The following is a 576,716-nucleotide window of genomic DNA, read 5'->3' as shown; positions in this document are numbered from 1 at the left end:
CATCTTGTCTCTCGGTAGGATCGAGAGACAAGAGGAGGCGAAAGGGAAGGGGCAAATGACGATAAGGGGGCATAGTAGATCCTCCCTGACCTCTTAGGTTTGATGTACCATTTTGCCAAGTTTGGTGTAATTCCGTTCAGCCATTCAGGCTGTAGACGTATCTAAATGTCAATAATCGAACGACTGAATGGATTTGCACGAAACTTGGCAAAATATTAGGGACTGGTAGCCCGATGTGCCTTTGCTAGGTCTCAATATATGTGCTCCAGTGGATTTTGAGAAATTAACGTTCAAAAAAAGATATATATCTGTAACAGCGCTCCGCTTCGCGTACTTTTCGCGTTACGGAGCTTTGCGAAGCTGATTGGTTCTCCGGCGTCTGTCAACATTCCAAACAGTCCGTAGCGGCCGCCATCTTGTCTCTCGGTAGGATCGAGAGACAAGAGGAGGCCAAAGCGAAGGGGGAAATGACCATAAGGGGGCATAGTAGATCCTTCCTGACCTCTTAGGTTTGATGTACCATTTTGCCAAGTTTGGTGTAATTCCGTTCAGCCATTCAGGCTGTAGACGTATGTAAATGTCCTATGGAAAATTGCATGGGGAAAACACATTTGAAAGTGTTGAAATTTAGAACCAATTAAAATGTTACTTTGGTTTTGTATTTGTGTGTGATGAAAGTTAATTGGTTATGTATATATGTCAAATGAGAGGAAACCACAGCCATTTTGTGATACTACTGTCTGAGGTACATTTGTGAGGAATTTTTGGTGGTGAATTTCTGGTGTTTGATTTACACAGTACTAACACTTCTCCTACTTTTAAAAAGGTGAGTTGTTAATTTGTAAGGGGAACTATGTTGTACACTTGAAGATAATTTGAAAAATGTTTTCTGTTATTTATTTGCAGTCCTTCTGTTATACTAAATACTTGATAAAGTTAGTTTTATATTATGTATTACTAAAAACGATAAATGAAAGTGATTATTTTTTTCTGCAATTTACAGCAAGCAATTTCAAAATAAAATGGCTCACAATGAAGAGACCGTGGCAATTTCTTTTGAATTGTCCACTACATTGATTGAAATTGAGAGCACCAATAATGAAATATTGTCACAAGGAGGAGATGACTTGTATGATTCCATTAGATTGATTGAAATGGACAGCACCAATAATGAAATATTGTCACAAGGAGGAGATGACTTGAATGATTCCACTACATTGATTGAAATTGAGAGCACCAATAATGAAATATTGTCACAAGGAGGAGATGACTTGTATGATTCCATTAGATTGATTGAAATGGACAGCACCAATAATGAAATATTGTCACAAGGAGGAGATGACTTGAATGATTCCACTACATTGATTGAAATTGAGAGCACCAATAATGAAATAGTGTCACGAGGAGATGACTTGAATGATTCCACTACATTGATTGAAATTGACAGCACCAATAATGAAATATTGTCACAAGGAGGAGATGACTTGAATGATTCCACTACATTGATTGAAATTGACAGCACCAATAATGAAATATTGTCACAAGGAGGAGATGACTTGAATGATTTTTTTGATCAATCTGTTGATGGCGAATTTATCGAATGTTTGGAGACCATAGAGTTACAAGAATCATCATTGCAGACTTTTCATGAGGAAATTGCTGATGAGGACATGTTACTAGTTCTTTCAAATTTAGAAAATTCTGAAGAATACATTTATATTTAGAAATCAAAAATTGTTTGAGACATTATTCATTTTTATTTTTAATTTATGAGGTTGTAGCGAAGTGATTGTAGTATAAAATGAGACTTATAGTATAGAGTGCAACATTTTTATGTTACATGGTAAGTTTACTCATATTTACTTCCCTTCTGCCACTATATTATCTCCAATGTGTATTTGACATCTCTTCTTCATCTCCGGCCTCCTTTCTCTCACTGTGTGTCTCCGATGCATCTTATCGCTGCTATTTTGTGTAATTACAGAAGAGAGTAAAATAAAATAGTTCGGAACGTGAAAAGGGGGCAAAGTAGAGTACCCCTCACCCCCTAGGCCTTTTCAGGCGGTCCCAAAAGGATCAGTTTCTGCTTTCCTGAGAGATTATGGTATGAGTTCCATATACCACAATAATTTGCATTACAACATGCAAGATATCTATCTCCTATTACCAACTTTTGGAGATATGCGCGCTAAGCGCGAATATCTCCAAAAAGTAACACCTGCCCTGAGCAGTTCGTAGCCATGTTATCCAATGGGAGGTGGATAACATGGCTAAGAGCATTAGCTCGGTAATGCATGAATATCGCTGACTTTTTAGCGATATTCATGCATTGCGGCCGTTTATTATCGCATTTGCGATAAACCTTGATAATAGCAAGGTTTATCTTCGATAATTTCTGACGATGCTTAGCGGTAAAAAATTCGTTGGTAAGCATCGTTAGCGATAAATATCGCTTAACTTTGGTAATATGCACCAACGTCTGTTAACGTTCGATTCGAAGGAAATGAGGAAGTGTTGAAAAACATTGTTTGCGCCATCTTGCCTTTTTTGAAATGCCACACTTTTGTCGTGCACGGCAGCCATTTTAGATGCCTTGACCAGACCCACTCTCTGCACGCTGTCGATTCGTAGCATGGCTCCCCACCCTCGCAAGCATCTTCCCCAGGCACTGGTCACCCCCGCTCTCTGTCTTATGCATGGGCAATAAACCTCCCCCCATCTGCGCTGCTCTTCCCTGAGAATCACACTCTGTGCCCCCCCGACACCTCCCTTTCGCCCTATTCACTACTGCAGCCTCTGACACTCCTCTTCCTCTGTGTCCGATTGTCCAGGCTATCAGCTAGCCCTGCAGATGTAGTTTATGGCTCCAGCTGTAAAGAATCACCCCTCTTCAAAGGAGTTATAGTAGATCAAGGCCCACACCCGATGAGATCCGTCACACCACACGTTTTCCTACTATCTGAAAACCATCCTGTATTGTGATTGGGGAGGGGACCGAGCCTGAAGCGGAAGATTCCAGGAATGACTCTTTGTACATCAAAGTTTTTACAATTATGTGTCACATTAAAAATATATAGCACTCCAACAAAGTAGTAGGAATATAAAACTTTAATAACATATAAATATATACAACAAAACAAAAACAGTAAAAACATTTAAACAACGAAGAGACTGTGGCAATTTCTTTTGAATTCCTGATGAGGACATGTTACTAGTTCTTTCAAATTATGAAAATTCAGAAGATGTTGCCTGGGGGTGGGTCGTCAGTAGCAGTCTGTTGTGCGAATAGTTCCAAGGCAGCAGAACGCGCTGAAATCTAGATGGCACGAAAGTGATGTCTAGTAAGTTGCCGCCCAGCAAATAACGGCGTGGGGCGCCGCGGGGGTGAGTGAGTCCAGTAGGCACCACAGCTATTCTTACCGGCATTGCAGAATTACTGCTGGGGACAATGCCTGTGCTGTAGCAGGGTCACAGCAGAAACAAAAAGGATTCTGTTGAAGATGTTGTTGGTTTTCAATTTAAAAACAGTTCTGGTGTCAACTGCTATGCTAATGTAGTGGTTAATGTTTTGTTTTCTCTAGAAAATGTAAAAGAAGGGGAGGCAGTCCAAAGTTCCGTTAAAAGGGCAAAGGAAAGGATCGGTGGTTTGAACTATCAGTCAAAAAGGGGGGGGGGGGGGGGGGCAACAATTTTTCCTACCGGGTCACACTGTGCTTTCACCGGAACTGAGGTCTGCAGGATTCTAGTAATTCAAAGTGAGGCTGGCGCCAGCATGGGAGCGCCGACGTCCCGCGGATACAGTTTCGTCACTCCACGGGCGATCATGGCAGTCATTCCCCATCGGGGGTCGGAGACTCCCGCGGCTCCTCTAGAATCTTCAAGGTCGTGGAGGACTACGGTGGTGGAGTCAACCAGTGACCGGGCCATTTCTTTATGCTGGGCCCGCTCTTGCCAGGTCGACCGCCATTTTGAGAGTTCGGTAGCTACTGGCGATCGCGGGGTCAAATGAGCGGACGGGCTCCACCCTGCCGGGCGAGACGTTGCAGCATGGCCACAGTGGAAGAACCCTTTTCCGGGCGCCTGGAGCGCTGAGGGTGCAGCTGGGAAGCCTCCACCTGGGGAGGCGGGAGAGGCCTGTTCGCACCGTCTCTCCCTCCCAGTGCACCCCACGGCGTCTCGCTTGAGATTTGTTATGGCCGGACCAGGCGATGAGGACGAGGGGGGGGGGGGTCGGAGGCATGTGCAAGACATCCCCCCCCAGTGTTGTCGCAGCCATTATTCAAGAAAGAAGAAGTGTCCCGTCCGTCTTCGGGCCGGGCTTCCGGTGGATGTCGGCCGGACGCCCCTGGCTCTGGCCCCATGAACGGGTTCCTTGGTTTATCGGCTGCAGCCGGATCCCGTCGGCCTCGGCCCCCCGACCGTTGGTGGCCAGACCGGAAGAGCATGTGGCGGGACTACCTGAAACTGTCAAGGGCCACCGCGGCCGGACTGGGAGAGAGAGGGGAGGGTCGAGGAGATATTCCCCCCCCTGCAACTCTTCAGCGTTGTAAAGGCAATCCCCTGGCCGGGTCCCGCTGGCCTCGGCCTCTCCTCCGGCTACACCCTACGTTAGGATCTCCTGGCCGAGGCGTGGCAGCAGGACCCGCCTTATATGGGCTGCTCCCGGCTGGGCGTAGCCGCAACCCTGCCCCACCTTGGAAGTTTCCAGAGTGGGGGCGGATGTTCTACTGACTTGCATTTTCCCTAGTCTATCGATTTTTTTGGCGTGGCAGGCGGTGGGACAGCGAGGGGTGATTTGGTTTCTCTTACTGTTTTTCTGGTCTCTCACCACTGGCATATTTTAACGTTTTCTTGTTTCTAGGACATTAATAGGTTTTATCATTACGTTATGTTATCGTTTCTTTGTTCGTTGTTTAATAAAAGTTCATGTTCATCAGTGGCCTACTGATTTTCGTTTTCCTATTATTTTCTTTCCAAGTTGTTTCATGCTAAAGTTTCTGTTAACAGGATACAGTGATCACTTCGTTATTATTGCATATGTCCTTTTCACTAGGGGTGCTCTCTGGTCGGGCCAGATGACGTATCTCTAGTAAATGGTCCGGGTGAAACAGGTGCATCAATCAGTGGGGAGTAGATAGGCATGACAGATTACAACGGGGGAGAAAGGTCCGCATTACGTACCCTTTCACTATTTGCAAAGATGTTCCTACGTATATTTGCAAACAGGGAATACCTCCAAAAAGAACCAATTCCCAAACAGTCAATGTTTGGGGAAACAATCAATCAATGAGGAACAAAATAGGCACGACGTGTTAAAGGTTTGCGTTACCTACCCTTCACTATCTGCAAAGGGAGAGAGAATATTCCTATTCTTCCTCGTTTGCAGGCAGAGAAGATTCTTAAGAGAACCAACTTCGAACAATTCAATGCTCGATTCAAACAATCAACAAGGGGTACTGTGAACACAAATGAACGCCGCTTATGTACATACACATTGGTATTATCAACAGGTTGTTCCTAATGTTTCTATTTTAGGGAGGTCAAAAAGAGATCCCATTAGTGGCCTACTGATTTTGCTCGATTCCTTTTGTTTTTTTACACGATTTTTCGCTATCTGCAAAGACTAAACAGAGTATTGCGACTCTGTGCTTGTTTGTAAATAGAGAATGAACCAAAGAGAACAATCAATCAAATGGAGAGAGAAGCAGGCACGACGGATTACAACGGGGGCAAAGGCCTGCGTTAACTACCCTTCACTATCTGCAAAGAGAGAGTACTCCTAATAGAAATGAGGGGTGGGGGGCAGCATTCAAAGCAGATCAGTGTGCATAAACACGAAAATGTTTTTACTTACCACGTACTTGACATTCGACAGCTTATGATATTTGCTATTAAAAAAACATTGAAATTCACTGAAAAAACCATAGGTTATAGACCATATATAGTTAGGAATTAGCATTTAAAAAACCTTATTTTACTCACACAAAACCATTGAAATTCCATATATAGTTAGTTGCACTAACTATATATCGCGCACCCGCAATCCACTGCTGATCATGTCACATATTACATCATTCATGACATGGTCAGTGACATCACTGATGACATCACTGATGACATCTCAAATGACATCACTGATGACATCACTGATGACATCTCATTTGACATCATTCTTGTGCTAATACGATAAACCTCTTCAGACTCTAATATAACCTTAGATACACTCAGTGTATACAGACACTCACACACTGCCACTCATCCATGGAGTTACTCACACACCCAGTCAGTCATGCAAAGAAACAATCTCACCTCCATTTCTTTAACTATACAGTTAAACACACCTTACTTATTGAAACATATACTAACACATATTTACTCTCTTATACAATCCCTGATACAAGTTCACAATGATCGATACAACCACTCACTCATTCAGTGGCTCTCATGCACAGTTATTTATATATGCCAACTCTCACATGTACTGTGTTTTACATATGTACTTACTATGACATTTAGCATTGAGATATCCATTCACTCATCAATACACTCATGCACACAGTCAACTGCCCATGTAGCTGTTTCCACATGCACTCTTGAACTCATACACCTAGTGAATAAACTGCTCACACATCTATGCATAGAGTCACACACCTTCCAGCCACCCCCACACAAACTCAATCTCCCATAGAAATACTTGGGCAACCAATTAATAACACATATAGCCTCTCGTATAGCTAATGATCAACACATGCAGCAGTTTACATCACAACAGACATAATGATGCACAAATTAAGACAGTTTAGTCACTAACCCATGCATTCAGTGAGACACATTTAATCACTCACTCATACAGTCAGTCACGAACCTACTAAATCCTTCATCCAGACACTTATACATCCACTCATTCTTCAATATGTAAGACATATTTTAACTTTACAGAAACATACAGTCACTGGATGTTGTCATCAGTGATGTCATCAGTGATGTCATTTGAGATGTCATCAGTGATGTCATCAGTGATGTCACTGACCATGTCATGAATGATGTAATATGTGACATGATCAGCAGTGGATTGCGGGTGCGCGATATATAGTTAGTGCAACTAACTATATATGGAATTTCAATGGTTTTGTGTGAGTAAAATAAGGTTTTTTAAATGCTAATTCCTAACTATATATGGTCTATAACCTATGGTTTTTTCAGTGAATATATATATATATATGATTTTGGCCTTGTCACACATTCTTTTTTTATTAGTTTATAGACATACTTTTCACCCACATGATCATGATCGATTTGTCATATAGTTGTGTGTGCTATGTGGTTCAGTTATATTTGACACTGTTGCTGTCTTTTCTTTCATGTCTTTTGTTCATGTGGTCATATCAGTGAAGTTATTTTCCTTATGTATTTAGAATTTCTTAGCCTGGACAAAAAATGCACTATGCAGATATATATGCTGTAGATATTCTTTTCACTTTACTGGATTCATCCAGAGAATTACCTGCACTAAGCATTACAAAGGTGTTTTATGTTACAAAGACTTATTCTGATAAGTCTGTCTACGTCTACTATTCATCTGTGTAGCATGATAAAAATGCACTATGCAGATATATGTGTGGTAGATATTCTTTTCACTATACTGGATTTACCCAGAGAATTAACCGCATTGAGTATCATAATGGCTTTATATGTTACGACGACTCCTTCTGCTAGTCTGTTTACAAGGTCTACTATTCATCCTTGTGTCAGAAACGTGTGACTTCATTACCTGGGGCTAGGTCCAAATGCATTCTGTGTTGAAGTAATGTAAAAAATGTAAAAAAGGAATGTAAAAAATCTCACCTGGATAAAAGATGTGATTTTCACGTAGCGCGTTACGTGATCAAGGCCGCAGGTCGGCGGCCAAAACGCATCATATGAACTATGCTTGCTTGAAATAAAGGCACACCAACTGGAGTCTGTGCCCATATTGATTTTCCTTATCGGAGAACTTGGGAATTATATAAAGGGATAGACAGACAGATAGATTATTCTATGCTCAGCATGTTTATAAATCACTGCATAGTTTTTATAGGTTATTTAATTAGATACTATGGGTCTCTTATTCATCTACCATAATATGTAAATAATATCACTATTTAATCTACAAGTGCTCCACTATTAAAATATTGAGGAAAAGATCAAATTAAAATAAATAAAATAAAAACATTGAGTTATGAAAAATACACAAATACATTGGCTTCAAGTACAGCAACACTTGAAAGTCTGAGTTTATACAATACAAATTTAAATCTAGATGTATTATCTTCCATATACACGTATACCCTTTTCCTATGTAGCTACTGGACTCCTGTAGTAGAACAAAAGAAAAAAAAATGTGACTCTCTCCAATGCACTACTCGGTCACCCCCGTACCTCTCTCAATATATCCTCTATCTTCACTCTCCGACTCATTCCAAATTTCATTATACATTTAGTCTCCAAAATAACCCTTTCTAGACTCTACCCTCCTTCACTTACCCAACACCACAATTTGCTACTACTATGATCTCCCTAACAACCCTTTCAAAATTCTTCCATCATGAATCTCTCCTTTGGCTCATTCCATACCTCATTTTACTAATATGATCTCCCTAATCCATTTCTAAAGACTATTCCCTTCTCCATCTATCCTTTCACTCATTCCAAACCTCCTCTTATTACTATCATCTCCAACTAACACTTTCTAGACTCTTCCCACTCCTATCCTTCCATTTACATATTCAATACAACTAATAGACTTGCATGTCCACTGCTCAAATTAACTACTCCTATTTCCCTATAGTAATCCACCACTAATCCTTTCGGGCCCGGGAGTAGCACGCTACTAGCCAGAAAGCACTCTGATGCATCATCAGGGGTAGTAAGTGCTATATAAATAAAATTATGTGGAATACTGGGGACCAGCAAAATTCCTTCACTCACAGTGAGGGCAATCGGTGGCTGAACTAGATAGATCCATTGTGCCCTACTGTTTGCAGTGCCGGGCGGAAGTAAAATGTGAATGAAACTCCAATAAACCAATGGATGAAGAGGGACGACAAAGTCCCAGTATGTATGTACTGTTTTTAAGAACTTTTACGAAAACTAAAAGGGCTTGGCTAATATCGGACTGAATAAAAACATGACTTGGAGATACAATGAAAATTCTTATAAAAGCTCTTCCAGCTCATGGTGCATTACAAACATGGAAAAAACAGTCTTCAACGTTTCCTCATCTTTCATCGCCACACTAAGGACATCCGCATGTCCTCCCACTGCTTTAAAAAAAGAGTGGTCTGGCGGCTATCAATACAGACTAGAAGCGGTCAGATGCCTCCTGCAAAGTGATGCTGTCGTTCCCTGGCAACGTCACACGACTAATCTTAATCAAATGGAAGCCTACTACAAACGGGAGCAACTTTGTCACTTGTCAATAAATACCCAAGTTTTTATATAGTGCTTTATTTTGCACTCCTGTTTATAAAGCACTTTAAATAACAGCTATTATAATGACTGTTTATTGACATCACAAGAATCGGCGGCAAAGTCTGTCTTGCCAGAAATCACAGTGGAGGCCTGAAGATCCCTGCATATTGCCGGGACGAGCAGCAGCTCCCTGTCCATACAGAAAAAGTTCAAGTCTCCCTGACATGCAGCCATCTACCAGCCTGCGGTAAGAGGATCAGAACTGTAAGTTCATCACAGCACACTACCGTTGTCTAAAAGTGTTGACCTCGAATGAGTAACTGTTAAATAAAACCTGCTCTGATCAAACTTCTCACTGTGTGGATCATTAACAAAAGTTGTGTGAAAATTAAAAGTGAAAAACTAAAAACAGGGAGAACATGAAATTGTGCAAATGTGTGCTGGAAAAAGATCAGTATTTCCAGTGCTTTTCTAGTAGGCCGCAAACGTGAATGATTAATGCAGAAATAACAGCCAAAAGAAAATAATTATAGAAGCCATGAGTTTTAAAAAAAAGATTTTCTTTGTACTAACTGCCAAACTGTGTGCATAATGTGTAGAGAAATGCAAAGCATTAATAATGAAGTTTTGTAGTGACATGAAAATTATTTGTGTATTTGCTTTCCTAGAGAAAAAGCACACTTTACTGTTCTACAGAGAAGGCCTCAAAAGTCTTTTGAAGTTTAATTTGCTTTCTAAAATGTAGGCTGCTAAGAAATGTATTTTGTCCTTTGAGAGTTCCTGATGAGGGCCATGGTTGTGCAGAGGAAGTAATGAATGTTATTAATGGAATTTCCTTGCCGACCAGATAAAGTGTTCTTGTGGACAATCGTGCTGAAAGTTTTATTACAATGCTACTGAGCGCCATGTGCAAGCTGCGGAAGAGATTATCGGAGTGTTCTCTGCTGAAGGACAATGATTTTCTGGAGACAAAGGAACTGTTGAGAGTAAGGTGCACTGGAAGTGGAGTGATAGGACACCCCCTGGCCCAGTCCAATTGGAATCGTAGATTTTTGTGTTTTGATACATGGGGGACTGGATCTTTAGTGAATTGGGGTATAATTACTAGTGTTAGGATGTATAGTGAGGCAGGCTTGAGGGAGAGACTGACTCTGCGAGAGGAGAGGGCTGTGTTGCTGTTTTTCTTACTTAACTGGCTGGCTGTTCTGTGGAGCCTGACTCTAATTTTGCTCCTCATACCTTCGTGAGGGTGCCCCAGCTTACTCTTCTGGCGGGAGGGTAGCTCTTCTGACTATTAGCATTTTGTGCTATAGTTGTTCTTAGGTTTGTATGATATTCTGAATTAGCATTGATCTTATTTGCAAAGGCTCATTTGTCTCTTCACCTATCCGCTCAGTCATGGCTCGTTGCAAGATGCTATTATGAATTAGTGTATTGAAGTTTCTCTTCTGTGATGATCTATGATTCAAGCTGTATTGTACTTGATGAACATTCACAATTTCTTAAAAATTAGATAAAAGCAAGTTGATAAGTAAACAGAGTTTGTCATTATTAATGTCATTTTGGTTATAGTGTTTACATTTTTTCCTTGATTGGGTCCTCATAAGGTTAGGATTCGGTCTATCCTTGCCAATCCCGGTCTACTCTAAAAGGTCCATTGGAGAGAGAGGACCACATAAATATTAATATTGGTAACCTGTTTTGGTATCATGTTTTAAATTACGCAGCGGAAGGGACTGGTAGGTGCTGAAATTGGTTTCTGATGGTAAAATTTGGCAAAGCCCCGTTCCGCTGCATCATACTTAAAGTAGAACTTCAGCGCGACTCCATATGGAGTCAGTCCCATCAGTTTCTAGGGTGAGTTGGGCAAAGATGTAGCACGCAATGATATATGAACATTACCTTAAAGAGGCCAAGCAGAAGAGGTTTATACACAGTAAACCAAGACCTCACGCTGCTGACAGAAACACATGGACAGAAAGGGCTTAAGGCTACCTATGTAAATCAACATACTGAAAATATCTGGTGTTCATATTACGCCTTAAAAAGTCCTTCTTTGCCGCTCTAAATCTACCTTCTGTACTGGATCTGTTAGTGTCGGGCACAGGCTTGTGTACCACACTAGGTGAATTGTGGAAGGTATTCTCTGTGTTTGGACTAAGTGTCTATTGAGTAAACTTGAAAGACCTCGGTCCAGCTGGACATGTCGCTCTTAATATAGAATGACTGTCTATATTTATTGCTGTATGTATTTCCTGTATGCATGGGACCACTGTTGCATAAACAAAGTATGTTCCCCGAGGTCCCCTGCTGACTTAATTGGGGCCCCTTGTTGTTGTTAACATATTACACAAAGCATGCAACTTTGCCTTACAGAGAAATCATAGGAGGCAGATATAAAGTCATACGGAGTGGCATGCATCGGAAAAATTTGTTGGAAAAAAAAATCCCAGAAATATACAACCGATTTGCCAATTTTTTTCCAACAGTGAGCTCCAGATCATTTGCGAGATCGTGGGCAAAAATTTAGCTTTTTTGCTGCACAAATGTATCCAATCCATTAAAAAAAAAGGGAAAAGAAAAGACGTGGGCTGATTAAGACTATGGCGGACAGGTTACTCCATCACAATGTGATGGCATCCCGTTTGACTTGCTGCAAGTTCATTCTATCCTACGACGCTTGTCAGGGGTGTAACAAAGGCCCTAGCAGTGCGGGGCCCCGCAGGCTTACCCATACTGGAGGGGGCCTCTCAGTCCCTACTGATGTGAGTGTGAGGGGCCCGTTCAGTATATTATGCAGTGAGGCCCACTCACGTTTCGTCACGCCACTGGCGCTTGTGATAAGGTGGATGGGTTATCCGTCACTTGTGACGGAGAAACTATCGGCAAAACTCCCCTAGACGTCAATATCAGCAACATAACTGCTGGCTGCTTGGCAAGCAACGAATTGTATTTGGTTGGAACTGTTTATAGAATATTCTCTGAGTCAACCAGGCAGTTGCAGTCACGATGCCCTGCAGGAGGGCATTTGTTCTCAAATTGACCCCACATCCAGTAAACGTAGCATTAACTCCTCACAATTCAAACATAGGATCCGTTTGCGGATATCTTTATTTGCCAACCTGCTGACGAGTAGTAAAGCCGGGTTCACACTTGGGTAGTTCTAAAACAGCCTGAACTAGGTGCGCCACTCAAATAGCTGGATGAATGCCTGTGTCTCTGCACTTGCTGCACAAGTTATTGCTATGTCCACATAGTTGCCTGGTAATTTGCATTAAAGCAGCACACTGCTTTAAAAGCAGGAGTAAGGCAGCACTTGCCAGTGGCACTGGGTGAGCTCATGGTGCCCCACAAGTAGCCCGATGACTGTGGACTTAAATAGCACAGCCCCTATGGACTGAATATTAGGGGAGGCCTTGGGGCGTCCATGACAGCATGGCAGAGGATTGCTGGAGTGAACCACAAAAGTCCAAGATGACATTAAATAGGCCTGAATTTCAAACAGGTTTTAAAAAGCTTTGTTTTTTTAAACCTGAAGCGGTGGGGATCGCCTGAAAGTCTATCTCAGATCCTGTGTCCCTGGACCTACCCAGAGGACACAGCAGCTGGAGACGGGTTGGAACAGCGCGGCACTTCCTGCTCCTTGTTGCACTGTGTGAAAGACAGACTGCATGTAAAGTCTCCTTTCGTAAACTATAATGCTACCTTGATTATTTAATCCCACTGCGACAGGATTAGGGGATTAAATAAGCAAGGGAACGTAATAGTTAAAAAAAATATATATATATTTATTTATTTAGGAAGTTTTATATAGCGCTAGCCTCACCGGAAGGTATCGGAGCGCTTCACATAATTACAGAGCAGTGCAAAAGAAAACAGAAACAATACAGTAAAGCAAGACACTGAACAAGCTGCCCGTGGCTTTCCAGTCGTGCATACCAATAACATTCCTTAATGAATGCTCTTAGGTCAAGGAAAACACAGTTGGAAGCTCCTGTCTGATAATGCACGCAGTTTCCACCACTCCCCAGCTCACTGTGTTTGTGCTCCAAAGTGCAAGGTGGCAGTGCCAGAAGGCCTAGCCTGACAGATCAGTGTGGGTCTGATTTATGGCCAGGTGGGCCGGTGTTTACTGTCGATTTCTCTAGTATTACCACAACATTGCCTGCAGCACGCACTAAGGCTGTAGTCTGTGATACCTTGCAAAAACACCTTCCCCAGCTGTCTTTACGAATGCAAAACTACAGTTTGCAGAATATGAGCCACTTGTTTAGTTATCTGATTCGCTAGTTTGGGGCACTTCTGTTTTGGTGCTCGGCTCTATTTTTGTGTCGGTCCGAACTGGTTTGTGCTGGTCCTATTACTCGCCCCTGCTCTGCTGTTCAGCAGGAAAAACATTATTATACAGACTACCTCAATGAGGCATTTGGGAGTGAAAGCATATTCCTCGAAAAGAGGGTCTGAATAGCTGCTGACTTCCCGTCTTATAAACGAGGCGCCATCTTTAAATGTCAATACTAGGAGGCAGAGTGCATACGGCGCTGGTTGCCCACCACCCTGACACTTAAAAAAACAACTAAGCTCTCCTCTGTTAACCCTTTGTTGGCTTTTGGGATATTGAATATTAAATGAGCAGCACATAGTGCAATCCCTTTTATTTAGTATTTAATATCCCAGAAGCCCCTGTGTGAAAAACTACTCTTCAGAAGAGCTGCAAGCTGACAACAGAGATTATTACGGCTGGGAGTCAGAAACCTTAAAAATGTATATAAAGGAAAAACATTCGGGGAGGGGCGTGGAGCAACAGATGGGGGGTGGGCGCCGAGTTAGGGTTAATCTTTAAAAAAAAAAAGCAAGAGTGTGAGAAGCAACGGTCGAGCTAGAAGGGCATGGAGAAGCAACACACGAGCACGATGGAGAAAAGTGGACGAGGAAGCAGCACACCGGGGAGAGCTGAGCCTGAAAGACAAGTATTTTGCAAAACTGTACAAGGGGGCTAACTCTGTGTCCAAGTGCATATTGTGCAAGGGCGGAATACCGTAATTCACAGAGAGAAGCAAGTGGCTAAGTGGGCTGACCCTGTGCCCCGACTGTGGTGGGCATAACAACATGTGAATGACAGACTGATGGATGAATAGAGCCGTCTGAAAGTCCGTATAAGCATGAATATACATTTTCTTAAAATCAAATAAGGACACACATTTGGCCTGGAAACTTTGGAGGGCGGAGTTGGAGGTGGAAGAGGGGACACTATGAAGGCTTAAGCAGAATCTGTCTCAAACATCCACAAAAAGGGCACAGCATGGGTGAGGGTGGATAGCCTCAGCACCAAGTAGTTAAAAAGAAGTACGCGAAACAAAAAATTATACAAATGAAATTTTATTTTTACAATGAAATCCACCTCTGTAACTTGACAACGAACATAAAACCAGTATGTATAATGTTTCAAGGTCTCTTGCAAATGGCTTGTAAGTGCAGATGTTAAAGGGCTAATTGAAAGATCGAAGATAAAAGTACACACTCGAGCACAGAAGTATTCATTCCCGTTCTACAGAATATACAAATCGCAGATCAAACTGACCAAATGCAAGGATGTACAAGCACGCCGTACGCATTGCTTGGATGAGTGACAATTATCAGCGTTAGGCTGACTTGTATAGTCCGGTGCTGCCCCCTGCTGCTAGGACTCGGGAACAGCCTGCGTTTGTAGTCCACTTCGAGTTTTCAACTGTGACTGCGCTATGTCGGCCAGCGCGCTCTGTATCTTTTCCAGCAGCATGTCACCGCGATAAACCACCTCTTCAAGGCGCGAGGCTGCCTCGTGGTTCTCCTCCTCGAGCTGGTACAAGCTTGCGGCCTATGACAAATGTAACAGATGGAAATAATGCATTAACAGATGTCTGCTGCACGACATTTCACCAAGAGAAAGTATTGCTTGTTAAAAATGGAACCAAGATGCAGGAGCAAAATATCGTTAAAAATAACTAAATGATCCTCAACAATTCTTCAAATTTCTTCAAGTTTTCATTCCATTTAATAACCTAAATCGGATGTTTAAAAATGTACTTCATAGGGCTTGAAAAAGGCTTTTTCACAGGGTGAAGGAATTTAAAGTGCGTCTCCGGGCCATCCAAATGTGCACTATACATGCCACCAATAAAAACTATTTAAAAAAGGCGGAAGTCAGTGATGTACGCTTTACCTTTTACACGTGAAACCAGGAAACATAAGATCCAGGGGCAGCCATGTATTTTATTTTATTTAAACGCCGAGAGCGGCTGAGAAAAACAAGCATTTACAATGCAATGGTTTCGCCTTTGGAAAAGTTTGAGCTATTGGCATTGTAAATGACAACATTTTTATTTATGTGTTGGTTTTGAAAATAGATAAATACCTTGGAGATGCCCAGTACGGGTATCTCACAGGGAAAAAAGCCAGGACGGGATCCCAAGGCAAGCGCCGAGATGCCTACGGGTAATCGAGCGTATATAAGAACGCATAATAATAATAATAATTTACAATGCCAATAGCTTAATCTCTTGCAAATACGAGACCTACTGCATTTGCACCCACACAGAGCAACACACAGAGCCACATGCACCCACACAGACAGACCCACACACACACACACACACACAGACAGAACCACACACACAGACAGAACCACAGACACACACACACACACACACAGACAGAACCACAGACACACACACACAGACAGAAACACACACAGACAGAACCACAGACACACACACAGACAGAACCAGACACACACACACAGACAGAACCAGACACACACACACACAGACAGAACCACAGACACACACACAGACAGAACCACACACACACAGACAGAACCACACACACACACAGACAGAACCACACACACACACACACACACAGAACCACAGACACACACACACACAGACAGAACCACACACACACACACACACACAGAACCACAGACACACACAGACAGAACCACAGACACACACAGACAGAACCACACACACACACACACAGACAGAACCACACACACACACACACACAGACAGAACCACACACACAGACAGAACCACACACACACACACACACAGACAGAACCACACACACACACACACACACACACACACACACAGACAGAACCACACACACACAGAGAGACAGAACCCACACGGACGCAGACAGAAAAGCAAACACAGAAAGGGCACACCACACAGACTCTCACTAGCAGGCAGGCACGGGCAACAGAAAAGTACAGGGAAAGAGACAGACGGATACACGAACAACCAGCGCCGGAACACACCGTGCCGGAAGTGGAAGGTCCACTCTCCCCCCTGACCAGCATCCCGGAAGCAGACGGCCCCTCCGATACTGTCTATGTGTCCCCTGGCCCCTGTGGCAGCAGCGGCGCCATCCTAAATCACATATGTGACCATTTCTGGGAAGTTTGGATTTCAACCAATAGGAAGCCTATTTGTGAAAATGAGGGTTAACAAGTACATTATGGTCAACTGTTGCCTACTCTGAATTCTGCAGACGCACTTGTGCCCGCCTTCTTAGGACTTCTAATAATAACCTTATTGCCCGTACCAACAAAGGCCTAACTTCAGAATGAGACATCTGACCTTCCTGGCCTCTTTATCATATTTTAGATCCGCGGACCAGGACGCCTTGAATAGTTTGCTCAACCAACACGTTGACATGCTTGCTGCAGTCTGACGTCACCTTCTCTCGTCATCACAATGCCAGCCTTTGTACACCGTCGAGTCTGCGTGCGTGACACCTCAACCCCCCCCTCCACTTTGTAGACAGAAACCACACATATGCACAGAGACACACTCAGAAACAACCTAAAGCACACACAGAATCACATACACTGAAACATACTGCCACGCACGCACATAGAGTCAAACACACAGACAAAAACAACGCACACGGAGGGATACCGACACACACATAGAAACAAAAATGCAGGCGCACAGACGCAGACAGAAAAGCAAACACAGAAAGGGCACACCACACAGACTCTCACTAGCAGGAAGGCACGGGCAACAGAAAAGTACAGGGAAAGAGACAGACGGATACACGAACAACCAGCGCCGGAACACACCGTGCCGGAAATGGTAGGTCCACTCTCCCCCCTGACCAACATCCCGGAAGCAGACAGCCCCTCCGATACTGTCTATGTGTCCCCCCGCCCCTGTGACCAGAGATCGACAGAAAGTAGCAAGTCCGTGGCCACTGCGTGCGTGACACCTCAACCCCCCCCCTCCACTTTGTAGACAGAAACCACACATATGCACAGAGACACACTCGGAAACAACCTCAAGCACACACAGAATTACATACACTGAAACATACTGCCACGCATGCACACAGAGTCAAACACACAGACAAAAACAACGCACACGGAGGGATACCGACACACACATATAGAAACAAAAATGCAGGCGCATGGACGCAGACAGAAAAGCAAACACAGAAAGGGCACACCACACAGACTCTCACTAGCAGGCAGGCACAGGCAACAGAAAAGTACAGGGAAAGAGACAGACGGATACACGAACAACCAGCGCCGGAATACACCGTGCCGGAAATGGAAGGTCCACTCTCCCCCCTGACCAGCATCCCGGAAGCAGACGGCCCCTCCGATACTGTCTATGTGTCCCCCCGCCCCTGTGACCAGAGATCAACAAAAAGTAGCAAGTCTGTGGCCATTAACGGCTACAATGGAGTAAAGAGTCACATGCCGAAAGAGTCATTGAGGTTAAGGGAAGAAGCAAAGGCCGAGGTCCGAGAATCCGCCTCCGCCATCTTTCTTGCAGCTTGCTCCCGTCCGCGCGGTTTGTGAGTCACTGTCTGACGCTCTGCGTATCACGCACCCGCACAGTCGTGTTTTCTGATTGGTGAATGCTCTTGTCCATCATCGATTGGAACTATATGACACGCTCTTTAACGCGAGGCAGTTCTGAGTACTAGCACATTGAGATTGCATGATCTAGCCACCCAGTATTATTCGAATGCGCCTCCTTGTTTCTGGAGCCAGGGAGGAATGCAGAGATACTTACTGGAACTCACAGCACGCCCAATAGTAGGTGAAACAGAAAACGAACAACTTTGGAAATTAAAAAGAACAAGCATTTGCAAGTGGGGCGGGAACGGGCACACGGACAGCGGGAGGGGAGCACTCACCAGGACTTCTTCCGGCGGCGGTCGGCCTGGAGGAATGACCCCAAAAAAACTTTAAAAAATAAATAAATAAACCACCGCCGCATGACGATCGCAAAGGGGCGGGATGAGTAAAAATCGCGGGAACGCCCACCAATCTGTTCGCAGAATGACTAGCAGATCTCTCTTCCAATGGCTAGCCTCCATTATTGGAGCTAGCCAATGGAAAGAGAGGGTGGGACAACACACACATACTGTAAACATTAGATTTCGCCTGCGCCGAAAAGCTGCGCAGCTTTCGACAGGCGAAACCTAAAAAGAGAACTTCAACTCTATTCAGTGCACTACTTATATCTCATTCTACACCTCTCTCGATATATCCTCTACCTCCACTCTGACTCATCCCAAACATCAACGTACTACTATGATCTCCCTAATAACCTTTCTAGGCTCTTTCCTTCTCTATCCCACTTTGGACTTATCCCACACCTCAGTTTAGTACTATGATCTCCCAAATCCAACTAACAGACTCACATGTACACCATTCGAATTAACAACTTTTATTTCCCTATACCAACCCACCACTAATCCATTTTGGGTTTCGGAGTAGCGCGCTACTTCCCGAAAACCACTGGGGAAGTAAAGGCTATATAAATAAAACTACAATTGCATCTAAATATTTCCACAACTTTAAAACTTTTGTTAGTTAACGAAAAGTATTTCAAAGGCTGCATGTATCATAAAAACTAACTATAATGTGTAAAATTACCAGCACCATCAAACTATATAATTGGAACATGTCTTTAAAACGGACTAAATGGCTGGGACCACTGCAACCATGCAGCTTTCGCATCACGAACGACATAGCTATATACATAGGTAAATACTAGAGCAACTCTTCTTCACCTGTTTGTCTTCTTTAAATGTCTGAGCGTTGAATTGACAGCTACTAGGAAAACGCACGCAGTTACCAGGAACTGCAGAATAAATCAGGATCGGTTTTCCTTAGGAATCACACACCTCGGCGTTTGTTGCTTATCCAGTCATGCACACTTCTCGGCATCACGCTGGCAGTAAGTAGACCCTGCCCGCCCGGGCTTCCGTTTGTTGTAGCCCTATGCTTCCACGGAGGCATGGAAAGACAGGCAGTTCAAACTGTTTGAAGAGCGGGACATTCGAGTGCTGCGGCAGGCAACAAGGCACACTGCCTTGAAACCAGGACCAGCGTGCGGCTGAGTGGATGTCTTCCGGAGCAGTGGTGATGTCTCTTCCGGTTAAGCAGCATGGGTATTTTGGAAGGGGCTTTTTTCTAACCATAACCAATCTCACTATTGGGACAGTAAACTGCAAAAATCCTTGTATTACTCTCGTCAGCGTGTTAATCTGGGTTTATCCAGGTTTCTCGGAACCGCATTTTGAAGTTGGTTAGCAATCGATGTTAAAGTTTAACCCTTGTACGTATGGATGGATTCATAATAACAGTGCTGTTTTAAAACAAATCAAGCTCGCTCACGTCCTTCATTTAGGATGAAAGCACAGATTAATAATGTATTTAAACGAAGAGAAGGTGGAGAAACGTACTGCCTGTCCCTGTCATGTCCGCCGCTTAGGACAGGCCGACCAGCTGGGAGGATTGACATGCGCAGTGTAGTAAGGCATAACCTGTGTAATCGATACCACGTTGGTTGGTGTCGGGACGTATGGAGAATCCATATTGTATCATGGCATCCAGAAGAGCTTTGCACTTTGTGTTCAAAGTGGGAGACAGAACTCGGACTGCTACATTTTACAGGGAGCTGCTAGGCATGAAGGTAGGGAGGGAGGGAAGGTAACAAGAGCAAATCTAGTAAAAGGTGATCATGAAAGTATATATAATGCCAAATTGAAGCCTGTCAAGCGTTGCACACACTTCAAGTGAATCTAATGTAGATCACTTTATACCAGAAGAATAGTCGTTTTTTCTTGCATTCATCTCATGTTTCTGTAGTTGACTGTCTTGGGTGGGGCTTGCGTCATCTTTGACATGCGGAAGGGATTAATATGCTATATGCAGTGGTCGAAGTGCATTAAAAAGATATAGAAGCTGATGCTTTGTACAAAGGGACCGAGTGAGTGAGCATGGAGACAAAGGTGTCGCTAAAAACCCCAAAATATTATATATATTTTTTCTTTTCTCACTTTCAGGTAAGGACCTATAAAACAAGTCAGGTCCCGGGCCGCGCTGTGATTGGCTGACGTCACGGGGGTGTCCCGGGCCGGCAGCCAATCACAGCGCGGCCCAGGAATGACGTCACGGGGGTGTCCCGGGCCGGCAGCCAATCGCAGCGCGGCCCGGGACAAAGGGGCGGGGCTTAAAAAAGCACCAGAAACGCCCCCGAATCGCGTTTTCGAGAGAAAGCGCGATTGACAGCCTCTGTCTCCCAATGGCTAGCCTCCATTTATGGAGCTAGCCAATGATAGACAGAGGCGGTCCAAACATCCCTACTGTAGACAATAGTTTTCGATCTGGGAGGGGCTTTGCCCCTCGCCAGGTCGAAACCTAAAAAGTCGATCTTCAGCCAGACTGCCCTCGATCATGGCGCCCTCTGCTCCCTTATTTCACGGAGCCCTTTGGACGCAGCAGTAGATCGGCCAGGATGTGAACCAGATCATCCCACTGCCCACTTAGTTAGCTGCCGCGTGGAGCCTGTTTGCTAAGCGGCGATTCAGTATGGTTTGCTGTGTGTTACCAGGTGTTTCGTCTAAGGGCACGGCAGAAGTGCCAAGCTCCATAGGTCCGGAGGCAGGATGGGCCCTGTGACCAGAATTCGACATCCCTGCACGTTTGGACTTCTGTTCATAGTGAACACCTGGATTAAAAGTTCAGGCCTTTGTTTCCAAATGGCTGGATGGATAGTATATATTTGCAGCCTTAGTTCAAAGGCAGCAGACAGGGGGCATGCTGTCTGACCACAGCTGCTTGGTTGGCACATAATAAAGGCCAGCTCCTGTATGGCGCCCACCTAGTGCTTGGCGCACAGGATCTTTTTTAGGTTTCTACACTCTACTGGGAGCCAGCACGGACTATTAAAGCACACCTTTGGAGATCAGAGTTCAGTCCAGACACCCCGTTTTGCACATGCAAAAAAATATATAAAAGAGTGCGCCCCTGCAAGCGAGCAAAGCTGCATGTTTTAATGGGGCCAACACTAGTCTAAACGGACAATTTGATAACATTTTGGTCTCGCATTGCAACAAACTCAGGTCAAAACACAGTCGATGGTATTCCACGCAGCTGAACTCAACAGTATTAAACGGGCTGTTCTTTGAACGAACCCTATAAGAACTTATGTATTTCACGCCCATCCCACTGCAACTAACTGTAAGGTTCTGAATTTTACAGTATCTTAACCTTTTTTTATATATCTTTTAAACACTGTACTTTTATGCAATGGTTTTTATTAACTAAACATATAAAATACATTAGATTTGATTTCTCGCTCTCTTGCCTACATTAGCAATTTGGTTTACTAAAGTTTCTATAAAGAAGTTTAATTAAAATCAATTTGCTTTCATTTTGAACTATCAACCGTGCGTTCTGGGTTCCAACAACAAATAAAAGCCTGCTAGCAGTATTCATAAATGTCTGATCATTTAAAATCTAACAAGGTTCAAACGCTCAGTAGTCTAGTACATACTGATAATGTTAAGTAACTGAAAAGGTCATATGCAGATTCCAAAGGCACATGTAGTTAAAGTGTCCAAAATCCTTATGTTTGCATGATGTTGGATGCATTATTTAAATCTATAGGTAACACGTCTTCAATAGTAAACGTACCTGCAAAGCAGCTGTTGATTCTTCACTTGGCAGAGAATCGATCAAAACATCAATATCCTTGGCTGTTCGGGCAATCAGTGCTGCAAAAAGCTGTGCATACTCTACAACGAAGACAGATTCAATCAATGTACTATTATGCAAAGTTCATAGCGCTGCTTCTCATGAACATTGGACACTATTTTGCTTCATCAAGTCTGTAAATCTACAGTGCTCATAACTAGTCCTTACGCAAATAAAGCGCCCGACAAACATTAATGACAAGAGGCTTCTCATTAAATGAAGCCAAAAGTTTCCTTTACTAATCAGTCACCAATCGATGGTAAACCAGTGTTTCAAGCTCCTTTTTCATCAAACTCAATACATTGAATCTCTCTCCTCCATAACGATCATGCGGCTTCACATCAACCCCTGCTCACCACATGCTTTACATGAAGTTAATCTTCTAGTGTGATGCAACTTTAAATAAATAAAAAAGCAAAAGGCGTTTCCAGTCATTTGAATTTTTTGTTACATAGAACCTAAGAAACATTGCATTAGAGTATTATTACCACATAGAACTAACAGACAACATTTCTTAAAGTACTCCAAGTACTTGCAGACAGATAGGACAACACTTTTGGTGTTCCAGTTCGCTCAGACTTTATGCACTCTTTCGTGAAATCGACCATATTGCATATTTCCACATATGCATCTTTCAAGTATTGGCAGTGTAGCATTAGACGAAGATAACAAATAGTTTCTTACCTGTCGGTGTAGTTTTGCAGCTTGAAGATCTTTCTGGATTCACTATGCTGTGCATTATTCCGCGGTCTAGTGGTTGGGTCCGGAATCGTAGTCTTTTTTTTTTTTTTTTCGTAGCCCAGGTGGGCGTCGACGTCCCACCTTTTGGTGTCCTTCCTGTGACGTCGGCATGCTTCCTGCGGAAGCTCCCACCCTTGGGCGCCATCTTCGGATTCTTTTTTCTTTTTCCGTTTGTGTTCCGTTTCCGAATTGTATGGCAATGTTTCGATCTTTCCTTTTACCGCTTTTTTGTTTACCACCTCTCTTCTCCAGTCTCATCTTTCTGGCGGAGGTGGGTGGGTTCGCTAGTGAATCCAGAAAGATCTTCAAGCTGCAAAACTACACCGACAGGTAAGAAACTATTTGTTTTGCAGCGTGAATCTTTCTGGATTCACTATGCTGTGCATAGACTTTGTAGCGGTTTGTTGTTATTGTGGCGGCTGGGTGGAAGATGAGCTTGGGTTCTTAAAAATGTGCTGAAGCACCTTCTGTCCCACTTGTGCTTCCTTGTTCATTTGTATGTCCACACAGTAGTGTTTTGTAAACGTGTGCACAGAAGCCCATGTTGCCGCCAGGCATATGTCCTGAATGGGAGTGTTTGCCAAGAAGGCTATAGTAGCTCCCTTTTTTCTTGTTGAATGGGCCCGTGGACCTTCTGTCAGTTCTTGGCCCGCTTGTTTGTGGCAGAATTGTATCGCTTGCGCGATCCATCGTGCAATTGTCTCTTTAGTAACAGCTTTGCCCATGAAACTTTCAGCGAATGACACAAAAAACTGCTTTGTTTTTCTGTGATCTTTAGTTCTCTCTATGTAATGCATGACTGCACGCCTCCCGTCCAGAGTGTGCAGTGCCCTTTCAGCTTTTGTTGTTGGTTTTTGGAAGAAACTTGGTATCTGAATAGCCTGGTTGATGTGGAACTTGGACACCACCTTTGGCATAAAGTGTGGGTCCGTTCTCATCTCCACCCTATCGTTGTGAATTTGTATGTAGGGTTCCTGTAGCGTTAACGCCTGTAGCTCGCTTACTCTGCGGTGCGAGGTGATTGCCACTAGGAAAGCTGTTTTTAATGTTAGCATCTGTAGAGAGGCTTTATGCATTGGTTCGAAGGGTGCCTTCATGAGTTCTGTCAGTACTAAATTGAGGTTCCATGCAGGCGCTGGTAACCTTTTAGGCGGTGCAATCCTTTTTGCACCCTCCAAGAATCTTTTTGCAATCATAGAAGTGAAGAAGCTTTTGCCTGTTTCTCCTCTAGTGTAAGCGACAATGGCTGCTAGGTGTACCCTTAGCGATGATGAGCTCAGGTTTGTCTCGAGCAGGTGCGTGAGGTACTTAAGAACTGTAGAGTCTCTTGTCATTTTGTTGTGCAGTCTCTCCTTTTTGCACCATAGTGTGAACCTTTTCCAATTGGCCACGTAGCACTTACGTGTGCTTGGTCTTCTTGCCTCTCGAAGTACCCTCAGGGTGCTCTCAGGTAATTTAAGGTGTGCAAATTCTATGTCCTCAAGAGCCAGGCTGCTAGGCTGAGACTTTCCGGCTCTGGGTGCAACACCTCTCCGTTTTGCATGGAGAGTAGGTCTTTCCTTCTCCCAAATTTGTGTGGTGCACTCTGTGTCATTTCCATAATCTGCGAATACCATGTCTGCCTGGCCCACTGCGGTGCGACCAGTATCAGGGTCATGTTGCTTGTCCTGCACTTGCTGAGTACCTCGTGTATCAGGGGAAACGGCGGAAAGGCGTAGGCAAATGTCTTTGACCAGCTTATCCATAGGGCATTCCCCAGGGACCCTTCCCCTGGTTGCCTCGAAGCGAAGTGTTGGCATTTTGCATTCTGGTGTGTTGCAAACAGGTTTATTGACGGGGTTCCCCACCTGTCGAACAGTTTCTTTGTTTCTTGTGCATTTAGCTCCCATTCGTGTGAGGCCGATGTCTGTCTGCTGAGCCAATCTGCTTCCACCTTGTCCTTTACTGGTAGATGTACTGCCAGTAGATCTATCTTCAATGGTATAGCCCATTTCCATATTTCCTGCGCTAGCTCTGACAGTGGGGCGGATTGTGTTCCTCCCTGCTTGTTTATGTAGAACATCGCTGTTGTGTTGTCAGTCTGGATCAACACTGTTTGATTGTACAGCTTCTTCTGGAAAGCTTTCATCGCTAGGAGAACGGTCTTTAGTTCTAGGTAGTTGATGTGTTTGACCGCATCGTTTGTGTCCACAGGCCCCTCACTCGGAGTTTTTCCATGTGTGCTCCCCATCCCTTTTGGGATGAGTCTGTGGTGATGGTCACTGTTGGTGGTGTTAGAAGCTTCCCCCTTGTTATGTTTCCTTTGTTCCACCATGATATCTCCTCGTGCGTTACAACCACTAGGTCCTCCCAACACCCTGTCGCTTGTGACCATTGGTCCTGCAGCCACTCCTGGAGTGGTCTCATGTGTAGTCGTACGTTTGTTATTATGTGGATGCATGAAGCCATCATGCCCATCATCTTGCTCACCGTCCTCACTGTCAGAGCTTGCCCCTTCTGGTAGAGGCGCGCCTCCTTCAACAGCTCCTTCGTTCTCTTCTCGCTGGGGGACACCTTCCCCTGCACGGTGTTGATCTTTGCCCCCAGAAATATCTTGACCTGTTCTGGGTTTATCGAGGATTTCTTCCAGTGGATGGAGAAACCCAGGGCCATCAGTGTGTCTGTCACTATTTGAGCGTGCTGTTTGCACGTGCTGTATGACTTTGCCTTTATTAGCCAATCGTCTAGGTAAGGGTATACGTGTATCCCTTTCCTCCTTAGGTGCGCTGCGACTGCTGCTAGACACTTTGTGAATACTCTCGGTGCTGATTTTAGCCCGAAGGCCAATGCTGTGAATTGATAGTGATTTTATTTTATTGCAAATCGTAGCAGATGTTTGTGCCGTCTGTTTATTGGGATGTGAAGGTAGGCATCTTTGAGGTCTATGGTGACCATGAAGTCCCCTGTTTGAATCTGTGGAAGTACTTCTTGCAGGGATGTCATTTTGAATTTTTTTGCCCTTATGAATTTTTTGAGAAACCTTAGATCCAAGATGGGTCTCATTGTTTCGTCTACCTTGGGTACTAGGAAGTATGTAGAGTACACCTCCTTGTTCCTTTCCATGCGAGGTACAGGCTTGATAGCCTCCTTTAGATCCTCATACCCTGACTCCCACTCGGGGCGGATGCTGAGGGGGGAGAGTGCGATTATTGTGCTGATTACGAGCGTTCAGCCTGCGACTCTGAAAGCATAATTTTTATCCTGTTTTTAACCCTATTTTAAACATTTCTATTGTATCGTCCTAAATTGTTGCTGCTAAATCTTTAAATCACTTTGGCACTGACTACTAGCTCACTGCTCTGCTGCTGCTTCCTGCACTTTGCACCTTTACCCCTCCCAGGCACCTGAGGCGGAAAGCCGGGTGTCCTTAGGCCTCTCTGCTCTCTATTTTACTTCCTCCCTTTTCCACTCATCTCGCTAGTGGCGCGCTGCTCAGCCCGCAGTCTCCCTTCCCTTTCAGCCGGTACATCGAGTTGCTGAAGGGTACTCGGGGACCTGCGGGCGCTCAGTTCTGTGGCGGCCATCTTGGGGGTAGGCTGGATCGCGAGGCGGCAGTCTAGTGGTGCGGATTCGCGCCGCCCGCGACGCTTTAAAACTAGGTGCCGCTTCCTCCGCGCTGCGGAGACGCCTAAGGAGCGCCGAAGGAAAGCCCGTCTGCGCCCGTCAGCGTCCCGGAGGCGGGTAAGATTAGGATGACAAAATACTCAAGGGATGAGTTGCTCTCCCTCAATCACTCTTATCGCAACTGCTCAAGGGTTTTCCCTAAATCGCCCCGGACTAACAATAGGTGTCTGGCCTGCGGCTGGAAACCAGGCCAGGGACTTATCTCTTCCCTTAATCCTTCCCCTAACAGTAGAAGGTGCTTACTGCTTAATACCAGGTCCTTGGGTAAGCATGCGCTTGATGTCTATAATCTTTTGACAGACTCCAAAGCTGGCTGACTGGTCTTGACAGAGACATGGCTGGGCGAGGGAGCAGGACCAGATATTGCTACTGCTATCCCCCTAGCCATGTTATCTTCAGAAAGGACAGAACCGTTGGGAAGGGGGGTGGTGTTGCCCTTGTCATCGACAGGCGTATCCCATGCTCTATTCTTCCTTTGGACAACATCACTGGGTGTGAAGTTCTTGCCTTTTCCCTCTCCCTTTCACCCCAGCAATCTTGCATAGGGCTATTGGTCTATAGGCCCCCGGGCCCAACGGGTTCCTTCTTTGAAGAACTCCATTCGACTGTTTCCACGCTATGCCTTAGGTCCAACCACTGTCTGCTCTTAGGTGATTTTAATATCCATATGGACACATTGGATGACCCTGATAGCTTAAAGCTCAATGACATCATTTCATCCTTGGGGCTTATCCCGTACCTCCGGTCCCCTACCCACTGTAAAGGTCATACATTGGACCAAATGTTTTCCACTGTCCCTCTAGTCCTGGCCTCTCTCGCTCCGGTTCTGTGGTCTGACCGATTTCTAGCGGATTTTGAGATCCCTCTTAAAGAGAAGAGCGTAGATAGTGCACAGTGGCGCGAAGCGCATCCCTCTAGAGCTTTCCATCGGGTGTCCCCGGCCATGCTGATGCAGGCCTTAGACACCCATCCTTGCCAGTTGACACGCACTCTGGAAACGGATCTCGAGCTCTTGCAGGGGTGGCTGACTCAAAGGCTTGCCGACTTAGCCCCTCCCCTGACCCTAGGACTCGTTCCGTGAAATCATCGGCCCCTTGGTTTTCCCCGGCACTTGCCGATAAGCGTCGCCAATGTAAAAAAGCCGAAAGGGAATGGCGCAAGTACTACGACGCCAGCTCAAAGGAAACATATAGGGCTATGATTAGAGACTATCACCAGGATATCACTGCTGGCAAAAAGTCCTATCTGGCTAGTAGGATCGATGCTGCCTCCAGTTCCTGTAAAGAAATTTTCAGGATAGTTAAGGACTTTATATCACCTTCGTGGTGCACTCCTAAAATCTCGCAGTCCTGGATCTCCGAACTCGCTGACTTCTTTGCCAGCAAAATTCGGACCATCCAGACCTCCTTTGGGACTTCCAACACGTGCAATACTCCCAATTCACGTTCTCTGGATCCTTGGCCGATCTCGGCTGACCCTGCCCTCTGGAATTTTCCCTCTCTGACCTTACAGACCTCTTTAGATCTCCTCTCCAAATTGAAATCTGGCTCCCCGCTAGACCCATGTCCTGCTGAATTCCTCGCGCAGATGGCCCCTACTCTTAACCATCTTATTAATCCAATACTCAATCTCTCGCTCAGTAGGGGTGAAGTCCCCCAGCCTTGGAAACAGGCACTCATTCTGCCACTGCTCAAGAAGTCCAACCTTAATCCTGAATCCCATGCCAACTACAGACCTATCTCCCTCTTGCCAGCACTTGCGAAAGTGGTCGAGAAGCATGTCCATACTACCCTGTCCCACTTTCTTGAGACAAACAACATACTCCATAATCACAGTCCGGTTTCCGCTCCAATCTGAGCACTGAAATAGCTTTGCTCGAGGTCACCGAGGCCATCAAGGAAACTTTGGACAGGGGAGGTAAGGCCATGTTAGTGATGTTTGACCTCTCTGCGGCCTTCGACACCGTCCCCCATGACCGCCTCCTTTCTAGACTCTGGGAGGTGGGTCTAAGGGGGACGGTGTTCGGTTGGTTTAGGTCTTTTCTCTCGAATCGCCAGCAAACAATCTGGGCCCCACCTTTTTCTGCCGCAATGCCGCCTTTGGAAGTCGGAGTTCCGCAGGGCTCTATTTTGAGCCCTGCGCTCTTTAACATCTACATGACCCCCCTGGCGGCATTGGCGGAGGACTTTGGGGCCCAGATTGTGTCGTACGCAGACGACACACAACTTCTGTTCACCTGTGATAGGGGCCGCGATTTCGATGGGGCGTCTATTCGGGGCTGCCTTGGGGCTGTGTTTGACTGGTTTAGTCGCAACAGCCTCAAGTGCAACTCCGATAAGTCCGAAGTGCTGTTTTTCAGTTGCCCAGCGGACCCCAGATGGAAAGAATGGTGGCCTGCTGCCATGTTCCCTCCTGCCAGCGATACAGAGGTTGCCAAAAATCTGGGTATCCAGACCGACAACAGCCTCTCCTTCAGGGCCCAGGTGTCTGGTCTGACCGGCAGGTGTTTCGCGATCCTAAAGATGTTGAGGACATTTTTGCCGCTCTTATCCTTAGAGCATAGAAAGATTACGGTACAGGCCTTGATAGGCTCCCGCCTGGACTATTCCAACATACTGTACCTAGGCCTCCCGGACTTCCTCCTTGCGCGTCTTCAAGTTGTGCAGAACTCGGCGGCTCGGGCCATCTTTGGCCTCACTAGGAGAGCCAGGGCCAGTGAACTTCTTAGATCTCTTCACTGGCTTCCCATCAAGAAGCGGATCACTTTTAAGGCCCTGACCATTGCCTTTAAAGCCCTTCATGGTACTGGAGCCCGATATCTTCAGAAATGGACCAGCCTCTATCTGCCTTCCAGATCCCTGCGCTCCTCTACCCAGGCCAGGGCAGTTACCCCTGTGATCCGACGTGCCCGTTGTGGTGGGCGTTCCTTCAAACATCTTGCCCCCCGACTATGGAACGCTCTTCCTCTCAGATCCAACACCAATCTGCTGGCTTTTAGGAGGGATTTGAAGACCCTGCTTTTCACGCAATAATCTGCTCTCTTATGAGCCTTGTCCTTTCTCGCGCTCCATCCTCTTCCTGGGTCCGTGAGGTTCTTTCAGCGCCGGGACACTCTTCGGAGTAGCCGTGCGCTATAAAAGTACCCCTTTTAACATAACATAACTTTAGTAGCAGTTCCTCTGCCTCCCTCTGAAGCAGCTCTAGTTCCTTGTTTGCTAGTGCTCTTTTCTTTGGTTTTCTGCTTGGTGGTGTCTTTTCTAACTCTATGCAGTACCCGTAATGTATTGTGTTGATGATCCATTTGTCTGTGGTAATTTTCTTCCACTCCTGGAGAAAACAGTTTAATCTTCCTCCCACAGGTGTTACGTGCTCGTGGTGTTTCGGTGCTTGACACTCCTGTTTTTTGTTTTTGTGCTCGACCCTTGGAGTTTTTTGTAGGGTGTGCACTAAATGTGGCCGAGTCACTTGGAGGTGGTTTGCTGCCCACCTCTCCTGTTGTTTCCACGTCCACTCGCTCTCCCGCGAAAGGACTGGCCCCTATGTTGATATTGCCAGTGCTGTTTTTGCTGGCCTTGTTGCGTATGGGTGTCGCTTTGGTGGGAATGTTGGAAGGACTGATGCGACGTTCCCGGGTGGTTCCCCCCTCTCCCGTGTGGTCTACGTGACGGGGTCCCTCTCTTTGCTCCCCTGAATTGCAAGGCCCCCATGGATCTTGCGGTGTCGTTATCTTTTTTGAGCTGTGAGAGCTTGTCGTCCACTGGTGCTCCGAACAGTGTTTCACCGTTGAACGGAGTGTTCAGGAGGTTGTGTTGCACGTCTGGTTTAAAGCCTGATATTCTGAGCCAGGCTTGTCTTCTTTCTGTGATGCCCAGCATCATCAGTCTGCTGGCAGTGTCTGCACCGTCCAGTGCTGTTTTTAGGCAAGAGTTTGCCAAGTTCTTCCCCTCCTCTACCAGGTGCAAAGCCCTTTGTTGGTATTCCTGAGGAAGGTGTTTCACCACCTGTCCCAGTTCTTCCATTATTTGGTAATGGTGTCTGTTGAGCAGTGCGTTGGAATTAGCCATGCGCCAGTGCATAGCGGCATTTCTTTCGATTTTTCTTCCCGTTAGGTCCATCCTTCTGCTCTCTTTGTCTGGGGGTGGACCTGAAGCAGTTGGGACATTGCCCCTTTTCCTTGCTGTTGCAGTAATGATAGAGTCAGCAGTGACCGTCCCCTGTATGTAGGGTGGGTCCTTTGAGGAGTGCTTGTATTTTTTCTCCGTCCTTGGCGTGACTGATTTACAAGTCGCAGGCTCCTTGAATGCCTCTCTTCCTTGTCCTTTGATGCTTTCAAGCATTGGCAAGTACTGGTTTCTAGTGTGCATTCGGAGTAGTGTCTCTACTAAGAAATCCCCTTTCGGCACCTCCTCCTCGAGCTTGAATCTGAACGCTGTTGCTTTCATTATAAAGGCAGATGTCGTCAGGCGGCGAGGGCCTCGCTGGATATGTGTCTACTCCCTCTTCTGGACTCTCAGCTTCCATGTCCTGCCACTCAACCTCCTGTGTATCCGAGTATGTCGATTCTTGGTACGCCCTCTGGTCGTCATCTCCCTCCTCTTCGTAATAGGTGGTATCATCTTCCTGATACGACAGATCTTCCAAGCTCTCTGGTGTTGCTTCGACCTCGAAGTCTTCCTCTTCTTCCTCGACCAACTGTACTACCGGTGACTTGGGCCTCGACGGAATTGTGTAAGATCTCATTTTTTCATCGAAATCTTTCTTTCGCTGCAGGATGTTCTCCATCTCTGCCTCGAGTCTCCTCTTCTTTCTTTCCATCTCCGCCGCCTGGTCGGCGTCGAGTGGTTGTGCCGCTCTCTTTGCCGTGCAAGATGGCGGCGAGACTGGTTTCGGCGGCGAGACTGGTTTCGGCGGCGAGACTGTTCTTGCGTCTTTCGTTGTCGACTTCGAAGTTGTTTTTGGAGTCGAGCGCTCCTTTTCTTGGACGCTTTTTGGCGCCTTTGGCTGGTCGCAGTCCCTCGGCATCAGGGAGACCTTCTGTGAGGATGGCTGGGCCTGGGACTCGCTGCGGGGTCTTGCCCTCGTTTTTTCGAGAGTCTTGGGCAGACTGTCTAGAGTCTTTCGGGCCTTTTTGGGGCGTCGAGTCTCCTACCTTTTCTGTAGTCTTCTTTTTATCGGTCTCTGCGACCGTGTAGCCGATGTCTTCTTCGGCGGCGCAATCCTCCTCGTCGGTCGAGAGCCCGAGATCTCGAAGGGACGGTGGTTGGCCCTTGCCCTGCATGGTGTAGTTTGCTATTCTTTGCCTCTCTCTCACTCGAAGGGTCTTCGGCGTGAATGCTGAGCAGGCGTTGCAGTCCTTGCTTTCGTGGTCGACTGGCAGGCAGAGGTTACAGACTGGGTGTTGGTCCTTCTGCGCGTACTTGTGGTGCCAGTTGCGGCAGAATTTGAATGGTGTGTGGTCCATGTCTTGCGTTCAGGGGGCCCCCTGATTGCGCGTTCTCCTCTGGACGTCGAATAACGTTGACATTTTTTCTTTCTTCGTCGTCCTTTCGATGGTGTATTCTTCCTTCGTCTTTCCAAAAGTTTTTCTTCCAAAAAACTCGATTTTTTCTTCTCTCCTGATCGCTGGAGCCCTCTCGGGAACGATCCAGACCCAACAGCGGAAAAAAGAATCTGAAGATGGCGCCCAAGGGTGGGAGCTTCCGCAGGAAGCATGCCGACGTCACAGGAAGGACACCAAAAGGTGGGACGTCGACGCCCACCTGGGCTCTGAAAAAAGAAAAAAAGAAAAAAAAAAAAGACTACGATTCCGGACCCAACCACTAGACCGCGGAATAATGCACAGCATAGTGAATCCAGAAAGATTCACGCTGCAAAAATATCAATTTCCACCATGTCCCAAAATCTGGTTTCTTCATATAAAAGGAGCTCCTACCTATCTATTTAAAGGTTGTTACCAGACCTAGTCGTACCCATATTCATCCGGATCTAATCTTCGTCTTAACTTAGTCAAAAGATATCAAATGCGATGTGGCAGCATTTTGATTAAGATGCTTGCTCTCCACCTAGAAAGGTCCATCTTTATTACAATTCCATGCTTTCAAGAGTGTTTCGAAGTGAAAGTCCGCTATAATTCAATTCATTATCTCAAGTTCATCATAAACATTTTATAGATGTCCATCCGACCGAAACAAGTTTCATCCCTCAGGCTGGTATGTCGACGAGTTCCATAAGGCGCAAATAATATTTGCAGAATATGGTAGATAGACCGTCCAGCTAATACTCTGGATCCGCGTGTTGTATCCTCAATCTGCAATAAAGAGTTCTACCCGGTAATAATTTCAAGTATGAGCAAGGGAATGGTATTGCATGCACATCCAGAGTTTATCATCAACATGGTGTCACTACGATAGATCCGGAGTATCAGCGGGTGCATTTCTGTTGCAAATGCTATGTGTGGACATATTGAAGAGGAAGAATGGTGTATGGATAAGCAGTTGTGTGTAGTAAAAGAGGAGCAGCACATACAGCAATTATCCCATTTATGTTTGGTTATTGCAGCAGGCGTGGACACTAACATTACTATTAGTGGATTACATATTAAGTTGTCAGCCTAACACAGTGTAAATATCTTTGCTTTTAGCCAACATTTGAAGTTTTTACAATAAAGGAGGTAGGGTGGACACATATATGTTCTATTACGAGGGTCGAATGTTGAGAGCCAAGTATTAATTACCCACACAAAATCAATTGTAATTCAAGACCATGTAAAATATTGGTTTTAATTGTGTTTTGTGACCTTGCATTCTTTATAAGTGTGTAAGGATTTTAATTAATCCAAAACACAAAGTATTTAGAAAGAACCAGAGAGCTGTCATTCGCTAGATAATAAATATAAGCATTACTTTCAAAAGCAGTATTTTGTGCAGTGGGCAACTTATGAAGACGGGAACAAAGCATCCACATATCTTGTGATTAAACATTTCGCAATATAACTGATGTCTGTTTACATATCACATAGTACAATTCGAAAATATAGATAGCCACCATGTTTAAAATGTTGTAGTATAAAGTCCGACTTAATTTGTATACTGCGCATCTTTCTAAGGCCAGATTACAAGGCAATAGTCTCCAAGACCAAAATCCAAATATTCTATTCCGCTCTTGCAAGGTATCAGATATACCAAAATGTAAAACAGGACTAGGGGAGCGAGCGTCTCAGGTTTGACTAATAGAGCACATACCCCCACCTTGACAGAAGGCTGAGAGACGCTCTTGGAGTAAAAAACGCCTGTTCATGGCACTGCTTCCGCGGTATACAACCAGTCACTGCTGTGGGGGTCTTGTTTGAAGCAGCTCTTGCAGGTGGTGTGGAAAGGCAGCACAATCATAGCTTTGCACTTGCTGCATAAACAGGCTATCGAACTAAAATCCAGAGACCCTGGGTTAAGCGAGGGTGAACAGCAGAAGGTTCGATTTTTAAAACATAAAAGCCAACCAATGAGAGGCATCATTCTTGCTGGTACCTCACAGCTGACGTTCAGGTTCTACTATACTGGAAGATAACACCCAATGAGCTGCCTGTGGCTTCTTCTGCATGGCCAATTGAAAAAAACATCAATGTCACTGAGGGTGGCGGGGCAATGCTATTCCTGCAATTTGTTACTGATCCACAGCCAACTGCTCAGAGTGAAAACTCGAATGCACCAATGGTATGGTCCTTAGTGAGTGAACCCAGGTGGCTGATATGCTGCATGGGCAAAATAATGTGGAAAAAATGTTTTTTTAAATTAATAATAATTAATTGTTACAAATGTATTTAGTGCAAACATGACAATGGGTGTAAGAGTGCCATTGAAAACTGCAGCCTGAGGGGCACATTTTTCTTTCTTCTATTTCATGAATACCGGTTGCATGGAGTGACGCGAGCCCTCAGGAGGGCAGACTGCTGCTAATATGCGAGAGCGGATGATAAGTTCTGTGTGAGAAAACTGTGTCGTGAGGGACTGATGGCTGTACCCTTTATAACTAGTAAACAACGGTGACGTCAAATTCAAAGGTTGGTAGCTTCACTAGTGCTGGGGAGGCATTGGGGAGGGAGGTTTAAAGAAAGAGCGGGCAACGTCGGTAAAGTAACATGTGAGAGAGAAAGGACATACATGATCTCCCATTGAGTGCTTAATACAAAAGAAATGAAGTCCCCCCAGGTGAGCAGTGCAAGGACAAAACTCACCTAATCAGCACACTGCCAGGGCAAAAATCTCCTGGATGGGTCAAACACAAGAATAGGGAAGACGGCACTGAATCAAAAGCAGAAAACCGTGATAGAAAGGGATACAATCATGAACAAAGGCCTGATTCAAAGCCCGAGCTAAGTATGGGTAATGTATTAAAGACAACAGGTCTGACAACAGAGAACTAACGCTACATTTAGCAGAGATTTAAAAAAAAATAGCATGATTAGATAACTCGATTTCTGCCACTCAGGAGATATTATTTTCCATAAATTTCGTTGATCGCATCTCCCCTTTGAATGGTTGGGGAATAAAAAATAGGACGGTTCCAAATTCCTCAAACATAATGCATACATTCTGGTAAGAAGAAAGTGGAAGGTTGAGTGGACTTCCATTTAAGGTGGTAAGCAGTATAGACAAACCCATCAATCTATCAACACCACTTTTTTGTCCACTTCAACATCTGTATTCAGGAAAGGTACGTAGCAATGGCTTAGTGCAGTAGTTAACTGAAAACGTGAGCTCTACCATTTCAGGTAAAGCATAAAACCAGGTGTGTCTAACGTAGATCCAGGAGGGTAGGTTCTAATCAATCAATCAATCAATCAATCAATCAGGTCATTTATAGAGCGCACTACTCACCCGTAGGGTCTCAAGGCGCTGGTTTGGGGGGGGGGGTGCCGTTACTGCTCGCACAGCCAGGTCTTGAGCTTCTTCCTGAAGGAGAGGTGGTCTTGGGTCAGGCGCAGGTCGGTTGGGAGAGTTCCAGGTCTTGGCGGCCAGGTAGGAGAAGGACCTTCCTCCTGTTGTCGCTCTTCGGACGCGGGGGACGGCGGCGAGGGCGTGGCTGGTTGATCTGAGGAGGCGTTTGGGGGTGTAGAAGTTGATCCGGTTGTTGAGGTAGCTCGGGCCTTGGTTGTGTAGGGCTTTGTGTGCGTGGGTGAGGAGACGGAAGGTGATTCTCTTGTTGACCGGGAGCCAGTGCAGATCTCTCAGGTGTCCGGAGATGTGGCTGCGTCGGGGGATGTCGAGGATGAGTCTGGCCGAGGCGTTCTGGATCCGCTGGAGTCTCTTCTGGAGCTTGGCGGTGGTTCCGGCGTAGAGGGCGTTGCCGTAGTCCAGTCGGCTGGTGACGAGTGCCTGGGTGACCGTCTTCCTCGTCGGGGATCCACCGGAAGATCTTGCGTAGCATGCGCAGGATGTTGAAGCAAGATGAGGAGACGGCGTTGACTTGTCTGGTCATGGAGAGGGAGGAGTCCAGGATGAAGCCCAGGTTGCGTGCGTGGTCCGTCGGTTTGGGTGCGGTGCCCAGGGCGGGGGGCCACCAGGAGTCGTCCCAGGCGGAGGGCGAGGAGCCCAGGATGAGGACCTCCGTCTTGTCCGAGTTCAGTTTCAGGCGGCTGGTCGACATCCATTCGGCTACCTCTCTCATCCCTTCGTGCAGGTTGGCTCTGGCGGTGGCGGGGTCGTTGGTCAGGGAGAGGATCAGCTGGGTGTCGTCGGCGTAGGAGATTATGTTGAGGTTGTGTTGGCGTGCGATGGCCGCGAGGGGGCTCATGTAGACGTTGAAGAGGGTGGGGCTCAGTGAGGATCCTTGAGGGACGCCGCAGATGACTTTGGTGGCCTCTGACTTGTACGGTGGTAGGCGGACTCTCTGTGTTCTTCCGTCGAGGAAGGAGGTGATCCATTCCAGTGCCTTGTCCTGTATACCGATGTTGCCGAGGCGCTGTACTAGGGTGCGGTGGCAGACAGTGTCGAAAGCCGCGGAGAGGTCCAGGAGGATGAGGGCCGCTGTTTCTCCGTTGTCCATCAGAGTTCGTATGTCATCGGTGGCAGCGATGAGGGCGGTCTCGGTGCTGTGGTTCGCTCGGAAGCCAGACTGTGAGGGGTCGAGGGATCCGTTCGTCTCGAGGAAGGCGGCCAGCTGTTTGTTGACGGTCTTCTCGATGACTTTGGCCGGGAACGGGAGGAGCGAGATGGGACGGTAGTTCTTGAGGTCGGTGGGGTCTGCTGTGGGTTTCTTGAGAAGAGCGCTGAGTTCGGCGTGCTTCCAGCTCTCAGGGAAGTTGACGGTTTCGAAGGAGGTGTTGTTGATGTCCCGCAGGTGGGGTGCGATGACAGCGTCGGCCTTGTTGAAGACGTGGTGAGGGCAGGGGTCAGTCGGAGATCCGGAATGGATGGAGTTCATTGTGCGGATGGTGTCTTCGGTGCTGATCGGAGTCCAGGTGCGGAGGGTGGTGGTGGGTGGCGTTGTTGCGGTTGTGGCTTGCGTTGGTTGGTTGCTGAAGCTGTTGTGTATGTCCGCGATCTTGTTGTGGAAGTAGGATGCGAGGGAGTTGTGTGCTGTTGTGTGCTGTACAATTATCAAATAATACCAGAAAACATTTGCAGGATATTCATTTATATATGTTTAATTTAAATGGAAATAATTTACAGTCAGCAGTTAACCTGGTAATGGTAATCTGACTACTGGATAGTCCTCCTTTTTTACACCGTTTGGATGAGTAAAATATCTATGCCCTTCTGGGACCGATACACACAAAACCAGCTGTTCTTTTTACTTTCTTTTCTAGTTTTTTTTCACATTTGTTTATTAAAGGACAGGGTACGTAAAATGTTAATAATCCATATATTCAATAAAGGACCAGGAATAAATTAGCTATCAGTCTTAAAAGTGAAGTTAGATCTCCAGAAGTCCTTAGTCTGTAGGAAAGAGGGAGAGAGTTCAAGTGTTGCAATCTAGTACAGTGGCTGTACTGTGATCATGAAAGAAAATAATTCATAGCATCCCTTATGCGCTTTCACACCTTGTTAGAAGTGGGGGTCTGTAGTTGGCAGGTTGTTACCCTGTCCAAGTAGGGACCCTTCTTTCTAGTCAGGATAAGGGGGATACACTATTGAAATAACCCTCTATCACCCCCTTGGTAGCTTGGCACGAGCAGTCAAGTTTATCTTCGCGGCAGTGTGTAAAGCATTTGCACATAACATACAGTAATATTGTGAAAACACTACAAACGGACACCACACCTGTTTAGAAAAATATCCAATATTTTTCAGTGTAAATCAAGACCAAAACGATAAAAGTCTAACATACAATAATCATAAATCTGTACTTGCAAGAAAAACCTTTAAAAAATGCAGTTCCTTGATGTCGGTAGCTCCGTCCGGTGCTACAGCAGTGCTGAAAACAACCAAATCCAATAGTTTATGTCGACCGAGTCGGTGCAGACTGGCATCGGTGTCAGAAGACTTGTGAACAGTACGTTTTGTTCCAGCGGACCGCAGCGGTGTGTTGCGGCGGTCGTCGAGGCTGTGGTGTGGAGTGGAGTGGTACAGGGTGCAGTGCCCTCAGGTTGCAGCTCAGTGGCAGTCCAGGGCTGCATGCGAACCAGGGCAGTATTCGTCACGGTGCTGATGGTCACAGTGCAAGCTTCTGCGGCTATCGAGGATTGGCGGATGATGGGACTGGCGTTGGTGGGCTGCGGTTGTGGTGTGGGACAGGGCGGTGCGACCTGTAGCTTATGAGTGGTGCCCCCAGACCACTGTGCAGACCACAGCGGTGATGCCAATGGCAACGGCGAGACCAGAGTGGAGGAGTGAAGAGAGGCGGTGTGGTGCCCCTAGGTCGTGGTGCAAGCCTCAGTTCTGTGGCGGTGGTTGTCGTCGGCGGTGAGATCAAGGCTGCAGTACAGAGTGCGGCGGTGCCCTCTGTGGTGCCTTCAGGTCACGGAACCGCCGGCGGTTTGCGATTTTCCTCTGTGGCAACTGAGACACGTGGTCCTAGAGGCAGAACTCAGAGGAAGGTGATGTCTTTACTGTTCCGGAGACTTCTTGAACAGGGGGCAAGCTCTACCTCAAGCCCTTGGAGGAACTCAAACAAAAAAGCTGCACAAAGTTCAGTCCAGTCATTCTCTGCCCAAGACAGATGCAGCGACTGCAGGCCAATACAGCAAAGTGGTAGATCCTCCTCACAGCGTCTCTAGTTCTTCTTCTCGGCAGGTTTCAGAGTTCAAAAGAGTTCTAAAGATTTGACGTCTGGGCCCCAATATTTATAGAGTCTTTTCCTTTGTGCTCTTGTGGCAGAGGAGTCTGTGCTTAGTCCAAACCAGTTCTGTCCTCTCTGGCCAAGCTTCCTGGCAGTAGGTGGAGAAAGCATTGTGTAAGGCAGACCAGGCCTATTCAGGTGCAAGGGAATCTCCTCCCACTACTCTAAATGCACCTCAGGGCTATTCGGCACAGCCCTGACTCATCCAGGGAAGGTAGTACACACCTCAAAACCCCCAGTGGCTGTCTACAGTGAATGCACATTCCCATCCCCTGTCACTCCAAAGCCAGACTGTCAATCCATAACCCAGCAGAGGCACACAGGATGGTTAAGCAAGAAAATGCATACTTTCTAAAAGTGCCATTTTCAATCACACATTATAAAAATCATCTTTACTAAAAGATGCACTTTTCCATTCCGAGTTCAGGCATACTAAACTAGATTTCTCCATCTGGTCCCAATGGGCAGTTATACTTGTTCACCGTTACAACGTATCTCCCATTCTATCCTATGGGACAGATAGCCTTTCAATAGTGAACAACAAATGACACTGCATTTCACTATCAGGACACGTTACACACACCAGTGCATATCCTACCTTTCACATTCACTGCACCCTGGCCATAGGAGTACCTTGGGCCTACCTTAGGGGTGACTTGCATGTAATAAAAGGTCAGTGCTTGGCATGTGGGTCCACCTACTGACATGGCAGTAAAACTGCGTGCATACACTGCAGTGGCAGGTCTGGGTGCACCTTACTAGGGACCTACCTGTACATGGCAATCATGGAAACACCAATCAATATCATAATTTATAGTAGGAGCACTTGCACTTTAACACTGAACAGCAGTGAGAAAGTGCGCAGAGACGCTAAATGAGCAAAAATTGTCAAAACCAGGAGGTCAAAAAGCAAAAAGACAGGGGAAACACGCCAAAAGATGCCAGGTCTAACACACCCTCTCCAAGGGAAAGGGATTATGTTGATCCATTATCTTCTACTACAGCAATGAATTAGAGGCCATACACAAAAGCTTGTTCAGTAATTTGCCTGGCTATGCAAGAGTCGCCCAAAGGATTTGAACTATAAAGTTTAGAAGATAATACTTGGTTAAAGAACTAAAGTAACTGTTTACATGGAGTGACATGGCAATTTCAGTTATATCTGTGTGACTACGTCACCTGGAACACAAACCCTTCATGTAAAGGGTTGAAAACCAATGACAGGGTTTTTAAAGACCTTCTTTCAACTTTAAAAGCCGGTCACATATATACTGTGCACAGTTTACAAACTGAAGAGGAGATAGAGATGTGTGAATTGCAGTGGCAACCTGTGTTCTCTGAAAGAGGTAAAACATAATACTGGCTACAAATTCCTGACAGAACGAAGGAAGCAAGCCTGACTTCTTGCTTTCTTCATTCACCTATTTAGGGGTGGAAGGAGGAGGTGGGGAGGGTTCTCCTTTCACAATCTCCTTCAAATGTATTTAATTTTCAAAAGCTGGGTCAAGTAGTGTCTTTCAAAGCACAAATTTCGCATGAATAGACTCAAAAACCGTATGCTTAGAAAAAAGGTCGCAGACCTTCTTAACTCAGAATTAGATATCCTTTTCTGAAGTGATCCTGACTCCAGGCATGGGCCAACCCTATTCTGGTGTTACAATGTCTCCTGGGTCTAATATAATCAGCCAGGATTGCTGTAAAGGAAGGGCAGAGGTTGGGACTGCCTTGCGATTGTTTTTAGCGAATTTTTAGGAATACCAGAACCCCATTAGAAGACTTTATATCAGCGGAACTCCTGGTCAATAAAGTTATACTAGCATTGTTTTCCACACACAAAATGGTTATAGGAAATACATCACAGGGCGTGACCAGGAATTTTATTAGTTACTTCACTGAAGCTTTATCCCACATTGTTTTAAATTAATCTAATTTATCAGCTTTAGGGGATATTAATTGCTGGGTAGACTGCCCCTCTCATGGAGGTTCTGGTCAGTTTTTAGAAGCATACTTTGCCCTAGAACTTAACACTTTATCTCAGACCCTACTCATATTAAGGGCTACTCCTTAGATTTAATATTTGTTAACAAACCAAATGGATTGTAAGAAAGACCAAGTGTATTGCTCTACCTTGACAGATCACAAATTAATTAACATTTTCTAGGATGTAGTTGTACATGAAAGAATATCTAGGCTACAGAGAACTACAAAAGAAATTGGCTTAAAATAACACCGCTGGGTCGCTACTTGGAAGAGATAGCCAAACAGTTTGATTTTGAGAAAGCTGACGTGGAAGTGTTAAATGATTCAGTGAATAAGTGGATCACCGCAACAATGTTCCACTAGTAAAGAGTCGGGATGCCACAGAACAAATTATCTTTGCTTTCAGAGGAACTATGCCAAGCCAGGCAAAATTGTAAGAAATTACAAAGAACTTGGCGTGGTACTATGCATCAGAGAAAATAATCTAATAGAGTGGCTCTTTGTAGACAGAAAAAATGAATTGAGCCGGTTAAAAGACATAAGTATATTCCATGGACCATATCCCACTCTCTCCCAAACCAACTACTGAGTTATTTTAAATTATCAATACCCATATTAACCCTAGCTTTGTAAGTTTAAGCATCCAGTTCGCAAAAGAGGGGAATGATAGGACTGCAACTTTCTTTCATCCTATAATTAAGACCTGCAATACATTCATTCCCGTTAAGACCCAGAAGACAAATGGAGCTTAGCCCTGGATACAAGATTCAATAAGGTAGATGAGTAAAATTTTGAATAGGTTGTGAGTATTTATTGCTTTTGGTGAAGCCCAGATCTCCTGAGGGCCCTAGCCCTGAACAACTTTAGCATCTAGGTGGTACTTTTCCCTCGACCAATCCGGATGAAACTTTGTAATATCTCATTAACCTCTGCAGTGGTCTCGGATCTCGAAGAAGATTGTTAATATCCCATCTTAATGTAACCTACATCAAACCCAGCTCTCCCTGCTAATTACCGACCAGTATTCATGCTCATGACATATGTGAAGCTGTTAGAAATGTATGCGAACCCCACTCTTTTCACTTATATACATACACACGCCTATAACATACTGGACGCTGCTGTCCAATTTGGAGTGAGAGCTATGCAAAGCACTGAATCTGCTCTTGTATCATTGGTGGATGGGATTAGAGGGATAATGAATCAATGTGGTAATGCAGCTCGGATATCACTAGATCTCTGGGCTCTTTCAACACCAGCTCTCATAGGATCCTACTTGATAGGCTTCATGAGAAGGTTGTCAGATGGCATGTCTTATTTTGGTTAACATTCTATCTTCAGAGCCACATGCAAAGAGAGAATCAATTCAACTATGCCTGAATTACTTCCAGTTGAACACAATCTTTTAAGGGGTCTTCATTAAGTCCGACCCTTTTTCAATGTGTAGGTCACCCCGGTGGTACAACTGATTAGGTCTTTTGGATAGTTTTGCAATGTACATGAATAAACAGTTTCATCTTAGACTTGATGGTGAAGAGATGCTAAATGCCATGCAATATAAGAACGGTATTGCCACTGCAGCTAAATGGATGCATAACCATGCCTTGAAACGCAACTCAGGCAGGAATAAAGTTTAAGTCTTTGACCAGAATAAGGCTATGTGGTCAGATTATTGGTGAGCCAGGGTGTTTGGAACTCCTCGAACACTGCAATCAGTAGTAAATACCCTTGGGGATTATTTAGATAAGGAGCTAGCTTTTGAGTCCCAGGTTAAAAAAAAAATAATGTCACCAGGATTCTTTCATCCTAAGATGCTGAAGAAGATTGCTCAGTTCTGGACTCTATCAACTCTAAAGAGTGGCAAATTAGCTGCACAAACACTCATTCTGTCAAGACAGGATTATTGCAATAGGCTCGATCTTGACGTTTCCAAAAGCTGGGTTCACCCAACTTCAGGTATCACAGAATTCAGTTGTCCGTTTGATATTTGGATTTAGGAGACAGAAACACATGTTTGTTTTCAGACACAGATTACGCTGGCTGCCTATGCAGAAAAGGATTCTATTTAAGCCTTTGTGCCTAGTGCATCATGCAGCCCAAGTAAGAGGGACGCTCTCCCCACAGGCAAAATTTCAGTGGTATAAATTGATCGCCAACTCTGGTCGGCCAGTACTCAATCTTGTGCTCACCAAGATAAAGTCTAAAATGGAATGGAAGAACTCGGCACTTTTACTTTTCAAAGGATTTGAAAACCTTGACTTAAGAATAATTCAGAGATGTGACGTATGCAACGTTGCCTCAAAGCCAGCATCAGGAACTCATTGTAAGTAATAGTTTGCGCTTAATGAGAATCATTATTGTAACATAACAATATGGATCTAGACTATGAAGCTAGACACTTTCAAGAAGTTGACCCAATTTTATGCAAAATGTGCAGTGGGCTCCCTCCGTTGTGCCATTGCAAGTGTTTAGTCTTGGGCACCTCCTTATGCCATTAATTACATACAGTATGATGGCTGGCATGAGTATCTCCAGCCATCACAGATTCACTGCCTACGGCTACTGCTCAACCCACGCTCGCAGTGACGGATGGCACTTTGTTTTCACACTTGTAGTTAATAATATGGTATTAGTCACTATTGGTATAATAAAAAATGGGCCAGAAGAGAGTTACCCCGCCTAATTCAAAGTACAAAAAATGCTCTTCCATCTGCCAAAGTCATGTTCGCATGTTGTAAAATTAGAAAGAATGACAGAATACTTTACACTTTGCAATATTTAAGACACCCCACAATTTACCCCAGGCAGTTTTGCTCTAAGTTGATCGTGTCTAAATAAAATAAAAAAGTCACCCTCCCCAACATGAATTTAGTAGAGTAGCAAAAGTAATCAGTGACCACTCAATACATGAGTTTTATATCAGAGTACAGAAGGGTTTTATTACAAAATTCTCAAAATCAAGCGTTACAGAATAAATGCCATGAAGGGTTAAATGCAGAGTTATATAGAGTAATCAAAATCAGAAATAATTCTAAGTACCAAGTAAGCATCAAAAACCAAGAAAAAAAATCCCCCCTAGTGGAAAAATCAAAAAGCCTCCTAAAAAATCTCTGTTAGAAGTACAAATAAATTGGACAGCATCTCTCGTAAAAACGTAAGTCTAAAATAATCTCCTTAGTCTCCAAACTCAAGGTTTTTTTTTTTAACACAATCCTTGCATATCAAATTAGTAAAACAGCAAACTGTGGCATGATTGCAAGTAACTTCTCTCGGCTAATCAGAATGGTCTGCATCCTCACCTAGGTTCATAAGAACAGTCCCAATTTTAAGAAAGCTTCCAGCATCTTCCATGTTATTGCTATCCAGAGGTGTTTAAATTAATTTGAAACATTCAGACAGTGAACCTTAACACAAATGAATAAGACAAGGCTCAGCAACTGAACTACAGTGGAAAGGCCTTGGAAAAATGTTATAGTTAGGAACACTAGAAAGTTAATTCAGAACACAACAAGAAAATTATATCAACTTGTCTTCGTTCTTTGGAGCTGTGGCGAGAGAAGACGCGCAGAGGGAGCAGATGGTAGGGAGTGAATTCAGGAGCGAAAACAGCACCAGAACAGCATACATTTTATCCAAGATGGAGTTTCATGTAAACACGTGGCATAACTAAATTGTATTAATAAACACACTTCTATACGTCGTTTCAACTACAATCATTAAGTCAGCATTTATTTATTGGATCTCACATCAAAAACATTCAGCATGATCATTTTTCCATGAAATTATAAACCCAGAAAAGGCTACCACACAGACACTATGCTTTAGATTTTGCCAACACAGAACATACATTTTTTTTAAACTATTTTTTTTAACCTAGAACAATTACTTCCACATTGACAATATGTTTTCATTTTACAATTGTAGTGTCTTGTAATTTCATTTATACAGCACTTACTGCCCTGGACGAGGCATCAAAGCGTTTTTTCGTCGAGTAGCACACTACTCCAGAACCCATAAAGGATTAGTGTTGAATTAGTATAGTGAAATATGAAAGTAATTTGAGTGGTGGCTATGTTAGTAAGTTATTTGATTGAGATGGTTAGGGGAAGAGATAGAAGAGGGAAAAATATTTGCATTTATATATCTCTTGTTACCCCGGATGGGGTGTTGAAGCGCTTTTTTGGCGAGTATCACGCTACTCCGGAACCCATAAAGGATTTGTGTTGAATTAGTATAGTTAAACATGAAAGTAAATCGAGTGGTGGATATGTTATTCAGTTATTTGGATATAGAAGGGTAGCGAAGGGATAGAAGAGGGAAAAAGGTTTGCATTTATATAGTGCATGCTACCCCTGATGAGGTGTTGAAGCGCTTTTTCGGTGAGTAGCACGCTACTCTGGAACCCATTAAGGATTAGTGGTGAATTAGTATAGTGAAATATGAAATTTAAGAAGAGGACATGCTAATCTGTTATTTTGATTGAACAGGATAGTGGAGGGATATAAGAGTGAAGGATTTAAACTTTTTATGTTTTGTACTTCATAGCAGTAGGAGGAGGCTTGGGATAAGTAAAAAGGGATGTGGAGTGGAAGAGTCAGAGTGGAGTTTAGAAAAACTTGTTTTGGGGGATTAGTAAAGTAAAAGAGGTGTCAGATGATGCAAGGAAAGCTAGAGATGGGGACAGTCTAGAAAGGGTTATTTTGGGGAGCATAGTCGTGGTATGGGGTTTAGGATGAATGAGAGAGTGGATGTAGAGGACATATTGACAGAGGTATAGGGTGAGAAATAGGGTAGTGCATTGGAAAGAGTAGTAGAAAGAGGATTGAGATGAGTCAGAGTTGAGGTAGAAGATATATTGAGAGAGGCATAGGGCGAGAAATAGGGTAGTGCATTGGATATGCTGAATTAGAAGAAAGTAATAAATATATAGATCCATAAGTACATGGAATGTATATAGATGCATAAAGGAAGTGAGTATATGTAAATTAAAGATATTGATAGAGGTAAAGGGTGAGAAATAAGGTAAAGCATTGAAAATGCTTTTTTAGGAAAAAAGTAATAAATATATAGATCCAAGTACATGGAACGTATATAGATGCATAAAGGAAGTAAGAATATTTGGATTAAAGATGCATTAGATAAACTCTGGGTTTCAATTGTTGTACTTAAAATGTTTTTTTAAACAATTATTCTACATGTTTATATAAAGCAATACACATATATAGGTGCATATCTATAGTACACATAAATGCTTATATAGAGAGAGATATGCTGTTAATTTCTGTTTGCATATGGTGCTTATTTGGGGGGGAAGTGCTAATTCTTGTGTAGTTTTCTGGATATATGGTGGTTGTCTGTGGATCTTATGTTGGGGGTAAAGAGTTCCATAGTTTGGCTGCTTGAACAGAGAAAGATGTGCCACCCATGGTTTTTTTCTTATATCTTGGGATTTTGCGGGGAGTTGCCACTCTAGTTCCTTTGTTAAATATGTTTGGTGATTTTATTCCTGATGAAGAGGGGTCCAACTCCATGTACCGCTTTGTTGGTGATACGAAGCAGCTTGAATGTGGATCTTCTGGCACCGGTAACCACTGCAAGGCTTTCACGGCAGGGGAAATATGGTCTTGCAGGTAGATATGAAAGAGTAGTCAGGCAGCCGAGTACAATCCTTCCAGCTATCATTTGGGCCTTATTTACCCCCACTTCTCCTCCCTTCTTTATCAGTGCTTCTGGAAACTCTACTTTGGACATCATAACGATCTACTGATCCATTCTATCTACGGATTGCTTCGGTGAACCCAAGTTATGGCACATTGTTACTGAGCTCTCCCACGCTAACCCACTGGGTTCTTTCCAGCCCCCCCAGATATATATTTTTTTTTTAACCTTCCCTGGGCAACCCCTTCCAATATAGCCCACTCTTTCTGCTTCCATGAAGTCCAAGTTACAAAATAATAGGTTAGACCATGTAACGACGACATCGCATAGAATAGCTAACAAGATAAATGGAGGTGTTAACTGGATATCTATATCTGTTATTGCTTCTAGCTCCTTGGGAATTTTGCTCCAATATTTGCAGATGGGGGGGCAGAGGTGTTGGGGGATTTTGAAACTCCAATATTATGTATGAATATGCCCTCAGCTGCATTACATCTCAGACAGACAAAGCTCCAAGCCCTGCCCATTTTAAATAGCCTATTCCTGTTGTATAAATACTATGTAGGATATTTCATTGAACTAAACTCAGTCTGGACTTGATCAGTACCTTTCCACAGTGTATCCCAATGGACATCTTCCAGGGGCCAATATCTCTTTTCCATGCCTCATGAGTTTTTGAGTGGATCAGGTTTATCATTAATGATGGTGATATATTTGTTCAAAATAAAGAGAGAGGAGTCCCACTCGCCAAAGGGACAGGACACCAGGAAAAGACACTTCTGTCAATAGAAAAATCCCTTTGGGTACCTTCTATTCAAATCAATTGACAGAAGATATACATTTGTTACAATACCCTAAAAGTGGTCTCCATTTATAGCAATCTACTCTGGAGAACTGCAATCCATGACCTCTTCCCAGTCAAACTTCGCAACTCATAGTGCATGTTGCAACTGTATGTACTTATATTTCCGAGCCGGTCTCAGTTCATATTTTAGTTGTTGGATCTCAAAGGATTTTATCTCCTCTGGGAACATTACTCCCCCCCCCCCCATCGTGGAGATGTTTTTATCATCCTATTTGCGGAACCCAGACAGTTTTCAGAATATTTTCCAATGTGTGTCCCTTCCACAATGGTGGTTCACTTTATCACCTTTCCCTGCCAAACCAGATATTTAGTGGCTTTGTCCGATGAATCCAAGGTCACTTGAGTGGGCTCTAGCAGGCATCATCTCCTATAGTGCTTACCATATAGATAATGAATGATAATGAATGCAGGTGTGGTTTTCTAGTCATTTATTTATTTTATAAAGTTTAGTTTAGCGCAAATAAGACCACAGAGGGTATTAGATCGCTTCATATTATAGGGTAGGTAGTATACAGTTGTAAGGAAAGATATTTGTTACATATATGGGAGTAGCAGGGTAAAGTTTGAGTTCATGGTTGCATGGTCATTCAGGGCATAGGAATAGTGGGTAGGTAAGTAAACAATAGAACCTAAGTATCTTAGGGCGGAAACTTGTTCATTAGTATTGTTTTCACTTCTGTTTTTAATGAAATGGTAGATGAGATTTGATGGACATCCGGTGGCATAGAGTTCCTGATCTTCAGGGCGAAACCCGAGAAGGCTCTGTAGCACGTTCTCCTTTTGTGGAAAATCTGTGGTTTCAGTTACAGTGAACTTGCACTTCGTGATGGTCTGCATCCCACTGAGATCTCTAGCTTTTGTGCCAGATATATTTATTTATTTATTTATTTGATTTATATAGCGCACTATAACCCAGAGGTCTCTAAGCGCTTATATGGGGGACTTGAAATGTAGGGCTCTATGACTCATGCAAGCAATCTTTAGCTGTATTCTTGCTTCGTATAGCAGCCAGTTTAGGGTTTTTAGGGCTGGGGATCTGGGATCATTTCTTTTTGTACCGGTTATCAGTCTGGCCGCAGCATTAAAGGAGGCCCTTAGCGGGGCTAAATTGCATTTAGGTAGACCGCAAAGAGTGGAGCATACGTAGTCTAGCCTCTGCAATACAAGAGCTTAGACCACCAACTTAAAGTCGTTTAGTGGTAGGAAGGGTTTGAGTTTCCTTAGTCTACTAGTCTGGTATTTAGTTCCCTTGGTGGCATTACTGATATGATTCTGCATATTCAAGTGTTTGTCTAGTGTGATTCCAAGGGATTTAGCGGAATCAATGTGAGGAGAACAGTTGAAGGCTGTTAGATGCTTCATCCAGGGTGTGATTAGGAGGAGCGAAGAGGAGGAATTCCGTTTTGGAAGTATTGAGCATGGGATGGTGATCAGTGAACCAGTTCTGAGTGATCAGCAAGGTAGAGTGAAGTGAAATGAAGTCTTCTGGGGAGGATATTTTCAGATACAATTGTTTTTTCCAGTCTCGCTGCGTAGTACTCTCTCGGAGAAAACCCCCATTCATTAACAGTTTGTAGCCAAAAACGCCAGCAGTATGCCCGGATATTCGGGACTCCTATCCCCCACTGTATACTGATCTCCTCAGAGCTTGCAGTGCAATTTGGGGTGCGCTCCCAATCCCATTCTAGAACATGGAACGGGTAATCCTGTAAATCTTACCGGGTCTGGTGGCTTAGTGGACGAATGCTTCCACTGTAGGGGCCTGGGTTTGACTTAATGGTCACAGGTATAAATCCCGGTGGGCCCACTCATGTTTTCATATTTCTGAGGTCGAAAAAATTAGTAGCATTGAGTTGGGTAACAATAAACATCCGTTATTCAGCACCAAGATACCCTCTGGTGGAACGTGTCCTTTACAAATACACATATTATGTACTATGTTAAGGTACAGCAGAAGGTCATCTGCAGAAGGTCATCCACATACAGTGAGGTTTTTTTCTGGTTGCCCAATAATGTAAGGGAATCCAGTTACATCTGCAGGCAGTAAGACTCACCATGCCAAGAGCTCAATGTTAAAATTAATTCACAGAAATAAGTTCACAAAAGAGATATATTTATTTTACACATATTTGCGTGCAATACTTTGCAATCGGTATTCCATCTTTTGATCTTAGAGCTTCAAATTAACAATTAGATTGCAAATATTTATGCAAGAACGACATCTTGATGCAGCAACCTGTCAGTCTACATTAACTGTCTCAGTTAAATGCTCTCTGAAGTAGAATTACCTCGGACACGCAACAGAACATCAAGCTGGCCTGCTTACCTTCCGTTGGATTAGGGGGTTGGTCCTTATTAATCGCTGTCTGAATGTTGGTGAATGAAGCAGGTGGTGCGCACTGCTGTAGTACTCCAATTGCATTACAAAACTGATCTGCAAGCTACCGAAATACAAAAGCAGCAAAATAAAACATTAGACAGAGGCTTTGTTAGACCGATAAGAGATGTTCACTATAAGATAGCCTTTGAGATTTTGATTAACAACTTTTCATGCAAGTAAAAAAAAAACAGAAAAACGTGCATAAGTGGAGTCTTTCAATGAAATGGCTCTTTAGATGCCAGTAGTTCTAAAAGAAGTGTCACGTGGAGAAACAGAGTAGAATACAAAATAAACACTGGCAAGTGCTATAGGCATGACGGGGCGTGGTTTAGGCGCCGACCGGGATGGCTGCGTGAGCGAGTTGCTCCGCGCCGAGTCCCGTTTTCATCCTGGTGTAACTAGCCCCACACTACCTGGCGGCTGGCACTGGCCTCCGGTGGGATCGCTGCACCAGCGGGGAGCGTCTGTACCCCGTCGGGTCCCGGGGCGCTGCAGGCGGACGGTACTGGCGTCCCGATCGGAGTAGCCGAGGAACAAAGGCAAGATGGCGGCGCCACAAGAGCCAGGGCTCGGAGAGCGGAGCGATGTGAGGTGCGGCGCGGTTTGAGGCGCCTGGGGGCCCTTGTGAAGCGGAGCACCGTTGGGAGACCCTGGGGAGCGGGACCGGAGCAAAGGAGAAGGACAGCGGTGCTGCCCTAGCGCGGGCGGTGCCCCTCCCCCACCTGCTGGCCCGGACGGCGGGGGAGTGAAGCCATCACTCGCGCTGCGCCGGTGGCGGCGCTGCTGATATCTGTGGCCGACCCATCCCTGAGGGTGTTGCAGCAGAGGCTACCAGGACATAGTGTGGAACGGCGAGTTGGCCGTGTGCTGGGGGGGCGGCTGCCCGGAGCGATTGGAGGCCCGGCCGGAGGCAGGAGTGGGTGAGGCCGACCAGGCTGTGTGTGGACCCTGCAGTGCGCTGTGGCCGCGCGGATCAGTACCGCCGAGGGCGGTGGGCTCCACCTGCTCAGTGGGACGACCCCTGACTATCGGTCTCCTGAGGGGGCTTCTACCCCTAACCTCCGCACTCTGGTGACGCACTGAGGATCTCGGTGGGGCTGCGCGGGGTCCATTCCTGGGCTGGAGGCTGACGACGGAGCGCAGGGAAGGACAATTGGCGCCGTCTGGTGATCGGGGAGCTGCGCACCTTGTGACCTGCCATTGGGACACGCCAGGTGGCCCTAGGGGCGGGAAGGACGGACGGACTGCGGCCGCCGGCCGTCATTGACAGAGGCGGCATTGGTGGCACGTTTCCCGTTGTCGAGATGGCCGCGCAAGGAGCTGGCCTCGCAGCGCCTCCTGAGCGAGGTGACGGGACGTCCAAGGCCGCAGATGGCGATCATCCAACAGGGCCCTCGCCGCAGGAGATGCGGCTGAACCTCCGTCTTGACGCCATTTTGGCCGCGATCACTACCACCAAGGATGAGCTGCACCAGGATATTGCGCAGGTGGCGTCCGGGCTTGGCCTGCTGAGAGCGGACCACGCCAAGCTCTCTGACCGTGTGAAATCCAACGAACTACTGCTCCAGGAGCTGAAACCGGCGGTGGTCACGGCGGAGCATAAACTTGATGACGTTATCCATCGACTGGCGATTCTGGTGCGTCGTGCAGAGGACGCGGAAGGACGCAACCGCCGGAACAACGGGAGGGTGGTGGGGCTTCCAGAGAAGATTGAGAAGGGTGATGCGGTGGCCTACTTGGAGGACTGGTTCCGCACAGTGGTGGCGCCGGAGGGCCTCTCCCCCTTCTTCTCCCTGGAAAGAGCGCACAGGGTGCCCGCGAAGCCTCCCCTGGAGGGCCGACCGCCCCGACCGATGGTGGCCAGACTGCTGCACTATAAGGATAGGGATCTGCTGATCCAAAGGGCGAGAGATCGTGGGCCCTTCCAGGTAGACAACAGCAAGGTGACGATATTTCCGGACTATATGCAGGAGGTGCAGCGGAGCAGGGCCTCTTTTCTGTCGATAAAAAAAGAGCTGAGAGAGGAGGGGATTCAATACTCCTTGCTTTTTCCAGCCAAGCTGCGGATCATCGTTGATGAAAGGACTCACTTTTTCCAAACACCCGATGAAGCATGGTCCTGGCTGGAACTGTATCGTGCTGGGACGGATCGGGCACACAGGCCCGCCAGGGATCGAGTGCAACCGGTCAGGGTCAGGAAGTCGCAGCGCATCCGCTCCCGGAATAGGCGCCAACGGGCCGAGCGTGAGGCGCAAATGCTGGCCGATCGACAGAGTGCGTTGGAGGCCACGGCGAACATCACGGGCTCACAGCGCGAGGACGCCTCCAGGGGTTCGGCTTCGGAGGGTGAAGGTGAAGGTGAGAAGACCGGCGACGAAGACTCGGAGGTGGGAGGAGCGCAGGGGCCGGAGGTTACCCCGCAAACATCAGATGGTATCTTTAATGGGTGAAGCTCGTGGCTGCTGAACTTTTTGTAAGGCCTGGACGCTCCTGACTTCTTTTGGACTGCCAGGTATGGGGCTGCATTAGCAGCATGGGGCTGTGGGCGCGGGGTGGTTGCTCTGTCGTCCTGGTTCGGGGCTCCATAGTCCTCTTTAGACCCTTAAGGTCTTCTGTGGTGTCGACCACAGATTAGTGTGATGTGTTGGGTGTTTGAGGTTTGGAACGGGGCTGAAGCTGGGTTACTAGGCCCTGTCCTGGGAAGGGGAGGGATGGGAGTTGCGGGGTATGTTTTGAGGGGGTTGCACAATTGCTGCGATGCGGGTCACATTTCTTGGCGAGCGCCACTGTTGGGATTGATGCTCTATGGGGACGTTACCTAATTTGAAATGTGTCACATGGAATGTCCGGGTTATTCGAACTATGGTTAAGCGCCACAAAGTACATGCCTACTTGGTGAGGCGGGGCGTTCAGATAGCGATGCTTCAAGAGACTCACTTGACACAGCAGGAATGTGGGGCGTTACAGAGGAGGTGGCGGGGTCAGGTGTTTGGCACGACTTACTCAGCATTTGCCAGAGGGGTGTTATTATGGATCAGAGCGGGACCGCCATTCCAAGTCACGAGTCAGAAGATTGACCCGGAAAGTAGTTATGTAGTGGTGGAAGGTAGGCTGTGTGGTAGGGAAGTGGTGCTGTGCAACATCTATGCCCCCAATGCTGATCAGGCACATTTCTTTGAGGGTTTGTCGCGCTCACTGGCGTATTATTTGGCGGGCCCTATATTGCTGGCGGGGGATTTTAACTCCATTTCAGATGTGCTGTTGGACAGGTCACACCCGCCTTTGGTAGACTCCCCAGTGCGCAGGCTTGCAACTCATAGGCGGGACTGGCAGGAGAGGTGGGGCTTAGTGGATGTATGGAGGGCGCAGCACCCCGAAACTCGGGACTACTCCTACTTCTCAGCACTGCATGATCTGCATGTTCGATTGGATTCGGTGCTGTGTTGTGAGTCTCTGGCGCAGGTGGTGATTCACTCTGAGTACTTGTCTAGAACCATCTCGGACCATAACCCACTGTTGATCTCTGTGCAATGGCAGTTGGCGAGGTCGGCGGTCCCTACGTGGAGACTTCGTCCGGAGACGCTGGATGACCCGGCGTTCTGTGACACGGTCCGACAGGGCATAGATGACTACTTCACGGTCAATGCTGGGTCGACAGCGACTAGAGCGAATGAATGGGATGCGATGAAAGTGGTGGTGAGGGGGGTGTGTATGGGACGGTTCCTGACTGTGCGAGGAACAGTGCTGAATGACCTCGCGAAGGCGGAGGACGTGCTGAGAGGGGTGGAACGGCAGCGACCCGAGAAGCCGGAGCTGCAAAATAGCTTGTTACGTGCTAAGGAGGCGGTGGCGACTGAGACAGAGAGATTGCGGTGCTATGATTATAAGTTGTATGCGGTGAAAGTGCATGAGGAGCGCGATAAAGTGGGCACGCTCCTTGCGAAGTTGGCTGATCCGAACCCTAGAGGTTGTCCGGTTATGAGTGTGCGACTGGAGGATGGGGAGGTGGTTTATTCGCAGTCAGCGGTCCTGGGGCGCTTTCAATCCTACTACACGGGTCTGTACACTAGCCACCTCGAGGTGGAAGCCACGGACATTGGCGGTTATTTAAATCAGATCCCTTTGCCGGTATTGGATGAGGAGGAGGCCCGGGATCTGGGGGGCCCCATCACCCTGGCCGAAATCAGAGGGGCGATTAGTCATATGGCGCGGAACAAAACCCCTGGGGTTGATGGGTTGCCGATCGAGTTTTATGCCAAATTTATGGAAGTACTGGCACCCAGACTGCAGGTTGTGTATGCGGAGGCGACACAATTGGGGCGGTTGCCTGACTCTATGACGGAGGCGCTGGTTGTGCCCCTGCTGAAGCCGGGCAGGGATGCTTTAGATGTCTCTTCTTATCGTCCGTTGTCTATGCTGACTGTGGATTATAAGATTTTGAGCCGAATCCTAGCCACCCGGCTCCTACCACTGATGACCTCTTTGGTGCATAGGGATCAAGCGGGGTTTATCCCCTCTAGGAGCACCTCGATGAATATCCGTCGGCTGATTGGGGTCATTGATGGTGCTGCCTTGGCGGATCCAGGCCCGGTAGTGCTGACGGTTGATATTGAAAAGGCGTTTGATAGCTTGGAATGGGATTTTTTAGATGGCGTGCTGTTAAAGTTCGGGGTTGGGGAGGGGTTCCGGGGCTGGACGAGGGTGCTCTATTCCTCGGCTAAGGCTCGGGTGCGGCTGGGGACCTTGGTCTCCTCGGTTTATCCGGTCTGTAGGGGCACGAGGCAGGGCTGCTCTCTATCCCCTCTGCTCTTTGCTCTAGCAATGGAACCACTAGCGGCGCAGGCGAGAACGGGAGCTGTGTTCGACGGCATTGCGTAAGGACTTGACTCGCATTATATATCGTTGTATGCCGACGACTTGTTACTGTACCTGGCGGACGCTGGAAGGGCTCTAGAAGGCGCGGTGGACATGTTGGGCAGGTTCGGGAGGCTCTCAGGCCTCAGGGTGAACTGGACTAAGACTTGTGTGTTTCCGCTGCGGAAGACCACGCTCTGCCCGCAGCTCACGAGGCCGGTGGTATGGGAACCCTCTTGTTTTGTTTACTTGGGAGTGCGCATCTACCATGACGCGGCGAACCTCCTTGAGGGGAATGTGGGGCGCTGTATTAGGGCGCTGAAAGGCAGTATGGACTTCTGGGCATCACTTCCACTGTCTGTACTGGGCCGTGTGGCGCTGTTGAAAATGGTGGCACTCCCGAGGCTCCTCTACTATTTTAGAACGCTGCCGGTGTGGATCCCGCAGAGTATCTTTAGGGAACTGAAGACGTTGGTGACTGGCTTTCTCTGGGGCCACGGTCGCAGACGGGTGGCATTGTCCACCCTGCTGAGACCCAAGTGTGAGGGGGGGATGGCAGTCCCCGACTACGAGTTGTATTATCTGGCAGCGCAGCTCCAGGTCCTGACGCAGAACTTGGCCAGAGAATTCAGGGGGCCTGAAGAGGGTCGGGGGGGTCGGCATTCAGAGGCATGTCTTGTCGTCTATCGTGATGCAACAGAGGCTGGCCAGTAGGGACCTCACGATGGAGGAATGGACATTCAGATTGTGTTGGAACAGGAACCTGAAGAGGGCTGGGAAGCGCCGGCCGTACGCCCCGGAGATTCCGTTGGGAATGCTCACAGCCTTACCGCACGGGGGTGATTGGTCCAGATTATTAGAGTGGGAGGACCTGGGCTTGCAGATGGTAGGAGACCTCTATGTGGACGGGACGCTGGCCCCGTTCCAGACCTTACAGGAGCAATTTGGCCTGCCGAGTGGTACCTTCTTGCTGCATGCGGCGGTTGTCGCGGCTCTGCAGAAGCATTGGGGGGGCGGATTGGCTGAACCGGAGGTGACGGCGGTGTGCCAATATGTGGTGATGGCGGCGGGCACCGTCAAGGCGGTGACCTGCCTCCATAATAGGATGTTAAATGAAGGTCTGGCCCCGTTAGTTGAGTTGAAGTCGCGCTGGGAGACCAGTGTCGGTAGACAAATCCCGGACGCCGTATGGGGTCAGGTGCTATACAGGACCTGGAAAGGAACGAGGAATGCGAGATTCCAACAAGTGCATTATTTTGTGATCCATAGGGCATATTTGACCCCGGAGAGGTTACGTCGACACTTCCAGGTGCTTGATGCCATGTGCCCGCGATGTTTGGAACCTGAGGTGGATCTTGACCACATGCTGTGGGGTTGCCCGAAATTGGGGGACTACTGGTCCGAGGTGGGGGACCTCTTGAATGCTGTCACGGATCGGGAGGTGGACTTTGACATGGCCGCATGCCTGCTTCTCTGGTTCCCGCATACCAAAAAGACCAAGGTTACGAGCAAATTCATTGGGTTGGGACTGATACTGGCACAGCGTGAGATCACTTGGCATTGGAAGTCTAAAGAGGGGCCGTCTGTACGGAGGTGGAGGAATGAATTGGTGAAGTGGTCGATCTGTGAGTGTGTTACGAATGCGCCAGGCGACTAGAACTGGTAATGAGAAGAGCTTGGACCTGGCGCGGTCCTGGGAGCTGGTGGTGCAGGCATTAAGGGACTACCTAACTGAAGGCGAAGAAACTGATCAGTTATAGGCAGGGATTCCATGCGACTACTTGCTAGTCCACACTTCCTGATAGTTATCACCCTGGAGCAGGAGGGGGATGGTGGAACCCGCATTAGCAGCAGTTGGGGGGAGGGTACTGGGAAGGGATCGTAGGAGGGGGTGGTTTGCCGGCTAGCGGCAACCTCCCGGAACCGGATGGCCCAGGAAGGTAGTCGTGATGATTTAGTGACATGACATTGGAGTGGCCTTGGATTGGATGGAGAGGGTGGGTTGGTTGTTTTGGGATAAAAGCAGAAACGAAGTACTACACTTGACCTGTGTCCCGAATAGGGCATGCACCGAGGTACCTCCAGTGACCTGACTCATTGAAGCGCCGCCCAGCCTCCGGGATGTGGGTTAATCGGCTGTGTATTGCATTGATATCGCACTGTATGCTGGGTGCCGTTGGTGTATGGGTTGACTTGTTGGATGTGTCTATTCCTGATTCTGCAATAAAAATATATTTAAAAAAAAAAAAAAGTGCTATAGGCATGACCTTTTTAATGTCTTGCTACGGACAGCTTTTGCTGCCTGGTGAAAGAAGAGAAAGAAAGAAAAGACTGACTATTGGACAGACCATTTTAATTATGGTCAACTTTAGGCCAGATGGCTTTATGCACTGGCTGAGAAGGTTATCCATCAGCGTCGGTATTAGAACACAGCATTTCGTAGAAATATACTATTTATTTGTTTGTAAAGTTTTATATAGCGCGCTTAAAAAGTAGTCACATATACGTACGAATTACTGCGTTGATTCTAAAAATTAGCTTTTTATTGGGAGGGCCTCCGCTGCCTGTTTGCGTTTCAATTCCCCCAGCCCCATACCACCCCTTTCTCCATGTTAATTGCCTTAATTTTCAATTTCCTTTATTTCAGAGGGCCAGATGAGAAGGCTTAACAGGCTGTGCTGTTCCTACAGACAGGTTTTGCGGTCTGTTGTTGAAAGACCTGCAGAGCACAACAGTAACAGTGGGCTTTCGGTCAGTCCAGTTCGGTTAGCCCTCAAATAAATTGCATGTGTTTTCGATCTCTCCAGCTGGCTGCTTCCCCCATACATGACCGCCCTCTGCTCCCTGAGCTGCACCAGCACATTCCAGCTGTTGCGTCCCCTGCCCCTTCCGGTCCTGTGTTGCTTTTTCTGGTGTTTTCTTCCAACCACCCTGCTTCTCATCGCCAATGAATGCTTTTCCCAGCTTTAGTCTAGCTTCTTTTTATTTAAAATCGATATTATTTCCTTTTTCGTACTGCGATGCAGTTGCAATTTGTTACTGGGCCTCACTTGTCTTCAAAAAAGAGCTTTTGTACACTTTTTAGGTCTCGCCTATCCCATTCCGCAAGGAATGGATAGGACAAGACTATTGGGGATAAACAGAGCTAAAATCGCCTGCATGACTCACAAGGCGGTACACCTGAACTCTCCCGGCTACCTCACTCAGAAGTTGACATTCTCTGGTGGCGCTAGAAACACTAGAGGCACAAACAATCTTCTGCTGAAACCCCGTAGATTCCGGAAGGAAAAAACATATAAACGCTCCTTCTCAGGAATGGCACCCAGAATCTAGAACTCACTCCCCCCCGAAACTAGGCTCATCTCTTCCACTACAATCTTTAGGAAAGAAGTGAAAGCTATCCTCATGGCAAAATACACCTGAACTATTAATTAGGTCTCCTTAAGAATATGCACCGATCTGTATTACTTGTTTGACCCCGCTGCATATTTACATTACTTGTATTATTGATTTACTGATTTACATGATTGGCTTTGCCCTTACTTATTTGTACTGTATGCTCCTCTGACTTACTTGTTTGACTATGTTCCCTCATGTACCCCTTCTGTGTAAGCGCTCTGATATCTGCAAAGATCTTGTCCGCGCTAAAAACTTTCAAAATAATTAAATAAATAAACTAAGCTCTCAAAAATGCGGATTTCCAGAAGTGCATGTGTCCCGTGCACGCGCTTCTATCCGCCTGCCTGTCTGCCTGGCATCACCACATCAAAGCCAGCCATCTGTTGCTTCCCCAGCGTGGTGCCGCCAGCAGCTTCACTTCAAAGGGATCCGCTCCGCCCCCTGCTGCATCAAAGGCTTTCATTTCGCGGCCGCGTTTTTTTTCAGGTTAGTACCACTGCGTCTCTCCTTCGGTGGTGTGGGAACTTTACGAATTAATTTTTTTATATAATTCTCCCTGGGCTCCTTCTTTCACAGGAGTTACAATCGTTAAGACCCAGATGTCAGGTCATTGTAGCGGCTACGACACCTCCCTGCTTCCCCTTCACTGATATTCCATGAAACAGATGTGTGCAGACCTTCGCACAGTGAACTTTCACGTATCGTCGCCTCCCCCACCGCAGCAGTATTTTCAATATGCAACGAGTTTTCCATCAACTGCAATTTTTCTAAATACTACCTCGACCACTGGTGGTCATTTTGTGATTTCCTCCCGAAGCGTAGTACCCTTTAAAGGCAACACCAGCTCGCAACTACTCTCACTCACTCTTACCTTCTCCACCAATCATCCTATCTAGGATCGATGCTAGACAATTTTAAGTCTCGGGCATAATTTAAGACCTCATGATGATTCCGATATTAATAAATGGGATCGAAACATGAACAAACAGTCCCAGGACTATTGCAAATATCATTGTTTTACATGTTCAATAGCATTGGTACCAAAACAATTGTGACAGAATCTTGGTAGCTTTGTTATATGTCACTTTCTAAAAAAAATGTCGGAGTTGTAAGGTATCCCCCTTATTGTTTTTTGTCCGGTTTCCCACTTTCATTATGTTTTTCTGTTATGTATTCGAAAATACAATTGAAAATGTTCTTATTTCAAAGCTCTTGTTTCATAGAACTTATTTTTTAAGCTCATTGTTTTGTGAAATTCCATACCAACGGACCACCGGTTCCTCGATTAACATCCCCCTTCATTGGAGCCTCACTTGTTAGGTCGGCTGCCCACGAGTGACCAACGGCGAAGTTTTGACAACACCCGCTCCCACCCCCCCCTTACAGCACAAGCGCACTCAATACTATGAAGCTCCATAAGGCTGGCTCGAGCTTCCGAATTACTGAACTCACCAGCTTTTCCACAAGAACAGTTGAAAATATATTACCACCCTTAGTTATCTTGGACCAAGATTCATATGCGCTTAGTAGGTACTAATTTCTCGGTCTTTGTTATCTAGGGCCTGATTGGACTGCCTTGTTTTCCTACCCTTTCACTAAAGGATTGGTTTTGTTTCCTTTTACAAATAGCCGATTGTGAGCCAAACTGAATCAACTACAACTCCCAGAATGCACTTTTTTAGTTAAATACAATCTCACAAGCCTGAAAACAATTGCAAATGCATTTACATAGCGTTTCGTGTTACTGAGAACACGCCGTAGCGCTTGCGATGGACAGGAGTAGGAGCTTTTAATGATCTCTATGAGCGCCGTTCAGTCCCAGTTGGGTAACAAAATTCCGACTCATTACCCTACGGCATGGGTTGTACAGAAAGACCCAGCAACTGATTGAACGGTATTTCAGATTCTAGGAGAAGTTATTAGCCTTACAAGTGCCAGCTTCGAAGCACAGATGTGGTGACCAGATGGTTGTTTGTTAACAGCACAACCCATTTCCATCCCCCGAGCTTTCCTTCATGCGTCGCTCGTTATCAGCTGTCTTGGCGCGATTGGTCACATCAAAGTAAGGCACGGTCACATCTCCCAGAATGCAATGGGTGCTTAGACTGATGCCATCAGGCTAGAATTACGGCGCATTAGCATCCAATCAAATACGTTATAGTATGGAACTGAGAGAGGGGCGCTCTCACTAATGGGCTTGAAGCCAGACAGATCCATCCTGCCATCCTGCTTGATTAATGGATTTGCATTTGCACGTGAAAACATTAAACATCCCCAAGGCGCCAGCAGAGCTCAAGCCACAGGGAGACATCCAGACATCCTCCTTAAGTGTTGTTTCCTCTGGGAGCCGAAGTATTTTACACGTAACTCCTAACATACAAAAGGTTCTCTTTTTTAGAAATATATAGTATCTTAAACAGTAATGTGTTTGTGGTAAAATTGGAACGCACTATGATGGGGCGCATCTGAGTATTTCCCCCTGTTAGCAATATGTTAGGGCTTTTAGCCAATGTAAGTTTTTATTTTTTCAAAAAAAACTTTGTTAGTCACAGGCAACATCAAGGAGGTTTAGTATTATTTTGCTTAAACGACATTTGTACCTTATTTTAAGTTTACACAGTACACTAGATGATTGTTTCTCTTCTTTCTCTCTTTTTTTCTTCTTTCTCTCTCTTTTTTTTCTATCACATTAGCGCAAAAGGTATATAACTTTCCATTATGTATCTTGAATGGAGATTAAAATTGCTCGCACATCTTTGGTCTCTTTGTCTCACACTCTACAGTTTTATTTTACACTCGTTATTTTTGTTTCACACTTTTTCTTTGGCACACACATTACCAGCCGTCAGTGCACACTTTCGCCAGGCATACACCACCAGCCGCCAGTACACGCTTCCACCAGGCAGACAAACCACCAGCCGTTAGTGCACACACCACCAGCCGTCAGTGCACGTTGGCACCAGGAAGACACACAACGGCAGCTGTCGGTGCACGTTTTAACCAGCACACTCCTCCAACCGTCAGTGTATACTTTCACCAAGCATACACACCACCAGCCATCAGTGCACGATTCCAACAGGCACGCACACATCACCAGCCATCAGTGCACGCTTCCACCAGGCACACACACCACTAGCCATTAGCTCCACCAGGCACACACACCACAAGCTATCATCACCAGTCAGTGCATACTTCCATCATGCACACACACCACTAGCCGTTAGTGCACGCTTCCATCACACACATCACCATCCGTTAGTGCACGCTTTCCCCAGACAGACACACAACGCCAGCTGTCATTGCACGTTTTAACAGGCACACTCCTCCAGCCGTCAGTGCACATATTCACCAAACATACACACCACCAGCTATAATTGCATGCTTCCACCAGGCAGACACAAACAGCCGTCAGTGCATGCTTTATAGGCGCAGACACACACACACACACCATTAGCGTCAGGCATTCACAAGCTTCAGGCATCCACAGGCGTCAGACCACCTCCACAGGCGTCAGACCACCTCCACAGGCGTCAGACCACCTCCACAGGGGTCAGACCACCTCCACAGGGGTCAGACCACCTCCACAGGGGTCAGACCAGACGGCCTCCACAGGCATCAGGCATCAGATGGCATCCACAAGCGGTCAAGCATCCACAAGCAGGTCAGGCATCCACAAGCAGGTCAGGCATCCACAAGCAGGTCAGGCATCCACAAGCAGGTCAGGCATCCACAAGCAGGTCAGGCATCCAAAAGGCGGTCAGGCATCCAAAAGGCGGTTAGGCATCCAAAAGGCGGTCAGGCATCCAAAAGGCGGTCAGGCATCCAAAAGGCGGTCAGGCATCCAAAAGGCGGTCAGGCATCAGACATCCACAAGCGTCCCTTTCATCAGCTCTCTGCCATCCTCGTTAGATTCAAATGTTTCTGGTTCCTCACAAGGCCCCTCCAGCTCTCGCCTTGCTACATTTTACATTGCCACAGCACCACTCAATGCCACAGCACCACTCAGCACCACTGAACGCCACAGCATCACTCAGCACCACTGAACGCACAGCATCACTCAGCACCACTGAACGCACAGCATCACTCAGCACCACTGAACGCCACACCATAACTCTGTGCAACCATTCAACAACTGGTTCAAATATGTTCTCTCAATGTTTCAAGCTTGATTACAAATGTCACAAAAAGATGTTAATATTTCACTTCTGTTCTTGGATTTTCGTCACAATAAAATACACTGAACATATTCTTCATAAAAGTTATTTACAAAAGTTTAAGCTATTGCCATAAATTACAATAACTTATTTAAGTATTAATTATTAAAACCAATTAAAAGCTATAGTTATTTGTAATATCAATACATGTAAGTCACGTAAATACAACACATCTTGCATTACAAATGCTATAGGTGTCATGTTTGCGAAAGTTAAAACTATTGGCATTGTAAATGACAAAGCTATTAATTTCGCTATTTTCATAACCAACACATAAATAAAAAATGTGTCATTTACAATACCAATAGCTCAAACTCTCCTAATGCGAGACCTATTGCATTACAAATGCTTGTTTTTTTTTTTATTAAGTCACAGCTCCAATATGGGTTTCCACCATCATGGAATAGCAAAATATTTTTTTCAAGATGGATGCCATAGTGCCTCGACTTGTGCACATATAAAGCATCACACTGGGCTCACCATAAAGTAACAAAAACAAGCATTGGAAATGCAATAGGTCTCGCAGCATTAGAGTTAGTGCATTTAGAATTGTTTATGGGTTTTTTGTTGTAAATCTTTTGCATTTTTATTTTTTGTAGCCAATGCTAAAGAATTACAAATCAAAAAAGCAATAAACATTTGTAAAAGCTTTAACTAAAAATCCTGTGAGACCTATTGCACTGTGTGAGGGTGAGGTGTTGAGGGTGAGTGAGGGTGGGGGTGAGTGAGGAGTTGAGTGTGAGTGAGGTGTTGAGGGTGAGTGAGGTGTTGAGGGTGAGTGAGAGTGAGTGAGGGTGAGGGTGAGGGAGGGTTATTGTGAGTTAGGGTGAGGGGTTGAGGGTGGGTGAGGGTGAGGTGTTGAGGGTGAGTGAGGGTGAGTGAGGATGAGTGAGGGTGAGTGAGGGGTTGAGTGAGAGTGAGTGAGTGTGAGTGAGGGTGAGTGAGGGTGAGTGAGGGTGAGTGAGGGTGAGTGAGGGTGAGTGAGGGTGAGTGAGGGTGAGTGAGGGTGAGTGAGGGTGAGTGAGGGTGAGTGAGGGTGAGGGGGTGTGAGGGGGTGTGAGGGTGAGGGGGTGTGAGGGGGTGTGAGGGTGAGGGGGTGTGAGGGTGAGGGGGTGTGAGGGTGTGTGAGGGTGAGGGTGTGTGAGGGTGAGGGGGTGTGAGGGTGAGGGGGTGTGAGGGTGAGGGGGTGTGAGGGTGAGGGGGTGTGAGGGTGAGGGGGTGTGAGGGTGAGGGGGTGTGAGGGTGAGGGGGTGTGAGGGTGAGGGGGTGTGAGGGTGAGGGGGTGTGAGGGTGAGGGGGTGTGAGGGTGAGGGGGTGTGAGGGTGAGGGGGTGTGAGGTTGTGTGAGGGTGAGGTGAGGGGGTGTGTGAGGGTGAGGGTGTGTGTGAGGGTGAGGGGGTGTGAAGGTCAGGGGGAGTGAGGGTGAGGGGGTGTGAGGGTTAGGGTGTGAGGCTGAGGGTGTGAAGGTGGGTGAGGGTGAGGGGGTGTGAGCACCTGCTATCATCTCGTATTAAAATTGCATGCTAGAGCATAGTGCACATTCAAAAATCACACAAGCTACTGAAAATACCTCGACAAAATACATCTCAGTGTAAAGGTTGAGGGTGTTTTCTATGCGGATAATGGTAACTCACAAAGTAAAGTTCCACTATGGACCTGACAAAGTGGCTGTCACACTTCCAACACTTAGAATGGAAAATGTTCACCCAACTTAATTCGCCCCCTCCAACGCTAATAAGCCGCGCAACTTATCAGATGTTATTTGGCAAGTAAGAATTCATCCCAATTCATATGTTGCCCTTCAAAATTATTACCAGTGACTTACCAGTTAGTTAAACGTCGCAAATCAAAGGGGAGCTGCAATATTTACTGAATGGTTGAGCAGCAGAAGACTGTCAAAATCTTGGCACAGTTCTACTACAACCCCTCTATAAAGATGCAAATAAGTCAGCGCCTACGTTTTACCACCTTTTTTCCCGCTGAAACACAATAGGTAAACTTTGCTCGCGGCTTTGCTAGGTAGATTGCAAACAGAGATAGAGCATCGGAATGCGGCGCTCCATTTTAGGCAGGTTTTTACACAACACTTACCCGGTGCGAGAGCAAATGTTTAGGCAGTGAGAGTGTGTGGGGGTCGAAATCTCCCAGGATGCCTAGGGACCTCTGATTGACATGCCTCATAAGTTTGTGTAATTACCGGCGTGACTAAGATGGCTTCAGCACAGCTTGTTTATCTCAAATGGTGGATTCTGTATGAAGCAGTTAACAGCCGTAGAACTCTAGCAGACAGAGGAACAATGGAGCAGAGCTGTGAAAGAAACCAGTCAAGCGGAAGGAGCTAGTAAGGCCCCGCGCCATGTGTGTGGCCACTGGTCGTTTCTCACAGGATGTGCCTCTGTGACGAGGAACGTTTGGGGTCCGAGTGGACAAATCAAAGCTGCCCCCACCAGCGAGGGGTTATGAGAGGACCTCATAAGACTCGAGATTAAAGTCCTAACTGAAGGAACGGCGACCTTCCGGGAAGAGTGAAGCGCGAGATGTGCGCGCGAGCCAGCACTGATCCCAAACAGGCCCCCGGACCTCGCGAGCCGCTGCAGGGCCCGGGAACAGGAGACCCAAACAAAGGAAAGCCAAGTAGAGCCGAGAGGAACACAACGTCTCAGCGTGGGGAGCGCAACTGCGAAGAGCAACCTGAAGGGTGTAGCGGGAGGAGAGTAGGAGGAGGAGAGTAGGGGAGGCACGGCCTAGCGGCCGTGCAATCAAGAAGTGAGGGGGCGGGAGAGTAGGCAAGGCAGGCGGCTGGGGGCATGTGCACGCGCTTTTAAGCTCAATGCGCATGCGCATTGAGCTTAAAAGTCACGGGCACTGCAAGGAATCGCCACGATTCCTTGCAAGTTGGATAAAGAGTGGATGAGCCCCTATAGTCTCGCTTGCTCGATGCGCATGCGCATCGACAGGCGAGACCTAAAAAACCTCCATGGGGTCATGACACATACACGTCAAAGGTAGGCTAGCCCATTTTTGTTTTTTGTTTATACTGTTAATCAATGGCAACGAGCATTTGCAGAGCCAAAAGGTTTGCTGATGCTCGTTTATATTTAGGTTAGCGTTCCAACATGCCATTGTCCTACTGTTACAACAATAGGCAAAAATAAAAGACATCCAAAGTGGCCGGTGGAGCATCACAACACATGACCTTGCTTGTGTGCACATAGCGGCCATCTTGAAATGACAGGAGTCGTGATGCGCCACCAGCATCAATGCAAACTAGCAGTAGCAAAGGCAATATGTCGCCATTAAGGCCAGACTAGTTTGGCGTTGCTAATGCTTAATTAATGTTACATTGCAGTTTGGGGGTCTCACCTGGGAGAATCAACTGTGGGAAGTATCACTTGTGCAAGCAGTTGCATGTGCTCTTCAACAGAGCTCTTTTTTGGAGATCAATACTTGTTTTTCATCATCAGATAAGGACCCAAAACAAGGGAGGACAAATATTGGTATTGCCAATAGGCCTCGTTTTGAGCCATGCTACACCATCATGGCTGCTGTGCAACATGGATCCAAAAAGAAAAAACAAAAAGACTGGTTAATAAAAAACAGTGCAAAAAAGCTTTTTTTAAATGTTCCTCAAACTTGCTTTGTTAAAAAAAATAAAAGGATGAACAGGTTGGTGGAGAAGCAACGTGAGGAAGAGAGCACGAGGCAAAGGGACACATGGGCGAAAGAGCAACGTGGACACTAAGGGAGGGAGAAGCAAATGAGTAAAACCGCAACACAAGTGCGCGTGGGTGGAGAGAAGTGAATGGGTGAGAGCGCAAGGCAGATGGGTGGGGGGGGGGGGGGGGGGCGAGCACCAGAGGGGGACAGCTGGGAAACATGAACTCTCATGGAGTGCTTTAAAAAAGAATAAAGTAGTCCCCTAAAAGCAAGCAGTGAAAGTATAGAAGACAAACATTGAGAGAGATGGTAAAGAGGTTATGCTCCATGGGAGGGACAAACACAAGATGGACCAGCTGAAACAAAACAAGTTATTGAAGAAAAGGCAAACAAATATGACTGACTATAAAAACAAGCCAATGACAAGCAATGGGGTGACTTTAAACCAAAGTAAGGCCTTAGCAAGCCCACAATATGTCTGCAACTAGACAGCTGCCCTTTGTAGTAGGCTCAACCTAAAAAGGCAAAAAATGGAGTAAGAAGGGAAGGGCAAAGAAAACAATAGGAAAACAATGGCAAAAGAGAAAGTAAGGACAAACAAGCATTGAAAATGCAATAGGTCTCGCAATAGAAGAGTTTTAAATTTTTCGTTTTGGAAATGGATGAGTGGCGTTGCGTGGATGAGTGGCGTTGCGTGGATGAGTGGCGTTGCGTGGATGAGTGGCGTTGCGTGGATGAGTGGCGTTGCGTGGATGAGTGGCGTTGGCGTTGCGTTGCGTGTATGAGTGGCGTTGCGTGGCTGAGTGGCGTTGCGTGGCTGAGTGGCGTTGCGTGGCTGAGTGGCGTTGCGTGGCTGAGTGGCGTTGCGTGGCTGAGTGGCGTTGCGTGGTTGAGTGGCGTTGCGTGGTTGAGTGGCGTTGCGTGGTTGAGTGGCGTTGCGTGGTTGAGTGGCGTTGCGTGGTTGAGTGGCGTTGCGTGGTTGAGTGGCGTTGCGTGGTTGAGTGGCGTTGCATGTGTGAGTGGCGTTGCATGTGTGAGTGGCGTTGCATGTGTGAGTGGCGTTGCATGTGTGAGTGGCGTTGCATGTGTGAGTGGCGTTGCATGTGTGAGTGGCGTTGCATGTGTGAGTGGCGTTGCATGTGTGAGTGGCGTTGCATGTGTGAGTGGCGTTGCATGTGTGAGTGGCGTTGCGTGTGTGAGTGGCGTTGCGTGTGTGAGTGGCGTTGCGTGTGTGAGTGGCGTTGCGTGTGTGTGTGGCGTTGCGTGTGTGAGTGGCGTTGCGTGTGTGAGTGGCGTTGCGTGTGTGAGTGGCGTTGCGTGTGTGAGTGGCGTTGCGTGTGTGAGTGGCGTTGCGTGTGTGAGTGGCGTTGCGTGTGTGAGTGGCGTTGCGTGGCTGAGTGGCGTTGCGTGGCTGAGTGGCGTTGCGTGGCTGAGTGGCGTTGCGTGGCTGAGTGGCGTTGCGTGGCTGAGTGGCGTTGCGTGGCTGAGTGGCGTTGCGTGGCTGAGTGGCGTTGCGTGGGTGAGTGGCGTTGCGTGGGTGAGTGGCGTTGCGTGGGTGAGTGGCGTTGCGTGGGTGAGTGGCGTTGCGTGGGTGAGTGGCGTTGCGTGGGTGAGTGGCGTTGCGTGGGTGAGTGGCGTTGCGTGGGTGAGTGGCGTTGCGTGGGTGAGTGGCGTTGCGTGGTTGAGTGAATGGTTAGCTGTTGCTTATGCGACGTATAGCACTTAATACTAAAGTAGGCAGACCTTAGCCTTTGTGAGAATAATAGCAAAATAAAAATAAAAACCAGATCAAGTCAAGGAAGCAAACGGCACCATGCTATTGTTTATTTACTCAGATGATTTGCATAAAAATGTAACTTGTGAGCACGTTTCTCTAACTCTCCAATAATCCCATTACAACACTTTGCACAAATGAGATTGGGACTCATCCTTCCGAAGTCGAGAAAAATGTGCAACGCTGTGCACCATACTTTCATACCACACTGTTTATCCTGTAGTCTGCGCTGCAGACACTGGCAGGCCGTAGCAGGTTTATACAAATGCTGAATGTTTTGATGCACTCAGTTCAATACATATTTACTTACGTTTTTATTTATTTAACTGCTTTTTAAAATACAAATCAGTATAGGATTCTCTGGAATTAACATGAATGACGGGTTTGTGCAGATTGTTAACTTTGACTGCAAAATCTCTCACAAGAACAAGTAAAACCATATTGAATATTAAAACTCTCTGGTCGCAGTATTGGGCATTTTGTGAAGAAAGACGTGGCCACTTGCACGGTAGTGAACAGACTAAACATGTCCTTTATTAATACTTTTTGTAAAGTTATAGATTACCAGAAGGCCCTCCAGTCCCCAACCTCAAAAGGATGAAAGGCCGTGTCGACCTGGTCAAGACTAGAATCACTAGCCACCAAAAAAATTAAAGGCCACGTCTGTCCAGTTGAGGCTAGAACCTCTTACCCTGTTCAAGGCTAGAGCTTTTACCTTGAGCCCTCATGACACCAACCGCCCAAGGATGAATGCCGCGTGGGCCCTGTGGAGGCTAGACCCCCCGCCCTGAGATGATGGTATAACCCTGGCTCTGTGGCCAGGAGTGAATGCACTCAATAGCTACTCACCTGTCCTTGATGCTGCAGGGCCCATGGTGGCACGGCTCAATGGTCTTCTGCACGACCTGTGCCCAGTACAGGGAAAGTGGCATCCACATGCCCAGGGCTCCAGTGGCGAAGGAGACAGTCAACGTGGCGAGGGAAGAGAACACGTAACTGCGGCGCGGGAGGGGGTGGGGGGGGGGGGGGGCAGGAGAGCGAGAGAGAGAGAAGATATCAGCATAAGTGCTTGGGCTCACAGTAAATTAAAGAGCAAGAGTGAAGCACTGGTGGCGCAGCGCTCACTAGTGATGCACCAGGATCACACTGCTCATAGGGCATGTGCTGGTGATTAAGGGGGTTCTTGTAGCTTTTCATTAGCCTGAGACATGTGCAGTCCTAAGGGTCGGCTCAAGGATGCTCTGCTGCGAGTGGTGCAGCTCGTGAGCCAGTAAAAGAGACAGGCGGGATGGGCAAAGTAGCACTGCTACCTGCAACCGTGCATCGGAGACAGTCCACTGAAGTGACACTCTGCATGCAAGAAACAGAAGTGGCTCTGGTGGAGGTTCGAGCAGGGAGAGCAGACAGCACTGACGAGAGCAGACGGCACTGAAGGAATCAGACTGCTGGATAGAGAGAACAGAGGAGGCCTGACTGCGGGCAATGATCAGCCAGGGCGGCCAAGGTTCATGACCGCTCGTGAATACCCCTTTTCGACCACCATATGATGACATTCTTGAGAGCCTAAAGGGGAGAAAGGAGGGGTGAGTGTAAGCCGAGGTCACACGGCGGGCAGGGGAGGGGGCGGAGCGGGGAGAGCGAGAGCGGCATGTGGGTGTGAAGAAGCCGGGCCGGGCAGGGGAGGGGGCGGAGCGGGGAGAGCGAGAGCGGCATGTGGGTGTGAAGAAGCCGGGCCGGGCAGGGCAGGGGAGGGGGCGGAGCGGGGAGAGCGAGAGCGGCATGTGGGTGTGAAGAAGCCGGGCCTTTGAAGTGAAGCTAAGCTTCACTTCAAAGGTGTCGGAGGAATGCGGGCGGCTGTGCACGCGCTTTTAAGCTCAATGCACATGCGCATTGAGCTTAAAAGTCACGGGCACTGCAAGGAATCGCCACGATTCCTTGCATCGTAGTTAAAGGTTGTTTGAGCCGCAATAGGCTCGCAAGCTCGATGCGCATGCGCATCGACAGGCGAGACCTAAAAAATGAGCTATAACAGTAAAATATACATATCAAAATGCATTCCTTTCGTAATTCAAAATGCATTCAAAGATACCTGAGAAAAAGAAGGAAGATATATGCAGATAATAAAAATGCAATGTTCAAGGAGGGCAATTAGTCGTTCTAACACTTTTACCAGGATAAACAAAAGCTACGTTTATAAGCAACCAAATAAGGGAGTAATAACATAGTGCAATATGACCGCATAGCAAAAACTACCTCTAGCTCTTTCCTCAAGATAAACAGATGTGCAACCTATTTACAGGGATAGACTTTGGTTGTAAAAGATTCTAATCAAAAAAGAGCCCACAAGAGAGATAGAGACAATTAGTACATGAGGGTGGTAGAAAATCCAAGAGTTGGAACTAAAACCAGCCGGCCTTAGTATTCAGCAATACTGTTTAGGTTGAGCCTAGAGCAGCACGCATGCGCCACTTGCAAGACTTTTAGTAAGTGGCTTCAGAAAGCTCACCACACGTGTGTGTGTTTTTGTTTTTTTCACAGGCTATTGGGCTGTGCGCGCCTCTTTCTAAGAAAGACAGCACGCAATTGGGCAAAGGCTGTGCATGTCCCGTCTTTGCTCCACCCACGGCCTATTGCTTGCAGTTACCTGCACGGGCGACATCGGTTTTGAATTATCGTGCCCAGACACGGGCGCGATAATTGAAAACAGATCGCTCGCTGTGGCGCTCGCACCACTCGCAGGCTTGTTTCTCCTTGGTAGCTCCAAAGCATGGGAGTCTGGAGCTTTCGGTGGCAATTTCTTGCTCGGCTCAGAGTGTGGTTTTGGTGCCGAGGAGCTGGTGCCAGTCTTCGACGCCGAGTGCTTACATGTGGAAGCAGCTGGCGTGGAGATGGAAGATGGCTTCTTTTTCGGTGCCAGTAGGTGTGTGGCTGCACCGGGGGTAGACTCGAGGAAAAGTCACCTGAAGGCTTAGTAGGATTCTTTGCCGAGCCCGAAAGCGGGGCAAGGGAAGCAGTGTCTCGGTGTGCACCTGGGCCCGAAGGCGAGGGTATGACCGAAGCTTTTTTGGAGGGTGTCGAGGAAGGGTCGGGGTCAACGTGTGTATTTACAGCCCTCTGTGCCGGAGTGATGTCCTCGACGTCCGAGTCGTCTGCCTCGGAGTCACTGTCGACGCCATGTTGTTGCTCCTACTCTGGCACGTGGACGCCCTCTTGGAAAATGTCGTCCAGGATCGAAGATGACGAGCGAGCCATGGTTCTTCGAGCTCGTCAGTCCCGAATAGTCTTCTTGGTGCGGAAGGAGGCACAAGCGGAACAGTCTCTGGCCTCGTGCTCCTGTGAGAGGCAAAGGTTGCACACACCTCATGTAGATCGGTGTGGGGAAACTTCGACCCACATTGAGGACACTTCTTGAATGGCGTCAATCAATCATATCACTTGTATAGCACGCTACTCAGCCGGAAGGGTCTCAAGGCGCTTGGGGAAGGGGGCCGCTACTGCTCGAACAGCCAGGTCTTGAGTTGTCTTCTGAAGGCGAGGTGGTCCTGGGTCAGCCGAAGGTGGATGGGGAGGGAGTTCCATGTCTTGGCCGCTAGGTAGGAGAAGGATCTGCCTCCGGCAGTGGCTCTTCGGATGCGTGGTACGGCGGCAAAGGGCGAGGCTAGCGGATCGTAGCTGGCGGGTGGGCGTGTGGAAGGTCAGGCGGTCGTTGAGGTACTTGGGGCCCATGTCGTGGAGAGACTTGTGTGCATGGGTGAGGAGCCTGAACGTGATCCGCTTGTGGACGGGGAGCCAGTGCAGGTTCCTCAGGTAGCCGGAGATGTGGCTGTGTCGAGGGATGTCTAGGATGAGTCGGGCGGAGGCGTTCTGGATGCGTTGTAGTCTTTTGTAGCTTGGCTGTGGTTCCGGCGTAGAGGGTGTTTGTGTAGTCCAGCCGGCTGGTGACGAGCGCCTGGGTGACCGTCTTCCTGGTTTCGATCGGGATACATCGGAAGATCTTGCGGAGCATGCGGAGGGTGTGAAAGCATGAAGAGGAGACGGCGTTGACTTGTCTGGTCATGGAGAGGGAGGAGTCCAGGATGAAGCCCAGGTTGCGTGCGTGGTCTGTTGGCTTGGGAGCAGTGCCCAGGGCGGGGGGCCACCAGGAGTCGTTCCAGGCGGAGGGTGATGGTCCAAGGATGAGGACTTCCGTCTTGTCTGAGTTCAGTTTCAAGCGGCTGTTCTTCATCCACTCGGCGACGTCTTTCATCCCTTCGTGGAGGCTGGTTCTGGCGGTGTCGGGGTGAGGGAGAGGATCAGCTGGGTGTCGTCTGCGTAGGAGATGATGTTGAGGTTGTGTCGGCGTGCGGTGGCTGCGAGGGGTCTCATGTAGACGTTGAAGAGGGTGGGGCTGAGTGATGATCCTTGCGGGACGCCGCAGATGACTTCGGTGGCCTCGGAACGAAACGGGGGGAGGCGGACTGTGTTCTTCCAGCTAGGAACGAGATGATCCACTTCAGTGCCTTCTCTTGGATGCCGGTGTTGCTGAGGCGCTGGACTAGGGTGCGGTGGCAGACAGTGTCGAACGCTGCAGAGAGGTCCAGGAGGATGAGTGCCGCTGTTTCCCCGTTGTCGAGCAGGGCTCGGATGTCGTCAGTGGCTGCGATGAGGGCGGTCTCGGTGCTGTGGTTGCCTCTGAAACCGGATTGCGAGGGGTCGAGGGATCCATTCGTCTCAAGGAAGGCGGCCAGCTGTCTGTTGACTGTCTTCTCGATGACTTTGGCAGGAAAAGGGAGGAGCGAGATGGGGCGGAAGTTCTTGAGGTCGGTGGGGTCCGCTGTTGGTTTCTTCAGTAGGGCGCTGAGCTCGGCATGCTTCCAGCTCTCCGGGAAGGTGGCGGTGTCGAAGGAGGTGTTGATGATGTCTCAGAGTTGGGGTGCGATGGTGGAGACAGCTTTGTTGAAGATGTGGTGGGGGGCAGGGGTCAGTCGGAGATCCGGAGTGGATGGTGTTCATCGTGCGGGCTGTGTCTTCGGTGGTCACTGCGGTCCAGGTGTGGAGGGTGGCGGTGGGGTTCGTTAGTTGGGTGCGAGGATGGTGTGCCGAAGCTGTTGTGGATGTCGGCAATCTTGCGGTGGAAGAACGAGGCGAGGGAGTCGCAGAGATCTTGTGAAGGGGTGATGTCGTTGTTGCTGGTTCTGGGGTTGGAGAACTCCTTGACGATGCTGAAGAGTTCCTTGCTGTCGTGGGCGTTGTTGTCCAGTCGATCCTTCAGTGATTTCTTCTTGGTGGTGCGGATGAGCTGGTGGTGCTTGCGGGTTGCGTGTTTGAGGGCGGTCATGTTGTCAGTGGTCCGGTCGAGGAGCCAGGCTTTCTCGAGGGTACGGCAGGTCTTCTTGGAGTCCTTGAGTTCGTCGGTGAACCAGGGGGCCTTCTTGCTTCTGGGTTTGCTGGGGGGGTTCTTCAGTGGTGCGAGGTCGTCGGCGCAGGCGGTCAGCCATTGCGTGAAGTTGCGGGCTGCTTCGATGGGGTCCGGTGTGCTGGCAGGTGGGTTCTGGCTGAGGGAGGCGGTGAGCTGGTGATCTTGCTCCAGCTCCTGTGAGGAACCTGTTTCGGGGGGTGGTGGGTGGTGGTTTTTCTGAAGCTGAAGTGGATGCAGCTGTGATCGGTCCAGTGAAGTCCGGTAGAGTGGCTGAAGGCGATGTGCTTGCTGGATGAAAAGACGGGGTCGAGCGTGTGGCCTGCGTAGTGGGTGGGGGTGTTGACCAGTTGCTTGAGTCCGAGGTTGGCGAGGTTGTCCAGCAGGGTGACGGTGTTGCGGTCCTTGTTGTTCTCCAGGTGGAAGTTGAGGTCCCCTAGGAGGATGTAGTCGGCGGAGGGGAGGGCGTGTGGGCTGATGAAGTCCGTGATGTCTTCGCAGAATTGTGTGCGTGGTCCCGGGGGTCTGTAGAGGAGAGTTCCTCTGAGGGTCGTCTTTGGGTCGGTGTGGATCTGGAAGTGGAGGTGTTCGGCGGCGGTGTAGGTGTCATCGGCGTCGGTCGTGATGCGGATGGTGTTCTTGTGGACGATGGCGATGCCTCCTCCCGTCTGGTTGACGCGGTGCTTCCTGATGATCTTGTATCCATCCGGGATGGCGATGGCGATGTCGAGGACTGAGGAGGCGTTCATCCATGTTTCAGTGAGGAAGGCGACGTCTGGTGATGTAGTGTCGAGCAGGTTCCAGATTTCGACGGTGTGTCTGTGGACGGAGCGGGTGTTGAGCAGGATGCACTTGAGGTGGTTGCTGATGGTGCTTGGCTTGGCGGGCGCGGTGCATGTTCGGAGGCAGGTGAACTTGCAGGTTGTGCAGGTGACGGGTCCGTGGAAGCGTTTCGGGGCGGCTCGGCAGCAGGTGGGCTTCCGGCCTGTATTGAGTGTGTTGAGGGCCGCTGCGTCGTAGGTTTGTCGGGTCATCTTGCGTCGGTGGGGGCCAGGGGTCCTGGCGCTGGGCGCGGTCCAGGCGCAGACGGGCTTGCCTTAGGCGCGCCTTCGGTGCGCCCGCTGCGCGCGCCCGCCATTTATGGGTATCTGGGGGAGGAGGGGTCAGCTAAGAGGTGGGCGGTGGGAGGGTAGGCGGGGAAGAGACCGATTTGCGGGCAAAAACGGTGGGAACGGGTGGCGGGGGGGACGGGAAAAGAGTGAGGGGGGAATCTGTGGAGAAAAAAAAGAGGGTGAACAGAGGCACACAGAGAGGTCAAAAAACGAAGGGGAATCTGTGGAGAGAAGGGGTGGGTGAACAGAGGCACACAGAGCGGTCACAAAACGAAGGGGAATCTGTGGGGGGAAAAAAAGAGGGTGAACAGAGGCACACAGAGAGGTCAAAAAGCGAAGGGGAATCTGTGGGGAAAAAAAGAGGGTGAACAGAGGCACACAGAGGTCAAAAAACGAAGGGGAATCTGTGGAGAGGAAAGAGAGTGCAAAAAACTGGCAGATGGTGGAGAGCACTGGTGGCGCTGCACGAGGCAGGGGAAGCGACCTACCCTTGGGTCCTTTCCATGAGCCAGAGAGTAAGGCCCAGGTAGGCCCGAAGGTCTTCGTCGACGACCGGAATCGAAGACTTCGAAGTCGTGAAGAGTCGCGTCGATGGGAAATGCGATCGAGACAATACCGTTTAAATGGTGAGGATTGCGCACCGAAGGAAAATTGGTTCCAAACCGGAGCGCAGGAAACACATCCGAGCCCGATGGCGGAAAAAAACAATCTAAGGATGGAGCCGATGCCCATGCTCACTATTGTCTAAAGGAGGAATCACCTATCTCGTGACTTCCAAAGACTTTTCAGGACAAAAAACAACTCCAAACATCCGGGCCCAACACTAGGTGGCGATCTATGCACAGTGTGTATTCTGCAGCTCATATGCCTCGAGAATATATATATATATATATTCATTCCGTAGAGAATATGCGTCAGTCCGCCCCCCCACACAGTTTTTTGTCATGTAGTCTGTCTTTTTAGAAGTGCTCTTACATCTGCGGGCAAGGTTGGAGTGATGTAAAACTGCCCCCAAAAAGGTGTCACTAACGCTCAAATCAAATCCTACAATAATTAAGGACCTGCTCCCGTTCCCGGCGAAGGTCACAGAGAAAATCATCAACAGGAGGTCCTCATCCTCGGCTCCACCCCTTCAGCCTGGGCCGACTCCTGGTGGCCGACAACCCTAGGAACAGCTCAGACACCCACCGACCATGCACGCAACCTGGGGGTCATCCTCAACTTCACCCTCTCCATGACTAAACAGGTCAACACCGTCTCCTCATCCTGTTTCAACACCCTCCGAATGCTCCGCAGAATCTTCAAGTGGATCCCCACCGAGACGAGAAGAACAGTCACCCAGGCCCTCGTCACCAGCAGGCTGGACTACGGAAACGCCTTCTACGCAGGAACATCGGCCAAGCTCCTGAGACGATTGCAACACATTCAGAACGCCTCGGCATGTCTGATTCTCGGCATCCCTTGCCGCAGCCACATCACACCCCACCTGAGAGACCTGCACTGACTCCCCGTTAACAAGAGGATAACCTTCAAACTCCTCATCCACGCACACAAAGCTCTCCATAAGACAGGCCCAGTGTACCTCAACAGACGACTCAACTTCTACTCCCCGACCCGCCAGCTCCGCTCTGCCAGCCTCGCTCGCCACTGTCCCCCGCATCCGAAGAACGACCGCCGCCAGCAGATCCTTCTCCCACCTCCCCGCCAAGACCTGGAACACTCTCCCCATCAACCTAGGGGAGACCCAAGACCTACCGGCGTTCAGAAGACTCCTCAAGACCTGGCTCTTCGATCATTAGCAGCATTCCCCCCCTCGCGCCTTGAGACCCTCACGGGTATGTAGTGCACTTTACAAATGTCATGATTGATTGAGCATTAACCTTTGCTGTTAGAAAGAGATACCATCTGGTGGCAGAATGTTAACAGGGTTGCACCAGTTAAATCACGCAAAGACAACGATCATGTTATTTTTAGTAGGCACAGGGATTGTCCAGAATCACAGAATTGTTAGCCAGTACCGAGACTCGGGCGTGCTATTCACGCAAGCTCCAAGGTCGGCAACTCTAGCCTCATGCCCCAACTTTGCCCACAAGAACTAAACAATTGTCAACACTACAACAAAGCCATAGTTGTTGCTTATTTATCTTATGCAACCGACAACCATTCACAAAGGCAATAATCCTGTTTGTTGTAGGTGTAATGTTACTTGTTGTCTTCTAGATCTGCCTGCAATGACAGAAGCAGCAAAAGGGTGGCACACTGCTAAGCACAGATTTTTAGCTCAAAGTGTTTAAGCCACGCCCTTAATTATGTGTGTCACGCCATTTCAGAGACCGTCCCCCAGTTTTTTCATCCCACTTAAAGCCCTGCTACTAAAGTCCTGGAGTCGATGTTGGCTAACATCATGAGGTGCGCCAGTCGCAGCTTTTGTGTCAGGGAAACGCCATAGTGTGAACACGTGTTCGTTGTTTTAATAATACATATAATATTTTACAGACTACCAGGGTATGTCCTACTACCAATCTGTGTGAGTTTATAAACTACACATTCAGTTTCAGTAACAAAAGTATATGGTAGAATTGCCTATAAACAACTTAGTCAGCAAAGCCTGGGACAATGGGCCCGATTCACAAGGGCGTTGCTATCATTTACGTGCATTAGTTTATTCCTGGACAAGATTAAGTCACACTTCCTAACAGCAAAATCTTTCTAGATCAGGCCCTGCACCTCTACCCGGTGCAGTGGGATAAATGGACAGCCTGTATGTGGCTGTCAAACTGTATACACCGTAAAAATGTAACGTGCCAGCCATCATTTGCTTTAAGTACAGTTTCTGAAAACCAGTTTAATTTTCCTACAGCTTCATTGACCTTTGAACCCACAAATATATGACCTGGTTTGGGTGCCTGCGACCTGTACCCTTCTTTGCTTCAGGGAGCTGTTTGTTTCACTTCAGGGCAGCTTTCTGCTATAAGTGAGCTGCATGGCTAAACACTTATAAGGTGCAAAGGCGAGACCTATTGGCTATGCCAATGCTTGTTTTTAACAGTGGGCTACTGCACATATTTATGTATTTAATCACATTTTGCAATGGCAGCAGGAGTCAGGATTCATGTTACATTAGAACGGGAAGACAGACCTGGAAACTGCTAATGTGTACTAGTGCAGTATTTCCCAAACTATATGTTGTGGCCCACTAGTGGGTTGGCAGGCAATTTCTGGTGGGTGGCAAAAGAGCAATAAATAAAGAGACCTTTACATTTGTCAAATTTGCTGTGCTTCCAAGACAGAGGCCAATTGTCAGGCTATGTCTTCTGACAAATTGCTGCTTATTCTTTTAACATGGAAATTGGAGTTTACTTATCATTTGCAGACTGCAAAATGAGTGGAGTTTGTAAAGTGAACTATGTAGCAATCTTGCTAGAGTATAAGGAATGTCAAAGGAAAGGCTGTCTTACAACACAAACAAAATGTAAATACCTGTATATGTACTGTACAGATATTTCAGAATATATCAGCAATCAGGAAAGCAAAAATTAAAAACATTTTGTTGCAATTCTTGAGTGTGTTGAAAGCAAAGGTTTTAATAGGAGCAGCAGCAATCAAGATGCTTTACTTGGTGATGTGGAAATGATAAATATTCACTGAAAACTGATTTCCACACATTAGCATGTGCATGCAATATACTTTTATCAGGAAAACCTTATGTCTGTGCAAAATTAGTGGCCATTTCAATGAAAAAAGTGCTGTCTGTGACATGGTACTACTGCAAGATGCTTTAGTAATAGATTTCCTGCTGAATACATTTGCTACACTTCGTGCGAAGGTAGGATTTTTCACAATCCCTATGACTTCAGTGCTGTAATATTGATGTACCCACCCCTACTCAGAAAACCGTTCCAACACCACTGGTGCAAAGGTGCTGTTCAATGTCCTTAAGTCCAGTTTTCAAATAAACACTTGTAAGTATCCCTAAGAAACAACCAGGGTGAATCTTCCAGTATTTATGCTGCTGTTTTTTGCCTTCCCAAAGCCATTTCAACAAAGAATGTGCTCACTATACGTGATCATACATAGTCATCCCACTTGTGAATGACTTTCGCATACAAATTGAGAATTATGGATGTGGCCCAACGGCTAGAGCTGCCGACTTTGGATCTGGGGAACCAAGTTGGAGTTAGCTTTGGGCAAATCACATAACCTCCAGTGCTTATCATAAAATAAATCTGACCGTATGTAATGTAATCTGTTGCTCATACAAAGTGCTCCAATGCCCTTCGGCTGTGTTCGCACTATACAAAACCACAATGAACCCCATGGCTTCGTTTTAAGACAAAAGTGGATATGAGGCCTTACTCCATACTCCGCTGCTAAAGGGGGTTTTCAAATTTGCTAATACAACTCATAACACCAAGAGCTTTCAGAAGACTAGTGATTTTAGAGAACAGATCCACATTCCAGCACCCCATTCTGAAAAGTATTCCAGATCCAGTGCAGTTCACCATCTGCAAATTAATATCTTGGCCACAGTCCGATAGAGACATCAATGGGCGTGGTCAAGGTCATGACATTTACCAACAGCTGCTGTTAGCACTGAACACAAAATAAATAGTAAAACGTACATTATTTTAGTAATTCACAGCATTTTGAAAGCATGTGTACTATTACATTAAAACATTGTTGCTGCCTCATGTCCATTAAAGTAGGTGGGTCCCAAAACTTTGTTGTTAAAAAAAAAAAAGTGGCCCGCGTTCCAAAAAGTTTGGGAACCACTGTAATAGTGTAAAGTGAAAATTAAACATAGCCAAGCTGTTTGGGAGAGAATATTTGTCCTGCTCCTTTTTTTCCCTGAGGAAGTCAAACCCCCTTAGTTGTTCAAAATATGTCCAAAATCTTCAAGAAAGAAAAAAACGTTCTACATACTGTACGGTCAGTAACAAATATACTGAATATCTTTAAACAAATACAAAGCCCCTCCATATTGGCTTTCAACAGAAAATTATGCAATCACAAAATTTGAAAATTATTTTGCTTTCTTTTTAAATTTATTTTTATTTTAACTTTGCAATAGTGACAGACTATTGACATTGATACAGTTGTTTCATATTATCAATCATAGTGACCTTTGCAGTGACCGATATATTAAATACAAGGATTCATTACATTTCTTGCTCTCTCCCTCTAACCCTCCGCATTTCTAAGTCCACCGATGGGGACACACATTTCACCTCTGTATAAATTCCATTTGACCCATTTCTTATGCCATTTCTTTGGACACCCACGTGCAATAAATACTTCTTTCTCGGCCACCATACATTTATCCAATTCCCTACTCCATATTGCAACCCCTGGCGGCCGGGCGCTACCCAACCCCCTAGCTAATTCTCTCTTAAATAAAGTGAATCCTAACGTTGCAAACTGTTGTTCCGTCTCCGTAAGGTCCGTAGCATCCCATATGTTTAACAAACCCAGTCGTGGCGTCAGCGTGACTGTCTTACCAAGAGCAGACCGCAGATGTGTCACAATCCTGTCCCATCTGTTTTGCACCATAGGACATTCCCAAATCATATGATAAAAACTAGCTGACTGCCCACACCCCTTAAAACACAGGTCATCCGGCCTAGACCCGATTCTCGTCAGAGTGATTCCAGTCAAATATGAACGATGCAGTATACGGAGCTGTATAAGGCGATACCTAAGTGTGATGGCAGCCTCTCTCGGAGACATCAATGCTTGCCTCCAGTCCTCCTCTTCCATTGGTCCTAGTTCTCTTTCCCATTTCTCTCTGAGCTGTCCAAAAGTATCTGGCATGTTGTTACTGAGCTTTCTATATGTGAGGGAGATTGCCTTGGCATGCAATTGTCCGTCTAATAGATGATCTTCCAAAGGGGAGTATTCTGATATATCCTTCCAGCTAGGAAACGCTGCCATTAACGCGTGCCTGATTGGTAGGTATCGAAAAACTTTGCCTGGAGCCAACTGGTACGTTTTCTGTAGCTCCTCGAACCGAAGAATCTTACCCTTCTTAATCAGATCTCCTACCGTTGAGATACCAATCATGTCCCATTTGTCAAACCCTGGATGTCGACCGAGCATGCCGAGTTTTTGTGCAGTTATTTTATTTTGCTTTCTTGATTGCAAAAACACCTACAAATTAACACTTTCATATTTGAAAAATACTTACACATTTACTTGCATACATACGTTAGTATGTATAATGAAATTTGATTGAACAGCCAAAGTTATAGGCTAACAAAATTTGCTTTTTAACCTTAACTAGGGGGAGGAGCTTTTGATCACCCACTGAACTCAAGAGAACATTTTTATTTCACTATTCAGCAAAATGTTCTCTGCAGGATTCCAGCCTTATTAGGTCACAAATCTATATCAAAACCGGAAGCTCAGATTATGCTTTTTCACTTTGCTTTATTTTCTCCAGCAGCTTCAAAGCAGTATCATGTTAACGAGCTACCAGTTCCATAAACACTAGGGATACTGGCAGGTTAAAAGAACCAACCAGAACATAAGATGAGTCCATACTACTGTGAAGCAATCGTAGCTCCCTTGCTTCATTCGCAGCTCTAGCAGCTAGTGCGCATTGTCTCCTCGCTATCTGTACTAGAACTGTGGTTTTTAGGTCTTGCCTAGCGAATGCAGCGCATGCGCTGCTTTGCTTGACGAGACTCTATTGTTGTGGGTTTGGTGAGCGAAGGGAGACAAATCATGTGTGCGCGCGCATGGCGTCTCCTCTGCCTCACACGCTCCCGCCGCGTGCTCACACTACAAGGCAGACACGTGCTTGCTGCTTACTGAAAACCGCGACTTGAAGAAACGGTTCACAACCTCCCTTTTCTTCTTTCATTTAGTTGCTTCCCTGTGAAATGGATCCAAAAACGAAAAATACTCTTGCCTCAGGATGGAGAGAAATAAAAGTTTTTAAATATCAAAAATAAATACATAACTAAATAAAACAAGACATAGTGGTTACAAAGTGACCAGATTGGTTTTATTCAAATCCAAACCCCTCAGCCTCACTCTACAGACTTTGCAGTTAAGCACTACTTTTGTTTTCACGTCTTTCTTTGAACAGCATTGTTGTCCCCAGGTGGGGAAGTGCACCATTCCTGGATGTATTGCAATACATGGCTGATGGGTGGATTGGAAAACAAAATGTGTACAATGGCCCTGTGTTTATGGACGTGGTCTTTTTAAACCATATCGCTTATGTTTTGTAAGGATATAAGCAATGGACATTGAAACGGTTCCCTTCAGGGCCCTGTAGTCATATCCTTAACTTTTCAGGTAAAACCACTCTATGATTTCTGAATAGTGAGTGAGAGGTCGTTAAGGTAACCATGTTGTTTCTGCTTACATTTCACATGCTTTACTTAATCTTGCACTCCCTATGAGTTTGCTTTTACTTTTTTTTTAGGTAGGGTATTACTCTTTGCACAATTTGGTTGTAGCTGAAGGCAATGCGAGTTTCTCTCAGTGGGGCAGTATGGTGTTCAGTGGGGAAGAGGATGTGGCACTATGGCCACAGCTGTCGAATTTGGAACTGGGGAACCAGGTCCAGCCTTCATGACCAGTACACCAGACCACTCTACTGAGGGAGCATAGTCCCATGCTTGACCTTTGAAGGCCCCGAAAGACCTTAGAAGGCCCGATATCTTTACTTTAATGGACATGCACAAGCAGGTGTATCCTAGAGGTGTCAATTGTGGGTTAACCTTGAAGGCCTGTCCACCACAATCCATAATGAAGTTCATCTCCAGTCTTGCGGGAAAGGCCTACGATGCAGCACACCCTAGAGCAACAGTGATCCAGTCCCTGTGGCTGTCGCTGAGGTCACATGAACCTTGAGCAGGTTAGGGCGGTACGAACAGTGTGACCGCACTGGGTACCTATTTCGGGTGGGTGCATAGTGTTTGCAAGTATAATATGGTTTAAAAAAAACTTGCTGCTTCCTTCCTGGCCTCCAGCAATTTTCAGCAAGAATAGAAATGTCATGATAACTTTGGTGATTAATGTTATTCCTAGAGAGAGATCAGAGATTTGTCTAGTGGAAGGGTTGACTCCTGGAAAGGTAGCAGAGAGGGTTAATGTGTCTGCTGCAAAGAACATGTTCCATGCTAATCACAAAGTGCACATAATGTTAACTAGGTTAGTAGGTTACTGCTTTTGTCAGAGAGATCCTTTTGTTACTTGCAGTATATAAGTTAAAATCCTAACATAGATCAGTGAGCTATTAAACTATACTGCCTACTAGTATGGTTGTCATGTGGCTTCTACACCTTGTAGTCCTTTGTCTTATGTAACATTTCCTATACAGTGATTTACACACATATAAATGATTGTCTCTGTGTAGTGTGTGTGATGTAAAGTGCTCTGACACCGTACAATGGTATGAGTGGCGCTGTAAATCAAATTAAATGCATCGGAGAAAGAGTGGTTATGGAGACTTGAGGGGGACTGTTAAACGGTGGTAGTGAGGGAGTCCAAGATGTAGGTGATCATTGGGGGCACCAACAAACATTGTTGCACAGGGCTCCACCAGCACTAAAGCCGGCCCTGCTATCAACGCCAGTCCACCTCACCCATTGGTACCTCCATTGGCCTGGTTTCAGCAGTAGTAGCTGCAACTCACCAAGGATCGGCAATGCAAGATTTGCACGCACACCAAACTAAGTTTGCAAGCTTCATAGTCTCTGTGCTTCATGCACAAGCACTTTTAACATTTGCTACCGGCTCTTGAGCCACTGGAATTATGCAGCAATGGGGGACAAAATGATGCCGCAGTGTTGACAAAATTATGCTACAAAAAAAAGGCTGCAGCGAATGCAATATATTTTCTTATACTTTATTATTTAGACATTTTTACACAGGTTAAGTCTCTGCAAAGATTCTGCCTCATCAGTATAACATACAAATGCAGCAGTGATAAAGGTGATCAACCAACCTTTGCAAAGGGTCATCCACTTTGCAGCAACTCATGTCACGTTTTTAGTAACTTTTTGTACGTTTGAGCTACAAAAATGATTAGTTAAAACTGTAAGATTATGCAGTAGATTATGTATTATGTGGCAAATATGGCAGAGCCATAATTATATAGACAATATTTGCAAACTAGGATATTTTGCCATTCATGTTTGAACTGTTCTTGTGGAAGAAGGGAGGAGAAGTGCTAATGAGTGAAACTGCATGGCTTGGAGACAAATGGCTTGTGATTCCACTTTTAAGCGTATTTGGGACCATGGTTTGATTGGAAATATATCCGACTTTGTGAATGTATTTAAATGCCACTAACTCATATTAAACCTTAAATAATCAAGTGTATCCATTGGTTGAATTAAATAACACAATAAGCGGTCACTGGTCGGTGAAATGCCAAACAAATACTAAAAATTGGGATGTTTGGCACATTCTGGCCACACCTCCGACTCCGCCCACTGGTCCAATCCTTGTGTTATCCCCGCCCTTCTCCCCCCCACTTCGACCACTGCATACATGTAGTGACCTGCATCAGCACTGGAACTACTGCAGGACCAGGGTAGAACATGAACCCCATTCTTTGGACGGCTTCACCCCGCAGTGTAACGGTGCGCACCATGGGTGGTAAAGTACGAACCGCGCTCTTCGAACGTAAACAAGGTCCCTATACAAGGCGGTATTTACTTTGCTTTTGTTCTCTTAACACACAACAGTGCCATCTTCTGTAGCAATTGCTGCTCTGCCCAACCTCCTCCCTCCGCTCCCGGGGGTCTCCTCGCTCCACCATGCAATAAAATGTACCGTCTGCACTCATTTGAAGGTGTTTGCGACTGTGTAATTCGTATGCTATTGTGGCACACAATTACGCAGTAGTAAAAGCATTTATGCCTGCTACGTAGTCTTATGTTGAAAACTGAAGGCCAAAAACACAGTAGTTGTGGGCTGTAAAAGTATGCTTACCAACGAAAATGCCTTTGTAAATTGGTCCCCCCGGTACCCCAGAAAGTGAACATTCAGCATTTGCACCACTAAGGATCTTTGCCAGAATGCAAAGACGGGATGGAATCAGAGCAGGGTGGCGCTGGGACGCAGCTCCCAGGAATGTGTGCAGTCTGTTTGGGCCAGACCGTTTCAGGGTACTTCTTGTCCATGTATCTGAGCATAGATCTCTTCTTTTGCTTTAACTAATCAAAAACTCCTGGTAACCAGGTCAGAGATAGGGCGCACTACCGTTAGTTTGGGCACAGTAAACAATTAATTAGTAAGATGCAGTGCTTCAACGGGGGGAACATGAGGTTGGTTACCAGACAGCCGCACAATACCCACTGTGTGGGCACTTATACAAATCAAGATACAATTCCTCCCTGAGCACAAATGAGTTAATAATGTTCATATCCCAACATTTGAATTTTTAAACCTTAGCAATTAATTATTCCAAAGATAGATACAGCCATGTGAAAAACCATTCTTCATAGAATTGTTCTTGTATCACAGTTCACAAGTAAGTCCTTCATGTAACCAGTTCTTTATTCTGTCAAAATTGTGCACAATTCCAATATGTTCTTTCCAATCAATTGCCATATGATCCAAACAGTACAGCCTACGGGGCCTACGGAAAAGATTTCACAGTTTATTGATTTTTATCTGAGACCGTACGTGCAGAATTTGCCCTCTCATATAGAGGATACTAAGCACATACTGAATTTGATGAATGACATTGCATGGGAACCTGGAATGATATTAGCTACATTGGATGTAGTCTCAATGTACACCAATATAGAACACCAATTGGGATTAAAGGCAATGGAAAGTGTTTTGAACAGGAGACCAGCAGAATTATATGATCATACCATCATGCTATTGGAAATGACTAGGATAGTATTAGAAAATAAAAATGTTCTATTTGACGACAAATGGTATAGGCAGAAACTCGGAACTGCGATGGGTTCCAGATTCGCTCCGTCTTTTGCCAACCTTTTATGGGGTGGTTTGAGGCGGAGTGGATCTGGGGCCCTAAGGGCAGTAAATGGATCGATCACATTTACTATTGGGGGCGGTTTATAGATGACTGCCTCCTCATTTGGCGAGGTACAGAAGATGAGATTAAGGATGTTTTTTAAATAATCGAATATAAATTATGTAAATATGAGATTTACTACTGTTCATGATTTGGACCACCTCACATTTCTAGATATTGAACTGTTTGTTGAGAAGGACAAATTGTGTAGTAGGATGTTTCGCAAGGAGACCAGCTGTAATGTTTTATTACACGCGGATAGCTGTCACCCGAGGAGTCCAATAAATGCAATCCCGTACGGGGAAATGTTAAGAGCTCGCAGGAATTGCTCTGAGCAATGTGATTTTGAGATGAATGTGGATGACATGTTATCTAGATTAAGGGCCAGAGGATAAATGAGACCTTTATCAACCGAGCTAAATTAAGGCATATAAACTCAGGAGAGAAGAGACTCTTAAAACAAAGAGAAGATCCCCGATGTTAGGTGACAATAAAGAGAAAGTTAGAATAGTTACCAACTTTGGAGAATTAAGTCACAAATTACATGGAGTACTTTCTAAATATTGGCATTTGTTAAAGTGATAAGGATATCTCCCCATTCTTGAATAAAAACCCAAGTATTACCTTTAGAAAAGGAGTTACCCTATCTAACACGGTAAGTCCCAGTTACCTGAGAGAATTGCCTAATGCAAATGCCTAATGCAAATTCGTTGGGCAATCAGTTGAAAGGTTTTTACTGTTGTGAAGATGTAGCTCCTGCAGATGGGCAGTGAGGAAAATCAAAGAATTTAATTACAATGGTGCAGGGATACACACAATTAACACATTTATTAATTGTGATACAACCTATGTTGTATATGTTATAGTGTGTACATGCACGAACATTTATATAGGAAGTACTATTAGAAGATTAAGAGACAGGATGGTAGAACATTTTCATGCTTTAAAAAATGGAGGTACAAGGTACCCAATTGCAGCACATGCTGTACAGAATTGTGATGATAGAGATAGTCATAATTTCAGCTATCATGGAACTGATTGCCTCGATATGTGTACAAATAAAGGACGGGTAACGGCTTCAGTATATATGTGCACTGCATTTTAAGTGCATATTAGTCTATTACTTAACGAGACAACATAATTCGAGATTCTAGTAAAGAGAGAAATGTACATTCCTGACCATTTGATTTATTAAAGATCGAGGGGATGAGGTATATAGATTTGAGAGGGTAATAAACTAGTTCTAATATGTTGCCCACAAAGCCTAACTATATATAATGAAGTTAAAATGGCGCTTAAGCAGTACGCTAAATTTTGATAGACTGTTTGGTGAGGACGGACATGTTGGAGATGGTGAGTTAGAATACTATTTTTTCCATTATATGCAGAGACTTTACGTCTTACAGAGACGGATTGGGAGTTTTACTTATTGAATTATTTATGTCTCTTGTAGGTCATGTACTCGTGATTCGAGGCGTTTTCTGGATATTGCAGGTGAGACAGGGAACCTGAATATAGATATAATTTTATTGTTGGTTTCTAGAATTACAAAGGGGGTCTATATACATATTTTTACCTCAACAGGAATGGAGATGAATTACTGAAGATTTACCGGATATCAGCATGACATTAAACTAATTTAAATACATGTTGAAACTAAGACACAGGTAAGCTGTGTAATGTGGATGATCTACGGGTATTAGTAATTGGGAACTTTTTCCTTAAGGTCAGAACAGTATGAACTCTAGCTCATTGCGAGGGGAGGAGGTGATGCCCGATTGTTATGCGGTGACAGTTCCTCAATGACTTTTCGTTAGAGTGAGAGCGCCATTTAGAATTACGAAGAATTACTTGATTTTCCAATTTAGTGAAAGGTTTTTGTTGGAAACATTAATAAATGAAAAGTTACTGTTATGAATCATTGCAGAGGAATGATTTTCTGTTGTATAATTACTTAAGCACAATAAGGAAGATTTAGGAATATATTGTCCTTTTTTACAGCGGACATTTTTAAATACATATTCCGAATCATTAGCGATAGGAACTTTAGGATCATTATTTGAGGTGAATTTTCTAAACTTAATTGCTTCTTATTTCCTTTGGGTTCTGTGTACACTACGGTCACTTTTATGACCTAGGTGGCGTGATGTCTGTGTTCACTTTATTTTGGATACTTTATTGGCGGTGATTTGGGACTATCTTTTCTTGATCCTACTTGGCTTGCTTTGTGAACAAGATTTGGTTTTTCATGTTATAAATGCGGTTTTATATGATAAGTGTAATTACGTTGACATTATTCATTTTGGGTTGTAGCCCTGATGAAGTCATGTGAGCACTGACTAGTGCATGACGAAAGCGCTGACATTTCAAAGCGCTGTAAATAGCTGGCGCACTTATTACCCATTTTCAAGGTAATCAATTTATCAGTCTAAGATGGACGCACAGTTGAGTCTGCCCTGCTGAGATTCAATCTAAAAGATCGCTGTATAGCTCTGCGTTTAACTCACAGACATCCTGCCAGATTACGATGAAATAAGTAGAAACAAATGTACGTGGGCTCAGTAGCCGGTCCGCCTATCACCACTGTGTACTGATGTGTTTTGAACAGGCAAGCTCCAACATGTTTTTAATTTGTTATTCATAACTAGGGCAACTCGCCTTTGTGGTGACACCCCTGATGAAGTTCTGACACGTTTTTGTAAATACTCCACAAGCAAAGAAATTATATTTTCAAAATATGAGAAGTCGTTTTGTTGTACTGTGGTTGAATTAAAGAACTTTCGGGCTCTTGCACGCACTACATGAAACGTGCTCACGCCCATGGGACTGTTGTGAGACTTCAAGGAGTGGATGACTAATTTCACTTCTATCCTGCCTCTCAAATAACCCCGTCTTTGAGATAAAGCATCCTTTCCCAATTACATAGGGACATTTTATGTACTGCATATGGTCTTATCCATTTCAACTGAGAACCTGAAGTAGATGGACTGGGAGTGAAACTTTTAATTGGATTGTGTGCTGCTCTCTACACAAGACAAGCACTGGCAAAGACAGGAGGACTGGGTTTAATGTTCCAGAGACTATGTTACACCTCAGTTGGTTATGGTGACAATCAAAGACCTGATTTGTTGCTCGGTGTGGGTTATGCTAGGTGTCACATGTCTGATCTGTTTATTATAAAAAGGTACAACAAAGACACAATGGCTTTCATAGATTACTGTAGCAGGCAAGACCTTTGCTGTTGGTTACCCCCTGACAAAACCTGGGTGTAGTAGATTTGCTCTGTGGTATTCTTGGTAATAAAACACAAAACAAATTATACAAATACACACATACCTTTTGTATACAATATATACAATATAAAGGGTTGCGAGTCAGCCCTATTCACGCTTTGGTCTCTCCGAGTGTCATTCACATTCTGTTTCCACCCATGGAAAAATGGAGGTCCACTTTAATCTTTGGCTCTATTGTCCTTTGAGTGACTGCATTCTTCCTGATCACGTGTACAGCCATCTGACATTGAAAGAGCTTCAGTTCCAGGATCTGTGTCAATCCTTTAATTTTCGCTTTTGCCTTTTTATAGGCCTCTTTTTTTCTTTCTTTCTCTTTTTTTGCAGCTTCAGGCAACTTGTGAGGCAGTACCAGTGGGCCACTCACTTGTTGCTCATTTTATCTGCAGTCCACTGCATTCCACACAGCTACTGCTTCTGAACCAGGCAGATATCTTGGATTGGTACTTTTCATAGTGCATCATTTATTTTACCATTCAAAGATGGGCACCACGTTCATAAGCAACATGTCAGCCATCTTGGATCAGTACAGCAACGAATACCTTTACAAGTTGGCTGGACAGTACTGGGTTTAATTGTTTTTCTTATTATTTATTGCAAACTTATGCCTGCCAGAATTGTGTGCAATATTCATATATATTTTTATCTACTTTAATTCTTTTGATTTATTTTGAATAGGATTGTTGAGTATATATTCATGTTTTACTGTGGATGGGTGAGTGGTTAAATCTAATAATGAGTAAGTGGGTGGATGAATAGATGCACGACTGCAAGGATAAGTGACAGAGTGCATGTCTGATTAGATATTGTGTGCCAAGACTCACCATTGACTGAAGAGGCACCTACGGTTTTAAGCCAGACCTACTGGCACTGCCAATGCTTTTTGTTTTTTATTTACATACTAACTGGATGATAGACTGAGTTCACTGTCTTGATATAACCCTCGGCACTATTGGACGTAGAGGAAGCAATACATGTTGGCTCAGACCTAAACACAGAACACTGCACAACAATATCCTGCTACTTTAAATAAGGATTAATATTTAAAATTCAAAACTTGTAATAGGAATCCAAATCCATCTTCTAACAACTGAAGTTCAACTATATCAGGATACTGGATCGATTGACTCAGGTATCACCTGCTAACTTAGTGAAATCTTTAGATTAAGTGGCTGATTCTCTACCATTCATGGTCACGCTAACTCTGAACATTGGGGGTACAGACAGCAGTGAGAGCAGTCTCCACCGATGGTGCACACTCTATGGAAGTCCGAATATCATGACAGCTGAAGGTGCATATGGAGAATGTCCTTTTCGGTAGATTTCACGTAATTGCAATCTTGTACATGTGGTCCTCAGTCCAAAGGCTATGAGGAGCATTCATTCACCACTGCACACAGCAAAGATCCTGTAGGATAACAAAGCACAGCAATAAAGTACCCACAAAGGGGACTGACAGCTGGCTGCAGCTGAGAAGGGATTTCCGCAAAAAGACTGACGGATTTATTTAAAATGACGTGGTACTAACACAAAGTGATGTTAATGATAGATAGATAGCACTGGTAGTAAAAAAAAAAAAAAAATTTTAAAAAAAGGACCAGAAAAAAAGGAAACAGAGGCTACAAAAAAAGCGAGTTTTATGCCGATTACCAACACTAAATACATGGTGTATTTTAAACCTGAGAACCACGACAGTCAAGATCTCTCTAACAGCTACCTAGCACAATTCAGAAACGTCCTCACCATAATAAGGCAGATGTAGGGTGTATTCAGCCAGGGTAGTCGACTGACCAGGCCTGTGTTGTACAGGACATAGGGACAGTGCCCATAACTAACCTGACATTAAGAAGGTCATGCGGTCGATAGCTTGGAGTTTTTTTATTTTTATGCGAGTTCTGGATATAGTGAATTGCACCGTTGAAGCACTTGTATTGGAGGGGGAAAGTATGACGATGGGGTAAATTATAAAAATAAATTGAGCCACAGATATGCACAGGCCACCCCAAAAGAGAACAAGCATTTGCAATGCAATAGGTCTCGCATTAGGAAAGTTTGAGCTATTGGTATTGTAAATGACACATTTTTTATTTATGTGTTGGTTTTGAAAATAGCGAAATTAATAGCTTTGTCATTTACAAAGCCAATAGTTTTAAATTTTGCAAATGTGAAACCTATAGCATTTGTAATGTGGGTTGCATTCAGTAGAGTGTAATTATGTGGCGTGTAATTATGTGTTACTGAGTGGTATTTGGGGTGTATGTTGCATTGAGTGTCGTGTAATTATGTGGCGTGTAATTATGTGGCATTGAGTGGTATTTGCAGTGTATGTTGTATTGAGTGCAGTGTAATTATGTGGCACTGAGTGGTATTTGGAGAGTATGTTGCGTTGAGCGCAGTGTAATTATGTAGCATATAATTATGTGGCTCTGAGTGGTGTTGTGTGGAGTGTATGTTGTATTCCGTGGATTGTAATTGTGTGGCGTGTAATTATGTGGCACTGAGTGGTATTGTTTGGACTGTATGTTGCATTGAGTGCAGTGTAATTATGTGGGGTGTAATTATGTGGCACTGAGTGGTATTTGGAGTGTATGTTCCATTGTAGAGTGTGTGAGGGTGCAGAGTGTGAGGGTGCGCCGAGTGTGAGGGTGCAGAGTGGGCAGTGTGTGTGTGAGGTTGGAATGTGTGCTTTGTGTGCGAGGGTGCAGTGTGTGTGTGAGGGTGCAGTGTGTGTGTGCAGTGTGTGTGTGAGGGTGCAGTGTGTCAGTTTGTGTGAGGGTGCAGTGTGTGTGAGTGCAGTGGGTGTGTGGGTGCAGTGTGTGGGTGCAGTGTGTGTGAGTGCAGTGTGTGTGTGTGGGTGCAGTGTGTGTGAGTGCAGTGTGTGTGTGTGGGTGCAGTGTGTGTGTGTGGGTGCAGTGTGTGTGAGGGTGGAGTGTGTGTGAGGGTGGAGTGTGTGCAGTGTGTGTGAGGGTGCAGTGTGTGTTAGTCAGAAACATCTCATTGATAGGGTAGATTAAAGACTAAAATGTCACCGTTTTTGGATCATAAAATAGAAGTTTTATTTGGAATCGGATTCAGGAATGTAGTGAACAATTGTAGGACTAGAGCACCCTCACTGTGGTGGCCGGAAGTACCTATGTAGTGGGGGTCACCAGCTGCTCTGCACCCATTACGTTCTAAATATGGAAAAGGTTTCAGGTTGAGAAAAGCCAAGTTCTGTAATAGAAAACACGTGGAGTATAACAAATTATTCATGTGAAACAAACAGAAGTATTCCACGAGGCAACACAGTTTTAGCTTGCCAAGTAAGATGCCAAGAAAAGATAGAACAAATTACCCGATCTCTGCCCTATTCTCAATTCTTCTTTTTGTAAGTTTTTTAAAAGGCAGGCTTTTAAGATGGCATGTAGTAGTTTTGAATGTGGCACAGCAGAAATAAATCAAACCCCCGAATAAGTAAAACCCCGGAATTTATCTGAAAGCGTCCCGCAAGTACATGAAATTGAACCTGCAAAACAGTTGTATGAAAACATTCTTATTGTTGCTCGACTCCATGACGCGAACACATCCTGTACGTCTGGCTTCCACCCGCTCTCATCTCATGAGGCGAGGTTGTGCACTTTCTTGTGCTCGAGAGAGCCTTCCTTCTTCTGAAAGTTATTTCTCGACTGCGTTATTGACTTCTAAAACAAGCAGAATCCTACGCTGTGAAGTACAATGACGTATCATAAGCACACAAAGTAGCAGAATTAAGCATTATTCAATCAAATGGCAAGAATACCAGCAAAATGGCAGCAGGGCTATTAATGGGCAGTCACATTATAAAATTGCAACTGAAAGATTAGTTGCTCTGGTTGTTTGCAGTCACGAGTCAGGATCACATCTTACATGACAGGGCAATACATTTTGTAAAGTTAAGTTGGAAATAATTTTGACAAAATCGGAGAAAAATAGAATAATGAAACGCCGCAGCCCGGCTTCAACAGGAAGCCAGGCAACCTTTATTGGGACGGGGGCGGGGCCAGACAAATACAGGAAGCAGACGGGAGTCTACCCCGCGCTCCTGTGCCCGCCGGAAGATTTGCGTGACTGCGTCTCAGCGCGGCACCCGCCTGTTGCTCAGAATGACCGGATGGCTGCCGAGGGACACGAACGAAGAACATGGTGAGTGGGGCGGGTCTGGTGGGGCGGCGGGGGTCTTGGTGCGCTTGTGTGTGTGCGTGTGTGTGTGCGCGCGCGCGCGTGTGTGTGTGTATGCGACGGCGGGTTCTCTGTATGTATGTATGTATGTATGGGTGCATGCGTGCATGGGCGCTTGTGTGTGTGTCTCTGTGTATGCGGCTGTGTATGCAGTGTGTGTGTGTATGCGACGGCGGGGATAGGTTCTCTGTATGTATGGGTGCGTGCATGGGCGCTTGTGTGTCTCTGTGTATGCGCATGCGTGTGTGGTGGTGGAGCTTCGAGGCAGGAGATAGGCACGGCGCCGTGCACGCCCACGAGGTGCAATCTGCGCTCGTGCATATTTCTTGTCCACATTCCCAAAAACGGGTGACATTAGTTGTCGAAGCAGACTGCAATCAATGCTTACGCATTGAATGCAGGTCGTGCTTCGACCTAAAAAAGTGTAAGAGGCGAATGTAAGTGGTGGGCTGTTAATGCTGTCACACAAAAGAAACAAAAACAAGTGCCTCCAATGTCTATCAGAGGCATCCCTCGGCGCTCCGCTCTCAGAAAGGTTCAAATAATTTCTAAATTTCCAAGCAATATTTTGATTCAATGTTTAGTATTAGCGTATTTGTTATTTCATCAATTTTCGTTCATCTCAAATAAACAGTTCATTAGACGGTATCATCATACACAAATCATAGTCCAATGCATTTCGGGCTATGTGCCCTTCAACGTTGAACGTTTTTCGCGCCAGATCAGAGAGACAACTTTCTACCGAAAAGTATACAAACGCATTCTGCGTATTGCAAAAAAATATTCTGGCGATAGGATTTCAAGCACAACATCGATTGTCCCGGATGAAGGGCACATAGCCCGAAATGCATTGGACTATGATTTGTGTATGATGATACCGTCTAATGAACTGTTTATTTGAGATGAACGAAAATTGATGAAATAACAAATATGCTAATACTAAACATTGAATCAAAATATTGCTTGGAAATTTAGAAATTATTTGAACCTTTCTGAGAGCGGAGCGCCGAGGGATGCCTCTGATAGACATTGGAGGCACTTGTTTTTGTTTCATTCAACTGGTCGTCCCAGACAAGAGACGACACCTGGGCTGCAGACCTCATTTACCTAGACTAGCTTGTCAATAATATATGTTGAACCAAAGATAAAACTTTGCTGTGCGACAAGTCAACCACTTTTTGTCACACAAAAGAAAACAGTGCCTATTTAAGTATGACGACTTCATTTCCTGCTTTTGGCTTTTTATGGTCTAGTAGTATAAGCAGTGATATTTTAAGTCAAATAAGATTTTAGGTTTGAAAGGGGATAATTGGATATTTGAAAAAAATGTAAGCTTTGCCTAACTTGACATTTTGGATTGGAAACAAGCATCTGCTATGCAATAGGTCTTGCATTTATGCGAGTTTGAGCTATTGACATTGCAAATAACACTGCCTTTTATTTTTGTTTTCGTTTTAAAAACTTAAATAAAAGGCAGTCATTTACAGTGCCAATAGCTTAAACTCGGGTACCTGTGAGACCGATTGCATTGCAAATGCTTGTTTTACTTTGAATTTGTAAAGCTTTGTGTCTGTAGATGCACTGAGCGTTCACTCTGTGTGAAGCGGGCTCCACAGACTGGTTTATTGTGCCCGGGTCCCATTACCCAAAGCCTAATTGCTGCGATGGGTTCTGCAAGGTTCTTTTCACTCAGCACTCATACACAGTTGGGTCCTTCACCTCCCAGGTGGTGCTGCAACTTGTGCTGACAGCGTGGACGGTACCTCCACAGGAAGCAATCTTCTTTGAACTTGACAGGAGGTGCAGTGGACTTCACCTTTCTATGAACTAGACAGGAGGCGCGGAGCTCGCGGGAGACTTGCTGGGAGCTGTGGCGCCGCGGCCAGGGCGACTGACGCTGGAATCTGGGGATCACGGTTCGATTCCCGGCTCCGGCGGCAGGTCAGCCCAGCACCATGTGACTCTGGGCAATAGCTTGCTTAATCTTCCCGACGGCCCCCAGCGCCTAGAGACCCTAACGGGTGATTGTGCGCTTTACAAATGTGGATTATTAATAATTGGAGCACTCTGCTCCTTGCAAAGAAGCGAAAACCCTGTGATTGAGAACCGGACCTGCACTTCTGAGCACTGCTTTCAGTGGTGAAGAGCCATTATCGGGGGACACTTGTAAGCAAAGTAACCAAAGAAATGAGTGGGTGCATGTCCCTGGGCACTCATCCTGCATTCAATTCACCCAGGCCTGCCTTCATTGTAAATTCATAAAACTCAACTATCAGTGACATAGGATACATTACATATTTGAACTCTGTTTTCTACTATGCACAGAGCCATCAAAGAAGAGGAGGAGGTAGAAAAATTCATCCCCTTTGGTAGGCTGCGGGGGGGGGGGGGGGAAGTATATCAGAGGTGGCTGACGCCTCAGTACAGTCGCTGTCACTCGTGCCCTACAACCCTTCAAGAAGCAACTATGGCTCTATTGCTGGCCAGCCTGATCTTCTCCTTAGGAGGGAAGACCCTGTTTCTTCTTCTGGAATAGCGGAGCCCCAGGGGCAAAAGGGTCAGAGTACTGCCAAGGTAAAAGCCCAAAGACACTTGGAGCAGCCCTCAGCAGCAGACGCCTTGGTTGGCTTTTAAGCCTTACTTTAATAGTCTAAGTCAACTCAGGAGGGTAAGAATGACGTGTCCATGATTTTCCTGGAACCCACTGATCAAACTGACAGACTCAGATTCATTAGACCCTGTGGGGCCTAACTACTCGGACAGGGACGAGTCCACTAGGGTTTCAGACGATGTGCAGCATATTGGAACTCCTTGGAGGCTTGCTCCCAACCCGAAACCCCCAAAAACTGAAGGGCTAACCACTTCAGTAGAACCCTCAAGTGAATGCAGGATCTGGAAAACGTATTTCACCTCAGGTCCTCAGAGTGGACCCCAGCAGATAAAGCGCCACAATATGTTGGTCCATTACAAAGACCTTTAGAAGATGAGCTCCGGAATTGCCTTAGGGTGGAATACCCCAGACCAGTCATGGAGGGGAAGGTGGCGGCAATGCTGGAAGAAAGACCACTTTCCTAGGAAAGATGGCAATGGATCCAAAAAAGGAGTTAGATAGAGCCTGGTGGAAATGTCAGAGTAAGTTACTCAATACCGCTGGTCCCCTTTACAAGGATCCTCAACACAGCTGAAAATGCCACGGAGTCAGGCTTCCTCATTTACCCCACTGTTTGCTTGACTGGCCCAATGGGCTATTGTTTTTCTTGGAAATGTAACCTATGCAATTTCCACAGACTTAAGGAGTTTCCGCCTCATAAAAGTGGACCACAAGCTAGGCAACCTATCCTCCTTGGAGGCAGAATCAGAGACCCAGGAGGGCGCATGGGATCTTTGGGGATCGATTCTTGAAATAATTGAGAAAATACACATCAAGTTTTGGCTACATGGACAAAGTGCGAGATTTGATTAAGAAGATATTCAGGAAAGAGGTTTTGGTGGGAATGGGAGAGGCAGAGGACACTTCCCCGGCCGCTTCTACATCCAAGGTCCTGTACGTGCCAAGGCTATCGATGAGATCAGTGGCAAAAGCAATCATTTTGGAGGCGGTTTCCCTTCTTGTGAGGCAAACAAGGGTTGTGGAAACCCGAGATCCTTTGGCGAATCCCACAACGACACGGCAGCAGATTGCTCAGGAGAGTCTAATATCTAACAGAAGTTCAGATCAGAGTATTATGTGTTATTTTGGCAAGTTCTGACACAAATGGATTGAGTTAGCCAACAATGCCTGGATCCTCCAGACAGTCTCATGTTTCTGCACTTAATTTTACGGGAAGCACAGGCAATGGCAGAAACCGAAGCAGATTACCTTTCTGGCCAGCAACTGCAAACTCATCGATCAAGAGATAAGCGCCTTACTCACCATAGACTACTGTCCTGGCTCTACTGCACCCAGGGAAGACATGAATTGGCAGTTCGGGCTGGACTGTTCCCATGAGGCACTGGGTCATATTGATTTGCATATGGCCATGTCTGAACTGGGGTGGCGGAGTGAGCTGAAGAATGATGATGGATTAAACCCAGATCAGTTGACTGGGGGTGAGTGCTTGCGTTGTTCAACACTCCGTCCATCATCCCCTTTGGTTTTGCTCTACTGCACCCACAACAGTGCCTCAGCAACATTTTTCATGAGACAAAAAAAGGACTTTTGACACCGTCTGACAACCTCAGGGAGTTCAGCGAACGGTTGACTTTCGTTCACTACAAATTGGAGGGAATCCACCTCCTCAGGCATGTGCTTCTTCCTCAGGACTGGATGGCAAAGCTAGGCCTCAAGGAAGCCTCACTTTGCAGCCCATATCTTGGTCCCCATCACAGATTACTCTAGTTTATTTTGAGGCATCAGGTGCTGCTCTTACCTTTGGACTGTCATCAGCACACTGGTGCTTTATGAAACTCCTGCGGCCAGTAATGAAACATTTCTGGGCAAGGTTAGAAAATCCTGGCTATGGAAAGCTCAGAAGAGCGATATCGGGAGATAGTAGAGATGATTATTTCCCTTCTTCAAGATTCCTAACCAGCCAGGACAAATCCCAAATGAACAGTCTCGTCAGAAAACATTCCTGGGTTTCAAAATAGACTCCGTACAGGCAAGTTTGAAATTTTACACTAAGATGAATAACATTAAGAGAGAATCGAGGAAAGGCTTGAGCAGTCCCTGGATATCACCATGACAGCCGGCCTAGTCAGACTTTTTCAGTGTCAATTCAGGCAATCTTTCCGGACCCACTGCACTACTGGGCCCTTCAAAGGCTAATGATATCCCCTATCGAGAAAAGTCGTACCTACTTACAACAGATAGACCTCAACCTGGAAGAGAAGTACAAGATCTCCTCATGGTTGCGAGAAAAGACAAAGTGAGCTGTTTTGTGTCAATGAAGAGGAACAATGTATTACCAATGAGTTACAGCAACCAACAGGGTGGCACATGATCAAAAGTCTCGGCAGATCTTGCAATGACCTCCTTGCACTTTTGCCCTCAGAACCAAGTGTTAGTCACAGCGGGGTACCTGCTGGGAGAGTAGAACTTGATAGCAGACTGGCAATCCAAAACATTCCAGCGATTCCAGTGAGTGGAAGCTTCCCACAAAGATGTTTCAGGCTATCACAAGCCGTTTGGGTCCATGCCAGACAGATCCGTTTGTTTCACGACTGAACTACCAGCTACCCCACTACTTCAGCTGGAGACCAGATCCTGGGGCAGATGCAACAGATGCATTCCTCCACGACTGGGGAACAAAAACCATTTGAGCCTTTCCCTATTCGTTATGATCACCGAAGTAGTGGCTCAGACAAGGAGCTGCTTTTCTCAAATGTAATGATCCATCTCACCCCTTCTTCAGAACATTCTGCTGAATACGCTAGGTCAATGGTTCTTAACCTTTTGACTTCTGTGAAGCCCCACTTAATTAATTCAGGAAACCAGGCAGCAACACTGAATCATTACTGAATCCGGGGACCCCCACTGAGTCAATCAATCAATCAATCAATCAGGTCATTTGTAGAGCGCACTACTCACCCGTAGGGTCTCAAGGCGCTGGGAGGGGGGGGGGTGCCGCTACTGCTCGAACAGCCAGGTCTTGAGCTTCTTCCTGAAGGAGAGGTGGTCTTGGGTCAGGCGCAGATTGGTCGGAAGTGAGTTCCAGGTCTTGGCGGCCAGGTAGGAGAAGGATCTTCCTCCTGTTGTCGCTCTTCGGATTCGGGGGACGGCGGCGAGGGCGTGGTTGGTTGATCTGAGGAGGCGCTTGGGAGTGTAGAAGTTGATCCGGTTGTTGAGGTAGCTCGGGCCTTGGTCGTGTAGGGCTTTGTGCGCGTGGGTGAGGAGCCGGAAGGTGATTCTCTTGTTGACCGGGAGCCAGTGCAGATCTCTCAGGTGTCCGGAGATGTGGCTGCGTCGGGGGACGTCGAGGATGAGTCTCGCCGAGGCGTTCTGGATCCGCTGGAGTCTCTTCTGGAGTTTGGCAGTGGTTCCGGCGTAGAGGGCGTTGCCGTAGTCCAGTCGGCTGGTGACGAGGGCTTGGGTGACCGTCTTCCTCGTCTCGGTGGGGATCCACCGGAAGATCTTACGTAGCATGCGCAGGATGTTGAAGCATGACGAGGAGACGGCGTTGACTTGTCTGGTCATGGAGAGGGAGGAGTCCAGGATGAAGCCCAGGTTGCGTGCGTGGTCCGTCGGTTTGGGTGCGGTGCCCAGGGCGGGGGGCCACCAGGAGTCGTCCCAGGCGGAGGGCGTGGAGCCCAGGATGAGGACCTCCGTCTTGTCTGAGTTCAGTTTCAGGCGGCTGGTCGTCATCCATTCGGCTACGTCTCTCATCCCTTCGTGCAGGTTGGCTCTGGCGGTGGCGGGGTCGTTGGTCAGGGAGAGGATCAGCTGGGTGTCGTCGGCGTAGGAGATGATGTTCAGGTTGTGTTGGCGTGCGATGGCCGCGAGGGGGCTCATGTAGACGTTGAAGAGGGTTGGGCTCAGCGAGGATCCTTGGGGTACGCCGCAGATGACTTTGGTGGCCTCTGACTTGTACGGTGGTAGGCGGACTCTTTGTGTTCTTCCGTCGAGGAAGGAGGTGATCCATTCCAGTGCCTTCTCCTGGATTCCGATGTTGCTGAGGCGCTGTACTAGGGTGCGGTGGCAGACAGTGTCGAAAGCCGCGGAGAGGTCCAGGAGGATGAGGGCCGCTGTTTCTCCGTTGTCCATCAGAGTTCGAAGGTCGTCGGTGGCGGCGATGAGGGCGGTCTCGGTGCTGTGGTTCGCTCGGAAGCCGGACTGTGAGGGGTCGAGGGATCCATTCGTCTCGAGGAAGGCGGCCAGCTGTTTGTTGACGGTCTTCTCGATGACTTTGGCCGGGAACGGGAGGAGCGAGATGGGACGGTAGTTCTTGAGGTCGGTGGGGTCTGCTGTGGGCTTCTTGAGGAGAGCGCTGAGTTCGGCGTGCTTCCAGCTCTCAGGGAAGGTGGCGGAGTCGAAGGAGGTGTTGATGATGTCCCGCAGGTGGGGTGCGAGGACAGCGTCGGCCTTGTTGAAGACGTGGTGAGGGCAGGGGTCAGTCGGAGATCCGGAGTGGATGGAGTTCATGGTGCGGATGGTGTCTTCGGTGCTGATCGGGGTCCAGGTGCGGAGGGTGGTGGGTGGTGGCGTCGTTGCGGTTGTGGCTTGCGTTGGTTGGTTGTTGAAGCTGTTGTGTATGTCCGTGATCTTGTTGTGGAAGTAGGACGCGAGGGAGTTGCAGAGGTCTTGCGACGGTGTGATGTCGTTGTTTCCGGCGTTGGGGTTGGAGAGCTCTTTCACGATGTTGAAGAGTTCCTTGCAGTTGTGTGCGTTGTTGTCCAGCCGGTCCTTGTATGCATTTTTCTTGGTGGCGCGGATCAGTTGGTGGTGTTTCCGGGTGGCGAGCTTGAGGGTGGTCATGTTGTCCGTCGTTGGTTCCCTTCTCCAGGCTTTCTCGAGGGCTCGACAGTTCTTCTTGGAGCACTTGAGTTCGTCGGTGAACCATGGTGTTTTTCTGCTGCAGGATCTGCTGGGCGGGGTCCTTAGGGGGGCGAGTTCGTCCGCGCAGTTGCTGATCCACTTCGTGAGGTTGTCGGCGGCCTGGCTGGGGTTCGCTGAGTTGGCGGGAGGGTGCTGGCTCAGGGAGGCGGTGAGCTGGTCGGCTGTGATCTTGTTCCAGCTTCTTCGAGCCATTACCTGAAACCCCGGACACCTGCCCAAACATTTGATTTGGGCTGCAAGATAATACACACAAAAAAATGCAGAAACAAGCATTCATAAAACAAATAGACACATGTTGACACCTTTTAATTTGCACATCTTCAGGAATTTAAGTGGTTTTAGATCGTACTGTAGGGATTTCTAATTTTAGTTATTGCATGTATTACCTGTATTTACATAGAAGCCTGTATATACGTTTTAATCGTTCATTATTGTAAGGGGGTGTGTGTGTGGTATGTTGCACCTATTCCTGCCAACAGCCCCGCGAGTTTTTAGAAAAATTAGGCATGGAAAGCTCCAAAGGGAAATGTTTCCATTCAAACCAGGCGGTAGTTGAGCTTAAGACGCTGGTGATGGATGGGTTGTTAATGTTGGACTTCATAAAGCAGTGTGAATCTTATCCTTGGTCCATTGTACTTTCCATAGCTTGCTATGCTACTCACTACAAAGACCGGGTAAGAAGATAAATAAAAGTCTAAATGCTTGCGCGGGGGCAGTCCTGAAAAGCAGTAATATTGGTGTGCCTTGCTGTTATGCTGCAAGAGACCCGCCACGCGAGGCTTTGGCCAACGTATTACATTACAATATGCAAGCAGCCTTTAAGTTTGCGAGGAAAGTCAAGTTAAACGCAGACGCCTAAGGAGCAAGTCTGCACTGAATATTATAGAAATTACACAAGTGGGCTGCCTTACACGCCCAGTGTCTAACAATTTACTATACAGCGTAACACGTTACAACCTACAAATGCAATCAACGGCTTGTTTAAAATAAAGAATATAAAGTCGTTTCTCGAAATTGTGTGTCGTGATTAAGAGTTGTTAGTTCTCTTTTCTTAGAATCCGAGAGCACTACGCTTTTCCAATTTAGGTAAAGGTGAATGTAATATCGTCCTGCTCTGCCCCTTGCATGACACCGAGACTCCCCATGACAATGTTTGCCCAGATAACTGTTGAGGGGTGAAATGAAGAAGCGACACCAGAGATATGTATATAACTGATATGCCACAGACTAAAACAAACTCACACAGTAAACCACTCACCGAGTTCACTGCATCCTGCAGCTGTGTCAGCCGGTCCGCCATGACCCGAGCTTCGCACTGTAATAATATTCACAATCGCAACCCGACTAGTGGCGCTCGCACCGTAGCAGCCACAGTGTACTACGTGAGCCAAAGAACACACTGCAACGAGCTGCCATCTTTAAAGAGTACACGTTTCCTTGTTCTACAAGAAGTCAACAACATTTCCATTTAACTTTTTATTAGCTTTTTCTAATTGAAACAGTACTTGTTTTTAGAGTATTATAAATAAAAATTAATTTTCTACGACTTTTCAAGTCGTAATGACATTGCACTCAATTAACATAGTTTATGAAGCACGTTCATTAGCACATGTGAGAGGCCTTTATTTTAGGTTTCTGATGTATTTATATTTATATGATCAGTAAAAAAATAAACTACAAAATGGCCGCTGCACTACTTGCAGGGTGCCGCGGAGTTTCCCGTTGTTTGGCTTTCAGTCGTGCCCTCTTGGTAGGTACGTTTCTCATTGGTTCACATAAAGCTAGCTCTCATTGGCTTAAAGGCTCGAAACAGTTCTCGATATGGATTACAAAGAAGAATTTTAATACTCCCGATTTGTTTATTTTAAATCTCCAGCGTCCCTGTCCTAAAATGTTGGCATATATGGTCCAGGTCAATTAAAATATTGGAAAAATAGTTAAATCCAATATTGTTTCCTTCTGATACTCACACTGAAAACAGCAAATACAGACAGAAATCAGTTTAAAAAAAAAAAGCATTTGAGAGATGCCTAAATCGTTTCAGAACAAGTGTTAGAACAAACAGAGGGACAAGTTGCATGTTATAAAAGCATCTTGGCAATTTTTCACAAATTATTTTTCACATATTAGCTCTAGTAAGTTCCCAAAATAACAAAACAAAGAAATTACCGGTATTTTTACCTAAGAAAGGTGGCAACCCTAGTTCAGGCGTGTAGCCTTTAGTAGAGCAAGCAGCAAGTGTGGCACCAGAGTCCAGGCCCCTCTTTTAGTGAAGACCATACACACTGTATAGTTGAAAACTCAATTTATTGTAGAATAAAGACCCCAGCCAAAATGTAGTACTGACTTCAGCTGTCCTCTCCCTTCTCTGCCTTCACGCTCCATATTACATCACAAACATTCTACCAAGTTCCACTACTAAGAAGGGACAGCATAACAGTAGCACTCTATTATGTACCTTTATGTACAATTAGTAACACAACACATCTCCCCCTTAATAAACAAACCACGCTTTTCCTCCAATAACAAACATTGAAGGATAACAGAATTTGTAATATGAAAGCACCAAGAAAAATAAATAAACAGCAAAAAGAAAAGCTTATTCACAAATAAAGTCTTTCAATTTTTTAGGCTTTCTAATTCTCCTACCTATTCGACTTGCTTGGAAACATGAAGAAGTAGAAGAACTTCCTGTGGAGGTAGATGGTACCTGACCATCCTCTACACAATCAGCACGAAAATGAGGAGTTTTAACAACTTTCTGGTCCTCCGCAGAAAAGGAATTATTTGTGATTATGTCCCTTTATTAAAGACATCATCAAGCAACCAACTAGAATTTAAAGCATTACCAGTTTTTGACAAAGGTAGACTATTTTCTGCATGTTCAATTTTACCTTTAAATAAAGAGATCTATCTCATGTGCCAAATTTTCGCATCAATCAGTTAGACAGAATTTCAAAAAATGTATTCCACTTGAAGTGGTTTAATTAACCCACCCCCCACGTTTACCACATATTCCGGGGTTTTTCACTCGTGCCCAATCACCAATATGAATACACGCTTCCTTGCACTTTGCTATTCGTCATAGTACAACTTACTTCTATCTTTTGCCTTGATTACATTCCTCTTGACAATAGAAGGAGTCCATTCACTCACCTTAGTGCACTTCAACCACCCAATGTCATCCTTAGTGTAAGGAATTCTTCCCCTCAGGACTTCAAAGGGACTGAATCCAGGCACACATGGCGTAATCCTGTATGACCACCCCGTTTTCCTGATCTCTCTTGTTAGACCTGGCACCATTGGTGTGGGTCTCCCTTCCATTTTTCGCTTTATTCTTCTCTGTGTTTGCTGGTGTTAGATGCTCTGTGCCACTGCCATTTAGCACCACAGCGCGAATGCTCCCTATTGTAAATTGACTGTATTACATTCTATAATGCTAATTGACCCAAGGAACATGATAGGAAAGCCAAATTTAGTATGCCTGAGCTCACAATATTAAAGTGCATCTGGTAGTCAAGCTTCTTTTGATATTCTGTGGTTGAAAACACCACTTTTAGGAAGTAGGTATTTTCTTGCCTAAGCCTTCCAGTGGGCTCTACAGTTGTGTGTATTGGCTGTCTGGTTTTGAAGGGACAGGGCAGGTGATAGAGCGTGCAGGTTACCCGACTATAATTTTACCATATACACCTTGGGCCCATAAATTCAATTCACCATATTTATTAATTGGGTAACCTTACACTCTACTACCAGTAACCCAGTTCCTTCCTATTTATTTCCAATGTACCCGACTTACCAATCCACTCTTACGAGTACCTATGATCACTATGGATCAGGGAGCTAGCTGTAAAAGAAAGGCAGAAACAAAATACAAATACCATTTACTATGTTTGCACTCATATAATAACCAGAGACACTGGAAGTTTTCAAAATCTTTATCTAATCTTCTTCAAAGTCAGAAAGTAAAAGATTTACAGCAATTAAACTATCAATAACCAGGAGCATGAATATCGAGTAGCTATGCAGAAAATAAAGTATGCCCACCATTTAGATTTCTAAAGGAAAGGTAAGAACAGGGAACATACTAATAAGGATTTTCAGAGTTTAGACTCAGTATGATGTCTAAAGGACGGGAAAGATAAGGAACATGCTAGAATCTCACAGTTTAATTTACCCCTCGAAGGTGGGTAAGGTAAGAGAACTTTAATCAGTCTATAGAAAATTCGAAGGTAACATGTAGCTATAGGGAAGGTGAAAATGGAACACGCTATATACTTCAGAGTACCCACATTAATCAACTAAAGGAATGGGTAAAGAAAAGGAACATCTATATTTCATGAACTATATGTAGAAAATGTACCTATTAGATGGTGAAGAATGGAACATGCTAGTATAACAACTAAAATGTAGGACTTTATCATTGGTCAGCACAGGGAAGGTGAGGCAAGGAACAATGTGAAAGTACGATTTTATTAAAAGCAAAGAAAAGGAGAATGCGTAATGGGTTCCCTCAGATTTATATTTACCTAGAACGATGTGGAGACCAACCCTGGCCACGGGTCAGTTAAGGACTGGAGAAACCCCAAGGAAGGACAGTCGCCAGTAGGCCAGCAGGTGCAAAATGGAAACCCAGGACAGGACAGGAAAACCAGATTAGGATCAGGACAGGACCACCAAGGAAAGACTAGCACCCGCAGTTCAGTTGCAACGCCCGCACTACACCCTCTCTGCAGCTATCAGTCAAAACCCCGATTGGGTTATCGAATTCCCCAGCAAAGTGCTCTGCCAGCACTTAAGGTTTCCAAACCCCCGATTGGGTCTCTGGAAATTAAGGTCAGAGTGCTCGGCAGCACCTCTGTTTCTGGATCAGCTATTGAGTGCGTTGGGTCAGTGACAGGTCAGCTATTCGGACAAGTCGGACATTTTCTCTAGCTAAACCTAGGCTAGTTATACTGTTTTCGGGTCAGTGTACCACCCCCCAAATGTTGCAAGTGTAAAAATCCCCAATTTCGATTGGTCCAAAGGAAGGATAGGTCAACACACCAACCAGGATTTGACTTTCTCAAGCCCTAATTTACATCTTTTCGGACCGCCTATTGAATTTGGGGTTCCCATGACATGTTTTACACATTACAATGAATAATACAATATTCATATACAATTGTTACAAATGCAGTACAGTTCAGCTTCGTCTTGCTGGGTTACAAGTCGGTTCCCAGGAGCATCTTGGCTGTGGCAGCCAGCTGGCTGGGTTCCACTGGTACAAGGTTTTCTTCCCTCTGCCAGGGTGTCATGCGCAATAGGGACTTCTAAGATGGAGTAGTAAGCACCTCCCATGCCCAAAAGATTTGATACATGAAAAGTAAAGAAAAACAATTTAGAACACAGAAATAAATGATTACACTGTATACCAGGAATCCCTACATAATTCGCATTACTTTATAATAACTATAGCATTTAGGATTAGTGCAAGACGAACAGCATAACAAAATCTGCAAGGCAAGCATCGGACATGTGAGAACACAAACAGCCATTTTAATACGACTGCGCAAGTGCAAACGATTCCCACCAGAACTGTGAGTACGTCACGTCACATGGGTATGACCGACGCATGCGCAGAAGAAATTCCCGCGTAGCAGCAGCCATTTTAGTGGCAAGCGTATTAGGATGAGTAAACACATAAGCAAGCGTCACTGGGACACCCCGTGTAATGTAAAATGTGCAATATTAGTAACACGAACAGGTTGATTATACTTATTAACATTATTTGAGGTTCTTGATACAAGCAAGTCGCTGTACGTGCGAATCCTTGCTCCATCACAAGCTGAGCCCAACCTAGATTGAACAGAGAGATCTGCAGTTGAAGTATGGGGAGGGGTGACCCTTTGACCTGAGCAGGCCTGTGCCTGACAAGGTGAATGATGGCTCCACCTCCTACTGTGCGTCTGATGGCAGACCCCCTCTTCCTGAAAGGCAGGATGCCACCTTGTAAACAAAGTGCTCCAGGACGACACCAAACTGGTTCTGGTTGGGTTCAGGGGTTGTGACTTTTGAGAACAAAGACTTTTTGGGTTATAAGTATCTGTGCAAAAACCCTTACACCGGGTGTTACTTCTGGATGTCAAGACGAACCTCTGTCCGTGTAACTAGAGGGAAAGGACTTTGAAACTTTCATCCATCTTTCTGAAGCAACTACCCAAGGGCCTGATTTGAGCTTGTCTCCTGCTGTAGTCTCAGGGACATTAGACTTCACCCATCAGCCGTCCGATTTCCTACTTGAGGGGAATTCTACTCGCAGGTGAGGCCTCTGTTGAGAATCCCAGAGCCTCTGGTTTTACTGCGGGGAACGCAGGCTGAAAGTCATCGTATCGCTAGTGTGCGCTGCTGCAGCTGAGGAGCTGTGCCGCTGAGTGCCCGCATTTGCCATACTACGAAAATCATCGCTATCGCCATTGTGGGCTGCCGCAGCTGAGGAGCTGTTGCCGCTGAGAGCCCGCATTTGACTGTGTTACCAAAGGCATCGCTATTGTGGGCCGCCGCAGCTGAGGAGCAGTTGCCGCTGAGTGCCCGTATTTGCTGTCCTACGAGAATCATCGCAATCGATATTGTGAGCCGCTGCAGCTGAGGAGCTGTGCCGCTGAGTGCCCGCACTAGTCACCACTTCGAGGATCTTGTTATTACCTGCGTGTGCCGCTGGGTGCCCGACTTTAAGCCCCGTCCCAGGATTATCATGAGTGCACGCCGCTTACCGCTACAGATGGGAGCTGTGGCCGCTGCGAGTCCGTCTGTCATCACGCGGCTTCCTTGTCAGGCTGCGTGTCATGCCCCTTTAAATTTCAGGTACATTGTGCATCACCGGGTCGCGTGGACCCTGGCCTCGAACTAAGTTTTCTCCACGCGCTTTTTGAGTGCCTTTATGGCTTTTGAAGTGAATGTGTAATTTCGTGCATTGTGGCTCCTTGAGCGTTTTTAAGCCTTGTGTTCAGTCTATATAAAGATAACTATTTTTCTATAACTACTTGTGGTGTTCGTTTGTAGTGTCTTTCCTGCGTTATTGTGTATGGTCATAAATGCTTCACACAGCCTCTGAGATAGTCCTGTCTGCTTGTGCTACGTTACCACAGGGTTGAGCAGGGGTTATCAGACGGTGTAGCCCCCTTACTCTGATTTAGAAAGAAGGATCCGTATGTGGACCTCGGCGCCAGCCGCTGCCATCAAGAGATCCCCATTTATAATATTGGTGGCAGCGGTGGGATCAGGACTTGTATTTATGATCTACATACAATAGCGAGTGTGCACTACTAGTGAGTGTATGTCTAAGCACAACTACATACAGTTTGATTTTTGTTCTATTCTTGATTGTAATTGCCAGTTTTGTCTACAATGGGTAGGCAAAGTCCAATGCTTCGGAGGATCTAATCTTTGAGGAAGATAGGCTAGAAACCTACACTGCCAAACAGCTAAAGTCTTTTTGTAAGCGATGCACAGTCCCTGTTGCAGGCCTCTCTAGGAAGGAGGAGTATCAGAAGGCCCTTAAGGCCTGGTTAGAAGCGAGAGAGTCCGCTAGGGATGAGGGAGAGAATGCTGGAGGGCAGCAGGATGATGAAGTGGATTTAGTGGGAGGTAAAGCATTTTCCAATCCAGGTACTAGTGTGTCCTCAAAGGGTCTGTCTCCAGAAGAGATGGAGGACGGGGAGAGAGATAGGAGGCATAGTTTGGAGATGGCCAAATTAGAAGGTCAGAAGGACCTAGAGCGTAAAAAGTTTGATATTGAGACTAACAGGTTGGCATTTAACTTGAGAAAATTAAACTTGAGCATCAGAGAGTATTGAGGGAGTTGAGATCAAGGCTAAGAGTTTAGAGATCTCCCCCTCTGGAGGCAGCATACCTTTAGTACCTACAGAGAGTAGAGTTTCCATACCCAAGGATGTCATCAAGGATTTCCATAAGAGTGAGGATATTGGGCAATGGTTTGCCACATATGAGATAGCCATGGTGTTCCACCGGGTCCCTGAGAAGGATTTGGGAGCCGGGTGGTGGGGACCTTTGTGAATAATGGAAGGGATACCCTGTTGGATCTGCCTGAAGAGAGCAGGATGATGTATGCTCATATGAAAGAGGTCTTGATGACGCGCTATGGTTTGACTCCAGAAATGTACAGGCAGAGATTTAGAACCTGTAAGAAGTTAAAGGGTTACATATGTGTCCTTTTTTGCAGAGCAATGGATTGCTGGGTAAAGGGTAGCAAAGTGGAAACATTTGAGCAATTGTATGATTTGTTTGCATGGGAGCATTTATCTAGTAACTGTTTTCCTGAGCTATGCCAGCACCTTATTGATAGCAAGCTAACTAACCCCAGGAAGCTTGCTCAGGAGGCGGACCGCTGGGCGAGCACCCGGGTTCGCAAGGTTCCTGTGGGAGACTTCGCCAAAGGTGGGCTGGGTCCCCAGCAGAGAAGTCGGGGGGACAGGGGTAAACAGAGTGAGTTCCAGAGAGGGCCCCAAAGTAATTCCCAAGGGAACCAAGGAATGGTGTCCCAGCCTCCCCCTGAGAAGACGCCTTTGCCCCCGACAGGTAGGCCTGTTTAGAGGGGGCCTCTTGTTTTAGTTGTGGTCAAGTGGGCCACCGATATTATGATCCCCAGTGTCCCCAGAGGGACTCCAATGCACCACCCTGTGCGACCCCCGCCAGATTGCTAGTGTAGCCCTGAGAGGGGAGAAGATGGGTGCCCAAGGTGGGTGGGATCCCGTAGAATTGACCCTTGTCTCGCTAGGAGACTTTGAGAAGGTCCCTAACCCCACGCTGCCTGATAACACTAAGAAGTACATTCAGTGGTTGACCATCAATGGCCATAGGGTCGAGGCTCTGAGGGACACAGGAGCTAGTGTGACTGCTGTCAGCTCCCAGTTGGTGTCCAAAGAGCAGGGTTTCCCCCATGCATTCTGCCCAGTAGTGTCAGCAGACAACTCTAAGAGCCAGTGTGAGATGGCTCAAGTTCTCTTTGAGTGGAGGGGGGTCTTAGGAACCCTCCAAGTAGCTGTGAGGCCAGCCATACCTGTAGACTGTCTGTTGGGCAACAATTTAGGGAACTCCCTGTGGGCTACGGTGGAGAGGAAATCTAACTTGGAAATGTTGGGTCTGCCTGAGTGGGCGTGCGCGACCACTCGGTCCATGGCAGCCAGTAAGGATGTTCAGAAGGACCTGGAGCCTGAAAGTATGGCCCGGGCCCCTGCCTTAAAGAGAAGGGGTAGGGGGCAAGGGAAACCGGCCCCCATGGTTCCCATGGTCCACGAGGGAGCCGACCTTTAGGGGGATGCCCTGGAGCCTACAGGGGAACAAGTAACCAAACTTGGGGACCTGCCTGAGCTGACCCACAGGCAGCAGGAAGGAGGGCCCACCAGGGAGGAATTTTGTGAACAGCAGAGTCGGAATCAGAGTTAAAGAAATTCAGTAGTGATTCCCAATTAGTAAACAACTACGCTGGGAACTGTTCGTCTTCAGCCACTGTACAATCTACTCGCATGATTCAGGTTCAAGCTCAGGTTCATGCTCCCATTGCTTTTAAGGATTCTATGTCCCCCATTGTAGTATCTGATGGGCGTAAAGACTCAATAATGTCAACACAACAAGGTCGCAATCAAAGAGACATGAACTCCATTATCAACATATCTACTTGTTCAGATCAAAACTCGAGTAAGGAGGTCTTTTTGCCCTCATTTACTATACCCAATTCAAATACCTTAAAGGGCTGCCAAACCTTAATTCCAGAGTCATCTTCTAGTTCAAATTGCAGTAAAAAGATACCCAATATAGCTCAAGCAAGTCTAATTTTGGAAACTAGTATCATCAAAAGAGACAATAAGTCAACTCTGGTTCCAGGCAAAGCCACAGTTGAGAAGGTGCCAACCTCAAAAGAACACATTAAATCTGTGCAAGCCGACTCTATGATCAATCCGCTTAGTTCAGCGGATTTATCATTGCTTGCCAAATACGACAAAAACTTTTGGGACAAATCTTGTGCCTCAGAAAATAAACAAATTAGCCCAGATTGTGGAATTTGGGGTAGTTTACTTAACAAAATGGACAATATTACTAGCACTCTTAATTTTCACTCGGATAAATTGAACATTCAAGTTGACTTACTAAACCCGCTTGCCATCTATATATCTGGAATTGACGCCAAACTGCTTCACCTTTCAAACCAGGTAACCAAAGCACAAACAGTTAAAGAAGATCAATTGTTAGCATGTACCTGTGCGCAACTAATCGTTAAGATCTCAGAGATACCGACCATCATGAGATCCATGGTGCAAGAGGTAAAGACGATGTCAGATAGAATTGCACAAAATAAATCAGCCTCAACTGAACATAACCGTGGCACTCTTTTGGATATGAAAGCTTCAACTTTGGGATCCCCAGATGAAATTGGGAACGCACACGCAAAAAAAGTTATAAGAAGAAACTCAACAGCAAAATATAACCATAGTCTTCATAAAAATAAAATTCAACAACATAATATAGCATCAACTAATAAGAAAGTTGAAGTAAGAGACAACCAATCCCCAAACGACAACACTAAATCAAACACGTCATTGAAATCCCAGGATCTGAACGAAGGAAACAAATCTATGGAGCCAACTTCAGTAGATGAAGTTATTGCTCAGCAAACTACCTCGATCCATACTTTAATTCCTAAAACAAATTCAGACCGTTTAACCAAAAGGGCAAGAAAAAGACTGAGGAAAGCACACAATAAATCAAAAAACAAAAAAAATCCCCAATCAACATCTTGCCAATAGAGCACACTATGAAAGAATTGTATCCATTCTTTAGACCCCTGGAATCCTGCGGTGGCACAATGATAGCCGGCATATCCAGTGTATCCAGTAAACCCCAACACGACCATCCTTCCAAAGTACTTCACGACAGCATATGCTCTAAAATCACTGTAACATCTAACTCACAAGTGAGGGGTCAAGACAATGCTCAGAGAGGTATTGAACAACTCCGTGGAGATTAACACGCGGTCATAAGGAACTCTGTCAATAATGTTGCCTTTCCGGAAAATAGCACAATTAACACCAAGCATACAGCACCCCCTGAACTAATTTAGGTGGATGATTCAGTGTCTGGCAAAGGAGTCATTCCTGATTTGCAGCTGATATTGGAGAAAAATGGCAATACAAAAAAGGAGAAATTAAACACTGATGAATCATTAGATCCGGCAATGCAATTAGCATTTTATCCACAGTACACCACCAGAGGGTCATATGATATCTTGAACCGAGGGAATATTTTGAAATTGCTGAATGCTATTCCTGAGCTCAAAGATTTAACATCGAATGACTTAGATTCAGTCGAATTCAAGCAAGATTGTCACAACATTAACAAAGAGATAACTGTTACAACCTGGCACCGAGCAGATATAATTAGTATCATCTTAGAAAACAAATCCCAATTTGAAAAATGGGGTATCAAAATATGGCAAATCATTGAAAATCAATATCCTACTTTGCTGATCCCAACTATCAGATCTAATAGTCCCGTTCTAGGGGATCCTGTAACTAACTCAATTCTAAAAGGTCATTCGAGAATCCTGAAAGGAGCCACAGGGACGTCGATTAAATTAGACCTGACATCCGGGATCAAGTTTACGAGCAGTAAATCAGGCACTCATGTATATAAAGAGCTAAAGAAAGATACAGCTCTCATTGACGACTGGACTTAGCTCCCTAAAATACTATCAAAAGGGAGTATCGACATGCACGAATGAAGCCCAAAGAATTATAACAAAGTCTTAAAATCTTTCAATATTTGTTCATGGAACATAAATGGGCTAAAAACGTTAATAGAAGATCCTGACGCAATAAGCTTCCTTAAGGACTTTGATGTTTTAATGTTACAGGAAACATGGACCTCGGATAAGGAACCTCTAATTGGCTATTATTTCGTATTTGAATGTTGCCTTGCGCAAGTCAGTCTTTGGTCGCGCTAGCGGAGGCCTATCCATCTACATTTCTTTAAGTCTGGACATCAAACATTTTGAAATGAACTGGCTTGGCTTATATGTATTAAATTAGCATTTATTCACCCTACAATACTCTTAAATGTCTACCTAAGTCCAAAAAAATCAGAGAAATTATCTCAATTTACTATCTTATGGGAAATAGTTAAAGTGTTGTATCACGACCATCCAGACGCAATGATAATAATCTCAGGGGATTTTATTATTCATTTCCTTAACCAAAACTGCGTTAACAAACCAACAAAGGCATTAATACAGATCTCCGGAACTCAGCTAGATAAATGTAACCTCGTGTTATTAGAGGATGATGGCCAAATACCCACGTATAAAAAATCAGGAAATTTCTCCGTCACTGATTACTCCATTATATCATTCGAGTTGATAAACATCCTTCATAAATATCAAGTAATACCCAGGATAGAAAGTGATCACAACCCACAATCTATTTTCTTGGCATTACCACTGGATTATCTACCAGAAGCGAGATCATTGCAAGTTGTTCCAATAGCCTTTAGCCTTAAAAGGTTAGTATGGCATCCGAAAAATCAAAAGGAAGTATTGGATTTTCTTGAACTTTTAATTAATAAAGCTCTGGTGGAAAAAAAGAAGGGAAGTCGATGGTTGATATCTGGTCCAATCTGTGTGCTTCACTTTTAGATCGCTTTCCCCCATCCTCATCATCAAAAGGCTTCATTATGTGGACAAAAAAATAAGGATGGTATAATAACCGGTTGCTTCGCTTAAAAAGAGAGCTTAATAGAGCTACAAGGGCAGTTTTCAGAAAACCGAATGGAGCGTATAAAACTTGGGATATCCATAAATTAAAAAATTCTAGAAAACAATACAAATATGAGCGATGGAAAGCCAAACAATCTTATTACGAAGGACTATGGGCCAAATTAAATTTTTCATGTAAAACTCGAAATCCAAAACTATTTTGGGGCATAATTAACTATCTGGAAAATGGCAGTAATAGGGGGAACAGTGCGAATATAGACAAATCATGTTGGGCAATTTTTATCTATAATCTTTACGTAGCACCTTCAACCTTACAGCTCTACTCCAATATTCTCTGGCAGAAGACAAACATATCAAGTAGAGATGAAGCTAGAAAACACAGTTCTGACCAGGCTAACGATCAATCAGAGTCACATATTGAGGGCTTGCGGTCTAAGGAGCATGTCCCGCTCATTGCCTAAACGGATCCACAAGATACGTAGTTTTGGCATGTAGAGCAAGTCAAAAGAGCAATGAACAGGATCAGATTGAACGGAGCGCCCAGCCCCAACGGGATTCCAAATTCAATTTTTAAAGCAAATCTAAAGTATTGGCCTGAGGTTTTAACGATTTTATTTAAACACGTTATCAAATCTGGAACAGTTCCCGACTAATGGCAAAGAAGCATTACCCAGCCTATATATAAAAGTGGCCCTCAAGACAATCCTGCAAACTATCGACTCATTGCATTGACTGATGTGGAGGCAAACATTTTTGCAAGTTGCCTCCTTGAAGACCTGGAAGACTGGGCCTCAAGAAATAAACTAATTCCAGCTTTCCAAACCGGTTTTAAGAGAGGAGAATCAACCAGCACAAACTTGATTTACTGACTTTACTAGGCGTAGGGCAAAATATAGAAAGCAAAAGTTATATATTTGTTTAGTGGACCTTAAAGCCGCTTTTGATTCTGTTCCTTGAAATTTGCTATGGGCTAAACTTTTGGATTGGGGTATCCCAAAACAATTGCTGGAATATGATGAAATTGTTATATTCCAATACATGGGTGCAGATCAAAATCGGAGATGGCAGAAGTACTACCCGCCGTCTTGATACTAAGACTCGTCTGAAACAAGTCTGTGTACTTGCCCCATGTCTTTTTAATTTATTTGTGGCCAATCTCCCTAGACACTCTTAGGCAATGATATTAAGTATTTACAATATGCAAATGATACCATATTATTAAGTCATTCCGTTATAGGACTAAGAAGATTAATTGATTCTTTTAATCATTATATTACCCTTAATGGTTTGAAAATTAATACCAAAAAGACAAAAATAATGATTATAGGTGGTAAAAAAGCAGGTAAGAAAGAATGGAACATTAATGGGTTACATATTGAAAACTGTAAAATGTTATAAATATTTACGAATAACATTTGACGATAATATGTCTTTTAAAAGGCACTTTATTAATCTCAAAGCAAAGGCAACAGCATTGTCATATGCTTTTAGAAAGTTGAGGGATAAGTTGTCAAGTCCAAATCACGAGCATCTATTGAAGGTCATGAAAGCAAAGTTGATGCCATCCTTGACTTATGGCTCAATGATTTTTCGTGGTAAAGACGCGAAAATTCTTGATGCCCTGCAAATAAAGTTTTTAAATCAGTTTTTAGGATTCCCAAGCACATAGGACATGCTAATGTTAGATTAGAATTTGATCTTAAAAGACAATCTCTGGTACAACAATATGCCTTTTTAAAAATGCTATACTCATTAAATCTCTCAGAACAAGATACCCTTGCCAACCAATGTTGGCAGGAGATAACAAGGTATGAGCATGCTTGCAGCTGGAGATCCTTTTTAAGCGAGAGTTTAAATAATTTCAATTGCCCAACATTTGAAGAGAGGGGAGGAGCAAATCTGTTTATAAAAAAACATGAAATAGATCAGCCAACATATTATCCATTATCTTAGATGAAGATGAGCTTAGAATTAAGCATTACTCTTGGTCAATTACTAACTCATTTATTAAATTAGAACCCCAATTATGCGCACCATATCACAGACGATAGAAATCTCACTACTTCCGGAACCCAGGCGCTGTCTATTACATGTGTGGGAACCTAATGACCTTACTCACCAGGAGCAGGATTGGGTGATGCTGGGCATGACTGTAGCCAAACGTAATATTGCTATGTTATGGGGGTCGGACGCCACCCCAACGCTTCGAAATTGGTGCAAGGATACGGATGTGATCATGGTGGCTGAGAGGGCGGTATTTGTACACCGTGGCTGCCCTCGCAAATGGGAAAAGGTTTGGGGAGCATGGAATAAATTTCGGGGATATATATGTGACACACCAGACGTCACTACAGGTGATACAACCCCATAAAGCACCAGTGGATTGGGGGTCAGAGAGGAGGACTACCTGTAATGTGAGTAGTCGTGTTGTTCAACTGGGACTGTATAATATTGCTGCTTGTGTCTTGATTTACCTGTATTTATTTTTAAGTGATTCATGCCGGAATCACAGCCACTTGAGAATCGTTTATATGTACATTGCGGCTGATTGTGATTGTCTAGTGAATGTATTTTTTGCCCTGATTTATTTCAATAAAAAAAATAAAAAAAAAAATAAATTATAACCCCAATCATATTTGTTGACCCACCTAAAATCGTTCTTATGGGACAAATTTATGTTATTGCGGTTTGGGAGATACCCCACCTAGGACGGAATACCCAAATGGGAAAAAAATGTAACCTCTAACCTCTGTAGGTTATATGGTTCCTATGATGAAACTTTAATACACATTGTGACTACATGCCCCCATTTGCTAGAAGAGCGGAAGACTCTGTTAAGACCTATTTTTAACGAATTGGGGGTGAGAACATCTCGACGCTTCGCCTGATCTCCCAATTTGTAAAGTTCATCTTTATAGCCGAAAAAAAACTACTAGCCAAAACCGATTCTAATCGTTAGTTCTCTAATATGTTCATGCAAAATGGTGATGAAAATGAAACATTTGTTTTTAAAATCTACTTTTAATAAACCATGCACAAATTCTATATTATAATTGTTACAGGATTTACAAATTATTATTTTTTTTTTTTTTAAACCTTTATTTTGCATGAATAACAGAACAAATACGGGCCCACAACCGTCAGGCTGGCCACAATACTGTCGAAGCACAATGGCAAGCAATGTAGGTCCTCAGCGGCATCAGGTAACATAGCAACAATCAATGGACGTTACACTGTATAGGATCACGTCTCCGAGGAAACGGAGCATATAAGGTTAATTTTTAAAAGCTTTTCGTTCGAAATAGAAATCAATAAAACATAAGAATTAAGGAGAACTGAGTCAGTATAATAACTTATCGACATGGGCATGCTGCATCATCACTGGAAACCACAATGAAAGGTAACACCTCGGGCAAAAAGGCGGTACAAAGTAAAACAACAGGATAATCCGCCAGCATCTACGCACCACCTACAGCGCCATCCCCTACCTACTAACCCCTATCGTGGACCCAGAACAGAAACAGGGTAAGAAAGCGCAGAAGGATAGAAAAAATAAGGCCCATAGAAACTAAATAAAGAAAACTAAATCCCTCCCCCCACCCTACACCAATGCGGAGGCTACGGCCTACCCCCCCCCCCCAGCAAAGTGTCTGTCGCCCATTAAAGAACCCGAAATATAGACCAAGAAAAGAAAGAAGGAAAAAGAAAAATGGAAAGAAAAAGGAGAGAAAAACCCTCACACTTGAGATATAGGGAGTAGGAAAGGAATAAACCAATCCACTACTCCCGGAAAAAGGAAGGTGGGGAGGAGCCCACTCAAAATCAGATCTCCCGGACTCCCCAGCTGTATAAAACTACTACGCCGTGTACATAAATTCGAAAAACATAGAACCAAAAGAGGGTCAGAATCAGTTATACCCAGATCCCGGGCCAACACAAAACCCGCCGCCCCATCAACAAGAGTAAAGAACAGGACGTAGCAATTAAAAATTAAGTGGGGAAAATCAGCACAATCAACGCAATTAACATAGCAAAATGCAGTTCAATCCTGGTCTCCGCCAGCCGATCAAGCAAAGCCAACGAGGAAAACACCTTCAGCCCTGGCCAGAACGACAAAATCCCTTCAGACATGGCCCTCGCCGCAAGCACTCCTCAGGCAGAACAAAGGAGCAAGATGGCCGTTCTCGACAAAGAAGAAGCAGAGGAGGAGGCAATGAGCGTCCCCAGTCCACCACAATGTCAGCGTCCAAACCGATAAACTCCACTTCCATCGCAGGATGACACACACACCACCATTGTAGGAAAGAGGCTCCAGAGGCAGAAACAACGAGGGGGGTTATCAACTGGAAGGTCGATAAGCGGAGCCTCGGTAGCAAGTGCGCAGGCAAAGTCACAGATCCCGAAGTGGAAGGAAACACTGTAACCATAGCCTCACCGATAAGTAAACACCCAAAATTACTGCCAGGGACACAACGCTCATCCGCCCTCTCATGCTGCAACATTGTATCCGTTCCAGAAGTAGTTAGAGGCGGCAGGGGGTCAGCCAGCTCCGGTCGCGTTATGCCAGACGAAGCTCTCTCAATCTTCCACATCAGCTCTCGGATGGTTCGCCGCCATGTTGCCCCCAGGTCTGTAAGGGCAACCAGGATATCCCCATAAGTCAGGTCGCTCTGCGACGTTAGCCGGTCCGCACCGCGCGGCGATGCACTCAGAGCAGCCTCCGTCTAGGGGACAGGCAGGACATCACATATTTGGGATAGGGAAGCAGCCATCTCTCCGTCGGGAAAGGCAGGCGCCATTATCACCCCGTCAGTGAGTCCACATTTGAGGAAGGGGGGCAATTTCGTTACAAAGAAAAACAAGCGTCAGAACCACCGATGGAAACGCGACCCCCCAGTCAGGGGGGCCGCGCAGAAAGAGAGTCTTCTCGCCTTTGATGAATGCAGGGCGGACCACGGCCGAGGAGGCGCCCCAAGATGGAGTCCGTCCAGCGCTCGAGCAGCGTAGTGGATGGAAGCGCCGTGTGAAGGGCTCCCGTCTCGCAAACACACACTCCGTAGGCAGAGAGAGTCCCACTACACTGGAAAGGGTCTACTCCGTCCACTGCCGCGACCGGTCACGCTCCCTCAGCCAACAGCATCTCCCCAGCTTGTCCCACCAGCTCCGCCCCGTAGCGTCCAGCGGCGGCGATCAGCACCGGTCTCACGAGCAGCATCGGAGGTCGGCAAACGCTGCGAATTCTGCACCAAAACAGCCGGCGGAGACTTCAAAAGAACGCAATCGGCAACAGCGCGTTCATGTCACCGTTTCAGCACGGTGTAGGCGAGGATAAATGTCAGGATATCGATGCGAAAGCAGACGGCTTGCGGAGCCGGGAGCTTACATGTCCGTCCCGTCCGCCATCTTGGCTCCTCCCGGATTTACTAATTTTAAGACTGAAGATAAAGCGTATTATAAAATTTTATGATAGGGTTTGTAAATTGTCTTCCAGCAACTTTGCACAAATGCATCTTATTCATTGTTGCCCTCTATTAATGCTGCTAAAAAAATGTATACACAAATAATGTTTTTGTTTACATACTGTGTTTTCATCTCTGTTTAAAATGATCTTCAATAATCACCAAATAAAGCAATTACTTACATCTGATCTATTGGGAGCATTACCTCCTTTACACGGAGCCTAAGGTTGCTGAGCCTGGATCAGCCCGTGTGCTGGTGGTACCCCAGTGCTTCAGAGCCTTCCTACTGGAGTTGGCTCATGATGTGTCATTGGCAGGACATCTGAGACAGACCAAGACCTTTGAGAGGCTGGTCACCCACTTTCTTTGGCCCCAGATGCGCAGGAGCTCAGATGCTCACTGCAGGACATGTGAAACTTGCCAGGCAAGTGGGAAGAGTGGGGGGAAGATCAAGGCCCCACCCCAGCCCTTTCCAGTTGTCAGTACCCCATTACCTGCGTGTGCCGCTGGGTGCCCGACTTTAAGCCCCGTCCCAGGATTATCATGAGTGCACGCCGCTTACCGCTACAGATGGGAGCTGTGGCCGCTGCGAGTCCGTCTGTCATCACGCGGCTTCCTTGTCAGGCTGCGTGTCATGCCCCTTTAAATTTCAGGTACATTGTGCATCACCGGGTCGCGTGGACCCTGGCCTCGAACTAAGTTTTCTCCACGTGCTTTTTGAGTGCCTTTATTGCTTTTGAAGTGAATGTGTAACTTCGTGCATTGTGGCTCCTTGAGCGTTTTTAAGCCTTGTGTTCAGTCTATATAAAGATAACTATTTTTCTATAACTACTTGTGGTGTTCGTTTGTAGTGTCTTTCCTGCGTTATTGTGTATGGTCATAAATGCTTCACACAGCCTCTGAGATAGTCCTGTCTGCTTGTGCTACGTTACCACAGGGTTGAGCAGGGGTTATCAGACGGTGTAGCCCCCTTACTCTGACTTAGAAAGAAGGATCCGTATGTGGACCTCGGCGCCAGCCGCTGCCATCAAGAGATCCCCATTTCTAATATTGGTGGCAGCGGTGGGATCAGGACTTGTATTTATGATCTACATACAATAGCGAGTGTGCACTACTAGTGAGTGTATGTCTAAGCACAACTACATACAGTTTGATTTTTGTTCTATTCTTGATTGTAATTGCCAGTTTTGTCTACAATGGGTAGGCAAAGTCCAATGCTTCGGAGGATCTAATCTTTGAGGAAGATAGGCTAGAAACCTACACTGCCAAACAGCTAAAGTCTTTTTGTAAGCGATGCACAGTCCCTGTTGCAGGCCTCTCTAGGAAGGAGGAGTATCAGAAGGCCCTTAAGGCCTGGTTAGAAGCGAGAGAGTCCGCTAGGGATGAGGGAGAGAATGCTGGAGGGCAGCAGGATGATGAAGTGGATTTAGTGGGAGGTAAAGCATTTTCCAATCCAGGTACTAGTGTGTCCTCAAAGGGTCTGTCTCCAGAAGAGATGGAGGACGGGGAGAGAGATAGGAGGCATAGTTTGGAGATGGCCAAATTAGAAGGTCAGAAGGACCTAGAGCGTAAAAAGTTTGATATTGAGACTAACAGGTTGGCATTTAACTTGAGAAAATTAAACTTGAGCATTAGAGAGTATTGAGGGAGTTGAGATCAAGGCTAAGAGTTTAGAGATCTCCCCCTCTGGAGGCAGCATACCTTTAGTACCTACAGAGAGTAGAGTTTCCATACCCAAGGATGTCATCAAGGATTTCCATAAGAGTGAGGATATTGGGCAATGGTTTGCCACATATGAGATAGCCATGGTGTTCCACCGGGTCCCTGAGAAGGATTTGGGAGCCGGGTGGTGGGGACCTTTGTGAGTAATGGAAGGGATACCCTGTTGGATCTGCCTGAAGAGAGCAGGAGGATGTATGCTCATATGAAAGAGGTCTTGATGACGCGCTATGGTTTGACTCCAGAAATGTACAGGCAGAGATTTAGAACCTGTAAGAAGTTAAAGGGTTACATATGTGTCCTTTTTTGCAGAGCAATGGATTGCTGGGTAAAGGGTAGCAAAGTGGAAACGTTTGAGCAATTGTATGATTTGTTTGCATGGGAGCATTTATCTAGTAACTGTTTTCCTGAGCTATGCCAGCACCTTATTGATAGCAAGCTAACTAACCCCAGGAAGCTTGCTCAGGAGGCGGACCGCTGGGCGAGCACCCGGGTTCGCAAGGTTCCTGTGGGAGACTTCGCCAAAGGTGGGCTGGGTCCCCAGCAGAGAAGTCGGGGGGACAGGGGTAAACAGAGTGAGTTCCAGAGAGGGCCCCAAAGTAATTCCCAAGGGAACCAAGGAATGGTGTCCCAGCCTCCCCCTGAGAAGACGCCTTTGCCCCCGACAGGTAGGCCTGTTTAGAGGGGGCCTCTTGTTTTAGTTGTGGTCAAGTGGGCCACCGATATTACGATCCCCAGTGTCCCCAGAGGGACTCCAATGCACCACCCTGTGCGACCCCCGCCAGATTGCTAGTGTAGCCCTGAGAGGGGAGAAGATGGGTGCCCAAGGTGGGTGGGATCCCGTAGAATTGACCCTTGTCTCGCTAGGAGACTTTGAGAAGGTCCCTAACCCCACGCTGCCTGATAACACTAAGAAGTACATTCAGTGGTTGACCATCAATGGCCATAGGGTCGAGGCTCTGAGGGACACAGGAGCTAGTGTGACTGCTGTCAGCTCCCAGTTGGTGTCCAAAGAGCAGGGTTTCCCCCATGCATTCTGCCCAGTAGTGTCAGCAGACAACTCTAAGAGCCAGTGTGAGATGGCTCAAGTTCTCTTTGAGTGGAGGGGGGTCTTAGGAACCCTCCAAGTAGCTGTGAGGCCAGCCATACCTGTAGACTGTCTGTTGGGCAACAATTTAGGGAACTCCCTGTGGGCTACGGTGGAGAGGAAATCTAACTTGGAAATGTTGGGTCTGCCTGAGTGGGCGTGCGCGACCACTCGGTCCATGGCAGCCAGTAAGGATGTTCAGAAGGACCTGGAGCCTGAAAGTATGGCCCGGGCCCCTGCCTTAAAGAGAAGGGGTAGGGGGCAAGGGAAACCGGCCCCCATGGTTCCCATGGTCCACGAGGGAGCCGACCTTTAGGGGGATGCCCTGGAGCCTACAGGGGAACAAGTAACCAAACTTGGGGACCTGCCTGAGCTGACCCACAGGCAGCAGGAAGGAGGGCCCACCAGGGAGGAATTTTGTGAACAGCAGAGTCGGAATCAGAGTTAAAGAAATTCAGTAGTGATTCCCAATTAGTAAACAACTACGCTGGGAACTGTTCGTCTTCAGCCACTGTACAATCTACTCGCATGATTCAGGTTCAAGCTCAGGTTCATGCTCCCATTGCTTTTAAGGATTCTATGTCCCCCATTGTAGTATCTGATGGGCGTAAAGACTCAATAATGTCAACACAACAAGGTCGCAATCAAAGAGACATTAACTCCATTATCAACATATCTTCTTGTTCAGATCAAAACTCGAGTAAGGAGGTCTTTTTGCCCTCATTTACTATACCCAATTCAAATACCTTAAAGGGCTGCCAAACCTTGATTCCAGAGTCATCTTCTAGTTCAAATTGCAGTAAAAAGATACCCAATATAGCTCAAGCAAGTCTAATTTTGGAAACTAGTATCATCAAAAGAGACAATAAGTCAACTCTGGTTCCAGGCAAAGCCACAGTTGAGAAGGTGCCAACCTCAAAAGAACACATTAAATCTGTGCAAGCCGACTCTATGATCAATCCGCTTAGTTCAGCGGATTTATCATTGCTTGCCAAATACGACAAAAACTTTTGGGACAAATCTTGTGCCTCAGAAAATAAACAAATTAGCCCAGATTGTGGAATTTGGGGTAGTTTACTTAACAAAATGGACAATATTACTAGCACTCTTAATTTTCACTCGGATAAATTGAACATTCAAGTTGACTTACTAAACCCGCTTGCCATCTATATATCTGGAATTGACGCCAAACTGCTTCACCTTTCAAACCAGGTAACCAAAGCACAAACAGTTAAAGAAGATCAATTGTTAGCATGCACCTGTGCGCAACTAATCGATAAGATCTCAGAGATACCGACCATCATGAGATCCATGGTGCAAGAGGTAAAGACGATGTCAGATAGAATTGCACAAAATAAATCAGCCTCAACTGAACATAACCGTGGCACTCTTTTGGATATGAAAGCTTCAACTTTGGGATCCCCAGATGAAATTGGGAACGCACACGCAAAAAAAGTTATAAGAAGAAACTCAACAGCAAAATATAACCATAGTCTTCATAAAAATAAAATTCAACAACATAATATAGCATCAACTAATAAGAAAGTTGAAGTAAGAGACAACCAATCCCCAAACGACAACACTAAATCAAACACGTCATTGAAATCCCAGGATCTGAACGAAGGAAACAAATCTATGGAGCAAACTTCAGTAGATGAAGTTATTGCTCAGCAAACTACCTCGATCCATACTTTAATTCCTAAAACAAATTCAGACCGTTTAACCAAAAGGGCAAGAAAAAGACTGAGGAAAGCACACAATAAATCAAAAAACAAAAAAAATCCCCAATCAACATCTTGCCAATAGAGCACACTATGAAAGAATTGTATCCATTCTTTAGACCCCTGGAATCCTGCGGTGGCACAATGATAGCCGGCATATCCAGTGTATCCAGTAAACCCCAACACGACCATCCTTCCAAAGTACTTCACGACAGCATATGCTCTAAAATCACTGTAACATCTAACTCACAAGTGAGGGGTCAAGGCAATGCTCAGAGAGGTATTGAACAACTCCGTGGAGATTAACACGCGGTCATAAGGAACTCTGTCAATAATGTTGCCTTTCCGGAAAATAGCACAATTAACACCAAGCATACAGCACCCCCCTGAACTAATTTAGGTGGATGATTCAGTGTCTAGCAAAGGAGTCACTCCTGATTTGCAGCTGATATTGGAGAAAAATGGCAATACAAAAAAGGAGAAATTAAACACTGATGAATCATTAGATCTGGCAATGCAATTAGCATTTTATCCACAGTACACCACCAGAGGGTCATATGATATCTTGAACCGAGGGAATATTTTGAAATTGCTGAATGCTATTCCTGAGCTCAAAGATTTAACATCGGATGACTTAGATTCAGTCGAATTCAAGCAAGATTGTCACAACATTAACAAAGAGATAACTGTTACAACCTGGCACCGAGCAGATATAATTAGTATCATCTTAGAAAACAAATCCCAATTTGAAAAATGGGGTATCAAAATATGGCAAATCATTGAAAATCAATATCCTACTTTGCTGATCCCAACTATCAGATCTAATAGTCCCGTTCTAGGGGATCCTGTAACTAACTCAATTCTAAAAGGTCATTCGAGAATCCTGAAAGGAGCCACAGGGACGTCGATTAAATTAGACCTGACATCCGGGATCAAGTTTACGAGCAGTAAATCAGGCACTCATGTATATAAAGAGCTAAAGAAAGATACAGCTCTCATTGACGACTGGACTTAGCTCCCTAAAATACTATCAAAAGGGAGTATCGACATGCACGAATGAAGCCCAAAGAATTATAACAAAGTCTTAAAATCTTTCAATATTTGTTCATGGAACATAAATGGGCTAAAAACGTTAATAGAAGATCCTGACGCAATAAGCTTCCTTAAGGACTTTGATGTTTTAATGTTACAGGAAACATGGACCTCGGATAAGGAACCTCTAATTGGCTATTATTTCGTATTTGAATGTTGCCTTGCGCAAGTCAGTCTTTGGTCGCGCTAGCGGAGGCCTATCCATCTACATTTCTTTAAGTCTGGACATCAAACATTTTGAAATGAACTGGCTTGGCTTATATGTATTAAATTAGCATTTATGCACCCTACAATACTCTTAAATGTCTACCTAAGTCCAAAAAAATCAGAGAAATTATCTCAATTTACTATCTTATGGGAAATAGTTAAAGTGTTGTATCACGACCATCCAGACGCAATGATAATAATCTCAGGGGATTTTAATATTCATTTCCTTAACCAAAACTGCGTTAACAAACCAACAAAGGCATTAATACAGATCTCCGGAACTCAGCTAGATAAATTTAACCTCGTGTTATTAGAGGATGATGGCCAAATACCCACGTATAAAAAATCAGGAAATTTCTCCGTCACTGATTACTCCATTATATCATTCGAGTTGATAAACATCCTTCATAAATATCAAGTAATACCCAGGATAGAAAGTGATCACAACCCACAATCTATTTTCTTGGCATTACCACTGGATTATCTACCAGAAGCGAGATCATTGCAAGTTGTTCCAATAGCCTTTAGCCTTAAAAGGTTAGTATGGCATCCGAAAAATCAAAAGGAAGTATTGGATTTTCTTGAACTTTTAATTAATAAAGCTCTGGTGGAAAAAAAGAAGGGAAGTCGATGGTTGATATCTGGTCCAATCTGTGTGCTTCACTTTTAGATCGCTTTCCCCCATCCTCATCATCAAAAGGCTTCATTATGTGGACAAAAAACATAAGGATGGTATAATAACCGGTTGCTTCGCTTAAAAAGAGAGCTTAATAGAGCTACAAGGGCAGTTTTCAGAAAACCGAATGGAGCGTATAAAACTTGGGATATCCATAAATTAAAAAATTCTAGAAAACAATACAAATATGAGCGATGGAAAGCCAAACAATCTTATTACGAAGGACTATGGGCCAAATTAAATTTTTCATGTAAAACTCGAAATCCAAAACTATTTTGGGGCATAATTAACTATCTGGAAAATGGCAGTAATAGGGGGAACAGTGCGAATATAGACAAATCATGTTGGGCAATTTTTATCAATAATCTTTACGTAGCACCTTCAACCTTACATCTCTACTCCAATATTCTCTGGCAGAAGACAAACATATCAAGTAGAGATGAAGCTAGAAAACACAGTTCTGACCAGGCTAACGATCAATCAGAGTCACATATTGAGGGCTTGCGGTCTAAGGAGCATGTCCCGCTCATTGCCTAAACGGATCCACAAGATACGTAGTTTTGGCATGTAGAGCAAGTCAAAAGAGCAATGAACAGGATCAGATTGAACGGAGCGCCCAGCCCCAACGGGATTCCAAATTCAATTTTTAAAGCAAATCTAAAGTATTGGCCTGAGGTTTTAACGATTTTATTTAAACATGTTATCAAATCTGGAACAGTTCCCGACTAATGGCAAAGAAGCATTACCCAGCCAATATATAAAAGTGGCCCTCAAGACAATCCTGCAAACTATCGACTCATTGCATTGACTGATGTGGAGGCAAACATTTTTGCAAGTTGCCTCCTTGAAGACCTGGAAGACTGGGCCTCAAGAAATAAACTAATTCCAGCTTTCCAAACCGGTTTTAAGAGAGGAGAATCAACCAGCACAAACTTGATTTACTGACTTTACTAGGCGTAGGGCAAAATATAGAAAGCAAAAGTTATATATTTGTTTAGTGGACCTTAAAGCCGCTTTCGATTCTGTTCCTTGAAATTTGCTATGGGCTAAACTTTTGGATTGGGGTATCCCAAAACAATTGCTGGAATATGATGAAATTGTTATAGTCCAATACATGGGTGCAGATCAAAATCGGAGATGGCAGAAGTACTACCCGCCGTCTTGATACTAAGACTCATCTGAAACAAGTCTGTGTACTTGCCCCATGCCTTTTTAATTTATTTGTGGCCAATCTCCCTAGACACTCTTAGGCAATGATATTAAGTATTTACAATATGCAAATGATACCATATTATTAAGTCATTCCGTTATAGGACTAAGAAGATTAATTGATTCTTTTAATCATTATATTACCCTTAATGGTTTGAAAATTAATACCAAAAAGACAAAAATAATGATTATAGGTGGTAAAAAAGCAGGTAAGAAAGAATGGAACATTAATGGGTTACATATTGAAAACTGTAAAATGTTATAAATATTTACGAATAACATTTGACGATAATATGTCTTTTAAAAGGCACTTTATTAATCTCAAAGCAAAGGCAACAGCATTGTCATATGCTTTTAGAAAGTTGAGGGATAAGTTGTCAAGTCCAAATCACGAGCATCTATTGAAGGTCATGAAAGCAAAGTTGATGCCATCCTTGACTTATGGCTCAATGATTTTTCGTGGTAAAGACGCGAAAATTCTTGATGCCCTGCAAATATAGTTTTTAAATCAGTTTTTAGGATTCCCAAGCACATAGGACATGCTAATGTTAGATTAGAATTTGATCTTAAAAGACAATCTCTGGTACAACAATATGCCTTTTTAAAAATGCTATACTCATTAAATCTCTCAGAACAAGATACCCTTGCCAACCAATGTTGTCAGGAGATAACAAGGTATGAGCATGCTTGCAGCTAGAGATCCTTTTTAAGCGAGAGTTTAAATAATTTCAATTGCCCAACATTTGAAGAGAGGGGAGGAGCAAATCTGTTTATAAAAAAACATTAAATAGATCAGCCAACATATTATCCATTATCTTAGATGAAGATGAGCTTAGAATTAAGCATTACTCTTGGTCAATTACTAACTCATTTATTAAATTAGAACCCCAATTATGCGCACCATATCACAGACGATAGAAATCTCACTACTTCCGGAACCCAGGCGCTGTCTATTACATGTGTGGGAACCTAATGACCTTACTCACCAGGAGCAGGATTGGGTGATGCTGGGCATGACTGTAGCCAAACGTAATATTGCTATGTTATGGGGGTCGGACGCCACCCCAACGCTTCGAAATTGGTGCAAGGATACGGATGTGATCATGGTGGCTGAGAGGGCGGTATTTGTACACCGTGGCTGCCCTCGCAAATGGGAAAAGGTTTGGGGAGCATGGAATAAATTTCGGGGATATATATGTGACACACCAGACGTCACTACAGGTGATACAACCCCATAAAGCACCAGTGGATTGGGGGTCGGAGAGGAGGACTACCTGTAATGTGAGTAGTCGTGTTGTTCAACTGGGACTGTATAATATTGCTGCTTGTGTCTTGATTTACCTGTATTTATTTTTAAGTGATTCATGCCGGTATCACAGCCACTTGAGAATCGTTTATATGTACATTGCGGCTGATTGTGATTGTCTAGTGAATGTATTTTTTGCCCTGATTTATTTCAATAAAAAAAATAAAAAAAGAAATAAATTATAACCCCAATCATATTTGTTGACCCACCTAAAATCGTTCTTATGGGACAAATTTATGTTATTGCGGTTTGGGAGATACCCCACCTAGGACGGAATACCCAAATGGGAAAAAAATGTAACCTCTAACCTCTGTAGGTTATATGGTTCCTATGATGAAACTTTAATACACATTGTGACTACATGCCCCCATTTGCTAGAAGAGCGGAAGACTCTGTTAAGACCTATTTTTAACGAATTGGGGGTGAGAACATCTCGACGCTTCGCCTGATCTCCCAATTTGTAAAGTTCATCTTTATAGCCGAAAAAAAACTACTAGCCAAAACCGATTCTAATCATTAGTTCTCTAATATGTTCATGCAAAATGGTGATGAAAATGAAACATTTGTTTTTAAAATCTACTTTTAATAAACCATGCACAAATTCTATATTATAATTGTTACAGGATTTACTAATTTTAAGACTGAAGATAAAGCGTATTATAAAATTTTATGATAGGGTTTGTAAATTGTCTTCTAGCAACTTTGCACAAATGCATCTTATTCATTGTTGCCCTCTATTAATGCTGCTAAAAAAATGTATACACAAATAATGTTTTTGTTTACATACTGTGTTTTCATCTCTGTTTAAAATGATCTTCAATAATCACCAAATAAAGCAATTACTTACATCTGATCTATTGGGAGCATTACCTCCTTTACACGGAGCCTAAGGTTGCTGAGCCTGAATCAGCCCGTGTGCTGGTGGTACCCCAGTGCTTCAGAGCCTTCCTACTGGAGTTGGCTCATGATGTGTCATTGGCAGGACATCTGAGACAGACCAAGACCTTCGAGAGGCTGGTCACCCACTTTCTTTGGCCCCAGATGCGCAGGAGCTCAGATGCTCACTGCTGGACATGTGAAACTTGCCAGGCAAGTGGGAAGAGTGGGGGGAAGATCAAGGCCCCACCCCAGCCCTTTCCAGTTGTCAGTACCCCATTCGAACGAGTGGGCATTGACATCGTGGGGCCTCTGGACCCTAAGACAGCAATGGGAAACAGGTTCATCCTGGTCTTGGTGGACCATGCTGCCCGATACCCTGAAGCCATCCCCCTCAGGACAGTGACGCCCCCCGTGCTGGGACGTGCACTGATAGGGATTTTCTCCCGTGTGGGGATCCCCAGAGAGGTGGTGTCTGAGGGGCATGATTATGGCCTAGAGGAGCCCATGAGATGTAAGTGGGACTTCCTCCTGCCATCCCTGCTGTTTGCTTTGCCACAGAAGTCCTTAGGGTTCAGTCCCTTTGAACTGTTGTATGGTCACGCGGTAAGAGGACCTCTGAGTCTGGTTAAGGAAGGCTGGGACCAATCTCCCAGGAAACTTCCCCAGGATGTGTTTAGTTACATGCTGGCATTCATGAACCAGACTCGGCGTTTCAGTAAACTTGCTGAGGCTAATCCTGAAGCCAGCCAGGAAGAGATGAAATGCTGGCTCAATCAAAATGCCACTCTGAGTTTCAGAGTGGCAAAAGGTTTGGGTCATGGCCCCAGTGGAGCCCTGTGTGCTCCAGGATAAGTGGACTGGCCCCTTTGAGGTGGTGGAGCGCAAGAGTTCTGTTACCTACATGGTGGACTTGCGGTCTCCCAGGAACCCCTTGCGGGTCCTGCATGTTAATCGCCTGAAACCCCACTTTGAGAGGTCTGAAGTGGGCATGCTTCTGGCCACAGACTTTTGAATGGAAGAGGAGAGTGAGCCTCTTCCTGACCTCCCATGTGCAGAAGAACAAGATGGGTCAGTGGAGGGTGTGGTCCTCTCCACCACGCTGACCCCTGAGCAGCAGAGCGATTGTCACCAACTGTTGGGGAATTCAGTGATCTGTTCTCCCTGGTGCCTAGTGTCACTGATTGGTGCGTCCATGACGTAGACACTGGGGCTGTCCTCCTGTTAAGCACAAGGCTTACAGAGTGACTGACCGGGTCAGGGCATGCATTAAGGAGGTCTCCAAAATGTTTGCTTTAGGGGTGATTGAGTCCTCTAGCAGCCCTTGGTCCACCCCATGGTCCTAGTACCAAAAGCTGCAGCGCCTGGTGCCACCTCAGAACTTCGGTTCTGCGTGGACTACCGAGGTGTCAATTTAGTCATGAAGACGGACGTGCACCCCATCCCCAGAGCTGATGAGCTCATAGATCGGTTAGGGTCTGCACGGTACCTTAGCACGTTTGATTTGACGTCTGGGTATTGGTAGATCGCCTTGACTGATGGGGCAAGAAAGAGGTCAGCATTCTCCTAACCAGGCGGGCACTACCAGTTCAGGGTGATGCCCTTTGGGATGAAGAATGCCCCTGCCTCCATCAGAGGTTGGTCAACAGGGTGTTGGTTGGGCTGGAAGATTTCAGTGCCGCCTACCTGAATGACATTGCAGTGTTTAGTTCCTCATGGGAGGACCACCTGCGACACCTTTGGGAAGTGTTGATGGCACTGCGAAGGGCTGGTCTCACAATCAAGGCAAGTAAGTGCCAGATTGGGCAGGGTTCTGTGGTGTACTTAGGACACCAGGTAGGGAGCGGCCAGGTGGTGCCCCTTCAGCCAAAGATTGAAACCCTTCTGGTGTGGGAGCCCCCAAAGACGCAGACACAAGTGAAAGCCTTCTTAGGACTCACAGGTTATTACAGGAGATTTGTCATGGGGTATGGCAACATTGTTGCACCCTTGACTTAGCTGGCTTCTAAGAAGCAGCCAAAGATTGTGAACTGGAGTGACACCTGTCAAAAAGCTTTTGACACTCTGAAGACTGCCATGTGCACAGCATCTGTACTTCAGGCGCCCAACTTTTCAAAAGAATTTGTTGTCCAGACAGATGCTTGCGATGATGGTGTGGGGGCCGTTCTGCCACAGATCAATGAGGAGGGCCTAGACCAACCTGTAGCCTTCATTAGTAGGAGGTTACTTCCACGGAAACAGAGGTGGAGTGCAAATGAGCGTGAGGCATTTGCTGTGGTCTGGGCACTGAAGAAGCTGAGACCATACCTATTTGGGACTCGCTTCCGGGTTCAGACCGACCACAGGCCCCTCAGATGGTTGATGCAGATGAGGGAAGAGAATCCAAAGTTGTTGAGTTTGGTCCACTTCCCTACCGGGTATGGACTTTACGGTGGAACACCGCCCTGGTACAGAACACGCCAATGCTGATGGTCTGTCCAGATTTTTCCGTCTTAGTGATGAGAACTCCCAAGTGGGTGGGTAGTTCTCCCCACATTTCAGCTGGAGGGAACGCGTGTTAGACCTGGCACCTTTGGCGTGGTTCTCCCTTCCATTTTTCGCTTTTGTCGCCTCTGTGTTTGCTGGTGTTAGATGCTCTGGGCGCTGTGCCACTGCCATTCAGTGCCACAGCGCGAATGCTCCCTATTGTAAATTAACTGTATTACATTCTATAATCCTAATTCACCCAAGGAACATGATAGGAAAGCCGAATTTAGTATGCCTGAGCTCACAATATTAAAGTGCATCCGGTAGTCAAGCTTATTTTGATATTCTGTGGTTGAAAATACCACTTGTAGGAAGTAGGTATTTTCTTGCCTGAGCCTTCCAGTGGGCTCTGCTGTTATGTGTATTGGCTGTCTGGATTTGGGGGGACAGAGCAGGCTGAGCCCAACCTAGATTGAACAGAGAGATCTGCAGTTGCAGTATGGGGAGGGGTGACCCTTTGATCTGAGCTGGCCTGTGCCTGGCAAGGTGAATGATCTCTCCACCTCCCACTGTGCGTCTGATGGCAGACCCCCTCTTCCCGAAAGGCAGGATGCCGCCTTGTAAACAAAGTGCTCCAGGACAACACCAAACTGGTTCTGGCTGGGTTCAGGGGTTGGGACTTTTGAGAACAAAGACTTTTTGGGGTATAAGTATCTGTGCAAAAACCCCTACACGGGGTGTTACTTCTGAATGTCAAGACAAACCTCTCTCCGTGTAACTAGAGCGAAAGGACTTTGAAACTTTCATCCATCATGCTGAAGCAACTACCCAAGGGCCTGATTTGAGCTTGCCTCCTGCTGAAGTCTCAGGGACATTAGACTTCACCCATCAGCCGTCCGGATTCCTATTTGAGTGGAATTCTAATAGCAGGTGAGGCCTCTTTTGAGAATTCCAGAGCCTCTGGTTCTACTGTGGGGAACGCGGCTGAAAGTCATGGTATCGCTAGTGTGGGCCGCAGTAGCTGTGCCGCTGAGTGTCCGCAATTGCCGTACTATGAAAATCATCGCTATCGCCATTGTTGGCCGCCGCAGCTGAGGAGCTGTTGCCGCTGAGAGCCCGCATTTGCCTGTGTTACCAAAGTCATCGCTATCGCTATTGTGGGGTGCCGCAGCTGAGGAAGCTGTTGCAGCTGAGAGCCCACATTTGCCTGTGTTACCAAAGTCATCGTTCTTGCTATTGTGGGCCGCTGCAGCCGAGGGGCTGTGCCGCTGAGTGCCTGCACTAGTCACCACTTCGAGGATCTTGTTATTGCCTGCTGTGTCGCTGGGTGCCCGCCTTTAAGCCCAGTACCAGGATTATCATGAGTGCACACCGCGGACCGCTACAGCCGGGAGCTGTGGCCGCTGCGAGTCCGCCTGTCATCACTGCAGCTTCCTTGTGAGGCTGTGTGCCTTGTCCCTTTAAATCTCAGGTACATTGTGCATCACCGGGTCGCGTGGACCCCGGCCTCAAACTAAGTTCGTTCCACACACTTTTTGAGTGCTTTTATTACTTTTGAAGTGAATCTGTAATTACGTGCATTGTGACTCCTTGAGCGTTTTTAAACCACATGTTCAGTCTATATAAAGAGAACTATTTTTCTATAACTACTTGTGGTGTCCGTTTGTAGCGTCTTTCCTGCGTTATTGTGTATGGTCATAAATGCTGCACACACTGCCTCTCAGATAGGCCTGTCTGCTCATGCTACGTACCACAGGGTTGAGCAGAGGTTATCAAACGGTGTAGTCCCCTTACTCTGACTTAGGAAGAAGGATCCCTATGTCGACCTCGGCGCCAGCCGCTGCCAACTAGAGATCCCCATTTCTAACATCTCTAATCCAGTTAACACCAGCTTCCTTAGCTAACTGTATAGTGTCTTTGAGCACCCTGTTAAAACGCTCAACAGCACTGTTACCAGCGGGGTGGTAAATAGATGTAAATTTATGAAAAATTCCATTCCTACTCAAAAATTCTTTGAAAATATCAGAACAGAATTCAGGACCATTGTCCGTAAGAATAGTGCGTGGAAGACCCTCTCTTAAGAATAATTTGTCCAAAAAAAGTATTACAGCATTGGCATCCACTTTGTTGACTACCTCAATCTCAGGCCACTTGGCGAAATAATCCATTAAAACTATTACATATTTAGTTACGGATCCATCTAGAATGGGCCCTAGAATATCAAGACATAGCATTTCCCATGGCATATTGGGACATGTAAGAGGACACAAAGGTGGTTTCAATGTAAACAAAGTTTTTTCAGAATTATTACATAAGTCACACTCTCTCACTCTTCTCTCTATTTGCAAATCCATACAAGGCCACCAGTACAACAATTTCATGCGAGATTTAGTTTAGGTTATCCCTAAATGGCCCTCATGACAAATGTCCAATAATCTGTGTCTCAAACATTCAGGAGGAACAATCCTCCCAACACGCATTACCAACTCCTATTCAACAGACAATTATTGTCTTAATTCCCAGAATGGACGTAAAATATTCTCAATATCCTTATTGTCAGGCCATCCTTAACAAATGTAATTTACCAGTTTCTGCAAAATGACATCTTATTTGGTACGTTCCACCCATTCTAATTCATGTACTCCACCGTTAACAATCTCAGCAACACAAAGATCATCCCAATAAGAATCTGGTTCAAAAGCTAAAGGCAAGGGTAACCTGTTTAAAAAATCAGCACTCTTGTTTTTAACACCTGGAACATAACATACGTCATAATTGAAATCCAACCAGTTTATGGATAAATGTGCCAATCTGGGAGAAGCTCCTAAAAATCCTTCTGTGGTCAAATTTGTTGAGAGAGGTTTATGATCACTGCGTAAAGTGAACCTAGCGCCCCAAACAAAAGCTCTAAAATGTTCCAAACCCCAAACACAAGCAGGTGCTTCCTTTTTATTTCTGAGTACTTTTCTTCCGTAGGGGTAATGGCACGGGAACCAAAAGCAATAACTAACTCGTTACCATTTGCATCAACTTGGGTGAGAACCGCCCCCAAACCCTTACCGCTGACATCAGTGGTTACAATGCTCCTCAATTTGGGAGCGAAACCTTGTAGAGCAGGTGAGGTACAAATACAATCCTTGATGTCTTGAAAAGCAGTTTTACTATCCTCTGACTACAGAAATTTAGATTTGATCTTAAGCAACTGTCTTAGTGAAAAAGTTTTACTTGAAAAATGCATAACATACTTGGCATAATACTCAGCCATTCCTAAAAAAAAACTCTCACATCGTCTTTATTTGATGGCTCAGGGGCTTTCATGATCACATCCACCAAAGACGTTTTGGGCTCAATACCTCTTCTACTTACTTCCTGGCCTAAATAAGTGACAGATTTAGAAGCAAATTTGTACTTAGGAAGTTGTGCGGTCAAACCCTTTTTTGTAAAAGACCCAAAACATCCTTTAGAATGAGATTGTGTTCTTCCTTGGATTCTCCCATAACCAAGATGTCATCTTGGAAGAACACAACCTTTCTTTGGTCCTTAAAAATCTGAAACAATAACTGTTAAAACACTGCAGCCGCAGAAGTTAAACCAAACGATACCCTTACAAACTGAAATCAACCAAAAGGAGTGGTAAAAACAGTTCATCTTCTACTTTCAGGATGCAAGGGCACTTGGTGGTAGGCCGATGTAGGATCAATAGAGGAAAACCACTGAGCACCTTTTGTGGCGGAAAGCAATTCATTAATCCTCGGCAGGGGAAATTGGTCTACAAGGTTATTTTTATTGAGATCTCTCAAGTCTATGTAAAGTCTAAGTTTTCCATTAGCTTGTCTTGCAATAACTAAAGGAGAAATCCAATCGGAGGATTCTACAGCCTCTATGATTCCTGCATCTAACAGCTTGTTAATTTTCTTTGAAACTCCCTGATACAAATAGGAATATTTCTAATTTTGAGAATTCACAAGACAGCATTTTCCTTAAGAACAATGCGATGTTGGAAACCTTTGAGTTCTCCCATCACATCAGTGAATACAGAAGAAAACAACTTGAGAATATCTACTCCTTCATTGTCATTATGTATTAAAAGCACAGGTTCTGGACTATTGGGATCTAATACGGTGCCTAACTCTCCTTGGTCCCAATATCTCAAAAGTGAATGACCACATTTTGAAACATATATTTTACATTCCGCTTTACGACTCTTCAACTCAAATAACAAATTCTTGTAACCCAGTAATGGAATAAGTTCACCAGTGAAACCTTTAGGTAAAATGTCAGGTGCCTCCAGATTATCACCTAAACTATCTTTGAATTTCTCATCCCATACAGTTTTGTTGACAATAATAAATGGTGAACCTGAATCAGCAGTAATGGTAATTGGAACACCATTAATATGAATGTTGCATTTAGGTTCCTTGCTAGTAATTTTAAACGCAAGACTGTAGGATCTGAATTGTACTCCATGCTAAGAACACACATTTTAGTGTCTTCAATGTCAGTATCTGATGTTTCAGATTCAGAAATTTCTTCTAACATCTTAATGGACGTTTTTTCCTTAGACTTTTTTTTTGCAGATGATTCGGGAATGGCCAATGGTGCCACACGCAGCACAGCGTTGATTTTTTGCTGGACCCTTTTTATCATGAGCAAAATGTGTAGGCGAACCATAACTGAAACATTTTAGATCATTAGCATTTTTCTTTTTATTACCAGAGGACGTTTTCTTATTACTTGATGAAACACAATTCTTATTGTTTTTGATTTTATTAACAGTACCACTGGTAGAGGCTTTACCTCGTGTTTTTTTTATCATCAGCCAGACCTGCTTTGTCATATCTTCCAGTAAGCTCAGCACGTTTGACCAGTTCAATAACTTCTTGTAAAGGAGCTTCTCCTTTAGCCCACAAACTATCTTGTATGGAAGAGTTAGCTGTAAGCATTACGATTTGATCTCTAATGAATTCATCATGGAGAGTGGCAAAACGACAGTTCAAAGCAAGATTTTTTAAAGCTGAAACATACTCTTCTGCTGTTTCCTCTTTAGATTGCTTCCTGTGGAAAAACTTGTAATGGTCAATACCAACGCACACTGTAGGTGTTTAGTATTTATCTAAATCTTTAAGCACATTAGCTTAACATCAGTTTGAGTATCTGGCTTCTTCTCTATGCAATTGTAAACTTTTAACACTATGAGACATAGTGAGTGCAGCAATATTTTTTTCTTTTTCTCTGGATAAACATCATCATCTTCATCAATTGCCCCTAAATAATTTAAGAAACACTCTTTCCACTCAGTCCATTTGTGAGATTCTTTACAATGTACATGCACAAATGGTTGAGGTGGGGTTAAATTTAAAGCAGAAGTCATATTAGAAATAATACATTCACTGAAAAGAGAGAAAAAAATCAAATCTTACAGCTCAGTGGTGCATAAACTGTTAGTTATCACAACTGCCAGATAATTCGACTGGACTAAACAAGAACGAAAAACCAATAAAAACAGAGCTCGAACGTAAATACTGCAAGCAAAGTACATATATGTTGAGTAACCGGATTACTTAAAATGTCCGCTTTGCGTAAGAAATGTTCTTTCAAGACACAAGGGAACAGATGAGGCTGAACGGTGCATGCGCAGGAGCAGCTCGTGTGGAGACACTAACAGAACTGTGTGTGTCTAACGAAGAAAAGCAGAGTGAGGGCAGAACGCGGCCGGAGTTCAAATCCAACTGCTGAATTCAGGTTAATGGCAAATGCTGTCGATAAAAGTTCATAGAAACTTGCCTGAATTAATGTAGATACCTCCAAATTTTGGCAAGTAAGGTCAGCAGTCTCGTCTTGGCAACTCACAAAATCGCCGAATTCCACACACCGCAACAGAATTGTTGTTTCCCACCAGCACGAAGGTAGAACGCAACCGTTGTTCAAATCCAACTGCTGATTTCAGGCTGAAAATGGCAAGCGTTGTCGATAAAAGTTCATATAAACTTGCATGAATTCATGTAGATGCTTCACATTTCAGCAAGGAAAGTCAGCAAGATCGTTTGTTGGCAAACCACAAAATCGCCGAATTCAGACCCGCTGCTCCTCACCAGCACATTCAAATAAGGAATACGGGAGGATGCACTCTGGTTCGTGGCTGAGGTCGCTCGTTGCCAAAATTGTAGTGAAGGCTATACACACTGTATAGTGTAAAACTCAATTTATTGTAGAATAAAGACCCCAGCCAAAACGTAGTACTGACTTTAGCTGTCCTCTCCCTTCTCTGCCTTCATCTTCCATATTACATCATTAACATCTACCAAGTTCCACAACTAAGGAGGTAGAGGAGGGACAGAATAACAGTAACATTATATTAAGTGCCTGTCACGTAACAAAACACCACAGGAGGCCCAGATGATTATAGAAGGTAGCACTTTATTATTTAAGATAGCCCATACAACAATGTGGAGATCGTTTTCTGTCCTCTCCTGCCGCCTCAGCTCCCTGTGCGTCGGTTTGTCTCTCTTCGGCGGCGTGGCTGACATCTTACTTCCACTCGGGTAAAACACAAGGGAGAGGCAATTAATATCTTATGCTACGTTGATACTTCCCACTATGATTCACCTGCTCCCTCCCTGTTACTTCCCATTTTTACTGTGGTGTCCATTTCGTTTCCTTCGTAATTCTTTTGTACTCTGCTGTTTGCCTTTTCACTCTGCTTGTGCCTTTTATTTTAATTGACCCCCTGACATGACTGAGCAATGTACGTACTGGGGGTTTGTGGCTGCCAGTGCACCTGGTCTTAGATGTTATCTGTTGACTGTTTACTGCTGGCATAAGCATTCCTGCTCCCCCTCCATATTTGCTGACCAAGTGGGTATCCAACTGCCCTTGTTTGCTGATTGCTATTTGTAAAAGTGTTCCGACCATTTCTGTCCACATGCTTACATTGCAGAAAAAGAGTATATAAAGACGATGGTTGGTGAATCCAGTGTACTTCCTCCTGCAACACTTGAGAGTGTTGTGTGGACATGGTCCCACTCATGAGTTATTAATAAACTTATTTTATTTCAACTCCAGTGCCGATCTCTTTTTGTTAGTCTTTGGAACCGGTGGACGAGAAGGTGACCCTGCAACAGTGTGCTCACTTTTGGGTACATTTCCACAGCGCAGCGCACTTGCCTGTAGCCATGGCCACTTGAGTAGGCCACGGCTACCTCATCCAAAATGCCTTCCCTTGGGCTGACCTCTTTCTCTGCACGGCGGTTCCGGTCCTGCTTCTCCTGGGATTGTGGTCTGCGTCTCCCGGTCCTCAGCTAGCTCTCGTCTCGTTGTCTGTCTATGCGCACGCTTCTTCCTTGCCTCCTTCTGCCTCCGCAGGCCTCAATCCCTTCTCCTCGCCTCCTTCGCTTGTGTCAGTCTCTGCTTCCGGGTGCGGATTAGGATCTTCGCAGTGCCCCTGGGGCTTCCGTGGGTAGCCTCTGAGGGTGCCCTGTCACAATTTTGTTTTATTTTTTGTGTTTTATAGACCGCAAACTTGTCCCGAGAGGGTATCAGAGCGCTTTACATGGTTTAAAAAAATAAATTTACAGAAGTGAACAAAAAGGCTTAGAAAAACAGCAGTATACAAAATGATTGGAGAGGGGCAGGGGTGCTGGACACATAGGGGAAAGAGGGACGTGTGTGTGTGGCTACAATTACAGTTAGTCAGTATAAAATCCCACCGTTTCTTGGTGGAGCGAGTAGGTGATCTGAGGACCAGGTGATAGTCTTAGATTAGTCAGGCTCTAAAAAACACGTATCCTCCCCTTCACCCTGGCCCATCCCCTCCCCCGGTTTCATGCTGCAAACTAGAACGTGGGTTTGTGAGTGGTGTTGTTCAAGCTGTTTATCTCGATCACTCGACTCATCCACGGCTTCAGCTATTCTTACTCTCTGTGTGTGAGCGGAGTGGATCACTGCAGCAAACTCATGCACTCGACTGCAGTGTTATTTGTCAAGATCACCTCGTAGGTCCCTTTCCATTGCTCAAACAGACACCTCTTGTGGACATGCTCAAGGATTACAATACTTTCATCAGGACTTCATTAAAGACAATCTTTTGTTGTCACATTCACCTTATGAGAGACTGGTTTCACCATATCATCCAGACCCTTGGAACAATCTAGCACCATGCCACCAGTTATTGAAACTAGTGCAGCTGAAGGTATATATGCAAGCCTCATTATCCTACCCATGATGAGCTCATGGGGCGATAAACCCGTTTTTCTGTCAGTAGAACTTCTCATGTTCATCAAAACAAGAAGAAGAAGCCAATTGAACGAGCTGAAGCACATCATTTTGCCTGTTTATTCTTGAGCGTGCCATTTGCTCATTCCACAAGACCTGAGCACTGTGGTCGGTAACCACAATGGAATCTTTGGTTGATTAAATGCTGTACAGATTATCTGCAGAACCTCGTTCTTGAAGTGTGTGCCACAATCAGTCACAATGGAATTAGCTCATTCAACAACTTGGCAACGGTAAAAAGATCTGCCTTCCTTGCTGGAAGTCCTTCAACCCTTTTAGGAAACAAGCAGGTAACCACGAAAACATATTTCAAACCATTACAGTTTGGCATCACAATAAACTCAGCTGGATTCTTGTAAATGGGCCTTCTGATTTGCCAGTATGAGTCATGATTGCAACTGTTTTCTTGCCTTGGATATTTAAATTACGTTAAGCATTGGCTACAAACATCTTCAGCAACATTTCGAAATCCTGTATTTTCCCAGTACTTTTTGGAAATTCTGATTAAGCTATCTCCCTGCATGTGTTTGTGCAAATATTCACACATGGGAGGTAACTGAATCTAGCAACAGCAAACAAATGTATGTATGTCAATGCAGGACATAAGCATGTATTGCAGATTCCATGTGTTACAGCAAACAAATGATGGACGAAATGCTGACAATGCAAACATTCTCCCCCAGTCAAAATATCTGGGTTAAATCCATCGTTCTTTAGCCCACTACGCCACCCCAGTTGGACCCAGCCATATACAAATCAGTCTTGACCCTGTACCCTATGGGAACAGTCCAGACCGAACTGCCAGGCCGGGTCCTCCCTGGACCGGAAACAAGCATCCTGGGACCGGTTTCAGGGTATGTCAACCTTCTTCAGCTAGGCTAGCTTGAATTCAGTGGCACAGTGAGAAAGGGACCCATGTCTGGGAATACCCACCCCACTTAGGGCAAAAAGTGTTGCAGCAAATACCGTTATGTACAATTAGTAACACAACACCTCTTCACTAATTCCAGATGCATAGTTGTCAGTAGTGCAGCAGGTGCAGTGCCACCAGACCAGGGGTGTAGGGGCCCACTTCACTGACTCCAGGTGCATAGTTGTCAGTAGTACAGCAGGTGCAGTGGAACCATAGTCTAGGGGTGTAAGGACCTACTTCACTCAAATTAATGTTTTGTTTTATCCTGTTTCCTTGATTGCATTAGGGCCCACGTGGCCTTGTAACATTACTTCTGATTTACAGGATATTGGGCAGATTCTGGTGGCAGGTTCTAGGCATACGTCTTCTCCCTGGACAGAGAGGTTTGAAGATGATTCTATTAAAAATCAATGGACATGGAAATCATTTTTGGAGGGTTTGAAGAATTGGAGGGAAAAGGGGTGGAAATGCATCACATTTATTGAGGACCTGGCGCCAGGCCCAATGTACCTGGGAAGATAAACACTAACTGAACATCATTCCAGAGTAATGTGGAGTTAAAGCTGAGACTGCGAGCCTAATTTCTAACTGCTAAGAAACCAGGTACCATTAAGCAACAGACACGTGGGTCAAAGACACAGTAACCTACTCACATTTCCCAATGTAAGCCAGCACCTGTAATTTGCCTTGCTTTGCCATACTTGTATGATCTTGTTGGTACCCAGGGTTCCCTTGCCAAATGTATTTCTGTTGTATTATGCAGTTGGTGTAATAAAGTTCTCCTTTTTCATAAAGCTAAAGGACTGCACTTGACAGTCATTATAGAGATGTGTTGTGTTATCTGTTTGTACCAAACGCCAGGGCTTTAAGTGGGCCCGGTCCTGCCGGTGCTCAGCTCTAAAAAGCAGGTGCTGAGACGGGTCCCTGATTTCCCTTACTTTCAGGGTGAAAAAATATATTAGCTCTGCAGCAGTATCATCCTTCGCTGCCTTTTATGTAACTTAAAAGAGACTTGCGTTCATTCATAGTCTCATAATTTCAGAACAGAAGCATTTTCAATGTCATTTACAATGAAGTCATAGTTGTTGCTCATTTATCTTATGCAACTAACAACCATTGACAAAGCCAATCGTTCTGGCTTGTTGTAGGTATAATGTTACTTGCTGTATTATATATCTGGATGCAATGATAAACAGCAAAATACCAGTCAGGCAGCACACTGTACTAAGCGCAGCTTTTTTGCTTAGGTGCTTTTAAGACACACCCTTAATTACATAGACCACGCCCCTTTGAGAGACCCCCAGTTTTTTCATCTCACCTAAAGCCCTGCCGAACACGATGTCTCCGATGAGCTTTGGACTGCTCACTTCGCTACCCTGATAGTTGAGTTTTCTAAAGGTGTGCATTGATTTTCTACAAAAGGTCACCTTTGGGACATCAGTTGTAAAGGGCCTCAAGTATCTTAGTTGTGGTCAAGGAACTTCTTCAGTAGCCCCAGGATCCCTCAAACGGGTTTGACTGCCTCTATGCAGATTGGCTTAAAAACATCTGTTTCCTTTTCTAAAGATTCCAACCACCATCTCTTCTGCGCTGGTGCTTTAAGGCTGCATTACCGTTACAATAAATGTCTGGTGTGACTTCAGATTGTCATCAAGTACCACCATCTAATTAAAAATGTGGCTGGCTTGTTATCATTGCCACATGCCACTGTGCACATTAACCTGTTTCACAACTATTCCATAATAATCCTGTTGTGAATCATTAACGGTATCACTTTGTATAGTACTGAAATGTGATCACAGTCTTAGACCCTCTTCCTCGTAGACACCCCTGGTACTAAGCACTCTTACAGATGTCTATCAGCCACTAAGAGAAGCTCCCCCAACAAGCTGGACCTTCTCACCAGGGACCAAAGCCTGATCAGGCAGCCGGACCCCTAGCATCTCACTCTAGCTATTTGATACCTGAGGTCCTTGAGTTTGCCTATCTGCGTCTCTTGCAAGAATGCACGGGCATCTTACTGGAGTCTCAAAAGCCTACCACACAAGCCTGCTATGCAGCAAAATGTAAGACATTTGTCTATTACTGCATCTCCAAACACCTGGACCCATTTAAACCAGCAGTCTACAATATTATATGATATCTGCAGAAGTCAGGCCTTGGCCAAACTTCAATGCGGCTACATCTAGCAGGCATAGCTGCCTACATGCAAAATAGAGAACACTCCTCCCTTTTCTGCATATCTGTCATTAAAGCATTAATTGAAGGCTTCCAAAGGGTCATCCCTCTTAGTGTTTCTCTGAACCAGTATGGAGTCTTAATATAGTCTTCACCAAACTCATGGGACCCCGCCCCCTTTTAAGCCTTAACACACTTTCCTGCTCCAGTACCTGTCTTGGAAAGTGGACTTTCTTTTGGCCATAACCTCTCGTAGGCTTATTAGTGACTTACACTCTCACGCTCCAAAAGCCCTTCATTCAAGTTCACAAAGATATGGTGGTGCTTCAACTAACTCTAAGCTTCTCCCAAAGGTGGTTTCCCCTTTCCATCACAACCAAACCATAGCGCTCCCAGTCTTTTCCCCCAACCAAACTCAATAGCAGAGAGAGTTTTACACCTTAGATGTCAAATGTGCTCTCATGTATTACGTTGCTTAGGACCAAGCCCTTTCGCAGCATGGACCACTTCTTTGTAGCCTTTGCTAAACCTCATAAGATTCACCCTATATTTAAAGCGGGCATTGGTAAATGGATAGTCAAATGCATCCAGAATGCGAACGGAACCGGCTTTGCTCATCTTTAGGAAGCTCTTAAAGACTTTTCTATTTAGAGAGACACTAACAACTGCGTAACCCCTGTATCCGCTGCTGCCTGACATTTTCTGCCCTAGTGATTTGCTCACTTTTCTCTAGAAGCACTTAGAGACCGGTTGGTGATTTGCGCTATATACAAATCATATAACATAACATAACTGCTATCACAAAGCTGAAAGAGCCCTACCTGTTGCACCGAGAGCACACTCTACACACAAGAAGCTTGCAACCATAGCTTTCCTGGGAAATATTCCCCTAGCTGACACATCTAAAGCAGCCACTTGGTCAACTCCATACACCTTCCCTAATCATTATTATTTGGATATGCAAGCCAGGCTATGCGGTACTGTACCACCAGTAGCACGCTGCTCCATAAACCAAGGGTTAGTGTTTGATTCTATATTTATTGGGATTAGCCTTGGGCTCTGAATGAAACCATTCCTTGCATTTATTCCCGTTTATTTGTGGTGAATTAAATTAATATGCGCAAGCAGACGAACTGGTGGGGGCAGACCACAAGCCCCAAGACTGCTTGCAGCAGGAGCCCGCTTTCATCAACATACGGCTCCCGAAGGTGCTCTTCAAATTGAGGCAGGCAGTCCCACAGCACGGGGAGCGCGAGCGGATGAACCGGCGGAGGTAGACCACAAGCCCCAGGACTGCTTGCGGCAGGAGGCTGCTTTCATCAACATACGGCTCCCGAAGGTGCTCTTCAAATTGAGGCAGGCAGTCCCACAGCACGGGGAGCGCGAGCGGATGAACCGGCGGAGGTAGACCACAAGCCCCAGGACTGCTTGCGGCAGGAGGCTGCTTTCATCAACATACGGCTCCCGAAGGTGCTCTTCAAATTGAGGCAGGCAGTCCCACAGCACGGGGAGCGCGAGCGGATGAACCGGCGGAGGTAGACCACAAGCCCCAGGACTGCTTGCGGCAGGAGGCTGCTTTCATCAGCCTACTGCACCCGGAGGCCTCCTTCAAATTGAGGCAGGCCGTCACGCCCAGGTGAAGACCAGGCCAAGACTGGGCCGGTCTGAGCCCGTCAGCAGCCAAAAGAGGCTGGGCTGGGCCTGATATCTTGGCTTCTCGATCCAGGCCCGGCGATCAAATCCTGCAGTGGCATATTTTACACCAGGGTGCCTCGCTGTAAGTAGCTGCCTTATTTTTGTCCATCCTTGTTATTGTGGCAAAGCGAAGCCCACCACCCTGCTGTCTCGGCCATTATAGCGACCATGGGGAAAAGGAAAGCTGCGCCTGCCAGGACGCCCACAGGCCCATTGACCATTGACTCCTTTTTCGGCATAAGCCGTTTGGGGCTATTTTAAAAGAAATTGACCGGGATGAAAGGCGACCCTCAGTAGGCACTGGAGATTCTTCAACACTTCTCTTGGAGGCCCTGCAGATGGTTACCCTAAATGTGCATGGAGCTGAGCATGATGCTCCTTTGCTAGACTCCCTGTGTCTAATCTGGCTCCGAGGCCTCCTATTCTGGTACCTCCACCAGTAGGACCCCTTTAGTTTCACCCACCAGCACTGATCTGATGATTCCTCCCCTCCCTCCCCGCCTTGAGCAATTGTTCGGAGGACTTTAGGGCTCCCTTAATGCAAAAATTCACAGACACTGTTACTGGCTTATTGTCCCTGCTCTGGGATAAACTTGAAAGATTTGTGGGAGTATCCAGGGAAATATTAACCAGAGTGTAGCATCCAGCTACAAGAACTACAGACACGTGGGGTTAACTTAACTGGAGCTTTATTGCACACGTCTTGTTCCTACCCTGTCCCTACTCTAACCGCCCCTTTCCTGTCCTGTCCCCTCCTCTTCCCCTCTGCCCACCTAACTCCGCCCATCCCAACCACTAGACTGCTAACTCTATTACATCTCCCCCTTTCTTAATAAAGCAACAAGTGAAAACTAGAGATTAGTCCATCTCTGCAATCAGTCTCTTGGGGGGCCGCACGTGACGGCGGGGTCTCGCTGGTGTGGACACGCCAGCTTCAGGTGAGGGCTCTTCGGCAGATGAGGGTCCGGTGTCGGGTGCGACAGTCTCAGGATTGTCTCTGTTTTCAAGTGTGGGGACCACAGGTATATTTCCATGGGTTTCAGGAGAACACTTCTTGAAATGAGAAGCGTTGCGGGTGACTCTTCGTGTTTCGGATTCGGCCGTCACCATGGTGCCCTTTTGTTGGGTAATCGTTAGTGGCTCATCTTTGAAGCGACAATCAGTCTTTTGACGTTGCTCCTGCTTGACAACAACTCTGTCACCTTCGTTCAGGGAGGGGGACCGGGCCCTTCGCTTGCGGTCCGCATACTCCTTCATCTTGTCCTTGCGGTGTCGATCCGTTATGGCCATGTCTCGGCGTTGTTGATCGGACAGGGGTTTTCTCAAGGCTCCGTCCCATGTGGGGATCCGATTTCTCATTGTCCTCCCAAGCATGAGAGTCGCAGGGCATTGGCCCGTTGTAGAGTGGGGGGTGGTCCGATAGGCACTAAGGACCTCGTTCAAGGCTGACTGAAGATCTTTCCTTTCAGCGGTGGCTTGTTGGAATGTCCTCTTGATGGTGGACATGAATCTTTCCACAGTGCCGTTGGCCTGAGGCCAGAGTGGCGTGACTTTGCGATGTTGAAAGTCCATGTGTTTCGCAAAGTCGCTGAACTCATGACCGTTGAATGGGGGCCCATTGTCCGTCTTGATGATCCTGGGGACACCCCAAGTCGCGAAGACCTCTTCAAGTACCTTAAGGGTGCATGTGGCATTGGTTGATGATATGAACTGGGCCACTGGGAATCTGGAGTATTCATCCAGGATGACAACGACATACTTCCCAGATTGCAGGGGGCCATAAAAGTCCATGGCAACTTCTTGCCATACCCCATCAGGCAACGGGGTCATCTGTAGAGGAGCAGGTGGATTGCTGTGGCTGGTCAATTGACATGGGTGGCAGTCTTTCAAGGTGTCCTCGACCATCTGGTCGAGAGCTGGGAACCAGACACGTTCTCTCAGTGCTCTTTTGGTGGAGACGACTCCTCGATGGCCTTCGTGGGCCAAATCGATTACTCCTTGTCTCAGGGTCGTTGGTATGACTAGTCTGTGATCCCTGAGGAGGAGGTCGTCACTGGTTACAGATAGTTAGTCGGAGACATGCCGGAAGGCTTGTAGTTCTTTCCTGACAGCAGGACTTTCTTCTTCCTCCTGCGGGTGATATCTCCACCTATTGGTTCGGGTGCGCTCGATCACTGTTTGTAAGGTGCTGTCGTGGCTGGTCGCTTCCCGAATGGCGTGCATGGGGATGGCTGGTGGACGAGCATGGTTGGTCACAAAGTGAATGTATTCCTCCGCAATAGAAGGCACAGTCTCTGATGAGTCTCGGGGGTGGCGAGACATATAATCGGCCGGATTCTCATCCTTCCCCGGTTTGTGAATGATGGAGAATGTGTACTCTTGCAGCCGCAAACCCCATCTCTCAATTCTAGGAGGCATTTTGCACTTGGGATTGCCATAAATCGTGACGAGGGCTTGATGGTCAGTGATGAGCGTGAAATGTTTCCCATAAATGAAAATGTGAAAATGTTTGCACGCCCACACAACGGCCAGGCTCTCCTTTTCCGGTTGGGAGTACCGTTTCTCGGGGTCTGTTAAGCTCCTGCTGGCATAGGCAATGATTCGTCTCTGATCCGACTCATGGTCGTATTGTGCCAGGATGGCCCCTAAACCCACCGGGCTTGCGTCCACAGTGATCTCCGTCTTTCTCCCCGGATTGAAGTAGGAGAGGCACTTGGCTGATTCCACAGCGTGTTTGATGTCCTTGAAGGCACGCTCGCACTCCGGAGTCCACACAAATTGTGCACCAGCTTTCGTGAGAAGCCTCAGAGGGTGACTCACCGTGGCGTAGTCACGAATGTAGCGGGCGCAGTAGCTGGCCATCCCGAGAAATGAACGCAAGTCGTTGACATCTGCCGGACTCTTGGTGTTGTTGAGCGTGGCGATTTTGTCTGGGTCCGGTTTCATGCCACTCGCAGAGAAGATGTGTCCGAAAAACTTCAGGGTTGACTGATGAAACTCACACTTCTCTTTGTTGAGAGTCAACCCAGCCTCCATCAGAGCGAGGCAGACACGATCGAGGGCGGTGTCATGTTCCTGCGTGTTTGAGCCGTAGACCAGGATGTCGTCGCTGTAGTTAAGCGCGTTGGGGATGTGGTGGATGACAAGACGTATGGCCTCCTGGAAGATCTCGGCGGCCGAGGAGACGCCAAAGCTGAGGCGTTTGTAGCGGAAGAGACCAAGGTGAGTGGCAAAGGTCGTGATGGGGCGGGACCTGTCGTCAAGCTCGAGCTGATGGTAGCCCTTGTTCAGGTCCAGTTTCGAGAACACGGTTGCCCCGTTAAGAGCTGCGATCATGTCACTCAGGAGCGGGCCTGGGTGCCGCTCCCGCTCAATTGCTTGGTTTGGCAGGCGCATGTCCACGCAGAGACGGACATTGTTCTGAGAGCCTTTCTTGGGGACAATCACCACCGGGGACACCCATGGGGTGGGGCCCGCCGTGCGCTCAATGATATCTGCGTCTAAGAGCTCCTGCAGTTCACGCTCGACAGCGGATTGCAAGTGGAACGGCACTCTTCTCGGGTGTTGGGCCACTGGTTTGATCTTCTCGTTGATATGCAGGTGGATCTGACGGCCCTTCAGCTTCCCCAGGCCTCGGAAGAGGGAAGGGAACTTTCCGGCGCAGTCCGAGATGTCATGGACGTTGAAAAGGATGTGCACCAGCTGAAGACGTTCCGCCGTGGGGAGGCTCAGCAGACAGTCAGCTTCAGGGCCCTTGATCACGTGGATAACTGCTGGGATGGAGAGGTCGCCATATGTTAGGGTGGTGTCAAATTTGCCCAAACATTGGAGAGGTTTCTTTGCCATCCAGGTGTAAACGCGGACAGGTGCGAAGTGCAAACGTGGTTTGGGGTCCATGCGGTCATGTTCAGCAACAGATATGTAGTTAAGTGATGCCCCGCTGTCCATCATGAACTTAGCTGCATGATTTCCCACTTTGATGTTAAGGCGTGGATAACGTTTGAACTGATCGTGGTCAGCAAAGTTGACATACTCGGTGGTGTAGGATGAGTGCCTGGAGGAGGACGATCTTGAGTCCCTTGAGGGGGAACGACGGTCCCAGCGGGAGCGCCGAGAGTCATGACTCGAATGTGAGGACGTGGGAGATCCAGGAGGTTCTTCCCGAACTGCTCTGATGTGATGACGTTTGGCCTCCGAGCGTGAGGGCCGCTGCGATCCTTCCCGACTGCCGCCATCATCGTGTTTTCCTTTGTGGTAATCCCCACACATGGCCTCAAAGTGGTTGGACCGTCCACATTTCCGGCACCGCTGGCCCATGGCAGGGCAGGAGTCAATGTGAGGATAATCGTACCCGCACCTGAAACATCGCCTCGTGCGTTCAGGTCGGCGATCTCTCCTGTCAGATTCCTTTCTTCTGTAGTCCGGGCGTCGCCTGGGTGAGTACTTGGAGCGCCTCGATCTGTCTCGCGGGTGACGCCGTCCGCTGTCGCGCCGATCCTGACGTCTCTGCCGTCTCTCAGTGATGCGGTTGGCGTGCTCACGGCTGGTACTCGGCCCTGTTTCAATTTCCGCCGCATTCTCTTCGGCCTGGTCGTACAGTCGGGAGTTTTCTTCGATTTCTGCAAGTTCTTGAGGCTTTCTCAGCAGTCGCCGTCTCAGGGACTCTGAGTGGCACCCCGTGATTATCTGAGATTTGATGGCTGCATCCGGCGAGAAGTTGGTAAAATCACAATGTAGGGACTGCCTCCGCAGCCGATGTATGAAGGAGCTCAGTGGTTCTTCTTTACCTTGGCGCTGCTGGTGGAATTTATGCCTCTCATAGTCGACGTTTCTTTTATGCAGAAAACGATTGTTCAGAACAGTTCTCACTTTATCATATGTGTCACCATCTGTGGCTGGAATCTCTCGTACAATCTTGCTTATTTCACGCCCCCCTAGATTGCGAAGGGCTATAATCTTATCCTTGTCTGGTTCAATCTTGGACCCCTCGATGTAGTCCTCGAAGTCCTCGAGCCATTCTTGCCATTTTAGTCCCATGCTGCTTCCTGTCGTGACTGACAATGGCTCCGGGGCGCGCAGGTGGGTGCCTCCCGTGACATCCTTCTGCGCGCGAGGGTTAGACATCGTGGCACTGAGCTTTGACGCTTGCGTCAGCCTCTTGCGTCAGCGACTGACGTGCGTTTCCAAGTTTTCTTTTTTTTTTTTTTTTTTTGTCACTTGCAGCTAGCAATGCTTGTTTGTTCCTTGCGACTGTCAATGCTTGTTTTCTCTCTCTTCTTCTTTTCACTGCTTCCAATGCTTGTTTTCCTTTGTTCTATATATTTTGTTTGCTGCCTGACTTCAAAATGGCCGCCTCCACTTTGCACAGGGAGGCTGTCCCAATGGTCGCCTGACTCCAAGATGGCCGCCGTGGTTGTCTGCAGGCACTACTTTCTCTCTCTGCACTCAACTCCTCTTCTACACACAGGACTCACCGGCGATGATCTTCAGGGGCAGCACCCTCCTGATTCAGCTCCCTCTGGTCACTGCTGCAGGCAGGTGAGGTTGGGGTGGGCTCCCTCCTTATTTTGCAGGGTCCTCGGCGTCAGCATGCCAAACCTCACGCATCCGGCGTGAGGTTTTCAATGTCGGGACTCCCGCGGTCATTCAGCTCACCGCGCTCGGCAGCGCTTGATGGCAGACTCTCGTGGGGGTGATCCAGGCTGGAATTCACCACTCTCTGGCCACAGCAGGTGTCAGGTGAGGTTGGGGTAGGCTCCCAACTCACTTCCTCGGTTCCCGCTCTTCAGCGCCGATCGCGTGCTAAACCTCACGCATCGGGCGGGACTCGCGCTTTCGGCGCGAAAGGCTTCACACAGCAGCGGATTCTTCTTTTCAGCGCTGCAGGGGACAGGGTGCTCTGATGGGGTTCTGCAGGCTTCAGTTATGCAGATCCCACCTTCGTCGCCAGCTGTAGCATCCAGCTACAAGAACTACAGACACGTGGGGTTAACTTAACTGGAGCTTTATTGCACACGTCTTGTTCCTACCCTGTCCCTACTCTAACCGCCCCTTTCCTGTCCTGTCCCCTCCTCTTCCCCTCTGCCCACCTAACTCCGCCCATCCCAACCACTAGACTGCTAACTCTATTACACAGAGCAGAGAACATTTTGTCCTCATGCTACCAGCACTGATATGACATTTACTGACGACCCAAGGAGCAGACAGCCCCGTACCAGTTTCATACCTGTATCCCCAGGCCCTCTGTCGAATTGAGCCACATTGTCCACACTCGGAGCCATGATTTTCACCAACTCAATAATGAATTAGCCCCTGGAAGTCAGTGCCTCTTGCGCACACTCTTGCAGCCGCCACCCGGCCCTCTCGCTCTGTGGCCAATAGTCCTTTGTTGCCCCTACTCAATCTCGCCCTGGCCTGTTGCCCTTATACTGTAGTTCTAACGGTGGTCCTGGGACTTGTTACCCATAACCAGGAAAGCACTGGCCAATTGATTAATAAGTTTTCTCACTGGTTAGGCAAACATGTTACAATGCTGCACATCATAAAAATATTCTGATGGCCCATAGGGTTTCTTGGATAGGGCCTTCCCGGAAAGCCTTTGAGGTTGATTGTGTGATCGTTAGCGTTAGATATCCTGAATATCCTGAGAGGTCCCTCCCCCCAGTCCTATTCATTTGACACTGGCTTCAAACCACTACTGCTGTGCTTCTTTTACAGACCACCTCCTACCCCGTTTGAGGCAAGTTTAACTCAGCATACAGGTTGTGGAGGGGAAGTAAGAGCTCCAAGCTTGTATCTGTTAAATCAATACGCTCCCCTTGCAGACTGTAAATACCTGGATTAACTCCCTGAGCATGACACCAAACCCACATTCCAGACCTCTCAATCAGGTCACCCTTCTTCGGGCTCTGTAGTCCTGTCTTCCCCCTCCCCCAATACGGACTCATCATCTTACACAGCCCCTAAGCTTGGAGCTCCACCTGGGCAAGTTAGTACCCCTTGGGGCTTTTAACCCTTTAGCAGGGCCTACAACCCCCCACATAGGCCCTACACAAGGATTAAGGAAGGACTTAAGACGTCTCATGGAATGTGGCTGGTCTGTCCGCAAAGTCCCAAGACGCAAGGTCCATTTTGTTTATAAAGTCCTTCAATATCATCTGCTTACAAGAGAAGTGGGAGGTAAAGAATAATTTTTTCTTGGAGGGGTACAAAACCTTTTGTTGCCCCGCTGTGGGCTCTAGTGCTGGAAGAGCAAGTGGGGGGGGTTAATTATTTTTGTTTCCCTCGATGTATGTCGCTCAGTGAGGGACTTCAAGTGGGACTTCCCATGTGTTCCAGGGTCTTAAATTACTTGTCGGGAGATTTTTTTCCACTCGTTTTCACCAATTTTAACAGCACAAAAGGGGACTGCAAGGGTCGTCAAACATTCCAGCTTTAAGCGGTGCTATTGACTCTGTAACAGGGTTGAGCCTTGCCCAAATGGATTTTATCTTGGCAGGGGATTTTAATTTTCATCTGTGTCCGAACTCATACCTATCTCCTAGCAAACACACCTGCGCGTTCCTCAAGGGAACGCATATGGAGGATACTCCAGAGGTGCAAAACGAAATAGTTTTTTACATACTTATAACCTGGTCTTATTTTAGACAGTATGATTAACTCATCTAAACCTCACATCACTCCCACATTTAAAGGGAGGGGGTGCAACACGATTATCAATTTTATTTTTGTCTCAGTTTGTTCATGATGTCCCTCTTTTTCTTTTAACATCTTAGACAACCCTTTGTTCATGACACTTGAAGGGTTTGGGTGCCCAACAGAGCACACTAGTATGCCCCAAGGATCACTATCCCCAATTGATCAGGGGAGGCGCCTATGGTGGTCGCAGATAGATGCTAAGGCCTTTAACCACTCACTTTTTAAAGTTCGCCAGCAGGAGATATTAATCTGCTTGGACCCCAAGCGTCGGGCGAAGAGGCTTTAAGCTCTTTTGTCTCCATTGGTCTGAGTGTTCCCGGGCATTCCGCCACCTGAAGAAAGCCTTGAAACAACCCCTTCGTGATAGAGGGTGGGTAGCAAATTGTCATCTCGTTTATAAGGGGGCTTTAAGAAAACGAAGGCTTTTGTTGCAGGAAGAGGCATGGGACGAGCTCACCAAAGCCAGCGATCTCAGGGACAGCACACTTTTTTCCCCGCTCACAAATAGGCCTTGCTTTTCAGAGCCAACAAAGCCAGCGTTATGCCATCATATCAACCCGGATCAGTGGGTTGATCACTTTGAGGGAGTGTACAACTTTCGTTATACTGAAGAGACTCTAAGCAAGGTAGAACTTAGCCCGAATGACACTATAATTACGTTCTCCCTTTAGAAAGTCTATCTGGGTAGCGAAGCGTTATCCCTAAATAAGGCCCCAGGACCCGACGGATTCCCGACGGATTTCTTCCAGGATAATATTGATGTTTGGGCCCCAGTTTTGACCCTGGTAATAAATGCAGCAGCTAGGAAAGGGTTGCTGCCTTCTTGGTCAACAGCTTCTATAATCCTGATCTTTAAGAAGGATAACCCTCAATGCTACCGCCCCATATCTCCTATTGACTCAGTAGTAAAGGTCCTCAGCTGGTTTTACTGAACACATGGGCTGATACAAACCAGATAATATCCGAGGTGCAATTTGTCTTTCGCCCAGGCAAGTCAACTATTGAGAAATGCCTTAACCTTTACTTGCATACTCAATAAATATACAATTTCACAATCGGGCACCATGTTTTTAGCTTTCATGGACCTTACATCCGCTTTCGATCAAGTGAACCGTACATAACTGTGGGACCTTCTTGACTTTTTAGGTGTTGACCCTGCCAATGTAACCTTACTAATGAATCTTCACACCCATACCTCTGCAGCGGATAGATACTCACGGGGGAGGGGCTCTCAGTACAGTTTAATTGCACTAGGGGGGTCCATCAAGGATGCATACAAGCTCTTTTTTTTATTTACCATGTATATCAACGATCTAGAAGCTTCCCTTTCCTCACTTCAGTCTGACTGTCCAAGCTCGTTGGAAAGATTTGCCAGTTTTATAGTATGCTGAAGATGCGGTGCTCATGGAACGTGCAGCATTAGACCTACAGGTTTTAATTGATGAGTTTGTTTCCTTCATGGACAGACTTGACCTGATGGTCAACTTTACAAAGTCTTAAATTTTGGAAGTTGGCCCTCGGTTGACTTCGTCCAAAACCTTCAAGGCGGAGGACCACACCCTAGCAAAGGTGCCAGCTTTTTCCTATCTGGGAACTTTGATGCAAAACTAAACTGGAAGCCACTGTTGGAGGCAAGTTGGGCAATATGAATAAATTTATAGGGGCTACCACCATCTATGCCCATAGATTGGGTTCATGGTCGCCAGGCGTGCTTTTAAAGTTATACCAGTCCAAATGCATTTCTAAGGTTCTATACGGTAGTGAAGTTTGGGGGTATACCTCAGCGCATAAGCTGCAGTTGGCTCAAAACAAGTTTCTGAGACATATTCTGAAGGTCCCCCAGAGCACCCCCTCATTCTCTGTAGACAAAGAACTGGGAGTTAACGTTTTCACAGATCTGGTGGCAGTGAAGCCCTTGCTGTGCTGGGTGAAGATCTGGTCCAGGGAAGGCGCCGAGTTAAATCGTCTGATTATTTCAGATTGTTTGTCACTAGACTATGCTCCTAAAATCCCTTGGATACAGTATGTAAAGAAGTCTTTCTCTGGAAGGGCAGATGTCTTCCTCAATCGCGATTCAGTGAGGCCCCATGAGCTCAACATAGTAAAGAACTTGTTCTCCAAGCATGCCATTGTTCATCGTGAAAATGCTGAGCTCTTGAGGCATGCTGTGAGAGGGCATGCTTGCTGAAGTAATTTTTGGGTATGGAGAACTACCGTTGTACACTTACCAGCGCAAGTGACGGGTTCCTAGTGACTCAATTTAGTTTAATCAGCTTCACCATCTCTTGGCTACCCTGTCTGGTAATTTTTATTTATTAAGTGCGAGAGGGCCCTGTGGCTGCGTCTCCTGGTCTCCACAGGATACCCTACACTTTGTACTTTCATGTAAATATTTTAGCCACCCTAGGAGGCAGTTTCTCAGGCACCTTTTAAAATCTCTGAAGTTTAGGCAAGCCAGAGTGGCGCTCATGTATCTTCAGCTCTTGCCCAGTGAACTCACCCTTTTTGTAGTTACGAACTTCTTGCGGGCCGCTCTTAGGCAAGAAAATCGAGACCGGACTGATTGTTGATTGGACTAACCCCCCCTTCGTTATTTATTTTATGCAAACATGGTTTTCCATTTATCTTTTCCCCCTTTTAAAACTTTTAATGGATATTGTAATAACTGTATTTTACAGCATGATTTTATCTCCTATGGCTGTGTTTACATCCTAATAAAGATGTATTTATATAAATTATATGCATTAAGTGTGATCATTAGTTTGATTTCATGCAAATAGTTGGATGTATAAATAGACTGGTTGTGACGGGGCGGGACGTCACTGTGAGGAAGACGGTGAGGAACGTGTGGTTTCTCGAGACTGGTGGTCAGCTGTTCCCTTGTCGCTCCTTTATGTTCCCATTCAACAGCCTGCCTCCCCTTCTCCGGAGGACTTGTCGTGTTGTAGTATTCCTTACTAGAATGTCTGGGTGTTCTTAGAATAAAGGTGCATGCGTGGGGTTCCAAGGAGGGACAGTTGATGAGGGAACGGCGATATGTGGTGATCGTCTATGCGGTGTTTAGCAGAGTTGCCAATAAAATACTTGAAGATATCTTGACTGAGAACAATCTTTACAATTTTGGCGACGGAGGATTGGGCAACTCTGCATGGACCCACTGAGATTAAAGGAAAGAAATAAAGTGAAGTGGCAGGAAGATACGGACGGACAAGGATAATTCGAACAGAAGAAGAAATTGACATAACTGAGGTGAGCGGAATGACAGAATGAGAAGTAAATTACATTTTAAACTAAAAGAAAGAAAGAAGTATCGTGTTACCGTTGAAGCAGCGCGTGTCAGCTGAAGAGCGCGTGCAGCGATTGAAGCTCTGAGAGGCGCATGATATCGGCAGAGGAGCGCGCGCGGTGAATGAAGCTCTGAGAGACACGTCGACACCCGGCAGCAAGAGGAGCAGCGTCTGAGTGATTGTGACGCAGGAAGGGAGGCGCATGAAGAGCGACTCTGGCAATACGTACAGCAGCAGAAAGCAGCGATTGTGACGCGTGAAGAACAAGGAATGAATGTACACACGCTGATTGGCTAGCGTGTGACGTCATCACGTCGGCGGCCATTTTGACGAGTTTGGGAAACTCGTATTCGTTTTAAAAGAGGAAACGAAGGGAAAAGAGCAGAATAGTAGTTCAAATGATGATAAGTACATTTTGAAGAATAGAGGTGAAACTAAAAGAAAATTAAAGGAAGGAGGAGGAAGAACCATATAAAAATAAAAAAAGAAATTAAAAAAAAAAGTGAATTTACACCACCAGTACCATTTAAGGAAGGAAACGATTGTTAAGCATAAAGGAAACAGTTTAAGAGTTAAAAAGTCGTTTTGAAGAATGCAATTGTAACAAAAACGTTAATAAAAGCAGAGAAAAAGAAGGAAAAGAAAGAACAAACTCTAACATAGAGGGAAGTTTATTGGAAGCGTAATCTTTACTTTCTGAAAATGTGTGCGGCACAAACATTTACATTAACGCCACCAATACCTTTCTTAACAGAACCTGGAGAACCAAAAATAAGATGGCAGGAATGGAAAGTATATTTCAATAATTATATGTTCACTATCAAAAATGAAGAAATGACACCAGAGATAAAAAAAGGGATATTGCTACATTCTTTAGGACCAGAAGGAATAAGGCAATACGTGCGGATGCAAAAGAAGGAAAGAAGTATAGATGAAACGGATGTATATGAGAATGCTTTGGACGACCTAGAGAGATATTATGCACCAACCGTATGTGTAGCAATTGACAGATACAAGTTTTTCAGGAGGAAGCAAGAACAGGATGAGAAGATTGATGATTATTTGAGCGTATTGAAAAGAATGGCGGAGAAATGTAGATTTGGACTGATAGAAGAAGAGTTAATAAGAGATCAAGTCATTATGCTCACAAACAACAAGAGGGTGCAAGAAAGATTATGGACCATGGGAGATGGAACACTGAATAAGGTGTTAGCAGTAGTAAGAAAAGCTGAAGTATCAGTCAGATGTGCAAAAGCAGCCCTGGAGGAAGAGGAAGGAAAAGATAGAGAAGAAGTGTGTGTTGTGAGAAGAACTTTAAGAGCAAGCAGCGTTGGTGCAGAAAAGAAAGATACATTTGATGAAGAAAAAACGGAGAAGAAATATTTTCAAGCGACAAAAAATGAATATAGAAGAGAAGGCACAACCAATTTAGCATGTTTTAGGTGTGGAAGTTATACACATTTAGCGAACAGTCAAGCATGTAGAGCAAGAGATCAAAAATGTACTGTATGTGGATTAGTTGGTCATTACGCAAGAGTTTGTTATAGAAGAGATAAAACTACAAGGATAAAGTATGTGACAAGGGGAGAAGATGGGTTGAGAGAACAAGTTAAAGAAGACGATACAGATGAAGACGATGACGTTTTTATGATAAGAGATTTTATTTTGGATGTAAAAAGTAAAGGAAGAAGTAAACCCCAATGTAAAAATTGAAGTGGCGGGGGTAATAGTGATGTTAGTGGCGGATTAGGGATCGCCATATACAAAAATTAATCTGGATATGTGGAAGAGAAAATTTGTGAAGGAAATTGGTTTTAATCTAATGGAAAGTGACATAAATCCGAGAGGATTCACTGGGAAAAGCATTCCAATGGTGGGGTGTAGAAATGTGACATTTGTGTTTAAAAGGAAGGTGGCAGAGGGAAGAATGTATGTTGCGGAAAATGGACCAAATGTTTTAGGATGGAAAGATCAGGCAAGTTTAGATATAGTACTTAATCCTAATGCAAAAGAGCAAGTTATGGTGTTAGGTGAGAATGATGATTTAGCGGAAGAAGTTAAAGATGATGATTTAACGGAAGGAATTAAAGGAAGATATAGTGATGTGTTCTCAGGAAGAATTAGCGTGTTTATGGAATTAAAACATGAGCTAAAGTTAGAAGAGAATGCGGTTCATGTAATTTATAAAGTAAGGAACAAACAGTTTACAGTGAGGAATGAATTGGGAAAAGAAGTAATAAGGTTGGAGATTTCAGGAATGGTTGAGAGGGTTAAGACATCAGTATGGATGGGTGCCGTTTTAACACAAAATGAGGGAGGAGGAAAAGAAGTTTTGGAATTTACATCAAGGAATTTGACACCAGCAGAAGAACTTTATTCTGTAACAACAAGGGAGGCCCTTGGTTGTCTGTGGGAAACGGAATATTTCAAAACAAAAAGACTTTCTAAGAGATTACAGGATTACAATTACGGGATTGAATGTGTTCCTGGTGTACGAAGTAAAGTTGCGAACTGTTTGAGTAGATTGCCCTTACCGATCAAAGAAGTACCTAGGAGTGAGTGGAATAGGGATCTAATTGCTGTGGTGGAGGAAGGGATCGAGAAGTCAATTGAGTGGCTTCTACATTATGGTAAAGATGGGTTGATGGAGAAGGAAGAAGAGAAGGTTTTTGAAGTTTGGAGTGAAGGGAAAACGAATGCAGATGGAGGAAGGAGCTTTTGGAAAGTGAGAGGTGAGTTGAGTGTGGAATCAGGATTTGTTTACGGAGGAGGGAAAGTCATATCACCTAGAATTTTGAGGGGAAGAATAGTAAGTTTATGTCATGAAGGACATTTCGGAATTGTTAGGACAAAGAAGAGGGAGAGAAATTCATTTTGGTGGGCAGGTGTTGGTATTGAGTTGGAAAGGGTAGTGAGGGAATGCAAGGAGTGTGCTGATTCAAATAAAAGTTTAACAACGTTAAAACCATCTTTGTCACCTGAAATTTGTTTTGAGATGGTTTGGAATTTGTTTGCCTTTGATTTTGTTGTTCCAGTCCAGAGCTGGAGTGGAGTAGGTAGGTTTTGTCCATTTGTGACGATGAGTGCTAGGGAATTGTTCACGAGTGTTGACATAAGTTGGATGGATAGTACGTCACCGGGAAGAGTTAAGGAAAAAATTATAAAAGCACAACATGGGTACCAAGAGAACTTTGACAAAAGGAGTGTGACAAGGGTGGAAGAACTTGTAGTAGGTGACTGGGTAAAACTAAGAAGTGGGGGAAGTGGCAAAGGGAGGAAATGTATTTCCCTAGCCATGTGGAGTTGTGGAGTGTCTGTATGGCGTGTGAGTCGAATAGCGAGATGTAAAAATAAAGAAAGACGGAAGAGGAGGATGTTGGGTGAGCTGCAGCTATGCTCTAGGATCGGTGGTGGGAAGACGAAGTGGAAGATGAAGTAAGAACTGGATGGATGTTCCTCACGGATTTTAGGATTGCATGTTAATTAGTTTTTTTTTTTGTAAATAGTTCTCCTTGCTCATTTTTTTTAGGGGGGTGATGTGTTATGTTGTAGATCATTATATTGTTATAGTTTTCCTTTGCTCAATTATTATTGTTAAGGGGGAAGATGTGTCGTGTTGTAGTATTCCTTACTAGAATGTCTGGGTGTTCTTAGAATAAAGGTGCATGCGTGGGGTTCCAGGGAGGGACAGTTGATGAGGGAACGGCGATATGTGGTGATCGTCTATGCGGTGTTTAGCAGAGTTGCCAATAAAATACTTGAAGAAGATATCTTGACTGAGAACAATCTTTACAATGGCCACTTGCTGACACTGAGCACCATTGGGGATACGAGGACGAAAATGGACGAGGCGCCTTTAATCCTGCCTTTGAGAAAGGCGAGACTCCGCCCATCTGGAGCGTCACCGAGCCAAAAGGAGGTGGATCCCGGAAGACAACGGACGGCGTTTCCCCGGAGGAAGAGGACGGTGTGGAGTGGAGACGGAGAGCAGAATCGAGAAGTTGCAGTGAAGACGAACCTTCGACAAGCCCAGCTGAGACCATCAAGCAAGGAGGCCAACGGCTCTGCGAAGCGCCCCACCATGCTCCCGCGGGAGGAGCATGGCTTACAAAGGTACGGGGCAGAGTTGCGGGTTGGGTGGGTCGGAGTGGCCAGCCTACTGACTAAGCAACCAGTGTACATAGCTGTATAGTTCCCTAGTACCTTCCCCCCCTCACGAGCACTACCGGCACTGTACTCGCTTCTGTGTAAATACACTGCGCACTTGGTTTCCCTCACTCCCGGCCCTGTAAACAACGCTCCGGACATCCCAGTGATTGCTTTTCTCTTTCCTTCCTTTATGGTCCTGGCATACTCGCTGAACATCGTATGTGGAGGACGTTTCCGAGATCACCATTCTGGCTGCAAGATCTCCACTGCGTGGCCGCACCACCCTGGAACCTCCAGCATTTCCCAAGGGTGTCAGAACGGAGCCCGACGAATTTGCACGGATAAGACTCTCCAGCAGGAGAAGAAGGGCATACTTGAAAATAAAACCCTCCTTAAAATCGTTACTCCAGGTTTCTGACTCAGTTCCTTCTCCCCCTGATCCCGCCCCGGTACACTGGTTAATGAAGAACTTATTATTTTTAAGTTGCTCTGAAATGGTTTTAAAGGAGGAGAATTTGTGATCTAAATGGTGAGTTTTGGGCAATTTGCAGAAATATAGTAGGAAATAAGGCAGCCAGGCATGCAACTTTGAATAAGCTATATTCAGCAACAAGAAGACATGCAGAGGATATATGGTGTTGAGTGAGTAAAGGATGCCAAAGGCCAAGAATGAAAATACGTGACATGACCAATACATGTGTACCTTTTATCTGTGATAAGGATACTACCTACTGCTGAACAGATACACCCCTTGAACTAAGAAAGAAGTGGAAAAGCCACCGAAGGTCATAACCTGGAAAAGGATTCACAATGTTTAAAGGCCCAGATTGCACTTTCTCTTGATTTGTCCACACTTGTGAGTAGGGGGTTCTCACCCCAACCCCACCCTCAAGCACGCCAAGGTTACAAATGTAGAGAAGCACTGAGTCCTAGTTTGGTTGTGCCTCAGACCCTAATCAGACTGGCAGCCTACACAGGCAAGGATGAGAGTCGAAGTGTCTGGTATTTTGCTACCCTGTCCAGCTAATCTTTTAGAATTTTCTCCCAGACGACTGTCGTTATTAGTTTTGAATAACAGTTTAGGCTAAAAAAAGAGACAACATGGTGAAATCAGACTTACCCTGTTTCTGTTGTTTCGGCTAGGACAGCAGAATGGTACAGAATTGGTCCTTCTCATTTTGTTCAATCTTGGCCTAACTCTTCTCATTACTGTGAGTATTTTATATATGTATCCACAAGTTAACTTTCCTTCTAACCTCCACCGCCTTCCCCCATCACCCATTCGTTAACTCTTCTTTCACTTCTAGCAAGAGGCCTTTCATCGGAAACTGTAGAAGATAGGAGGTGCCATTTCCTGTCTACACCACTCTGAATTGAACATCTCTGAATGCCAGTTTCAGCCAGCAGAGTGTGTTGATTGATTCTCCTGTACACTACAGCTTTTATCTGTCCAGGAAGAGCAGAGTATTTGCCTGCTTTATTCATCCAAGATTTCTGGTCTTAGTCCATGTAGGCACATTTTAGGGAAATATTCAAGCTTATCTTTGCTACTATAAGGCTGGTTGCAAAGCCTTGACTAGCCTTGCTGATTCCTGGGATCTTGCTGACCCTTACCATTATAAAGGTATGGCCCTCAATTGCCTTTACTGGCATTAGAAACTGAAAGTAGACCAGCTTTGCCAGCCAGGAAAAGAGAAACGGCATCCTTGCACTTTAAGGCTTGTTGGAAATCCCTGGATATAAGTATTTATATAGTTGATAAGTGTGCTGCAGACTCTTTCTACTGCAATGCATACCAATTTTTGTCCAAAATGTGGTCGTGTGAACCTGGCTGCCATGGTATAATCAATCAACTCGGATTTGTAGAGTGCGGCTAATCCCCCATGACAGTATTCAAGCACTGGATAATAAATATAATATAGATGGAACTGCATATTCTGACACAAATACCTTTCATCTCAGCAATGCAGGGCACACATTTACATGGTAGGTGGTTGATTTGTGCAACTTCACCAAAAATTACAAAGCAAGTCGTTACATCGACTTGCTCTAGGGGGCCGCTAACATAAGGAATAGTATAATTTACTATTTCAACACCTTCCCTACTTTTGCGCACACTGGAGTTGGAATAGTAAATTATACTATTCCTAAGTCCAGCGTGCCCCCTAGAGCAAGTTGACGTGACGACTTGCGCTGTAATGTACTGCGATGTAACCAGGCGGTTGTAACAACAGCGTTGTAATCGCATGCGTTGTAAAGTGTACTATTGCAATCAGAAGAGGCAAAATCACCAGGCCAAACATAGTGGAATTTCTGATAAACAAAAGGTACAGAATTATGTGACAAATTGCTGAAAAAGGAGTAGAAACGCTAATATCCACGTTGTTTCAGATTACAATTTACTCTAATAGATATTTTTTGGGGGCTCTTTTTTTACTTGGAGCACTAAAAGATAGCTGATATCAATACTTATGTTTTCCCCATTAAACATGGAAAAAGACTGGTCAACCTCCGTAGCTATACTTTTCAGTGAAAGGCACCGTGCAGGTGCAAAATAAAATGTATATATGGGCTGCAGTATAGATTTGCACCATTCTGGGTTGAATTTGAAAATGTTGACAGAATTAACTTCTCATATTGTATACTAATGGTTTACGGTATGTGTTTTTCATTTCTATAAGCAGTAGCTGCAGGAATGAAACCTCAATGTATTGCCTAGCTGAGCTGGAAGAGGGTGGCCTTGACCCCTCCAAAGCTGAAGGAAATTTCCTGTTTAATCAGACCCCCCAGGATATAGCGGCATGGATTAGCAAATTTAGCAGCATAAAAATGGAAATTTAGCGGCACAAATATGAAAATTTAGCGGCAATTTTGCGGCATTGTATTTGGCAGTTTTTCCTACAACAAACACAGATATCGTTAGTGGGCACTTTTGTAAAAATCGCGGCATTTTTACAGAAGTGCCGATTTTGCGACAAACCACGAGATTGCGAAATCCTGGAGGGTCTGACTAGTGGAGAAGTTACGGACGTCATGCCAGGTGAGCGTTGTGGGGTGGGAAATCATTTAAAGAGTCATTTTCTTTCTGGATTTCCCTTCTCTTCTTGAAACGCAAGAGCAGCAACATTGTGGTGTCACCAGGACTTTAAGCGGAAGCTTTTTCAATATTATATGTAACAAGCCATAGTTGCAGTTATTTATCTTATGCAACTAATAACCATTGACAAAGCCAATAGTCCTGACTTGTTGTAGGTATGATGTTACTTGTTGTATCACATATCTGGATGCAATGGCAGAAACAGCAAAATACAAGTTGGGCGGCACACTTTGCTAAGCACAGATTTTTAGCGTAAGTGTATTAGTTGCGGGTCCTCCGAGCAAAGGATTCTCTGTGCCAGGTCCACAAACCCTTAAAATATTGGGTGAGCTGGTGTTAGTTTCATGAGGTAGAGACATCCAACTGGAGGTCCTCCATTCAGCCCGCAGGCACCACTTAGATGGTGTTATTGAGCGGGGTTGAGTTCCTCTCCACCCTTAGCGGCCACTGCAAGCCCTGATCCAGACTGATGTCTCGCCATCAGTTCACACCCTCAAGCGTTTCTCCTGGATTCAGGCTTGGCCCCTGCCGCACTTGAAGACTCCTTAAGGCCCTCCAGATACACAGCACCAAAGCATCCTAGGTAACAGGGCAACCCACTATGTCTCTGGCTATATTGTCCTGATTCACTGCCATCAGCACTTAATGCCTCAACTGTAGGAGTCCCCTGCATGCCGTCAGGTGGGTTTCAGGCCTCAGCAGAGTTGCATCACCATTTTAGTTGCTCGCATATGGCCTTAACTTCACTGTAGCGCAACGGGGTACCAGTTGGTGGGCGAGACCCCTAACTTGCTACCCAGACCAGGGATCACAGTATATGCACCTATTGTTCTCTATGGTCTCCTGGGTTGATTTTTTGAAGGGCGAGGTCTTATATATATATATATATATATATATATATATAGTTCAAACAACTACAAGCATCGGAAAGCCATGCAGGTCATAAAAGTCAGTTGTTTTGGAGTTCCAATTTTGGGTTTTGTTTAAAAAAGGCCACATTTTTCACAGCACACGATGAGCCAAATGTTTACGTGTGCTGGCTGGTAGACATAACATCTCTGTTGCCTGCCATCGCAGATGATGACCCTTGTAACACCTCTCAGATCATGTCAATTGAGCACAGATGATCCTCTGTACTGCCTGCAGCCGATGCTGGGGCAGCCTGTGCGCCATTCAAGGCCTGGATGTCAGTGGAGGAGCCGGTATCCATTCCAACAGGAGCAGAGACTTCCTGTGGAGGCTCTAAGAATACCACCATCAACATAGGAATACGCTGGGGACACAGCAGAACATGGGCCGTTATCGGGGCCAGTAAAGCATCAACGTCCGGTTGCACAACTGATGGAAGTGTCAGACAGAGATCCAACACGCACTCTTCTCCATAGAACAAGATTTAGAGAACAGGTAGGATGCAGTCCATCCAGACTGGTCTAAATGACAGGAACCAAGAGGCCATTAGTTCCCGTCGGCGAGGTGTGCCCAGATGTTGTACCGTACGATCACGGTTTTTACTCTCCAGGAGCGCTTTTCCATCTCCTTGGTGACTGGGACGTCCATTGCGTAGCAGCAAAACTACAATCAGGATACCGGCTATTAGAAACAGGATCAGCGGAAGTCTTCCAAAAATGCTTTAGAAAACGGAGTGTATAAAGTTTGGTTAAACTCCGTGGACCGTCTAAAAGGTGCTTAAAAGTCCCAAACCTATGGTCCTAAATAGGTGGACTATACCCATCATATCAGACATGTTAAAGATACGATTTACTATTTCTGTGAAATGGAAGGGGCAGTTCATACGTATGAGTGCCTGTATCTCAGCCGAGGACCTTGCAATCTGGAGACTAAAAGTCTCCCGGGCGGAAGGTAAGGGCATGGTTTTCTGTAGAAGCATGGCTTTCATTCTGCTCAGAGTATCAAACCGTATAAAAAAAAACATTCAACGAAGGCCTTATAGGTGCCTCCCTGACTGTGTGTAGGTAGAAACAATACTTGTGTACAGCAAGTAACCCTGGAGCTCACGGTGATAAGATATGCGATGCCCGGAAACATCCAACAACAACCTTGATCGGTCAGCATCAAGTAACTCCCATTTGAAAGTAGCCTGAATACTGGGGTAATCACGGCTGCTGGGGTACCCTTCAAGTGACAGGATAGGTTCATGCCGCAGCACATCGGCGGGGGTAAGGGTGTCAATAGAACACTGACAGAACCCTTATTTCGCCGCCGTTTCCCGTACACCTACATGGACCACAAATCCCATGATTCCATGGGAAACAGTCGTATTCTGACGTGGCAGTGTCAGAGGGAGCGAGATAAAAAAAACGCTTCCGGTACACAAGTCTCGACCATTTATTTGAACCCGGAGATTCAGCGCGGACGAAGGGAGGTCCGGAAAGGGTTCCACGTGCACTGCTTTATCTTTGTCCTTTTCGTTAAGTGCTGGATGTTGGATTCGCTGGGTGCTAATCCGCACGTAGCGAGCTGTGGATGTTTCTGCTACAGTAATTCCCAAGATTCCTTGATGAATTCCCTATCCTTCGCTTCATATCTGCCTGCCTGTTGTTGTTCTAGACAGTACTGAAACTGGAAAGTAATGTTATATGGCCATGGATCAACCACTCTGTGGATGGTCTATCCAGTTTTTCATTACGCAAAATTGTATATTTTGCTCTGTACTGTGCCATTTTCATCTGTTATTCCGTTAGATTGTATGCAGAAAATAGTGACGTACTGTTGATAAAACTCCAAGGCACATAACCTGCGTGCAAGGATTGCAGCGTCCAGCTCAGTAACATAGTAGAAAGTAATTGTGATTGCCCATGCTGTAGTATGGACTAATCTTGTTCTAATATTGTACATAAATAGCAGAAGATACAATGTTGCCCAGTGAATAAATCCTGGAAGTTAACGTAGGCATGCCATTGTCAACTGCGTCTCACGCCTTTTCTGAATTTATTCTCTCTATTTTTTGTAGTCTCTCCGCTGCTTCTTGTTGGGAGATTTTCCAAATTTCGTTATAGACAGCATAATGAAAACTTTTTTGACGTGGCTTTCTGGGAACTAATCAAAAATCATGTATGTTCACATCCTCTGTAAGTAAGGATAAGTGTTTCTCCACCTGTGCTAGTGTGGAGGTTTTTAGCCAATTGAGGCATAATTTCGCAACACTGTATGATGTCACCCCCCTTGGATGTTCTCTTTGTACATAGCGTGGGTCTGGGCTGTGGATACTAAACCCTTGGGTGGTACCCCTGAATCTTTCCTGACATCTGTTTGTGTCTGTGGGCCAAATCAACCATCCCTTCTAATTGAGGTCTGATCTATTGTATTCTAAAATGTCATCTAATGTAGCCCCTTTCAGTGATGTTAAATTACCCGCTGTACGAGATGTGTTGGAAACCAAGGTGTGTTCAAATCCTTACTCTTGGCTATTCCAAGACAGGAAGTCTGTTGCACAGAATCATTTAAGAAATATCATATGCTCTAAATAGCGCTTCTGTTCCCTGGACTTGCCAATCTCTAGAACCCAGACTGAGTTTAAGTCTATAGTGTCTTTTCATAAGTAGAAACCCTGTTCAGACAGTTGGCTAATGAAAGAATCAGAGCAAATCTGTTTGGTGTTAGTCAGCATATTTTTCTGTGGGGATGTCGGTGCAACCCATAGTAATATGAGGTGTGGTCTGAAATGTAAAACCCTGAAAAATATGCACTTTTTTGTGCAGACGTTTTTGAACTACTTTTCGATGGTGTTGGGCAATGTTCCCATTGGTGATATGTGAAAGCATTGCTAGGGGTACTGGATTTGTGTAAAAAATTATGACCATAATGTTGATAATAATACATTGTGTTAAAGTCTGATGTGTCTTGTAACATTTCATTACTAGAAAATGCAGCAGTTTGTTCTAAATCAGACACCATATTGTTCACAGTTTCAAAATCTGAATCATTAGAAAATGTACTGGAGGAAATGATATCATTTAAGAAATTTTAAATAAATGAGGTATTTTAAAAAGTTTGGTCGGACCAAATATATCATAATCAACTTTGTCCCACACTATATCATCAGGTATAAGAACTGCTGTAATGTTTACTGTTGACAAGTCTCTTTGGTCACGATGTGATGAAATGTGAGGTTTCGGGATCAAGGTCACTTTTGAAGCTGCAGAGCTTTGGCACAGATACGTTCCATTAATAAGCAAGCAGAAAACTGTTACTAAGCCTTCCCAGAGAAGAAAGAACAGTATACTGGTGATTACCCAAAGTTCTAGCCAAGGTGACACAAGGTATTTTTTTAAAGAAAAATGAAGACGTTTTTTATTTGTTGTTGACGAGATATTGGGGCTGGCGTTGTTTCAAGTTCACTTGGATCCAACGAAAAGATATCAAAGTCGATGAATTAGCCAGATGCAGTTCGATCTATTTTAGGTAGTTCAACAGGTCTTGTTGAACTTGTAGATGGCTCTTGTTGAGGCATATTTATGTAGAAATCACTGTTAAGTCGAATTGAAATTTGTCTTTCATTTTGATTTTGAATTTCTGTAACTAGAGGAACGAGTTCCATGGCGTTGTTGCTTAGCCCATCATTCCGTATTGGAGACTCTTCAAATGTGATGAGCCTTTCCGCCTGAACTTCCTGTATAGTAGCAAGAGGAGGGCATTGGCTACTCAGGAGCCCACTAGGCCTACTATTCAGTATCAGCCACATAGTGTGGTTTGACCAGATCAATGAAGACAAATCTCTTGTCCTTTTTTCTGGCAAGAGGTGGCAGAACTACAGTTCTTGTTCCTTCGACGATGGCCCAAATTCTTTTTTGTCCTGACCAGATCCCCGACTTTAGGAATCCAGACAGGTCTTGCAGTGACTTGATTTCCCCAGTATTATTTAAACAATACAAGGGAACCCAGGGCGCAATAAACTAGGGACCTTGGGTAGATACTTGCTAACAGAGACAGTGGTCCCTAGACAAGAAAATTTGAGAACAAAATAAATATAGACTAGATAGTGCCATATTTCAAGTGTCCAGCCGGACAGTTTAATTTCACATAATAGAAAGATAAAGGTAGTGCATGGTATAATACAAGTGGGACACCAGCCGATGTCTAACTCACACACTGGGGGGACAAGAATACAAGGGGGTTATAGGCAAGGTGGGGTCATCTGAGTATCATAAATCATATACAGACAATCCACGACAAACACATATGCATACAAAAATTCAGTGTACAACTATGCATTTAGTGCGTTAGGTCGATGACGTTTTGAACCATACGTAATCTAAGGTTCATCCTCAGGACAGTAATATATGCCTAAAGAAACAATATAATAACTCTAGCCCACACTATGGGAGTATTTTGCCAATACAAATATAACATAAAAGGGAAATAAACGGGGAAGGTAATGGGAGAAAAAAGGGGGGACATAAAAAGATAAGGCATGTCAGTTTTTTCACCTATATAAGCAGTAACAATTATATATCAGGTGCCATACCAAGGTGTAGTATAAAAGAGTGACAGGTGGTGATATGGCTAACACATACAGAGAAGGATCAGGTTTGGAACGCCCAGTTCATATGTCAAGCATGCAAAAAAATTTTTTTTACAATAAAAACATTTCGAGAGTTGCCACATGCTAGTGAAAGGATTATAGGAGAGATCAACTGTAGTGCATGCACGGTCCAGGCATAACGATGTAAATAACCGCGTGTGACCAATAGAGGACCAAGTACATATGTGTACAGGGCAGATGGGAAGCGGTGCTGTTTACATAAAACGGCAGGTGAAAGGAGACGGCAATAAGTGGTCGTCAATGGTGGATCAGAGGATCAGGGAAGGGAGAGCTTACCCGAAGTACGGACGGAAACAATGTAGCTCACAAAGATGCGTGAGCCTGGAGTACCGAATATCTATAAAAAGGAGAGAAGGGACACGGAAGTAAGGGAGTGCAATGGCGGGAGAGAAGTGTACCCCGGTGATATAAAGACTTACCGAGGGAGGCAGTGTCCCTTCTGACAGGGTCTGAAACGGGAAGGGTAAGCCCAATAAATAAAGTGTATCGGCTATGCTAAAGTAGGGAGATTGAAAAATGAAAAATGCCAACTCACTTACCCGAAAGAGCTTAGAGCACAGGTTCTCGATGGGGGTCCTTGTGCGTCGCGGCCAGTGCTGCACGATCCGCGGTAACCAGTAGGGACTCGGATGTAGTAATCCCTGGACTAATCAGGTGATTTACGGTTAACCAATAGGAAGTAGCCGCCAGAAATCGCGGCCATCATGGTATGGGCACCCTGTGTAAACCACGTGAAGGAGCGGGAGCCGGCCAATAAGGACAGACCAAAAACGTGGCGGCCATATTGAATGAGGCTAAGAGAATGGACTGTGTATGATATATACAGGAGTGATCACGAAGTGAAGTGGCAAACTAGCGAAAAATGTAATGTAATTGTAAAATGAAACATCAATCAACATTACATATGATGATTCAAAATAACAAAAGTACATATCACTTGATAAAAATGCAAAACACAGAACAATATCTGGAAGTCATTGTATAGGGTGAGAAGAACCAGTCATGAAAATGCAGTAGCATAAAAATGTCCAGACAGCGACCACACAGGGGGGTCAGGATGTTGCATTACCGCAGGGTCGGTCTTAAGTTCAGATCAGAGAGGTCCAGTCCTCCATCTGGTTGAGCCCATTATAGAGGCTCTGGGTCTTGAGAATCCAATGTAGTTCCTCTTTGTTCAACAGATGTTGCAGGTCCCCACCTCGGGGAGGTAGTTTGATCAAAGAGATAATTGTCCACCGGAAATCCAGTTCGGTGTGGGAAAGTTCAGTAAAGTGGTTAACCAACGGGGCATTCAGAGTTCTGCAGCGGATGCGACTCCTGTGTTGGCACATTCTACTTTGCACTTTCTGGGTTGTTTGCCCTATATAGATTTTAAGGCATGGACAAACAATAGCATATATAGCATTTGTGCTGTTACAGTTAGAAAATTGCTTGCGTACATGCTTCACATCATTGAAAATGAATTCTTTGCCCTCAATGGTGGTGTCACACATGGAACAGTTGCCACATTTTACATGCCCGGTTAGACGTGGGAGATCCCACAGAGTGTTCAGTGTATTCATTTGGTCAGGGGCGGGCAATGCTGCACGAACCAAGTGGTCTCTCAGATTTTTAGACCTCTTGAATGCGAACATAGGTTTTTCTAGTTGGAGGTGACCTGCATTCACTATTGGCCAATGCTTCTTGATACTCTTGGAAATTGAGTTGGAGGCAGGGGAAAAGGTAGTAACACAGACCAGCCGGTTCTGTGTTTTTTTTGTTTTAGGTTCCAACAACACTTCCCTAGGACAGTACCATTCCCTTTTGAGTGACGATCGTACCAGTCTACGTGGGTAACCTCTGGCGCTAAGTTTGGCGCTAAGAGTATGAGCCTCCCTGAAGTAATCTTCCTTGAGATAACAGTTTCGTCTAAGCCTCAAGAACTGAGAATAGGGGAGTGAGTCACGGAGAGCCCTAGGGTGATGGCTCGTGTAACTCAACAGCGTATTCCGTTCCGTGGTTTTCCTATATAGGCTTGTGATTAATAACCCATCCCTAACCTGTATATTAAGATCTAGGAATGGGATGCTGGAGCGGCTGTTAGTGAGAGTGTATGTTAAACGACTACAATTGCTGTTAAGCCAGTGGAGGAATTGAGATAACAATTCCTCTGAGTCTTTCCAAATCAGGAAGATGATTTCCCCAGTGGCGGTCCGCTTTACCTGCACATTACTCCGTAGTGATCTGGATTCATTCAGATCCTGTAAAGCAGCCAAACGTTTATTGATGCCAAAAGGTTTTTCATCTGCCACTTTGCCTTCACAATCGAGAGCAGGTGCCCAAAAAGGACCTCATAAGGAGTGACACCCCCTAAAGAACTTCTTGGCATGTTATTCAAAGCCCGCTGTACCCCATATAAATGATTGACCCAACTACCACCCGCACCTAATGCTCTAGCTGTTAATGATTGCTTTAAGTCCTGGTTTTTCCTGTCCACAACCGAACTTCCTTCTGGATGGTACGGAGAGGAGTAGCGCAGTGCAACATCCAAACTTCCCATGGCTTCCTTGTAACAGTTTGAGCGTCAGCCAAGCCCTGAGGCCATACCCATAGGAATCTTGAGCAGGAATCCACTGCAACCATGATGTATTTGTAAGCCCCATCAGATTGTAATGGGCTGCAGTGGTCCAAATAGACACACACAAGTGGTCTGTCAGGTATTAGCAATGCTGTCTGTGCCAGACATGTTATGGTGGAGCCCTTCATCTGTTGACAGATGTCGCACTTTAAGACATAGTCGTTGGTCTGCTTTGATAACCGGGGCCACCAATAGCGTTGTTTCAGTAAAGAAACTGTTGCCTTAACTCCTGCGTGTGCAGAACCCAAACCCTTGTGTGCAGCTAATATTAAGCCCAATCTGCGATCGACGTTTGGTATTACTCTGTCCCCCACTCCGGGAATCTGAGCAAATGGAATGTTGTTTGCATCTAACTTGTAGGAGTACTTGAGTGGAAAGTTTTTGGTACAGCTCAGTTATTGCGTGTAGCAATGACAGCAACCACAACGTCTCAGTCTATTCTCGTCTTTAAACAAATGATTGCAGCTACTGAAGCCATACGTACATCCCCTTTTGCGGTTTCATCAGCCAATGAATTCCTTTCGACGTGAACGCCATCACGTTGCTGACTCAGCGTGTGTTTCACGTGAACTCTTGGTAGTTTGTTTTTCAACTCAGCTACCTGTTCCCATTGCAGTTTGTGCTTAATTGTGCCACCTTTTAAGTCCTTAAACCCATTCTGACCCCAGTAGTGAAGATATTCATTGTATGACTGTGCACAGTAAAAAGAATTGCATACGATTAGTGTGGGGAATTCTCAATCCGTATTTATCAGTGCTAGTAATAGAGCTTTTAATTCTGCCAGCTGAGCCATTCAGTCTTCTAGAGTCTGTGTTTATTAACAGCTTGGATCGAACTTTCCTTCCTACATACAACCTTTTACAATCACACATGCAGCGCTGTATTGTTCTTTACTTCCAATGGCTGGCTGAGCAGATCCGTCAGTGTAAATTATGTATTCATACTGATCTAGAGGCATTATTTCATTCAGGAGAAGATATTCTTGTTCATATTGCAGAAATGCTTGTGTTTTTACATTTCGGTCGTATCTGTATTCTACGTCTGATGCAGTGAGAGAATTCGCCTATTGTATCCATCTCAGATGTAAGGCTTTAGCATTTGGAACTCTTGCCTTTGTAGCAGCCTCTAAGGCCAGTATCGGGGTCACGACAATTATTAGTTTTCCCTGAGACAGTGCTCTTTCTCTCACCACAGCAGTTTGTACTGCTGTTAGAATTTTTTCTGTAGATGCACAAGCATCTCAGCGTTTGTATATAAGCGTGATTTGTATGCTATGGGTACTGTTTCGCCTTCATTGTATGTTAGGTAGATGTACACAGATTGACCCGCAACTATACGGATCACTAAGTTGCGGATATTTATGGGTGTCTGTAAGTGTTTAGACGCTATCTTGTCAGCTTGTAGGGTACGAAGGATATCTGTATGTTCCTGTGTCCATTGCTTAACTGAAAAATCAGGTCTTTTGAGGTTGTAGAAAGATTTTACTCTTTCTACGTAATCCAAAATGTATGTTCTACCAAAATTCAGGAATCCCAGTATGGATTGTACATTTTTCAATGATTTTGGAGGTTGGAGCAGCTCACACTTATCTAAAAAGTTAACTGCCAAACTTTTCTCTTCACTTGAAGGCTCATATCCCAAATATAAGACAATGAGGTGGACTATTTTTGATTTTTTGAAAGTTGAATTTGTAGTCCTCAGTGGCGAATCGCAAAATGATGGTGCTCACCCTAGTCAAGTGTTCCTCTAGGTCATCATCGTTAGATAAATATCGTCTACATAGCCCAATGCCTCTTCATCCAGGTTCTAAAGTAACTCAGTAACCCTGGCGGAAAACAACCCTTAGCTGTTCTTATACCCCTGGGGGAATTGACAAAATTGACGCTAGGACCCCAGCACTGAGAATGCTGTCAAATATCTGCTCTCAGGCGCTATATTTTGGCAGAAGAATCCATTTGAGATATCTAGGGCTGTTTGATATTTTCTCCGCATGATGTCATTCATCAATGCGGCACAGTGTGCGTTTTGTACTGCAAAAGTTTTTGTGCATGAGTTTAGATGTCTATAGTCTAAAACTAGATGATAGGAGGTGTCCGGTTTCATTACGGGAAACAAAGGATTATTCATTGAAGCGGTGGAAGTTTCAATCACATCCTGGTATTCAAGCTGATCTAAGATCTCCCTGACCTGCTTTTTAGTTTCTTGTTTTATTGGATACTGCATCTGTGGAGTTGCAGTAGATTTTAACTGTATCACGTGGTCGGTTGAATATTCATCCCACCCAACATGGTTGCAATATAGTGCAGGAGCAAGGGCCACCGCGCTCTCCCATGCGTATGTGTTTTAAGTATTGGGGAACGAGGTCGGAAAAAGCTCGCATAATTACTGTTTCTCTCTTTGAGCAATCCATAACAATAGTAGGCGGCCAATGTCTTTCAGCTAAAAGAATGTCATAGCCAAAAGTCAGGTTCTCCCAAAAGAGACCTTTAATTGTTCTGGGCTTGTCCCCCTCCATTTGGAGTGTTATATTATGTAACCTATGTGGGACACTTAATCTAGTATCAGGCGTTTCCACCGTGATTTGTTCACTCAACTCCACTGTCACCAGAAATTTCATCAGGTTCTGGCGAGCTATTGTTACTTCTGCTGCACTGTCTAGCATCATCAGAGCCCATTCCCCGTTCAGTAGTTGAGTCCTCAGAATTCTGGGCATGTCTATTTTTGAGACCTGCTACTTTTTTCTTTTTGATTAGAGGTTTTGCTTTAGGCTTTTCTTCTTTTTTTGGAAGCGTAGTCTGAAGTGTGTTGTGCGTCTCTGGACTTTGTACGCTCCTCTTGTCTGTGGTCTGACCGGTCCTTCCCCCTCTGAGCTTTTTGATGAATCCTGAAAGGAATGAGAGGAACATGTATCAGTGTCCTGATACCTGTCAGGCTTCTAATGTTGTCCCTGTTCCTAATGTTATACCTCCTTTCGGAGAGCTCCCGATGAGGACCTATTCTCTTTCTTCTTTTGTTCTTTGCTATTATCCCATTTCTTCTTTGAAGAAGCAGGTGTTTGCTCAAAGGTATCCTTTTCGGGACTACCCATCAGTTGAGGTTTTATTGCTCTTGTCCCAAACTGTCTATGACCAAATCTGCATAAGCAGTTTCAAATATTTTAGGTAATTCATGTTCCTTTTGTAGAGGAGTAAATTCCCTCAGGCGTTGGCGTATTGTAACAAATGCTGCTTCCCCTTTAATATTTGCTAATATTATAGTTGATACCTGGGCAAAATTCCCTAGTAACTTCATCCCTAAGTTCAGAGCAGGTTCTGCTCCATACTCGTTCTGTATTTGTCTTAATACATCTGGCATTACTGCTAATGACGGGATACCATGAGTCTTGGTATATATGGAAGTGAAAACTGTACCCCAAGAGGTACAATCCTCTATCTGGGGTGTTATCCCCATGGGCAAGCAAATTGCTAACCTTCCGTGTTTTTCATGTGGGCTGGTGTTTGGAAATACCACCTCTAGCTGTGTTATTTTTTGAGCCACCCAGAATGGCATTTGTTCAAACTTAGTGGGCATTTTACCCATTACTGCATGTAATGTTTGTGGTGTAATTTTAGTTGTTGACAAACTTTCAGTAAAGTTTTATTAGATCTTTATGAGGTGTAAGTAAGTCTCTGTCGGAGGGATGGGCGGAAATGGAATCTAGGAGGCCGAAGTGTGGGTTGAATGATGAGGTTTATTAATTGCCTCCAATTGCCTACAGTGCAACGTCAGCAAAACCGAGGTGATGCTATTTGGGGAGGCTAAAATGTTATGGACGCCAGAGTGGTGGCCACAAGATCTAGGAGCAGTACCTGAACCTAAACAGGTCGTGAAGAATCTGGGGATCCGATTCGATCAAGATCTGTCACTCAAACAACACACAAACTATATTTCAGGAATATGCTTCCATACCATCAGCCTCTTACGTAAAGTTTTCCCTCTGCTGCCTGACTCTACAAGGAAAACCCTAGTCCAAGCACTGATCCTAAGTCGGATCGACTACTGTAATGGCCTGTTGCTTTCTGCCAACGAAGGGGTGTTGGCGAAGCTACAGGTCATTCAAAACACGGCAGCTCGCCTTGTTCTCAATGCTCCCCCGAGAACTGCCTCCAAACTCCTCCTAGAGCAGCTGCCCTGCTCTCAATACGACAAAGAGCTAAATTTAAAATATGCTGTCTGATCCACAAATGTTTGAATGGACAAGGGCCTGCCTATCTAGAGCGAAAGTTTGTCCCCTACGTCCCAACTCGAACTCTTAGGTCCAGTAACAATCTCCTCTTAGTGGTCCCCCGTGCCAAAAAAAACAGACCCACTCTATGGAACAAACTTCCTCTATCTCTAAGACAATGTAAAGAACACCTTAAATTTCGGAAACTCCTGAAAACTGCACTGTTCAGAAATGAGATCTAGTTTCCTTTCACTCATTTACCACCTCTGTTATTACCGGCTCCATAAGCGCAGAGATACTCCAGTTGGAGTTGATTCAAGCGCTATATAAACCAGCAAATAAATAAATAAATAAAAGGAGATATACATGATGGGGAAGGAATGTTTGAAAAAAGTCAATAGTTCAAAGAAGGTGATGGCATTCCAATAGTCAGGCTCGTCAGGTGGTTGGGTTATGAAATGCCGTGGCCAGCCGTTGTTCACTTCTTCCTCCCTCCTGGTCTCATGGACAGCCACCTCGGAAGGCTCAAAGGAAAAGAAATGGAAAGAGCGGTCAGTGTACTGTAGGAGGTTACGGCTTTACTGTGTACCGTCACCACACCCGAAGTGCTTTGAATCTAAAGCAAGTAAGAACACACTCTGATGCTCGATTCTTCTTTTTACTGGCTTTCAGCATCTAACGGAGGGGCAAAGATGAATGAGTATGGGGAAAGCCTCCCCCTCTTTCCTGTAGTCTTAAGGTTCCCTCTCACGTGCCTCAGTATAGGTGATATTGGTGAGGGTAGGGAGTGCAGTTGGGATTTAAAAGCTGTGCGGGGTGCAAAAACACAAGAGAAAACGTGCCCGCCTTAGCTTTTCTACCCGTCGTCCCCTCCCTCCTTCCCTGTCCCTGTTGACCCACTCACCGCGTCTGCCGCAACTCTCCAGAGTTGCGGCGGCCTCTCAGCATCCTCCGGGGGCGTCCACCAGTCCTCGAACCAGCAGTCCACGTCCTCTCCGGCGGTATCTTCGTCCTTCGGCGTCTCCTGGATCTCCCTGATCGCCTGATGTTCCGTCGTCACGAACTCCTCGGCGTCTTCCGGGTTCCCCCTATCGCGCTTTCTTTCCTCCCGCGTTCACTCCCATAATGTCCGTTGTCCCGCCTCATCCGGTGGTATTCTTCCTTCCCACTAGTCAATCTTCCACTTGGCTTCCTGTAGAGAGGAAGGAGGGTTTCCAGTTAACTCACTGTGTCCCGCATTGGTGTTTGGACCGAACACTGCCGAAAGGGGTGAGTCCTCATTGGTTTCAGGTACCGTTCCCTCACATCCCCCTTCCCTAACTTTCTTGCCAGCAAGAAATGGTTCTAAAGGGTACCTTGAGAGAAAGTCAGCGTTAGCATGTTCTTTTCCTTTTCGATGCAAGGTGGTGAAACGATAGGGCTGCAGGGCTAGGAACCATCTTAACACCCTATCATTATGCCCTTTGTTCTTCGCCATCCATTTTAATGGGGCATGATCTGTTAATAGGATGAATTCCCATCCCTCTAGATAGTACCGAAGGGACTCTATCGCCCACTTGATAGCTAGCGCCTCTTTTTCTACCACAGCATATTTCTTTTCTCTAGGAAATAGCTTCCGACTAATGTAGAGGGCTGGCCGTTCTTGTCCTACAGAATTCCTCTGTGATAGTACTGCCCCTAGTCCATGTTCTGAGGCATCTGTCGGCAATATAAAGGATTTATCATAATCCGGACTAAGAAGGACAGGTTTGGTTGGTATTGCCTGTTTTAATCGTCTGAAAGCACGTAGTGCTTCTGGGGTAGGATGGTTCAATTCTTTATCTGTTTTGGCCTCTTTTTTAGTGAAATTTATTAAAGGATTAGCTATGTGGGAGAAGTTAGGGATGAACCGTCGGTAGTAACCGAGGACCCCCAAGAAGGCTCTTAAATCTCTTTTGTTTTTAGGGAAGGGGATGGCAGTGATGGATTCCACCTTTTCCTGTTGGGGTTTTATCAGGCCTTCACCTAACAGATACCCTAAATATTTAACAGACCTCGCGGCCAGTTTACTTTTGGAGGGGTTGATGGTAAAACCCTTCTTCCCCAATGTATCTACCACCGTTTCTAAATGTTGCAGATGTTGTTCTCAGGTGTTACTGTGGATGACAATATCATCAATATAGGCTGCCGCGAAGGCTGCACAGGGTTTCAGAACTGTATTCATTATCCTCTGAAAAGTAGCAGGTGCCCCATGTAATCCGAAGGGTAAGACGGTAAAGTGGAACAATCCTTCGGGGGTAGAGAAGACAGTTTTCTCCCTATCCTGTTGACGCAAGGGCACCTGCCAATATCCTTTGCAAAGGTCGAGAGTACTTATGTACTGGGCTTTTCCTATGCTCTCTATCATCTCGTCGACTCTAGGCAAAGGATATGTGTCAAATTGGGATATTTTATTCACCTCTCTGAAATCAATACAAAACCTGATGGACCCATCAGGTTTCGGGACTAAAACAATTGGCGAATTCCACTCGCTAGAGGAGGGTTCAATGATTCCTATGTTCAGCATTTGTTCTACCTCTCTTTTTACTGCTTCTCGCCTGGCCTCTGGAATACAGTAGGGCCGTTGTTTCACTTTTTTTCCCTGGTATGGTATTTATCTCATGTTCTAGGACGTCTGTTTTCCCAGGAGTCAGGGAAAACACTTCTTGTAGGGTCTCTAAACGGGTGCACAACTCGTATTTCTGTAAGTTTGGAAGGTCGGGGGTCAATACTCTCCTTATACAATGGTTCATTCTGATCGACTAGCCCCATCAAAGTGGGAATGGGTCCTTCCCATTTCTTTAATAAGTTGACATGATATGTTTGGGTATGGGTGGGTCTGTTGGGATCCAACTCCAAATGATATGTTACTGGGGTTACCTTCTCTATCACTCGGAAAGGACCCTGCTACAGACCTAGCATTTTGTGTTCCGAAGTAGATAACATCAATAGGACCTTGTTTCCGAGTAATTGGGCTATTACGACGCATTTTCCCCTTCCTGCCTGACACCCACAGGAAGACGTTGGTACAAGCATTGGTCATCGGTCGGATAGATTACTGCAATGGACTCCTCATCTCTGCCAATCAAGAACAACTGGCCAGACTGCAGGTAGTACAAAACACCGCAGCCAGACTCATCTTGAATGTTTTTCCCCGAACTCCTTCACGCCCACTCCTCTCCCACCTCCACTGGCTCCCGGTGAGACAACGTGTCAACTTTAAAGTATGCTGTATAATGCATAAGTGTATTTATGGGCTTGGCCCTAAATACCTAAGAGACATATTCGTCCCCTACTCACCGGGACGTGTCCTGCGTTCCAGCAGCACTATGTTGCTGCAGGTGCCCAGAGTGACGAGAGCAAGACGGAGGACGGGCCCTCTCACTTAAAGGCCCCATGTTATGGAACTCTCTGCCTCCACAGCTGAGACACACCCCTAATCTCCTCTCCTTTAGAAAGAAATTAAAAACATACCTTTTTACACAAGATCAATAACTTCTCCTGTTATCTGTGCAGTCTCATATCACAGGCTGTTCCCTGATGCCTTACCAGAAGCTACGCGCGGAGATACCCCTTCGGGGCTGATTCAGGCGCGATACAAATTCATAAATAAATAAATAAATAAATAGAACATAGTCACCAACGTCAAAGGATCGTATCCTTGCTCGTTTGTCATATTGATTCTTTTGTGACATTTGTGCTTGTTCCAGATGAGATCGTACAATACTACGCAATTCTTGCAAATGTGTTTTAAGGCTTGCTACATATTCTGGTAAGGGCTTGCCCCCTGACTCTTCCTCCCATTCTTCTTTTGCCATTTCTAGTAAGGTGCGTGGGGGTCTCCCATACAACAACTCAAAGGGGGAGTACCCCGTTCTTTTCTGTTGCTTACATCGAATGGCAAAGAGAGCCAAAGGCAGCATGTCTTCCCATTTTCGGGTTTCCAGATCAAGTAGCTTCTTTAGGGTGGCTTTAAGTGTGGCGTTATACCTTTCAACTAATCCATCCGTTTGAGGATGGTATGCGGATGTTCTTATTAGTTTGATGTTAAGTTGTTGACATACTTGCTTCATGAATTTGGAAATAAAAGGGGTGCCCTGATCGGTTATGATTTCACGTGGAAACCCTACTCTAGAAAAAATCATTATCATCGCTTTGGCTATCTGGGATGCGTTAGGATGTCGCAAGGCTATCGCCTCGGGAAACCGGGTGGCATAATCTACTAAAACTAACACATACCTACAGCCACTTCTAGAGGGAAGAAGGGGTCCAATAATGTCCATCCCTACCCGGGAAAAGGGCTCCTCAATTATGGGTAAGGGACGAAGAGGAGCTCTCGGGGGAATATTTCGGCTATTTTTCTGCCAGATAGAACATTCTTTACAGTACTGGCGAATCTGGTGATAAATTCCAGGCCAGTAGAATTTCTCCAGAATTTCTTTTTCTGTTTTCTCGCTACCGAAATGCCCCCCTAGCAGGTGACTGTGGGCCAAGAAAAGCACCTTCTCTCTGTATCTTTGAGGGATAAGTAACTGGGTGTTATGGTGTTCCCCCCCCTTCCTATACAGTAAACCTTTTTTTACAAAGAAATGAGGACCTACTTGGTCAGGATCTTCTTCCTCCTTGGCATGATTCCAAGCCTCCTTTAGGGTGGGGTCTTCCCTTTGTGCAACGTGAAATCCGGGGTCATACTGCCACATAGATTCTTCCTTTGGTTGGGTCAGGGCTACTTGGGTCCAGATTTTTTTCTCTTGCTTCTTTTGTTTATTGCTCTTTCTTTGCTTCCCAGGAAAGGAGTCTTGCTCTTGTTCTTTGGCGAAAGGAGCAGTCTTCCTCCATTCTTCTGTCTCATTATGCAAGAGCTGTTCTATGTAAGGGTAATACCTTCCTAGTATAAAAGGTTCAGGCCATTTAGGGATGAGCCCTACGCGTAAAGGAACAGATTGGGTAGTTGGCTCATGTTGCACTTGTACCTCTGTGGTAGGGTATGCTGTTGCCATGAACACATTGGATGTTAACCATGCCCTTGGTCTGGGGATGACCTCCTGGTATGATGTGGGGTCTTATAACACTGTGTAAACATCCTGAATCGATTAAGGCAGACCGGTCCTCCCCGTTTACCTTTACTGTTTTATGGAAGGGAAGGTGTTGTCCCTCCTTGGTGCAATATAAGGACCTGACTACTCCAACCCCCATGGGCTCTTCTTTTTGGGGGCAAATTCTGGCTATATGTCCAAACCCTCCGTAGTTAAAGCATTGGGGTCCTGTTGGGGCAGGTCGTAAGGGAACTGGTAGGGGTCCTGGTACTAAGGTAACCATCTCTGTTTTTTAGGGACAAAGGGTCTACTACCTTTGGAAACAGTATTCCCCGAGGGTTTCCCATGTGTATCTCCTTTTTGTAGTTCGAAAGCCCTACTAAAAGCACTGGCTATCTCCACCGCCATGTCCATGTTAAGTTTGGTATGTTGGCGTACCCATTTCTGTATGGGTGGGTGTAGGGAGGCTAAATATTGTTCTAAATATATTTTCTCCTTGATTTCTACTTTGGTTGAACTTAGAGGTTTTAGCCAAAGATCTGCCATGTCTCTGACTCTAAAGGATAAGGCTCTTGGTGTTTCTTGGGGCCCTTCCTTCAATTGCCGGAGGCGCATACGATAGGTATCTTCATCTATCCCTAGTTGTTCTAAGACTGTCTTCTTGATGTCTTCATAGGGGGTGAGACCAAGGGGATTGGCCGCTTAATATGCGTCTTGCATATCTCCCGAAAGGAGGGGTCCCAGGTAGTGGCCCCACTTTTCCCCGGCCCATCCTGCTGCTCTAGCCATGCGCTCAAAGTTTGAAAAGAAAAAGTCTGGATCTTCTCCGTCCACATATTTTTGGAGAACTACAGAGGGCAAGGTAGTATGTCCCCGTTGTTGACCGAGAGTATTGGCTAATTTCCCTATCACTGTCTCTTGACTTTGGCTTTGTTGGGTTAGGGTTTGATGGAGCCTTCTCAGCTACAGTCAGAAATGTTTCCATAACACGCCCCAGTTTTTCCTGATTGTCCGCCAGTCTCTGAAGTGCGGCCTCCATTTCCGTATATCCCACTTCTGACACCACTTGTCGGAGGGATGGGCAGAAATGGAATCTAGGAGGCCAAAGTGTGGGTTGAATGATGAGGTTTATTAAGGAGATATACAAGATGGGGAAGGAATGTTTGAGAAAAGTCAATAGTTCAAGGAAGGTGATGGCATTCCAATAGTCAGGATCGTCAGGTGGTTGGGTTATGAAATGCCGTGGCCAGCCGTTGTTCACTTCTTCCTCCCTCCTGGTCCCATGGACAGCCACCTTGTGTTGTAAATAAAACAGCGGTATTATTAAGCATTAGCTGAAGCCATAATGCATCAGTCCAAATATCTAGTATAGGGATTTCATTTTGTATTTCGAGTCCACCATTTTCATGCCCTACATTGCCTTGTGCTCAATGTTCTGATTGTCCTACCTCTCTGCCAGTTACACTGTGGATTCTACCTAGCAACAGTTATTATTAGTCCTTCTTGAGAGTGTAGCGCATGCTCAGCAGAAGTAACAGTTGTTCCTTATTAGCATAGCCCTCCCATGTTCTAGAAATACTGTTAGCTCCACCCACTGATATATTTGGAAATGTCCTTACGTGGTTGTAACCTCTGTCTAAGCTGTAAGCTGAACCCCTTCCACTGTGTATAAAAGGGGCCATGTGCTTGTATTCAGTGTGCTACTCTGTACAATACTGTAGAAGTGTTGTGGAGGTTGTATCACCACCTTTAAAGGTTTATTAAACTATGTTTTTGTATTTCCAGTTTCCTTGCCAACTTCATTTGTAAGTCTAAGGACTTTGTACACAGAAGGGCGAACCCTTTCGGTACCTTTGGGCCTTGCTGAGGCCTGAACTCATCAATTGGCGCCCGTCACGTGGGGCTCATCGGCGACTCGGAGGCTCGAAGGACTGGTCGTGACGAAGGAGTGGAACTCTGCCGGGGAAGTGATCACTGCCAGCGGCGTCTTTAGTCCTGGCATCCTGAGGTATTTCTTCCTTCCTTCCGATCTGACCATCTGGGTGGCGCCGGTCTTCGACTGAGACCTCTTCTGTCGGTTTGCTGTGGATAAGCTGTTTGAGCAAATTGTGGAACTTGGCAAGTGGAATCTGGACGCTCGTGCTTGGTAAGGACCAATGTATGGTGATTACTGTGAGTGTTTATGGTAGCCAGTGATTAGCAAGGCAGTTTTAGGATACGCTTGCTGTGGCTTATGGATATGGATATGGATATGGAGATGTTTGGATGATCGATCATATTATGATTATGAATATGGGTATATATGCGTTGCAACACATATAGGTAGGCAATGTGGAGATTTTTCTCCAACATATGGTTGTGAGCGGCGCAACGATTAAGTGCCATTTTTCTGTATAATATTGTGTATTTCGCACTATTTCTAGCATGCCTGCTTTTAGCGCACTACGTAAGTGGTGCTGCTGTGGAAACCGGTTAAGTCTTGAAGAATCGCAGCCGGCTCCCCCAGAAGGGACGCCGAATAGGGACATGTATATTAAGTTTGGTCTTTCCCCTATAATGTACAGCACATTGTGGAGGAAGTATACCAAGAAGGATCCTGAGTTGAGATGGCCTTTGTATGGTTCGTTTGATGTGCGCAAAATTGAGTATGTGGAACAGTGCCTGTGTAAGCGCCGAGCGAGACAAGATATGTTTGAGAGTGTGCGAATGTGGGTGAAAGAAGTACGTGAGCGTGAGAAACGTGAACATGCGCTGATTGAGAAAGAGCAGAGGAAGAATGTGCATGAGAAGGCGCAAGAAATGAGACAACGTGAACAAAAAGATGCGGAAGAAAAACGGGAAAAGGAACGTAGATTGCAGATATCTGGCCAATATCCCATTCGTCGGCCTCTTTATCCTGTCCTTAATAATGCTGATGATGATTTTTCATTACTAGATCGTTCTCCGCCTCCGTATGCTGGCCCGTCTGCTCCGAAAGGGGAAGATGAGGATTCTGGATCATTTAAAGATAAGGTAGACACGCGGTCTAAGCTAACATCTGATCGTATGGCGGAGCTCCGACAAATTTCTTATCGTATTCTTAAGGGTACAATTCCTCTTGCTGAAATATTGTTGTCTCTTGAAAAATGGCCGGACAGGGAAAAAATTTATTTTCTTGAAACCTTTTCTGATGAAGTATTCGGGGCTTTTCGAAAATATTCTCCTGTTCTTGAACCTGATGACATAATACAAGATAAGAAAGAATTGCGTAAAGGTCTCTTTTCTCCTTCCCAGGCAGCTGATGCAGTTCGACGGTTATTCGTATTGCGGGATGAGGCGTCTCGGTCACGAGAAGAAAAGCGACAAAAGACGGTGGACGACAAAGAGACGGGTTTGAGTGGCGACGGGAAACAATCACCTATCTTTTCTTCAGATAAGGTCGATATTGTGCATGTTAAACCTATGCAAGAGGCAGCGCCTTTGTATGTTCCTCCTAAAGGAGCGGGTACTAGTTCAGATAAAGATTCAGCTGATGCCCGAGGGTATTTTATCTATAATTGGGTATATACTCCTTGGAATAGAGCGGATGTTATGGCCTTAAAGAAAGCGTTACCTGACCCACGGAAAAATCCTGCTGCCTTTTATGAGGAAGTTGAGGGGGCTTTGAATTCTTGTACTATGACATTAGCTGACATTGATTTATTCTTTGGTCTTATATTACCCCCTGACATGTGGAGATCAGTACGGAAAATTGATGATTTAGTGACGTTTAAAGCTAAATGGGAAGACATTGAGGAGGAGGACAGAGCTAGGAAACCTGCGCAGAAACCACCCCAGCTCATTCTAGACCTCCCTGCTGCTATTTTGATTAAATTAAAGACGATTATTCCCCCTAAAAAGATTGACTGGACTATGTTAGCATCTTGCAAGCAAAAGATAGATGAATCAGTTTCTGACTTCTTTACGCGATTTGAAGAAACTTTTCACGATTTCAGTGGTCAGTCTCTGACGGATGACACGGGTCGACATCTGTTTGTAGACAAATATGTTTCGAATTTATTACCGGGAGTAGCAGCTCGGTTGAAAGCGAGTGAAAGCTCCTGGACGACTTCTGGAGTAAGAAAATACAACCTTCGACCCAGGAAGAAGTTTTCTGCTGTTTAGACTGCTGTCAGAACGGCTTCTTGGTTGGTGCAACGGAGAGCCGATGAGGCAAGGGGGGGGGATCAGCCTTGCATTAGAGTAGTGACACCCGTCTTGGCCCGTTGGTGAAGAAAACAACAGCCACCTTGGGGGAAGAGTTCTGACAGCCTTTTTTTTAGTTTCAGGAAGATTTGCGAGACATTTGTTCAACATGGAGAGAAAGAAAGTGATCTGCGCCTTCGGATTTATTGCTAGTGTGGCAGTTGTTGCCATTATCACATGGTTTGTTGAGGATGTAATTCCTGCCCGTGATCTATATGTGGTTTCTACACCGGTGCCAGAGGAGCATTTCTTTTATACGCTCCCCTATCAGGAATCAAAACACCGCTTGTCCTTTGTAAATAACACCTTCATTCAGATGCTACATCATACCCACACTGCTACAAATGAAACAAATTGCTGGATATGTGGTATGATGCCAGCGCACCAGAAGAAGGGGGGAACACCGTTTATACCTCTCCCTTTCTCTCATAATGGTTCTTGTCGTGCCTGGTATACTCTTCTATTTGCCACAAGAAAGCCTGCTGTTGGAAGATTACTTTTTAGACTAAACAAAGAATGTCACCAGAATAAAGAAGGCTATCCACAAGCCAATTGAACTATATGGGAGTGGGAAGAATATCGACCGGACAATGAGTCTACTCCCTACATTTTTACGAACACTAGAGACACTGTCGAAAGTGAAAAATTTGTGATCTCAGTTGCACAAGCACAAGCGGACTTATGCGTACAAAGTGTTGGGTACATCCCTGTAGGTGTTAGTGATTGTATTAAAGTCTTAAATATAGATGGTCTGAATAATAGCACATTTTTAGCATCCCATAATACATATTTTGTATGCGGTAATAGAGGATATTATCGATTACCAGCTGGCTGGTCAGGAGTATGCTATGTATCGTTTTTATTACCACCAGTGTTTTTAGCACCTGCCACTTATCATAAAGACTTGAAATTGTTGAATAATGCCACTGTGAATAGATACAAACGTACTTTATCTATCGATGATGTGGACCAGACCGACACTAGTTTGCAGCAATATGTAGATTTTAACCTAGGGTTATTCTTTTTTGTTGGAGCTGCCCTAAACAGTAGAAAGATAAGAAGATTAACTAGAGTTGTAGAGGCAGTGACCAACCAAACTGCTGCAGCACTAGGAAACGTAACTGAAGAGTTGCAAATTACTAGAATTGTTGCCCTGCAAAACAGAATGGTGTTAGATGTCATACTAGCAGAAAAAGGAGGAGCTTGTAGACTTATTGGAAGTAGCTGTTGTGTCTTCATCCCAGACAACTCGCCTTCTGTTTATAATGCCATAAATAAACTGCATAAAATAGCTGCTGACATACATGTAGATAATGGTACATGGACCTTCTCTAGTTGGTTTTGGACCTTATTTACTACATGGGGTTGGAAGATCCTCACTGGCCTTTGTATAATAGTAGTAATTCTTTTTACTTGCTGTATGTGTATTCAATGTGGTCCTATGATATGTTCTCTTCGCAGTACCTCTTGTATACCCAATAAGAAAGCTGTTTCCGAAGCTGCTTATCAAAAGAGTCTAACTAAAGAGATTTCTAACATTATGAGCATTGACATTCAAGATGAGTTTGATGACTACCCTATGAAATGGAATGGCTTCAGCTAACGCTGAAAGGGTTGTCTGTTGTAAATAAAACAGCGGTATTATTAAGCATTAGCTGAAGCCATAATGCATCAGTCCAAATATCTAGTATAGGGATTTCATTTTGTATTTCGAGTCCACCATTTTCATGCCCTACATTGCCATGTGCTCAATGTTCTGATTGTCCTACCTCTCTGCCAGTTACACTGTGGATTCTACCTAGCAACAGTTATTATTAGTCCTTCTTGAGAGTGTAGCGCATGCTCAGCAGAAGTAACAGTTGTTCCTTATTAGCATAGCCCTCCCATGTTCTAGAAATACTGTTAGCTCCACCCACTGATATATTTGGAAATGTCCTTACGTGGTTGTAACCTCTGTCTAAGCTGTAAGCTGAACCCCTTCCACTGTGTATAAAAGGGGCCATGTGCTTGTATTCAGTGTGCTACTCTGTACAATACTGTAGAAGTGTTGTGGAGGTTGTATCACCACCTTTAAAGGTTTATTAAACTATGTTTTTGTATTTCCAGTTTCCTTGCCAACTTCATTTGTAAGTCTAAGGACTTTGTACACAGAAGGGCGAACCCTTTCGGTACCTTTGGGCCTTGCTGAGGCCTGAACTCATCACTTGGAAGGCTCAAAGGAAAAGAAACGGAAAGAGCGGTCAGTGTACTGTAGGAGGTTAAGGCTTTACTGTGTACCATCACCACACCCGAAGTACTTCGAATCTAAAGCAAGTAAGAACACACTCTGGTGCTCGATTCCTCTTTTTACTGGCTTTCAGCGTCTAACGGAGGGGCAAAGATGAATGAGTACGGGGAAAGCCTCCCCCTCTTTCCTGTAGTCTTAAGGTTCCCTCTCACGTGCCTCAGTATAGGTGATATCGGTGAGGGTAGGGAGTGCAGTTGGGATTTAACAGCTGTGCGGGGTGCAAAAACACAAGAGAAAACATGCCCGCCTTAGCTTTGCTACCCGTCGTCCCCTCCCTCCTTCTTTGTCCCTGTTGACCCACTCACCGCGTCTGCCGCAACTCTCCAGAGTTGCGGCGGCCTCTCAGCATCCTCCGGGGGCGTCCACCAGTCCTCGAACCAGCAGTCCACGTCCTCTCCGGCGGTATCTTCGTCCTTCGGCGTCTCCTGGATCTCCCTGATCGCCTGATGTTCCGTCGTCACAAACTCCTCGGCGTCTTCCGGGTTCCCCCTATCGCGCTTTCTTTCCTCCCGCGTTCACTCCCATAATGTCCGTTGTCCCGCCTCATCCGGTGGTATTCTTCCTTCCCACGGGTCAATCTTCCCCTTGGCTTCCTGTAGAGAGGAAGGAGGGTTTCCAGTTAACTCACTGTGTCCCGCATTGGTGTTTGGACCGAACACGCTGAAAGAAGTGAGTCCTCATTGGTTTCAGGTACTGTTTCCTCACAGTCTCCTGCTGCCATTGTTTCAATGTCAGGATGTGGTGTATAGGCCACTAATACTGGCCATGTTGCTCCATCTCTTCTGAGCGGACCGAGTCTTACTTTATTTCTTGTATGGGATAGGGCACCTTTAAACCAGTATAGATGTGCTCCTGGTAAGTGAGCGGTACTTCATTGACCTCGTACGGATAATATTCGTTTGGTATGTCATCTTCTGTGTAGTAATGAAATGTCTTTGTTCGTGCATTTGCCTGTGGGAATGTAACCCATGAATATAATACCTCTGTTCTAAATGATTTGTGTTCCTCAATCACGGAGGTTACTGGCCCACCCCAAGCTGTTAAACCATATGAAGCTAGTTTTAGGGTGATGACATTTCTAACATTTTCTGTAATTTGTATTGCATCTGCATCTTCTTCTTCGGCAGGGAGATTTAGCTCATGTACAGTGTTATCCACTTGCTCAGGCATTGTTTAAGTAAGAAGAGTTTTTCAAGGGGATCAAGATAAGGTTTTATGCACAAATAGGAACAATGGGTCCTTCAAGCTTGATTAACCAACAGCCAATAAATAGGATTTTGCCTACTCAGCTGCAGCGGATTTTTGTACCCTCCCACTCCAGACGTCTCAGGGGCAATGTGAGTAGGGGTATCTGAGAATAGCACAACTGAAGTACTCAGATTTGACTGTTAAATAAGTACCCAACCAAACTTGGTGGCGCCATGTCGTGTAGTTCCTATAAAAGCTATATAGGATCTGATCGTTTAGACAACATACACTGGTGGACTGGTGTCAGACTGATTCTATACACCCCCACCGGGTATGTTGGCCTGTGTGCCAGCTAGCTCACAGTGCCACTAGAAACTCATCTTACCAAGGAGAGAATAGTTCTTGGCAACTATCAAACATGACAACCCTGATCCCTCAGGACACAATGGAAACAGTGTTCTACCTTTCACTTAGCCACTCATGCTCACTAAGTCTCAGAGAGATACACAGATTAAATGGTATGGGCGTTTTTCAATAAGCATTTATTGAACAGTCGTTATTCAGGTGTAAAATAGGTGTGCTGAAGCAACCATTAGAAAGTAACAGATATCAATGATTAGAAGCTCTAGGAAAGTAAAAGGATGATAGAGTTCTACCATTTTGCTATAACTATGAATACAGGCAAGTATATAGATTATATGACAATATAATGCGTACTCCTACGATGGTACCCTAACTAGATGTACCTAGCATGTATGTAGGTCTTAAGCCAAGAAGCCCTCTAGGATAAAGTCAGCCCCATTACCTGAAGTGAGAGACTGTGGGGCCCTGTCTTGGTCTCGAGTTGGACACCCCGCAAGGGATGTTGGACCACTGCAAGCTGGAGTATCAGCATGCAGGAACCCCAAGGTCTCGCGTCAGTGTGTGTCAGCAGGGAAATCCTGATCTCCTCTGTTTGTCTCAGCAAGATGTGATGTTTATATACCCAAAGGTCTCCTCGGGGTGCTACCTTGCTATGCCACTTGTTGGACTTCGGATGACGTCAGGAATGAACTTTATACATGGATATTATCCAGGGGGTGGAGTAGTGTAGTTCCGATAGTACCCTTTCTTGCAGGATCTATGTTGTTTATGGATAACATATACTGTAAGCTTGGTGGCAAAGTGACTCTGTACACCCCTACCGAATATGTCAGCCTTTGTTTTTGCATTAGCTAGCTCGCAGTGCCACTAGAATCCCCTGTTATCATAGAGATTAGTTTTTGGCCTCCTCAGAAGATAATAACCTCAGACTTGTGGAACCAATATACTACTTTTCACCCAGTCACTCATGCTTGCTGTGTTTGACTCTCAGAGAGATACACAGAAGAAACAGTCAAGCGTATTTACAATAAGAATTTATTGTACCGTTGTTCTACTCATGTAAAGTAAGTGCACTGCTACAACTGTAACACAGTAGCAGAGATAAAGAACCAGCAGTACAGTGAATACAAGGAATAGTATTGTTCTACCATTTTGCAATAGTCATGAACACATACATGAATATGAAATGCATTTATAAAATAAAATGTGTACTCCTAAGATGCCTGTCTAGATCTACCTAGCATGTGAGTATTGAATTTTCCCCCAATAACTGCTTCTCAGGCATGCTTATATATCGGCCCCCAGGTCCCCCAAAACAGTTTCATAAGGCCCTCCTATCGAACATGGCCGAGCTGGTCACAACTACCTCCAACTACACGTTGTTAGGTGACCTTAATCTTCATTTTGATTCTGTCTCCGACCGCATTGCCACGGAGCTAGCGGACGATTTGGCGGCATTACAACTGGAACAACTGGTAGATTCACCCACTCATGTCAAGGGCCATCTGTTGGATCCAGTTTTAAGTAATTGCACTGAGCTTAGGGTGGGGCACTCCATCTGCCTTCCTTGGACTGACCATTCACTTATTCCCCTCACATGGTCCACATGGAAGGTGCCTCCCGTGACCCCCACCGTGAGGAATTCCAGAAATTGGTCCAGACTCTCGTCTGAACAGTGGTCCAATAGCCTTATGACTTCCAAACCCCCTCCTAATGGGGATTCTTTTGCAGCTAACGTGGAATATGAGGAGTTGATTTTGAACTCTCTTGAGGCCATACACTCCTCTGCAAAACCACCATGAAGCGATCACGAAAAACTGCCCCCTGGTATTCCGGGGAACTTAGGGGAAAAAACGGCCCTGCTGATAAAAACGTACATAGAGAGTCGATTAGAACCTATAAAGAAGTGATAAAAAACGCTCAAACGTCCTACTTCTCTAAGCAAATTATGCTGGCAAAATCAAAACCTAAAGAAATTTTCCAGATAGTAAAGAACCTCACCAAACTCTCTCTCCCTTCCATGCCCAGCTGCAAAACAACAGCCCACTGTAATGATCTGGCAGACCTTTTTCTATCAAAAAGTGCATCAGGGGGCGTGGCTTTGGAGGCGATGAGCTAGGACGTGCCCTCCGAGAGCTCCGGCGCCCTGCTGCCTATTTTAGCGATCATTAGGGGATTTTGGGGGCTGCACAGGGATCCCGAGTGCTGGGGGGACCCCCAGAGAGTGTGGTCACTGGCGACGTGACAGCACGGCGGAGCGCCGCGCCGGGAGAGCTGAAAAGGCTCTGTGACGTCCCCGCGGGCGATCCGGACCCGCCATTTTAGCTCCCTGACCGGTGGCGGGCCCCTGCCTTCCGGACTCGGCCATAAGCTGTCTGCGGGTGTCTGCCGGGGCTCGGACGGGCGGAGGAGAGCGCCGGGGAGTAACCCTGCTGGCGGAGGCATCGGTGTTGCCCGACAGAGACAGGAGCCTGGGCGGCGGCCCGAGACCCGGCGGAGCCCACGGAGGCCTCGGCCTGCCACAACCGGAGGTGAGCTGAGGAGCAGGCCTGCGGCCGAGACCACTCGGGGCGGTCGAGGAGCCCCTGGAGTGCGGAGCGGCCGGATCGGACGGCCTGCAACTGCCGGCAAGGCGCGAGAGAACCTACCCTGTGTGCAGGCGCTCCGGTGCAGAGCTGTGCCCGCCATTTTGATACCCCGGAGCTGGAGGGGTTGCCGGTGTGTGCAGGGAGCCCGGGAGGCGCTGTAGTGGAGGGCGCCGTAGCGCCGGTGAGCTGCTTTTGCAGGGGGCCCTGGACTGGTGTAGCAGACGGCGCTCCTGGACGGCGGAGAGGCCTGCGGCGGTGGGGAGTCCTGGTGCTGGCCTGCCGGGGGGCCGCGGTGTAGCGCCTGCTGAGAAGCCTGTGTGCACGGAGGCCCTGGGAGCTGGACTGTTCGGGGATGGCAGCAGCGACACAGCGACGAGACAGGCCTGGGGTGACGCAGCAGCCGCCATCTTTGATCCCTGAGCATCGTGTGAGCCGCGACTGGCGGTGGCATCATCGCGTGGCTGTGGAGCCCTGGGGCATTGGAGAGAGCACGGAGGTGAGGCGTTTCCACTGGGGGGTGTGGCTGCATGCGAGGGGAGCCCCCTCACTCCTGGTGCCCCTGGAGGGCCTCGGCCTGGCCTGTTACCCTGCGCCCCTCCCCCCCTCTACGAACTGGGGCCTACTCTGGAAGCTGTGCCTGACGGGGGAGAGCTGAACCCTGCGGGCCTCTGCGGCGGGGTACGCTGAGCACCCCTGAGCCCTTGCCATCTGCTGCCCTCCTGCCCGTGAGTCCCGGGGGCTGGGGGCCTAGGGAAGCGGCCTGTAGGGAGACAGGCGGTGAGCCGCAGCGAACCCTCCTTGTCTGAGGTGCACCTTGGCCCACGGCCCCTGGAATTTGTGCCGGCCTCCGGCTGTAGTGCTCTGCCCTGCTTGCAGTGGCGGCGCACCGTACTGCCCAGCCGGGCCTCGCTTGACTGTAGCCTGCCCTCCCCGTCTGGTGGCGTGCATTTAACGGGGGGTGCGGGGCCCTTCAGCCGCCTGGAACTGTTGCTGGGTGCGATCTGGTGGTGGGGCGAGATGCTACCTGCCGCTGGGAGTTGCCCTGCCCCTTGACATTTGCAGGCCTTGCTCTGGGTGCGGTGGGGTGCTCTTGGACTGCTTGGGTGGAGGTGCCGGTAGGAGAGTTTGTTGGCACCACTGGATTCGAGCCCTAGAGGGTGAGGGGATCCCTACCTCGGCCTACTAGGGTGAACTGCTTCTTCCTACTGCGGTGCTGGGGGCGTTGCAACATCTGGGGCCTTGCTCTCTTGAACTGTGTGTGCGCTGGCATCTGGTCCCCTGACTGCCTGACTCTTTGCCCCAGGTGCGGCGCATTGACCTCCGCCCTGAGCTGTTGGACCCTGTCCTCTGCCTGCGCTGACTGGGGGCGCCTCTCCTCTGGGCCTGTGGCGGACAGGGGCACTGGTCGCTGGTCGCTAGATTGCTGCCGCCTGGGGACACGAACACTTAGCTCTTCGCTGCAGGCCTGACGATGACGAGATCCAAAGGGGTAAGCAGGAACCGGCGGCGACGGCCAAAGACACGTCGGTGATGGCTATGTGGGGCAAGACTGGAGCGGCGGCACCAACTGAAGGCCCCTCGTCGATGACTGTGGACTCACCGCCGGTGACTCAAGCTTTTATGGCCTCCTTCATGTCTGATCTCAAGACGGAGATAGGTTTCTTGCGCACGGAAGTCCAAACCTGCGTTAAGGAGATGCGCAAGGAGGTCACTCAACTGGGTGATAGAGTGGACGGCTTGGAGAAGATAGTTGATGCGCGTACGGAGGACCAGGAACAGCTGTGGCAGAGGGTGGCAGCCCTGGAAGAGCAAAACATTGAACTGCAGGTCAAGCAGGAGGATCTTGAGAACAGGAGCCGCCGGAACAACCTCCGAATCCGTGGCGTACCGCTAGATGAAGAAGGGACGGACATTCTGACCTATGTAGCACAACTCCTGCACGAGGTGTGGGGGGACGAGGATGCCTCCCCCCCGACTCTGGACCGTGCCCATCGGGTGTATGGACCGGCGGGTAGAGCGGGCCCCGTCCCGGACATCCTGACACAGGTGCACTACTTTGCAGAGAAAGAAGCCATCCTGAAAGCGGCCCAGGACAAACCCAACCTCACCTACGGAGGCCACAAAATACAGATTTTCCAAGACCTGGCTCCTAACACCCTGCGACGGCGAAGAGCTTTTCGACCAGTGACGGAGAAGTTGAGGGCCCTCAACATAGCCTACCAATGGGGCCACCCCTTTGCCCTCATCTTTCGCTGGGAGGACAAGCGCAGGGTCCTTCGATCCTACCGGGAGGCGTCGCAGCTTCTTAAAATGCCGGACTCGCCGGCATACAGCCCCTCAAGATCCCGGCAAAAAGAGAGGGCCCCTGCCCGCCCGGACTGGACCCAGGTTCGGCGACGCCGTCGCTCTCCTCCAGTAGATGAGAAAACCGCGACGCAGGCCAAACAGGACATCATAGCACATATCCGCTCCCTTGAGGGTGACCGGGATGGCCGGACCTCTCTTCCGCCCACCCCATAATCTGGGCCGTGTTGACACGTACTCTCTGGTGGCCCCCCCCCCCCCGGCGCTCTGGGACGCTCCACTGATCTTCATCTTGCAATCCTGTCTTGGCATGCTGCCTACACCAACGCCCTAGAAGACGCCTGGACTCCTACACTTTGCTGAGATCGCCAGCCGGAACACCAGTTCCCTTGAGTCACAGGCAACATACGCCTCCACGGCGCCTCGTCCTGGCCTGCGCCTGACGACTTCACTGCTCCTGACCCCAACATGCGGGCCCCCCGGAGTTGCTTGCGGGATGGACCTGGCCCTAGTGGGGCTACATTCGAATTGCACAGCCTGGTCCGCCGCCAGGGGCTGAGCGATGACCATTGATATGCCCAACTGCTCCACTTAGATATGCGATGCCCCTGATCCTGGCTCGAGCAGCGGGGCTGCCGGGGCGGAGGTCTTTTATTCTGCCTGTGGGCGCCCCCTCTACTACCCCATAGGGAGTGACATTCCTGAGTGCGTCCAAACCCTCGGGTAGAGGATGCCCGGTGAATGGGGTAGTCCGATATGGCCCTGTTGGCCTCTGATGTTCTTGGTATGTCTGAGGCGTGTTTGGCCTCCAGCTGTTTCCTCACTCTTTCTCTTTCGCTTCCTCTTCTCTTCTTTGCTTTCCCTCCTCTGGCCTTCCCCTCTGTCCCTTTCCTCTGGTCTGGCGGGTTGTGGGGTAGGGTTGAGGTGGCGGCCGCTGTCTGGGTGGTGGGAGCGGGTCCTTTGGCACCTTCCTCTGGTCTCCTTCTCCTGCGCTGGTGGGAACGGGGCATATAGGCGGCCCCTGCCCGACGTTTGCTATGGCTGCGACTATACCTAGTACCCTGAAGGTTTTATCACTTAACGTCAAGGGCCTGAACTCCCCTAATAAGCGTAAGCAGGTTTGGCACTATCTCCTCCAACAACATCCTGCCATCATTTATCTCCAGGAAACCCACCTACTCCAGTGAGATACGCACCGCATGGCCCACCCCAAGTACCCTCTTCAGTTCTGGGCGACAGCAGACACAAAAACTGCGGGGGTGGCCATACTATGCAGGGCTGGCTTCAGGCGGGGGGATTCCCGACCCTTTAAGAGTGGGGATGGGCGCTTCCTCAGGGTTACGGTGTATGCGGGACGGCGCAGGTTCACCTTATGCAATGTGTACGCTCCTAACCAGTTACAAGACCGCTATCTCCAGACACTCTTGAGGGAGCAGGTACCCTGTGGAGATCCGCACATGATACTGGGTGGGGACCTCAACCTAGTGTGGGAATCGGACCTGGATCGATGCGGTGCTACCTCCAACGCTTCCGGGGTGATGTCCTCTGCCCTGCGCAAACAGATTGCGGACTTAGGACTATTCGATGTGTGGCGATATCACAACCCGGACCTTAGAGACTACTCGTTTTATTCGCACTCCCACAGATCTTACTCCCGTATTGATTTCCTCTTTGTGTCACTGGAGCTGCTCCGTGACACGCTGGGTGCCTCCATCTCAGACATTTCTCTGTCGGATCACGCCCACGTGGAAATGTGTCTTCAGGACCCGGCGGCGCGTCCCATGCGTGTCGCACGCTGGTCCTTTCCACCGAGCGTCCTTCGGGATGCTGACGATGTGGATAGCATCCGGGAAGCCATAAGACGCTTACTTTGCTTCTAACGACACCCCAGACATGCCTTTCCCGGTGGTTTGGGATGCTTTCAAGGCCAAGATTCGGGGACACATTACCTCCCTGGCGATTGCACGCAGACGTGCTGCCTACAAACTGGAGGCTGAGTTGGCAGCGGATATTAAGAAAGCTGAGATGCAGGACCGGGAGCGGTCGTCTCGAGACACTAGGAGGAGATTGGCCACACTCAGAGGGCAACTCCGACTGCTGCGCACCAACAAGGCGGAAGGTGCCTTGTTGGCCTTGAAGCAAAAGTACTTTGAGGGAGGCGATAAGGTAGACCGACTGCTGGCAGGAAGGCTGAGAGCACGCGCTGCCAAGGCCCACATCACTAGTGTCCAACTGCAGGACGGATCAAAAGTAGTCTCGGAGGAATCCAAGCAGACCGCATTTATGGACTATTATACATCCCTGTACAGGAGTGATCCTGTGTCGGTGGATGCGATAGCAGCCGTCCTGGATGATTATGAGGGGCGACGATATCGGCTAGGGACGCGACGGAGCTAGAAAACCTCAATACGGAGGATGAGATCACGATGGCGATTAAGAACCTGCCTCTGGGGAAAATGCCGGGCCTGGATGGCTTGCCGCTATCTTTCTATCGCACATTTCAGGCCCAGCTTCGGCGTCATCTCCTCAGACTGTTCAACTCTTTCTCGGAAGAGGTGGGTCCATCTCCTGACATGGGCATGGCAGAGATTGCGCTAATACCGAAACCCGGGAAAGACCCTGCAATGTGTGCGTCCTACCGCCCTATCGCCTTGCTTAATACGGATCTCAAAATATACATTAAGCTCCTCGCCCAACGCTTAGATCCGTGTATGCAGTGGCTTGTGGACCCCGATCAGGTTGGATTTATCCACGATCGCCAGGGGGCAGACAACGTACGCAAACTTGCGCACCTTGTAGGGAAGGTGCGACACTGGAAAATCCCGGCCTGCCTCCTCTCCCTGGACGCAGAGAAGGCGTTCGATCGGGTGGACTGGTCCTTCCTCAGGGCGGTACTTCGTAAATTCAGACTGGGCCCGAAGATGATTGCTAGGACTATGGCTCCATACATAGGGCCCCACGCTCGAATTCGAGTCAATGGGGACCTAACACCGCCCGTAGCGATTCACAGGGGCACTAGACAGGGGTGCCCCCTCTCACCCCTCCTATTTGCTCTTGCAGTGGAACCCATCGCGGAGCTTATACGACGCGACTCGGACATCCACGGGATAGCACACGGTGGACGGGACAACAAGGTGGCGCTGTTCGCGGACGACCTGATCCTTACTCTCACGCACCCGCGGGACTCCCTGCCGGCAGTCCATAGAGCGCTCTGCCTCTTCGAAAGGGCCTCCGGCCTCAAGATTAACCACGACAAGTCCTGGGCCCTGAATCTTACCATCCCGACGGAAGATCTCCCCACCCTGAGAGAGATTGTGCCCTACCAGTGGGCTGACCGCCATATCAAATACCTGGGTCTCACCTTGACCCCCTCCCTTGAAGACTGGAGCTCTGTTAATTGGCGGATCTGCCGGAGGGAGGTCTTAGACGATCTGCGGCGGTGAAAACCCCTAATGCTGTCCTGGTTAGGCCGCCTCCACGCAGTCAAAATGTCGATCCTCCCCAAAATTCTATACGTGTTTCAATGCCTGCCCACTCCCATCCCGCTACACTGCATACGGAGCTTACAACGCGAGCTCACATCCTTTATCTGGGGTGGCAAGCGCCTCCGCTTCTCCCAGAAAATCCTCATGGATGTAATACTGTTGAGACTCTAGTAGCTGGGGTGGGCGGAGTCAGGTGGGCTGAGGGGAAGAGGAGGAGTTGGGACAGGATGAGGGCAGTTAGAGTAGGGACAGGGCTGAGACTGGATGCAGAGAATAAAGCTCCATTAATGACAACCAAGAGTGTCTGTGATTATTTGTAGCACGATGCTACAACTGGCGACGAGGATGGGATGGGCATGAACCTAGCCCACAGAACCCCACAAGAGTGCCCTCTCCCATGCGGCGCCGAGAAGAAGAAAACGCCGCTGTTTGGAGCTGCCCCTGAGAGAAAAGCTAGCAGCAGGTGGCCCTATCCCTCCAGCAGTCGAGAGGGACCCAAGAGGGAGCCGAAGCACCGAGCGCTAAACTGCTCGAAGAAGAGACGCTGTTCGCGCCGAAACGCGACTCACGCGGGAAGCGTGTAAAACTGGTGAGCGCTGCACGAGCAGAAGTCGGGAGCCCACTCCGACTCTGCCAAGCCCCAGAGTGAAAGAAAAGTGCCTCAGTGTGGAGGACATCGCCCCACGAAGGTCTGCTGCCAAGCGCTACTGAGCGCGTTGACATTGGAGCCCGAGTGAGATCCGACGTCGGAAAACCTCACGCCGGATGCGTGAGTTTCGGCACGCCGCCGCCGAAGGAGCGCGGGACCCTGCAAAGTAAGGCGGGAGCCCACCCCAACCTCACCTGACTGCAGCAGTGACCGAAGGGAGCCGAATCTGGAGGGTGCTGCCCTTGAAAACGACTGCCGGTGAGTCCTGTGTGAAGGAACTGGGTCGAGTAAAGAGAGAGAAAGTAGTGCCTGCAGATAACTACGGCGGCCATCTTTGAGTCAGGCAACTGTTGGGACGTCTTCCCTGTGCAAACTGGAGGCGGCCATTTTGAGGTCAGGCGAGCCAAATTTAGCAACAAGCATTGGCGAATATACTAAGACAAGCATTGGCAGACCCAAGAAAACAAGCACTGGCAACCATAAAGAAGCAAGCATTGGCAAACGTAAAGAAACAAACACTGGCAAACACAAGTGGAAAGGCCACAAGAAGGAAACAAACATTGGCAAGAGTAAGTTACAGTGACGCAACAAGCACATGCAAATGCAAGAAGCAGTCTAAGAAAACAAGCATTGAGAAAGACAAAAAGAGGAATAGCGCAACAAGCATTGGCAAACGCGAGAGAACAAGCATTGGCACACGGAAAGCAACAAGCATTGGTAAACGTAAAAGACCAAACACTGGTAACTGCAAAAGAGCAAGCAGTGGCAAAGGTAACCTAACAAGCACTGGCGAGAGGCGAGATGTACAGCGCAACAAGCACAAGCACATGCACATCCAAAACACCATAAGCACGAGACAGCACAAACCGAGCATACCAAGCACGGATGAATACAAGTTCCGAAGTCAGCGAGCACAAGCAAGTGCAAATCCTGAATGCACCGAGCAAATGCAAATCCCGAACGTAACAAACACGAGCTAAAGACAAGTACCAAAACAAACTTTCAGCACCACGCGGAGATAAACGATCAACAGTAAGAACAACTAAGGAGCTAAAATAATCCAGAAGCATGAGTAAACGAACATCAAGGAAGCATTCTCCCACCATTGAAACCGCTGGATAACCTGTGCCAGGCCAAAAGAAACACAGGAATGAGATATCACTGGTGTCAAGCATCATCGCGGGAGAACCCCATGGTGAGGGAATCCAAACTTAACTCACTGAGACAGTCATACTAAGGGTGGACAGAACAAGAGTCACCCAGGTGTGGCGAACATTCCCAGAGTCAAAGGAAACGACCAGACACACGAACTCGACATAAGAAGGTCAGCAAATAAGACGGGAAGCAAAGTGAACAAACCTGCGATGGTAGCAGACGGAAACTTTCCTTCCTCATGGCGGTGGTTACAACAACTCATCGGCCCAATCCCTGCCTTGAAGTACCGCCCCCAGTGACCCAGACTGACAGTCAGAGTTTGGGCCCCAAATGGAACCGGTGGCTGGAATCATTGGACGATTTTCTTGACGCAATCGGTGAACGAAGAGACAGAAAATGTCTGACACTACTTCTCCAGGTGATAGGTCACGAGGGCCGACGTTTAGTCAGAACATTCCCTGAAAAGGATACAGAGACCTATGAGAGACTCCAAAAGAAACTACATACCCATTTTCATGCACCGGTAGACGTGGATCATGCTCGTATCGCCTTCACCACAGCCCGGCAGGAACCAGGAGAACCACTGCCAAAATTCATTGCCCGGCTGCAAAGATTGTTACCCGGCTGCTACTTCAATACCTTCACAAATGAAGAAGCCGTTCGGCTTCGGATTATCGAAGGTTGCTCTAATGCAGACACAAAGCGCAAGATTCTTCAGGGGCAGTGGTCGCTAAAGAGAATCATCAGAGGGGCCGAGGTTGGAGTGCGGGTCAAAGCAAAAGACCTATCAAAATACGTACACTCGAACGCAAGACACATGGATGTCTGGAAAGAGACATCCCTCATGTCTGGGGGCAAGGCCCAGGAAACAAACAAAACCGAAAAGAGGGAGGGTGAAGGCAGATCAGAGCCAAGACGAAACAAGAGACAAAGCGTCATGGAACACTCCAAGTCAACAACTCAAAAGACCAGAATGAGTCAGGATTGCGATAGCGGCACTGATACAACTTCACTGAGCTATTCAACCTCAAGGAGTCAGTCAACAGATGGTGGTACTGATACAACCTCAAGGAGTTACTCAACCTCAAGGAGTCAGTCAACCGATGGTGAAAACGGTTATGACGCAGATGAAGTGTCAAGTGGGACAGATCACACCCATGGACGAGATGGCAGCCTGCCCAACAAAAGGGCAAGAAAGACAAACCACAGAAGACGGGACCAATCCCGTCAGCACCGGAAATCGGCACACGAACATCCCCAGGCATCCTCCCACTATTCACCAAAGTCTGTAGATGAGTCCGAGGAAGCATCAAGCAGTGAGACACATCACCCCATGGCACGGATGTCAGTACACCCAACAAGCGAGAAGAAGAAACTAACCACATGAGGAGTGGTAAGCCACTCAGACACCGAAAAGGGAGAGGCATGTGCACTCAAGACAGTTATGACAACGAGAAAACGGAGAAGAGACAATTGATGTCCCGTGAGAGGGGTAAAGACCAAATGTTCCAGGCTCAAACGAAAGAAGTAAACGTGTGGTTAGCAAACAACCTCTCCACCGCAACAACACAGAAGACACATAAAGAGACGTACCCAAAGGAATGTCCCGCAGATAGCTCCGACTCCAGGAGCATGTCATCCCAGACTATCAACTCAATAAACTTACCAGTCAAGACGCCCTCAAAGGAACGTTTTCAAAGGGAATCAGCGAACGACGCCTCTGATTCGGAAAGCATGTCTGTCCGATCACTCGGGTCAACAAAATCATGGTCCCGACCACGTCCATGGCATCAATCACCCGAACGCACAATAGAACCAAAGGACAACGTGTCATGTCAGTCATCACCATATCAAGACATGAGTAATATACCGTCACCCCTGATGGGGTCAGCGAGGCTGACTCGAAGAACTGACGGAAGAAAAAAAAACAAAGAGATGAGACAGTATCTACCAGGTGGAAAAGGACTATCCTGTCACCCTGCGAGGAGGACCAAATGTGGTGACAGAGATAGACTGTCACTGAATGAGAGAGAAACAGGTACATGACCGGTTGGTCAAGGGTTTTGCCAGCCTCAAACACGAGTGGGAGTGGGAGAGACAAATAGAGGCAGCAAACGAGTCCAAGAATCAAGCCAAAACATCCACTTCAGATAGTACATTAACGTCTGGCATGCCTGACGGTAAACAGAAGAACAGTGCTGCTCCCAACCTAAAAAGACAAAGAGAAATAACCTTACAGGTGGGAGCTCGGAAGAGAATCAGAACATCGTCCACTTCTGATGGAGATCGGTCATCGATAGAACAAGAGCCACCAAGGAAAGCAGACTGCCACTGCCAAGCTGAGCCAGTAGCAGTCACACAACAAGAAAGAACTGCGGAACCGGAGAATAAGCAGCCCACACGCAATGGGTTGCATTCTCAAAAGTGCACTCCCGTAGTCAAGGATGCCTTAGTTAAGACAACGGAAAGATTGATCAAAGTCAGGACCGCCACGGATTCAACACTACTGATGCTTGAAGAACAGGCTGTCCGCCAACCCGTGTGGTGGATTGAAGAATTGTGAACACTGTGGAAATTAAGGAGCCTGTGACGAGCCTGACCAGTAATCCTGCACCTGAAGGACCTGACTATGGTCACATGGAAAACACAGGCCAGCAGGATGGGCCCTCACCAAGTGTATCGACTGGGACCATGTCTTTGCCACCAAAGAGACTCATTGAAGAGATGGACTGAAGCATTGTTTGTCTATTTTGTTTTATTAAGAAAGGGGGAGATGTAATACTGTTGACAGTGTAGTAGCTGGGTGGGCGGAGTCAGGTGGGCTGAGGGGAAGAGGAGGAGTTAGGACAGGATGAAGGCAGTTAGAGTAGGGACAGGGCTGAGACTGGATGCAGAGAATAAAGCTCCATTAATGACAACCAAGAGTGTCTGTGATTATTTGTAGCACGATGCTACAATGGCCCCACGCGATAGGGGGGACTAGCCTGTCCTAACTTGGCCCACTACTACTGGGCCGCGCACCTCCGATTTGTGATAGAGTGGGGGGTACGGGAGAGTGAAAAAGGGTGGCTGCACATGGACAGGGCGGTGACGGGACGCACTATTTGGGACTTGCCATGGCTTCACCGAGCGGCCCGATCCAGAAGTGCGTACCTTGCAGTGCCCACGAAAACGGTACTGGACATTTGGGATGCCGTCGCTGTCTCCAGGGGTCTTACTACGTTTCCGTCCCCGCATACCCCCATAGCGGCGAACCCTCACTTCCCGCTGGCCCACCGAACCCGGGCTTTTGAGAACTGGGTTCAGGGGGATTGTAGGGTGCTTTGCGACCTGTTTGACGGGGGCTCCTTCAAGTCGTTTGACCAATGTTGTGAGGAGTTTCTCCTGCAGCGCGGCTACAATACGTCCAACTACGACACTGGGCCTCTGGAGATAATGTGTACCGGGCTGCTACGCGTGCCTTCACCCCCTCGAACGCTTGGCACGCACCTTAGGGGGCTTGAAACGGTTGGTCTCCCAGATTTACCACATTCTACAGCACCCGCCACTCATACTCACCCACCCGTATCAGCGTCAATGGCAGACGGCGGTCGATACGGATATTACGCCTTCACAGTGGGATGCGGTGTGGAGAGATATCCCCAAGGTGTATCAGAGCATCCCGCAAAGAGAAAATGCCTATAAACTTTTAACTCAATGGTATTACACTCCCCTGCGACTCCACAAGATGTTCCCCAATGTTTTCGCCGCTGTGCTGGAGGTGTCGGGCTGCGACGGGGGATTTCGTGCACATATGGTGGGCATGTCCGCTCCTCACTGTCTACTGGAAGGAGGTCCTTAGCCACATCAGGGGGGTGCTGGGGTTCCCTTTGCCTGAAGCCATAGGTACGATCCTGTTGGGTATCAGACCATCAAACCTCAAGGCCCTGACCCGTAGTGACTGGATTGTAACGTTACAGATGCTAGATGCGGCCAAGCAACTCATAGCCTTGTATTGGAAGAAGACTGAAGCGCCTCCAATAGCCTCCTGGTTTGTGCGGCTGTGGCATGTCTTGGCAATGGAGCTCCTAACGGCGCGACTCCAGATGCGCCACACCCGCTTCGAGACAGTTTGGAAGCCCCTGGTGCGCTATTTGTGCTCCACAGAGCATGCACGACACATGCCCACTAGACTCAGGACCCTACATCTCTTTGAGGACGCTATTGCCCCTACAGATCCTACTCGGTTGTTCCCGTAGGCGACTCCTATAACAACTGAGCTCCGGAGGCTGACCCTCGTTGCCTAGTGCTGCTTTTCATCCGCTGGCCTGCCCACCACACCTGCTAGCATGACCACCCCTCTATTTTCTGTCTCTGGCTTACTTCCCCTTCACTTTCCTTTTCTCTCTTTCCTCTGTAGCTCTTTTATGTTCTCATGGACCCCTGTTGGGTCGTTAGTAATCGCTGGGCTTGTCGCTCTCTCACTTACTCCCCTGAACTGTAATTGGGGTTCTCTCAACGCTGAACAACTTCAACAGCTTCTCCTAAGCCACGCGGCCGGCCCCTCGGGGTTGTAGGCAAGGCGCTGTGTTAATTACTCTGACTAAACAAACTCTGTTGCACATTCTTCGCGGCCGGCCTCGGATAGAGGTTGTGGGCTTAACGCTGTGTTTTTGTGCCCCTCCCAGGGGGCTTTGTTCCAAAATAAAACAGACTTGTAATAAAAAGTGCATCACATTTTCACTTCATTCTCTGTCAAGGGCCCAGCCCCCTACACTCAGGCACGGCCAAGGCTGTCGGAAGCTCCCCCTCGGACCCCTGTAAAATTGGATCATTTTCCGCTACTAGAACAGGAGGCCCTGGAATCATTAATACGACAAGTAAAGTCAGGTTTGCCATGCGATCCAGCCCCACCAGACACACTGGTTTCGGTAAGCCATGCGGTTCTCCCTACTATAATGAACTTTCTTAATGCCTCCATCTCTTCTGGCATAGTTCCCTCTCCTTGGAAGCAAGCGATGGTGCGTGCACTCTTGAAGAAACCAAATTTAGATCCAGGTAACTTTAACAATTACCGCCCCATTTCCTTGCTTCCCTGGGTGAGTAAGCTCCTTGAGAAACATGTTAACACACATCTCATGGATTTTCTGGAGAGCAATCAGTTGCTTGATGCCACCCAGACGGGTTTTCGCCCTAGACATGGTACGGAGACTGCCTTATTGGCAGTCACCAAGGAAACCAGAAGGATTCTGGATTGAGGGGGATCAGTGGCAGTGGTCCTCCTCGATCTGAGTGCAGCGTTTGACAAGGTCAATCATGATATGCTGATGTGTTGTCTCTCTAACCTGGGAATATCAGGGAGGGCAATGGTCTGGTTCAAATCCTTTCTGAGTGATAGGACCTTTCAGGTCTTCGAGGGAGACACTGCTACCTCTAGTAAATCTTTGAGTTGCGGGGTACCGCAGGGTTCATCTCTGAGCCCTGCGTTATTTAACATCTACATGAGACCACTGGCTGATGTCGTTCGCCCTTTTGGCATTAAGATCATTTCATACGCGGATGACACTCAGCTAGTGGTCTCCCTTGCACAAGAGGATGGCCAATCAGCACAAACCGGGTTAATGAAATGTCTGGAGGAGGTAAAAAGCTGGATGACGACATCTCGTCTCAAGCTTAATGGGGACAAAACCGAGCTGATGCTCCTTGGTCCCCCTGCCGCAACCAACATTGATTCCCTATGGCCCCTAAGTCTGGGCACACCTCCTATACCCAAGGACAACATCAAAATTCTGGGGGTGTGGCTGGACAAAGCCCTGACCTTTAATACCCAGGCTACCAAGCTATCTGCAACCTGTTTCGGACTTCTCAAGATGTTGAAAAAAGTCCTTCCACTCTTACCTATGGAAGCTAAGCAGATAGTCGTGCAAGCTCTGATCCAGTCTCGACTGGAATTCAGTAACGCTTTGTACCTAGGCGCTCCAGACTACACACTGCGGAGGTTGCAGATTATTCAGAACTGCGCGGCTCGCACTCTGCTCCAGCTACCGCGCAGAATGTCGGCAAAACCTGGGCTGAGGAGCCTACATTGGCTCCCGGTGCGGGAAAGAATCTCCTTTAAGGCAATGTGTATATCTCATCAAGTCTTTTGGCAAAAGGGCCCGGTGATCAGCTGTGAGCTAATCACACCGTACCTCCCCAGCAAACACCTTCGTTCTAGTCAGGCCTTTTTGGCTACGGTCCCCAGAATCAAGAGGACCAGAGCCGGCGGTAGGATGTTTTCTTATAATGCCACCAAGCTGTGGAATATGCTCCCTCTTCAGCTTAGGGCTAATCCCAATTTGCTTTCCTTTCGCAAGGAATTAAATACCTTCCTTTTTAAAGCCTATAACTAGTCCCTCTAGCTGACCACTCTGGATGAATGGCACCTTGGTCTTGCAGCGCTTGGACGCCCCAGGGCAGCAATCGCGCTATACAAGTCCCCTTTCATTTCATTTCATTTCATGAGTAGGTGAGAAAAAGCCTAAGAACCTAAGTCTAAGACCCTTAGTCTTAGAGCTAATAATCCCATAAGGATTTAGTCGAACCCCCATACCTGAATAGTGAGAGTGTGGGACTTCGTCCTGGACTTGGGCTGGACACCCCGCAAGGGATCGTCAGACCACTGTCAGCTGGAGCTCTTAGCACATACATTCACCTTGGGCCTTCACACACTGACCATTGCTTCAGTTTATTCTCCGAACTCAGGGCAGAAGGGGTTTCTTTATGAGGTGGTAACGGGAGTGGCCGAATCCCCAGACAGATCACTAGTCATAGGAGCGGATCTCAATCTTGTCCTGGACCACAACATGGACCGATCTGCACAGATATGGCCAGATGGGGGCACTTTCTGACCAATCGAGACATGCTAAGGGAGATGGGACTGACAGATATATGGAGGGCCCGGCATCAGACGTCAAGAGAGTACAACTTTAATTCTCATCCCCACAAGACATATGCCCAATTCTACTACATATTGACCACTGGCGCTATTTCTCAACAGACCCAACAGGTCAAAATACTTCCTTGCGCACTGTCGGACCATTCAGCGGTGCACCTATCTCTACCCCTCTCCGGTCCGCGCCCTACCCAGCGGCTGTGGAGGTTAAGAGAGACCTGTCCAACAATGATACTCTGGACATCCCCATAGCCATGTTGTGGGACACTTTGAAGGCGGTAGTTAGGGGGGAGTTTTTACCAATATCCGCACAGGATTATTATTATTATTATTATTATTTGGAGTTTTGTATAGCGCGTGGATACCCTAGGGCATCCCAGCGCTCTTCATATCTCAAGGAAATCAGGCAAGGAGGACAGCACTAGGCGGGAAACAAGTGAGTCTTAAGTAACTTCCGAAACCGAGTAATACAAGCCTCAGTCCGCAAGTTAAGAGGTAGCGCATTCCATAACTTGGCTGCGTTCACTGAAAATCTCCTACCACCCATCCGGGCTCTTTTAACTCTAACCACTTGTACCAGGGATTTATGGTCAGAGCGCAGGGCTCTAGTAGCCTTGTAAGGGAGCACCATATTAACCAAGATAGGAGGTCCCTTCCCATGAAGGATTTTATGGGCCGTACAGAGGGATTTAAATTTAATCCTCTCCCGCACCGGGAGCCAGTGCAGTGCTTTTAAAGCCGGCTTTGCAGATTGTCTCCTTGGGATGTTCATCAGGAGCCTTGCTGCTGCGTTCTGCACTTGCTGAAGTTTGTTAAGTGTTGCTTCCGGTGCGCCCAAAAAAATCGCATTACTGTAATCCAGCCTCGAGACAATTAATCCCTGGATGAGGAGTTTCCTAGAGGCCGGGGGAAGGAGAGGTATCACCTTACGGGCTGACCGGAGCATACCAAAACAAACTCCAGCAGTTTTTCTTGCATGGGTCTTAAAAGACAGGTCTTGCTCCAGCCACACCCCGAGGCTTTTGATCTCATTTTTCGGGGTTGGAGGGTCGCCAAGACAATCCGGCCAACTGCCTGGTGGAAGAGTGGGCCCCGAGTGTCCAAGCAGCATCATCTCTGTTTTAGAGCCGTTCAATTTTAATGCTGAATTGCACATCCATGTGTGCACCTTGGACATACAGGAGTGGAGTAAGTCCGGTTGATTTACCAGTTGGGAAAGGGCCACCACCAACTGGGTATCATCAGCATAGCTGATAATTTTAATACCCAGTGGTGCCACCACATCCTCCAATGGTGTCATAGATAACAAATCCTGGAAATAAAAAAGGGAGTAACACTCAGACGCGGTGTTGGAACTGGAGCGGATACACTAAAGAACTGGCGCTCCCAGGGTCTGGAAGCATTTGACGGCAGCGAGAGCCCAGCTTGCCGGCCTGGACATTGATAGGGCTGAGCACTCAGCACTGAGGCTTCAGCATGCCTTTTATTCGAAGGGGGATAGGGGTGGGAGGCTTTTGGCCAACTAATTGCGATTGCAGCGGCAACTGGCCAACGTCCCACTGATTATAGATCACTCCGGGCAGGAGCAGGCCACTGATCAAGGCATTGCGGATAGCTTCCGGCAATTCTACGCATCCCTCTACAAGGCGCAGGAGCTTACGGAAACACCTACTACGCAATATCTGCAAGATGTTAACACCGCCAGGCTCGATCCTAGTCAGGTGAAAGACCTTGAAGCATCGTTTAGACTTGAGGAAGTTATTTCTGCCATTTCACGATTAAAACCACTTAAATATCGGGCCCAAATGGATTCTCCTCCCTCTTCTATCCTAGCCCCGCTGCTAATCAGGGTATTCAACTCGATAGATTCATCCTCTACCATTCCACCTTCGATGCTGGAGGCGTTAGTCATGGTCATAACTTAACCGGGGGAGGATAAGCCAAACTGCGCATCCTATCGCCCTATCTCTCTCCTTCATGTTGACCTCAAAATATTCACAGGGTTTCTGGCACAGAGGCTCTCTTCTTGCCTTCCTGATCTACTTGACCAAGACCAGTCGGGCTTTGTACCTGGACGCCAGTGCTCGGACAACACAAAACGCCTCCTCCATATAATCGACAAAGCAGAGCGTTTTCAGGACGAACGCATGGTCCTTTCAGTAGACGCCGAGAAGGCGTTTGATAGTGTACACTGGCCCATTTTCAAAGCCACTCTACATCACTTTTGACTGCCAGATCACTTCGTCAGATAGGTCTTCGCTAGTTATACCATCCCTACCGCTTCGGTACGGGTAAATGGAGTAGTCTCGGCCCCTTTCTCTATCCAACAAGGGACGAGACAAGGGTGCCCTCTCTCACCGCTCTTATTCGCTCTATACATGGAGACCATGGGGCAAAGATTGCAGGAGGACCCCTTAATCTGCAGAGTAAAATTTGGAGGGGAAGATCACAAAATCAGCCTATATGCAGACGACCTGGTAGCTATCCTGGAGCATTTGGAGCAGTCGCTACCTGCCCTGTTGGCAGAGCTTGAACGCCTCTCACACGCATTGGGATTCAAGATGAACGTTAGTAAGTTCCTGGATCTGAGTCTGACTCCCTTGAACTCCCTTAAACGATTTAACCGCCTTCAGTGGGCTCCAGATTCTATCCCATACCTGGGTCTGCAACTGGCAAGCAATATTCGAAGCACTGTTTCCTTGAACTACACATCACTGCTGCGGCAGTTTCGCGACTGCCTGCATTGATGGCGGCCGTGTTTGCTGTCCTGGCTGGGCCGTGTTGCAGCCATTAAAATGACAGTATTACCTAAAACCATATATATATTCCAGACTGTTCCTGTGGACTGTCCCACTGGGGTGCTGCAGGCACTGCAGACAGACATAGAACGCTTCATCTGGAGAGATCAGCGAATCAGGATGCGCAGAGACTTAAGTTATAGACCTCCAAAAGAAGGGGGATTGGCGATCTCAAATCTGCAGGAGTATTACTGGGCAGGGCAATTGCGGGCTTGGGTCGAATGGTCTCGGCGGGGGTCTGAGAAACACTGGCTAGATATTGACAGAGTGCTGGCTAAGCAATCACTGTGGGGGTTCCCTTCCTCTCTAAATCAACCAGGCTGCGCAATCTGTACCTGTCCATGGTCGCGCACCATCATGACGACTTGGGACAGTGTGGCTGTCTCACAGGGACTTACGACAGTCCCGTCCCAAATCCCAATAGGGAGAGGAGTTGGCCTAACGGCTAGGGCGGTCGACCTTGTAACTGGGGAACTGGGTTTGAGTCTCAGCAATGACGCTGAACATCCTGTGATTCTGGGCAAATCACTTAATCTACCCATGCCTAATAAAAATGAATGTGTCCTCATGTAATGCAAGTGCTGCTATGTGAAGCGCTCTGACACCAGATTCAGGTAAAAAAACTCTGTAAAAAAAATAATAATAATTACGCTGATAATCAACAATCCCGACTTCTCTCCGGAAATGGATAAAATTAACTTCGCACAGTGGTCAAAAACACGCTGTCACTCAGTAAGCCACTTCTTCGACGTAGAGAGGTCGTTGTCTTTTAATGATCTGCGGGCGCAGCATAACCTTTCTGAAAATGAACGATACTGTTACCAACAGATTAGAAACCGGACATTGCAGCCAGAGGTACGAAAGGTGGCAGAAAGACAGCTTACGTCTTTTGAAAAATGGCTACTCACTAGACACACAGATGCTCAATTGACTACGGATCTTCACAAATTAATCCGTGGAGGTCCCAGTCTTGAGAAAACATCTAGTCAGCAGAGATGGGTAAGGGAACTGGGCAGGACTTTAACACAGACAAATGTCAGGACATCTATTTGAGGGCATGCCACTCTGCACATAGTGTTGCTAATATAGAGACTGCGACGAAAATAGTAGCTTATTGGTACCTGACATCTCCACTGCTTCACCTATGCCATACAGCACATAGCCCCTTATGCTGGAGAGCCTGCGGGTCGTAGGGTACACTGACCCATCTTCTATGAGAGTGCCCCCAGCTTTCCCACTACTGGCAACAGGTTTTGCATGACATTGATTCCCATTTCCAGACTTAAATACCTCACTGTTCATCTTACACTCTCCTGGGCCTGATCAACCCCATTACCTTCCTGCTTAAATCAAGGAGGGGGAAACAGATGGCATGATCACTGGGGGCAGCTCTACAAAACATCCTATCTCACTGGGGGAAACCAACCATGCCTATCTATGTCGGATAGCTGCACAGACTGTGAGGGGCACTCAGAATGGAGAAGATCTCCCTCTCACTGACCAAACCAAGGGCCTCCTTTCATGACCTGTGGGGACCTATTCGCTCTTGACTTCCGAATTCAAGGAACTCACTTGCCCCAAATACTTGAGGCTCTTACTGTAGAAGTAGACCTCAGCAAGGCCTACCGGTGCTAGGGGTTCACCCTTCTCTGCACACAAGTCCTCCGACCAGCAAATAGAAGTTGGCACGGAAACTGAAATGTCAAGAAAATAATTTATTAAACCTCATGAAGTGGAACTACATTCACACAACACCCTTCGGCAGTGTATAAAGTAGCACAAGGAGTAGAAGTACCATGGGTCTTTTATACCCACACAGGAGCTCAAAAGAAGGCGGTATAAGCACACATAGGAAGAGTTACATACAAAGATGGTCATACAGAGAATGCACAGTCAACAGTAAAGGAGGAGCCAACAGTTGCTGACTTTACTAAAGACATCCTGACAGTGACAAACCCAAGCAGGTGCATGGGCAGCTGCAGACTCTTTTGAGCATGTGCAAAGTAGCAGGGGCTAAGTATAGCCAGTTCTTAAGCACAGCACAAGGGCAAACGACTGCGAAGAAGGAAAGAGCACATGGCGATCACATGGTTAGACAAGATGGCTGTCGACAACAAGATGGCTTCAACTAAATGCTAACAGCAACCTCTGCCAAATTTCTGCACTACATTTAGCAGACCCGCCTCAGAGTGAATCTTTGACAGAGAGGTCAACACAGGGCACACAAGGTTAGACGATCTGGATTTGGGGGTGGGGGCATTGGTCACACCATTGCTACGCACCTTACGCCTTTAAGAGGTGAGGGAGGGAGGAATTGGGGAGTGGGGGAGTTATGCTGTTTATTATGTTCTTGTCCTTTGGTATTAAGGCTACTGTCTTAGCTTTCTGATTTGTAGATCCTGTTGCAGGGTTTATGAAATGCATACCATTCTTATATGTGTTATGTCTATCTTAAAATCAATAAAGAAGGGGCGTGGTTTGGACGTCGGCGAAAATGGCAGTGGGAGCCTTCACCTCCTTCCATGGCGCAGCTTCTGATCGTCTTTATGTGCACTATCTAAGAGTAGCGACAGCCCTGCTTTCACGAATAAGTGGCGGAATACGGTGTGCACCCACGGCTCTCTTTTGAATGAAATACCTGCACTTTTGAGAGCATTATCGAGCTTAGACCAGCCCGACCAGGGGCCTGCACGCCGGAGCACGTCTGCGGAAGTATCGAGAGCAGACAAAAGAGCTCTCACGGATGCAGAGTTTGCGGAGAAGGCATCGAAATCAAGGATATGCCGCTAGACTGAGATATACGAAGGTGGAACCACTCTGAACCATTCCGAGACATCTGACGCTGACTCCTGGTATGTTGCGTGTTCACGCCTAAAATGGCGGGCATTCTTGGACTCGCACTGGCTTCAAACCATCCCTTTCTGTGCGTACTGTAATTCGACCGCACAGTCTTCTTAACCCGCACTGTATCTCAGCGCATCTCATGAAGCAGCGTCCCATTAGCTCAATTCTGCTCAGCTCTGCTCTTTCATTAATCCGGCAGTGGATATAAACAGCAACTCAATCGCTCCCTGATTCCCTGGCATACATCGCGATCCAAATAGCGGCAATTCAGCGGTGCTGGTATATATTTAAGAATGCGGTCACGAGCTGGCAACATAATCAACTTTTAAATGTTATGCCATTGCCCAGCAAATGAGGAATAGTACAGGAGAACAAGCTGATAAACACAGTTGCAGGTAATGCTGGACAGACCTCTGCTGCCCCTCAATTGACACACAGCTGACATATGTGTACCTGTCAGGGCCCCAGTGCTTTGCATGATACCAAGGATAACTGTGATGTACTAACGTTATAATCTTTACTGTTCATTCATGATGCCTGACTTCAAAAAGGCTGCCGCCTAGGGATGCCTATCTCTAACCTCAGCTTTGCCTGACCCTAAGATGGCCGCTAGTGTGTAAAGTGTAAGTTCCTCACACTCCTGATCAATACCTGCTATCACTTTATAGTAGTAACCACTAGGAGACTAGTGCCATATCCTCTACAAGATCTACGGATTCTCTACAAGAACCGTGTAAGGGGAAAAGTTTACTTTCTACGTCCTACTGCCTGCAAAATACAGCTTAGTACCTGCAGCCTGCAGCCTACAAACTACATAAGTGCTGCGTCCATCATGCACATGCAACATGGGGGAAAAAGAAGCCAAGAACCTTAAGAGACTCAAGGCCGACCCTCCGAACCCTGACTCACCTACTAAAGGAAAACAAGACATTAACGTAACAATGGACACAATACTGAATAAGCTGGCAGAGGTTCATGATTTGGCAAAATCAACAAAGGAGGAAATCTGTTCAATCAGACAGGACATCAGAGATACCAATATCAGGCTATCCGAAACGGAGAATAGAATAAGTCATCTGGAAGACACAGAGTCTAAAGTCTGTAAATCCCTCAAACAACTGTCTACCACAATGGACTCTCTGACAAAAAGACTGTCTGAACTTGAAGACAGAAATCGAAGAGGAAACCTGCGTATTTTTGGAATTCCTGAGGGATCAGAGGATCCCGCTGGTTCGTGCATCTCCTTCCTGGAATCCTGGTTCACATAAGCTACAAAACTGTCCTTCAGCAATCCTTTGGAATTTAATCGGGCCCACACAGTCCCTTCAAGAATTACACCAAACCAAAAAGGTCCAAGACCAATTGTATGCAAACCTCTCCGCTACCAACATGTTGAGCAGATCCTGGCCTTCATGCGCAAGAACAATCATATTCTTTGGAAAACCAACAAAATCTTTATGTCCCAGGACTACAGTAAAGAGACGGTGGATGTCAGGCCTAGGCTACATTCCTTGAACTACCAGTTTGGATTTGCAGACCCAGCAAGATTCCGAGTGATGATTCAAGGGGTACCTCAAGTCTTCACAAACCCTCTGCAACTGAAAAGATTCCTCGACGGCCCAGACGATTCCTCAATGGATACTGCAACGCAAGGTTCATCCAGTGTACGCACCTGAATGCCTTTCCAAGTGCTTCTCTTAATTAATCTAAGTACTTGTCTACTGTTCTGATGTTTGGTATAGGTCATATCATTGTTCATTTGCAGCAGTTTCGTGACGCACGATGCAGCTCGTTAAGGTTCTAATACGATATTTTTTTCTGCAGATGTGCCTGTTTAGTTTAATCGTACACAACATTTCTTTATCTAGTTCACAGTATACCTGTTCAACTCACCAGCGAGTCAACCCTAACTACTGGCTATCGGATCACTAATGGCTAATGGCCCTTTACTAACTCGCTTCTAGACTATCCCTAGTCTATTACTAAATCTCTACTTTTAGGCGAGCATCTTAGTAATTGTTTAAATGCCTTGCATCTTGTTAATATTCATATTACGCCCAAATGGTTCAGCCTTAGGAATTAGCGTAACAGCGATTGTACAAAAGGGTACGTGGTACCGCTCCCAACACAAATTCAACTCTTGTTAAGTACTTACATTTAGCTATAGTTATGTAGTCAAAGTTCTCTGTTCTCGAAATAGAATTGATTCCATATGTTTAACATGATTTCGTTAGCTGTCATGGGAGGGGAGTTATTTTCCCCTTCTCACCATGTCTACTGATTACGTTCAGGGTGGGGTGGGAGGGACTGGGGGGAGGGTGGTAGGGATGGGGTTTTGCTAGTGATTTCTTGTTTTTTCTTTCTTTTTAGAATTTGCTGCCTGATTTTATCCATGTGTTATTGCTCTTCGTGCTCTAGTAACAGGCTTCAATTTGTGACTCTAACTCTGTGCGCTGGTTCAAAAAGTTTTACCTACACGCATGACATCTTCACGGTTAACAAGAGATTACTTAAAGGGCTAACGTACGCCACACTACATGTGGTCCTATACAGTCAACGCATGAGACTGCTTAATAGCGTATCACCTAGTTGCCTTTTTGTACCTAGGCACACACTCCGAAATTCTATCAGCTTTACTCTGGTACACAGCACTCCACTCATGATCCATTACTTGGCCGATATCACATACTGCATGTTCACAATGATCTCATGTCTACACTAATCTCATCAAGTACCTTGGCACACAAAAAAGTTGTCTCACTAAACGTAAAAGGCATTAACCATCCGATCAAGAGGAGGAAGATACTTGATTATCTTTATAAACACAAAGGAGACATTATTTTACTCCAAGAGACAAAAATAGACTCATCACAATTCAACTCACTTAGGAACAAATCATACAGCGACGTTGTGGGCTCTGACGTACTAGGGAAAAAGAATGGGGTGCTGACACTAATAGCAAAGAAATCTAATCCATAAAGCTATCAAAAGACAATAGGGAATTTTATGTCACTAACTTATATGCCCCTAACAAAGATGACCTGGATTTCTGGAAGGAGTTGTGTGAACATATCTGTACGATCCCGGATAGTGCAAAAAAACATAATGGCCGGCGATTTTAATTTACCTATGGACCCGACACTAGATAGGGATTCATGCTGCCCTTTCCGGACCAACACCTCTCACAAAACCCTGCTCAATCTTTGTTCAGGTTTTAATTTGATAGATTCATGGAGACTACAAAACCCCAGAGAGAGAGACTACACTTTCTTCTCGGCACCTCACAACACCTACTCACGTACAGATTATATACTCTTGTCTTGTCTGGGAACGCCTCCAGCAGCATCGAGGAAACCTCGATTGAACCAAGAGTGGTCTCAGATCATTCCTGTATCACATTGTCACTAGCCCTGTTGAATAATGTCTAGAAAACGAATCTCTGGAGACTTAATAATGCAGTATTAGAAAAAGACATCCATAAGCAAACCATTGAGAAGGCAATGCAGAATTACCTCATGTCCAATAAAAAAGGGGAAACATCTGATCTTACACGTTGGGAAGCTCTTAAAAGCACCATCAGAGGTGAGATCATAAAAATAAGAGCGGCTATGAACAGAGACGCTAACAGTAACCTTGCACGTTTGGAACAAGCGATAGCTACTTTAGAAAAAAGACATGTATTCACCAGAGACACCCTTGACCTGAATGAAATAATGAATCAAAAATATGAATACAAGAAGATAATCAGTGAAAGAGCGGAGATATGGTTAAAAATTCAAAAGAATACCAGATTACGTGAATCCAATAAAGTAGCCAAGAGCCTTGTCTCCTATTTAAAATTTAAACTACAGCAATCAGCGATAAAGAGCTTAACAGAGCAGTCAGGAGTGTCTCATTCTGATCCAGTTAAGATCGCGGATGTTTTTAAGGATTTCTATAACACTTTATACAGCAAAAACAAAGATCTTGACAACTCTAAGACAGAGGTCAATCTAAACAATTGTCCGCTTTTCATGCTATCGGCCCAAGATCAATCAGAAATTAACAACCCGATCACTGCCCCGGAAATCGAAGGGGCAATAAAAACACTTAAACCTGGGAAAGCCCCCGGCCCATGCTTCACTCCGTTACTGACTCAACCTCTACTCGACCTATATCATGAATACCGCTAATACCGGTCAAGTTAGCGGTACTCCAGCTGAAGCTATTATAGCAGTGATCCCCAAGGAAGGGAAGGACCAGTCATTTCAGATTACTGTATGCTCGTATCCCTCCTGAGGCGGAAGCCTGGCGGTCTGTTGTACATTTATCTGCTTTTAAAAACGTATGCGATATTTAGCTTGATTACGAAGCTTTTAATTTTTCCACTCACCTTTCCCCTTCGCCTCGCTGCCCGGGCCACGCTTTCAGCCGACTATTAGCGCTGATCGGTCTCGGCTGGGCGTTTTCATTTTAGCGGCCATATTGGTTGTGGATTCGCGCTGTGACGCGCTCTAGCTGTCCATAAAAGGGGTTTCACTGAGCACTGCGCTCGCTATTACTGTGTGCTCGTATCCCTCCTGAGGCCGAAGCCGGGAGGTCTGTTGTACATTTATCTGCTTTTAAAAACGTATGTGATATTTAGCTTGATTACGAAGCTTTTAATTTGACCTCTCACATTTCCCCTTTGCCTCGCTGCCCGGGCCACGCTTTCAGCCGACTATTAGCGCTGATCGGTCTCGGCTGGGCGTTTTCATTTTAGCGGCCATATTGGTTGTGGATTCACGCTCTAGCTGGCCATAAAAGGGGACGGCTATGACTCCGCGCAGCGGACGCGAGCAGCGGACGCTCCGGACCTGCACCGGAGTCGTGCCAGAGTCCTGCCCGTCTGCGCCCGTCAGCACCAAGGAGGTGCCAGGGGCCAGGTCGGCTGATGGCTCGGTCTCTCCCCCTATTACAAATACAGCTTACTCCCTTAGCACCCTGAAAGCACTCAGGCCACCTTGGCGAAACTGTGACCATAAGTACGTGCCAGAGGAACTGCAAAATGGTTTTAAGTGTCGGTGCTCTAGGAATCTGTGTAACACTTCCCCTCTTGCACCCCCAGTTGTCCCTACTGTTATGGGGATTCATTCCCCCTCCCCCCACTCTGGAGAAACGGGCTTCCTTATTAATGCTCGCTCCTTAGTGAAAAACAATATCGCATTTAGAGATTTCATCTCAGAAATGAAGCCTTTGTGGGCCTTTGTCACCGAAACCTGGGGCTCAGAATCAACTGGTTCTGACCTGGTTGACGCTATCCCCGATGGTTACGCCTTTGCGGGACTGGATAGAGTAGGCCGAAAAGGCGGGGGAATTGGCATTCTACATAAGACTTCATCTACCTGCCGTATTGAATGCCTCCTCTCCCCTCAGAACTCCTTCCAGGCCGCTCATTTTTCCCCTAGTCCCTCTCCCACGGTGTCCTTCACGGGTATTTTAATTTACAGACCCCCTGGCCCCAGGTCGGCCTTCACCGCTAGTCTTTTAGAAATTCTCGAACCATTCATTGTTAAACCCAACTTCACTATCCTTGGTGATTTTAATTTTCATCTTGAAAACTCCAATTCACCCGACACTATATCCCTTGTGGATCCTTTGGCTTCTTATCGGCTTTTACAAAAGGTGGGATGCTCCACCCACTCCGCGGGCCATACACTAGATGGGGTCTTTACTAATGACCCCAGATTGGAAGTAGGCCTCCCCATTCCCCTCTCATGGTCTGATCATAAGGCAGTCCCTATTGAGTTCACACCTGAGCTACGGGATCTGCCCGCAAAGGACAATAACATCTGGACTCTGAAAAGGACTTACAGAGGACTAAACAACGAGGCCCTTAGCCCCTTTATCGCCAATCTCAAGTCCTTTCCTAAAACTGATACGGACACTGCCGCTCGGGAGCTTGTCAACATCATATCAGAGGCAGTTAATAGTCTTGCCCCCGCTAAATCCTATTACTGCGCCAGTAAACGTCCGTCGGCCCCGTGGTTCTCTGACTCCCTTAGACTACGCAGGCAGGAATGTAGGAGGCAAGAAAGATTCTGGAAAGCCCACCCTGACCCTGATGAAAGGACCAAACACAAAAACCTCATCATAGGATATAAGGCCGCAATCCAAGCTGCCAAACAGTCATATTTCACCAATTTGACTACCTCCCTCAGTTCCCCTAGAGATCTTTTTAATATTGTGGACTCTCTCTCTCTCATTCCGGTTCCAGACCCCATTGTCGCATCTCAAAAACTTTGCGACCAGATCTCCACGTTTTTTCACACCAAAATCGTGGACATTTATTCCGCCTTAGAAGTCCTTAACTCTATTCAGGTCTCCGCCCTACCATCCGACCCCCCTTCTGTGGTAAATAAATAAATAATACCCTATTTTTGACTAGACATATATCATAACAGATAGCTCAATAAATAAGAGTCATGATTCGAGGTAGTAGGAGTTTCGCAGGTTTAATACAGCATAAGGACAGGAACAGGACAACCTGCATGGGAATAGAATGGCAGGGCCCAGCAGCTGCTGGGGCTCGGTCTGGGATGAGCGCGCTGGCTTTTAATAACAATACATGAGCATATATACATAACGCGAACACATAGCATTACATTGCAGTAGGCGTAGCAGTGGGTGGAAAGTAGGTGTAACTGGGCGTATACATAGACATGTGATGCAAACGTAACAGAATATGTCATGAATGGGGCGGAAACCATGGAGGGGGCTACCTAAGGAGCCGGGACCTCTAACCTGATGGTGCGCGCAAACTAGCAATGACGTATCACTAGGAGAAGCTGGGGGCTATGAACTCTGTGCTAGGAGCAGAGACTAAAGTCTGGAGGGTCGGAGCGACATGTACCTAAACCCTATCTAGTATCTGATGTTTAGGGAACATGTTGATATAAACTAGAAGTCAAGAGGGGAAAGGCTAACAGACTCTAAGACTGGAGCATGCATTATTCTACATGTAGTGCGTGATGAAGAATATTAAATGACCATTAAATGCAGTATTTCTCTAACGTGGAGACGTGAAGGCTAGACAATGACGGAAACTATTGATGTAGTTCAGTAGCTTTAGGAATGCAGGGAAGGAGGACTGAACTGATAACTGGAATCATAACATATTCTTGGCAGACTCAGAGACTGAGCCAGGCTGGGCCGGGCACTGCGAGGCAGGAAGTAAGTGAAGGGTCGAGGATACAGGTGGGGGCTGTATCCCTCCTCAGCGAGGCTTCAGGAGACAGGATCTGAATCTAGTGTCCAGGCCCTTTTGAGGCCTAGAAACGGGGACTTTATAATAGAATAACGTGCACACTGAGAAACGTGGCAACGTAGCTTTACACAGGCCTGATATTCGTAGTATTCACGAGGACTGGAAACTGGCATACTAGAGGTGGACACAACTGTAATTGCGTCATTAATCAGACATGGGGAATGCATATGCATATTTAATCATGCACACATAACATATGATGGATGACACGTAGGGACACAGAACATGGCAAAATTTACTTTTCCACATTCCCTCCTTGTCACTACGTTTCCATCAGGAAACATCAATATTCATGATACCATCTATCATTTCATACAGTATCATTTGCTCGTCTCGAATTATCCTGGAACGGGATTTAGAACTGGGCTTGGGACTAGGAATACAAGAGGTAGCACAAATGCCGCAAATCGCAGGGCCACATTGTATACAGAGACAGCAGCTGAATATGATCGCTACTGCAATACCTAGAAAGGACAATATTTTCCATCCCCATGCGGAAATTATATTCCAGAACCAACCGGACCATGTCCAGGTGCCTGGATCTTGGTGTAACAGATGGGCAATTTTATGGAGTCTGGTTATAGCGGAATAGACAGACGGCGCGTTATTTGGAATGAAAATGCAGCAACTAGATCCGATGACTCTACAGGCCCCGCCCCTATCGGCCAGTATGACGTCAAGGACGAGACGATTCTGTAAAACGACAAATCTCATAGCAGATTGCTCTTCAGTTAAGTTACCTAGAGCAGAGGCAGTCTCATTTACTACAGCTTCAAGGGTTCTGGTTAATCTACGGATTAACTTACTATTCTGGATAGGTCCTATAAAGAAGAAGAAACCTTTATTGAAATCGGTATATTGTTCTAGAGTAGTTTCAGTATAATCAACAATTGGGGACTCCCTTCTATGTCTAATGTGTACTAGATGTGTATTTCTATGATAATCAGGTGGGGCTAGGAAAACTGGTGGCAGTAGGAAGGCAATGTAACAGGTTCCCTCCCAATCGAGGGGCAGACGAACATATGCGGTCTGACCACAAATAAAATATGAATGACGTGAAGCTTTGAAAATAGATTTCCCACTGTCACTATACTTGACAATAGTAGTACATTCACTATGTCCTACATGTATGGAACCATTATTTCGGACACATAATTCGCCTTTGACTGGTAGTACTGAAATAGCAGGTAAGTCTGGAGTAGTATCAGACTGAACATTCAGAACCATGAAATTCGAAGAATAATTACCTAAATTATATACTTCATTTTCTAGATCTAAACCTGTTCGGTGAGGGAAACCTTGCTTGTCTGGGAAACATGTACTGTTAAGAAAAGACATATCTGTTGAGGATGACGTTAACGTGGACCATGCTCCACACGAACCATTATGTGAAAAAGGATAAGGAAAGAGTGGCAGAACTCCCTTCGGCGTCTGGAAAGGGGGGAGTCGACCACATACCCAACAATTAGTGGCATTGCTGGTCTGGTGTGAGTAATGTAACATGCGGATAAAGGAGTTATTTCGCATAGCGAGGCGGTAAGAGAGTTCATGAGGGGGCAGATCACTAAACGTGTGCTCTACTGTAGCATTAGCAGACTTATTTACATGTGAAACTGGGAAACATAGGTAAAATGCATAACTGGTGCAGGAAATCATAAGGCTGGAAAACAATATAAAACATAGAAAAATGATACATCGGATTGAGTTTTGACTAACTCTCTCACTATGGGGGTCTATTTTATACATGTCAGAAACAGTCTAACCGTTTCACCTAGGGGAGGACTTAGACAATCAAACTGGCTGACTTAATTTACTAGACCGGAGTTTCTGTTTATACTCCTGCTGCGGAGTTTTCTCTAACAGGGGGGGTTTTGAATCAATGTCATTTGCGGGACAGTCCTTGAGAACAATATTTTGGCAATCCTTCAAATCCTGGGAAATGTTCTTAAAGACGGGTTTTAGTCCATTAAAAAGTTTGACATGAGAAAGGTGCACCCAGCCTTTGCGTCCTTCCAACTTCACGGCTGTACGGGTGGTGAGGAGGACCTGTCGGGGCTCTTTCCATCGAGGCTCCAGCGGACTTGATCTGTCAAAGTTGCGGACCATCACCATGGATCCTGGAACGATTTCATGCGGTGCCACCTCGGTATTGTCTGGAAATGCGGCGGCAACCTGTGAACGACATGAGTTGAGGGCAGACATCAAGGAAGCTAGGTAATCTGTCAGCATATTACTTGAAACATCGGTAATACTTCGGGGTCTAGGAGTACCCCACATATTAGGGGGGCGGCCAAAAACGACCTCATACGGGGACAGACCTGATCTGGAATGTGCGACCATGCGCATATAAAATAAAGCGACTGGCAGAGCTACTAGCCAGTCCACACCTTTTTCTTGACAGACTTTGGCGATGCGGATTTTCAGGGTTTGATTATGTCTCTCAACGAGACCGGCTGCTTCAGGATGGCGTACACAATGGAACTTCCACTGGTACCCTAACAAAAGGGAAACGTGCTTCATGAGTTCAGATGAGAATGGCTGGCCGTTGTCAGAATATATGACTCTAGGGAGTCCATAACGGGGGAAGAACTCACGAACCAACTGCTTGGCAGTGGTCGTGGCTGTGTAATCTGGGACTGGATATGCTTCTGTCCACCTGGACAAAGCGCATACAACTACAAGGACATACTTGAAACCTCGACATCGCTCCATCTGAATATAATCCATCTGGAGGACTTCAAAAGGGTGGTCAGGGGGCTGGAAACCACCTTGTTCCACCGGGACACTTTTACCTGGATTAAACTGACAACATATCATACAGGTACGGACTTTCTGCTTAGCTGCAGCTCGTAAATGCTTGTTGAACCAAATGTTCTGGATACTGTCTAACATAGCTTTTTCTCCTAAATGTGCTGGACTATGTGCGGTGTTGATAATGACTTGAACCATAGAGTCGGGGAGAAACCATGTGGCTCTACCCTTCGTTACCCATCCTTGATCTGTCTGGACCCCTCCTTGTTCGGACCATTTCTTGATTTCTTCGGGAGTAGCATGTAACTGGATATCTATGACATCTTGAGTAGGGTCCTTAACTGTCATACATGTAATCGGATCTGGAGTATGTGTCATGTTAACTGGAATGTCTGGAGTCTGGGCTGTAAGCTTGGCTGTGCGATCTGCTAGATCGTTACCCTGGGAAATAATGTCAGTGACTTTCGTGTGTGCCTTGCACTTCATGATGGCAATGGATGTCGGTAAATGTATTGCATCTAACAGAGCTTGAATAAGGAGACCATGCTGAATCTTGGTTCCATGAGAAGTCATGAAACCTCTCTCCTGCCAGAGCACTCCGAAGTCGTGTACAACTCCAAATGCGTAACGTGAATCTGTGTAAACATTAACTTTCAAGTTCTTGGCGTGTATGCAGGCTTGTGTCAGAGCAACTAGCTCTGCTGCTTGAGCAGACAGGGTATCAATGCGGTGTGTCTCAACAACTTCAGTGTCAGTAGTCACTGCATACGCGGCGACTAGTTCTCCTGTACTTGTTCTTAGGCATGAACCATCCACATAAAGTGTCAGGTCAGGGTCTGGTAATGGAATATCTGTCAGATCTTGTCTTGGCTTTGTCATAATGTTAACTACTTCCACACAGTCATGTGTGGCAGAATTTGAATTAGCTGATGGTAACAGTGTAGCAGGGTTCAGGACGTTGCAGCGTCTGATATCTATGTGTGGCTGGAACAGTGTCAATTCATAACCTGTTAAACGTGCAATTGTCAAGTGCTGAGTTTGTGTTCGATTTAGAAGAACTTCTACGGAGTGTGGGACTTGTACTGTCAGGGAGTGTCCTAAAACTATGGAATCACTTTGCCTAATAGCTAGTGCTGTGGCTGCAACTGACTTGAGGCACGCAGGCAAAGCCTGGGCGACTGGATCTAGTGTGCTAGAAAAATAAGCACATGGCTTGTATTGTCCTGCTTGATCTTGTGTGAGAACAGATAATGCTGTACCTTCACGTTCTGTGACGAAAAGTGTAAAAGGCTTACTGTAGTTCGGTGTGGCTAGAACTGGAGCTTGGCATAAAGCTTTCTTTAACTCGTTGAAACTAAGTGTATGTTCAGATGTCCAAGGGAGGACAGTCGATGCGGCTGCCTCCTGTGTCGTTAACTGTATCAGTGGCTTGGCTAGAAATGCATACTGAGGAATCCATTGTCTGCAGTAAGAAGTGAGGCCGATAAAGGCACGTACCTCCTTCTGGGTCTTGGGCTGAGGAAGACTCGCTATTAACTGGATACGGTCTGGTGTTAACTGCCTACCCCACTTGGACAGTAAGTGTCCTAAGTATACCACTTGCTGGACACAGAATTGAAGTTTAGAAGGGGACACCTTGTGCCCCATCTCGGCCAGGAAATACAGAACCGTAAGTGACGCTCGCTCGCAGTCACGTTCGGAACGGGCTGTGATCAGTAGATCATCGACATACTGGAGCAGGGCAGTGTCAGTTGGCATGTGGACATTATCAAGTTGTCTCTTAAGTGCTTGACTGTAAATACTAGGACTTTCTGTGAAACCTTGAGGAGCGCGTGTGAACATATAGCTCCTTCCATTTAAACAGAATCCGAAAAGAAACTGGCTGTCTGGATGAATTGGAACACTAAAAAATGCGTTCTTGAGGTCGATTACAGTGAAGAACGTGGCTTCGGAATCAATGGCTGTTAATAGGGAAGAGATATCTGGGACAACTGGGTACTGCGGAATAATACATTTATTAAGCTCTCGTAGGTCGATCACTAATCGATATACTGGGGGTGCATTTGGATCAGTACGTTTCATGACTGGAATGATCGGAGAGTTGCATACATTGGAGTCAGTTTCTACAACCACTCCTTGAGCGATGAGCTCGTCAATAATTTTGGATAAGGCTGCTACAGCCTCAGGTGGCAGTCTATACTGTCTGATTCGTGGTAACACTACACCTGGTTTGAGAGTCACACGATAGGGTGTGATTTGCATATAACCTACATCAGTTGGACCTTGCGCCCATAAATGCTGTGGAACATTAGACAGTCTGGGATCAAAATCACGTAAAACATAGTGACCCTTAAAGTCACGTAGGAACAGACGTATTCCCTCTGGGGAACAGCATATAACTGCACCTAACTCTTTCAGTGTTTTAATGCCTAATAGATTTTCTGGACATGACTTAGTAAGTAACAGATCAGTAGTACGGGACAATGGACCTACTTCTAGAGTAACTGGCTTTGAAATCTCATTTATAATGGGTTTTCCTGAAAATCCAAGGGAAACATTTCTTGAGCCTGAGAGCGGAGCCCCTGGAACTTCGGCATGACTAATTGTGGTCCTACTTGCCCCTGTATCAATTAAGAACTTTCTGTCTTTCCCTAATACTTGACTATGAACATAGGGACCTTCTTGATCTACAGGTATCTCGATGAGAGGCAAGCCTACCTCCCTCTCTAGGCTGTTTCATGAATACTGCTGGTACTCTGGATACTCAGACTGTGCATACTGGTACATCTGCGATGTAACATGCTGTGTTGCAGCAATAGGCTGCGGTACTGTAACTGTCTGTTGTGCATTCTGTGGCTGAGGAATCTGTGAAACTTGCTCTTGTCTAGGCGGACGTGGTCTTTCTTTAGTCTTACCAGTAGCTATGTTGTGTTTCAGAACTGCACACTCATTTATAAAATGACCTGGCTGTTTACAATAATTGCAATTCCCTTTAACGGGAGCTGCAGGATGACTGACTTGATTCGGACCCCTCTTCTGACTGTCTTGAGGAACAGATTGTGCAACTAGTACTTTCATCTTCGTGTCTTTCATACGTTTTCTCTCGTGTTCTTGCTCTTCCCTAATTCTATTCTGGTGGTATTGAAGCATCTGGAGCATCTGGGACGGAGTATTAGCTTGCCAGGTGCTTTCGACTTTCAAAACTCGATTTTTAACTTGTGGACTTGAATTCTCGACTAATTTAGTAACAAAAAGGTGAGGGTATGACTCGCTACTTGTCTTGAGACCACTATTGATGCTAAAGCATTTTTCAAACCTAGAATAAAAATCACTAATATCCTCTTCTTGTTTTTGTTTACAGGCTGAGATTGCATCCCAGTCTTCTTTTCTAGTTGCCAATAATCTGGGTAAAACTTGAATCAATAATTCTGGTAATTCTTTACATTTCTCTCCTAGACCGGTACCTGGTACTCGTGCCTTATCTTCAGCTTCTAGAACTGCCCAATCGATCTTTTTCTCTCCCACCTCCCATTCTTTTTCCTTTAGCTTTTCATACACCCCTGCGGGCAACAGGACCTTTAACATTTTAATTATATCTGGGTAAGTGTATTCTCCCATACGGAGCATGTCTTTTAATTCTCTATGGAACCCTGCTGGATCTTTGTCATGACAGGGAATTAATTTCTTCATTTCGAGGAGTTCCATCTTTGTAATCGGGGTGTAAACAAACACTCGTTGCATTTCACCGTCCACTGTCTTAACTGGATGCACTTCTCGTAACGGGTTCTGTCTTTCTATGTAAAAGGGTTTACTTTCTGGGGGTGAGACATGAACAAAATGCGGGTTCAGAAACGTTCTATATTTGTGACGCTGTTCTAGAATGACACTAATTAAGTCGGTACCTAGACCTCTCCATCTATACTGGAGTAACTCGTTCAGGACATCATGTAACGGACCTGGATCAGAGTGCTGACCCTCATACAATGTAATGAGGTGCTGGATCATATACATACCCACCAGTCGCTGCTCGGCTGGGGGCAATTTCAGAAACATTTGTGCCACTATTTCGTCTGGAAAAGTGGTAGAATCAGTAATCCATCGGACTGCTGATCGGGCTAGTTCCTGTTCATGCATGGTACTTAACTCACTGTAACCGATTCGTGATTTCAGAATGTGATCGGTAGCTTGGAACACTTGTTCTAGGGAACCTTGTTCTGGTGCTGAATGATGGAAAATTGACTTGTGTTCTAGGCGTAAATGGCGATCCGGAAATCTAGATTTTCCTACATACGCTATTCTGGCGGTATTCTCGTCGTCTTCCTCTTCAGGATCAGAGTTACTTTCTTTCTCGCTTACTTGTGCTGCTTTACGTTGTTCGTGTATCTTTATTATTTCTCTACGGATTTTCTTGTACATACTCTCCATGGCACTAATGGTATTGTGCTTACCCTCGGCTATATTATCACTCCACTTTGTCAGGGTTTTCATTTCGGCCGGATCTTTGGACGGGTAATCTTGTTCTCTTATTAGACAGTTAATTAAAAACTTTAATATCATACGCTGGATCTCAGCTTTCCTTTGAGACATGGCATCACTAATACTTTCTGGATCATCCCCTGTACGGATGAAACGATATATTCTGTCTAGATCTTCTTTCATATTGGGTAGGGTGACTAGATACTCGGTCACCCTCCTTACGCGTACTGAATATAAAACCATATTATTCTCGCCTGGGACTGGGTCATAGGCACATTCGCCAAGGGCTTGCCTGATTTCTGCAACAGACTTATTACTCTTGGGAGTACGCTGTGATGCTTGAGCATGTAATTCGAGTGCTGATAAACGCTTGCGTGGCGGCGGGGTTTGAGGAGGACCTCCTCCTGCGGCCCCTAGACTAGAATCGTCGACTGATATTCTTCGTGGCGGAACGGGAAATTGAAATGCTGGCTGGACCGGGGGTACCGTAGCAGGTACTGCATGGGGTGCCCCGGTGTCTGGAGAAGCAGGATGTGCCTGATTTACTGGGACTGGCGGAGCGCGAACAGGGTTTGCATATTCAGGGACTGTGTCGTCCAGATAGGACGAAATGAAAATATCAGCTGCGGTCGGTTTGTGACGTAGCTTGGTCGGAACTAATGGTGGCGGGAAATTACTGGATGCCTCTGGGGTCGCTTTTGGCAAGCCCTCGGCAAGAAGAGGGTACATACCCTTAATAAGGGCATTCCTCTGTCTGTCTTTCTGTTCAGTTTTGACTTGTTCACCTATCTCGATTAATTCTTTTTCTTGGGCTCTCTCTAAGGATTCTCTACTTAATTCTGATTTTCTGATTTCTTTTTCGGTTCTTTTATGAGCTTCTTTGCGCCATAACTCGATGGCATCTTTCTGTGACTGTCTGGCTTTCTTTTTCCATAATGCTTCTTCTACTCGCATGATGCATTCGGCATCCCATGTACCCGATACGGGCCATCTATACTTTTCTTCTAACTGTTTGGTATACTCTACCCATAAATCTAGATACAATATGGCACTTATGCCATGCTTCTGATACATAAAGTGACCTGGACTGTCCCTGGGCGGGATGGGAACTGCTGCTTCCAGCAGACCCTTTCTAGTTTTTAACTGACGTAACTTGGAAAATATGGGCATGACTGAACTGTAATCTAGACACAATACAATACACAATGAACACAATACTTATACCCCATTCATACCACGACATTAAAATACATGAATAACATTTAAAATAACAGTTCGAACAGAATACTACCTGGAAATATTGAGAACAGAACACATAAATTTTCTCGAGAACAGAAACTGACTAGAACAGAAACTAGATGCACTGCTGAAACAGTACGAAACTTACCGGTCTCATAAAGAGACACGTCAGGACCCGCATCCACCGAAGTGGACACTTCGTTTGTGGGACTGTGTACCACCAACCCACAGACCAGAGTCAATTAAATTGACCCTGTCTAGATACCACCCCAGTAACGGTACTCACCGGGCAGCAAGAACGGAAGGCCTCGGACTGGACTGGACTGCTACGACGACGGACGACGAACTTCGGACTTCGGACTTCAGTTACGGGTGGACCTCCGGATACCTCGGACCTTGGACTCTTGGCTTGGGCTCTGGTCGGGACTCGCCGCGTTCCTCCACCGTCTCGTCTGGATGCTGGACCGCCTCCTCCGTCTCCTCCGTGGGCCTGAGGGATACTTGAGCAGAAATATCTGCCACTGCGCAGAAGAGTTCCGTCACGACTGCAGAGGGTCAGGGGGTCGGCGTGGCTTCACCGACGCGTGGGGAAAGGGCAAGTCCCTGTTCGGGCGCCATTATGTGGTAAATAAATAAATAATACCCTATTTTTGACTAGACATATATCATAACAGATAGCTCAATAAATAAGAGTCATGATTCGAGGTAGTAGGAGTTTCGCAGGTTTAATACAGCATAAGGACAGGAACAGGACAACCTGCATGGGAATAGAATGGCAGGGCCCAGCAGCTGCTGGGGCTCGGTCTGGGATGAGCGCGCTGGCTTTTAATAACAATACATGAGCATATATACATAACGCGAACACATAGCATTACATTGCAGTAGGCGTAGCAGTGGGTGGAAAGTAGGTGTAACTGGGCGTATACATAGACATGTGATGCAAACGTAACAGAATATGTCATGAATGGGGCGGAAACCATGGAGGGGGCTACCTAAGGAGCCGGGACCTCTAACCTGATGGTGCGCGCAAACTAGCAATGACGTATCACTAGGAGAAGCTGGGGGCTATGAACTCTGTGCTAGGAGCAGAGACTAAAGTCTGGAGGGTCGGAGCGACATGTACCTAAACCCTATCTAGTATCTGATGTTTAGGGAACATGTTGATATAAACTAGAAGTCAAGAGGGGAAAGGCTAACAGACTCTAAGACTGGAGCATGCATTATTCTACATGTAGTGCGTGATGAAGAATATTAAATGACCATTAAATGCAGTATTTCTCTAACGTGGAGACGTGAAGGCTAGACAATGACGGAAACTATTGATGTAGTTCAGTAGCTTTAGGAATGCAGGGAAGGAGGACTGAACTGATAACTGGAATCATAACATATTCTTGGCAGACTCAGAGACTGAGCCAGGCTGGGCCGGGCACTGCGAGGCAGGAAGTAAGTGAAGGGTCGAGGATACAGGTGGGGGCTGTATCCCTCCTCAGCGAGGCTTCAGGAGACAGGATCTGAATCTAGTGTCCAGGCCCTTTTGAGGCCTAGAAACGGGGACTTTATAATAGAATAACGTGCACACTGAGAAACGTGGCAACGTAGCTTTACACAGGCCTGATATTCGTAGTATTCACGAGGACTGGAAACTGGCATACTAGAGGTGGACACAACTGTAATTGCGCCATTAATCAGACATGGGGAATGCATATGCATATTTAATCATGCACACATAACATATGATGGATGACACGTAGGGACACAGAACATGGCAAAATTTACTTTTCCACACTTCTCAGCCCAGCCGGCCGTCGGCCCCCCGAGGACATTTGTCCGAATTCCCGCTACTGTCCTATGAAGTCCTAAATGGCCTTCTCGACAAGCTTAAATCGGGATCCCCCTTCGACCCCTGCACTCTTAAAATTTTGAAAAACTGCTGAGAGGTCCTCCTCCCCCTCTATCTTAATGTAATGAATTTGGCAATTTCGAACGGCGTCTTTCCTGCAACCTGGAAATTGGCCATTGTCAAGCCTTTATTGAAGAAGCCCACCTTGGATCCTGGGATCCTAAAAAATTTCCGTCCTATATCCCTTCTACCTGCCCCTGCCAAGATGCTTGAGGCCCACCTCAATCACCATCTCAGCGCCTTCCTGGATAATGCCAGCCTGCTAGACCCCTCTCAGCATGGCTTTCGGAAGGCGCACAGCACCGAGTCAGCCCTTACAATGGTGGTCAACAACATCCGCGCTAAGGTCGACAGAGGTCAGACTACCATTCTTATCCTGCTCGACCTTACAGCCGCTTTTGACACCCTGTCCCCCTCCATCTTGGCCATGCGCCTCGTGAGATGGGAGTGGAAGGACCGGCTTTGGGTCTCCTAACATCCTTCCTCAACCAGCGTGCTCAAAAGGTCAAACTGGGTGACTTCCTTTCCTCCGCCAAGCCTTTGCATTGTGGGGTCCCACAGGGCTCATCCCTGAGCCCCACTCTTTTCAACGTATATGTGGCCCCTCTTGCAAGACTTCTTAGATCCTATGGACTGTAAGTCCTGTCGTATGCTGACGACACCCAGATATTGGTCTCCCTATCTCATTCTGTGGAGTCCACGGCCTTAAACTTTAAGAACTGTATGGAAGCCGTGGCAGGGTGGATGACCTCGAATTTCCTCAAACTTAATGGGGAAAAAACTGAGGTCCTCATCTTTGGTGGCAAACAAGATCTCTGGTCGGAGGACTGGTGGCCGCCTGCCCTTGGAACATGCCCCAAGCCGTCCCATGTTGCCCGGAATCTGTAGGTCACTATCGACACCACACTTGCTTTTGACAAACAAGTCAATAAGACTGTTTCCACCTGCTGTGGGGTATTGAGGATCCTTAGGAAACTCGTACACTATCTCTCCCCTGATGCCCGGAAACAGGTTTCAGTGGCCCTCATTTCTCCTCACCTAGACTACTGCAATGCCCTCTACCTTGGCATAAGCAAAAAGCTTATTCATCGCCTCCAAGTAGTCCAAAACGCTGCAGCCAGGTTTGTAGTGGATGCCCCCAGACGTGTTTCTGTCTCGGGGATCAGAAAGAACCTCCACTGGCTGCCTGTGCAGGCCAGGATTAACTTTAAGGTTCTTGTCCTTACCTACCGTGCTCTACACGGCATGGGTGCTGAGGACATTGGCAGGGTCCTGCGATCTGCCCACAAAAATCTTCTGACTATCCTCCGAACCGTCAAGGCCAGGTGGGGAGGGAGGGCCTTTTACTCCCTTGCCCCTAAACTGTGGAACATGCTTCCAGCTGACCTTAAGGGCCAGCCCTCTCTTGCCCTTTTTCGTAAAAGTCTAAAAACTTGGCTTTTTGCAGAGTCCTACCTTTAAATCGCCTTACTCGGGTGCCTCCGACCACTCAGCTGTTTCCATCAGATGCGCCTTGATGCCTCCGGGTTAAGTAGCGCCATACAAATCCCAAATTCATTCTTCATTCATTCATTTCCCAAAAATTATCGGCCAATATCGCTAATTAACTTAGATTGTAAAATTTATGCTATGATCCTCGCGAAACGTATCCAGAAATTCTTACCCAAACTCATCCACCCTTCAAAAGTAGGCTTCTTAAAAAATAGACTTTCTAGCGATAATACGCGCATCCTAGCCCATATACTAGAAAAGCCTACATTTACTGACTCCCCAACAGCTGCAATCACCCTAGACTCCGAAAAGGCCTTTGATAAAGTGGACTGGTCTTACTTGAAAGCGGCACTAGATAAATTCAAATTAGGGGAGAATTTCATTCGTATGGTGATGGCACTCTACTCCAATCACTCAGCGAGAGTTAGAGCGGGTGGCTGCCTCTCATCCTCATTCAAATTAGCACAAGGCACAAGACAAGGCTGTCGCCTTTCCCCTTCTCTATTCCTGCTCGCTATCGAACCTTTCCACTATCATCTTAGGAATAATGATAGGATCAAAGGGATATGTTTTGGTGATTGCACGGTTAAAATTACGGCCTACGCCGACGATATCCTGGTGATATCTGAATACGCGGAGACTGTTATACCGGCTCTAATGTCCTCAATAGCTGACTTTTCCATAGTGTCTGGTTACAAATTAAACAAAGATAAAACGGAAGTGAAACTCTTGAACAACATCGGTGACAAAGACAATATGGGTGACTCGGGCTTACTTTGGCAACCTAAATGCTTCAAGTACTAGGACTGGAATTTGAGAAAGATCTAATCAGCAGCTTAAAAACTAATGAAAACTCCCTTCACAAAAAATATCCACTCTGTTGGACGGTTGGTCCCCGAAATTCTTATCATGGTGGGGTAGGGCGGAAACTTTGTAAATTATGATAACACCTCTGATTAATTACCTTGTTTGCATGCTACCAATGTCACCATCGAACGAATTCCTGAAGAAGGTTTATAAACTTTTGAACACATTTCTATGGCAGGGTAAAAACCTAGAATCTTTTTAAGTAAACTTCAGCTACTCAAGGAAAAAGGAGGTATAGGTCTCCCGAACTTTAGAAATTACCAGACTGCATACTTATGTAAACAGGGGTCTAACTGGCTTCTCCCACAATCAGACTATATCCCTGTCTGGTTGGACATAGAAAGAGCGATCATTAATAACATGCCTCTCTCCGCTCTCCTAACAGCTGATGTTTCTGCTTTTCCTCATTCCAAGTACATTCTGCTCAATACCAAGAGAGCCCTGCTGAGTTTAGAACGGGAAACCAAGGCCAAGATCAAAATTAACAAGTCCAACTCGGCCTCCTTATGATATAATCCGAGTTTAAAGGTAGAAGGCAGGTCACTCTACTGGGATCACTAGTCTAAAAACGGGGTAAACCTAGTCAAAAATCTATTTACAGGCTCACTGCTTTTACCCTTCTCCGAACTACAGACCCAACACGGGTTTAAACCTCTGGATTTTTATAATTTTCTAAAACTCACATCGCTCATTTCATCACGCTCCATCACACCCTACGACCCTTCGTTAGTTGCCAAGCCTGCTCAACTCGTAAAAGCTAGGCACACCGTATCCAGGATATATAAACTCCTTTCTCCCAACTCACTAAAATCACATAGAAAGTGCGAGTCGTCATGGGAAAATGAGATAAACTCTTCTCTGATCCCATTTGATTGGGAGAAGATTCACCTGACCCCTTTTTCTAACAAAATTTCGCCTATACTCTCACAAACCAAAATATTGTTAATGAACAGATCGTACTGGACCTCGGAGAAAATGTTTAAGCTTAAACTCATCGATAGCCCCACATGCTGGAACTGTAAATCTCACATGGGTGTCTTGGCCCACATGCTCTTTTATTACCCTGCCTTACAATCCTACTGGGACAAGATCTATAATTATATACACAAAACCTTTCACTACCGACCACCAAGCGATTTCTCCTACATTTTATTGGGTGCTCTAGATCCTCACCTTGTAACCATCCAGGATCGGCACCTGATGGATCTTATGCTCACTCTGGCATGCAAAGTCATTCTAAGCAAATGGAAAAGTGCCAGGGAAGTCTCCTTTAAAATGTGGCAGGAATGGTTGTTCTCTTTGAGCGGTGCGGATAACGAGTCTCTCCATACTTCTCCATGGCGTAAATCGCACAGAAAATTGTGGAGCTCCCTCGACTCTTCGTACACATGTTATAACCCTCCATAAGCTCGTAAGCTCTTTTATACCTAGTAAGTGTCATACTCCTCGCAAATTGAGTAATACTTTGCTTATACCTATTGTGTGAATTGGCTATACTGACCACTTAGATACTATAAGGCCTGGACTTAATGAAGAAATCTCACTTAGCACTAAAGCACTGTCATTCAGTAATGTCATCATTATTATTATTATTGCCACTGTTATTATTGCTTTCTTTTTATTGTGGCGTCATAATAATTTTCATTTGAACTATTATCATCCCTGAATAATGCTAGTATCATTATTGTCATGTTTTGGCATTATTAGGATTAGCACTATGTTTAATACCATCACCTTTTCTTCTTTTACTGTACTGTACTGTTTGTCCTTTTGTTTACCCTCAATAAAAATGATTTGAATTTAAAAAAAATCAATGAAGAAATGTAAACAAAAAAAGTACCTGTCCAAGATTTAAAATACACTGCACTCTGCCCTTAGTGCTGTCTAGGGCCTGCCTTAGGGGTGACATGCATGTTTAAAAATGAAGGTTTGGGACTGGCATATGGGTTAAAGGCAGCATAAATGAAGTCAGCAAAACACGAGGTCAGAGGGCAAAAAGTCAAGGGAACCCACGCCAGAGATGCCAGGTCTAATGCATGAGCTGAGTGTAGGTGTGCATGGGAAGGGTACAATACAGGGATAATGCAGGACTGTGCACTGCATCAATGTTGAATGTATGCACTGGGTGTTTGTGTGCCTGTGAGTGGTACAGGACATGAAGGAAAGACTGCTGCGCAGTGCGTGTATATTAAATGCCTGTACTGTGTGTCTATGGAAGGTACAATACATTGCAGACTAGGGGTTCCATTTTGGGAGACCAAGGCGTGCATGGTGAAACCTGAGGTGGTAGAGGAATCCCACAGACATATTTGTGTATTAGTGCATTCATGTATGCTGGGTGGGACACACTGGAGAGCTTACCCCATACACTTCAAAGGATGCTCTTTGATTCAGTAAGAGGTCACAAGAAATGGGCCTGGGTACATCTCAGGGAGGAGATTGGTCTGGTAAGAGAATCATAAAGAGTGGGACTGGGGCCATCGGCTAACCTTTTGATACACATATCAATGTGGCTTACACATTGGTGTGAACTCCAGTCACTCCCATTGCCTGTGTTGTAGGGCTATCCACTTTAGAGTTGCTCCTGCTGTAACATACTACTTTCAAGAAGAAGAGAGGACGGAGGAGTGGACCCTTCAAAAAGGAAGCAGACCCCTAGCATAAACTTTAAAGACTCAGACTCTTAATCACATTTGGTGCCTGGAAATGGACTATAAGAAGGGGAGTTTGAGACCCCCAAACATTGTCATCTGCAAAGCAGCCAGACAGGTTGTCTGAGGAAGGGAAGCTCTGCAAGATTTCTACATGTGACCAAGACTGGTTGTCATCGTCTGCTAGTCTCCTTACTGCATGACGGGACATCACATAGGAAATCCAAGATCCCCTGCCCGGGAGCCTGGAGCACTAGCTCATGCCTGCTTGCCAAGTCCAGTTTGCCCAGTGAGGAGGAGAAGAGTGTTGGATGGAGCAAGGTCCAGCGGAGCGTCCCGTCGAGTGGACTCCCTTTGCGAGGTGTGAGGAGATGGCTGCTGCACCGCCAGGTCAATGCCCATGTGTAGGACAGTGGGTGAACCTTGTATGTCAGAGGAGATCTGGCGAGAACTGAGTCGTGTGCATTGTTGGGCTGGTTGGGCCTGAACTCGTGCCATTTGGTTGCAGCACCTCTTCCGTCCCTGAGGCTCTGATCAGGAGCAAAGCCAATTAGCCCTTGAAGTCACTATGTTGGTCTGTGTTCAAGATGCACCTCCAGTCCCGGCAGGGCAGGGAGCGGAGTAACAGTCCATCTTCTTTGTCTTCCACAGGTCAAGATGTGCAATGACCAGTGGGTCAGTGGTTCCTCTTCTTGTATATGGTGCCTTCTTTGAAGTGGGAGAAGTTTCTAGAGGTTTCCACCCCCAGAGAGATATCTGGGATTTTTTTCCTTCCTTCTCGTCTGGGGCTCAATCGACTAGTGTAAAACCCTTTGTTAGTGTGCTGAGGCAGGGTCTTTGTGATGTGTAAGTGTGATAGGTGACGGCTCCTCACCCTGACAGTGATGGCCCATCCTGCCAACATCTATTCCCGCCTTGTCTCACTGTCTGGGAGGAACATGTCATGCCTGTCGGTCCGGCGAAGTGCAGTCACCGCATACAAAGCCAAAGTCTTGCCTGGTATTTGCAAGACTTTGGCCATGTTGGTTAGGTTGACTATTTTAGACGCGTAAGAAGACAGAAACAACGCTTGTCATTCCAGTCTTCCACTGCATTTTCTTCAGAATCACCTCCTGAATTCCTGATTGCCGTAACGTTCCTGGCTGCGGCCTTCGACGGCTATGTCAGCATTCTTGCCCACATTCATTCCCCGAAGCATTCTTGCATCCTGAAACCAAAACAAGACTTAAATCAATTAAGGTGGTATCTAAGATTGTGTGCGCTAGTGTGACTTACCTGATTTTTGGAGCCTTTCTTGTCCCACCTTTTTAAGACCGACACAGGAGAGCACAGCCATAGCACTGCATGCTGCCTTGGGGGCAGCAACCAAGAGCTACTGTTTCGGACTCTTTCCCGAGGGTAGCAGTCTACAGATATTGTTGTGGTAGCTGCTCTGGCAAAGCAGTCCCCACCAGTGGTTGCTGCCATGGGGGCAGAAGTCACCATCGATGGTTGTGGTTGCAGCCCTAAGAGCAGGAGTCTACAGGAGTAACATTGCATGCTGCCTCAAGCAGCAGTCCCAAGACACTATTGCGTGTGCTCACCATAATAAGCTTTAATCACCTACTGCAAATAGGAAGGGCCTAGAAACATGCCAAGTGGGTGCATTATGTATGAAGTCCTGCCAAGTACCACGTATCAGGCGTTAGACTAACGTATTTCAGTGGTCTGCATCACTGCACTAACATAGCGCCTCTTAAAGCTGTGAAAGTCAGCGCACAGTACACACTGCTCTGACAGCTAAAGAGTGTGATTAATAGAAACTCTGACTGTTGCAGGCTTGGGGCTGGCTCAGCTGAGCTCTGCTCCATTCTGCATTAACGTGACATGATTCTGTCATGGAGAGTGCAACAATGTGTCCCACATTTTCCCTTTGCAGAGACAGGGCTTATTGTATAAGACAGGCAGCCCGCGGTGTGAGGTGAACGGGCGGCAGTTATCAGTTTCTTAAAGTTTGGCTAGAGTGGAGCACACCGCTGCTCGCTCTGCCCGCCTGTATGGTGCTTGTTGCAGCTCTCATCAAAGTGCTGTTGAGTCTGGACCACAGCCGCTGCAGTGCTGGAGAGAAAGTTCACAAGTGCCTGTAGCCTCTCTTAATGAAGCTTCGCGAGACCGAACCAGCATGCGGCTGCCTTAGTTACATCATGGCCACAGAACACCCCGCAACATACCCAACATCCCGCAAATAACACACAAGACACCAGTGTTAGATTGGGAAAAATTGCTGCAGGTTTATTACATACAACGTTATGTAATCACGGTGGGTTATCTTACGGACGATCCAAGGGCAGGCCGCATTCTCACCACCTGCCCGCCTGATGAGCCAAGCAGCACAGTCGCGAACCACCCATCTGCTGCGCCATTATGATAATAACTCTACTCACGCCCCTTGCGGGGCGTATCTAGGCAAACCCCCGGTTGCACAGGCACACAACCGCCCGAAGGACTACTGGGGCGCCGACACGGGTTCCCGCCTCCCATGAGGTTCCAGGTTAGGCTCTGGCACCCCTATGTGCCCGCAGAAGTACAGTGCTGCACCTCTCTGCTTCCGGATTGCCCTGTAACTCCGCCTGCAACGAAAAAAGGACCCATTAAAAGTTCCAACCGTCTCCCCCCATACTGACACTCAGGGTAGGCGGTAGGGAGGGAAAGGAGTGTCCGAGGCGACGCGCGACGTCCGGAGCGGTAAAGAGGCAGTAAAGATGGCAAGGGGTGAATAAATACCCCTCGCCCTGCATACCGCCACGGACGTGCGTCACTGGCCCTCCCACCGGACTCACTCGCCCGGAGGAGAGTGGCTGACAAGGAAGGGGGGGCGGGACAGCCTACCGTAACTAAGAGCTCGCCCTCTTGATGGCCACCGGGTGGCCTCGGGCAGCTGCATAGTTACATCATGGCCACAGAACATCCCGCCCCGCAACATACCCAACATCCCGCAAATAACACACAAGACACCAGTGTTAGAGCGGGAAAAATTGCTGCAGGTTTATTACATACAACGTTATATAATCACGGTGGGTTATCTTACGGACGATCCAAGGGCAGGCCGCATTCTCACCACCTGCCCGCCTGATGAGCCAAGCAGCAGAGTGGCGAACCACCCATCTGCTGCGCCATTATGGTAATAACTCTACTCACGCCCCCTGCGGGGCGTATCTAGGCAAACCCCCGTTTGCACAGGCACACAACCGCCCGAAGGACTACTGGGGCGCCGACACGGGTTCCCGGCCTCCCATGAGGTTCCAGGTTAGGCTATGGCACCCCATGTGCCCGCAGAAGTACAGTGCTGCACCTCTCTGCTTCCGGATCGCCATGTAACTCCGCCACAGCCCGGCCGGCGGCCACCGTCGCCGTCCGGGCCCCACACCACTTCGCTACCTAGATTACCTGCAACCCTTGTTCCGCAGAGCTACTCGTAGGTCCAGGAGGAACAAGTCCAACCGACAGTAAAAGGAGAACCCCATCGACCACAGAGTGACCTATGATCCTGACCTGAATCATTACGTGCCTGATGGAACCAATTCTCCTCCGTCACTAATCTGCAGATTCCCCCGGGTCCATGTTCTTCTACAGAATTGGTGTAGACCATCCCAGGTTTGTGAGGTCATACCCCCCGGTGAATGACCAAGGATGAGGAGGGGCCCCTACTGCTAATAGCGCTTCCTATAATCTAACCAATAGGAGCTCCAGAGCATGCCACTGAGACCCAACCACACACCTTTACCCAAAGCGTCGGCAGACTACACCCAGGTTAAGTTTCAACTTCTGCCGTGATGCAGTCCTCCGGATAAACAACTGTAAACTGTGCTTATGTTTAAACGCCTGTGCTTCTGTACTCAACAGTACAGGGGATTTTTCAGTGATAAACATAAATTATAATAATCACTTGGTGTGGTGTCCCTACAATTGAAATTACGGGATTGCATGATAAAACAGCTGGCTTCGCATGCACTCCTGCGTATAGCCCGGAGGCTGCTTAGTCCATGCTACCCCAGGATAGCTTGTCAATGAGGTTGGCTTACAACCACCACCATAAGGAATTGCTAGACAAATACGAAGTGCTCCCAGAATTGTAAACATCATATGTCAGGCCAACTTCTCCCATTGGGAGGGGCTCCAAGAGAATCTATAGGTAACTCAAGTTTATGCACAAGGCTGTTCCGGCGCAAGCCAGGGGAGCCCGACCACCCGTGACCATGTTCGTGAGGCCGAGTGTCAATTCCTGATAAGAGCCCACCTTGCAAGGCTACCACCCATATGGGTGAAAACGAGCAACAGGGATGTGGGTTACCCGATAGATCAATGTGCAACCCCGCAAACTGAGCGGGTAAAATTGTGAGGGCCCCTCCCCATTGAGCGCCACCGGAGTGAGCCCAGCCAGCAAAACAGTAAATAGTATAATTTAAGGTGCCCCGGTAAATTTTCACACAGCAATAACGCGTTTCCTAATAGCTGAAAAGAGCAATTCAAAGCTTATTTACCAAACTACTCGCTGCACGTGATGCTGTATTGCATGGGTAATGCTGAGTCTAGAAATGCCTGCTGAAACGTATGAATGGGCCTCACCCCTGCCCCAGTGAACTTCATAAGCAAACATGCACCAATGTGGTGCTACCCGAAAGGAAAAGTCGTCCCGTATAGACAATGTACCAAATAGGAAATTGCAGGGGCAGGCGCTGCATCCCCTGTAGGGTGCTCCATGAAAATCCCCTCACACTAAGTGCTGGAGTTCTATCCCTGGTAGCCCTACCCGTAGTCTAAGGTGACCCTCGGTAAGGAAGGACACCTATCCTACTTCACTTGGTAGACCCCAGGGGTGCTAGCCCTCCACTGACGTTAGAGAAATCAAATGCTAGCCCTCCACTGAGTGCATCCGGAAGGTACTTGTTGACATATGAATATGTAGTTCTAGTGATAGACCAAGCCCTGAACTACGCATGCATAATATCTGCGCACTGACTAAGCAGGAGCCAGCCCATGAAACTGCCCCTTGCTTGCGACTTGGGGAGGACATACGACACCCCTACTGGTTGACTTCGCGACGCCCAGCTGCGCCCACTGCCCCACACGATAGACAGTTAGCTATGGTGCCAATCCGGCACCTCAGATAGCCCCCCACGTGGGTAGGGTGGATCTCCAAAGTAGTTCCTGCATAAGAAACGGAACTTCCTGAAAAAGGCCTGTCCCCTCTCACATAACAACATGCAATCACTGTGCTGGGACAAGGCCCTCAATGCCGCACACAACCAAGGTCAAATCTGATTGACAGCGACTAGAGCAGGTCGACCACCTACATTCACAAAGGAGAGGGACAGGTGGAAACTATATTACTTATTCTAAAGGTAAGTCAAGGTGACTGCTGCACTTCGTTACTTTCTTCAGAATTGGGATGCCCTTGCTATTGTCTGAAAGGAGCCTCTTATTACAGAATTATATTCCCCTGGCTCAGAAGGGTCCTCCCAGGGAGTTCAAGTGGTATGGGAGTCTGCCCCCACAACCTGCTAAGCAACATGTTACCTTTTCTCTGAGCTTGGTCCACTACTGAAACTGCGCACACACTTCTCTCTTAAAGCACCCCACTACATGCACATCGTACGCTCATGCAGCCTGCACGCCTGACCCTTTCCTCCTGAAAGGCCCCGTTTGCTAACTCCCGAATGTATGCTCGGGGGAACAGGTCTGTACATAGCTCAACACAGCGGCCCAATCTGCCCGCGCCCCACCGGGAACATCTTAGGATTGTGGGTGCAGGGTATCCGAACCCTCAGGTGACTATACCGAACGCACAGGTAGGCAGTGCCTACCCCCAAGGTGGTGTAAAGTGCTCCGACACCCCACACTGGTATGAGGGGTACTATAAAACAACTAAAATACAGTTGAGAGAAGGGCTATGGAAAGGCACTGTTGGTTTGTGATGGTGAGGGAATCATCGAAGAGCCCCAACAAAGATTGCCATATCCTGGAGCACAGTGATTTCATCATTTGATATGCTTTAAAAGCTAATACACTTGAATATCTGGACTGGCACAGGGAGCGCAGAGGAAAAACGGGTCCAAGCGCTACCTCGCACCATTTCCGTTAACCCAGGACACACCTTCATCCTGAAAGGCACAGGGGAGAATGTGTCAATAGCCCCGAAAATATAAGTAATGCGAAGTTAAAGCGCTCACATACCCGAAGGTGTAACGTAGAAAAGGCCCCGGGGCGCGAACGCTGTTCTCCCGCGCCGAAGTCGGCAGACCCCTCCCTAAACTTGGTGCCAGCGCAGGGTACCAATCTAATCTTGCGCCAGGAATGTCAAGTATACCTGCGTGCAGGCAATCCCCTGGACGGATCGGATGACGCTTCACCCGGTTCAATACTTCCCGGGAACCGTGTGTGATGCAGACGCTCGGATCCCAAAGATGCCCCCCCCTGCTGGTGCTCGAACTTATGCCTCGGAGAGGCCCGTGACTCCAAAGGCCGAAGCCCTTGCCTATGAGCCACAGCTCCGGTATGCAGGGAGATTCGAGGGCATGGCCGGCCACTACTGCCGCGGGGAGGAGGCTGTAAGGCCCTGCGTAAGCCGTTTATTTCTCAAAGGTGCTCCGCCCAGATTGACAAATTACCCCGTTGCACCCCGAAGTGAAAGCAGCAGTGTCGTCTTAATTACCTGATGTAACCGACCGGTACGTGTCAAGCACACCAACACTGCACTTCCTACATGTCTGGAAGAGCAACTACCACAAGAAGGTCCCTAAGGAGCACAGCCGGATTGCGGACCCTGAACTCGCGAGCCAAGTTGATCGCAATAGCCACCGGACCAAGACCTCGCGACCTTGGTGTTACTGGGAATTCTAACCCGACTGAATCCGCTGCAACACTTCCCACGAGAAGGGGCACCCAGAGAAAACTACAGCGGGGGGCCTGCGGCCGCGAACCCGGGGACCTGGTGGTCAAGAGCACGTCCCAGTGGCCAAGACCTCTCGACCTTGTTGTCACTGGCTAGTTCTAACCCGACTGCAACCTCTAAAAACACTTCCCTCGAGGAGGGCACACCCGGAGATCAAGGGCACGTCCCAATGGGCGCTAAGGGCGGAACCAGCAGCCGAAGGGTGCTGGGTAGAAACCAGGAGAGGTAAATAACGGGTGAAGCGTTCCTCGTGACCCGGCCAACACTGCAAGCCGGTTGCCAGGCAGGGGCTGTAGGCCAACCCGGTGCCTTGATCACGTTCGGGGACTAGTGCATGCAATCAAAAAGTTGCGCGCACATTTTAAAGGATTATTAGGTGGCCTTAATCCTACTGACGCCGACACGGATTTGAACACTTCCTTCGCAAAGAGGAGGGGGGGGCACCCAGAGAAAACTACCGCTGGGGGCCTGCGGCCGCGAACCCGGGGACCTGGTGATCAAGCGCACGTCCCCGTGGCCAAGACCTCACGACCTGGTGTCACTGGATCATTTTAACCCGACTGAAACTGAAACACTTCCCTCGAGAGGGGCTCCCGGAGAGAACTACCTTGGGGGGCAGGCGGACGCGAACCCGGGGACCTGGATAAAGAGCACGTCCCGGTGGGCGCTAAGGGTGGGGCCAGCAGCTGAAGGGGGCTGGGTAGATACCAGAAAAGGAATATAACGGGTGGAGCGTTCCTCGTGGCCCGGCCAACACTGCAAGCCGGTTGCCCGGCAGGGGCTGCCAGACAACCCGGGTGGAGCGTTGCTCGTGACCCGGCCAACACTGGAAGCCGGTTGCCCGGCAGGGGCTGTAAAACAACCCGGTGCCTTGATCACGCAGGGAACTAGTGCAGGCAATCAGAAAGTTGTGCGCTATTTTAAGAATTATTAAGTACCGTAGCGAAGGCGGGGCCTCAAACATACTGGCGCCAAAAGGACAACCAGTGGCCTCAAGAAAACGTGCGCGGCCTGGTTCCTGTGCGCCAGGGGGAATGCGCTCCTGGCCCCCGAAGTTGGGGGCCCGCTCTCCCAATAGAACAAGCGGCTCTAGGACCTTGACCACCGCACAGAGCGGCCCAGCGTGAAAAAGATCCCTAGTAACCAACTCGAGTCATGTCCGAGCTGCAGAACAAGGTCCCAGCAAGCAAAGTCAAATGTATTTTACAGTTTATATAGCACGAGCTTGCCCCGACTTGGGTATCAGAGCGCTTTGCCTTGCACCCGTTGCATTACATGAGGACATATTCATTTTAGATGGCACGTGTAGATTCAGAGATTTGCCCTTAAACACAGGTTGTGCAGCGTCATTGCCGAGACTCGAACCCAGGTACCATCTTCGAGGTCGCCCGCCCCACCCGTTGGGCCACCTCCTCTCCTAATGAAAACAATGACACTCGCACTCACAGCACCCGAGACCGGCAGGAGGTTCTCCCCTCGAGGGCACGAGGTTGAAACACCCCCCTGGCTGTGTCACCCCTGGGTGGCGTTTCCCCCCACCCACCCCGGCAAGGCTCGCACTTGGAACTCATGCAGGAGGGTGCTGACCGGGCCATGGCTGGCGAGTAAGACACATGGCTGCAGGTGGGGAATTATAAATATCCATCTAATGTTCGTTCTGGGCCATGGCTGGCGAGTGAGACACATGGCTGCAGATGGGGAATTATAAATATCCCTCTAATGTTCATTCTGGGCCAATGACGCGCCGCATGAGCTCGGAACAACACTTAAATAATTGAACTTTATGCTGAGCATGAGAAAAAATTCTCGAGACAGGCTAAAACTGGGTGCCCGAGAAACATGGGCTGGGCGGCCGACCAGTGCGTGGACCCGCAGGGTCATAGCAAGCAATGAACGAGAGAAGCGTGACACACGGCAAGTATGACCGGGCAAAAACACGAACCGGGGCCAGGGACAAGAGAAGCTCACAGGTAGCCCCTAGCAGGAGACAATTATATGAAACTTTGAGAGCGATGCGTAGCCACAAGGCCCTGGGACCCCCCTATCCTGTCGCCCGCTACCACCCAAGGCTGCAGTCCCTACCCGCTAATAGTGTGACAATATATGCTTCACTAATAAAAACGCTTGCCGAGTTAGTGAAATGCAAATACTCCCCATAATCACCGGGCCAGTTATTCCTTCAATGGAAGTCATGGCCGGGGCCCACACAACCTACCCCTTCGCAGCTATAAAACTATTGCCCGTGAAGAAAAAGGGGGGGGGGGGCAAATTGAGGTCCCATATATAAAGTGGGCACTGGGGAGATTAAGTAATTTACTCAGAATTACAAGATGTTGAGCCGAAGCTGAGGCTCGAACAAGGGTCCCAAGCTCTCAAGTCGGCAGCTTTAACCGCTGCACCACTTCCTCTCACAGGAGATGGAGCGGGGCGCCGGGGGACGACCGGCACGTACGGCAGAGCCCAGGGCCGTTCGGCGAGGCAGGGGGGGGACCACCAGCCGCCTCGCTCAGTCGAGCTGCGATGCCAGCTGGCGAGCCCAGGCACACGCCCCCGCTAGGAGCGAGCCGCGCGTTGGAGGCAAGCCCACGCTCGAAAAGGGGGCAGGCTTGTCGTGCCCTCTCCCTGGAAGCGCTGGCCCCTTGAAGTGGATAAAGGCAGACGCACCAGAGAGCGGCCGACACCGGGGCGAGCCTGAAGCGTTCTGTAGAGGCATGCTGGCATTGCGTGCTCCGGCAGGGGCGAACCTGCATAGAGGCTGGCCACCCAACGAACAACCCGCAGGCATGCGCGATCGTACCCAAACCACAACTTAGAAGCAAACCGCATTGGAGGCGGGAATAGTCCGACGAACGCCCCTCAGAGCCCGGCAGGCCCTCAATGAAGCTCGGGTAGCGATGCCAGGGTGAGGGGAGGGAACACCGCCATGCGTCACAGCCAGCACGCCGCCACAGGAACCCCCGGACCACAGGGTGCTCATGTTGTACGCTCCGCCTGGCAAACGGTGACGGGGAGTTGCAACCTGCACCCTCAACCCACCCAACAATGGCACAAACTGTACCCACGAATGCCAGGATATCGGGGAGGACGCCTCGAGGCAGGCGATGAGGGACACATGTCCCGCGCAACAACAAGCCGACTCCACCTGCTCGGCCCCAGCAAGCACGACCACGAGGTCAGCTGCGGTCACACATGCCAGCGCTAAAACCCACGCCTCCTCAGCGGCCCGTCGATAGGCGGGCCGCCTAACCCTGCTCAACCTCCGTAAAGAGGGAGTAGGCGGAGGGGGAATCGGCCGAAAGGCCTACACTCACCGCAGCAAAAGAGTGTCCGAGGCGACGCGCGACGTCCGGAGCGGTAAAGAGGCAGTAAAGATGGCAAGGGGAGAATAAATACCCCTCGCCCTGCCTTCCGCCCCGGACGTGCGTCACTGGCCCTCCCACCGGACTCACTCGCCCGGAGGGGAGTGGCTGACAAGGAAGGGGGGGGGGCGGGACAGCCTTCCGTAACTAAGAGCTCGCCCTATTGATGGCCACCGGGTGGCCTCGGGCAGCTGCAGAGTCGAGTTTGGGGCCTGCAGCCTCCCATGAGCAGGCCCGCAGTACCGTGGCTCACTCTGCCGGAGTCTACTCACATAGGGCCGGTTTTAGCGCTGGTGGCGCCCAGTGCATAGCTCATTTTTGGCGCCACCACACCCCATAACCGCCTCCTCAGATTCTTTAATTACCACCAGGCAAAAGTGCTGTTCATCTAGCCCATTATAAGTTATTGCTAAACACAGTGCCCCTCCCTGAGGTCAACGCCCCTTCTACAGGTCGCACTGCCCTAAAGCTGGCCCTGTACTCACAGGTAAGATAAATCCTAATTATATTTAATTTTAGAGCATCATGAGCATACATGCTGAGAGCCTGTTGCAGCTCTGCTCACGCCTTGTCTCTCAGTGTCCGGTACCCCTGTGCCACCAGTTTGGTCCAGGCTGGGACTCCGAAGAAGAAGGGAAAGTCTTGAGATCAGCCCTCCTTCACAAGGCCTCGGGCTCTGTACAACTAATCTGAGTACGGCTAGCAACTCTGGTCCACACGGGGTGACCCTGGCCTCATTGGCAGTGCACTGTGTGCTAGCCAGCCAGGATAGGTTCAGCGTCATTGACTGGAACCAGGGTGCTTTGAATTTTGATTCAAAATCCTGCCGGCCCGTCCCCCAGAAACTCATTGCTGTCGCCTGGGCGAAATGAATCAAAAGAAAACAGCTGCTCGACGCGTCGACAGGTGCTGTCCTCAAGATGTTTTTAATTTTGTAAAATCATGCCAACTCGGGCACCCTGTGTGGTGACAGAGAAGTGTGCAGCAACCAGGCAAGCGCAGCATAGGAATCAGTGCGAGATGTCATGGACTTGTCAGTATTCAAAAGACAGGACTAAATAAAGCATGACTGACTTGTATCATATTGCTGAAAGGGACAACAAACTCCATGATGGGGCTCTGCTTCCACTTGCTGGAATAAGACGGAGGCAAGTTTTTTCGTATTGAAAGTAAACCCTAAGCACCAAAGCTGAGAGGAAGAGCTGCAGCCACTTATAGGCTACAGGAGCACTGCCAGCAAGCTCTCTTGTCCAAAAACACGGGCCAAAGACGCTCTCTGCCTCAGCCTGGCACTGCAGGGAGGACTTGCTTCTGGTACCAAAGGCGAGTCCAGCAAGAGAGCGCTTACTGATCTGTGCAATGGGACATTGCCTGTGAGAGTGTGAGAGCGGGGCTAAGATACTTTTAGAAGTTCTCATTTCTCAAGAGAGTCATTTCTGATTTTTGCTTGGTTTTACTCATGCGAAAGTGTCACTTAAGTATAACACATTTGGCAGTTGAATCTCATAAGTACACTGGAACTATTGAAATGTCACACATAAGCAATTTGAAAACATAGCGGCTGTGGGCGTTAAGGAACTTCAGGCTTATTTGCAGGCAGTGTGGTCTCTCCGTCCTGTTTGGTACAATTGGGTCTCAGAGTGCCTTTCCATTTCTGGTGCTTTGTAGCGGGTTTAAGATCTCCTAAGAGTTTCTCGTTGCTCAAATGTGTGTCATTTCTGATATTTATGTTTCTCTGGTCTTCATTGCTTGATTTTGTTCGTGAGAAAGTGTCATTCAGTTGTTGAATGTCACTCATAAATACACAAAAATAAGAAAATGTCACACATGGACAATCAGAAACCTTGGCAGCTATGTGCACTATGTAAATATCGAAAATTAACATATTCATTAGTAAGTCTAAGGGGTCTGTCAGTATTAATTTGCCAAACATGATTACTTGTCTGTGTAAATGACATTTACAACAGTACTATTCTGTGGAAAAAAGTTGGTACGCAATTCAGCTACGGCACATGGGTGAAATGCGGAGCCGCCCCAGTTTGATTAAATGAATCTCTGCTCTACAGATCACACTCCTATGACAACAGCAGGTGTGCAACCTCTGGACTTCATATTCACTTAAATAGCTTGTTTTATCAAATGCTTATTTGTAGAAGCTTGCTTCATTGATTCCTTAGAGGACACCTTTAACTAATATTGTGGGACTTGGAGCCAGACTGAGTACTTATGTACCACAATTCCTGTGTTCTTTTCAATGTTGAACAGTGAGCCTATGTGTTTTAGTGAGCAGTCATCCACTGCATCAATCCTTGATGCATTGGATGCTGTGCAGCATGCCTAAACACCATTGCCAAAGTCAGTAGGTCTCAAAGGTGAAACCTATTGGCTTTTGCAATTCTTGTTCTTTTTCTGTTCTACCTTTTTTCTTCGTACATTCTCATCCCCTTCTGTTCATTTAACTCAGTTTACTTACACTTGTGTACTATTTCTTCTACTTATGTTCCATTTCTTCTTTTTCCAGCCTCAAAGTCTCCCATTTCCTCATTAATTGTAACCATCATATTTAGTGTTCAACTCATCTCGGTGACTCCACAGCAAGCAAACGCTGCACCAGCAAATCTTAAGTTATTCATGAGCCTCTTGACCGTGCCTGCAGTTACAAGTGAGCAGAAGAAAACAAAAAAATGTGAAGCCATTTAACTCGTCAGCAGCATCACCTTGGTTGCCCAGTGAGAGAAGAGTGGGCAAATTTGTAGTGAAGTAATGCAGCGCTGGGCCAAACCTCTTTACCATTGTTATCCGGTGGACCCTTTCTTCGTCGACTAAGAGAGAATGGGAGTTAGCATTAAATCAATCTATTTCAATTAAAAGTGTAACCCATTTCGCAACACAATAAGGACAAGGAATCAGTGACTATAGTTAAGCATGTTATTTCAAACAACAAGAGAGTCAGGGTGTAAATACTCACTCTTTTACCCCTAGTATCAATATTCAATAACAACAAAAGAGTGAAAACAGTGTGGCACCTCAAATTTAACGTAAGTCCAAAACAGTGACAGAACGTGGGACCTGGTGAGAAAAAAATACAAAAGTTAATAGTAAAAAGAACCCTCACTCACCACCTAGTGGTGACATGCTTCATCATTGGGTTCCCACTGGAAGGATCGAATGTCCTCCCAGTGTGCTTCTACGCCTGCATTACAGCGGAGCTGGTTCTTTTGTGTGTTGATGCGGTGAAAACCCAATTGTGCTAAGTGTGTGTGAAAAAGATTTAAAAATGCGTGGTTGTGACTGTCAACTACTTTATTAATAGTCCAACCCGCATTGGTTAAAAACAGGTGATGTTTGGACTTGAAAAAGGGTTTCTTTATTTGGAAACCTTAAGTCCTAAATAAATTTGGTCAACATGTTTCAGCTATCAGAGCTAATCGCTCAGCGTTCGTCAGGACCAGTAATGTGATCCTCCGGTGGTGTGCACACTCTAAGGTGCACCCAACCGTGAGGATATGTATGTGAAAAAACAAAATATGTTACTCACGGATCTGTCCATGTGGGAACCCTCAGTAATTACAATGACAGTCTTAGGAGACATAGCAACTGACTTTGCATAATACAGTCATGTTCCTAGAAATTTACAGTGAGATTAAGTGACATATAAATTCTAGTCATCCTATGACATTCAGAGCATGATACATGCCAGCATGTTTGATGTGTCACTGACATGGGTGTCACCTGGTGATGGTACAAAGTATGAAACACTGCCCTGGATTTATTCACGGATATAAATTGAACCATGTGATTAATTTACGTCTGGTATTTTCTGCTGTTTTCATCTTACAGGCTTGAGGCCCCAGTAAATCACTGAGGGTTCCCACACGGACAGATCTGTGAGTAACATATTTTGTTTTTTCACATACATATCCTCACGGTTTGGTGCACCTTAGAGTGTGCACACCACCGGAGGATCACATTACTGGTCCTGACGAATGTTGAGCGATTAGCTCTGATAGCTGAAACATGTTGACCAAATGTATTTAGGACTTACGATTTCCAAATAAAGAAACCCCTTTTTCAAGCCCAAACATCACCTTCTTTTAACCAATGCGGGTTGGACTATTAATAAAGTAGTTGGCAGTCACAACCACGCATTTTTTAATCTTTTTCACACACACTTAGCACAATTGGGTTTTCACCGCATCAACACACAAAAGAACCAGCTCCGCTGTAATACAGGCGTCGAAGCACACTGGGAGGACATTCGGTCCTTCCAGTGGGAACCCAATGATGAAGCATGTCACCACTAGGTGGTGAGTGAGGGTCCTTTTTACTATTAACTTTTGTGTTTTTTTCTCACCAGGTCCCACGTTCTGTCACTGTTTTGGACTTATGTTAAATTTGAGGTGCCACACTGTTTACACTCTTTTGTTGTTATTGAATATAGTTAAGCATGTTTATTACAAGTTAGCAGTCAGGTTAAGGTAAATAAATTTTAGTGCCATGCTGTAAAGGTACAGAATAACAACAGGAAAACCCAACCTCCTAACAAATCTTGGTGCACAGAGAAAAGTTTCTGAGTTTCTCTTCTATACATGATTGAAGTCTAAAATCATCAGCATAAAGGTATAAAAGTTCAAAGGAAAGTGTCATAAACTCAGACAGTGTGAACACCAGTTTGAACTATATGGAAGTTACGGGCGTTAACAACAGATACTAAAACAACCCTCTTTTTGCACTAGGAACCGCAGTAATAAAGACTACGATCTTCAAGCACCAGCGTGATCTGTCAAACTGCCTGTATAAGGTACGCATGTACGCTGTGGGTCATGAACTGTTTAGATGAGCACGTTGATACAAATGTAGCAAATAGAAGTTTTACAAGTGTATCCTTCTCTCGCCAGCTTGTTCTAAAATGAATGCAGCGAAGGAAATGAATGCGACTTTGGTATAACGAAAATAAATACAGCAAGCGTGACACGGCAACCCGTGAGGTACGTGCCACGTGTTTGTATTTACAAGAAAGAGCTTGTAAGGAACAATGGGAAGTTGGCAGTTAATATTAGTTTTTGATTTCTCGGTAGATTCACAAGACAAATAATGACGGCCTCGCAGATGGTATAAAGCAGTGACCAATGATAGATTAAGTGAAATAATACACGTGAGGTAGGCGCCACTTGTTGGGTTAAGTAACAATATGATTAGATATCGCCCAGACAGGTTTTCACAAAGATTTTTTTTTATTTTTTGTAGGAACTGAATAAAGTGGCCTTAAAATCTGAAAGTGAAATAGGAACACCAATTGCGACAGCCTGATTAGAGCCTGCAATTAAAAACGAGAAGGCTCTTCTGCATGATATTCAGGTACAACATTAAGTACTATATAGAGTTAGTGTACTGAAAGGAAGGAAGGCAGCTTTCTCAAATTGTAAATAAAACTTTTTTATTTTTTACACTTTGTACAGAAAATTGAGAAAGCCCTGATGAGAATCTGGGTATTCAAACCCCTGGATTCAATTCAATTCAATTCAGAAAACTTTATTCGATCATTTTAAAAATAATCATAAAAGTGCATACAATACATCACGTAACAACATTTGCAAAATTCGATTTTACAGATGTAAGAAATTACAGAGGTATACATTTCCTAGCAGAAACTGATTTTAAAATATATACAGCGGTAAAAAAACACACATCAGAATCAACAAGAGAGAATAAAAGGCTCATGGCCGAATTCATAGAAATGGCATTATATTTTATAAAAAGTGGTTTCAAATAGGCAATACGATGGATTCAAAACGCGTCGGCACAGCAAAGGAGCATAAGAAATATAAGGAACCAAAAATTTTGTCCTGAGATAGTTCGAATTAAGTTCTGCTATTAATGAAATTTGCTAATATTTGGTTTTTGCTCCTTTGGACCACAAATATCTGGTCTTACATTTGGATATTGATTTATTCAGTTGCAATCTAGGAAGGTCATAAATGTTTGTTTGTTTTTGTATAAAGTTTTGTATTTTTGCTGTAATATGTTAAGTATGTCTTAGTTAAAATTTGGACTTTAAATTAGTTTTGTAAATATTTGTATATGTATATTTGTTTGTAAATTGTGTACAGAAAACATCTTTTTTTCTTCTTTTCAAACATACATGTGGTAAATGGAAATACAAAATTTAAATCAAAAGGTATAAATAAAATACCGGTGCAAACAAAAAGGATTTGTGTTTGACCAATAAGCAAGAATAATGAGAGCTTACAATACCATTGAGGTATAGGCAAATTTGTTGTTTACTGATTGTTATATGGCCCTGCCTAGACCACATTCCTAAGGGCCTAACTCCTTAGCTTTTCAAAAATTTTTTTTTTTTTTTTTTTTTTTTTTTTAAACCTTTATTGAACAATGAAAGCTCACAAATACTGGCCTACAACCCCACGGGCTGGCCAGAACAGAATGGTCAAATAACCAGCATACAAAAAGAAGATCTGCACAGGATATAACATCAGGAGCACTGGTGAAGCAATAAAAACCATCGAGCGTTCAGCAAGAGCAGGATAATAAAGGTTAATTTTCTAGCACGGGGAGGGGACCAAAGGAATAACGGGCCGTATATGAGAATACAAGGGAGGGACCGCGGCAAGCCGCCATTTTATAAACACAACGTAAGAAAATGAAGCCATATAATCAAATCTAGCAAAGGACAGAAACAGAATCAGACCATCAAATAGCGACAGTGGCAACAGTCAATCGCGCTCACTCACCTCCGCCCCTACCCGAACAAAGAAGACGTGGTCAAAAAGCCCCATTACAAAGACTATGCAATACGCACCCCAACGGAAAAAGGGGACCTCCATAAAGGAGGAAGGGAAAGAGGGAGAAAAAGACAACAAAAGGAACACCCGCCAGACCATGCACCCCCAGGGGGAAAAACAGGACAATAAAACCGGCATGCGATGTAACAGAAACACGATACCAGAATAGGCAGCGAACCACAATCAGCCACACACCGGAAGAAGGACAGAAAACCCCCGGGGGAGATACGAGGTGACAGAGTCCCGAAAAAGTGAATACACAAGAGCCATAGAACAAAAAAGGGGAAAATAAGGGGGGAAAAAGACCCCCCGACACAAACAGACCCCCCCACCCACCCCTAAGCCCACCCTGCACCCCTGCAGAAGGCTACGGCCTACCCCCCCCGCAGCGTGCCTGTCGCCCTAAGTAGAACCCGAAATTTAGTGGAGCAAGAAAAGTTGGAATTAAAAGACAAAAAAAAAGGGGGGGGGGGAAAGGAAGGGAAGGAAAGAAGGGAGTAAAGACATACAAACATACACACGGGGGAGGGCCAAAGACAGGAGTAAACGCACCCATCCACCCGCCCGGGTTAAAGGTCCAAGTCCCCGGGAAGCCAAAGAGTATCAGGCCAAAGTCCAGGAGCACTAACCAGTTACACAGAACCATATCAGGACACAGAGATCATCCAAACCGTTCATGAGCTACCGCATATAAGAGTCAGTTTTCATCAGCCCTGACCCTTTTTATCCAAAGTAGTAAGGGTCCGATACAACGAGGACCCTGCCAGAAAGAACAGAAGGCAGGCAGCAGGAGAGTCCAACGGCAGTCCAAAAAAGTCACAGGAAGAAAAGCACGGAAGATCCAGGAAAATCACAGAATGTAGCAAACGATGCAGGCACAGTTCCAAGGATATATCCATAAAAACCGACCCATCCGGGCCGGCACAGGAGACGTCATCGGGCAGTGGTGATCGAGAGGGACCAGGAGAATCATGAAAGTCCGGCAAAACAAAATCCAGCTCCCGGGCCAAGGGCAGAGGAGGCAGCACAGGAGGAGAAGGCGCCATCAGGTTGCGCACCTCCGGGGCGGCAGCCGGGGCCGAGTCCGCCAGGAGAGTACCAGCCACACCCCGCGATATCAATGCCTCATCCGGTCGTGGGGGCCCGGGAGGCCCGCAGTGAGGAACCGCCTCCAGAGCCAGGAGTGGCGCGGCCACCGAGAGCCGCCAGGATAGCAGGATGGTCAAGATCCCCTTAAGTGCAGGAAAACCTTCACAGTATCCGACACCCGGGCCCTGCGGCGGGCCCCCAGTGCTCGTCCGGGCCAGGCCCAAACAAATGGGGTTGGTCGCCATCTTGAGAGCCCGAACAGGCCGCGCGGCCAACAACCTCCGCCGGGGCGGCAGTCAAGCAGATGAAGTCCCGCCGACAGGCAGAAGAACACCCCGGACAGGAAGGGGGGCCACCAGAAGAAGGGGATTCGCCGGCCCCCCAATGTCGCCAGTCCCGTTCTCCGAGTCCGGGCGGCAAAGAACAAAATGGCCGGACCGGAGAACAAAGGGGGAGGAAGCTGAACACACGAGGAACCCCAATAATGAAGGGCAGCGTCACCATCCAAGGCTGCCGCTACACAGGAGTCTCTCAGCCAGGAACCTCCGGCTCACACGAACAGCGGCCCTCCAATCACCTCCAGCGCGCCCCGAAGGGCAAGCCCGCAGGCTGCATCCGGCCCAGGAGCCGGGACGAAGAACCAGGCCAGTCCGCTCTCGAGTCCCGGGAATGGTCGGGGGCACTGCACCGGACCCACCGCAGCCAGGACAACCGGAACAAGTGGTAAGTGCCTGCAGTGCGTCGTAGTAGTACCACACAGCAAGGAGGGCTTCCCGGGGCAGGATAAATGCAGGATAAATGTGAAAAAACCAGCTTTTCAAAATTTAATGAGTTTAGGCACACAGTATTTATGAATTTTCTAATTCTACAATGAATGCATTTCAATAATGATGTGAAGTGCAAAATGTTATATTAATATTGTTAGAGCACACAGATAACATGTGCTAAGAGCACACATAAATGCGTATTTGGGACGTAAAAGGTTTGTGCCAAAATTATGCTGCTACACTAGGTTGCTCAGATTTTTGGAAATAGCTAATGAGAGATAGCAGGCTGCCAGCCAATCCAAAGCCGTTCCAGCCAGTTTTGAGCTCAGGGCAAAAAACCGGGCCCTGTGGGTGACGGTGATGCAGTTAAGGACGAGTGGTGCTATTGTCCTGTTTCTTGCTTTAACGTGTGAACCCTGCTGTAAAGGCACATAATATTAAAGGTAACTACAACTAACATACTTTTATGAAATATAGGTACTTATAATGAAATACCAACATGATAGAAACACAACTTGTATGTGTCAGAGGAACATTTAACTCAGTGCTTAATTTGTAAATCAGTAACAGCCAGGACCCTTCTCAGGAGGCCACAGCTGCTTGGCGATTGCCCCTGCCAGCGCTGCCAATGACAGTACCAACACAACTTCTATCACATTCCTACGAGTGTGGCCATTCAGACGATTCCCGGCCACTCAAAGCTACATGGATGGTGTGAGGAGGAGGACTATTATTCTTTCATGTATATTATTAAACACTGAGTTGTTGTGCTCATCTCAAATTAGACAAACCGTGCCGTCAGGTGTGCTGGTTTTGAGAATTAAGTGCTGGTGCCAAGCACCGGAAACCACAGGCTCAGATTAAGCACTGCTTTAAATCTAGCTCCTAGTGAGGTATTTAAGAAAGTAATTACAGCACAAATTTCTTCATGCCAATATTTGGGATTACTGAAAAGGGAGATTTAGAGACAGATTGTAGAAACCATTAACTCTCCTGGGAGATTTGAGGCGTCAAGATGGCGGTCTCACTCTAAGAGTGCTCCAGACCCCTCCGTCATCCGCCTTGCATCCTCTCACCAGCGACAATCATCCATCCTTCCTCCCTGCCTGTGGTGATTCCCTGGGCTGAGGGGGCCACTCCGGTCCGCTCGTTTGGCGATTTTGAGCCTCCGGCACCCGGTCTTGGTCCCTTGTCTCCTGAGACTCCAAGTCCGCAAGATGGCGGCCGCTGCCGCTGAGGGGTGATTGCAGCGTCATCGCCTGGGAAGCCGCCGGCGCTGCACCACCCTCTCTCTGTAGTCCTTTCTGGTGACTGGCTGAGCTTCTGTGTCCCCTGTCTTCTGCCCTGGCTGCTAACACACCTCTGAGGTCGAGGGCTCCCCCCCATCGGCGGCGCTGGCATCGGAGAGCGGGTTTGTGGAGACCCAAGCGCCTGCCTGACATCTACAGGAGGCCGACATGCAGAGGGCGCCCTCCAAGACCGAAATTCACTGGATGAAGCAGTCCCGATGAGCATTCCGCCTGTGGCCGATCCGCAACTTGTGGCGACGAAATACCGGTGAGTGGGGACCATTAGAGGCTCAGCTACCTTGTCATCAGAGCTCCTCGCCCCCCCCCCCCTCACCGGCTTACGCTCCTTCTGCCTGCACTGCCCCCTGGCGCGACCCTGCTGATGTGTCCTGCACCCGAGGGGACTGTCTCATCGCCCCCGCCTGAGGGGCCTGGATCGGGGTGGGGGTGTTTGTTGCGGTCCGCTACCGGCAGTTGGAGTCTCTGTCGGGTCCCCTTCTTTTGACCTGCTGTCTCCGTGGCGCCTGGCCCAGCTCCTTTCGTTGCTTCTGTGCTCTGGGGCTTGCCCCCCTGCTCATTGGTACGCAGAGGGCCGGCCTGAGGATCCCACTTGCTGACATTGTGTCTCCTGGCCCACCCTATACAGCGGCAGAGGGGCTATTTATGAGGGAATCAGCGAGGGACTTCCCAGGGCCACAAGTTGAAGAGTCCCGCTGTGAGCTGAATGGACATCCGGCAGAACACTGCTGAGTCCTCTGGGCACGTTCCTGAGTGGCTGGGGGTGAGCCTGGAAATCAGCTGCTGTGTTGCACATGTCTCCCTGCTTCTCTCGGGCTGGCACCCGACCCCCCACCCTGGCCTGTTCCCTTTCATCCTCTTCAGTGTGGCATGACCAAGCACGGAGACACCAACCGAGTGAGCGTGGTGGCTGTGGGTTTTCACCCCCCCTACCCGCTGGATTGCTGCTACCGCCGGGCTGCGCCGGAGGCCCTTGCCCTACGCCTTGACCAGCATATAGCTATAGAGGGGGAGCTTCTGCCCTGGCATTGGCCTTGTAGGCTGGGCAGCACGGAGGAACTCTGGGAGCTGTGATCTCCCCACTGACTTTGGATAACATGACCTCCTCCTACGCCTTTCCATCGTTTTCTGCCCCCTGCCACCTGGTTGCTCCCTGGGTTGACCTCGATTCCTCCAACGACCTGTGGAGCTGGGACTGGTCTGGCCTCATTTGCCTACCGCTGAATGGCTCGCTTTTCTCCGTCAAGGCGCTGACAGCCCCCCGACAGCTCCGGAGCCCCCCCCAGTGAGATCAGCCGCCAAGTCGGGTGGTGGGGCAGGTAGGGGGTGCTGCGTCCCTGAGAGCCGCCGCCCCCGAGGCCTGGGACCACAAATCGGGGTGAACTCTGTGCCCAGACCCGAGTATTGATGGCCTGCGCGCTTGTCCGGCCCCCCCAGTCAGGACTTGGCTGACTCAGCTCCTTCCACACACTTGAAGAGTCAACTGGGCCCGCCCCCGCGGTGAGGATGGGTAGAGACCGTGCCCCAAAAACGCTGGTGCCACAAACTCAGACCAAGATGGACCAGTACACTACCACCGACTGGAGTCCATCAAGGGGAGCGTCTGGTGGATCCCCCCCTGGTGGGGGGCGACTTCTCACCCATCCACTAGGTGATTGGCACCTCTCAAGCCTCTGTGGAGAGCAAAATCGGGGAAGTGCGGGTCGTTGTGGCTCTTACCCACCAGGACCTCAGCAATGCAACGGCGTGGTTGTCTGAGGCAGAGTCGTGCATCTCCACCGCAGAGGGCGACTTAAGCCAGTTAAAATCGCAGGTGCCCCACCTACAGACCCAGACCTCGGAGCTGCACCGCCGGGTGGAGGACGCAGAAAATCGCTCGAGGCGGAACAACCTGCGCATCATTGGCTTCCCTGAAAATGTTGAACAGGGCCACGCGGACACCTTCATTGAGACATGGATTAAGTCATGGATACCCACTAAAGCCCTCTCGCCGTGGTTTGCCATTGAGCATGCACACTGTTCCTTGGCGGCTAAACCCCCCACGGGGGCACCTCCTCGTCCTATTATCATCCGGATCCTCAAGTGCCGAGACATGGACGCTGTCCTGAGAGAGATCCGACTCCATGGTCCCCATAAATGCCAAAACAATACTATAATGATCTTTCCAGATTACACACAAGACGTTCAGGCCCAACGCCGTACTTACGCAGACGTTAAGCAAAAACTCTGTAATCTGGGCTTGAGTTATGGGCTCCTCTTTCCGGATCGCCTCCGAGTAATTTTTCAGGACAAGGCAATCTTCTTCGACACACCTCAGGCGGCCTGGACATGGCTCATCGAGGAGCGACCTCTGAGGGTCCATCCTGTCTCTCCCCCTCCCATGTCGGGCCCTTCCCGACCACCTCCTTCACTGCCCAAGCAGCAGCGGAGGCACAACCGCTCCCTTAGGAGGGGAGAGTGACGAGGAGACCACTCGACATCACCTGGTGGCGCCCCGCAGCAGTTGCTCTCCACTGCGGTCCCTTCGACCCTGGGCGACCATAGCCGGGCCAGCTCCCTGCAGAGCCTAGCGCAAGACCAAGATCCCACCTCGATGCTACGCCCGGCTCTCTCCGACTCGGACATTTCTCGGAGCCCGGCGCTATGGGAATCCGGAGATGAGGCTGGGATCTGACCAGGAGGTCCCATGGCGACAGCCTTGACTTGCACCTCTTAGGGCTTGTGGCAGTTTTATTTCAATACTGTTAGTGTATTATCCGACTGTAAGGCGGTGTCCACTGCAATTGCCACATCTTGCCCTGCTAGCCATTTTAGGAATGCTTCTTGTTTCTAGTTAGGGGCGACAGATGCTTTGGGGTGGGGGTGGTGTTGGGGAGGCTCGGGTGGCCGTTACCCTCCGTTTAGTGTTTATTTTGTTTTTTGTTTGAGTTATTATATGCAGCCCTTTATTGTCATTGCTTTCAATTCTTCTACGTCAGCCCACTTCACACTCACACCGTCTCCTTTGATAGGAGCTACACGACCAGGCATTGGCCCTGTCCCTTCCTTATGATCACACTACGCCCCATTGCTTTGGGCCTAGATCTCGTCTAGCCCCCAGTGACCCCCCCCAACCACTCCACAGATGCACCTGCATGGTAGGTCTCGCCAGGTCCAGACCTGGAACGTCAATGGATTGTTAGACCAAATTAAACTCAAGGCTGTCTTTAGGAGCGCTCAGCATGAGTTCCCCGACATCCTCCTCCTGCAGGAGGCACACCTCTTGGGAACCCAATCCTCCTTCCTTGCTCGATATGGGTTTGATAGGGTTTGCCATTCGGGCTTCGCGCGGGGATCCCGGGTGTAGCAATATTGCTCTGACGCGGGCTGCCCTTTACACCTCTCCAAGTCTCTCCGGCCGGCTTGAGGGACAGGCATTTAATTTCCTCTCCATCTACATTCCCCTGCCACGCTTTCTTCTACCCTTCGACGCCTAACGGAGGTGATCACCACCTTACCCCACAGACATACCATAATTGGCGGGGACATTAACGCAGTACTACAGCCAGCCCTGGATGTCACAGGGGCCCCATCCCCCTCACGTCTCACCTGTTCGAAATGACTCTCAGACTGGTCATCTGCACTTGGCCTCTGCAACGTCTGGAGGCTATGGCACCCCCGGGAGGAGCAATACACCCATACCTCTGCAGCACACCATACCCACTCTCGTATTGACTTGTTATTTCTCCCTGCCACTGACTGTCAACTGATCTCCGGAGTTTCCATCCTTCCACGGGTAATGTCAGACCACTCCGCTATCTCTCTCCGCCATGGTGCTTCCTCTGAGGGGACACTTCCAGTCTGGCGTTTTAATGCCTGGTTTCTGCAAGACGCGGAGACTAAGAACGCGCTCTAGAGTTGAAAAATGACGTCTTGGCCAACACAGGTTCGGTTCCCTCCATTGGCACGCTGTGGGAAGCCAGTAAGGCCGCTATACGTGGAGTGGCCAGAGGTCAAGTCACTTCAAAACGGGCGGAGCAGACAGCCCGCCTGACCCAGCTCGAGGCACAAGCCGTGCAATTGGAGGCCGTGTCTGGCGCTGTGACGGATGCCCACTCAGACAGACAACTAGCATTGCTTTGCGAGGAGATCCGTCAAATCTCCCTCAATTCGGCCAAAACACTGTGACGTTCCTCTGTGGCCCTGTTTATGGGCATGGAGACAAAAATGGTAAATTGCTCCATAACCTGGTCCCCTTCCCTAGAGCTAACAGAATTGTCCCCGAGGTCCGGGAAGCCACTGGCACACATCACTGTACCTCCGCAGCCATAGCCCAGGCCTTTGCTGGGTATTATGCCCAGCTTTACACGACCCAACCTCCCACGGACTCCTTGGCTGCGGTACTGGGGCATGCGGTCGTTCGACTTTCCTGCCTTTCAAAGCCTGACTCGGCGGACCTGGACCGTCCCTTCACTCTGGAGGAGATTCAAGATGCCATATTCTTGTTACGCTCCGGGAAGACGCCAGGGCCGGACGGTCTCCTTCAAGAATACTATGCAGCGTATTGAGATCTACTGGTTCCCCATCTCACCAATCTCTTCCAACATGTGGTCAAGGAAGGATCATTTCCTTCCGAGACTGATATGGCCACCATTGTGGTTATTCCCAAGACCCAACCACCCTCCCTCTCCTGTGCGGATTATCGTACAATATCCATATTAACACCGAAATGAAACTTTTTGCCACAGTCCTAGCCCAACGTCTTCGCCCCTTGTTACATGACTTGATCCACCCCGACCAGTGTGGCTTCATGCCTGCACGTGGTACCCAACACTGTATACGACACCTCCACTTGGCCCTAGCCCATCGCCAGCGACCCTGCTGCTAATAGACTTTGAGAAGGCCTTCCACACTGTAGACGGGTCGTACTTAGGGGTTGATTTGACTGAGATGGGCTTCGGCCCCTGTTTTCGGAGCTTCATTCAGGTCTTGGATTCAAACCCTCAGGGGCGGGTCCTGATTAATGGCGTCCTCTCCGAGGCGTTCCCCATCCAAAGAGGCACCTGTCAGGGCTGCCCCCTTTCACCACTTTTATTCACTCTGGCGATGGAGCCGCTAGCGTGCCTCATCCGCGCCGATCCCCAGATTCAGGGGTGGCATTGGGGTTCCCAACAGACCAACAAACGTACCTTATATGCGGACGATGTTCTGCTTTTCTTGGCCGATCCGGAGACTTCCGGTCCGTCCTGTCTGGAGGTGCTTCGGTCCTTCGAAGACGTCTCCGCCATGTGACTCAACCCTGTGAAATCCACTCTGGTTCCCCTTCACCCCTCTCGATCCTGCTTTGATTGGCAATCTACAATCCCTCTGCGAAGACAATCATTTAAATATTTGGGGATTTGGATAACCCTACTCCCTGAACTGGAATGGGCTCTCAACCTCACCCCCTGGTTACAAAAGCCATGTCTGATCTCAAACGTTGGTGTTCACTCCCGCTTAATCCTCTTGGTAGAGGAGCCCATTTTAAAATGATGATCCTTTCCCGTTTCTTATATATTTTACAGAACATCACTTTTCACCTCCCAGGTAGTTGGTTTCGTGAGTTCGACTGGGTTATTACAAAGTTTATATGGGGAAGTGGCAGACCGCGTATGTCCCAGGCCCGTTGTCGGATACCTCCCTACAATGGAGGTATAGGAATGACTATCCTCCATCTCTGTTATCTTGCTACCCGACTTATTGTTATTCACGACTGGTTCGCTGGGGGATGGTCTGCTCTGGCTTACCAGGGTTCATGGACTTTCTGCAGCTGCAGGTCTACCTATACGGCTCCCCTATCCCGCAGACTATTCCTCCCATCACCAGGGCGGACTTAACGGCATGGCGTTCGGCCCTGCGCTTCACACGCTGGAACAAGAAACTCATCCTACACACCCCCTGTGGCACAGGACCTGGCTGCCGGAGGTTTCGACCCTCAGTGGGTTTCGCCAGTGGGATCGAATTGTAATTACACTTCTCGGAGATGTCTGGGTTGGGGACCACATCCGAGCCTTCTCAGATCTGCAACAACGCCACTCCCAGTTTTATAAGTATTTGCAACTTCGCCACGCCCTCCTTGCACGTGTTTCCCCCGGTACCACTCTTCCCGAGTTCAACCCGCTTGAGGCGCAGCTCATGATGGGCGACTTGGGGAAGGGAGGGGTGTCACAGATCTATCGCTCGTTGGTAAATAACAGTCCGGCTACCCTAGATGCGCTGCGCACACGCTGGGAGGGATAGGTGGGCCCTCTGGAGGAGGCAGACTGGCAAGACAATGTGTTGCAAAAGAGAACTGGGCTGTTCCTGGGGAGTAGTGTGTGCAGGTCACAGGAGTGCGGAGAAAAGGTAAAGTTTCAGTGGAAACCTACCAAGGGGTATCCATTTTGTTGGATATAGTAGCCTCACACACCTTTGCAGGTGTCATGCTTCATCATAGGCAATGCTCCTCATTGGGTAGGCGGTGCAATCCCCAACGGGCAACACCTCTAAGAGGGGCTCTTTAGCAGAGATCTTTTTAAACCAACTGCCTGTAGGTGAAGTGCGGGTGAGGGGCCAGAGTATTGTAGACGGAGCAGTGAGTTAAAATGAGGCAATGGGTACCAGAAAAAACCTTTATTCAGGTGGTCCCTTGCTTAAATAAAATCAGAAGCTAGTCTGTATTCGCTGGAAAGTTTGTTCTCTAGCTCGAGACTAGACTAGACAGTGTAGAAAGTGGTCGACATGTTTCTCACTAAAGTACATTGACACGCGATTCATCAGGACCTATCAGTGGAGATATTCTGTCTACAAAAACGGATCTATCTAAGTATCAGTGACTCATTACAAAATTATGGAATGGAGTACCTGTGTTGCACTGTTCCTTGCCTAATGGTCAGGACCGGATAGTGTCCCGGCGGAGAGGGGTAGGCTAATGAGCACGGACACAGGAGCCAAGAACCTTAACCACAGAGGCTTCACTCCCGATGTACGACCCGCCGGGTTCTGTTGTTGCTTATAACCCCTGACACTTCAGCAGGAGGCAAGCACAATTCAAGCCCTTGGAGAATATTCTGTAGATGAAAGTCCTTACAAAGTTCCTTCTCCTTTCCCTTGGCAATGAAGCAACCAGTGCCGGCCAACCCAGCAAACAGCACAATGGCAGAGGGGCAGTCCAAACTCCTGCAGCTTCCTTGGTTCTTCTCCTTGGCAGAAAGGTTTCTTGTTCCGGAAGTGATCTAATCTCTTGGGATCAGGGTCCCAATATTTATACCCCAAAATTATTTGTTCTCTGAAGGCAGAGAGGCCTCTGCCTAGTCCAAACCAGTTCCTGCACACTTTGTTTACATGACTCTCTTCTTCTTTTTACTGTGCAGGGCAGAGACATCAGTCGCCCCACAGGAGGTGGAGCCAGCACAGGGGAGGGAAGATACAGCTCTGGAGCACTCCGTTGACATGATTCCTCCTCTCCTTTCACAGTGCAGTGCACAGACATCAGACACACCACAGGAGGTGGAGCCAGCATTGTGGAGGGAAGGCCGAGCCCTATTCAGGTCCCAGGTGCAACTCCTCCCTCCCATCTAGATGCAGATCTCTCCATTCACCACTGGGCTGACCCAGTCTGTCTCCTGGAATCCCCCAGCCCTGTCACTCAAACTCCAGACAAGGAATACACAACCTAGCAGAGGCAGGCTTGTACAGTTAGACAAGAAAATACCTACTTTCTAAAAGTGGTATTTTCAAATACAGAATGTTAAAACCAACTTTACTAAAAGATGTACTTTATCATTCTGAGTTCAGGCATATTAAATTCGAATTTCTACCATGTTCCCTGAGTCAGTTAGGATTATAAAATGTAATAATCTAAGTGCCCATTCTGGCCTATGGAGAACAGGTAGCCTTGCAATAGTGAAAAACGAAAATGGCTGTAATTCACTATTAGGAGATGCTACACACACCAGGGCATGTCGTACCTTATACTTACAATGCATCCTGTCCTTGGGCCTACCATAGGGGTGTCTGATATGAGGAAAAGGGAAGGTTTAGGGACTGGCAAGTGGGTGCACTTGCCAAATCGACATGGCAGTCACAGACCTTGCAGTGGCAGCCCGGAGACACACTTTACAAGCTGCTTCTGTGGGTGGCGTAACCAGTGCTGCAAGCCCACCAGCAGCATTCGATTTACAAGCCTTGGGCACACCTGGTGCACTGTACTAGCGTCTGACAAGTAAACCAAATAACCCAATCATGGAGTCACTAATCAGTACATCAATTTATCATAGGGAGCACTTGCACTGTGGCACTGAATAGCAGTGGCACAGTACCCAAAGCATATAACCAGCAAAACATCAAAAACAGAGGAGGCAATCAGTAAAAATGGAAGAGAGACGCATGCCAATGATGCCAAATCTAACAGCGTGCATGCCTAAAAAAAGTTAATACTACTAGTGGGAGTCAGTCACTAACAATCACTCTAGACGCAGCTGTAAGACCTATTTAGAAAAGTGTCAGTGATCCATGGAATATACGTTGAATGAATGTTACTAATAGGTTGTTCAGATTCCTGTTCATTATTTGAACTTTTCAGCACCTTTTTGCAATGGTTTTTCCAGTTCAGGTATGGTTTTAATGAGTTATCCATTACTCTGATAATTTACTTTTCTGTGAGCAGAGAGAATTATAAAAGAGCGTGGCAGGGCTCTTGAGGCTTTTCACAGGGCAATGGAGGAGTTGGAAGCAGCCTTGGCCACTGAGAAAACTGAAGGTTTGCTCACCAGTCTGACATTTCTGGGTAAGTTTGACTTGGTCAGGATGGAAGTGTGCTTGCCCTAAGAAACATATTAAGATTGTTAAAATATAGCTGTTGGACGAGGCAATTGTTCAAAACAGAAAAACTAGAACTGATGAAGGTGCAGCGTCTTCTTGGCCACCTGAATTTTGCATTGAGGGCAGTTAGAGGAGGAAGAGCTTTCTTCAGAAGATTTAGGTTTTCAGTGTCTGGTGCACTTTGCCATTTCACAGGGTCAGACTGAAGGTGAGTTTAAAGTAAGAATTACAGCTGTAGATCACATTTTAGCAGAAGTTTAATTGTAACACACAGTTGTCTCTTGAGAAGGAATGGTTACGTCAAGAGCAGGTTTTTTTTAATGCAGCAGTTTTATTTGTTTGGAGCTTGTCATTGCGTGGCAGAACTATGGCTGTAGGATTAGTTAGGCAGCAAAAGGAGTATTGTCTTTTTTGAATGATTTCCAGTAGTAGTGGCAATGTGTTTGTGGGGAAAACTGTTGGCCAACAGTATGGTTAGGTTTAATGTAGACAAACGGCACTTCAGTTGTTTACACCCTACATACTTGACCCCCTTTACTCTAAACAAAATGTACTCAAGAAGATCAGCACAGTGTCCTATGTGTGGAGTAGATGGGGCAGCATTCCTGCACCGGGCCACAAGTTGTAAAGGGTCCATGAATTCTGGCTGGAGGTCTGAGGGTGTATATAGACAATCACAGGGATCTACTTTGATTTTTCACCCACACAATGTCTACTGGGAATTATTAGTAGAGCGAAAAAAGGAAGATGCAGTATAGATTTCACCATATAGCTAATAGACGTGTGGCCATTATCTGGGTGTTCCCAGTATTGACGCATGGGCAAGTGATGTGTTTGAATGGCAGTAATAGAAGAGATGTGTGTCATGAGCAGAAAAAGGGGTGTCAAAGTGCAGGAAGATATTCATTTGTGGCAAGAGTTGACACAGGCTCTGATGGATACAGAGGTCTCATAGACAGACCAGACTAATAACTGCATACTTGATAAATAAGCTGAGAGTACCACTAAATCAGACAGTTGTGGCGCTGGTTGATGTCAAAAGCAAAGGAGGAGAGAGTTTTACAGCTGTTGTGAGATTTTTAGCTAAGAGTTTTAAAATTCAACATTCTTTTCAGAGTGAGATATGTTCCTGTGGTGGACAATAATATCGGGGATGCATTCTCTTGTTCACAATTGCAGAGGTTCTGTGATCTAGCACCGGAAGAGGACAAGGCTAAGACCAAGACGCTGTGGGATCTTTGGAAGCTGTGAGCTGAGAGTTCTTGAACTGATTAAAATGTTTGGAGCAGCATCAACTAGAAGAGCCTACAAACAGGCTTGGCTGGAGGTTGTAATAGTGGTGCAGTTAATAGGGGTTTAAAGGACAATTTATTTTTGTAAGACTGGTTGATGCAGATAACTTCATTTGACAAATATACTAATGCCTTTCAGCAGTGATCATTTTGGGTAAAGTTGCTGCCATTTTCTTTTATTGGAAATGTTGGTGCTATGATCTCAGGGAGATGAGATTTGCAAACGGATTTCAGCAGGTTAGGCTTAACCCCTTCGACGCTGATGACGAGCTGGGCTCGTCATGAGGTAGCCTCCTCGCACGCTCATGACGAGCCCAGCTCGTCACGTAAAGTGCGATTTTAAAAAACCCAGCGTACGGGCGGAATTCCGCCCGCACGCATGCGGTTAAAAAGGTGGGACCTAAGCAGACAGGAGAAGGCCCACTTACAGTCGGCTTTTGTCTACGGTTGTGGTCAGGTTGACAGTTATTTGTTTTTTGATTGGGAAGTTGCAATATTTTCTAAGTGCATGGTTTGATTATACAATGGAGCTTTCAGAATTTCTGAGTGGCTGAGGAAAAAGGGAAGTGGAGATTTACGTCAAGAGCGGATGATGGCATCTATGAATGAGGTACGGATGTGGCTGAGGAGGAGCCCGACAGATCAATTTACGAGGTCAGGAGGTGATTTTATTGAAGTCTGCTGATGTTGCCCTGTCACTAGATGGTTTAAATGCCTGTGGATAAGAGGGGAATTTTTGGTTCTCGATTATCGGCTTTTCAGGTTCTGAGGGTTTTACTAATAGCATTGGAAAGTTTGGGTCTGTCACTTAGAGGCTAATTACGAGTTGCGGCAGTCTTCCGACTGCTCTATTATAACTAGGGCAGTCAGGCCTCCCAGGGACCGCTGCAACCGCCAGGGATCATAGATTCCTGGCAGTGGTGTGGTGGTCTTGAGGCTGCAATATGCTTGGTGGGACTGTGTGGTCCCGCCAAGCACATTACGAGTTTCCTCTCCGCCGCGGGAAAACTGTAGCGGAGAGGCACCAAAGGGCCCTACAGGGCCCCCTTGTTCCTCTGGGCCTGGGGATGAATGCAGGGGGCACATGTTGTGCCCCCCTGGGTGCATGCGCCCCAATACCTGCACGGCATAGACTGCAGCAGTCAATGCTGTGCAGGTACTGATTTTGATGTTCCCCTTGCAGTGCCTATTTCATAGGCACAGCCGTGGGAACACCAAAGAACCACCTAATCTGGCGGGCTGCTCAATAACAGGTTTGGGAGTGGGAAGGTCCCACTGCTGCACCGCCAAACTTGTGACCAGGCCCTAAGTGATTATGGAATGCATTTCTTTAAGATTTGGCCAGCAACTGAACCAGGGTCTATTGCGTTTTTTGGAACACAATTTAAAGGTCTTGTATAGATGGAGAGCTGCATGTTAGAAGCAATATTTGTGTATATTATAATAACAGGTTGTGGTAGTATTTGAATTGTTTGTTTCTTTTAAAGGATGTGTGGCTGGTCCACTCCACAATACTTCTGTGGTTTAGATTGTGGGACATTCCTTTGTTTTCTGGACTGCCAATCAAGCAGAAACAGGATATATGGAAGGCAGCTATGACTGGGTGGAGCCAGGGAGGTTGAGTCATGTTGGGGTAACACCAGTATCCGGTGGTGTGAGCTGCTTGTAATGTTAATTTATAGCAGAAAGGACATGCCTGAACCTATGGGTTATCCATCTTGGGGAAAATGATCTGGTCTGGTGCAGAGCAAAATTGTCCACACTTTACACGCCACAAATACTTAACAGATACATGACATGAACGTGCACTTTGCACCTGTTTCTTGTGTGGTTTAACGATTAATGTAAGTGTTGCACCTGATATCATTATTAAAGAGTACATTCACTGTAGAATCCGAGGATACTCACATTGTGTGTTTTATCATAACTGACTGATATTATTTGAATTCTTGATGACATTTTTAAACCATCCCTACTTAGTAGCTAATGTGCTCACTATAAAGATGAAATTCAACTTTCTTAATGTGTGTTTTGATACCGTGAATAACGTTTACTGGTTAGAAACTTAACAAGAAACCATTCTCATGTGTGTAGAATGTGATTGCACTGAAATGATAAAGAGTTTATCTAATGTGTGTACTAATGTTATAAGCATATTTGAATAAAATGTAATTCCTAGCCATACTTACTCATGATTATTTTAATGATTTAGTTTGTATTACATGTAATGTGAATCTTATGGCCTAGAAATATATATTAATTTGTTTTTAAATGTGCATAAACATATGAAATGTGCATCATTAAGTTAATGCTTTAATGTGTCCTGCCTAGCTCTGTATTTCACCATGCTGCATAAATACTGTTTTCCATTTTCTGCTAACGTGACATTTCTTGCAGGTATTCACATGCATTGTTAGTTTGAGAAAAGATACATTACTGTACTAGAGATAGAGAGAAAGCCTGAGAAGAAGACTTTGACGAAAGGTACATGGAGAGCCAGAGCATCAACTGAAAGGCCTATTCAGCAGTATTGCTATATACCTTGTCCATGAGATGTTGTTCCTAAGTCAAGTGTGGGATATTTTGCTAATGTTACAGTCTAAAACGTGAGAAGTGAAGATGAACAATGAGACCCCTGATGATGCGTACAAAGGGGTGTTGACCAAGAAGCCTGTGTATCTTGTATTTTAGTGTTCACCCTGTTAGAGAGTAAGACTCCTTCCAGAACTCTTTGCAGATGCTTTGCAGACTCTTTTCAGGTGCCCCTCAGATGCTATTTAGATTCCTTTTGACATCCCTTCAGAGACTTTCCCCCAGATGCTTAGAGCAGTTTCCCTTGGACTTTGCTTTCCTGACTCTTTACTGGGTGTGCCTTAGGCTAATACATTCTCTGACGCATTGAAGTCTCTTGACCAAGCTTCTGAAATGCTGACACCTTACCTACTTATTTTCCTATGCTTAGTCTTAATTTCCGTTATGGAAATTCCTAATTTTTTATATTTTTTTAGGTTGTAGAACCATCTTTTTAGCTTGGGCTTTAGGTTGAGTGATCCTAGATTTACCTATGCACAGAGATAATACCTGAGACTTTTCTCTGAGCAACAGATATTCTTCTTACTCTTTTGTATTGTTATGACTGAAGATCTTGTATGTTTAATACTGGCACGCCTAAACTTCTGTAGGAGGTTAGGTTTCCCAGTTGTTATTCTGTATCTTTATAGAATGGGGTTAAGAATCGTGTATCTTAACGTGATTTTGAATTTGTAATAAACCTTCTTTAACTTGGCTACCGATCCGTAGTCCTCATTTTGTTACCAAGTGGGTTGTGCTGTTAATCGAATTTAATTGATTGTAAATGCTACCTCCCCTCACCTCTCAATCGGACTAAAAAGTTGATTGGAGGAACAATGGTAAGCAAGTGAGCCCAGAAAATGCTGGATCGGGTCCAACTTTCTAGAATTGGTGTACTAAAAGTCATGAAGGCAGATTTAAATCACATAAAGGAAGTTCAGCCAGGACCTCATATAATGTGGACTGAGTTGATCCAGAGACAGGTATGGATGGGCGCTTGGACGCCAAGTGCTAATGAGAAGCAGAGAAAGAAGATGAACAGGGAGATGTGAGTTTTTTTTTAGGGGTTGTGAGATCTCTGTTTTGAAAAATGTGGCAACTATGCAGGAAGACCAATCCTTTTTTTGTCAACACAGAGTTCATTTATATTTGCGAGGCAATTAATATTACCTGTTGGAGTTGTGTTCGAGGATAGTCCAGTTGCTGGGAGAGACGTTATAGTGGTTGTACAAGACGCAGCCACATCTCCAGCCACCTGAGGAACCTGCACTGGCTCCCCGTCGACAAGAGGATCACGTTCCGGCTCCTCACCCACGCACACAAGTCTCTCCACGACCTAGGCCCCAAGTACCTCAACGACCGCATGACCTTCTACACGCCCACCCGCCAGCTACGGTCCACCAGCCTCGCCCTCGCCGCCGTACCACGCATCCGAAGAGCCACCGCCGGAGGAAGATCCTTCTCTTACCTGGCTGCCAAGACATGGAACTCCCTCCCCATCCACCTTTGGCTGACCCAGGACCATCTCGCCTTCAGGAGACAACTCAAGACCTGGCTGTTCGAGCAGTAGCATACCCCTCCCCCTAAGCGCCTTGAGACCCTCCCGGGTGAGTAGTGCGCTATACAAATGGTATGATTGATTGATTGATTGAATGTGGGACTTACCTGGTGAGCCAGACCTTCGGTGAAGGTCCAAGAGTATTCCCAATCTTCCCTACATATGTCACGAAACCTGCAAGGGAAAGAAAAGGGAGTGAATGGGGTTTGATTAGAGGGAAAATGCCCACCTTAGAAGCAAGAAAGGAAAGACCGGAAAGCGGGAGGAAAGATATGTTAAAAAGGACCAAATGTTGAAAGTAATGCATAAGGAGATCTGGAGGAAGCCGGGGAAAGGAGTCGAAGTGGGACAGAATTACCTGTGGGAGACGAAATGCTAAGGAAGGAGAGGAGCCCAGGTCTGAGGTCAGTTGTAGAAAAGTGCCTCATTTTGACTTGGTTAGCTCCCACCTTTTGCTTGATGTCTGATATAATTTCGAACTGTAAGTGCACTTGGCCCCTGTTAACCAGGTCACCAGTGCCTGATCTCTTTCCCCAAAACTGTACCACGATTGGCACAACTTCAGTGGCCCTTGCCCAAGCCATGGGTACTGAGGAGGGTCTTCTGGGGCTGCAACACTGGTTGTGCCACCACAGGGACCCGTCACCAAGGCTATGCACTCAGCATGTCTTGGTGCAGAGAAACCTGAAGAGTCGACATGGCACACAGCCATGTGTGCTATGTCTCCCATACACTGCATGGGTTACAGGTAAGTCACCCCAATTGCAGACATTTAGCCCTTAGGCAGGATGCACTACATCCTATGTGTGGGCATATCAGCATGAGCAGATATGCCCCTACAATGCCCATTTCATTCTGGGATGTTGTAAATGAACAGGAAAGCTATAAAGAAAAAGTACATGGACTGGATACTTGTCAACATGAGTTTCCTAGCTCCATGATGACTTCACTGATCTCTGAGATGCTTGGTACCAATCCTCACTGATGCCAGTGGTGGATGTATTAATACATTCACACAGGAGACTCTTTTAGAGGTTCTCTGAAAATCTACCAAGCACTGGTGTGGTTCCTGCCTTGTTTTTGCAACCCTACCACTACCAGACATGTTTCTGACCTCATGGGGTGAGAGCCTGCGCTTCAGATTACAGAGACAAAGCCTGCTCTGGGCAGAGGTGCTTCGCACCTCCTCCAGGAGAGGATGGCCTTCCTGGGCAGTAAGCTTTGCCTTTGTATTCCAACCCAGATACCTACAGATAGTGGGGGAAGCCACGCCCCCTTTCCTGTTCCACCTTTGGCGGGAGGAAAGGCAGGAAAATTACACGCTCACATGGTTTGGACGAGGTACATACACCACTTGCACAGTTTTATTCAATAATCTGACCCATTGCACGCTGTTGGTTTGCTGCTTGACAATCGAGAGTAGTGTTGCAACTAATGTGTATTGTAAGGGACAGGGAGCGTAGTAGGGGAGAGATTCGAAACCCCACTGCGCAATAAACAAGCAGACGCAGTCCTACTGTCTAACAGCTCACAAGAGCGCGTGCAGCTTCGTGAAAAGAAATCCCCGCGTGCTGGCCCGAACTGCGGGTTTCATGCAAGGCGTGAGTGTGGAACTCTTACCGCAGATCACACAGTAGAAGGCTGCGTGCCGGGCTTGGAAGGGGCACACAGCACGGGTGGGTCCGGCTGTGTGGGTTGGACCCCTAGCATTATGTAGATAAATATTAGGGGCGACGGACACAACGTCGCTGTAAATAGTTTTTATGCAAATTCGATGGCGAATGTAAGCGGCATTGCTTTTGATTTGTGTGGCTCTTCTAGGAGGGAAGAGTTGCTTTTTGGCACCTCCTCATATTTTGATTTGTGGTTGTCCGAGGACAGGGCCACATCTCCCACCCTCATCTGGCTCCGTCCGTTAATGCTCAATCCTATAACATTCATCTCTGTAGCGCTTTATTGTATAATCCATAGACTTTGTGGCACTGTTTCAGGTATTTTAGTTACCCTGCTCACTGGAACTCTGCTGTTGTTCCGCATATTTTCATGATGCGACGCTCTGGGCTCACTCTGGCTTGGCTACCTTCCTCCTCTATCAACTCGTCTATCGCTCTATTTTTTCCTCTTCACGTTTTTTCATTACAGTTACATGAAGATTGCAGAAATCCTGCCTTTTGGGCCATGTTTCCAACCAAGCGCTGGTGACGGACGGTCGCTGCCCGAAGGCCTGGACCGGTGGCCGTGCGCGCTTTAGCCGTCGCTGCTGTGCAGTGCTGCAGTGTTCGCGCCCAACTTGTGCAGTGTTGGGCGTGCACCGAGGGACCCCACAGGCGTCTTTCTTTTGGAAGGGATTGTTCAGCTGTAGGGCGCTGTGGTGGGTTGTTGCTCGCCGTGCGTGCGGTGCTTCTGCAGAATGTGGTATGTTGTAGTGTGGCACACGAGGAGACCGTGCAGTGCAGCGATAATGTAGCGTGTCACCATGCACTGGTGTACAGTGGTGCTGTACAAGATTACGCTGCACTTTGTGGCGCTATAACGTTTGTTGGTGCGTATTAAGCTGTTGAACACCGCTGTGCCACAATTTATGTTGGGTACGCACAGATGCTATGCCATGTGGTGCTGCGCTTTGTGTTTGGTGATGTGACGTGTACCGCTTAGTAGCGAACTCCCAGCAGTTCTTGGCAGCTTTGGGCATGTCTGGAAGAACAGGTTAGTGGCACCAAGATAGAGCAGTATCGCGATATGGATACAGGGCGTGAAAAGCGCAACACATGATGGGAAGGCCTGTCCCGACTATCGCACATTGTTTCAGTATTTCACCCTTCTGTTTATAACGACGGGCTGCTCTGGCCCGCATTGTTGCAGCCGCCCTGCAGGGTCAGAGGTTCCCTTAACCTCAGAGGTGTTTCGTGGATTTAACTCCGGCACCAATTAAACACTTCATGATGCATCTTTAAATAGCACAAATAATACTGTGCCTCAGTGTTAAAAATATGTAGTGTGGTTAAGATGGCACAGTACTTTGTAGTAGCGTGCCCCTCGGTACAAGCCATTTTGTGTGCTGTAGGTGTGTAGCACAATAAAGCCAAACTAGGCCAGTGTTCAGTTGCTAAGGGACATACATACCTTAAAGCTCCTGATTCAACATTATGGTGAATTTGCATTCTGGGAGCATGAGGAGGAACTGTCTGGAATATGGTACGGATCTTATACCCAACGGAGAGTATAAATTCCCTGAGGTAGGGTTTCAAACAGGGTTACACACAAAATGCCTGCCTGTCTTACGAATCTGGCTCCACTTCATCAATAAAACATGCTTTTTTTTCCTTTAAATAATCACTTCACTGCAAAGAAAAACATAACTAAACAACATTGCCATTTACAATGCAAATAGCTCCAACTCCGACAAATGAGAGACCTATTGCATTGCAAATGCTTATTTTTATAGTAGTAGAATCAGAATCAAAATACCCCACAAACTGATATTTGGTGATGGCTGTGCACAAATGCTAGAAATAACTGCCACTGTCTTAGGGCCCAGGTATCCATGACAAACATATCACACTGCGGTGGTGGGCAAAATTACCTGTGGTGACAAAGGGAGACCTCTGGGTTCACCAATATCAAAACTTGACTAAAGCTCCTTGGTTAGGTGACAGGTCTGACTATTTATGATTCTGATAACTGGATTGAGTCCCGTAATAATTTACAAATACTTACCTGGGTTTTGTCCTTCTCTCTGTCTCCTAAGGTACCACTATCCTACCACTCATACGGCTACCTATCTGGACGGAGGGAAGAAACTTCTTGAGAGGAGAAGGACCCAGAGCTTGTAGTGAAACTATATGGACCAGCCCCGGGACCTGACCTCTTGATAGTCGCTGTATAAATTAACCGAGAAAATTGCATAAAGTACAAAATCAAAGCATCCTAGAACTTATTTAAGCCGATCCCTCCTCGGGGTTAATATGCTTATTTATGCAGACATATAGTGAGTATCTGGAAAGAGGGGAGCAGGAAAACACATCTGGGTTTTCCTGGTTGGTGGGTCAACCGCATAATGGTTGTTTGGGTGAGCACAGCCCTGTGAGGTCAGAGAAAGCGGACGGATTGAGCGAAGAGGTATGAGTAGTAGGACAGGTTGAAGTGTGCGAAGGGTAGTAGGGTAAATGGAGAGCGGCACTTAAGATTTTAAAGGGGGGTGTCAGGAAATAACGTTGTATTAGTGAGGTTTGCTTAGTTTTGTAATGCACGTTGCCTAGGGAATTAGTGATGTTTTGGTTTTCGAGACCTGTGCTATTAAAGCGGCCTTTTGACCCTTAAATGGTGTGGAGTGTCATTTGATGTGCCATCATGGTTGCCCATAGTCAACAATTCTTTCTTCTCTTTTCATTGATCCTGTTTTTTGCTGGTTCGGTTGTTTTGTGCATATGAATATATGATTAAATACACACAATTCTCTGTGTACAGTACTCCTATTAAGATGGCCTTAATCTCTCAATAAATGCAATCAATGCATATTCTTTCATATTGAAACGTAGGGATAAGAATACCCTTTTTTCCCTGAAAAGAAAACTGGCTTTTTGTGTTGTTGTGCAACGTTAGATGTTCGTAACAAGCGTCCAACCTTTTCAAAATGCGTACATCGGATGAGGAATGTCTTAAAAGTATGTGAAAAGTACTAGTCACATTTTTTGGATAGCACGAGTGAAAAAAAAACCATTGGCAGCAGGAGTGCTCTTGGGCGCACTGGGTTACCACCTTGCGAAACGTATTCGGTGTTGGAGGCATTATTAGTCATGTGAGAACTCAGTGGAAAACAAATCTGTTAGGAAGGGAAAGAGATGAAATGAGTCAATATCTAGCTCAAACAGTAGGAATTGTAGCCTTAAAACCGGAAACTATTGTGACCCCGAGAGATGCCTGCAGAACGCCTCGTGTTCTGATGACATCTAATTGAAATGAGTGTTGCGTGTTTCAGAGCAGCTTGGTGCCATGGTAGATTATGTTGAGGCTGGGAGAGGAGCCGCCGTCTGTTCTCCAAGGGGAAGCGGTCTCGTGATAGCGAGCTGCGGTAGCAGGCGTTCCCGCAGAGACTGTGAAAGGGTTAAGAAGTCAGGCGGAAGTGGGAGGGGCCTGCTGTGCTTCAGCTGCAGACATAGGAAGTTTAGAAATGGGGTCGAGCTGCTGCCGGACTGGGGTGCTGTTGTCATTGCAGCCAGAGCGAGGGGTGCTCTTGCCATGAGAGTGCACCTCGCCCGGTATTGCTCCCCCAGCAACCCTCCGCTGCCTCCTCTTTCCGCACAGCGGTCAGTGCTGGTGTACTGGCCCCGTGCAGAGATACCCCCTTATCATGCATAGCCGCCCCCGGGCAACGAGCTGCTCATACCTGGCTCTAAGACTCGCGCTGCTTCTGCTGTCATGTACCGCACGCCTCAATCTCGCAGCGACGGACGTCACTCCAGGTGAGAGCGCATTATGTGCGAGAAGATGCTAGGGGTAGGCGCTGTCCTGACAACAAACGCCAAGCTGGAGCTGTCTAGTTCCAGGGTAGCCTGTATTTCTTCCCTGAGTACGAAGTGCTTTGTGTCAGAAAACGAAAAAATGTTTCTCTGTTTTAATCTTTTGTGCAGAATTCACTTTTATGGAAATGTAACCAGTTGTTTATGTAGTCTGCACAGCTTTCACGCCCAATTCCTAAAAAGGTGTGAATCGAGATTTCTTACCCAGAATTGTATAATTGGTTGCTTCATTTTAAATATTTTTTTAGGGAACTCCTACCTGTCAAATTGATGTCTATTAGTAGGTGCTGAGCGTGTACCTCATGAAGGTATGAGATGTATTCTGTCGTTCCTTTCTAAACTGCGATGGTCGGTAGTGTTGAGCGGCAGCACAGAGACCTGTGGTTGAAAGGGGCCGCGGTGGTTCGAGCTGTAGCTTTCTACGTGTCCATGCTTCCATCGAACACCGCTTTAATTTAAAAACCGTTAATATTCACAGCTGAAATTTCTTTAACAAGTGACGGTGGCATTTTCTCCTAAGCGGTTGGATCTTGACCAGGTCCATGAATGTATGTAGATTGTTGTGTTCTGTTCCACAAGTGGTTTAAAAACATGGGCTACCAGGGTAGTCCTATGCATTTGTAAAGGCAATAGAACACATCTGTTAATTAGGAGTGGACACACCTTAAACCACAAGACCCTGCTCAGATTTTTCTTAGCCCGGTCATTTGAGTCATGGTTGTGCATAATTTCATGCAGTGGCTTGGGGGAACCTCTTCATTTTATATAAAATATATCATTCGTTGCTCTAATGATTGCTGTGGCACGCTTGTGTGTGTGCATATATGTATGTATGTATATATGTGTGTATATATATATAATTTGTGTGTAATATTTTACGGACACTGATGCGATTTTGTGAGCAGAAACCCACAAATATTTACACTTTTAACCTATCATTTTGCTAAACGGACATCAATGTTACAAAACCGCTTTTGTTGAGCTACAGCCTAGGTAATCACACATTGTTGCCAGTACAAGCTTGTTTGCAAAATGCATTGTTTTTTAAAATATTCTAAATTGTGACACATTTTTTTCTGCTGTCCATCTGCTTGCCCCCAGTACCTCCCTTGCATCCTCTGGTGTTTGTATACTTGCCACCAGTACCTCCCTCTCACTAGCCATGGTCTGGGTGCTTGCTTCAAGCTCCTCCCTACAACCCTGTGTTGTCGGTATTGTCCCGCTAGCCGGCCTCCCTCAGTTGTCCATGTTGCCTCTGTTGTCTGTGTTACCCCCTCTGTTGTCAGTGTTGCCCCAGACATAACAAAAAAGCGATGTGATGTAAAAACTGCAATCTGCATTATAGTAAGGTAAATTTATTGTGCATAGTTAATTAAAACCAGTGCAAAACATAGTAGAAAACAGTTAAAAGAGAACTATAAAATATCATAAAAATTTGTACATTATTCTCGTCGTTAAAAGTCATGTGCAAAGGAACCCAGTCAGATTAGCCAGGAGCAATTGTCTTTATGGCGGAGCAGCGTATTCCCGTGAGTCCCGTAGGCCACCTACATATTGTCTATGTCAATGATCGAGAGATTTTTATTTTGACAGTTTTTGCTCGATCATTACAAGGAACTTGACATATCTGCAATTCAGTTTCGTATTCGAAGGGTTCAGGCAGGCAAGGACCGCTTGCCTTCTCGTGCGAGTCCCTAGCTGCTTAAGCAGGGCCTTTAGGAGCTGTTGACGGGCTGGCCGTAGTGCTTCACAAAGACAGGTCAAATGAACTATGTTGCCGTTATCTATGTATAAAGACCTCCACTGGCTTCCCGTCAACAAGAGAATTACGTTCCGCCTTCTCACCCACGCACACAAGGCCCTCTACAAACTAGGACCCGAATGCCTCAACACTCGACTGTCCTTCTACACACCCACCCGTCAACTAAGATCGTCCAATCAAGCCCTCGCCGCAGTCCCGCGCATCCGAAAATCCACCATGGGTGGCAGATCCTTCTCCTTCCTGGCGGCCAAGACCTGGAACTCACTCCCCACTCACCTCCGCCTTACTCAAAACCACATCTCCTTCAGAAAAGAACTTAAAACCTGGCTATTCGACAAAAAATTAACCCCCTTCCCCATGCGCCTTGAGACCCTCTGGGTGAGTAGTGTGCTATATAAATTCCCGAACTTGAACTTGAACTATGTTACAAAACGGACAAGCCTCGAGGCCATTGCTCCTGAGCCATGGTGGGAGATGCTCTCTGCTGGGCAGAACCCCTAGTCTGTATTTCAAGAACTTCAGTTTCATTATTTTGGGATAACCCTGGCTGAAGTAAGGTTGTGGTATCAGTGTTTTGTAAGAGTTTAATACCATCCAGGCATGGTTTCTTTTGGCGAATGTGGCCTTGTCCTCTAGTAAGGATAGAGTATTGACCATTTTCCAAACTAGTTTCTTGAATGGATTGTGCCCGAGTTGCATGCCCTAGATCGCAGTTAGGTTGGTAGCCGCCAGAGCTGCCTTCAGGTAGGATCTTGCCTGAGATATGTCCCTGTCTTGAATGTCTTGCCATAGCAGCGAGTTTAGAGTGTTGGCGCGAGCCGAGCGGAGTTTGTGGCAGCAGTTGATATACGCTCCCTGTCTGGCAAGAGCTTGCTTTTGCAATCCAAATTCCAGCCTAAGTTGGGCCGGCGATTTGTAGGGCGGAAGGGAAAACATTGTTCTGTAGGCTTTTGTCTGGATTGTGTCCAGGTTCTTGGCGTCTCTCCCGCGAAGCGCCTCAGTGCCATAACAGATAGAGGGGAGTAGCTTGGCCTGGATAACTCTCAGGTAGGGGGTTAGAATTGGCCCCGTCAGTTGATTGGCTATATTTTTTAATGTAACAGCGAGGCACGCCCCTCTCCTTTTTGCTTCCTGCTTTTGCTGTGCGAAGGTGCCGTCTCTGTCGAAGAGAACTCCCAGGTATTTATAGACCAGTGTCGAATCTATTTTTTGGCCGCCTAGTGCCCAGGACTTCTGAGACTTCTTCTTGGTGTTGATCGACATGGTGCGTGTCTTGCTCAAATTTATTTTAAGTTTGTTTTCCGTGGCGTAGCTGTGCATTTGAGTCAAAAAGTGCTGGAGGCCGATGTATGTATGGCTAAGTAGCACAACGTCGTCCGCGTACAGCAGGTTGCTCAAGGTTTCCCCCCCCAGCCTCGGGGAATGGGAGTTGCATATATTGAGTGAGGCCGATAGATCCGACATGAAATACTTTTTAATCTGTTCATGTCGGATCTATCGGCATCATAGTGCTTTTTTTCCCACCACGCTCTTGGTTGTCCATGTTGATCCTCCGCCCAACCTCTGTTGCCTCCCACCCGCAAAAAAAAAGTGCTGTGACTCAGACACAGCTGCTGCATCATAGCGCTTCCCCCCTACAATCTGTGTTGTCTATATTTCCCCCACACACCCATCCTCCCTCTGCTGGCTTACACACCCATCCTCCCTCTGCTGGCTAACACACCCATCCTCCCTCTGCGTTGCCTCCAGCCAGCAACAGAGAAAAAATAAAACTAACTCAGCCAGTGCTGGCTGGCCCGTCATATCGCTTTATTTATTTTTCAGCCATGCTGTACAACATGCCGACATACCTAAAAACATTAATAAAGTCTCTTCAAAGCGAGAACTATTGGCTCTGCCAATGCTTGTCTATATAAGGTGTTGCACTGAAGCATTCTCACTGTTTAGAGCACTTTGCACCCTCCCCAGTTTACTGCAGTATGGGAGGTAGGCCGAGACAAGCACCTCATTCATGTGTCTAGCTCATCTCTCCTTTTTTCCTCATCTCCTCCATCACCACTTCTGGAATAGGACTTTCATGAGAGCACTTTAGATGTAAAAAAATTGAGCCAGTTGGAACCGCATAGACTATAGCATACACCTCAGAAAGACTAGACGTGCAGAGCTGGGGAGTATTTTTTTTCTTCTCCTTTTGGACCTTCTGTGACTCCTCTATTCGACTTTAATTTTACTTTTCCCCTTTATTACTAGGTCAAGAGGTTTCTTCATTAGGAAAGAGCCTTGTGTATAGCTCTGAGAACAAACATTAACAGTTTTTATAACCCAGTTATTCATTGCTTTGACGTGACAGCCTTGGGATTTTTTTTTACAGATTTGATCTTACACTAGTTCCAAAGTAAAATCCTTAACCCAACCGTTTGTTTAAAACAAAGGATACCCCCATAAAACGTGTAACAAAAGGCATTTTTCCTTTAAAATACATTTTTCCAAACGAGACCTGAAATAAAAACAAAGTTTCTTGCTCCAATAAACAGCTTGACGTTTCGAATGCAAAAGTAGGTTTAAACTGGAAACAAAAATTCTTTGAGTAATTATTAAAATGTTTATCTCAAAAGAGAGATCAATAATTAGAAGGCAGTAATTGTGAACAATTAAGATGTCTTATTACTCTTTTGTATACTCTGGGAAATGCTACTAGTTAATCCTCATATAGGGCACAGCATACACCTGCTGATGGGTAGCTGTGCACAAGGACCACGCTTGTCACTTGGGGGTTTCATGTTGGGCCACAGGCCACGCATGCGCCGCTCGGAACCCTTTGGTGAACAACTTCCCTTTCTTCACAATTGTGCGCGTTGTTCACCCTCTCAGACGTCTCCACTTTGCTTCATGGAAGGAGCAGGGTGTGGGCATCATGAGACCACCGAGCAGTCTCTGGTCACGAGCGTCGCAGGCCATGGCCATGTGATCTGGAAACGAACGTTGCATTCAAGTCATGTGCGGTTGGAGTCCAGTTCGGGCCTCGCGCGCTCCGCTGTGATGCCAGTTGGTTGAAATCATCTGCAGCTTTGTAGGAAATGCAGTTAGTTGAAGGGCCTCGAGGTAGGAGGCATGACGTGGTGAAAGGCCCTTTGAATATTAGAATGAAGCCGGCCCGCTGACCGTGGCCTGGTGTTTTAGTGGACTTTAAGCAGAAGTGTTTGTAGGGTTGGGAACTACAAGTATCAAGTGTTGAAGATTGGTGGGCGAGGGGAGGGTAGAGGTGATCGTCAGCAGATTGTCCCAGCGCCTACAGCACACCACATCTTGCAGCAGCCCTGAGGGCCACACTTCCTGGATGTGGGTTACATAATTGTCATCAGGGAGGATGCACCGGGCACTTGCTCCCCAGAAGCTGGCAAGTGGCTCCGTATCTCGTTTGGCCTCGCCTAGTCCTGTGTATTTTTTTTCTTTAGAGGGCAGTACTTTGCAAACCCCTGATTCTAATGGGCAAAGCAAAACTACTGGACAAGCCTGCAACCTGAAGTTGGCCGAAAAGTCACCAGCCCAAATTAGCCTTGCTTATTGTACCTGAACTGCCAAGTGAACACTTTGTAGCTACCCTTCTTTCCTCATGACCCCAATTTTATGCTTCTGATCAAGTATCCTTTGCAGTTTTCGAAACTAGCAGTCATACTGGATTCCATTCATAATTAAATTCATTTTCGGACCGACATTCTACCCGTAAGCCTCCTTTGCCTCTCGCACTACATGGTCACTATTCCCGTAGATGCAAATGGCACGCACTGGGCTGACCTTGTTGATTCTTGGCTGCCGAGGTTTCTTTATTAAGTTACCCTCAGGGCACAGGTCCTAAAATTTTTAAGTGGGGCGACTAACCAAGTTAGGCAGTTTGCAAGTGACATCACAGTGGGTGACATCACGGTGCGTGACATTGCTCGTGGCATCACAACCCATGACTTTTTAGGAAGTGACATCACAAGAAGTGATGTAAGATCTTAAGACCTCACATATGTTTAGCAGGTCAATCATGAGTACATTTGAGCATAATACAAATATACATGCAAGCACTCCTGATTTAAACAGAAGATTCACTCTTTTGAAAGCTACATCTAAAACCATGGTGTCTTTTGACAGCGTAAAGCTTCCTTTATCTAAGGATTGAACAAACTAACTCCGCTGCCAGCCTCCTCCCCCAGGCTTAATATTCCATATGCAGCACATTTCCATGTAGATGTGATTGCTTTAGCTACCTGTGCTCTCCAGAGGTGAGACTCCTCTCCTATGCCAAGTATGCTTACTTGGCCTTACCCACTACTTAATGTGTCTGTAGTGGGCACCGGCACTCATGTTAGAAGATTGGTACTCATTTTTCACCAACAGACCATCACTTAAACAAGATAGAAAGGAGAAAGAGAGATAGAAAAACAATGGTAAAGGGAATGAAAAAAGCAAGTGTAGAGTAGTGAAAAAAAAGGTTAAGGTAACTTTGGCTTTCAGCAATAGGACCCCAAATCTGCATTTGTTTTTTTACATATTACAAACTGACTCCCAACATATCACCTCCACATTTAACAGCAGACCTCTCTCACGTTCTTATTATTGGCATAACCATATCTAAGGACTAAACACAAAACAGGAACCACGTTTTTGATCATCCCATGCAGGCTGACGGAATGAATCCAATCAATCAATGCTTTCTTCTTTTTTCTTTTCTTAATCCTTTTTAAACTCGATCTCCTTTGTACCGTTTTTCATTTGCTTTAATTCATTTTATTCATTCATTTTTTAAATTTTTTTATTTAGATATCTTGTAAAGCGCATGACTCGCTCCAAATGGGGTATCTCCGTGCTAATGATTGTGTAAGCGTAAAGTAGGTGAGTTAGAACAGGAAGGTCTTCAGGTTCTTTCTGAAGCTTAAAAAGTTTTGGTTTAATCGGAGTGCCTCAGGGAATTGATTCCACATTTTGGGTCCTAGGTGGGAGAAGGCTTTCCCTCCCCACTTTGTTTTCTTAAAGCGTGGAATTACCAAGAGGCCCTTGCCTTCAGACCATAATTTTCGTGCAGGGGTGTAGGTGATCAGTTTGTTGGCTAGGTATGTGGGGCCTAGCTGATGGAGGCCCTTAAAAACTAGGCAGCAAACTTTAAAGTGAACGCGTTTGCGTATGGGGAGCCAATGCAATTTACGTAAAAGGGGGATAGATGGGGAGCGGCGGGGGAATTAGTAACCAGACGGGCTGCTGTATTCTGGACTACCTGGAGGGTCTGTAAGGCAGAGTCTTTGGCTGAGATAAGGAGGGCATTGCTAAAATCAAGTAGGCTGAGTACCAATGCGCGTACAAGGGTCTTCCGGGTAGAGAGGGGAATGAAGTGACACACTTTCCGCAGGAGACTCAAGGTGTGAAAACATGAGCGTTTGGTTGATGTTATATGCTCGTCCATGTTCAGCTTGCTATCTACTAGTACTCCTAAGTTTTTTACTACTGATTTAGGGGTAGGGGCAGCTCCTAGTTCTTGTGGCCACCAACTCGGGGACCAGTTTGTAACTGCCTCTGTAAATAGCATAATCTCTGTCTTGCTAGTATTAAGCTGCAGGAAGTTCTGACTCATCCAGGCCGTGATCTTGATCATGCCTTTAGAGAAAATCTCTTGGTTGTTAGGCGTGTCAGTGTCATAGGCTAAGAGCAATTGAGTATCATCTGCGTAGGAGACCGGGATAAACCCGATCTTCCTAAGCAGAGAGGCCAGTGGAGCAATATAAATATTAAAAAAGGGTTGGGCTAAGGCAGGAGCCCTGGGGGGACTCCTTTGGTAACAGCGGTGGTCTTGGCTTGAAACGTGCCAAGGTTAACTGTTTGGGTCCGATCTTTCAGGAAATCTAACATCCACTCCAAGGCCCTATCCCGAATGCCTATGGAATGTAATCTCTCTAATAGGATGTGGTGTGATATTGTGTCGAAGGCGGCGGATAGGTCGAGCAGTATCAATATTACTGCTCGACCACCATCCGCCTGCATTCTGAGATCATCAATGACATTGACCAGGGTGGACTCCGTATTATGCTGTGGTCGAAAGCCTGACTGAGAATGGTCTAGGCAGTTGTAAGTCTCCACATAAGGAGAGATGTTTGTTTATATGTTTTTCTATCAATTTACTGTATGATGGAAGCAAGGATATGGGCCTGTAGTTTGTGATCAGATCGGGTGGAAATTTTGGATTTTTCCTGATAGGCAAGACTTGTGCGTCTTTCCATTCTTTAGGTAATTTCCCCTCTGTAATTGATTTGTTAAAGACGACTTTGAGAGGTCCTGCCAGTTGTGTTGCTAGGGTTTTTACGATTTTTGCCGGGATTAGATCTTTAGGGGATCCTGACTTGGCTGATTTAAGAAGAGTTTCGGTTTCTTCCAAAGTAAATAGGGGAAACGTTTTAAAAAATGGCTGAGTGGGAGAACATGGACTGATCCATGGGATCTCAATGTCTGGTCCTCGAGAGCTGAGGGATGGAAATTTTGAATAGATGTCTTCTATCTTCTGGGTTAGGTGATTTGCTATATTGTCACAGAGTGCTTGGGAGCACTCATCCTTGGGGTTGCAAGCTTTTGGGTTAGTGAATGTATTCAGGATCTGGAAAAGCATTTTGGGGGTATTATCAGCCTGCTCTAATTGTAGTGCTATGTTTTTTTCTGGTGTTTCTAAGATTCTTGTGATATATTCTCAGCATCTCCTTGAAGTTGTTCTTGTCTGATTGTGTTTTGGAGCGGCGCCAGATACGCTCCATTACCTTGCATTTGCTTTTCTCGGTTTTTAATTCTTGTGTATACCAGGGTGCCTGAGGGCGACGTGCCACAGTGGATGCAGTTTTTATAGGTGTTGTGGCATCTAGGGTAAGTTTGGTAGCCCTTTGGAGTGACTGGAGGTGCTCCTCAATTGTGCTGTTGGGGGTCTGAAGGGGAGCGTGAAATGCATCAGAAAAAGAATGGGGCGACAGTTTGTGCCATTGTCTAAAGCAGCGGGTGCTTGGCTTTTTGTTGTGAGCGTTCATACTCTGTTCTACTAGATCGAAAGTTATCATGTAGTGATCTGTCCAGGTTAGGGGTAGTGTTTGTTTGTAAATTAAGTCCGTGGAATTGGAGAGTACCTGGTCCAGAGTATGGCTTGCACAGTGTGTAGGCCCATTGTTTTTCTTAGTCAGTCCGAGTGGGGAGATGTCTTTGAGAAAGGGTAGAGTATCAGGGTCTCTAAAATCCTCACTGTGTGTGTTAAAATCTCCTAGTAGGATAAATCTATTAGTGGAGATGACGTAGGGAGCAATTAGCTCTAAGAGGAGTGAGGTTGAATCAGTGATGGGACCAGGGGGTCGATAGGCTTGTGCACCTTTCCAGCTAAGTTGCGCATGGAGTTCGATTCTAAATATGATTAACTAAAGGTTGGAGCTTAGGTGCTCATCTAGTACTGTGACCTTTATAGGGTCTTTATAAACCATGGCAATCCCGCCCCCGGTCTTCCTGGGTCTATCTAGTTTTGCGATCCGATATCCTTCAGGTAGGGCTGTTGCAATGGCTGGGGCCGATGTGGTCTTTAGCCATGTCTCTGTGAGGAATCCGAGATCCGGGTTCAAAGTGGAAAGGAGGTCCCATATGTGGGTGGTGTGTTTGGGGAGGGAGCGTACATTGGCTAGAAAAGCTTTCCAGATGTAGTTAGCGGGGCGATATTTCGCGTCTGGATCGGTCTGTGGAGGTGTGCTTGTATCGTCTCGGAGACTGTGGAATCCACAGAACCTACATGCAAAAGGACCTTCTAGGCACGGTGGTAACTTGTGTTTACATTGATGAATCCGCTACATAATCCACGACTCCCACTCCCCCCCGCACAGGTTGATTGTAGTAGCGTAACTGAGTTTTCCTGAGGCGGAAGCCGGGAAATAGCACTGTTTGTAATTTTAATCTATTAATATGCTTATTTTGCACATTTGGAAACTTGCTCCCACCGCCTCCACACCGCGCTAGTGCCCACGCAGACGATTAGGAGCTGCTGTGGGACGTTCTGCGGACAGATTGGAAGGCATTGGAGGTGCGGACTAGTTGTTCTCTTGACCCCGCCCATACCGCTACATAAGCCACGACTCCCCCCAGCACAGGTTGATTGTAGTAGCGTAACTGAGTTTTCCTGAGGCGGAAGCTGAGAAATAGCACTGTTTGTAATTTTAATCTTTTAATCTGCTTATTTTGCGCATTTGGAAACTTGCTCCCACCGCCTCTACACCGCGCTAGTGCCCACGCAGACGATTAGGAGCTGCTGTGGGACGTTCTGCGGACAGATTGGAAGGCATTGGAGGTGCGGACTAGTTGTTCTCTTGATCCCGCCCACACCTACATATAAATGGCGGCGCCATATCGGCCGCGCAGCGTCCGCGCCGAAGGCACGCCAAAGGCAAGTCCGTCTGCACCCGTCCACGCCGGACCGCTGCCAGGTGCCAGCCACTATGCCGGTTCCATCCAAGGTAATGATTCTATCATTGAGGCTACCAGGAAGATCGGCTACTCTAGGCAGGAGCTACTAGATCTCTCTATCAATGATAATAGACAGACACATACCGTCACTATTATTCATCGAGCTGAAACATTCACAGAAACACAGGAGAGGTGGTTGCCACATGTCATGTTTTTTTATTTAAAAGCCCAATGCATTTCGGGTATCTTCCCTTCGTCAGGGGCATCTAAAAAACAAACAAATTCATGTGCATTATCAACATCATTCTTTACACGCATGTCTTTAGAAGGTAAACTTTCCCAATCTATTTTACACACTATAAAAAAGTCCATGAAACGTACTACAAAAATTGCCTTCCACATATTGATAACCACCAAATTTCATTAGGCATTAATCTTATAACCCTCAATAACCATCCCACATATTGAACCAAAGAATGCTTTGCAATACGCTGCCCCGTTTCTGTTGCGCTCCCTTACGTCATCACAACACCCCACGTTTCTACCTTGCCTTTAACCCACTGTAATGATACTTGGCTTACCGTGACATGTGCTGTTCTAAAATGATTGTCGCACCATCCCACTTAGAAAACTGCCTACTATCATTGAAATGACAAATGAAAACTTCTTGACTTGTTCGTCCGATATCCTACGGTGCGACATCACGCGTCTTAACAATTATGCCAGTCTCGAGTGCTGCATACAGCACAATGTTATATCATATATAAAACAACCTCACATTCACCGACACAATCTGACAGCTCACCCTGGAATCAGTACAACTAGAATACCCACACAAAGAATGGAACATATATTCCACAGTAAGAGGTATCCGCTCCACATCAAACTAAGTGCAAGCCACCCAGTATCCCAGGATGAGAAGGAAATAGTGATAATAGTAACTCACAAGAAAACGGCACATGCAATTCTAGTCCTAACTACAGCTTTCAAGAAAACAGTGGCCTCTAGAAGGAAATGCTGCTAGATTGCATAGAAAAACTACCCAAGTGGGGAGATGTAGGAACAGGGAGAGACACCCCAAACTATTTCCAGTAATCGGAATGTTCACTAGGCTATGGTTGCTAATAAGAACTTTGACTATCCTACACATGTTATGCCAAGGCGGTGCAGATTGTCTACATGACCTACTTGTTTACAGTAACACTGACCTGTGGGCTCGCCTATTCACTGCAACATCATCCTGAAGGAGCCAGTCCTTAGTAAGCATACATGATCTTTCATTTCATATATAGCAAACTCTGAATTACATCAGTCCCCCAGACCTAAGAACATAACAATAAACTACCCTGTGTTATTGTGTTGTAATGCAGTACATCACAAAATTTGCAGCATCGCTACAGCAGGTAGTTGTGAGAAGGACAAAAGCAGGACCACCCATACCCCGGCAGTATAACTACTTGGCAAAATTTAACACCGCATATCCAGCACTTGAGAATTTCCAGAGCTATAAAAAGGCAACTTTTTTTCCTTTCGAGGATAACAGTTCTTCAACATTTATGACTGAAACTGATAAGTAAAGCACATCATCTCAAATGTTTGTAAATAATTTTGTTGTTGTGGTGTGACCAATTTAGATACTTCTGCGTAAAACTGAAATATTTGGGTCATGGGGGAGTAAGCAGGATTATGCAAGCCAGTCCTTCTTTGAAAGTAAAAAATGCACAGTTGCGGCATCTGCCTGCCACCCACGCTCCAACCTTGTGGCAAGAATGAAAGACTAAGCAGTAACCTTTGATGTAGAACAGGAGAAATAAAGAGATGTCCATCTAATGACTGAAATGAACAATGTGAAAGCAGAAAACTTGGGATCAATCCCTGCTTCTCAACTTGACCAAATTGTGTGATTCTAGGCAAATCTCCCTTTAGTGTTTGATAGGCTGTAATGTTGCACCTTGTATAACCAGAATCTAGGCCACATATACGAAGCACTCAACACTTGACTTTCATGTGGCTTCTGCCTGTCAGCCACACTCTAACCTCATGTGACAAGAATTAAAGTCAAAACATTAACCGTTGATGTTAAACAGGAGAAATAAAGAGATGTCTATTTAGTGGCTGAATTGCACAAATTGAATGCAGAAAACCTATGTGCTGCCTATGACTTCCGTATGCCAGGTGGGGGCTGTGGTGATGATTGAGGGTTGTTGCCCTGGTGCATTGCTCTAGCAAGAAGAGGGACGACACCCTTAGCAATGCTGTGACCTGAAAGCCTGTTTCCCTGCATGTGGAGTTACGAACCCCATGTGTCAGGAGGGGCCAAGGTGAAGTGAGAGGACTTTTGCCCTGGAGCATGCAGCTGTGAAGGAGTAGCACACCATTGTCTGTGGAGGAAGAGCAACAATTCAACTATATAACCATCCAGGAGAGCCCAAAACCTGCCGCCAGATTCAGGGAGGCTTACCTCCTAGGTGGAGGTGCATATGGACACCTGCCGCCTCTACCATAAGCATCCAGACTTCTGCTCACTGCCAAGCTGCAGATGTGTGCCAGGGCCCTCCAAACCTCCACTCCAGCGAGACGAGTAAGACTGAATACTGGGCTGCCAGGTCTCGGGGCAGCTGGCTCTGATTAACATTGTACAGCGCAGAGGCATTTTGATTTTCTCAAAGCCTTCATGGAACTTCTAAGACTTGAACTCACAAGCAGGGCCTAGCTGGAATGCTGCCTCAGAGAATTGGGGTATAACCACAATCCTTTGACAGGGAGTGGAACTTGAGAACTGACTAGGAGAAAGTGAGGGGCAAGTTTATGAAGGTTTTGCGTCTCCCTTGTGCAGCGCAAGGTGGCGCAAGAACGACGTAAAACACAAGTCCGATTTATCAAGCCAAGCAAGCTCACCTGTGTGGCCCTGCATGGCTTGATAAATCGCTGCGTTGCATTAATTAGCTCCAGAGAGGTGTCCCATTGGTGGAATGTGGGTGTTTCATTCACCCACCCATGGATTTTGGCACATTCACATATTTACCAACATGGTGAACCTGGGAATGGTTAAAATGCTTTGCCTTCCCAGGGGAGGCGTAACTAGGAGAAATGGTTTTCTCCTCATTTATTCCTCATTCTATGTATGCTGCATGGAAAGAGGAAAATGCTTCAGGTGATTGTTTTTGTGCAGGAAGGTGTCCCTTCCTGCAGAAAAACAACCTGCTTACAACATAGGCACCCTTGCGCTATGGTGCAAGGGTGCCTGCGTTGGCGCTAGGCCGCACATTGTGTATATTAATTTGTACACAAATTAAATACATGGGTAAATGTACATGAACATCCATGCACCACCCAATTAATGCCCATCTGATGCACCATAACCCAAGGCAGCGCATTATACTGCCCTTAGGTTCTTTAAAAAAAAAACACTTTAAAACTATCAGATGATGATGATATTTTCTCTTTGTATGTGCTGTAGAATGCAGCATCTATGCGAAGAGGAAATAACCAGGTTAAATAGAGATATTCCTACTTGTTATGCCACCCTCGGGTAGACTCACGAGTTTGGTGCAAACTTATATTTACAAATCTTTGTAAATCTGGGTTTGCATCAAAATACATGGGTGAATGCACGGAAATGGGCAAGCATCACCCATGTAACGCCTACCTGACACCAAGTAATGCAAGGTAGGGCACTGCGCTGCCTTGTGTTAGTTTTAATTTATTTATTATTTTATTTTTTTACAAACAGCCACGCAAAAGGAATTTGTGTGGTACTGTAAATCCCAAAATAGATTTTGCGTCTGGTTTGTGCCAGAAAAGTTGGGCAACCCTGATGCAAAATCAGGGTCTCCACTTATACATTTAAAAATAAAAAATAAACACTGCCGCAAAGAAATTGGCAACAAGTAGAAACGTGACTATGAATCTGTACTGCTTATAGTTAGTTGCAAAGTCTGAATTTTCAAACATCTCATGGGGTTAAGGGAGAGATCTTTGTGTTCCCAGTAAATCTGAGGGAATAGTAATAATGGTTACATAAATCTGTTGGCTAATGCGTTTGCTGGCAATATCTGTGTTTTGTCTTGTCCCAGTTTTGACTCAAAGTAGCATAGAGGTTTCATGCGTGTCCTGCAAACCCCATTGTGTAACATGCAGATGACCGATTTTTATTTTATGTAGATAAGTAGGTTACTGCTTTTAATACAGAGACCCTTTTGTTACTTGCATTTACAACATATTCCTTCTAATATTGCACAGTGAGCTATGACGGGTGATTTGTGACTCCTACACTTTGTAACCCTCACTGTGTTATGCAACATATCCTGTACACGATTTGCAAACTTTTCTGATTTATTATTTATGTAATGTATACACATGATGTAAAGCGTACCTGAGAAGTAATACTAAACTGTGAGCCTTTGTTTTCCCTCCACTAAGTTTGCATCTAGTTGTGAGACTCGAATAGCTCCCAGCCAGGATACTCGAACAAAAGTAGGCATGGTTGCCCCTTAAATGTGCCCTTTGTTATGGGCCTTGCTGTAATCTGTTGAGCCCTGTCGCTTGCATGTTGTTGCTTGGATTGAAAGCCGCCAACGTGCAGACGCTGCTGAATGTGTCGTGGTGTTTGAAAATTACACTGGGACATATTCAGCATATTTTACAGTGGGGCACAACTCCGTTGCTGGGTGGACTTTGCCCACCTGTGAAAATAGTGGGTGGGCGCCGTCCACCTGCGTGTACTGTCGACTTGTGCCCTAGTTAATCCTTTAACAAATTGTTCTCAGAAATTCGGTTTTACTCTTGTATTTAATGAAGTGGTTGAAGTGGGGGAGATTTGAGTGGCACAACATGCTCATGCTTTTTTAATTTTAGAAAAACTGTTCCCCCACTTTGTGTGAAAAGACAACTGTCCCGGGATGGTTAGTTCTGACATTTGAAATGCTTCAGATGAAGTGGAAGGGAGGGAGTCTCCTCTGCTATGAAACTGAAGCATTCTTACCTTGGTGCCTGCTTCCCTGAAAGAAATGTAAATGTGTGCAACTGGTCGATCTGGAAATGTAAAGGGTGCTGGCTTTAATTGATGGAACCACTTGAAGCTTCTTAATGACACACATTTATTCTTTTTTAAAGATATTGTAAGGGAGTTACCAGCTAATCTGCAAAGTTTGCATTTTAAAAGACAGATATTAAAGAATTGCACAAGGTACAGTCTGGGTATTACTAAAATCTATATTTTGGAAGCACTTTTGTTCTTGATCCTTTTTTGCACATTTTTTCTTAGCCTATCTTATACTTTATGTAATGCAAATTTTAAATAATGACTCGCATGTTCAGTGCTTTCTGTTTCAGACTAGGACCTTGTAGCACTAAACATACACAAGTCACTATTCTCCACTGCACAAACCAGGATTCAATTCTGTGGTGCAGTGCATTAACTAACAGAAGTTTCAAAATGTACAATAGTGCATGTCCTACTAATTAGCATAACTTGCTTTTAATTTTCATTTAAGCTGTGCATTATTTCATATGTAATTACCTGAAGGTGTAAGACTATAAACACCATCCCACTTTGGTCGCTGGCCCATCCTGCATCATTAGCTTCCCTGTCCTTGTTTGTCCGTTTTAATGCTTGTCAAAAAATTATCATCATTCTAAACTAATCTATGGGAGTCAAATGTTGATAGTAAAGCAATAACGATCTCGGGGCAATATTTGCCTGAATTCACTGCTCTAGACCATGGGTACACGCAAACATTTTCTCAAGGGCCACAAAGTTTGGTCTGTGACATGACGAGGGCCGCATCGATGCCAGGGTGGTGATTTGGGGTAATGCTAGTCCTCCTTTTAAATCCTACTCCTCTGGACCTACTTAATAAAAATATTTTGGCCCCTTGGAAGTAGCTTTAACCCACACAACATATCACACTCTCTGAATGCACCATGTCCCTCACTGATTCTACATCCATCGCTCATCTGTAAACACCTCTGCTCCTCCAACTTTGGGAGTTGTAGCCCACACCATGGACCTCGCAGTCCGGGTGTGAGGAGGGGACCCAATGATGAAGCATGTCACCCTTGGGTGAGTGAGGGTTCTCGTCCTTAAAAAAGACTCCTCCGCAAGACACTACTTTATCACCTCGCACATCAACTTACGAGTTCTGAAGGGATATACCTGCAGGCAGGATATTAGCCTTCAACCCCTAGAACTTCACTACACCGGACGTATTTAAGTGTGAATTCAGTCAGATGTGGAATCAGTACGTAACCGGTTAGCCTGATCCCGTGATACCCAGTGTGAATACCGTACTTTGAGTATCACTGCTGTAGACGCATTGGCAAAGCAAATAGAATTTGCCTTTGTGAAATCTATTGGTTTTGTCAATGTTGTGTGCACAGCGGTGCTAGTGATAGAGCGCGCGAGGTCACCCAGCCAATGATTCCGCCGTTTTCGGCTTCAGGGCCCATATACTTTCAATTCACACTACTCATTGACAGGGCGACTTCACGGGCTGCTACCAATTGTGTGTGTGTCCCTAATATTATGACTCAGTGTACCCGACTTACCATCCACCGACACGGGTACCTATGACTTCAATGGATCAGGGGCCTAGCTGTAAAAGGAAAAACAGCCAAATGCAATTTCAAAATGATATTCAATATTTGTTTAAATGACCACGGACAACTGGAAGTTTTAAAATGTTTATCTAAAGTTCGTTATCATCAAACATGAGATACACTAGAATGAGGCAATCAATAACCAAGATAATGTAAATTAGGTAGCTATAGAGAAATAACGACAGAGTAACCATTCAAATGCAATATGAAATACAAATGGGAAAATTTCTATAATCTCAGATATGTTTAAGTATGGACAGACTATCCATGGGTAACTATAGGAGGGCCTATAAAGAGTAACACGCTAAACTTAAAGTGAAGGGGCTTTTAAACAGCCTAGGTAAGGAGGTTCTAGACCATATCAGAAAATGACAAACTGCAATGCAAAATATAATCTCTAAAAGGTAGGGTGACATGGGAACATATCATGAAAATATGCAAATGACTTTACGTTTCAAGTTGCAGCAAAAGGCATGGAAAATTATCACCATATGCAAGGTGTATCTTTATTTAAGCAAAAGTCAGAAAGATAGTAAGGTGCAAGTTTTAAAGAACTTAGAGCAGTATTTACCTAGACTGGTGTGGAAACCAAACCCTGGCCACGGGTCAGTTAAGGACAGGAAACCCTCAAGGAAGGAAACCCCTCAAAGGACAGCAGGTGCAGAATGGACACCCGGACAGGACAGGATACCCTCAGATTAGGAATCAGGACAGGACCCTCAGGACAGGACAGCAAACCCTCAGGACAGGACCGCTCAGGACAGGACCGCACCCGCAGTTTGGAAGCAACGCCTGCGCTCCACCCTCTCTGCAGCTATCGATCAAGACCCCGATTGGGTCAGCGAACTCCCAGCAAAGTGCTTCGCCAGCACTTTAAGGTTCAGTAAAACCTTAGTCTATGGTCAATTTCGGACAGAGTGCTCCGCAGCTCTCTGTATCTTCAGTCACCTATTGAGTGCGATGGGTCAGTGACAGGTCAGCTAAACCAGACAAGTCGGACAATTCCCTAGGTAAACCCAGGGTAGATATACTCTTTTGGGTCGGTGTACCACCCCCCAATGTTGCAAAGTGTCAGAATCCCTCAATTTGGATTGGTCCTAAGGTAGGATTTGGGTAACACACCAATCAGAATACGCTATTTTGAGCCTATATTAGCATACTTGGGTACCGCCTAGAGAGATTGGGGTTCTCATGAGAAACTGTGCAGAAATATGAGTGACAATTAACATTGTAACACATGAGGAGCAACATTCTCCGTTCTCGTAGCGCAGAGGTGGCTTTCCCAGGCACATCTTGACTGTGGCTGCCAGCTGGCTGAGTTCCACTGTCCAAAGTTGCCACCTTTCAGTATTCTCTGGTCATGCGCAGAAGAGACCGTCAATATGGCTCCCAATCAGTTTGGACCCCCATTCCCCGCGGTACATGAAAAGTAAGCGAGAACAAATTAATACACAAACATAACGATATGAAATCACATCACAGGGTTGTACTTTCAACTTATCATCATAAAATATACTTATGCAGTCTATATGTTAGCTACATGGATACAGGCACAAGAGCAGTGGCACGAGCAGTACCACATGATGGGCACAGCTATGTATTACGCATGCGCATAAATTTCCCTCCACTTCTGCATACGCGTCAGGACACGTGAGTGTGGCTGACGCATGCGCAGTAACTAAATACAAGCGGCGGCCATTTTATAAACACGGATTAAAGTAGTTAGGAATACACATAGGCAAGCTTCATAAACTTTACTCAAACTTAATATAAATGTTAGTAAGACGTACACTAATTACCTTGTTACACATAAACGAGGTTCTTGACTTCGGCAAGCCGCAAAATATGCGAAGCTTTGCTTCATCAATCCCCTCTTTGATGATATTTACTATCATCACAAAATATAATGGAACCAGATGCCAACTTTCTTTCACACCTTATACAGCTCTATCTCTTCCAGCAATCGCTCCAATTTTTCTCTCTCAGTTCTGGTAGGGTGAGAAGTCTTCACCTTTTTGTATATCTGATCATTCACTTCCTCCAATTCAATTTCATCCACACTCCGTTTCAACCCTCTCGCATTTACCTCGTGCTTTTTGGTGCGCTTGCGGCATTTACAACAGATAAAAATGAGAAATATAATAAGACCTATAATTCCAATTGGCATCAGTATCTTGAACAATAAGCTTTTACCTACACTAGCAAGCCAATGACCTACATTTGAGAGACCATCTACCAGTCTTTTCCAGGCACTATCAACCTCGAGTGGTTTGAGTTCCTTTGTCAAATTAGTAATATTTTTCACATATCTTTTGATCTGTACACTTTTATCCGGAATATAAGTGCAACAATGTTGCGCCCTCAACATCCGGCAGACTCCGCCCTCTTTTGCCAATAAGGTGTCAAGAGCAAGTCGATTCTGCAAAACCATTGATCTGATCGCAACCATTTCGGTATTGACCAGCAGAAATCCATGAGCTGTCTCAGTAGACAATACATCCACTATAGTAGACAATTTACAAATTCTGTGTGTGTTCAGAACCACTCCCACTCCAGGTATCAGTGCACGGAAAATACTACCCATAATTTCACCTATACTTTCTCTTTTACTACGCACTAAGCCATTAGTATTTTCATTGCTTCCAGCTTTCCCATTCACATGGTATATTTTCGGGAAGACCATGCCAAAATAGCAGCTTCCATACCAGTGATCCGGCAATTTGAAATAAGCCTTGTCCCCACAAATATAATAAATTCCAGGAAACACAGGCTCTGACCCATTTTTGAAACCCCAACCTCCAATTACCTTGTAATTATGTTCGCATTCACTGGAACCAATGAAAATGTTATTATAATAGCTAGTCTTCTCGCGGTGAAGACATAGCTTGCCTTTCTTTTCAAAATCCAGCAACAGAGCAGGACCCGCCCCACCATTTGAGGTGCCTTCCATGTTCTCAGCCCACTTTGGCCTTTTCTGACTTTCGTCATTAGCCTTCTTTTGTATTTTAATTCTCCTTTTCTCAGCCATGTTCAGGAACATCTTTTCCTGCTCACGCAAAGAACAAGTCAAGTTATCTCTATGTGCATCAGCTATGTCAATATTACCTATAGTCAGAAAGTAGTCTCCCATATATCTTATGGTGTCACTTTTGGTATGTACAGGATTCAAGTTCCCACGTATAGGAAGTTCAGAAAAAATCACGTCATTGTTAGAGTAATAGTACTGTAACGGTCCTCTTTTGTAAAATAAACTAGCTAAAATGCTACAGGAGATTCCATATGTCAACGGCAAGTGATGGTATGTCACGCCTTCAGCTACAGAAGTAGGTAGCTTCATGCAGACATAGCAATCTTCAATTTCCATAGTCTCTACATAGTGTATTAACAAGTTTGCAAAAACATTTAAGTGTGTCCTGTTCTTAATTCCATGATAATGTAGTCCTCCCTCATCTGATGCTTCTAAGTCTTGTTTTGTTTGTCTCAGTGCTCTCTCATGTCTTGCTACACTCTGTGTTGTCAGCTCCTCACTGTCAGTATTTACAATTTCAGTAGGGACAATGTTAGTATCTTTACTTACAGCAAAGGGAATGAAAATTGTTAGTCCTATCCATATAACTATCAGTACTACTATACTACATATACACACCTTGCAGCACGTCTTGAAACGACTGCAACTAGGTCTACCATTCACAGTTGAATCAGACATTTCGGCTCAGAAAGAAGTTTCTCGACCCCTCTTTGTGACTTTACACGAGTATACTTTGTGCAAATTCACGGTGGCTCGTCTTCTTCCTCTTCAGAGTACTCAGGGACGGGCTCTCCGTCACTTACGTCAGTTATATCAAGATCTTCAAGTTCTTCCAACACAAGTGTCCATTCAGGTGACTTGTACTTTTTGTTTTGCCTTTTTATTCGATCACTCCTTCTGTTGGAAGTATCCTCTTGTTGTTTAGCTATGCGTGCACTTCTCCTTTCTTCTGCACGTTTTTCTTCTACCGTCTTTATCCTTAGTCTTAACTTCCTTACGAACCTGGGCTCAAGATGCTTTCTTTTCTTAAGTCTTTTAGTTGGTACTTGGACTTCGTTTCCTTCTCTTGCCCTTTTGTTTTCATTTACTGTTGGTAATTCTGTTTCAGTTTCTTCTTCTTCTATCTGACTAATACCAGGGCTCGCATCTATTTCTTCTGCCTGGTTACTAATCTGGCCTTGTTCAGGTAATATTTGTGTTTGCTCTTCAAAAGTCTCTGTTTCTGGTTCCTGAACACTTTCTTCTGGTACTATCTGATCCTGTTCGAGCACTTCGATCTCTTGATTTTCTTCTGCTCGAACTATTACACTATATCTAGGCTGTCCCTTCCCGATATCAGGAGTCAGTGGAGGAGTATCAAACACTTGCTCTGTATCCTGCACTTGTTCAGTATCGGGCACTTGTGCAGTCTTATTCACTTGTTCTGTATCAATCACGTGCTCTGTCCCTGTCTGACCTTCTCCTTCCTCAGTTTTGATGTGAATCTCAAGATTCTGAGGTTCTTCGCCTGTGCCTTGCTTTTCCTCACTAGTCCACTCTCTACCTTCCTGTAATCGTTCCCTCGTTCGGATGGGATCTTCAGTGAGATCAATCAAAGGAATCCACTCTTCTGGCCATATGCTTGGCAGCTCGTCTCCAGCTACTTCTGGCTCAGCTTCTTGGACCCCTTCAGCAGGCTGGACTCTTGGTAGTTCGTCATCAACTATTCTTGGGCCAACATCTGCTGATTCTATAGCTCGACTGGTACTGGGCTGTACGTTGTCAGTTACTTCCGGTCTGGCTTCTGCAGAATCCTCTGCTGGACGCCCTTCCGCATCAGGCTCCTTGTCTGGTGGTACCTTCTGGGTGTGGCTGGCATGTACCCAGCGTGGAACTCCTGCACACTTTACTGCTGTGGTAGTCACCAGGATCACCTGTCGTTTTTCTCCCCACCTTGGCTCCAGGCAGCTCTTCCGAGTATGCTTCTTTATCTTCACAAAGTCCCCTGGGACCAATTTGTGGAGAGGAGTCGTTGGATTGAGGATGGCGTCTTCTCCGATCTGGCGAGAGATAGAACGCACTTGGTCACCCAATCTCTTGCAGTATTCAAGCACCAAATCATCAGTAATACTCAACAGTTTGCTTCCTGGTACCCATGCTTGTCTCATCACTCTTCCCATAATGATTTCATGGGGACTTAGGCCTGTTTTGCGATCAGGAACACTTCTCAGTCCCATCAGGACCAGGGGCAGGGCCTTCACCCGGGTCATTTTAGATGCATCACACAGTTTTGCTAGCCTGTTTTTGATAGTTCCATTTATTTGTTCCACTACTCCAGAAGCCTCTGGACGATAGGCACAGTGAAGCTTTTGGGCAATTCCAAAGGCCTTACAGAGTTCGTCGATCACTGCATTCTGAAAATGTGAGCCTTGATCTGATTCAATAGTGACTGGCACCCCGAACCTAGGTATCAGTTCTTTTAGTAAACACTTAGCTACTGTCTTTGCGTCATTTTGGGGAGTAGGGAAAGCTTCCACCCACTTGGAAAATAAACAGACCATGACGAGGACATATCTTTTCCCTTCACAACGGGGCATGGTGATGAAATCAACCTGTATTCTTACAAAGGGACCCCCGGACCTTCCAATTTTTCCCAGTTCCACCAAAGTTTTCTTTCCTGGGTTCATCTTTTGACATGACAGGCACCTCTGGCAGAGGGATTCCGCTACTTTCCTGAACTTTTTACTGTACCAAGTCTGTTGGAATACTAGAATCATGGCATCCCTACCAATGTGTGACCCTTCATGTATCAACCTCGCCATTGTGCTAAGTAAGTGTCTAGGTAACACAGGCATACCAGTTGGACCTAAGATGACACCATCCACACGCCTTGGTCGACACCCATCGTCCTTCCACTTCTCTCTTTCTTGCCAAGGTGCCGCCTGCTGCCACTCTTTCACTTCATCCCATGTGGGCACTTCTTCAAACACCTGAAGTTGGCAGCTGGTTCCTGGCCCCCATCGTTTCGGATTTACGATATGCCGATCTCTGGCGCACCATTGGGCCACTCGATCAGCATAATCGTTTCCCAGTGATACCTTGTCCATGCTCTTCTTATGAGCAGCACATTTTACCACTGCCAGTTCCTTTGGTAACTGGATTGCCTCTAAAAGGTCTTGGACCACCTTTCCATTTCTAATAGGGGTACCTGATGAAGTCAGGAACTCCCTCTGTAGCCACAATTGGCCAAAGTCATGCACAACCCCATAACAGTACTGACTGTCAGTATACACTGTTATGCGTAAGTTCTTCCCAATTTGGCAAGCTTTTATCATAGCAATCAATTCGGCTACTTGTGCAGACTTTATGTGATATAAATAACCTGCTTCTTCAATTTTCTCTAAGGAGACTACCGCATAGGCAGCACTTAGGCCTCCTTGTTCATGCCTTAAACAGGAACCATCTACAAATAATTCTTTGTCATGTTCAGGCAAGGGCACTTCTTTTATGTCTGGGCGTGGCTTGGTGTTGAATTCTGTTAGATCAATACAATCATGTTCATCATCCACCCCCCCTTCCATGTCCTTTGGGTCAGGGAGTAAGGTCGCTGGGTTCAGAATACTGCACCTAACAATGTTTACATTTGCAGCACCCACAAGAATCCTCTCATATTTAGTCAGCCTACTAGGGGTGAGGTACTGAGTTTTCGTTCTGGTCAGCAAAATTACCACTCCATGGGGAACATATACAGTTACCGGATGTCCCATGACAATTGACTCACTCTGTTCTAAACTGGCACAGGTACCAGCGACCGCTTTCAGACAACCTGGTAATCCAGCAGCCACTGGATCCAAGGTGGCAGAGAAATATGCCACAGGCCTTCTGATTGTGCCATGTTCTTGAGTCAGGACAGACAATGCGCAATTATTGCGAGTGTCACAGAATAGGGCAAACTCTTTGGAATAGTCTGGCATTCCCAATGCAGGGGCTGTGCACAGACAATTTTTCAGTTTGGTGAAGGCCATTAGGCTTTCATCATCCCAGTCTACAATATCCGGCATTCCTCTCTTGGTCATTTTTATCAAGGGCCGGGCTAGGACTGCAAATCCCAGAATCCACTGCCTGCAGTATCCTATCACACCCAGGAACATTCTGATCTCCTTTTGAGTACGGGGTAACTGCATCTTTTGAATTATCCTCACTCTTTCCGATGTCACTTTTCTGACACCTTTTTCTATCTGGTGCCCCAGATATTTCACTGATTTTGCACAAAACTGTAACTTGTCAGGGGACACTTTATGTCCCTTTTCACACAGGTGATTCAGTAGGGCAATGGTGTCAATCACACAATCCTTGTGACTTTTAGACGCCACCAAGAGGTCGTCTATGTATTGCACTAAGACAGAGTTCCCAGGTAGGACTAAAGTTTCCAAACATTTCTTCAAGATCTGATTAAAGATAGAGGGGCTCTCTGTATACCCTTGAGGGACCCGGTTCCAGCAATACACGTGACCTTCGAAGGCAAATGAGAAAAGAAATTTGCTATCTGGATGCAAGGGAATGGAAAAGAATGCATGACACAAGTCTATCACAGTGAACCACTCAGCATCCCAGGGAATCTGATACAGAATCACTGCTGGGTTCGGGACAATAGGGCAACAGGGAACTACTATCTTATTGACTTTTCACAGATCCTGTACTACTCGGTACTTGCCACTAGGCTTCTTGATGCCCATAATCGGAGAGTTACATGGGCTACTCATTACCTCCTGTATGATGTTTCCTTCCAGCAATTTCTGTATTTCCACAGCAACACCAGCTTTCACTTCTGCATTCATTCTGTAGGGTTTAGTATTGGGGTATACTGCATTGTCCTTTATTGCTATCTGTATAGGGTCCACATTTTTCATTAACCCTACATCTTTCCCAGTAAAGTCCCACACCTCTTGATTCACTGCTTCTCGGAGTTCTTGGGGTAAATCCTGCATGGTCATTCGTTTAATTTCCGAGTCAGGGCGGACTAACATTAATTTGTAAATGCCGTCTTCATCCGGGGTCTGAATTTCAACTAGCGCCAGGAAACCGTCCCGGTAACAGTGCGCTCAATAAATTTATTAAAATTCAAATTCAAAAGATGGTACAGTTCATTTTGCACAGCAAATCACGTCCCAGTAAGTTTACCGGACTGGTGTCACAAACGACAAATCTATGCATTTCCTTAAAGTTTCCAATTGAGATCTCCATGGGCTTGGTAACAGGAGTACTAATCAATTGATTAGATACACCCACTACTTGGATTGCTTCTCCCGAGAGGGGTAGGTTTGGAACCTCCACTGTCCTCACAGTAGAACGGGTAGCGCCAGTGTCCAACAGAAAGGTGACATCATTTCCGTCAACCTTTCCTTCAATGTATGGTCCGGACTGGTCTACCGGCAAGGAGGTGCCAAGTACGCACTCCTCGTCCTCCCCTCTCAGGCCCCGTCAGTACTGGTCATCACAAAGGAAGGTATCATTTAAAAGATACTGCGAAGTTGCTGCATTTCTGTTCTCATTGCTTTCCCATACTTCTATCTCATCTCCCTCTGCCTGTTTTCCCCTGTACACTTGCTTTGGTGCTCGGGGCACCTGAACTGTTTTTACCTGTGGTTGAGTCTTTCTCGGTCTCTCTTTCTGCGTCTGTGGAGTTAAATCAGGAGTTTTAGGGTTATCTTCGGGCAAGTAAGGACACTCGTTACGCCAGTGTCCAATTTCGCCACACTGATGGCAAGGAAATTTCTTCATAGCCTCCTCCCTGCTCATTTTGGGCCGGGGCTTGCCTCCTCCCCCTCCCCCAGGGCCTTCGTTCTTAGCATTTTTGACCATGTTACTCAACTGCTTTTCCTGCTGTTCTGCGAGCTTCACCTGAGCCCACATCACTTTCTCCTTGAGAGCCTTTTTCTTTTCTGCCATCTCGTCCTCGCAGTATTTTGCGTACCGCAGGACCTCATCTACCTTTTTGGAGTGCCAACAGATTTTGTTATCCTTTATCCACTGACAAATTTCAGGCCTTAAACCGTTTACAAACCTGTAAATGAAGTGCGTCATATCCTTCATCTCGATGTTATCTATACCACTGTATGTTTTAAACACCTGTAACAGCCTTTCATAATAGGAGTGCACTGTCTCCTCTCTTTCCTGCGTTGTTCTATCTATCCTGGTCCAATCAGTTTCCTTTGCTGGCACCTTTAGTTTCAGATGCTGAATTACTTGCTCATATTTTCTCATCACTTCTTTCGATGGTTCCCCTGTTTTCTCATCTCTCGGGTATTCCTCACTAGGCCAGGCTATGGCTATTTTACACTCGGTCCATAGATCGACCGGGACCACAATGTCGAAAAACCCATCCAGGTCTTTCCACAGGCATTTCTGCACCTTTACAAACCTTTCCACTTGCCGGTACCATTCAACTGGCTTCTCACGCAGTTTCGGGAAATCGTTAGTAAAGGACACAATATCCTGTCTGGACCATGGAACGTGCACATACCTCCCACCGGGTACTTCGCGCATGGGGCATAAAGTTTCGGGCTTGTCCACCTCTCTCAAGGGGAACTCAGGAGTTGCTTGTCTGGATCGGGCCTCCTCTCTCTTATGTGCCCACCTCGTTTTCCACCTTTCCACGTCTCCCCATTTTTGCAAAACTGCAAGCAACTCTTTAATCTGCAACTTCCTCCCTGTTACATTCAAGTTCTCTAAATCCTTGTCGGAGAACTCAGCTCGGTATGGTTTCTGCAAGGGCTTCGATCTAGATATATCTATTCCCATACTAGCTGCAGTGTCGGTCAGTTTCTCGTGGAGCACCCTAGTACTCCGGGTAAGACTTTTACACATAAACAGCAACTCTTCTTCAGAATAGGTATTCAATCTGTCTAATCCCACATTTCCTGCCATTAATTCCTCTATTTCTACTCTCAGTTTGTAGAGGTCTAAAGGTTTCGTTTGCGGAGCCTGTTTTTCTAACTCACGACTCCAATTTTCAATTTCTTCCGGCGTTACCAAAGAGACACTCCTGGTACCTGTTGCTGACTCTAATTTAATTTCTTTCGTATCAAAAGGATTATGCCTTTTCTGCACTCCCTTCCTTGTTTGCTTGTTTGGCAGGTCCAAGAACACAACATCAGACTCGCATTCACTGGACTGATCGTCTATCAGCAGGGGCTCTTGCCTTGGCGGGGCCATCACTGGGTTCATAACCGGAGGATTCAGACTTCCTTGACTATTCCCGTACAACGGAACCACGGGTCCGATTGTTACCGGAATAGTCAAAGCTTCAGGACTGGTATTCAACTGGGAGATTTTCTGAATTATTTCTGACCTCTGTCTAGCTATGGCCTCTTGCTCCCTTTCATCTAACACTCTTCCTAAGGTTCGGTCAGGTATCATCTGTGGGGTCAGTTGAGGCGTAAAACTCGGGGCAGTAGGATGCGTTTCACTTGGTCCCCCACCATAATTTGGTTTCGGGAACAAAGTTCCTGTTTCCAATGACCTGCGCTCCTCCCCATATGGAGGCTGCAAAAAGGGCACTCCTGAACTTAATGGCTTCTCTTCGTTTTCATAAAGAGGTCTGGGGTAAAAGAGCTTTTCACGGGAATATTTTTCTTCCGCGCTTACAGGCATTCTAGGATATATAGTCCTCACCTCCGGAGGTTCGGGCTTCTCAAAATAGGGCAATACCTGGCCACCTCCCCCCCTACATAGGGATCTGTCCTCCTCCTTAATAGATGGACGTTGGAGATTGTCTCCTGTACTGGAAGGTCGGGTTCCCTCATTATAAGGGGGCGGGCTTCTCGTAAAGATGTCATCTAACAATTCATCATCTGACTCCCCAATGGCTCCCCAATGCTTACTCTTTTCTGTCCTTTTCTCTTCCCCAGAAGGGTTACCTGCTGGCATCATGGGGAACAGACCCTCGACAATCATGCTCTGCCTCCACTGTTTCATCCTCTTATCCCTGGTCTCTTGTTTCAGTCTGGGGTACCACTTGGTCAGACCTTTGTCCATACGTGGTTTCTCTCTTTCAAAAGCCTCAATCTCCCATTCCTCTAATGCCTCATACTGCGTTAATCTCGGTCTGGGATGTAGTTCATTCATTCGGGTTCTCAAATTAAATAAAATTCTACCATTGAAAGTACCATCTAACGGGAAAGCCAATACTCCGTCATCTTTTGTGTACTTTACCCAATTCTCCAACCACACACAGGTATTGTACCCTCGGTCAAACATCATGAATGAGGCGGGAGTATTCGGTGGCGGGACAATAACGCCCTCTCTAGACTTAATCGGTTTGTCCGTTTTAAAATAATTCTTTACCCTATTTACAAGGGACATTTTTCTCTTCCCTCCGTACATAATATCGTATCTATTGGCTTTCCACTGATCCCTTTCAAACCCTTGGTTTCTCGGATCGGGTCTAGTCTCTGGACAATACGAGTGCCACATACGATTTCTACGCTTAATTCTGTTTACAAAGCTACTTCCAATCAGAACGCGCCGTGCAATTCTGTGCGACCAATGGGGTGCACGCGTTCAAATAGTTTCGACCAATGGGTGCGCGGCCCCTTCGTGAGACAGTTCCCACTCCTCGGCGCTTCACCCCTCCTTTACAATTCCAGCCCCGCTACCCGCCCGCTGCTTCTACCAATCCCAGCGCGGCACGGAGTGACGTCAGAGACGCTTCGCGGCTGACTCCCTCCCTTCACAAGGTAACGGAAACTTTCTTTCTTTCTAAAGTGCTCAGTGCTTGGTTATTTTACAACAAATACACATTCGCCACAGTGCTCAAGTGTCTAGATAGAAAGATTTCTTCTACTGCAAGTAAACTACTTCCATTTACTTTTCACGCGCTGCGGGTAGATCTCTTCCGCCTACCCTTCACTCTAGCATCGGTGAACCTGTTATTCCCCTAAACTCATCCACTTCTTTCTGGGATATGTTCCGAGTCTAAGGTTTCCCAGCGGACCCCTTTGCTTTCACCCAAGCTCCGAGGAACCTGCTACTCTTCCGATGTGACCCTTACTAGGTTACGCCACTATGGGAATTTTGCCAATGAACCTCGTTACTGACATTTATTCACACATGTATTCAGAAAAACCCTAGTTAGTGCTTCCCGGTTATCCTAACCTGCACCTAACTTTCCTTTAAGCCTGTGACCTCAGGACAATGGATTCTATTCACCACTTGCCCTTTCAATTCCCCGGGGAGTTCGGACAACAAGAAACAATACGGTTTACAAATGCATGGATTAGTACATATAACAATATAAGAACAAGAATAATAACAATACAATAATTCATAAATTCCAAAGCAGCGTATTCACAAGAGAATGATCAGCTCTCTTAGAACAGCCGCTCTTCTAGCAGCATCAATATACTAGCAGCTACCGACTTAACTAGCCTAACTAGTCCTACCTAACCTTTAGCTAGTCCCTAACCATCCTCTGATCTACCAGAAAACTGATAGAGCGCGCGAGGTCACCCAGCCAATGATTCCGCCGTTTTCGGCTTCAGGGCCCATATACTTTCAATTCACACTACTCATTGACAGGGCGACTTCACGGGCTGCTACCAATTGTGTGTGTGTCCCTATTATTATGACTCAGTGTACCCGACTTACCATCCACCGACACGGGTACCTATGACTTCAATGGATCAGGGGCCTAGCTGTAAAAGGAAAAACAGCCAAATGCAATTTCAAAATGATATTCAATATTTGTTTAAATGACCACGGACAACTGGAAGTTTTAAAATGTTTATCTAAAGTTCGTTATCATCAAACATGAGATACACTAGAATGAGGCAATCAATAACCAAGATAATGTAAATTAGGTAGCTATAGAGAAATAACGACAGAGTAACCATTCAAATGCAATATGAAATACAAATGGGAAAATTTCTATAATCTCAGATATGTTTAAGTATGGACAGACTATCCATGGGTAACTATAGGAGGGCCTATAAAGAGTAACACGCTAAACTTAAAGTGAAGGGGCTTTTAAACAGCCTAGGTAAGGAGGTTCTAGACCATATCAGAAAATGACAAACTGCAATGCAAAATATAATCTCTAAAAGGTAGGGTGACATGGGAACATATCATGAAAATATGCAAATGACTTTACGTTTCAAGTTGCAGCAAAAGGCATGGAAAATTATCACCATATGCAAGGTGTATCTTTATTTAAGCAAAAGTCAGAAAGATAGTAAGGTGCAAGTTTTAAAGAACTTAGAGCAGTATTTACCTAGACTGGTGTGGAAACCAAACCCTGGCCACGGGTCAGTTTAAGGACAGGAAACCCTCAAGGAAGGAAACCCCTCAAAGGACAGCAGGTGCAGAATGGACACCCGGACAGGACAGGATACCCTCAGATTAGGAATCAGGACAGGACCGACAGGACAGCAAACCCTCAGGACAGGACCGCTCAGGACAGGACCGCACCCGCAGTTTGGAAGCAACGCCTGCGCTCCACCCTCTCTGCAGCTATCGATCAAGACCCTGATTGGGTCAGCGAACTCCCAGCAAAGTGCTTCGCCAGCACTTTAAGGTTCAGTAAAACCTTAGTCTATGGTCAATTTCGGACAGAGTGCTCCGCAGCTCTCTGTATCTTCAGTCACCTATTGAGTGCGATGGGTCAGTGACAGGTCAGCTAAACCAGACAAGTCGGACAATTCCCTAGGTAAACCCAGGGTAGATATACTCTTTTGGGTCGGTGTACCACCCCCCAATGTTGCAAAGTGTCAGAATCCCTCAATTTGGATTGGTCCTAAGGTAGGATTTGGGTAACACACCAATCAGAATACGCTATTTTGAGCCTATATTAGCATACTTGGGTACCGCCTAGAGAGATTGGGGTTCTCATGAGAAACTGTGCAGAAATATGAGTGACAATTAACATTGTAACACATGAGGAGCAACATTCTCCGTTCTCGTAGCGCAGAGGTGGCTTTCCCAGGCACATCTTGACTGTGGCTGCCAGCTGGCTGAGTTCCACTGTCCAAAGTTGCCACCTTTCAGTATTCTCTGGTCATGCGCAGAAGAGACCGTCAATATGGCTCCCAATCAGTTTGGACCCCCATTCCCCGCGGTACATGAAAAGTAAGCGAGAACAAATTAATACACAAACATAACGATATGAAATCACATCACAGGGTTGTACTTTCAACTTATCATCATAAAATATACTTATGCAGTCTATATGTTAGCTACATGGATACAGGCACAAGAGCAGTGGCACGAGCAGTACCACATGATGGGCACAGCTATGTATTACGCATGCGCATAAATTTCCCTCCACTTCTGCATACGCGTCAGGACACGTGAGTGTGGCTGACGCATGCGCAGTAACTAAATACAAGCGGCGGCCATTTTATAAACACTGATTAAAGTAGTTAGGAATACACATAGGCAAGCTTCATAAACTTTACTCAAACTTTAATATAAATGTTAGTAAGACGTACACTAATTACCTTGTTACACATAAACGAGGTTCTTGACTTCGGCAAGCCGCAAAATATGCGAAGCTTTGCTTCATCACTAGCTGCTGTGCAACTTGCCTTAAAGTTTTTTTTTTTTTGTATCGATATGATGCAGCCATTCTGGTCTGCGTCATGGGGTGTTATTTTTGTATCTTGAAGCCATGCTGCATAGCAGCTCATGCTGCTGTGTAACAGGTCTAAAAAAAAAAATGAACATCAGTAGATTTCGCCGAGGCGCAACCTGTTGGATTTGCCAGTGCTTGTTTCTTATGGTACTTCAATTCTATTCATGTTAAGTTTACTACAATTCCTTCCATAGGAGTTAAATTTAAACATAGTATTTCCTTTTCCACACAGAACTCGAGGTAGCCTGCATGTATGTCTACAGCTGGATTGTATTGCTATGTGCATCTATATAAAAAGACAGTTTATAATGACTGCAACAGAATATGAGCCTGGCAAACCTGGTTCCAGCGTTGAATGACTTCAGCATTATGCCCTCTCACTTGTCATCTGTAACCTTTTGGTGCTGACTCGTATTCAGGCTTGTGACTTATCCATCCCCGAATGCACTTCAGATGTAGACCCAGAATAATATTTCTTGCCATCTATTGCTGGTGAGCCTACGAGCTGTACCATATGAGAGATGTTCGAAGCTGCACACTGCCGTCTGCCTTCATTTTGCAGTGCAGGAGTCTTTCCAACAAAGGCTCATAATTCATTTTTCCCAAGTTGAGATGAGTGCAGAACGGGGCCTAGCACCACAAATATCTGAAGGACCCGCTTTCGATGACTGAGATTCAAGAAACAACTGCCCCTGCAAAAATGGAGCCCCTGGAATTAGTTGTAATTGTACTTATATAGCGCTTACAACCTCTGAGGCATTGAAGCACTTTTCAAACCAAAAAGGATTAGTGGTGGATTAGTATAGTAACATTTGAGTTAATTTGAGCGGTGGACATGTGACTTTGTTACTTGGATGGAAAAGAATAATGGGGGGACAGTAGTTAACAAGTGTCCATTACTCTAAAATGCTAATATTTTAGGAGCATCGTTAGATTATATTATGTTGATTTTTATAAAATTTTAGTGCTGTCAATTAAAGCTATACAAATGGTGTTATGGTTCTTTTGGGACATAATCCCTCTCTAGAGCAGCCTTCAGTTTTAAAGTAGGTTGCTCCACAAATTGGACCTGATTTTATCAATATCTATTGGATAAAATGCTGAGTAGGCCCTGCACGAATTTGAACTCAGACTTTAGGAAGCCCAACCCACTGAGCTAGCCGCACAGACTGAGCTGAGATGCAGACCTGCAAACGCTAATATATCAACGTTTTTCATGCGGTTCCAGAAGGCTCCCTGAAGCCTTAAAGAATGTCCTGGGAGCCTCCATTTGTAATCCAGGCCAATGACCTGCGGTGCATGAGCTGTGCTCGATGGATGCCTCTGGACGTGAGCTCCAAGACGTGAAAGACCCCTGATCCGGTTTACAAGGAAAACATGTGTTTGCCTTTGACTCTGTTGACAACATACAAACGCATCCACTTCTTGTTGACCCCCTCTGGCGCCAAGGCGTCCGAGCTTTCAAGGTCCAGACTTTCTTCCCATTTCTAAAATGACCGGTTTATTTACTTTTATTACACGGGCAATAGCAATTTATTAAATGTACGTGTGCACTCCGTAGCCTTTAATTGGCACCTCTCATTGGCACAGCTCTTGTGACGCATGGACCGCCCCTGGATCATATGCGTGGCTCAAACATGTGTATTCAGCTGTAGCGGAGTTTTTGCACAACAGTAGGGTCGAGATTTACTGAAATATTGTGCGGATACTCGTGTGATGCGCCATACTGGTGCTGGTGGTGAGGGCATGGGCCGACTGTACTACCCAACGTCAACTAGCACAACCGAAAGCTGCGTTCAATATTTGCGTGGATAATCACTGCGCCAAAATGTGTTGCGAATGCGCCGTCGGCGTAATGGTGTGGGATGAGCGCAAACGCCCCCAAAACTCCTTTCAAAGTCAAGTGAGGTAGCGCGAGGCTGGCCCGGCTTTCGTGGAATCCGAACACCAAGTGAAACCAGACGCAGTGGGGCTTCTGGCCTGTTTAGAGTTGCGAACTCTGAACTGGAGCGTTTGCGCACACAGCAATGCTTTGGGCATCCGGTCCATGGTGAAACACACTAAAGAACAAGCGCAGCCGCGAAAGTGAAAGCAACCGTGCTGTTACTTATTAACATGATCCAGGAATGCAGCTGGCACCCTGCAGGCCGCTGCTCGCTACCGAAACCCAAACGCCATGGGAATGAACGTTTCGAGAAAAGGCGGGATATGCACCCGTCCATGGCCATTTGCATGCTTTCATTATTGAAAGCCGCACGCAAAGGCCAATGGAATGTGTGGGATTTGCCAGACCAACACTGAGAAGTCTCGAGGAAGTTTGAAGTGCTCACAAGAAGCCTCCCATAGTGCGGCGCATGCGCTCTGCGCTAGGCTCAACCTAAAAAGGGTGACTTTTGGTCAAACTGATGGAAAATATGAGTGGTCCTTAAATACTAGGTCAGATCTGTTCTTTTGGACGTTTCTCTGGTCAAAATCTCTCATTGATTAGACCCACTCAACTGCACCAACAATGTGCTTGTCTCAGTTCCTGTGCCAGAGGGTCTTTATCACTGTATTTTGCAGCAGAGTGACTGCATTAGGTCCTGACGAATGCCCACTATACCTCATTAAGGAAACTTTTAGGACAGAAACATATTGACCAATGTATGTAGTCAGGGATGAGTCCCCTTCCGCTATTACTCCACTGTTTTTAATTGTATTCTCGCTGGACAGAATATAGTTGTAGAATCTCACAGGGACATCGTTTTAAATTCACCACATTTCTTTTTTCCCACTTTTTGCACTCTGCTTAGTTCATCCAGGCCTTAGACTCTTAGGGTTGGTTTAATATCGAACAGATCTTCCTGTTTCAGTAGTTGAAGCCCACACCACAATAGGCCATTGTGGTGTGGGGAGAGACCCTATGATGAAGCATGCCACCTCAGGGTGTTTGAGGTTTCTCGTCCTAAAGAAAGACAATTTCTCTCTTGTCAGAAACATTGATATTGCTACTTGGATGTATATATCAGCTGATCTTTAAATACTCCTTGGTCTCTTTTGTGTGTGTGTTGCCTACTTTCTACAGATACCATCCTCTTATTCAATGTTTGCCCACCTCAGTCTTTTTTTATCCATCCCATGAACTCTGCCAGGATCACTTCCATGGACATAAACTAATCTTCAATGCATTTCAATGTGTCCAGCAGTTCTTTTAATATCTTCAAGATTCAGGAATCTTCCTTGGTCAGTGAAATCTATTGTAGTATTACTACATCCATCTGATCTCCTTTGCAAACTTTAGAGGGTGAAGATCTCTGGATGAATAATTCCTTTCTGCCCTTGCTTGCTCACTGCTCTTTGTTTTCCAGGGACATCATTGTGAAAACATGATATTTTGTGTGAGTGTGCACCAATCAACTGCTGCACTCTGCTCGTGTCGCCTCTCATCTAGTCTTCACAATGCGGGGCAGAGCGGCACTCGTGACTTATAGCACTTTTACCCCTCACATGTCCCAGCTCCTCCTCCTCTCAGTACTCCATGATTCCCCTTCTGTGCTTGGAGACTGTGTTGAACTAAAGTCTCTGTCCAACTATGGGGTAATCGGGACACTCCCTCGGGCCCACAGGTGTAAAAATGTTGCAGCAACACTATATCAGGCGACCTTCAAGGAGCCATGGTGTCCCCTTGAGCGTACCAAGAATTGAGGGCGCAAGGGGTTCAGCCTAAACCAAGAAAACCTTTGCAGATCAATGGGGAGGTGGGGTGAGGGAGGGGAGGGAGATCCGGGGAGAGAGAGAGGGGGAAAAGACAGAGAGAGAAAACATGCTCACTCTAATGGAGCTGCCAACCTCTGGCTTGCCCGGGTTCCAGCTCATGTTATCCTATGGACAGTCTATCACTTGTAGTAGCCTTTAATGGTAAAGCCACTATTGGAACATCAGCTTGTCTTTGGATGCCCACACCTTTAATATAATGCACCCTTACTCCTGGGCTCAGAAGGCCTTCCTTAGGGGTGACTGGCATATATTAAAAATAGTGCATTGACTTTGCCACACATGGTGATGGCAAAGTTGCATTTGAACAGTTTGCACTGCTCCTGCAGTCTACAATGGCAAGCCTGCTGTCTGTAGTTTACTGGGTCACTCAGGGTGGCGCAAGGCCTGTGGACCCCTTTACCACACATGTCTTTGATACCATTGGTAGCATAAACTAGGAGCTTATATGGGGGGTGAAGTCCCTGTCAATTGGGCATACCAGTTCACGTATCCGTTTTTGGGAGAGAGCACTGGCACTGGGGTCTGAGCAGCAGGCTCCAGTGCACTTTCAGTCATAACCATGAGCACTAGCGCAAAAAGTGTGTGGGGGAGGGGCAACCCATTTACTTCCACTGCTTGCCTTTGCGGTCTCTCTTATTTGCTTGCTTTTTATTCAATGGCTTTCCTTTATCCCACGTGTTTGTCCCTCCCCTGAAGCACAGCCTTTTTACCATCCTTCTGATTGGATGACTTGTATCCTTCACTGCTCACAGTTGGAGGACCACTTTTTCTTTTTGTTTCAGCATTCCAAGAGAGGCCATGTGTTTTTTAGCTCTTGTCCTCCTATGATGCTTTCTTTCTCCAAACAACTAATCCCTCCACATGCGCTCTACATGTTGCTCCCTCATCTCTCCCCCAAGCTAGTCCATTGCTTTCGCCATCCTTCGCAGGCTTTTTTATTTTAAACAAGTTTTATTGTTTTTAAAAAAAATACAAGGAGCACTATTTAAATATATATCAAGGAATATATATTGAATCTGTATTGTTGATAATCCGCTCTGACTGACTAAAACCAACAGAGTTAGATTCTCATGGGATAATGCTGTGCAACCTAATTTGAAAATAACATTGTTTAATTGCATTTTAGCTTCCCAACAATTGAGCAGAGGTATTTATGCATTTCATGAATAAGTTCCCATGTACACATCACTGAGTTTTGAGGGTTTATTTAGGCACTACTCTTAGTCTTCCTAAACCCTTCACGAATTCCACCAGCATAATGTCCAGCGCTGCTAAGATCTCACTACGTATCCGTCTTGTTATGCCGGGAAACATGTTTTGGCAGAGCGATCAGTTTATGAAGTTTACAGGGGCAACGGTAATAGTACCAACGAAACAATCAAGACAAATTGGTCATGTCTTTCCCAACAAATTTGGAAAACCAATAGAAAAACTTCACAATCTATAAACCCCACAACCGCCCCAAGCAGCCTTACCAACCCAGGGTCATGTAATAACCTCGCGTCTGTCTCTTCTTGTTAGTCTCTGGGCTTGGTCTCGCTGGCTATTTTAAAAATCTTTTTTTTTTTTTGGGGGGGGTACCCGAGCCCAACCTCAAACACCTCCCCTGCTCACGTGCCACCTGCCCATTATCCATTGCTTCTCCCCACCTACTTCCCAACTGCCCCCTAAACTACCATCGTCCTTTTCTTTATTTAAATTTTTTGGGGAGGGCCTGGCCTGTAAATTCCAGGCAAACTGCTCTGCCTATCAAAAGGTGCTTTTGCACTAGTCAAATTTCATTTTAATTTACCAATCCAACTCAAATCGGTAAAAAAAAAAAATAATAATATATAGATATATAGATATATAGATATATAGATATATAGATATATAGATATATAGATATATAGATATATAGATATATAGATATATAGATATATAGATATATAGATATATAGATATATATATATATATATATATATATATATATATATATTTTGTAAATGGTGCGCACGTTATTTCATAAATCACACAACCGCATGCCTATGAAATGATGTGGCTGTCAACAGCAGCTGCATCATGGCGCCCATTTCATTGTTTTATTTTGAAGATGCGGTGTATCATTGGTAAAAATATTAGCAAAGCCAATGGGACCAAAAGATTAGACCTATTGGTTTTGCCAATGCTCGTTTTTTAAGTTGTACTATCACCGAGATGTTTAATGCTTCCGTTTTTAGAGTTGCCTGAAGCTCACATGCATGACTGTCTCAATACATCAAACACACAAGCATTGTACTGAAAGCATTCATGGAACAGCAGCCACCTTATAAAACCAGAGTGGATCCAGATAGATGAACAGCAAATGGCTTAGATTTATGGAGCTTGAATTATGCCCAAGAAGAGCTTCAGATGCAGCAGCCTCGTGAGTTCTTTGCGATATTTCACGCACAGGAAACGAGGATAAGATAGAACGCTGGCAGAGAGACTACTTTGTGTTTGCCGGCAAATTGTACATGGTGAATGGGGAGGCAAAACGTGGTGCGAATTCTTACCATTAAGAAGAAAGCAGCAGGTTCTACTTATGGCCCTTGATGGAGTGCAAATTTTAGGGTGTTCCCTCTTCACTTTACCTTTCCGTTCGTGTCCTAGGGTTATTACATTTATGGAAACCCAGTACCCTGTGTAAGTTTGAATCTGGCGTAACATCTTAGTGTGCACTTCTACCATCTGCACCAATATTGCATCAGAAGGTTAGTGATTTACAAGGCTTGTGCAACTCAGTGTATTTTCTATTTTAAAATAAATCTTTTAAATAAGTTTTAAAAACGTAAACATAACACGTATTGATAAGAGCCCTCCTGGGATCATGGTGAATCCAAAGGATCATCCTATAACGAATACTAAAAAAACAAACCCATCTAGTATGCAGTTAGATCTGTCGGATCTTATTCCGTTGCCTGTCATCTAGGGTTCCTTCCCCCTGTGCTCTAGTATTTCCTCTATTCCCCGGCGCTCAGTGTGATTTTGCTCAAGCTGTGGGCATCCTTCTGGTGAATATTTCAAAGGAGCCACCTCAAACTCATAGCAGGGCCTCGGGAAAGAGATGGGGAGCTTTCTTTGCTGGTGGCAGCTTTATCCACACCCAGCAAGCAAGATTCTGTAGACTGGGAAAACTCCACCTAGGAAGGTATTTGTAAAGTTGACCACAGCGGAACTTTATTTTAAATCCTTATGTTCCAGTACTTGTGTACCACTGTGGCCCCTAGTGAGCCTCTAGCCACATTGCCAAGATGAATCCAGATCCTTATTTTAATTTTTTATATTCCAATACTAGTTTTGCCATTAGGAAACCATCATTTTGGTCATTGCATGGGCCACTTTTTCCCCAAACCATCTTGGCAAAAAACATCCTGTTTTAGTTTTCTCTTCCAGGTCAAATTATTAGTTTTCCTAGCTACTATAAAACGAGTACAGGATTTCACTGCATGCATTGCAACAACAGTGGATTAGGTTCTCGAAACACTTTGTTTACACATCTAGCTTTGCACAACATTATCACGATGCCTTGAACATCATGTACAAGGCCCTTCTACACACTACCTAAAATGTTATTCTATCTTCATCCACCGGGCGATAGGGCTATCTACTTATTCATAACATCGCTAATTAGTACGCACATTGCTAGGCTGCTTTGAACAATAAAGAGCATTCCAAAAGATTAGTAGAGGAGGTAATTCAGCAGACACCGAGGGTCCCTGCATGCTGAGGATTTTCTGTGAACAGAAGTACCGCTCATTATAGAAAAAGTTGGAGCCCACCCCTGATATTGTACCAGCTCTGTCGCACTAAAAACGTAAGCGTTGATTGGGTTCAAATCACTGTAGCAATACTTAAACCTCCATTGGGATCCCGAGACAGCATTGCACAAGCACCCATTCGGAGGCTTCTGTGTACAGGCAGTTAAACTTTGAGTATTTACATGTATCTAAGTTCAGTAGTTTCTGTCATCATTAAGGGAGAACATCCCCTGCGCATTCGGTCTTCCGATACCCAATAACGCAATGCTTGTATCTAGGGCAGGATTCTCCAAAGTCGGTCCTCGAGGGTCAGATCCATGCCAGATTTTTAACATAACTACATGCATCTATTTGGGGCTATGCTAAAAATATGGCTTGGATCCGGCCCTCTAGGACAGACTTTGGAGAACCCTAATCTAAGGCAATACACACATCTGCTGGATACACTACTCCCGCAAGCGCACTAATCACTTCTCCCACTTTTGAATAGGCCCATACAAAGTCAGCAAGAAGGTCCTTGAAAGTTGCCAACCACCAAACACCTGACATTCCAGAATCCATTTCAGCGCAACGTCAGCACCGTAATCACTAGGTATGCTTCAGATAAGAAAGAAGAAAGATTCACTGTAAACAATGGCCAGGAAAATAAACTTTGAGTGGAGGGGTCTAAATCGGTTCGCTGATTGGGCCTTTCAGCAGTATGCCTCGCTTGAAATCTAAAATGTAATTCTGGCCCAGGGAAAACAGACCTCAACAGGAAGCAGGCGTTGCCCTGCTAGAGCAATCCACCACAAAAGCATGAAATAATGGTCGGCGTTAACTTTTGCCGTTGGCCATGTGTTTAAAAGTGGAAGCACCCAGTTTCAAGGGGCACGGCATCCTTCTTTCAGGGGGAAGTAAAAGTGCTCTCTGAAAAAGAGCATCCCACAACTTCCATAAAAGCTAATAATTGTCGTCTTACATACCACTAGACACCAGCCGTATATCCAGACTTTATGAACCTTTGCGGTGCAAAGATAACACATGCTATTAATATTCTGCAAAAATACATACAACGTCTTTATAGGAAAGTGGAAACTGTCCATTGAGATATGCCACCCATTGCACAGTGCAGAATAAAAGATGCACAACTAAGCAAAGCACTATAAAATAAGAGGCGATACTCTCCAAACACAGAAGCTGAAAAACCCTATTGTCTTCTAAATTTAGTGATGAATCCAAGACACCGTTTATGACCTCGGCGTGGTTCTGTCCCAGAATAGAAACAGAAGTTTACCTACGTGTTGACGAGTATAAAGGTACACCTGTCCAGCGTCATCCATTTCATTAAAAAAATGTCAGGTGGGCAGGTTTTCACGCCACGATGTTGTCTTTACTTGTGTGGCTTTGAAGAAACTCATTCAGCACCTATTTTATTGGAATCTTTCAGCATTGCCTCAATGTTATATTCCTGAGCCAAAAGTCAAGAGAAAAAATATTAATGTGGGCAGGAATTTCATTCAAAGAGCTACGTGGAAAGAACTCCTGGATGAAGTTAGTCTGTGTCCAAGCCTGCTGTTAGACCGGTCAGCCTTAGGGTGGTCTTCCTCCCCCTCAAAACTTTTGCCTTACTCCTCAATTTTTGCTGATCACATTTTTGTTAGCTTTATGACTCTGTGCACTTTACCACTGTAACCAGTGCTAAAGTGCATGTGCTCATTCCCTAAACCATTGGTAACATTGACTTACAACCAGCTGGCACCTTTAATTTTTTTTAGAAGCCCCTAGTTAAAGTGGTACTACATGTACCCAGGGCCTGTAAATTAAATGCCACTAGTGGGCCTGCAAAAGTCACACAATTAATGGACGGAATGCAGTACAAATCAAAACATTCACCCCCAGTCAAGAGATCTGGGTTAAATCCATCATTCTTTTGCTCACCATGCCACCTTAGTTTAGACCTGGCCATATGCAAATCAATCTTGACCCTGTGCATCATGGAAACAGTCCAGCCTGAACTGCCAAACCTAAGTCAAAGAGTCTTGTATAGCGCACAGAAGGACTCGGGGCGCTTGCAGACCCTTCGACCAACCTTGTTCTATCTCGTGTCATTAGGGAACAGCCATGTTTTTAATTCTCTGCAAAGGCACAGGTTATCTGTGATGGCCAAAATGTAGGACGGGAGCTTGTTCCAGAGATGGGGAGCAAGGTAAGAAAAGGAATGGCCTCCGTTTCGCACTGTGCGAACCCGCAGAGGGATTAGGCGAAGTTTAGAGCTGGATCCAAAGGTTCTGGCGAGCTGGTATTTTTTCAGTTTTTTTCTAAGTACCCGGGGCCTGTACCATAGATGCTTTTGTGTGTTAGACACAACATTTTATAATGCCCTCTCATCCTGATAGGAAGCCAATGCAGAATTTTTAGATTAGGACGGGACAGCGATCTTGAGGGTAAATCCAAGACTAATCTGGCCGCGGTATTCTGCAGAGTCTGTAGTTTGGAGAAGAGTTCTTCATTTATAGAGGTCAGCAGAGCATTTCTATAGTCCATGCGGCTAACACCAGGTCCTCCCTGGACCGGAAACAAGCATCCTCGGACTGGTTTCAGGGCTTCACCCCTCTTCAGCCAGAATAGCTTGATTCCAGTGGCACAGTGAGCCCAGGTCCCATGTCTGGGCATACCTGGCGCAATTAGGGCGAGAAAGCAAAAATCACACAATTGATGGACGGAATGGAGAACAAATCAAAACATTCACCCCCAGTCAAGAGATCTGGGTTAAATCTTTCATTCTTTTTCTCACCATGTCACCCCAGTTTAGACCTGCTGGCCATATGCAAATCAGTCTTGACCCTGTGCCTCATGGGAACAGTCCAGCCGGAACAGCCAAGCCAGGTCCTCCCTGGAACGGAAACTAGCATCCTAGGACCGGTTTCGGGGTTTCACTCCTCTTCAGCCAGGATAGCTTGATTCCAGTGGCACAGTGAGCCCGGTTATGCTCAGACGTGAGTCCCGTGCTCTCCATGCCATTGGAGTCAAGCTATCCTGGCTGATGAGGGCTGAAAGCCCGAAACCGGTCCAAGGATGCTGGTTTCCAGTCCAGGGAGGACCGGGCCTGGCAGTTCAGGCTAGACTGTTCCAATCGGACGCAGGGTCAAGACTGCTTCGCATATGGCTGGGTCCAAACTAGAATGGCATGGTGAGCAAAAAAACTATCGATTTAGGCCAAGTTCTCTGTACTGGGGTGAATGTATGACATTGTTCTGCATTCTGTCCATCAATTGTTCCTTTTGCACTAGTGGGCCTGCAGCACATATTGTGCCACTCACTTAAGTAGCATTTTAAACATGGCTCAGGTTTGTCATTGCAGCCTGGGTGTGTAGTATTAAACTGCCATATTGACTTGGCAAAACAAACCTTTTGCCAGGCCTAAACATTCCTTTTTTAATACAAATAGGTTATCCCTAGGGTAGTCCCACACAGCCCAGAATACCGGGTCCAGTTCCTTCTGGGTAAATTCAGGAACCCACTTGGAGTGTGTATATGTGTGTATATATATGTGTGTTTTTTTTTTACCTTGGTCAGATATCTGATGCTCCTTCAAATAAAGTTTGCAGAAAGTAACATCCAGCAACCTCCTGATCTCCCACAATGTGGTCAGAAATTTGTCAGTATGGCACACCTCTCATCTCGGGCACAGAGAAGGGAAGCAAAAGTAACACTCACATATATTTATGAGAACGAGTGCGTGAATGAGAATTAGCAGGAGCTTGGATGTGCAGGAGGGTGTTACCTGCGTGTGCAGATCACCCAGTGTGTAATTTGATGGCGCGATAAAAAGAGCTAGAGAAATTTAGAGAGAGTGTATGTGTGGCAGCAAAGGTCATTGTGTGTGCGCAAGAGCTAAGGGCAGACTTTTTTTTAATTTTTTTTTTACCAAGCCTCAAATTCACCAATTCATGTTCTTCAACTGTAATTTGTATTTATAATAACAAAAACAGACTATCAGATGCCCGAATGCATCAAGAACATGATTTTTTCAGTGCCGCCTATTGAGATTAAGATGTATAATTATTCTATGCAACTAACATTGCAAGGTAAGCACGGCTAAGAACCAGAGGCAATGGAAAATGCCACCCTGTATGCCAAGACGTGGGTCCCAGGTTCACAGAGCCACTGGATTCAAGCTATTCTGGCTGATGAGGGGTGAAACTCTGAAACCCGTCATATGATTCTTGTTTCCGCTCCAGGGAGGAACTGGATTGGCATTTCGGGCTGGACATGAGGCTAAGGGTCAAGACTGACTTGCATATGGCCAGGTCTAAACTGGGGTGGCATGGTGAGCAAAAGAATGATAGACTTAACCTAGATCTATTGACTGGGGGTGAATGTTTTGATTTGTTCTCCAGCCCGTCAATCAATTGTGTGTCTTTTACCCTCTCTTAATTTTAACACTCACGCTTCACATATAAACACGTGCCTACATTTGTTTTGTTAAGTATGTTGTCCCCTTTCATGACCCCAGGCCATCAAACAACATTTTGATATATAAGTGTTTCAGAAAACAATCTCGTTTGTAACTCGGCAACCCAATTGGTAAGCCAAAATCCAAATCTATAGCAGGTCCCACCGAACTAATCTTTAGAGCGGGCCTATTGAATTGCAGACCCTTTTCCGGACATACTGATGAGATCTGGGTACTGTTAGTGGACTCTGAGTGGGACGCTCTGTTTCTGACAGAAACATGGTTGAATGAAGACAACCTGGCCGCTATCGCCTTAGCGGTCCCGTTGGGTTTTAAAATGAGCTTCTCGAACCGAGAGAATGACAGAAGGGGTGGGGGAGTGGCTCTCATTTTCAAAGATTAATTTACGCTTACATCCTCTCTACCTACTCCCATCATAGGTATGGAGGGGTTACATTTTTGCCTGCAAGTCGACCCCCAACTTTCATTGGCTGGGATAGTTATCTATAGACCCCCTGATTGTATCGGGGTTAGCTCAGGTGATCTGATGGACATTATTGTCCAAAGCTCTCTTACACACCCCCACTTTATAGCAGTGGGTGATTTTAATGTACATGTAGATAGTCCTAGCTGCCCTTTGGCGGCTCAGTTATTATCTACCTTGAGAGCAGTAAACTTAATACAAGTTGTTACCGGCCCTACGCACAGAGCAGGTCACACGATTGACTTGATTTTTTCCAATATTCAGGACACGAAAGCAGAGACGCCGCAGCCTCTGCTTTGGTCGGATCGCCTTTGCTATCGCCCTGCTTTCCTGCTGTCAGGCTTCTGGCAGACGCTCCTTTGTGCATAGGCAATTGAAAAACCTTCGATCTGACATTGTGGGCCCGGACCTGGCAGCTAATCCCCCGGCGCTTACTACAGATCCAAACATAGATGCGGCCGCAATGAATCAATGGACAGGCGATGTGGTGGAGACTATTGCCCCTGCTAAACTCGCCTTATCTCGCAGGGAATCCCCTTCGGCCCCATGGTTTTCAACAGAGTTGAGGGCAGAAAAGTGTGCCTGCAAGAGGCTGGAGCTTGTGTGGCGGGCGAACTATTGTGAAGCAGCTAGAGTCTGCTATAGATCCGCCCTCCGCAAGCTGCATAAATTAATAAAAAAAGCAAAAAAACTTTTTATTGCCACCTCTAACCGACAAGCGGATCAATCCAACAAAGAAGTTTTTAAAATAGTGCAGTCTTTTTTTTAAGCCTAGAATCATTGAAACAGAAGTCACTCCTTCTGAGTCTCTGTGAAGATATCTCGGTTTTTTTTTTTTTTTTTTTTTTTTTTTTTTTCCCGATTACAAAATTAAGAAAGTGTATGGTACTTTCTCCCTCCCTAGTTCTACTGTAATGGCAGACATTGCTGAAAATAGGGCAACCACCCTGTCCCTAAGTCAATTTCACCTTATTTCATTTAAGGAGGCTCTGCAGGAAATAAAGAGATGTAAATCGGGGGCCCCGGATGATCCCTGCACTGGGTGATCTGCACAGGCAGGTAACACCCTCCTGCACATCCATCCGAAACTATGGAACATGATGGCTGAGTCAATTGTGACCACCCTCCTGCATATTTGGAACACGTCCATCACATCTCCCCTTGAAAAAAAACAAACAAATGGGGATCCGGAGGATCTGAGCAATCTCAGACCGATTTTCCTATTGGCTGCCCCAGGCAAAATGTTGGAAAAATTGTTACAGCGCCAACTGAATAGTTTTATTGAAGAGAATAAGGTTTTGCACGAGATTCAATCGGGTTTCAGGTCGGGTTTTAGCACTGAGACCGCCCTGATTGAGGTAGCGGAGTCGGTTAAGTGGTCTTTAGATTCAGGGGCATCCGCTATGCTGGTGCTCCTGGATCTATCGGCCGCATTTGATACGGTCGACCACGGCAGATTTCTGCAGCGCTTAGAGGACATTGGTCTTCAGGATAAAGCACTTGGGTGGCTTTTTTCCTACTTGACCAATCGGTCACAGAAAGTGGCGCTCGGCTCCTTCTCCTCTAAACCAAAGCGGCTCGGGTGTGGGGTCCCTCAGGGATCGGCACTCAGCCCGCTGCTCTTTAATATTTATTTGGGGGCACTTTTCACTCTGATTGCCAAATGGGGGCTTACGGCAATTTCATATGCAGATGACACCCAGCTCGTCTTCCCTTACCAAGAAGTGTCGGAGGCAGCTTTTGTTAAACTTAAGGGGTGCCTCCGCGATGTAGCCAGCTGGATGAATACCAACAAACTAAAACTAAACGCTGGCAAGACGGAGGTGATCTTTTTTGGGAAAGGCTTTCGCCCCTCCCCGGATCTGGGGAGGGGCCCTGAGCCCCTCCCCAGTACAAAGGTAAAAAACTTGGGGGGTGAGGTGGGATGAGAGCCTGTCCTTCTCCGCCCACATCCAACAGGTCATAGCAGGGTGCCTAAGTAAACTGAGGAATCTGAGAAAGTTCCTCCTGCTTCTACCGCAAGATTGTCGGAAAATGGTGGTCCATGCGACTGTTACCTCAAGGCTGGACTATGCAAACGGCCTCTATCTGGGTCTACCTAAATATTTAATTCAACGTTTTCAGATCGTGCAGAATGCGGCTGCTAGGCTGATAAAAGATATCCCTTTTAAACAGCATGTCTCTCCGCATCTGCGCGAGCTGCACTGGCTCCCGGTAGCAAGCAGAATTAACTTCAAGGCTCTAACCTTGGCTTTTAGAGCTCTTCATGGCACCTGCCCCAACTATCTTAAAGCAAGACTTCCTAGGTATGAACAAGCGAGATTATTGCGCTCAAACTCCCTACTCCATTTACACGTCCCGCGAGTTAGAAAGGCGCGTCTGGGTGGCAGGACTTTCTCGGCAGGCACGGCGAAGCTGTGGAATGCCCTACCATCTGCCATTCAGTTGGAGACATCAGAAACTGGGTTTAGGAAGCAATTAAAAACCTGGCTCTTCACTCAAAAGATCTGATCCACTGGCGTTACTTATTGTCTCACTGAGCTGCTCACATAGCGCCGGGACACCTCCTGGCGGGGTAACTTTTCACGCTTTTAGAAATGTCTGTATTATTATTGTAACTATGTTTGATGGACTTAAGTATACTTGGGTAGGAAATGTGTGCACTTTTTCATAACCAATGAGTTGGGGCAATTTTTCCTCTTGTGTGGCTTTTGACTGGAGATAACTTACCACAACATACAAGGACCGGATCTGTTCGCCCTACTATTCATGACAGTAGACTAACAGTTGTTTTTAAAATTGTAGAGTACTGGGTAGTGTTGGTGCACTAAACGCTACACCTGAATTACTTGAGCACAGTTCTGATGAGTTGTACATATTTTCTCAATTACATTTTAAAGCGATTGACGTGGTTCAAAGCTCTATACAGAACTAGAAAGTAATTCTAACCTACATTTCTTTTCTTAGTAATTGGACTTACGAAGCATGCCTAATGACATTTTCAAACATAACAATGACTAGATTTGGACTAACACTGAGGAGAAATATGAAAGGTACTACACGCACATTCAGCAGACTGCGTTTATAAGCTCCACATTCGACTGGGTAAGTTGTGGTGGTGGTTTCTTCTAATAGACGTTACACTGACCAGATTTTTACTTTTTAACCAACAAGTGACATGTTTCTAATGGGCTCCCAATCATGGACTAGCTGCCAATTCCCAGTACTGTTTTGGAGAATTTCCCAATTATTCAACAATGAATTCCTTAGAAGAGACGGAATCATAGATGTTATATTTTGCAGTGTTAGAGAGCTAGTGGGACAGACAACGCCTCTAATTTTGTTCTGACGATGCCCTGTGGGTGTTAGCATATGGACCGAAATGATGTTGACTGCTAACCCCAGTGGGCTGAAATGTTGAATCAAAGCTCAGCTTATGGAGGAAATGGTCATTTAAACTCCTAGCATACGAACTGTAGTGAGACAGGATTTCAAATTTGAATTGCAAATTCCCTGCATATTACCCACCAATATATGCTTTTTGTTGCGCTACGTTGTCAGCACCACTGTTCACTACACTTGAATACTCAATTATTCATCTGATATGCATCTGATTGACTAAGAAATATAAGGAAAACGCTACTAATCCAGTATACATCTGTTCTTGGCATGTAGAGCTGTAGATTCATATGCTTTAGCATAGATCGCATCTGTTATGTTATGTTATGTTATTTATTCTTTTATATAGCGCACGGCTACTCAAAAAGAGTGTCCCGGCGCTTTATTGGAGAAAGGAAGGCTGCCATACAATAACATAACACCGATAAAAGAAAGAACAGAAATGCGGAACAGATAAAAACAGGAAAACCGGCTACTGAGTGAACAACCAGGTTTTCAAACCTTTTCTAAAAGCAAGGAGACTAGAAGCTCCCCGCAAGGCAAGCGGCAGAGAATTCCACAACTGTGGCGCCAGCAATCCAAAAGAGCGGCCTCCCAGGCGGGCTCTCTGCACACGCGGGACGACCGCCAAGAACAGAGATTCCGACCTCAAGGACCTGGTCGGTTGATAGAAGACCAGTCTCTTTTGAAGGTATTTTGCTCCCACCGCGTGGAGAGCTTTGTAGGCCAAAGTCAAAGCCTTGAAGGCAATCCGTTTCCGGATGGGAAGCCAGTGCAGAGTTTTCAGCAGGCCCGATGCACTGGCCCGTTTATTTAATCCGAAGATTGCTCTCGCGGCAGCGTTCTGCACCACTTGAAGCCGCTGCAGCAAGTACTCTGGAAGGCCCAGGTAGAGAATGTTGGAATAATCCAACCTGGACCCAATCAGAGCCTGCACTGTCACTTTCCTGTGCTCCTCAGACAACAGGGGAAGGAACCTCCGCAGCATCCTGAGGATGCCGAAGCAGGTGCCCACCACCCCAAGGATCTGGGATTTCAATGTTAATCCTTTATCCATCTTGACCCCCAGATTTTTAGCGACATGGGAAGAGCAGGATGGGGGAAACATATTGATCGGCCACCAGGCCTGCCAGTCTGGCTCTGTGTCACACCCGAAGAAGAGTACCTCGGACTTATCGGAATTGCACTTGAGGCTGTTCAGTTGGAACCATTGAAAAACAGCCCCAAGGCAATCCCGGATACTCTCCTCATCAAAGTCTCCTCCCCTCTGACAAGAGAAGAGGAGCTGGGTGTCATCAGCGTAAGACACGATCCGGGCGCCATACGACTCCGCCAACGCCGCCAATGGGGTCATGAAGATGTTAAAAAGGGTTGGGCTCAAAATAGAGCCCTGTGGAACCCCGACTCCCAGAGGCGGCATCACGGCGGAGTCTGGCGACGCCCAGACCGTTTGCCGGCGGCCGGCTAGAAAGGAAGAAAACCAATCTAACACCGTCCCCCGCAGACCTATCTCAAAGAGTCTTGCGAGAAGGCCATCATGGGGGACGGTGTCGAATGCCGCCGACAAGTCCAGCATCACCAGCATGACTTTGCCCCCAGAGTCCAGAACACCTTTAATGGTTTCTGAGACCTCAAGGAGCGCAGTCTCTGTGCTTAGATGGGGACGAAAACCCGACTGGGTGGCATGCAAGATCTCGTTGGTTTCAAGAAAATTGGAAAGCACAGCCTGAACGTGCTTTTCCACAATCTTCGAGAAAGCCGGCAGCAAAGAAATGGGCCTGTAATTGACCGGGGCCTTTGGATCCAGGCCAGATTTTTTTAGCAGTGGAATCACCATCGCCTGTTTCCAGGCTTGCGGGACCACTCCCCGACTCAGCGAGAGATTTAACAGCGGGTTTGCTAGAGGGTTGATCACCTCTGCAACTTTCGCTAAAAATTTAGCAGGGCAAGGGTCGAGGGGCGACCCCGACTTAAGATTGCCCATTATCGCTAAAGAGTCAGGGGCAGAAATCGGTGGGAACACATTCAGCGTCACAACTGGCCAAGCCCGCGGGGATAAGGTGATCTCAGGATTAGTCTGGACCGTGGGCCCAGGCGATGGAAAAGAATCCTGTATGCTAAGAATCTTGCTTGTAAAGAAATCAGCAAGGTCCGAAGCCAGGTGCCAGAAGGTTTTTCGTCCGAGGTGTTAGACCATGGGGAGATAAATTCTCTCACAATGGAGAAAATCTCCTTGCAGGAGTTAGAAGCGGCTTCTATTCTCCTAGCTAGATATATTCTCTTTTCCAGGCGAATGTCCCGGTGATAGGCCTTGGCCACCGTCTGATAGGTCAGCTTGGCTACCGTATCATATTGTGCCCGCCAAGCTCTTTCGGCTACCTTACACTGCTGCCGCGAAGCCAACAGTGCAGCGGTAAACCAAGGCGCAGAGACCCGTTTCGGTGTCAGGCGTGGTGTCAATTCCGGGGCCAGATCATTTAGCCTGTCTAGGAGCCAGTCTTGCAAGGTCTCCAGATCCCTGTCCAAATCGCCCGAGAGGGAACACGGGTGATCCACAGCGGCCTGGGCCAGCAACTCTGGGGTCACTCGATGATATGCTCTATGGACACGGCCCTGTTGCTGTGCCAGGGCAACCATCGGTTTAGCTATGCCTTTGATCGTATATTTGGCAAGCAGATGGTCTGACCAGAGTACAGGTGTAATCTCAATCTCCTCAAGAGGGGAAGACGAGAATACCTGGTCGAGAGTGTGCCCCTTCTCGTGCGTAGGCTCCTGCAAATAAGGGATCAGTCCCAACGGGGTCATAGCCTGGGAAAGTTTAATAGCAGCAGGGTCGGATGGATCATCCATCCGAAAGTTAAAATCCCCTGCCACGATGCAATGTTCCGCTTTCAGGGCCAGCCCCAACAGCACAGAGTCCAGATCTTCAAAGAACGTGCCGGGTGAGCCAGGGGGTCTATACACGAGCAATCCCTTAACAGATTGATGTGAAGACAGAGTAATAGAAAAAGCAAGGTTCTCCGAACCTCTAATGTCCTTCACTGGCAAAATCACACACGGGTTGCCCTTCCTGACCACCAAAGCCACTCCACCTCCCCTGCCCTTAGCTCTATCCTTCCTGAAGATGTTGTAGTCAGGCGGGATTGCCGTAACGACATCAGGGTTGGAAAAATCACCCCACCACGTCTCAGTTAGCATAAGACATAGTGGCTTCACTGTATCTAGGAGCTCAAAAATGTCCTGCGCATGTTTACCCGCTGACCTGGTGTTAAGTAGCATACAGCGGTAGCCCACACTAAGAGTATTATAGTTGGGGCGTGAGAACTGAGAACGGTTAGGGCGCCAGCCACAGCCCGGGCAACAGGATTTCCCGCGATGACGTCCGGGAAAGACAGTGCGACAGCCTGTGACCAGAGTGTCGAAAGAGCGAAGTTCCGCAGGGGAGTAGTGCAGCACCGGTACCCCAGGAGGACACATCCCTGGTGGAAGAGCCCCGCCCGCCGCTCCGATCGCCTCCGGGACGCTGACGGGCGCAGACGGGCAGGACTCTGGCTTGACTCCGGCGCGAGTCCGGCGCAACCGCTGCGCGTGGGAAGCGAGCATGAAGTAGGGCTCACCTGTGGTCCTAGTGAGCGCTAGAACGCTCAAACAAGTGGCAACTCGCTACTCGCCACCCCCAAGATGGCGACCAGGCGCCAAACACGAAGGCAGGATGAAAGGTGAGACAGATCCGCGAAAAGCGCGGTGGGGGGCTCAAATTAAGGTGCAGGTATGAGGGCAGAGCAGGATCAAGTTAAAATCAGGGGATAATGCAATTTAAAGCAAAATAAAATACAAAAGCGGTATTTTAAAATATGAGCAGCGCTGTGGATAGTAATATCAGCAGCATAGCGCGCGTGCGTGCTATAGCCTTCTCCAAGGTCGAGCTACTGCCAAGCTCACCTTAAGTAGGGCTCACCTGTGGTCCTAGTGAGCGCTAGAACGCTCAAACAAGTGGCAACTCGCTACTCGCCACCCCCAAGATGGCGACCAGGCGCCAAACACGAAGGCAGGATGAAAGGTGAGACAGATCCGCGAAAAGCGAGGTGGGGGGCTCAAATTAAGGTGCAGGTATGAGGGCAGAGCAGGATCAAGTTAAAATCAGGGGATAATGCAATTTAAAGCAAAATAAAATACAAAAGCGGTATTTTAAAATATGAGCAGCGCTGTGGATAGTAATATCAGCAGCATAGCGCGCGTGCTATAGCCTTCTCCAAGGTCGAGCTACTGCCAAGCTCACCTTAAGTAGGGCTCACCTGTGGTCCTAGTGAGCGCTAGAACGCTCAAACAAGTGGCAACTCGCTACTCGCCACCCCCAAGATGGCGACCAGGCGCCAAACACGAAGGCAGGATGAAAGGTGAGACAGATCCGCGAAAAGCGCGGTGGGGGGCTCAAATTAAGGTGCAGGTATGAGGGCAGAGCAGGATCAAGTTAAAATCAGGAGATAATGCAATTTAAAGCAAAATAAAATACAAAAGCGGTATTTTAAAATATGAGCAGCGCTGTGAATAGTAATATCAGCAGCATAGCGCGCGTGCGTGCTATAGCCTTCTCCAAGGTCGAGCTACTGCCAAGCTCACCTTAAGTAGGGCTCACCTGTGGTCCTAGTGAGCACTAGAACGCTCAAACAAGTGGCACCTCGCTACTCGCCACCCCCAAGATGGCAACCAGGCGCCAAACACGAAGGCAGGATGAAAGGTGAGACAGATCCGCGAAAAGCGCGGTGGGGGGCTCAAATTAAGGTGCAGGTATGAGGGCAGAGCAGGATCAAGTTAAAATCAGGGGATAATGCAATTTAAAGCAAAATAAAATACAAAAGCGGTATTTTAAAATATGAGCAGCGCTGTGGATAGTAATATCAGCAGCATAGCGCGCGTGCGTGCTATAGCCTTCTCCAAGGTCGAGCTACTGCCAAGCTCACCTTAAGTAGGGCTCACCTGTGGTCCTAGTGAGCGCTAGAACGCTCAAACAAGTGGCAACTCGCTACTCGCCACCCCCAAGATGGCGACCAGGCGCCAAACACGAAGGCAGGATGAAAGGTGAGACAGATCCGCGAAAAGCGCGGTGGGGGGCTCAAATTAAGGTGCAGGTATGAGGGCAGAGCAGGATCAAGTTAAAATCCGGGGATAATGCAATTTAAAGCAAAATAAAATACAAAAGCGGTATTTTAAAATATGGTGTTGGGCCTGGATGTTTGCACTTTATTTTTCTTTTAAGAAGTCTTTGTAGTCACGAGGTAGGTGGCTCCTCCTTTTGGTTATTGCGCATGGGCATCAACTCCATCCTTAAATTGTTTTGCCTTAAGGGAGATGATGGAGTTAGTAAGAGTAGAAAGTGATGTCCATGTATAGTGTATCGAAGTATGATAATACTGCAACAGGTAAAGTTACCCAGGGACGCGGATAGGTGCATATGAATCTACAGCTCTACATGCCAAGAACAGATGCATACTGGGTTAGTAGCATTTTCCGGTCAAGGGTTATGAGCTGTAGATCATATGCTTTATCATAGACTATACAGCAGTTCTCCCAAAGCGGTGGCTAACCTGTATCTGTTGCAGTGGTATAAAAGTGTTCTTAAAACTGCCTTGCCCACACTAGCTTATTGTTTTGCTAACATATCTACACAATAGTGATTTGTTTTGGTGTAGACCATGTACCTTTGAAGATGTCATCTAAGGGTATGTTCCCTAAACATGCCAAAGAAGCCCCTAGTTTGCATGTAGAATGCACTCTAGGGGGAATTGTTAAGGTACATTTAGCTTTAAGGTAGTATATTTGGATGCACTTCACTATCCATTGTGCAATACCTGCTTTTGAAATGGGATTGCCTTTATGTGGTGGGGGAAAAAGCAACGGAGTTTTTTAGTCTTCCTAAAAAATGTGGTTCTTTCAATGTAATAAAGTACTGCCCTTTTCACATCTAATTTGTGAAGTGCACGTTCTGCTACTAAGACTGGTTGAGGAAAAGCACGGGTAATTCAACAGACTAGTTTAGATGAAAATCGGAAAGGACTTTGGGTAAAAATTTTGGATTAGTCCTAAGAACCACTTTATTTTGGTGAATTTGTAAAAATGGATCCTGTATGGTTAGTGCCTGTAGCTTTTATCCCCTTTATTTTCAAGGTTGGCAACTGCTGATGATGATAAAGCGGGGAGTCAAGCGAGAACCAGTTTGACAAATCCCCCTTGGTGGTTGCTCCCGTGAGGCGTTGCCAACCTCCCCTCCCCTTTTTTCACCAGAGAAGGGTAGAGTAAGAGAGAAGTATAGCACAAGGAACTAGCTTGCACACACATACGTGGTTTTAGACAGGGATATGCAAAGAATGAGTGACATGAGACACTGAAGTTGGTAGTAGGAGTAAGATATACCCACTACTGAGATTGTTTGAAAAACCCAAGTGAAGGGATAGTTCACCTTGTTGTAAGGGCAGGCACAGTGTTTTGAGGAGTCTAGTGCCTGTAGCTCACCAACTCTTCTAAGAGATGTGATGGCTATAAGGAAGGCTACTTTCCAAGTCAGAAACTGTAGTTCGCATTTGTGCAAAGGCTCAAATGGGGGGCCCATGAGTCTTCTAAGGACTATATTAAGATTACACACACGAGAAGGTGGAAGTCTAGGAGGAATAATTCTTTCGAGTCCCTCCATAAAGATTTTGATTGAGGGTACGCGAAACAAAAACAAGTGTTGTCTGTTTTGCAGGTAAGCCGTTATAGCTGCAAGATGTAATTATATAGATGTGTATGCTAAGTTAGCACGTTTAACAGATAGCAAATGATGTTTTGAGTTGAAGCATCTAGCGGATTGATTTGGTTTTTAGTACAATAACTTACAAATTGTTAAATTTTGCTGCATTGCATGCTCTTGTGGTAGGCCGTCTAGCCTCTCTAATGATGTTCATGCAGCCTGCTGGAAGATTAAGGTAGCCAAACTCTGTGATTTCAGGTGCCAGATTGCAAGGTTGAGTTGACTGGGATCTGGATGTCTTATATCTCCAAGGTTCTGAGTGAGAAGATTGGGGAAGAGGTGTAACTTTTGATGAGGAACTACTGATGGTTCCAACAGGGTTGTGAACCACGGTTGTTGAGCCCATGTGGGAGCAATTGGCATAATTGTGAGGGAATGTTGCTTGAGCTTTCGAACCACTAATAGAATTAGCAGGAGAGGTGGAAAAGCGTAAGCAAATTTCCCAGACCAATTCATCCATAGCGCATTGCCTTTGGACAATGGGTGAGGATACCTGGACACGAAGTTTGGGCATTTTGAGTTGAGGTGTGTGGCAAACAGATCTATTTCTGGGTAGCCCCACATCTGTAAGAATGGGAGGAGTACTTTGGGATGTAGTTCCCATTTGTGGATCTGTTCTCTTTGACGACTGAGCAGATCTGCAATCTGATTGTTTATTCCTGGGAGATGTTTTGCATGGAGATATATCTTTTGAGGTATGGCCCATCTCCATATGCTTTGAGCTAGGTGTAAAAGCTGTAGAGAGTGTGTCCCTTCCTGTGTTTGTATGTTGTACATTGCTGTCATATTGTCTGTACGGACTAGGACAGCATTGCCTCCTATATGTAGTGGAAAAGCTTTTAATGCTAGAAAAATTGCTAGGAGCACCAGATGGTATATGTGGAGTTGTTTTTGTTGTAGTGTCCACATGCCCTGAATGGTATGCTTTTGAAGATGAGCTCCCCAACCAGTGAGCAATGCGTCTGCTTTTAGCACTATCTGTGGAACGGGGTCGAGGAATGGCCGTCCTTTGGAAAGGTTTTGTGAATTCCACCACTGCAGGGAGCTATGGGTGTGGCCGTCTACCAACACCAGATCAGTTAACTGACACCCAGAGTCTGGTTCCACTGACTTGCTAAGCATTCCTGTAGAGGTCGCATTTGGAGTCTTGTGTAGGAAACAATTAGAATGCAAGAAGCCATCATTCCGATCAATTGCATGAACACTCGAGCTGGTAAGGAGTGTTGAGACTGAAATTGTGATATCCGGTTTTGCATGTTGTGTATCTTGACTGGGTTGGGGTTTGCTAGAGCTTTGCAGGTGTCTATTGTGGCTCCTTGGTACAATTGCATGTTGGAGGGTTGGAGATGAGGCTTGGTGAGGTTCACAGTGAATCCCAAGGTTGACAGTGAATCCCAAGTTGTGAAATACCTGAACTGTCTTGCGAGTGTGGTGTATGCAGCTGTGTTGTGACTTGGCTTTTATTAGCCAGTTGTCTAAGTAAGGGAAGACGTTACTGTGTTGTCTTTTTAAATGAGCTGCGACTACTGCCAGACACTTGGTGAAGACTCTGGGTGCTGTAGTAACCCCGAACGGAAGAACTTTGAATTGGTAATGTTGTCTGTCCACTACAAACCTGAGATATTTCCTGTGCACTGGGTGAATGGGAATATGGAAGTAGGCGTCCTTTAAATCCAGAGTGGGAAGTAAGTCGCCTTGTTGAAGCAATGGGAGCACCTGTTGTAGGGTTACCATGTGGAAGTGGTCTGATTGAATATAGAGGTTTAGCGGTCTGTGGCCCAGTATGGGCCTGAGAGCCATCCTTTTTGGTATCAAAACGTATAGAGTACACTGCTGTCCCTTGATGACATAATGGGACTGGTTCTATTGCATGTTTGTCTAACAGAGAGAGAACCTCTTGTTTTAAAAGGGTGAGATGTTCTGGTGACATTGCACGCTCTCTTGGAAGGATAGTTGGAGGAGTGCAGGTAAGTTCCAGGCATTAACCATACTGGAAAATTTGTATTACCCACTTGTCTGAAGTGATTGAATTCCTGACCGTTAGGAACTGTGAGAGATGTCCCCCGACAGGTGTGGAATGATCTGGGAGTAGTGGAGGAAAGTCACTATTTATTGGCAGAGGAAGTGCAGGTGGAGTTACCTCTGCCTCTTCTCTTATTTCCCCTGTGCCTCCTCAAAAATAACTTATGGAGGAGGTAGATTGGTTGTTATTCTTATAAGAGGAGGAGGGATACTCTGATGACGCTGTTTTTGAGCCACCCCTGTAAAAGGAGCGGCGGAAGAAGCCCATGTTAGAAGGCAATTGTAAGGCCCCTACGGGCTTAGCAGTTTCGGTGTCTTTCTTCATTTTCTCTAGTGAAGTATTGACCGTTGGCCCGAAAAGATGTTCCTTATCAAAGGGCTAATTAAGTATGGAGGACTGGACCTCCTGCTTGAATCCAGAGATTCAAAGCCAGGCGTGCCTGCGCAGCAGTATGCTGGTGTTGATGGCCCGAGATGCTGTGTCTGCTGCATCTAGTGCACATTTTATGGAAGTGTTCGTGATAAGCTTACCTTCCTGAATGATGTATTTAGCTTTGGTCTTATACTCATCAGGCAAATGTTGCATGAGTTTTTCCAATTCATCATAGTGAGCCCTATCTTAGTGTGATAACAGGGCCTGAGCATTAGCACTATGTCAATGGTTAGTAGCCTGCGAAGCAACTCATTAGCCGGAGGCATCAATAGGTTTTGACTCCTTATCAGGAGGAGGTGTGTCTCCTGTAGTTTGATAGTCGGCTCTTTCAGGCGTTAGATACAACAAGAGAGTCTAAGGGCAACTGACCTTTTATATATGCAAGGTACATAGGAGTAGGCTTGTATTTTTTTATCCACTCGAGGTATGTGTATTCTGGCTCTAACTAGGTCTTTGAATACCTTGTCTGTGTTTCAACAAGCCCTTGAGCATTGGCAAAGTATTAGTAGACCTTTGTGAGTGCGTAAATGTCTTCACAAGGAAATCCTCTTCTAGTGGGTCTTTATGTAGCTCCAACCTGTGATATTGGGCAGCCCTATTGATAGGCTGCATAAAGCCAATATTGTCATCAGGTGGGGAGGTTCTGGAGGGATACAGGTCAGGGTCGGTATTTGATCTGGATCCTTATAATTTTCTCAGGGGTCAGTGTGCTGTGGTATGTCTTGTGGTATATCCTGCGCTTCATCCTCATCCTCATCCCCATAAACTTCATCCTGTGGGTCAGATGAAAGTGAAGGTGGTGGTGAATTTGAAGGTGTAATCAGAAAATTGGGATTATGAGGTAGAGAAAGAGGTATGTAAGGGGGAGAAGGGTTAGTACCCATGTGAAGTGAAGTGAAGTGAAGTGAGGAGGGACTTATATAGCGCGCTACCACTCCAAGGAGTATCTTGGCACTTGTATTCCAGAAAACCGCAAGTAGTAGGTGAAAGGGACTACCTGTGAGAGAAGCACATTATATGAATCCCATACATTCGGCATTAGGTAAGGTATAGATCCATGTTTTTAAAAGCTTTCTGAATTTAAGTTCAGTGGGGGCTTGACGTAAGAAAGAGGGAAGTTTATTCCATACTTTGGCGCCGATGACAGCAATGGATTTTCCTCCTCTCGTTGACTTTTTGAACCTGGGGACGTGAAGTAGATTGGCTGTAGAGGACCTTAGTGATCTTGACGGGTGGTATTGATTAAAGTATTTGCGCAAGTATAGTGGGCCCTGATGGTAAAAGGCTCTGTAAGTGATGGTCAGGACCTTGAAGAGTATCCGCTTGTGGATAGGGAGCCAGTGCAAGGCATCAAGTGCTGCCGAGGCCGAAGATTTTCTGGGCAGTCTGAGGACCAGTCTGGCAGCTGCATGCTGGACTATTTGGAGTTTATGAAGGGCTGATCTGTTCAGTCCAGCATAGAGGCTGTTACAATAGTCCAGCCTAGATGTTATAAGAGCAACAGCTACCGTACATCTGGCCCTCAGCGGAAGAAGATCGAAGAATTTCCTCAAGCTTCTGATAATACCAAAGCATACCCCTGCCACTTCCTTGGCTTGTTGGTCGAAAGTCAGAGTGTTATCAAATTTTATTCCTAGGTTTCGCGCGGCATTAATGGTATTGGGGGGAGCTTCTGCATTTTCAGGCCACCATTGTTGTGGAGAGAAGAGAGTATTGGGTCCAAAAGGTATGATTTCAGTTTTAGATGAATTGCACTTCAGATCGTTATGTGACATCCATTTGAAGGTATCTGACAGACATTCTTTTAATGTTTGTTCTGCGTTAGGTTGATTTTTATCGAGGGTCAGAACAAGCTGAGTGTCGTCAGCGTAAGCGACAGTACTGATGTTATGGGAGGAAATCAAATTAAGTAGAGGGACCATGTAAAGATTGAATAAGGTGGGACTTAAACTGGAGCCCTGTGGGACCCCAGTTTTAGTGGATTTTTCCTCTGAAGAGAAGTCGCCTAACCTTATGATCTGGCGTCTATGTGCTAAGTAGTTTTTAAACCATTCGAACACTGTTCCTGCTATGCCAGCATTGGAAAGGCTATGTAAAAGGATAGCATGGGACACCGTGTCGAATGCTGCAGAGAGATCTAATAGGATCAGGACCGCTAGTTTGCCCTGATCCAATGCAGCACGAATGGTTTCAGTGGAGGACAAGAGAGCAGATTCAGTGGAATGATGGGTTCTGAAACCTGCTTGACAAGGATGTAAAATGTCATTTTCTTCCAGGAATGCCATTAGCTGTTTATTGGCGAGGGATTCTGCGATCTTGCAAATGGCAGGAAGGAGCGAAATGGGGCGTAGATTAGAGAGGGTGGTAGGATCTTGTAATGCTTTTTTCTGTGGTGGTTTCACTATTGCTAACTTCCACTGAGGGGGAATTTCTCCCGATTGGAAGGATGAGTTGATGATAGCATTTATATGCGGATTGACCTCCTGTATTATGGAATTGAGGAGAGAAGGGGGACAGGGATCGGAAGGGGATCCTGATTTCAGGGTAGATATTCCCCGTAAAGAGGCGTCCAAGCTGATGTGGCTGAATTTTTCCCATTTAGGCAAATGGGGCTTAAGAACAGCTTCATTAGTGGATTCTGTTACAAAATTGGGGAAGTCTTTGGTGAGCGTTTCTATTTTTTGAGTAAAGTAAGAGGCTATGTCGTTGCATAGGCTCTGCGAAGGAGGAATCTCTTGAGTGGCAATTTTAGGTTTGGTGAAGCTGTTAACAATTTTAAAAATTTCTTTTTGCTTGTTGTCTGCCGCTTCAATACGGGAAGTGAAATAGTTCGTCTTTGCCACTTTGATAGAAGAGTGATATAGTCTCCTAGCTTTCTTGTATATGGTATTGGCGTCATTGTCATAATTCCGTCGCCATTTGCGCTCAAGAAATTTGATTTCTGCCAGTTGTTTTTTTAGGCTGTCAGAAAACCAAGGGGCAGAGGCTTTCCTTTTTCCTAAGGTCTCCATTACTTTCTGGTCCTTTTTCTTGTGAGGTATAGGAGATTTCTCTGAGAGATCCAGCTTCCGTTTTTTAGGAAGTGTGGCCAGAAGGTGTCCAGTTTGAGGGTCAATACTAAGTCTCTTTTGTTTTGGATCCAAAATGGTGTCATCAGATGGAGGCTCCCTGGAAGGAGTATCTTTGTCTTTAGGAGTAGATTTTGGCGTGGAAGATTTGGTTGAGAGTCTTTGTGCGCCGGATGTTTCGAATCAGAGTGCGTAGTCTTATCCTGTTGAGGGTGTAAAGCTTTTGGAGTGGCATGTTTCTGCTTCAAACTTTTCGGCGCGGAGGGTGTCCGCTCCGAGGCTTTAGGTGTTGTGGATTTCAGTTCCGAAGATATTTTTGGGACACTTTCGGGTCTGAGGCTTTTGACTTGGAGGATTTCGGATCCGAAGTCTTTGGTGCCAAAGGTGTAGGGTGTGGCACATGTTTTGTTTTAGGTTTCAGTACCGAAGGTGTTTGTTTGGCACCGGAATGGGGCCGGCTCGAGCCGGAAGGTTTGTCTTTACGTTTCATAGCCGGGCATCAAACTTTTTCTCGGTGTGGACCCAAGCCTGAGGGCAAGGGTGATACCGGAGCCTTAGATTTTGGCTGCGTGGGCACATGGGGATCTGTACTCCATGTATGTGGACGTTCTGGTTTCCTCCATGTCGGAGTTGGCTTCGGACATGGAGACTGGGTCTTCTTCCTTGTCTACTGTGGCTGGACGTTGGTCTAGATATTCACCGAGATGTCTGGTATGGAGCGGCTGCTGCATTGCATCTAGTGGCGTCGAGCCAGACGATCACGAATGGTCTTCTTCGATCGGAATGATCGACCAGCTTCACAGTCCTTCTCGTTGTGTCCCGGGGATAAGCAGAGGTTGCAAGTCTGTGCGTGGAAACTTAGCACGACACACAGAACATAGCTTGAATTGAGGCCGTTCCACTGACTGCTGCCGTGGTCTGCACCGGTAGGCCGACGGCCCGCCTCGAAGTTCCCGATTGCAGGTTTTCCCAATTTATACGATGCGCGTCGAATGGGAAACCGCGATCGAAAGACAATTGCGTCGAGGGTAGAGGATTGCGTGTCGAAAGGGTTCGAAAACTATACCGAACCGGAGCACAGAAATACACATCCGAACCCGATGGCGGAAGAAAAAGAATCTAAAGATCGAGTCGAGGCCCATGCGCACTATCACCGAAAAGGGGAGTCACCTACCTCATGACTACAAAGACTTCTTCAAAGTAAAACAAAGTGCAAACATCCAGGCCCAACACCAGATAGCGTTCTATGCTAAAGCATATGATCTACAGCTCATATGCTTCGAACTTAATGTTTCAATTACTTACACCCAGGAAGAAATTCTATAGCCTGTTTCAAATAACCTAGAGTCCACACAGATAGGACACTGCTATCTAGGAACCTGAAATCGCACAGGATGAACATGTCATTTGGGTCTTTCGGTCCTTTTTGCATGGATTCCCAGAATTCCAAATATGACTGAATAAAATAGTCCAGTGCCAATACATTTGTCCATGTTAACAGCATACTTTCCGAAACCCAATTCCTCATAGAAGCTCCTTTTTTGTTAGAAACCGTATAACTGCTACATTTGAAATCCTGTCCATTTTTTTTGGAGCCACACGCTATCCCGTGATGTGCAGAGGTCAAATGGGGTGTCCAGCTTGCAGAGCGTCCTGTTCCAGAAGCCCAGTGGTGACTGCTCCAGTCGAAAGCTAAAACTTCATGTATCACCTCAAGTTATGCTTTCTTTAACACATTTCAGTTGGTGTTATAGTGCCAGGCAACAGACCGTGTCAACCGCTCGAGTTCTCATTATATATCGAGGCCCTTCAGTTTCTCACTTCAAAGCTACATTTAAAACACTTTGATACTAAAAAGCTAACTTTATATAAATAAATAGAACATCGCACAGAATAGTATACATAACAAAATCAGCCAGCCCTTGCCACCTCTTCCCAAACCCCCCCAGAGAGAGTAGACGGATTCAGGTCCGCATATTAACCTGCAAGCCATCCGCTTTCTCTACCAAGAAAAGAAATAAAGAGCAGACTTGGTGCCCACCTGGTGCCACATTACTGACAACTGCCACATGATTCAGAAGCATAGTCGTTAGCCAAGGTGGGGAAGGGATGGTGGGTGAGTGTAAGGGTTGATGAAATTAACGAATGGCAATAACGGAAGGGTGAGAGAAGTGTTAAAGGATGGCAAAGGGGCCGGTAGGAAAGTGATACCTTTTTATACTAAGCAAAAAGGGAACTATAAATGAGAGTTCTTGGTTCAAATGAAAGGGGTTCTTACTTTAACAGACGTTCTCAAAATGAATGTTTAATAATAAGTCAGCGGGTGCACTGCAGCAAGTGAATTAGGCAGAAGAGTCATGTGATAATACCCATATCAAACCACCGCCCTCTCCTCAGCCACTCCCGCAAGAAATACTGAGCTGGTAACGGGCAGCAACATATTAGCTTTGGTAAATGTCACTGCACCAGAGACAAAGCTGAACCCTTCCTCAGTGACCCTGGATGGCTCATACCGCCTCGTTTGCCAGTTGATATTTCAACACAAACCGATCATGTGCCGTAACCACACATAAAAAAAATGCAATTGCATAAACACAGATTTTCTTGCAAGTAGGGATCACTAAAATCTTTACTCCTGGGTGCTTTTATTTTTTAATATCTTTAAAGAAGAAATGCTTGCATACATTTCATACTGACAACCTAAGATCATGTAACGGGTAGAGACGGGTGCAGGTTCAAGGGTGCAGGATGTTCTCACTTGTTGTGAATCTCTACAAATTGGATGTTCTATGTTCTGCATTCCGTAGACACTCAACACAGATGCGACAATGTATGCGATTATGTTGAAAGAGAGCTGCAATACAAAACTAACATCCATCGTCGAGGACTGAAGCGTTATTATAGAGGTTGCAACATAGCGCAGATGTAAGACGTAATGCAGAAGCCAGACAGACGGAAAGTAGGAAGTGATAGTCAAAGAACCATAGCCTTAGAGTAAACTCTAGGAGATGGGCCTTAAAGGTTCATAAACACTGATATGCCTTCAAGAGAACATAGTCCATCTAAAACCTACTGCCAGACTAGCCAATCTCATTATTGGATGAATATTGGTAGAGTACGTACAATTAACTGATGGTACGATTGAGCCTTGAAATCATAACAACCCCCTTTGAAAAGGGCTATAAACCCACCGCATTACCACATAGAATCACTCTTTAACTCAAAAATATCAATATTGGGAATCTGCTAGCACAGACCTACTGAACATATAATCATCATATCCTGGATACATACAAAATGGACATGTGCCATCCCCCAGAAACATTAGGACGCTAAAAGTATTATGCAACCTCTGCAATCAGGACCGCAGTCAAAGCCTAGCACAAGTTGTCCTGCTTAAGCACCAGGATTATCTGCTTAGGCAGTAGTGGCCCGTGGAGGGAGTTCTGTGGCGGGTGAGGCGGGACTGGGGAGGGGCAGAGTGGGGGGTCAGTAAACACCTTAATACGGATGAACGGAGGTAAGTAAACAATTAAATACAACTAATTTCATTGTGTGCGCTGCATCGCATTTGCATTTTCCGTTCATCCATATTCTGGTGTTTACTACCCACCCACCCTGCCCCTCCCCCGCCTCACCGCCCAACGGAACTCCCTCCACAGGCCGCTACTGTGCTTAGGGTAGAAGAGGAGCCAGGGCACTGTAGTTGTGCTGCTGACCCGGTCTGCAACACTGTCTATCATAAGCCTTTCTGTCCAGACTCCTCAGTAGGGAGTCAGCCAGAATAAGTGGTTCATGTACAGCCTTACAGTAATAGGTAGGGTTAGGTGAACCTTGTATATAGAGTTGTCTGGTATCCAAGGGGACTTTGCTCCCCTCGCCTTTTTCGATAACCATATTTTGTTGCTTTTATTGAGACCGAACAATCCACTCAGGGGATCGCGTATATATTTACAAATACCACCCTTCAACTATTCCTGCCCCCCATCCTCCTTCAACCCTCCCCCAGGAAACACATGGACCTGCGGTGTATACTGAGGCACAATCACCATTTCCCCCTTATTTTCGAATGTTTCTGGGGACATCCTCAGACCCAGTATATTTGCAGAGCATTCCATGCCTGCTCTCAACTCAGTCAGCGTCAGGGCAAAAGATGAGTTCCAACATCTGGCCACGTCCCTTTTCGTCAGTGATGTGCCCAACACCACAAGCATATGGTCCCCTCTCGTGTCATCCACAGTCCCAACAATGCGACCTTGGGAGACACCTCAACGTTCTGGCCCTACACCCCAGCCAGAGTCACAAAAATAGGTACCCAGTATTTGTAGATAATGGGGCAGTCCCAGACCATATGATAGGAATCGCAAGATTTCCGCCCACATCTAGTGCAGGAGGGGTCAGGGAGCCTTTGAGCCTTCCACAGGAACCTGGGCGTGTGGTAGGCGTAGTGGAGGAACTTCAACTGGATGAGGTAAATGTAAATGTATTTGAGCTTGTAAAGCGCACTGCTACCCGTCCGTAGGTTTCCCGGCGCTGTATAACTCTGGGGAACCCGTCCTGGCTTTCCCTGTGGGATGGTCCCTGCTGGGAGTCCCCAAGGTGGAGCCAGGCATCCCCGGAATTGATGGGGCCATTGTGGAGATTAGGCAAGCTAATGCCCAGAGTTGCCGAGTGGAACCCCTGATTAGAGTAAGCACCGAAGCGAGAATTATCGAGTCCGCTGACCCAAGTCCACGACCCTGCCGCGTTGGGAATTGAACCCTGGTCCCGGGCCGATTTCTGCTCCCTGGTCTGCCGCCTCTAACCAGTGATCCACACTACTCCACAGGTATAACAAGACAAGTCAGACAAGACTGAGGTCCTCATCCTCGGACCATCCCCATCCGCCTGGGACGACTCCTGGTGGCCCACAGTACTGGGCACCGCACCGACACCCACGGACCACGCACGCACTCTGGGATTCATCCTGGACTCCTCTCACAATGGCCAAGCAAGTCAATGCCATCTCATCCTCCTGTTTCAACACCCTGCTAATGCTCCGTAAGATCTTCCGGTGGATCCCCACTGGAACTAGAAAGACGGTCACCCAGGCCCTCGTCACCAGCCGACTAGACTTCGGGAACGCAGGAACCACAATCAAACTTCAGAAAAGACTCCAGCGCATACACAACGCATCCGCACGACTCATCCTCGACATCCCTCGCCACAGCCACATATCAGCCAACCTGAGAGACCTGCACTAGCTACCCGTCCGCAAAAGGATCACGTTCAGGCTCCTCACCCACGCACACAAAGGGCTTCACGACATAGGCCCCGAATACCTCAACAACCGCCTCATGTTCTACATTCCAACCCGCAAACTCCGCTCCACCAGCCTCGCCCTCGCCACCGTCCCACGGATCCGCAGAACCACCACCCGAGGAAGATCATTCTCCTACCTGGCAGCCAAGACGTGGAACTCCCTCCCCTCCCCGCCCACCTACGACTGTCCCAGGACCACCTCACCTTCAGGAAACACCTCAAGACCTGGCTCTTCGAGCAGTAGCAGCACCCCCCCCCCTTCAGCGCCTTGAGACCCTTACGGGTGAGTAGCTGGCTCTATAGATGTATGTATTGATTGATTGATTGATTGAACCAGGAAGAAATGGCTAAGGCACGGGGGCCATGCCTGCTTCTCTCCACTCCACCTCTTCCAATGGGCCCGGCCACCCTTCCCTGCCCTCCCTCAAAGGTGCTAGCATAAAGGAGGAGTGGTTAACCAAGGCTATGTGGTCCTGAGAGACACCCCCCTCTAGCTAGTGGGCCCCGAAGGGGGCTGACCTCCAATGGTTTGTAGTTAATGGTGTGGTCGGTGCTGCTCGTATCCAGAGAGTACTTGGCAGAGATGGATGTAACGAAAAAACTGCAACTTATGGAAAGAAAACAATATTTTTAGGTCCTGGAAAGATTTCATGTTTGCCTCCCAAATGTCCCCCAGGCGAGAAATTCTAATAGTATCCGATCATCTAAACCCCTCCTGTCTCGTCACCCGGTCTAGTCTTCTGCCAGTCTATAGTGGGGTCATCGCAGGACAGCCCTCCAGTTCATAAATACCACTTTGGAGCGAGTCTGGTATCTGTGTGCCATACAGCATGTCCATAAGATTATGAAAAATATCAAGGAGGCCTCTAGTCTAAAGGCTGGGTCCGTACATCATCCATCGTCCATCATTCATCCATCCAATCATTCACTACAACAGGGTGTGCCGCCCAATAGTCGAGACTAATGTCGGGTATTGTCCCAGAGAAATTTCCTCACTCAGGAAGTCATGGCAACAAACCACTGGCTCAGCACACAGAAGGGGAAATTCTGGAGGAGGAGTGGGAGGACCATCGTTTTTATACAGAGCTACTTTACCAAGCAGGTTCAGCAGACGTTTGGTCCATTGGTTGAGGTCTGCCTGGATGACCTGTATAAGGGGACTAAGATTGAGGATCAAGGCCAGGTCCTGCTCCCACATCATGCAGATACCTAGGTACTGAAAGTTTAAGAGATAGATTGGCAAGGCTGGGTGCAAAGTCTCATTGACCGGTCTCCCATAAGAGGGATCTGCAAGGCCTTAGGCCAGTTCACTGGGAGGCCCGATCTGTCCCGATGTTATATTGATTTGTATAGCGCACTAATCACCCTAGAGGGTATCCAGGCGCTTTGGCAGGTGTGTAGGTTTGTGGACCCCTAGGTGCTTATACAAAGAGCCAATTCTTCAGCTTCTTGCAGAACTCAAGAAGTTAGGAGGAGGCTCTGATGTGTTGAGGGAGGTTGTGTAGGAGAATGAGCAAACTCCAGTTTTGCTTTTGCAGATGTGGGGAATGTGTGCGAGTAAGAGTGAGGCACCTGGTGGGTTGGTGAAAGTGTATGTGGCTGTTCAGGTATTCTGGTCCCGTGTTATGTATGGCTTTCTATGTGTGCGTGAGAAGTTTGTATTGGCTGCACTTGTTAAATGGGAAGCCAGTTAGGCTTCTTGCGGTGCAGTGTGATGAGAGTAAGCCGTGGGAGGTAGAGTAGGAGTCATGCAGCGGTGTTCTAGATGGCCTATAGTCTGTGTAGCAGTGTTTGGAGAGTCCGTCATGAAGATTGTTGCCATAGTCCAGCCTACTGGTGAGGAGTGCTTGTGTGACAGTCCGTCTGGTTTTCTGAGGCCACCATTTAAAGATTTTTTGCAGAATGCGCAGGATGTGGTGGCAGGAGAAATACACTGCATGGACTTGAGCAGTCATGTTGAGCTTGTAGTCTAGGATGATCCCTAAATTGATTGTGTGATCTGTGGGTATGGGTATTGGTCATAACTCCAACAGACACCTGGGGAGGTCTGGTTACCGAAGACAAGTACTTTAGTCTTGTCTGAATTGAGCTGCAGGCAGTTGGTTCGCATTCAGTCTGCTACCATGGTCCTGCAGTTGGAGAAGTTTTGGTGGTGGTTGTTTTGCCCATAAGGGAGAGGAGTTGTTTGACGTCATCACCGGTGATCTCTTCTGATCGGATGAAGTTGGCGAGCGGTGTCAAGTATATGTTAAATCAGGTGTGGTTGAGGGATGATCCCTGTGGCACTCCACATATCAATTTCTTGATCATTGATGTGAAGGGTGCCATCCTGATCTATTGGGTTCTTCCGCATGAGGAAGCAACAGATACATATGAGAGCGGATCCTTGTATGCCAATCTCCTGGAGTTTCCCAATGAGGGTGTAATGGAAGACCGTGTCGAAGGCTGCAGAGAGATCGAGCAGGATAAGGGCTGCTGTTTCTCCTCAGTCCTGGATGATTCAAATGTAATTGGTGGCCACAATGAGAGCTGTTTCAGTACTGCGGTTCCTTCTGAATTATGATTGAGTGTTGACTTGAAGATGGTAAAGTTTGATGTGGGGTTGCTTGTGGATGGCCTTCTCAATCACTTTGGCTGGATAGGGAAGCAGGGAGTCCGTCGGAAGTTTAGTTGATTTGGGTTGGCTGTGGGCTTCTGAGGAGGGCATCAATTACTGCAAGTTTCCATTCTTCTGGGAAAGTTGCGGAAGTGATGGAGGTGTTGATGAAGGGGTCAAGGTGGTGCAGATTGGTGATTTCCCAGGTTGTTGATGTGGTGAAGCATGGGTCCGTTGGGCTCCCTTGTGGATGATTAGCATGATTGCCGCTGTGTTGTTTCTAGTGAGGACTGTCCATTCAGTAAGGTGGTCATCATGGTTGTCATGCGTGCCTTGAAGGGAGCCTGTAGACGGGCAGAAAGAGCTTGGCGAAAGACATATGGAGCTGATTTAAAAGCTGCATATGCTGTATCCACCAAGATTTACCATCGGGCCATTTGTCGAGCTCGGGCAGCTTACTATGCTGCAGAATTTCGCTGTAGCCCAAACCCGTCGAAGACCATCTTTAAGGCCGTGAAGGATCTGGTAGCAAAGCGAACTTCCTCTGTAGTGGTGAGTTCCACCTCCCACTGTGAATCCCTGGCTGTGTATTTTCTGGAGAAAGTCCAAACAATCTATCGGGCATTCCCTAACACAGGGATCGACTTAGACTTGGGAAGTTCCAATGCGACGCCACATTCTACCACCCTGCTTTCCTTTCCCCCTCTTCCCTTAGATGGGTTTGACAAACTCGCTTTGCGAGTTAAATCTGGCTCTCCATCTGATCCAGTTAGACCTGCTCTGTTTAGAGAGCAGGCCTTTATGGGGCGCACTGTTGTGTGTTCCCTTGTCAACCTATCTTTGGAGACAGGGGTGGTTCCAACTAAGTGGAAGCAGGCGGTGGGGTCTCCCATCCTCAAAAAGCCTTCCTTGGATCCATCTAAGCCCGAAAACTATCGTCCCATCTCGCTGCTGCCTTGGCCGGCGAAGATAACAGAGGCCCATGTCAACTTGGCCCTGTCTGAATATCTCGCACGAACCAATGTCCTCGACCCCACACAAAACGGCTTCCGTGCTGGGCACAGCACGGAGACCGCCCTCCTTGTGATGGGGAACATCTCCGTGCGGTGTTGGATGCTGGACAGACGGCGGCGCTGATATTGTTAGATCTCAGCGCCGCCTTCGATACAGTCTCTCACAGCATCCTCCTGCATCGGCTCGAGGAGATAGGTGTCGGCGGACAGGCTCTGCAGTGGTTCGGCTCCTACCTTGGCAATCGTTCCTTCTGTGTTTCCATCTCTCCCTTCAAGTCCAACTTCCAACCACTGGCCATGGGGGTTCCGCAGGGATCCTCGCTGAGTCCCACGTTGTTTAACCTCTACGTGAGACCGCTAGCTGATGTCGCTAGGCAGTGGGGCCTAACCTTGGTCTCATATGCCGACGACACACAGCTGGCGGTTACTCTCAGCGGGGATGCGGAAATAGATGCCCCCAGGTTTCAGGATGGATTGAAGGCGGTGGCTAGCTGGTTGACAGGGAACTGTCTCCAGCTGAATGCCACTAAAACAGAAGTTATGGTTGTCGGTAGGGGAGCGGAACTCTGGGGTGACCAATGGTGGCCATCTGAGCTGGGACCATCCCCGGCGCCGGTTCTGGAGCTGAAAAATCTGGGAGTGTGGATAGACTCGGGTCTAACTTTCGTTGGACATACTAAAAGAACAGCGGCTGGTTGCTTTGGTCTGTTAAGAGGCTTAAGACCTGTTCTTAAGTACTTTGATGCCCCGACTAGACAGTTAGTAATCCAGGCCACTGTCATCTCTTGCCTGGATTACGCGAGTTCTCTTCTCGCCGGGGCCAATCAGGCTGAGTTTACTCGATTACAACGGGTACAAAACGCCGCAGCCAGGGCGATTGTCGGCCTCCCTAAATTCTGTTCGGTGGCGAACGTTCTTCGCTCCCTACACTGGCTCCCAATAAGGAAGCGTATTCTTTTCAAGGTACTCTGCCTAGCTTTCAAGATCTTGAGAGGCATTGGCCCTGAAATCCTGTCTGGCTCCCTTTCCCTTTATGTCCCTACTCGCACTCTTCGCTCCCAGGGCCAGGCCCTGGCTGTAGTCCCCAGATACAGGCTTTGCCGCATGGGCGGCCGCTCCTTTGGTGTAAAGGCGGCTTCAGCTTGGAACTCTCTCCCGGTGGAATTGCGTCTGTTAGAGGATCTTATGGCTTTTAGGAAAGCCTTAAAAACATTCCTGTTTTAGTCTCTAACCCCCAGCCTGTGTAATGTATTTTAGAGTGGTCCCCTCTGGTTCTCTTTTTTTTAGTTGTGTTATGTTTTTTATGCACTCCCTTGTCAAATGCGCCAGGACGCTCCTTAGCTGGAGTAGCTGTGCGCACAATAAAAACCAATAACATAACATAACATAACATAGTGGGTAGGTTAGCAACAAGTTATCCGGAGGTTGGGTAGGTGTGCAAAGTTGCTGTAGATATTTGCAATTTTGTTGTGGAACAAGTTGGATAGGTTGTCGCAGAGTTGCTGGGAGGCAGTGATGTAGGTGACAGTAGGGTTTGTATACTAGCAATTCCCTTATGTTGCCACGTTTCCGCAGATTTACCTACTGGTGCTGAAGCTAATTGTAAACAGTTCCAGGGTTGGAATGCCCTTTTGAGTCTGTGCAAACCTACTAACTTGAATGTTCTAAGGGTTTTAACCAACTCTTCTCTAATTTTTCCCCATTCTGAAAAAGGTTGGAAATGTACTCCTTACAATGGCAGACATAAAACTTCGTCCAGGGTTGGGAAAAGAGTGGCTGGAGGGAAAGTGAATTTGCGAACACTCAGATCTTTGCATGAGCAAATCTACACCTGCATATTTGCTCATGCTAAAATGCTGTTAACAAATATTTTCTAGGAGTACTATTTCTTGGCCTACTTCTGTAAAGTTTTGTGAATTCACAAAAGTTGTATATCTGTATTTAATGCAGGGAATGAGTGCAATTTTGAGACTTTATTTAATAATTGGGCCACTAATTAGGTCTGGCATTAACCATGATATTTTGAGTTTATTAACGTTCTGTCTCTCTCTGTATATCGGCTAGCTTCCCTATGAGTGACAGCATTCTGTTCTTTCACAAGGAGTATAATCGACACAGTGGTTTTGTTCAATGCCAGGAACTACTGCGGCAATGTGTACTTTTTTAGGCTAAAACTATTTTTGCTTTTGCCAATGTTTTATATAATGATGAAGGCCCGGCAGCTCCCACACCAATAAGGTTTTACAAAACTATGCCAAAACAAGTCGCTCATTGACAGAGGCGGTGGTCATCAACGTGCTATATCTATTTAAAGGGCTGTCTGGACTTTTATTTTACATTTTATTAGGCAATTGGGTTATAGGAGCTTGCTCTCAGTGGAGGATAGTGGCTTTCTGGTGGGTTTGGTCCAGAGCTTAACTTTGGTAAACAGCGCTCTGTGGTAACTACTAAACACATTAATCTGCTTTTGTGCATCGTCAGTAAGTATTCATAGCAATTCTGACCCATTGCGTGCTTTAAGTATGCTGTCTGATAGACCATCTGCATTTTTTGTGGCTGACCGATAAGCTACAGCAGAGCTTGCAAAGCAGACCTAATCAGCTTCACGATCTGTGGCTCATGGCAACATCACTTCTTTCTCCGTCTTACTAGTTAATACACAGCTTTATTTAAACTTCCCTTGTTAGTCAGGGATTTAGCATTTCTATTTAAAGTTGATATATTATGCCTTTTAGCGCTATATGTACAGTGCAGCGTCTCCCACTCTTGCTGCCTCTTGGTGTGTAACACTTTTATTTCACTAGTAATTTGATAATTTACAACTTTTTTTTAACTTCTTTTTATTAAAATAGTAGTCAGCATTCATAATCATGATCACAAAGTCTTCAAATTACCTTCACGTTCAACGGGATATACACATTCCATTGACTTTTTGTGCAATTGACATTCCCCTTGTAGGGCACCCGTCCCTCCCCCTTGGTCCCTGCGCGCACCCCGCCTAACTAGTCGAGAACCCTGCCCAATCCCCCGTAAGGTTCCCATGGCTTCCAAATTTTCTCCCATTTCTTGGGGCATCCCCTGCTGTCATAAATTGTCTTCTCTGCCGCACAACATCAGTCCAAGTCCCTTTTCCATTGGGAGACTTTAGGCTGCGGAATAGCCCCCCACACCCATGCAACATTCCTTTTTGCAACTATCGCTGCCACCTATAGCCAGAGTCATTGATATATCAGTTACAACTTTTACCTACCAACCAATAATTATAATTCAAATGTTTGTATTTTTTTACAACCTATTGCATACACTTGCCTACACCCGCTGGTCGACAGCAAATACCAACCATGATCTTTATAACCATGCAAATTAACCCTGTTCCCCCTCTCCCCTCCTCAGAGGCAGGGACCTCAGTTTAAGAAAAGAAAACCCATTCAGTTTTGCTTGAGTGTGCATCTCTGATCTACACCACCCCCTCCCTGCTTTCTGCAGTACAACATTCCTTGGCCTCGTAGGAGTTATCCATGAAACGCTGCGATATGATGCATGCTACCTCTACAACTTCCACAGATGTACCATCTCGAAATGATATCCTGCACAAAAGATTTTATACTATTACCCCCACTCAATCCCTATATGTTGTAACCAGACCCTGTTGTTGGGACTCTTATCTTTGTCAGTTGTGGAGTTGATGACATGCTTCACCGCGCACACGGGGGCGTATATGGCACATGGGGGCCCGGCCATTATTTCTGGCACCCCCAAAGCCTTCAGAGGGAGCCCATTCTACCAAAGACCAATGAATATCAGTAAGATGTGAGACTCGAGGCCCCTCTTCACATTCTGTAGGCCGTCTCCATCATTTTCCCTTGAAGCAGTGCACGCACCACACCAGAGCCGCAGGCGTGTAGTCGATAATGTTTACTAGTAAGGTCTAAGATTATGTTGCCAGACACTGGATCATGTCTATCATGTTGAGTATCTCCCACTAGTATGTTTAAATGTTCGGCCATAGCTGTAACAAATGTAAAAGAATGGTTTTGTCACTGTAGCCTCTCCAGTTTCTATTTGGTCTCCCTTTGTCCCCACATCGTTTAATTTTTCCAGTGTCTGGTACCAATGCGTGCATATCTTTACTATGGCTTCCCTCACTTTGGCTGATTTGGGGGTAGAATGTTTCCTAATGTGCATCGCCCTTCATTCTATACGGGTGAGCAGCATGCCCATCTCTAACTCCCATCTCTTCTGTCCCAGTGTCCGTTCATTGTGAAAGCTCTGAGACTAACTTAGTATTCGTATCCTTGTGGAGAGCTGTCTCTCAAATGTAGTTGGCTGATTACCTGACGTGTGTAGCTGTGGGGAGTATCACCCACTGCCAGGCTTGTGTATAATGAAAGTGGCCGTTCTCTTGAAGACCTAATTATCTTTTAGTCTAACCAAAGAGCCATCCTTATTCAACAGCTCTCCTACCCCTTTGCAGATCTTGGAGATCATTCCACATGTTCAATTTGAGAATAAAGAGTTTTCAGTCGATTTCACCACAGTGCTATCTCAAACCACTCTGGTTACTGATGGAGAATACAGGCCCCCTGCCCTATGCTTCTTTGGTAGCCAACTAATCTTCCCGCTGGCTTACTCTACGTTGGTGCACCAAACACCATTGCTTTTCAGACAGTTTTCTTTCTTATTCTACTAGGTAACACAGTAGTGCTACTTGATAGAGTAACATCCAGTAGGCCAAGCCTTCTTTAGTTGGCTTTTGCATGAGTCCTCCCCAATCGTGCACATTTTCCCTGCCCACAGAGAGTTATCCACTAGACTCTGTAGTAAAGAACGCTTTAAAGCAGGCGTCTGCATTGGGAGTGAATGAAAGATGCACAGTACACGAAGGAGGGTCACCATTTTGACCTTCGTGACCGTACCACAGCATGACAATCCACCTATATGCCATGATTGCAGTTCCTGGTGGTTCTTCTGTAACAGGGGGCCATAACAACCCTGTGGGGGGCTTTCAAGGTAGGAGTTACCTGTGCACTTAGGTAAGTGAGTCTTTTGCCCATTGAAATTGATACATTTTCTTCAACTCAGCCACCTGGTTGGGTGGCACTCCGAGGTTCAGTATTTGGGACTTACTTACAATAATTTTTAACTCCTGAGACCTTACATTAATGTTACAAATCAATCATGAAGGCTGGAATGGACTCAGTGGTTCAGTGAGCCAGCTTATCATAAACTTATTTGCATACAGCGTTAATTTGTTCGTTTATTCACATCTATACATCCTTTGCAGTCTTATTCATACAGATCTGCTCTGCTAGAATTTCCATTGTTAATGCCTATGGCAATAAGGAGAGAACTCACTTGTCTGCCACTCCACTTTTATGTGTGCGGGGGTACAGTTTTTCACGGTTACTGACACCCCAGGGTTCTTATAGCAGCTAAGTGTCCCCAGATCTGAGTCCTACCCTAAGGCCTCCAGTGTGCTTCAAAAAAATCGCTAATGGAGCATGTAAAACGTCTCCAGTGTCCAACGACACTTCATTGCCTCCTTGTGTTTTTTATCGATCAGATACATTAATTTTATTTTGTTATCTCCACACTCTACATAAGGTATAGTTTTTTTAGAGTATTCCAGAATTGCAAGGCGCACAGCCAGAGTATCCGTAAAGTTAAAGGTAGCAACGAAGGTTATTCAAAGGTTGGTACAGGCAATAGGGCGAACGGTAAATCCTCACAACCGCTCAAAGATGGACCAAGCTTGGTACATACAAGAACAAAAGAAAACCACAATGCCCCTGCACTAGTACAGAAAAATTATTGAGGTGTATGGTAGCTACAAAGTCACTCTGCTAAGTATGAAGAACAGATCGAACAACACCCAATTCATACAATTAGCTCAATAGTAGGTGATCCTCTTAAGACAAAATAGAGAAAGAAGTTTAGGATGTAATCCGTTGCTGGTACGAAAAAGTTCCGTTTATTGTTCCTTTAGGTAGGCCAACACGTGTTTCATCGCAGGGAAACAGACTGCGAATCTTCAGGGCTGGATTGAAACATAGAGAGTACATTTGCGATCATATTTACATTGCAAGTGTATAAAAAGGTGACTGGGTAGTGTCACCATAAGTGAAAAGGAAAACATGCCAACTAGTGACTGTAGGTGACTCAGTGTTAGAGTGTATGGAGACATTTTTTTGTGTGGGGTGACAAAATTACAACTCTGTGAGTTCTGATCCTATTGTTACTAGTGATGCGACGTAGACAGTTAACAACTTCTGGCCGTGGAAGAAATTATGGTGCTATATGTGAAAAGGTTGTGTAAAAAAGTGGAGTGTCTAGCAAGAAAGTACGAAATCCCGCGTGACCGTTGTGGTGAGATTACATACATTTATGAGAACTCATATGCTAGCTGTATCATGGCGCTTAGTTGGTAGATATGTCTCATATTCTTAACATGGTTTGCTTAGTGTATATTGTACATCACAAACTATATTATAATGGATTGCTGGATGGTTATTCCTATTTATAGCTCTACACTCTTGGGTGCCAGCTATGTATTTATTGCGATGTATATTATTTTGGTGAATAATAAAAGTTGTGCGGTGATAGTACACCCTGTCTACACATACAGACGCATCTAGTCTGAATCTGCATAAATCAAAAATTGAAGAAACGATACTTCGTAAAATCCATAGTTCGAGATAGTCTGTTACAGTGATCTCTATTTCTGGTATTCATCTGGAATTAAGTGCAAAAACGGACCGTGCAACGCATGCTCAGTGGATATATTAATGATCTGTTTAAGGGCTATAAAACACCACTCACCCTAATTAGTGAGGTGCAAAGGCCACCTCGGCTAGAGATATTCAAAGGATCCTGTGTGACGGAGTTTCACTGTGTGTGTGAAGTCAACCTCCGAGAGACCTGATGAGTCTGTGGGTGGTAATAATCAGGAGTATTGTTTATAAACACGTGACCAGGTAGACTGATTCGTAACTTAGTCTATAGGTGCATAGAAAAACAAGAAGGGTTGAAGAACTGCGCGAATAGCTGAAAAACCTACCTCAATAGTTAAGCATGAAATTTGAACCGGGAGGAGAGGATTAACAGGTTACTCCGATTGAGTGACGAAGTCAACACACAAGAAAAGGCGGGTACACCTATATTTATCCGTCATGAAAAAATAAAGCAAAACGGATTGTTTAGACTCTAAATTCTTATCTGGTGAGTGGGCCAGGTAATACCGGTTTTAGAAGAGGAAGAGAGCGTCAGGGAAAGGTCGCTTACCTTTTCACAGCAGTTCTCCCTCTTGAGTTTCCCGGCGCCGTTTTCCGAGGACGGTCACGTGACAGGAAACCCGGCCTGAAGATATACCGGCCGGACGTTCCCTGTTCAGACAACGACTAGAACGTCTACCCGAGTAGTTCCATAGTTCAAAGGGGACTATAGTGAAGAAATACTACAAGTCCACATTAGTTATTGTGGGCCTGTCTGGGCTTATCTAAGGTTATCGGGTCTTTCATTTACTCTAAGAGTATTATTTTTCCGGATTTACGTAGGTCTGGTTCAATTAAATCAGTATTGATCAAGATTGGCGAGTCTTTTGATTATACGGCGGTTCTATGGCGCTCGTGTTACGGGGATGATATATTCTTTTGCGAGCATGCGTGCAACAACGAGTCTAGAATGCGAAACGAGTATATGTACAACAAAAACCTTCGTTGTTTGTTTGTTTTTTGTTGTATACGTGAAGCTCATAGATTACTGTTTCTGGACAGAGGAATCTTTTTGTTAATGTTCCTCACATACAGTTTAGTACTTTTACAACTAAGGAGGTGTACTGTTACATCATGGACATAAATGGAAGGTTTTATTTGTGTGAGTCCATCCAAGTTAGATTATTTAATAAAGAAACCTGTCTAGCGTTTACAATAAATTGATAATGCTGCTCCTATTTGCATAAATAGTTTACGTTGTCTTAGTACACAAAAAAGTGCAAGAAAAACACAAAATATACAAAAAATATATGATGAATTTCCAAAAACACAGTACCCACGAATGATTATCCAAAACGTTTATCTGTGGGGGTCATTTAGGGCAACACATTTCAAACAGTACGTATTCATCCACAAATCATAAAATGAACGAAATTATGCCTTTCTGATAAGTAATTAAGGATGATTTGCTTAATAAATAAATGGTTTGGACCAATGTGCAACATGTTTAAAATATAAACAAATAAAATAAAAAACAAAAATAAAAAACACAAAATTTTCTTGGTATTATTATTTTCTCATTGTAAGTTGTATGAAAGTTTATGGATACAAAATCAGGGTTTTGGATCCTTTAGGTTTGCTAGTTTCCTAGGAAAAATTGCATCTCTGGGTCATAGTTTAAACCGTGTTCAATACTTTGAAGACGCATTATCCACGTAGCTTCTTTGCGTCTGAGTGTCAGTTCTCTGTTGCCTCCTCTTATGTGTACAGGCACGGTTTCGATTCCATAGAAAGAAACCGAAAAATCTTCTGTGTTAGCCTGACACGTAGCCACATGAAGAGCCACCGGATATCTGGGATCCTGTTTCTGAATGGCTCTCATGTGTTCTGCTATCCTCTTTTAGTGTTCTGATGGTGCTTCCTACGTAAAGTTTGCCACATCGGCATTCAATGATGTATACAACATATTTAGTGACACAATTGATATTGACTCTTATATCATAAATCTCTTTGTCTGGTCCATAAAAGTGTTTAGTTTTGTGTTTGGCCCATTTGCACATTGTACAAAAGCCACATTTGAAAAACCCATTGCTGCGTTGGGTTAACCAAGTTGCTGTCATGTCATTTCGTGGGACGGTTGGACTCAGTCTATTTCTCAGTGTTCTCCCTTTTCGAAAGGTAATTTGGGGGGTTGTAGGTATTATATCTTTCAAGGTAGAATCATCTTTAAGCAGACCCCAATGTTTCGTCATGCTGTGTCTAAGTGAGTGGTGCATTGCGTTGAATTCTGTAATCAATCTCACTGTAGAGTCTTTCGCTACTGGTTGAGTTTTGGGTATCAGCGTATCAGGTCTTTTGATTATGTTGAGTTTTTTCTTTGCCTGGGTGAGGATGCCTTTGGGGTAGCCTCTTTTCTCAAATCTGGTTTCCATATCGTGTATGGTTGTTTCAAGATTCTTATTGTCACTGCAGTTCCTCCTGGCGCGGAGGAATTCTCCAAAGGGAATTGATTTGATTTGGTGGTAAGGATGGAAACTGTCTGCTCTTAGGATAGCATTGCAAGAGGTCGGTTTCCTGTATAGTTTGCTTTGGAGTTTATCATTCTCTACATAAAACTCCAGGTCTAGGAACTCTATGTTTGTTCTGCTTGATTTCATTGTAAACTTGATTTCCCAATCGTTGTGATTGAGATGTGTAAAAAAGTCATTCAGAAGTTCCTCTGTCCCTGTCCATAGTAAAATACAGTCGTCTATATAGCGACCCCAAAACAAGATTGAATCAGTGTAGACAGTGCCTTTCGGGCCCCAAATGTGGTCATCTTCGAAGGCACCCATAAATAAATTAGCGAAAGATGGGGAAAATTTAGAACCCATAGCCACTCCGCGTTTCTGTTGGTACCATTTTTTGTGAAAAATGAAAAAATTGTTGTTCAGGATGAGATTCATCATGGAAATTAGCATTTGTGTGTGTGCCCACAAAGACGCCGGTCGTTTGGACAAAGTTTGGGTGATTGCTTTTATACCCAAAGTTGGATTGATGCTGGTATATAGTGCGACGACGTCCATGGTAACTAAAGTAGTGTTGGGTTGCCAATCTAGGTCGCCCAAAACACTTAGTATGTGCTTAGAATCTTGTATAAAAGAGGGCAAGTTCTTCACCAGTGGGTTTAGAAACATGTCCACATACTCAGCAATTCTCTCGGTGGGACCTCCAATACCCGAGACGATCGGCCTTCCAGGAGGAAAGGGTAGATCTTTGTGGATTTTGGGTAGAGTGTAGAGCCACGGGTATGTGGGTTTGAGTACTTTGAGATATAGGTACTCGTCGTCATTCAAGAGGCCCTTCTCTTTCCATGTTCGTAGGTGGTCATTAATGGTAATTGTCAGAGTGCCCATGGGGTTGTTGGCGATGGGTTCGTAACAGGATTGGTCTGCTAGCTGATTCAGTATTTCATTGTTATAGTCATCTGTGTTCATAACCACAATATTGCCTCCCTTGTCTGCTTCACGAATGATGATGGTGGGAGTTTTTGTAAGTGTGGTGAGGGCAAAACGCTCTCCTTTAGTCAGATTGTCTTTAAATATAAAAGTTTCATTGTGTTTTTTTGTGTTGATTTTGTTAAGATCTTCTAGAACATGTCTATGAAAAGTGTCAATGCTGTTACCACCCGGTAAGGTGGGTGTCCAGGTGGATTTGTTTTTTAGGCCACTTACCATATCCAGGTTAGTTTCTATGTTCATTTCCTCAAGAAGTTGTCCCATTTCCAGAGGACTATCTTCCCGTTCGGTAATGGATAACAGTAGATGAATTGCTTGAACATCTTTTATTGAAAGCTCATCATTTGCCACAACATTTGAAATCTTTTGTACATTTTTGTCGCTGGTTGTTTTACCTAAAAAATGTTTCTTGAGTTTCAGGCTGCGAATAAATTTGAAAAGATCTATTTTGATTTGACATATATCACCTGTCGAGTATGGGTTAAAGTTAAGGCCTTTAGAGAGAAGATTGGTCATGTCGGTGGTTAGGGGAAAAGAGGAAAGGTTTATTACTTGTACCTCCTTGTCATCATTTTCTACTTCCTTGTTGTTCCTGATCTTATTTTTTTTTCGGTAGTCTTCGTTGACCATGCTGCCTCTGTGGGTTTTGGATTTTGTGGTCTCCTTTGAGGCAGAGCCCTGTACCCTTTTCGGATCCGCTCCATTTCCACTAAAAAAGGAGTACTGTTTGTCTCTAGGATGTCACCTGTCTCTGTACCAGGTTCGCTTGTACCTGCGCTGTTCAGGGACGTGTTGCTGGACGAGACTGAGCTGGGGGCAGACATGTTATCACTAGGTCTTGTAGGATTGGTTGATCGAATCATCGCATCGTATTTGCGATCATAGGTAAAGATTCTACCATTGCGGTAGTCCCCATCATCTCTCTTTATTTGTCTGGCTTTCCTTTCTTTTATTTCATCTTGATGTTTGGCTAAGAATTCGTCTAGGATGGTGTAGTTTTTTACAGTAGGTTCTGGTAAGTTCAGGTCTTTTATCTCTTTTTCCAGGATCGCTATCTCTTCTAGTAATTTAACTGATTTGCGATCCGCGCTCTCAATTAGGATGTCCATGAGAACAAATGAATTATTGGTTACTGAATCTTCCCATTTCTTTAGGAGATCAGCATCTAAATTATCGTAGGTTGGAAAGATTTGGGAGCGTAAGCCTCTAGGTATCTGTTTGAGTCGCATGTATTGTTTGAGCGTGGTGGCATCCCACCATCGTGAGCTCTCTTGTTTCTTCAATCTTTCTAATTTTTTAAATTTATCTTTCAGACCCTCTGCACGAGGGGGACCGGCATTGGCCGTGGCGGTGTAGGTAGGCATGCCTTTTGCTAAATTTTCGAATAGATCTGCCGCTATTTTGTCTCTATTCATGATGAGATAGATCTAGTCAGGAAGGTGTGTTCAAGGTTATGATATGCTGTTAAAAATTTAGTAGTGTACGGGGGGCAGCCCTCTCTGGAAATCATGAAATATACAAACAACTGGGAGTTTTTTTTAGAGTATTCCAGAATTGCAAGGCGCACAGCCAGAGTATCCGTAAAGTTAAAGGTAGCAACGAAGGTTATTCAAAGGTTGGTACAGGCAATAGGGCGAACAGTAAATCCTCACAACCGCTCAAAGATGGACCAAGCTTGGTACATACAAGAACAAAAGAAAACCACAATGCCCCTGCACTAGTACAGAAAAATTATTGAGGTGTATGGTAGCTACAAAGTCACTCTGCTAAGTATGAAGAACAGATCGAACAACACCCAATTCATACAATTAGCTCAATAGTAGGTGATCCTCTTAAGACAAAATAGAGAAAGAAGTTTAGGATGTAATCCGTTGCTGGTACGAAAAAGTTCCGTTTATTGTTCCTTTAGGTAGGCCAACACGTGTTTCATCGCAGGGAAACAGACTGCGAATCTTCAGGGCTGGATTGAAACATAGAGAGTACATTTGCAGATCATTAATATATCCACTGAGCATGCGTTGCACGGTCCGTTTTTGCACTTAATTCCAGATGAATACAGATGAATACCAGAAATAGAGATCACTGTAACAGACTATCTCGAACTATGGATTTTACGAAGTATCGTTTCTTCAATTTTTGATTTATGCAGATTCAGACTAGATGCGTCTGTATGTGTAGACAGGGTGTACTATCACCGCACAACTTTTATTATTCACCAAAATAATATACATCGCAATAAATACATAGCTGGCACCTAAGAGTGTAGAGCTATAAATAGGAATAACCATCTAGCAATCCATTATAATATAGTTTGTGATGTACAATATACACTAAGATAACCATGTTAAGAATATGAGACATATCTACCAACTAAGCGCCATGATACAGCTAGCATATGAGTTCTCATAAATGTATGTAATCTCACCACAACGGTCACGCGGGATTTCGTACTTTCTTGCTAGACACTCCACTTTTTTACACAACCTTTTCACATATAGCACCATAATTTCTTCCACGGCCAGAAGTTGTTAACTGTCTACGTCGCATCACTAGTAACAATAGGATCAGAACTCACAGAGTTGTAATTTTGTCACCCCACACAAAAAAATGTCTCCATACACTCTAACACTGAGTCACCTACAGTCACTAGTTGGCATGTTTTCCTTTTCACTTATGGTGACACTACCCAGTCACCTTTTTATACACTTGCAATGTAAATATGATCGCAAATGTACTCTCTATGTTTCAATCCAGCCCTGAAGATTCGCAGTCTGTTTCCCTGCGATGAAACACGTGTTGGCCTACCTAAAGGAACAATAAACGGAACTTTTTCGTACCAGCAACGGATTACATCCTAAACTTCTTTCTCTATTTTGTCTTAAGAGGATCACCTACTATTGAGCTAATTGTATGAATTGGGTGTTGTTCGATCTGTTCTTCATACTTAGCAGAGTGACTTTGTAGCTACCATACACCTCAATAATTTTTCTGTACTAGTGCAGGGGCATTGTGGTTTTCTTTTGTTCTTGTATGTACCAAGCTTGGTCCATCTTTGAGCGGTTGTGAGGATTTACCGTTCGCCCTATTGCCTGTACCAACCTTTGAATAACCTTCGTTGCTACCTTTAACTTTACGGATACTCTGGCTGTGCGCCTTGCAATTCTGGAATACTCTAAAAAAACCTCCCAGTTGTTTGTATATTTCATGATTTCCAGAGAGGGCTGCCCCCCCGTACACTACTAAATTTTTAACAGCATATCATAACCTTGAACACACCTTCCTGACTAGATCTATCTCATCATGAATAGAGACAAAATAGCGGCAGATCTATTCGAAAATTTAGCAAAAGGCATGCCTACCTACACCGCCACGGCCAATGCCGGTCCCCCTCGTGCAGAGGGTCTGAAAGATAAATTAAAAAAATTAGAAAGATTGAAGAAACAAGAGAGCTCACGATGGTGGGATGCCACCACGCTCAAACAATACATGCGACTCAAACAGATACCTAGAGGCTTACGCTCCCAAATCTTTCCAACCTACGATAATTTAGATGCTGATCTCCTAAAGAAATGGGAAGATTCAGTAACCAATAATTCATTTGTTCTCATGGACATCCTAATTGAGAGCGCGGATCGCAAATCAGTTAAATTACTAGAAGAGATAGCGATCCTGGAAAAAGAGATAAAAGACCTGAACTTACCAGAACCTACTGTAAAAAACTACACCATCCTAGACGAATTCTTAGCCAAACATCAAGATGAAATAAAAGAAAGGAAAGCCAGACAAATAAAGAGAGATGATGGGGACTACCGCAATGGTAGAATCTTTACCTATGATCGCAAATACGATGCGATGATTCGATCAACCAATCCTACAAGACCTAGTGATAACATGTCTGCCCCCAGCTCAGTCTCGTCCAGCAACACGTCCCTGAACAGCGCAGGTACAAGCGAACCTGGTACAGAGACAGGTGACATCCTAGAGACAAACAGTACTCCTTTTTTAGTGGAAATGGAGCGGATCCGAAAAGGGTACAGGGCTCTGCCTCAAAGGAGACCACAAAATCCAAAACCCACAGAGGCAGCAGGGGTGGTCAACGAAGACTACCGAAAAAAACTAAGATCAGGAACAACAAGGAAGTAGAAAATGATGACAAGGAGGTACAAGTAATAAACCTTTCCTCTTTTCCCCTAACCACCGACATGACCAATCTTCTCTCTAAAGGCCTTAACTTTAACCCATACTCGACAGGTGATATATGTCAAATCAAAATAGATCTTTTCAAATTTATTCGCAGCCTGAAACTCAAGAAACATTTTTTAGGTAAAACAACCAGCGACAAAAATGTACAAAAGATTTCAAATGTTGTGGCAAATGATGAGCTTTCAATAAAAGATGTTCAAGCAATTCATCTACTGTTATCCATTACCGAACGGGAAGATAGTCCTCTGGAAATGGGACAACTTCTTGAGGAAATGAACATAGAAACTAACCTGGATATGGTAAGTGGCCTAAAAAACAAATCCACCTGGACACCCACCTTACCGGGTGGTAACAGCATTGACACTTTTCATAGACATGTTCTAGAAGATCTTAACAAAATCAACACAAAAAAACACAATGAAACTTTTATATTTAAAGACAATCTGACTAAAGGAGAGCGTTTTGCCCTCACCACACTTACAAAAACTCCCACCATCATCATTCGTGAAGCAGACAAGGGAGGCAATATTGTGGTTATGAACACAGATGACTATAACAATGAAATACTGAATCAGCTAGCAGACCAATCCTGTTACGAACCCATCGCCAACAACCCCATGGGCACTCTGACAATTACCATTAATGACCACCTACGAACATGGAAAGAGAAGGGCCTCTTGAATGACGACGAGTACCTATATCTCAAAGTACTCAAACCCACATACCCGTGGCTCTACACTCTACCCAAAATCCACAAAGATCTACCCTTTCCTCCTGGAAGGCCGATCGTCTCGGGTATTGGAGGTCCCACCGAGAGAATTGCTGAGTATGTGGACATGTTTCTAAACCCACTGGTGAAGAACTTGCCCTCTTTTATACAAGATTCTAAGCACATACTAAGTGTTTTGGGCGACCTAGATTGGCAACCCAACACTACTTTAGTTACCATGGACGTCGTCGCACTATATACCAGCATCAATCCAACTTTGGGTATAAAAGCAATCACCCAAACTTTGTCCAAACGACCGGCGTCTTTGTGGGCACACACACAAATGCTAATTTCCATGATGAATCTCATCCTGAACAACAATTTTTTCATTTTTCACAAAAAATGGTACCAACAGAAACGCGGAGTGGCTATGGGTTCTAAATTTTCCCCATCTTTCGCTAATTTATTTATGGGTGCCTTCGAAGATGACCACATTTGGGGCCCGAAAGGCACTGTCTACACTGATTCAATCTTGTTTTGGGGTCGCTATATAGACGACTGTATTTTACTATGGACAGGGACAGAGGAACTTCTGAATGACTTTTTTACACATCTCAATCACAACGATTGGGAAATCAAGTTTACAATGAAATCAAGCAGAACAAACATAGAGTTCCTAGACCTGGAGTTTTATGTAGAGAATGATAAACTCCAAAGCAAACTATACAGGAAACCGACCTCTTGCAATGCTATCCTAAGAGCAGACAGTTTCCATCCTTACCACCAAATCAAATCAATTCCCTTTGGAGAATTCCTCCGCGCCAGGAGGAACTGCAGTGACAATAAGAATCTTGAAACAACCATACACGATATGGAAACCAGATTTGAGAAAAGAGGCTACCCCAAAGGCATCCTCACCCAGGCAAAGAAAAAACTCAACAAAATCAAAAGACCTGATACGCTGATACCCAAAACTCAACCAGTAGCGAAAGACTCTACAGTGAGATTGATTACAGAATTCAACGCAATGCACCACTCACTTAGACACAGCATGACGAAACATTGGGGTCTGCTTAAAGATGATTCTACCTTGAAAGATATAATACCTACAACCCCCCAAATTACCTTTCGAAAAGGGAGAACACTGAGAAATAGACTGAGTCCAACCGTCCCACGAAATGACATGACAGCAACTTGGTTAACCCAACGCAGCAATGGGTTTTTCAAATGTGGCTTTTGTACAATGTGCAAATGGGCCAAACACAAAACTAAACACTTTTATGGACCAGACAAAGAGATTTATGATATAAGAGTCAATATCAATTGTGTCACTAAATATGTTGTATACATCATTGAATGCCGATGTGGCAAACTTTACGTAGGAAGCACCATCAGAACACTAAAAGAGGATAGCAGAACACATGAGAGCCATTCAGAAACAGGATCCCAGATATCCGGTGGCTCTTCATGTGGCTACGTGTCAGGCTAACACAGAAGATTTTTCGGTTTCTTTCTATGGAATCGAAACCGTGCCTGTACACATAAGAGGAGGCAACAGAGAACTGACACTCAGACGCAAAGAAGCTACGTGGATAATGCGTCTTCAAAGTATTGAACACGGTTTAAACTATGACCCAGAGATGCAATTTTTCCTAGGAAACTAGCAAACCTAAAGGATCCAAAACCCTGATTTTGTATCCATAAACTTTCATACAACTTACAATGAGAAAATAATAATACCAAGAAAATTTTGTGTTTTTTATTTTTGTTTTTTATTTTATTTGTTTATATTTTAAACATGTTGCACATTGGTCCAAACCATTTATTTATTAAGCAAATCATCCTTAATTACTTATCAGAAAGGCATAATTTCGTTCATTTTATGATTTGTGGATGAATACGTACTGTTTGAAATGTGTTGCCATAAATGACCCCCACAGATAAACGTTTTGGATAATCATTCGTGGGTACTGTGTTTTTGGAAATTCATCATATATTTTTTGTATATTTTGTGTTTTTCTTGCACTTTTTTGTGTACTAAGACAACGTAAACTATTTATGCAAATAGGAGCAGCATTATCAATTTATTGTAAACGCTAGACAGGTTTCTTTATTAAATAATCTAACTTGGATGGACTCACACAAATAAAACCTTCCATTTATGTCCATGATGTAACAGTACACCTCCTTAGTTGTAAAAGTACTAAACTGTATGTGAGGAACATTAACAAAAAGATTCCTCTGTCCAGAAACAGTAATCTATGAGCTTCACGTATACAACAAAAAACAAACAAACAACGAAGGTTTTTGTTGTACATATACTCGTTTCGCATTCTAGACTCGTTGTTGCACGCATGCTCGCAAAAGAATATATCATCCCCGTAACACGAGCGCCATAGAACCGCCGTATAATCAAAAGACTCGCCAATCTTGATCAATACTGATTTAATTGAACCAGACCTACGTAAATCCGGAAAAATAATACTCTTAGAGTAAATGAAAGACCCGATAACCTTAGATAAGCCCAGACAGGCCCACAATAACTAATGTGGACTTGTAGTATTTCTTCACTATAGTCCCCTTTGAACTATGGAACTACTCGGGTAGACGTTCTAGTCGTTGTCTGAACAGGGAACGTCCGGCCGGTATATCTTCAGGCCGGGTTTCCTGTCACGTGACCGTCCTCGGAAAACGGCGCCGGGAAACTCAAGAGGGAGAACTGCTGTGAAAAGGTAAGCGACCTTTCCCTGACGCTCTCTTCCTCTTCTAAAACCGGTATTACCTGGCCCACTCACCAGATAAGAATTTAGAGTCTAAACAATCCGTTTTGCTTTATTTTTTCATGACGGATAAATATAGGTGTACCCGCCTTTTCTTGTGTGTTGACTTCGTCACTCAATCGGAGTAACCTGTTAATCCTCTCCTCCCGGTTCAAATTTGATGCTTAACTATTGAGGTAGGTTTTTCAGCTATTCGCGCAGTTCTTCAACCCTTCTTGTTTTTCTATGCACCTATAGACTAAGTTACGAATCAGTCTACCTGGTCACGTGTTTATAAACGATACTCCTGATTATTACCACCCACAGACTCATCAGGTCTCTCGGAGGTTGACTTCACACACACAGTGAAACTCCGTCACACAGGATCCTTTGAATATCTCTAGCCGAGGTGGCCTTTGCACCTCACTAATTAGGGTGAGTGGTGTTTTATAGCCCTTAAACAGATCATTAATATATCCACTGAGCATGCGTTGCACGGTCCGTTTTTGCACTTAATTCCAGATGAATACCAGAAATAGAGATCACTGTAACAGACTATCTCGAACTATGGATTTTACGAAGTATCGTTTCTTCAATTTTTGATTTATGCAGATTCAGACTAGATGCGTCTGTATGTGTAGACAGGGTGTACTATCACCGCACAACTTTTATTATTCACCAAAATAATATACATCGCAATAAATACATAGCTGGCACCTAAGAGTGTAGAGCTATAAATAGGAATAACCATCCAGCAATCCATTATAATATAGTTTGTGATGTACAATATACACTAAGCGAACCATGTTAAGAATATGAGACATATCTACCAACTAAGCGCCATGATACAGCTAGCATATGAGTTCTCATAAATGTATGTAATCTCACCACAACGGTCACGCGGGATTTCGTACTTTCTTGCTAGACACTCCACTTTTTTACACAACCTTTTCACATATAGCACCATAATTTCTTCCACGGCCAGAAGTTGTTAACTGTCTACGTCGCATCACTAGTAACAATAGGATCAGAACTCACAGAGTTGTAATTTTGTCACCCCACACAAAAAAATGTCTCCATACACTCTAACACTGAGTCACCTACAGTCACTAGTTGGCATGTTTTCCTTTTCACTTATGGTGACACTACCCAGTCACCTTTTTATACACTTGCAATGTAAATATGATCGCAAATGTACTCTCTATGTTTCAATCCAGCCCTGAAGATTCGCAGTCTGTTTCCCTGCGATGAAACACGTGTTGGCCTACCTAAAGGAACAATAAACGGAACTTTTTCGTACCAGCAACGGATTACATCCTAAACTTCTTTCTCTATTTTGTCTTAAGAGGATCACCTACTATTGAGCTAATTGTATGAATTGGGTGTTGTTCGATCTGTTCTTCATACTTAGCAGAGTGACTTTGTAGCTACCATACACCTCAATAATTTTTCTGTACTAGTGCAGGGGCATTGTGGTTTTCTTTCCTACATAAGGTATAGCACCTGATTGATTCAGTTATACTATTACTGCTCGAACCCTTTCCTTGTCTCTTCGTGTATGTACTGATAAATAATTTAGCATCCACATTTAGTAGCGTTATCGGTCTACATGAAAACAACTGGGTAAGAACAATGATTTGTCCTTACCCAGTTTTTGTGTGACTGATGTAATCTCTTGTGCCATTGAGTAACTGATGCCAGAAAGAAATCGGAGACGTGGCAGCAGTGGGGTCATTTGCTACTGAAAGTCATATTTGTTAGAAAACGAATGGTGGGGGAAAAAAAACCTGTCCAACAATTCAACCCAGTCTTTTTATGTACACTCAGCCTAAAGATTCAAGCTGTTCATCAATTTGTAGGGCCTTTTTCAGATGTTGCCTTTGTGCTTCTGGAATTGCTTGTAACTTGGTCCACTTCAGATATGTACCTCATCTGGAGGTATTGTTTCAAGAGTGTAATGCCTCCTAACATTTGCAAAAATTGATGGCTATATCAAGGTTTTCACTACAATGCAGTCGGCTACATTCTTAATTGTGGACCCCCATTCAGTGCGATTTTTGCCCATCGTTCGATACCAGGAGCTTCTCAAATGTATTTCCTCCATAGTTTCACTTTTGCTTAACGCAGAGTAGCACATGTTCTGTATATACCACATCATAATTTGAGCTCTAACTGCGAATAATGTACACTGAACATTCCGTTTAATCTTCCAGACTGTGAGCTAAAGCGCCTACTTGTTAGTCTAAAGGGCATTACATTGGGTGTAGTTTCCTACTTCACCCGCATCGTTCTCTTCTAGATAAAACATCATACATTTCTGGATCTCTTCCATGAAAGTCTTGCTCTGAAGTAAGCGGTCTTTGAACCTCTATCTAGGGTCACCCCAAATCATTGATATGCCTGTATTGCCATTGTGATTGGGGTATATGATCTCAGAAGGAGATGTGTCCTATCTCTGTTGAAAAGATCCTCAACGTTGTGTCTGACATGAGAAATTGATCAAGACATGCATGTATGTAGTACACTACAGAAAAGGTAGAATCTAAATCTATAGGGTGCAGTGCGCATCATAAATTGTCCTATGCTTCTACTCTGAAGCCGAAGCCAAGCTTTCTCTCCCTCTCATAAGGAACCCATGCAGTCTGATCTATTGTCTCCTTCTGTCCATGACTATATTTGGATCACCTCCAACAATGTCTCCCTGAAATCTCTTGAATCAGATGTCTCTGTGACCGTGTCCCTCAAATTTGTTTTGTTCTCTGTTGAGATTATACTTGGAGGTCAATGCTGGTATATATGTGGCTCTCCCTTTAGAGTAATTCCAAGAACAAAGTGCCTCCCCTTGGAAATTCCACCACAGGAGCATCGCTCTCCCCTGACCTTGGTCAAGTATGATTAAAAATACTGCCTGTGGAACCACTGACCCTATGAAAGATCTTTCAGCTTTCAATGGGTACAGTTGCTGCAAAAGTTGAATGTCCTCCTCCATAGTGTAAAGCATATTTAGTGTAGATCCTCAATGTTGAAGCAAATCATACTAACCATGGGACCTTTGTCTAGGTAGGTTCACAGCCTGAGTGGCTGTATGTATTGCAGTGCTATTCTGTCCCACTCATTGGGCTATAGCCTTGATTGTTATTTCCCACCTCTAGCACCGTTGTTCGAACCCAAAAGAAGACTCTTTTTTGCTTGGACTTTCTCACTCAGACAAACTTCACTTGCCTCGTAGTCTACCTCCCCCCCCATGAAACTGTACTTGTATACAAAATCAACTAAGCAAGAACACTATTGTGATATCTTGAACTTCAAGTACAAGGTCTATCCATACATTGTGCAAATGTGATTGTTTTCATCCATGCGACAACACAGCTTTCTATAGTACATAAACCGTGGCAGCCGGACTAGAATCTCGGCCCAAGGCAAGGATGTTTTGTTATAAATAAGCATTTCTGGGTTTAGGGAGAGGAGCACGAGCTGTCATTTGTGAGGCCGCTGCACGCTGAAACCTGAGCCCAGCTGTTAGCTGATCTCTTGGCGAGGGATGTGCAACTTGTTATCAGACGGGGACCTACATTCTTCCCCATTAGGTTAATTGGGTTGGATCAGGTTGGATCATCCAATGGGGGATATCTGGCTAAACACATTCCTACACCCTAGGCACCTAGGTTAGGAAATGCGTAGTAGGAGTGATATATAATAACCTAGCTTCCATATGAAGACCATTTTTTGTTTTGCCAATACCTCTGGCGTCGTTTGACGAATCTTCACGGAATTTTAAAGATTGATACGTCAGTCGGTTCAGCTGCTGTATTGAAATTTTCAGGGTGATTCATTAAGGGACGGGGCTCAGAATAAGGGTGGGTCTCAAAACGTGTTTTCCCCATGCAAATTCCCATAGACATTTTAGACCAGACTACAGCCCAAACCGCTGAACGGTATGGCACTAAATTTAGCAGAATCTGAGCTTTTTGTCGAGAAAGGGACCTTTTGGGAATTGATGTAACTCCATTTAATAGTTTGAGATATTAAATGAAAACCAAATTTGTATATCTAGGGGCGCTGATCCTCCTCGGATCCTCTTCGGATTTATGAATCCATGTGGCAAAAGCAATGCTACAATTGGCTGGCTGCAACCGGAGAGGAAAGTTGCATCTGCCATTTTGTTAATCGGGTCTCTGTTCCCAGCATGGTTAATAACATTAAAAAGTGATAGAAGGGGTCAGGGTAGAGCTGCCATGATCCCATGGGACTAATGGAGGGGTCTGTGAGGGACCCCTTATGGGCAAGAAATTGTCAAAAAACTTTTTTTGTTAACTACGCAAGGATCTGTGATCCTCCTGGATCCTCTGATTGGGGTGGATTTGGATCCGCGGATCCAGACCCCAATAAAAAATTAAGAATACATTCACTTATAGACCCTCACACCTATTCACTCTCACCTACTCACTCACGCCCACACAGCCACCCACGCAGCCACTCGCACACCCACACAGCCACTCCTTACATTGCTAATCACTCATCTGCTTCTGTCTATTGATCTTTGCAGCTCATATATTCTGTACAGGAATAGCGATAAATATTGAAAACGCCCCACTGTGTATTCGTTGTATATTTCCCTGAGAGAAAGCGAGCACAAGTGACTGAGAGAAAAGGTTCAACATCAATTACCAGCTCAAGGTTGTCCTGTTCTGTGGTTGCCAGAACATTTTGCTACCTATCTAGTTTTAGGGTCCATATGGTGGCACTGTGGGCTAGCTGATCTCTAGTACGACATGCCCTATAGGGGTGAACGGAATCAGTCTGGCACCATTCCTACGTTTGATGCCCAGCAAATGCGCTGTTCCTTCTCCGAAGTGGGGAGCTACATGATCGACCCACTGCCGTTTGTACCTCTGTAGTCTGGGAGGGTGGTCTGCTGCCGGGTGAGCTCTTGCTTCCTGCAGCTAGTCTTTCTCCTCACTTCCATCCAGTAGGTGTCTAATGCTGTTGCCCTCGCTGCATGAAGATTCAAAGGAGGGATGTTTTATTTAAATGTTACATTACGCCTCTTGAGGTGGTCTGTCAATGGAGAGAACATTCTTTTCTTCAGGGTTAACACGAGAGGTCCTGGTACTGCTTCGCATTATTGCCAGTGTATTGCTTTGTTGACTTTCTCCTCTCCTCCTTGCGCCTCCATCATTTTCTTTGACCTTGAAGTTGTTATATATTTTGTCAGGCTGGGTCCAAAGGTATTGTGCATCCCGTCAAGCTTGGTCTGTGCTTGGATCCATCCCTCAAACCTCTGAGTAATCCCTGTGTATATACCCCTCAATAGCATTTCCCTACATTGCTCTGAGCACTCTGTAGTCTTTAATGGTTCCAGCATTTCCTTAGAATGCTACTTTCTGTTCTTGCACCATTATGATTTCCTGCCTTAGGAACTCTTCCTCTCAGATTTGTTGTCTCCGAAGTCCTCTAGGGAGAGCATCCTTTATCTTAGGTAGTTCGTCTTTCAACATTTCCTGGGTCTTCTGCTTCAGTTCCACTTTGGAGTTCAAGTTTTTCTGTAGGTCTTGAAACTGTTTTTCCAAGTATCATCCGATGACCAGGGTTTCCATGTCCTTGTTAAATGTGTGAGTTTGCAGGTATCCTAGAGGGGCTCAAAGTTCCGGTTGTTTGCCACTCACCAGCACAATGCAGTATCTATCACTCAGTCTATTTCGATGGTCAAAGAGTGGATGCCGTGGTGGGCTTAGTCAGTCTTCCCTGTGTCACCACATGGTATCAGGGTGTCCCCTTCACAGTCGGTCTACAGCACCCTCCCATTTAGTCCTACCCCTGTACCATGCTTAGCCTCTGCCATCCCCTCGCCCGTGGCATCCCATCTGCTCCACTCCCTCTCGAGGCCTACCAATTGTGCTTTTGGATCTGTGCACTGAGGTCACACACATCTTTACCAGAACAGGTTTAAATTCCCTGTTTTATAGTTTTGTGTTAGCGACTGGCAACTCTTCCGTGCCAGCTTTGTGACATCTTTGATTACGTTTTGTTCTGAACGTCTTTAAAATGGCTTCTGCTACTCCCTTTGTTGCAATGTCTATCTGTCCAGTCGTGCAAATATTACCGAAGGTTCTTGCTGATATGTCCACCGCTAATGTTGTAAAAATTGAGAACTGTTGGAACTATTTTATTTTTTGATTGGCGTGGGCCTTCCAAAAAACTAAGCGTGCTTTTTGGTAACTATTGCCCCAATCCCCCAAAACAAAGGCCTCTCTGAACCGGTTTAAATATAATTTCCTGTCATTCTAGTGGATAATCCATAATCAACCGGATTCAGAAAATTGTTTCCTCTGTTTTCCGCCATGCTTTATCTGGCAGGGGACACAGCAGTTCAGGAATCAGAGTAGGAGATGGGTCTTGCTGTTTTTCACTTTCTTGAGAGATTTGTTTGTTGGCATCCAATGTCACGTTGGTTTGAGCGTTCGCCTCCTTTGTATAAAATGTTGCCCAGTGCCATTGAACATGTGATTAAAGTAGCTCAGACGACAACTTTTTATCAAATAGCACGTCATAAATTCCATGTGATTTTTCTTTTATTCAACAGGTCTTCTGGATGTTTCCCTTGGACAGTTTACAGAAGTGTTCCTCAACAGGACCATACCAACAGAAGCAGTCTTGCAGAACATATCCAGGAATGTGTCCTTTATTATTTTTGAACTCCATACGCAGTACCGCAATGCCACAGTTTCCTTAAACAAGGTACGTTTTGTTTCAATACTTGTAATTGATGCACACATGATTACCGAAAGAAGAAATTACATTTTCAAAAGAAAACAAATGTTCGTTTAAAACCATACTGGGCAATTCTTAATGAAGTAACCGCTCCATCTGGTTTACCGTTGAGAATACACTGACTAACAAAGGGGTTTGCCTTATATTTTTTTAAATAATTTCATTAGTTATTTGATTATCTTTTTTAACTTTCACGATTGACATGCAAAGGTATCTTTCAGAAAGTGGTCATTGTAACAGATGCTCTGCAATTGTCTCAAGTCAAAAGTTAAAGCATTCCTGGCTGTGCCACTTGAGCTTTTATTATTTGGGGTGGGTGACTACCCACCTCCGGGAACGATCATAACCTAGTCAGGGTGAACTCTGATAGTCACATCAAACGCCTTGTAGCTATGGCACATAACAGACCTGCTTAACTTGCAGTGGCAGTGTGTAAGTATTTATGAAGTACCAAAACAGTAATAAAGTCGAAATGCAAAACATTTATCCAATTCGGCTTGGAATTTTATTGAGTAAAAATGTAAAAAATAAAATGACACCAAAATGACAAAAATCCAATAATGGGAACCGGAGATAACGTTTTAAGTAGGAATAGCGTCACGAGTCCTAAAGTGCCAATGATAGTCAGTGGTCGTTGTAAACCTGAATCTTGGTGCAATTTGATGCTGACCGCGATGGAGCATGGGTCGGCCTAACCAACGAGGTTCATCCTATTCGAAGATTTTACTCTCGGACTTTTAGCCATTTTAAGTTGCAATCCACTACAGGAGCTGCCCCCCCTTCTCAGGACATCATGGTTGGCACTTATACACTAACACGATGTCCAGCAGAGGCCAAACATCAGTCTAGGTCCATTTGCCAGTGGTCACTTTGATAGCTGCAGGAAAAGGCATCTTGTAACAGAAGGTTCGCCTAATGACCCTTGGATCCCACTTCTTTGTCCTGAGTACCGGAGAGAGCAGGCTTAGTCCTTCTGGAGTCTTCTCCACCGGTTGCTGACAGCAGGTTTTCTCCTGATCTTTCTCAGTTACAGGAATGTGCTGAAGTGGAGGCCTGCAGATGCCACACTTACGCCTGGCACAAGCTAGTTGATGGGAAGATCTCCTGGGCACACCATAACCAATGGGGTAAAAGTTCCCAGGGACAACCATACCCACTTTAGTCCTTTTCAAGAAGGTGGAACTCTTCTGCCACATTAAGGCGGATTCCGAGGGCTGGGTGTGTGTGTAGGAAGTGTACAAGAGTAATCCTAGTGTCATTCCACATCCAATATCAAAATCTAGTTTAAGGCACCACTGAACCCCCATTAATGCCCAGAGACAGAAGTTGTTTTTTCCAGACATCAGACAGTAGATGCACAAGAACTCATTTAAAGTGTGCCACAATGTTCTATGTAAAAACCAAGGCACCAAAGTCGAATGGGGAAAAAATAGGTCCTTCAGCTACCAGTTAGTGGACATACAAGAATTGCTTTGGCATCTTGTTCCCTTCCTTTCAAGTGTACCCCAGTAGTATATGTAAACTCTAGCAGGATTTGACTTTAAAGCAGGATTTGACACTGTAATGAAACTGTAATGTCAAATTCAAATTTCAAAGCTTTATTCGATTATTTGTAAACGATCATAAAAGCATACAGCAATAAAAATTTACAAGTTAAAATGCAAAGCAAAAAAAAACATAGGTCATAATAAATGGAACAACTCAATTAAAGACAAATATTCGATCATACAAAAGAATTTTTACAAATAGGTCGGATTAAAAAAACAGACTTTTCCTATGAGACACAGCTTTTAGAATAAAAGTAGCGGTAGAGAAGCAAATATCCAAAGTGTCAAGTGCAAATAGTAAATTCATGGCATGGGCAGTAGTGGACACATAGTATTTCTTAAAAACAGGTTTAAGATAACCTAGTCGGATGTGCAAGTATAATGGGCAGATTAGCATAAAGTGCAATGTGCTTTGCTTGGTGGTACCGTCACACGGGCAAGGGCTTGAACTACATATTTTCATCCGAGGGAATGCCACCAAGTTATGGACAATACCTAGTCTCAACCTCGTGAGAACAAACTGGTGGGATTGTTTGGTGATTTCTTTTAAGTACATAGGCATGTCCTTGCCAACCTCCTTGTTAGAATGGTAAAAAACATGGGTTGTAAAATGGCTACATTGGACACTACGCTGATTAGATTTAGTTCCCAAGTAAACATTTTTAACCTCTGTTTGGGTATATTAACGGCACTTAAAGGGTCATCAAGAATGTCCAGGTTAAAAGTTTCTTTATAGGACGTGAGAACGTATTTTAACCAGGGGATCTTGCAAACATTATCCAACCGAAGGCAGTCTAGGATAATTCGCCTGGAAAATTCAGTTTCGTCCTTTGCCCAAATTGACCTCCAGACCATAAGCGGTCTCAAGCCCGTTAGATCTGTCAGATAGTCTAACCCAACCTCGTTATGAATCAATTCGGTGGATGCCGAAGAGGGGAGGCATAGGAGTCTTTTGAGGAACTGATTCTCTGTAACTTGCAGATCCCCATGGTTACAGTATCCCCATACACCTGAACCATATAGGGCAATGGATGCGCATCTATGCTTGTAGATATTTAACATATCTGGGATGCGGCGACTGCCCAGCTTTGTGGCAAAACGAAATACTCCCGAGCAGCTTTTGCCCATCTTGGCCTTCACATTTAAAATCTCGGATGCCCATGACCCACTACTATTAAAAGTTACACCAAGATAAAAAAAATTATCCACAACCTCTATTCTGTGTTCTTTAAATTTAAATGGTTTAAGTTTTTTCATCTTTTTCCCACAGGCCATAATGAAGGTCTTAGAATTATTAATTTTTAATTTTCTCCCCTGGATAAAATCATAAAAGTAATTCATAAGATTTTGGAGACCATTTGGGGTTCTCGAGAGAAGGACCGTATCATCGGCATATAGCAGTACTGGGACTGGGTGGCCGTCAATCTGCGGAGAATCAGCTTGAACCCTTTTAAGTTCGAACTCCATAGAGTTTATAAAAAGGGAGAAAAGTAACGGGGCCAACACGCAGCCTTGCCTTATGCCAGATTTGACCCTGATCTTATTGGTGCATTCCCCTGCCTGGCCAAAGCGAATCTGGGCTGAAAGCTTGTTGTAAAGTCTGGCCAGGAAATAGATTATTGCTGTTGGGGCTCCCATTTCGAGTAAAGTGGACCATAACAAAGTATGGTCCACCAAGTCAAATGCACTTGAGAGGTCAGCGAAACAGAGGAATAAAGAGCCCTGTTTCGCTTTAGTATATTTCCCTATAATGAGATCAAGGTTGATGCACTGCTCAATTGTCCCAAGGCCCTTACGGAAGCCAAGTTGAGAAGCCGCAAGAATTTTATTGTCCTCAGCCCATTCCTCCAATCGCGCTAGTAAAACCCTGCTCATGATTTTCAGTGAGGAATCCAGAAGGGAGATAGGGCGGTAGTTCTTAGCCTCTCCTCTATCTCCCTTCTTGTAAATCGGCAGGATTATAGATTCACACCATGTGGATGGTGTACTATCACTAACGGATGCATTAAACACCTGGGCCAAGAGTGGACTCCAAAGTGCCTGGTTGGTTTTATACAGATCAACCGGGACCCCATCCGGTCCCGGTGCCTTCCCACCTTTGCTCTTATTGATGGCAATTTCAACTTCTTGAACGGTAATCCCCAAGGATAGCTTAGGATTAGTAGGGGTGGCAAAAGAGATGTCGAGGGCCTCCCTAACCGGGTCAAAGATTCCTGTAAAATATTGTACCCAGTTTTCTTCGCTAACTTGGGCTGTAAGTGTAGGGAAATCTTCCTTAAGGAGGAAGGGACTATTCACCGTGCTCCAGAAAAGCCTACTGTCACGCAGGGCTGCTGCTTTTGTCAGGTTATCCCAGGCTTGCTCCCTTAACTCTTTTTTCCTACAAATAAGTTGCTTTTTGTAGGTCGACCTAAGGTGTGTAATAACCTCCCTGACTCTAGGTTGTTTTGACAGTGCCCGCTTGAGTTCTTGAAGAGATTTAGTGCAAGCACTGTCAAACCAACCTACCGTAGCCCTCTTAGATATGCCCTTGGTGATGGAAAGAGACCTTTTTATTATAGTACCCAGTTCCTCAAAATCAGCAATAATGCACCGGGCGGTAGCATCATAATCCAGACATTTAAATATCACTTCCAACCCGGCTTCCACGATTTTATGCAGCAGCTTCTCTGAATTATCCCCACAGCATTTGATACGAATACCATTTTGCCTGCAGGGGATTACATCTTCTACTATCATGCGCCGAACTGTAATGTCAAAAAAGATGCTCTCAGCCCCACCTCTCAAATTCTGTCCGGTTCAGAGGAGTCCTCTCTGCCCTTTCAGATCAGCCTACTGTTTGCTCCTGAGAAGCATTTCACACCAATTTCACACCTATTCAAATGCCAGTTACTGGCTGGCAGAAGTGGGAGAGCAAATGGAAATGTGGCCTCCTGGAACTTCAGGCAGAGAAAAGGTAACTTATTAAAAGTTACTTTTCCTTAATATTTATTAAAAATCTGACCACCATTTTACAGCAGTCAGAACAAGATCTACTTTCAGCAACGAAGCCCACCCAGAAAGCAAAGATTGCACTTGGGGGAGCAAAAAAGAAGAAAAACCAATGTGGCTGTGGTTAAAATGATCTGTCCGCTCATTTCACAATGATTAGTGCTGCAAGAGGCAAACACGTTTACAAATGTGGTCATTCTTCTGCCGCTGAAGTTCAAAATGAGGGATCAAAGGCCTCTACTGCTCATGGTATGAAATGATATCCAAATTATGAAAATGATGGACTGTTGATAAGACTAGTAAATTCAGCTTGTATTTTGGGCAGCTACACTAGTCAGGGTCACAACTCCTTCTGAAATAGTTTCTACTGGCAAAAGCAAGAAAGCAGCTCTCCAGCAGCTTCCGATGATCAATGAAAACGGATGCAAATGTTGTACCAAGAGGTACATGGCAATGTGTTATACTTCTCCTTTTATTCTCAAGCTATTTTTGCGATAGCAACAGATGAAGTTAATTTCCAAGACCTCAATGACGTCACAGTTTATATTTAAGCATGTATGGATTAGAATGTGTACAGCACAACTCTAGCTAGGGAAATACTATGGGGTGGGGGGATAGGATAGAAGCAAGTCATGATGATTTACTAGAAGTGGCTTTATAACTTGTCACAGATTACATCAATTAGTCCAGATCTATAATAGCCAAAGAAGGCTTCTTATTCTTTCTAGAACCTTTATCCACTCAAATAATATACATTTTGTGGAAATCAATGCATCATCACTTTACATGAAAAAAGACATGGTATGTATGTAAAGGCTTTTCACTTGCTTTTCACTTGCTTAAGTATCTTTACTTCAGACACCACCCGTAATGTATTCTATATTGTGTGACAAATATTACTCACTAGTATTGACTTTACATAGACTTCACCTTAAAAAAATAAACCTACATACAACATTACTCATTGATGAAGCATAATAACGTTCAAATATATGAGTGATATATATATATATATATATTTTATTTTTTTCATTTTTTTTCACATTTAGTATTCATTGTGAAGACTTGTCCAACAATAATAACCAATGAAGGTTACATAATTCCATCAACTGAGGACCTATTATAGCCCTCAGAATTAAGGTCCCAAAAGTACCATATGCCCCTTTGCGGTCGGAGTGCATTCGAATGGCATAGAGGTGTCCATACTCTTTGGCTTCTCCTTTGTGTTACTTCACAATGAATACTAAATGTGAATAGTCGTTACTAGTGTGTATTATTTGTTTGTAAAGGTTCTAGAAAGAATAAGAAGCCATTATTGGTTGTTATAGATACAAACCAATTGCCGTAATCTGTGATCAGTTATAAAAGAATTTATGGTGTAGGGGTATATACATTTTCAATATATCCTTTTTATAGCCAGCTACAAGTGTTATGAATATGCCCCTTGTGTAAGCTTTAATGGTTGCCCAGAAAGTTGTTAAAGAAACCTCTAAAGTTTAATTTTCCTTTAAGAATCTTGTGATCTCTTTGATTTTTCAGCTCTGTTTGCTTGGTCACTCAGTAAGTACTCATTGAGTCTCCAGGATGAGTGTCAGTGTAAGGGTGCATGTAGGTCAATTGGCATCTGTACTGGAGCTTGGTCAGAGAGAGCTACCTGGTCCAGCTCAATTTCTTCTACCGCTGCTCAAAAGGAACTGATTTAAGTGTGTAGGTCTTGTGTGCTGCTGAGTAAAAGGTGTATTCTGTCCAATTCATGTATGGACCTCCAGGCAGCGGCGATAGTGGTCGTGCACCATAAGCAAAGGCCAGCCGTGTCTGCTAAATCCACGCTACCCACAACTGCATTTGTAATTGATTTGCAAAGCAATCTTATATGTAGCAATAGCAAACGTTTTTCCCTCGAGTACCATTTGTTGCGTTTCTCTGGGAAGTACAGCATTCCACCCCTATAACAAGCGAAAGCAAATCTTAATTCGAGACATACGGCCTGTCAGGGAGGGTAATTTCCTTTCCTTTCACTTGCAATGATGAATGGTTGCCATGTTCCAGGTCTGGGTCAGCTGACCACCAAAGAACCCAATGAGTCCATGGCCTTTCTGAAACCTAGATAACCAGACGAAGTTATGATGGTTTGCTCAGTCGTGGCTGGCATGGCTCACTGGTAGGGAGGGAGGGCGCAGGGTCGTGCGTTGGGGGGGGGGGGGGTAAAGGCGAATTTTTGCGAGGGAAAGGAGGTCACGAGGGGAGGGGGGGGTTAAATAATATATATTTTTTTTAAACGTACCTTTACTGAGTCCCGTGTCTTAATTGCTGAGTCTGCTCCTGCTTTCCTGCCTCCACAGGAACAGGAAGCAGGCAGCCTCCCTGCCCTCTCCTAAGCCACTCACAGCGCTGCTATATCAGCGTTGTGATTGGTTGGGATGCTGACCGCACAGGCATCTATGGGGAGGCTATTTTCTCCTTGTAGGCTGCATGCAGCCTACATGGAGAAAATGAAGAGTGCACACGACTGTCCGGGCACGCAACATTGGGCTAGCCACTCCTCGCCTGCCCTCGAGCAGGACTGCCCGCCCCCAACCAAACCCTTCCACTGCTTTATCACAGTGCGAGAAGCAGAAACATAAAACGGTATTTATAATACGATTTTATGTTTCTGCTTCTCACACTGCGAGAAAACAGTGGGAAACATGGAGGAGCCACCCCTGGGTGTGCTATGTTTTCTCATTCGGAATGCCCTGCAAATGTCAAATGTTGGTTAAAATATTACATTTTCGGGGCGTGGCCAAGATGGCGAGCATGGCGGACGTGGCTTGAACGAGCTCCGTCCCGCCGCCAGATATCCTCTCAATTATCCTGCGTAGTCCCGACCTGCATCTGCCTAAAAGTGTGTGGCTGTCCGCAGGCGCAGGAGGAGATGACCCGACGGCGGTTTGGGAGCCCTGGAGGATTGCTTTCTGCCTCCATCGGCAGCGTGGAGCCGGGACGGCGGTGAGGCCTGCGTTGGGCGCCGGAGTCTAGATTTGAGGGCGGCCCGCCCGGAAGTGAGGTGACGCCGGGAAGACAGGGGCGAGGAGTCCCGCCCCTACCGTGAGACCTGTGGGGCCGCGGCCGGTGCTCCGCCGACTTTACAAGGCGCCTGGTGGCCGGTGAGGAAGCGGAATCGGCGGACTGCAGGCGGTGTGACCAGCGCCCGGACATCGATCGTGGCGGTAAGGGGTGGCTGCGTGGTATGCGGCCTAGTGGGGGAGGGGACGCTGCTGCGCCTGTACCCGGGCCCGTTCGGCGGCCGACTCGGACCGCGGGGCTTGGGGGCCTTGGGGGCTTGGGGACGGCTGTCCTCCCGTCTCTCGCTCCCCCCTCTCGCTCCCCCCCCCCCCACCCCCCCTCAGTGATCCTGAACCAGCTCTCTGAAGCCTGGGTGCCGGTGGGGTGAGACCCATCATTCGGCGGTCGTGCCGGGCCGCGATGGGGGACACTGGCTGGGTGAGACGGCCCTCACGAGTGCCTGTGGGATCAATGGCGGGCGCCTTGGCCTTTCCTCGGGGAGGCGCGGTGAGCGACCTGGGCTGCCTCCAGTGGCCCATGGGACAGAGGACACGGTCACACACGGACAGGCTGGCTCCCACACGGGGCCCCGATACAGTGGCTTGACTCTTGGGTGTGTGGCGGCGAGGGGCACCTCCTGTGGCACAGTGACTTTGACGGGGTATCTGTGGTGCCAAGGACCGCATCGGGCCAGCTGGGGGTGCTGCTCCTTGGACTCTGCGAGGACAGTGGGGGCTGTCTCTGTGCCCCGGTCTCCCTAGCAGACAGGCGTGGGCCCCGCGAGCGCAATGACTAGAGGAGGCAACAGCGGGGGCTCTTCAAAGCAGGGCCCGATGGATAAATTCGTGGGGCCGAGTGGGGGTGCCGGGGCCACTGGAGGACACCAGGGCTCAGGACAAGATAATGCAGCACTGATGGCAGCAATTACGCAATTGAGGGACATGCTGGATGCGAAGATAGGGGCGGTCGGAGCCGATGTTACCCTGCTTCGCCAAGATCTGCGCAATGCGGTCGCCCGTATCACGGAAACTGAAACCAGGATCACGGAGGTGGAAGACGACGTAGTGATCCTCAAGAAGAAGGTAGCCGCCATGGAGGGGATCCAAAAGGGTCTGGCGCTGCGAGTGGAAGACGCGGAAGGACGGGCCAGAAGAAATAACTTGCGCTTTGTGGGCTTTCCGGAGGACTGTGAGAAGGGAAACATGGAGGCCTTCTTGACTCAGTGGCTAGAGGGATGGCTTCCGCCGGACCCCCTTTCGCGCTGCTTCATCATAGAGCGGGCACATCGTGCCCTTATTCCGAAGCTGCCTACCAGGGCTCGTCCCCGTGCTGTGATAGCCAAACTGCTCAACTATCACGACAGGGACACCATACTTCGTCAAGCTCGCGCCAAGGACCCTCATGTTTGACAACCACAAAATCCTGATTTTCCCGGACTACACCAGACTGGTCCAGCAGCAACGACAATCCTTCACGGCAGCGAAAGCACGCCTACGCAACTTGAAAATCCCTTATGCCCTGCTCTATCAGGCCCGTCTGAGGGTGGTATTTCAATCTCGCACTCAATTTTTTAACTCTCCGGAGGAAGTATTTGAGTGGACAGACGAAACAGTGCGTGTTAAAGTGCATACCCCTCCGAGAAGAGGTTCGGATTCGTCATCCACGTCGGAGCCCAAGAAGCCGCCCCGCAGATCACGCAGCAGGAGCAACAGGAGGTCGCGCTCCCAGAAGCGCCCGCCTCCCCAGGAGGAGACGGTGGAGGAAGCTGAAGCGACGGACTCTTCCCCCCTGAAGTCTTGAGACCCTGTACCGCATTGTCCTTGGCTACTATTACAGGCTCGAGGGGCCGAGGAGGCACTATGACGGCGAGGGAAGGGCAGATACTGATAACGGACATGCCACTTGAACTGCTACTACATGAATGACTGTTTGTGGGTAGATCATGGGTCGGGAGACGCTCGAGAGAGAGCAGGCCTTCTCCCGGAATTTGTTCCCACGTGTTGGGTGGAGGGTTGTTTGACACCTGGTGGGTAGTTGGGAGGGATCCATTGGTGTAGTGGGTCTCCGGCCTCCCGTTGGAGGATCGGGATCGCCTGCGCCGCGACAGGTACTTCAATGTTGCTGAGGTATGGGGTGAGGGGCTGGAGGGGGGGTTGTTGGTATAGTTTGAGGCGGGGGGGTTTAGCAGGGGGACAGGTTGGGGTGGGGGGGTAGGGGAGGTGTTGTGGGAGTGGGTAGGCCTAGTTTATGCACTGTGTTTACGGGAGCCTGGAGGATGGTATATGTATGTGTGTGGCCTCTGATGCCCGACAGATTGAAGCTCTGGCCTACTGATGGCGGCTGATGGACAGGGGGCGGAACCCCTGCGAGCTTCACTGCGCATTTTGAGCTGGAATGTGAGAGGGGTGCTCGACAGAATTAAGAGGGGTGCGGTTTTACGAATGGGGAAGAAAGAAAAGGCGGATGTATTACTCCTCCAAGAAACGCACCTTATGGGCACCAAAACCCTTAGCTTACGTAGATATGGATATGATCAGGTGTTCCACGCTGGGTTTGCGAGGGGATCCAGAGGTGTTGCAATTTTGATACACCGTAGAGTGCAATATACACATGAGACACAATGGCTGGATGCGCATGGGAGTTTTGCTTTGGTCAAGTGAAGAGTGGGAGATGAGCCCATGGTATTCGGCAGTGTTTATGCTCCACCCCTGCTGCAAGAAGCCCTGATAGAACGACTGTTTGATGCTTGGGCTGAAATCCCGCATGCATTGACGGTAGTGGGCGGTGACTGGAATGACGTGATGAATGGGAGACTGGACTGTTGTAGGCCTGGGGGGGTCAGTTGCCTGAGGCCACCACAAAACTGAGCAGAATGGTGCAGGGGATGGGTTGGGTAGACGCCTGGCGTTATCAGCATGCATGTAGTCGTGAATTCACGTTTGGCTCTGCAGTCCACAAATCCTTTTCTCGCCTCGATTACCTTTTTGTCCCCGAGCCCTGGATAGGAAGGGTGGGCTCTACCTCAATACTTCCGAGGGGTCTGTTGGATCACTCCCCGGTTTCATTGACGCTGCTTTTAGGTACGAAGCGACAGCCGTTTCGTTGGCGCCTCTCCACGTGGCACCTACAGCGCGATGATTACCAGTCACACATGAGGGAGGCTATAGCGCATTACTTGACGGAAAATGATGGCCCGGATACTGACGCCATGACCCTGTGGGAGGCCCTAAAGCCGGTGCTTCGCGGCGTGGACATTGCGTGGTGCGCTGCGAACCGTAGGGCCCGCGGGTTGGCCATCGCGGAGGCGGCGAGGCAGGTTCGCAGCCGAGTGGCGGAATGCACGTCGGAAGGGAGCGGCGAAGCAGTGGGGCAGTTGCTCTATCACCAGCAGACATATACCTCCTTATTATTAGATGAGGCCCGCCAATTTTGGCTGGCTACGCAGAGTAGAATTTATCAATGGGGGGATAAATCCAGCACGATGCTTTACAGGCTGTGCCAGGGTACCTTTCAGGCCCAGTCCCTGCCGGGACTCCGAGACGAAGCGGGTGGCCCTATAACGGCCCCGGAGGCCCTGGCCGAGACCTTTGCTCAATATTACGCGACACAATACCCCCCCCGGGAGTCCCTCTCGGCGGAAGAGATCGACAAATTCCTAGCGGATCTCCCGCCCCGGGCGCTCTCGGATGAAGGTCGTGCCCGACTGGACCTCCCGTTGTCGGCTGAGGAACTGGGAGAGGCTCTGGGTGAACTGAATGCTGGCAAGGCCCCTGGGCCTAACGGCTTCCCATGCGAATTTATGAAAACGTTTAATCTTCAACTGGGGATGCGCTACAGGAAGGCTCTGGAGGCGGCCAGGGACTGTGGGTGCCTGCCGGCGGACTGGCGACACGCGGAGGTGGTGGTCTTTTGCAAGCCTGGGAGGCCGCCGGATCGCCCTGAGTCATATCGTCCGATCTCATTGCTTAACTTTGAAGCGAAAATCTTGGCAAAGGCCTTAGCAAAACGCCTTCTCCCCTATATTACGGACTTGGTCCATCCGGACCAGGCCGACTTTAGGCCCCACAGGACAACTAGACATAACATTCGACGTGCACAGTTAGTGGTGGAGGCGGCGTGGGCGGCGGACATCCCAGCGGCCCTTTTACTAGCAGATATAGATAGGGCATTCGATTCCCTGAGCTGGCCGTATCTTCGGGCACTACTTCTCCGCCTCAACCTGGGCCCGCGTTTTCTGTCCTACATTCATTTACTATATACGGACTTGGCGGTGAGGGTAGCGGGAGCGGTTTCCAGCTCATTCCTTATAGGCCGAGGTACCCGGCAGGGGTGCCCTCTTTCGTCTTACCTATTTGCCCTAGCGATGGAGCCGCTGGCGGCTTGGGTGAGGATGGATGCACAGTTGCGTGGGGTGGAATGGGTGGGGGGGTCCGTCCGACAGATTCGCGCTTTATGCCGATGATGTTCTATTCTTTCTTACGGACCTGAACAGATCCGGTCCCAGGGTCCTTGATATAATGCGTATCTTCGGCGAAGTGTCCGGTCTCACGCTAAATGTACAGAAATCGAAATTGTGGGTCCTGGGAGACAGTGGAGTCCTGGGTCCTTGGGCTTCGGCCATTCAGGAGGCGGCGGGAGGCCTTAAATATCTAGGAGTCTTTTTGACTGATGTGCCGGGAGTCTCGTGGTCCCGCAATGTTATGTTATGTTATGTTATGTTACACTTTATTTGTATAGCGCACAGCGACTCAAAAAGAGTATCCTGGCGCTTTCACAGCGAGACCTACAGAAAGTAACACAACACGACAACAAAGCAGAAAGAAAATGTGATGAACAGAAAAAGAAACCTATAAAGTAAACAGCCAGGTCTTAAGACCTTTCCTGAAAGCCAGCAAGCTAGTGGCACCACGAAGTGTCAGCGGCAGAGCATTCCACAGCTGGGGGGCACGCAGACCAAAGGAGCGACCCCCAATGCGGGCTTTTTGAACGCGCGGCACAACCGCCAAAAACTGTGACTCAGATCTAAGTGCCCGAGCCGGTTGGTAAAAGGACACTCTCCTTTGGAGGTACTTTGCACCTCCAGAGTGTAGGGCCTTATAGGTCAGAGTCAGCGTCTTAAAGATAATACGCTTGCGAATAGGCAGCCAGTGCAGGGCCTGCAAGAGACATGACGCCCTAGCTCGCCTATTAAGACCGTAGATGGCTCTCGCCGCCGCGTTTTGTGTCACCTGAAGGCGCTGTAGCAGATACTCCGGCAGGCCCAGGTATAGGACGTTGGCATAGTCCAATCTGGACCCAATCAGAGCCTGCACAGTCAGTTTCCGGTGTTCTTCCGACAACAGGGGTAGAAACTTTCTTAATACCTTCAGGAGACCGAAGCAGGTGCCCGTCACTCCCAGAATCTGGGCTCTCATTGACAGACCCTTGTCCATCTTGACACCCAGATTCTTGGCAACTGCAGATGGAACGGCAGGGGGAGACATGTCTATAGGCCACCAGTCATGCCAGTCAGGATCAGACGTACACCCAAAGAAGAGCACCTCAGATTTCTCGGGATTGCACTTGAGGCCACTCAGATTAAACCATCTGAAAACAGCCCCAAGGCAATCCCGGATGCTCTCCCCATTAAAATCTCCTCCCCTCTCACAGGAGAAGAGGAGCTGAGTGTCGTCTGCGTAGGACACGATCCGGGCCCCGCAAGACTCCGCCAGAGCCGCCAAAGGGGTCATGAAGATGTTAAAGAGGGTCGGGCTCAAAATAGAGCCCTGAGGAACCCCAACACCCAGTGGCGGCATCACAGCAGACTCCGGCGTGGTCCAGACCGTTTGTCGGCGGTCGGCTAGAAATGAAGAGAACCAGCTGAGCACCGTCCCCCTGAGGCCTATCTCGAAAAGTCTCGAGAGCAGGCGTTCATGGGGGACGGTGTCAAATGCCGCCGACAGGTCCAACATGACCAGCATGGCCCTGCCTCCGGAGTCCAAAACTCCTTTGATGTCTTCTGACACCTCCAGAAGTGCGGTCTCAGTACTGAGATTAGGGCGGAAGCCTGATTGGGACGGATGCAAAAGCTCATGCCCTTCCAAAAAATTGGAGAGCACCATTTGAATGTGCTTCTCCAGGATTTTCATCAAGGCAGGCAAGAGTGAAATTGGTCTATAATTGACCAATGCCTCCGGGTCGAGGCCAGGCTTTTTCAATAAAGGGATCACCATCGCCTGCTTCCAGGCTAATGGGACCAAACCCTGGCTCAATGAAATGTTGAGCAGAGGGTTGACCAGAGGATTAAGAACTTCCGCCATTCTAGCAAGAAACTTTGCCGGACAAGGGTCCAAGGGCGAGCCAGACTTAAGAGCACCCAGGAGTCCTAACGACTCAACGGCCGACAGGGGAGGAAAGACTGCCAACAACGGGCCAGATGTGGCGGCGCGGAGGGGGTCCTCCCTTATCCAGATTGCACTCACAGGCGCCACCAGGTGGAGAGAATCCTGAATGAGCTTAATCTTGTCCGTGAAGAACTTGGCAAGGTCCGCCGCCCAAGACTTTGGGGGCGCATCGTGGACAACATTCGAGCGAGGAGCTGTAAATTCCCTCACTATGGAAAAGATTTCCTTGCAGGAGTTAGCGGCAGCCTCAATTCTCCCAGCAAGGTAAACCCTTTTTCCAACACGGATGTCCCGTTGATAGGCCTTCACCGCAGATCTATACAGCAGTTTAGCCTCAGGATCGTATTGAGCACGCCAAGCTCTTTCCGCCGCCCTGCAAGACTGCCGGGCCGACGCCAGTGTCGCCGTAAACCACGGGGCCGAAACCCGTTTCATCGTAGAACGGGGGGCCATCACTGGGGCAAGATCATTGAGTCTATCCACTAACCAGCCCTGCAAAGCTTCCAGGTCCTTCTCAAGATTCCCTGTGCAAAAGCACGGGTGCTCAAGAGCCGCCTGCGCTAGCATTGCTGGTGTTACAGAGTGGTAGGCCCGATGGGCGCGCCGCTGTTGCAGAGACCCCATGTTAACAGGTCTCATCACACCCTTGACCAAAAATTTGGCCAACCAATGATCAGACCACAACACCGGTATTATCTCCTTCACCTCGAGGGGAAAGGTAGAAAAAACCTGATCCAGGGTGTGCCCCTTCACATGGGTGGGCCCCACGAGAAACGGTGTTAAGCCCAAGGGGGCGGTGGCCTCCAGGAGTTTGATAGTATCCGGGTCTGATGGAATATCCATGTGAAGGTTAAAGTCTCCCGCAACAATACACTGAGCCGCTTTCAACACCAACCCAGATAGGACAGACTCAAAATCTTCGAGAAAAGTGCCCAAAGGGCCAGGTGGTCTGTACACCAACAAACCCTTAAAGGATTGGTGAGGGGCCAGGGAGATGGAGAAAGCAAGGGACTCAGAGCCCCGGATGTCATCAATCGGCAAGATGGAACAAACCACGCTTTCCTGTACCACCAGGGCCACTCCTCCACCTCTACCCCTGGGTCTATCCTGCCTGTAAATACTATAGCCAGGAGGGATGGCCGCAACCACGTCAGGGTTGGAAAACTCCCCCAGCCACGTCTCAGTTAACATGAGACAGAGGGGCCTCTCCAGCTCTAGAAGGTCAAAAATCTCCTGCGCATGTCTAGCGAGAGATCTGGTGTTAAGCAGCATGCACAGGTGGCCATCATCCATGATTGGTTTACTGGGGGAGGAGGACACAGCACGGCTCAAACGCCAGCCGCATCCAGGGCAGCAGCACTTACCCAGAAACCGACCAGGGTAAACGGTGCGGCAGCCCCCTTGAGGGGAGGGAAAAGGGCAAAGAGAACGTAACTCACCAGATGTATAATGAAGCCGAGACAAGTCTATACCGGAGTCAGAAGGTGAAAGAGTCCTAGCCACCGCCCCGCCCGCCTCCGGGACGCTGACGGGCGCAGACGGGCTAGACTCTGGCGTGACTCCGGCGGTGATCCGGCGTACCCGCAGCGCGTAACCGCTGCGCGTAAGCATGACTCCCTTTAAGAGGAGTCCGTCGCCTGAGCCACTGGAGCGCACACCCCTCACCTAAGATGGCCGCCACAAAGCACTCCTCCACACACAGCCCGCCCACAGGAACCGGGACCCGCAAAAGCGCGGTGGAGGGCACAATTATGGTGCAGGTGAGTGGGGATAAGCTAAAAACAGGGGAGAATGAATTAAACTTCAACAAAAATAATGAGAAAGGATTATTTAAAAGCGCCGCTAAAATGCTGCCAGAATGCGCGCCTCAGCACAGCGAGCCGCCGAGCAGCGTTAGGGTAGGTCTCGTGTCCTAGCTTGCAATCAGCAGGACTGAGAATGGAAAGCTACCCGTGTGGGATAGAATACGATTGGATATGCAAATATGGTCCAGGATGCCCCTGAATGTCTATGGGCGCTCGGCCATCTTTAAGATGGTAGCCCTACCCCGTATCCTGTACCAACTTCAAAATCATCCATACCATATTTCACCGCAGTGGTTTAGACAGGTGAATTCGGCATTGGGTCGGTTCTTGTGGACTGGGGGGGCAGTGAGGGTGGCACTCCGCACATGCTTCCTCTCGACCTATTGTGGGGGGCTGGCCACGTCTAACGTCCAGTCTTACTATCAAGCGTCACACCTGCTGGTCCTCAATGAATGGTGGTACGGAGATCGCGACGACCCGACCTATGCCCTGGAGAGATACCTGATGGACCCGCACATGCTCCATACAATCTTATACTCTGCAGCCCTCCGGAAAAGGCTCCCAGCGGTCACTCAGAAAGTCTTCCGGGTGTGGCACGATGCGCTCCGACGCATGGGATGGTGGAACAGGCTGACGGGGGAAACCCCGCTGTGGCACAATGGGAGATTGCCGGCTCTAGCTTCCCTGCGAGGCTTTGATGGCTGGGACGCTATCTGTGTCTCGGCGCTGGGCCACGTCATGAAGGGCTCGGTCCTCAAGTCTTTTCAGGCTCTGCGGGATGAATATGACATGCCCCAATCTCAATTCTTTCGATACCTGCAGCTTCGACACGCCCTGACCCCCGCTATAGCGGACTTAACTTCTCTACCGGAGTTCAGCCCCCTGGAGGCTAAACTGTTCATGGGGGAACTAGAAACCAAAAAAATATCTAACATATATCAGACGCTGGTCACCCACTGTTCCCCTTCCCTTGATAAATTGCGGTTGGTCTGGGAGGGAGAGTTGGGGAGTTTGGAAGAGGAGGACTGGAGAGAAGCCCTGGAGGCCCCTAGGGGAGTACCGATTGCGGTGCGCTTGCGCTTTATTCAATTTAAGTACCTCCATAGGGCGTACTACACGAGGGAACGACTGTGGAGGGCGGGGCTGATTGCCTCCCCGGAGTGCCTGCGATGTGGGAGTGCCATGGGCTCCTTTATTCATATGGTGTTGGAGTGTGTGAGACTGCAAAGATTTTGGACCGGAGTGTGGGAGTGCCTGGAGGAGGTGCTGGGCTGGGAGCTTCCCCGCTCGCCGAAGTTGGGCCTCCTACATGTCATGGAACAAGTGGGGGGGAAATAATACAAACGACCTCTGCTTCTCTTGGGCCTCATAGTGGCCAAAAGAGATATAGCCCGGGCCTGGAAGGCTCCTAGAGCCCCATTACTGGAGGTGTGGAAGCGGGGCTTGGACTTTAACATGGGACTAGAACGCCCAATATTTGAGGCCAGGGGGTGTCCCACAAAACACTTTAATATCTGGAAGAAATGGGCGGACTACAGGGGCCTTCTGCTGGACCCCCCGGAGCCTCGGGCCGCCGACACGGATCGCGTCCTTACTGACTCTGGGTGAATTGGTTCACATGCAGCTATTGAGATTGCTAGGTTCCTCTTGATGGACACTGTAGACACCGTGCGGGGCGGAGGGAGGGCACCGGGTGGGATAGCAGAGGGTGGGATACTGGGGGGAATGTTAGCTGACTGTATTTGAAAGCGATACTTTTACATGCACACTGCCTCTCTGATTCTTAGGGAGCGGTGGTTTATTTCTTGTATGCTGTCAACTGTCAAAACCTAATAAAAATTTTGTTCTGAAAAAAAAATATTACATTTTCAGCACATTTCTATGATGGAAGTCCTGGAATATGGGTGGATCCAAAACATACCTACCGCTCAGCATTCCTGTACTTCTGATAAAAACGGTACCCCACTTGTGTGGCTGAACCCAGCACATAGTGCATGCTACATAGGGAATTATTGTTGCTGGTGTTCTGCTGTAGGTCCAATATCCTTGCTTCATTGGACGGGCTTGCTCTTGGCATTACCAATTTGTTAATCACCTTCTATCCAAGAGCCAATTTCTGCAGCGATTTGGAAAGATTCTTGTATCCTCGAGCAACAAATCTGATGTGAACTCAGATTTGATTTCCTGGAACATTTCACGTACTCTTGAGTCAATATTTGATCATTTAGTGATTATTTGCTTCAGGGAAAGAAATCAAGCGCGAACAATGAATAAGTAAATAACTAAGATTCTGACACTGGACGTGTTAACATTCATAATTTTTTTTATCTTTAAACTTATAAGTAGCAGCTTTAAAATTAACTGTGCACTGTTTCTGCCAATCTTAACGGGCCAGTTTACTTTGTTTTAAAAACAAAATCGTCAAGAGGTGCTTCAACCTGCTTAATCAGCATTTAGTCCCTCTTTGAGATTTTAAGTTTTTAAATATTATGGTAGGTACTTTGATGCACAAGCCACTAGAGTCCTTGAATTATCGTGGTCTGGATCATTCTTATAAGGGTTTTTTTTGGAGACCTCATTTTGGCAAAATTGTAAAAAATGACACTTTTATGGAATTGCGCACTGCATTTAGTAGTGGTAAGGTGGTAGTGCGGGGTCTGGTGGCTGTAGACTAATGCATCCACTGCAGGGGCCTGTGTTCAACCTCATGGTCACAGGTTCAAATCCCGGCGGGTCCACTCAGCCTTTCATCCATATTAGGTCGATAAAATGAGTACCATTGAGTTGGGTAACAATAAGCATCTGTTATTCAGCGCCTTGAGACCCATGGGTGATAAGTGTGCTTTACAAATACTTATGTTATGTACTTTGCGCAGTGAATTTTATGGTGACGGTCCTTTTGGAGATCTATATTAGTCTGGAAGTACTGTTCCCAAAATGTGAGTCTAGACGTTCCTCAATTTCTGAGGAGAACTTTGCAATTTTGGTGCAGAGAGGTCTCAAATTTACTTGCCAACAACAACGCCTTTGATAAAGTAAACCATCGTTTTATGTTGGGTTTCCCTTGGTAAGAAAGTGTCCAGGGCAACTGTTAATAGATGGATAATTGGCGTTAAATCGTCATTTTGTTAAGGAAATTGACCTTCCTGTATAGGAGAAACTTTGGTAACAGTCCAGCGAAGTGGAAACTGCCTAGATGGCTTTCCATAGGCATAAATAAGCACAATAGGCTTGTGTGCCATTCCATTGCTTCTCTTGAGGTATTTATGTACGGTATTTAAGATGCTTACATAGGCGCAGCTCTAAGACTCAATAGGTGTTGATGTGCTTAGCATTGTCAGAGCCACAGAAAAAACAATTCTATTTACACATACATTGAGAAACCTGAATAGAAACTGATGTTTCTTTTGGTCGAATGATTTTGTTTGAACTTTTTGTGTAGCACTTTGTTCACCTTGTGCTCATCTGCTTCGGAAATGTTTGCATTTGCACAGTCTGGATAGGAGGACGTAGACGTACAAAAGAAGAAACATTATCTTCATGGCAATTCAAGTCCTCCAAAACCTTGTTATCCCTTTTTCAATATCTTCCCAGGCATCAACGTGGCCTGTGCCTTGACACCTTCTTATAGTAGGAGATAAAAGCGATGGTTGTGTAGAGGAGCACGAGGTGAGGTATGTGGGCACGTACACGCGTGTCCTCTCGGCCTGCTGAAAGAAGGGCTTCTACTGCTGGTGGGATAGTGAGGACTGAGTGAACCACCATGAGGGAAATCTTGGTCTTCGTGACGCGGATATACCATGTATTCATGCTCGATGCTTTTATAAACGTCATTCAGGTTAATGTAAACTTTCAATGGTGTTTTCAGTAAAGCGATTTTTTTTTCTTATTTCACGTTATTACGTGCTGTACAGTTAAAAGTTGAATCACGGGAAATTCTAATGGATTAATTGAAGAATGTGTTCTTTGTAGAAGTGTTTCGTCACTGAAATAATTTGTGTTTAGATTCCTAATGCAACCGACGCAAGCAGTGGCGATGACACGGGCTTACTGTCCATCCTCCGGCCAGAGCAGACGGTGTGCACGTGGTACCTTCACTCGGATGACGTCAACCACCTGCTGGCCTTGACGGTCACTGTCCCATACACTGACAATGGTAACGTACTGGCAAACTGTTTACGACTTTCCGCTGCTGGATTAATTAAATAGACAGTTTGGTACTGGAGATCCTGTGAGTTGCCAGATGCCCTCGTTGGCTAGCGTTGCAAGAATAAAATAACTCTGGCCAGTAGTTTTGCATGGTGATCTGTCTGCAGCCTAATACTGGCTGATTTGGATTCGAACTCGAAAAACAATTCTACAATGCATGTTTTGGCTTTCTTCTGTGATTATTCCTTTTACTGTATATTTGTGTTGTGTCTCTAACAGGCCGTCCTTTGACTACTGTAAAACAGATGCTGCGCTCAGTGCTGCTTGTAATCTGGTTCCATAGTGCCCTAGGGCATGTCCCAACTCCCAAGCCAGCCTTGCAGAAAATTCTTGATGCAATTCTTGCACACATGACATGGCTGAAAGGTGCTCCAGGCTGGGCAGATCTCTAAGGGGTACTGAAGTATGTCATGCTCTGTGAGTACCACACGCAGAGGTACTAGGCAGGGCCCTGTAGTCGTGGGTTTGGACCATTCCCAGCAAAAACTTTAAGCACGGTGTAATGATTGAGTCAGGTACAAGGGATGAGTTTCAGGTAGCTTTATTCAAGATGGTACAAGAGACCCAATCAATACCCAATCAGGAGCAGGCAGCTCAGCCCAGTCAACTGTGAACATTTGACTAATAACATTCTATTGCATGTCATCACAGTAAGATTCTACAGGCAGAGCATGAATAGCATTGAACTCGGGATATAACTTATCCCCCTTTCTCCCAAATATACAAAAGAACAATCATGAGAGAAATAGAAAGATTAGGAGGAGAGGAAATAAAAACCGCAAATCAATGAAAGAAGAGAGCAACCGGAAAGAATGAGAGAAGCAACGAAGACAGGCAAACAAGAACATAAGAACCATCCTCCCTTCTATACACAAAAGCAAAGGCAAGAAAAAACATAGTCCGAGAAGAGGAAGCACGAACGACTGCACCAAAACACACCCACTGGCCAGATAAGGAATGTAAGGAGGCTGAAAAACGAAAAACCAACAGAGCAAGAAAACACGACCGAAAAGCAGCGAAATGCTAAGAATCCACACGAGACACCAGGAAGATGAAGTAAAAGAAGAAAATAATCCTCACCCAAGTCAGACACCATTATCAAAAAACATAATGAAAAAATGTAATGTTAAGACAACAGTGTAATTGTCATATAGCTACTGTTTATCTTTATGATGTGTTAAGTTAGCATAGGCTTATTAAATGTTTAAACGCCATTTTTCCTTTTGCTGCTTCTGCACACGACACTTAATTGTTGATTTAGCTTTCAACCTAGAAGACCGTTGTGATTTACATGAGAATAATGTTATTGCTCTGATATCAGCTTTGCTTATTAAACTATGTCTGTACAGAGAGTGCTGAAGCTTCAAGGATAACACGACACAGAATTGTTATGAGGTCTGATCTCCGCACCTTCATAGACATAACATAAGTGCAGCTTCTGCCAAATTTAGGCTTTAGGCGGGTTTTATATTGCTTTGCTTAGAACACAGATACACACTTGATGCGGTTCGCATGCAGAGAGAGCTGGTGGAAGCTGATGTGATCTCTTCATACTAGGATCTTGAGGTATGGGCCCGCCCTGCTAAAACCCAAAGAGACCTTCTTAGATATTAATATAATATGCTAGTTAGGGAGGGTGAGAAATAGGTGTTGTTAACCCTTATTCATTAAAGCATCTTAGCATGCTATCACCTTTTGCTTTCTATGGACTAGTAACTATGCTGATAACTTTGCTTGTGATATGTTTCCTTGTATTATCTAAGATACTGCGTTTGAGAAAACGGCATTAGTAAATAAATATTTCAAATGTGCACGTGTCCTCATTTACTCCCCGTTCTGGTTTGAAATGATAGTATAACAAAAGAGTGTTCATGTGTTCCACGTAACCTGAGATATCGTAAGTTCATGTTCTGGTTTGTCTAATCATTGGAAGTTTGTGATGACCAATGAGACACTGTAGCTAGCCTGGTAAGGGGATTTTGGGTACTGAGGTGAGTTTTGGGTCACCCTAATTCGCCGAGGTTCCAAATCTCTATGCACAGTTCTGTGGGAGAACGGAAACCCTGCCACATGGCGCCCACACGTTGGTGGTCTTATATCATGACACTCGAGTAGTATATCATTCAAACCTTAACCCCTTCACTGTTGTTTCCGGAAAACGGTGGTGTTGGACAAACCTACCTATTTTTGAAATAGGTCTTTTCAAGCTTGAATCTCTCTAAAACGGTTTCTTTGAATTACTACCCAGTTGTGCTACAAAGTTTACTTTGTTTTTCTAAGTTCCTGTGCAGTCATGGCTCAGCCTGTGGACATTCCGCAGCATAGTCACATATCGGTGCGCAATCATTTGCAAACTTACAATGTACCCGTTGATGGCTTGGCTGTGATTTTGGTGGTGAGTGCGGAAGCAGCTTACCCATACGAACTCTTTTATTCGTGGGTGACATTTCCGGCTGTGGACACTAATTCTGGTGTGTTCCACAATTACACTCCCTTACCTGTGCCGAATGAATATACTCCGTACAGGGCACTGGAAGTACCTATTGATCATTGGCAGCATCGCGTTTGATTTGGTGGCGCCCTACCCCATTCTTTAACCGCTCCGAGGTTAGGTCCTTTGTCCATTCCAGGCGCAAATTGGCCTGTTTTGGCTGGATTTACTCCTCATCCTCAACACGGCAATTGTACCTTAGCGGAGGTTCGTAGACTGCATGTAGTTTCTATTGCCGTGATACGTGCATTAGTGCAATACATAGGTCGTCATCTCCCAGGTGGGCCCCCGGGGGGTCCGGCTCTTCCAGCGGGACAGGGCGGTTTGAAGCTGTCCTGTGATGGTCAATGCAGTGATGGGTAAGCGTCCCCAGGAAAAGGATGATTTTCCTTTCTGGCTTGCCGAGAAATTTGACCAGCTGGAAGCAGAGTTTCCTAATACAACTCCTGGAGATAAACATAGGATCTTAACGATTAGTTTACCGAAGGATTTGGCCCCCGAACTCGTTGACTGTGAGACCTGGGGAAAAACATTTGCGGCGGTCTATGCAAGGTGTTACGGCACTCAGTCTATGGCTGTCCTGCCTGATATCGTTAAATGTGTTCAAGATGATCACGGACCGGAGGCAGCAGTTGAATTGGGTATGCGTCTGTGTGGCTCCTTTGATATAGTTTGCGATCTCATTCTTGCTAATGTCAAGGGGGATGCAGTGAACTTTCAAGTTGCTAATGCTTTGGAGGCGATTCCCGATGCTGATAAACCCAGGCAGTTGGCGAGGATTATTGTGGCTGCTTATAGAAAGGTGGGTCGCAATAGCAAGGGTCTGAAGCCTTTTTCTGTAAAGGAGAAAAAGCAACCCCAAGGGCAGACTTCACAAACGGAAGTTCAGCCCCAGTCCAAAAAACAGAATTGGCCTAAAAAACAGAAACAGGGTAAGCAACAGCAACAGCAACAGCAGCAAAAACAGGAGTCTTATCCTGCGTCTCTGATGCCTGCGCAAACAGAACGTGTTTATGACTTGCGCGACGATTAAATCACCTGATCGATTTCAGGTTTCTGATTAACGCTCTCCTCGTTCCTTTCAGGACTCATCGGCTCCGAAGACCGGTGGTAGAGGAGGCGGAAGGGGTCGGGGTGGTCAGCAAGGTCGTGACCAGCCCCGCCAGACAGAAGGCACAGGACAGCAGGACGGCTCAACGCCGAAGAGACCGCAGTTTGCCAAAAAGCAAGTCGCGGCTTTAACAGCGCATCGATATGCCACAGATAGTGAGAACGCGGCTTCGGAATCTGACATGGGCTCTGACTTTGCTGGACAGCGCGGCGGAGATTACCATTGTGAGAGAGGCCCTGCGTCCACTACTGAAGGTGACAGCGACTGATATTTATGTTGTGATAGAAACAGCCGATACAAGAGTTGCTCCCCCTGATAGACTTTATGAAATTGTCCTGTTAATAGAAGGTGACATACAACGTACCATCAAAGGGGTATTTTGGGAAAATCTTTCGTCTACGTATGACATTTTGCTTGCGGAGGCTGACTGGCCCCCACCTTTTGTGCTCGCTGCTCCGAGAGGGGAGGAGGTAATCCTCCCAAGTTTCGCGAACACTGTCTCGAAAGAGCATGCGCAGCATTTTGCAGAAAAGTGGGCTAGGGCTCTAGCACCGGCTCTGTACCGCAACCAATGTGGTTGGGATAAATTGTCCCCATGCCACGAGATTCCTTTGCGGTCTCAGCCGCAGCCTCAACCTCAATATCCCATACGTCGTGAAGCCAAAGCTTCCATCGCGGCAATCCTTGTACAATTGGAATATCAGGGAGTTATTGAAACATGTGTGTCACTGATGAATAACCCTCTTTTTACTGTAACCAAGCCTGACAAGTCATATCGTTTGGTTTTGGATTACCGGCATTTGAACTCGCATTGCCGTAACTGTGCAGTACAGAATACTCACGGCTCTGCTCTAGTGGATAGTCTAGTGCATAAGCGTTTTAAAACCACGCTTGACATTTCTAATGGTTTCTATGCCCACAGATTGGATAGCTTTAGCTCCCAATGGACCAGTTTTACAAGCGCTGGAGTTCAAAAACAATTTTGGCGTCTCCCAATGGGCTATAAGAATAGTCCTGGTATTTTTACCGCCCGCATAGTCTCTCTTTCAGAGAGGATCGACCCAGATGCTTGCTCGTATGTGGATGACATATATCTCAGACGACGAAATTTGGGAGCATCTGTGTCGTGTGAATTCCATAATTTGTACCTTTGCAGACATGGGTTACAAATTTAACTTTGCAAAATCGCACATTGCGGAGTACACAGTGTTGTTCCTGGGCTATGAGCTCAACAATGAAGGTAGAGGTTTGGCTCCTCACTTCTTGGAGAAATGCGCACAGTTGCGCGCTCCTACAACACTGAATAAATTACAGTCTTTACTGGGCTTTTTAAATTTCGGGGGACATACATTCCGGAATATGCCCAGCGTATCAAGCCTTTGTATGCTTTGATACAACCAACTTTTTCCAAATCATGCTGGCTGCCTGAGCACTCAGCCGTTTTGCAATCCTTGCAGGCTGATCTGCTCGCTTCTAAATTCTTACTGACTCGTGATAACCACACCAACCTGGTGATAAGAATTATTCCTGGGACAGTGGGTTTCACGTACCTCACTTTTAATGAAGGAGACACAGTACCTATTGCTTACAAGTCACACTTGTACACTTTGGCTGAAATGCGGTTTTCCACTGTGGAGAAAGTTTTAACGGCAGTGCAGATGGCGATTCTTAAGGAACGTGCTCTGTCACAGGGAAAGCGCATGTTGGTTGTAACACCCTGTCCTCATTTGGAGGCAGTTACGAAACCAGTGTACCGAATTCTAAAGCTTTGCACCCTCAGTGGATTCAATGGGCTGCTTCCTTGACGTCCACGGATGTCACGTTTATTTTTGACGCCTCATTACGGTCGCAAGAGTACTTGCAGTATGAATTCGTTCATCCTGCTCCTCTGGCTATGCGACCTTTGGAGGACTTCCATTGCGTCATTTACACTGATGGTTCGGCGCAGGTTGCGCATGGCTCTAAACACGGCTACGTTTCCGCATGCGCCATTGTGGTCGGTGCCATGGTGAACGATGAGTTCAAGTCCAGAGTGGTGCACACGCAGACTCTAGGGGACTGCACCGCACAATTAGCAGAGCTTCGTGCTCTATTACTAGCATTGGAGTACGCAGATCCTATTGTGACGACTCTTATTGTGAGTTATTCTTATTACTGTGTCCAGTCTTACAATGAAAACGTGTTCTTTTGGATTCAGAATGATTTTCGTGATTCCAAGGGTAGCACAATAAAACACAAGATGATCTGGGTTCGCGTGGCTGAGCTTAAGGCTACGTTGCCACTCGTTTTTGTAATTCATACTCTTGGCCATCAGCGTGTGGGAGTCCACGCTGTCGTTAACTCGCTTGCGGATGAAGCAGCGAGGTCAGCGGTGTCTACATATTTAGTTGCAGCAGTTACACGGTCCAAAAGTAAGATTGATGATGACATCTTGGCAGCTGTTGCTGCCACTGAGAAGGGAGGTAAACATCCTACGGGGTTCCCTTTGAAGTACACATACCACTTAAGTCCCGAAAAGGTTCCTTTTGTGAAAATTCCTGAAGTTGGAGAACGTTTGATTCCCAACTCGGATCGCAGGGCTACGTTGATTACAGCGGCACATGAAGGTGTTGCGTCTGCGCATGCGGGCGTCTCGGCCACTGTAACTCAATTACAACAACGTTTCTGGTGGCGGGAACTGTACAAACAGACGCGAGATTATGTCCTTCAATGTGACATTTACCAGCAGATATAACCTTCGACTGCTGCGCGTCCGCCACAGACACAGTTGTACATTTCTGATAAACCGCTAGGTTGTGTTTTAGATCACTGCGGTCCTTTTTCCCTCTGATACTGCGTATAAGTACATCTTAGTAGCAGTGGATTCATGCACACGCTTTGTATGGGTTTGGCCCCATCGCAGCGCTGATTCACGAACTGTCATTAGAGATTTGCGTGTCTTTGTAGGGATTTTTGCCTGTGGTACCTTCCATTCGGATCAGGGTCCGGCTTTCGCCTCTAAGGCGTATAAGGATGCCATGACTTCGATGGGGGTCCAAGTCAAGTTTTCGTCTTCCTACAGACCTGAAGGTATTAGTGTAGTGGAGCGAATGAACCGTGATTTAAAGCAATCTTTGACAGCTCGAGTTATAGGCACTGGCAGAAACTGGCTGGCCCACCTCAATGGCGTGCAGCGTGCTCTTAATCTCCCTAGAAGGTCTCTGGGTGGGCGGACCCCATACGAAATGCTCTTTGGCATCAAGATGTACGTCCCTGACCTTAACGGTCTAGACTGCGTGGCTCGCGCCACAACCTTTGACGTAGATGAACATTGCAATGTTTTACAGGATCTACAAAAGACCAGAGACAGTCTTGCAAAGGAACATTTGCCCTCCACATCGGATGTTGCGTTGCAGATCCTAGTAGTCGGCTGGCTACCCCAAGTTGGAGAACTGGTTCGAGAGAAGATCGATAACAAGAAAGAATTTGGTCCTTCCTATCGAGCTCCGGTTCCAGTCCTTGGAGTGAAGGGCACAAGAACAGTCATTTTACCACCGCTTCCTGGTCGTAAGGAAAACGGGTTATCTCAATTGACAATGTCAAGATACACAGAGTGGCCGATTCTTCTTAGTATGACACCGGCAGTCTCCTGTCCTTCCATTGTGAGAAATTCAGTTTTGGCCACTGCTTCTAATCCTGAAACTGAAGTGGCCATCGAATTGCCTGCAATTTCCTGTCCTTTATTAAGTACTTTGCCTGGTTCTGACCATGGTGAAATAGACTACACTTACCCCACTGACTTATCCATGCCTGACCTGCAAGCACGTTTGGCCACAGAATCCAGATTTTCATTTGACACTGTTTCCAATGCCTTGAAGAAACCCTCACGTTTTGCAGTTTATGCCAGCTTATTTAAGCAACATTTTTTGATTCCCCCATGGACATATATTTGGCTGGTGCTTTTTTCAATTTACCTTTTTATGTCAATTGGGTTTGTTTCATTTTTTCCGGATTATAAATGGACACTATGTCGAGGAAAGAACATGCATTCAACATCTCAATGGAACTTTGGCCCCCCTTTCCTCATCGCATTCTGCACACAGACTGAAAAGAGACTTGACATTTGTTAACATCACTGCTTGACCTGTCCTTGATGGGATAGTGTGGGATGCTGTAAGATTTCAAATTCATGGCCCTACTGAGGTTGTTAATGTCCCTAATGTGCTTAGAGTTAACATGGGGGATGTAGTGAAACAAAACATACGTTCTGATGATTGGGATGTTCAGGCCGTAGAGTCTTTGTTTTCTGATTTGAAATACTATGCTGCCTTTGATGCGGAAGATTTGTACTTGGAATCTGCTAATTATGGTGATTTGTTTTGCTTTCAACATTTTGGCAATCACTTCTTACATAAAACTACTTCTAGAAGGAATACTGTATATTATACACAATGGGAGCATTGCCCAACTCCTAAAAAAGGCAGTTCGAGTACTTTTTTGAAAAAGTACACTTATTTTACTGACTTCAATCAGTCTAATCCCGAGTCCTTTTATTTTAAAATGACACAGAAGCCTATGTCCAAGGTTAGACTTACCGATAACAAATTATTGTACTCGAAGTCCTTTCTTGATCAGATGGCTGTTGGCGGCTATGAATTGTGGAAGGAAACTATTGACCTAAAATCAGTTTGGGGTTCTAAAAGCTGGCAGGTACAAGGCACTGAGGCTTTGCACCGTGCTTGTCTCATCCCAAATCAAATGTTGTTTTTGAATTCCTCTATTTCACAGACAACATGCTTTGGATTGGCTACTTCTAAAAAATTAAATACTCCAACCATCCTCACCCAAGTCAGACACCATTATCAAAAAACATAATGAAAAAATGTAATGTTAAGACAACAGTGTAATAATAATAGCAAATTCATTAAAACAAATACATATAAATGTGAGGTTTGGGAGGACTATAACCCAAAAGCAAAACGCTTAAAAGATAAGGGATTATAGCAGTAACAGATGGGACAAAAACCCATAGGAACCATAGTCCTTGTAAATAGTTAAAAAAAAAAAACGTTGAGCGAAGTCACCGAACAGAAATGGATAGAAATCTGTATAATAATACAGAGGTGAGCGATGTAAAAAAAAAAAAAAGAAAAATCAGATCTGAATAGGGACTCATACAATAATGTGAGTGACCTCAGAAAACAGATATGGATAGGGACCCATATAATAATGCGAAAAGGACTAAAACCCTCGCATAGCTCCCAGGAGGGAGACAGAAATAAGTTGCGCACATGTGACCTGTACGAATATACAAAGAGCAGATAGGACTGAAACCCTCTATGATTCCCGTGTAGGGAAACTATAGCATACAAAGAGTCTTGACAGCGTGTACCATGATGGCGTGTACCTACATGATGTATATCAAGGGCCCATGAACAAATTGGAAACCAGTGTGTCTGAGTAGGAACCCGTACTAATGCAAAAAATAAGTGAACTTTGCATGAATCCCATGTAAAAAGGGTGGAAAGATAATGTAGGGAAACAGATAGTATGCATGAGACAGCAGAGAGACAATGGACTCTTGACGGCGTGTACCCTGACGGGGTGTACCTACAGGGTGTATACTTAAGATCCATAAACAATTGGAAAACACACGAACATAAAGTACAATCTTGTGAAGGACAAAACATCATAATGTGAATATAAATAAATACCCTGTTCAAAGAATGTAGGAAAACAGAAAGCATGTAACATCCCACATAAGAACTTCAAGAGATATCACCAGTGAACAACGTCTCATCCGAGTTTCAAAAGGCAACAAATACTCTTGCTTGAGGGAACAAAATTAAAAAATGCCTAGCAATGAAAACGTAGGTCGTTAATAGTAAACCAGGCATATACCCAAAAAGCTGAAAACATTTGCAGACAAGCTAGAAAAACTCATTTCCATGAGGTATGCACTAGTAAAGCGCACCAGACATTAAAATCAAACACTGCACATAGGAAATTTGAGCTGTAGGCATCAGGACTCAGCAACTCCATATGCAAAAACAAGGGAAAAACAGTGTCCCTGTCACCCTGATTCAGTGAGCTGTGACTCTGTGAATTTTGTTTAAAAAAAAAAGACGCTCACTGTAGATTGAAGGGGAACGGTAAGTATGAGGAAAATCCAGTTAAACTCCAACATGACACTGGGTGGCAGCATAAGAAAGCAAAATGTTGAGCAATGCTACGCCCACTTTAGTAAACAACGAAGTTACTGAAAGGCACAAATAGGTTGCCATACGACAGTGTGCAGCCAAGAAGAGTGAGAGTACTTGCAGTTGCCAGCTGATCAGTAACGACATCCATGACAAAGGGCAGAAACAAAGTGAAGACGCGCTTCGTCCCTCGTCGTCCTTCATCATTGCAGGACCTCTCCAACAATGGACAAACTTTATTGATGAAGAAATGAACACGTGGTTGGCAGAAAACTGAAGGAAAACATAGTGTAACGAAAAGCGCCAGCCACAAGATGGCGGCACGCACCCTTGAAGACACGCTGGATGGCTTGCGGTAAAAGCGTGCGCCCAAATGTCTTGCACAGCACTGAGCTTGAAGAGCGTGCGCACGTCACAGAAGACACCACAGAGGCATCCCAAGATATCACGGAGCCATGGTAAGTTTGGTGAAACTGCACGTGTTGAGTGTGTGCGCGGTGGAGAGGCTTGGGGGATTTGAATGTAAGCAGTTCAACTGCCATTGTGCAGCGGTAACCCCTACCGGCTCCCAAAACACTGAAATAAAATGCTCCACACACTGGTAAACATGGAAACTCAGTCTCTGATACACCAAACATACCAGCTCAGAAAAGATGTCGCAGCATACACAAGACGACGTTCTGGCAGTAGCTCCTTTCTCTGGCTGAGTAAAACTTGAAGCTGAGAAGACAGTTAAATGGCAGAGGTTTCCAGGAGACATTGGATATCACTCTTCTTGCCAGGACAGTGAAAACGTCAATGAGTGGCAAGGACCACTCTATATGAGGCACAAAGAATTACCGCACAAACCGGGGTAGCAGTGAGCAAGCAGCATTCGTCCTCCCCAGCGTGTAGACAATGATAAATTGCAGGCTACGTAGCTTTGAGCCAGAAACACACTTCTTCCAGACAGCATAGAGTAGGCTTACCCTCGCTGAAGGCACAGCGCAAGACGCAGACATTGGCAGGCTTTCCCTCACTGTAGGCACAGTACACGACTGATGTGTTGATAGATGGCAGGCTTACCCTCACTGAAGGCACAAAACAAGACGCATAGAGGTAGTGGGGAGTAGAAGCCCAAACTTGAATGGGCAGCTTCTGAAGTAACACTTCCCCAGACACAGAGGAACAACTGGCAGACTACTGTGGGCGACAGATGGGATGTCACTGGTGGGGCCAAGATACCAGTTGGCTTAACTTGAGTTGCAGTAGGGTCTGTATTTTAAAAGTTGCTTGAGGTTCTTGAAGAGGTGACAGACGCACGTTCGCTTCAGGATCATCGCCAAAAACTTGTAATGATTGAGTCGGGTACTACTGATAAGTTTCAGGTAGCTTTGTTCAAGATGGTACAAGAGACCCAATCAAGACCCCGCCAGGAGGCAGCTCAGCCCAGTCAACTGTGAACACTCTATAACATGTCATCACAGTAAGATTCTGTTAGCGCTATGGGATTGAAAAGAATCAGCCCCGGAGATGTGTGCACTTAAATTTGAAACGGAGCATTTCTTCTCAATGCGTTTCTTGAATTTAAATGAGTCAGTTCAACAATTCTTCAAGATGCGGTGATTTATTCAGTTCATAGTTCATCCATTGCTTCATGGTGCAATTTATGCAAAACTCCATAGTGTTCAATTTTAATGAAACAATATCTTTAATACCCAATGCATTTCGGGTTATACATCAACCCTTCTTCAGGGGTCTATGGGAGAGATAAAAAAAAATCAAGATTTTTATAATGAATATGCTGGCGCAGTGTGTATTTACTATTCAAACGTGATAACAAATCAAAACAAACTAAAGCCTATGGTCATCTGGTTGTGCAAAATGAGAAAGACCGCTTTGAGGCACACTGGCAGCAGTAGGACGCAAGTTTATATGTGTAGTCCTGCTAAGCATCATGATCAGCTCTTGTTGACTTTATGAGAAAACATTCAATGGTGCAGCGTCAACTAAAATAGCATTCTTGGATGTTTTGGTAATAATTGAGAACAACAACATTAAGACTAGAGTGTTTACCAAAAAACAGATAAGAATACATGTTTGCATTTCCGAATCTTCCTTCAAGAATCTTTGAAAAAACACTTGCCGCTTTCTTAATTCATCAGATATAAGCGTATAACTTCAGACCCACTTGAGGCGACTAACACTATCAACAACCAAGCTGCAAAATACACAAAACGCGGTTAACCAAAAGAAATCATTGCTGAATCAATCACCAGAGTAAGCCAACTGAACAGAGAAACGTTAACACCTAAAACATCTTGTGAGAAATCACCAACCGTATGTGCCCTTAAATACTCCACGCAAGCCAATAGAATTAAGAATATCATTAAGAAACAGTGGGCATTGACCAAACTAGAACCTGATTTAAAAGACTTATTTGATGAGTTACATTCGCCTTCCAAAGGTCAAAGAACTTGAAAGAGCTACTGAACCTCAAGAAAACCAACAAAAAATAATTTAATGGTGTGCAAAGATGCGAGAACTGTATTCATTTGAACAATGTACTGGTAGGCAAAGAAGTCACTCATCCAATAATGTTACAAAATACCACTATAGCATTCAAGTACATGTGACACCAAATACGTAATATACGCTATCAAATGCCCGAGTGGCAAAATCTATGTTTGACAAACGGAAAGAAAAATTAAAATCAGAATGACTGAACATAAGAGCAACATAAGAATGAAAAATACGAAGTCTACCATAGCAACACATTGGCAGGAGGCTGCCCACCAAAGTTCACAAATCAGATTCACAATATTGGAAGCTGTTGTACAACGTTGTGATATGGACCAGCATAAACAACGGTTACAAGCAGAATTCTTCTGGATCAAAAATTGAACTCTTTGCAACCATTCGGAATGAACGATCGTGTTTAACTTGCGTATTTCCTATGAAATGCATTTACTGATGTACTCTAAATATGCACATTCATACAAGCATTATTGGACCTTGCAACACCTATATACTGGTTTTCAGTACCGTAATATTGTTATGTAAGATATTGAGTTAGTGAAATTTTTGTTTTTCTCACCATCATGCACTAAGATTTTAATATGAGGGCACAGCCGTTAAGAATATTTGTGACAGCAATTAGAATCATGCATCCTGACGGAACAGTGTACACATTAATCCCGTTTGTAAGTAACAGCATCTCATTGGTGGAGATTGTCATGTGAGCGGGGACCACACTGAAGCGGCCCTCTCGCATCATGTGATTAGAGAACTTGACATCCAGAACCGTCATTGGACGGCTATTTGGATTGCACTTTCTCATAAGCTTGAACTAGGAAGTATTCGAGCAATCAGTTGTACACCATCGGCGTCCGTCCACGTTGCTGAGCATGTAAGTAAGAGCCGAAACTCCTGCCGCATTAGACCTAGAAACACAAGGTAGTAACATGCAGGACTTCACTAATAGTACTCGTGCAGAGCTCAGTTCAACAGCAACGCGCCACCATTAAGCGTAGCCACTATTGAAAAGAACGCGAGTCAACTAATCGTAGACTAATAGGCTCGGGGCTTCAGAACGCAATAGGTTGAACAAGTAATGCTTTACTCACTACCTTCGCGCAGAGCTCAGTGTAACATTAACGCACATTAAACGTAGCTATTGTTCAAGAGAACGCGAGTTAGATAATTCGGTGACTAAGAATCGCGTAGTTTCGGAATGTGACGTTGAACTTTAACACAAAGCGTTTTTACTTGCAACGCTTGTAGTTACAACTCCAAGTGGATAGCGATTGGATTTTTTAGCCGCCAACACGATAAATTATAAACAGCTATCACAGACATGTGTTTCAGCAGAATCCACAGATGTATACATGCTAGATAGAAGCGCCCAGTGTTTCACATAGCAAATTGAGTTGATGTTGCACCATTGAATGTTTTTTCATAAAGTCAACAAGAGCTGATCATGATGCTTAGAAGGACTACACATATAAATTTGTGTCCTACTGCTGCCAGTGTGCCTCATAAAGCTGTCTTTCTCAATTTGCAAGGCCAGATGACCATAGGCTTTAGTTTGTTTTGATTTGTTATGATCACGTTTGAACAACAGTAATTACACAATGCGCCAGCATATTAATTCTAAAAATCGTATCTGTTTTTTGTATCTCTCCTATAGATGCCTGAAGAAGGGTCGATGTATGACCTGAAATGCATTTGGTATTAAGATATTGTTTCATTAAAATTGAACACTATGGAATTTTGCATAAATTGCACCATGAAGTAATGGATGAACAATGAACTGAATAAATAACCAAATCTTGAAGAATTGTTGAACTGATTCAATTAAATTCAAGAAATGCATTGAGAAGAAACGCTACGTTTCAAATTTAAGTGCACACATCTCCGGGGCTGATTCTTTTCAATCCCATAGCGCAGACATTATTGGAGGGCACTGACAGACACAGTGCAACGGATGTTGTAGAATTCGTCAAAATAATTCACATTGAATTTAAACTGAGGAGTGCACTGAGATACAAAACTACAATCACAGTAAGATTCTACAGGCAGAGCATGAATAGCATTGAACTCCGGATATAACACAGGGGTACTAGGACCAGGGCATGTTTTAGTGCAGTGGTTTTAAAACCTTTCAATGAGCGTTCTCCCAGTAGAAAAAAATGGGCCCTCTTCAGAATTTTTCAAAATGATTCTATTAAATTGTATCTATTAAAAGTATCCACAGTGTGTGACTGGGAATTTTGAAGAATATTTGGAGTCATTTCCCCTTTCTTCAAAAAAGCCGATGGCTGGTATGAGTACTACTGGAAGTGGTCTGGGTATGGGGTTCTTCTATTCATCAATTGCCTACTACGTCACACAATATTACACCATTAAGATGAACTTGTCAATACACTTAAATATATCACGCAAAAGAGTTTTGTGTCTTATTAAAAGATTGCTCACAAATGATTTATTTACCTCCCACTGGGGTTACAATCTAACATATTATCACAAAGATTAAAAAGAATTTTTTAAAAAAACTCATACATGATTATACATTTATAAAACAAGTCAAAATTTAATCAAAGAAACAGTCGACGCAGCGTTTCGGTGCCTTTTCTCTTTTACACCTTCTTCAGGACTTTACAACATTTTGACTCCATTGTTTCTAAAAATAAATAAAAATATTTAAGAATTTATCTTTTTTTTGTAAGTTCATCATTTTAACCTAATCATTGTCATCTCTATTTTTTTATATATATATACCCCTAAGTGTACCCTTAGACATGCCAAACCAACTTCTTACATGTAACAGAGAACTTATTCTCTTTGCGTCTTTGGAACTTATTACTGGGTCCAAACTATTACATCACTGTTTTTGGCATTAGGATGCATTATCTTATTGTTATTTATTATTGAACTATTATTCAGGATGTTCGTCATACCTGTGTTTTGTTAAAAATTGGAACATTTCGAAAGAATCCCACATGAGTCTGCAGGCTGCTCAGGTTTTTTTTCAGTTTCCTTGAGCTGAACTGATAATACATAACAGAAGTTCATTTTAGTAATGGATATAAAGCAATCCCAGATGATAATACGTTGCTCAGCAGTTGTCAATATTACCTCTATATCTGAGTATCTCTGTGTTCCGTGCATATAGAACACAGAGATACTCAGATATAGAGGTAATATTGACAACTGCTGAGCAACGTATTATCATCTGGGATTGCTTTATATCCATTACTAAAATGAACTTCTGTTATGTATTATCAGTTCAGCTCAAGGAAACTGAAAAAAAACCTGAGCAGCCTGCAGACTCATGTGGGATTCTTTCGAAATGTTCCAATTTTTAACAAAACACAGGTATGACGAACATCCTGAATAATAGTTCAATAATAAATAACAATAAGATAATGCATCCTAATGCCAAAAACAGTGATGTAATAGTTTGGACCCAGTAATAAGTTCCAAAGACGCAAAGAGAATAAGTTCTCTGTTACGTGTAAGAAGTTGGTTTGGCATGTCTAAGGGTACACTTAGGGGTATATATATATAAAAAAATAGAGATGACAATGATTAGGTTAAAATGATGAACTTACAAAAAAAAGATAAATTCTTAAATATTTTTATTTATTTTTAGAAACAATGGAGTCAAAATGTTGTAAAGTCCTGAAGAAGGTGTAAAAGAGAAAAGGCACCGAAACGCTGCGTCGACTGTTTCTTTGATTAAATTTTGACTTGTTTTATAAATGTATAATCATGTATGAGTTTTTTTAAAAAATTCTTTTTAATCTTTGTGATAATATGTTAGATTGTAACCCCAGTGGGAGGTAAATAAATAATTTGTGAGCAATCTTTTAATAAGACACAAAACTCTTTTGCGTGATATATTTAAGTGTATTGACAAGTTCATCTTAATGGTGTAATATTGTGTGACTTAGTAGGCAATTGATGAATAGAAGAACCCCATACCCAGACCACTTCCAGTAGTACTCATACCAGCCATCGGCTTTTTTGAAGAAAGGGTATGTTTGATATTTTTACTGTTTGAACCCCCCACCCTGTACAAAAGCAGGGGTACCTCCAAACTCTTTTACGTCATTTCCCCTTTGACAATTTTTTTTGCAGTTTTATATAGCGCAAACTTTACCCGAAGGTGTCAGAGCGCTTTACATGACCACCAGTTGCATTACAGATGGACACATTCACTTCTTGGTACAGGAAGTTAGTGATGTGCTCAGGATCACAGAATGTTTGAGCCTCCTACGAGACTCAAACCTGGTTCCCAGCTTCAAATTCAGCAGCTCTAGCCATTAAGTCACATCGTCACATACTCCTAGGCCTATTACAGAGCATAATGCTTCTTTTATCCAGAGCCTGGAGCACCCCCCCCCCCCCCCGTGGCACCCCTAGGATGGCCCGCCCCCCAGTTTCAAGACCCCTGGAGCAGAACTATACCCTGTGCCAAATACTTACTGGGTAAGGAAGCAGGCTATGCCCCATGACTGCAGCATCATTGGACATACACCAAAAGATTAACTGGAAAATCTAAACTTGGCTAAAGGACAGTTGTGATTCTCTAACATCACATGATGATGACCCATGTGCTAGGAAGCCTTAAAATATCCTGCGAAAACCACAGTTAAAGGGACCATACGTCAAAACCAGTGAAATTCAACAGCTCTGGTTAGCTTTACCACCATAACAACACTTCTCCTCATCTCTTAATCACACATCTCATAACTTTATAAAAGTGATAATTGATAAACATGGTTTGGTGCTTTAGTAGCTGAGATTGGCCTTCATACTTGAGCACAGAAGAAAGCCCACGTCCTTTTAGGATGTTCAATGAAAAGGAGTTAGCATCACGGAGCAGCTATTCCTGTACATATGAGGTAATCTGAAGCACAGGGATTCTTCATAGGAACATAGGGCCAGATGTAGGTAGCCAAATACCGGTCGGTAACGGCCGAATTCGGCCGTTACCGACCGGTATTTGGCTACCGAGATGTAGGGGCAGGTAAACTGGGCAAATCGGTAATTTTACCGAATCTGTAAATATACCGGTCGGTAAATTTACCGACCGGTATTTTTACAGAATCGGTAAAATTGATATGTAGGTGGGACTCTTCTGAGTCCCACAAGGCCTAAGAAATCGGTATTTTACCATCAAATTCAATTTGATGGTGAAATACCGATTCAGGTGCGCATGCACATGTGTGCATGCACACCTGTGCCATATGACAGGCAGACCTGCCCTTAGGGCAGGTATGCCTGCCATATGGCCCCCGAACCTTTTTTGGGGGTGCTAGAGGGTGTCAAAGTGACACCCCCTGCACCCTTGCCAAAAATCGGTATTTACCGATCGGTAAATACCGACCAGTAATGCCCCATTCATTCCTATGGGCTTCAAAGCCCATAGGAATGAATGGAGCATTACCGGTCGGTATTTACCGAATCGGTAAATACCGATTCTTAACGATTCGGTAAATGGAACATCTGGATGTTCCCACATACCCCCACTTCTTATTTACCGATTCTTAATTACCGAATCGGTAAAATTCGGTAATTAAGAATCGGTAAATAAGTTTTACCTACATCTGGCCCATAGACTTCTATTTGATCATAATGGGCTACACCAGATCGCACGAGACTGACCCGAGCATGCCTACTCGGTAATGCCCATAGGAAAGTATTAACATTCTCTTTGAGGTCTTATTTAACATAAGTGTAATGGTGTGGGCATGATTTCTAGTGTTTAAGCAATGCAAACATGAAATACTATTGTGCTGTATGATTAAATATCCTATTCATGGTTTCCTGCTTCCATGTACTTTGTGACTTGCTCCACCATGGATGCCTTTACTAGTCTCAGTTAGCAACAGTTATGCTGCCTTACAGTCCACATCCCATGCTGGTGCTTCATGTACAGCCTTTAAACTGAAAGCAGTCAATAATTTGAAGCTATGCCTTAAAATAGCTGGCAGCTCATGCTCTTCTGAAGTGTAAATTCCAACCCAGCAGAATCCACTAGACTAACCACTGTATTCCTCTTAAGTTCCCTTTGGTTAAGGGAACATATGTAAGGGTTCTTTACAACTTTTATAAAGTGTTAACAGGGCACATTAGTACATTAGAGCAGCAATAGACCAGGGCAGGCCAAAATAAGAACATAAATAAGACCTTGCTTCTACTTAGATTTTGCCAAGGTTGTTCAGAGCTCCCTTAGATCATGCACAGTCGCCACGATCGGTTGCACGTTATTCAGCATTTTTTTCACTTTTGCCTTCTCTGTCAGTCACATCCACACCTGATATTTCGGAAGGCTGACAGGGTGTGGAGTACATGGTTAATTGAGAAACCAGTATCTCCAGCACATGGTGCACCAGACATACTAGTGATGACTCTCTCCAGCTGTCCTCATAGAAACACTAGTGATCTTATTAAATCGTGTTCCATTCCTAAGAAGCTGTACTCCTAAGTCGAAAGAGTTGACGCACATGAGGATGAAAATAAAGGACCCAGAACAACAAAAATCATATTCACATATGTACTATGTTTCCAAATGTAGATTGGGCTGAAGTTTGGAATTTGTGTTCCTGTGAATAACTTGGTGTTCCATACTCGATTGGCTTAGGTTCACTTTATTTCAGGGCTCGTGTATGATTGCGGGCGATAGGGATTCCTATTTAGAGTTTCTACTCGGATGCATTATTTTTAGGTTTGCAGTAAAATAGCAAAGGGTTGTTCATGGAGTACATATGGAAAAGAAAGGAAATGCATTCATTTTATTTTTTTTATCTTACAGATCCAGTGCCTGGAGGTTGTAATCTAGAGTTTAACTTGGATATTGATCCTAATCTTTATTTGGAGTACAATATTTATGAAACAGTTGTTAAATTTGCTCCAGCTAATTTGGGCTCTGCCAGGTATGCATTATTGAACCATTTTTATAATTTTGTTTGTATTAAAATATTACTCTCTTGATTATGAAAAACTTTGTGTCCTTTGACCTCAAAAAAGGAGTAAGCGTAAGCCATTTTGTTTCGATTTAGAGGACCAGTCACAGATTCAAAGTACACATATTGAAAAGTCGTATGCTTGATGAGACAGAACATATGTATCCTCAAATGTTATGCTGCTTCAAAGACGCGCACTTTCTGGTCTCGTACTGATATATTTAAGACACAAAAACTCATCGTTAGTCTGGTGGTGCCCTGGAGCATCTGAAGTATGTCATTGGTTCTTCAGCCTAGCCAATTAAAGGGCAAGACCTATTTCATGGCATTGGTTAGCTTGAGATACAAAACACAATAAATGCGTGCTCTAAAGTGCCACATCATACAACTGAAATTACATTTTATTTAACACATAAATACGTTTTAACCAGGGTGGACTATGTAAATCTCAGCACCACCAGCTACCTCTTGGGTATGGGAGCTAGTCCGATGTCGGAGTCCAGCCTATCCATGTAATCCTTAACCCCGATAGGTGTATTGAGATAGTTGAGATGGGGTCAACACTTTTGTGGCCAATTGCCGTACTGTACATTCTTTTTAAGGAATACACCAGTGGCAGGCAAGAAGGGTTTGATAAACATGCCTGAAAAAGTCAAAAAATATATAAAATGTCTCAAGCACAAGCCAGTTTTAAATTTATATCAATTGCAGAAAGAGGCTGCTTTGGTTTTTGAAGTTAAAAGCGTGTTCCGTCTTTTAGAAAAGCAAACATTGGATATTATGTACAAGAGTTTCACCCATGCTCTTGGTGCAATACCAAAGAGACCGAGTAGTATAAAGCCTCTTGTTTAATGGTTGAGCAAAACACTGTAAAAGTGTACAGCTAGCCTTCACCATGTTCTTTTTATTTTCTGATGCTTTATGAAGTACTTTGAAATATTTACTTTTTCTCAGTGTCACATTTGCTGCCTTGCATATAAACTGTATGTGTTTAATCTTAACAGAGGATCCAGTCCTCCATTATGTGACGATGACACGGGTCCAGACTCCCGGTGGCGGCTGCAATATGATGTCTATCAGTACTTCCTACCAGAGAATGACCTACTAGAATCTTCCATGTTAAGTCACATACAGAAGATGTCAATGGTGCAGCCTGTGAAAGAAAATGGTGTCAAGGTAAATCTAATTTGAAGCTAAATGAATGTCCGAATGAATCTCGTCATATTTGGGTTTTTTGATACTGTATTAAAATAATTTAGTAAGCTTTTATAGCTGGAGAACATCGTGTATTTCCCTGTCCTGAAGATATTTGTAATTTTCCCCTGATGAGGCGAAACAAAAGCATAAAACATTCAGTTATTGGGCTGAGGGTTGCCATCATTGCAATCTGGGCCTGCCAGTTATGAGACACAAGTATTAAGTATAATCATATTCCTCACTTTTACTGAATGCACCTACATCAAATGTGAAAGGACTGCGAAGACACAGAGGGCGGAGTCAAGCCACTACCAGTGTTGTGTTTTAAAATATTTAATGTCCTTATCGGAAAGTAATAAGAAAACAAATTCAGTGCATTATGACCTTTTGAACGATCAGACATTTATGCATTTAATTAATCACAATTTCTTTTGGAGTCCAGCAGATAAACATCAATCATCCGTGCTCTCGGACATGCCATTGCCCCTCCTTTTAGTTCTTCTAGCCCGCTTCTGACCAATAGTTACTTCAGTTCATTCCATAGTACTTTTTCCATGGCCAACATAATTGTTTAAAGTCCTTCGGTTCATGTACTCTGGGAGTGCCAACTTTTACAAGAATATTGGGGCCAGATCCTAGCAGAAGTAGACACTCATTTTGACACAGAAATCCCCCGCTTTCCCGCCTATGTACTCCTGGGGCTGGCTAATGCACTGACCAACCCATTAAGATCCTGGAGGGGCCGCCTGATGGCCATCGTGCTGGGGTCAGCAATACAGAATATAGTGGCGCACTGGCGATCGAAGCAAATTCCCACATATCACGGCTGGCTTCACCGCCTCTGGATGGTTCTGGGCATGGAAAAGCTGTCGTTGTCCAGGGCGGGGGAGGGGACTCGCTATGCCGAGCTGTGGAAGCCATTTCTATCTTTATTGGCTTCTGAGTTTACGGAGGTAACTTGCCCAAAATATATCCGATTGTTGAGGTTGACGGAGACCGGAGCGGAGGTGTGAGAGACTGACTCGGCCCTGAAGGTTGGATGAGACCAACGGGGAGTGTAGATGAGGACCATGGGGGGTGGGGGTAGGGTTTGGAGGGAAGGGAGGGGTCACAGGGGTGGGAGGGGGTTGTTGGGTTCTGGGTCGGGATGGGACTGTTTGGGGGGCCTTTCTTCTTTTTGTTTATTTTAGATGACTGAAGTGCGATGTGCCTTAGGCTGACTGAGGGGTGTTATGGCAACGGGAAGGTGCCAGAATGGAGGATGGTTGGACTCAGTTGGCTTAGTACTGATCAAAGATCGATGCCTCCTCAATTGATAGAACTGGCGAAGTGTATGGGGGGCGCTTTCTAGTTTCACTGTGTTTATGACACGGCCGGCCCATGCTGGGTTGTAGGCGGCTTCCTGTGTATAACACTGTTTCCTCATGACATGGCTCGTGTTTTGTACCTTCCCTTTACAACGATCTGTGGGTTGGTCGTAGGACTGCCTCGCGACCCTTTTGTGGCTCTACTGTATTCTGTCTTTTACAATGGTCAATAAAAACATTTAATACTAAATTCCTTCGGGAAAATCCCTACTAAATAATTTGCTATTTATTTATATAGATTATTTCATTTTACCTTCAATTTCAACGTTTCCATAAATACTGAGGTGAATATATTCATTGCTTTTAATTTGGATATTTTATACATTATTGTAATTGTTTAACTGACATATTCTAACCAGAATACGTGGCTGTTTTCCTTGTGAGAAGTCCCATAACTCATGCAGAGATGTGAAATATGTATTATATACAGGCAAACTGCAGAACCCCAATTCTTCAAAGTGTAAATACAGAGATTAATGTTTCATTCTGCCGAACGTCCCATGGATACCACAGTTCGACCAAAATTATGTTTAATATTGGGTAATTGCCCTAATTAAAGAATTACCAAGTGACTTTGAAGCCTGGCCAACACAATCCACGCCCAGCAACAAGAAAACAGGCCTCATTTACATTGGAGAAGCCTTTAAAATTGCGGCTGTAGAACTAAAGGCGGATCTTCATTCCACCAATTACTGGACAATTGAAAAGCCCATGCAAGACAATAAAATAGACATTCATTTCGGAAAGTATTGAGCAACATAATTACATGTGAAGCACCAAAAATGCACTTTCAATTCACCAGTTAATGATTTCTAAAAATCTTAATGTACAACAGAATATATGCACTTGGAATACAGCACATAATGAATAGAGAGAACTTGCACTCTCTAAGAGTAAATGCACTTTGAAGTTGGCAACTAATAAGCATACAAACCCACTCCAAAAATGTCACAAGCAAATGGCTTTTATTACAAAACACACATTTCACTAGCAACACTGCTCAGCCTAAATAATTTGACGACATAACATCCACCTGCAAATATTTCCAGATGAAACGTACTTTGGACTTTTTTAGAGCACCTCACACAAGCTTTGCATGCAAGTTGAAATAAAGCCATACAATTCAGAAGTCTGTTTCACGAGATGGGTGGATTGTAATTTCACAGGTACAATTAATTTCTATTGCAAGAAAATCTTTTACCTGAAACCTCACACTTGAATTTTATCCCCTAAGCAATACTTTATCTGGCTGGGAGTAATGAATGAGGCGCATATTTATTTGTATTGACACTTTATTTATTGTGCTTTTGTATAGAAAATGGCAATTTCTTTTTTTGTTACAAGTTGAGTGTGATGCTCCAAACCAGAGATATAAGTATCTTCAGGACTCTAGGGGCTAATTTCTCAGGAATCACTGTATACCTAATATTTTGCCCACAATGTCTATGGAGAGGGAAACCCTTGGGACTGCTCCCCTGGTTCCTGAATGGATTGTTAAGCCTAGAAGGGTATGTGTGAGTGCTGCATTTCTCTGTGGGTGCTTGCCTTTTCTTGTGTGCTTGTCCTACCTCACTGGCTAAACAAATAAAGATGCTTGCGTAGTCTAGCGGAACTTGCCCTTTCCCACATATCGTATACAGAAAAAAAAGAAAAGCAGCACCCTGGCCAAACTGGAGACACCAAACATGGACAAAGTTCACTGGGCCTCCGAAAGCCCAAATTACCTATAACGTCTCATCTGGCTCCCGCCATCTTTCATCCTCCCTTGATCTCCTAGAGAGAGTAGGTTTTGAGGGAGGGGTGAATTGTGGCGAATGGGCCAGGGTAGGCTCTCTATATCTGTATGTTCCGGTTTGTCTGATTGTGGTTTCTGGTTGCTCCTCTCTTGGTGCTTGTCTGTTTGACAATGCTAACATCTGTTTAGAAACCTGCTTTTACTTTAAGGTGCCTTTTTATGTGCGTTCGTTGTGTCCCTTTATGAGGGATTGCGAAAGTGGATGGGCCAAATATCAATGGCTGGCTTTGAGACAAGATATTCGGGCATTACAGAGGAAACTGCACATACCTGTGTATCATTGAGTGAATACTGGAATAGGGTGGAAACTTAAATAGCACTACCATCATGGTCCTAATCTGGTGTCCTGAAAACTGCTTCCCCTGCAATTGTGATGCTCCTTAAGTTTTTTAATCAGCTGAACCTTTTCCACAAGCTAAGGGGGTGGGGGCTGCCTTCCTAATTGGCAAATGCCCTTTTCAGCTACCGTATCCGCTAAAAGGTTTATCTCTCTGGCTGAGCCTAAACCAACAAGTTGGTTGTTGGTAGGCCCAATGCCTTTACCTGGCTATACCAAATGCACACACTCCAGCCCCCCCACCCACCCATCCACCCCCGCCTAATCTGTCCGGGCACTTCACATTTGCTTGCTTCTAAATCATCCACAAGGTGATTTGGGGTCTTTCTGTATCATCCCTCAGCGTTTTATTTTAGAAGCGTTATTCCTCTTCCTTTGGACGTCCATGGACATGCTGTCAGACCAAAGCAGTCCTCAGTAGCCTGCCTCTCAGGATGTTTTCTGCGAGTTTTCCACACAAGACTTCTTCAAAAACTGTTTGTTGGACACTACAACTTGATCAGATGCTGTTTGATCATTACCTTTTCCAAACCTTTTTGACCAGGCTTTTCTGTTGTCTATAGGTTACCTCCGCCAATGATTTTGAGAGGTCTAGCTATGTGTTTGAGTGTGGCAAAAAAGGGGACTTCATGTGGTTTCCATATTTTTTGATCTTGTGCACATAGGGATGAAATAATGTGTGCTCGGTTAGAGATGGTCATGACAACATTACTCAATTCTGTACTCTCCTCCATCAAGCATAGCACTGCAATCCAATGAAGCAAGATTGTTATTTGACAGATGTAGCTTTCTCACCACTCTCTCCCAGCGTTGCTAGCTACTCTGGAAGATTATATATCTAAAGTGGAGGTACAGGTCGCCATCTCCAAGCTGCCTGACAATAAACCCTTCATGACTGCCTTTTATCAAGCTTTAGCTAGTATAGGCGCTCTGATATTGGCCAATGTCCTTAACTTATTCTACAAGACCGGTGAAGTGACTTTCACACTATGACTGAATCAACCTTCATGTTCTCACTGAAACCTTGTAAAGATCCTTTATCATGTGGCTCATGCAGGCGGATCTAGCAACCGTCAAATCAAGTCTTAGCATCGCTATGCCTGCTCCGAGCGATCTTCAAGTGGATCCCCACTGAGTCCAGAAAGACTGTCACCCACCCACACACTCCTCCGCAGCAGACTAGACTACGGCAATGCATTCTACACCAGCATCACCCAGAAACACGTCAAGTAACTGCAGAACATTCAGAATGCCACCTGAAAGACCTTTACTGGCTCCCAGACAGCAAAATAATCACCTTCAAGCCCATCACACAGACCTCCAACTTGCCCTGGCCACCATCACACGTATCCGCAAGACCCTGGCTGGAAGACGATCCTTCTCCTACCTCACAGCAAAGACTTGGAACACCCTGCCTTTCCACCTCAGGCAATCACCGTCTCTGCCTCAGTTCAGGAAGCACCTCAAGGCCTGGCTCTTTGACTGAACTACAGTGCCTTCGACGGAGCACCATTGGTGTACCTTCCGGGCTGCAATCGATCATCAAATTTCTCTAGGTGGTGCCTTCAAGTGATGGAAGTCAGATGCCATTTCTAATTTCTAATGGGATGCCATGGCTTTAACTGTGGGTATTTTAATCTCTTGTAAAAGTTTAATGCTGTTCACATGGCACTGCTCAATTATTTTGCATAATACTAAATTCCCTCTAACTAAAGTGACACCACTGTAATGAACAAATAACAATATTTTCTGTTCATTGACACACATTTATTGCTGAGCTAGCACAGCACTCAATGTCAGAAATCTTGCTCGGGTCCAATAATATTGAGCACATTTTTTATTTGCCCAGAATGCATTATGCAAGACTCCACAACATGGTTATTTGTTTGAAGAAATCTTCTTTTAGGAGATGTACACTTTAAGATTTCCTGATCCTAATGTAGTTGAAACTGTGTGTGTGTGTGTATGTGTATGTGTTTGCAACTGTTTGCAACTGTTTGCTGGTACATAAATTGTGACACATAATGTTTGTTCGGTTTGTTTCAGCTGGTAACTCTGACATCCAACGACAAGACCATTGTTTCCTTTTCATCCATTCCCGGACAAGGAGTCATTTACAATGTTGTCGTCAGGGACCCTCGTCTGAATACATCTGCGGCATACATTCCAGTGCATACCTACGTTTGTAGTTTTAATGCAACAATAGACAACTGCAACACCCTTGGTAAGGATCAAAGAAGGTCGTCTCAAATTGGTGAGATGGGGTTGAGACCTATTTTGAATTGACTAAAGCGTTTAAACCTATGGTACCAGTTTGTAAATGCTATATGGAACTCAAGAAAACGTGTGCTCACGAGGACTGATGTAATGGATAGCTCATGTATCTAGACTTCATGTGATTTGTGCTACTGCAGTTAAAGCCATGGTAACACATACTCTTGTCTGGCAGTTTGTTTTCCAAAGTAGAGGCTGAGCAACTTAAGTAGCTACGTAGCTCTGTAGAGAGATCTGTGTGCAATTTGCAAACTCTGGTTTTAATTGTGATGATGCATTCAGCCTATTGTTTGACATCTCTAGGCCATCTCACACTTTCATTGCCAAACTCTTAAATAGGTACTTTTAGCCCCAGCAAGACTCTGCCATGTTCTGCATGCCCATTGTATGTCCACATACATTAGGAGTGTATACAACCACCTCTTCCTCAAATTCCCTCTCACTTCCCCATTTTGTTTTATTATTGCTTCCAAGACTCTGGCGTCTGTTGCTCGTGAGCAGACTCCATATAGTATTTTCTCATTACTTAGCTGTGCCTACGTGGCTTGGTTCTCTAGCGCTCCTCGGTAGACCCACACATTATATTTGTGGACTCATCTCAATGGTGGGTTCTGTGTTATGATACAGAGCACCCTACAGATAAGCATCTGCTTCCAACACTACGCCTACACTCCGTCTTTACAGCATTTCATGATTAAGCACAGTGATTCCTCTGCAGCATGTTTAGACCATGTCTCCAAACCTAATGTACCTCACTCAGCACTTCCCATATATGTCAGTCTGCAGCCAGTGCACTGCAGAAGAGTGCCAGATTCTAATCAGAATGCTTTGCAACCACTGTAGAAATGAGTGCTATAAATGTAATGCTAAGGAGATTAAGAATGGCTTACAGTTGAGATGAAATAGTGAATGAAATAATGAATGAATTAATGAGTGACCAAGCTTGTAAAATGCACAGTTACTCACCCGCGCTAAACAGACAAGGTAAGGAAATAAGCTCTCCTATTCAATGTGACATCAATAAGTAAGTTACAATGTTTATTGCCGCCACATGGGGTTATCATCCTAAGTTTTTCTGAGTAAAAGCTTTTAAGACCTAGTTCAGTATTTTAAATAAAGCGTTACATCTAGAGAGTCAAATTCCCCTTTAGAGTCGGTTAGAAATTGAACATGGTTTAGTGATCAAGTCTGTGCCCACTGTCCTAAGCAGATTTCCACTCCACTGTACACATTTAAGTATAAGTAACCGACTCTGTGTCTAAACGAGTCATCAGGGTTTTGCGTAAGGTATGAGGCTAAATGTATCTGTTGATGTACAGTATTGTAGTGGCCGTGCTACAGACAGTTAGCAAGCGAAGGTAGCAGATGTGATATTAGAACATGGGTGTGCCTGTGTCACATATACTACTGTGTAGGTCGTTTAACAAAATCTTGGCACTTTTTATCTGTATTGATATGAAACAATTCACACTTCATAGTTGAATTCAGAATTTACAGGTTATATAGTATGTTTACAGATGCACAGATTATGATATGCTGTTCTTTATCATTTTTGAGTGTGGGCCTGGGGACAAGATTCATGAGGCGCAGTCTCAAATGGGTAATGCAGCCCCCCCTTCCCCAGTCCCCTACAATGGTAATAAATAGCATATTACTTTCAGCAGATCTGCATATACAATTGACCTCCTTATTTCTTCTGTATGCAGTAGTTAAAACAGTGTTTAAGTGTAACCCGAACACAAGGGCTTACATTTGTGCAGTGAGGAATGCAGAGTTTATTGAAGACGCCTGCAAAGGGTTCCCTGAGGAGTGCTGACTGTTGGAGGAACCGGCCTGGAGAAAATATTAAAGACCGTGCCATCATACGAAGGGACCGGCTGGGTGCTTCTGCAGAGCAGGAAGCAAAATGTTGAGCTGGTGGATGTTGGCTGTCCCGCTTCCCTAGGAGACCAGGCCCGCTCAGGGGCAAAGATCAAAGAAGACCTTTGAGCTTTATTGCTAAGGTGTCTTGGCATGGTTGTGCAGGATGGGGGCATCAACTAGGAAGCGGAGCTAGGCCCTGTGCTGTGCCGCTTTGTGATATTCTGCAGAGGCCTCCGTGTGAAGTCGATCCCTGCAGAATTGAGGGAGTTCACTGACCATCCGAGTTAAGCCCTCAGCACGATGAGAAATAATCCCTCATAGAGGGCAACCTCTAGCAGACCATCTTTCTTGACAGGGACAATAGGAGGGGTGTTAAAAGGGACCTCTGAGCCTAGCAGGATCAGGTAAAACATGTGGCTTTCGCCCGATACCTTTGCTTGGAGGGGCATCCTTAGAAATTGTTAGGGCACGCCGGTCCGCATAACTTTTATTGTGAGGTCAGGGCTCCACACACCCCCTCAAAGAGAAAAAGCAAATAAAAAAGCAGAATTCTTTTCACCTGTCGAGGGTATGGGTTGATCTTAGACCTGTCGGTAGAGTACAGGTGGGAGCTCTAGTAGCAAGACATTTTTCCTGGTGTTCTGCAACTCGTTGTGAAAAATTTAGTGGTTTGGCATTACTCATCGTTTAGCCTTCGTGGTAAAGGAATTCGTGGTTTAGGCAGTAGTTGTTTAATCATATATCCCACAAAGTGCCTCTCCCTGATTAATGTCGGGCCAAAGTATCAATCACAAACCCAGTCTATGAAAATGAACATTAGACTTGTACAAAAATGTGTAAAAGACCTCACTTAGCTGAATAACGATTTCACATTACAAATTTCAAAACTAGGCCTTTCCCTTCAGAGAGCCAAGCTTCGTCTGGATCAAGAAGATGGAAGCAGGTCTGAGCAGGCCCATAAGCAAGATGAGCTAGGCACTAGTGGAGAAGATTAACCTAGAAAATAGAGCAATATGTAACAAAAAACACTTGAGGTGCTTAAATATAGAAATAGCCAACCCGGACTTAAAGGCTTATGTCCATGCCTTGTTTGCACACTTGCGCCGATGCCCAGAAGTGCAACCTATTCACCTGGAATGCACCCACAGAGTAATATTGGCCTTCCAACAGAGTAAAAACCTCACACTTGATGTGCCAACATTCGTTCGTTATTTCCAGGATAAAAAAGGTCCTAAGAGGCCCCAAAACAAGAACCATTTTGGTACGAAGGAACATGAGCACACTACACTAGATATATCTGCACCTACCCTGTCACGACAGAAAGAATTCAAAGAAATTACAACTTATTTGCAGACAGAGCAAATTGCCTACAGCGGAGGTTATCCCTTCTGCTTACACTTTAAGCTAAAGGGCAAGATCATCGTCGTAAGGGATTCGCAGGAAGACGCAGGACTACTGGGTCTGCTGGGACAGCGCCCACCTGACGATCAAAAGGTTTGCCCACCAGTACAGTGAGAGGAAGAATAATGGCACCAACCAAGGGTTCATCAACGAAAGAAAGCACTCCGCCCACAACAACAGCAAAGAGACCCGCTCACCATCCTCCAACAACTAACAAACTTACCCTACAATTCCTTCAGTTAAGAAGGCTGGTACCTACCAGCTTCTAGTGCGTATTCTCACCATGGTAAGGCTCATGTTGAAGGACAGCTCAGAGCTCCAGTTGTCAGTTTGTTGTTCTGTATTCCTTATGCACGGATCAAGACTTTTCAGTGGCATACAGGTGGTATATCTATAGAGATGAGGGTGGGCGGGATTGTGGCAAGGAAAGTATTGCCGAGGTGAACCTAAGGAAGGCTGTGGGGTGCACTATAGGGACTTCTCACCCTAAGGCAGACGGCAGTCACCCAGCAGTCCATCAATGAATGCTTGCAAAGCGCAGCTAATCACCCGTAAGGGTATCCAGGCTCTGCGTTGCTGGTCTTAGTCGAAAGGTTAGTTCTTGAGTCTTGTCCTGAAGTTTGTTTAAACAACGGGGGATGTTCGGAGGTGGAAATGCAGTGTGAGGCTGTCCTAGGACTTGACGGCGAGATGGGCGAAGGAGCGGCTTCCGCTGTGGCTACGACGGATGCGTGGAGTCTGTGCGAGGGAGGTAGAGCAGAGGTTTCTGGAAGTTTAGTCGGTGGTTCATGTATTATGGTCCTTGGTTGTGGAGAGCTTTGTAGGTGTCAGTAGTTTGAATTGGTATCTTTTCTGGACTGGGATTGAATGAAAGTACCTCAGGTGTTGGGTGATGTGGGTCCATTTGGGCAGGTTGAGGTTCAATCTGGTGGCTAAGTTCTGTATCATCTGGAGCCTTCCCATGAGTTCAGCAGTGGTTCCTGTATACAGTGAGTTACCATAGTCCAGCTGGCGGGTGATCAGGGCTTGCATGACTGTTTTCCTTGTCTGTGGGGAGTCATTTGAAGATTCTTCGAAGCATGCAAAGAGTATGTAACCGGACAGTCCCCCTAAAAGTGGTGCAGCTAAACCTCAACTCCCCAGTGAAGAGCACAGCAATTTTACAATGACTTAAGTGCAAAGAAGCAGACTATGGTTCTCATACAGGAGACATATCTGTAAATAGAAGAAACCCAGAGACTGCTCTTGTATTGGATCCCCGGGCCACTTCCACTCTACAATCCAGAATAAATTGTGCAGGGTGGCTGTTAGCCTCAAAAGTAAAGCCTAAACCCCTTTGGAGGACAAGTAGATGGATAAGTGGGGCAGAGAGGTGGGGATCGAAGGGAGCCTAGGTAAACTCAGTTGTAATAACCTTCTATGGCCCGAATCAAAATAAAGAATCACTCTTCACTGACCTTGTCCCCAAAGGCTCACATTTTGTGAGGAGGTGGTTTATCATTGGGGATTGAGCGTTCTGCAGCTGCATCTAGATCGGTCCCAGATGGGTACCAAGCCAACATCTCCTGCAGGGACTCTGTCCAAGGTTTAGGAGGATCTCAACCTAATTGACATACGGAGAAGTCAACATCCCATAGAAAAAGACTATACCTCTATTCAAACGTTCATAGAGCGCAATCTTGTATAGATTTTTTATTTTATTTCCGGAGACCTCTAAAATAAAATCTTAGACCCCACAATAGATCCCATACAGCCACACTTGAATATGACTACACATGCCTACCCTGCTGCACCAAAAACATTTCACAAGACCTTGGTTGTTTAACGAGGTTGCTTTCCGAGACCCAGCAGTACGTGAGAACATTAAGGGTACGATCAAACAATGCTTTGAAATTAATGATAGCAGGGAGTGGGAGGGGTAGTTGCATGCTAACCCTTTGGGAAGCTGCATAGGTGGTCATTTGTGACTCCCTAATTTCCCATTCTGCAACCTTTGAATGATTAGTTAAGCATAAAAGGGAGCATCTAGACACCCAACTTAGCAGGTAGAACAAGGTCATAAGTAGAGGAGGTCACTGCAAGAGTTAAGAGAGATACACAAACTAATAGTAGAGTTACAACAGCTGACTGAGAGGCATCTCGGAATCTACTCTTCATTCAACAACACTGTTAGGAGAAGGGCGATAGAGCAGGGGGGCCATTCGCTTATCAATCAAAGCAATTCAAAACATTCAACCATAACAAAGAAATAATTGACAGAGAGGGCAGCAAACATGTAACTACAAAAGCAATAAGGGAGTCTTCCACAGCCTATTAAATGGTGCTGTCAAGCGCCAACAATTGGGTTCTCTGGCTCAAGAAGATTCTATCAGAATATATGCTCCCTCAGGTACAGGAAGAACTTGAGGGTTCAGACGAGGAAATCTCATTAGAAGCAGGTTTGTGACCCAATCAGAGGCATGACCATCCAAAAGGCCCCAGGTCCAAATGGCTCTCCCGCCTTTCTGTAAAGCTTATATCAACACTCTGGCAGAGGCACTTAAAAGGGTTTTACCTCTTTATTCTCTTCAAGAGTAGGCACAGAATCTATGTTGCCCTCACACATCACTTTACTTCTCAAGCCTGACAAAGAGCACACCGACTACAGGTCTCACTGCCAGATCGCATTCCTGAGTTGCGATGTAAAGATATTTGCCTCAATCTTGGTCAGAAAACTCCATATACTGTGGCCCAAAATAATCTCCATTCACCAATCGGGCTTCCTTAGAGGTAGGCAGGCTGGAGATAACATACCCAGATCATAGAGATAGCAGAGAGGACAAAGCAGCTGCAGAAAGCATGGAAGACCTTCAACAGAGTCAACTGATCATTCCTGTCCAAGTTGCTGAACAATATCCCTATAGGCTAAAAAATGAAAACCTACACCCATAGCCTTTGTCAACCCAAAATCAACGGCAAGATCTCCGACTCCACCTCAATCACCTGTGCCACACAGCAGCAGAGCTTTCCGTCACCATTAATGTTCCTGCTTTATACAGCAGAATCAAGACCTCCTCGGGAGTCCTGGTGGATAGGGTACAGCATATGGTAACACTTTGCTGACAATATTATAGGTTTTATCATACAACCAGACATCTTTGAGGGCCCGCGAGGCTGAACTGACCAGATGTGCAGAGGCCTCAGGCTTCCAGATTAATTATATCCAATCTAAAGGCATGTGGGTGGCTGACCCACATAATAGTACTAGAGCCAGAGTGACCGCTGCAAGCGTTCTGTGGACTTGAGCGACAATAATATATGTGGGCATACACTGTGCATCTAGCACCATGACTCTATGCTAGTAATGTCCCCCTCTCCTAAAGACACTATTCAATGATCTATATCAATGGGGTAGGTTGGAGATCTTGTTGATAGGATAATTTTTATGCATGCAATTCTACCCATTTCCTCAATTGCTTTTTGTGGCACAGGCCTTGAGGTTTCCAGCTGTTGCTCGAACACATATCAAAGACAACTTGGTTAAATTTGCATGGAAAGGAAAGAATCAGTCTCCAAAGTGACTTGGACCCGCTCCTCATATAAGGTAGCCTGGGCCTACCAGATATCTACCCTTTTTGCACCTACATCGAGGTGGTTCAGATCCACCCAGCACTCTGTTGGAATTACAATCCAGATGGGAAGGTGTGGATTCAATTGGAGCAAGCATATTCTGTCATTCCATTTAAGCACGTCTTGCGGCTCCCTCGCAGAACTTGTGGGTTGGGCATACTCTCCCCTTGGGTTGACTGTCATCCGACTAGAATATTGGCCTAAGATAACCCACTAAAAAGGGTCCACAACTTCCCCATCGCCAGTATCGCCAATCATTCACAAACCAAACCTTTTGCCGGGTAGGACAGACCCCACTTTCAGTACCTGGAATTCAAGATCCCCACCACGTTTGGATGAATGGTTTGAAAACGGTGACCTATTATCGACAGAGATGAGCCACCGCTTTAATCTACCCAACACAGAGCGAGACCTTTTGCTTTATCCAGCTATGCAACTGTGTGTCATATAGGGATCTTCAGGATAAACTGCATAAGGCCCACTCCAGCCCCCCAGAAGCCCGGTTTTGCAAAATGGACATTGTAGGGAACCCTGCACGCCCACCCCCCTCCAGCCCTGTTTTGCAAAAAGTACATCACATGGTTTTGAAGAACCTTTCAGGGAATTCAAATCTATTATACTTTTCTATGATCAGTTACTTGGATCTGCGCAATAAAATGAAAATAAAGTTGTTAAAAAAAAATTGAACAGTGAGATCCAATAAGTGAGTAGGTCGCCTGCTTTCTTCGGCAAAGGTTTCTTGAATTGAATCTGAGGGAATAAGTGGTGTTTTCTCAAGTCTGTTGTGGACAACTGTGGCATTAGTACCTTTGAACTATGGTGATAAATGTGGAATCTGCTTTCATTAGTATCCTAAATAACTTATTAGGCCTCATTTATTTTCATAAATAAATGTATGCCATGCCAGTGAAGAGTAGGGTGGCCAAATTAAACATTCTGGGGCCCATTAGGATGTCGGGTGGATTGCCCCCGCCAGGGTGGCGGTAGACACCGCCAGCCTGGCGGGGCAATCCGCCCGACATCCTCACTCGTTTCCCCCCCCCCCGCCATATTAGTATGGCGGGGGGGACCTCGGCGGACAGAAAGACCGTCCGCCGCTTTTCCGCCCCAGTCGCCTTGCGCCCGGGGCGGAAAAGGAATAATATGGTGGCGGTGTCTATCAGACACCGCCCAGCCATATTACAATGGGCATTTTACAATGACGCCACGGAAAGGCATGCGGTCTTCACTCTGGGGCTGCACACGGGGGGGGGGGTACCTGTGGTACCCCCTACATTTGCATAAACAAAGCGGCAGGCACCGCGCGGTGCCTACCGCTTTGTTTATGCAAATGCTGAAATGCATTTCTAGCATTGTGGTGGGCGGTGCTGAGAGCACCGCCCGCCACAATGCTAGAAATGCAGGATGTGCGGATGTGCCTGCCACTGTGGCGGGCACATCCTAATGCCCCCCACGGGACCCCCGCCCTTATGGCGGGCGGTCCAAATCCCCGTCAGGATGGCGGGGGGGGCAAAGTCCGCCCGCCATCCTAATGACCCCCTTAGTTTGAAGTAAGTTTACTTCTAAACAGACATTCACACAATTTTTACTACAGTGCAAAGGTCAAATTCTAGTTTATTACCACAAATGGGCATGAGAAAAACACTGTTACTGCCTCATAGTTTGCATGTTTTAACTTTATTACCCAGCAAAAAAGTAAACAACCTTACCATTAGTGGGGACCCTCCAAGATAATTTTACCTTACTATCCAAAAGCAACCACGTGCAACTTTGTTTTGGTTAAATATCTTTCTAAAATGAACACTTCTTTAAGCAACCGCAACTCAAAAAATACCACGGCATAAACCATATGTGTAGGTTGTAAACTGCTGTTGCAGCTACATCACGACGTCCACACAGCAGCTGAATATAGACGTGTTTAATGTAATTTCGGTGCTTTGATTTTTGTTGTTGTTGTTGTTAATAATCCTTAATCCAAAGCACCCTCCAAATTATGTGGTACAATAGCTTATTAATTACTAAGAATGTGTAGTGTCCTCTGCTATTTGTCTGATCTCTTGGCACTCCTAATAGATGTAAATTAGTTTAGGAAATAATATAATATTAATTAAACACTGGTCTTTTTTTCCCTCTCGGCCTTTTCACCTCAAAGTTTTTTACATTTTTTTAAAAATAGAAATGCTTGGTTCCAAAAGCAAATTTAACATGTCGCTTTTTTCTGATCCTCTTTTTAGGGAGAGTTTCGACCAAAGTATTTTTTACGTTGTTTGCCATCGCTGGTCTCTTCGTTTGTTTCTTTGGGCACCGTTTCTTGAAAACAGGTATGGAAATTGAAAACCCTATTTGTTTTTAAAGAAATAAACCTTATTGTCTAGGTTATGTGCTAATGTTCAAACACCGATTTACATGCAGTGACTACCCACTAGGTGTTTTACGTTTTCTGGTAATGCAAAATTAGGCGACAGGCTGCTGTTTTCAACTTACCACAGAGTACATTTATCATATAGTCTGTGGTATCCCTGAGTAAAACAGTGAAACAATGATCCTTATGAAAAGTGTTTTCATTTCTCATATCTTTTTTTTTTTTTTTTATTTGGTTGTTTTATACGTTAAAACATGTGTAAGGGTTAACATTGCTTTCATTATTTAACTGTCTGTTAATTGTTTGTTTCAATTAATTGATTTTGGCTTAATACCTTGAAAAAGGATTGCCATTTAATGAGAATATCCCCCTACAGTCATTGGTCAGGTGACTCGCAGCTAGCAGGATGGATCAAGCCAGTTTGCTTCCAGACACACGCCTCAAACATAGTGTATGGGTGTTTTTATTTATTGATCTACAGACTTAAATAATTTAGCTTTGCAGCTGCCAAAACAGATCTAGAAAACGGTTTTTGTTTATTCTAAGGTATATAGGTTTTGTGATGCTCTGCTGCTGTTTGTTTTCTTTGCAGTTTGTTTTTTTTACTGATGTTTTCGGCCATGTTTTCCATTTTACCAAATGGTTCCCCACCTGGATTCTTATGACTATTTATTTTCTTTCAGTGTAAAGAGCACCAGGGAAACTCCCACATTTTCATTTGGAGATATGTTTTATATTGTCTCATTCCATAGAATTGCCCCACTGAGCATTAAACAAAATGCATAACCTGTGGAGCAGCTGTAAAGCCTGTGCTCCCGGATCATTGACACCTGGTCAAGTGTGAGTTGACAAATTGTTTTTCGGAAACATTATGCTGTCCCTGCGGTCCCTTACTACTCATTCAAACGGAGATGTTAAGGTCAGTCATCTGCCTGGGAGGAGAAGGGATGTGTACTTGAGTAGTAGATATTGTGGATGATGAGGGAGGATGGCTGTGGCAGTTTTTGCTGCTGGCTTAGTTCCTTGCACCTCTGTCATTTAACGATTTGTTCTTTCTTGAGTTCCTTAGCAGGGTCGCTTACTCTACTGTTCTATGATCCCTTTCTGCTCAGAAGCAGACTGTCTTCTCCTGTGGCAGGATACTAGTTGGCAACGTGGCTCTACCCATAGACCTGGACATATCTAAGCTTCTGAATACCATTTATGATGAGCATTAATCCCTAATACCAGTCAACCTCCGGCCGTTTTGAAGTTCACACGTCTTAAAGACTGTTCTTTGTGTCTTTCTGACCTGCTGTAGTCATGAAATTCTATAAGTGCAAATAAGGATGCATGTTCTCAGCAGTCGCCTCAAACACTTCAGTCTGCATGGCCCGACTCTAGAACTTGGGGTCCTTTTGAAAGTACAATATTCCAGTTTTTCACAAGCCCACCTTTTCCATTTTTGCCCCCTTGAGGTGTAGGTTATTTGCCTACATTAAGCAGTAGACCTGGTTTAGACAGAACAATACCTAATATCCGACCCATTTAGAATTTGGCAGTGGAAGTGGGTAATGCTTGCGTATATCTAAAATTGCACATGGCGGTGATCAGTTACCTGAATCAGGGACCACCTCCAGGTATTAAACCAGGCAGCAATTATGAGGAGTCCTGTGGCATCTAATCACCGGCCCTGTGAGGGCAGTTCCCCAAGAGGTGACTTGTTCATTAAGGCACTGGAGATTTGCTCTCCCACCTCCTCCATTTGCAGTCCGTATTAAGACTTTGTCATTCCTTTTCACTCCACCACACATTACAGTGTGATGCAATCTGTGCCTGGCTAACTCTTCGTCAGAACAAGTACCAGGCAGCTTGATTTTCTTACAGATGACCCCTCTTAAAATGCGAGTCTGGCCAACTGATACATGATTTACTCCTACACAGGCCTTAATTCGCTTAAAACAGGACAAATTGGTTTGTATTCTGTGAAACTTGGACATTTCCATCTTGATGATAAATGTTGACGTCAAGAGCTCACATTTTCAGTTTATACAGTCTAATTATTGGGTTGAAATCCAAAGACCACTGCTGTCCCGTCTGGAGTATTCCTACATGGACAATGCAGAAACTTTGAACAATCTAGAATCGAGGATCCAGAAGTTACTGCGTTATCGGTTTCTCAGACTCTGGTATCTGCCACAGAATTGACACATGGAAACTGCAAGATCAAACTCTTAAGCATTATAAACATGCTAAACTGGAGCAATATCTCTATATAAATTCCACTTGGGGCCAGCAGTGCATCAGTGCTGAGACTATCTACCTAATAAGATTTAGAGAACCGGATTCCCTTGTATGAAAGTCTCCAGATGTTCAACTGCGGTCCACTGTCGAAACTAACATGAAGGCTACATTTAAACGTAGATTTTGCCCTCCACTGAGGGGTTTGGCCTGCCAGCCGAAGGATCTACCATGTTGCCTTACAGGCAATGTACCTGCCCGTACCATGTTGCTTCAACGCACATGGCTATTTCTGATATTAAACAGCTGTCAGTCTGGTGGCACTCTGAAATATGCCTAAATAAATAAAGCAATTTTACGAGACACAGCATGTTAATTAAGATGATCATTATATGATTGCTTACTTTTGCAATTAATTTTTTTAATGCTAAATGAATCTTTTTTTTTTTTTTAGGTTTCGGCTACCGTCCCACTGCGTGAGCAGTGGGTGGGCGGAGCCGAAATCTTTTGTTAGTAGTATGGGGGCCTGAACACGCCCCTCTTCCCATTGGCTGGCCTCGTAAATGCTGGCCAGCCATTGGAGGAGAGGAGCGTCACTGAGTTCAGGGCCCGCCTTGACGCGATTCGGGGGCGTTTCCGTGTCTTTTTTTAAGTCACGCCCTCTCCTCTTCCCATTGGCTGGAATTTTACCTTCCAGCCAATGGGAAGGGGAGAGCACGCCCCCGAATCCCTACAGGACGCTGTGCTTTCCGAGCAGCGTCTCGCCCCTGGAAAGCACAGGAACCGGAACCACAACCCATTGTAAAGCACTTTTCTTCCTCCATAAGGGCGCACTATCCCTTTTATCTAGCGGGGGCAGTGTACAGCGAGCCACACACAGCAAGTTGCCTGCGCTATACCGCCAGTTAAAGAGCCGAGGCATCTTCAGGTGAGCCCAAGAGCAGGGTCACGGAGCTGAGCTGTCAGGGGCTGCGAGAGCCCCGGGTTCCTCGTGGTAGCCTGACTTCGGGCGATGGGTGGAACTGTGATTGTTTGTGTCAGGAAAGGGAGCCAAGTGCTTGTCATCTTATGGCACCTTAAAAGGCGCTCGAAAACGTAAGATTGATTGTTGGAATCTAGGTAAATTCGAACATATCTGCAAATCTTTGGCAGTAGTAGAACACGCAAATAAACAAATATTGAATTGCATTGAGCAGAGACAGCTCCCTCGAAAAATAAAACAGTTATCCCGCTTCGTATTAAAAAGCCTTTTATGCCACCCACTAAGAACATATACATTGGCGTGATTCCTATTACGTACAGAAGTGCGTTGCACCCATATCCCCATCTGTGCACTAACCCCGCCAGTGCTTTAAGTGAGTTGGTACAATCCGGTAACTTGGAAGGGATAGTAACGGCTCTTCTCAGCACTGCTCCAATGCTTTTATTGGGAGAGTACTGACACTTCTTATCGGCAACAGGTGCTCTGGGACAAGGAATACCTGCACTTCTATAGTTCCATTTCAAGCACTCAACCTCAGATTTTTTGGGTGCTGTATTCCGTGGCACGTGACTTCCGGAGACGTGCAGAGAATCAATTTGCGTTATTGCTGGGCCCAGGTTGAGGGTCTGAAGTGACAGCTGTGCCCCGGCGGTGCTGCAACAGATCGCAGCCGACCCCAAGGGACGTGGCGGGTCCCTTTCGGGCCCTCAGCTCTGACACGTCCTCTCGCCCCTCCATGAAACAGATACTCCCGGAAAGAGGCTGCGCCTAAACATCCTTGTCCTCCATCCAGTGGCAGGCTTTGGGATGGAAGGGCACGACGTGTTGTACTTAAAGACAAGGCACACAACTACAATTACACAGCACAACAGTACGCCTTTTTTAAATAGCAGCCTAATAATGCTCCTTGAACAATTAACACCCGTCTGCCACGTTTCATGGTATTCAAATGTGTGGTCAGCTCTTACCACCTCTGTGCCCAGCGTGTGTCATCGTCAGCACATACACACGCGTGTTAGACACCTGCTAGTGACACGGATCCTCAGAGGCACGTGAACGCCTATGAGACCTATATCCCCCCCCTCCCCCCCCCCTTCCCCACCACACTTCGGCCATAGTTTCTTACAGATCTGTCGAGGTAAATACCTAAATCCTCAAGAACAACAAATCGCCGACACTAGGGACATGTTTGGGAGGAAGGCACACTCTAAACACGTCAGCTGCGGTCACTGTCGGTTAATTCATGTGACATTCCTACGTGTGACTGCATTCGGGGATCTCCTTTCCCAAAGCCAGCCTCTCGGTAATTGGTTAATTAGAGGTCATAACGGTGAGGAAATGGCCTCGAGAGGGCATCTGATTGAATCTACGAGTTAATGAGCAGCTAATAACCCAGGAACAGCGAAGCAAAGCAAAGAAGGAAAACGGCCACCACAGTGGTGACGCGAGGCGTTTAAAGAGAGTGCACTGGCAGCCGAAACAGGAACTTGGGGAGTAGCTTGGCTTAGTAACGGCATCTCAAGTTGGTGATGGTAGGCTGGGGGCGGGTTGGAGGGGTGGGGGCAAGGGGGGTTAGCCCATTCTGCTCCCTCACCGCAGTCAGTCCGTTGTGAAATAAAATGCCTGCAACCCGTGGGCATACTCCTGACTAGCTTACACAGGTGCCTAGATCGTGCAGGGCAGGTGGGGTACACATTGCCATGCGCATCACTATTCCATGGTAAACGCTTCTTGCAAACTTTTTGTACCTCAATACAAACAAGCATTTACAATGCAACGGTTTCGCCTTTGGAAAAGTTAGAGCTAATGGCAATGTAAATTTCAAAACCAACACATAAATACAAATGTTGTCATTTACAATGCCAATAGCTCAAACTTTTCCAAAGGCGAAACCGTTGCATTGTAAATGCTTGTTTTTTATTGCAACCATATTTTGCCAAGGGCTCCAACGCATTGGATATGAAAGTCATAAGCTAGTTCTGTAAAAATTCTTATATAGGACTGATTGGTGAGGAGAGACATTCATTGTTTCTCTGAAGTATAAGACTAACAAGTCAAGTTTCAAGTCAAACCACTTTATTCGATTAATAAAAATCATAAAAGTATGCTATACATATACAAAACAATTAAAAAATATTTAAAAGAAGTGTATATACAAGATAAAAATACAGTACAAATTCATTTTAAAAACATTAACAATCATTTACTAGTTTAAAGCAGTTGAGTGGTGTACTTTATCATTATTTTAGGAGGATTGAATTTCTTGTGCGGCTTTCTGTCTAGCCCTCCTAATTCTAGCAGACGCGGCAAAAAAGCTGGCGACACAAAACATGGTTACAGGGGATTCCAACAGTTGTAAAAACAGTAAGGCAGGTTTACACTGAATAAAATTCATCTTTTTCAATAATGGGAGAATAAACCTTTTCCTGGCATCATGGTACAGAGGACAAAAAAACGTAAAATGCAAGGTGTCTTGGGGGGGAAAGTCATCACATTTACATGGTGCAGCAACTTCAGGTCTACTCCAGCCCTGCAAGTCCCAAGGTACCGTATGTATTTGGTTAAACCGGAATTTTATCAGTAACCATCTATGAAAAGAGTTGGTCACGGTAGACCAATAGGGAGACATCATTAGTGGCAAAGTAACCAGAACATGGCCCCTAACCGATGGTTTACTTAGTTCTGCTGCTTCCCGCTCTGCCTCCCTTAGCATAGTAAAATTTGTTTTTACCCACGCTAAATCAGATTTGCATAGAGATTCTGGGTTGTAAAAGATCTCCGGTCGCCCCAAATATACAGCTAACATTTTTATGTAAGACAACCACTGGATTTCCTTCATATTATCTAGGTTGATACAATCCTTTAAGATCTTGTGGTTTAAGGAAAGGTTTGAATTCAACCAGATTCTAATCCATAGCAGAATAGGGGCTATATTAATTATATCTGCTATATAACCTATCCCCAGTTCAAGATGGACAGAATAGGTAGCTGTGGATTGCGGGAGGCCTAGGAGTGACCGTAAAAATTTATTTTCTTCTGTTTGTATGTGGTCTGATTTAGTAAACCCCCATATTGCTGCCCCATATCTTGCAATAGACAAGGTCTTAGCTTTGTAAATTGCCAGGATCGCCTCGTAGGGTTTCCCCCCCAACCTTTTCGCAAAACCTAGCACTGCAGCCGAGGAGCTTCTCACAGCATTTACCTTTATTGAGAGCTGTGGGGACCACGTACCCAGATCATCAAAAACTACTCCCAAATAGGTAAATACCTTTACTCTGGTGATTTCTTCACTGCCGCAGAAAAAGGTCTTAACTTTATTTTTCGAGACACCCAGAGACATAAAGTGTGATTTGCCATTGTTTACTACCAGATCCAGGCTTTTCATAAAATCCCCGAATGAGTCCAGCAATCTTTGTAGGCCCAACGGGGTTGCTAGTAAGACTGCGTCGTCCGCATATAGGAGCACCGAAATCGGGGTGCCTCCCATATGGGGACGTCGGGCGTTGCTGTTAACAGGTTTACCTCCAACGAGTTTACATATAGCTTAAACAGCATGGGGGCCAAGATGCATCCCTGTCGCACCCCTCTACCAGACTTAAAACTTGATGTACATTTCCCCTCGTTAGTCATCCTAATCGAGGCATTTAAGTCTTTATGCAGCTCGGCCAAAAAATACACGAGGGGCTGATCAAGACCCATCTCCAGGAGCATTGTCCACAGCCTTGACCTATTAACAAGGTCAAAGGCTGTGGACAGATCTATAAAACCCAGGAAGATAGAGCCTCTGGCCGCCTTCGTGTATTTGGCTATGATTAGGTGTAGATTCAGACATTGGTCCTCCGTGCTCCTCCCCGCTCTAAAGCCATATTGGGCGTCGGACAGTATGTTATTGTCCGAGGCCCACCCAGTTATCCTTGCTAAGATGACCTTTCCCAAGATTTTTATAGAGGAATCTAGCAAGGATATAGGCCTATAGCATCTGGGGTCTCCTCTTTGACCCTTTTTGAACACTGGGATTATTATTGATCGGGACCATGACTTAGGGAATCCCACACGGGCCGAGGTGTTGAAGACATTGGTCAAGATATTTGCCCAGTACATAGGGTTTGCCTTGTACATATCAGAAGGTACCCCATCTGGGCCTGGTGCCTTTCGTCCTGCTGTGCCCTCAATTGCTTTAACAACTTCCGCTAAATGAAACCTTATTGGCGTAACAGGAGGTTCCGAGGCTGGGGCCACAAAAATTTCCAATTCCAAGTGACTTCCATACATTTTTTCGAAATGGTTCAACCAGTCCTCCTCAGCTATATTTACTTCTAAAACATTATTTTGGGAACAGGAAAACAGGGGAGTATTGATAATGGACCAAAACTTTGCACTGTCTTTTAGGGTTGCTTTATCCATAGGCGCAGCCCATGCATCCTGTTTAATTTCATTTTTCCTTTCTTGTACAGTTCTTGAGTACTCTCTTCTGAGCTGGGCTACCCGGGCTTTATTCCTAGGTTGCTCCTGAAGAGTTTTTTTAAGGAGGTTATGGGATTTAGTGCATTTATGGTCGAACCAGCCCATTACCGATTTATTTTTTGCTGGTCGATTATTAGTGGTAAGTTACTTAGCCACCTGGGAGCAAATGGCTTCATATGAAGTTATTACTTCCTCCCCGCTAGAGAGGACATCCCCACAGATGTTTAGATCGTGTGCTGCCTTAATAGTGATGGTATTGAAGAACTCCTCAGGCACAACTTTACTCCAATTTAGCCTCCTCCCCTGATCTTTAGCCTTAACCTCCACTACAGTCTGTGGCGGAACAGTTTTATTTAAAAGAGAAAAACCATCTACCAGCTCAATCATCACTGGATTGTGGTCACTGAAAGACGAAGGTATAGCATTATAAGAGAACATATTTTAAGAGTCCTGAAGAAAGAAATATGTAATCAATTATTGTTTCGCAATCCCTGCCTACATACGTGGCAATACAAGTGCTTTTGTCAAAAAACCCTGCTTCAAACGGGTCGTTTGTAGACAGGAGTTTCTCCAAGGCTTCCCCCTTGTGGGTGTGCTCGAAATGCTGCGGGGATGTGAAATCTGGCCCATCATAATCCATTAAAAGACAATTCTGACTACATAAATGCACATTAAAATCGCCCAATAAAATATATTGGCAGAAAGTGGTTTGCTTTACATTATAAGTATTTAAAAATTCTGTCAACCAAGCCAAATGTTCATTTGGGGAATTACCTTGCTGGGAGTTATAACAATTCACAAGAATCAGTTTGGTGTTGTCTGTTAGTCTTAGTTCTAAGACAAGAAAATTGTGAGAAGCACAATCTACCCTTTTCACTTTTCCCCTTATGTTCACAGATACTAATAGCACAAGGCCCCCTCTATCCCTTCCTGCTAACGATCTCAATGCAGGGACAAAGTACGAGGTATAACCATCCATCCAAAAGTCACAGTCCCTATCCCATGTCTCTTGGAGAGCCACAATATCATGTTTAACAAAATTTAACCAGTTGCTATCCTCCGTCTTAGATCGCAGGCCAGCAACGTTCCAGCTTAACATCTTAACCGTTTCCCCCCCACCGTTATACTTTGTTACGGGGTTACAGTGAGCGATGACAGGAGTCGGTGTAGTGTGATCAGATACCAAGGGAACCAGGTCTGGGGGAGACTCTTCACCTGGTCCCTCACAAACCTCTCGTCAGTCACACAGATCTAAACGAGAGAGAGCGTTGAATCTGTTGTGTGACGATATTTCGACCATATTTAAAATAATTTTCTCCTCCTGGTCCCTGCAAAGAGCCTGGTGTCTGAGCCGTAATAGGTGTATAAGGTCTCCTACTCGTGCTATGTTGGGGCGCTCCAGCGAGGTGATTATAAAAGAAACCAAGTGGTCGCACACCGATACTATTTACGTCGTGCGTCATGGAGGCTGCCCTTAACAAAACGGTAGCCACGTGTTGTGGGTGTCTGAAATTTACAACTATGCAGTCCCCTATGCAGTTCTTTCTAGTGGGCCCAATCCAGTTTGCCCTTCTAGTTGTTATGATATCCGGGGCAAATTTAATGGGGAAACCGCACCTCCTGTTTAGCCATGACACAGTTTTATTTTTGAGGGAGTCGTGCGACTCCTCGGGTGTCTGGACTGAGTGCGTATCCTGAGGTGGAACATTAGTTAATACAACTACATAGGGGCTACATTCAGGAGGAAGGTTTATATATTTACTTCTCCTCACAGAGATGTTACTAGCTGTAACTTCAGGCCCTGTAGTTGGACGTGTGACTACGCTTACTGCAGTGGAACAAACCTCTATTGCTGAGTCAGGTCTTAACGTAGGCAGGGTGGGTTGTAGCTGGATCTCAGCTATAGTTTCCTGCTCTTTCCCTCCAGTGCCTTTTCCAGCCGACTTTGTACTATCAACCACTGTTGATTGTTTAGATATCAACTCTCCTAGCCTCTTTAATTCGGCAGTTACACTGTCAAGTTTACACACTAGGGGTTGGACATACTGTACTAATTTTGCTTCAAACGTGGCTTCCAAGGAGCGAAGTAATTGGGCAAATTGGTATGGACATGATTTGTTATTGGACATAGTGCTCTCTTCCTGTACTATACTAGACTCATCAGTGTTGATCTTTGTTGGTAAGTGGTTGGCTGCCCTTTGTTTTGGATGCTTACCCCCCCCTTTTACTTTGTTGTTTCCTACAATTTCTGACTGGTCTAGTAATGGCAGTACTTCTTCATTGTCATCACTTCCAATATTTAAATCTACAGAGGGAGGCTCAGTGTGGATCTGGGCAACCACCGTGGTAGCCGCTGTTTGGTCCAAAATTGGGGTAGCAACCTCTGGGGAAATCTCCAGAGGGATCGGAGGATCTTCGACAGAATTTGGTGGGCTACCCCTACCTAGTGAGGCTCTCCTATCACTATTTATTTTGTTTACCATCTTCACCAGGTAATTGTCAATAGGGCCTACCCCCGATATGAATTTCTCCTTTGAGGCACTTGGCATGATTTATCCTGTTGCCTGAAGTAGTAGATAAATGTAAATGTAAATGTAGTTGAGCTTATATAGCGCACAGCTACCCGCAGTGGGTTTCCTGGCGCTTGCTTAGGGAACCCTTCCTGGTATTCCCCTGTGAGATAGCAGGGTATCCACAAGGTGAAAGTCAGGCATCCCGCCGCGAGGGGCCGTTGTGGAGATTAAGCAAGCTATTGCCCAGAGTCGCAGAGTGTGAACCCGTGAGTCGAGGAGGCACCGGGGCGAGAATTATCGAGTCCGTGGATTTTTTTTTAGCCCAAGACCCGCCGAGGCGGGGAATTGAACCCTGGTCCAGGACCGATCTCAGCTTCCGGGTCTGCTGCCTCTAACCCCTGAGCCACACTTCTCCAAAGCGGAATATATATCTGCCGCTAAACCAGGTGGTTGCAAAAACAGAATATCGAGTGACCAAATATCTGGATACAAATACCTTAAGTCTCCAGTAGTCCCGACACAGTTCGGCCAGATTTCATGGCCCAGCCCTGCCTCTTCCTGTCTATGACTGTCATAGACTGTCCCGCCCATGTCCCGGGCTTCTCCCGGGCGCGCCCGCGCGCGTCCCCCGGACTCCACACCAAGGGAGCCTTTATGCGCCTCCAGGCGCTTTCAGGTCGGCATCAGCGGCGTCCTTGCCGCGCTGGGACTGCTGGGGATTGTAGTGTCCAGAGGCCCGGCGGAGCCAAGCCCGGCCAGACCCAGAGCAGAGCTAAGCCCGGCCCGATATTCACCACACAGGAGGACAGAAACACAGCGGAGCCAAGCCCGGCCGTCAGCAGCACTCCAGGTCAGCTGTAAACAGTTACTAAACATAAGAGTAATAATACGCATTTGCGTGCAATTAATCTTTTAAAGGGACAAATGTGAGGGCATAGCCATTGTTAGGACCTAACAAGATGTGTCCTAGTCAAGCATCAGAACATGAGCTCTGACAATGTACTGGTCTCATTCAGATTGCTTTAATCTCTGCTATATGTAAAAAAAAATAATACAGGCTTGGGTGTTTCCAAACTCGCAGGAGTGCCCTGCACTGCATAGTGGCTGCTCACAATGGTGAGAAATGTACCCTTTCTTACGCACTGAACATACAAGATGGCAGACACGTCTTGATAAAGGCGTACTGTGGAAGATGTTTTGTGCTAACGGTTCTGAACCTGGGACCGCTCTGGCCTGCTTCCTCACATTCTTTGGTGTAGGCTTGCTGGATGTTGGAAGAGACTCTACAGAGAAACTCCAGATGGTAGGTAGGTGCAGCAGGACACGTGCGGTGTAATCCGGGAGCAGTAGGAGCCATAGGTGGAAACTCCATGTTCCCCCTTAGCTTAGTAGTGATTAAGGCCAGCAGTTGAGGCTGGATCCCTCTGTGTGGTGTGGGAAGGCCCAATTGCTGAATGTGGGAACTTGAAGAGACTGAACACCCTTCTCACCCAAACCAATCTGCAGCCTCAACATGCAGTAGATATTATGTAATGCCTTGAGATGAGGCAGAACTGTCAATTGATGATGATTTATGAGCAGAGCTGGGCATGGGGCTGCAGGAAACCTGGATTTTACCTTTCATTGCAACTTTAGGTTCATTATCTGGGGTTTTCTCACTGCTTTCTGCTTTGAGTGGTTACTGTGCTGCAGATTTCAGCTGCATCAGCATAGGCCCTGAATCACTTGATCCTTCTCAATCTCACTTCTAATCCGGCACTATGTTGGGTGTATCGAAACCTATACAACATCATGGCGACCGCCTGCATTAAAATGGCAAACTCTCCCTCACAAACTGAAACCTTTATGAAGCTTAACTCTGACCGTAAAGATTCAGCATCTTCTGGAAAAACAGAGCTTACTCTGTAATCCTAATATTTAGGCCTGCCACGCTTCATCAATGTAGGGGGACACATTACTCCTAATTCAAGAATTTCAAAAAGATGTGAATGCATAGGAATTTGTGCAATCTATTATAGAATGTTAACATTCTGTTATTTCTACTGGATACATCTAACTGCATATTGCACACCTTTTGAATGTCCCCAGATACCACACTGAATCTGAAATACTCTGCAATAGCACCCCGGGCTCCTGCAGGTGGCAACATCTGCCTCCATAACACCTTGGTCTCGCCTGCTGATGGAATGACCCAGAGCTGCATATAGGTACTACCCCTACACTCTGACATCAGCTCCTTCTTTTCTATACTCTGTCGTTGATCCAGAGCCTTTTCCCATGCTCTTTGACCTTGATCCAGAGCTCTGCTCTGAACTCTTTTTTGGCTGGTACCAAATTCTTTAAAAAATCTTTTTGGACAGTGTGCACATATATCTCCAAACCTGCAAAACAACAAGGGTTTAAGCAGTGCTGCACTTGTAGGAAGCAGATGTCGGACACTGACCACATGATGTCCACTTTTGGTGCCTCTGCACCTAACACGACTCCAAATCTTGAGACAAAGTTTTCCAGAATAATCTGAAGGCCACCAGGGAGCTGGAAGCAAAGCTTTGTCACGAAGCACAAAAAGAGGGGTTGATTCCGGTCCAAGTCATGAGGTCTTTTCCAATCCTGTTTGCCATTTTCAGGTAAGTCCAGGAAAAAAGTTGAAAGACGTCCAAACCTAAACAAAAGTCATAGCAGAAAGTCGCCCCCTCGGTGCTCCTGCAAGTGGGAGTGGATGATCTATCGGGTGGATCCCAACATCAGCATCCTATTCTGAACCAATGCCAGCCCTGGAACTGATGCACCTGGAGTTTCTTGGGCCATTGCTGACTGCAGCAGATTGAATCCTTTAAGGAAGCCATGCTGCAGTCCTTTAAAATGGTTCTGGGTCCCTCTGGTGCACCTCCAGATCCCATGGATCTGTTTGCACCTTCATTCATGCTTCTGCTGATGGATCCTTTCCCAACACACTCACGCCAGCCACCCACTGGGGCCAGGCCATGCTCAACACCTTTGCCTTGCTAGTTCTAGCTGTTGGGGCACAATCCTTTGCCCCTGAGGCGCTGGTTCAAGAATTCATCCCAGCTCTGCCAGCAGACCCGAAGCCAGTTCTGTAAGAGCTTGCCTAGGTCAAGCTATATGACCATCAAGGGGCAACCTGTGAGGGAGTGTGACTCTCCTGCTTCTCTGCCCTCTTGGCAGAACTATAGGAGATTAAAGGCTATTTTCTCTCATAGCTATATTGATACTGGCCTATGTCTAGACCTTGAAATTGCTAGTATCTTCACATGAGACGAATCTGAATTTGGCCATGAGGACTCCATTTAGGAATGGTCTTCCTTAGAGGTGGTAGGACATAGGGACATGAGAGTTTTGGATTTATAATTGCAGACAGTGGAAACTATGGTAAACCTTTGTACTGAAATTCTGCAGCATGGGCCATTGACATCTGAGCCTTTGCTGTTGTTTAATAAGGCCTTAACAGAGATCCATATGCCTGTATTCTGGTCCACCAGTGAGCCATTCTTAGCACCACTGATTGGCTCCAGAGGATCCTCCCTTCCTCACACAGCACCCGTCTCCTGGGAGTCTTGTTGTGCAGGCCACAAAGGGCAACAGGAATCTTAATACCTTTTCTTCGGGTCCTTAGGAAAAGCCATATTTTGGACATTTTCCATTTTACACTTTCATTCCTCCACCTGGATTCCTATGGCCTGACTGGTTTTCTTTCAGCATTATTTGAAGAAGATCAAAGACAATGAGTACCAACAAAGCTCTTTTTCATTTTGAGGCTTGTTTTATATAGTCGTATCAGTCAAAAGAAAATCTCCATGATTCTAAGTAATGGCCAAATAACAACGATATTTGCATCCGGGTCACCACTAGTACAGCTGTAAAGCCTCTGCTTTAGGAACATTGAAGTTTAGAGAAGTGTAAGCTAACAGTTTGGTAGTTGTGAACATTCTTCTCTCTCCCTCCCTGCCTTCTAATGGTAACCCAGACAGTGAGGTTATAGTCTTTCATTTGCCAGCAAGGAGGAGAGAGTCCCTTGAATAGAGGAAATTGTGGCTAATGATGGAGGATGATTGGGGCTAGTCTGCTGCTGATTGGTTCTTGCATCTCTGTCTTCTAATCATTTATTTAGGATTCCAAGAAGATTGATACTTTAAGCAAAAGAGTTTTCGTCCACCTAAACTCTTTGTCTATTTAGATGCTACACATACCTTCTGGGAACATGGCAAGCGAGATCTTGCTTCCCCCTCCCCCCTTTCACCCTTAACGGTTTCAGGAACACTTTTGTCCAGACTGTTCATGTTGGCCAGAACATGGCTTAATACATCCAGAGAGTAGGGCTGGATACTACAGATAGCATCTTCTGTACAGTTAGCACCTACGTCTTCTTTTGACACCATGCTTGCTGCATTCATGCTTCATTAATGGGCATGCCTTTTAAAGGAGCCATGCTATTTGGCGAGAAATCAGAACTTGCCCTGGAGTGGGTTTATATACTGTAGAGCTGCTGCTTCCTCTTGGGGGCTTCTTTTTCCCGTCCGCCAGTTTAAATAAAAATGCCGAAAGTTTATAAGGTACTTGCCACCTTGTGCCTACTGTCGTAGGCAGCTTGCAGAATCCTGTTAAACTCCAGCCCTTTCGTAACTCCTAAGGCAGGGATGAAGACAGAGGATGTGGCCATAAGCAGATGAAGCAGTCTTCTTCCTCCTCGCCTGCAGCAGCTGCCACCTTGCTGCTTTAGTTTCCCTTCCAACGGTACTCGGGCCCGTTAGGGGGGCAGAAGTCGATTTTGCCTACATACCTGACCTACGTGTATTTTGTTCCTTCAAATTGTCAGTTTAGTTAATCCCTCCCTTTTTTGTCTATCTCTTCCTCACGTTCTTCCTGTTTTTGGCCAGACCATGCCAATATTCTCCCCAGAGAATACAGGACATTGCTTGCCCAGGGTGCGATGCTGGTACTCCCTGATTTCCAAGGAAAAGGGGCTGAGGACAGTAATAGACCTTCGGCTTCTGAGCACCTTCCTCAAAAAGGACAATTTCAAAATGCAGACACTAGGCAAGTTTCTGTTGGCCTTTGATCCTGGATACTGGGTGGTGTCCAGGGACTTGCAGGATGCATATTTTAATGTGCCGGGGTATTGCAGGTGCTATTTTTGTTGGGGTGTGGGATCAGATCATTTTCAGTACACTGCCCTACACTTCAGCCTTACCTCAGCCCCTTGTGTTTTCAAAAAGGTGATGTAGGTGATTGAGGTCTGTCTTCCCTGGTCAAGGATACCTGTGCTTCCATATCTCGGGCTGCTGAAGGTGGCCTTGTTACAGTCTTGAACCACCTTTATACTACTTTTTTTCTGCTCTCCTCCTTTGACTTATTAATCAGATGGCCAAAATGTCATCTTTGGCCAAAGCAAATGGTTCCTTTGATAGGGGCCATTATGAACACAGTGACTTTGAAGGCCTTTCCATCACTACAACAAGTCCTGGATATTTCAGGCACAAGCCGTAGTCCCTTTTGAGGCTTCTTTGTCTCTTGGCCTCAGGCATTTTGCTGATGCCTCATGTTTGTTGGCACATGCAGGTCCTGCAGTAGACCTGGGTGTAATGCAGCGGGTGCCTGTTGGAGAATATCCTTATCTCTGATGAAACCGCCTTGAACCTTCAGTGGTAGATGGTGTATGCCAACATGATGGGGGTATGCCATTCTCCATGCCTCATCTGGACCTCACGGTAGTGACTACGTGTCCACTTTGGATTGAGGAAGTTACGTGGGAGAAGTGGAGATCATAGCTCTTTAGACTCAATGGAGCTGTGCCATCACATTAATGTGCTAGCGCTGTGCACCATAATCCTGGTCCTTTCTGCTTTCCATAAAGGCCAGGTCTGTTCAGGGCCTTTTGAACAACATGACTGCATTGTGGTACTGCCAAAAGCAGAGTGGAGTGTGGTCCTGTGCCGTCTATCTGGTAGTTCTCAGGCTGTGTAGTTGGCTAGATTCTTTTGGAACTTTTCTAATAGTCAATCAACTGGCGGTCCCCTGAAAGTCAAAGCAGATGATCTCTGCAGATGTTGCCTTGCTGATCAGAAATGTCCCCTGTTTCTGGAGGTATTGACATTTTATTTATATAGCATTTACTATCCCTGACGAGGCATCAAAGTGCTTTTCGGCAAGTAGCACAGTTCTCAGGAACCCAAAAGGGAGTGGATTAGTATAAATAGGAGTGAATTTGAGTGGTGGTGATGCAAATCTGTTTGTTGGATGGAATAGGATAATGGAAGGATAGAAGAGGGAAGAGTCTAGCAAGTATTATTGGGAGATCATAGTAGTAAAAGGAGGTTTGGGGTAAGTAAAAAGAGAGCTGGAGGGAAGAGTCTCCAGAAAGGGATTAGGGAAACATTGTAAAATGAGGTTTGAGATAAGTCAAAGAAGGGATACATGAGGGAAGAACTTAAAAAGGGAGCTCGTAGTAGTAGAATGAGGTTTGGGATGAGTCAGAGTGGGAGCAGGTTAGGTTGAGACAGAGTAGTGCATTGGAGAGTCAAAGGTGGAGGCATGGCGGTTGGGGATGTGGGGCCTGGCCTGCAGCCAGGTCCTGCACCCAACCCCCTGCCAGACCGTGTGCACCCTGCGCAAGAAAGCAGCCCCATGCTGTGCACTAACTTCAGCTGTGCATTGCTGCGTTGGGGTGCGGGCCCAAAGGCCATGCCCTTCGCCCAACCTACTACAGGTGCCCTACCTCTCGCAGCATACGGCCTTCTGGCATGTGTAGCATGCGGATTGTATCGTGGTCCTGGCAGTACTGATGCAGACTTACTGACTTTGTAAAAGAGCCACAAAACCAAAATATCAAAAAAGCCGGCCTATTGGCGTTATCAACAGGTTAGCTTATTAATTTACATAAAGAAAGTCTACCATCTTTGTCTAAAAAGCACCAATATTGCAAAAATGTATAATAAACTATTAATTAAAATAAAATGCCTTCCTTTTACCATAGAGCCAGGAGTACGTGTCATGTTTTAGTTGAGTAGAAGCTGTGTGCCTCTACAAAAAGGGCCCGCCATCCACATCTGTCATCATTCCCTCCATCTATCCAGCTGTCTACTTTCAAAGGCACAAACAAGGCACTGGAATGCTAACAAAGTATCTTGGATAACTAGCCAATCCGTGTTGTCTTTCTCTGGCAGCTGTACAGATCAGAGTGGGGCATTCACCATACCACATGGACTTCTAGGTCCGGCCCAACCGTGCAAATGCCACCCGACCCTCAAACCTACTCACCAACAAAGGGCTCTTAGTGTCCAGTCTTTTGCATCTTGAAATCCCCTTCTCAAAGCTCTCTAGGGGATACTTTCAACTTTTGATGGGGCTTCCAGATTCCTTTACACATTCCCACTTCTGCCACTGATTCTGCGGCTCCTGCAAAAGGACAAGAGGGACTGAGCACAGCTCATCCTGATATTCCCAGACTAGCATCAGTGAGTCTAGTATACAGACCTGCTGGATCTGAGCATATGCCTATCCCCTCTCCTCCCTCGATGGAGGACCTGCTGTCCCAACGTGGCAGGGTTTTGTATCTGAAGCTTTACAACCTGTACCACCATGCATGTTGTTTGAACTGAATCAACTGAGGGGCTCTGATTACCAATTGTAAGTTGTGGATGTTATTATGGCTGCTTGCTGCAGGCTCACCAATTCCATTTGATCTGACCGTTGGTTGAAATTTTTTGGCTATTGGAAGGAACTGGAGGCAAAGCGGTCAGATGCTCGTCTGTTAATTTTATCTCTAGCTCGGAAAGGCTTTGCTGTTGGTTCTATAAAGGATTACTCATCAGCCCTATCGACTATTCTTTGTGTGCCTGATCAGCCCTCTTTGTTCAATTAACCCTTTGGGATGTGTTTCTGTTAGGGCCTCTCTTTTATGTTTCCCCGGCTTTATTTATTATGCAGCAGTGGAATCTTAATGTGTTTCTTACATTTCTGAAATGTGCTCTCTTTGAACCAATGCACAGTTGCATAGAAGGTGGTGTTTTGCAATCTGGATCTGTTTCTCCTGAAAGTGGTGATTCACTTTCATTTAGGACTGTCTTGAATGCTCCCTGCAGCCTTCTCTCTCCCATATGCCTCATCGTAGGAGTAGAGGCTTTGTTGGTTAGATCTTAAGCAGGCCCTTAGTTTCTAACTTGAAAGTACTTAGTAGCACCATTTGGGCAATCACCTTTTTGCTGGATTTACTGAAGCAAAAAACTGGGCTGGCTGTACAGAAACAGACCTTGTCAAGATTGTGTCCTTTGGATTAAGCTGTGCTGTGGGTTGGCCCAAAATGAACCTCCAGGGGACATGCCGGCTCGTTCTGCTGGGTCAAAGGCTGCTACTGGCTTCTGCAAAGTTGCTACATGAGTGTCTATCCAGATCTTCATCGTCTGCATCAACTCTCAGATCCACAGGGTGGGTCATTTTGCCCGCTCGGTCCTGCAGGGCTACTGAGTAAAATCGACTCTTAAGATCCACCACCTGTGAAATGGTACTGCATTTGTGTGATTAATCTGCCCTCTATATCCGACAGAAGAACACGTCTGCTTAATACTAGAACTGCAGATTCCTCACATTCCACCCACCTCCCTATGGGATGAACTTTTCATAGGTAATACGATTCCAAGCAGGAGTTCACTCACTGTCCGTTCCTTAACAAGGGGTTTGGAAAGTTCCTGTAGAGGAACTGATGTCCTATCGCACAGGTGGTATCCAGCTCTGTCATCAAGAGGTGAGACAGAGTCGTGACTGAAGCCACCATGTATTGCCACGCAGGAGCCATTGCTGAGTTTTCCAGATCCAGCCTTGCCCCTGGAGAGATTCAAAAGTTGAAGAATCTAGAGTTAGATATGTTTCCAGCAGAAAGTTCATAACCTGAAAGATTTGTGTACAGAGCAAAACCATGACAATATGGTGCACCATATATAACAACATTGCTTGAGGAGCAATAACATTTAATGCACATGTAGACAAAGGTGAGAATTCCTCCAGCTGCAATCATTTATGCAATGGAGGTATTCTTTTTAAAAACCTGTTTAGCAAGAGTCTTGAAACTTCAGAGAACTTTGAACTAATATAGAACCGTACACAGAGTGTATTCCACCCTTTAACAAAAGAAACAATTAGCACTTGTTATGCCAAAAGGGTCAATTATTTCCAGATCAAAGAGGTTATCGTCATTGCTACAGGAAAAATTAATACCATATAGTATTAAGTAGACCACATCTCGATTTTTCAGGATGTTGTGGTCACTCATACTCCTACTCGATGTAGGGGTTAAACATACCTCACATCAGCACAATTAAATTATTATAGATCATTGAGGATTTAATTTCCCATTCCATTTTAACATCAATGGGAAACAATATCCAGTCAAGACCATTGAATCTGAATGGACCTGAACCCACAGTACCTTTGTAACGACTGGCTGCAGTCGAGGGATGCCGGTGACTGAGATCTAACATGGAGAAAAGAGAAGCATATCAGCAGTGGAGCTTGAGACATTTCATCCGATTACTTTTAACTCCTGCACCTTGAGATACAATCTATACTAGGATTAGTTTATTTTTAAATTGGTAGACCTACTAAGCCAGATTTGTTTACCCCTGTAGGAGCATTTTATACCAGGCATTGGAAGTGCTCCTAACAATCTTGTATTGTTTTACCTAGTGTGTGGATATTAGTGTGAGACTTGATTATAGCTTATGGGGTTGTCTACAGCCCAGCTAGATCTCCTGTTACTGCCCCTTTACTTAGTCATTCATCTCTCAAATTGGATGCTCTGGGTCCTCAGTGATTTCCTCTTCCTTCTACAGCCTTAAATCTCTGAAACCTGTTTTTCTGTGCTGTCCGATGATGCCACGACCATGGATGTGCAGCCACCGTAGACTCAATTAGATTGTTTAGGTATATCCAAACAGCAAATAGAGAGACTACAGTAAGTACAAAATCAAGCAGTACCGTCTATAATGCAGTCTGCACAATTTTCTAATGCCTATGGTAATGTTTGATCTTCAGGCCATGTGACCTTCATGTTTAAGTGCACTTTATAAATCCGAATTACACAGAATTCATCTCATGTTGAGATCTGACTTTCATGTTTTATATTTATGAAAGCAGATATCAGTTATTTATGGGGAGAATTGTTTTACTCCAATCGTTTATTTTTTCTCAATATGGGTACAGTGGTGTACTTAGTGTGTGGTAAGCGAACACAGTATTGAGTCCATGCACAATCCACCAATAAAAAGGTAACTAGTTGAGCAATTTGCTTCCTTCAGAGATTACTGTACACACAAAGGCAAGGAGGTACTGGAGAGCCCTAAACGTGAATTAATAGGTCAGATTGATATTGTTTTCAATGTCCATGAGTCTAAGTTCCTCAGTTGTGCAGAATAAAGATGCTATTGTAATATCTCAACTTCAAACTTGTAGAAGTAACAATGTTGCAAGTGACTTACCCATTAGCTGCAGATAGCTATTGACTGAGATTACTCCTCCATCCACTCCATTTTTATTTCTCAGCTTTTAATAAAATTAAAGATGGTGATGGACAGTTAAAAAAAAATAATAATACATTCAAAATTATCCACTCTAAACAGCCAAACAGAGTGGGTGGTCAGGAGGTTTACCTCTGACTAATCCCATTCCGTCCGGTGGGCCATCAGAAGATTTACACGGATAGTGTAACCTTTACTTAATCAGTGTAAAACTTGCGGTCCACCCGGCTCAAAATCAGGTGGACTTTGAGTTTGGGAGTCAATTGTGACAAAGTACCCTGTCTGCCAAGCTCTAAATCAGTCCCAGAGCCTTATGAAATACAAATCAGTACTGCTCTTCATGGGAACAGTCCATCCCAAACCTTGGTCATCGCACCCATTCACCTTGTGGCCTATTGTTGTTTTAGTTGGGGAATTTGAGATTCACCCCTCCAATCTCACTCCCTATGCTATGCCCCTGCTGAATGCCTTGCTAAAGGACACATTCAAAATGCTCTCTGACCCAGATTCTGTCTTCCCTGGATTAAGTGACTGGATGGTGTTCTTGGACGTGCAGGATGTGTATTTTCATATATTTGCCCTGCAGTCCCACAGATGTTGCCTGCGGTTCATAGTAGACCAGGAGCATTTTCAGTTCACCATGCTTCCATTCAGCCACACTAGTTACTCTGATGTTCACAAAAGTGATGGCGGCACTTGCTACTCCTCTGCAGAATTCTGGGATTCTGGTGATTCTCCCTTCCTCATCAACTGGCTGTTAAAGACTAGCTTTTACAGTCAATCCTAGACCACCTCCAGATGACAGTGAAGGTCCTGACTGTAGTTTGTTTCACTGTCAACAAGCCGAAGTTGCACCCGACTCATTTGCAGAGGCTTTTTTATTACAGCTAAGTCAAATAACTTTATTCGAATCCACAAAGGAGTCATAAAAGTATACACTGATATAAAACACATACATTGTCATAAAATAAAATTACATACATATTTCCCTGTTCAGGATTTACAATACATTAAAGTAACCTCAAATATTTTCCCACTCCGAGGTTGAGACAGTATCAGAAGAGTTCATATATAGTCTTAGGAGTTCATGTTTAGTCTTTTGTTATATGGCCAGATATTTCCCAGAAAAAAAAGAAAATTAATACATTTTGAGTCCTGCCATATAGGATATGGTATCGGAGGGGGAGGAAAACACGGGAATTTGGGGTAGAAATCATGCAAGTCCCATGTGGATATTGGGCCGTCTCTTACTTGAGGCGGCCAGGTTTTCAGGTAAGGGACAATATTTCTGTCTCTAAATCTCACAAGCACCAAGTCCCCGACAACATCTTTGGGAAGGGAACCCAACCAGGCCACCCTTCTGACACTCCTTATTACTCCATATAAATTACGAGGCAATGGCCTATTTTTTGACAGCCAAAATTTAGTTTTATTAGCGAAGTCGTGTTGACTCTCCATTTTTCCAAGTGGGAGGGCAGGTACACCCGCAAGGATGCACACATACGGGGCCGCTTCTGGTGGTAAATGAATAAAATTGGCTTTATTGTGGGCTACTCGCAGTGCAGTCAACTGGGGAAGAGAAAATTTAGCGGGGTATTTAGGTGTTTTTTGCCCTGCTGCACTAAGGGCAGTGGGTGGAATTTGACGCCCTTTATCCTGGACAATTGGTTTGTGTCCAAGATGCGTGGGAGGTGACTTAGGGCGGTTGGGTGTGTCACTACGTTTGCCAGCCAACGAGTTTGACTTGATGGCTTTCTCTAATCCAGTGAGCCTATCCCCTAACATGGTAATTTTATCTAACAACGGAGCTATCAATGAGCTAACCAGTTTCTCGATGAGGGGTAATATGTGCAAGAGGGGAGGAGATGGTATGACCTCTGAATACTCAACAATCGGTGGAATCATTAATGGTTTAACAATGGGAGGACTTGGGCACGATTTCTGGAATTTGGAATTGTTACCACCTTGATTAACCCCGTTGTATTTCCTTTTCAGAGATGGAACCTGGGGGGGATCACTACTTTTAGTGTTCGGGCCACAGGTTTGAATAGAAGGTATTGGGGAATCTAGGGGTGTAGGCTTGTCAGGAAGGGTGCTATCGTTTTTGGGCAGAGGGGGAGTTTCCAATACAACATAGTTGGATTTACATAAAAAGTTTAAGTCGTCGAGCAGGGAGGACATTTGGCCAGTATCTGCAGCGCCAATTAAATGGTCCCCCTTGGAGGTCATAGTGATAAAAGGGATATAAAAAGACGATGAAATAGAAAGTCCACCAATATGGAAACAGATAGTTTATAGGGGGTCTATGCCTTCTTTATAGTAAGCCAACAGTGCGACTGCCAAAGGGGGTGGCCCGTCCCGGCCTTTGAGGGCCGTAGAGGGCCCACCCTTAGCCCGGGCTTCGCCCCGGGCTATGTCCCGCCCGCGTACCGCGTCGCGTGATTAGGATCGAAATTATATCACTGCTGGCGTGGGGGCGGGAACTCCGAGGGAAGAGGCAGCAGCTGGGTAGGCAGAGAGCCTGCTGGACCTCGCAGTCCCTCGGCTTCTAAATCACCCCAGGTCCTTTCCCCTTCAAGCAACAAACACGAGGTGAATGTGCGCTAGCAAAGCGCAGGATCCCACGACGACCTGCCTGCCCTCGCTGCCTGGGGACAGCAGCAGCACTCCGTGAGCGGCACATTACAGCTATTCTGTACAAGGTTCATTTCAGGCCTTTACTCTGTTGCAACAAGTCTGGAACATTCAGGCTATGATCCTGATGTTTCAGCCTCATTCCTGGGCCTTTGAGTGCCGCTATACCTTTTAGCCTCATAGCAACTCTGCCATGTGGTCTATGCGGGCTCTGCAGTGGAGTCTGAAGTTCCAATGGGTCCATCACCAAGAAACATGTCCAATGCCATTTCGATTTTTGGAGGAAACTGCACACCGCTATCTGCAGTGGTAGCTCCTCAATAGTAATTGGACTGGCATAGAACACTCTTCCCTTCCCCACCCTGAGCTGACTGGGATGATGGATACATTACTGCTGGGTTTGGGAGGTCATCTGGGAGAGGTAGAGATTAGAGAACTCTGGTCCCCAATGAAATACTAGCTCTTACCAATTTGTGGGTCATTCATCTAGCATTGAAGACCTTTCGGTCACTCATTAAGGGGAGGCTGCTGCAGGTTTTCATGGACAACACCACCGCCATATGGTATTGCAATAAGCAGGGGAGAGTGGGGTACTGGGGCCTGCACCAAGAGCTTCTGGGCCTCTAGAGTTGGCTGCAGCGTCCGTATGTTTCCCTGATAGTGATCCACCTTGCAGTATCCTTGAATGCAAGGGCGAATGAGTACAGCTGGAAGTGTCTGGCTGATTACTAATGATCTTAACACAAAACGCAACCTGGGGGGTCTAGAAGGGAGCTATATAGTAATCCCTACGGACACTCTGCTCCTATATAAGTGAGCAAGTGTATTGAGTACTAGAACTAGCTTAGTACCTAAAATGGAAATACAACCTCACAGATCTATGATCCACTGTGATTGTTTGAATAGACCCATCCAGAGAGAGGATTTCCATCAACATATTGTGTAGATCAAATTTTTATCATTTGGTCATCCGGATCTGGCTGGTGTGTCTCTTGATCATTAAGACCATACCAGGCCACAGACTCATCGGGGTCAAACCCTCAATCACTGTGACGACCACAGAGCTCTGATCTAGATGGGAATTAGTGCAGTGCGAAAGAAAAAAGTGGTGTAGATTAAAACAGGATAGAGAAACAATAAGAGAAAACTTTAATCGCCATTGTCCTCTCCCTCATTAAAACCAAGCAAGTGAGGCAGTTTGAACCAAATAACTGCTTCTCAAAAGGCAAACATGTTTCAACCCAACTGGACTAGTACCAAGGGCTATCGTCAGGGCCACAGTTCTAAATACTCGCTACTGTCTTACAAAAGTGCAAAAAGGATATCGGTGTGCAAATTTAAGATAAATGCTCCTCTGTATCAACTGGGCGTGTCGTACATCTGTGTGGAACAAACAACATAGAATTGAATCATAAAGGAGGAAGTAAAACCATAACTCACATCCTAACAGTGATTTCAAACATCCCATTGTACTCACCCATATTGTACAGGGAGTGTGCCTCACCTCTCCTGGAACCTAGCTCAGGAAAAGGAGGTCCCGCTCTACAAAAGGCAAGGAGGGGGTGTAAGTGAAGAAGAAGTAGGAAAACTAATTTGTACTATCCTAAACTCTACGACTGTGCACACCCTCACTAAATCCCAACCTCTTGGAGGACAGTTAAAAAGTTTCAGAGAAAACCGGGACTGACCAGGCTCTTGATCCCCCCCCCCCCTAATAACCTCTGTGCCTCTCTCAGTATAACTGCCAGTATTGAGTAGTAAGGTCCCTAACCCTTAAGAGAGAAGGGGAGGCTCCCACTATCATCTGAATGCTGTTTAGACAGACAAGAATGCTGTTGCTGCCCAATACAGTCATGGTTAATGAACCTTTTGCTTCTGTGAACTGACCTGTCCGTCGCGACCCCTTTTCGCTCATCTGAGCTCAGTGGGAGGCAAAACACGGTCGTGTGTGGTGGAACAAGTACTGCAGAAAACCGGAAGTGGGCGGGCCTGACAGCATCGATGTCGAAATGCTATCAGGTCGTCTAACCTGCAATGACACTTCTCGAATAGTAATATTACACTGCAGAGATCGGTATCAGCTTCGCACCATGATCGGTGTAGATACTACCGGAATGTATTCCAAGGATATTTCAAAACAGTGTAATAGCGTAGTCCCGCGAGAAGTCGAAGCGGGACTACCAAATGACGTCATCCGTCGTGTACGTGTAGTTCTATGGATGGTATGCCGTAAATAGTTGTCACCCAGCAAATACAGCAAATACACCCTAAAATACAGTGCACTAACTGGAAAGTGTAAGCTTGATTATAATCAACCGAGCGTGATAACAACCAACTGGTTTGATCGGCATAGGGCTTTTTATTTACTGGCGAAGTCTCGCGAGATGTCAGTCTGGACTACCAGATGACGTCGACCGTCTTGTATGTGTAGTTTTTTATCCAGAAAGTAGTCCCCATAACCAACGGAATTTAGCCAACCAGCAATGGAAACAGAGACCTAGTCCAAAAGAGCACTTCAGTGTCCCCATACATCGTACTAAGGATGCAACAGTTGTTCTTTATTATGCCTGCAGTTTATAAGTCAATTGCATAAGAAGCCATCATGCTTGTAAAATTGTAACTATCCCCAGGTAGATAGCCTCATCAATTAACTGGACCCAGTTCTAGTCCATTAGTCTTTACAAAAAAAGAAGAGACATATTCAAATGCCCTTGCCAGAATATGATTACTAATGATGCCTATGCTCGAAGTAGCACATTGCATCTCACTACATAGGAGTCTTCTTGAGAAAGATCTCTGATGTAGTAAGTGATGCATCCAAATAACCTGGATTTAATCTGTTATGTTTAGTATGTTTTTGTTTTCATGGAATGCAATTGTTTGTTATTGCAAAATAAGCATAATATTTGTGGCTGATTTTTATTTTGGTGTTTTTCAGAATTTTTCTTCATGGGCTTCATCATTGCTGGATTCCTGTTCTTTGTACTCATTAGCAGAGTAACTAGACTTGATTATGATGGTAAGACTGTTTTCTTGTTACAAAAGTAAACCCTGTGATTCAATCTGAAAGTTTTAACCATGCCACTTTTAGAAAGGCCTCTTATTAACCTAAAGGTCTTACAAGGATAGTCTATTCAGAAAGAAGACGAGGAGCAATTATTGCCAGGCTTCTTGGCAAACCTAAATGCTTCTTCCCACCTTTTTTTATTACTATTTTGCTTGCACCTCAACTGTTCTCTTGTGAGTTCACCTGTGGTTGCTGTAGCTGAATCTCATCTAACCATCCTGTCTGACTTCTCAAGATGGAAAATACCCATTTCCCAGAAACATCCAGTAAACTGAAGCAAGCTGTCTGCACATAAGGCTGCCAAAGATATTGGGTATTGATCATGTAACAAGTCTTATATTTTGCCCCTAATTCAAAGGTAAACATATTGCACCCTGTCAGTTTTCATATTTTAAGATGATCAGATAGATTGACTTGAACTCATCGATCTGAAAGTGAAATAGCATGTTAAGTTAATGAGTTGACGCTAATGTCCGTTCACTAAAATGCCAGGGGTAGCAGAAGTAACATTGCATGCCATTTGACTGACTGGTATCACATGTCCTTTGACTAATCACTCCTGGATGTGTTGTTCTATGACCTGTTTAAGGTCTGGCTTCACAGCACAGCTGTCTGCCGACCTAGACCTTATGTGTTTAGCCTAAAACTACAGAGGGGCCTGGCGCTGCCCATATACTGGAGAACAGGACTTCATGTTGCATTGGGCAGAACCTGTGTGCTTCCACAGAATCTGTTTACCCTCTAAGAGCTGTTATCATTTGTCTTAAGTTGTACGAGCCAGAGCTTTTTATCAAGACAATCTATTGTGATAGGTCAGCACAAGCCACTGCAATGCTATGTCTTCTAGATAATTAGATAATTATGGTGTTTGTTCCTCTCTGACAGTAGCACAAATCAGAGGAGGGCAGTCAGGAGAAATATGTTGCTGTATTGCATTCCCAGCCTCTTCCATCATCAACTTTGGAGATACTCTTGGCAAACTCATGTTCTCTTCTGCTAGCCTTGCTCTGTGCTCAGTCAATGTCAGCTGCCTGCTGGGTTGCTATAGGATCAGGTTGGTCAAATACAGTTGGCAGTTCTGCAGGACCTGTGGGCATCCAAATCATACAGGCCAGGTGGGATGCAGCAAAATTTGTTATTTGGTCTTTCCTAAATACAAATGATTGCTTGGGCGTAGCAATGGGCACAAGTGTGGTGCTTCTGTGCCGCATATAGATAAAGTCTACGGCTTCTCTGGGGATGTCCAGACATAATTTATGGACATGCCATTTAACGTCTCACCTCTTTGGTGAGAAAGCATCTCTGCCCTAGAATTATTAAGGAAAGTTAGACCACAGAATGTTCTGTGGGACTCCCTGTCTCTAACATGTAATTTCCTCAACAGTTTCTCTTTATATGGTTATAACAGGAGCGTCCAGTATCCCAAGTAGAAGACCCCACTGCCAGCACAACAACCTTGTCAGCCATTTCATTGCAGAGGCTGTGTTAGTGGTATTGGGGACAACGCGCATTTCACTCCCCTTTCCTCTTTGGAGACCACAACTGCAAAACAACTTTAGTGTCCCCTTTTCAGCACACACCCACCCTTTAGGAGTCAGGATCAGTTATTTTCTTTAGGGGTGGTGAGACATCATTTTGGATGCGTAAGTCCTCCAATTTGTCAAATAGGGCTATGCCCTCTCATTTCTTTCTAACCCATAGCACCTTCTACCCCCATCAGCTCGGCTGACTGAGGAGCACTTAACCATTTTTGCAGCAGGAAGTGCAGGCCCTTTTGTCCAAAAGAACGCTCAAGAAGGTCCCAGTCGCAGAATAGGAACTAGGTGCTATTCCTTCTACTTATGTGTGCCAAAGGACAGAAGCCATCCTATTTTAGATCTTCACCTTCTCAACACCTTCCAGCAGAAGGACAAATTTAAGGTGCTCACAATGGCCCTGGTTCTGTCCACTCTGCATCCTAGACCCTGGAGACTGAATGGTAGCATTGGCCCTGCAGGATGCTTATTTTCATGTTAATGTCCATCTGACCCACATGCGTTATCCCCTGTTCACAGTGGGCTAGGAGCATTCTCAGTTTGCGCTGGTCCCTTCTTGTCTCATCAGTGCCACTCAGGTTTTCATAAAAGTGATGGCGGTGGTCGCAGCACACCTTCAGAGGTTTGTTGTTCAGCCTTCCCCTATCAAGACGACCAGCTGTTGAAGGTGGCTCTTACCATGCAGTCGACACCTGACTTAAGTCAAAGAGTCTTGTATAGCGCACAAATCACCGTTCGGTCTCAGGGCGCTTGCAGACAAATCGACACACCAAGGTTCTATCGTGTATCATTTAGGGAACAGACATGTTTTTAGTTCTCTGCAAAAGCGCTGGTTATCTGGAATAGATGAGATGTATGATGGAAGCTCATTCCAGAGATGGGGGGGGGGGTGTGAGGTAAGAAAAGGAGCGGCCTCCACTTCGCACAGTGCGAACCCGCAAAGGAGTTAAGAGAAGTTTAGAACTGGATCTCAGAGTTTTGGCAGGCTGGTATTTTTTCAGTTTTTTTTTCCTAGATAGCCAGGGCCTGTGTCATAGATGCTCTTGTGTGTGAGGCACAACATTTTGTATTGTCCTCTCATCCTAATTGGAAGCCAATGAAGAGTTTTTAAGTTGGGACAGGACGGCGATCTGGAAGGTAGGTTCAAGATTAATCTGACTGCGGTGTTGTGCAGCGTCTGTTGTTTGGAGAAGAGGTCTTCGTTTATAGAGGCCAGTAAAGCATTTCCATAATCCATGCGACTGACGATTAGGCCCTGCACAAGTGGCTTCCGAGTTTCAATTGGTAGCCACTTGAAGATTTTCCGTAATTTCCGTAGAATGCCATAGCAGGTGCCTAATACACAGTTCACGTGCTCTCATGGAAAGCTTGATGTCGATGGTGATACCCAAGTTGCAGATGGTTTGTTTTGGGGATGGACAGGGGCCCAGTGTTTGGGCTCACCAGTCACTAGACCAATGATCTTCGGCCCTGCCGAACAGAATGATCTCTGTTTTGCCGTTATTCAACTGTAATCTGTTTTGCCCCATCCAGCAGTCAAATGTGAGTCATACAGTTTTTAAACCAGATCATTGTATCTGCGGGGTCTGGGCCAAAGGTGACCAGCAACTGTGTATCATCGGCATACGATACTGCCTCGAAACCGTAAGACCTAATTATCTTGGCCAAGGGGGTGATATAAAGATTAAAGAGCATAGGGCTCAAGATAGACCCCTGAGGAACTCTGATTGTTTTATTTTAAAGGTTTTATATAGCGCTGGCTAAACCCGGAGCTATCGGAGCGCTTTACATGAGTATCAGATGATAGTTACAGGTTACATTGTTACAAAGGTTACACAGGTATTGGAGTTATTGGGTCCTTTAGATACTTATTGAACCAGTCCAAGGCCTTCCTTTGGACCCCCATTTCCCAAAGCCGGTGTGGCAAAATGTCATGGGAGATGGTGTCAAAGGTGGCTGACAAGTCCAAAAGAACCAGGATAGCTGATTCCTTTTTATCCAAGGCACGCCTGATGTTATCTACCATTTCAACTACCGCCGTTTCGGAACTATGTGCCACTCAAAACCCTGATTGAGAAGAGTCGAGGAGTTTGTGACTTTCTAGATGACTAGTTAGTTGTTTATTTACCAGGGCTGCGAGGGCTTTCTCGAAATAAGGCAGCAGCGAGATGGGGCGGTAGTTACCTGGTTCGCTGGCATCTATGGTAGGCTTCTTGAGAATGGGTCATACTTTGCGCTTTCTTTCAGCTTCCAGGTATAGCTGCTTGGTCCAGAGAGAGATAAAAAATCTGTTAACCTCGGTATCAACTGGAGTGATAATTTCCTAAAGATCCGGGGAGGGAGGGGGTCTGTAGGGGAACCAAATTTAATCTTGACAATGACTTCTGATACCTGTTTGCAAGTTACTAATTTAAATTTAGTCAGCAGAGGTATCGATAGATGGCTACTCCTAACTAGCTGTGTATCAGTATTTTTTTCTTGAGGAAAGGATCTGTAAATAACTTTTATTTTATCGTCGAAGAAGAAAGATATTTTGTCGACCCAATCTTGTATAGGGACAATGGAGAATTGGATGGCTTCAGGGTTTGTAAACTCTTTCAAGATTTTGTATAACTCTTCTCGATCCTCCCTGTTAAATACAGCTTTAAATACAGCTTGTTTGCCTTTTTGATATTATTTAGATAGAAGCGGTGACTTTTTTAAATTTAATTCGGTCACTGGCTGTTTTTGTTTTTCTCCAGAGACGTTCTGCCGCCCTGTTGGACAGTTTCTCAGTTTTTAGTGCTGTGGTAAACCAGGCGCTACTGTGTTCAAGGTAGATGGTATGACCTGTTCAAAATCCAAAGTCGCTTCCTCTGTTGTCAGTGTCCAATACAGCAGTGTACATCTTCGCTGGTGCTCCCGTTCATCCGAGCCATTCTGGAGATGGTGTTTCGTGCCATCCCTTCAAAGCTGAGGGTCCAGGACATTCAGGTATGATCCTGGTGTTTCAGCATCTGTACTGGATCTCAGTATGGATGGCGTTAAGGCTGGTGAGATTATAGGGCTCCTGTGTCCTGCTAGATGACCACACCATATGGCACTTATGGGCTCTGCAGGGGCCTTAATGTCCCGGTGGACAAAGCACCAGTGCAGTCTTATCGGTTTCCATCCAGATTTCGGAAAAGACTGCAAAAGATCTGCAGTGGTGGTCGCTAGACCGCAATTGGGCTACTGGCAGACCCCTCTTGTTACCCCACTCTTAGTTGATGTCACGGATGCATCACTTCTGGACTAGAGAGGTAAAAGGAGTCTGGTTGAAGACCACCTTGCCATCAATCAAAGGAAGGCTGGTGCAGGTACTCTCACACAAAGCCACTGCCATGTGGTACCACAGGAGGCTCTGCACCCCTGGAAGTGACTGACTTGCCAGTGCATTTTTCTGGTTGTGAATCACCTGGCAAGATCTCTAAATGCCAAGGTGGATGAACTCTGTCACCAATGCATAGCAGATCACGAAAGGCAGTTGCCCCCGGCTGTGACAGGATGTTTTCCAGCTGTGGGAAGAATTCTGCCTCAATCTTTTTGCCACTGCCAAGAAAGTGCAATGTCAACGTTTTTGCGCTCTAGAGTTCCCAAGTAGTTTCTCTGTTGGAAACTCATTCCATCTAGAGTGAAGCTCTGGACTCCTGTTAGGCTGATGGTTGTTAGTTGAAGCTATGTGAGCATGGGTGCACATGTTCAAGAAGCACAATTGTCTTAACAGTCTTATCTGTCTGGATTGGCATTTTCCTCGTTCAGTCCTGCATAACTTTTTGGTATGAACCATTCCACAGACCTACCACTTAGGGAGGTATCTATTCACAAGGTGAGGGATCTGTAGTTAGACGTATCCATCAGAAGAATAAGTCACTTACACTAATTTTCTGGTGGCTACTCTTATCTAACCGCAGATTGCTCACCATACTACCCATTCTGTGAAATGGACTCCTATCCATCCAAAAGGTCTCAGACTACAGATTTGCACGCTAGTCAAGCAAATTTGCAGATGGACTCTGCCTGAGGTGCCGCCCCACTCATCACTTCTGGAGTGGGACTACATCGATGCTGAGCTATGCAATACCACCTACTGGCACACAGGAGTACTGCTTTTGAGTTTCCAGATCCACTCTGACATGTGGGGGAATATTCATTGGGTGAGGAATCTGCCGTTAAATGAAGTATCCAACAGAAAAAGTTGTTGAAGGTAAGCAACTTGTTCCAATGGGCTGGAGAGGCTTTTTTATGCTACTCTACTCCCAAAAGTAAATTTAAATATTCATTTTAATGTAATATTCATTCTTAAACATTGCGTTATTAATATTATATTTAATTTACTTCCGAGAAAATATGTTGATACATTAAAATATTTACTTCTACATTGTAATCTTAAATTAACCTTCCCTGAATTCTAAAACCCCTTACTACCCCCTACAGCCATCCTTCCCCAAATCCTAAAAACCCCATACTACCTCTTAAGACTACCTTTCCCGGACCTGGAAAGCGTTACTACCCGTTAACACTACCTTTCTTGGAACCCCAAAAACCTGTTACTACCACTTAATGCTACCTTTCTTAAACCATACAAACCCCTTTATGCTATCCTTCCCCAAACCCTACAAACACCTTGCTATTCCTCAATGCTACCCATCTCTGAACCATGTCACTCCGTACTGTCCTTTAATGCTACCCATCTCTGAACCTTAACTATCCCCTAATGGTATTTTTCCTTGAAGTCTAAATACCCCTTACTACCCGTTAATACGGTCCTAGAAACTACTTGCTACCAATTAAACATACGGTTTCCTGAACCTTAAAAACCTTAAACTGCTTAACGCCACCCATTCCTGAACTCTAAAAAAAAAAAAAAAAAAAAAAAAATCCTTACTTTCCCTTGATGCTTTCCTGAATTCTAAAAAACTCTTACAAACCCTTACAGCTTCCCTTCTCTGAACCAATAACCTTTACTACCTCTTAACTCCACCCTTCCTTGAACCCATCAAACCCATACAGCTACCGATCTCTGAATCATAAACACCCTTATATACCCTTGCTAACCATCCCTAAATCCCAAAAAAAAAACATTGGTCCTTAATGATTCTCTTCCCTGACCCTTAAAAACCTTATTACTACTAATTCTCAAACCCTGAAAAACACTTACTACTCTTTAACATTACCTTTCCCTGAAGCTTAACACCCTTTACTGCCCCTTAATACCTCACTTGTATAAACCCTAAAAATCCTTAACCATGACTGTTCTTGAACCCTACAAACACCTTACTTCTCCTTAATGCTACCTATCCCTAAACCCAAAAAACCTCTTACTACTCATTAATGCGCCCCTTTCCTGAATCCTACTGCCCCCTAATGCTACCCATCTCCGAGCCCTAAAAACCCCTTAACGCTGCCCTCCCTTGAACCCTAAAAACACATTGCTACCCCTAAACGGTACCCATCTCTACACCCTAAAAACCCTTACCCCTTCACTCTGCCCTTCCCTAACCCCTAAAAAGATCTTACTACTCCCTAACACTACCCTAAAAGCCCCTTATTACCCATTAATGCTACCCTTTCCTAAACCTTAAAATGTCCTTACTATCCTCTAAAGCTCAATCAAACACTCTGCCCGCTGAAAGTATTAAGAGCCTTAGGGTCAAATACTGGGGAGAATCTGAAATCAAACGATCGAGGCATGTGAGCTGTAGATCACATGCTTTGCATACTCCTGTCATCTAGTTTTGGGTCCCGAGGTTTGCAAGTTGTTTTTCTTCTAAGAAGTCTTTCCAGTCACAAGGTAGGTTACTCCTCCTTTCGGTGATAGTGTGCATGGGCATCGACTCCATTGTTAGAATGATTTTTTTCTGCCATCGGGTTCGGACGTGAATTGCTGCGCTCCGGATTGACACCGTTTCTCTGGTGTCCTTCGGTGTGCAAGACACTCTCCCTCAACGGTATTGTTTTTGATTGTGTAATCCCATTCTCAGCGTATCGTGTTTACTGAAAAAACCCTCTTTCGATCTGGTAGCTCGTGGAAGGTCTTTGGGCCTACACGCGTCAGTCCCCCTTGCAGTCGATGGAACAGACTCCATTTAAATTCTGCCCTCTGTACCGCGCAAAGTTTCCACGCACCGACTCACACGAAGTGTGCAACCTGTGCTTGTTTCTGGAGCACAGCGAACAGGACTGCGACATGTGTAAGGCTTTCTGATCGAAGAAAACGCTTCTCGACCATCTGGCTCGATGTCGGAACATGCAGAGCCAACACGCAAGTTCCATTCCCAACCTGTTTGGAGAAGATTCAGAACAAGAAGACTGAGATGCCATGGGAGCCGTAGAGGAACAGGACCCCATCTCCATCTCCGGCTCCGAGGGGGGCGAAGACATCCCGCAAGGGCGGTGTACCGTGACTACAGATCCTCTCTTGCCCCAAAGTCCACCTCGGCCCAAGAATAAGGCTCCGGCCCAACCCCCACCTTTGGGCCAAGGTCTGGAACGAGGATATGTTTCTGATGCCCGGCCCTCTGGCTCGGCACCGAAACAAAAGCCTTCTGGCTCCAAACAGAGCCGGTCAAAAATAGGCACCGAGCCAAAATATTCATGATCTGCGTCAGTCATGCTCCGCCCACACCCTTCGATGCCGAAAACAAGTTTGAATCCGAAATACTCTGCATCTAAAACCGCGGCATCCAAAACACTGGCACCGAAACTTTAAGCACCGATACAAGGGGATGTGCCGATTCCATCTAAAGAACAACATTTTGATGCTCTGCCTTCCAAACTGGATGCGAAACTAAGGGAGCTATATATCTACCCAACTACTGGACATATCACCACAAAAGTGATAATTAAACGCAAACCTGAGACAGAAAAGGTCTACTACATTCCTTTAAAAAGGAAAAATGTTGGTACTAATCCTTCTTCTCCTCCCCTTCCATCACCTCCTTCTCTTCAGTTTTATCAATTACTAATTTCACCTGAGCACTCACCACCACATACACCTGAAGATCAGGATGATGGGATGAGGATGGGGCTGGGGACAATGAGCCAATACCCGCAGACCCCTGGACAGACTAGAACACAAATTCCCTCCAGGGAATGATCCTTATCTGTACCCTACCAAGCCTCTTCACCGGACAACAGTGTAGGATACATAGAACTTTTGGGTAGAGCTGCTATCTACCATGGGGTTCAGCTGCATAAGGAATCCCTAGAAGAATATTTCCTTTTTGAGACACACAAGTCCTCGCACACACTCCCCATGCTCAAGGGTATGATCAGGCATGTAGATGATATTTTTAATGACCGGTCAAAGCACGTATCCTCACCCCTAGGGTAGACCAGAAGTATAAGCTGGCACCATCACATCCAGGATACATAAGCGGGCAGTTACCATTAGATTCCTTGGTAGTTTCCAACGCACGCAAAATGGCCAATTCACAAACAGGAGATGCCCCACCCCCAGACAAAGAATCTATGCTGCTAGACGCTTCAGGGAAAAGGGTAGCCTCACAGGCTGCGAACTTCTGGCATCTCCAATACACAAGCTATGTTAGCTAGGTACGACAGGGCGCATTGGGATGAAATGGAGCAGTTGCTCCAATTTCTACCTGATGAGCACAAGTACAAAGTGTAAGAACTAGTGTGAGAAGGACAGCTCATTTCCAATAATTCTACCAGGTGTGCCCTAGATGCTGCAGACACTGCTGCTAGAGCTGTCAACACCAGCGTCCTTTTAAGAATGCATGCCTGGTTACGTATTTCAGCATTCAAACCAGAGGTTCAGACTTCCATCCTGAACACACCATTCGACAAGCAACACCTCTTTGGCCCTGTGGTAAATTCCTCATTTGAAAAAATGAAAAAGGACACAGAAGTGGCCAAATCTAGGGGAGCCCTTCAATTCACACCAGGAGGTGGTTCCTTTCTGCGCTCCTTCTACCGCAGAGGGTCCAAGAATACCTCCTCAGATAGTACCACCACCATGTATAAAGGAAACTATCAACCCTCTGCCTCTAAGGGTTACTTCAGAGGGGGTTACAGAGGCAACAATGGCAAAGGTAGAGGCTCCAATACACGCGCCTCCCCTCCAATACCAAACAGTGACTTCCCTACACTCCTCCCTCCCGCCCCCCCTGACCATTTAACACCTGTCATGGCGTTATTTCATATTTCCTACCCATCTGGCAGTCCATAACTACAGACAAATGAGTACTGGAAATTATCTATTCTGGTTATTGCCAGGAGTTCACCAACAATCCTCCAAACATTCCTCTACGGTCACACAAACTATCACCAGATCACTTACACCTCCTCAAATAGGTTCAGTCTCTCCTTCTAACAGGGGTTATAGAGCCCTTACCACTACCATATCACGGTCCGGCGTATACTCCTATTTTCTCATACCTAAAAAGGACGGTTCTCTCAGACCAATCTTAGACCTCTGAGAACTAAATCTTTACATACAGTCAGACCATTTTCATATGGTAACATTTAACAAGTGCACCCACTTCTGCAACAGGGCAACTTTCTGTCTACGCTAGTCTTAAAAGACGCCTACACACATTTTCCAATACATCGCGCTCATCGCAAATATCTCAGATTTGTGGTAGCGGGCCAACATTACCAGTTCAAGGTACTCCCGTTCAGAGTCACCACTGCTCCCAGAGTCTTTACAAAGTGTCTGGCTGTAGTCGCTGCTCACCTGAGGAGACAACACATTCATGTCTTCCCCTACTTATCAAAGCCAGTCTCCAACACACTCACAGGACAATACAATTACTACACCAACTGGGGTTCACAGTCAATGTGTGGAACTCACATCTCCAAACTTCCAACACTCAAAACTACCTAGGAGCCACTTTAGATACTCAAAAGGCTCTTGCATTTCCCACCACAGCCAGAATTCGCAACATTCAGGCTCTAGTTCTTCCGTTTCAATCCAATCACTTGCTTCCAGCTCGAGTGTATATGCAACTACTGGGTAGGATGGCACCTTGCATCATCGTTCCTCATGCCAGGCTTCACATGCGTCCCCTACAGGAATGCTTAGCGAGTCAGTAGAACCAATCGCAGGGTCTTTTAACCAATCTAGTGAGGTAAACAGCCGTACTTATCGCTCTCTGCAGTGATGGAACACAGAACATTTATCAAAAGGACGGCCCTTCATAGACCCAGTTCCACAGGCAATGCTAACAGCGGACGCGTCCCTCACTGGCAGGGGAGCTCATTTTCAGCACCATACAGTGCAAGGCCTGTGGAACCAACAGCAAAAATCTCTTCACATAAACCATCTAGAGCTGCTAGCAGTCTTTCTAGCGCTCAAAGCATTTCAGACTCACCTGGTTGACAAAGCTGTCCTATTTCGTACCGACAACATGACAGCTATGTATTACATAAAAAAGCAGGGGGGATACACTCTCTCCAACTGTCACACTTGGCTCAAGACTTTTGGAGGTGGGCCATTTACCACAGCATCTATCTCCTAACTGAACACCTCCCAGGAGTAAACAATCAGATTGCCAATCTCCTCAGCAACAGAGTGCAAATACACGAATGGGAACTCCACCCTCGGGTGCTCTTCCCATACTTTCAAAGTTGGAGAGTCCCTCACATAGATCGGTTTGCCACACACTAAAATGCAAAATGCCCAAACTTTGTCTCCAGGTACCCACACCTGCTCTCCAAAGGCAATGTACTGTGGATGAACGGGTCAGGGATATTTGCCTACGCTTTTCCACCTCTCCCACTCATTCCATTAGTGGTTTGGAAACTCAGGTAAACATCCCTCACACTCCTCCTTGTAGCTCCCACAGGGGCTCATCATCCTTGGTTCACAACCCTGTTGGAGCTGTCTGGTTCCACATCAAAAGCTGCACCTCACAGCCAGTCTCCTCACACAGAGCCATGGAGAAATCAGACACCCAGATCCCAAATAACTGAACCTTGCCATCTGGTTCCTGAAGTAATAGAGCTTGGTTATCTAAATCTCCCACCAGACTGTATGAACATTATTAGAGAGGCCAGAAGGCCTACTACAAGAGCCTGTTCTGCAGCCAGATGGAAACTTTTTGTTTGCTATTGCAATAACAACAACATCCATCCTCTTGATGCTTCCATACAAAATATCATTTGTTACCCGTTACACTTGCAGTAGTCAGGATTAGCTTACGCTTCTATGCGACTGCATATCTGCAGAATAGTCAAAATGTATCGCTTTTTAGAGTGCCAGTAATCAAAGCTTTCATGGAAGGACTCCAGAGTCATACCACCAAGACTTCCACCTGCTCCAATGTGGAATCTTAACATAGTCCTCACAAGATTAATGGGCCACCTTTTGAACCCATGCATAAATGTGAGACACTGTTTCTCTCTCTTGGAAAACTGATTTCCTCATTGGAATCACTTCACTGAGGAGAATGGGTGACCTACAGACACTAACTAACTAAAGAACCCTTTTTCCAACTTCACAGAGATAAAGTTGTTCTTTGTACCAACCCCACTTCTGCCTTTCACATCAATCAGTCAGTTGAATTACTAGTATTCTTTCCTCAACTTGATTCTGCGCCCGGACGAGCTGTACACACCTTAGATGTCAGAAGAGGCCTTTTATATTACATTGAAAGAACAAATTCATTTCGTAAGACTAAACAATTTTTCGCCGCTTTTGCACCACCAACACACAGGCAATCCCATATCCAAGTTGGGTATTGCCAGATGGATTGTTAAAAGCATTCAAACTTGTTATGCAAAAGAAAAGAACTTTAACAATACCCCCTAGAGCACATTCCACTCGCAAAATGGGGGCTACTATGGCTTTCTTAGGAAACATCCCCATAATTGACATTTGTAAAGCAGCAACATGGTCTACACCACACACATTCACCAAACACTATTGTGTAGATGTGTTAGTGAGACAACAAGCTAATGTGGGCCACGCAGTACTTAGAACACTATTTGAGACAACTCCAACAGCTATAGGTTAGCCACCGCTTTGCGAGAATATTGCTGTATTATCTATGCAAAGCATGTGATCTACAGCTCACATCCCTCGAACGGATAATGTTACTTACCCAGTAAGCATCTGTTGTTGGCAAGTAGAGCTGTAGATTCACATGCGCCCACCTGCCTCCCCGGGTACATGTACTGGTTGCAATCCTCTCTTTTACTCTATATACATACGCATGGACATCTCTATTCTTTACTTACTAACTCCATTCTCACCGTCTGCGGGAAAATAATCTAACAATGGAGTCGATGCCTATACGCACTATCACCGAATGGGGGAGTCACCTACCTCAGGACTGGAAAGACTTCTTTGAAGAAAAATAACTTGCAAACATTCAGACCCAACACTAGATGGCAGGAGTATGCAAAGCATGTGAATCTACCGCTCTACATGCCAAGAACAGATGCTTACTGGGTAAGTAACATTATCCTTCGGATCCCCCTGATAGTTCCTCATTTCTAAGGCAACCATCATGGTCCCACTTGTGGTCCCTGTTATTTCTGTTGCCACCTCCCTCCCTGCAGTTATCAACATCCTTGGTATTGTGATCTCTGGAAAGGAGGTACTAGGTCATACCAGGGGCATTGTTGTAAAGCCCTTAAAAGTGGCAAGCAGCATAGGAAACCTTCTCTTTAAAGCAGTAGAAGAATGTTTTTTGTGTATCAGTCTAAGCACCTCCAGGACTACATGCTGCTGTTTATGTGCATTGAAGCTGTGCTTCATTGCTATTTGGTAAAAATGAGCACTACCCTGCTAATGAAGTCATTTACAGAATGTGTAATATTATACCATCATTTGGTAGTGGTTTGAACACAACCAGTTACTGTGACATTACCGCAAATTTAGAGATGAATGTGCAAGCCTCTTTTCGGTCTCTTTCACCAATTGGTGTTAAATTAGCACTGTCATTTTGCTTGTGGTCTTATACTAAAGGCACAAAATGCTGTCATTTTCTCTGAATGGAAAATATTGTTAAATGCACTAAAATCAAAATGTTACACATTTCATCAGGTTTGTTTAAAGCTTTCCACATATTCTAAAAGCCCCCCAAGGTGGTATATAAGAGAATGACAAAATATGGCAAATATTAGTGAATGGCCAATTTATTATTTTTTGTAATGATGGCCTATATATGTAAGGTAAACTTCCCGTTTTATGTGTGGCTTGACAGCGCAGCTATTTTTAGCAGTTCTCTAAAATATGCGCAAAGTGGGGGGTGTAAGAATCTGGCAGAGCGGAGGTGCCCGGTAGGTTTATGGTTAATGAGGTATGTGGAGGCCATGTTGTGTAAGACTGTGTGTGTGTAAGGACTTTGAAGGCTGCTCATTTTTGGATTGTGAGCCACTGGAGCTCTGTGAGGGGTGGGAATTAGAGGGTGAACCCAGCTGCTGACGTTTGTATGGTCTGTAGTTTTTTCAGTTGAGCATTGAGTCCAGCATAGGGTTTATTGTGGTAGCCCAGCTTGCTGTTGACGAGGGCTTAGGTGACTGTTCTGCAAGAGTTGCTGAGGTGCCACTTGAGGATCTTCTTGAGCATCTTGAGTGCATTGAAGCTGGTGACGGAGTCTGTGTTCACTTGACCAGTCAAGTTCTTTGCATAGGTTGCCGGAAAGGGTGTGGGTCCAACAGGTGGAGTATGGTGTCTTGGCCAAAGATGATTGCTTCCGTCTGTGTTGCACTTGAGGCAGTTGTTTTTAAGCCGGTTAGTGACTTTAGACATGCAGGCGGAGAATTGGTCTGGTGTTCTGTGTCTGGTCAGAGAGGGAGAGGGAGAGTGTGAGCTGGGTGTCATCAGCCTTGGATATAATGTTTATTCAGTAGACTCAAATGATGCTGGCAAGTGGGGTCATGTAGGCGTTGAACAAAGTGGGGCTGAGTGAAGATTTTCATGGAACTCCACAGATAAGTTTGACCGCGTTCACGGTGAAGGTGGGCAGGCTGATTAACTGGTTGTGTTACCTTGCATACTCTGCAGACAGAGGGCTATGTAGGCTGAAGCCCATTTAGTAATGCAAAAATAACAATTGATGGACAGAATGCAGAACAATATCAAACATTCACCTCAGTACAGAGTTCTGGCCCTAAATCCATTGTTTTTTTGCTCACCCTGTCATTCCAGTTTGGACCCAGCCATATGCAAATCCTTCTTAACCCTGCTCCCAATGGGAACAGTCCAGCCCGATCTACCTGGCCAGGTCCTCTCTGGACAGGAAACCAGCATCCTAGGACCGGTTTTGTGCTTTCAGCCCTCATCAGCCAGGATAGCTTGACTCCAGTGGCATGGAGAGCATGGGACCCACGTCTGGGCATACCCGTCTCACTCGGGGTGACCGATGCAAAAAGAACAATTGATGGACAGAATGCAGAACAATGTCATACGTTCACCCCAGTACAGAGATCTGGGCCTAAATCCATTGTTTTTATGAGCACCATGCCATTCCAGTTTGGACCCAGCCATATGCAAATCAGTCTTGACCTTGCGCCCAATGGGAACAGTTCAGCCCAAACTGCCAGGCCAGGTCCTCCCTGGACTGAAAACCAGCATCCTAGGACCGGTTTCGGGTGTAAAGCCCTCATCAGCGAGGTTAGCTTAATTGCATGGCATGGAGAGCACAGGACCCATGTCTGGGCATACCCGTCCCACTCTGAGTGAAAATACAAAAAGGAAAGGACTTCTGGCATTACTATATGGGCCACTCTAACAAATGATGGACAGAATGGACAGAATGCAGAACAATTTCATACAGTCACCCCAGTACAGAGATCTGGGCCTAAATCCATTGTTTGTTTGCTCGCCATTCCAGTTTGGAGCAGGTCAAGACTGATTTGCATATGGCTGGGTCTAAACTGGGGTGGCATGATAAGCAAACGATGGATTTAACCCAGATCTCTTGACTGAGGGTGAATGTATGATTTATTTAGCATGCCGTCCATCATTTGTTTGCGTAGCCCATTTAGTAATACCAGAAGTCCTTTCCTTCACTGATTGGCCATTGACATCATGCAAAACCAAACCAAGCACCCTCTGGCCAAAAGTAGTATTTAATGTCCAAGGTTAACACATTGTTATCCCTTCCTATTCCTAGCAAACCACCACAATAAATGTTTCAGGGGTCACTTCAATTTCTTTGCTTACAAGCTACTTTATAGTTGCTAAGGCCTCTTTCCAATAAACTCTAACCAGTGTGCATTCGAGGAGGGGGGGGGGAAGGGGGGAGATGGGGGGGATGGAGGGGGGGAGGGGGGGGGGTGGGGGGGGAGCTCGCGATCCACCACAACAGAAAACTTTAGGTTTTAATTCTGTGAAGGCTAGATGTCGTCCTACATGTTTGGTGAAGGAAATTGTTGGATCAATCTGACCCTAATGATATGTAACATTTTTCTAACATGCCCATGTTTTAACCCTCTTAGGGCCGGATGTAGGTCGGTCGGTAACGGCCGAAAATCGGTATTTTCGGCCGTTACCGACCGGTATTTACAAAATGGTATGTAGGGCCAAATATTTTACAGATTTGGTAAATTTACCGATCGGTAAATTTACCGAATCTGTAAAATACCGATTCGGTATTTTTACCTATTCGTTAATTTAGATATGTAGGTGGGACTCTTCTGAGTCCCACAACCCTTACCGAATCTGTATTTTACCATCAAATATATTTGATGGTAAAATACCGATTCCGGTGTGCATGCACATGTGTGCATGCACACCTGTGCCATATGACAGGCAGACCTGCCCTTAGGGCAGGTATGCCTGCCACATGGCACCCGAATCTTTTTTGGGGGTGCTAGAGGGTGTCAAAGTGACACCCCCTGCACCCTTGTCAAAATCGGTATTTACCGATTCGGTAAATACCGACCGGTAATGCCCCATTCATTCCTATGGGCTTCAAAGCTTCAAAGCCCATAGGAATGAATGGGGCATTACCGGTCGGTATTTACCGAATCGGTAAATACCGATATGTACCGAATCGGTAAAAGGAACATCTGGATGTTCCTACATATCCACCCCTTAGATTTACCGATTTTTATTTTATTTATTTATTTATTTTGAAAGTTTTATATAGCGCGAACAAGATCTTCGCAGATATCAGAGCGCTTTACAGAGGAGGGGAGCATATATAAACAGATACAACAATAGTGTTAAACGTACAGTTAAGTGATATCATAAACAATCAAGTAAGTCAATTTCAAAGTCAAACAAAAATGCAAAGGGTTCGAACAAGTAGTACAGATCAGTATCGAGCCTTTGATGTTAACCCCCAGTAGTAGTTCAAGTGCATTTAGCCATGAGGATAGCTTTTACTTCTTTCTTAAAGTCTGGTAGAGGGGATGAGCCTGGTTTCAGGGGGGAGTGAGTTCCAAATCCTGGGTGCCATTCCTGAGAAGAAGCGTTTATACGTTTTTTGCTTGCGGAATCTTTTAGGCTTTAGCAAAAGATTTTTTGTGCCTCTAGTGTTTCTGGAGCCTCCAGAAATCGTCAGCTTCTGAGCGAGGTATCTAGGTGAGCTCAGGTGGACAGCTTTGTGCGTCAATCGGTGCAATTCGGTAATTAAAAATCGGTAAATCTATTTTACCTACATCGGGGCCCTAGCATCAAGTACACTACCCAGGTCAGTGTCTCATTTGTTGCCTACCTTCATTCTCTTTTTGGGTTGTGCCATAATTTCTGATGCAGCTCCAGTAACCTATTCAGCACCTGGTCCGGTTCAGGTGAAAATGGTTTTGCCTAGCAAGCTTCTCTTATCAGGCCCATGCCAAGAAAATGTGTTGTAGTAGGAAGGTCCACAGGAGGCCAGGTTGTGGTTCTAAGTAGAAGCTTTATTCAGGTACAGGTTATAGAAGTATTAGGAAGTAGCCAAGATGGTAAATAGGCCTGTAAGTAAGCCTCTGGCATGCGCAGGTTGAGGCTGACCGATGTAAATGGTCACTGGTGCGACTGGGGCTGCCAAGTTCTTCAGGTAGATGATTGAAGCTTGGATTTCTTAATATAGTTGCAAGTCTTCAAGTAGCTGTACAGTTCCTTAGTTGCTTTATGAATTCCTTGTGTAGCCATAATGTATCCAAAGTTTGAATTTCATTTTTCCTTGTGAAACAAAGACCATAGTACCTTGTATTTCAACGTAGATTCGTTTGAAGACAGAGTGGTCGCTGGGGCTGCCAGATGGAAACGCAAGGATGGTTGAAGCTTGGATTTCATGAAGTAGTCGCAGTTTTTGTAGAATCCTTAGTTGCAGAAGAAAAGTTATTTGAAGTGTAAGTCCATTTGAATCCACGCAGGGTTAGAAGACCCGATCGTCGCTAAAATGTTGTAGTATGAAGGTCCATAGGAGGCCAGGTTATGGCTCCAAACAGGTACAGGTTATATAAGGATTAGGAAGTAGCAAAGATGGTAAATATGCCTGTAAGTAACCCCCACCAGGAGCTGGTTCCCTCTCTGCGCAGCCTGGATCTCAACTGACACTCTCTAAAGCAATCAAAGAACACAAGCACTCATGACATCACCAGGCATTCCAAAGAACCTCCTGGCTGAGCAGTGGGAAAATCAGACAGGCAGAAAAGGGGAAGTGAGGAGAACATCACAACAAAATGCTTTTGCATAAATCCCCAAAAATGGGCCTTGCAAGCTCTGCTAGCCTGACCATTAGTATCCTCCGAGTCCCATGCGCAAATCAGAGCCTTAGAAGACAGTTGACTATCTCAGCTAAGCCTTAGCATTTGCCACAGCGTATTGAACCACTTTAACAGTGGTAGTGCAACTTGCAACTCCTTGTACTGACATCTGTCGACAGAAATTCACTAACTTTATATTAGATCACTGGCCAGTGGATGCCAGACTGGACCGGGAATACTTTTTCCAGCAATCCTCAAGTGCACAGATATGTGGCACCGGGTGGCTCCACACTGATTCCATACCACCTTGGAAGTAATGGAGTGGAGCCCCATATAAGTGCCATTACTGCTCACTAACATCCGTTCCTTTCTTTCTGCGCCTTCTAACGAGGATCTGAAATACTGCTCTTAATTTCATTGTTCTGCCGATGACTCCTAAAAACGAATTCCAGTGTGCTAGGTAATTGTGTCCCCTCCTAAAACTCGAGGTTTTAAACCATTCCAAGAATGTGCAAAACAGATCTCGATCCTGGACCGGGTTCAGGACATGACTCAAAGTTGTGCGATAAGTGTATTCCTATTGCACCTGGAGGTGATCTTGGATTGAGAAGCAAATCTGCATAATTCCCACTCCAGGTTTCAGGCGCGGACTTGTTCTCAATTCTGGGGCAGTTCCTGCAAGAGGTCTACCTCGCAATTGAAGGCTTCTGGTAAGTCTAAATCAAAGTCCAAGTAACAGCAAAATGAAGCAAATCAAAACTCGCCATCCTTTTGCTCCATATCAAAGGAGAGGACTCCAGAGTGTCAAAATGTCCCCTTGGAGGGCTCCTTGCCCATGGAGCAGATTAACCAACTCGTTAGAGGCCATGCTGCAGATTTTTAGTGCAATTCCGTCTCTCTCTGGCAAGCCTTTGTGCCCCAAGGAAACGCAGGGGCCTCCGGTTGGGTTTCTGATGGTGGGTCCTTCTCTGGTGCTGACTGATTCTTTTGGACCGGTTCCTGTACCGACTACAGTACATATGACTGCTCTTGCTCTAGGACCTGCACTGGGCCATTCCTCCTCTGGTACTAGTTCCAGTAAAGAACCTGGTGCAGATTCAAATGTCTGACCCTGAACCGACTTCAGCCCTATCTCATGCCTCAAAATGAATAAAGTGCAATCTGTGGTGATACAGCCTAACTCTGTACCAGTGCCTCACCCATGCGGATTTACCAGCAGAGGCGCCATTAACTTTCTAGCTGTGCCTTTGTGCAAGGTACTCCGCCAGATGCCGATCATAATGATAGGGAGAGAGATAGTGATCTCCCCCTTAATTGACTGACATTTTTACTTGAATTTACAAGAGGCAAGTGGGCTTGATGCATCCCACGATACAAGGTTAGACTTGCCACATTTCGACCACCAACGGTAGAAAGTGGCTCATTTGCAGTAGTAGTCTGACGGGTAGCTGAGGTCTTAGAATGGCAGATGCCTTCAGTCAAGAACAAGGCTAACTTTCTTGGGGAAATTTTGCAGCCAGTGCCAGCCATTTCTGTGTCCTTGCTTTCTTTTAACTAGGCCTCACTACTGGGCACTTGGTCATAGCCCTGTTCTTGCCCACCGGTGAATAGGCAGGTGGCCAGGCTTCAAAGACTGTCACCTGGCGCCTCTGAATTTCTCAATAAGCACCCGACCCTGAGGAGCCTGGTGATTTAGGCTTAAACCAGCAAGATGAACCCAGTTTATTCCCCACGACTCCTCCAGATAGGGAGTCCAAGAGGATTGAGGCATTTGGAAAATTAGTGTTATCTGGTGTCCTTGAATCTGCAGTCCATCGGACATTACTCAGAGTTAATGGTCAGCCAGGAGCATTTCCAGCTTCCAGTGCTCCCATTCAGCCTCAGCAGAGCTCTTTGGGTGTTAACAAAAGTGATAGAGGAGGTTGCAGCACACCTTTAGAGGTATCTGTTTTACCCTATCTCGATGACCGGCTGTTAAAGACCGGCTCACCCAGTCCATTGTAGACCACATTTAGACGATGGTAAAGCGCTTGACATCATTGAAGTTCAGCGATCGAAAGTCTCCCTGATTCCGTGGCAGAGGCTGCCACTTGCTGGAGCTAATCTGGACACAGTGCAATTCAAGGCCTTCCCTCGATTCCAACAGGTCCTGGTCATTCGGGTTATGATCACAATGTTTCAGCCTCTGTTCTGGATCTCAGTGAGAGCAACTCTGAGGCTTCTTACACTCTCTGCCTCCTTCATCTTCTTGGTCAACTATGCCAGGTAGCACATGTAAGCTTTGCAATGGAAACTGAATTTCCAATGGACCATGCACAAAGGAAATCTATCCGATGCCATCTAAATTACGGAAGAGACTGCACAATTTGCAGTGGTGGCTGCTTAGACACAATTGATCCAGCTGCAGGCCCCTTTCCCCCTCCCCACCCAGTGCGGATGATGGTGACCGAGGACTCTGGTCTCCGACAGAAACCCATCTCCATATCAGTCCACTGGACTTTAAGGCCATTCGTCTCGCTCTGAAGGCCTTCCTACCGTTCATCAAGGGGGAGCTGGTGCAGGTTATCACGGACAGCCAAACCATGTGGTATTGCGTAGTGGGGTCATGAGTGATGTGCGAGGAGACTCTGCACTTCTAGAGTTATTTGGAGTGTCCAGGCATTTCCCTGATTGCTAACCTCCTGATGGGTTCCTTGAATGGCCGATTGGATGAGCTAAGCAGACAGGGTCTGGCAGATCACAAATGACGACTACATCCTGAGGTGGTGCAGAGCATCTTCCTAAAGTAGGGAGAATTCTAGCTAGATTTTCCTGCCATCGTCAAGCTCATATTGTCAAAGGTCTTGTCCTTTGAAGTGATCACAAGAACATCGACCAGTAGATGCATTTTGACTGGTGGAACGCAGAAACATAACCAGGCTGTGGAGCAGTGGCATTGGCCCAGACCCAGGTACATAGAGAAGGGGCATAGATTAGAGTATGACAATGGCAACATTAATTTACTAAAGCACAGGATGCCTGATGATCTGGGGACAGGGAGAGAAAATAAATCCATGCTAGCATTAATTTAAATTGTACACAGAATGTGTTGAGCTGCAGGGGTGCGTAGGGAGAGACACCATGGAGGAAAGTATGGAATTATTTTATGAAGTCACAAATTACTTAATGTATATGCTGAATCCTTGAGAGTGAATGTTGTCTAACTCCAACCATGATGAGTTGACTGTAATGTTTGTTTGAACTGGAAAAAATAATAAATGAGCCCTAAAAAAATAACCATGTTTTATTGAGTTGCCAGATTGTGTCTAATTATAAGTGGTTTTACCTTGGGATTATGAGGGACCGCTAGTTTTGGAGTTTTTAATCAATCAATCAATCAATCATGCCATTTGTATAGTGTAAGCCTTGTTTGTGAGTGGCCTTTTAACAAATGTAATTAAGACTATTTTAAATGGCATTTGCTTTGGCTAGGTGTTAATGGGAACCTCGGATCTTGTGTAATGGCAGCTACCTGCTTTGATCTTTTTTTCCACACCACAGGATTCTGTTGCTTGGCCTGGGGTTTGTTCCCAAGTTTGCTTTCATATGTTACTGGGGGTAAGAGATAGTTGTATTGGTGCCTTCATCCATAGGGGAAACAACTTAAATGTTTGTAGAGCCATTCAAGGTTAACTGAAATTAACAGTCTCCTGGAAACAGCAAGTTAGTCAACTTTGGCCAGGCCAGCTTCACTTTTGGTTGCTTGATCAGTAGTCCTCCTTACATTGATCTTCATTCTTGGTATGTATAATAAGTAAAGTTGAGGAAAGTTAATTTACTTTAATGTAAATTATGAATAAAAAAGGGCCTTCTGTTTACCTTAATTAAAATAAATCAGTGTCAGACTGTGGATAATTATTGAATTTTATTGAAGTTCATTGATTTTATTAAAATAATTGAGGGTGTGTAATATATTGTAAATTGTGTTTTAGAATGAGGGGCATCCAGTTTAATATTTGGGTTTATTATGTAATTAAGATTACTTTAAAAAATGAACGGTGGTGTTTTATGCTGGCATGCATTCATTACATTCATTTAAAAACAAAAAACGTAAGAAAAATGCCTGGCTGTAAAGAAAACGCGCCGTGGAAGGATGTTGTAAAATACATTAAAAACATGCCACTATGATGTAGTGGCATTGGAGTAGTAAGTACCGCGGAGTAAGGGTAGACTGTTGAATGATGTTTACATTTAACATGGTTACTTGTTTGTAGAAAAATGGCTGTAGTGTGCCCAACAGGAAGTATTGATAACAATTATAGGATGTTGGATTAAAAGCCTCCTCTGAACGTTTAAGTCATAAAAAAAAAGAAAAGCAGATACTTGTGCTCAGGTAGAAGTCTATCATCTCTCAAGATGAGACCCAGTCAGTATCCTGGTAACAGACCTGGATCATACAGATTGAAGGATAAAGCGATATTAATCTTCTCAAACTCATACAACAATTCTCTGTAGTTTTAGGAGTGATGAAATAATTTATCAAAATTCTAAATCATTGCTATATAGCACGTTATCCCATTTTTTTATTGTTTTAATTTGATTGGAAATGATCTGTTTACTTGACTGGTTTCCGACATGTTTAGGAGTGGCTTCCTACATATTTAGTGCACACTAATGAGTTACATGTGGCAATAATCTTTTTCTGAAATTAGCTGAATACATCACTAACATTACTTTATGTAAATTAGGGTGAACGTTCGACCATAAATAAATTGGAATTGTACACTCAACCGGCAGTCTCTGCAATACATTGAATCCGTTATTTAACTGCTGCTTAATTACTTTTTAATGGTCCACATTGCCCATTTCCAGAAGCCTGATCTAGCCTAGCCCCCTGCTGTTTGTTACTAAGATTGTATCTTTCTGTATCAGTTTCCCTTGCTTTCTGTTCTTCATAAGAAATCCGTTTAGCACATGCCATGTGCCTATGAATTATTTCATATAAGCTTAAAGTAAACAAATTGTTTCTGATGCAAATCCAGCGTGACAAGATTCACACAAGGCACTTTTGTATGTATACGAAGAAGCTGTTCCAGCACACCCTTATTAGTTACAATGAATCTAAAATACGTATATTGTGAGTGTCATACATTCCAATCATGTAGAGGTTTTCAGAGGTAATCCACAAACACCATCCGTTGACAAATTCTTTTTATTCTTAAAGAAATTCCCAGCAATTACTGAAACGGAACACGTATTTCGTCTGTACAAATCTGTATTCACACTTTCTCAAGGCACAATGGCAGTATTGTAGGCCAAAGGGCCAAGGCACAACGGGTAATCCATACGAGTGGTGTTTTGATAAGCGCTCAAAACGATCCTAAATTCAAAAAAGGCTGATGGCGAGTGTAAAGCTATAAAATGTCCCCAAATATCAGTAATAAACCAGTATCCCGTTGGTCTTGGTCACTACAACGCAGTCCCAAAATTCGGCTGCTAATGTAATCGGAACTCATGTAAGTTAACCGTAGTGACGTCCTTGCTCAAATAAACATATGATAACCGTTACTCAAGCCCCCGCTCCTATGGAACATCGCAAGGCCAAACCATGCACACGACTGGGGGGTTGTCTGCTACATTGTTTTGTCAGGTGACCGACTTATCATGGTCTGGCCTTGCAATGTTCCACAGATTCGTGTGCATCACCACCCAGGGAATGCCCCCTATGCGATGCTTTGTGCTACTTTTAAGTACGTTTTGAACTGAAAAGTAGATTTGTAATAAAAAAAAAGAATTGTATCGATTTGCATCACAATTGTAACGCAAACACAGTGCTAAATCTTAGTAAATACACCCCTATGTGTTCTAGTAAAACTCATTCAGATAGACTGCGGTTTTCCTGAAAATCTTGCATGGATCCTGTCCTCCTGAGCGTACGGGGGGCACTCTTATGCTAAATGAACCACTTTACATTGACAGTGGTTGCGCTAAAATTATGATATTGATTTGGCTCTTGGAACCAACACCTCTGATGCAATGCTATTGTTTAATAAATGTAATGTTTACAGCAAATCAGCATTGTCCTTTTAACCCCTTGGCCATGGGGGTAATTCCGCCGCAGCGCTAGGGGGCAGGGGGGGCACGCGGCGCCGCCATGCTCGTGACGGAACCACTCCTTCACGAGCCGCGGTGGCGCTGTGCTTGTGACGGAATGGTTCCGTCACGGCCCCGCCCGCTCAATAGAACGCGCCGCGCAGGCGCGAAATCAGGGCGGCGGCCAGGCCATGATGGACCCATTCCGTCACCAGCACAGCCCCACCGTGGCTCGTAACGGAATGGTTCCGTCACGAGCGCGCAATGGGTTAATCTTCCCTAGTAAATGGTAGTTTTTTTGGAACCAAGGGAGTATGGAGCTCTGTTCACTCTCTTTTCATGATTTTTCTTGCAGTACGTTTACTTCTAACAATGATATCCGGAGTTGCTGGGGGAATTCTTTTGGTGGCCTACTGGTGGAGATGTGGCTGTGTGGTGATGTGTATACTGATCGTTGGACTAGTGCTTGGATTCCTCGTCTCATCCATCATCTTCTTTACGCCTCTAGGTAGGAAACAATCAACACCATCTTCTGATTATTGGTTAACTATACTATGTCATACGTCTCGGAAAAGCATGCAAATTGACAATCATGACATAAATTGGTAAAAGTCACGATCACCTTAGGTGCTAAAAATAAGTAAGCTAATGGACCTGTGCACATTTCTTAACAGAAGAAACTAAAATAGTAATTTTGTGTGGCACCCTCCAAGTATACCCAGATAGCTGGAAGAAGTTGTGGGCAAAAGCACAGACCAGTCGGAGAGTACTTGATGGTGATAGAAGTGGATCATCACTGAGCCAAAGACAATGTGACAGCAGGCAATCCTTGAACTGTATACTACTCGCTGCGGCATGGCAACAGAAAGGGGTAGCATGAAACAAGGAAGGGGATGTTTACTGCTGTGAATGAAAGGAATCTTTAGAATGAATGCTATACTATACTATGCCTGGAATTACCACCTCCTTCAATAAGGAAGAAGGTAATAACGAAGTTCATTGCTTGGAAAGTGCAGACAATGCTGGTACAGCCAATAAAATGAAGTCACATGGATTGAGAGAACTACATAATTTAGGAGTCTGGAGAGGGCAGTCTGTCTTCTGGGCTGGGTACCTGTGTCAGACTTTTGTGTAGGGTGGTTCACTGCAGAGTACAATTTTCCTCCAGTGTGGAATCTGTTTAATAGTGAATGAAGTTCATCTGACAATTATATCTTCCTGCCAGAGCTGGCAGGCATTTTATGCCCAGAAAGTGCAGAACATGGTCAGATAATTTGTCATGAACACTTTTTAGTAGGAGGGCACCATACTATCTATTAGTTCATTCACATGCTCATGATTTCTTGTATATAGTTATAATCACTTTAGATCCAAAATTCATAATGAAAGTCTTTCTTTTTGTCGGTAATTATTCTTCAAGCATTGGAGTTTTTTCAAAATGTTCTTTATTACAAGCCAGTTACCAATAATATTTTGGCAGATCCAGTTAATGTGTTTCATCCCCTATAGGGACTTCATCAGGGCCTAAAATAATTACATATTTGTGTTTTACAAAGTTTTTGCATTTTTGCATTAATAACATATCTTCTATATTCTTGTTCATGTTTCTAATTGGTTGAAATTGATGAGAACCAAATGAGATTCCAGGAATGAGATAATTTTGTGTAAGTAATGGATTGGGCCTCCTGGCTATAGCATATGCGTTAGGATACATAGCATGGTAGGAAAGCAACATAAGGAATGAAATAAGCACATATTGTGTAACTGTAATTGCCAAGATCACAAGGGAATGTTTAGGATAGGATGTGCATGTAATTAAATGTGTTCACAAAAATGTGGAAACAGTTTAAATTTAACATGTAAAACTGAGAAAGTTTGGATTGAGGATTCTTGCAGGTGTAGAATACATTTGTCTTCTGTGTATTTTATATCAAATAAAAAATAAAAAATGCATAAACTTAGTAAAACAAAAAAGAACAAATGTGATAGTTTTAACATAGTTTAAGTACTGATTGTGTATGAATGTACGGCCCTCTTTAGGGCGGTGCGACCGCCCTGAGCTTGGGGGGGAAGGAGGGGGGTACTGTGCTTTGCAATGGGTTTAAAAGCATGGGCTGCAGAGTTCCTTGTATGCACTAGCAGTCTAAGAAGGAGTGTTAGGGGAACTTTACATTATCTTTAAACACTGACCATCCTTCACTATTTTAATCTTGGTTGTGGAACCTACGAATAAAGGTCCTGAAGGTATCCATGAGCCAGTTTTAAAGCACTTTCTTATGCTGCACTTTGTTCTATCACAATACCCAGTTACAGAGTGATATTCACTGTTATCACTGTTCCGTCACGTTTATGTTGTTTTGTGTATGTTTTTGTTTCCCCTCCTGTTAGATCTGGGGGTCTCTAGTTGGCAATGGTTATCACCTTTGTCCAAATAGGGACCCTTACTTCTAAGTCAGGACAAGGGGATTACTCTCCTTAATAACCCCTGCTCACCCCCTTGGTAGCTTGGCACGAGCAGACCGGCTTATCTCAGAGGCAGTGTGTTAAGCATTTGTGAATATACACAGCAATACAGTGGTAGCACTACAGATGGACACACACAGGTTTTATAAAAATAGGTATTCTTTATATAGACTTAAACACAAGACCACAAACGACAAAAATCCACAATACTATACTAAAGGTCACTTAAAGGATGATAAAAGTATCTTAGTTCAAGTTGTTGGTAAATGCGACAAAGTTCTCAACAAAGTTCTTGGATGCGGCACGCAAAGTAAACAAAAGGCTTGCAGAAGGGGAGAGGCGTCGGTTCTGTGACCCGGGGGAACGGTTGCGTCCTTCCTCAATGCTTGCGCAGAGTAGTGGACTCGTCGTGAGCCTTACCGGTGCGGAGGTGATGCGTAGATTCTCGACCTGTTGCTGTGCGCAAGATGGCGCCTTGATGCGGTGGCAGCCTTGCAACGACTCTGTACTTGGGAGCCGCGACAGGCCCTGCGATGCGCTTCTCCGGCGATGCGATGACAGCTCTCTCGATGCGTCGCTCTTCTCCGGCGATGCGACAGCAGACAGCTTCGATGAACACACGTTTCCAGGGAGATGCGACGAACTCTCGCTTCTCCGGCGTTGCGATGATTTCAGCTGCGGCGGCGACACGCTTCTTCCAGATTTGGCGCGCTTCCAGCTCCCAGCGGCACGCAAGTGACTGGAGTCAGAATACCCAGCAAGGAAATTCAGCTGGAGCTGAAGTCTTTTGGCCCTGAGACTTCAGCAGGAGGCAAGCACAGTTCAAGCCCTTGGAGAATATTCTGTAGATGAAAGTCCTTACAAAGTTCCTTCTCATTTCCCTTGGCAATGAAGTAACCACTGCAGGCCAACCCAGCAAAACAGCACACTGGCAGGGGGCAGTCCAAACTCCTGCAGCTTCCTTGGTTCTTCTCCTTGGCAGAAAGGTTTCTTGTTCCAGAAGGGATCTGAAGTCTGTGGGACTTGGTCCCAATATTTATACCCCAAAATCCTTTGCTCTCTGAAGGCAGAGAGGCCTCTGCCTACTTCAAACCAGTTCCTGAGCACTGTGTTTACATGACTCTTCTCTTCCTTTCACTGTGCAGGGCAGAAACATCAGACGCCCCACAGGAGGTGGAGCCAGCCCAGGGGAGGGAAGATGCAGCTCTGGAGCACTCTGTTGACAGGATTCCCCTTCTCCTTTCACTGTGCAATCAATCAATCAATCAATCATGCCATTTGTATAGCGCACTACTCACCCGGGAGGGTCTCAAGGCGCTTGGGGGGAGGGGTATGCTACTGCTCGAACAGCCAGGTCTTGAGTTGTTTCCTGAAGGCGAGATGGTCCTGGGTCAGCCGAAGGTGGATGGGGAGGGAGTTCCAAGTCTTGGCAGCCAGGTAAGAGAAGGATCTTCCTCCGGCGGTGGCTCTTCGGATGCGTGGTACGGCTGCGAGGGCGAGGCTGGTGGACCGTAGCTGGCGGGTGGGCGTGTAGAAGGTCAGGCGGTCGTTGAGGTACTTGGGGCCCAGGTCGTGGAGAGACTTGTGTGCGTGGGTGAGGAGCCGGAACGTGATCCTCTTGTCGACAGGGAGCCAGTGCAGGTTCCTCAGGTGGCTGGAGATGTGGCTGCGTCGGGGGACATCCAGGATGAGTCGGGCGGAGGCGTTCTGGATGCGCTGGAGTCTTTTCTGTAGCTTGGCTGTGGTTCCGGCGTACAGGGCGTTTCCGTAGTCCAGTCGGCTGGTGACGAGTGCCTGGGTGACAGTCTTCCTGGTCTCGGTCGGTATCCAGCGGAAGATCTTGCGAAGCATACGCAGGGTGTTGAAGCACGATGAGGAGACGGCGTTCACTTGTCTGGTCATCGAGAGGGAGGGGGTCCAGGATGAAGCCCAGGTTGCGTGCGTGGTCGGTTGGCTTGGGTGCGGTGCCCAGGGCTGGGGGCCACCAGGAGTCGTCCCAGGCGGAGGGCGAAGATCCCAGGATGAGGACTTCCGTCTTGTCCAAGTTCAGTTTCAGGCGGCTGTCCTTCATCCACTCGGCGACGTCTTTCATCCCTTCGTGTAGGCAGGTTCTGGCGGTGTCGGGGTCTCTGGTGAGGGAGAGGATCAGCTGGGTGTCGTCGGCGTAAGAGATGATGTTGAGGTTGTGCTGGCGTGCGATGGCTGCGAGAGGTTTCATGTAGATGTTGAAGAGGGTGGGGCTGAGTGAAGATCCTTGCGGGACGCCGCAGATGACTTCGGTGGCCTCGGAGCGAAACGGGGGAGGCGAACTCTTTGTGTTCTTCCGGCGAGGAACGAGATGATCCACTCCAGTGCCTTCTCTTGGATACCGATGTTGCTGAGGCGCTGGACTAGGGTGCGGTGGCAGACCGTGTCGAACGCAGCGGAGAGGTCCAGGAGGATGAGGGCCACTGTTTCCCCCTTGTCGAGCAGGGTCCGGATGTCGTCGGTGGCTGCGATGAGGGCGGTCTCGGTGCTGTGGTTGGCTCTGAAGCCAGACTGCGAGGGGTCGAGGGATCCGTTCGTCTCGAGGAAGGCGGTCAGCTGTCTGTTGACGATCTTCTCGATGACTTTAGCAGGAAAAGGGAGGAGCGAGATGGGGCGGAAGTTTTTGAGATCGGTGGGGTCCGCTGTAGGTTTCTTCAGGAGGGCGCTGATCTCGGCGTGCTTCCAGCTCTCCGGGAAGGTGGCGGTGTTGAAGGAGGCGTTGATGATGTTCCGGAGTTGGGGTGCGATGGTGGAGTCGGCTTTGTTGAAGACGTGGTGTGGGCAGGGGTCGGTCGGTGATCCGGAGTGGATGGTGTTCATCGTGCGGGCTGTGTCTTCGGTGGTCACCGTGGTCCAGGTGCGAAGGGTGGCGGTGGGGGGCGTTGGTTCGACGGTTGGGTGCGTGGGTGGGGCGCCGAAGCTGTTGTGGATGTCGGCGATCTTGCGGTGGAAGAACGAGGCGAGGGAGTCGCAGAGGTCTTGTGACGGAGTGATGTCGTTGGTGCCGGTGCTGGGGTTGGAGAACTCCTTGACGATAGTGAAGAGCTCTTTGCTGTCGTGGGCGTTGTTGTCCAGTCGTTCCTTCAGGGATTTCTTCTTGGTGGTGCGGATGAGCTGGTGGTGCTTGCGGGTAGCGTGTTTGAGGGCGGTCATGTTGTCGGTGGTCCGGTCGAGGAGCCAGGCTTTCTCGAGGGTGCGGCAGGTCTTCTTGGAGTCCTGGAGGTCGTCGGTGAACCAGGATGCCTTCTTGCTTCTGGGTCTGCTGGGAGGGTTCATTAGTGGCGCGAGGTCGTCGGCGCAGGCGGTCAGCCACTGTGTGAAGTTGCGGGCTGCTTCGTTGGGGTCCGTTGTGTTGGCGGGTGGGCTCTGGCTGAGGGAGGTGGTGAGCTGGTCTGTAGTGATCTTGCTCCAATTCCTGTGAGGTACCTGTTGCGGGTGGTGGTGGGTCATGGATCTTTTGAAGCTGAAGTGGACGCAGCTGTGGAGTCCGGTGGCGTGGCTGAAGGTGATGTACTTGCTGGAAGAGAAGACTGGATCAAGCGTGTGGCCGGCGTAGTGGGTGGGGGTGTTGACCAGTTGCTTGAGTCCGAGGTTGGCGAGGTTTTCCAGCAGGGCGGTGGTGTTGCGGTCCTTGTTGTTCTCCAGGTGGAAGTTGAGGTCCCCGAGGAGGATGTAGTCGGTGGAGGGGAGGGCGTGCGGGCTGATGAAGTCTGTGATGTCTTCGCTGAATTGTGTGCGTGGTCCCGGGGGTCTGTAGACGAGGGTGCCTCTGAGGGTCGTCTTAGGGTCGGTGTGAATCTGGAAGTGGAGATGTTCGGCTGCGGCGAAGGAGTCGTTGGCGTCGGTCGTGATGCGGATGGTGTTCCTGTGGACGATGGCGATGCCACCCCCGGTCTGGTTGATGCGGTCCCTCCTGATGATCTTGTACCCGTCCGGGATGGCGATGGCGATGTCGGGTGCAGAGGAGGCGTTCATCCAGGTTTCCGTGAGGAAGGCGACGTCCGGTGATGTAGCGTCGAGGAGGTTCCAGAGTTCCACGGCGTGTCTGTGGACGGAGCGGGTGTTGATCAGGATGCACTTGAGGTGGTTGCTGCTGGTGTTTGTCTTGGCGGGTGCGGGGCAGGTTCGGAGGCAGGTGAACTTGCAGGTGCAGCAGGTGAAGGGTCCGTGGGTGCGTCTCGGGGTGGCTCGGCCGGCATTGAGTGCGTTGAGAGTGGTGGCGTCGTAGGTCAGTCGGGTCGTCTTGCCTCGGCGGGGAGGGCCAGGGGTCCTGGCGCTGGGCGCGGGCCAGGCGCGGACGGGCGCAGACGGGCTTACCTTTGGCGCGCCTTCGGCGCTCAATCGGCGCTCCAGCTGCGCGCGTCCGCTGCGCGGTCGCTCTGGGGCGTCATAAGTAAGGAGCCGGGAGGGAGGAGCAGCTGGGTGGCGGGAGCGGGGCGGCGAATGGAATCACAGGGGGGCGGGGCTGCAGGGAGGCAGTGGCGGGAAATTCCAAGAAGCAGCGGGCAGCGGGAAATTCCCAGGAGCAGCGGGAAATTCCCAGGAGCAGCGGGAAATTCCCAGGAGCAGCGGGCAGCAAGCGAAGGAATCTGCAGGCAGGAGGCGGCAAAGGCAGGCAGGAGCGGCAGCAGTGAGTGGGGCGACCAAGCCCTGTGGAGGGCTTGGGCAGAGACATCAGACAAGCCACAAGGGGTGGAGCCAGCATTGTGGAGGGAAGGCCCAGCCCTATTCAGGTCCCAGGTGCACTCTCCCCCTCCTGTCTGGAGGTAAATCTCCCTATTCACCACTGGGCTGTCCCAGACTGTCTCCTGGAATTTCCCCAGCCCTGTCACACACAAACCCAGACAAGGAATACACAAGTCAGCAGAGGCGGGCTCAGATGGTTAGGCAAGCAAATACCTACTTTCTAAAAGTGGTATTTGCAAACACAGAATATTAAAATAAACTTTACTAAAAGATGTATTTTATTATTCTGAGTTCAGGCATACTAAACTCGAATTTCTACCATGTTCCCTGAGTCAGTTAGGATTGTAGGGATGTACAATCTTTACTGCCCATTCTAGTCTATGAAAACAGGTAGCCTTCAATAGTGAAAAACGAAAATGGCTGTAATTCACTCTAGAACATGCTACACACATCAGAACATGTCCTACCTTATACTTACAATGCACCCTGCCCTTGGGCCTACCATAGGGGTGTCTAATATGATGCAAAGGGAAGGTTTAGGGACTGGCAAGTGGGTGCACTTGGCCAAGTAGACATGGTAGTCACAGACTACACACAGGCCTTGCAATGGCAGGCCTGAGACACACTTTACACGCTGCTTCTGTGGGTGGCACAACCAGTGCTGCAAGCCCACCAGCAGCATTTGCTCTACAAGCCCTGGGCACACATGGTGCACTGTACTAGGGGCTGACAGTAGATCAAATAAGCCAATCATGGAATCCAATCAGTATATCAATTTAACATAGGGAGCACTTGCACTGTGGCACTAATCAGCAGTAGCACAGGGCCCAAAACATACAACCAGCAAAAATAGGTCAAAACAGAGGAGGCAATTCGTCAAAAATCGAAGGGAGACTCACGCCAATGATGTCAGGTCTAACACCTCCCCTATGCTCCGTCCTGTGCGTGGCTACGCCAGGGCGTTTTGTAAGCAGACAAGATGATGAAGCATGTCACCCACATTTGTGTGTGAGTGAGGGCAGTTTTCAAAACATATTAGTTTTGTCACTATACACTTATGCTCTTGTCTGCGTCACTTGGTTTCTTTCTCCCTACCCCTCTGTGTTTGCATGTTACATTAGGAGGTTCGGGCAGTGGAGAATCTCGTTGACCCTCTCCTCTCTTGTGTGAGTTACGAGTTCCTTGTATGCCCAGCAATTTTTAGGCAAAAAATGTCAAGTAACTCTGGTGATTAATGTACCTGCTGAAGAGAGAGAGCAGAGTTTTGTCCAGGGTAAAGTTTAGACTTATCCTAAATTAGTACAGAGAATTAATATGTCTGCTGCAAAGAACGGGTACATTGTGCATCACAGAACTGTATTTTAAGTAGACAGCTTAGTGGGGGACTGTTTGTCACTGAGATCCTTTTGCTTCTTGCAGTTCATAAGTTACAGTCCTAAGATAGCACAGTGAGCTATGAACAGTAATCAAAGAGCTGCATGCAAACTTCAATGTATAGATCAGAAGCTTTGTTTTTTTCCGAGACTTTCATTATCTTAATGTTGATGAAAGTGGTTCTTTTGAGTGGATATAAATTCTTATTAGCAAAGCAAGCACAAGCTACAGAGTCTCGTTTTGAATCCTGGGTTTAGGATTCTCCAGACCAAGCACTCTTAAAATATACTGCCTACCAAGAATGGATGACGTGTGACTCCTACACCTTGTAGTCCTCATTGCTTTATGTAATCTTTTCTATACACGGATTTGCAAACGTATGATTCATTATCTTTCTATAATGTGCATGTAATGTTAAGTACTCTGATACATGGAATGAGTAGTCCTAAAACAAATGAAATACATGTGAGAGAGTGACTTGGGAGAGATGAGGGGCAGTGATGGAGGGTGGCATTGAGGCAATCCGTAGACGTCGTCTCTGGGCAGTGGCAACAAAAATGATCATACTGGGTGCCGCCAGTGTTAGAGCCATGGAGGGATGGCTGGGGAGTGCACACAAGAAAGAGAGGCGAACCTGTACTTCATGTCTGTACACCTAGTTATTTGAGAGCGGATGAATAGCTTAGGAGGCAATAGGTTGTTGGGCTACTAGGTCACAGGGTACCCTGGGATTGTGAATAGTGGGATTCCCTTGGTTGTAAGCATACCCATTGCCATAAAGGTAAGTTTTTCCTTTCAACTCATCCAGTCATTCTGAACCTCTTTAAAAACTGTTTTGTTTCCAGTCACAGCAAAATCTAATTTCAAGTTACTTTTTTCTCCAGGAGATTACAATACCTTCCGTAACGATAGTGTATTTTGGGTGACCTTTTCCTGCATAGCTGTATTGGTCCCTGTTCTTCTTCTTGCTTGTCCAAGAGTTGTGAGTACTTTTTATGTTTAGTTTGCATTTCAGACTGGGGGGGGGGATGTTCGTTTTTGTTTTCTTTTGGTCCTGTAACACGCTTACTATGAACATCCTTGGAAACCTCTTCACGACTAGTGTTTAACTGTCATTGATTGGTGACATCACATAGACTGATAATGTGAGGAACTTCTTTGATTGTTATATTTCCTTGGAGAGCTAAAGAGGGGGGGGGGGGTACTTCAGTAGTCTAAGTGTAGTAAAAAAAAAAAAGTAGCTCAGCTGCGATTGTTAGGGTACACTGCAAGGCATAAGAGTATGGTGCCTAGTACAGCTCTGCCAAGTTTCCACATCCGGCATTAGACTAACGCATTTCCGTGTGGTAGTGCGCATCACTGCACTGAAATGCATTGTCACGCATAATGCATTAGTGCCTGTGCCGTCAAGGAGGAGGGCTAGTATGTTGCTTAAGAACAACTAAAGCTGGAATTGCAGCGCGCTGGCTCAGAGTCCACAGATCACGTTGCTTGCTACTGAAATTAACAATGTAACATAGGATATATCCAACACGGCCGCCGTGCAGCATATTTGATACATCAGTGATGACAGATGTGATGTGAGAGTGAGGGTCAGTGAGCTTTTTGACGCACAGGCGGGACTTCCTGCTGCCCCCCATGGTGGTGCCAGGGCGCAGGCGGCTGCAATTCACCAGGTTTTGGCAGGCTGGACATTTTTCGGGTTTGTTTTCATTTCCGTCAGTACCTAAATGCTTTATGATACTTAAAAGATGAATTATCTTTAGGAGAGGAAGTTGGTCTATGACTAGCCCGCCCATTAAATGAAATACATATTTCACTAGTATTACTAGGTAACCATGAAGTAATATTGTTTGCCCGTAAAATACAGGTTCTTAAAGCCACTGCGTGCTGTGCAATAAAAACACCCCAAAAAAAGTGTAATATGAGAGCAGTAGATAGCAAGCTCAAGGCACACGGTACCAACATTCATTTAATCTACCAACATTTCATGCCTACTGTCTCTATGCTCACCGTTTGCTTCTATACATGCCACACATAATGATTATACTATCATCTGAACAGTGGCATGGATCAATTGCTGTGTCAACTAGTTCGCACACTCTGACCGCTTGCATATATTTAAATCTGACTGTCTTTTTCGTAGGTAACACATTGATGCTTTATGCCACAAAATGTTACATATTGTTTTTTTCAAATTTTATATTGGGAATCTACTCACGAATATTATAGAGTAAAGTAGTGGGGTGGATAAATCTATATTGTGATTTAAAATTGGTTGGTACTAATATTTGGTGACTTTTCTTTTTTTCCAGTTGAACATACTGACTTGTGTAATAATAGGATCCCACGTGGTGATTTTAGCAATTGACAGTTACCTGTATACAAGCCTTACTTATATCACGTTAAACATACTCAAGAGGGCGCTTAATAGTGACTTCAGTAGAGCCTACACCAATGTGCCTTTCCAGAAAAATGGTAAGTGTACCCCCTTCTATTGGTAATAAAGGGGTGGTATTCTGTGTGTGTGTGGCTGTTGGGGAGGGCTCAGTAAAACAGCACTGCATTTTGTTATATGGAGAACGAGTCTGTGGAGAAGTGGTCTTTTTAATGACTCACTGTGACATTTGGAGACAGTCTTCTTCCTGGTTCCAGTTCATAGTTGTGATCTGGGACAACTGACCTAAATTCCTATTGCCCCCTTCCTTCCAACATTCGGACAAGTTGATGGATTATTATTTTGACGATTAGTTACTGACCTGGTTGAGCTCATAGAAAATGTTAGCCTTCGTAACTATGTTTTTCTTTTTTTACAATGTTCAATTAAGGGGGTTAGGATTATAAAAATGTGGTCATTCATTTATTCAACATTGTGTGTAGCAAGGTGTCTCCTGTAGAAAACCTTTAAGCCCAATTAACAAATTTGAGGTAAAGGGGATTCCTCTAATACATGAACAGACTGAAGTTACAAACGTTTTAGAAGGTATTTTAAGATGTGTTACTTAAACTTTAAGCATCCAGCACACACCCAACAAAAACAAATACTGACGTTGGTTAGACCAATGTCTGGATTTAGGTGTTGGAAATTATGCTAACTACCTAATTGTCAAGTTAACTGGATATAAGTAGCCTGCTAATTAACTTTCAACAACAGAGGACAGACTAAACACTGGTGAATACGAGGAGCTATTTGTTCCCAGTGACGAAGAATAAGCATCCATTCTAAAACTGTTCGGCTTCTCCAGTCTTCCACATAGTCTATCGTAAAGTGGTGCTCAAAACAGTGGTTGCTGGAGCGAGAAAATCTTAAATTCGTAACTAGTCAACACACCAAGTCGCAGTGTTTTTAATGTCAGTTTTTTTTAAGCACACTCAAACTTCTGTTTTGCATAGAAACACTCTCTCGAAATACATGGGCCCACATGGCTAAGATATTTCAAGGTCAAAACTCCGAACACCTTATTTAGGTAGACAACACCCCAATGAACTTCAAGTTAGACAATGATTGTGGGGACCAAACTCAGGTGTTGAATTTCCTGAAACGAGTTCAGGGCTGGAAGAAGAGCAATTGACTGTCTCTCTGTGCAGGGATGAAAGTGGTAAGTAAAGCTGCTGCTGATGCACCTTTTCTGGATTGTAGGCTTTTCTGACAAGGGTGGACAAGTATACCTACCTACACCCTCTCACAGGATTGTGGGGACACTGAGGAATGTGACTTAAGGAGAACACACCTTTTTATCGCTACCCCTGGTGAAAAGGAGGCTTAAAAATCTTCAATGGTCAAAAAATGTACAGTCTCCCAAAACTGTTATTTTCTTGTGTGTCAATGTATTTTTATTTATTGCACTTGTATTGTGTGGTTAGGAGACTATCTGCTGTATAAATAGTAGCCTATGGAGTAAACTGTGAGCACTGTACACATTGATGCTCCAGTATATGCTGCTTCCCAAGTTCCTCATAAATATCTGAGCGGAATGGCAAATATATATACTTTCTGCCATGCTAGATCATCAGTTCAGCAACAGTAGTGCGCTCTGTTCTCCCTGTGTTTTGATGGGTATCTAATAGCAATGTAGAGGCCTGACCCAGAGCATCTAACTAGTCCCACCCTGGAATTCCTAACTTGGATTGGTAGAAGCTATTTTCTCGTGAAGTAGAATTATAATAATCTTAATAAAATCATTTATTAAGTACCTGGTTACATCAATAGGCGTGTCCCCGCGCTAGAACTACTACGTAAAAAAGTGACTGGGGGAAACAGAAAGCAATGAAACTGGGGCAATACGAACATAAGCCCTCGGAGCTGGAAGAGCCAAGTTTTCAATCTTTTTTGGAAAATGCTCTCCGATTGCTCTACTCGAAGAAAAAGAGGTAATTCATTCCAGTTTTTCGCTACCAAATGAACGCGCACCCATTCTTGCTCTTCGGATTTTAGGGACTTTATGTTATGTTATGTTATGTTATTTATTTCTTCTATAGCGCACGGCTACTCCAAAGGAGCATCCCGGCGCTTTAGCGAAGAGAACTTATGCAGAGTGACAAAACATAACAACTAAAAGCTGAAAGAAAGAAAAAACCAGAAAAGAAACCCTATGCAGAAAAAAGCCAAGTCTTTAATTCCTTCCTGAATACAAGAAGGTTGCTTGCCCTTCTTAAAGTCAGAGGGAGCTCATTCCAGCCCCGCGAGGCCAGGTAATGAAAAGCCCGGCCTCCAGTTCTGGTGCGCTTAATGACCGGAACAACCACTTTGGCCAATGAGGAAGAACGTAGAGCCCTGCTAGGCTGGTAAAAAGAGACCCGTTTCCCAATATACTTGGGACCAATACCATGAAGGGCTTTGAAAACAAGAGTGAGGCTTTTAAAGAGGATCCTTTTAGAGATGGGCAACCAATGCAAAGCTTTTAGTAGCTCCGCAGCGTTGGCCCGTCTTGGAAGTCCGAAAATAGCTCGGGCCGCAGAATTCTGCACCACTTGCAGGCGGGTCAAAAGATATTTGGGTAGACCCAAATAGAGGGCGTTCGCATAGTCTAAACGCGACCCTATTAACGCCTGCACGATGGTTCTTTTGTGGTGATGTGACAGCAAAGGAAGAAATTTCCTAAGCATCCTGAGAATGCCAAAGCATTTCCCTGCGAGCCCGATGACATGGGGCCGAAAGGATAAGTCACAATCAATCAGAATTCCTAGATTCTTTGCCTTCACAGAGGCAGTGTCCGGGGGAAACATGTCCTGTGGCCACCATGCCTTCCAGTTGGAAACAGGAGTGCAGCCAAAGAAAAGCAACTCCGATTTGTCGGAGTTGCATTTAAGACCCTGACAACGGAACCACTCGAAGACAGCCTCGAGACAGTCCCTAATCCGTACGCCATCGAAGAACCCACCACTGTCACATGTGAACAGAAGAAGGGTATCGTCGGCATAGGATATGATCTGGGCGCCGAAGGATTCCGCAACTGCCGCTAGAGTGGCCAAAAAGATGTTAAACAGCATGGGGCTAAGAATGGAACCCTGAGGTACCCCCACCTCTAGCGGCAGCATATCAGCGGAAAAAGGAGGCGCCCAGATCATTTGCCGGCGGCCGGTCAGAAAGGATTTAAACCAGCTCAACACCGTCCCCCACTTTAACCATGTGAGTCCCCGATGCGGTGGGTTATGGGGACAAGAAGATCATGATGATAGCTGGGTCCTTTGCCCTGCAGACTGCAGTGGCAAAAGCACAGGGCTTTAAAAAGATTTTATTGACAGGCAGCCAATGCAGAGAGTCGAGGGCTTTCACAGAGGAGGCCCTCCTAGGTAAGTCGAGTACTAGAAATGCTACTGCATTTTGAATGCGTTGTAGCCAATGGAGTTTTTTTTTTATTTGCTCCGTGATAAATTACATTTCCATAGTCCAACTGGGATATTACAAGCGTGTGAACCAGGGTTTTTCTGGTTGAAATAGGGAGAATGTACAGAGTTTTCCTCAACATTTTGAGGGTTCCAAACATTTATTTCCCTGTAACCTTCCTAGTTTGGGTCTCAAAGGAGAGTTTAGGGTCCAGCCAAACTCCTAGATTGTTAACTTTCTACTTAGGAATGGGTGTAGAATCCAGAGTCAGGGGCCACCAAGCTGAGGACCAGATGGAAGGGGACCTCCCTACAACCAAGACCTCAGTTTTACTGCTGGTCCGGTTATGGCAATTACTTGACATCCAGGACGCAAGGTCCCTCAAACAGGAAGAGAACTAGATGACTGTATCTTCTGAGTTATGGAATAAAGTGACAACAAGCTGTGTGTCGTCCGCATAGGACAGAATGGTGACGTGTTTTTCCACACTCTTCAAGAATTGAATTATTGAATGTGAAAAGGTCTTTGACCTTAAGGACAAAGGCCTTTGGATTGACCCAGCTTGGTGGGTTGTGTTTGAGGAAGAAACAAGCCACAGCCCTGTGCAGCACCATGAGGTCTGATGACCTGCCAAGGACATTTCAGGACTGCAAGTGCAGTGAGCCTGCATTGTTGTCGTCTGGCCACATAACTAAACTGTTTTTTTGAGCATCTGTATCACAACATGTGAAGCCCGCAAGAGAAACACAATGGCATTTCATCCATACCCTAGATTGTACAATAGTTTACCAGTTGCTGAGGCTAATCACTGTGATTCCAGAACCATTTAAATCTCATCTCAGCCCTTAGAATTATGGAAATGTTTTGCTTAGACTTTGATGTTGGATTCCAATTCTATGTACCAGATTCCTTGTTCCAGGCGCTGAACGTATAGATCCAGCTGTGTTCTTGGCCATAGGTGTCCCTCCCAGCTGACTGCAACCAGCTGTTCGGAACATTTGAGGCCTTTAAGTTTAGTACCCCTGAGGGAAAATACACTGGGAGAGTGCACAAATCTAGTTGATGTAAACCCTCTTGCCACCCCTTCTCCCACCTTACAAAAACATTGTAGTGGAAACCCGGTAGGATAGCAACTCTTCTTCCTTTTGGTCCAGTGACCAACACAGACCTCCGGAGCTCAGTTGCCCCTTTAACCAGATAATGATCCTTGGAAAACTGTCCGTTTGCACCCTATATCCATACTGTGACTTGCATGGAATCACCCCTCCGTTTTGAATTGTTACTTTTTATGACATATGCATGCTTTGTATTTGGAACATTTTGGACGATTCTCAAACTTTTAGGCTCAAACCTACTGAAGTATTTCTTTCCTTGCCCCAGGACTGCAAAAAAAAAAGGGCAGATGTGTGTCATCACACAAGTTGTAGCATTCCATTTGGCTAGATCAAACACTGCGGGAGGGAGAAAGCTCAGAGAGGGTCACCCTGTCTTCCCCAGGCCAAGCATTGAGTACATGCTTCACTAAGAGAGCCCTGCCCAGATCTGATATTCTACAAGTATCCCTATTTTCACGTTCCCCAGGGAAGGTGAAAACAGGGATGCCGCTTGGTTTCATTGCTCCATTGACTAAAACTTGTAAATACTACTATAGTAAAACGTGTGTCCCAGTTGCTAACAAAGTTTCAGAGCGCACCCGAACAAGCCCACATTGGTAAATAGAACTCTATTTTCTTTAAACAGTCGAGCCTTACAAGGTAAGCACTAAAATTGTGGGTGGGGGTTCATATCATCCTCAGACGTTGCTAGGACCATTGAGACTTTGTGGTTTTCCTTATTTTAAATGCCCTACTTCCATTTGTGTAAATAAGACCTATTGATTTTGCACTTTAACTGGACATTGAGTTAATTGAGAATAATCACTTATTTCATACCGCTGTCTGATTCACTAACCCTCTACCACCCCTTGCAGTAAACCTTGACTGCTCACCTTCACATGCATAAAGGGGAGTAAGTACATTGCTTATCCATTTGGAAAGTAGCCGTTTTGGAAATCGGTGTTAAACGGTATCTAACCCTCTGGACAGGGACCTTTGGCTGCCTTCGTACTCTAAATTCCTTTAGACCAGCCCTCCATAAGTACCACCCTCTTTACCATCTCTTCCATTCTACTTCTGACTTGTATTCTACATTATTTTGCCTGTTGCTTATTGGACTGTGTTGGGTGATAGCGATACACCCAAAGTGGTACTCCTTTTAACATAACTAGCCCATGACAAAATTGTTAGTGGATCCTGATCAAAATAAACTTGTCCACTTATAAACCCTTACAAAACATATGGCATTTTAACCAGTTTACCCATATTTCGTCTTTGTTAAACCCAGCCATATAACTAGTAGTTAACATATTTTCATTCATTATTAGCTAAGCAGTATTCTGTAAGTAGAGGGGGTTTAAGCAGGTTATTTCAGTAAGAAAAAGAATAAAGAGCACCTTTTGATTCAGCCAAAAATGTTTTGTACTTTAAAGTGAAGTGTTTTCCCAACGATTTGGATATGTGTTCTTAAACCGAAAACATTGCAAGCAGATTATTGTATAGTGCAGTGAGGGAAAGATCGCAATAAGCTGGTTAAAAAAATCTCAGTCCTGCTGAGAGTTGAGAAGGGAGGAGCAGGATTCACCCTTATGATCTGAGGATTCAGCAAGATAGCCCAGTTTTTGGCAAGGGGTAGTTTGTTGCCTGCAATAGACAGCTAGACAACTAGAGTCCAACTCGAGGTCACTTGCGACAACAGCCAAGCACTGCCTGCTCATACTTATCCCAAGCCACAAAGACAGGAAGGCACGCTATGAATTTGCACCGCTGGGCCTGCTACTGGCCAAGCACATTGTTGCTGTCCGCTGGATGACCCCTCTGGGACCCACAATACTGGCATATTCTAAGGATTTGGCTGAATGAACCTGGGCAGAATTGAAGCGAATGAGAGGTTTGAACAGCTTAATGCTTAGAGGATGACTGCCAGGAATGGGAGTGCATGCTACATGGAGTAACGGTGGTGCTGGGGGTCCTTCCCAACAGCACGAGCCTGGATGAGGGGGCATCGACCCATTGTGGAAGGGTCGCATACACTGCGGGATGGTGACACACAGATGGACACCAGTATTGACTAAAGTCAGCGAGTACTTAGCCAGAGAGGGTGGTTAGGGACACTAATAACTACTAAATAGTTATAGGTTCTGACGAAAGGAGGCTGTGGGTAGTGACCAGGATGGAGAGGAGGTCGATGAGTACAGAGGCTGGTCGATATCTTGTCCCCATTTGCTGCAGAGTAGGGGGTTTCTACAGAATAACACGCACGTCCAGTGATTCCAGCACAAAACCTTTCTGAGCCCAGACCACAAATAAACCAGGAGAGTTAACCCCAACTGTCAATTCAACTTGAAAATTAAGTACACCCGCATGCCTTATGACCCAAATCCTTTCGTTCATATGCAGTCAACCCCTGGAGTGACTAACCTTTCTTGATCAAATTTTAAACCATAAGAGCAATCAAAGTACTTGTTTTCAGAGCTAAGTTGCTTCTTGTTTTGTTGTCTGTCCTAGATTTTATCATCATTACTGTGTGGATGATCTTGATCGTGAGTGGAGCACTAACTCAGTATCACCGAGAGAAGGAAAGACATCCATTCCCGCCACACCCATACCTTGTGTGGAAGCGGGACAGGGAGCGCAGGAAAACAAACATCCTGGATCCAAGTCACCACATTCCACCCCTAAAAGAGAGATTGCAGGGCCACCTTAACCGGTTCAGAGACCTGTTCAGAAAAAAGCAGTCCATTGGAGAGAGAACACCACTGCTCTATGACTAAACAAGTCTACGATGTGTTAATTTACCTTGTATGAGTGCAGGACTTGCAGATCAAATAATGGTGATACCCAAAATGTGTTCTTGGCATTATCTCCTTAAAGCCAGAGATGTTTGTAGTCTCTGAAATGGTGATTATTGATGTGATGTATATGTGTTTTGTTAAAACTGAAGAATCATGGTAATTGGTCGAGTTTTACACCAGCAAAAAATATCTCTTTGGCAAGACATGAGTCATATTGACCAGCAAGAGGAAGTAGAGTTTTGTCAGAGTTGGGATTTCGACACGGAATGTTGACATAATTTTTCATGTCATACACCCTTTAGGTAATCAGTGACGCCTACATTAAAAATGCTTGAAGTAAGGTTAGATAAACCAAATAAATGTATTTTAATTGGTGAGCATAGCTTATATAATGTGGGACCTTTTTTAAGAAAGCCGAATTAAAATGTTGGTTTACTGTACCAGCTATAGATCTGCATTGCTGTTTCACACATTGGGTGTAGTGATTCAGAATCCCAAATTTAGCTCTTTCTGTGTATTATTCACTGCCACATTTTTTAGGTCACTTTAAAGTAACCCAAGCAATTTTATTTTTGCTGGTTACTACCGTGCACAGAGAGCTAACAGAATCTAGACTGGATTGTGTAAGTTTTCTTTGGGGACCACAAATCCTTGCATACACCAGCCAAACCTTTGTTAAAATTGTACACACATGCATGGTTAAGCTTACTTTAATGAAGCCGGATTACATAGTTGGTGGTGTAAATGACTTCTTCCCTGGTCTGTCGAAATATTGTAATTCTGCATGTCTGTGCAACTCGTGCATTACGTTTTATTTTTATAATATTGTCACTATTTTATAGTGTAATAAAAAAAATAACTGCACAATTATTTTCTCCTTTTTAGATCAAAATACACTAAGCTAATTACATTTTTTAAGTTTTTCTTTTTCTGATGGCTTACTGTTTCATTTGTGTTCATGTAATATTTGTTGACATTGACACTTCCTATTTACGTATCGCTCACCTATTCTTTCTAGATTTGTAATACTTTTTTGTTACATAGACAAATGATGTGAAAGCAAAATGCCTATGGAAGGGCCAAGAAAAAGCACTCCTCAGTCAACCTCAACATGTTGTTCTGTTCTGCACTCTTTCTATACACTGTCCCGTGCAGAATGGTTTTCGAGCAGCTTTTTCCTTTTGTCATTTGCCTTTTAGTCCAGGTATCTGCAAAACAAAAACATTGATCCGTTTTTTGATGCCATACAAATCCTTCGGCTGAGGAACCCGATCATCTGTGCATTGGTTTTCTGTGACTACTTCTTCTTCATTGTAATACTGTGCTGGAAAAGAGCATTCTTGTCCCGTTTTTCTCCTAAAGTTTGGCCAGTTGAATTGCTGGTTCTGCAAAGGCTGTATTATTCGGTATTCAGCTCGCCTGGGTAGACTTTTCTCCAGAGCAGCTTTCTCAGGAAATACATAAGATTCTAAAGGTATGCCATTTACATGCTGTTGCGGAAAACCACATTCTGGCTTAAATGTTGTGCCTTAGATTTTCATCGACTTTGTTTTCACAGGGAGTATGGATTTGAACAATGTATTGAAATGCCATCAGTAGCTTAAGTAACCAAGACCAGTTTGCTGCTTTTCAACATCTGTGATGAAATAATTTACCAGAGGTTGAAAAGCTCATTCATCATCTATGGAGAAAATAATTGTTGCAGAGCATTAAGGCGTTCATTTCCTAAGCTGTGCAATCAGTACAATTTGATGGATCAAATTATTTGCATCCATACATTGCCTGCCCAGGTATGCAATATTATTGTGCAGTCTGTCGGGCATTTATTAATAATATTATGCAGTCATATAGCATTATTAAGCAGTCTCTGCTTTTGTAGCGGACTTCACAGGCATTTCAAAGTCCACATGTTCCTTTCAAACCACCTAGTGCAGATTACAATGCGGTTTACACACTTTACACGTTATACTTTATACAAACCTTTAAAAACATTTTCTAAAGGTGTTTCTATAGATCCTGGTGCCAAAGACGAGAAGATACATTTTCTGACTGTTGGGAAAATGTTTTCAAAACCACATCTCTTTCTCGAAATGAAACTCCTGGTTCACGAGTAAAGAAAATGCCTTTATCCTTTCAAGCAGTACATTGGCACTGCAGGACACACTGTCGCTGGCTTTCATGAACATGCTGAGTGATTATGGGCAATATTACTGTTTTGTTAAAAGTAAATCTTGTTAAAACGTTTCATGCGTGTTCAAAAATATTCTGTACAAGCGCAACATGTGTATGAAGATACGATGATCCTAACATACAATTTGTACTGTTTATGTCGATACGTATTTACCAATCGTGATGAACCTGAATATAACTGTGCCACATGTTTTTTAATAAAAAGATACAAAAATATATATATTCTGTATAATGAATTCATCAACAATCATGTTTCAGCAAATTGCACAAATGTCGCCTCTTAAACTGTAAGTCATATACAGAACAAAGTTTAATATGGATGTACTTCTGAGACCGTCATGATTCTGTAAAGGTATTGCTGCAAAGATGTTGACCGTATTTGTTCCTAGCACTGAAAGATTTAGTATCCATGTCTGTCTGAAAGTGATTCACTTAGGTTGTCTATAACCACTGTTTTCACATGTAACTTTTTTGTGTCTCATCCTCTATTGAATGTAAATGCTGTAAAACACCCTAAAACTCGAGCCCAGTGGACACATTTTTGTATGCTGAATCTCATTTTTATATTAAAAATGTGAGATTGACAAATTAACTATTGTGACGTTTTTATTTCCTTTATATGCGTTCTAGGGTTGGGGTCTTACAATCTCCCACATGCCTAATCTGGTCACCAGAGTCAAGTAGTACAATTTGTAATACAGGTCAAAGGAACATTGAATGTAGACTTGAAAAACAAAAACTTTTTCCACACAGCGTAAAGTACACCTTGAAATCACGTGTCACTTAATGATCACCAATAATTGATTCAGGTAAGTTTTCTTCACCGATCCTAGATTTACATGCATTGAGCGCTGACATGAAGCGCAGTGCTCATTAAAATCATTTCAGTCAGTCTAAGATTAAACTTTGTGCTGGACTGTTTTTTTTTTTTTTCTTAGTGTCAAAATATTTTAAAAAGCACTTTCTAACCTTGAAGTCTGAAAATATATGAAGCAAATTCAGCTACAAAAAACTATGACTGGAAAGTGCTTAAGCCAATTTCAGTCTCATAAGTGGGGCTTTACAAGTATTCCCCTCCTACCTTTCCTTGTTATTTGTTTTGAATTTGATGGACAGTTATCTTGGTGTAGCCTCTGTTTTTACATACACAAATGGTATGATTTCCAAAGTTAATTGTTGCTCAGGTGTTGGTAAGATCTGTTTGCAGTTTTAAGAAAGTACCCGGCTGTCTCCTTCTTTGTATGATACTGATATTGTTAATTGTAAGTTAGGGCTTATTCAGGGATTAGTGTAAATATTTGGCTTGTTACAAATAGTCATGAAAATAATTGGTCTCACCTGAAGAAGTTGTTACGGCTACAAACCCCCTTTCTGGTTCAAGCTGAATTGCTTGCTCTTATGTTAAAAACTGTTGAGACAACCTTTCTCACCTGCTGTAATCTTGAGTTAACAAAGGCTGCTACAGTGCTAGCTATCACTGAAAATTAATTGGAGCAGTCATGCCATTGATCAATTTAAAATTGTTGACAGTCAGGTAGTGACAGAAAGTGACAATGGTAAGGAAAAGTGAGATCCTATGAAAAAAAAGTGTATCCTAAGATCAAACATCCCTGGGTGCTTCACAAATAAAATCCAATTCAGAGATGCTTCAAAAAGAGAATGATCTCCAAAGAGGTAATTAGTATGAAATCCAGCATGAGGATAATTGAAACTCATCCCTGCAGCATTGTCGGACTAAAGAAAGTGACAATCCACTTTGATGGACTTTTGGTTTACCAATTTGAAAAAAACTTTGAGAGAGGTTATACAGAACAAAGTTGGAGTTAAAGTCAATGAGAAAACACATACTTCGTCTAACTCATGAGTTGCAGATTGCAGTTTAGCATAATTATGAGATTAAAGTGGCTATGTGACACGCATACTCTCAAAATATACAGATGCTCCGTTATCTACCTCGGGGATCCGGCGAGATCGATGCCAATCCATTTGATGCAACTGAACCTATTCAGTGTAGCCACCAGTTTGCGCACCAAATGGATACATCGAAATTGATCCCATTGGCTGGATTTGGAGCTCTGATTGTTGAAGCTTACATGACAGTTGGTATGGAATGGGGTAGCCTACAAGTTACCAATATCTGGAAATATAGATGGCACATGATGGGGAGATTCAGTATTCACTTAACATGGGTAGAGTGATTGGTGGCCTGAAGTGCTTTGCAGCATTGTGGAATGCATTACCTCTATCAGTGTTGGGGAGGGTTTCTCTTACAAAAATGGTGTCTTTGCTGTGGTGTGCTGCATGTACGTCCTGCAGGGCTCCATGACCCCTGTGCTGCATAGATGATTCAGGTGGTCTCTGGTTTAGGTGGGCAAATGAAGCAGGGTAAAGGTCAACACTTAGAAATTGCCCTAGGATCATGGGTGTCTGTGCAGTATAGTTTGTCAGGCTAGAAGCTCTACATGCAGGAAATGTAATAGGAGGCCATTTTCTTTTTAACGCTACAGAAAATAGTTCCATAGAAAGTAAAAACATGTTTTTCAATTAAATAAAGCTGTGTGTATTAACTCTTTCCACAATGCAAAATATTAGAAGATAAAGCTGTGATAATGTATGCAGACTTTTTCACCATACACACTGATTAACATCAAACATTACAAACAATTGCATTTTCCAGATTATGTTAAATTTGAGGCCCCAGACATTTCTCCCAGTGGGTATAGATGGAGATCCTGTGCCCTTGGAAGCAGTCATTAAGGTATGCATTGTTTCAAGGATCGCTGCATATATGGAAAAGTATATTTAGTTAAAATAGGTTCAAATGTGTTAGGTTAGCAACACCAAAAAAAAAGCTGGGCATCACCTTAGACCCAATAACCTGGAGAAAGTACTTCTGGGTGACCGATCCATTGGTGACTCAGATGTGAGTTTCAATAATTTTCAGACAAACTAGGGTTCCAATGACATTTTCACACTAACACTAAACGAATAATGGACCAAACCCCATTGTACATAAGGCACTTTCTGTACTACATCTCATGCGAGAACCTTTCGAACAAGACTAATCAAGCTAGGTTTAATTCAGCCCATAGACTGTTTTGAATGGTTAGCAAGTATTGTCCTAACAACTAAGGAAAATGGGCAAGGTTTTAGTTTGTGTTGACTTATGTAGACATAATGTATCAATGCAATGCTAAGTACCAGGGGTGAAGCTAACTATTTTAGTCTTTCATTGACAAGTTGAGCTTCATCCTGACTCAAGGGCACTAACAACATTCATCACACCATTTGAGGCCTTCATGTTTTGCAGGATGCCTTTTGATTTGGCATCTGCAGTTAGTCTTCCAGAAGATTATGCAGGTCTTAAAGGGAGTTCAAAATACCATGTCCTTCCAAGATGATCTATTAATATAACATATGCATATACATGAACATTATCCGGTCCTCTGAAGTTTTTAAAAGATTGACTGATACAGGTCTCATGGTGAAACAAGAAAAAATGCGATTTGGATGTCAGTTCATTTGACTATCTCAGTCACACCATTTTGAAGGAAGGTTTTAGGCCAAATTGAGTCTAGTAGATGCGGTAAAAAAGCACCCCATCCAAATAATAAAGAAGCCCTCAAATCCTTCCTTGGATTAGTAGGATACATGTCCAAATTAGTCAAACATTCCCTGAAGAAAGCTACTGTCTCAGCACCCTCCTTGGGTCTTTGACACAAAGAGGAAAACAATTCTTACTACTGATGCAAGTAATAGAGCATTTGGTGCCTGGTCTAATTAGTTTTGATCTTACTACCAGGATCTACAAAGATGTATGAATAACCAGGAGTCACTCTGGTTAACTGTGGCTGTCACCCCCTATCCTCGTTCTTTGTCCTGATGAAGACCCGCCTTGACTACCTAATGGAGCTGAGTTTGGGTGTAAACGTCGACGATCTCGCATGGTCCAGATTGACCAAGGCTCTGTGTGATTAAGAATATTCAATGCACAGCAGTGTCATTGTTGTTCCCTAAAATTCTCGCCTGACATTCTTCTCTTTATTAAGCCCCCACCACACATCTCTGTGCCATCCTTCTTAAGTGCATTAATAACCAGCTGCTTCAAAGCGCAGAAGCATGGCCTGTGCAGAGGTAATAAAGAGTAGCAAAAATGTTGAATTTATTGGAGGTGGGATTGGTGCTGGAGCACGAACCAGCACAGGCATTGGTTTTTCTGCTATGGTGAAGTCACACAGTTCAAGCTCTTGCTTGTGGGGGTACCAGACCCCTAGAACGAGAATGGCACCAAGGGATGCAGTCATCCTGCCTGCATCAATTCTTGAGCTACCTCTCCTTTTCTTTCGAAGGTGGCAAACATTGTGATTTGGACCTTGACCTAGAGCGTGAATGGTGCTTCCCACTCTTTTGTGGCCTTGGAGTGCATGTGGCCATGCTCTTTGCATGACTTGAAATCTGTCTTGGGTTCAAGCACGGCAAGCAGACAGAGCTTGAACCCTGACGTTTTGGGTGGTAACATTCTACCCAGCACTGCAATTTTGTGTAGAACCCGGAATTTATGGGGGGAGGGAGGGGGGAATGTTCCTCAGAAAACCCATCCAGAAGGGTGTGGAAAAAAGGGAGCTGACATCAGGGTCCCACTGTAGGGTTCCAGTGATGACCTGTCTGGAATGGTACCAAAAGCTGAGGCAGAACGAACGCCACCTTCCACTGCAGGAGCGATGTAGCAAAATTTCTGGATCCGGTCTGGCACTTGGGAATAGTCAAAAGGTGAGGAATGGGCAGGCAGAAATATCCATCAAAAAACAACCTATATTGTGATCTGCCATTATTTTTGAACCCCTTTATCTACCCCTAAAAATAACATTTTCTTTATTTCAAACTCCTTATTTCCATACTTACCAAGACAAATGTTTCCATTAATTTTAAGAACATCCATTAAGTTAAGCTGTAGGAAACCCTGTCAAATTTTAAATAGCTATATAAACACAAATCATGAAAGCTACTGTAAGCATTAGCCATATTAAATACATAACTGTAATATGAAGCTTAAATGGGAACCTTAACAAATCTAGAATAATGTCCTAAAGCTACTTAATTTAAATGAAATGAAATTACAATAGCATAAATGCTAAGTTATAAAAATGATTGAAATACATGCGTAGAAAGTATGCCCTTTTTAGAGAGCACAGATATCAATGCACTTTAAATAGGGGGGGGGACACAGTATATCCACTGTTTTTTTATTGATGTCCTATATCTGAAATTCGTCTCATAACCTGACTAATTTAGTCTTATGAAGGATTGGTGAAATGGCACTAGCTGCGAACGGTATTGCCTCACTATGGCTTTGGAGACCGGTTTATTGCACAGGTGTGGCTACTATACATGTTACTGCTGGCTATGGTGAAGACAGGGCCCCTCATATCTGAACCTACCCACATAGGGTGCGGTACAAGCAAGGTATGTCCCCTCTCACCACTGCTTTTTAGGTCTCGCCTACGCAGCGTACATGCACTGCGAAGGAGACCTTTAGCTGTTGCTCTGCTCTTTTTTGAAGCACATACTCGTGCTTGTGACGGCATCCCCCTTGCGGGAGCGCGCAGGGCCATGCCACAAGCACGAGTATGTGCTTCAAAAAAGATCAGACTGCGCGCGCACTTACACATGCGCGGCTGCACGGTCATAATCTTCATAATGCCACTGGCCCTCCCTGCGCAACCACCTAAATCCCTTGCTACCCCCTCCCTTTTCATCCGCCTTATAACCCAGTTCCCTTAACTTCTACCAGGGGCCATCATGCTGTGGAATAATAGACGAGGCCATCTCCTCCTTGACCCCTACCTCGCCTCGCAATCCATCTTCCAATTTCATTTACTGTCGGCTTCCATGCACATGCTCTGTTTTCGCCCGGTTCCCTTAATTCCTCCTTAGTGGGGGTCGCCAATCACGCCATTGCAAAATTGAGAAACAAGACGATCCTTACTTCCAATCTCAGTGCTTGAGGGCATCGCCTGCTCTCTGAATCAGTCAGTGGAGCCGCACAGCTGATTTGTGTATTCAGAAATTATTGTTCTGCTTCCGGTGGCTAGCGTCCATAGCCACTGGCTCCTGCAGGTTCTCCTTTTTTTGCGAGTGCTTGTGTCAGCAGTCCCTCTACTTCTCCCATGCCCTTTGTAGTTTTCGTCCACCTGCTCCCACTTCCCATTATGTTTTCAACCCCTGCCCTCCCGATTTCCTTTGTGTTTCCCCCACTCCCTTGCACTCTTTGCGTTTTCAAATCACCCCCACCCAATTAAATGTCAGAATCCCCGCTGACGAAGCGCTTAGAAACATCTGGCAGATGTTGCACAAAGCTGAATAAAGCACCCACTCACCAAGTATCTGCTGTTGTTGGCTGAGTGCGCGTTTGCCCTTTTTGTACCATTAGTAGGAACCCTCACATATTCTTGTGTTGTAAGCAGAAGTTGCAGACTCTTCTATCAGCAGGCACCTAAGCAGCTTGTATCCAAACCTTAAACGAGTTACAATGGCTTCAGAGCCACACCCCATCTGTACAGCTAAATCCCACACATGACTTCCTAAACTACAGAACCGTACAAGGGGGATGTGGCTAAAGAGCCAGAGCTGCTAACTGGGGAACCAGCTTCGAGTCTCTGCATCAGCTCAACATCCTGTCATTGTGAGCAAATCATGTAATCCCTCCCATCCCTATCAACAATGAAAGGTGACTGTGTAATGCAACTGGTGCTAAAAAATGGGCAGCAATATCTTCGTGTTGAGTTTGCACACTATATAAAACTTCAACAACAAAAAAATATGCCTGAGAAAATCTATTTCTCCTTTTATTACGGAATTCGAAACTTTAAAAAGAATTTAGGAAAGGCACGGGTTTTCCTCACGTGGTTCATCGCAGCTTACTGGACTTTTCTCCAGGTCTTGCAGGAAAGGGGTACTTTCATTTTTCTACCCTGCTCCAGGGCCCAGGATACTGCTGTATGCAAAGCTTAGCCAAAAGCCAACCAGAAGGGGATGTCACACGTAGGCCCATGACGGCAAGATCCATGCCAGGATTTCAGGGTACCCACACAAAATAAATGGACATACCAGGATATACTGGTAATTTATTTACTTAATTGGTGTTTATCCTTAATATCTGGCATAAACCTGGCTCCCATGAACGCCCTTTTTTCACTGAGTGCTTCACTCTGCGTTGATAAATGTGGTTGTGCGGTTACAGTTTCCTCACGGGATGGGTTGGGGTTTGGTCTCAAATACTATATACCACAGAAGGTATCTCTTCCAAAACAGAATAGTGCTCTGTACAGGCATATAGATTCTAAAGGGACAGTTACAGTATTAAGACCACGACCAGAAAGTATTGGAGCGCTTTTACAGGAGCACTTGTTACATTACACAAGGCCACATTACTTCTTGCGTGTAGGCCAATTAATGCAACATTTTCTGAGGCATTTAATTCAATCAACATTCACCATCCATAAACGAATGGTTAACATTCTTCCATATTGGCTTCAGAACCTGTTACGGTCTCCCCACCCCTTCAGCCCACCTCTAATTGCTTGCCCTCCCCCACTGTCTGTGCTCTATTTTTCCATTTTATATAGTGGCTATTCGACCCAAAGGTAATGGAGCAATTTTACAGGAGCACCAGTTACATTACACATGGCCAGATTACTTCTTGTTTATCGGCCAATCAAAACAAAATGTACCTAGGTGTTTATTCAATCAACACTCGCCATCCATCATACAATGATTCACATCCTCGTGCAAATGCTCCAGCAACTAAGACATTCTGAAGTTCTAATGTTAATGTGCGTTCCATATCATATACAACAAGGACTCATGCAATCTACCAATGAAACTAAATGCATTCCAGGACTAAAAGATCACATTCACTATATCTAATCATTCAATTCACCTGCCATGTGTAAATTAGAGAGCTAGACTCACTTTCAGAATGGCTTAATCTCTCCAACCCATTAGCTTGTACATTCCTAGGGATTCCGAGGCCCTCGAAACACTTCAAGGAACTGTGCTCCCCTCAGGCTCACACTTTTCCCCCATTGTGATCTTACTGTCCTGCTGTTCCTATTCAGCACCCAATATAAAAGGTGCTATGATGCAGCCAGCAATGACTGCTTTATGGAGGTTTTTTCCTACTTTAAGCTATGTTGAACAACAAGTAAAAAAAAAAAAAAAAAACATTGACAAAGAAAACAGATGGCGCATAAGCGAAACCTAGTGGCTTTGGCAATGCTTGTTTTGATGTACAACATGGACGTTGACAAAACCTATAGCACTCACATAAGCGAGACCTGTTGGCATTGCCAATAGGTCTCACCTTTGGGACCTTATACGTGTTTAGTTATCCAGCACAATATCCTTGGTGCAACAACATCAACATGGCTAAACACTTATAAGGTCCCACAGGCGAGACCTATTGGCTATGCCGATGCTTGTTTTCTTAGCTTTGGAACCTCTGGCGGCCCACATCCGCGCTCAGGGAACCGAATGTGGCATACCATTAGGTGACTTTACTCATGTGGTATCCTTATGTGCAGGTGACATGCCTATATATTTAAGAGATCTCACCACTATCCCCACTGTCATTGTGCACACACTTAGCCAGTTCGCTGTCCTTTCTGGCCTGCGTGTCAATTGGAATAAATCCTGTTCCTTCCCATTCATCTCTACTGTATCTGATCCATGCCGTACTATCGATGCATTCCTCTTAATTGGCAACTGAACACGATTCAATATTTGGGTGTAAAAATCTACCATTCCCTAGCAGACCTCTTTGAACGTAACTTGGTATGAGTGGTCAGATCTTTGAGAGCCCAGTTGGCTTTCTGGAAAATTTTCCCCTTGTCAATGAGTGGCGTTACACAAAATATTTCCGCTCCTGTGCCAACTGTATTATTTCGTGAACTTGCTCCTACATATCCATGTATCTATTTTCCATTCATTTGAGAGTGTAATCATGGATTTTCTCTGGAACAATTCCAGATATTGTGTAGCATTGGCAAGGTTATACAAACCTATAGATTGGGGTGGCCCTGCAGCACCCCACTTTGAACAATACTATCTAGCTTCACAACTTCAATGGGTGGCATGATGGCTCTCTGCTTTGCAACTGTCAGCCACGTTACTGCCAGCCTGGAGCCAGTCTACTTTATTGCAGCTCTTTCACCCTTGTGTCCGAGCACCACTGCCACAGCATATATTCTTGCTGGTTGCCTATCGCTGCTATAGACGTAGCTTCTGCATCACATGCCAGACTTCTCTTTATGCTACAGCACTAGCGATAGTAAGCACACTGCGCAATACGAGGTTTACCACCAGTGCTGAACTAGCTGAATGGGAAGCCGCTGGAAACAGACAATGGGTGATCTGTACAGAGACGGTACACTCTTACCCTATGACACTCTGGCGGCAGAAGACGGACAGTTCTTACATCAGGCTTTCCTCATAGGGGCACTGAGTTGCAATTGGAGAGGTATGACCAACTAACCACCTATGCACCTTACAATACAGTACTGCACTGTCTCGCATGCCATTACGCAGTAGATGGGAGGCAGACCTAGGCCATCCATATGTTGACAAGGAATAGGATGCTCTGTTGGAGGGCCTGGTCAAAATCCCCCGGAATGCCAGGTTCTGATTGATCCAACTATATATTATATATATTTATAGCCTATGTTACCCCTGATAACATAAACCAGTATTTTGGATGCGTTGACGCCGCCTGCCCCCATTGTCAGATGATCAATGCTGACCTTCTGCACATGCTACGGGCCTGTCCCCTGTTACAGCACTATTGGAAATACATAATAGATCGATTGTCACACTGCATGGGCAGGGTATTTATGCTTCCCTGTGAGATATGCATTTTGGGGATGTATTGCAGGGGTAAGAAATACAGAGTTACGTCTCGATTTATTGACCTGAGGCTAATATTGGCCAAATGATTAATTACCCACAGATAGAAATCTCCTGATCCTCCCCACCCCACGTTGCAGCCTGGCTATGCTCATTCACTAACTGGGCACCGGCAGAAAGCACTGCCCTTCAGAGAGCGGGCAATTTGGGTCTCCAGAAATATCCTTTTGCCACTCACTGGGATGCGCTCATGACAGGCCTACACACTGAAATACTTGATGCCTCTTTAGAGCACAGTGTCCAATCTGAAGGGGACGAAGTAGCTCAAGATGGAGACTGGGACGCACCTCTCACCAATGCGGACATCATTTGACACACCACTATTAGCTGTAACCTACCCTCTATTGGCATTCAAAGCAATGGTGGTAGCCATAGTTATGGGAGCCAAAACTCACCTAGATGAACATATATATATAAAATGCATGTGGCATCGGAGAATTGAGAACTGTTGACTGGGAAAATGCGGTTTAGGCAGCCATATACAAAGTTTGTTATATTATGTTTGTTTGAAGCAAATACAGTTTGGATCTGAAATTACAAGTGTGTGAAGTTTGGAACATTTGCCAGTGAATACTAATGGAAACATTTGATGCATACCAGTGTTGCACTATCAAAGTCAATACCGTGTTATTGTTGGTGACCCTACATATATAGTTATCATCCAGCAAAATGTCCATACACTGTATAAACGATGCGAACACTGTATGTAACATGGCTTTGCTTATGTATATTTAAAAAAACAATAAAACCGATTTAAACACAAAAAAATAAGGATTGGTGGAATTCCACTTCCCCCAAGTATATTATAGTTTAAAAGTACTCTGCATACATTTCAGGGTGGACAACCATCTCAACACCCATATGAGGCTAAAACATTTTGGCAAATGGCCTCCTTTGCAATTCTGCTGGCCATATAGTGCCAAGACTCTACGCAAAGAGGAGTGGAAAACAGAAATGCAACAAAAGAAACCTCAGATAGCCCTAGTTGATAGGACCGAAAGCTTTTTATGTTTTTTAGCATCAACCAAGAGATGTTTTCTCCAAAATAGCAAGATGGAACGGCTGGACAAGTGTGTGGGTGAGGATAGTTAATTACCAAAGGCCTCTGCTGATCTTGATGAATAACAATCTCAAAGACTTTGCCCAGCCTTTCTTCAAATATTTTAGAATGCATTTTAGAAACACAGTTGAGCAAGGAAATGAGAAAAGAGGCATGCATTCTCTTATCCTTAACTGGTTTATTAAAAACCTCAAAGAGGATGCACGGCCAAGAGTTCTATGTTTTAGCAGTAGTAAATACATACTTTCCACAACATTTGGAACAAGTTAGAGAAAAACATTGTATGGAATTGCACACGAATAGCGCCCGGTCAGCAGCTTTCTCTTAGAACAACTTCATCAATAAGTATTAGGTAAGTATTATATTTATAAAACGTGTTGTATGGCTACGTCATTAGGATCTTGGTGTTGAGAAATGTGAAAGTCAAGTCTGAGTTTAGTGTAGCAGGTAGATTGTGATTGTACATTTGTTTCAGACAAAGTGGAAGATTGTTGGAGAAGGAAGGTGCCATAATTGAAAAGGAATGTTCGTCTATTTGTGCAGAATAAAAACGTGGAACAGTGTGCAGAAGTGAGGAAACAGAATAAAGGGAACAAGTAGGAACACATCTCACGTGTTTTCTGAAAAGCTTGTTAGAATCTGCAGCATACCAGACGATTTTAATGAAATCCAAGATCTCAAACCACGCTGGAGTAGGAAAGCAATGCAACTATTTTTGTACTTTGGCAATTGTGTCCATTTGTCTGAAATTGAACACCATCCACACCACCAAGTTTTGGGCTCTTAGAAGCTCAAGTATGGAGCATTAGTTAGTTCCCGATAGCATGCATGCAGCATTCGTATAGGGATGCCTGGAAAGGATGGTGCCACTGACCACCAAGGCTCTAAGTTGATGGTGCAGAACAGATGGATTTTTGTCAGTAGACTCAGCAGAAAATAGCAGAAGGAAACCACAGAGTTGATCTGTGTATTGAAACTGGATTCCTTATTTAATGATAGTAAATTCGAGGCTCTTTACTGAGTCTGAAGGGGTTCTGTGCCATCTTCGTATTAGGTAGCCAGAATAGAGAAAACCGAATCAACTTTTTTCCAAGAAAAAGTGCTCTCATTTTGGAAGCATTACATTTCAAGAAATTCATGTTCATCCATTTTAAGCTTTCAGAAGTTCAGCCACTGAGATTTCCTGTTGTTGAGTATTTGTTTTATCTATCCTCAACACCAACTGGGTATCGTCTATATATAGTAAGTAACTTTATTTACATCGATTAATTAAAATCTTACATAAGAGAAAAAACAATAATTAAAATTCCTAAGACAAATCAAGGGAAGAGAAACATCAAGCAATTGTGCCACTAGGTGGGCATGAGCCCTACGTGAGTGAAAAATATTGTAAAATGCAAGTAAAGTTAAAATAACTTCCTGTGGAAACACAGAGTGTTTTGGGGTGCAGGTGTACAGGGTTTGGGTGGCATCAAAGTCGACACATAATTTATTGAGCGACCTCACAATGCCCTGAGGTTACCACATACAGAGCAAAAAAAGATGTTTTAAAAAGGTATTTTAAAGTGCGAGAGTGTTGTCAGGGGGATGTCGGGCACGTGACTTGTCTGGAGGCCTCCACAAATCCTGTAGCTACCCCCCGGGGGAAGAGGTGTTTTAAAGTGCAAGTGTACAGATTAAAAGTGTTATCAAGCGCTTTCTAGGGATTATAAAAGTCACACGGCTGTTTTAAATTCATTCGTGCGGCCGTGTCAGAAAGTTTCAGGATGCCAGGATAGGCCAAGATTTTGATGTCCGTTCCCCAGCTAGCAAACTGGTTCATGTATCACAGCTTTGTCGGGAGGTCTTGGGGCAGCCAGAGATGTTTTAAAGTCTTCTCAGGCTGTCTCGTAGGATCATGAAGTTACACTGTCAGTTAGGTGCAGGTGCACAGGTTCATCTGAAGGTTCCAGAATATCCCAAGGTTTTGATGTGTCCGCTCCCCAGCTAGCAGCCTGGCCCAGTTGTCATAAGTTTTGTTGAAAAAGTCCTAGGAAAGCCAGGATGGCCCTGAGTTTTAGTGTGCGAGTGACCATTCCCCAACTGACAACTTTTGTCACTGTGCCTCTCTGCGCTCATTTACTTTTTTGTTTAAATGTATTTAAGAATTTTCTGAAGTGGTAGATCAATATGAGGTCTTCGGACTCTAAACAAGATATGACAGCCTGCCTGCATGTGTGGATGGATCCCTTTGCTTTTTAGTGAGGACTTAAGGAGGCACCTCCTATTTTTCCCCGCTAATGTGGGTGTGCGGCCCAGGCGGCACTGCAGCATATTGCGTTTCAAGTGAAGTGGGTATGTGCTCCGTGTGCTCTAATAATATGGTGGGAGGCTTCATAGAGACAGTAAACAGGACTGGGAACACAGAAGATCCCTGAAGCACCCCATAGATAACTTTCTGAGACCTCAAATGATAATGTTAGGATCTACAGTATCAAAGGTTATGGGTAGAACAACTACAATGAGCTATCCTCATTCAGCTCAAATCTGAGATGCTCAAGGCGGTTTCAGTCCCCATTCCAGGTTAGTCATCTTCCAAGTATGAGAAAGCCAGAGTGCCACAAATCTCTTAAAAATGTTAGTAATAGCATCTCAAACTTCGTCACATGTTATTGGAATGATCTTCATCAATCCTTGGAAGACCCAAATTCAATAAGTATTCAGTAAAGCGCTGTGGGGAATTTCCTTCTACTTCTTTTATAATTTTCGCTTGAGCCCTGTACATTTCAAGCGTGGAACCAATAGGTTTAAAAAATGACTTCCTGGCTAGTTTGGCTATATTCCCGGCAATCTGTGAAAGCATAAGCTTAGCTTTGGCTATTTGGGGCGCCCACTGCATGTCTTCTGATAGGGTGACACCAAGGTATTCAAATACAGACACCCTTTCCAAACAGATACCATTCAATTGTGGGTTAGGGCGGGTTGTCTTGGGGGGGGTTGATGATCATAAATTTAGTTTTGGCGGTGTTGATCGCCAAACCCCTGTTATTACAGAATAAGGCAAAACTATCCAGTAACCTCTGAGTGCCTATTAGTGTCATTGATAGGAGGAGGGTATCGTTGGCAAACATCAATGCTGCCACCTTGGTGTTAGCTAACTTTGGGGCATTGTTGTTTGCTACCTCGGCCAGGAGCTGGATTAGTGCATTGACAAAGAGGCAAAACAGGGTCGGTGCGAGCACGCAGCCCTGCCAACTGAAAGTCTGCCGGTCAATTCTCCTCCCCTTCCACATCTGACTTTAGCATAGGTGTTATCATGCAGCTTGATCAATATGTCAAGTAGATGGGCAGGGATCCCCATATCTCTTAGAACCCCCCCCCCCCCCCCACAATTTGGGTCTGGGGACGAGATTAAAAGCAGTTTTCAGGTCCACAAATATCAAATAGAGCCTGCCACCCTCCATTGATACTGTCTTCCATGTGATAAGTTGAAATCTAAATACTTGGTCGAGTGTGGAGGTGTTTTTCCTGAAACCTGCCTGGTACGGACTGATAATATCATTTTCTTCCATCCAGCACTGGATTCGATCCAGTATTACCCTAGCAAGACGTTTTTGTGTGACATTGATCAAACTGATCGGTCTATAGTTTGCTGGCAATAACGGAGAACCCCTTTTAAAGATTGGTACAATCTCAGCCCCGGCCCAAGTCTCAGGGATGGGCATGGCGTTCATAATGGCATTGAATAATACTAGAAAATAGGGGCCCCAAATTGATGGTCCATCCCGAAACATATCCCTGGGGAGTTTATCCGACCCAGGGGCTTTTCCTGCAGGTAATTTTTGTAATGCTGAGGTAACCTCTTGCAACGTTGTTTTTACGCAAACAACATTTGCCCGCCTACTCGGTGGGACCAAATGGGCTTCTGCACATGCAGGTTCTGGACCAAACATACCCCTGGAGTCTAGTTGGGGGACCTGTTCCCTGTCAATTGCATACAACCTTGAAAAGTGCTCAGTCCACACTTCGGCAGGCAAATTAGGTTCTCTAGCAAGAGTACCTTCCTTACATCCCATTCTTATTATTAGCCAAAATGCTTTCATATCCCGACTCAATAGGGCAGATTTAATATTTAGCCATTTGTTTTCTTCCCAAGACTGTTTTGCGCTAGAGACGACTTCTTTGTAGTGGGCCCGTCTACTTTTTATCAGTATATTTTCTTCCCCTTTAATAGCCTCTAGCAGTGCTTTCTTGGCCTTGCGGCATTCGTCATTATACCATGAATGTGGCAAATCTTTCGTTTTCCTTTGGGCGACTAATAGGATTTAAAATATCAGCTAAATTAACTATAAGCGGAGTATGGAGCGTTGCAACCGAATATAAATAAGTTGTGTTGGCCCCGTCAACCCTAAGCATACCTATTTCCTGCAGTATCGGGATAACCGTTCCATAGAGCTCTAGCAATTTCTCCGGAGATTGTTTCATTACACCCCATTTTATCCTTCTCCTGTCATTGGTCATGATTAACCTGTCGCCAGTCTGAGTCTCACTAGGAGGGGATATGCCCGAGTCTGGGACCCTGAGGATTAGTGACAAAGCATTATAGTCACTGTCCATCCGTGGGATGACCTCAAAGTCCTTCACCTGATGCCAAGAGCTGCACTCCACCATAATATAGTCTATTTGGGAGGCCTGACCAGTTCTATTAAATGTCGGCCTACTGGGCCTATCCGATGGAGTACGGCCATTGTAGGCCCTCAGGGAGTGTGTTAAGGCAATAGCATTGATCTGCAGAACCAGAGGTGACCAAGATTTTACTGGGTACGTTTGGGGGTCAGGTATAGCCCACTGTAGATCATCCTCGCCGATAACAGCATCATGTGAGCCTAGAAGAGGTTCGAAGTGGCAATTTAAGTCGCCCCCCACTATCAAACCTGAATTAGGTGGCACCCTTGGGATAAAACGATTTAATTCCTCCAAGGTTTTTGATTCCTGTGTGAGTGATACAGGGCGGGAATAGATATTAATAATTGCTAATCTCAGTTTGGATGGAAAAGTGAGCAATACTGATTGGATATCTTTTGAGTGGGTATTCAGGGTGGTGGGGTGGCAGCTCATGTGGGAAGCTACCCTAAATTCTTCTAACCCTCAAACAACATCTGAAACTATCCTTAGCCTGCCTGATGAAACAGCAAAGCAAAGTGGGGATCTCTAGATCCTGTCATGGAATCTGGCAGGTATTAAGTCTAAGCTATCGTCTCCTGAATGGGGTGGGTTTGTTGATCAGTTTGATGTCTGCCTATTTCAGGAGACATGGGCAAGAGAGGATTGTGGAAGGGTGGGCTTTGCTACCTATAATATACCTGCTAGTACAGGGGGAGGGGAAGGCCGTCGGGGAGACTATATCATTTTCTCTAAAAAGAATGTAAAAGCGCCTAAAATATTTTCTAGACCTGAAACAAAATAATTTCCAGACCCAATAAAAGGGGTGAGTGGGAATGTACAAAAAGTAGTGATACCTTGGAGAGAAGGAAAGCCCAGTTAGTCCAAACCAAAGAAAATTGTTAATATTAAGAGCAACAAAGTTGGTTTGGAAGGGTATGAAGTGAGGAATGCCAGTAAAATAACCCAATGCTATGCTGGTGAAATATACAAACTTACAATTCCCCATTATTTCCTATGTAAATGTTATATTGTTATAATGTAAGATTATACGATGCTGTTGATCTGTATATTTTAAAGCTTCATGCAATGTTGAATTAATTTGTTTGTCATTGAGAAAGAGGGATTTGATCTATCTAGCTCAAGTGAGAGTAGACTGGTTAAAGAGTTCTGGTTACACTACATGGAACCTAGTAGAGGGCATTTTCCAGTGAAGGCAGTTGCTGTTGTCTGTGGGAGCCGCTGGATCTTTATTTGCTTTCTGCATATCAAAAAATAAAGTCTGAATTTTCAACCTTCCTTTTGTGAAGGCAGATTCTTTAGAAACCACAGGCGAGTTATGTTCAATTTTGTTCACCTTACTAGCTGCCTGTTGCATCTTAAGTTGATGAGGCAATTGTCTATCACTTTTCTCACCAAACTGAAATATCCTTGTTGCCTTAGTTTTTCTAACTGAATGACCCAATAATTCCACTAATGGATTTTGTTTCTCAGCAGTTTCTTCACTTGAATGTCACTAGTTGCTGATACACCCTAAATCAGTTTCTCTTCCTACTGAGCTTCTTGGCTGGTGGACAGACTTAACCAAATAGAGCTATCTTTAATTCACACACACTTCTTTAACAAATCTTTGAGATAGAAAAAGTACACTGACAGCTTTCTAGGCTGGCATAGCACCACAAAACAAGTGTTGGAATTCCTTATTTAGCATTAAAATAAAAAGGTTTGAATAGTCCTTCGGAATACATTGACCGCCAGAAACACTTTAAAAAATATATTAATAGGCTGTAAAGGGACCACTCTATACCACTCAGTTTACAATAAATATTTAGAGACATTCAGAGCTTGCACTGGGATGTCGGCATCAATGTGTCTTAAGGGTAATTTGCCACAAATATTTTTGAGACAGGAAAATAAGTTTATATGAGTAAGCTACTTACCTTCGTTAGACTATCGAACTGCAGATTCCTTTTAAGTATTCCCCTGGCATGAATCTCAATCCGGAAACTTTTCAACAGTACCACTGTGCGCCGGTTGGTGGCACAAAGTGGCTCCGCACTGAAGTTGTTCCGCACTGTTAATAATGAGCGGAGCCTATATAGGTGCCATTCCTGCGTGTTGACATCAGTTGCTATCGTGGCTATCTGCGCCTCCAGACACATAGCCCCAACATCAAATTGGCTTTGACCAGTGTGCAGATTTCGAAACTTAGTATCTTATTAATAGATATTGACCAATTCACTAAATGGGTGTGATGGAAGATATGAGAGTCAGTGAGGAATCATCAATTAGATGGAGTCTCTTCTAGAAAAAGCATAACTGAAGGTAAATAACTTGTTCTTCTGATAGAGACTGCTAACTGTAGATTCCTCACCTTTTGAATAGATACCAAGGCAGTACCTATTTAGAGGCAGGCCTGTGAATGGAATCAAACCAAAAAGTCCTGTAGACTGAGCAGACATAATTTGCCTTTCTATTAACCTAGCTATCCAGGCAGTAGTGCTTCTTGAATGTATAGAGCAACACCCACTTAGCTGCCGAATAGATATCCACAAGAGAGACTCTGCGTGCCAACACAGTGATAGCAGGTTTGGCTCTGCTGGAATGAGCTTGCAGCCCTTATGGAGCTGCTTTCTGGCAAGTGCTAGATCTTAATGGAGAGCACGATCCAGAGGGTCCTTTTCTGCAAGGTCTTGCCTTTGTACTCTCAGGCAAACTCCACAAAGAGCTAATCATCCACTTGGTGTTCTCTGGTATGATCAATGTTAAAGCTCAGTGCTTATTTGGGGTCCAAGCAATGGAGTCTCTTCTCCTACTCAAAGGGGTATGATGGATCAAAAAATGCTGGGGAGTTGATATTTTGACTGACGTGGAATGGCATCACAACTTGCAGCAAAAAACTTGCATGTGCACACCACTTTGTCTGGGAAGAAGGTGGTGTATGGCGAGTTGGCACAGAACGATTCAAGCTCACTTACACGCTGTGTCAGTCTTAGGACAGTAAGAAATACCATCCTGAGGCTGAGAATCCGCAAAGGACAGTACTGAAGTGGCTCTAAGGGAGTACACATCAAATATGTGAGAGCCAAATTAAGGTCCCACTGTGGCATGACAAAGGGGGAGGGAGGAAACAGATGTTAGAGTCCTTTAACAAAAATTGTTTCAACAGGTGATTTCAACAATGAGGGCTGGCCTGGCAACTGTAAAAAGGCTGAAAGAGCCAAAAGGTACCCTTTAACTGTGTCCGCCCCCCCCCATTTCAAAGCCTTGCTGGGTGAGGGGCAAAACCAACACCAAAATGTCAGATAACTTTGCCTGGAAGGCAAGCCACCAATTTGTCATAACGACTGGCATATACAGTCACCACTAACTCTCCAAGGATGAGGGTGGAGATTGAGAAGCCCCAGTTGCAGGACCCTGTCCCATTACTGTGTCAGCATATCCTCCTAGAGGGACATCCAGATCGGAGGGCAGATGGTCATGCCCAGGAGACCTGCATACCGGACTCTCTGTGCTCAACCCAGAGCCACTAGAACAACATGGGCCTAGCCAGTTCTGAACCTCTTTAGAATTCTGGGCTGAAGAGGTATCGGCTGGACGGCACATAGGAGTCCCAAGTTCCACTTTATATGGAACACCTTTCTGAACAACAGAAGCCTTGGAAAAGCCACTATGCAGAACTGATGACATTGCACGACAGTCGCAAAGCTTTCCCCATTTGCGGAAGAGACCTTGCACCACCTCTGGGAGCAATTGCCTATCGTGACCTGCTAGGCATCGACGCTGAGCTTGTCCACGCTAGAATTAAAAGATCCTGCCAGGTGGTTCACCAACAGGAAAACTCCATGAGGATTCAGCCATTTCCAAAGGCACAGTGCCTACTGACACAAGGTTTACTTTCCCACTGTCCCAGTCTCCCCTTGACAGACGGAAGAAAGGCTTTTAACACCAAGCGGTTAGCCCTCCGCTCCAGAAGTTGATTGTGAAGTTCTCTGATCTTCACTTCTCCCAGGTGGCCCTCCCAAACCAGAAGTGATGGATTGACAACCACTGTCTGCGCTGGGTGGGGTAGGGAGAGGGGTCTACCATTCCAATTATGGTTCAGTTACAGCCCTCCAGATCTTTCACAGTCTCTTCCGAAATCCGGATATGGTTGGAGATGTAAACCTGATTTGTTGGGCCCACTGAGACTTCAGATCCCACTGCAATGCCTGCATATGCCACCTGGCACGCTTGGCCGGCAGGATGCTGGCGGCCATCATTCCCATCAGTCTCCTAAGTTAACCTCCATGAAATCCAGGACAGAGGCTGAAAACATAGACTAAATTTCCGGGATTCTTCTTTACAGGGGAAAGTCGCAAAACAGAATTGAGCCTAGAATGGCTCTGATCAAGGGGAACATCTGAGAAGAAGTCAGGTGTGACTTTGGCACATTGATAGAGAACGACAAAGATGGCAGGAGGCTTACCATAGTCTGGAGGTGATTGATGACTGCCTTGGGCGAGCCTGCCTTCAAATGCCAGTTGATCAAGTTAGGGGCAGACTGGGACCTCTGAACTGCGAAGGTGTGCTGCTACCACTGCCAAAACTTTCATGAACACCACAGGGGCACTGGTGAGACCAAAGGGGAGTTAAGTGAAAATGCTCCTGTCCTACCATGAACCGAAGGTAGTGCCGAAGGGCCTGCAGGACTGTTATACGTAAATAGGTGTCCTGCAGGTCCAACGGCACTATTCAGTCTTCAAGGTCGACTGCAGACAGGGTAAGCATTTTCAATTTGTGTTACCAGAGGAAGGCATTGAAGGGGCGCACGCCTAAAATAGGACAAAGGTCCTTCTTTGGAACCAGAAAGTAGCGGGAGTAACAGTCACGACCCAGTAATGGCGCTGACATCGGCACCCTATCGATAGCCCCTTTTGCCAAAAGGTCTTTCTCTGAAAGGTGCAGCAGAGTATCCATGAAGGGTAGGGCGCACTCCTCTGCACAATTTCCGGGACACACCATTCTGACATTAAGGACCACCATCCCAGTAGAAATCATTGAATCCTGCAGCCAACCAGGTGGCTGTGCTGCAGTAAAAGCACTCTAAAGGGGTTTGGCAGGTGGCGCCACAGAGGGAAGTGGATTGACTGCTCACAGTTCATTACCGCAGGGCCATTGAGTGCAATGAAATTGGCCATGAAAGGGCTGGGCACCTTGCTAAGGTCAAAGTAGCTATCTGAATGGGGGTTCTCTGATGAAACCGTGAGAGGAGTGTTGGGATTGATGTGGCTGACACATAAGCCCAGGAAGCGAAGTGTGGCCTTGTTCTCTGTAAAAGACTTCAAAGTGGAATCTTCCTAGTCCCTAAGAGGTGAGTCCCCATCAAAGGGCATGTCCATAATGGATGACTGGACAGCGCTCAAAAGACCTCTTGTCCACAGTGTGGCGATGAATAGTGACACTACTGCTAAATGGCTTGCCTGATGTAATCCGTGGTATCTAAGCCACAACAAATTTTGAATTTGTCAATATCGCTACTGTCTTGTAGGGCTTTGATTAGGACAGGCAAACATCTTCCAGAACACCTGGGATGACTTGAGTCACCAAATTGCAGGGAACTTGGGAATAGCTGCCCAGCTAGCAAATGGCATTGATTAAACGGAGGGCCAAGAGAAGAAAATACCCTTATTTCCACTTCCTTAGACTCCCTATACGGGAGAGCAGTCGGAAATGTATTTAGGTTTATCCAACTGGTGAAAGCCTGAACCACCAAGAGTTGGTGGGGGTGAGAGGTGAAGGAGTCAGTGGCGCCTCACAATCTGCCGATTGACTAGGGGGGCCAGAGTAAGGTTTATCAGGGAGTGCCACATTAGTCCTCTGGTCCAGTGCACTGCTTTCCTGCTGCCTGCCATGGCAGCCTCATTAGCCTACACTCTGTCCCACTCCTGAGCATGCTGGTTGGTCTCTGGGACCGCAACTTGCTGTCATCCGACATCTCCCGGCCCCTGTCCACCTGTGCCCTTAATGTCTAATTTATTTTAACAGTCACCTAGCTCATGGGATTCTGTACCATTTTGAAACTTTGATCTGGGTGACTCACTTGCGATCACCACCCCCCTCTTGCTCCTGCTGTTTTTTCCACTCTGATTCTGTCCTCCTGCCTCCCCTCTGGACCCTTCCACCTTTCAAGACTACAAATGGAGGCCGCTGCGTGGCTGCACCGCTGACATGCCGAAGGCAAGCCCATCTGCGTTGGTCGGCGTCTGGACCATGCCCTGCACCAGTACCCTTGGCCCTTCCGCCACGCACAAATACACTGCCAAGGAACTCCTGGAGCTGTACCCTGGACACCGAAGTGACAGCTGCTTCACCTCCACACCACGATCAACCAAAGGACTCTCCACCTGCCGACATTGTCACTTCTGCAACACAACCTACGGAGGAACCCACGCCACTTCCGCCCAGAAGACCAAGAACATCCCGGAACCACACAAATGCATCCTGCTCAATGCCCGCTCCCTCTGCAAACACGCCACAGAAATCTGGGATACAATCACCACCCTCTCCACTGACGTTGCCTTCATCACAGAATTGTAGCTCAACCCCTCCTCTAACCCTGACATTGCCATCGGCACCCCAGACGGCTACAAATTGATAGACCGCGACTGGACCAACAAACAAAGGGGAGGCCTTGCTATCATCTTCAAGTAAACCATCAGATGCACTATCACCAACGACAACCCCACGCCCTTCATGGAACACATCAACTTCCTACTACAGACTAACACAAAGACCTTGATAAGAGGCACCCTCAATTACAGACCTCCAGGACCCCAACCAACTTTCTGCGATACCATCTCCAACATCATTGCCTCCCTGGTCCTCAACTCCCACCACTACTTCCTACTCGGCAACCTCAACTTCCACATCAACCCCAACAACGCTAACTCCATAGCCCTCCTGGAGTACCTGAAAAACACTGACATCAACCAACTGGTCACCGAACCCACGCACAAGGCCAGACACATACTCAAACCCATTTTTACTTCCAGCAACAGAATCAAATTCAGCCACGCCACAGAACTTACCTGATTGCACACTTTACCATCTCAGACACCCATCACACCATCACTAAGCGTAACACCAGTTCCCATCTCAGCTGGAGCAAGGTCACCGAAGCTCAGTGCACATAAGCCCTCACCACCACCCAGTCCGAAGCCTCAGTAGACCTTGACCAAGCTGTTCAGAACTTCTTTACCTGGATCTCTTACTGCACCATCAGAGTTGCCCCCCCTTAAACCTGCAAAAGCCAACAAAATCTCTAAACAAGTCAGCTGGTACACCCCAGAGCTCAAGACCACCAAGCGCAACTGCTACCAATTGGAGAGGTGATGGAACGCCACAAAAAACCCTGCTGACAGAGCCACCCACAAAACAACCCTCCTCATCTATCACCAGCACATCAAGGAAGCTAAGAAAGCAGCCATCACCACCCGGATCAACAGCATGCCCAACCACACTGAGGAACTCTTCAAAATAATCAAGGATTTCACTAACCCGACAGCCACAGAGAAATTCGTCCACCCCTCCCAAGAACTCTGCGAGACCCTCTCAGACTACTCCCACAGCAATATTGCCACCACCTACAACAACTTCAACCCTCAACACACCACCCTCAACCTCAGCAGCTTCTACCCAAAAGCGAACACCAGCCAAACTATCACCAACTGTCCTCTTCTCACCACCCCAACCACCACAGCCATTATGTCTTCCATCCACTCCAGGTCATCCACCGACCCATGCCTCCACCACCTCTTCATCCTCGGATCCGACCCAATCAGCACAGAACTAACCAGTATCCTCAACACCTCCATCAACACAGCAATGTTCCCGGACAGATAGAAACACGCAGAAGTCATATTCCTCCTAAAGAAACTTGTAATAATGCGCATACCAATAAAAGTAAGGTTGAAGCAGGAGGTCTTTATTAAATAACCTCATCCAACTTCCAACAGGAATAACTGAAAAAGCTGGAACCTTCCCAAGGTTCACATGAGGAACATTCCACTGACTTGGTTCCATGCTGGAACACTCCCCATGGAACCAAGTCACATCATCACACTCCTTCCCCTTTACATTTCACAAGATCAAACTTAAAAATGAAAGGATAAAATTACAATAACCAAATGGAATCATAACACAAAGCTATAACATTCTTTTGCTGACTTTCAACCCACAGCTCCCTTTCTATTATAACGATACAAGAGAACATTTCTTACAAAGTGAATGTTGTTATACATAATCATTCAGATAAGCGGGAGCTCTAGTAACTCTGCTAGAGCTGCGGGAGTCATTAACTCTTGTAACAGAATTTGAAATTTTCTTTCCATAAGAAACAGATGGCAACAAAACATCTCTTGAAACACTAATAGGCAGATGTGCAACTCTATTTAGATTCCAAATTCTTCCATCATCTGTTTTCACTGCATTTTTGAACATTTTAACAATTTTCTTTACATCAGTAAACTTAGACCACCTCTTACAACCAACAGGAACTCTAATTTTTACCATGCCACCAAGTTTAAAATTAGGAACCAAAACATTTTTCTTCCCATCATAGTAAATTTTCCTTTTTCTCTGTAACTGGACTTCTTTGTTTCTCCATTGTCCAATACTGTTATCTTTTAAACCTTTGTCCAGATCCATCCAACCTGGACACAAATTAGTATTTGAAGATCTTCCCCTAAACAATTCAAAAGGTGTCCTCCCAGTTGTGAAATGAGGAGTGTAGCGATAAGCAGAAACTCTATTCTGCAATTCCACCCTCCAATCTATTGAATTAACTCTAGCTAACTGAATTCCCTATTTCAAAGTTTTGTTTAACCTTTCCAAGGAACCATTAGATTCAGGATGATATAACGAAATCTTTTTGTGAACAATACCACATTTTGTCAAATAATTTTCAAACTCAACTGAACAAAATTGTGGCCCATTATCCGAAAGTAAAGACTTTGGAAAACTTTCTCTTTTAAATAATGAGTCCAGAAAAGTTATCACACAACAAGAGGTAACATCTCGCACGGCACTAACTTCCACCCACTGAGAATATAAGTCCATCAACACCAACAAATAAGGAGTACTCTGCTCACCATGCAATGGACTGACAATATCTATTGCAACTTCATCCCACGGACACAACGGTAAAACTCTGCACACCATAGGCGAACACCTCGGTTTGAGCAGCGAACAGCCCTCTCCACCATCAAATCAAGACCTGGCCACCAAAAATTCTGTCTGATTCGCTCCTTTGTTTTTGAAATACCCAAATGACCAACATGAGCCATTTTGATAATATTATTTTTCAAACTCACTGGAGGAATTAATCTAGTCCCTCTTGCTAGAATCCCATTCACCACAGCTAGTTCATGAGAAATTAACGACCAAGGTTTTGCTAATTTCCTATTAAGATTCTTAGAAACATTATTCATGACCTCAACCAGTTCACCATCCTTAGCTAATTCTTCCTTCCACTCATCCTCTTTTATCGCACCCAACGTTATTTCACAAACTCTGACTTCACTCTCCTCATCTCCTTCATCAACATTCTCATCATTACCCAAATCCTCCACACAATTCACTAAACATGACAAACAATCTGCGGAAACATTAGTACTACCAGAAATATATTCAAACTTGAAATCAAATTCCTGAAGAGCAATTACCCATCTCCTAATTCTTGCAGAAACAGCATCAAGACCTTTTTTTCCATTATCTCTCTTAAAGGTTTGTGGTCCGACCTCACTACAAACGGACAACCCCAAACAAATTTTCTAAACTTATTAATTGCTCATAAAATGGCAAGAGCCTCTTTCTCTATGACAGAGTAATTTAACTCTGCACCTTTCAAACACCTAGATGAACAAGCAATGAGATTTTCTCCCCCATTCCTAACCTGAAACAACAAAGCTCCAAGCCCCTTACAACTCGCATCCGTTACTATGAAAGTAGGTTCTCCAGGTCTATATGTTTGCAGATTCGGTGCAAGTTTGAGTTCCTTTTTAATTTGACCAAATTCCTTATTGAATTCATCAGTCCAAACAAACTCACATTTCCTACACATCATACTTCTTAGATTCTCAGTTTTGTCTGCAAAATTCTTAATGAATTTATTGTAAAATTCCGCCATACCCAAAAATGACGAACGTTCCTCCTTTGAATAAGGTTCTTTAAGCTCTTCAATTGTTTTTACCAAATCCTCTTTTGGCCTCACACCAAAACCAGAAATATGATGACCTAAATAATCCAGTTCTGTCACACCAAACTTACATTTGTCACGTCTAAGAGAAAGACCAGCTTTTAACATCTTCCTAAGTACACACCTCAATCTACTATCATGTTCTTCCTTAGTACTTCCACAAATTAACACATCATCCTGATAACATTTCACGCCACTTACACCCTTAAACAAATCATTCATAATCCGCTGAAACACTGAGGCTGCAGAAATTAGTCCAAACGGCATTCTTTTAAATTTGTAGGATCCAAAAGGGGTTATGAAAGCCGTCAATTCTTGTGATTCACAGGACAGAGGAACCTGATGATATGCCGAAGCCATATCTAACGTCGTAAAATAACATGCACCGTCCAATGTTGCAACTAGCTCTTCAATGTTAGGAAGTGGAAATTTATCTACTATCACCTCCTTATTCAAAGCACGAAGATCCACACAGAGACGAATCTCATTATTGGGTTTTCTCGCAACAACAATGGGGGCCAACCATTCAGTCGCTTCCACTGCTTCAATCACACCAGTTTTTAATAATCTTTCAATTTCTTTCTTCACGGCATCTTGCATGCAAATTGGAACACGCCTAACTTTTGCTGCAACAGGGATTGCACCAGTTTTCAACTTGATTTTGTGTTTGTAACCTCTCAAACATCCAAGTTTTTCACTGAACAATTCTTTAAAGTTTCCCACCACCTCTTCACTATCATCATCTACAGATTGTACTTGAATTGATGGGTTTGCATTCGGACTGAGCACCACGCCCAAATTAGCTTGATGCGACCAGCTTATTAAGCTATCACCCTTTTCCGCAACATAAGTTTTCCCTACAACATATCTCTCATTGTATTCTATATTCTCTGTGAAGTAACATAACATATTGATTGGTTTTTTTCCATAACCAGTTGGTTTCACATCAGATTTTTTTAATACAAATTTCTCTTTAAAATGTTTTAAATAATCTTCTTTCGAAACAAATGTTAAATGAGAGCATGAATCAAACTTCATCTTAATCTTAACTCCTCCCACACTAACCCAATCAGAAGGATGTTCTAAGATGCCATCCTTAATTTCAAATGTAACTTCTTTAGTTTCAACTCTGTCTCTTCTAAATCTTAGACGACAATTCTTTCCCAAATGGCCTTTCTTCCCACACACATTGCATATAACTTTCAAAATTGGGCAATTTTTATCATTAGCCATATGTCCCAATCTTCCACATCTGTAGCGATTTCCTTGAAAATTACCCCCACTTCTCTTTTCCAAACCTCCAAACCTGCTTGACTATCACTAACGCCACCTTTAGTATCAACAGAATCTTTCTTCATTTTCTCTTCTTGATTCTTCACTTCCTGAACTTGTACTTCCTCAATCTTTTCGTTGGTGCTCGTGTTTTTCCCAGTTTTGCTCAACTCTCCCACACACTTAACTATGTGTTCTACCCGCTTAGCAATAATCATTACTTCATCTAAAGGTGGTTCATCCTTCATCCAAAGTTCCTCCCTTATTTTGTCATTGGTACATCTCAATACAAATTGATCTCGTATCCTCTCTTCAGTTAACTCACCAAACTTACAACTAGAAGCTAATTTTCTTAACATAGTTACAAAATGTTCAACTGTTTCTTCCTTTCCCTGCTCTCTCAAACCAAAATAATATCTCTCCATTATAGTACTTACTTTAGGCAGAAAATGTAAGTCTAATTGTTTTATACACATTTCATACTCATTTAGACCCCTTTGTTCAGCTTGACTTAATGTAGGTAAATTTTCTAAAACTTCCTGTCCTTCACCACCAATGCAATGCATCAAGAGAGCATGTTTCCTTTCCGCACTTAGATTTATGCCACATACCCTTGCGTAATTCTCAAACATTTTTTCCCACTTTTTCCATATAATAGGTGGATCACCTGGATCAGAAAGAAAAAACGGTGGAGATGTTACATTCTGCATTTTCACACACACTTCTTTTTAACTACTCCACAGTTTTAAATAATTATATTTCCACACCTTTTTAACTTAGATAACCCACCAAAACTATACTCTATCTTATTGCACTTATTTCAAATAAATTTCATGCAACACTTTAACTTCACTTTTCAAAGAGTATCATATTATCACTCATCATACACAAAAATTATTTTTTATAAAATAAAATGGTGTGCTTGTCACCGTAAGCACAAACTACTTTTCTTTTTCTTAAACTCCAACTGTTTGTATTTTTAAAAAAAAATACTTCACTACTGATATCCTCTCTTTCCCAAGTCCATGTTGATCGGCGTTCCTTTTTCCATGAAACAGCTTTTTCCTTTTTCTATTCCTCAGTTTTCACTTTTAATATGCCTGTATCGCACCATAGATTGCCTTTAACTGACGTTTTTTACAAATCCGTCTTGCCTTCCAAAGTACAAATCCGTTTTTCCTTCCAATGACAGTAAATTTATAGATCTTTCGTTTTTTCACACTTAAGATGGCCGCCGCGTGACGTCACAAGCACTCGGTTCTATTTCACTTGGCAATTGGGTACATCTTTAAACAAGTTATCACTGTACTGTTTTCCCACACTTAAGATGGCCGCCACGTGACATCAATACAGTCAGTTCTTTTTCTTTAGGCAATTGAGCATGTTTTTCAACATTTCGAAATCTTTCTATGGTGAGTACAGCTTGTTTTCCTTTACTCACGGCAGTGGAACGCAGACGGGGTTTATGCGTTTCAATTCGGAGCACCGCTGGCCGAACTCTCCGAAGCGCCACACCGCTCCCTCTATAATCTGCCTCTCAGCTCGCAAGCGTCACACACTGCTTTCCGCTCACCGCCGTGCTTGTTATACTCTAAAATAATTTTCTCCACGAGGTATTATTTTTCTTTTCCTTGTTGTTTTCACGTCATGTCACCAAACGTCGCCAGTGTAATAATGTGCATACCAATAAAAGTAAGGTTGAAGCAGGAGGTCTTTATTAAATAACCTCATCCAACATCCAACAGGAATAACTGACAAAGCTGGAACCTTCCCAAGGTTCACATGAGGAACATTCCACTGACTCCCCATGGAACCGAGTCACATCATCACAAAACTCTCTGCCGAGCTCTTGCAATCTCTAAAATTATTGACTGATCTCCCTGCTGCCCTAACCAGCCAAAGTATTCAAGAAAGCCATCGACCAACAACTCACCGTATTCCTGGAACAAAATCACCTACTGGGCGCCTCACAATCAAGATTCCGTGCCAACCACAGCACTGAGACTGCACTCTTTGTTGCCACAGATGACATCAGAGCTCTCCTCGACCGCAAAGAAACTGTGCTCCTAATTCTTCTCCACTCTCCGTGGCATTCAACACCGTCTTCCACAACACCCTCATCAACAGGCTCTACAACATTGGAATACAGCCAATCGCCCTGAAATGGATAGACTCCTTCCTTCTAGAGTAGCTGGCTACCTTCATTCACCACCTCACCCAAGGACATCATGTGCGGCATACCCCAAAGATCATCCCTCAGCCCCACCTTATTCAAGCCTTACATAATCCCCCTCACGGATGTCATCCGATTCTATGACCTCAACATAATCTCCTATGCAGATGACACTCAACTCATTCCCTCGCTTACCGAGGACACCACCAATGCCTAAACCGTTTTCTCCAATGCCATGACCAACGTAGCCAACTGGATAAGAGACAACTGCCTCAGACTGAACTTTAACATGACAGAACTACTGATCTTTGTGAACAACACCTCCATCTGTGACCACAGTTGGTGGTCAGGTGAACTCTGACCAACCCCAACAGACCATGCATGCAACCTAGGGATCATCCTCGACAGCCAACTGACCACCTGCATCCACACTTCGTATGCCTTGCTGAATCTTCAGATGGATCCCTATCAGCACCAGAAAAACAGTCACTCAGGACCTCGTTACATGCCGCCTCAACTATGGCAAAGCTCTCTATACCGGCATCTCTACCCAGCTCCTCAGAAGATTCCAGACCATACAGAACGTGGAGCCAGACTCATCCTAGATCTTCCCAAATGGTCACACAACACCCCCATCTCAGAAACCTCAACTGGATCCCCATCCAGAAGAGATACTAGTTCAAGATCCTCACACACATTTAAAAAGCCGTTCACAATCAAGGTTCATCCTACATCAACCACTGACTGAAATTCCATCAATCCTCCAGACACCTGTACTCCTCCTCACTTGCCCTAGCCCACACCCTTGCGTCCGTTGCAGCCATAGCGGGAGACGCTCCTTCTCCTACATCTCTGCCAAGATCTGGAATGACCTTCCCCTCCATCGCTGAACAGCACCCTCCCTGGAGGACTTCAGAAAGAGACTCAAGACTTGGCTTTTTAACAGAGACACTGCATCCTCGGCGCCCAGATACCCCTAGGAGTGACAGTCCTGCGTTATACAAATACTGTTTGATTGAATAGGAAGTAGGAGCTCAGTAATAGTTTGCCCCAGCGCAGCACTTTGGTCAGGACATTCGTTTTGACCTCAAGGTGGGGAGCTGGAGGTAGAAAACTTCGGCACCCTCTGTATGACCAACGAAAAAGAAGCACTCTCTTCGGTGGCAGGACCAGGTGATGAGACAAGCCTGGAATCAGGAGAGGTGTCAAGACCACTGGCATCTCGGAGATCATCATACCGGTTTTCTTTGTGGTAGAGTTGGCCAATGTAATTTCCTGCATCATGAAATCGTTCCAAATAATGAATGTAGCGTATAAGATCAGCATAGTGGAAGTGGAATGTTAAGTGGTTTCAAAGGGGAAGGTTATGGTCCGGCAGAAACGATTGCGCCCTCGATCGATGTCATAACTGTGCCACCTTTGAGGCAGAAAGCACAATGGGTACATCGTCCTCTAGTGTCAGTCAAGTTGGCATCAGTGCTCTGGGAACCAGAGTAGAGTCAGAGTCGTGCTGGAGCCAGAAAAGCCCCAGTGAAGGGTTTCAAAGAACCAAGTGGCACTGAGGGCCTACACCCGCCAGCAGTAAACCAGATGGAGGACTTTCAGCCCCTAGACACCAGAGGGAGTCAGAAGGGATCCAAAGAGTCAAACCATGGCCTGCCCCGGAAACTCGGGTTGTGCTGGGGCAAGTTGCAGGATGGGCTCCAGTGTGGACTGACTTCAGGAGTAAAACTGAGATGCTTGGCGACACCCTTGCACCTTCTTGGGAGTGCTGGCTCAGGAGGGGCCGAGTCCGGCTTGGATTTTTAATATTTTTTCTTCGATTTTTGAGCATGACACTGATTGACCTTGGGATCGACTCCTGTGTTTCCTGGACCAGGAATGGGACGAGGCCAATCTTTGAATTTGGACTTGGCAACGTAGTTTTGCCTCACGGTCAAGCATGGCCTTCGGGTGCATCGATGCACAGTCACTGCAGGCCTCTAAAATGCTACTCAACACAAGGCGCACACACACACAGACAGACACAGACACACACACACACCTCCCTCCCCCCACCCTACCCGATGAGGATCTGACACAGACATTTGCTTGTCCTTACAAGGTTTAAAACTTGCCTTTTTGGGACATTAAATTTCCCTTGCACACTAAAGATTTCTAGGTAAAAGGGGTCTCTAAAAGATGAGAAGTAGCCTCAGATCCATGTCTGATGGCACAGAAAGAAAGGCACTGACATCAGCTCACATGAGTGACACTTATGTTGGCTCTGGATGTCATTTCCGGAATAGCGCTGCCTACCAGCACATAACGATACTACTGAAAAGTTTCTGGATCCAGTCTAATGTCTGGAGAATGTTGAAAATGGGAGGAATCTGCGGTTAGAAGTCTGTCAGAATAAAAGACAATTACTTTAGACAGTCTTTACAAAAAATGACTAGGCCAAGGATACCTTGAATATGTTATAAAGCAATAAGGAGGAAATCATTTGTAACAAGGGCCCGCTTTACCTTAAATAAAGGAGCAAAATAGAAGAAATGTGTCAACTCTATCTTTGATAGTTTTTCTGCAGAAAATAATTATCTGCAACTGGCCTACTCAATATACTCTCTCCTCCAAAATTGGTAATCCTCTTTGCCTTGAAATTAGGCAAGAATATCAGGGGCTGACAAAGTCTACTTAACTATAATCCACCGTAAACTAATATCTCAGGAGAGTGCTATTTTCTCTTCAGAATTGGTGATTCTATGCCTTTTGTACAATGCTATGTTGCCTGTAAAGCGCTCTGATACCCTAACGGGTCAAGTTCGCGCTCTATAAAACACAGTAATAAATAAATAAATAAAAATGTTCACAGGCTAGTAAATTCAAATGAGTGAATACATCAATAATTTAAAAGCGAGTATTGCACATGTATGTATATATATATTCACTGAAAAAAACATAGGTTTCACATCCGTTATAGTTAGGAATTCGCATTTAAAAAAACTATAAAATTCACTGAAAAAACCATAGGTTTGACACCAGTTATAGTTAGCTGGAAATTTTACTCGCATAAAACCAATGAAATTTCCACGTTATAGTTAGTTGGACTCACTATAACTTGCGCATGCAATGCACTGCTGATGACGTCACATATTACATCACTCATGACATGGTCAGTGACATCACTCATGACATCACTGATGACACCATCCAGTGAATGTGTGTATTTTAAAAAAATAATTATGTTATATATGTATATGTAAAAGTTGATGGAAGAATAAATGTTTAAATAAGTGTTTAAATGGATGTTTTTTTTTTTAAAAATTGATTGGTTAACTCGCTTATTAAGTGTATCTTAGTGAATACATATATTAGTGAGTAATGTTTAAATATTTAAATATATGGATTAGTGTTTCACTTTGTGTATAAGTGGCTGCATGGGTTGGTGAGTAGCTACATGTGTAGGTATATGGGTTATTAGATGTTTTTCTTAGTATCAGTATGAGTGTTTGTATGGTTTGGTGGGGGTATTACTTAGCACATAGATGCATGAGTGATTGACTCTCTGTATGTGTTTTGAAGACAGCATATGTGCAGGACTGTATGGGTGGATGAGTGTATATATGTGTGTGTTAGTGACTGAATGACTGTCTCACTAGTGTCTATCAGTAACTACATATGTTTTACTCTAATATATGTGAATATTGATGTATATAAGTGAGGATATGTGAGAGTAAGAGATTGTAAGAGTTCCTGTTCAAATAAGTATGTGTTTCTATAAGTGATTGTTTAAGAGAGTAAGTATGTGTAAGTTTCCTTAGAAGTAAGGTGGTTGTGTGTGTATAGCTGTATATGCAAATAAATGGATGTTCAATAGTTTATTTGCATGTGTGAGTATGTGTGAGAGTATCTTTTGGATGACTGTCGGTGTGTAACAGGATGTATAGGTGTATCACTACATATGATAAGTGAGTATATGTATGAGTGACTATATAGAACTGTTGGTCAATGAGTGGATGTGTATATAGATGGTGGAATTATTGAATTGGTTGTTGTAACTGGTATGGGTATCTCCATTTTTTTGAAAATTTTAATTTCTATTTTTGAATATGTGTTTCAAGGGTTACATTACAGTGAAAAGAGGTCTGTCACTCTGCCACAAGGATGGTGTCATCAGTGATGTCATGAGTGATGTCACTGACCATGTCATGAGTGATGTAATATGTGACGTCATCAGCAGTGCATTGCACGCGCAAGTTATAGTGAGTCCAACTAACTATAACGTGGGAATTTCATTGGTTTTATGCAAGTAAAATTTCCAGCTAACTAACTGGTGTCAAACCTATGGTTTTTTCAGTGAATTTTATAGGTTTTTTAAATGCTAATTCCTAACTATAACTGATGTGAAACCTATGGTTTTTCAGTGAATTTCATAGGTTTTTTAATAGCAAATCTCTATAGGTATGAAATGTAATATTTTTTATAATGAATTTTATATTTTATAATTATGTAATACTATTTTTTTTATGTTTATTTTTAATTTTTTTATTTTTTTGCCTGGAGCGCTCCCGGGGCGCGTACCGATGCGCTCACCGGTGAGCACAGTGTTATGGCGCGCCCCGGGGTGCGTACCGGTGAGCGTCCCGTTAGCGCTATTGCCGCCAACGAAAACAACATCGTGACGTATCGCGTAGCCGCGTGATGCGTCATATGACGCACGGCGTAAGCGCACCCGGAAGCACCCGAGCGCATACGATCGCGCAACGTAAGCGCCCCCGGGCACGCACCGGGGCGCGTAGCGTAAGCGCGTCGGGTCATGTGATCTGAAAATAACACTTTTCATTGGTTCAGATCAGTTTTGGTTTCCAAATGATGAAAGCGCGGATCATGTGACTTGAAAATAACACTTTTCATTGGTTCAGAACAGTTTTGTTTTCCAAATGATGAAAGCCCCAACTTTTTTCCTCATTCTCACTTTGTTGTTTGAGTGAGGAAGACCTGCTTTTTTCTTACAGATATGGCTACAGTCATATCAGCAGCTGGAGCATCTGCCCCACCACCACCACCACTATCAAAAGGACCACCAGAAGATCACATTGGTGGTCAAGAGGAGGAGGAGGAGGAGGAGGAGGAAGAGGAGGAAGAGAGAAGGCAGTTCCTGCCTGAAGACAATCCCCCATACAAACCAAAAGAGCACTTCATATGGGAGTTTTACAAAATCCCAAGGGGTTTCAAAAAAGTTAATGCTGCAAAGGTGACTTGTCTCATCTGTGGTGCTGTGCTATCCAGGGGGAACCCTAAAAAAAATATTCCTTTGGGAATCATACTATGATTCGGCACATGATGCGTTTGCACCCTAACAACTATTCTGCAGCAGAGGTAAGGGACCTCTGCAGAAACCTACCCCAATCATCATCCAGATCCTCAACATCCAAAGAACCCACTCCATCGGGTCCAGAGGCAAGGGAGACGGTCCCAAATATACAAACAAAGTTTGGGGGATACAAACTTGTTTGTATATATTGTAACAAAACAATTAGTTATGGTGAAGCAAAGCATTACACTAATCAATGTTGCTATAGATAACCACAAATGGCCGAGGAAACCATAATTTTTCCTGATTTATTTTGTGCTCCAGTTGAGCCGTTTTCAATTCCCTGTTTTTTGTTTCTCCCCATAAAAAATACAAAAAAATAAATAAAACTGTTCAGAAAAGCCAAAAAAAGTAAAAAATGTTAAAAAAAATATATAAAACAACAAAAAGAATTAAAAAACCAGTTCTTTTTAGAACTACCTCTAATTTATAAAAAAAAAACATTTTAAAAAAATTCTGTCATTCTTTTTTCTCCAGGGTACGCGTACCGGTACGTGCAGCGGGGCGCGCACCGTTGCGCGCACCAAAAAAAAGAAGAAAAAAAAAGAATGAAGGAGTGAGCATGAGGGAAAGGGACAGAGAGAGTGATGTTTAGAGAAAGAGAGCTAAAGGGAGCAACACAAAGGGACTGTGTATTAGATAGTAAAACAGTGAGGGAGGATTAGAAAAAAGCAGTGACTGTAAGTAAAGAGGGGTGAAAGACGGTGGATAAAAGTGAATAAGGGTAAGACATGGGGAGTGACAGAGAGAAAGGAGAGAGAGAGTAAAGGAAGGAGTGAAAGGGAGTGAGTGAAGCAGCAAAGAAAGGTAAGTGAAGGAGTGTGGGTGAGTTGTAGGGAGTGAGCATGACGAAAGAGTATTGACAGAATGAGGGGACAGAGACAGCGACGGTAAGAGAGACAGACTGAGGGAACGGAAGTGAGGAACTGTGAGGACAGACGGACTGAGAGAAGGAGTGAAGTAAATGATTAAGGGAAAGGGAATGAGTGAGGGAGCAAAGGAAGGGAACAGAGGTTAAGGGAAGTAAAGAAGGGGGACTGAAAGAAGTTGAATGTGGAAGGGGAGTTAGGGAAAGGGGAGTAAACATGGAGGATAAGAATAAGTGAGGGAAGCAGAGTAAGGAAACAGGAGTGAGGTAGGCTGAGAGAATAATAGTGAGGTTAAAGCAAAGGGTGATGACAAACTAGATGTTTTTAGTCACACTTACCATATAAATAATGTAACTTTAATTACATTTTTTTACTACACTTTGTATCTGTTAAAGAGAGAAGAAATAATAAGTTATAATTAGTAAAATATATATTTTAAAATAAAAGATAAAAATAAAGAGGTTAAAAATCATAACAGTGTATTAAGAAATAAAGTACGAGTGAAAGACACAGAAAGGGAAATAAAGTTATGTAGAAGGACAAAAAGAGGGTAAAAGAAATAGAAGGAGAGCAAATTACTAAGAGTAAGGCATATAGATTCACTGACAGAGAGGAAGATAAGAAGAGAGAAATGAACTGAAGGTAAGAAATCTACTAAAAGAATGTGAGTTAGCAAAACTAAATCAGGAAACAGGAGTAAGTAAAAAGACAATGACTGAGAGGGAAAGGAGTCTAATTAAGGATGCATTTAGAAGAATGAGGAATGGAAGATAACAGAGTAAGTGAAGTAGAGTCAGAGTGAAGGGATGAAAGGAGAGAGTATAATATGAAGGATTGAGGGAAAAGGAGTGAGGAATTTAGTACACAGAGAGACTAAGGGAAGGACTGAGTGAAGTGGAGTACAATGAGTGAAGAAAGGAAAATGAGTAAGGGAGCAAAAGAAAGAGGAGAAGAGGACTAAAGCAGTGGTACTGAGAGAAAGTGATTCGGTGATGAAAGTAAAGAGAAGAACATTGAAAGATAGGAAATGAGGGGTAGTAATGGAACCGGACTAAAAGAAATGGGGTGAAGAACGATGAGAGGAGCAGTGAAGTTGTTCTAAGAGAAATGATAGAAGGTAGATAAACACAAGTGAACATAACACAAGGAGAGTGAGGGACTGAGGACATAGAGGTAGTGAACGGAAAATAGAGAAGAGGTAAAAAAAAAGTAGAAAACAAAGATAAGCGAGGGAGAGTGGGTGAGTTATAGTGACAGAGTGTGACAATACTGTTGAGTGAGTAAAGAGGAATTACTAAAAGAGCAAAAGAGGAAAAGACGGAAAAGGGAAGTAAAACAGAGAGACTGAAAGCTGAAAAGTGATGCAAGGGAGAGAGGGGGTGCAGACAGTTGAAATGGAAATGAGGGTTTGTGAAAGAAAATGAGTAAACGAATGGGTGTGAAACAGAATGAGAGAAAGGCAGTGTGAGTGAGTAAAGAGCTGAAAGAGAGAGGAAAAAGTAAAATGAGTGTGAGACAATGGGAATACAATATAAATGACACAATACAAACTATAGAATAATTTGTACAACATGTTAGATAGTTTATTTTTGCTGTTCTCAGAACATATTGAATTTCACTAAAAACAGTGAGTTCAAACTATTCATCATATAACAGCGGGAAAAAAAAACACAATCAAAAAGATTGTGTTTAAAAAAAAAACATATAAACTTACAAATCACATATGTACACTAATCTTTGATTCACTTACTTTTCCTTTAGGCCAAATAGTACATCATGAAGGTCCTTTTCCGTTGTAAGGTAATCTGCTGTTCTCTAAAAATTCCATTTCATCGACTCTCTAGAAGAAAAGCTCCAAGAACATCTGAAATATGTTTATATGTTTTCATATACTCCTTGTGTTCAGTCATGACTCTTTGCTCATTCCTTCACCTTTCCTTAAGGCCAAATAGTGTCAGATGTAGCAGTATATTTTCAAATTACTTAAAACAAACTCTAAAATTACCGTTTTCCAGACGTTCTGAAAGAAAGGCTCAAACAACATTTTCACAATATTTAAATATTCATAATTCCATATCTGGCTCTCTCATGTTGAACATTTCCTATAATACTGATTTCACTTACTATGCGATCCACTTACCATACCTATATGAGAACTATAATTTTTATATTATCTTCATCACTTTTACTCACAATATAATTTTAAACAGCAGACTAACTTTTATTAACTGCTCCCGTCTTCATAAGCCAATTACCTTTACTTAAATTTTGGTTGTCAAAACACTAGGTATGAATTTTTTAAGTCAAAGGGCAAACATTGTTTGAAAGTCAAATGAGTATCATTACAGTTAGTCCAACCTTTGACATTTTAAATAGCATGTGTAATGCCCTGATGTTGTTGAAGGACCGTCATGATAAATAATAGCTACAGTTGCAAAAGTTCTTCCTGAAATTGATAGCTGAGAAGCCACGAAATTTTTAATAGAAGTTGTCAATTTAGTTCCATCAGGTCTACATCGTTGGAACATTAAAATGACATACTGACCATAATTTTGTATAAATAATGTGGACAGCATTGCAGACTTACATTGGGTACACACCATATTGTGATCCGCTGCTTTAACTAGATTATTAAAAGGCACTGATTTGCAGTCTGGTAAAGTCAAATATATAAATCTTTCGGTGTCTATTGTAGTACCACTTGATAAACTACAGTTGTCACAGTCATGCTGCCATTGATAAGAAAGGCTAAAAAGATTTTTTATATCTACACCTTCATCTTCCAATACATCAAACATATACATTAAAAATTCCTGACAATCATGCTGAATATTCTGTGAAAATTGATTTTGACCAGAACATATGTCTAGAAGATTTCGAATTTCTGAAACACTTTCTATTTTTGCTCTATCACTGCTACATTTCTCAAACACAGAATTCAATAAACAGCAGAATGTTTGATCCCGATTTTCAACAATCTGTTCTTGTAAATTTTGAAGAAAAAAAACAACATTAACCACTACATTAGCATAGCAGTTGACACCAGAACTGTTTTCAAACTGAAATCCAACAACATCTTCAACAGAATCCTTTTTCTTTCTGCTTACAATTACAGTTTCATCTACTTTTTGTCTTTTTGCTACTACCTCACTGCAATTATTCTCATTTCTTCTTTTTCGGCCTACCACACGTCTTTGAAACAGAGGATATTGAAGCAAATGTGGAGCATACTCTCTTCTTAACCTATTGTATTCTTTAACACAATCTACATTTGCTCAAATCTTTGTTTCATCACACTCAATCAAATACAATCCTGATAAAGTTCTGACTCGTGATAATGCCACATATGCCATACCCTCTTTAAACACAGAACTTCCAATGTTCACCAAAGCACTATCTACACTTAAACCTTGAGATTTATGAATTGTCACCGCATATGCCAAACAAACAGGAAACTGTTTTCGGCGAACATATAAGTCTTTCACAAGCAAAAATCTAACTGAACAACGACAAATTTGTTCTATTTCGTCAATGCCATCAAATTTAATTTTTAAAATTTCAATTCCATCTCTATTTTTGTAATTCACAAAATCAACAACATGACCCATTGCTCCATTTACCAGACCTCTTTCAACATTTAAATTCCTTCTCAAAATGATACGACAATTTAAACACACATTAAGAGTCTTTTCAAAACCAGCAGCTTTAGATATACTCTTCTCTAATGAATCCAATTTTGATTTCACATTTTCTGACAAAATAATTGTTGCTCCCATATGCTCTATTTTATCTATAGCTTCCAGTTTCACAATCTCTTCATTTTCTAACTTTAACATTTTGTGGTTGAAGATGGAACATTCTTGCAGAGTTGGCATCAAACATATCCCAGATTTTTTTCAGTAATTTTCTTAAAAATATTCTCTGGAAGAATGTTTTCATTTGGATACAAATTTGAAATGAATCGTGCATGTAAAGCTTCTTTCCCATGCTCACTTACTTTTCCAATTCTTACATCTTGTAGAATATTTTTATAATCTTCATCCTTTGCCTGTCGCATATTTTGAAGCAGTTCTGCATATTTGAAATTTAACCATATATTAACGTTTCCAATGCTTCCTAGGCACTTCCTGGTATCTTCATGCGTGAGCATTTTAAACACTGGTTGTCCTTTCACTGGAGTCAACTGCAGTAGATATCCAAAAACAATAATGTGTTTTCCTCCGAATAAGACATCATAGTCTGTTCTAAGAATTTCTTGCATTCTTAAATGCACAAAAGCAAGCATTAGATTTGAGACCATGCTTACTTCATCAATGATAAGAAGTTTCATTTTCTTCAGGACTCTGGAAACTTCAGAACAAGCATCTCCAGATAGCTCGTGGTATTGCAATTTGTTATCATGCTCCACTGGCAGCATCAATAAGCGATGTAACGTAATCCCTTTAATGTTGTGTGCTGCCAACCCAGTTGGAGCAGTAACAACACAAGAGAGCGATGACTCCGTTGTTTTCTGCAAATGTGTTGCAATCTCTTTAATCAGGAAACTTTTCCCAGTTCCCGCTTCTCCACTCACGTACAGTCGCACAGGCTTAAATGATGTACATGAGCACTCTTTTTTCTCATGACTGAATCCATGTTCAACCTGTTCTGTGACTTCGTCATATATCTGTTTCTGCTCAAGGTTTAGTTGTTTCACCAAATCTTCAAAGTTAACTACATCATCTTGAGCTTGTTCCGTGGCTCTTTCCACCTCATCCATGGCAGTGGCAGCTTCATTTTGGATAATTGGTCCTCCTAGTGGATCCTGACTCAATGAGGCAGAACTCTGACTGTCTTGAGAACTGTCTCTAGCAATCTCTACAGCAATTGTGGCTTCTTGTTCTATTTCTTCGTTCAACATTTGCAGATAATTTGGAAAATCAGGACATTCTATGGTATCCTTGGTTGCATTAAAAGAATCTTCGCAACAGAGAAAATCTCCAAGTAGTTCCTCTTCTGTACGCCATGGCTTAAAGAGTTGCAAAAGAGCTAAATAGTAAAATTCCCTTTTCTCTGGATTTTCGCAACTCAATTTTCGATGATTAATCAAATGGCCTTTTCTCTGCTTCACTAGACATCCTTCACCCCCAATGATAGCATATATTCCATTATTGATATCTTCTCTGATAGTCCTCTTATAAATATAGTTTTGCAGAACTTCATACAAGCAACTGTTCTCAAGATGACTACTTCTATTTGGATAGTATGTATCCAACATGTTTGTATTCAAAATATCTGTACTGTTTGGTTCTTTCTCCGCCAAATACTCAATTTCTTGTACAGATTTCAAAACTTGGTTTCGTGTTGCAGCAAGACCTAGACTCACCCAAATAATTGTTCTAGACTTCGCGTAGAGACTTGCTGATGATAACCGATCAGAACATTCATATGCTCCAATTTCTCGATGCGACAACATCTTCAAACTGAAACTGTATAATTTTTTACTTATACTCTTTTCATGTGAAATGTCCTCCCACATTTCCTTCAGTTCTGTCTTTTCTTTTTTTGTGATGTAAGACGTCACATATCGAGCCCCAGCAATAGAGTTGTCAGCAACGAACTGAATATCCATGTTAGCATTCCACATGGACAAAATCACTGGGTTGAAGTCGTTGATGTACTTGGACTCTTCGTTTCTTTTTAAATTGTATGTATTTGTTGGTGATTTCCTCGTCACAGTATGCCGCAGAGAAGACATCAAATTATTTACTCTTCCTTTAGAAATCACTGGTCATGGAAATGCGAAACGACATTTTGTGTAGAACTTGTCCTTGTTTCTGAATTTTCGACGACAGTACTTTCCACAACGATGTGATTGAAAGCGTAAAACTTGTTGCCTTAAACTGTTTTCTTCGGTAGTTTTCAATGAAACTCATCACTGTGTCATCCAAATCTGTTCCAAATTTGTGTGCATCTTTAATCCATAACAACATATGTATGTGAGGAGCACCTCTCGCTTGATACTCCTTTCTCCAAAAGAAATCCAAAACCTCTCCAAGGGGAGGATTTTTTTTGTTGGTAATGAAAGACATCATAGCTTCAAATCTATGATTGAAATATCTGCATACATTCACTGGATCCAAAGAACACAGTTCTCCAGGTGTTTTGAATTCTATATTTTGAATGTTTGCATTTGCCTCTTGTAGAAATTGAAGTAAGTCGTCCCATGCATACTCAGCACAGCTAAGAGTGAGGAACCATGTAGGAGTTCCTAAGTTTCTTAGCATACATTTCAATTCTCCATGACGACGGTACCAATACTCGTTTGTACCACGCTGACATGCCATGAGATTGATTAGATGAGATTCCAAAATATTGTCTTGCAGATTGACTTTCTCCATAAAGTCCCTCGCCAAAACATTTTGCAGATGTGCTCCACTTTTCAGTATATGGTTTACTGCATAAGAAAGCCCAGACAAGTCACTTTCATACAGTAGATTAAACAAATATGGGATGCATTGACGAAACCTTGGATCTTCAGCATATAATCTTAAAGTCCGGTATTCAGATGCTGGAATTTGAAGTGGTCGATCGTCATATCGTCCACCTCGACCTGTTGGAAATAGCTGTGGAAAACAACGAGCTTCCAAACTTTCTTGCCATACACTAATGGGACTTCCTTTTGCTGCTTTCATTTGAAACAAGTCAATTGCATTACCCATTACTTCTTTGGAATGCAAAGGATGAACAGTATAATGTTCATATATTTCTTCACTTCACTTCTAGACACATCAACTTTTTCAGTTTGGCCGGCTGAACAATCACTGTCTTCTTCTGCAGCTGTTTAGTCTGCTCCAACACATACATCTTTGTAGTACTCATTGTTTTTGACCAAATACAACGTTGCCTTTTTGACTTTCCTAACATCCACTAAATCTTGCCAGATTTTCTTACTCTTTGTCGGAACCCCATTAACTAGAACAACCAGAGGTTCCTCTTCCACTTTCTCTACACCAATTGTATCAATATTTTTCTTGAAATCTAGAACCAAATAAACAACTCTTCCCTTTAATCCTCTCTGTAAATCCGAAGGAGGCAATTTCCCTATCTTAGGCTCCATGCGAACAATAGCCTGAAAAGGATGGACACATTGAATCAGAATAGATTCATATGTATTTAAATCCATCAATTCAGGAGGAATGTCTACCAACTCAAGATTATTGTGAACAGCTCTAGCAGGCATTCTGTTTTCATTTAATTTATTATAACAATATTTACAAATACGCTGATCAGAATTCAAATCAAAAGAATTCTCCACCAACAAAAAAGTTGCAAAATTCTTCCATTCAGTATTATTTTCCATTTCACTTTCTGCATATAAATCAACTAACCTAGTCTGAATCTTATAATAAGTTCGTCGACAACACACACAAGTAAAATTAGGCCTTTCACTTGATTTCACCTTAAACTTGGTGATTTCCTGGTCAAACTTTTCTGTACGTGAAATGTGTACATTGTCTTCCACATTACCTTCTATTACTGTGTCAATTTCTACACTGTCCTCTTTTTCACCAAAGTAACAAATCTCAATATCTTCACAAATCTTCTTCACATCTAATTCAGTTCCATGCAAAAGAGCACTGTTTAACTGTTTAAGCTTAAGTGCTGGACTTTTTGCATAATACAACATTCTCACTAATTTCCTCATTTTGTTATGATGCACTGCTAACATCCTAAAATGATGAAAAACACTCGGACATACTTTTCTAGAAAGACAAGCCAGTGAATGCCCTTGCAAACCTGTGTTTTCTCTCACTCTGCAAGGATCTAAGTCTTGCAACATCTTCATTTTCTGTTTTAGACTTTTCTTACTATATGTACATAAGAAATTACGAAGCAAATCAATTGATTCCTGTCGCACACTACAAATACTACTACACTTCCAAGTGTACACTGGACCCTTAGTACGTCTCCCTAAAACTTCATCAGTTAACACCTCTTCTGCATTTCTAGACACAAGTTTCTCTTTTTCAATCGGACAACCGTCTTTCACCTCATATGCTCGACCACTGGTGTCAACTGCATGCACCAAATCATTCTCCTGGAAGTAACTCTCCTCATTAAAAAATGGCTCACAACTTGAACTATGCATCCATTCTCCAGAAAAAACTTTACAAAAATGTGTCCGATTAATTACTCTTTTGCATCTACTCTTTGATTTGAAAACATCAATTGTCTTGTTAAGTGTCCTAATTCTATTGATTACTAAAATAAATAATTTTTTCTTAAGTTCAAAGGCCTGATCAACAATCTTCTCTACACTTTTCTTTTTCTTATAAAAAGCAGCTCTCTGTTTACCTTTTTTAATATTTTTTAACAAATTTAAAACCACCCTATTGCGAAACATTCGTTTACGAATGTCCCTAAATTGGTTTTGCCTTCTATTCCTATACATATTATTCTCACCTGCTCCAGTAGTAACATTTTTGGGGGGCCTCTCCTTCCTTTTCAAATTTGCTCTCTCCTTCTGTATATTCCGATCCTCATCAACATTTTTTTTGATCTACATATGTTCCGAAAGAAAGACTTAGTTGTCTTACCAGGAGCTTTTTTTCTGTTTTTTGAAGTATTTGTTGTAGACGAGTGCTTTAATTCCGTTGCTGTTTTTGATTTTTTCCGCTTGGCATCTTTCCTTCTCCTCTGCCTTGACGGCATATTTCCTTACTATTGAAATCTTGTTTTCAATCTATGGTAAACAAAAAAAATAAAACACATTATACACCACTATTACCAAACAACAAAGCAATGGCAATAAGCAAATGATATAAACACTAGTTTACAACATATCAAAGTTTATACCACAGCAACTATGTAACTAGGAGTAAGACAGAGAAAAAGAGCTAGAGGGAGTAACACAAAGAGACAGAGAGAGTCAGACAAAGAAACAAGTAGAGGGAGTAAAACATAGAGAAGGAGTAAGACAGAGAGAGTGTATAATATGTTGTAAGACAGAAAAAGGATATAATAGGGAGAGGGAGTAAGTCGGAGAAAGGGAGTAAGTCAGAAAAAGGATGTAACAGGGTGGAAGATAGGGAAAGGGTGTAAGAGGATGTAAGACAGAGAGAGGGTATTAGAACGGGAGAGGATGTAAAAGAGACTAAAACACAGAGAGGCTGTAAAAGGGAGAGAGAGATAGTAACTTTGAGAGAGGGTGTAAGAGGAAGTAAATCAGAGAGAGGATGTAACAAGGAGTAAATCAGACAGAGGGTGTAACACGAAGAGAGGAAGAGAATAAAAAAGTCATAAAGAGGGAGAGAGCATGTAAAACAGACAAACGGTGTAATAGGGAGTACGTCTGGGAGAGAATGTTACAAAGAGAAAGGTTGTAAGACAGAGTAAATCAGGAAGAGGATGTAAGAGAAAGTATGACTTACAAATTGCTGTAAAAAAGAGAGAGAGGGAATACATTAGAGACAGGGTGTAAGAGAAAGTAAGTCACAGAGAGAGTGTAAGAGAGTGTAACACAGAGTCAGGATGTAAAAAGGAATAAGTCAGAGAGAGGGTGTTAGAAGGGGACAGGTGGAAAAATAGAGTAAGTCAGGAAGATAATATAATAGAGACTAATACATTGTTGATAATGCTTGGTAAAGAAATGTTGGTGCATAAAGGTATTGTATTTTGTAAATGAGTGAGGTTTCAGTAGTGTAATGCTTATACCTATGACCTGTGCTCTAATTTGTAAATGTTATTTAAAAAAAGATTTCGGGCACATGAATTGGTTTTACATTATTGACAAGGATTAGATAGTATCTGCATGATTAAAAAAATATATTAGCACATTTCACAATCATGTCACCTGTGTTTCCTCAGATTAGTAAACAGATTGTGCAGATGAGGTGAGGCCTGTCCAAGGGTGCAGAGGAGGTAAGTCCTGTGTCCAACAGTGCTGTGGACAGGACTTACCTCCTCTGCACCCCTGGACAAGCCTCACCTCATCTGCACAATATGCTTACAAATCGAATGCTTGTACATAGGACGAGCGCTCTGTTTCTTGAATGTTATTGGAAAAACGATTTTGGGGCAAATGAATAGCTTTTACATTTTTGAGAAGGAATAAATAGTTTCCGCAAGATTAAATAGATATATTTGAACCTTTCACAATCATGTCACCTGTGTTTTCTCAGATTAGTAAGTACATTGTGCACATGAGGTGAGGCCTGTCCAGGGGTGCAGAGGAGGTAAGGCCTGTGTCGAAGAATGCATTGGACAGGACTCGCCTCCTCTGACCCTTGAACAATCCTCACCTCCTCCGTGCACCCTGGACAGGCCTCAATGTATTGGGTATAATTGATGGTAACAGGATGCAGATAAGGTGAGGCCTAAGCAGGAGTGCAGATGAGGTGAGGCCTGTCCAGGGGAGCAGAGGTGTTGAGGCCTGTGTCTAAGAGGGCAGTGGAATGGAGTTCATGAAGCCTCTCCCCCACTGCACTCTTAGACACAGGCCTCACCTCCTTTGCACCACTGGACAGGCTTCTCTCCCACGACACTCTTGAACACAGGCCTCACCCCCTCTGCACTCCTGGACAATCCTCACCTCATCTGCAACCCTGAACAAACCTCACCTCATCTGCACCCCTAGACAGGCCTCAGCTCATCTGCACCCCTGGACACGCCTCACCTCATCTGCACCCTGTTACCATCAATTATACCCAATACATTGAGGCCTGTCCAAGGGGCACAGAGGAGATGAGTCTTGTCCAAGAGTCAGAGGACGTGAGTCCTCTACACTGCACTCATGGACACAGGCCTCATCTCCTTTGCACCCCTGCACATGCCTCACCTCATCTGCACAATCTACTTCCTAATCTGAGAAAACACAGGTGACATGATTGTGAAAGGTTCAAATATATCTATTTAATCTTGCAGACACTATTTATTCCTTCTCAAAAATGTAAAAGCCATTCATTTGCCCCAAAATCGTTTTTTAAATAACATTTAAGAAACAGAGCGCAGGTCCTATGTACAAGCATTCCAGGTCACTACTGAAACCTCACTATTTCACAAAATACATTTCCTCTCTCTTGCAAACATTCCTACCAAGCATTATAAAAAAAACATGACACAAAACAGCAATGAAGCTCAATGTGCTTCCTAATCTGAGGTAACACAGGTGACATGATTGTGAAAGGTTCAAATATATTTATTTAATCACGCAGACACTATTTATTCCTTCTCAAAAATGTGAAAGCCATTCATTTGCCCCAAAATCGTTTTTTGAATAACATTTTAGAAAAAGAGCGCAGGTCCTATGTACAAGCATTCAATTTCACTACTGAAACCTCACTATTTCACAAAATACAAATGCTCTATCTTGCAAATGTTGATACCAAGCATTATCAAAAAACATGACACAAACCATCAGCAAAGAAGCTCAATGTGCTTCCTAATCTGACGTAACACAGGTGACATGATTGTGAAAGGTTCAAATACATTTATTTAATCATGCAGACACTAATTATTCCTTCTCAAAAATGTAAAAGCCATTCATTTGCCCCAAAATCGTTTTTTGTATAACATTTTAGAAAAAGAGCGCAGGTCCTATGTACAAGCATTCAATTTCACTACTGAAACCTCACTATTTCACAAAATACAAATCCTCTATCTTGCAAATGTTGATACCAAGCATTATCAAAAAACATGACACAAACCAACAGCAAAGAAGCTCAACGTGCTTCCTAATCTGAGGTAACACAGGTGACATGATTGTGAATGGTTCAAATATATTTTTTTAATCATGCAGACACTATGTATTCCTTCTCAAAAATGTAAAAGCCATTCATTTGCCCCAAAATCGTTTCTTAAATAACATTTTAGAAACAAAGCGCAGATCATATGTACAAGCATTCCAGGTCACTACTGAAACTTCACATTTTTACAAAATACAATTCCTCTTTCCAGCAAAAACCTTTTATCAAGCATGTTAAAAAAACATGAAAAAAGTCACATTAAAAAACCACATTTTGCTTCCAAATCTTCTCCATAGAGTATACAAGTCTCTATCTATATTAAATGAATCATTACTCACCTTTACAAATGCTTTGGGAGATTGAGAACAGTGTAGCAGAGCAAAAGGTATGTACTCCAGGCACTGCAACCATGAACGGCACAGAAAACCTCTAATTCTACACACATATCCCTCATGTTAACCAATTAAAACTCTTCCCTCTCTATTTTCAAACCAACACCCTTCACCCCCTCAGCCCTTTCTACCTGTTACCATAGCAACTCCCTCCTCACTGAGCTCTCAGGGTTAAAAGTTTATTCTACAATGTTGCAAATGAACTCAGCAAGGATGTTTGACCTCTCAATACACCAGCTTATCCGGTGTAATGTTTCTTTAAATGACTTTTTCTTAACCATTCAAATGACTTTTCACAGAACAGAACCATGCACCCTAACTTTCAGTTTTCAACTATCTGAATCCACCAATCATTGCTTGTGATTCAAGAGCACTGAAAGTCCACAGTTTTTTTTTTTTTTGCAAACTCCTACTGTTCCAACTGCCATTTCATTCCCACACTTCAAGTCAAGTCAAATATCTTTATTCGGTTATTTGTAATAACAACCATAAAAGCATATTTCATTAAACATATTTTAGCTCAGACATACAAGAAAATTTTTAAAAACAACATAGAGCAAGGAAGTTACAAGAAGAATATACTATAAAAATATAAAAGAAGTACTACAAAAATGTAAAAAGTTATCGTTAACTATGAATATATCTATCAGTGGCACTATTACCCCTCCATGCTTTCCCTAAATTTAAGTGCTGATTTTAAAAAGCTGGATACAAATAGAGTGCAGTCACAACTTAGCAGCTGGAGGTAGTAAAGTGCTGGTCTGATTTGTGTAAAATTCAATTTTTTTAGGCAAGGTTTTAAGTATAGCCTTCGTGGTACAATATAAAAGGGGCAGATAAAGAGAAAGTGTGCCAGGTCTTGAGGAGACTTTTCGTCGCAGCCGCAAGCCGGCAACACTTGACTGCGGTGGGTCCCCTTAGGCACGGCCAGTAATAAGTGAAATAAGTCCAGGCGAAACCTCGTCAACAGAAAACGATCATAACTTGACATGGGCGATGACAAGTACGGTTCCATGAGCAAAGATGTTTTTAATAGCACATGTTTCCGTACACTTCCTTTCTTTAATTCACCATCCTCCCTAGCCAAATACCTAGATGAAATAAAAGCCTTCTTCACGGTGATAACATCCAATTTCGTAATGGATTCTGGGATTGAGAAGAGTTCGGGGCGTCCTAATTCAGTAAAGCATTTACTTAAGTACTTTATCCAGGGGACCTTAAGCCTATTTTCCCATGTTAGTGCTTCCCTCAATATGTGCTGGGTAAGAGGTAAGTTACTGTTTAACCAGCAATTTAAGCAACACAATAAGGGGTTAACTGCTACCTTATCGCATAGGTATGACATACCTAGCTCTTCGTGTACAGAAAAGTTGGCTGTTCCCCTTGGAACCCTTAATATCTGTTTTAAAAAGTTTTCTGCTACCTCTAGGGCTCCTAGTGAGGCATACCCCCATATCTCGCTGCCATAGCATGCGATAGCAACACTCTTGGCCTGGTAAAGTTGGAGCAATGCAGCCACTGGGCTATTGCCCATCTTTCTTGCAAAATCAAATATTGCTGCATTTGCCCGGATTACCTCTCCCTTTTTCTTCTGTACCGCGGGTCCCCAGTTCAGTTGGTGGTCGAACAGGACTCCGAGGTAGGAGAATGTTTTTGTTACTGGGATTGTTTCCCCGTTAACATTTAGGCAATTAGGCTTTTTATTACCTTGGCCGACCTTCATTACAAAAGATTTGGAGTTGTTAATGCTCAGGGTTTGAGACTTCATAAAAGGAATTTGACAGTATTTGGAGGCCAATTGCAGTCCTGGATATAAGGACTGCGTCATCCGCATAAAGCAGAACCGGCAGTCCCTTCTGTCCAACATAAGGGTAATATGCTCCTGTGTTTAAAAGATGCTCTTCCAAGTCATTTATGTATAGATTGAAGAGGACCGGGGCTAAGATGCACCCTTGCCGGACACCCCGGTACACTCCAAAGTCTCTTGTCACTTTTAGATCTTGTGTGTACCGGACGTTTGCTCTCGTGTCAGAATGCATATCTGCAAACAAGTTAATTAGGTTCTGTTCTACGCCCATTTTGGCCATGGCGTCCCAGAGCCTTCTACGGCTTACGCAGTCGAAAGCCGACGATAGGTCCATGAACGCCATGTGAATTGTACCTTGGCGGGCCATGGTGTATTTCCCTATGATCAAATACAGGTTCAAACACTGAGTGATCGTAGTGTGACCGGGCCTAAAACCATATTGAATTGGAGATATTACTTTATTTTCATCTGCCCATGCAACTAGCCTGTTTAAAATTACCCCCTCCCCGCTACTTTGGCCACAGAGTTAATTAAAGATATTGGTCTATAGCAGAGGGGGCTATTACGATCTCCTTTCTTGAACACGGGTACGATGGTGGCCACCCCCCATGACTTTGGGCGGCCAGAAACCACAGCCGCATTGAGTACAGCGGTGAGGACAGGCGCCCATAGCGATATGCAAGATTTAAATAGGTCCAGAGGGAGGCCATCCGGCCCTGGGGCCTTATTGCTTGTTAGCCCTTGTATTCCCTTTTCAACCTCATTTATTGAGACGAGCAAAAAATTCTCCTTAGGTGCAACAAAACTATATTCTGCTTGAGACTCAATACTTTAAAAAATTGAGCTAAAATAATTAACCCACTCTTCCTCTGGAATGTTTGTGCCAAGGGCGGAATTACTTGGATGGTCAAATAAGGGTTTATTTATAATTTCTCAAAACTTGGCACTATTTCCCAGAGTTTTGGGGTCTAGAAGGGTCTCCCAGACACTTTTCTTTACCTCTTTCTTTCGAATAGCAAGGGACTTTTTGTACCTGGCACGCGTGGCCTTAATGTAAACCGGGTCTCTAGGTTTAGTTTTCAGGGCCATCTTGAGATCTCGGCTGGCCTTAGAGCAGGAGTTGTCAAACCATTTTGGGTTACTGCTAGCATTCCCTTTAACTGGCACCATAAACAACGACCCTACTGTTAATGCAACACCCTCAAATGCAGCCAAGATTTGTTGCGATGATGATACTAGTGACACACATAGAGAGAGTTCGGAGCTGCACAAATTATTAATGGAAGTATACAAATTTTCACAGTTCACCATAGTTCATTTTAGGCGACGCTTTCCGTTTATACACTTTAAGGACAACACTTCATCTGACTGCACCAGAACCTCCTCTCACCATGTATTCTGTCTGGATTATTGGACATAGCTACATCCACTGGGCTCAAAGGTATGCAGCTATCAGAAATGTTCACAACCTTGATTTACCAAATGTAGACATCAAGTGGATTGGCCAAAGAGGATTGAGATGTCATCAATTGATACCATTTGTGAAAACCTTTTACCATCTGCCACACCCTGACCTCATAATTTTGCACTGTGGTGGAAATGACCTAGGCACTTTGACTGGGGTAGGTCTGGAAATGGTTTTAAAGGACACCTTTGGGCAATTGATGACACTTTTTCCACAAACTGCCTTGGTATATTCCAATATATGCCAAAGACAGAAATGGAAGTGGTCCAACCAATTTGAGAAAGCACGGAAACGTGAATAAATCTGTTTCTGCTTACATGAGAGACTATGGAATGGGTTCAATATACAACAACAACTTGCGTTACAACATGCAAGATATCTACAGAGGAGATGGTGTGCACTTCTCAGATGAGGGGAATAGAATATTCCTCCTGAATTTAAGACTGTGCATTGTAGGTACCTAAATCTGCCACAGAACCCAAAAGCTCTTTTCAGGCTACCCTACCTCTGATCACTCAAAATGATTATTTTACTCTAACTTTTTTCACTAATTTTCAATAAAGTACGCTCCCCGGTACGCTCCCCGGTACGCATACCGGGCGCTCCCCCCGCGAAAAATTTAATTTTGTTTTAGGCCTATATGGGCCTCCTAAGCCCCCCTCAGAAAACCTAGGGGGTCAAGGGGTGTCTACTGTGCCCCCTTTTACCCATTCCCAACGTTGTTTGTCCTCCATCTTGTGTCTCATATCTACTGAAACACAAGATGGAGGACTCCCGTAGCGCTGCCGGTACGCGTACCGGGGCGCGCACCGGTAAGCGCTCCCAAAAAATTTTAAAAGTTAATTTACATAAAAACCTCTGTAGAGATTTTCACCAAATATAGAATAGGCCCTACTACATACCAATCCCTACCATTTTCCCAAATTTTTTCGAATTCCATTGAGCCATTTGGCCTGTAGCCCTGTCTAAATATCCTGAGGTAAATTACATGACTAAAACACATATGAAAGTGTTAGAATTTGCAACCAATGAAAATGTTACTTTCATTTTGTATTTTTATGTGCTGACATTTCATTGGTTATAGACATGAATATATATTAAAAATGAGAGGGAAACACGGCCATTTTGACTAGTACTACCTGAGGTACATTTATAAAAGATTTCCTCTGAAAACATCAACTCCTTTCTGAAAGGTAAGTTGTTAATTTGTAAGGGCAACTATGTTCTGCACTTTAACTTAAATTGGAAAAACGTTTACTGTCCCTCTGTTATAGTTATAGATTGAGATAGGCTTCTCTGTTATAGTTATGAATTGAGTTACGCTTCTCTGGTATAATTATGAATTTACTTAGGCTTCATCACATGCACTTTTTTATATTTCTACTTCCTGCCTGATGCCATACACTGCCCAAAGATAACTTCACTGTTAAAAACTCAGAAGTACCTGTCTGAACTTAAACCCAACAGTGCCCTAACTCTACTGATATAGTTATTTTGTATGCAATTTACAGCAAAAAAATGGAAGGTAAAGAGGAGAGCAATACAATTTCTTTTGAAATTATGGATAAGGACATTCTTAACGAAGACTTGGATTTCATGGATGAGTCTGAGGATCAACAACTAATTGACTGTCTTGAAGCAATTGAATCATGTAATGAAAATTTGGAGGACATTCCGGATGATGTAATGTTAGAAGTGTTATTAAATTATGAACAATCTCAACAATAAATTTATATTTAATAATTAAAAATTGTTCGAGACATTATTCATTTTTATATGTAATTCATGAAATACTACCAAAATGATTATAATATAAATTGAGACTTACAGTATACTGTGCAACTTTTTTGTGTTACATGGTAAGTTTGCTCATAGTTACTTCCTTTCTCCCACTATATTATCTCCAATGTGTTTTTCACATCTTTTTCATCTCCTGCCTCCTTTCTCTCACTGTCTATCTCTAATGCACCATATCACCGCCAATTTTGTGTAGATTCAGAAGAGAGTAAAATGTAATACTTGAAAACATCATAAGGGAGCAGGGTAGACTACCCATGATCCCCTAGGCCTTCTCAGGGAGTCCTTAAAGGATCTGTTTCTGCTTTCCTGACAGACTATGGTATGGATTCCATATACCACAATAACTTCTGTAACAACATGCAAGATATCTACAGAGGAGACGGTGTACATTGAATTTAAGACTCTGCATTGGTAACTACATGTTGGTACTTAAATCACCCACACAACACAACAACTCTATTCAGAGCTACCCTACCTCTAAGCACTTTAAATTATTATTTTACTGTTTCACTTGGTTGTCCCCATGGTACGCTCCCCGGTGCGTGTACCGGACGCTCCCCCCGCGAAAATCGAAAAAAAAGTATTTTATTTTTTGCCCCGCGGGGCCCTTTTATGGCCCCCACATCAAACCTAGGGGGTCAGGGGGGTCTACCCTGCCCCCTTTTGGTCATTTCCCCCTTTGTTTTTGCCACCTCTTGTGTCTCGATCCTACCGAGACACAAGATGGCGGCCGCTCTGGACTGTTTGGAATGTTGACAGACACCCAAGAGCCAATCAGCTTTCCGCTCGCGTACTCGCGTTACGCACCGGTTGCGCTCCCCGGTGCGCGTACCGGGGCGCGCTTATAGATATATTTATATTTTTTTAACCTAAATTACCCAAAATCCACTGGAGCACATATCTTGAGACATAGCAAAGGCACATCGGGCTACCAGTCCCTACAATTTTGCCAAGTTTGGTGGAAATCCATTCAGCCGTTCGGGCTAAAAGTGAGTCCAACCGCCCTATGGAAATTAACATGGGGAAAACACATTTTGGGATACCCCAAATATCTCGGCCCCCGCTTGACGAATCCCCCCCAATTTTTCAGGGAAGGAGCAGAGCGGAGCGGGCCATCTTCTTTGAGAAATTCGCGAAGATTCGTCCACCGGCGCCAAAGTTATTCCCAATAGAATGTTGCGGATTTCCTATGGAAAACAATCCTAACTATAACTACCTACTGGCGACCGCCAGTAGGTAATATATATATATATATATATATATATTCACAGTAAAAGCAAATTTAAGTTCAGTTTATTATTAGCTTTGTTTAAAGCATGGTTCAAAAAATTACTCACTTAAACACATTAAAGTTCTTACAGTAACATTGCAAGTAAAAAAAATAATTTTTAAGTACCAGTCCAAGTGTCGCCCGCCAGCTAGGAAGCATATATAAAAATTAAAGGGTGCTATGTCGTTCCTTAGGAACACATACGAGTGGTCACGTCACCGTGCCTTTTTTAACTGCTGATTTGCAGCATGGATACAGCACACAGGGCAAAAACGGCGAAACATCTCGCTTTTGCCAATAGTTGTTCTCACACGGCAAGCTTGGCAAGAGGAGTGTTCCCTTCTTCTGTGCATGTCCTGGAGTAAACAGTGTAAATATCAAGGACCCCCTGAATAAAAAATTTATTCAATTCCTAGGTCAGGGACAATTATATATGAAAAATAACAACCTAGGCAATTGTATTATCTTGTCTATACAATGATAGAAATAGGGGAATCAAAACATTAACAAATGAGATTCTGCTTTTTATCGTCACAATTTTAATTTAAAAAAAGACACATTATAAGGTTCATAAATCATTCAAAAAGACTTGTCTATTTGCAATATAGAACAAATCAGATACAATTTTATTAAAAACCAAAATCAAAAAACCATCAGAAAATAGAAAAAGCAAAAATGTGACACAGCATGTCCTGGATTATGCATGCAATCACTTAGCTCATATCTCTTCCGGATTTTTGAGCTGCTGGGGACGCTGAAGATGCAACACCTTGTTGGGTTTCTTATTTTTAATATATCTTTAAAGTGGACTCTAATCAGTTCCCAACGTCAAATTAGTGTTTAGTCGCTTTTGTGCGGAACTTCTATTTTTGTTGTTAACTTCCCCTGGCTGCAGGCGTTTACAAAACTTCTATTAAAGCTGTTCACACTGTTTAAGATCTCTTCTGTCAAGACAAGTTCTCTTCCCACGGAAGAGAGCTTCTAGCAGTAAGTTGGAATGCTTGATTTTTATTACTTAGCTGTCAAAAGCAGATGCTTTAGCCTTAGAATGTTTGTGGCATTTCCTATTCATGCCTCAGTACCTTTCTTTGCAGTTGGTAGACATTCTCTGATTGATTTTTTTCAGCTTAATCTCTTTGGTCATTATGATCAAATTCTAAATGTTGAAATGAACATTAAAAATAAAGCTAATATACAAGAGCTATGCTATATTTTACTACTAAACAGGTAGCCACATGTGCAGTTACCTTGCAGACAACAGGATCATGAGTTGAATGGTGCAGCAGGTACAGTAGCACCAAGCCCAAAATATGTCAGAACTCCTCTAAACACATAATATTGTTAGATTCCACTACTAAATAGGCAGTCACAATTGCAGTTACCATGCAGTTAAAAGTGACTTGATTTGAATATTGCAGTTGGTGCAGTGGCACCAGGGCCAAAAGCTCCAAGGATCCCCCTAAACCCAGATTATTGCTAAAATGTAAAACTAAACAGGCATTCACAGGTGCAGTTACCTTGCAGACAACAGGGTCATAATTTCAATGGTGCAGCGGGTGCAGTGACACCAGGTCCAAAAGCTCCAAGCACCACACTAAACACCTACAATTGTTATATTTTACTACGAAACAGGCAGTCACAAGACGGCGTGGCCTGACGCCGATGGTGCTGCCGGTGATCCTTCTACAGCACCATCCTGCCCGATATAGGGGGACCCCAGACACCAAAACCGGCGCATAGCATCGGAACCACTAGGGCATTGGCGCAGACTGGATACCAGCCGAGAAACTCCCTAAAAAGCTCTCAAAGTAGAGCCGGACGGCGGAGCCCGCCCAAAATGCCAGCCGAGAATCAATAAAAACGCTTGGCGTGCACCGCAACGGCTGAGGGCCGCAGACGAGCTCTGCAGATACAGCCGGACACATGGAGGAAAGCGGACAATCCTGACGGCCGGGCTGTGGAGCCCAATTGAGAAAGCAGCTGCGCTCAGCAAGCGTAGAGTAACACCCGGAGCAGGTGAGCACCCGGCTGCACAGGCAGAGGACCCTGTTCTGGGAATAAACTTGAAGCGGCACAGGTCCTGACCCTACTTTAAGACCGAGGAGGAAGAAATAAACACGCAAGTCCTGGGACCATATCAGGTTCAGCAATAGGGAGCCAAGAGCGGGACCACCTCCGGGATTCTGAGGTCATGAGACTGGGGCGCATAGCCTACCGCGCGATGGATCCACCCATTGAGCCGCATACTGGAGGAAAGCAGTACAACCGTGGCTCCCGCTGCGGAGGATTGAGGCACCCTTAGGCTGCAGACTTGCGACGTGCTCCAAAATGGTGGAAGCGACCCTCTAACAGACGTCGAAGGAAGACCTGGAGGGACCCGGCCTTTCCAAATCCCCACAGCCATCAGGTGTTCCGTCTCACCGATAGGCCACGCAAGCCAATACGCAGACAGCGGGACGGAGGGCTGCTGCCCTGCAGTGGGAGAGGACTACCGTTGAAATCGAGGAGGTAATCAGTCATCAGTAGCAGATTCTGAGGAGAGAGCGTGGTCTGAGCGATATGGCCCTGAGAACACTTCGGGCCAGAGGAACAGAGAAAACAACACCTGCATGTCGGCGAGGCACTGGCAAGCGACACGGGAGAGGCAAGAGTACAGAGCTGGCACCTACCTGATCCATAGCGTCAGAGCACGCAGAAACGAACTCTGGATCCAGGGGCAGCAAGAAGGGCAACCAAAGCACACGGTTGACCGCCAACCCACCGCAGACCCATCCCACGTACATGCAGGAGCGGATCTCTCAACAGCAACATGGGACGGGTCACCAAGAAACGCGACACTGAGCACCAGGAATCGGCGAGTGATGATAATGGGGAGTCACGCCCACACATGGGGACCCGAAATGAAAAGGCGACACCCCAAGGGGAGATATCACTCCACGACATCCTGTAGGCCAAAGAAAAATCGCAGACTGCAGTGGAGACCAAGATCGACACAACCCGAGAAGACCTAGGCCTAATAAGAGCAGACCATAGAGAATGTGCTGACCGGGTTACGGCCGTAGAAGATGAGATAGAAAGCCTCAAGCCACCGGTAACTGCGACCACACGCAAAGTCACGGACACAGAAAAAAGAGTCCTGGTCCTAGAACAGCGTGCAGAGGATGCGGAAAATAGGGCATGCCGAAATAACATTAGGGTCACAAGCCTGCCTGAAAAAGTTGAGGGGAACAATATGATGGCATACCTTGAACACTGGCTGCGCACAGCAGTGGCGGAAGAGGGCCTATCGATGTTCTTCGCCCTAGAGCGGGCACACAGAGTCCCCGCTCGAGCAACCCTGCCTGGCAGACCACCGCGGCCGGTGGTGGCCCGCCTCCTCTTCTATAAAGACAGACCATGTACTGAGCCAAGCGCGCCTCAAAGGACAACTCAAAGTGGACAACAGATTTTCCCTGATTTCTCCCAGGAGGTGCAACAGCAACGAGCGTCCTTAGTCATGGTCAAAAGGAAAATGCGCCAAATGGGGGTGTCCTACTCTATGGTATTCCCGAGCCAGACTCCGTATAGTGCGATCGGGGGGAACCACGTTCTTCACTACACCCCAGGATGTTTGGGACTGGATCGAGGAGCAAGATTCCCAAGACCGGAGACGGGAAGACAAAGACTCAGCCGAGAAGGAACCGACACCCTCCCTTGACAGAGGGGTGAGCTCAAAGAGCCAACCAACGATGGAGGAGACGCACCGGGACAGAGCAAGGGCGATCGCAGCGGTGGCCTCACTGAGCAAAGCGAGAACCGGGGATGCTCCCTTGCATTCCGGAGAGGAACAGAGAGACTCGGACTCTGAGACCAGCTCGAGCACAATAGGAGATGCCAGCCAAGTCCTACCGCACATAACGCCCAGATCTGCAGACGACCTGATGTGATGCAGATCGAGCACGCAAGTACAGCCAGGACTATATTGTTGGGAGGCGGGGAACAGCGCTAGTATCGCCCTACACAACGCCAAGAGGAGTCCCTATACAATTATATTTGACCTATACACTGGGGGGAATCGAGGGGGCGGAGAGGACGGCTGTCCTCCAGGCGGACACTGGCCTAGTCACCACTTTCGGACTCTGACTGCTAAGGCACGAGAGTGCACTGTTTGGATGGGGGAGACGTTCTCACTTGTCCTGGAAAGGGGGGTGGGATGTTTATATTGTTTTAAGTTGGGGGCACTGCTCACAACTAAGTAGATGGGAGGTTCACATAGCAATGCTACAGGAAATACATACATTAGCATCCGAGGGGGCAGCATTACACCGTAGGTGGAGAGGCCAGGCATACTACACCACATACTCAGCATTTGCCAGAGGGGTCCTGATCTGGATCAGGGCAGGTGTCACCTTCCTTTACACCAGCCACAAAGTGGACCCAGAGGGCTAGTATGTGGTGGTTACTGGGCGCCTATTGGGCAGGAGGTCACAATGATCAATATCTACGGCCCGAATATGGACCAAGGAACATTCTTTGAGCACTTATCAGGATCACTGGCTCCACATATGACGGGGTCAATAATCATGGGGGGTGATTTTAAAGGTATAGCAGATCCGGCCCTGGACCGCTCACACCCACCGCTTCGAGATGCTCCAGTACATAGGACAGCTAAGACGTTTAGGGAATGGCAATCTCATTGGGGGTTGGTGGACACGTGGCGGCGGGCGCACCTACTGGACAGGGAGTATTCCCACCTATCCCACGTACATGACTTACACATCTGCCTGGACACCTTTCTATGCTCCCCAGACATGCACGACCGACTCCACAATGCGGAATACCTCACCCGAACGGTGTCGGACCACAATCCTTTATTAATTCGACTACAGTGGGGACACAAACAGCAGCCCATCCCCACCTGGCGTCTCAGGCCGGAGGCACTGGAAGACTAGGTGTTCCACCAAGAGAGCAAAGAGCAAATCACCACATACTTTACGGACAATGCACACTCCACAGACTCCAGGGTGACAGAATGGGAGGCTTTTCAGGCAGTGATAAGGGGGCGCTGCATGGCCTTGTCCATATGGGTACGACGTACACTACTGACTGACGTAGAGCGGGCAGATAGAGCGTTGAGGGAGGTGGAACGCAGACGCCCGACCAATCCAGACCTCTGTCAGGAGCTAATCGAGGCAAAGGAGGAGGTGGCTGTGCAGGAGGAGAGACTGAGGTGCTTTGACTACAGGGCGTATATGGACAGAACACACGCTGAGGCGGGTAGACACCTGGTGTGGCTCGCTAATCCCACCCGCAGGGTGAATACAATTTTAGAATTGACAGGCCGGAGAGGCGACATCTATACCGGCAGGGCGACATTACTGACAGATTCTGTGGTTACTATGAGAGACTTTATAAGAGCGCTGCGCCCTGCGGGGAGGGGGAAATTGAGGAATACCTGGTGGACCTCCCGATACATGCCCTGACAGATGAGGAAGCTGACCACCTAGGAGCTGAAATCTTGGAACGTGAAATTCGGGTAGCTATTAAGACACTGGCGAGAGGGAAAATACCGGGCACAGATGGGCTCCCCAAGGAGTTCTATGCGGCATACGCGGACAAACTGTCCCCCAGGTTGGCGGAGATGAACGCAGAGGTAAAGGAGACGGCCACTTGCCGGGTACGACTAGGGAGGCGGTAGTAATACTGTAATTGAAGCCGGGCAAGTCTCCTCTGGAGTGTGAAGCATTCAGGCCATTGTCAATGCTCAACCTCGATTTTAAAATCCTAAGCAAAATATTATCGACGCGACTACTCTCCTACATGATACCTCTGGTGCACCAAGACCAGGAAGGCTTTATCCCTCGCTGAAATACAGCCCTAAATATCCGTCAACTATTGTCCATCATCGAACTAGGGACGACGGCGGAGCAGGGAGGGGCGGTGTTCGCCATCGATATGGAAAAGGCATTCGATAGCCTCAAATGGGGGTTCTTGTATGCAGTATTAAACAAAATGGCTGGGATTTGTATGCTTGGTGCAGTTACTATACACCGACCCGGTGGCGAGGGTCCGCTCTGGACGCACAATATTGGAGCAGTACCGGGTAGAGAGGGGGATGCGCCAGGGGTGCCCATTCTCCACACTGCTGTTTGCCCTGGCAGTGGAGCCATTAGCCTGCAAAGTGAAATCTGGAGGGGCGTACCGGGAGATCCAGGTGGGCGAGATGCGGCACCAAATAGCGCTGTATGCGGATGGCCTCCTCCTATTCTTAAACGATGTGGAGGATGATCTGCCGGGAGCAAAGGCTATGATGGAGCGCTTTGGCTCTTTGTTGGGGCTACGAGTGAACTGGCTCCAGTCCAGATTATTCCCTTTGATGAGGGATGCGAGGACCCCCCTGAACTTGGGAGATCTGCGGTGGGAGCCCTTCTGCTACTAGGGAGTACACATTTTCCACTCTATGGAGGATGTTAAGGAACTCAATGTAGGGAGGCCGCTACGCTCGCTTAAAGACACTATGGCTTTCTGGGGGAGACTTCCCCTCTCTGTGATGGGCCGCATCTCACTACTTAAAATGGTGGCTCTTCCTCGGCTGCTTTACTTATTTGTAACACTGCCGATCTGGATATCAACGGCTTGGTTCCGAGAGCTAGACTCCGGCTTGTCGGCTTTCATATGGGGGTGAGGATGCAGCCTGGTAGCCCTTAAAACGTTAAAGCGGCCCAGGTTGGGGGGTGGCATGGCATGGCGGTGCCCGACATGGAGGCCTATTACTTAGCAGGACAACTGCAGAGGTTCACACAGTGGTTGGCGGGACAGGGCTGATGTGTTCCGAACTCTACGAAGGATGGCCAGGCCTCAACAGATCTGCAGCAAAATGAACATAGAGTGATGAATCAATGTTGGGGCAGGTGCCTGCAGAAAACCAGATCAAAGTGCCCATATTCACCGGAGATGGTGCTGTGGCTGTTAGAAGCCCTTCCCCATGTAGGACAGTGGCGGGGTTTGGACGATTGGGTTCAAGCAGGAGCGCCGAAGGTTGGGGATCTTTTCCGGGACGGGGAGCTTCTCTCCTTTGAGGACTGGGATATACCACAGGGGCATTTCCTACTATATGGGCAGGCCAGGACTGGCCTTTGCGGGCACCGGGCAATCCCACGGTGCGCCGCAAGGGTGGGGGCCGGTTTTGGTCCCTGGAGGCCGTTTTTGTTACAGGGCCGTTTTTGCAGCATAGCTGCAAAATCGGACCTGTAACAAAATCGGCTGAAAACCGGCCCCGGCAAAGAGCTCGGTTGCACCCCCAGGGGGGCGGCCGAGCACTTTGCGAGGGCCGGTTTTGGTTCTCAGTCCGGCCCTGTATATGGGGTGGTCACGGGAGCTGTGAGACGACATTGAGGAACGGGGACGACGGAACCGCTGCGACACAACACCTCCGAATACATAAGCTTTGCGGGTGGAACCATCAAGCGCGTGGCGTGCCTCTACAGAGCCATAGGGCGAGACTCCATACAACCGCTGGACAGACTAAGACACAAATGGGGTGACAACATTTACAGGCCACTAGACGACAAGGACTGGGAGAATGTTTTAGAACGAACCGCCAAAGTATCTCGAAACGCCCGGTTTAGCCTCATAAGTTTCTACATACTCCACCAAGCTTATTTAACCCCAGAACATATTAACCAATACTTTCATGGCGCGGACGCTCGATGCCCGAGGTGCCATGCGCAGGGGGCGACTTTTACTCATATGGTGTGGAGCTGTACCTCCTTAACGCAATACTGGCAGGTAGTTACACAGGTGACAGCGAGGGTGACGGAGAGGGTGGACCTCTGCACACCTGCCCACGTACTGCTCCACTTATTCCCACACACTGCCAAAACCAAGACCACAGCTAGGTTTCAGGACCTGGCATTTATCCTGGAGAAACGAGAATGTGACGAGGAGAGCCTAACCGGGAGCTTGATGTGGAATAAGTTGCCCTTGGAACCTACCAATAGCGCCTCCCCGTCTCTCTCCCCACAGCAACCTATACGACCGCCATTCTGCCTGCCGGAGAACGAGACGGGACCCTGTTACTTTAATTGGGCCGAGTTTGCTGGAGTCCCCGCCCCTTTCTCTGACGTCACGTACGCGGAAGCAGTTCAATTCCGGAACTCCAGGTGGAGAGGTGTGCTATTCACCCGGAGGAGAGGAGTGCGGTGCAGTGGAGGAGACCAGCGTGTCGAGGAGGCAGAGCGAAGTAGCGGAGGAGGAACGACCAACCAGTCCGACGAGAGGAGGAGGACACCCGGAGTCACCGACCCGCAGACTACAGGAGCCAGGAGGCCACCGACCCCACGTTCCGCCCAGCCACACTTCTGGAGAAGTGTGGCTAGCACAGGTACGATCCCGTATCGCGGGCTGGGCGGGTAGAAAGGTTTAAATAGCCGTTCCACCAAAAACACCGACTATCCCCCTGCACCACCCTTCCTGAGCACTATTGGCACCCGTACTACCTAGAATTGTACAGCACCGAGTGACTCCTCACACCCTGTCCCTGTGTGCCGTAAATTAGACACTCCAGTCTAAAACAGGCTTCCTTTGTTTCTTTCTTTTGGGTATTGTCGCCAACGAACCTGTGACATCCTGAAGAAGCGACGACGTGGATTGAAAGGGAGTGTGTCCCCGGAAAAAGACCAAGAGGCCTCCCTTCCTTACTACCGATCCAGTCCAAGGAAAAACTGATTGTTAAAGCCAATAAAACCCCAGTTACCAAAGTTACCTGTCTCCTCAATTTCCTCAGTCCCGCTTACAGAGAAAACACAAGTAGCTGGAAGAAACCTGGGGGCCCCAACGTGCACAGATGGAAATAAGAGCTGGAGAAATGGGCGGGATGCGAGGGCAGGGTTCTGCTTAGGAATGCACAGCGCGGAGTGGGCAAGCCATGGTATGGGAAGGGCTGATGGCGGACTTAACAAGAGATGGTGGGGCATCGGAGGCTACCACCCCAGAGAGACCCCCACACATAGAGAACCCCCAGGGACTAGATTAGGCCGGAACAACACAGTAGAGCCAGTGGGATGGGAGCATTACATGGCATCGACACACACAGGAGAGGATGGAGTTGCTATGGAAGGCTCCCGCGCAGCACCCTTACACACACCTCGAGCGCAAGAGAGTCTACTAACTGAGCTCAATAGTGGTAGAGGGGAGACAGCAGTGCAGGGAGGGTGAAGAAGGGGGGAGGCATAGTTACTTGTTGGGGAGGAGGGATTTTTCTCGTATGTATGCCGAACCGATATTAGATAGCGGTGGACCACTGCAGCCAAACATTTGCAGATGGGACCAAGTAGGGGCAATGACTGATGTATTCGCCTGGTCGTGCTCTATTTTTGTTGTACATTGACATTCTTAAAGTGGATATGCTATATGACATGTAAAAGACAATAACATTTGTTTAAAAAAAATAAATAAATAAACAGACCGTCACAAGTACAGGTACCTGTCAGACAACCGGGCCATGATTTGATTGCTGGAGCAGGTGCAGTGGAACCAGGGCCAAAAGTTATCAGAACCCCTCTAAACACCTAATATTGCTATATTTTACAACTAACCTGGCAGTCACAAGTGCGGTTACCTTGCCGTTGAAAGGGGTTGGATTTAAATTGGTGCAGCAGGTGCAGTGGCACAGGGGCCATTTGTCATAACTCCAATATACACCAAATATTGCTATATTTTACTACTAAACAGGCAGTCATGAGTGCAGTTATTCTGCAGGCAACAGTGTCATTATTTAAATGGTGCAGCAGGTGCAGTGGCACCGGGCCCAAAAGTTGTCAGAACTCCTCTAAATACCAAATATTGCTATCATTCACAACTAAACAGGCAGCCATACATGCAGCTATCAAGCAAGCAAGCACTAGGGTCATGATTTCAATTGTGCAGCAGCTGCAGTGGCACCTGGAACAAAAGCTCCAGGCACCCCACTAAACACCTAATATTGCTGTATTTTATTCCTAAACAGACAACCACTAGTGCAGTTACCTTGCAGACAACAGGGTCATGATTTGAAAGGTGCAGTAGCACAGGGCCCAAAAGTTGCCAGAACTCCAGTAAACACAGTATATTGCTCTATTTAACTAATAAACAGGAAATCACAATTGCAGTTGCATTGAAGTCAAAAGTGGCTTGATTTGAATGGTGCAGAGGGTGCAGTGGCTCTAGGGACCCCACTAAACCCAGATTATTGCTAAATTTTACTAGTAAACAAGACAGTCACAAGTGCATTTATCTAGCAGACAACTGGGTCATCATGATTTGAATGGTGCAGCAAGTGCAGTGGAACCAACCCCACAACAAACACCTAGCATTGCTATAATTTACTACAATACAGGCAACACAATTGCATTTATCTTCCAGTTAAAAGAGGCTCGATTTGAATGGTGCAGCAGGTGCAGTTGCACAGGGCCAAAAGCACTAGGGAACCCACTAAAAGCACAATATTGCTAAACTTTACTACTAAACAGGCAGTCACAAGTGCAGTTAGCTAGCAGGCACTAGGGCCATGATTTCAATGTTGCTGCAGGTGCAGTGGAACCGGGGACATAAATTGTCAGAACTCCTCTAAACACCAAATATTGCTACATTTAACTACTAAATAAGCAGTCAGTAGTGTAGTTATGTTGCAGGCACTAGGGTCATGATTTCAATGGGTCAGCATGTGCAGTGACACCGGGGCCCAAAGCTCTAGGAACCACTCAAAACACCAAACCTAGCAGTCACAAGTGTATTTACCTTACAGGTTCATGATTTGAATGGTGCAAAAGGTGCACTGGTACCGGGCCCAAAAGTTGTCAGAACTCCTCTAAACACATAATATTGCTATTACATCAACTAATTCTACTATTTCGCCCTTTCATTCCATCTTTCAACTAGTAACCGCACAATATATTGCCTTGTTGTACATGAACAAGTCATAACACTTTAACAGACTTTGTATAACTTCTATTGTACAACTACTCAGCAAGGTGCTACTTACAACAAAAAACTGTGTATTATTAATTACATAGGCGAAACCTAAAGCATTTACCAATGCTTGTTTTTCCCATTGGTCTTGGCAACGCTTGCTGTCTTTCATTGTTCCACTTGTTTTACTTTCTTTAAAACACATCACAGTTACAGTGTAGCTTTTGTTGGAAGTGACAACATTCTACTTTGTGATTTTTTAACATACAGTTTAACATTTTATGTTCAACAAAGTTAAACAAGCATTGGCAATGCCAATAAGTATGGCTTATAACAAAGTGCCTCATCAGTTACTGGGGAGTTTAGGCTCTCTGTAAATCATCAGACATGCACTCTGCCACTGATCCTTGTATGTATGCATTCATTCATCCATCCACTGACTTGTTGCACTCAAAGGATTACCCATCTGCAATAAAGCAGACACACAGACTCAATCAGCGTTTGCAAGATAAATGAAAAGAATACAAGCAGAAAAAGGAAACCTCCCACCACCTAAACTTGGTGTATGCTTATAATACAAATATAAAATTAAAACATCTCCAGTAGAGAGCGAACTTACCTGATGTTGTACATACTGTTTTGTTGTTTTATAATTACAACTCACCTGCCATGTTTAGAAGCAGCACACTGGACAACTTGTAGTGGTCAAAACAATGATACATAATACCATTTAAGATGACTGGGCAGCCATCTTCAAATGTTAAAGTGTATAGCATATCATTCTTGTACTAATCCAAGACCGAATAATGCTTCTAAATGTGATCAACTAGATTTCCTTTGTCTGCCATTCGAGATGCAGACGTCGTCTTGCAGACGAGGTGCCGGCTACAAAATTAATTTCTGCAGAGTGCTGGAACAGATTAGTTCAACGGAGTGTCAGAACTTTTTTGTTGTTGTTAACTTCCCCTGGCTGAACGCGTTTACAAAACTTCTACTAAAGCTGTTCACACTGTATAAGCCCCATTCACTGTCAAGATAAGATCTCTTCTTTCACATAATTAAAATCCAATTAAAAATCACTGCTAAAAATCACCGTTTGTTGTTTGCATCAATTAAAGCAAACAACAAACGGAGGGGCATATTATCAAGGACGGCGTTAAAATAATCGCTGGTTTAGCGGCAGAAAACTGCCGCTAAAGCGGCGATAATGGGCTTGATAATATGCCCTGGAGAATTCCAATAGAAGCCCATGTACACACCAGAACATGGACTTCTATTGGGACTCTCAAGGGCATATTATCAAGCCCATTATTGCCGCTTTAGCGGCAGTTTTCTGCCGCTAAACCTGCGATCATTTTTAACGCCGTCCTTGACAATATGCCCCGGAGTGTTTTTAATTTTGTAGTTACCCCTGACAAAGGACAGACATGTCCGCAATGCATTGCGTTATGTGGATCTGGCTACCAAGGATGAATGATGTATTTCTGGGGGCTATAGTGTAAGGCCTGGGCAGGCATATCTATGGCATTGTTTAAGCAATGGAAACACATAATGCCTTCGAAATGGAAAATAAAGAAAAGAATAATTTGACAAACAAAGGAGTAAGAGTGATTAATATGGATCAAAATGGATTATCAAACACGATAGAATATTCGTGAATTTTGCTGTGTGACTGGACATGGAGCATAAACTCGCAACACACTTTGTGTATTAACATTTTTCCGTGCTTCTGGGGCATGGCATGGGCCAGGTCAGCACGTGAAAGATTAAAAAACTTCAAATCATTTAAAACATAGTTAGAAAGGTGTGCACTCTATTACGTATTTGGATAACTGGTTCTTTCCCTGACATGAAATCCCACCCTCACCCTCTTGTCTCCCTCCCATTCATTGCTCACTTAACTACTTCTGCTCCAAGGGCACCCCGAAACACCCCTGGCCAGCCATGATCCTTCCATGGATTGTGATAGGTCTGGAGCATGGAGAAGATGGGCCTCAGTGTCTGTTGCCTCCCATGCATATCTGTTGCTGGCACCTCTCTCCGGCCACAGCTTCCTCTGGTCGCCTTCACCTTCTGTGGCCTTTTTGTCTTCTGGGCGGGTCTGGTGTCAGTCTCCTGGGAAGGTGGCTAGGTCCAATGCTTGCAGCTGGTTGGATTCTTTATTTGGGACTGATGCTGGTGTAGGGATGTGGTCTCATTCCTTGTTTGAATCCTCTGCCTCTTCCTCTTCATCACATAAAAAGCCTGGAGTCAGCTTTTTCTCGTTGCTTTTCTCTCGATTTGTCCCTTTTCACTTTCATGCATCTAGTCTGTTTTTCCCCCTCAATTGAATTCTTTTCTATTTTCTAATGTTGGAGATTGTGTAAAACATTGCGGAACAGGAATGCTGCCGTCTGGTAAGTCTCTTCTACACATCCCCATTCAAACAGCTGCTCAGTTATAATAATCAATTTGAAAACTGTCTTTCTCTAGGCAGTGGCTTATACCGGTAGGGTCGGTGAACTGTAGGCCCTCTTGGTTCAACCGCCATTCACAGTTTCCTAAATGGATACATTGGCTGCCCATCTATTTTATGAAGAGTTGTATCTGCTTTTCAAATTGGTCAGTCTACAACTATTTCATCTTTTTTCAGTCCTCCTCATGCCATGAAAGAGGAGAAGCAGGTGCATAGACTGCACCTAGACGCGCGATATCCAATTACATCAATTGCACTAGACAGCACCGAGTGAATGATCACCTCTTTGTGGGCTTTGCTGGGGTCAAGAATGGCAAGACAGTGAGTAAATGGCCCATTTGACATTGGAAACACTGCAAAATGGCAGAATGCACACCATGTTTTTTTCCCTTTTGTTCCACGTTTATCATTTTGTTTCTTTCTTGCGTGCAGACTAAAATCGTGCCTTGCCTCAAAGCACGTGTGAGAAACTCCAAAACACTTGTGGCAACATTGTGCCGTATTTCCAATCGCACAGCGACTTCAAAATTATTACAACTCTTCTGTTTATTTAAAAATCCAACTTTATTCCATAATTCATCAAATTTTACTCTGCTATTCACGATAAGGCTGTCCGTCATCCCAATTTTTTCAAATGATGCAGTTATGCCAATTCAGGCCTTTTACTGCATCACGTGGGTGAACTCAATTCATATTAGGCAGCTAAAGTTATCATAATTTCCCAATGCATTTCGGGCCTTTTTGCGCCCTTCGTCAGGGGTAGCTGTTGAATCGGAAAAAACTACTATTAGTCTTACATGTCAGAAAACTAGTCAGTTCTTACACAAATACATACAATAATTCGATTATTTTCCAGTGAAAAATATTATAATTCCAATAACTGAACCCTTTAAACTGAACTACATTCATACTTTCATTGTGCTGCAACCTGACGATTATTCACTGAACGCGGTGACCTCCCCCCTCATCCATCCACGATCGTATACCTGCCTTTATATCCGCGTTGCTTAGCGAATTCTCAACTACCCGATATTCTTTGTGTAAACTGTCCCCCTTACGTGAATCACCCCCTGCCAATTATTACCCAAACTTTTCAGCACACTGGTGTATATCTGCTGTCCCAGCCACCTAAACTCACTGCTTCATGCTCTAGCATGCCCCCAACTCGTTCTGAACCACATACCTGCTCTTCCTCCATTCATGATCCTGACACCTCCTTCCTTCGTGGCCATTTCACCAAGCACAAGTTCAAACACCCAACTCCTCCCCACGCTCTCAATGTAAGCTCTTCCCAGCACGTGGGCTCCACCAGACACCTGATCCTAATTTGCCATACCCTGCGCTCTGTTTTAACTACGTGACCCACTATCCTTTATGTTGAATTTCTAAATCCGTCCTCCTCGTTCCAACTCTAACTATTCCCACAGCATGGCTCGAACACATCACTATATTCAAATTGCCTTGAACTCCATTACCCCAGTGCTGCGTAACCCACTGACCCCAAATCATCAAAATAATATTTCATGTCACTGTTAAAGTCATGCAAAATCAACCGTCATTTAAAGAAACAACAGTCTCTTTTTAAAAAAATGTCCCAAAAACATGTGCATATGGTTCCCCTGTTTTCATCAGAGGTAGACTTTAGAGTGCAATCCACGGGTAACATTATTTCTCCTTGTCATGAATTGTAGCAGCCTCCTTCGTGATGATGTTACTTTGTAAATTCTCTGAATGTCCAAATTTTTCATTTTAATGACGGGTGCAAATCTGCCTCTGAGGCAAGAATAAATTTCACTGAAAACACTGCAAAATGGCAGAAGGTCATTGTGTCATTCTCTGCATCAAGATCTGCAACATCTTCACCAAGAAAGTTCCTCCATACGGTGCCTGCCTGTTCATTCTGTTCCCCATTGATGACACAGTTTTCTAGCTGGGCCGGTGTCACATATTCTGCTGTGCACTTTTCACTGCTTTCAAGTTGGGCAGATTCCATTCACTCTGCTATGCATTTTTCATTGTTTTCAAGCAGTGCAAGGTCCATGCACTCTGCTGTGCACCTTACTTAGGAAAGCTATGTACTTTGTTTGAGTCCACTGTTTAAAGACCTATTTACCTCAGTGCTAATGCAAACAGGTGGTGCTGATTAGTTAAAAGTTGTGTTAGTAATGGGTGATTTTAACTGCACTTTTGAATACCTTGACCTCACTCTGTCAGATTTTACTGAGGAGTGGGACAGTGAGTGGCAATCCCACAGTTAGATATTCTTACGGTTAGGTGGACGAAGAGAGGAGCCCAGGTGTTGGCCCTTACTCTGCAACATGATCTGAGAGCCACAAAAGGGAGAACGAATTCTCACCCTAAGGGAGATTTTACCTTTAATAGACCTGGCCATGCTAGCAGAATCGATTACTGTTTGGTTGCCCTTAAGCTTTGGCCCCTAGTCCATGACATGACAGTGCCCAAAAGAATAGATAGTGACCATAATGCCCTTGTCCTTTCCCTTATTCAAGCCGGGTACTCATGAACCTGACATCACGGGTAGACCCGATTTGGGTGCTCTATCCATCATGAATAACCAGAGACAAATTAGATGGGACTGGGTGGAGGAACATCCGGGGGTTCTTGATGCAGCTAAAGGCAATTTCCACCAGGAGCTGGAAGAACTGGCCAAATACCCCATAAACGATGATGTAAAGATTCTGGGCACACGCCATGAGTCACTCTATAATGAGATTAGGGACATACTGAGTAAACAGTGTATGGTGCTAAAAAAGGAGATAAACACCACACATAAGAGATGTGACTCCCAGGTTGCTTGATTCAAACAGGACTGTAGGAAAGAACAGGATGAGCTTGTACGTGCAGTAAAATGGAAACCACGACCAGCTCTAGCGTTATGTGGAGCCAAGAACAGGCAGGTATTGAAGACAGCAAAGAAAGATTGTGAAGGTTCCTTGTGGTCCTCCGTACAGAGGGCGCATACAGCCAAAGACCCTCAGACTTTCTGGAGAAAGGCACGGCATTGGCTTAAGGGTAGAAAGTCGGCTCTGAAGTTTACTATCCAGCCTGAGGAGTGAGTATCTTATTATGGGTCCCTTTACAAATTAGGCTTTACAGTAATGGAAGCAGCCAGTGATAGGAGGGGGGAGGTCCCGACTGGAGTGGGTAAATCTCTAGTTTTTTCTATTGAAGAAACTCAAGCAGTGATTTGCTCATGTGTTCCAGCTCGTGCCCTTGGCCCCAATATAATTCCAAATGACTTGTATAGACAGTATATTTTGTTCTGGGGCTCCTATATAAATGTGCTTACCAACTCCATTACATCTGGTGGTACAATCCCGTCTTCGTGGAAAATAGCAGATATAATTCCCATCTACAAGAAGGGGGATAGAGTAAGTCGGCTAGTTATAGGCCCATAAGCCTCATTGATTCCCTGCAGAAAATCTTTTGGAAACAGATCCTTGCCAGGAACCAGGATTGGATACTAGAATCCCGAATCTTGAGTGATTATCACACGTGTTTTCGTGCATAAACCAGCACCTTGGATCAGCCCTTCCATCTTCTTTGCATCTAGTGGAAGGAAGTTGCTGGGAAGCTCTATGTGGCTTTTGTTGATTTATGGTCTGCGTTTGATTCGGTTCCCAGAGCCAGTTTATCGAGAGTTGTAAAACAGATGGGTATACTGGGAAATCTGTTAGATATTTTAATCCGACTGCATTAATTAAACACAGCCCAAATTAGGTGGGAGAACAATCAAGTAACAGAGAAATTCCCAATTCAACGTGGAGTGAGCCAGATGTGTGTTAGCTCCCAGACTTTTTACGCTTTTTATCAAAGGGGTGGTTGATTTTTTAGATTGTGATGGGTGAGATGCTGCCAAAATCGGCGCAAGAAGAGCACCTGCTCTTCTCTTCGCAGATCACACACTTTTAATGTCCAAATCCCCACAAGGTCTCCAACAACTCTTAAATGATGTCATGCGGTTCTGTGATGAGCGGGGCCTGGTATTAAAAAGAGGCCAAAACAAAATATATGATTTTCACAAGAGGTACTGCTAAACCATCTAAAAAAACGCATGTTTGTAGGAACCAGTCATTTGAAGCAAGCAGATGTTTTTGATTATCTGGGTATTCCTCTGTATTACATATATGCACTGGGCTCCCTACATTGAGAAAAAGAAACTTACTTACTCAGCAGACTGCTCACATTAGTAAAATTCATAGACATACACTGTCTAGGCAAGTGGCCTTGGCACTGAAAATCTACAATATTAAAGTCCAGGGGGAAATCTTTATGTAGCAGAACTCTAGGGCACTGGTAATACAAATTGTTTGTCTAGCATAGAAAATCGCTTTCTGAGATCTCCGTTAGACTTACCCCTAAGTACCCATTGGACTACTCTTTATTTGGATTTTTCACATAGACAGTTGGCCCACAAGTTAGCCTATAAATTACTCATGTTCTGGTATCGGTTATGAACTGTTGAAGAGCTTACCCTGTACTGCAAGGCCCTGTCCAGTCATTTGTAACTCCCCCAGGTAACCTCGATTAGTTTAGCTCATTGAGGGACCTTTTGCGAAGGCTTGAATGGAGGAGTTTTGGTCCAATCTGGCAAGTCTGGCTTCTATTCTGAGGGCAAGGATTAAAGTGATCAGCTGAGAAGGAGTTGATAAAACCAGAGGGTAGTCTGACCCAGTAGTTTCTTAATTTTAAATTTGTTCACCATTATGAGGACACTATTGATGAAATTGTTCCCCCTCTGGCTCGCAAACTTAGTTTTACAGTTTTTGTTACAAGATTTAACCAACAAAATTGTTCAGTATTAAGTTGTAATGTTTTTAAGGATGATCTCGGTCTCTTGTGCAAAGCCAGCCCAGAATCCATTGTGCATTTACTATTCTTTTATCCACATTACATATCTCTTAGGAAAAAGTGGATAATTCTGTTATGCAAATTGGTTGGTCCCGGCCACTACCTAGAGGTATTGAGAATTTTGTAAACAGATACACGTACGGTAGTAGTTTTTGGCCTTGCCAAATATTGCTATGCACTTTGGATTAAGCGATCCAAATGTATTGTATGAAGTACTGTATTTTTTACTTGGTTCCACTCCTGTAATTTAAAGCTTTCATGGTATTTATGTCCTCTTAAAAAAAAATGTAAGAAAATGTTTTTACATTGTTTTTAATTCCTCTTGTGCTATGTACTTTTTAAGATCTCTGTGTTCGAAATAAAGTCATATATGATGATGATTATTTAAAAGCCTTGGTTTCCTGCAGACCTTAAGATTGCCTGATGTGCTGGTCCGTTGTTTATTTGTTCAACTGTCCTAACAGGTGGTGCTGATTAGATAAAATACACTGTTTACTGCTGGCCTCAAGGTCATCTGGTATGTTTGCTTGTTGTTTAGTGGTTGAGCTCCCCTGACATCTAATTAAAGGCCTACACTTCCTGCCCCAGTTTCTCGTCAGAGACTGCCTCTTAATTTACAGGAAATATTCAATGATCCTCAGGAAGGCCCCAGTACTTAATGTTTTTGTTTTCTCAAACTTCAATTTCCTGCCCCAGTTTCCTGCAGGAGATAGACTTCTAATTGACAGGAAACACTCAGACATCTTCTGGAAGGTTCCAGATAAACTCTTGTTTGACAGGCTATAAATACAGTTTTCAAACACAGCCCCGATTGGCTTTGAGGATCGGTCTTGAGGTAGAGCTATCTATACCGTCAGCGCTCTCCTTGGGTTCTGAGCCCTGCCGCCTGCAACATGCATAACCTGGAGGTCAGCAAGCCAATCCCTCTTAGGAACTGCCCCCTAGAGAGACCCTCCAACAATCCCAAACCCTGAAACGAGGATGATCAGCCAGCGCCGTTGTGTCCCCATTGCCTTGACTACGACCATCTTTTGCTGTTTAATGCACCACCTATTCCCGCCTTTTACATGGACATCAGGTTAGTGCACTAACCAGGTGCTTCTAGTTTGTTTCCCATTTTCTATCAAGGACACCCTAGCAATATGAGTTTGAATACAAAAGCCATGGCTAAAAGAAGATGACTAGTTGTGTGAAGTAATACAACCTCAAGGACAGAATAAAGATTTCGGGATTATCTGAGCAGAGGCTAAGGGACACCTGCTCAGGGAATAGGCCACGTTACAATGACTGTGTTGTTACATCGCATACCATTACAATGCAGGTCATTATAACAAGTAGGTGTAGGGGGGCGCTGGAGTTTAGAACAGCATAATTCACTATTCCAACTCCTGTCTGTGCAACAGTAGGGAAGGTGTTGGACCTTCTGCCCTCTACAGCAAGTAGTTGAAACGACTTGCATTGTAATGGTATGCAATGTAACAACGCTGTCATTGTAATCACTGCATTGTAATCACTGGATTGTAATGGACTGCGTTGTATCCCATGCTGAGGATTCAGCACAGGTGTCAGTGTTCACGGACCTTTCACATAGACTCAAATTTCTTTGAGTGATTCGTATTTGGTAAGTTTCATTAAGGACTCGCTCCTCAGGCCAATTATAAAGCATTCATGTATGGCTGAGAGATGATTATTATTCTTGCAGAGTATCTCTAGTGCCTGAATGAGTGCACCTTGCCACAAGAACTTGAGGGGCCCAGCTCAGAAGGATTAACACCCACCTGCCATCCTTTACACAGGAGCTCCAGCTACACCAGAAACATCGCCTTCTCTCTCCAAAGCCACACCGACTCCCGGTTTTCCCTACAAAGAATCAGCGGTATTAGTCATCTTCTCCGATACGAAGGATTAACCTAAAAGGGAAAAGGTGAAAGAGCTACACTTTCGCAATGTCCTGGGAATTAAGGTGAGTGCCCCTTGGTGTGTCACAAAGGATAGTTACACCTACTCCACTAGGGCCATGGTGATTTCCACTGATCTCACCAGAAGCATTTCCATACCAGACATCTGCCTGATGGCCACCTGCTTATCTTTGCCTACGTTTGCCAAGCACTCCTGCCTAAACATGCAGTAACTGGTACTTTGCACCGCTGTGTTGCATGACAACCGTAGGCATTCAACACTATTCAATCTGGCCTTTCAGAGGATATAATTTTTTGATTTATTCACAAAGAGGAACATGTAGGAATATGCATTCCTCAGAGGAAAAAGGTGCTTACAATTGGGAACAATGTTTCTAGACGATACATATTATTTTATGCCTGCAGATTCCTCATTGCCATCTCTCCTCCTTGGTGAATCAGGGCTGGGATTAAGATCCTAAAGTATGCAATTTGGTATGTGCATTTTTTTTTTCTGTCATTGATGTTGTCTTGGTTCATCTCTGCAAGCATCAATAAGGTGTCGAAAAAGCAACAAGAGCTGACAGCTTGTGGATGGTGTCATATCCCGTTGGGCTGAGTCCGAGTTGAAGCTGCGTAGAGCCATCTGGAGAAGCTGGAGAGCAGTTATTGAGGGGGAAACAAACTCTGGCACCAAGAGGATATTCATGAGAAGAGGAATCCGTGGGAAGATACATTCATCAGAACCCAAAACTCACACTAGATTTCCAGATGTTCTCGCACTAGAAGTAGGCTGCCAAATCCTCCACCAAAATATCTCACCTCCTCGCTATCCAGTCTACCACGTAAAGAATTTTCATAAGTTGAGGCATTTGCAGAAAGATATATTCAGCAGATCATCGGTTTCTCGCCTTACCACTTATCTACAGCACTTAGATTCCAGATCTACTCGAACTAGAAGAAAGAGGCTGTTCAATCGGTAAACAACCTTTACAACGCGGTCAAAACACCGCAGTGCCATCACAACGCAGATTTTAAAACGCAAGTCGTTACCATGACTTGCACTGGAGGGCGTTCTAGACTAAGGAATAGTGATTTACTATTCCAACACCTTCCCTACTGTACGTAGGCTGGAGTTGGAATAGTAAATCATACTATTCCTAAGTCCAGCACCCTACAGCGCAAGTCGTGGTAACGACTTGGGTTGTAAAAGCTGCGTTGTGATGTACCGCGATCATTTTGATTGAGTGGTAACATCATACATCTGTTCAATTCACCACCCCACAAACTCATTTGGACACAACCACAAATTGATTACGTTGTGGACCTTCAAACTGAAGGCTTGAAATGTTTAAGGGTGCCCTGGTCAGGCTCGGGACTTTGAATAAGAACCTATAATTTTAATCAAAAGTGAATGTGCTCCAAATATCACTCAAGTTTAAAAATCGACTAGTGCCTTCTAGTTCCGTTGGAGTATATATGCACCTCAAATCCCATATTGCAGATGTCTTGAGATTTGAATTATGCAACATCTCTTACTTTCAGTGGTAAATTTCACAAAGCAGTCAATATTCCTAACATCGCGACTTCCCCTATTCATAGTCAATGTATTGGTAAACCTATGGTATGTCGTCTGCTCAAAAGCTTAAGGATATCCAAACTTCTAGTTCCCAAATATACAACAATGTGTGAATTTGGTTTTTATAAATGTTTAATTTCTCATAGCGCTATCTGCAACACTTAGAAATGACTAGCATTTTTCAAAAGGGGGCAGAGGTCAAGGTGTTAGATATCTCAAATAGTATTTTTTTCTTATAACTGTACATCTAAAGCTATGTGTTTGCGGTTTACAAGAATTTGAATGTAGATTATCTTCTTAAAGGTCTCCTTTACAACTAATTCTTTTCAGAAGACCTCATCATGCTCCAGTGTCTTCTCGCATTCTTGCAAAATAGGTTAAATAGGCCCTGCCAACTAATAACACCTCCTGTTTTGGGGCTCATTGAGTAAGGGGGGGGCTATGTCTTTAAAACATTCTAGTTGCAGGTCAGATTAGAAGACATTCTTAAAGCAACTGGGGCTTTTTACAGAAGTGCCCAGGGGGCACAACAGGAGTTTCCGCCTGCTTTGTGAGCCCCCGGGGCTCTTTGGTATTATAGAAGGGGCTGCAGACACTTGTGCGTCCCTTTGTGTAATACCGATCAGAGGGTGTTCCTTCATTTGCTCGGGGCGTGGCCCCATGCAAATAAGGGAATCCCTTTGCCTCTGTGTCTTATTGTCGGGACAGAGGTAAAGAAGCTGTCAGGAGGCGCACTGACAGTGCACCCCCCCTCAGGAGTGGGGAAGGCGGTCCCATGGACCCCCGAGAAATCTCCTTGCAGGCAGGTGTAGCCACTCAGTGCACCCGCTTGCAAGGGGATCTCTACTCCCCCTTAAACGTGCAGTTGGGTTGCCACTTGCACTGTGAAACACAGAGGGGCTTCAAAGGAGCTGCTCTGTTTTTCACATGAATGAGCTGCACCCAGGACAGTGTGAGTTCGCGGCTGCCCTGGTAGCAGCGCATTACTTCCTAATATGGCGCATTTTCCTTGTTTGCGCGGGGCACGCCTTTTAAAAGGTGCACTCCGCGCAAACAAGGAAAATGCACCGTCTGTATAAGGCCCCAGATTTTTATCACCGTGTTTTGTCTTAGGACATTTTATTGCAAACTGGTTCTTCATGCTTTTCCAACTGTTAATAGAATGTTTTTAACAAGCACAATAGGAGTCTTCAGTTATGCCATAAAATGCAGATATTGGCACGTGACATAAATTCTATATTTTATTAAGGTGGCCAGTACTACAGGCCTCTCTGGTCAGTCCCAAGTTAGTTTTTCTAACCCTCTATGGATTAATATGGCAATGTAGGATTTCTTCAACAGGGTCTAATATCCCAATCTTCTTGTAAATTTATAAGATAATTTTTATTGGGGGTGGGGGGGCCATAAATGATACTGTTCGTGGAATTTTGTTTGCTATTTCTTATTTTTCCAATAATGATTTTGCTATAAGGATTAACCTTCATGGCAGACGTCCTGGGAATTCAGTTGAAAGAGAACTTGCTGATTCTAGCGAGTGATTATATACTAAGGGACTACTAATGAATAGGTCACCTTTTGTATAGTTGCGCGCTCAATCGCATACTCTTAGAGACCTCTGATACAATACAAGTGGTGGGGGGAGACTTCAATGACGTTATGAACACCAGACACGACAGATCAGGAGAAGGGACGAGAGGCGAGCACCAGACTGCACTCTCCAGCTAGATGTCCGCCATAGGACTTACAGACATTTGGAGGTGGCTTCACCCGACACTACGAGCATACTCATACTACTCCGGGGCACATAAGGTGTTCTCGCGCCTTGACTACGTTTTTATGTCCCGCCAGTACCTGAGGGTAGATGATGTTGCAGAATATAGGGCCAGGGGCATATCGGACCACTCGCCACTGTATGTAAGAGTGGGACAAAACCAGGTTAGACGCTCGGGATCTTGGCGCCTGGCGGCGTGGGATTTACAAAACGCGACTCTACTTAAAGGTATACGGGCTGACATTAAAGTGTATCTAGCTGAAAACGAGGGCACGGTAGACTCAAGGGTTACTTTGTGGGAAGCCCTGAAGCTGGTCCTTAGGGACAGGATAAATTCTAGGTTGGGTGAAGAAAGACGTAGACTCCAGGCTGAGGTGACCGCCCTAGAACAGGCGATCCTAGAAAGGGAGAGGGAATATCTAGCCCAAAAACACGACGAGACTCTCAGAAAGCTGCCAGATGTCCAGAAACAGTATAGGGAACTGGTAAACGATGAAGCGAAGACCCAGGCCCTTGCCACCCTCCACAGGCTGTACGATGTAGGGGACAAGTCGGGGAAGCTCCTGGCGTGGCTCAGCAAGAAAGAAAGGGCGGCGAGATGGATTGATAGTGTAAAAGCCGGAAACGGCGTACCTGTCAACACTCATAGGGAGATAGCCGAAACTTTCGCCACGCATTTTGAGGCATTCTATGCAGCGCAAGACCTGGCTACGCAGGAGGCGCTACAATATTTAGGTGCAACAGTCCTGCCGACCCTCCCCCCTGAATCCATGGAGGCCCTAGAGGCGGCCATAACGGTGGATGACATCACCGAGGCCATTGCCAGATTGAGACCTGGCAAAACCCCGGGACCCAATGGCTTCCCGGCAGAGCTCTTTAAGCGGGCAGCGGACCTGCTGTCGCGACACCTTGGGGGTCTCTTTACAGGTGCCTTTGAGGAGGGAGAGCTGCCCCCTGACCTAGCTAGGGCTACGATTGTCCCGATCTATAAAGAGGGCAAACCACGTGAGGATTGCGCCTCATACCGACCCATCTCCCTACTGGATACGGAGGTGAAACTGTTGGCCACCATCCTGGCAGCTCGACTGCGAACAGTTATTACGGATCTGGTGCATCTAGATCAATCAGGCTTCTTACCTGACAGGGCCACTAAATTGGACCTTAGAAGGACCCATAACTGGCTGCAAGAGGTACGGGCTGCGCCGATCCCCATTGGTTCCTCTCCCTAGACGCCGAAAAGGCGTTCGATGCAGTGCACTGGCCCTTCCTCTTTGCAGTTCTAAGTAAGTTCGGTTTCGGGCCCAATTTCATTCGGTGGATACGGCTCCTCTACACGAGGGCCAGGGTGCGGGTGAACGGGACTCTATCCCGAGAGTTTCAGATTCAGAGAGGTACTCGGCAGGGTTGCCCCCTGTCTCCCCTCTTGTTCACGCTTACAATAGAGGTGCTCGCCGCCAGGGTCCGACAGAACAATGATATTCGCAGTTTTACAAGCAGTGCCGCTGACTCGATGCCTGAAAAAATCTCGCTCTACGCAGACGATGTTTTACTCTACATAACGGAACCAGAAACCGCGATCCCAGTGCTCTTCCGAGAACTAGAACGTTATGGCAAGATGGCCGGACACAAAATAAACTGGCACAAATCAGTACTCTACGACCCTAGGGGTCGCAATCGATGGGGGAATTTACCAGAAGACCTACTGACAACTACCGAGGGCTTCCAGTACCTCGGGATCTTCATTACCGTGAGTGAGGCCCTCTCCTTTAGTAGGAACATAGAAAGGATCATACTTAATGCAGTGGCGGATATGAACCGGTGGAGACAGCTCCCGCTGACTCTCCTAGGTAGGGCGGCCATGTATAAAATGGTCACATTGACGAAATTCCTCAATGCTCTGCAAAATGAATACTACCAGATACAGGCATCGGTCTTCCGCAGGATCCATGCAGACTTGCGATCCTTCCTCTGGCTAGGTAAGCATGCCCGGGTGGCTTTGTCCACTCTCCAGAGACATCAATACAGTGGTGGGATCTCACTTCCTAATCTGGAGGCCTACTACTGGGCAGAACATCGAACGCCAATAAAGGACTGGCTCCATGCCCCAGCGGATCACCCGACATACGCACTAGAAAGAGCGAAAATGTCGGCAAAAAACCTACTATGTTTCCTCTATGGCACTCCTGGACGGACCTCCCTCCTCCCGGCCACGTCAGTGACACTGTCCGCGTGGACGAAGGCCAACCGTCGCATGGGATGGGATAAGAAGCCCACACGACAGACGCCACTGTGGCATTGCCAGTGGTTAGCGGAACTCCACAAACTGAGGGGTTTCCAGAGGTGGGACGATATTGGCATTTCTACAATAGGGGATGTAATTGCTAAGGGGGAGTTCAAATCGTTTCAGATCCTCAAGTCAGACTTCGGGCTTCACGACACACAACAGTTTAAATATATACAACTTCGGCACGCCTGGACGGCCCAAAAGATCGCGCTCGTAGATATTCCTGAATATGCACCTCTGGAGGGGAGGCTCCTGCAGGAGAAGATGCCGGGAAAGGCGGTCTCCCTGACATATAAAACGTTAACTAACCACATGCTGGGGGATTTGGCAAAGCTCAGGACCACCTGGGAGGCGGAGGTGGGAGAGATGGAGGACTTGGACTGGGACACAGTACTGATGCATCCCCGGGAGGTGGCTATCAAATCCCGATTGCGACTGATTCAGTTGAATATACTCCATAGAACCTACTATGACAGACAGAGGCTATGCAGAATGGGGAAAGTAGAGGACCCAAGCTACCTTAGATGCCCGCAGGCAGTTGGGGATTTCTACCACACGATATGGTCTTGCAATGTCATACAAACATATTGGACCCAGGTGTTCAAAGAATTGGAGGAGGTCCTAGAGGCCCCGATCCCGCAAGATCCCAAACTGGCTCTATTGGGCATGACCAACGAGGTAGACCTGACACGTCCCCTTCTTATATTTCTGGTCCTAGCATTGGTAGTGGCAAAAAGGGACATTGCAAAGCACTGGGGAGCGCCAGACCCCCCCGACATGGAGGAATGGAGAAGGGGGCTTGATATCTACATGGCAGCCGAAAGGGTAACCTACAAGGCCAGGGGGTGTCCCAAAAAAATCCGCAGGGCTGGATGGGGGGTTGTGAAGGTGGGCTTCCCTGGATGAGTGTGAGACTGATGGCCGGGACGGATGGGACAATGGCACTGAGAAGTTGGTAATCAATACTGCACTTGTGGACTGTCGGAAGATGCTTGCGAGTTGTGACGCAGACCTAGAATGGACATATCTGGCACGGGGGGGGGGGTAGGTGGGAAGGTGTGGCTGCTGCTGAGTTTTTTCTGTATATAATCTGATGGAAGCAAATAACCTGTGTTTTTATGGTTCATAGGGGGGGAGGGGAGGGGGGAGTTTTTCAGCAAAAGAAAAAACTGCAGAGGTCCAGAATGTCCCTTGAAATGCTCAGAACTATATACTGGTCTACACCACAAGCGCTCGATTGAAAGTTGCCGCCCGACCTCCGGGGTGAGGGCTAAATGGCCGTGTATCCAATTGCTATTGGTGAGAGGCGCTATCTGTGGCTATTGGGAGTGCCTAAGTATTTGTTACTTGATCACTGTGAATCTGCAATAAAAATTAAAATATAAAAACCTTTTGTATAGTTGCATAGGGAAGCTAGGAAACAATTTTGGTTATGTCTAGTTTTCATTACATTAAAAGCAAGCTATAAAGCATAATACCTCCATGTCTCTTATAAAATTAGGTCTTTCCATCATTTAAACTAGGAATTTCTGCATTAAACGTTATCTTATTATTATTATTTTTTGGGGGATGATTTACAGACAAACACATTCATTTTGTTAGGCACAGAGAGATTAAGTGATTTGCCCAGAATCACAGGATGTTAAGCGTCCTTCCAAGACTTGAACCCGGTTCCCCAGCTTTCAGGTCGGCCACTCTAGCCGTTATGCCACACCCGTTAATACTAGTATGTAGTATGATTCCTGTTGCACTAGACCTAGGATCGTGGGAGGTGCTATAGCACAGCTTGACATCACACCTGTAGATTAACAGGAAAGAGGACCATAACACCCACCGTTGAAGAGTTTGTTTGATAACATCTCTGTTAAAAAATGTGTACGGGTCAGTCAGTAGTCAGGCCTACATATTTTTATTTAGCTTTTGACAGCCATTACACTGTGCAAAGGCTTTAGTAGGATCACTCTTATCATAATACATAGAGTACAAGATACCTCATCTTGCGTCATGTATAGGTGCATCAGTGGATCCAAGTTTGTTATCCATAAATAGTAAGGAGTCCATACTATTGAATGATCTATTTTTCAATTCATCTTTCCATTCTTCTTCAATCTGACTCCTAGAACAGGTGTGCATATCTTCAGTTACTAACACCCTCTGTCTTGGGAATACCTCCATGCCGGTTCCATAGGTCTTGAGGTCTATTTATTTCCAGGTGTACACTAATGTATGTCTCACCATTCAAATAACACCACACCACATCATGCAATCATCTCTCAACCTCTGGGTTTGGGCCCTTCATCCACCACACTGCCACTTAGTGACTTGCTAGAACTAATGGTACAGCTATGAGTTACCCCACTGGTTTGTGGACATCTGTTGCATTCCCCAGCATGGCCACTTATAGGAAGCATGCAACATTTTATTCCACAACCTGTGATATCGTCGGGGTGCCTTCCTTCCTGAAGTTTTGAATTTATGAACAATGTTTTGCAAACTGAAAGAAATTCACCTGTGGAGCCCGGCATCTATTACATTCAGGATCCGTGTTCGGGTCAATTTTATGGAGCAGAGCTGGTGTAAAATATAACCTATTTAGGAATTCAAAGAGCAATAATGTGTGCCCCTAGCTCATGGATACCAGTGCAGTTTCCAAGCAACAATGTGCCCACTTCTCCTCCCACTATGCGTCTCTAATTCTTCTCTAACTGCTTTTTCGGGTGTTGGATGCAAATGAAACAGTTGATGGAGGAATGCTGGACAATGCAAACATTCATCCACCGTCACAAGGATCTGGGTTAAATCCATCATTCTTTTGCTTACCACACCACCCCAGTTTGGACCCAGCCATATGCAAACCAGTCTTGACCCTGTTCCTTGTGGGAACAGTCCAGCCCAAACTGCCAAGCCAGGTCCTCCCTGGACTGGAAACAAGTCTTTGTGCATTGTCACCCCAAGTGGGAAGGGTATGCCCAGACATGGGTCCCGTGCTCTCCATGCCTCTGGAGTCCAGCTATCCTGGCTGATGAGGGGTGAAACCCCGAAACCGGTCCTAGGATGCTTGTTTCCAGTCCAGAGAGGACCTTCCTTGGCAGGTCGGGCTGGACTGTTCCCATGAGGCACAGGGTCAAGACTGATTTGCATATGGCTGGGTTCAAACTGGAATGTCATGGTGAGCAAAAAACAATGGATTTAGGCCCAAATCTCTGCACTGGGGTGAATGTATAACATTGTTCTGCATTCTGTCCATCAACTTTTCCTTGTGCATTTTTCGGGTGTTGGAGGCAGCACAGGATTCTTAAAAAATGGAATTTCAGGTGAGCAGAATTTGTGCATCCAAATAGTTTATCAAAAACATATCACACTATTAGTGGCTGCTCCTACACTAATACCAACTTTGGGGTATGGCATGTGTGTAAAGAGTGCTGTCCCAAGAGATCGTTGTCCAGCGGGGCATCTGGAGTGACCGGTAGTACCAATACTTTGCAAAATGAGCTTGGTATGAGAGGAAGCAACACATTCAATATCCTGGACTGAAAATCCAACCTTATGGAAGGGCAGCGTCATTATGTCCTATTTCAGGCGCACCTGTTTCCCAGCCCAATCAATTGGGTTACGAGATTCCTAACATTTGCAAACAAGCATTGGCAAAGCCAATAGGTCTCACTAGCTATTGGCTTTGCCAATATGTTTTAGCCATGTTGTACATCAGCGTGGCTGCTGTTCAGTATGGCTTAAAGTGAGTGATGTAGAGTAGAATGGATTGAAGTATCGCAGAGCGTAATGGCAAACAGTGGAGCAGAGTGTCGTAGAGTGGAATGGCATAGAGGGTTTTATATTGGAGTGGCATAGAATAGAGCTGCATAGAGTAGAATGGACTGGTGTAGAGCGCACTGGTATGTAGTGTTGCAGATTAAAGTGGTGTAGAGTACAGTGGC

The 576,716-nt window shown here is 45.4% G+C and overlaps 2 protein-coding genes across 2 annotated transcripts; one reads left to right on the top strand and one right to left on the bottom strand.

Annotated features, from left to right (window-relative positions):
* Positions 1-14,813: 14,813 nt before the first annotated feature.
* On the bottom strand, positions 14,814-101,910 carry MED21 (mediator complex subunit 21). The gene is made up of 4 exons (XM_078654593.1): positions 101,753-101,910; positions 50,008-50,122; positions 22,439-22,539; positions 14,814-15,307 (listed from the first exon to the last, which is right to left on the bottom strand). Exons 1-4 carry the CDS (start codon positions 101,792-101,794, stop codon positions 15,131-15,133), a joined length of 435 nt encoding a protein of 144 aa, XP_078510719.1. The 5' UTR covers positions 101,795-101,910; the 3' UTR covers positions 14,814-15,130.
* Positions 101,911-272,857: 170,947 nt separating this feature from the next.
* TM7SF3 (transmembrane 7 superfamily member 3) lies at positions 272,858-493,560 on the top strand. The gene is made up of 12 exons (XM_078674122.1): positions 272,858-273,218; positions 366,262-366,416; positions 386,226-386,376; positions 405,512-405,632; positions 406,667-406,838; positions 412,405-412,582; positions 421,740-421,826; positions 448,145-448,225; positions 472,868-473,020; positions 481,947-482,044; positions 483,378-483,540; positions 490,492-493,560. Exons 1-12 carry the CDS (start codon positions 273,107-273,109, stop codon positions 490,755-490,757), a joined length of 1,737 nt encoding a protein of 578 aa, XP_078530248.1. The 5' UTR covers positions 272,858-273,106; the 3' UTR covers positions 490,758-493,560.
* The last annotated feature ends 83,156 nt before the right edge of the window (positions 493,561-576,716 follow it).

The sequence above is a fragment of the Lissotriton helveticus genome, chromosome 1_1, assembly GCF_964261635.1.
Source record: "Lissotriton helveticus chromosome 1_1, aLisHel1.1, whole genome shotgun sequence".
In the NCBI taxonomy this organism is placed as follows: Eukaryota; Metazoa; Chordata; class Amphibia; order Caudata; family Salamandridae; genus Lissotriton; species Lissotriton helveticus.
This window is presented reverse-complemented; position numbering and strand designations above follow the sequence as displayed.

Excerpts from the sequence above, each read along its gene's own strand:
- MED21 (XM_078654593.1), bottom strand. The coding sequence starts at position 101,794 with ATGGCGGACCGGCTGACACAGCTGCAGGATGCAGTGAACTCG. Across the intron at positions 50,123-101,752 it reads TGCAGGATGCAGTGAACTCG|CTTGCAGATCAGTTTTGTAA; the intron begins GTGAGTGGTTTA and ends GTATTTCGGTAG. Across the intron at positions 22,540-50,007 it reads ACCCCCTAATCCAACGGAAG|AGTATGCACAGCTTTTTGCA; the intron begins GTAAGCAGGCCA and ends TCTTCGTTGTAG.
- TM7SF3 (XM_078674122.1), top strand. The coding sequence starts at position 273,107 with ATGCATAGCCGCCCCCGGGCAACGAGCTGCTCATACCTGGCTCTAAGA. Across the intron at positions 366,417-386,225 it reads CCACAGTTTCCTTAAACAAG|ATTCCTAATGCAACCGACGC; the intron begins GTACGTTTTGTT and ends ATTTGTGTTTAG. Across the intron at positions 412,583-421,739 it reads AGACAACTGCAACACCCTTG|GGAGAGTTTCGACCAAAGTA; the intron begins GTAAGGATCAAA and ends TCCTCTTTTTAG.